At 33.2% G+C, this 471909-nt stretch overlaps 18 protein-coding genes and 4 long non-coding RNA genes across 26 annotated transcripts; 14 read left to right on the forward strand and 8 right to left on the reverse strand.

Moving 5' to 3' along the window:
- The first annotated feature begins 34018 nt into the window (after positions 1 to 34018).
- Positions 34019 to 37192, forward strand: LOC123699550 (fatty acid-binding protein-like). The gene is made up of 3 exons (XM_045646523.1): positions 34019 to 34241; positions 34662 to 34815; positions 36884 to 37192. Exons 1-3 carry the CDS (start codon positions 34239 to 34241, stop codon positions 37084 to 37086), a joined length of 360 nt encoding a protein of 119 aa, XP_045502479.1. The 5' UTR covers positions 34019 to 34238; the 3' UTR covers positions 37087 to 37192.
- A 3880-nt stretch (positions 37193 to 41072) lies between these two features.
- On the forward strand, positions 41073 to 44733 carry LOC123699548. Of its 3 annotated transcripts, XM_045646520.1 has the most exons (4): positions 41073 to 41202; positions 41538 to 41600; positions 43551 to 43769; positions 44264 to 44733. In XM_045646520.1, the coding sequence occupies exons 1-4, from the start codon at positions 41145 to 41147 to the stop codon at positions 44407 to 44409; spliced, it is 486 nt and encodes a 161-aa protein (XP_045502476.1). In that variant the 5' UTR covers positions 41073 to 41144; the 3' UTR covers positions 44410 to 44733. The 3 variants fall into 3 exon arrangements, with proteins under 3 accessions (XP_045502476.1, XP_045502478.1, XP_045502477.1); XM_045646522.1 differs by lacking the exon at positions 41538 to 41600 and having other exon boundaries at positions 41081 to 41202; XM_045646521.1 differs by lacking the exon at positions 41538 to 41600 and having other exon boundaries at positions 41084 to 41202; positions 43515 to 43769.
- Positions 44734 to 46496: 1763 nt separating this feature from the next.
- Positions 46497 to 56462, reverse strand: LOC123699543 (protein arginine N-methyltransferase 1). Its single transcript, XM_045646515.1, has 8 exons — positions 56102 to 56462; positions 55836 to 55996; positions 54647 to 54811; positions 54290 to 54438; positions 49181 to 49328; positions 48713 to 48802; positions 47989 to 48138; positions 46497 to 47250 (listed from the first exon to the last, which is right to left on the reverse strand). The coding sequence occupies exons 1-8, from the start codon at positions 56163 to 56165 to the stop codon at positions 47107 to 47109; spliced, it is 1071 nt and encodes a 356-aa protein (XP_045502471.1). The 5' UTR covers positions 56166 to 56462; the 3' UTR covers positions 46497 to 47106.
- Positions 56463 to 64023: 7561 nt separating this feature from the next.
- Positions 64024 to 84187, forward strand: LOC123699542 (b(0,+)-type amino acid transporter 1-like). Of its 2 annotated transcripts, XM_045646512.1 has the most exons (9): positions 64024 to 64172; positions 75017 to 75262; positions 75475 to 75744; positions 80875 to 81000; positions 81301 to 81445; positions 81767 to 81994; positions 82649 to 82745; positions 82973 to 83300; positions 84025 to 84187. In XM_045646512.1, exons 2-9 carry the CDS (start codon positions 75022 to 75024, stop codon positions 84087 to 84089), a joined length of 1500 nt encoding a protein of 499 aa, XP_045502468.1. In that variant the 5' UTR covers positions 64024 to 64172; positions 75017 to 75021; the 3' UTR covers positions 84090 to 84187. The 2 variants fall into 2 exon arrangements, with proteins under 2 accessions (XP_045502468.1, XP_045502470.1); XM_045646514.1 differs by lacking the exon at positions 64024 to 64172 and having other exon boundaries at positions 75138 to 75272.
- Positions 76106 to 78141, forward strand: LOC123699547. The gene is made up of 3 exons (XM_045646519.1): positions 76106 to 76644; positions 76856 to 77039; positions 77565 to 78141. Exons 1-3 carry the CDS (start codon positions 76322 to 76324, stop codon positions 77709 to 77711), a joined length of 654 nt encoding a protein of 217 aa, XP_045502475.1. The 5' UTR covers positions 76106 to 76321; the 3' UTR covers positions 77712 to 78141.
- A 1465-nt stretch (positions 84188 to 85652) lies between the features above and the next one.
- Positions 85653 to 86388, reverse strand: LOC123699553. Its single transcript, XR_006752533.1, has 2 exons — positions 86158 to 86388; positions 85653 to 85718 (listed from the first exon to the last, which is right to left on the reverse strand). It is a non-coding gene; the product is annotated as an uncharacterized LOC123699553 (long non-coding RNA).
- A 329-nt stretch (positions 86389 to 86717) lies between these two features.
- Positions 86718 to 103395, forward strand: LOC123699730 (DNA damage-binding protein 1). Its single transcript, XM_045646743.1, has 23 exons — positions 86718 to 86879; positions 87554 to 87702; positions 88058 to 88323; positions 88756 to 88855; positions 89082 to 89187; positions 89513 to 89595; positions 90146 to 90299; positions 92117 to 92338; positions 93092 to 93254; positions 93684 to 93792; positions 94891 to 95093; positions 95930 to 96081; positions 96535 to 96706; positions 96949 to 97092; positions 97493 to 97616; positions 98067 to 98268; positions 99064 to 99197; positions 99794 to 99919; positions 100556 to 100705; positions 101022 to 101152; positions 101467 to 101633; positions 102557 to 102783; positions 103276 to 103395. The coding sequence occupies exons 1-23, from the start codon at positions 86819 to 86821 to the stop codon at positions 103354 to 103356; spliced, it is 3426 nt and encodes a 1141-aa protein (XP_045502699.1). The 5' UTR covers positions 86718 to 86818; the 3' UTR covers positions 103357 to 103395.
- A 9771-nt stretch (positions 103396 to 113166) lies between these two features.
- LOC123699556 (uridine diphosphate glucose pyrophosphatase NUDT14-like) lies at positions 113167 to 117311 on the reverse strand. The gene is made up of 5 exons (XM_045646529.1): positions 117216 to 117311; positions 116891 to 117094; positions 116430 to 116640; positions 115419 to 115495; positions 113167 to 113851 (listed from the first exon to the last, which is right to left on the reverse strand). Exons 2-5 carry the CDS (start codon positions 117078 to 117080, stop codon positions 113694 to 113696), a joined length of 636 nt encoding a protein of 211 aa, XP_045502485.1. The 5' UTR covers positions 117081 to 117094; positions 117216 to 117311; the 3' UTR covers positions 113167 to 113693.
- A 357-nt stretch (positions 117312 to 117668) lies between these two features.
- On the forward strand, positions 117669 to 119443 carry LOC123699798 (HIV Tat-specific factor 1 homolog). The gene has a single exon (XM_045646826.1). The coding sequence runs from the start codon at positions 117827 to 117829 to the stop codon at positions 119402 to 119404; it is 1578 nt and encodes a 525-aa protein (XP_045502782.1). The 5' UTR covers positions 117669 to 117826; the 3' UTR covers positions 119405 to 119443.
- Positions 119444 to 120120: 677 nt separating this feature from the next.
- On the forward strand, positions 120121 to 125931 carry LOC123699732 (WD repeat-containing protein 20). The gene is made up of 4 exons (XM_045646745.1): positions 120121 to 120587; positions 122660 to 122842; positions 123213 to 123424; positions 123654 to 125931. The coding sequence occupies exons 1-4, from the start codon at positions 120312 to 120314 to the stop codon at positions 124741 to 124743; spliced, it is 1761 nt and encodes a 586-aa protein (XP_045502701.1). The 5' UTR covers positions 120121 to 120311; the 3' UTR covers positions 124744 to 125931.
- A 2177-nt stretch (positions 125932 to 128108) lies between these two features.
- On the reverse strand, positions 128109 to 146437 carry LOC123699837 (translation initiation factor IF-2, mitochondrial). Its single transcript, XM_045646875.1, has 15 exons — positions 146203 to 146437; positions 145971 to 146109; positions 145737 to 145857; positions 145287 to 145450; positions 144868 to 145048; positions 144148 to 144324; positions 143656 to 143705; positions 143102 to 143316; positions 137043 to 137121; positions 136313 to 136438; positions 135258 to 135483; positions 134502 to 134623; positions 132478 to 132661; positions 131875 to 132015; positions 128109 to 128311 (listed from the first exon to the last, which is right to left on the reverse strand). Exons 1-15 carry the CDS (start codon positions 146226 to 146228, stop codon positions 128142 to 128144), a joined length of 2121 nt encoding a protein of 706 aa, XP_045502831.1. The 5' UTR covers positions 146229 to 146437; the 3' UTR covers positions 128109 to 128141.
- A 718-nt stretch (positions 146438 to 147155) lies between these two features.
- Positions 147156 to 167379, forward strand: LOC123699838 (protein phosphatase 1B). Its single transcript, XM_045646876.1, has 4 exons — positions 147156 to 148320; positions 150657 to 150774; positions 163918 to 164044; positions 165077 to 167379. Exons 1-4 carry the CDS (start codon positions 147508 to 147510, stop codon positions 165183 to 165185), a joined length of 1167 nt encoding a protein of 388 aa, XP_045502832.1. The 5' UTR covers positions 147156 to 147507; the 3' UTR covers positions 165186 to 167379.
- Positions 167380 to 167686: 307 nt separating this feature from the next.
- LOC123699924 lies at positions 167687 to 174007 on the reverse strand. The gene is made up of 9 exons (XM_045646973.1): positions 173415 to 174007; positions 173142 to 173321; positions 172823 to 173010; positions 172594 to 172727; positions 172212 to 172342; positions 171662 to 171905; positions 171250 to 171385; positions 168190 to 168274; positions 167687 to 167836 (listed from the first exon to the last, which is right to left on the reverse strand). Exons 1-9 carry the CDS (start codon positions 173970 to 173972, stop codon positions 167687 to 167689), a joined length of 1806 nt encoding a protein of 601 aa, XP_045502929.1. The 5' UTR covers positions 173973 to 174007.
- Positions 174008 to 175052: 1045 nt separating this feature from the next.
- On the forward strand, positions 175053 to 179206 carry LOC123699653 (protein preli-like). 2 transcript variants are annotated; one of them, XM_045646656.1, is made up of 6 exons: positions 175053 to 175274; positions 175659 to 175830; positions 176172 to 176279; positions 177764 to 177869; positions 178160 to 178309; positions 178739 to 179206. In XM_045646656.1, the coding sequence occupies exons 2-6, from the start codon at positions 175739 to 175741 to the stop codon at positions 178886 to 178888; spliced, it is 606 nt and encodes a 201-aa protein (XP_045502612.1). In that variant the 5' UTR covers positions 175053 to 175274; positions 175659 to 175738; the 3' UTR covers positions 178889 to 179206. The 2 variants fall into 2 exon arrangements, with proteins under 2 accessions (XP_045502612.1, XP_045502613.1); XM_045646657.1 differs by lacking the exon at positions 175053 to 175274 and adding an exon at positions 175402 to 175581.
- A 4432-nt stretch (positions 179207 to 183638) lies between these two features.
- On the reverse strand, positions 183639 to 185292 carry LOC123699819 (probable methyltransferase-like protein 15 homolog). Its single transcript, XM_045646852.1, is given in 3 exon segments — positions 183639 to 184671; positions 184722 to 185020; positions 185109 to 185292. Coding segments are annotated over 3 exon segments (1359 nt in total). The 5' UTR covers positions 185180 to 185292; the 3' UTR covers positions 183639 to 183682.
- Positions 185293 to 190232: 4940 nt separating this feature from the next.
- Positions 190233 to 285028, forward strand: LOC123699485 (neurexin-1). Its single transcript, XM_045646432.1, has 28 exons — positions 190233 to 190383; positions 202147 to 202537; positions 207061 to 207194; positions 226440 to 226584; positions 237261 to 237402; positions 252784 to 252933; positions 253421 to 253581; positions 253946 to 253972; positions 258031 to 258189; positions 259837 to 259989; positions 266938 to 267045; positions 268181 to 268373; positions 268963 to 269154; positions 269623 to 269766; positions 270325 to 270539; positions 273360 to 273477; positions 274809 to 275408; positions 275665 to 275865; positions 275983 to 276099; positions 276425 to 276603; positions 277673 to 277844; positions 280267 to 280484; positions 281020 to 281199; positions 281964 to 282070; positions 282333 to 282565; positions 282942 to 283211; positions 283584 to 283726; positions 284891 to 285028. Exons 2-28 carry the CDS (start codon positions 202208 to 202210, stop codon positions 285026 to 285028), a joined length of 4929 nt encoding a protein of 1642 aa, XP_045502388.1. The 5' UTR covers positions 190233 to 190383; positions 202147 to 202207.
- On the reverse strand, positions 243512 to 244342 carry LOC123699486. The gene is made up of 2 exons (XR_006752524.1): positions 244284 to 244342; positions 243512 to 243756 (listed from the first exon to the last, which is right to left on the reverse strand). It is a non-coding gene; the product is annotated as an uncharacterized LOC123699486 (long non-coding RNA).
- On the forward strand, positions 271054 to 272550 carry LOC123699487. The gene is made up of 2 exons (XR_006752525.1): positions 271054 to 271622; positions 271749 to 272550. It is a non-coding gene; the product is annotated as an uncharacterized LOC123699487 (long non-coding RNA).
- Positions 285029 to 290321: 5293 nt separating the features above from the next.
- On the forward strand, positions 290322 to 292233 carry LOC123699822. The gene has a single exon (XM_045646856.1). It carries the CDS (start codon positions 290322 to 290324, stop codon positions 292200 to 292202), a length of 1881 nt encoding a protein of 626 aa, XP_045502812.1. The 3' UTR covers positions 292203 to 292233.
- A 32864-nt stretch (positions 292234 to 325097) lies between these two features.
- On the forward strand, positions 325098 to 420456 carry LOC123699465 (carcinoembryonic antigen-related cell adhesion molecule 5-like). Its single transcript, XM_045646405.1, has 17 exons — positions 325098 to 325222; positions 337418 to 337859; positions 369410 to 369533; positions 390216 to 390424; positions 391018 to 391131; positions 392199 to 392381; positions 392874 to 393022; positions 401232 to 401376; positions 409856 to 409992; positions 412441 to 412600; positions 414190 to 414347; positions 415317 to 415476; positions 416477 to 416637; positions 417096 to 417291; positions 417958 to 418141; positions 418970 to 419139; positions 420322 to 420456. Exons 2-17 carry the CDS (start codon positions 337787 to 337789, stop codon positions 420402 to 420404), a joined length of 2406 nt encoding a protein of 801 aa, XP_045502361.1. The 5' UTR covers positions 325098 to 325222; positions 337418 to 337786; the 3' UTR covers positions 420405 to 420456.
- On the forward strand, positions 393328 to 399204 carry LOC123699467. Its single transcript, XR_006752523.1, has 2 exons — positions 393328 to 393793; positions 399001 to 399204. It is a non-coding gene; the product is annotated as an uncharacterized LOC123699467 (long non-coding RNA).
- Positions 420457 to 443852: 23396 nt separating the features above from the next.
- On the reverse strand, positions 443853 to 446338 carry LOC123699821 (G protein-activated inward rectifier potassium channel 4-like). Its single transcript, XM_045646854.1, has 3 exons — positions 446227 to 446338; positions 445638 to 445729; positions 443853 to 445093 (listed from the first exon to the last, which is right to left on the reverse strand). The coding sequence occupies exons 2-3, from the start codon at positions 445720 to 445722 to the stop codon at positions 444018 to 444020; spliced, it is 1161 nt and encodes a 386-aa protein (XP_045502810.1). The 5' UTR covers positions 445723 to 445729; positions 446227 to 446338; the 3' UTR covers positions 443853 to 444017.
- Between the last annotated feature and the right edge of the window lie 25571 nt (positions 446339 to 471909).

A 471909-nucleotide genomic window follows, 5' to 3' on the forward strand; every position in this document is an offset into this window, starting at 1 on the left:
AAATACAGACGAATGGAAAACCTTTTTGGAGTCGGATGAATATAACGAAGCTACAATATTAATCGCTTCGCTTTCACTCTAGTGTACCAGCATGTATGAAGTCGATTCACGGCTAACCGAAAAGAAATCTACGAAGTGAAAGTTGTTGTTTGCTTAAAATGCAATGTTTTCATTGTGACTCCTTTGACGGGAAATTGTTCATGTTTTCCGTGTAGGTACAAATATATGTTTTTTTACCTAATAAATATATATTTTGGAATGAGATTTTTAAATTTTAGTTATACTTATAAATCCTCATAAATAAAGAATATTAGAAAAACATCAAATTTTTATCGGGCTATTTGAACTGGCTTATTCTCGTAAAAGATGAGCTTCTTTTATGCTACTTTCACTAGATGATAGCTTATATTATAACAAGAAGCTCAGACTATTCTTAAATATATAGGGAAAGCTGATTTTATCGAAATAATTAGGTCCATTATTATTTAATATTGAGAAAAACTGTTATTATGACATTGAGATAATATTAATATGGAGCAGACACCACGAACAAAATCTGTGCGCCAAGCGAGGCGGCGCGGGGCGCGCGAATGACGGCTAGACAGTCATAGATTATGCGATGTCTTTGTACTTACTTAATATTTATTTTAGGTATAAACTGACTTTACTACGCGGGGCTAACAATATCTGGCATATAATATAGGATGATGTAAATAGTGACGTCATATGGAATAATTTAATTTTTTTCGTGTTTTAGGTTCAGTCAGGGCTATGGGAAGTTTTATTCCTTACAAATTGAGCATTTTTTTAGAAAAAAAAAAAATAGTTTTTCCCTTTCTTCACGGCCCAGACATGGAAACCTTGAATAGAAAAAATATTAATTACTTATCTCTGAACTAGCGGTCCGCCCCGGCTTCGCCCGTGGCACATATTTCGCAATAAAAAGTAGCCTATGTTCTTTCTCAGGGTCTTAAGATTGTCTGTGCCAAAGGAGAATGCCCATGAAAGTATGGACCACAGTACAGTGTTGCGTCAATGCCAGAGTGGTTTTGGAGGGTTCTTCGATATTCAAAAGATTTTTACCAATTGATTTTTTTGTGATAAAAACAGGGGTTTTCAAGATATTGAGAAAAATGTGAAATAACCTCAAAACTTAAATAACCCCGATTTAGTTAGGTCTATGTGTGATTTAGGTAACATTTTATCGTCCAAAGGTTATTTTTCGATTAACATATTTAATCTATGCGTAGAGCTTATGCTTTCAGACAAAGTCTATCTGTTCATCGGCTAGTGTAGGTAGGCACCAGAAATCTTCCGGGACGGATTTCAAGAAAACCTAAATATATACCTACTTAAAAAATGCCAATTGAGTTTTTATTCGGTTTACATGTTGTTGTTGCTGTTGTTGTTTGAATCATTTTTTCACTACATATTCGAAGAAAGAAACAAATAAGAAATAACTGGTTACCTACCAAGCTATGTCATAATAATATTTTTTTTATATATACATATTTATATTATTTTACTTCACTTTCTTTGTTAAAACAACCTACATAATATAAACAATACCTTAAAGAGTGATTTTATGTTAATTGATTTTTTTGTAATTCAATGAAAACCACAGACATACATTAAGATAGACTACGCGAGTGTATGTACTTCCCGTGTCCAAACTAAGCATAAAACGCTTGCTTGACGCTTACCTACACTCAGTCCGCGCTTGCAGTTCGCCAAGGAAAGACGTGAAACGGAATAGAGTAAAATGCCGAATAGCGCAGTAATAAACTGTAGAAACTCCACAGTTATGAGTGGCCGAGTTGTCGGAGATGTTTCCTTCCACCGGTAAGTAATTTTCTAATCAGAATATGAACTATTTATTTTTAAATCAATTAAAGAATATTTGTGGAAAACGATCGTGACAAACATGGATACGAAATCATACGGAATGATTCGGAATACATTGCGGCTTTTACTTGGCACGGTAAAGATGGCGTCGTATGATAATATGCAATGAATAGCGTCTTCTCATTTTTCTGTTCTCATTTTTCTGTCCAATTTTGTGTTTAGTGATGTTCATTCGATGCAACAGTTCTCGATTCTAATCGATTTTGTAATCGAACACGAACATCGAACTTTTCGTTTAGTTTCTAAAAATTGTTCTTTTTGTTTGAGTTAGACTCGTCCATATTCTACAACAAAAAAGATAAGTACCTACTTATAATAAATAATATGGGAAATATTATCTAATTATAATATAATATTTAATAAATTCTAGTCTTGAATCGATTTTGTAATCGATTACGATTCATTTATTTGACTACCTCTTAGACATAGATCTGGTTTGTGAACTACCTACTAACAAGGAAAACCACGGAATACGTAAGGTGTTTTAATATTAGTGTACGAATTATAATAGCGTAGGTAAACTTACTTGAAAATATAGAGAATTTATGAAGATCACGCGAAGATCAGCACCCAAATTTCCTCCAATTCGTTTTTGCGCTCGTGCACACAACCTCTCATTGAAAAGTCTATCATCGTACTCCTATACTAGAATCGCCGCGCGAGTGGCGTCCCTAATCGATTTAGCTTAAAATGAAATTTCCATCACTAAAAAGCGCTCGTGACGTCATAACGCGTCAAGGTCAGTACAAAAAATATGACACGCTTGGTTTTCATACAGATCGCGGTACTTGCGTTGTCTACTTAATATAATATGTCTGTGATGAAAACAATAATCGATATTAATACATTTAGTTATTTACCATAGTAAATGTAATAAGTTACCGCTTGGTTACCGTGGTAACCGGTAATGGACACTAAATCTATAATAACGGATCTAAACAATTATATGTCATATTAGATTTTACAAAACATTCCCTGTTCAAAATATATTTTCCGATGGTAAGAAGGCCTCTAAATTGCCGAGATTTTTTTTAATAGTATTGTTGTCTTGATGCATGAGAAAAACCAGTACCAAAAATGGGCATTCTCTTTTCATCAAAATCGGTCCAGTAGTTTATGAGCCTATTAATTACAATCAAACAAACAAACAAAGTTTTCCTCTTTATAATATTAGTGCAGATAAATAAATAATAATTCAATTACACGTTCAAGTCAGTAGCTTATACAATATCAATTAAAAACTTGATTAAAATCAATTAACAAAAAAAAATTGGTGATTGAGTAATTGATTTTCATATTTCATGATTTCACCTTTTTTCAATTAACAACCAGTCTATGCTTTTCTAAATATGTAAAATTATTATTTTATACTATAAAAATATACGCCAGCAAATATTACTAACAACACTTATTTCATGCCCAATGTCTTACCCAATGTCATATCTTAAATTTTTAATCTATGACAAAATGTCGCCCGCCAAAAATTTTGCTCTAACTAAGTTTTAAAAATTATTATCTAGTTACTTACTGATGAAAAGTTATTCCTTTGCACTTTTCCGTATTCTTTGTATTATTTGTGCAATATCGTAACACACACGTAGGCATATTTGATGCGTTTCACTTTAAAACAAATAAAAAATGAGCGTGACGTTCGCGCCAGAGAGCGAGCAAGCGACTGAGTGCAGTTACGCCACATGACGTATGTTGAGTGGAACATATGTGATGTTGGCGGTATCGTCTCCATATTAATATTATCTCAATGTATTATGAAGAAATTTTACTCAATTTTATATAAAACGTATATCGAAAACAAAATGGAACCAACGAATACAATTATTCGTCAGTTTTCCGAACAAATTCCACATTGATAAATCTGAATAAAGATCAATGAAAAGTTTGTAAAGTTTTTAATTAAAATGGTGTTTATTTGAGTTGCGAAATTTTCGAGTCCGCTTTGGTAACTCGTAAACAAATTGTTTTATTACATCGATGAGTATTATTTTAAAGGTTCTATATGATTAACTCGTATTCAAATTTAATATAAATTCAGATATTTGTAGAAGCTATGCAATTTTTCTATATTGCAGCCTAGCTAGCTAAATTTAAAAGCAATACTTATGAACCACATGAACTAAATACCACAGACAAGCATTTACAGATAATAAAAGAATCGAAAAGGAAACACACAAATCTGTTCCATTTTTAAACAAATAAAAAAAAGAATAGACTACAAAATGGCGACGGTATTCTTGGAACGTTTTGAATATTCACCGTTCAATAATATCATTTCGTTCGCCGTAAGATCCTTAAAACAAAATTTAATTTTTGATTCGCACTGTGAAATTAATTAGGCCTCCATAAAATTTTAATTACGAACATTATTGCTATTCCTTACGAAGGTTTAATTAGGGATAAAGCTTGATTCAAACATAATATTTGAATTTGAATAAATTTGATTTTATTATTCGTTCAGAGATATATTTTCGTACACGTTCATTATAACTGTAGTACATGTTCCTTTTGCCCTTGAAAATTTTAATGAATTACGTAAAGTAAATACTTTTTTCATTAATATTTTTAATCCGTTCTCTAGATTATCTTTACTTCTCTATGGTCTTGCTATATTATTCAACTGAGTTCAACTATCCCTTAATTCCGAGCAAGATTTTTTATTTCTATTGTGTACATAATCCACCTTTTTTTTGTTTTTCTTTTTTCAATACATTGGTTGCTCGGGTTGCTTGGAAGAAATTGCTTGAAGCAATAAAGACGCCCTTTGCATCAAATGTCCTGTCTGTGTGTGTGAAATTTGTATTTATGTTTGTGTATGCAATAAAGATTTTAAATAAATAAATAAATAAATAAAGATTCCGAGCTTCAAATTACAGGTAAGAATAAAACAATTTTTCATCGATACCTTAATATAATCAAACATGAAAAAAATATTGATAGTAACCATTTTTGAAACGTTACAAAATTACTAGCAAAAGGTACGTAAATTAGTGGACTTTGAAAGTCTCAATTTTTTTTTGTTTTCATTTTCGTTGTTTATTTCAAACGGATTTCTATATAGGTACTTTAATAAATAGAACGTTAATATTCAACATACACAAATGTCATTGTTTATTATTGTTATTTATTTCATTTCAATTCGTACCGCAAAAAATACACCTCTTATAAGGTTCGTTATCTCCCAAATTCACGAAAACACCACAAACTTATCTCAAACCCCGGATGTACAAAGAAAAGGCCCTAAATTACACCTGGCCAAAGCGTTCAAACAGTAAATTAATGGAGTTTTTTCGAAATTCCCCAAACCTCTTACCGCGGGCCATAAATTGCTGGCAATCACCCTTTTTGTCAACTGGACATGTTTCGTTTTAGGCCCGATGTGATTTATATTTACACGCCGGCCCGATCGGTTATCCTTTCATATTTTATTTTTACGAAAATCCCGATTTTATACGAAAATTTGTTGGGCACAATTTATAAGGTATGTTTGTATTATCCTTCAATTTCTATAAGATTCCGTATAAGTCGAGCCAATATTTGGTAAAATTATGTAATGTTTGTCTGAAACTTTAAGCTCGATTCAAATGAATTTAAATAATGCGTTTTATGGTGAGGGAAATACAACAATACCTACACTATTTTGTAAGAATTAGATAACTTTTATGAATCAACATGTATGGCAACTTAATATAACAATAAATGTTAAAAGATCTCACACACTATTAAGTATATTAAATTAGTATTAGGTACGTACCGTATTTTACTATTCGAACAGCATTCTTCTTAGTACATTAAAATGGATGAATATCCATTATAATTTATTAATTAACCGGTTTAATCAGCATAGAAATGAATAAGAAAACCTAAAAAAAATAAAATTATACTCCAAGAGCCGACCGATTTCCTTACAAAACCTCGCTTCATTACTGCACCTAAATACCCTTACAATACACCTTTGTTAGGAGTTCACAGGCGGTCCATTAATCTCTATGACGTCACAGTAATCTGATTGAGACTGCGCTATTCTCTTAGTATTACAGTGTTAATGCGCCTTACGGTAATACGCAGATAATGCATGTAATTTTGGTATTCATTAAAGCGCGTCACACACGGTGAAGATACTATAATATTTTATGTTAAGATTCTCTAATATAAAACGTTAAAGTATCTTAAGGTATCCGTTATCAGCGTTCTGACCATCATTTTTCTTTTTGTCATTGCGTACTAAGACCCCTGTAGAATCGCCATCCTGTTACAAGTGACCTGAAATTTTGTGGGTGAATGTGAATGTGAATTTGAATTTGAATGGGAATGGGAAAGTGGGAGTGGGTGTGGGCGTGAGCGTGGACGTTGGTGTGGGCGTGAACGTGAGCGTGAACATGAACTTTGAACTACGTTTTCGGTTTTATACTTAGACCCAGTTTCATCATGCTCTGTTAGTTTGTTTAACACGCTGTTAATTCTTTTAACGGATCATTAATGTAAGGGAGTGTCCCACCATTGTAAATATTCGGGAAAATAAATAAACAATGGAAGAAACCTTTGCTTTCGCTTCGAGCGAGCAATAATTTAAATTTTGTGTTATCTTCTATTCTTTTTAATCAAATACTGTAGAAACGTATTTAATAATGGTTGTCTGCCTTGTTTGGTTTTATAGTAGGTATTATTATATTTGGAAAACAAAAAAAATTCTATATTTTTTTTGAAGTGAAACTTCTTTAGGCGCGTTGAGTAAAATTTCAAGATACCAAAACTGTCACGTCATAGGTAGTATAGGAGTGAGACGGTAACTTGGTATATTTGAATCTTGCCAAAGAGGTTTCACTTCTGACACGTGTGCTCGGCACACACGCTCTTTTTTTTTCGAAAAAGCATTGAGTTAATATGTACTACGAATCTAGTATCTTCAAGCGAAGAGTGAACCGGTACCTACTAGGGAAGCGCGTACCATCTTAGACCGCATCTCAGCTTTCCATCAGGCGAGATTGTGGTCAAGCGCTTCCCTATCCTAAGTAAAAAAAAAAAAATACTACGTACTAGAAAATTTAAATAAAATATAATATGATCATTCATTAACAATGGAATTTCAACAGTATAGGTAATAAACAATTATCGTTACTATCTGATAATGTTATCTGAAGTTTTCCATAGCAATTCTATTCTTATTTGGAATCTCATGTGAAGGTTAAGCCTTTTGTGTGTGAAAATGTAACAATGAAACAGAAATGAAATATATTTTGGTTTTGGAAAACTTCAAAAACCCTCACAACATGTGAGTCGTGCACAAATAACTTACATAAAATAAAACGGTTAACAAACATGACAAATATTTACAATATCCAAGACATTATCCAAAAGAAAAACAACTTATAGATTCGTTCATAGTTATTGAGAACTAGCTGACCCAACAGACGTTGTCTTGCCTTCGTGCAAATTTTCAAAGCCGTGAAGTTATCATGTCCGTTAAACATTCACATTTTTTTATTTATTTTTAGGCGCAAATTTCTTGAGATTTTCTATCATAAGATCCTTCTCCTGGCCGAGGGAAATAGTGATTTATTTTTATATATAGAGATGTCGATAAATCATTTTATTGAAACTACTACCTACTCGAAACCTCATAGAAATTTCCATCAATTTTTCCGAGAATTTAGTCAATTTCACAATCACAGAATACTTCCCCGAAATCCAACCGTAACTATCAAGGCTATTTGTAAATTATTGTAAATTAATTAAACGGGTGCCGACAGAGGCTTTATTCAATTACCTTGTATGTAAATGAACCCCTGACCTCCGTCAACTGTGAAGATAAGCGTGGCTAACGCCTACTGAACAATGGGTAACTAAATAACAGACAATGCCTGTTAATTTTGCCGCTATTTCACATGAATTTATTTTCAGTACATATTTATTTTTTTCGGTCTGATTGTTTTCTCCGCCTTGGGTAACTACCTAATGTATATTTACGAGGACACGACCGCGTACACGTGGAAATAAATTTCATTTTCAATTATTTTCAATATGAAGTGATTTAAAAAAAACACTAAGAAAGTCAGTAGGTTATCATTAGGTATACATGTTAACGAATTTTACACGAAAACGCAAACACATTTCTATTTAATCTAGAACTCTAATAAACACAGATTGTAAGCGATATATTATGTAAAAATACTGTCTGCATTATAACATAGCTGAAATTAAAGACCGTTTTAATAATTTGAGTCTTCCATACCACGAAATACAATTTTCCGTCCAAACAAAAACAAAAACGAATTTAAATTGTTACAAGTAATTTACGCTGTAGATACGAAACATTTTATCACAACTTTAATAATGTATTGGCGAAAACTGATGGCAACGATTCGACAAAAACAAAGAAAGAACAATTAAAAACTTCATAACCGCAAACGAGTCTCGCCGACCGACGCACTCGCGGTACGGACGATGATGTTGACACAAAGACAATTCTTATACTAAAAATTATTTGCTTTAAAAAGGAGATTTTATAGCCTATGTCTGTCAGGAAACACTACTTTACATGAAAAGCGGTAACGCAGCTGTTTTGAATTGATTTATTTATAAGACTCTGGTACTGCTTTCACCCGGATTGAGCCGGAATAAAATCGTATGTTACTCAGTAAAGCTCTATATCACACAAATATTTTTAAATCTGATTAGTAATGTTTGCGTAAAAGCGTAAACCGACAAGCAATCAAATCTTTCCTGATTCTAAAACGTAGATAAGTGTAAGATATACAGGTAAATTTAGTTAAACAGAATATTAGCATTCTGTTTAACCTAGAAATGTCTCCACTAGTTTACCTTGACTTGAAATTTACGTACAACTTGCAAGGTGAGATCTAAATGTGAATTACATATTTCATGCTACAGTAAACCATTTATTAACCTCTATTCTAAATTTATTTTACTTAAAATATTATTACAACTTATATTGAATAAAAAAAACGAACTATTTGTCTCTCACTTCTGCCCTCATACAAATAGACAAAAATGCGTATCAGATACACTGACCACAATACACAAATCCACTGCATGACCAAAAACAGCGTTGCATTACCGCAAAGCACGTGGCTCTGAATGAAAAATTCATAACCCACGTCATAGAGTATAAAAAGTGCACTCAAATATATTGTGCCGCAAAAGCCGACTCGCGGTGAGGCTCGGATGAAATATTCATAAGCAAACGTTGAGACAATGTGTATCAGATGATGTTTGCTATGAACTGTTCATTTTTGACAGCAAATATTTGTGGTACGTATTTGGCGTATGTTGCTTTTATTTTACGTTTTTAATATTTTGTAATACTACAATTACCGGATGTTGCTGGTTCTGCAATAACATAAATAAGCTTATCTTTATTTCCCAGTTTTAGCCACCTACTTCTCCAGAAAGATTATTCAATTTCATGACAAATTATTCAGATTATTTTGTTGTATTTCTGAACCTTTTAAAAAAGTCAGAAGTGATTTTAATAAAATCACAAGAAAAGGAAAGTTACGCATATTATTATTATAGTTGCTATGTGTTACTCTTCTCATTAATTGGACAATTTAAACTTTATGTAAATAATCTTTGTGACTATAACTACTTCATAGTCACGGTCTACCTAACGATCAGTAAATTTACAATCACTTCACAAATTGCGTATTAAAGTCCCTACACTATAATAATATGTGGCTAAATCTTATGGCTAGTAAGATTTTTGCTTACAACTGATCTAGTAAACTACCATCGCTATCTAAGAATCAGCTTTCTTTATTATTGAGAAAGCTTTTGTACCAGTACAAAAAATAATCCAGTAATCAACCCAGTAGTAAAAAAAATATGAAAAAGTAGCCAATATTCAATTATTAATAATAGTTTTCTATAATAAACTTGTGTCCTTCAACAGGTTGATAAAATCCCGAACAATGCCTTTTAATTAACATGCCTTTAGCAATATATCAAAAACATATCTGTCAAAGTGATATAATAACACCAAAATAACACTGATAATAAAATTACACATTCATTTTTGGATATTAATTTGTACGAAACAGTTGCATTGTTTTAGTTATTTATCGTTTCAGGATCAGATAACATCGCAATAGTGTTTCAGTAAATTTGAAAACATTTTTAACGCTATTCACATAAAAATGTGCAAATTGAATTATGAAAATATATTGTACACTTTTCCGATGAATTGATAGTTATTGAATGCTTTGGTAACATTTTAAAGTACCATATTGATAAAAATTTGTAGATTTTAATCGGTCAATCGGTAATGGTTTTATACGTAAATAATACAATTAAACCGCAAATACAAGTTGAAATTTCGTGCCACAGTAAAATATCTTCATTGAAATAAATAAATCTGATTGTTACATTTACAATTTGATAAATCTTACTACAGATACGTACCGAAAAAGAATTTGAAACAGATTGTAGACCTTATTCTATCATATTGTATTCCTGTTTATAATAATTCGTATTATTATAAACAGGAAAGTTAGTGAAGATGGATAGATGTAGTTTGTTACTATTGTTTCACGCAAAAACAGCGAATCGGATCTATATGAATTATGAAGTGCAGAGAAAAATTGTAGCGTATTTATTATCAAACGAATAATGAGTTTATTGACAAAAAGCTGAAACCGTTAAATTCCGGAAGTTAGTTTTAATCTCCGAAAAACTGTAGCACCTACTACATGTTTTTGCAACTTGAAAGAACAGCTGAAAAATCTATCAACATAAATACAAAATGAGACATTAATTTGTATTCTAATTTCCCTGTATTCTATTTTATTGAATGATCACAGCAATAATCACTGAATTTAGTGTCAGACAGCAAAGGTGCAGAACAAAGATGGCGGCAACCATTTTGGCGGGACATGATTGATGCGCGTTGTAATTGGTGCCAGATTGAAGCCCGTGTGAGACAGATTTGATTACATCCACTCAGCATCTGCGCTCCTGTCTGTAGTAGTACAGTTAGTAAAAAGGGTTATTGCGTTTTAAATAGGATATTTGGTTGTGCGTTACGGATCTGTATCATTGAATGCTATAATTATTTTAGAGAGTGAATGTAAGCTATACCTAGTTGTCTGAATCTGAATTATCCATTTGAGTGTTCCCAGTAGGTATAGATATACAGATAAAAAATGATCATTTACGGATGAAAACTTTGAACCTCCATCTTGCGTGTTTTTGTTTTGTTTTTGTTTTTGGAGTTTTTGGAGTACGTTACCTATTAGTTTTATTCAAGCGAATTATACTCGTACTATTTAGCAATAGCAAGCTACTAATTATTATTCTGTGGCAATGAAGTAAAACAAATACAACAAAAATATTCTCAATATATTTTACAAAAAATCAAAAACAAGGGAGATTGAAAAGAAGAGAACTGTGATATAAAATTTTTGGCACCCAACCTTGGGCTTTGTACCTCCATCCTAGAACTCTAACTACTGAACCACTATGTCGCAAAAAGTTCACTATTCAAAAGCCACATCGATATTACGAACACGTGATTGGTAAGCGGAACACGGCGCCGTAATTACGCGCGCCGAGATTGAAACTTCTACGTGCGACTGACATTTTATTACAACTCCTCTCTACATCTGCGCTCCTGGTACCGTACCTGGGAATACGGAGTCATATTTTTATTTAAATATACAAAAAATAAATGAAACGAAATCTTAATTATTCTTAGAAGCTGCGATCTAATAATACGAATAATAAAATAATTGCAGTTATTCTTATACACTATGAACTTTTATTTCTGTCCTTTTTATGTATTTAATCCAATTAAAAAAGTCTTCAAACTTGAGCCTGAGAAAAATCAAGTTTTTCTATATCATTAAGTTTTAATTACGTGGGGCGCCAGAAAACGCTAAAGTTTTGAACAACTATACCATAAGACGCAGCCTAACATAAGAGAAGAAGCATTGCTTCTAATACCTAACATAAGAGAAACTCGTAATGCAACTATACTCTTTTATCAGTCGTGATAAAAGAGTAAATGCTGTTTGCTTTACTACAGAGTATACCTAAAATCCTAACTCACACTCAACAAGATATTATTAGATATTATTAGTTATAATAAATATATCTAATAGTTTCCAAGTCAACTAAAACCACATCAAAGGACGAATTCCAAGCAGCGTGTATATAATTTAGCAAGAATTTCATATGTGCGTAGTTTTCATCACATTCTATGTAGAATTCGGAAGTTATGTGGAAATAAAAATATTTGACGTCGTGCTACAATAACTAAGTATTCGTTGTATGAGAACTATTTTTAGCGAACGTTATAAATTGTATTCATTCTAGTGTCTATTTCTGAAGCCTTTCTTTGTTATTTCGAAGGATAACAAGACAAGATGAAAATGTAAAGTTTCATGATTTCGTCTTAAATATTGTATAATTTATATTCGAACTAGATGTAAGATCAATCCATCCAATAAAAATAAGAATAAAAAAATAGAAGACCAGCCATTATTTACTTTATATTTTGTTACTTGACTTCTACGCGTGAAGGCATGAAACACGCGGCAAGGTCTGAATACAACACGTACTGTGTAGCAAATAAATGGAATGCGTCTCTCGGAATTCCATTGAATGTCACACGTTGTATTGACAAGTTCTAAACGCAAAACTCGGACCTCTAGGAGGGACAAGGGGACCTCTATAACACAGCTGTTATATTAAATCTCTTGTGTTATGGCTGGTGCATTTTCACATATCTGTTTTAGATTGGAATTACTTTTCATTTAGTTTTAAAATTACGGTAATGTTCTGACTATTTATTTCATTTATTTACATAATATTTGATTTAGTACAATGGCAATGGCGCTATTACTTCTGTTTTTAACGCATCGGTGTTATAACGTTTAAAATATTATTGTCAACAGCAATACCAATTTCAAGTAGGTACCTATACAGTAAAGCGCGTCACACACGGTGAAGATACTATTGTTAGATAAAAACTAAGACAGCGCCAATAGAGGGGATGACAAGACGTGGTGGCGGATTGCAAATAAAAGCGCTGGCGCGCTCATTCGCGGCACCATTCGTCGCGAGTCAATTGACAGACTACAACTCTGCCCGTTTGTGGAGTCAACTGCCATATTATTGTCCTTTGCATTATATAAGTTTTTTTTTTATTACAATTAAATTAGTGGAAGTGAGTTTAAAAAATTAGTGTGGAATTATTTCATTATTTTGTAAATTTTGTAAATGATATTAATATTAAATTAAATTAACGAGTTTTGATTATATTTGTTACCTACGTTGTGTTTTTTTTTTCTCTTCCCCACTATAGCGAACGTAGTGCTTCCTCTCTATGTATTGCGCTTACCTGTTATAAGGGGAGTGTAATGGTTATTAGTTGCTAATATTTTATCATTAACCCTTCCCAGATGCTGCCAGTATTGAAGATGAGGAGTCCACAAATGACCGAGTCGTTGTTGATGAACCTGTACCAGGCACTTCGAGAGGAGCCTGTACTTCTCCGCATAAAACAAAGGAGAACGAGGACGTCCTCCAGTCAGGAGAGGCCGTGTTAGATAAAAACTAAGACAGCGCCAATAGAGGGGATGACAAGACGTGGTGGCGGATTGCAAATAAAAGCGCTGGCGCGCTCATTCGCGGCACTCCCGTCCGATTAGGGCCCTTCTGGCCTCCTCCACTCAAGCGACAGCTCAAGCCGAGGTTCGTGGTCCCCGTCAAGGGGGGACGCCCTTGTGCATGTCGCTACCAGGGTGAACCTTCAGTTCACCCCCGCGTCCGCGTTAAAATGTAAAAGCCCTTCTGGCTAACATTGAGAAACACCATATAAAAAAAAAAAAAAAAAAAAATTCGCGGCACCATTCGTCGCGAGTCAATTGACAGACTACAACTCTGCCCGTTTGTGGAGTCAACTGCCATATTATTGTCCTTTGCATTATATAAGTTTTTTTTTTTTATTACAATTAAATTAGTGGAAGTGAGTTTAAAAAATTAGTGTGGAATTATTTCATTATTTTGTAAATTTTGTAAATGATATTAATGTTAAATTAAATTAACGAGTTTTGATTATATTTGTTACCTACGTTGTGTTTTTTTTTCTCTTCCCCACTTCTGTTCCTAAATCTATAATAATAATAATTATTTTATGTTAAGATTCTCTAATATAAAACGTTATAGTATCCTGTTACAAATGACCCGAAATTTTGTGGGTCATTTGGGAATGGCGGTTCTACAGGCGGTTCTTAGTACGCAATGACAAAAAGAAAAATGATGGTCAGAACGCTGATACCGGATACCTACCTTAAGATACTTTATATTACGTTTTATATTAGAGAATCAAGAGCAGTGGTGGCTCAGTGGTGAGACCTCGGATTCCGAATCGATAAGTCCGGGGTTCGAGACTAGGCGAGCGCGCAGAAATTAAATTGATTTTTCAATTTATCTGCGCATGTTGTAACATCACCACTGCTCGAACGGTGAAGGAAAACATCGTGAGGAAACCGACATGTCGAAGAATTAAAAAGTTCGACGACATGTGTCATCCGCCAACACGCACTTGGCCAGCGCGGTGGATTATGGCCTGTACCCTCATAGGAGGCCCGTGTCCCAGCAGTGGGAACGTATATGGGCTGATGATGATGATGATTAGAGAATCTTAACATAAAATATTATAGTATCTTCACCGTGTGTGACGCGCTTATCTTCTCTTTCTCTTCTTAATATATATAAATCTCGCGTCACAATGTTTGTCCTCAATGGACTCCTAAACCACTTAACCGATTATAATAAAATTCGATCAATCCAACGTTCATAAAGTTCGATCCAACTTGAGAGATATCCTATCTCTTTAAACATGTAGGTACCACGGGTGAAGCCGGAGCGGACCACTAGTACTTTAATAAAGAAAACTTCATATATTTACATCAAGGTTGACGGAGAAAATGGTAGCAATAGTGAATGTTCGCCTCGAATGTGTACTAATTTAATTTTTTGCATATCTATACCTATAATTTCAAACAATCAAAATATCTGTATAGCTGCAAAGTCTGATTCGAAATTTTGTCTTATTTTATATTTCATAACTTTTGCGAACATAATTGATTTGTTTATCTAAACAAAAACTTTCTTAGAACAATTTTAACCAGTATTTACCATTGTGTTTACCTATAGACATTCAAAGAAAAGTTGTATCTCATCTTTAACATTTAAACATTTTCTTATTGTTAACTAAATTGTAACAATTAGATGTGCTCACTGAAATAGAGCATTTACGTTCTTTGTCCGCAACATTGTAGACCTGCATAACGAGACCTCAAGACCTAAACACCCTCTCGACCTTAAATGTAGGTAATGACTTGCTTATTGACTCACTTCTACACTAGCTTAAGCAAGTAGCTTCACTCCCGTACTAATACGTCTATGAGATTAATTCTCTTACCCGGATAACACTGTGCTAAGCCAATAATTTATACTCATATAACCAATATAAATAGAAAAGTTTGTTTGTTTGAACGTGCGAATCTCAGAAATAAATAGTTCAAATTGAACAATTATTTTTGTGTTGAATGGTTTATTTATCGAGGAAAGCGTATTCATAATATCTCGCTTTTCCTTTAATTTTATTTAACGGGGCACATTTTGTTTGATTATAGTTAAATTTAAGTGTACTGGATGAAAATTTGTATAAATTTAGTTTTAAAACATTATGCTAAAAGTGTGCTAAATTTCCTCCTGATCCATTTTGTTTGTTTTTGCATGAAATATTATAAATATAGTGGATAACAAACTTTTGTGTTATGTATTAACTATTATTTATGAAACAACACAAAAAATATTGTTATCACAATGTTAATACAATTGTATTATACCCAGAGGCCTACTTATCTTATTCCAAAGAAGATAAAAGTCATAATGGTAGAATATTCATAAGTTTGATGCACATCTTGCTATGATGTAGTATGTTTTCTTTTTCTATTATCACTAAGCTATGTATATTTTAAAGCGAAAAGTATTGTTATATTCGTTAAAAATAACATATATACTGATTACTGACTGTATCACAATGATAAAGAAATTATCTTATGAAATAAACTGACCGCATATACTTAATGAAATAAAGTGACCCGTATGTGTATATTAAATACTTTTTACACATAGCAAAGTTAATTCTAGAACCTTTATAATTGGACTGTCATTAACTTTAAAATTTTGGCTAAAATGTCTGATTTACACCGAAGCTAAGACCCTTGTAAAATACGAATAAAAATGTGTATTAATAATTTATACAAATAATTAATAGGTCGTGCCAACCCTTTAATAATGAAACATTTTAAAAGATTTATACAACAAGCCAAAAGGTTAACGTATTAGTTAATCAAAGCTATAGGTTTCCCTGTAATAAATACCCGCGCAGACATTTTTATGGGTAGCTATAAAGAAATTGTTGGATATTAAGAGGACTGCGAAATTAAAAGTTACCTTATTATACATAAATCTGTGCTGTTTAGCAGTTTTCGGTTTAATTTAGGGTGAAGAATTATGGTTTATTTCTACTATTATATTATAAAATGTTTATGATGTTTTGTTCGCAAATGATTCCGTAAATTAGTAACAAAATACCTGTTGTTATGATTGTTATAATGTAAATGTATAATTTGTTTTGATATTACATTTACACATTTGTAAATGTAATATACTAGGTATTGATTGATATCATGATATATATTCTTATTGTACATTTACAATAAGAATTTGAATATGAAGGCAGGTTGAAAAATAGATTTTTGTATGAAGTTAAATTGATCCGATTTGTAACTAGGTATTGATTGATATCATGATATATACAGTATGAAATGATTCTTGCTAATAAATTTCAACTTTTGATCTCTACAGTATATTTTTAACCGACTTAAAAAAAAGGAGGAGGTTATCAATTCAGCCGGTATGTTTTTTTTTATGTATGTAGGTACACCGATTACTCCGAGGTTTCTGAACCGATTTACGTGATTCTTTTTTTGTTCGATGCGGGATGGTGTCGAATTGGTCCCATAAAAATTTTATTCGGATAGGCCCAGTAGTTTTTATTTTATGAGCATTTTTGTCTGTATTTGTAAATGTTGCAAGTGCAAGTTTGAAGTCGGTTGTTTTTAACGCAGTTATATTATAGACTTGTATGACAAACCATTTACTTTGCGTTGAACAAATATTGAATACCACAAAATGAAACTATAATTTTTATTCACCTAGAATTACTTTTGCATACTGTCCCTACGAACATAATAAACTAAACTATTGCGGCAAAATAATGCCCTCAACCACTTTTTCAGCTATATTTCCTCGTTAGATAGATAACCTTGTAGTAGGACAAAGGCTACTTTTTGTTGATTTCAGGGGGTTATAATAAAGGATGGAAAGCATGGGAAATGGATATCACGCGATAAAATCATCAAGTGCACGTGAGAAAATGCGAGGAAGCCCGTGGGAAAAATTATATTAAGAAGAATGAGATCCTATGAAAGGTATTTTTGATAAATTGTTTATATAATGTAAGAGATTATGGATACTTAAGCTGCAGAAAATGTATGTAACAGTTATAAAAATCTCTCGTCATTGCAAGTACCTAAGTAATAATATTTTTAGGTTATTCTCACATTTTTTTTGTGCAACTAGTTTTTATATATACGAATACGAATATTTAAAATATCTATACTTATAAAAGTACTAACCTACAATCTATATATCTATACTACTAGCTGCGCTTTGCGGTATTACCCGCGTGGCTGCGCTCCTGTTGGTCTTAGAGTAATGATATAGGTAATTTAGCATATAAATAATTGATTTTCGATAAATGGGCTACCTATACTATTAACATCGAAATAATTTTTCAAATCGGACCTGTTAGTTCCTGAGATTAGCGCATTCAAACAAACATAAATACAAAATGTATGCCTCCAAAAAATCCCACATAGAAATCAACATGCAATTACGATACATCCAAAAAAAACACATCAGGCCATTAGGGAAGCGTAAGAAGTCATATTACTGAAACATTTTAAAAAGCAGCGCATTTAGCGGCCATAAATTTCAGCTATTAAATATTCGTTAGTACAGCCCCGTTCAAAACACGATTTATAATAATATGGAATACATTAGCTGGAGCCGACCACAAATCAACCGGAATTGGGATAATGTAAAATGTAATGTGGAAATAGATTGCACTGCTCCAATTTTGATAGATACGAGAGTGCTTTAATAGCGTGGTAACCGACTTCCAGGAAGGGAGTTAGAAGTATGCAAGGATTAATCTTGTTTTGTTACAAAGAACGTGGGAAAATAATTGTCTCTTGATAAGGTAGAGAAAATTTCGAGAGTTTTACCATTTTCCAGTCTCCGTAAATTTTGTGTATGATTTTGCTAACCTTCCATTTGCTATAAATAAGCAGAGTTTCTTACAGTTTTTTTTCTGTACTGGTGTCTGTATTATTTTTTAAAATCTGATTATTAATTTGTCGTGTGGTTCAATTAGACCAGTAATTTCTTAACTTTCGTAACAGCGTAAACGCTGTTTATACCAATAACCATTCCACAAACAAGGAACTTTTGGAAATAAATACACTAATAATCCTATGAACATTTTGCACCCCATATTATAGAAATGGCCTGCATCATTTCTTTTCTCAGCTGTCGCAAAAATACACATTTAACCTCCTTTACAGACTCTAAGCGACTTTCCCTTTTGACAAGCAAAGGCTTTGATTGAATTCTAAGAGCCTTTCACATCGGTGACCATTCATTACATGATATTGCGTTTTTTGATAACCTTTTTCATGTAAGACTGTGGTTTCACTTTAACCTGAATAAAAAGGTATGGAATCCCTTTTTCCAATAACAGAATTATATTAGATTTATGTTACTCTACTAGTAAATATTAGATTATTTATGAATTATGATAATATATGGATCAGAACAAAATATAGGTCTAGAATCTAGATCTAGAAAACCAAGTGAAATTTATGAATCGAGTTATAAGGTTAACTGAGCCAATTGCGAGTAACATTTTAAATGATTACATCGTACACAAAGCCCAAAAAATAAATATATATCCAGTGGATATACGTCAAACGATGGTCATAAATCTGCGAAGAAAATAAATTGACAAGAGGCAAAGAGGGTCACGTTGACCTCTGGCCGGTCAGGGAATGCCGTCTGTCAAACGTTCATCAATTATCACAATATATCTGAACACTAATGCTAAGAAAATGTTACTTTGTCTAAGTGAAAGAAGAAAAAGAAAGAAAGATAAAACATTATTTTCTAGGATATGACACCATAAACAAGTACACTTGTACTTAAAGATGAAAGTACCTACGTAAAAGATGAACTAACATAACAAAGTAGAAATGAAAAATAATACGTGAAAATAAACTCTAAATTGGAGCTGTTTATTAAACGCACGGTAAAAGATAATATGGACTAGTATGTTTAAAATATTCTTCTTTTGTTAACATAAACGATATTTCTTTATTATATTATGCAATACCTACTACAAAATTATATACTAGATGAATCAATGATATATTTACCATAGAACAAAACTAAAAATCTAATCACGAACACGTCACATTTCTAAAAGCCACTAAATACCTCTAAAAGGAGTTATTTAAAACGAAAAATGAAGGCATTTAGAGCAATAATAATTGGTTAGCGGTTCAAGCATTTTCTATTAGTGCAGGCGGTAGTAAGGAATGAAACTAGTTCAATTTCCGCGGACAATCTTGTTAATTAGGTACCTTCGAGTGTGCACCAGGTTTAAGTGACAAGAGATATTCAATCTAATGTGTAACTGTGTTATTTGAATCTGTCTTTTTGAAAGATAACTGTACTAAGCAGGTACAATGAGAGTACAAAATCTTGGAACGTTTTTTACAATAACATCTACACGACTTTTAACTAGACCTAGACATTTTATAAAAATATTCTTTTTTTACTTTAATTAATTACAGCTTTAACTGAAACAATGATATACTGATAACGACCTATATAATTCATTCATATTATGTTTATTCGAAGCTGTAAAACAAATGTTCAGGTTTTAAATATAGAGTTACAAATCTCTTTTCACTCTAATGTCTTTCATATTAGTTTTCGCATTTACAATAAGTGTAATTTCTAAGCAGATGCCTTCAGCTCTTCACTTGCTCCAAATTTCTTTTAAGCTGCTCCCAAAACACTACACTCGTTTATTGCTGCACGAACTTTTTCTAGGACGAGTGCTCTGTGTATTACACGCGCATAAAGACTACAATCGCTTGATGAATAATTTAAAAATCATAACCGAAGTGCTCATAATACCGCACATTTGCTATCCAAATTCGGTCTTTATTGTTCAACCTAGTGTTAGGACTATTAAAAATTTTAGTAGCTATTCATCCGTGGCGGAGTTTGAGCGCTTTGCGAGTCGTTAAGGTAATTGCTTTTGATTTAGAGCCATAATTTGTGAAGTTAAAGTGGCCAGAATGGAAAAGCCATACAATGCATATGCATTTCCCTTTATGCACTTCGCTTTTTATTGTTCCGTATTTTAGTTACAACTCGTTTATTTCTTGCAATTTTCTCAGCCTTACATTAATTCATTTTCTTTGGTTCAAACATTACCTATTTATCCATTAAAGTCCGTTCAATCTTTTTCTTGCTGTTTCTTCAAACCAAAAAAGGCGAACAGGCCTACAAAAACATTTTTAAAGTATCGCATAAACATAGAAATGTCTGCTTTGTAGTCAAATGAAATAAAAACACTAAACCAATAGTAAAGATGGTTGAGGAAACTGGAAACCGTATTCTTCCATGAGGGTGAAACTATATAAAAAAGTATGTAGATACTTTACGTAAAATATATTATTTACATGATTTTCTTCCTAAAACAACTTATGCACGACAGAAAAACTTATTTATTAAATTTATACAATTGTTGAGTTACACTTAGCTTTACTACATTTTACATCTAAACAAATATATAATTACCTATTATAAGATTTTTATTGCTACATTCATTTATTTTACTTCATCAACTATATCTCTACCTCATTTGTAAAACTATTCATTCAGCAATACATATAAACTCTGCAGTCCAAAAATATAGAATACACAATTAACCATTAAACAATTGAACCATCACTGCATCTGAATCCGCAAAAAAGCGGCTCGGAAGCGCCATTCAAAACGAAAAAATCTGACCGTATTGTATAACACTCTATATTCAATGACCGACACAAACTGTGAGGGCCTCCGTAATTTTCCTGCCTTGTTTTATCTAGGACGAACAATGGGGGCGGACGAAACTCATTTTGGGGCACAATGAATTTCATTTCGACCGCAATCCGCCAAAATACAGCCATTAAAAACCTCTCGCGGTGTGTCCGGACCATTGTTCAGTCTAATCTACCACTATTTGTTATCCAAGGTCAATACTTCATTGCACGTCGATAAATAAAGAGCCTCAGCAAAACAGGAAACCATGTATATAATCCGTCCTCTTTTCGCAAGTGATTATCAACAATTTGTCGTCCCTTTCTTTATCATCGTCCAACATTTTATTGTCACTGATCACATGTATCCTGACGATTACCATTATTTTACTTTATATCTTAGAAATATCGACAAATTTTCTTTATCTACTATTTAATAAAAAAGTATTTTGAGAACTAAGCTGCAGATGCAATTTTTTCATTACTATGGCTTTTATAATATCATCAGTGTGCGATTGCCGATCAAATAACTTTTGTATGCAGTTAAGAAAGAACCATGTACATACTTCATCTAAATTAAAACACGAATCCCAGAGATAAAAACCAGAAGTCCAATCCATAGAACTGACGCCAGAATATTGTAATATCCTGCCACCGTGACATCAATCTTACCTGAATCACCAGGTATTAGAAATCAATTTACTATATCTAACATATTGACACATCAGTTTGATGTTAATACCCTACGTACTTAACTAAATCTGTATCAATCTATCCCTTTTGATTCGGCACACGTAACAATTAGTTGTCCGGTATAATCCAGATAGCACCGGTAGGAAGTAGGGTTGGTATACGCTAATCTTACAAAATTCTTAAGGGTTGAAAATATTCTATAAACAGAGTATTATAATCGTTATCTACTTCTTCACAACCAGAGCATATCTTAGCTTTACCAATTTTTGTCTAATTCCGTTTATTCCATTAAATAAAAAGTGTATAAATCGTATAAAGTATTCAAACATAATGTAAAATAAGTAAATAAATGAATGTAACTTAAAATATCGATCAAGTGGCTAAATGAATTACAATGTGTATTAAATCCGTCTACTTAAAAGAAACATACATACATTAAAGAGTGTACAATGCCCTCTAGAGAGCGTCATATTGAATTAAACGTGAGATGATAATAGACATTACCATATCGTATCCAGGATACCATTAAAGGGCTCTAAAGACACCTTATTCTTCAACTTTTCTTGCTTAATAATTTATATTGAAACAATAATAAAGCTGCATACAGGCCAAGGTATCATATACACTGTTTTTGCTTCATGAGTTGAAAATACATAAAACAATAATTGACAAAACTAGACAAAACTAGAACATCCCACATGATATGCACCAGCAGAATTTTATCTTCATCAAAAAAATATTATACTTCACTAAATATTAACTTCCTTTTTAGAAGACGGTTGAAAATCTAGGTGACTTCCAGTTTCAAGCAGTCAACCCTGAAGGCGGTTACTGCGTCTGTCGAACATTTGGCCCAATTTGTTGCGTGTCGATTGTTTTTGCCAAGGAACGTGGTCGGAATGGCGATCGCGGTTAATAGAGGAAGAAGTCGATACTTCATTTGAGCAAGTTTTTGGGTGCGTGATTTGACGTCTAATGGCCCTATGTTTGCGCTGTTAATTTTAACGGTCGCTTTGATCAGTTGCCTTTCGAGGGATGGTTTATTTAATTCTATTGTACTTCTTAGAACGTAGTTTCTTAAGCATAAGAAATACATGAAGTCTCTCTTTAAACGACTAATTCCCCGAAGAACGCTGTTTTTAGCTATAAGCCAGAATAGTTAATAATACAGGTCTATAAGACCGCCTGTTGTACCATTGTATGTCCGTTTAGAGTTTGATGCACAAATGTTTTGATTTAAAGTTGATTTTTGAGCTCACCTAAATTCTAACTCTTATTAATGACCTACTCAATTCGAACCCTTAAAAATTGGGAACTGAAAATTATTACCATATTCAAATATTTTCTGTGCTGTAAAAAAAAGTAATAAAATATAATCAGAACAGCATTGGAGTATCAATGTTATCACTTTTTACAAGACTAGGCAGATGTCTGCAAGTCGTTACGATAGACGAAGCCCAACCTCGATTTTTTGATCGGAGTTGACGGATACACACAGACATGTTTAACTGAAGCCGATTTTTCAGAATAAATAAAAAATGAAATGAAGTTCATTTGACTCAAAAAACACTTAGAACGGGTTACTCAAAATTTGTAGGTAAGTATATAAATTTTTACTATATAAGTTTAAACAATGACCCCTATTATAGCTGGAACATTCTACAATAGATAGCCACATACTCTTGTATTTGGTACTACCTAATACATGAAAAACAATCATTTGATATTAATAGTTTCATATAAAAGTAGAAGCCATTTTAGTAACCAGTACCCAATCGTTACATTTATGAACATAATATAAAATGGAAATGGAAACTTTCACTCGAGTGATTTATTTATAAATTAATATTGACAAAAACAAAGGTTCTTACAAGCAGTATATCACGCTGAGCCGATTCGTCTGCAGCAAGGCGTAAAATAGCAAATAATCTTCTAAGAGATTATCTTCGTCGCAATTGGAAGCGAAAGAAGCTTCTAAGCTTTATTATTTACTGTCGAGGTCTACCTCGACAGTAAATAATAAAGTCACTATGAATATTGCAGCATAGTTAAATATGGTGATAAAATATAATCTTAAGTAATTAAATATTAATGAAACCTTTATTTCACCCACTTAATTGCAGAATTAAGTAAAAGAAGAAATAGAGTTCGTTCATAGATGTCCTTTATTTTTTAGGTATTTTAAGTCTGTAGCTCTGTTTATCCTGTCTAATCATCGCCATTGGTTTTACTTTTATCTTAAAACTGTGTGTGTAAATATTTCTTCAATAATAACAATTAAAATAATCGCTATTAAACCTCTTTTATAATGTTTATTAAAACTTAAAAGCAGACCACCTAGATAGCTGCATTGCCTATGACAGTTCTTGTCAATAACACACCATGGCCGTATAAACATTTCTGCAAACTTCTCATAATTCTTAATACAATGTAGTTTATTTTAAATCAATAATACAATAGCTCTATCTATGGAATGGTGGATTTATGGCCCAGTGATAATGGCGGTGATAATGTTCCTGCTGGTTGGAACTGTGTTCGAACGGAGAATCGAAGCGGCTGTACGACGAATTAGTACGTTAGTTGTTTATTATTAACACTTATAGGAATCCGGGCATTTACATGAGCTGCACGATTAGCGGTGGGGATATAGTCTTTATACGTTGAGTAGTTACCAAGTAGGTACAGAATATACAAATTCCGAGAGAAGATTATCAACAAATTTCTCTGCTCTATCAAACTTCTATGCTTTGAAATATATTTGAATAAATTTTATTGATATCTGTACGACAAATTCTATACAAAATTGTCTAATTTATCAGAAGTTGCTTCTTCGATTCATATTGAAACAAATATTGTTAGAATTTAATCAGTTTTATAACATGTTCCGATTCCCGCCTGTCTCTCTAATGTGGCCATACCATGACCACCTATCCCAACAAATAAAACAAGCCAGTTTACGCCTACACGTACGTCGTACATACGAATTTTCTCGTTACTATAGCGCTTGCAATGACATACCCTTTGATCCTTTGCCGAAACAAGCTGTGAACCAGTTGTTTGTTGCATCCAATGACGTTTGACGTCAGTGTGGACACACCATAGCTTTAAAATCGTACACAAGGAATCAGATAGGAAAAGTTATAAGCTCTATTTGATAAAAGAGGATAAAAGCTACTTTTATTTATTTATTTTACAACAGATTCATGAATACTTTAGTTAAATATTGCCTATTGCCTTCAATAATACGTAGTACGTATTACGTAACCTTCAGTAAATATAAGTAAGTGTAACATAAATATAAGTTTTAGTTACGTTACAAAAATTAAGACAGAACATAACACAAAATAATTTTTATTTAGAGGTATTGCTATCGAATATATTATTATGTCATCAAAAAAACCTGAAAAAAATACATAGAATACCATTATTACTTGTTACATACATAGTATATAATATTGTTTATTTAATAAGTAAATAAAGGGCTAATTTATGTTCTGTAGAGTCAAATAAAGTTATATTTATCATTTCAGTCGAACTGCGTCAAGTCCAAATCAGCCAGGATGAAGCCAGCGACTCCACTCCAGCCACCAGATCCAACCAACAACCTGATGAAGAAACTACGCCTCCGCGGCCTCTACGGACGGTGTCGCAAAAGAATATTACATGTAGAAGCAGTGTTAATATCAACGCTAATCTAAATCGCTCTATGCCTCAACTTAAGACATGAATAAAATTAATAAGTACTAGATTCATTGTTTCTTTTATGAACCTCTTACATTTTCATAGGGTATAAATCTTTTGCATACATGTTGTGTATGTAAAAATACTAAAGTTAGTGTTGTTAAAATAGCGCTAACATAAAAACAAATGCAACGGTAACAATAAATAAATAAAAACATCATCTTATTTATTCATCTTATCGGCAATCATCGTCATATTTTATCCAATTTATACAAAACCTTTATGAATGCTACACCTTTCTGTAGATATTGGTAGTTGTATGAAAACTGAACTTCCGTTTATAAATAAAAACTTATGTTCAAACAAGGTTCAAACAGGTATTGTTTCATTCGATATATGAAGATAATTGTTAGAACATTTATATTTCATATACACCAATACAAATTTCAGCAACTACCTGAGCCCGCGGATTTACCCACATCATTATTACCTATTCCCTCATAAGTTTTAACGTGATGATAATATAAAGCCTAGCCTTTCTTGATTAATTGGCTATATTTCACGGAAAGAATAGCGCGTTCAAAAACTTCAGTAGGTATTTGTTTAACAATATTAAAACATTAATTATAATCCTAACAACACAATTATAAGTTCTATATAGCACTCTCCATTACATTTTAACATACATGTGGGGATGGTGTAAATAAAAAGCCAAAATCGCCCAATCGATTTATTTCCCAGACACCGGTTACATATCAAAAATACATTTCAACAATCCTCCATTACAATTACATCGTACCAAACTACCAAAAAAACACACAGTCAAGTCATAGACAACCAAAAATCTACAGTCTACAGATAACATATCCACAGATTAAATAATAGAAAAACACAGACTAAAAATAAAACTAGTAATCATGAAATACATCTTAATATTTTATCCTATTCCCACATACATTATACGTATCACTCAAAACAACATGAAACCGTAACCCTTGCTTATTTTCTTTGACCCTCAAAAAATTAACATGCAAATTGGATCGCAGCTCCCTGCAGCCTGTGACGGTGCATTTACATCAAACGGGCGAATACTCATTCTAACCCAACTATGTCAATTTTTTTTAGTATAAACAGGCGTAGAGCATTCTTTCGTTGATCTTAGTGCGTTCGAAAAGATTCTATGGGAATGTTCTAATACTGAACAACACTGAATACGAGTTTTCGTTTACACTAAAAGATTACGAAATAATGTTCTTGCTCTAGCTCCAACTCCATGTTCGTTTGATGTAAATGCACCGTGGCTAGACATTCGACACGCTGTCTGACAGCTATTTCGTACATAATATTTACCGTCGTTCATGCCTTTCAATGTTCGCAGGCGAGTGCAGGAAAATTACCCGTAATACATAGTAGCAAAAAACAAAATATATGTAAGTATGAAAACCATATGGATATAGTACTAGTATTCAGGTTTTAGGTTTTAGTGGGAATCTATACAAATAGCTATTAAAATTAAAAGGCTGAAGAGTTTGTTTGTTTGTTAGAACGCGCTAATCTCAGGAACTAGGTACTGGTCCGAATTGCAAAACAAATTTGTCGAATGTTGCATATTTTTATCACGACTCTACCAACCTCATTGTACTTCCAAAAAGCAGCCAAAACTGCCTCAACATAACATCAAGGAATCAGCGACTCGTATGACACACGACAAGAACGTATTACCCGGGTAACACGGGTAATTTCCCAGGTGACCGCGTCTTTGCATGCCGCTTTACCCAGTTTACCCCGGGTTGCCCGGGTGCCCGTCATTTGTTAGTGGCTACTGGTTTTGTGGTGGAATGTGACAAAGATAGTGTTGAAATTAAGGAGAGTTTAGGGAATCTTAAAATGTGTCAATCATTTGTAGAAGTCGAAAATAGACGGATTTGTCTGTTTTTATTAACAATGTTTTTTCGCCAATTGCAGCTCTAATATTTTTATTTCTGGAAATTACATTTGAATGTGATGCCACATAACATTTGAAAATAATTGCACAGGTTTAAATTAAATATGCTATTTTTAACCCCGAGCAATTAATTCCAAATTTGGTCGTAGTCCGTCGTATTCATTCATGCTTTTTATATACGTACCCTCCGAACAACTCCAAAAGGGCATACAAAGTTAATTGTCATATGATGTATTTAAATAATGACTACGTGCTTAGTTTTCAAGAAAAGCCTTAGTACAGAAACGTAATAAAATTGTATACTTTCTCTCAAATATCAGAATAGTTCGATGGCATTTTTATATCAATTTTCAGCTACCGAACATACTACATTACTTCCAAAGACAAAACAACCTCTTAAAGATTCACATCTTCGCTTCGCTCGTTAGTGTACGATTGAATAGATGCACTTAAGTATCATCTCACTGTAATTAGGGCACTCCCCTAGACTTGATACTAAGTGATCGGAAATTGTTTATATGCCTTGGATGTGTAATATCGCCAATAAATAAATTTGTGCATTTCATTTTAAAAGTTTCATATAGCCCGGAATGACAAATTATATTATATAGACTAGATTACTATGACTATACTATGACAACGACAGAACCTACCTACTTTGTGCTTGATAAGATATATCTATAGTAACATTATAAAACTGAAGAGTTTGTTTGTTTGAACGCGCTCATCTCGGGAACTACTGGTCCGATTTGAAAAATTATTTCTCTGTTAGATAGCCCATTCATTGAGGAAAGCTATAAGGATATCATGTCGCTACGACCAACAGGAGCGGCGCACTGCGGGCAAAACCGCGGAGCACAGCTAGTATTTAATATAGGTACCTAAAGATGCAAGAGCTACTTCATTATACAAGTTTTCGCTACCAGTCGACTAAATTTAACTCACGATTACAATTATTAATGTATTAACGCTGAAATACAACAATATTCTCACATAAAGCTCACATATTTTACAAACAGAGAATTAAACTATGCGATATCATTCTAAATATCCAAACACATCATTAAAATGGCGTCTCCAACATACAAAGGTATATAAAGATAATGAGAATGTAAACAAATATCCTAATTTGATGCGGGAGTAAAAATAATGTGTGATTTATATTAATGACATTCATGAATTCATTTGTGTGTAGACAGAATATTCGGTGACACTCAGCGAATGCTAAAATTGATCTCACAACGTGTTTCGACGATTTCTAAAGCTAGCTCCTTCTGTGTGTGTAAAATAAATAAGAATTACGTTTATTATACGGTTTATTGTATGTTTAGAAATTAATAAAGTGGATTATACGATATCTATAGAACAACACTTATCAAAGTGTTTTTCACATTTCGTGACATTCTGCTGCTTGTTTTGTTAAAGGCCAAATTCCATCTAGGAAGTATTTTATCAATTATTTCAACGAGAGTTTCGTCAGTAAATATTACGAATATTACAAAATCGTAGTAAACATTTTCAAAAGGGACAAATACTTAAGTATTTAGAGACATATAGGCCGGTTGCAGAGCTTCACCGACCATCAGTTCGTACGTCAGTCGCGCTTGTCATATTATGTATGGAAATTGATAAAACCGTTCATAGCTAGACAGACCATACGCACGCGTATTTTCCATACATGTGACAAGCGCGACTGACGTACGCACTGGTGAAGCTCTGCAACCGGAGATAGAGAAGATCTATAACTCTTGTTTCATCAACTTTTTAGTTACATTGTGCTCATATGTCACTCAATCGACAGATTGTCACAGGTGCTTGATTAATGAATTACTCTCTGGAGCCTGCTTCTTTATCCTGCTTATTGTGCACCGTATAGTTTTTGAAATAAACAACCTTCCATCTTACCAGTTTACAAATATTTTTCTGCTCTACCTGTTTATTTTAGTGATTTCATTCACACGATTTCATTCACCGACTTCAAAAAAAGGAGAAGGTTATCAATTCGGCCGGTATGTTTTTTTTATGTATGTACACCGATTACTCCGAGGTTTCTGAACCGATTTACGTGATTCTTTTTTTGTTCGATGCGGGATGGTGTCGAATTGGTCCCATAAAAATTTTATTCGGATAGGCCCAGTAGTTTTTATTTTATGGGCATTTTTGCAAATGCAAGTTTGAAGTCGGTTGTTTTTAACGAAGTTATCACTTGTTTAAGTATATTATAGTTGATATGAATTCCAAGTTTCCTTATTAATATTTCACAGTATTTCACAAATTCTTCTTAGCACGAAATAGTTATATTATTGAACTGAATGAACATTAGCAATAACACAACCAACCAGCTCGGACAAAATACTTGAAGAATATACGAAATTAAAAAGAATATAAGACTCATACGAAGTCCTATCACATACGCTACATTATAAACAAAACGCTGAAGCAAGGAACAGTATATATCACGAAATAACGACGCCATTACGTATGCCAAACAACTTTTTATTGGAAAAGATGTTAAAAGCGCGGGAAAGTGCCTCGCGTTTGTTTGGGACTAAACAAATACAATATGTAAATTTAATTTCGAACCGTTTATAAAGATATTGCCCTTAATGTATTTATAAAACTCGCTGGAAGTAACATGGGCAATGTTTCACGCGGAATATTGACTTCGGGGTTCCGTAGAACTGTATCTTTTGTCATATGTCATATCTCTTTCATAGTATATCCGAATGTAAATAATATGAATGATAGAATGAAAAATTCTTTATTGAACACTAAATACAATATAATAAAACAGGATCTATACAAGTAAGCATGTATAGACGACGGTGTTATCGCTGTAAGCGATTTCTGCCCGACAACCCGAAATAAAGGAAAGCACCCATTTAATGTTGTGGTGCGTTACAATTTTTTATATTAAAAAATAAAATAAAAACTATGCATACAAAAATAATGATATATATTATATCACGATCATAAATATATACCATCTCTATTACCATATCTATAAGATTCCTTTTTAAAGCCTTGGCTATGTAGGTACAATACATAGGATATTATAGTTCTGTAAATATCATAAACTAAGCTCATAATTTTCGACTGCGTCCATCCGTATGTCAAAGCGTTTTTCTTTATGTCTTTTTGCCAATAATATTTTAGATATTATTGGCACGTTGACAATGAATATATTTTATAAAACTCTAAGTATAAAACATAACATTATTTTAAACATGTATCTGAGTACGTATTCTGTGCGTGTTACTGCAACAGGTATATAACAGTTTCCCCATAACATTTTAAATGTATTAGCTTTTTTTAAACAGGCCGAAATATACATTGAAATTGTTAAAAGAATAAATTTGGAGTCACTCGATGAAATTTCAGTTTGCTTTACACAGTCGAATCTATTTACTATTTTTACACTCCTGTTCATAAAAACGAGCAAGTTAACACTTATTTCTAAAGTTCTTTCACCAGAAGGAAAGTACATTCCGTAGTGACATAGGCTTTACTTGTGATGATATTATGTTTCAATGTAAAAGTAAAAATAAAAATATTGTTTGACGCCCACGCAAGGGTAAAGGTCAGCTAGTATCACATAAACATTTAATGTTCGCATTAATCATTAAATATAAATACCTGTCGATTTTCACGACACCTTGGTACAGTGGTTAAAGATTTAACATCGATCCACGGTAAGTACGATTCCCGGTGGCAACGGTGTCGGTCTAGCTGGACACAGATAGCAAACCTAGCAGACCTCGTAGGTAAAGAAACTCGATCAGTAAAACAGATGTATTGTATATAATAAAACATTAAGCTATTGCATAGCTTCTATCGCGGTTGAACGCGGGGACCGAATCCAGAAATTCCGTAACGAAAAACCTCACGCTCCCCACTCCGACGGTCGGAGGTATGGCTTGAAAGCATGCTATGCAATAGCTTTACCGTGGCAGTCCCCGAGTGCCACACGTCTTTTTTTTTTGAAAGTATAAAGTATTCCAGCATTCTGTGTCAAGGAAAACTCAACATAGACTTATCACAGTCCCACGCATGACAGACACTCCTACTTCCGTGCCCTACATAACTAACACAACTGTAGACACCAGTCTCACATTCACTGACGTTTACTTTATTGTTGAAAATAAAGACCATAATTCATTATTAGCCCGGTAGCCCCAAATCTTGACCACAAATCCAGTGTGATCCGCTGCGACTCCATTCATTTCCCATGACAATACGCGAAGCCGGGGTAAATCTCTTGTATTATCTGTGGATATTCCGCTGTCAAAACAGCATGGACGCGTGTTAATGAAAAAAGTTTTGGACGAGCAACGTCCTTTCTATTGGAATGTTATGGAATGTTATCTATGCCGACAATCTGATATTTTTTAATACCGCGCATAATTGAAATGCTTCTGTAATTATATTTTAAGTATTTTATCGTGCTACATTCACGATAATCCTAATTAAAATGTTTACTATAAATAATTGGAACAAACGTTCAGCAGTTCAACGTTCGGGATACATCGCCGATTTTTGCAAGTGACTACTATCAAGCTGATTTTCCGTTTGTAGCTTTATTTTGATGAGACACCGAATAATTTATCCGATGTATCCTGATTCCTGAACTATATTGCCTGTAAGGCCTGTATATTTATATCACTTTGGATGACTTCACTATACTTGACCTAATCAAATGAAAAAGTTAAGATTAAATTAGTTAAAACTATGAGATTATCATTAATACAATAAACATATGAATGACGGAAATATGGTGGACTTTATTTTAATCAATTTATGTATTTATTTTGCTTTATCAACAGATACAGGTGCATTGCTGCTGCAGTATAATATATTAATATTATATTGGTAATCTAAATCTGAATTTACAAAAATATGCAATAATCTACAAATAAATATAAATTCAATAAATCGATTGAATACCCTAGCTTCTAATACCTAAACAATTAATTGAAACTATGTTTCAAATATTTGATAACAACGCCATCTACAATTTTACAGTTGAATTATCTCATTCAACAAACTCTACCACTTATGTTTTGCTGTGGTTTTACTTTATTGTCGAATCTTCTCTACAGATATCACTGTTTAAAATTGTTGAAATGAATCTAATTAAAAGAAATCTTAATAAAAAAAACGCCAAGGTATCAAGTATCTCTGTAAGCTCTGTTCCAATTTATTTGGCTCTACATCTATACTAATACATATTATAAAGCTGAAGAGTTTGTTTGTTTGTTTGAACGCGCTAATCTCGGAAACTACTAGTCCAATTTGAAAAATTCTTTCGGTGTTAGACAGCTCATTTATCGAGGAAGGCTATAGGCTATATGTCATCACGCTACGACCAACAGGAGAGGAGCCACGGGGGAGAAACCGCGCGGAGCAGCTAGTATAACATAAAACCCTAGAGCAATTGGGAAGGTGTAATGACAAAGGATTGACAATCTAAATAAAACTGTTAACTGGGCCTCATCTAATTCATTTGTTGTGGCTTGCTTATAATGTCATTATTAGCATGTAGAGTAAAGAGTTTTTAATTAATATATTATTAAACTAAACTCTTGTGTCCCGCGGATTCACCCGCGTTTTTGAGTTTTTCATAACATCAGCTATCTGTCAGAGAAAGTCTAGTCAAAATCAGTCCAGCCATTCCAGAGATTAGCCGGAATAAACAGGCGGAAGAAATTGTAGAAATTGTATTTATTACTATTTTATCATTAAAACCAGACACTACAATATTATTATTGGTATAGATAAGCTGGTAAATATTTTAAAATCGCAACCTATTAAACACCTATTAAACCTTTAAGTAGGCCATTGAACGTCATTCAAAACTTATAGAATAAGTACCTACTCATAAGTGAAAAGAAAACAATAAAAGATTGTTGTATCATGGTTTTATTACATAATATACAGTGCATATTTGTAAGTAATATAAACGAAAAATAGGCAAATTGCGAAAAGTCCACATCGTAGTGATTATTTTTACATTAAACACATTTTTCGAGATTCGTAAATGTCAACATAAAGAGGTATTAAATAATAATGTGCAGAAGTTCGTTGCCACGTGGTGACCATGGTGTATGAAAGATTTGGGATAAAAAATATTGAACGTCTTTGAACAGATTTAATTCGTTTGCGTTTATCTTACTAGTCTATTATAAATATTTTAAATCAGTAAATAAATATTTTAAATCAGTAAATAAATACTTTAGAAAGTGTATCTTTATATTGATGGAATTCGTTAGAGGCTAAAATAAATAACATATATTGCTTTAGTCGTATTACAATATCGGAGTTAAACTATTTAATAATAATATGTAACATAAGTTCATAACTTGATTTCCGCCCGAAACTTCGCTCGCGTTTTCAAAAAGACCTTTTTTAGTCCCGTTCGTGTGGAATTTCCGGGATAAAAAGTAGCCTTTGTTATTCTGGGTCTTCAGCTACCTACTTACCAAACTTCATTGTAATCGGTGCTGTAGTATTTGCGTGAAAGAGTAACAAACATCCATCCATACATCCTTCCATCTGTCCTCAAAAACTTCCACATTTATCATATTAGTAGTATAAAAACAGACACTAAAAAGTTACAAACAAATTAGTTCCAACTTATCCTCATATATACAAAGGTATGGCCACAGTGTAGTATATACAAAAGTTTTGTAATAAGTGAAAGTTAAGTCTGAATCTCTCACAACGCACAACGGAACTCGACACACTCCGAGATGGTAAGTTTCGTTTTCTGCATTATTATTATAATTTTGTTCTTTTTAATCCGAAGTTATAAATAATAGTAATCCATGGTCTTTTGCATAATGTATGGTGTGTGTATAATATTTTTACTGTAATTATAGAGCAAAAACTAATAGATATAACGGTTCTGTTACAGCTTTCTTAAATCGCATACTGCGATCCATGATACTTGTTTACATACTATAATGTATAACATAATATGTTTACTTGATAATATAGGTTATTCATTCGAATAAAGAAAATAAATGAAAAGAGAGAAATATGCTTTGAATTACATATGACTCTACATTTTCTGCAACACCAAAGTTTTTTGTATCCAACTAAATAAGAAAATTCCATTTTTTGTGATAGATTCCCTTTTTATAAATCTTTTCCTTTATACTAAATACTTTCAGGGTGCAACACAGAGCGAGTTAGCGAACAGCTCAAAAGCAGATTTGGTGTCTCGAATCAAAGCGAGAGTGGAAAATGCGGATAAAAACAAAGCGAGAGAAGTCGGGGGTGTTTTCTTGTTTAACATTATTAAAGGCACATCTGTATATTCTTGGAGTAAGTACTTATACAAATGTATTTAGTTTTGTTATGGTTGTAGACTTTGTTGTATTTTGGAAAAACAAATGCGCAAAAAAATAAGGTTCCTTTCAGGAATTCGATAGGTGGTACGGACTTTAATTGTGCAAATACATAAACATATAAACATAATATGTATTTGTATGAAATGAATGAAAAATAATGAATGAAAATAAATGTAACAATGCATGCAAAAACGTATACCTACGTCCAGCAGTATTTGTTTAATACTTAAATATTATTATTTTTTATGTATAACATCGAGCATTTATTATCTATTAATTGAGTATTTGAATAAAATTTTTTTTATGCTAAATGGAAAGATTATATAGTAGTTTTATAACAAAACTATTTTTTTAATTTTTTTTTGCAATAATTCAAAAGTTATTTCAAAATAAAAATTATTAGTCTTTGAATCCAGTACCGAAAACACACCGACAACTCCCGAAGCGTCGCCCGGACGCGTGTGACGTCATAATGTTAGTTTTCACACATTGCAGTTGATACAAAAACGTATACAACTATAACATTTTGACGTCACATCTATGGTGACCAGCCATGGCGCGTTTATACTCACGTGATTTTAATTTAAATTTCATCAATTTTTAATTGCTTATAATTAATTGAAAAACATTTTTTTTGGAGTTTTCTGCATTAAATATCAATATTATTAATAATAAAGTTTTAAAATACATGAAAAAAATCAATAATTTTTTTTATTCAAATAATAATTATAAGGACCATTAATAATATTATTAATGGCTTATTATTAATGGCTATTATTAATGGCTATATAACACTTAAATAATTTTTCTAATAGAATCCGTAGTTCCCGAGTTTAGCGCATTCAAACAAACAAGCTTAGCTTTTATAATAAAAAATAGCTAAATTACCTAAATCATTATTTAAGTTAATATTATGCTATAGTTTTGTTATTATTGTGTCATTAAGGAAGGTGGACCCCAAAATACAGGCTGTCCTAGTTTGGGGTCCAAATGTTACATGTTTGTACCTAACCCACAAATTGATCAATAAATGATTTTTATTTTTATTTTATTTTTATTCAGGTCACAGATTAATGATATTCTATAAAAAAACTTTTGCTTTAAAACTCCTGGTTTTTCTGATGTTTTTGTCCGCCTTTAATTTATGTTTTTAAAAGTGAAACTTTCATTACATTGTCTCAAACTTTTTGGTCTGTGTATTATAGCGCATGTCGCGTGACGCACGATACGTACGATATTATTATCGTACAAATACGATAATTTTTAGTTAAATGTCTATAGTGTGAAAAAAAGTTTCACTTTTACCGTGGTTTCATAAAACCGAATGTATACGAAACCAAACATTTAATGTATATAAAAATAAACTAAAGAAATGGTTGATCTTAAATTGTTTTTATAGCTTAAAAGAATTTTTTGACCATAAATGTTAATTATTATAATTATTATAATATTATAGTACCAGAACTAAAGATGTATGAACACGATATCTAATCAATACATCGAGAACTGGTTCGCGGGCTATTATATTATTCGTATTATATGTATTATGCAAATACTAGTTTTCTATATTGACTATTGACTGACTATTACATAATACATAGTATGCTTATTATTTAATAGAACGAGAGTCTAGACTCCAGTGCATAAAATCATGAAAGTTTATAATATTACTAGCTGTGCCCCGCGGTTTTACGCGCATTGCTCCGCTCCTGTTGGTCTTAGCGTGATGATAATATATAGCCTATAAGCCTTCCTCCTTATGGGCTATCTAACACCAAATAATTATTTTTTTCAAATCGGACCAGTAGTTCCCGAGATTAACACGACAAAACAAACAAACTCTACCTCTTTTTATATTATAGTAGATATAGATTAGTACAATATATTATAATGCATTAATGTACCTATGATAATCACTATTAATTATTTTCTTTACCACGCGACCAAAGCCGTTGTTGAAAAGCTACCTAAAATCTCCTTGTAAATCTAAAAGAAAACACCACTTTCTTTTAAATTTGTGTTTATTATTATATTTCTTTCAGCAATGGACCTGAACCAAGTGATAGTCTACGAAGGCGAACCAGCAGAGGATCCAGACACAACATTTACCCTCAACGAGCATTACTTCAAGCAACTGGTGCAAGGCAAGGAAGACCCTAGGGTGATCATGCAAGCTGGCAGGTGCTCCGTCACGGGCGACATCATGAGGGCAATGAAACTTGAACCCTATATTAAGCTTAGTTAGAGTCGGATTTTCATGTTCTTAAAAGATTGTAGGAACTGTTATATTATTGACGTACTATGATCTATCGGATTTAGAAGTAGTTTGTGGGGACTGTTATTATATAGACAGTACCACAGCAGTACCTACTTATGGACTTGTAACATTTATTTATCAAATAACGTAGCTAACGCTAATATAGTACATACTACTTAAATTTCTCAAGTGGTCAGATTTTTAAGTAGGTAGTTCTATCTGCTTGTTATCTCTAATTGGATTATTGGATCACAAAGTGTTTTTTTTTTTTGTTATTTTACTTAATTATAAGTGACATGGTATAGCTTTACTTTTTGTAATAAATTAAGTTTTAATTATTATTTGCTGTTTTATTGCCATCTTTATCCCTTTATCACCCTTTTATAATTTTCATAGGATTTATTTGATTGACTATACTTAGTATAACATTACAATCAAATACCTCAATAGTATTTATGTACATAAAGATCTTAAGGCTTTAACAAATATGAAAATCTGTATTCTCTAAATTGGAGAAAAGTCTCTATTTCACTACTTATACAGAGAGGAATCATTTACGTAACCCTAATTGGTATTTAAATATAATGATATGGGAAGATTCACACGAAGAAAAGCTGTTAACAACTGACTTCTGAAAACAATAGTTTACTAAAACTTATGTCACCCTAAGGCCTAATCTAAGTTTTATTACAAGTTTAAGTAATGTATTCAATGCCCTAGATGTCATTTTTTTCTAGTAATAATTTTAGATCATTCTATCGAAGCTAAATTGGAGCCCATATCCCAATATATCCATTCTCACTATTTCGTGGCGATTCATTTATCGTTCGACGGATGTCGTCTCTATATAGAGTCATCAAAATACATCGTTGAACAACTGTCATATCTTTACTTTTTTATCGTATGACGATTGTCATACTAGATAACAGTCATCATTGTAGTAGTCACTAACTTAACAATCCGTTATCATCAAGTCGTATTGTATGCGAATATAGTGAACATGTCCACGACGTGACGCTTACGACACGATAATCGGTCGTCACGACCTAATGAACATGCAGTTATGCCACTAAACTATGACTGAAAAACCATCTGGATCAGGATAATAACTATTTAAATATATGAAAATTATAAATTTATAAATTATAATGAAAATTTCAAACTATAGGTATAGTATTTTCTAGGATCTCGCGGGATGTCTCCCCGTGACCACACTCGCTGTAAAGTGTTCGAAACGTCGGGAAAATAATATAATGAATAAATCGCGTTTAAAATCCGTTAAAAAGTCATTAATTTTCAAACTATATATATTATGAAAATTTCAAAAACAGACGATCCAAGCGCCCTGCGCGACTTAGAACATTAAACCAACCAACTGGGATATAATGCTCTAAGTTGCGCGAGTAACAGCTATTTTGACGGATTAATTAAATTTCTAGAAACCATTCATATAAGTTGAAACTAAATTATATACAATTTGGTATCAACCGAGCATAGCGGGTGATAGCGGTCGCGGTGTCCCCTCTAGACAAGTTAGTCTCAAAAAAAATTAGCATCAAAAGTCAATGTGCTTTGATTTTACGATAGTCCAAACAAATTACGTTATCTCATTTAACTTTTAAATACATCTAATTGATCCATTTAAAATACCGTTTCGGATCTAGTCTATCATCCGTGGTATCATCTAACATGTGTTTTAAGTTGTCGATTTTAATCGCTATTTTTATATATAAGGTAGCATACATAATGATGTTGAGAGTTTATAACTATAATTTAATTTTCAGAAACTTAAATCTAATTGTGAAAAATAAACGGCTTTAGAAAAAATATCTTTATATTCTCAAGACTACAATATATGCATTAGATATATAATCTGAGTCCAAAACTAATAATTTATATCCAACATTATATGAAGAACTGTTAAAAACAGTCTATTATCCCACACTGTGACCTTGTTTACCGTGTTATTACTATAAGCATAAAAACGCATCTTTAAAAATTCAGTTTTCAATTAAAAAGATTATAAATGACTTCAATTCACGCGATATTCCCAACATATTATAGCAATAAACTTCTTAAGTCTTTTAATTAATAAAAAAATTCGTTTAAATTAGTATTCAATATACATACGTCTTAATATAAAACGCCTTTACAACTGGTTTGATATTACGGTACCGCCGCGCGGTCAAGCACCTTGAGACCCTGACATTAGCCAAGCCTATAATTATACAGATATCCTTTATTTACAACCCTTTATATCTAGGGCTATCATCTGGATCTAAACTAGGACCGCTTGGGATAAACAACACACACAGGTTTTTATAATAAACAAACACATTTATGCAGCTGAAGCGGCATCTCTAAACACTTGAAGTTCCATATAAAACAACAACAATTAGCTTTATAAATTAAAATGTATTTAAAAAATAGTTGGTAAGAATAATAAAAAATGTTTACACTTTAATATCGAAATTCTGATACACAAACACCAAACATGGAAGCTTATTTTCGTAACATAAGTATGAAAACATTATAAAAGCATGGAAGGTCGGGACTATATTTTGTTAGTTTTTAAGTGGACAATTATATATAAAAACAGACCTGAAACAAGTAGGCTATAATTGCTACATGAGCAATTGCTACATTCCCCGGATGTTTGTTTTCACACCAGGTTTGTGAACTTGGTTTATTTTTAAACGTTGTTTATAAGCATCATAAGACACAGGCTTCTAAAAGTTCCTGGATAAAAGATATTCTAATCCATTTAAGTACAATTTGCAAAAGTTTTATTGAACTTTGCAATATTGAAAATATTTTAAAAAATATTCTAGCTGTTGCACGCGATATGCTTCAAATATTTTCGTTCGATTTAACTGTTCTACATAGATGATAGGTAACACTGGTATTTTAGTCTTGCAGCTTGCCCCGGTTTTGCCCGATGTGCTCTAGGTGTAAACTGTAAGAAGGCCTGCCTTGTACAACAACTTTCGCGCAGTTTTTATTTATTTCCCAAAATAATTATAATGAATACAATAGTGTAAAGGATATTAAAAGTAAACGTCTGACATTCCTAATATTTAAGTATCGCACTGTATGGTAGTGAAAAATTTTAATCCTTTTTTTAATTATCACGAATAAACACGAGAATTACGATGGCAACCTTTATTACATAAAACACCTACGTATAATATCTGTATATAACTACTAATTTGTAGAGATATATGTATAAGTAGTAATTCTGCTATTTATCTATCAACAGTATTCATTAATAAATAATAGGGCAAATAAACATTCTAAACTAAGAATACGTAAAGATTAATGTACATATCTCGATTATAATTGCAGAGAACGGGCCATATTAGGAGTAGAGGACAACTGCAGTAACCCTTGGTCTAATATCATTGCACTTGAAGTACACTTGCGCAGAAAATGCGATTTAAAATATATAAAAATAATAAAAATATTTCATGAAAATTTATCTATTTTTGTATAAAGATAGTTAAAGTAATTTTGAGGTTTGGAACAATTTTAATCTTATGAGACACTTATAAATAATTGCTGACAGGTTTAATAATAACTCATTGCTGATAGGTGTAAATAATTAAAGTAAATCATAAAATTTTATATATTAACTGAAACAATAGTTATTTCCAACATATTATATATCTATATCTTTTCTATTTATTCACAGAACGCTAGGTGGAGTACCTATCAGCTGTATTTAACAGAGGAACGTTTAGATCTTCTCATATATTTCATTTATTATATTTTAACTATTGAATTGATCTTAATCTACATAAATTAGGCTTCAGCTATCATTATAAAAATCTTGACAGTGTTGTCTATTGTGCTTATCAAACTTTTTTCGAACGAATTTTTCGCTTCATTTCTTTAACACACATCTGCTTATAAAACCGCTTGTGTATCTCAATGTACCGGTATAGCAGGCTCTTACCGAGACCTAAGCGGTGTTTTTATTTATTTACATTCGTTTCCCATCCGTGGCACGGTCACCACATATTAATTAAAAACACTAAAGTTACAAAATGGCATCTTATATGGTATCATTTTTAATAGTGATTGCTCTTATAGTTGGAACACAAGGTAAGAGCTTTAAATAATTTGTCCTAGATGATATCTATATTTGATTGTTTATATATTTATTTTACTTACTTAATAAATAATTTGTTTATAAATTTAATTTGATAATTCTTTATTGTCTACGTACTTAATGTTTTAAGCACAGAAAATATCTACCTAATGAAAAAAAATCAATAAGAATTTACTTAAGTCTCCCAATTTTAGAAAAAGCTCCTTTTAAGTAACTACGTATTAAAAATATTTTATTTAATCTTTGAAGATTATTAAACTTATCATTAACTAGATACATACATTTATTATATTTTATTTATAATTATTACCTTAATTAATTTCACTAGGTGCCCAAGATCAACCAAGTAATTATGACTTAAGCAGAAATAAAATAGGAACTAGCAGAAACGGTAACCGATCAATTTATCGATAAATCACCAAGTTCTCACTACCATTCACTTTATTTTTAAATTATCTATATTATAATAATTGTTGTCCGTTTTCCATTCATTGTGTCCATAAACTAACTGAATTTATGTTATATTCGCATTGTATATTCGCACATTCACAGGAATGTAAAAAATATAATGAAAGTTTGTCCATTTTATTATCATGTCGCTAATTCATTTTTTTAATAATGCTCGCAAATGTTTAGAATTAAAACTGAGCTTATTATTTGCTCATATGCCATCTAATCTAAGTATAAGAATCTATCATTTAAGTATATCGTGTGAATCTTAGTCACTATATCAACTAATGATAAACATGTAGTTAGCTATAAAAATATTTTTATTACATAATAAACTAATATAAATAGTAAAACATACGGTCTACTGCAAGTTGCAACCCACCGCGGGTTAAGTTAAGAATAGTTAATAATAAAAATCTATATAGTTACGTAGTGAATAATATAAATCTATCTGAGCATTAACATCCAGTTAAAACCGATTCAGCGGTTTTCAGAACAAAGCAACATGGTGTCTAATAAACGAATTATCCCCATTTAGTCTACATAATACAGCGATATAATTATAATTTGAACTTACTCAACACTGCAAGTTTTATTATCTCCGTTACTATACTATTATTATGTGTTGACATTGGTTATAGAAAACTAAATACCATAGAATAGAAAATTACATCAATGTTTATACAAATCGCGTGAATCCATGAGCGGCCTACATTGGGAAAGGTCATTATATAGTTATCACATTATTATGTTCACAAAACGATACGGTAGGTAACAGCTGATATAATATTATATTAGAGACATAAACAGACTGAAATACAAGTTTTAAGTATTATCGGAAAATCGTTAAACTATGTACTAATTACCTAGAAATTAAAAGATAATAAAGCCCTAATTAGTTTGCCTTTGTCTAGAGAGTTTTATATAGCTACCCATATTATAAATTATCTGTGATAGAGCCAAGGTTCTACTCCATATAGTAAGATATTTAAATCATGGTACATAAAATTAATATTGTACATAACAAGTGATTGTATTGAACCTTTGTACTAAAGCAACAAGTACTTAATCGTAGATATTTAAATCAGTTGATCTAAATCTTTATTAGTAAGTACTCTACTATTATAAAAAAGTATGTTTTCATGTAAAGATTTTTTTCTAATTTCCTTCATACTTCCTAGTGTTGATTTATGTTCAAGTTCAAGCAAGGTTGCACTTAAAAACGTTAATTGTTTACAATAATTACCAAAGACGCGCAGATCATAATTATAATTTTGAACGTTTCCTTGACTTTGTACCTGCTTTGCATAATATTGTAAAGAAAAACTCGTTAAAATTTACCGTAAATGTAGTCATAAACCCAGATTCATAATATTCATTATGAAAAAATATAATCATTTTGTATTTTAAGAATATGGTATTTTGGTATAGAAGTGGTAAAAAATCGTTTCATAAATTGAAAACTAATTTAAACTTTGGAAATTCATCAAAACATTTCATTAATGCATTTCATTATAAATATTTTCATAATAGTGCATCGCGCATTCATTCCACTATTTTATTTTCAATTCAAAAACACCTTCTTTCTACTTTTGTTGCTATTTTTCATGCCAGGTTCCTCATAACATTTTCTTTCATCAAATTCAGCAAGAAAATTATTACTACTTAAATAATCAACTTATTTCTTGACGCTTGCACGCACCAGTCGCAAACTGATCATTATTTTTATAGTCTGACTTGAGTCACTGAGAAATCACTGCATTCATAAAAAAATGGGGTTAACCACTGCACCTAACTGCAGATCATCACCACTAACATTCATCACCATTCATCGCACCGCACATCTCATCACCAGGTTTCGGATTAGGAGACTTATGGGACTATTTAATAGGCGCTGGCTTCGGACAATATCCTGGTCAGTACCCTGGCTACGGACAGTATCCCGGACAGTACCCTGGCCAGTATCCAGGGAATGGATTGTATCCGGGGCAGAACCAGCTTCCTGGCCCGCCAGGCGCTCACCCGGGATGCCCGCTTTGTGATTCCTCTGTCTACAGTTATTGTTCTCACAAACAAGCACATGACTCGTGCTGTTGTGAAAACCAATCTTGTAAGTATTTATTAAATACATGCGAATCTTTTTGGGCTATGTGACTCATTGGTGCCGATTTCCAATTTCTGTTTTAGTGACTCCTACTGACTATGAAATGTAGACACAATAAGGCTGTGTATTAATTTTATGAATACCTAAAAAACTAGAAAAAAAACCACTAAATTTGTAAATTAAAATTATTTTCTAAAGTAGGTAATCAATTAATAGTGTGTAGTAAAAACTTTCTTCTTATTTATTGTCTCGTAAGGGTTGATTTTTGACAAAAATGAAGTACCTAACCACTAACAGCTATGTTTGATTCGGTTGCTTCACTATTACCATTTCAAATTTTATCCAAATCGGTGCAGTAGTTACTAGTTTAGTTGTAAAAGCATAACAGACAACATACAGACTTTCGCATTTTAATTTTCAAAAGCTCTTCGTAATCTAAAAATCATTGAAAGCTCCATGCTAGATAAAAACATTATATTATATTCCTAAAAAAATTACAGATCTTCCCTTCTCCTGCCGTAAAAGGGACTGCAACTTCATCTATGCGAACTCCTGCCAAGAATACCACTTAATCACGAACTGCTGCTGCGTAGATCTTCAGAAGAGTGCGCCAGTACAAGCCGTGGTACCGGCTGTCGTTGTTTAGATTCTTTAAACTATTGTGCAGTTTTCGGAACGAATTTTTCTATTGTAAACTTTGGTAGGAATTTATTTCGCCTTTAAAAATTTAAGAGCTAATTTTGGTATCTTCATAATGCCAAATTTGCTATAATTATAAAAGTTTTGACGTCTATAAAAATAGCAAGAACTTGTTTCAATTATTTGCGAAGTTTATAAATACTAACAAAGAACAGAATTTCGTTTAAAAAACTGCACGACCTCTCTTTTTTACTCATTTTATATAAGTTAGTAAGTAAATCTAAATCCTAGCTTTAAATTAATTTTATACGAAATAAAAATCTGGAAACGCCGTGTATCTTTTTATTTTAATGGCACAATATCCATTCGTAGAAATTTCGTGTAATGAGCCTATGTGAATAAGTTTTTATAACAAAATGAAATGAACATATGAGCCTATTGCTCGGTAGATCCCTGAGCAAAAAATTTTTAATATCGCTAAAATAGTTTTTGAGTTAAATCGTAACTAACAACAAAGAAAAATCTAATATCTTTTCTCTATAATAAGGCCAAACTTAAACTTATGTTATCTTATTTCTATGGACTAAGGGATAAATAAATAAAAATAAAAATTCAATGTCATCACAGAATTTATAATTTTACTTGAAACCTTACATGCGAATACAAAGCTTATAGAGTACTTAAAACTAAATTAAGATTACAGCTAATGTTTGAGGTCGATACGTCTTAGGCTGATTCTAAAATACTTCGTTCTACGTAGCGTAGACGATTTGAACCATTCTCGTAATGCTGTCTCTTTCTATCGCACACAAATTTCATATATAAGAGCGAGATAGCATATGTACGTTGAGACAGTTACTATTTTACCATTCTTCTATTATAGTACATTTATAAACGTGTTCGTCATTCGCGTCGCCACTCGACGAATCATTCGTATAAGAGTGTCTTAACACACCACTATTCGTAAGTAGTACAGTAAATTAAGCATTACGTCAGAAAAACACTCTTAACACGAATCTTTAGGCGAATATCGAACTGTATACATATGCGTGCTCGTTATTCGCCTCGACATTCGTACGAATGTGTAAAGTGACCATTATGTTTTGTATCAATAGAAAGAGACAGCTGTAGGATATTACTTATCTTTTCACAAATATTCCGTAGTGTTTGGCATATTTAGATATTAGGAATCACTGCAATACTAATATAATATAATCAGTGTATTACACATTTTTGGATTAAAAACTTATCTATAATTATAAGTAAAAAGGTGCAGATAATACTCATTCATAAGATCAATAAGGTTATTTAGCTTAATTCTCTTTTTAGTAATCATGCCATCTCATATAAAAATGTAGTTGCTAGAATTAACTAAAAAATCGTTCCTTTTTACTTATATCATAGCAGTAATGCCTCTTTCCTTGGTCGAACTATCTTTGTGAAACCAACAATTTATTATACAGTGTAAAATGAAAAACTTATTGGTGATAAACACAAGAAACTTTAAATGTAAAAATCCCAAAGTAATTTTACTAATGAGTACAATTTATTGATGTAACACAGAAATCTATATTTATGCTACCAAAACTAGATGAGAATTATTTGTACACTAGTACAAGTTTATATTTGATACAAATTATTTTGAAGTTATTTAAAAACGAGTTTAAACCACAGTTATCTCATTTGAACCAGGATTCAGATAAAACTGCGTTTTAAATAGTGTTGAATGTATGAGATTTTTGACATTTTATTGTAATTCACAGTAATATCTAGAAATTATTATGTAAAAAATAACAGACTGAATTTTAAAGAAAGACACATACAGTGTGTGTATGTATTTTTACATCTATTTTTATTTATTCTTCCTTGACGTAAAACTTTTAGGAAAGACAATTTTTGTTAATTCATTCAAATTTAACACTTTAAAACGAAATAATGTTAATGAAGGAGCATAGTTTGATTACGAACATAGTGAGAAAGATTTAAAATTATATCTTATTAAATAAAAATGATAATCTTTGTTTGGTTTCTCAACGTGAAATCGACGGTCGACATTATTTTGTGGACATAAACATTGTATTGGATCCATTTCGGTACAGTACAGTCAGCAATTAAGTCGCGCACTTCAGTTACTTTAACATGTCCTATTCAAACATTTAATATAAAAAAATATAACTAGCGCAGACAAAAATACTTCCACTATAAATCCAACAAGCGAGTTTCATTGCACTTTATCATAAACACACTAGTACCAATTAAACAGCAAACTTAACTTGCTGACTGTACCACCAGGCACTGTTAGCACTAAAATCGACTCAATAACAAAGCCTAGAATCCTAGAAAGTTTACTGTCATGGTTTAAAGCAGGAGTATATCCAGTATTAGAAAAAGACACAAGCTACATCGTGTAGCGCCATCACTTTCCCGCATTTTAATCACTCCAACTAGGAATTTGGTATGACGTCTTAAAGCAGAATTACATACGACTACAAATCAAAGTAAAAATTGTTTTGCTGACTCTACATTACGTTAATCAAAGTAATCTGCCGACCGTACCTCATTATCACGCACGAGTGTACTATTTTTCGAGCGTAATCTGCCGACCATCGGTACCTATATTTTTGCTGACCCTACATTATGAATACAAAGTAATCTACCGACCATGCGTAATCTGCCGACCGTACCTCACACACGTGTGCATACACTAGCGCATTCTATAGTGGTTCTTCTCTTGCACCTGGCAGAGCTCGCCCTTGAACGAGATCTCGATCTCGAAGTCGAGGTCGCGGTTGTTGCGCGCATTCGGGCTCATTGAGAACGTGCCCATTATCTCTTCGCCCTTTTTCACCTGCGAATTATTATTGTTAATATTAGAATTAGAGGATACGTCCCGTAATGACAATCATGTTTAGAATAAATAAATAAATACATAAAATATTGATGTATATAATCCATACTAATATTATAAATGCGAAAGTAACTCTGTCTGTCTGTCTGTATGTTACTCAATCACGCCTTAACTACTGAACCAATTTGCATAAAATTTGGTATAGAGATATTTTGATACCCGAGAAAGGACATAGGCTACTTTTTATCCCGGGAAAATGACGCAATCCCGGAAATCCCACGGGAACGGGAACTATGCGGGTTTTTCTTTGACTGCGCGGGCGAAGCCGCGGGCGGATACCTAGTTTTTTATAAAACAATTTGTTCTATTCAATAGATTAATATACACAATAATTTAATCAAGCCCCGATTGCGACACGGCGTAGCGTAAATCTGCTTTTAAATGAGGCAAAAAGAAAACATCTCATCATTTATTGTCCTTCTCAAAAACAAAGACAACTATGTGACAGTGCAAATGGGCCACTATTTTGTACAGACGCACCGCCTGCGTGTAGTCGGTTGCGACCACTCGCTACAGAAGCGTTTGCGACGAAATAAATGAACTAATGTATCAAGTGGCTGTCGCTGGCCCCTAATGGCTGTGGTCGATGACCCGTTTGCGCCGTCCCTAACTGTCACTTCGAATCAATATGAATACAATTTTTTTTACAAAGCGTTGTGCTTTGCTTTGCCAACTTACCGTCATATACTCGTCAAAGTAGAACACGGTCTGCTTCCAATGCGTATACGCTGCCTCGGGCGCCGTGCTGAAGCCGAGCCGCTTGTGGCACTTCGTGAACTCCACGTTGAAGAACGTCACTAGCGCTTGGATGAAGTCGTTGCGGCGGACCTGCGAAAAAATGATCAATTTAGAGTTTTTTTTTTTTAACATTATATCTATAATAATCGCAACACACCTCCGTGATAGTTATTATTAATACTATAAAGCTGAAGAGTTTGTTTGTTTGAACGCGCTAATTTCAGAAACTACTGGTCCTGATTTGAAAATTTCTTTCAGTGTTAGTATCACGCTAAGACCAACAGGACTGGAGCACTGCAGGTAAAACCACAGGGCACAGCTAGTTAAGAGTATATTTAAGTGATTATATGCATAATATTTGTTCTGTAGTGCAGTTAAATACACTTATATTTTACAACTGCTGATAACAGCTAAGTTTTAGATTTTTTTATGTACAACTTGAAGTATATAAGGTCCCCATTTAAAGCTATATTCAAATAAATTAACAAAATTAACTCAAGAGAAATAGACAAGCTAAATTATACATTTATTATTGTATTCAAATTTATAATAAACATGTTAGAATTATCGAAAAAAATCATTTCAATATTATTATAATTTAACATCCATATCCAAAACCTACACCTAGTAAAATAAACATAAAATCAAAGATCCATCAACATACCTGCAGGTGGAACTTGGACTCGAAATTCAGATCTTCTTTCTTAACTGTGTACAAGTCAATTTCTTTCAGCAAACATGAGTTTGTCACCACCTTAAAAAAATGAACAAAGGAACTTATAATATGTAACTTTTGTAAGTTTGTGAGCTACCAGTTATGAAATTTTCTGTATAATGAAATATGTACAGAATGAAATAATAGAAACAATATGTACAGAATGAAATAATAGAAACAACTTCATGTGAAACTGATCCATATAAGTGGTCATATTTCTACAAAAAATCAACAGAATTATATGATAAATAATATGTATTTTTATTCAACTGTATTAGTAAACATCACCAATGTAATTGCCATTTGGGAGTCAAGTTAAATCATGTTTTTTTTCTATTGGTCTTCCCCACAACTATTGAACTGTTAAAAAAAATATTTTTTTAACTATGACAGGGTACAAATCTAACACAACAATACCTGTTTAGCATCAACAACGTCCACCAGTGGCTCCGAGATGGCCACCTTCCTGATGGAGGACATGTCGAAACCGTACACGTCATCCCACCAGTTGATCTTCTCATCCTTGTACTGACGATCTTCGATACCGCAGATGAATAGGGTACATCTGTGAAGTGAGAATATAAGTAAATTATGTTATAAAATACTAGCTTACCGCCCACACAGTCAAAGTAAAACCCACATAGTTCTTGTTCCCGTGGGACTTCCGGGATTGCGTCATTTTCCCGGGATAAAAAGTAGCCTATATCCTTTCTCGGGTATCAAAATATCTCTATACCAAATTTCATGCAAATTGGTTCAGTAGTTAAGGCGTGATTGAGTAACAGACAGACAGAGTTACTTTCGCATTTATAATATTAGTATGGATGAAACTAATTTTCAGATTAAATTTGTGAACACTGAACACCTTTGTGTAAGTATAAAGACTTTTGGTTGGAAAATGGCCAGAAAATGGTAATAATCATAATAAATTAGTTTTGTCAACTTTAATATGAATACAACAAAAATAACATTAATTGTTCACATCACATACAATAGGTGTACACAACAAAGCATCACTACATAGTATAAAGCAAAGTTGCTTCCCGCGCCTTTCCTAATGTATGTATGTATGCTTAGATCTTGAAATCTATGCAATAGATTTTATAATAATAATAAAGCCCTTTATTCTGAAATCAGTAAACAATTCAACATAATCTAACACTATACATAAATAAATTTTAGTTTATTTTACAATATGTCTCTAATTTCAGTGTGCCTGTTGGCATAGGCCTCCTCCAAAAACTTCCACTGGTTTCTGTCATTTGCCACCCTTCTCCACTTTGCACCTGCCGTCAGTTTCAGATCGTCTTCCCATTTTACTTTTTGCCTTCCTCTATTTCGTTTTCCATCTCTTGGGTACCACTCTGTTGTAGCCTTGCTCCATTTCTCATTTTTGTCACGCATCATGTGCCCTGCCCATCGCCATTTTTGTTTGTCTATTCTTTCGAGTATATCTGTCAATTTCGTTTTCGATCTTAGGGTTGTGTTTCTAATCCGATCCTGTCTTCGTGCGCCTGTCATACTTCGCTCCATTGCCCTTTGACATATGGCTAGTTTTTCCCTGAGCGATTTGGTCAATGACCAGGTCTCGCAGCCATAAGTCAGACACGGCAGTATACATGTGTTAAAAGTTTTTGTTTTTATCGCCATTCCAAGGTCTTTAGACTTCATTATTTCTTTTAGGGCCCAGTACTTTTTCCACCCAATAGCTATTCTCAGATTTATCTCTTTTATATTTTGTTCTGTGGTAGAAATAACCTGTCCCAAGTATGTGTATTGTTCGACATATTCGAGATGTTTATATCCAATTTTTATGTTCGTTTTTTGGTCATTTGTCATAAGTTTAGTTTTTTCGGCGTTCATTTTTAATCCGACTTTCAGACTTTCATTGTTTAGGCCTTGAATCATGACTTCTAAATTTTTGGGATTTTCCTCGAAAAGGACTAAGTCGTCCGCAAACCTGAGGTGGTTCAATTTTTTTCCGTTTATATTTAGACCGAAATTTTCCCAGTCTAATTTTCTGAAAATATTCTCAAGAACTGCCGAAAATAGTTTGGGTGAGAGCGGGTCGCCCTGTCTCACTCCTTTCTCTATGTTGAATTCTCTACCTAGAGACTCTAATTGGATTCTGGCTTTACTGTTTGAGTAGATTTTTGTAATGATGTTAATGTATACTGCCGGTACTCCTTGTTGTTTTAATGTCTCCCATATGTACTCGTGTTTTATGCTATCGAAGGCCTTGGCATAATCTATAAAGGCTATATATAAGGTTTTGTTGTATTCATTGTATTTTTCCAGCACCTGCTTGACTGTGTGGATATGATCTAAAGTTGAAAAACCTTTTCTGAATCCCGCCTGTTCAATCGGTTGCTGTTCGTCAAGCATTGGGGTGATTCTATTTAGTATAAGTTTTGCAAAAACCTTGTATACATTTGACATTAGGCTTATTGGCCTATAATTACCAATGTCTTCCTTATCTCCTTTTTTGTATAATAATATTATGTGGGATTTGGTCCATTGTTCTGGAATATAGCCACTTGTCAGGATCTCGTTGAATATCTTGGTCAGAACTGGTACTAACTCTTCCATTGTTCCTTTTATTAATTCGTTAGTTATTTTATCTGGCCCTGGTGCTTTGCCCATCTTTTGGCTTGTAATGGCCTGCTCCACTTCTTTCTGTAAGATGCTAGGAATAGTTTCTTCGTCATCTGTATTGCAACATTTACTAACTTTGGATGGTTCTTGTTCTGCGTATAATTGTTGATAGAAATCTGTTGCTGCATCCTTGATAGTTTTTCGCTTCGAGGTGGTCTTTGATCTCTTTTTCAGTCTTGTTATCCACTCTTTACCTGTCTCTTTTAATTCACTTAATGCTTTTTTAACGCCTCCTGTTCCTGATATATGGAATTCTAAGGTTTGTAATCTTTTCATCTTTCGGTCTTTCCTTATGTTCTCTCTTATTTTCTTGCTTAGTTCTGTTATAAATTTTATGTTTTCTTTCCCTATTTGGTTGGATATTAGTTCTTTTCTTTCATTGATTAGTTCTAGAGTTTTATCACTGAGTTGATATTTGTTGTGGTTTTGGTTTCTGTTTGTGGTCGCATATTTCTGTAGCTGTTTCTCAAGGTGACTATATTTTTCTCTCACGTTATTTGCACCACTGATCTCCATACCTTCTAGGTAATTTGTGTTAAAGCTGCTGTAGTCAGCTTTCAGCTGTTCTATCACAGAATTTTTAATATGCGTCCGGGAAGTTTTATTTGGGTGTTTTTTGAGAGAGCTTCTTACCATTCGATGATTTGTGTTGAAATTGAGCTTAGATATAACTGTGGTATCTGTAAAAGCCTTTGGGTAGCTGCTTATTACGTAGTCAATCTCGTTTTTGTAAGATCCATCCGGAGAGATCCAAGTCCACTTATTTTTTATCTTTTTCTTAAAAATTGAGTTAATCACAGTTAAGTTGTGTTCCATTAAAAAGTTGATTAGCTTCTCTCCGTTTTGACTTCTCTTTCCTTGTCCATACTTTCCAAGAACATGTTCTTCGCTGTTTTGCCTTCCACCCACCTGAGCGTTGAAATCTCCCATTAAAATTATGTGTTTGTCAGAGTTGGTTTTTACTACTAGTGAAATTTCCTCGTAAAAGGCATCTATTGCTGATTTTTCCGCTTGTTCTGTAGGTGCGTATGCTTGCATTATTGCCCATTGCTTCTTGTATCCTGGGAATTTGATGATCAGCAATGCCAGCCTTTCGGAGATACCATTTAGTTCTTGTATATATTGTTTTAGAGATTTCTTGATTATAAAGCCCACTCCTCTTTGGCCTGGCGTTTCTCCCTTTTGAAATAGAATGTAATCTTTATGCTCTTCAATTTTTTCGCCTAGTCTCCTCATTTCGCTTATGCCTAATATGTCTAGTCTTATGTCTTCTAGTGCTTTTTCCAGCTCCATCAAGCTTTCCTTTGTCCTGAGGGTTCTCACATTTAGGGTTGCTACATTGAATACTTCGCATCTTTTGGTTTGTCGGGCTGGTGACACTACAGGTCCATTTCGGATTTTATTCTGTTGTGTTTGTGTCTTTAAGTTGTATAATACTATGCTGTTGTTTCTATTTGTATTTGGAGGGTTTTGGTCTGCTTCTCCCACGGTGACCGGCCGGATTGGGATGCGATTTTTGTTTGTTTGTTTTGACGTGTTTGTGCATTTTGACATATTTTGGTTCCGGGTGCCTATGCCCATCATTAGTTTTTTGGAATTTCTGTAGGTGAAGCTGTTCTTCCATTCTTAATATATTTGAGTATGCTAGGTTTTATCACTTCCTTTGCTGAGCTTCCCGCTTGTGATAATACTGGTTCACTTTCCAGGGTCACTTTTTTCTGTATTGGTGTGTTTGGGGAGGCTGACTCACCTCGCTTTCTTTTTTCTCTGTTTTTGTCTGAAGGTTTCTTCACTACCAGTTTATCAAAGTTAATGTAGGCAATATTTCCTTTCCGTTTCTCTTCCTTTACTTGTTCCTTCAGTTGCTTCCTTATTTCTAGTACCTCCTTAGGAAAGTCCTCATTTACATAAATTCCTGGTGGGAGTTTCGACTTATTCTTAAGTATTGTATGTTTTTTCCAAATAGTTGTGACTGTAGCAACGACCGGGCGGTTTTTGTTCTGAGTCTTTTGGCCTATTCTATATATATTGCTTATCTCTTGGCTGTCCATAGGTATTCCAGTTTCGATTATAATTTCCTTTAAGTAATCTACTAACTCGTTTTCTGTTTTGCCTGATTCATCTATTCCATAGAATACTAGATTGTTCTTCCTCTTATCTTTTTCAAGCAAGTTAATTTTCTGTTCCATAGTTGCTACTTTAATTTTCAGGACTTCGTTCTCTTCTGTTAGGGATTTAAATTTTATATCTATCCCTTCCATAATGCTTTTCGTCACTGCTGTTGTTATTTCTAAAGTTTGTTGTTTCATCTTTTCCTCCATTTTCAATAATAATAGTTCTATGTTTGCATCCATTTTTGGGGTAATTTTATTTCTTGATGTGGCCACACTACTTTTGGTAGCTTTTGGAATTTGTTACTGGCAACTTCACAAGTGACGATGACGTTTGACAGTTTGATGACAGATCGTCTCTTATCTATGAAATGATCGTGATTCTCACTTTTTAGGTTGTGTTGTCAAATGAAATTTGATATTTTCTTGCCCAAACTTGTAACTTTGCACATTTTTCACTTGCGGATATTGCTTATTTGTGTTTCTGTGATACTTTTGTGACTCGGCACAACTGTTCGATCACTATTTACCACTAGTTTAAATGTTTAATTACGGAGCTTCGTGACGCACTTGTTTACAGTATGGACACCGGAACCGGAAATCGCAACAGATTTTAATGCGGTTTTATTTAAAGTTAAGATTGAGAATAAGATAAAGTTTTAATTATATTATTTATTAAGTTTTAGCCAAAGTAGGCAAAGCCATGGGCGGAAAGATAGTAAACAACAAAGCATTATCACACAAAATAACCAAGACATACCTATCAGGGAACAGCATGCCGTCCTCTTTGAGCCACTTGTCTCTTGCGTACAGCACCGTGTCCAACATGCTCTCGTAGAACAGGCAGTAGCCCATCCACTCTGAGATTATGATGTCCACCTTCTCAACTGGGAGCTCTACTTCTTCTACCTATAAATGATTAAATTTTAAATTGTTAGCGGAAACTTTAAATATCTTTATTGTATGGATGAATTGGTTTTAATATTACTTTTGTTCATCATCATGACCTTTACTACTTCAATGTTTTACAAACATAACATTAAATTATCTCTTAAATCTATAGAAACATCAAGTTTTACATTATAATAAAGAGTAGACTATCAAAAAATGAGCTTACCTTTCCCTTAACAATTTCTATAACATCACTAAGCCTATTCGCCTCAACAATCTTCCGTGCATAGTCTACAATATTGGAACACTCTACGGCGATAACTTTGGCAGCCCCAGCTTTTGCAGCGAACATTGACAGGATACCAGTCCCACAGCCAATGTCTAGTACGGTCTGTAAAATATGATTAATAATGAGTTTGATATACTAATCCCTATTAAAAAACACTATTTAAAAAAGACGTGTGTCACTCGGGGACTGCCACGGAAAAGCTACCCGTCGGAGTGGGGAGCGTGAGGATTTTTCGTTACGGAATTTCTCGATTCGGTCCCCGCGCTCAAAGCCCGCGATAGAAGCTATGCAATAGCTAAAAAATTAACTACTAACAATGTAGGAATGCCGAAACACGTGAGAGCATATATTGAAAACATAATCTCATGTATTTTATGTGGAAAGCTTAAGAGCGCTTATTCAATTTAACGCAAGTCAAAATCTCCGCGATCTATTACGATAGATCGCGGCTTGCGCTATCCTTTTACTATGAACAGCATAGGTCCACAGGAGAGCGCCGAGCAACATGTCCTCTCTCTGGAAAGGCTCGCTGCCGACTGATTTGAATCGGGTCGCGCGCAGTGTTTTATAGTACTTTTAAAAAAATTGTAGAAAAATAATAGAGGTACCTTAGTTGATTTTTTAAATTTTATCTTATAAGTAAGACATTCTTTTATTGCAATATGTATAAATTATATTCAATTAAGTCAAATATCTTGGTGAAAATAATCATTTTGTCGACTATAATTTCTAAAAAAATTCACATTGTTGTGGATTTTAATTTCGTAAGTTAGGAGTCCAAAATAAAAAAATCTTTTAACTAACTATTTTAATAAGGATTTTTGCAGTTAGTTAAAAAAATTGTGTGTTAGATCTGTCAGCAATTTCAGATATTTTTAGCTTCGAAATTGACACTAAAAGTGAAATCAAGTAATCATCGGCTCAGTTATCTTGATGGTATTCACAAATACTGTATTAATTGAAAAAAACTCTTAACTAACTACATAGACAATAAAATTTCCTAACATTATTAGTAATTCATATGTTTGTAAGATAAGTGGTTGATGGACAATCTGGTTTGAAAAATCACATATTTGAGCCAAACAGCGCACGGACCGCGTACACGGCCTTAATGAATAAAACTTACTTTTCCTTTAAATAAGTGCTTATTGTGGTACATAGCGTTTCTGTATGTAAGCGTGCGTACTTCATCCTTTAACATTTCCTCGTGTATGCCAAAATGTGCGTACGAATCGAAATAATAATCTCTGGACGTCATCTCCTCCGCTGTTACAGTTTTATCGGGTCCTACGACATTTTTAAATCATTTATAACAACTAAATGCACATAACAAAAAAGCACGTTTCCTAGACAGGACGCCGGCATTTTCTGATTCATAAGAAAGAAACATACCATTTTCCTGTAGGGGTGTGGATGCTGCTGAGGTACCTTCTTGTGCGACGTCCATGCTTTCCATTGTATTCTAATATATAGTTATTTCACAAAAGACGATTAAAGGCTTGAATATATTTATAACCTTCAAACGCCAAATTTAACTGTCACTAATCTTAAATTATATTATTTTGATAACTCATGTATAATTCCGCAGCACAACTATTATAGTTAAATTAATAGTTACATATAAAAATATCACAATCTAAGTAAATTATTAAAGCATTGAAATGCTCGATTCTATGAATTGAGCTTCTCTTCAATAAATTAAATAGAAACGAAAGAGGATGAACGAAAGCGAAACGCGAAACACTCGCGAAAATCACAGATGAAAAAGTCAACGTTATACCGAGTCACAGACTACCAAGAAATTAATACAGACTATATAATTAACATTTTATCTATTATCTATGCCCTATAAGATTTTTACTTTTTATTTAACATTTCATTATTTTTAACGTTGTATGCAAGAAGCTTATATCTAATACACTGGAGATTTCGGTATGAACATTGACGTGTTTAAGCGTCTTATTCACGGTCCATCTTGACGTACGTCCCGCCAAGGTCATACACGATGCACGACGCATATTCACGGTCCATCCCCGCTGTACGTCAGCTCAAGGCTGCCAGTGTTGCCACCGAAGTATCAAGCTACCCACCAGAAGAGACCTCTGAAACCACCAGAAATCCACTGTGCTGGATGTATAAAGAGTAAATAAATATTTTTAAAAATGTGTTTTTTTGTACTTTTTGCAGTACCTAAGAATTTTTCATTATTTTTAAATGAATTATATGAATCCAAACATTCCAAATCTAAATTTATTTCAAGAGCTCATTTTTAATTAATTTTTAATGAAGCTCGGTTTCTCTCTTCCCGCCACTTCACATTCATGACCGAAAAGACATGTATGTAAATGCTGAAGTGGCGGGAACAGAGAGTATAATATAGCTAATCATTTTTTTTAAACAAACAAATTCGTTAGGACATTTTTTTAAAATAAATTGCCATTTTTCTGCAGTGGACTTTTGCATAAAATCTTTGTTTTCAACAATTCGCCTTGGAGTTCTTTTAAAATAATAACTTCTGAATATAAACTGTCCATGTGTACTAGGTTGATCCAAAAGTAATGATAATTGGGTATTTCCTGTGTACATAAAAATATAAAATAACTGTTTCTTGCTTGCTCATGTACTCACTACGTTATCACAAAACTAAACTAACTACTAAGTTATCACAAAAAAATCATATCAATAGGCCACGTTTCCAAGTATTTACATTAATTTCTGTTGGCAACACTGATCTGCTGTACAGCAAGCCTATTCACTGTCCATCTGCACGACGTTCGCGGTGGTGGGGGTGCTCGCTGGATGAAAAATTGGTCGTGCACATCCAGCAACGTAATAATAATAATTATTGACGTACGTCAATACTATTCACGGTCGTTTTGCGTCGTGCATCGTGTATGACCTTGGCGGGACGTACGTCAAGATGGACCGTGAATAAGACGTGTAACAAGAAAATATTGCCCAGTTCATGTTTTTTATCACTTTCACACCTAACTTGGTATTGCCACTGTTAATACGAAGTTTTCCCAAGGCTACTATGTATGCTGTAATATTCTAAAGGTTAGTTTTTGTACATGAGTTTGTTGATAAATTGCCAACAACGTCATTCAAAAGCATTGTTGGATGAGACAATTATTATATTTTATGCTAAATAAACTAAGTATCTGAACCAATTATTAAAAAGCGATACTCCCTGATTATGGGTAGTCATCATAATAAAATTGTAGCAACTCTCACTTTGTCAATATGGCATGTGTGTCAAAAAAATTGCGTCGCTTCGAATATTTAAGTTAATATTGTTGCTTATTTAATGAATATTTTCCGAATATAAAGAATGCATTGTATTGTGCAAAATTGCAGAAGTGTTTGGACACCAAATTCTGGCATAGAATTTCACAGGCAAGTGTATATTTACGTTATTTACTCCTGCATTTACCTGTTTAGAATCATTTCAATGGCAAAAATTGTAAAATTTTGCATCATTTTAGAAAGCATTCATGTTAAATTTGTTATTTTCCTAATACTTTATCATTTTTCAACAAGTTTTCAATAAACAAAATTAACAAGTAAGGTAACCATGATGACGAGTTTTTATGGATAGTGAAGAGAAATATATTGTAATAACAATATTATGATGAAATTTAGAACACCATTTTCAAGATTTTTACTAGTAATGAAACAACACTCGACATCGGTATTGCACTCACATGTAGTTATAAGATTGTTCGTTTTTACATTGAAATTTATACTTTTTTAACTTACCGCATATTTTTTGTTTTAGGTATTTCAGCTTTCCAAAAAGTAAAATAAAAAGAAATATATGTGCCCATCAAGGGTAAAATTACTGAGGATTACGACCCAGAAAAAAATACCTTTTGAAAAATAAACTTTGTAAAGAAAATTTGTGCAAGGCTGCTATAAACAGTTTTTCTTTGATGATTCTGGCTTGAAATTGACCCTTCGAAGCAACGCGTTTAAAAAGAAGATCTGAGTAGCTAACAATTTGGTAAACAGCATCTGATGCAAAACACAACTTTCCTGTATTTACAAAGGATGTTAATGCTATATATCGGTTCATATCCAAGCTTTGTAGCCAAAAGTTATTTATAACTATCATTCTATACCAATTAAAATTGTATGTACCTACCTATAAAGTATGACCATAATATTATAATATAAATACTGTTAAAAATATATGTCGTTATTATTTATAGACCATGATTTTTAGTTTTTTCTATTTTGAAAAATCCTGAATTTACAAACCAGCGTGGTCACTCGACAGAAAGAGACAAAAAACATGACTGACGTCATTGAATGTCATAGTTTCTTGTTTCAAGTTAATGGTCATAGTGCAATCTCCAGTGTATTATATGCTTCTTGGTTGTATGAGATATATTACTATTGTGATTACTATGATAAGATAATAATTAATAATTTTATATCGAAGTTCATATTGCGTGTGACTTTTACAATTTAGATAACTTTATCCCACCTTTATCCAGACTTTATCAATCATGACCACAGAACAGTAAGTAGATAATAATTTTAGTCATTGATTTTCGTAAGGTTTTTTTTATAGTAGATAGAGGCAGAGTGCTTCTTGAAGAAGGTTTTGGTGTATTGTAATTTGTTAAGTTTTCTACAAAGGGGGTAAAACCGCGCGTGGAAAGCGCTATTGTAATTAAATATGTATGTGGAAAAATTACAGAATATAATTATTTTCTTTAATAACTTCAACCTCAAATACAACTTCGGTAGATTGGATTGATCGAAATAAACTAAAAACTAAATTGAGTAATTATGCGGGAAAATATTACGAAACCGGAACATTACTAGAACCAACAAATTATTTATTTTGATGTTTCAGTTCGGCTCTCTTCAGAGCGAATGATAAAAAATAGAAACAATAACATCAGAGAGATTGCCATACGTACAGAGTAATAATACTGAATAATATTAAATTTACTATAGTCCGGTGATTTTACGTTGTTGTAAATATTCATTATCATAATAATATAGTTTACACGTTTTTGTGTTTTATCACGCATTAGTACCTACCTATAGTGAGCACGTGCGATCCGTGTGTATTTAAACTCTGAACTAAGCATACTTATATTATTATTATAGTTGTCATGTTGCTGACTAGTTTATCAATCATAACTACTTTCGAGGATGTTCCTATATTATTTTATCGATCGACTTCAAAAATAAGTCCGAAGTAGGTACTCGATTCGACTGTACTTTTTTAGTGTTCGTTCCCTCAGAAGTTCCAATTGAGTGAACCGATTTTGATGATTCCGTTTTATTTAAAAGTTCAAATCTGACCTAGTTCTGACAATTCGAAGGCGGTTTAGTTTTTTTTTTTTAATATTTTTTTTTTCGTTCACTATATTATTTGAGTACCTAAGTAAGTAAGTACCTCATTTATTTGAAATTCAATATTACTATGTCATAGGGGAAATTTTATTTTATTTATCTGAAAAAAAAAAATTAAACTAAAAGTAATAAGTAAGTAAATGTGGTAAATACATTACAAGTATAAATTACAAATTAATATCCAATTTTAGTTCTACAGAAGGATCGAAAAAGTTTCGAACCGTTTATTAGTTAAAAATTGTATGAACTATCCCGTGCCTTGACCTCAAAAGTCACAATTAAATGAACACTTAGCTAATTGATAGCTCATACCCCTCTTTTATTTCGTCAGTTACTTCAATAATAATTTGATACGGAACTGAGCATTTATTATGTTTTCAGCTACTTATATAAATAAAATATTATTGTTGAGTTTGAGAGTACATTTATCAAGGAAAGCTATATTGTGTATATCCGATACTAATATTATAAATGCGAAAGTAACTCTGTCTGTCTGTCTGTTACTCAATCACGCCTAAACTACTGAACAAATTTTCATGAAATATGGTATGGAGATATTTTGATACCCGAGAAAGGACATAGCCTACTTTTTATCCCGGGAAAATGACGCAATCCTGGAAATCCCACGGGAACGGGAACTATGCGGGTTTTTCTTTGAGTGCGCGGGCGAAGCCGCGGGCGGAACCTAGTTATAAATAAATTATAATATCAATAGGATCAAAACATCGATGAATTTTTTATCAATATTAGATACCACGGCCTCACCATCACCATCTGTTGGCCGTTGCTGTTGGCGGTCGGCTGTTCACTTCAAAATAAATTTATTACCGCGCACAACAGACCTATGGAACAAGCTTTGTCATGCGGTTTTTCCAAACAGGCACGACTTAGGGACCTTCAAGAAGAGAGCCTACTCTATAAACTCCTACTCTAACTCCTACTGCTATTCTCTAAGTTTGGCAACACACTTACGATGTCGCTGATTTTGTGGGTGTAGGTCTTAGGTGTAGGTACATAGGCGACGTCGCTCGCGTCGATCACTTTCTAGGTGACGCCTCTGCTCAGTTGCCTCCTAATACTATAACAAAATCATCTATTATCTATATAAGTATTTATTTAAAATTATATATATGTATGTTCATCAGCCATCCCAGTGTGTGAAAATTGTCCTGAAATATTTAGGTACTTACCTATTTAATATTTTTTTATTGAAATTACAGTTGCTAAACGAACAAATATACCTACCTAGTATTGACTTCATCCTTATGACTTTTTTTTGCACTTACACTAATTATTATTATTAAATGAGTATGTATGACGTCGAAAGTAGTTATATTCTAGGAGGTAGCAACGTTGACAAGTGAGCATTTTAGTATAGTTGGTTCTTTGATATGCTGTTCCTCTTGCTATTTCGGTTACAGTCCGGGCTGTCTGGCTGGCCGCAGTGGTTGCGTTTAATAGTGCGCATCTTATCTGCACAGGAAAATATCCTTAATTTAAAGTCATTTTTTAACGCGTAATTTTTAATCTTTTGCCTTTAGATAGATCCATTAGACATACATTTTTTATTGCAAGACGTTTTTTTCGTTGTTAAATAGGTGCCAGACGCAATTTTTATTTCAATATAATTAAAATATCATCGAAATAAGTGAAATTCCATCAACATGAGTCCCAGTGAAGGATAAGTAATCACTGTGTTACTTATACTATATATAATATTCATTTTACTATTTACAGTTTTTTTGCAACAATCTACCATATCGCCTCCTTTTTCCCAACGAACCTCAAATAGGACGTTAATGTAAACTTGATAAAAACCAAATTTCATCAAGAAATTAAAGACTTTTTAACGGATTTTAAACGCGATTTATTCATTGTATTATTTTCCCAAATCTTTAATTTCAAAATGTATAATACTCGCGTAAAATCAAACACTAGAAAATACAAATATCATCAAATTCATATTTATACCCAAAAGTGTAATAAATATGAAACCATCTATTAAAAATATTAGTTTACTAATTATTCAATATAAGTATTAAAAAAGGATAATATAATATAAATAATAAAGTTATTACTTACCTTTTAAGCGGACTCATGTTGATGTAATTTCACATATTTCGATGACATTTTAGTTATATTGAAATAAAAATTGCGTATGGCACCTATTTTACAACGAAAAAAACGTCTTGCAATAAAAAAATTATGTCTGATGGATCTATCTAAAGGCAAAAGATTAAAAATTACGCGTTAAAAAATGACTTTAAATTAAGGATATTTTCCTGTGCAGATAAGATGCGCACTAATAAACGCAACCACTGCGGCCAGCCAGACAGCCCGGACTCTAACCGAAATAGCAAGAGAAACAGTATATCAAAAACCCAACTATACTAAAATGACTTTTTTTTAAACGTTGCTAGCTCCCGTACTATTATAAAACAATTCGTAATCATAAACTTGACAGTAAAATCACATAACTCAAGAATGCGTCAGACTAAGGGCCGATTTTTCAATGCCCAGATAAACAGCTAGATAGACTTTATTCTTCAGTTAACAAAATATTCAATTTTTCAATAGACGAATAGGACTTATCTATCGAATAACTACGTTATTTGAGGAATAAATCTATCTGCTGCTCCAACGGCCAGATAGCGTGCTATTCGACGATTAGACGTTTGAGTTGACAACTGACGCGTCAAATTTGGGATATTTTCGTATGTAATAACATAGAGCGTAGAATTTTTACAATAAAGCCTCTTTCTATAAAATAATTATCAATTAAAATCATATTGAAATTGATGTTTTTGATAGTACCTACTGATGATCATGCCATTAAAAATTTGCCGGACGCTGCCTTTATGTCGTTTCCATCGTAAAATATATAAATTTTAACACAAATTTAATCAAAACTCTTTACTCGAATCAAAACAATAATCAACAATCATAGAACACAAGATAAACTTAAAATGCACTCCTGACGTGAGTCATAATGACGGTTGTTGACATATTGCAAGTTGACTCTATCCCACTCTAACCTGACTAATTTAATATGTTTGTTTCGCCACTCCAAGAGCAGAGCTGCCAATATGGAAATATTTGGTCAGATAGTTATTCATCAAATAAATCACGATTGAAAAATAGGCGAGCCGTTATGAGTTAGATAAGCAATTGAATAAATCTATTCGAGGGGTAGTTATTAGACTGTTTATCTGGGCATTGAAAAATCGGCCCTTAGCGTCAGAACTCAGATCTTAAAATACTAGCTGCATCATAATTATTGATACTTACTTCGTTATTACCAGGTAATTCCTACACTATACAAAATAAATCAACCACGCTAAACAAGCATATATGTATAGCTGATGTAGGTATACATATTATTTTTAATTAAGTTACAAACTACCTCTTTGCAATGTAGAGTTAAAATATTTCTAAGCTATTATCATTTATCATGCTTGTTATATCAGTCCATTATTTATCTGTTATACTTACGAGTAGATTTTTGCATAGTTAAACAATAAAAACTATTCTACTAACTAGGTAACTAATATCTAGTTCACTAAAGTCAATCAACATTGCGTAGCTGCACGGAGTTTCTTTTGATACCTATACCTACATGTTTTTTTTTTCTGGTAGGACCATGGAAGGACAGGAATTACAAAGAAAAATTGAACAACAATTAGTATGTATTCTATTATTTTGCAGTGTAAAAGAGAGTTAAAGTTTACCAGATTTTTAATAAACAAACAATAGAGTACGAAGCGTGAAATCATCATATCATAAACATTCAATTTACCGCGTAATAACACGATCAATATTTAATTAAACAGGGCAAATGGCTAGTAATACAGTCGATTACGAATGTTATGGCATACATTCACGAGACTATCTTATCGAGAAGTGAAGATATTTAATTAAAAATGAAAACGATAGTAGCACGCGGCCACGATTCACTCACAGTCCTTGAAATCGCATGGCAAGTATAGCACGCGCTAACGCGCAGTATTTGAAAATCGAACGACATTTTTTTTGTTTATGGTTTTAGTTGTTGTGAAAGAGTTTTTGTGTTTGGAACGAAAGTGAAAAAAAAAGTAAGTGCATCATAATTTTTTTTAATCCAAAAATAATGGTAGAGATTTGTGAAAAAAAAATATTGAGATTTTATAACTTTTTAAATGAAGCGAAAGGTTCTCCTAGGGCGAGTTCAGTTTATGAAACTAGATCTTTTCTACATTTGTTTGCCATTGATAGCCGTGTTTATATTCTTGGGGTAATATTTTACTATGGCTTTAAAAAATCTGATAATTTTATCAAAACAAAGCTTCTTTTATCATTTATGTATGACGTTCATATGTTGCGAATTGCTATCGTACGACAATTTTTATTTCATCCCTATGGGGTTCAAACTAAAGTCAAGTGAACGTTTATCACTCACATAATAATATGTTTTTTACGTCTGATAAATAATTGATTCGAAATACAATTTCTGCACTGAAATAAACTGTTTTTATATTAAAGTCTCTATGAAAAATAATGTATCTTTGCTGCCCTACCCATTGAAGTAACCCCAAGGGATAGTTTATTTTATAATCTAGCTAAAAGGTGTATTGATAACAGTATGACCTTTTTTTCTTTTTCATTCAAGATTTACGATTAGTGGTCGCTACCAAAGAGAATACAAATAGGGTGTCGCTACAGGCAATCAGTAAATTGAAAACAAATCAATTAAAGAAATTATTATTTTTTTATATAAAGTACTAGCGGTCCGCCCCGGCTTCGCCCGTGGTACATCAATGTTATAGTGCATTATTGCATTAATAAAAAAACTTACAATCACGCCTATAATCAAAATAAAACCGGCTAAGTACGAGTCGAATTCGCGCACCGAAGGCTCAGAAGTCCGAACAAACCTAGATTTTTTATTAGGTTGTGAATTTTTTTTTAGCTATTTTTCCTTTATCTGTGCTATAAGACCTTGTTTTTTTTAACTAAATTTCAAGACTCTTGTGCCCACGGCAAGTATCCTATCCCTCTGAATCTTTGGATTGCGTTAGTTTATAAATTTGATTTTTTCACAGCTTCAAGAGACCGTAGACTCGAGTACCTACAAATTAAATTTTGGCTTGGTATATCCATGCGTTCTTAGCGAAAAGGTTGTTGACAGATAGACAGGCGGACAACAAAGTGATCCTTTATGGGTTCGTTTTTTCCTTCTGAGGTTCGGAACCCTAAAAGATGTACACCTCTTTACTAAAATTTAACACTCATATCGTGCTCATATCCAATAAACATCAGTACCTACCCATAGTATTAGTCACTCAGTAGGTACTTCATGATACGCACTATGTAAAAGATTACTATAGACACGATATTACGCAGCCATTCAACACTATCAGTTTTATATTTTCCTCTTTAAACAATGAACAAAAATAAACAGACACACACATGTAGGTAAGCTATGAAAATAATATAAATATTACTAAGAACAAAAACGAGATTCTCAAAAAAATTGCAGGAGAAGCAAATTTGCGTCTATAAGCATAAAAAATAGAGTGAAAGATAACGACAATATTACAAAGTTTGATAAAATATCTCAGTGTTCAAATAGCAACAAGTGATAATTATTATTTAATTATGAAATTCCTGTTTTGTTAAGAATTATTATTATCTCAATTGAAATCGGAATTGTAAATTTCAATGGATGAAAGAGATTACATATTTAATTTTTATGGCGTATTTTTATCGTATTCTTTTATATTGTGTCATTTCTTCTTCGGACGTGTTTTTATAAAATTTTATTTATTTTCAATATTTTAATTGTTTTCTTCATAATATTTGAACCTCAGTCTTTTTCCTTAGTTTTTGAGATTTTTTAAATATTCTTCGTACGTCATAGGTGAGCGGTGAGTCGAGTGTTTTATTTTTGATTTCTCTTTTTTTTCGAAAAAAAAAACAAAGAACTAACTACCTAGTTAAATACAATTATTATTTCTTTGTTGGTTCATCACAAGAATAATTTTTTTTGCAAGACATAAAAAAGTGCGCTTCTTCTAAATATAGCATGATTTTTTTAAACATGTAGATAATGTAGAGCCTATAATATTTTGTTATTACATTGCATCCCTTCTACGTGATTTCACGCAATTTTTTAAAAAGCATCTACAAACATGCAGTCATTGTCATAATTTATTGTACCTACTTAAGTAATTGTAAATTATAAAATTTATTGTTTTAGCATCTGCTTGCCTCTATAATGTAAAGACATCGCAATGTTGATGTATTAATTTACTATTTATACGTAAGTTACGGGCAATTTGATCCACGGGCAAATCCAGGCAATATTAATAATAGCCGGTCCTTATTAATAATGCCCAGTTAATCACGTTGCCCGAAAAACGTAATGTAACACATAGATATTTTGTTCTAATACACCATTTTTTTACTTAGATACCTAGGTACTTCTATAAATATGTAAAATAAATGGGGTCTATGAATAATAATAGGCACTCGTTATATTTAACGCAAAGTACCTAGGTAATAAAAATTAGTCAAAATAACGAACTAAATTCTTGTATACGATATGGCCATTAAAATAAATCTTTGTGCTATCGTCGAACGCTTTATTTTGATAATAGATAACAATATTTTACAGCGTTTCATGCGAAAATAAATGATTTAGATATTAAATATTGTATTCAAGGTTTTTTAAATATTTTTTTGTAATTGCTATATTTAGTGTCAATTGCATCATTATATCATACATTGTATGGTCCTAAAACGGTTAAAATATATGAGAAAAAGACTTTAATAAATATTGTACAGCTACAAGACAAGTTAGCCGGAATAAAATAAAAAATATATATTATAAAGAAAGTACCTTCTAGTTTGACAGATTAGACGTTTGATATTGGGCCTTACGACACAAAACATGCATCGTAAAGAAGAATAAGGTCCTTAATAGTGTTGAGTCACTTATGTGTGATAATATGATGTAAGTGGCGGACTAACCAGAGTGAAACAGGTGCAACAATATATTAAACTATATTATGATTATTATTAAATCTCTACTGAATAGATTTCTACTAAGTTTAACTGAAAGAAAAATTTAAGTTAAAAATTCTAGGTGATGCCAATATATCATATTTTATAAATAGAAAAAAAATATTAGTTTATGAGCACTACTAATAATCAACTTTCAATATAAAAATATATATCTGAATACGTCTTTCCGCACCGGGCCTCCGATGGGTTTAGTTCGCCTCTGTTCGTAGGCTATTTATTATAGGCGTATCGTATTTTAAAATCCTTTGACCGAAAGCCTTGATGGGTCGTTACTGGGGTTTATAGGGATTTTTAAACAGGATTTAGAGCCATTGTAGGCTTGGGAATTTAATGAATCAACGATTTGAAGTTACTGGACTAGATGTTAATGCTGTCATGTGTCGATGCCTATTTTTCTTATATGCAGTACATAAATAAATAAATAATATATTATCATAAACATAGAGAAACCTTTCAGAACGAATCTTTAATGAAATCATCACCTACACAGTTATAGACAAAAAAGTAAAAAACAATTAGGTAAAATGTAAATATCTTAATATGGATATTCAAAACTCTAATTAGTTTTTTCTTTACATTCAATATTATATTACATAATTCTAGTGCTTAGAAACCCCGCAAATAGCTCTGACCACGACAAACACACTGCGGTTATAATATGTACACTATATTATGTGGTTATGTTCATTCAATACGGCCGCGGCCGGCCGCGGCAGTCGGAAACCTTTTGTATTCTCATCTATTCACTGCCATTTCTTCCCAGGTCCTTTTTTTGCTTTCAAAAATTATATTTGACCTCCCTTTATAAACAAGTTTTATTATATTCGAACTTCAGAGAGGTGAAGTTTGTGATTAAAACGTTTTCAAAAACATGCATCTCACATTTCATACATAATTTACTAATCACAAATTTAGGTACCTATATTGAATTCTGATAACAATAAAAACATAATTTTATTTGTTATCAATTAGATAGTTACCAATATTAACTCACAACATAAAAATTCTTAAAGGATAGGTATTAGGTACCTATTATGTTCTATCTACGCATGTTACGGCTAATTGTAAACAAAATTACATCAATTAGAAAGTGAAAATTGACAAAGAACGCTTCAATGCTTTTTGTTTCAAAATAAATTACACGTAGAACTGGCCAAAAATATAATGAATTTAAAAATAACAACGAAAATTCCAAATTTAAAAATAAAGTGACAGTTCGAAATTCCGCTCTCCTTACGCTGTCTCTTTTTGGGTTTTGGTTATTGTTTTCAGTGAGAACGTTGACCGACAGATTTAGATAATCATGTAGGTATTTAAGGTTTATTTTAATGTATATTTCACAGTTTATTTCTTGTCTTTTGAGCTTTTGCAAGTGAATTTTATTATCAATATTCGTTTTTGATTGCTTATTAAAATATGTCAAAATTTGCCGCGTTCATGTTTCAATTTCAATTTCAAACTCTTACCTTTTTTTCTTTCGGATTAAGTTACATGACAGTTAAATTCAATTAAAATAAATACACAAAGAAAAAAGAAAAAATTCTCAGAATTGTATAGGATACGCAGCATGCGTCACTTCAAAATTTGCATCATTCGTTAAATATGACAGGTTGAAATTAAATTTCCAAGTACTGCACTTGCATTTATTTAAAAAATAACAATTAATATAATAAGCAAAGAAGCATACTCGGAATTCACTGGTGTCGTGTTCGACAACGTCAGAATCAAACAAAGCTGAGATATGCAGTTGCATACTTTTGCATACCTTATTATAATTAATGTTATACATAATATGTGGAATATACATTGTTATGTGGCTATCTATACCTTCCTATTACAATGTACTCTATGGTGTACAACATAATGTCGATATTAAATTGATATGAAATGCATGGGGTTGGGGCCATGCTTAGGGCCTGCACGGTTTATATTCCTTGAGTCAGTAGCTCGATGATAATAATTATTATAGTCTCGGTACTATAACCATCGACCGCGCAAGGTGTGCGCACTAAGTCATCATTTAATATAATTTAAAATATCTATCTAATTATAATTAATTATGGAGAGTTATTTAAATTCTCCGACATGTAATATGATACATTATCATGTATAGCATAACCTTACTCCTTAGTACTATGTACTAAGCTTGTATATGTATAAGCATGAATGAAGATGACATTTGGGCATTAGATAGTACTTAATTATTATTTTCGAACAGATAAAGGAAATTTTTAGGATGCCTAATAAATTTGTAAATAGTTATTGTACTATGTCTGAAACGACGAGACTGATTTTAGTGGCCAGGTAAACTGGCGGAACGTTTTTAGAAGAATTAGGTAGATATTTCAAAAAAAATGGAAAGCTCTAAATTATTTAAAACGTCATCGGACCTAAAAAAAAGAAATAACTAGGCTATCTACTTAAATTACTTTTTATCAATACTATATAGAAATAAAATATTTTATTTCTTTATTTACTACAATGCCAACTACTATCTGAGATCTCACGTTCCGATTATAAGCTTGTAAGAACGCAATTCGTAAAATTAAAAATACATATTTATAATCACACCAGTTGCCAAGTGCAGGCGCATTGTAAACATAACGCGAGGTCAATCACCTTCTGTATGTGTTTCCAAAACAGAGATTTTTTTGTTAATTCTTACGGTATTGAATTTATTGAGATGAATGTTGATTGATTATTCGGAATTATATGCAAAGCGTTGATGAAAAGTTTTTTTTTACACTTTAATTTCTCACATACAATGTAGTTACGTTAATATAATAATTATATAGTAAGTATATATAGGTATATTATTAAATATTATCATACAAGTGTGTTTTACGTACATAGGATGTTCTGTAATTTTGACATGTAAACAAACATAAACAAAGAACATACCTTATATGTATTATAATCTATGATACACGCAGAATGCAGATAATAAAAGATCTATGTACAGTCTGCCTTTTACATAATATCTACAATGGGTCACTTCCATGCTAGCATAATATTATGTGTTTTATGTTTAATTGTTCATTCACTATCACAAACGATTAAGGTTAGAACTTAGAGCTATTTGTAAAAATATTAATATTTTTTCTCATTAGAATAACCTCCGACCTCCGGACCTCGTCATACTGATAATATTGATAGGCCTATAAATTACAATCCATCTTTACCCTACCCTATCCTATAGTACCACAAATGAATCGCAGGTATTACAGATGCCTAATGCAGGCTATATCATGAAATAACCTCCTTCTTTTTTTGAAGTCGGTTAAAGAGTCAGTTTTATAGCATCGTTCAATATTCAATCTAATTAATTATTATGTCATTTACTATGCTACGGTAGGTACCTATATAGGTATACTTTTAATATTATAAAGCTGAAGAGTTCGTTTGTTTGAACGCGCTAATCTCAGGAACAACTAGTCCGATTTGTAAAATTCTTTCGGTGTTAGATAGCCCATTCATCGAGGGAGGCTATAGGCCTATTATATCATCACGCTAATACCAACAGGAGCGGAGCCACCCGAATAAAACCACGGAGCGCACCTAGTTATAGCTGATAATTTTATTACAAAACCCTAATACATACAACAACAAACAATTGAAAAGTCCCATACATTCTAATATTTTAACATAGTTAGTTTTAATTACATAGCTGTTTTTTCCATGTGAAATCGATCTTTACGACTGGCCTCGCCTGTAAACCATTTTCTAATTGGGTCGCCATTTTGCGAATTGTTTGCTAAGTAATTACATGGCGTATATTACGTTCCTACAGCACAAGCTAATTCCCTTTGAATCTAAAGATGTAAAAAGTAATAGGCCTTCCTCGATAAATGGACTATCTAACACCGAAATAATTTTTCAAATCGGAGCGGTAGTTCATCAGATAAGCTCAAACAAACAAACTCTTCAGCTTTATAATATTAGTATAGATTTAAAGGAGAAATAAATTATACGTTCGCCTTTATTGTGATAATGCTCTTACCACGATATCGCTTCGAAGATGCAATCGTGATTTTTTATTTAGCAAATCAAGTACATTTCTTAAGCTGTAGTGTTTACAGTATACAAACGTTCGTAATGCCTATTGACCTGATTTATTTAAGAAATACATTTAATACTATTACGAATTACGATATTATTGTAACTCTGAAACACGTTCGCATGAGTAAGCATTTCTAAATATTGTTGACATTATTTTCAATAAGGTTTTTTAATTAATTTGATAATATTATCAGACAGGTCATAATTAAGATAAAATATGACCAGACACTATGAAAATAACCTAGATATGGATACTTAGCACATATTAATAAGTATTTAGAGTTATTTTAATATATAGGCTTATTTTCCTTCCGGGCTGTACATTTTGGTATTATTTTATCTGTGGCAGAAGGTACATAAACTGCACAGGTGTTTACGCAAAGACATGACCACTCGATTGAATTACTAAATTAATCTGTTGAATTAATGCAAATTGCAATCTCTACTCCTTGACTCAAATACTCAACTTTTGGACCAAAAATAATTCTGTAATTCTAAGTAAAGGACAAGATTGATTGCGTCTTTAATTACCTTACGAATTTTTTAAAAGAAAATATTCCAATTTCCACATTAACTACTGTCCACGAACTCTACAATTTAAACATGTATATAAATAGTACATATATCGTTATTAAGCCAATGAATAAAGCTCTTTAGGAAACAATTCTAAGCCCCATCAAATATTTACAGTTTCTGTAAATAATATAATATGTACTTACTGCTGTTATCAGTCAATGACTTTAAAGTATGGATAATGGATTACGGATGGCGGATGGGCAACGAACAAATATAAGTTAAAATATATTTATAAAACAATCAAAATCGAGTTTATTGCAAGCGCTAAAATAATAAAAAAGACGTAAAACATATCGCTTACAGCTATTCCTCTCGTAAGTATTACGTACATACTACATAGTACCCAAAGACTAACAAAGAATAAATGTTAAAAATATACCTATTTACGCCCACGAATCTCAATATCCATTAAATTAGAAATGAACACACGTCTTAATAATATCTAATATACCTATATTATAAAGGCGAAAGTTTGTAAGGATGTATGGATGTATGGATGTATGGATGTTTGTTACTCTTTCACGTAAAAACTACTGAACCGATTACAATGAAATTTAGCACACATATAGAGGGTAACTTGGATTAACACATAGGATAGTTTTTATCCCGGAAATCCCACGGGAACGGGAACTATGCGGGTTTTCCTTTGCAAACGCGGGCGAAGCCGCGGGCGGAAATCTAGTATTATATACACAGATTATATACTTTTATCAACGTATATAGTACTTAGGTATATTTTGTTGACTTTTCTAGTGTGATCGTGACCTAAATCACGAGAGAGCTAAAAATCGGACTCTACATTCATTCTAATAATAACATACTAGTTTGCTTGTACTTATTTCTTATTTTGTATTAAATAAAAGTTCGTCAAAACACACACAGTTGTGAGTTATCATGTAATTATCTATAATACTTAGATAATGACTGTATTAAACATATTTCCACTTTATCACTTTACGCGAAGTTTAGGTTTGACCCATACCTAAAAAAAAAGTAAAATTATTGCTTAAAAAAGAAAGTAAGAAAAGTATGCACTACCTATTTGAAATTTTGGATAATAATAGAGACGACATTTAATTATACCGGAAAATTAATTTAGGTCCTAGAAGAAGGAATTGTGATTTTTCACGCGGTTTTTGAAACGAAAACGATGTGGACAGAGGTCTACTTTAATACCTAAGTGTAAAACATAGTTTATATCGTATATATGAATTGTATAAAACAATATTTAAGAAATTTAAGTTTTTGTTAAAAGCCTCTACAAAAGATAATACGGTGTAAGTTGTAACACCCGGTTACAGCCCTTGTCCTCAGCTAAAGATTAATAGGTCATTTTATTATGTTAAGATCATGAGTTATAATGATCATTATTACATAAATATTAACTAGTTCTGTCTAGAAAGGAGGGATTAGAAATGAAAATATACAAATGATGAATAGTATGTACCTACTGTAGGAAAATGCCGATTTAGATAAAATAAGGCATTTAAATAGGGAGGATTTCGTATGGATTACGTACCTATAAAGCTTGTTGGTTTAATAACTAAATAAATTTTGGAATATTTAGAAAAACAAAATATCTTTTTGTGTATGTACGTACTATTTACTATTTGTGAAATAATCGCAACATGAATCAACACAAATATTTTTTTATCAACCCTTAAACACGCCCCTTCAATCAGCATTTATTTCGACATCATCGAATAATTTAAAACTGATTAGTTACTGTGTTAGATAGCTGATGTTGCCATGCCATGATATCTCTATATCTTAGTCTATATCAAGATATCAAGATATTAAATCTATTAATTAGCAACCCTACAATGTTACAGTCGCCAAGATGTGATAGGTACCTTATCAAAAATCAATAGGATTACTGTATCGATTACAACACCGTTTAAATCGATATTGCAATTCTGTATTGCCACTTATTGACTTGTTTAAATATTACAATATAATATTCCATCAAAGATTGTTTAAGTACTTACGTATAGCTGGGCAAATAAGCCTTGTAATTAAATTTGAAATGTGTTAAACACGATTAAATTTTGACTACTTACTATTCTCAGGACTGCCACAGAATAATAACTATACGTAATACGTAGTTACTATCGTTAGTACTGCCTCTATTTTTTCTAAAACCCCACAATCTAATCTAAATTTCCGGATTTACAATATTCAATATCAGTTAATTAATTATACTTAGGTAACTAGAAGTTGTTTTTTTTATCTGATTGATTCGATGAACTAATTTTCTAAGTCTAGACAAGATCTGATCAAGATATCTACTGTCACTACAAATTAATTTTCGAAAGAGTGTAGGAAAATTCTGTATTATTTATTACCTATATGAATAGGCAGAATAAGTTTATGTTATATGTTTATTCCTTTTCCACCAAAATCTATAAAATTCAAAATTGAAATAAATATGCCAAGGTGAACATAGTGATGTCTAGAATGTTCCAAATTATTCGTCCCAAATGATTCTTGATTACCAAATGCCGCTTTTCGGCTGCTTCCTCTTTAATTCAGCAAAATGACCCCATATACTTATATGCCCATATCGACTTCCTCTTAACCTACCTACACGAATAATTATTATTGTTTTGTGACCCTAAACCACTCAGAGTATCGGAGATAGACAAGTTTCGTTTAAAAAAAACTTAGTGTTTTTTCCGAAAGGCCATAACAATCCAAAATTAAATATCGTTACATTTTCAGTTATTTATTAGTAAACAAAATCGGTACAAGACATAAAATACTCAACATGCAATTTTCACCAAGGCCTCTGGCACTGGCAATAATTGCACGGTAGGTAGGTACTGTGAATCCAATATGCCTGAGTAAAAAGATTTTGAAATTTATTATATTGAGTGTACCTACCTACGTGAATGCCACCATTATTTAATCGTAATCACAATTGATAAGACGTCTCTACAAGTTCATTCACTGGATAATTCGATTATGATTTACGTTGACCTTCGTCGTAATAGCGTGTAGCCGGGACTGTCTAATAAAATTAAATTTCCAATTGATAGATATTATTTCAGAGTAGGGTTACTAGATTTTAAGACGTGTGACATATTTTCTTAGATTACAAAATAAAACATATTTTATAAATACCTATAAAATTAAATTCAACAAAAATATAATTAATTTTTAATTAACTATGTTATGGAATTCCATATTTCGCACATTAGTATTAGTTAATAGTTATATTAATTTGTATTGTTACAGAAAAAATGGCTACACAAGAAAAATCGCTCGAAAAGGCTGAAAAAGACGAAAATGGTTTGTCTAGTAGTCACGGAAGTGAAGTCAAGTTGAAGCGGGAATTAGGATTATTTTCAGCTGTTAACCTAATACTCGGGGTTATGATAGGGTCTGGAATATTTGTATCTCCGGCATCCGCATTAAAGTACTCAGGATCTGTTGCCGTGTGTCTGATAATATGGACCGTGTCTGGCGTTATATCATTATTAGGTGGGTGTAGGTAAGACGCCTATTTATGTTATTAACATAGCCTTATCTTTGTATCAATTATTACATGACTTTACAGTTTACTTTTGTAACAGAAGTCTATTATTTTATACTACATCCTGTGAGTGACACGTAATTGAATAGTGTTAGTGTAGAAGGCACTTTATCATTTACATTAATTACCTAAATAAACAATAAAACATGACAAATTTCAGGTGCACTCTCCTTTGCGGAGCTTGGAACAGTTTTAGGCGAGTCTGGTGCAGAATATGCCTACTTTAGAGAAGCTTTCGGTAAAATGCATAAGTTCTGGGGACCGCTACCTTCCTTCATATGTGCATGGATTTATGTCGTTATTTTGCGACCTGCTGAAGTTGCTATTATTGTTATGACATTCGCTGAATATGCGATACAACCTTTTACCAGAGAATTAGAAACAGACTATAAAATGATGGCTATAAAACTGGGTTCTCTATCGGCTCTTTGTAAGTATTTAGATTAATTATTTTCCCTTGATCAAAATTTGGTGTCCTATATACTGTGCTATATACTGTTTAATAAATGTGTCTGTTATAATTTACTATTGTGATGATCACAGTGATAATACATTTTTGGTTAATCTAATTTATATTATTTTAAAGTTGGCGGCAATATACGTGTGCTAATATTGCCATTAAAAAAACGACATATTAATCAAAACATAAGACGGGTGCGAGATGTTGCAACATTATAAGTATTTTATATAAGATTGCGACTGAAGGACTTGTATCCATGGTTATGAATAAATTATTTAAAAAAATACTAGTTGTCTATGCGCGGTATCCGGCGGCTGACGCCATCTGTCAATGTCGAAATTTAAATTTTCAAATTCGCTCGAACGGTTTGTAAAGACGCGTTGTTTATTTTATTAAGATTGTGATAATAAATTCAATTTTAATGTTCTATGCAACGACAACATAATAAAATAATATAAGTATACGGTTACGAGAAAACAAGTGTTCACAGTGTCACTAGAAAAAAGTTTTACAACAAAGTTTATATCGTTTAATAACTTAAAATACAATGGCTAACAAACTCAATACTGATACTAAAGATGGTTTATCGAAAGAAATGAAGAGAATTCAGCAACGATGCATTGACACACGGAATATAATTGAAAACACACTAGAAGTTTCTTTACATCAAGATAACGTAGCGAATAGTGCTTTGTCTTACGTCGTAGGCCTCCGAAATGAAATCCTTAACTCCAATATAGTGATAAATACAGACGACAATTTAATTACCGGTCAGTTTTTAGCAGAAATGAAAACAAAAACGGAACAGATAGATGAACTGATTGCGTTTACTAAGGGAAATATCTTCGATACAGATCGAGAGATTGAAAGGTATGGTAATTAGTGTTTAAAATATGTAGAATATAATAAGATTAATGCAAAGTCTAAATAAAAAAGCTGTAAGTAGTGTTTGTTTCTAAACTGCTTGTGAAAACCATGAAATGAATGAAAAAAGTGCTGTGATAATTTTAAACTATACTATTTTTTCCAAAATCATGAAACTTATGTTTTTAACAATAAATTTTTGTTTAAACCTTCTCAGATTACAAAACATAACAAAAATAGCGAAAGAAGCTCTCTCCAGGCCAAGAGTGGTCCATCGAGATGTGCGTTTGGAGCATTTGCAGAAAGCAAAACAAACATTTCAAGTGTTGAAGAATGAACTGCAAGGTCTCATACAGTCTTTACATCCACAATTAAGTGATGACATAGTGGATGTTATGGGGGTAAGTAAATAGTATTTATAGATATAACTTATACTAATATTATAAAGCTGAAGAGCATGTTTGTTTGAATGTGCTAATCTTACAAACTACTGGTCCGATTTAAAAATTCTTTCGGTGTTAGATAGCCAATTCATCGAGGAAGGCTATTATTGTATATTTGCATGTTATTATATATTAGGCTACATATTATCATCACACTTAGACCAACAGGAGCAAGCCACGCAGGTGAAACCGCGGAGGGCAGCTAGTAATTGTTATAAAGTACAACTCAAGATGGAGTAATGAGGTTATTAGCTTTCTTCTATATTAATGTGATTGAGATGAAAGATTTGATTGTTTGTTTTCAACTATTTATTATAAGGTTTAATTTATTATTTAACAAATAAAAACTACTGAACACATTTCAAAAATACTTTCACTTTAACCCTGAGGCTGTTTTGTTTTTATCCCCAGTCTGTTCATTCACATAACATTATACAGTGTATTCAACTTGTTTTATTCTTAAAATGCTATTTTTATTTTCAGCAACTCATGCAGGAGAAATTAAATGAGGAATCCAATGGATATATTGAAATTACAAATGAAAATTATAAGGTAGTTGAACTGTTGAGTGACATGAACATAGTCACAGCAAATCCCTATAATAATATGGAAGTGAAACTCGCTTACTAATATTTTAAAACATTTGTAGTTAACTCAGTCACCCTTAAATCTTTATGTTAAACTAGCTTTTCGCCTGCGGCTTCGCCCGCATTGTCTAAACCTTAACAAATCATATACTTATTCCTTCCTCAAGAACTACTCTATCTCTTAAAAAAAACTTCATCAAAATCTGTTTTAAGCATACATAGGGATGTAGGGACAGAGAAAGTGACTATGTTTTAATAGTATGAAGTGATGTTGCCAGCAAATAAAATCATTGTGGAAACCATTAGAAATAAATATTATGTTGTACAGATTAGCTACATCAGCATTAATTTTGTGAGTTGTTAAGTGAATTAAAAGCTTTAAAATACATTGATATCCGTTTTGTAAGACTATTTAATTAGGAGGTTATTTGTAAATCAATATTAAGTAATTTTAATAAAAACTAAGTAAGATACTCGGTTATTTTATTTATTTTAATTTCCTATTCTTTATATTAACTACCTATTTCATTTGTTTTTAAATAACTTTAATTTTTTTTTCTAAGTACATATTTATAATAACTGATTAAAGTATATTATTTTATATAAAATATGCCTAATATTATTGTCCCGTTAAAATTGGTGTTATCCATCCAAACTCATCAGACTAAAATTATTCTAAATACATATGTATAGAAAATTTATATGATCTCATAGATAATTATTTTGATGTTAGTTTATAATTAATTATACAGGGTGTCCCAAAAAGTAGTGATGAACGGAAGCTGGGAGGTTAAGGACCTAGAGGGCTATACGAATCACCCCCATGTATGTTATGCGATTTTTCGTATTTTCGGAGTTATGACGTTTTTTTTCAATTTTTCACCTATCGCCGAGTACGATGATATTTTCACTCATGGTGACGTCAATTATTGCGCTAAATGCTTGATTTTTTATTGTTTGCTAAGCTGAAAGATAGGCCAATTCAGTATGTATATAACCATGGTATGCAGTAAGAGCAGTTTTTTCAGAACTTATGGCCCTTAAACGACGTAAGGCGAACACAAATTTGTTGATACGCGAACATAAATGATTTATATAACTAAGTTTAAGAACAAATAATAAAATCGCCAACAATATTTTATACAAAAATAATTTATTTTACCAAAGCAACACATTCAAATAATAGTGAAGCATTTTGCTAGAGAAATAGAGTTCCATTCTTCTAAGAAAACGTCGTACAGCTACCTTAAATTTCGACACTGTGTATTTGAAACCTTTTTCTTTACTTCGAACCACATATTCTCTATTGGGTTTAGGTCAGGGCTGTTAGCTGGCCAGTCCAAAACAGAAACTGACTGCGCTGTTAGAAATTCATTTACAGTATGTGCAGTGTGCTTGGGATCATTGTCATGCTGGAATGTCCAAATAACCGGTAGAACTTCTTCAGCATAAGGTAACGTTGTTTCTTCCAGTATATTTTTGTATTGGAATTGATTCATGTTACCTTCTATCAACTTTACAGGTCCAACACCATGTCCAGAAAAGCACCCCCAAATTTTCACATTTCCACCACCGTGCTTTAATGTAACTTTCGTGTACTTAGGGTTGAATTCTGTATTCGGAGGACGTCGAACATTCGAACATCTCGTTTTTCATCGGAACATACTCTGTTTATTTTCGTTTAGTCAGAGAAAAGTACATTTTTCCACTGTCGCACAGTCCAGTTTTCATATTTCAAATCTAAGCCGGGCTTGCCTGTGACAAAGTTTCAACAAGAAAAGTACCCACTTTTCTTGCTATCCGACCATGCAATTTTTCTTCTGCCAAACGTCTTCGAATAGTGCGTGCTGAGATTGCTGAAGGGTTATTTTCCACGAAATATTCTTTTCTCAGCTCATTGAACCCTTTAAAAGGATTTTGTTTCGCCATACGGACGATGTTTCGGTCATCTAGAGGAGTTGTTTTTCTGTCTTGGCATACGTGGGACATCTGAAGTTGTTTGATTCGTATCAAAATGCCTTATGGCGTGGATCACCATAGTTTTTGAACATTGCAGATGGTCAGCTATCTTTTTATAAGACCAATTCTTCCCGCGAAGTTTTATTATAACTTCCCTAGTAGATTTATCACAACTTTTATTTTTTTAATAACAAGTAATACTTTTAATCTTTTGCAACACTTAATGGCGCCAAAATTATACAAACAGCAACAACCACAAATCGAGTCGAGTGTTCTCTATTCCAATTTGAATAAAAGTATAAACTATTTAGCGTTCTTAATAATTATGTGACCAGCCAGTAAATACCTAGGAATACACAGTAGGAATACTTTGTTTAGAAGTAGTGTAAACAGTTTGTCTATTAATTTTTAGGCTAATCACGTGTATTAATGAATACAGTGATTTGTTGGAAAAGTATTTCTATATCGAGAAAAATAAAAATAATTACATGAAATTAGTTATGCATCTTAGTCTGAAAAAATCTTCCCTTTGTATCAGCGTTCTTAATTATATGACCACCACTGTATATACATCAAAATATAATGTTCTTAGTGTTCGAAAATCTTATATTTACAAGTGCATCCGCAGAAAACATCGCATGATAGATCTTTCTAATATAGAGGTAAAAAGACTCAATCGGCTACCTATCCCCTCAACCTCATCCAAATTCGCTCAACATCAATATGAATTCTTAGCAACAAAATTGTATAATTTGTTAAATAATAAATACAACGTTAGGGTTATAAATCATAATTAAATTAAACGAGTTGTGAAAGATTGGCTAAAAGATATGGATTACGAAGAAACAGAAAAATTAAAGATGGTAAATCACTAGGACGTATTCACCCACCCACCCACATGTCATACGTAGGTACTAACTTACTCTACGTCTATTTTTACTGTTTAAACATAAAACTGTGAGTTTGCAGAAACATATATATAATATAGATATAAAGACTGGAAAGAAACTGGCCTTCGAAACACAGTTTACCACTAGTTCGAAGGTCAGGGTCTGAACATAATGCTGTACCTGTTTCTTGAAAAATAAATTTTTATTAGGTATTTATTATTTAATTCATATAAACTATATATATACTAAGTAAATATCTCAAAGGGAACTTGAGAAATTAAACTCATATTATGTCCAGGTGACTACACTGACTTTTTGTAAAGGTGACATAAAAAATAAATTTTAATTTTGTTGCAGTTATTATGACTTATATAAATATAACAAGTGTGAAGCTGTTTGTAAGAGTACAAAATATATTTGGTGTGTGCAAAATATTTGCCTGTCTTGTTGTTATTGGAGGAGGAATTTATGTGATAGCAAAGGGTAAGAATATTAGTATTATTAATTAAAAATTAAGTAGAAGAATATTAATAAAATTGAATAGAATTTTTTTAGATTCTTTAAAAAGTACTGAAAGTACTAGTATAGTTTTATATTATATCCGTGCTGTAACAGTGTACAGTTAACAGTAATTAGATTTTTGGTACTTACTTAAAAACGTGAAAATGCATATACTTGCAGTTGCACAAATTTATATTTTTCTGGTTTTTACCAGTTAATGTTCAAGGCTTCAAGCACAAGGAGTTTATGATAAAAATGTATATAAATCGTTTTTTTGTACAGGCAACACAGACCATTTGGAGAAAGGATTTGAGGGTAGCCAAATAAGCGCGGGAGGATTGTCGCTCGCTTTGTACTCTGGTCTATGGGCGTACGATGGATGGAGCAGTGTTACAGTTGTTACTGAAGAAATTATTAATCCTGCAGTGTAAGTGTTTGCTCATGTTTTTGAAGCAATAATGTATTTCAACCTAAATCAATTTATTATTCTGTGTGGCTTCTATCCCATATAGAGACAGAAATACTTTCAGTGAAGAAAATACATTTTCAAGAAGACTGTTTTGCAATTTATTGTAATTGTATAAGAAAATTATTAGCTCGGAGCAGCGGATGGCGCTTTATAATGAAAAATTTTTTAGCCATAGACAATAGCAGTAACAACGATTGCATGTTACATAAATTAATAACGACACCATAATATTAAAAGTTAAGTGAAACCGAATGTCTATTTTGTATTTTTTCTTTTCAGCAACGTGCCGCTCAGCATATCAATAGCGGTGCCCCTCATAACCGCGCTCTACGTATTCATGAACGTCGCGTACATGTCAGTGCTAAGCTTCGACGAGATGACGTCAGTGCCCGCGGTCGCTGTCACGTTCGGGGATAGAGTGCTCGGGCCGGCTAGCTTCTTGATACCACTCGGTGTTGCGATCGCGACGTTCGGGTGCGCTATGAGCGTGCAGTTTGGTGTCACCAGGTATTTTATGTTTTTGTACGGACTTGTACCCACATCATTTTTTTTTTTCGACACTATATATTATGATCATACAGATATTATGTCTATTGTCTCAAATCTAGACTAGTAATTATTATTAGCCTTTGATCAAACTTTTGATGGCATGTATATATTATACTAGCTTTCTACCCGCGGCATCGCCCGCGCAGTCAAAGAAAAACCCGCATAGTTCCCGTTCCCGTGGGATTTCTGCGATAAAACCTATCCTATGTCCTTTCTCGTATATCAAAATATCTCTATACCAAATTTCATGCAAATTGATTCAGTAGTTAAGGCGTGATTGCGTAACAGACAGACAGACAGAGTTACTTTCGCATTTATACCTAATATTAGTATGGATATGGTAGGTTTCTTCCATTTTTTTTTTGAGACTAGGAATTATAGAGGATTTATATATTTTTTAATCAGTGACATGATCTTGTATGTATTATAAAAATTAAACTACATTAGCCACATATGGTCTTAATTATTTTTCGGAGTATTACGTGCGCCTGTTCGCTTATTTAATATTCTGAAAATGCCTGGAAACACATTTTAAATTGTGTAAAAATTACTGTATAACCTTTTTTTGTAAACCTTTACGAATTTATCCACTAATACTGTTTATTGTTTTAGAGTATGTTACACTGCTGCCCGTGGAGGACACATGCTTGAAGTATTCTCATTTGTTAACGTAAAGAGACTGACACCAGCACCAGCTGTTGCTTTACAGGTATGTTCATTACAACTACAAGGATAATTGAATATTTAATGCTTTTGCCAAACAATAAAAATAATATCTGAGTGTTGCACTCTAGTTTCACCTGAAAAAAGAGTTTTAGTTTTTGTGTCTTAATTCATAAGGCATGTAAGATACCTCATTCGTCTCCTAAAAACAATATTTCTATTTCCTATACAAAAAATATACTACATTTGTTAATGCATTATTTTTTATTTCAGGCAGTAATAACATGCATATTTATTCTCGTCGGCAACATTGCGACGCTCATAGAATTCGCCAGTTGGTTCCTCTGGTTCTTCTACGGGCTGGCGATGGTTGCTTTATTAGTGTTAAGAAGAACTCAGCCATATGCTGATAAACCACGGCCATATAGAGTGCCCACACCAGTGCCTTGTTTTGTGTTGCTGATAGCAATATTCCTGTCAGTATTGCCAATTGTACACGACCCGTCAGTTAAATATTTAATGGCTATCGGATTTATTGTATTGGGTGTTGCAGTGTACACTCTGTTTGTGTATTATAAGAAAACTCCTACGTATTTATTACGTAAGTATTTTTAATAACTATATAACCTGATATTTTAGCTCAAACAGATAAAACAAATATTATTATTAGAAAGCTTGTAAATTGTCTAGATACTTCTATACTCATGAGAGTTTGCTATCTTTCGGACTTCTTATCAGATTGGAAAATTATTTTGTTTGTAAATATTGTACCAGGGGCGTAGCTACCGCCGTATCAGCCGTATCAATTATACGGGGCCCCCATGCCAAGGGGGCCCCCAACGTGCGTAAGCAAAAATTACATACTAAAAACTTCCCAAAGTTTTTCTTCAGAAATGACAAAATTCAAAAAAAACAACTTTCTGGCCTCCTGTGTGTATATTTAATTTGAATTGTTTGTAAAAAATTTGGAATAAGTGACAGATAGATAATTATGATGAATAATTTATATTTCTTTTAATTTTATGCCAATATTTTTTTTTTCTTTTGTGAGAAATCTTTACCCTTCCTAAGGGCCCCCAAACAAATTTTTATACGGGGCCCCGCCAAGGCACGCTACGCTTCTGTATTGTACCATTTCGTTTAGATATCAACAAGATGAGCCACTAGTATTAACCAACGTTCCCGTTACAACGTTAGTTTTTAATACCCTAAATGACCATTTGTCCCATTATACATTCTGGATTGTTACCCCAATGCCCAGGAACGTCATCGACAGTTTTGTAGAAAATAATCGTTTTATATTTTATAATAAATTACCTTTTCAGGAAAATTTACATTCCTTGTACAAGTGCTCTTCGAAAGTGTGCCGCCTAGCAATCGTGAAGACTGATTTTGTTATAGAAATCAATTTTATTATGATGTACATAATATTGTATTGTGATAACAACTATTTTAATGGAACAAATAAAATATATTTTTTTAGCTCAATAATGCGTTTTACTTTTTTTCTTGTCTGTACTCATGTGGTCTTTAGTAAAAGATACGAGTTTATTATTTGTATTTCAAACAACTCATAAAATGGTCTAATTTATATATAGCAATTAATAAACGTATTGATCGTGGAATCTTGATTTGTTTTATTTACCTACCAATATTCATAAGAAACCACAGCAGCTCAAGTTCTATTTGAAGGAATTTGCTACGGATCCCGCCCTTGTCAACTCTGGCTCTTCAGTCTCATTTCCCTAGCCCTAGCTTCCAAAATATCTTTCAACAAATTGTCATAAAACAAAATTCTACTCTATATTTTAGAATAAAAATGAATCGCTAAAAGTGTTATATTATATTATATTGTATTGGTAAGCGCAAAACTCCAAAACAGCTGAACCGAATTTCGATAATTCTTTTTTATTATACATATTCCCGAAGCACGAATATAGTTCCTATGGAGAGAAAACGTAAACATGTAGGTACGACGGGCGAGTCCGGGGCGTACCGCTAGTTATCTACAATCTTAGCGATTTAATGGTAGGATGTTGTTTCTCATTGCGAAATAAATACAAACAAACGCTTTCGTATTCATAATATTAATTATTAAGCAAAAAATATAAGTACATAATATTATACAGGGTTAATTGTAAAACACCAGCAACCTCGCAGGACAAGATAGCTAACATCTTATGTAACAACATTTGTTCTACGACTTTTGATAATTAATTGTTAGATTTTATTTTCATACAAAAATAAATATTCATTTAATTTTCCGTCTGAATATTATAAACTCTACGCGTATCCCAAAAATTACGTAAACAAGAAGCGAACGAGAGGGGGAAGAAGCGTGCGCGGGCGTCGCGTTAATGAATAGAACATAGACTTACAAAATAGGAGAGTACAATAAAAGCTTAAAAAAATCATTTAAAAATAATTTATTGCGTTATGCCAATAGTCGTAGAACAATAATTAATGTTGTTACTTATTATGTTAGCTATCTTGTCCTGCGAGGTTGCTGGTGTTTTACAACTAACCCCGTATACAGTGCGACACAAAAGAGATGACAAAAAATGAGGGCGCCACCGTCGCTCATATAGCAACACTGATACTGCGACGCAAGTAATCTTGATACTATAGAATAAAAATCAAAAAAATAAAAAGTAATAAATACCGCGATTTAAAGTTGTTTCATTCATCATCGTGTAAATTTAAGACAAAAATACATTAGTATTTTAAATGCCCTACCTAGGTCAAATTTTACTTAAATGTATTTGGAATTAGTTTATAGAAATCGGTCAAGCCATTTAGACTGCAGAGGCGCACATAGAATCAAACATACGAACAAACAAACATACATACATACAGCTCAAACCTAAGGCTCAAACACATTACGCTCCTTCTGGGTCCGTCAAGTAAAAAAAAATAAGGTGATTTGAAAACTACATATTTTTATTTATTTTTAGTAGATATTCTCCTTCATTTTTACTCCCTTGCTCCACTATCCTGCGTACTGTGCTTTCAGAAACCCCTATAACAAACGAATTAAGATGAATAAAATCAAATAGTACATTTAACATATTTATTTAGTAGCTTAAAACTATTTTTTTTTATGTCGGAGGCCAAGACTCACTTTGGATCCCTGCGTCCACTCTAGTAAGTAGCAAGTAAGGATTCATAGATAGCTAAGGATATAAGTAATAAGGATATAAGTAATAAGGATATAAGTAAGGATTCATAGGTATGAAAATAGTTATCACTATACTATTTAAGGCTGGTTGGATTGGATATAACTTCTTGACTCAAATTGTGCTGGTCGCACTATAAAAACTAGTTTTTGTTTACATACAAATAACCTCAAATTAAATTTCAAAAACGTTATAATCGCCATAGATACGTACATTAAACACTCGTCACTAATGGAATATACTATTTTACGTAGTACTGAGCAAAAATAAATGGAATCTCACCGGTATAATCTGCTGTACGTCTGTAAACGTTTTCCAAATATTTTTCTCGTTTTTCAGCTTGAAATTATGAGAAACACCGAATGAAAACTTTATATATGGCATCACGGACACCGCTACGTTTAACCTTTTTCATGATTTCTCCTTTTTTGAGTAAATTTCTTGTTTAAAATAACAATTTTATCTCAACTTCACCAAATAAACAACAAATTTTTATTCAACTTGACAGCTGCATTGATATTTCAGGGTTGCCAGATAATGAAAAAAAAATTAGTTCCAAATTAATTAATTTCATCTCTTTTATGTCGCACTGTACGTGAATGTGGAGCGTGTTACTATTTCCTTGCTACAAATAATAATTTGAATTGTGCGTGATTCAACGTGGATTCAACACAGTGATTCAAAATGATATCAACCATAGACTATACTTATAAAATATACACTTGATATACCTACCATGATATATAATTATACCTATATAGACATTTTCACCAAATACCAATAATCGTGTATCCGAATGTAAAAAAGTAGTAAAATAAAAAATTAGTCTATGACCTGTGGTCTATGACAGCCGACAGTCTGACAGACCGCCGTTGTATTGTTTAATTTTGCGAAAACAAATAAAATTAATGATTAAAAATTAGGTTTGAATAAATAATAAATCATGGCTTACCACTACGTAGTGACTGCACAGAAACCAACGGCTGTAACAGCATGTATTACAGGTAAACATTGTGTGAATATATATAGTATTGTGTTTATTGAGGTTAGATATGTACAATAGCTGTCTGATGCTTATTAGATTTAAGCGAATTATTAATGATACTATTCTATATGCAGTATTTTGTATATTACGTAAGAGAAATTATAAAATACCACTGTGCCCTCACAATGCTCTTCAATAAAGTTGATCCGACGTTACATTTGCCTTGAAAAGAGCGACAGCATTATCACAGCGTTTTAAAATGGAAAACTGTGTACAGATTCAATTGGAAGTGTAAATATATTCCATTGTTGACCAATTTCGTTATAACGACTTAATTAAACCTCGCTTAAATATATTCAATATACCTATTGCGTCTTGGCGGCCCTTGAAGTGCATGCTCCTAATTCAATGTGCAATCTATTTATGACATGCGGGCGAATTAATTTTTGATAATCATAATATAAAATACTACATTTATCACCATAATACACAAATAGAATCAAGAGGATAAATTTAATCCAACATATTTTATAATGGATAACATTCTAATTTTCTTTCATCAATATAGAGTTATTATTTCTAATTCACACAGGCTAGATTTACTACAGTTTTCACCTCATATTAATAAAGGCTGAGCTCTGTCACTGAATTACACCATACATCAATTTGATCCCCAAAATTTCTTATTTTTAGGCAACTTCACATCACCAACAGACCTGAATCTGTTGGTGGCAAAGGTGTCACGTCTAGAAATGTACTTGGTGACACCAGAAGGGCTCCACCCCATGAAGGAAGTTGGGCTGTATGGCAGGGTAGCCAAGATGAAATTATTTAGACCACCAGTAAGTATACATTTTAATACGACGCAATTTCAAATTAACAGTGTTTTATAGTAGTTTCTCATTGTTAAGTTCTTAAAACAGTGTCCATTTCATTCGTTATAAGTTTTTCTAAACTGAAATTCTATCTTATTTTATTTTATTCTTTATTGCACACACTGTAATATATAATAAACAAATAGAGATACATAAAGAACAGATAAGAGGAAAATATGTACAAAAGGTGGCCTCACTGCTAGGTAGAGATCTCTTCCAGGCGATCTTAGTTGAAAAGTATTTAATTTTTTATAGAATCTCTGTTATTTCATGCAGAAATGTATTCAGAACCAATTTAATAACACATATAATTAAATTTTAGTATGAAAACAAAGATCTAGTCTTCATTCTTACCGCAAGATACAATGCTATGATACTAGAATGGAGGACAGGGCCCAACGGTGATCTCGAAGTGGTTACCAGAGCGCATGGTAATGTGGCTGATAGGATTGGGAAACCGTCAGAGAATGGAATTCTAGCAGTGATCGACCCACAAGCGAGGGTGATAGGTCTCAGACTGTATGACGGTCTTTTTAAGATAATACCTCTCGATAAGGATTCTACAGAGCTGAAAGCTGCTAGTCTGAGGTATGTTTTCTTTTAATAAATTTGCATTTAAGCATTGTGAATGTTTTTATTACGTTTAATATTTATATAAAAAAACATATTTTCTTCTTGGTTTAAATTAAAGCAAAAAAATTTTACATAATTTTACATTCCATTTTTTTTATTCTTAAAATAAAAATATGACTAAATGGCTACAAGTATGGTTTTTAGCAAACGTTGTTAAGTGTGCATAGTTGATTTTTTTATTTATTAATAACTCAGGCCCCAGAATCACAGACACAATAGAAAATCTATTGTGTTGTGGACCGATCGGGGCTCAATGGGTTAATATTGTAACATAGAACAATTTGTGTGTTTAGTTGAACATAGTTATCTAGATCTTATTTGAATTGAAAAATTATTATGTATCTTTGTCAGCTAGTCTACCAATAATATTACCAATATTTTTTACAGGTTGGAAGAACTGAATGTGTATGATTTAGAATTCTTGCATGGATGTGCCAACCCCACTTTAATATTAATTCACCAAGATCTCAATGGAAGACATATTAAAGTGAGTTGTATATTTGTTATTTTTCATTTAAAAAAAATCTAGCTAAAAATAGTATTCTGTTTTTTTTTATACTGTGGTTTAAGGAGTGGAATTTAGCTACTGCTACGGCTTTACTGCTCTGTGAAAATTGTATACATACATTATTTGGATACATTTTTATCTTCTCATATGTATTCAATTTTTATTTACCTATTTATGTATTCAATTTTTATTTACCTATTTTTAGACACATGAAATAAATTTAAGAGACAAGGAGTTCATGAAGATACCATGGAAACAAGATAATGTTGAAACCGAAGCATCTATTCTTATACCAGTGCCAAGTCCTTTAGGTAATTATTTAAATACTTATATTTAATAAGTTTTAAGGTTTTGGTTAATTTTATGGTTTTTTTTTTCATATTTGTGTACAATCTACTTAAAAATGTATTTTGGTGTAACTTTTGCAAACAATTCAGATTTTTTTAAACTATTGCATAGCTTCTATCGCGAGCCTTGAGCGCGGGGACCGAATCTAGAAATTCCGTAACGAAAAAAACCTCACGCTCCCCACTCCAACGGGCTCGGAGGTGTGGCTTGAAGGCATGCTATGCAATAGCTTTACTGCGGCAGTCTTTAGTTCTTTCAACGTTACATAATGTTTTATTCTTTTTGTAGGTGGAGCTATAGTAATTGGACAAGAGTCCATAGTGTATCATGATGGGCAGAGCTATGTGGCTGTTGCACCTCCACAGATTAAGGTAAATAAATAAATAAATAAATAAAAACACTTTATTGTACACACAGATGTTGACAGAGAGACAATAAAAAATCAGCACAAGAGGTTATGGTACCGTGTTAACATGAAAAACAATCTCTTCTATTATATATTGAGATCAATAAAACAATTTTCATGGAATACTAGTTTTGTCATAACTAGCTTACTTTTATTAGATATTTTTTCCTTGTAAAACAATATTACATTTTTTACACATTTAAAATATTTCTACAGTGAAAAGTAATAAATGTCTATATGATCATCATTTTATTTTTTTAGGAAAAACCAATCATTAAAAAATAGTTGTATTTTTTAATGATTGATTACCCATAACTCAGATTAGATAAATTTCTACAAAACTATCACCACTTTTTTTTTCCATTATATGTACTAAAAATTGTCATGAAAATATTTTCTTTGTTTTCATTTAACCCATTGAGTTCCGAGCGGCCCGATCGGACCACGACACAATAGATTCTATTGTGTCTGTGATTCTGGGGGCTGAGTTATTAACCTCTAAATTATGAAACCAGATGACACCAATAAACTGCTACTGCCGCGTCGATACGCGTGGTCTACGGTACTTGCTCGGTGACATAGCTGGTCGACTTTTCATGTTACTATTGGAATTATACGAGCGGGTCGATGACACTCATGCTGTTAAGGATCTGAAGGTGGAACTGCTTGGTGAGTGTATGCAGCTGGTTTAATATTGCAAATAAAATTCTTTCAAGGATTTTGTCTAATCAAATTGAGAGCAATTACTTCAATTTTCTGTTACCTAAGATGTCAATTGTATTAAAAATATGCAATAAAAATGATTATACATAATATTTTAAAATGAGACTCACAAATCACAATGCACAACAATTTTTCCTTTTTTTTGTTAAATAAAAAATCCTAAAATAAAATGGAATAAGGAATTATTTTTATGTTATATACAGGGTGTAATCGTTAAGTGTGCACAAGCGATTATTCCGTAACTATTGCAGATACCAAAAAACTTTAAACTGATATCGAAAGTACTTAACCTAATGAGTAAAATGGCCATAATAAATTTTTAAAAATAAAACGAGAAATATCCAAAAATGTTACATTAAACGCTCCCATACATTTTATTTCCCATACATTTTGTATTCATAGCAGATTTTCGAAGTGATGTCCTCATTGTTTTGCACAGTTTCTAAATGAACTTCCCTTCAACTTTGCGAAGTAATTAAAGCAGAAAACAAAAAAAAAAGAAAGAAAAAGCTAAAATCTTTCATATTAAATGTACTAGGTTGATCCAAAAGTAATGATAATTGGGTATTTCCAGTGCACATAAAAATATAAAATAAATGTTTTTTGCTTGCTCATGTATTCACTAAGTAATCACAAAAAAATCATATCAACAGGCCACGTTTCCAATTATTTACATTAATTTGAATGTGAACAGTGCGTGCCAGAATGTTTCCCGACGAAAAGAAGAAACAACGATTCGACACGTAGAGGGTAAATTTCTAAATTTTTAATGATATCAGGATAATTTTTTGTCACGTTTTGTGATCATGGACGTTACCCGAGTTCACCATGTTTATGGTGAAACCAAAAAACAATCAATGTCCTGGATGCGAGCTTCCAAAGTGACGATGAAGAAATTCAAAGTGAAAATCAGTAGGTTAGATTAAAACGGTAGTTTTTTGGGACGCTGAAGGAATAATTATGGTGGAATATTTTAAAAAGGTAGCCACTTTATTGGGCTCTTACTAAACAGACCAAATTAAAAGATTGCGGTAGGTTAGTAAGGAAAAGAGACATGGCAAACTGCGGACCTGAACGCTGTTTCACCAAGACAACGCACCAGATCACAAAGCGTCAGTTGCGATGGCTGCCATTCAAAAATCGGCATTCCAAATGCTTGAACACCTATCCTATTTTTTAGATCTAGCTCCTATTTACTTTTATCTCTTTCCTCGGCACAAGAAACACTTTCTTAGCAATAAATTATTTTAAGACGACAGCGAAGTGATGGCCGCGTGGAGGGGCTTTTGTGGATGAAGTCAAAGTTTTTTTTTTAAGTTTAGGAAAAAAATATTGAAGTATATTTTCTAGTTAGAAGATTATCTAGAGAACTACATAATTATTATAACTGTAATGACCTTGTTTAATATTGATTATCATTACTTTTGGATCAACCCGTGTACATGGGATATTCGTATCTCATACTAAATGTATGGGAGGTTTTCAAGTTAATTTTTTAGATATTTCTCGTTTTATTTTTAAAAATTTATTATGGCCATTTTACTCATTAGGTTAAATACTTTCGATATCAGTTTAAAGTTTTTTGATATCTGTAATAGTTACGGAATAATCGCCTGTGCACACTTAACGATTACACCCTGTATATAAAAATATTCATTGTATAAAACAGTCGCTTTAGCCTATGTCCTATAAAATAGCAAAAATAGCAATCAACTGAAGCAACATTGCCAAAGTTTACGATTAATTCAATATTTTTATTCCAGGTGAAATACCGATCCCCGAATGTATGACATATCTCGACAATGGTGTTGTCTTCATCGGTTCCCGTCTCGGGGACTCCGCCCTCGTGCGCCTGTCGGCGAACCGCGACGACTCCAACCAGTACGTGAAGGTCATGGAGACGTTCACCAGCCTCGCTCCTATCGTGGATATGTGTCTCGTGGATCTGGAGCGGCAGGGGCAGAATCAGCTTATCACTTGTTCGGGTAAGTTTGGAGTTATTTCTAACTAGCTTTCCGCCTGCGGCTTCGCCCGCGTTTTCAAAGAAAAACCCGCATAGTTCCCGTTCCCGTGGGATTTCCCGGATAAACTAGCCTATGTTACTCGTGGATAATGTAGCTTTCGAATGGTGAATTTTTAAAATCGGTCCAGTAGTTTATGAGCCTATTCATTACAATCAAACAAACAAACAAACAAAGTTTTCCTCTTTATAATATTAGTGTAGATAAAATAAACTATCTAATAAAATAAACTAGTTAAAAATGTAGTTTTAAGTATATTCCTGTGGCAATTTCATTTCTATAGATTCATGAATAAACTACTTTGTATTTCTTTTACTAATGTATGTGTTTATGTCCATACATTTACAGTCTTGGCGTAAATGTGAGTGTTATATTGTTCTATCTCTTTAATGGCTGTTTTCAAAGCTAGCTGATATGTTCTGAACATGGAAGCTTGTCAGTCAAAACTCAAAAGGACAAAAAATTTATGTCAAAAAGTGTTATCATTGTATGTGTAAGTGCTATCATTGCAGCTTATGTGAAACTGGCCATAAGTTACTAAATATGTTGAGAATATTACAGGGTAAAAAAAATAATTGTACCAAATAAATATTTTTCCGTAATAACTCAACCCCCGGAATCACAGACACAATAGAAAATCTATTGTGTCGTGGTCAGATCGGGCCGCTTGGGGCTCAATGGGTTAAATCTATTATAAAACAAACCTTCCATTCTCAGGTGCGTTCAAACAAGGTTCGCTACGTATAATCCGCAACGGCATCGGCATACAGGAGCAGGCCTCCATCGATTTACCGGGCATCAAAGGCATGTGGGCTCTAACATTGGCACATAATTCGCCGTACCATGATACACTTGTGTTGGCGTTTGTTGGACAGACTAGGTGAGGTTTTTGGTTAATTTGGTGTTTTATGGTTATTTATATTTATAAAAATGATCGCTTTTTGAGTTGATTTGTACAGACATTTGTAATTTTCTTCTTTTAAAAAAACGAGCTGAATAATTTTTAAGCTATTGCATAGCTTCTATCGCGGGCCTTGAGTGCGGGGACTGAATCGAGAAATTCCGTAACGAAAAAACCTCACGCTCCCCACTCTGACGGGCTCAGAGGTGTCGCTTGAAGGCATGCTATGCAATAGCTTTACCGCGGCAGTTCCCGAGTGCAACACTTCTTTTTTTATGTTTTACGAAATGCGCAAATTTTCTAACTCAAAGGACCAATTTGTTCCTTACAGGTGGTCAGAAATCTAACATAAACGTAAACATGTAATTCGTAAGAAATATAGAATCTGATACTATTTTTATTTTACAGAGTATTAACGTTGAACGGCGAAGAAGTAGAAGAGACTGAAATCAAAGGATTTGTGTCGGACAGACAAACATTCTTCACGGGAAATGTCTGCCATAATCAACTTATACAGGTATGTCATTTAATTGTTTTATAGCATTTGATTTTTAGTTTAATAGCATTCAAATCCATACTAATATCATAAATGCGAAAGTAACTCTGTCTGTCTGCCTGTTACTCAATCACGCCTAAACTACTGAACCAATTTGCATGAAATTTGGTATGGAGATATTTTGATACCCTAGAAAGGACATAGGCTACCTTTTATTGCGAAATATGTACCACGGGCGAAGCCGGGGCGGACCACTAGTGGTTTATAAATGATAAATTTGTATAGAATAGAAACAATATGATTACGAGGCGGACTTCGATTTTTGCCAAAAAGACGGGGGTTCGGCTATAACAATTTCTTAGTATAAAGCTTTTATAAGCGTCGCCATAAAATTTGAAATATTGTGATTAACAAAATGTGTGAGAATGTTGGCTGTTAATCTTCCAATTAACATATTATTTTTAACTAAGTGTATGTGTGTGATATCTATATTCAGTACACAATGCCTACAGACGATTTTGTTTTTTTTTTTATAAATAATTATATTGGTACTTAATTTTTAAATTCGTCGGGAAGTTGGTAAAATTATTTATTCCTTTTTCTATACACTTTTCTTGGTTGTGTTTGAGGGTTTTTGTTTTAATTTTTATTTTTATGTGCCCTGTAATAAATATAATATTATATCATATAACTGCGTTAAAAAAAACCGTCTTCAAACTTGCACTTCTACATTTACAAATACAGACAAAAATGCTCATAAAATAAAAACTACTGGGCCTATCCGAATAAAATTTTTATGGGACCAATTCGACACCATCCCGCATCGAACAAAAAAAGAATCACGTAAACCGGTTCAGAAACCTCGGAGTAATCGGTGTACGTATACATAAAAAAAAAAAAAACACACCGGCCGAATTGATAACCTCCTCCTTTTTTAAAGTGAAACTTTTATTACATCGTCTCAAACTTTTTGGTCTGTGTAGCGCATGTCGCGCGACTTACCATAATTATCGTACAAATACGATAATTATCGTAAGTTTCACTTTTACCGTGGTTTCATAAAACCACACAACATTTTTTTGAAGTCGGTTAAAAATATTTCATTTTCTATGTTCACAGGTGACGGATGAAGACGTGCGTCTCGTAGCGCGTGACGAGGCGGGCGCGGAGGGCGCGGGCGCGTGGCAGCTGGCGGGCAGCTGGCGCGTGGGCGGCGCGCGGGCCATCTCCGTGGTGGCCAGCTCGCACACGCGCGTCGTGGTCGCCGCCGGCAACCGCCTGCTGCTGCTGGCCATCCGCCGCCAAGAGCTGGCCGTCATCGCGTGAGTGTGCACAGGGCTTTGTGTTCGTGTTGTGTGTGGTGAAACCAAGAAGCTTATATCTAATACACTGGAGATTTCAGTATGAATATTAACTTGAAACAAGAAAATATGACCTTGAATGACGCCTGTATGTTTTTTATCCCTTTCACACCTAACTTGGCAAGTGGGTGTGAAAGGGATAAAAAAACATACAGGCGTCATTCAAGGTCATATTTTCTTGTTTCAAGTTAATATTCATACTGAAATCTCCAGTGTATTAGATATAAGCTTCTTGGGTGAAACGAGTTGGTGATCGCTAGAATGTAGAGCTTTATTTGCAAGAAAAAACTGGTTGTCGTGCGAGTGTGGATGTACTTTCATGTTTGAATTAAAGTGATAGGATCACCTGATCGCGTGAATGTGATTACAAAAAAATTGGTGTGTGCATGGCAATGTAACAAAAATTTGAATGTTTTGCAATATAGAGATATGTATGGCGAATAACAACAAACAGTGAACAAAAATAACTATAAAATCAACATTAGTGTACTCGGATTAAAATTTAAAATATACATTACTAGTGGTCCGCCCCGGCTTCGCCCGTGGTATCTACATATTTCGCAATAAAAGGTAGCCGTTCCCGTGGGATTTCCGGGATAAAACCTATCCTATGTCCTTTCTCGGGTATCAAAATATCTCCATACCAAATTTCATGAAAATTGGTTCAGTAGTTTAGGCATGATTGAGTAACAGACAGACAGACAGAGTTACTTTCGCATTTATAATATTAGTATGGATTACTGATACAACCATGTGAGAATAAAAAGCAACATGTAATAAAAATTTTATTTCCTCAGAGAGGTGTGCATGGAAGAAGAAGTGGCGTGTCTAGATCTCGGTCCCGGTGACGAAGAAGCTTTATTGGGCGTGGGTCTGTGGACCGATATCTCTGTAAGAGTATTGAAACTGCCAGATCTTAAGCCGTTACACACTGAGAAGTTATCTGGAGGTATGTATTGTTTATTTTTATGGGACAGTATGGTGTAGTTATACACGTATGTGGTAGTCTTGCAACATCAGCAAATCAGATAACATTTAATATTTCTGTTTGACATTATTTACAAAACAAATTGTGATTATAAAAAAAAATATGTGCGTGTACTAGTGTACACACGTAAGAAGTGAAACTTCTTTTTAAAAAATAATTTACTATATGCAACTTACTGAAATACGTCGAACCACGCGTGGTAGGGATAAGAAAAAGATGGCGCGTAACGGGAAAATATTACACTAATTTTTTTTCCAACCCCAATAAAGAAGTTGCACTTCAAAAAAATAATATTTTCTTTTGCATGTTATAAAATTCAAAGACGAGACTCTGTCTCAACCTATCTATAAAAAAATTATTTTCAAAATAACCCATTACTTTTTTTTATTTGAAAATTTTTTTGTCTATTTCCAGAGATAATCCCAAGATCGTTGCTCATATGCGTACTAGAAGGAGTATGCTATCTACTTTGCGCTCTTGGCGATGGGTCAATGTTCTACTTCACGGTGGACCAGGAGTCTGGAGCTCTGTCCAATAAGAAAAGGGTCACTTTGGGCACGCAGCCCACGGTTTTGAGGAGTTTTAGGTGGGTCTAGTTTAGATATAATCTTAATATATTATATAAATCTCGTGTCACAATGTTTGTCCTCAATGGACTCCTAAACCACTTAACCGATTATTATAAAATTTTCGCACCATGTGCAGTTCGATCCAACTTGAGAGATAGGATAGTTTAAATCTCAAATCGTTTTAGAGAAAGCGGGCGAAGCCAGTACATCAGCCAGTAAAAAATAAATGTCATATATTTTTATTTATTTAATTCCGCAGGTCGCTATCAACAACAAACATATTTGCATGCTCTGATCGACCAACCGTGATCTTCTCGTCGAACCACAAGCTAGTATTTTCTAACGTGAACCTGAAGGAAGTGACGCACATGTGCTCGTTGAACGCGCAAGCGTATCCGGATAGGTGAGTGAATTACTACTTATAGTTTGTTAGATCACTTCTTGAGTTAGTACAATAATGTGTATGTATAATATGTATAATAATTTTTAAAATATTCTAAACTTAACTTAAAACAGGGATTTAGCATGCGAGCTAGTTGTTGCATTAATTTTATTACAAATTTGTGGTAATGCTAGTGCTTGCGCAAGTGCTGAGTCATTATGGTTGTGCTTGCGCAAGCGCAAGTGCTAGTGTTTGCGCAAATGATAGTGGTCACGCAAGTGCCATGCTTTTGTTAGATTTAATGCAAGTGCTTATGTAAATGAACTTGCTCCTAGGAGCAACCTTGCAAGCAAATTTGCTCCTAGAGCACTTAACACTAGTGTGTGTTTAAGTGCAAGAAACGCAAGTGTTATGTGTGCAGTCTCGCGCTGGCGACGGACAGCACGGTGACGATCGGCACCATCGACGAGATACAGAAGCTGCACATCCGCACCGTGCCGCTGCACGAGACGCCGCGCCGCATCGCCTACCAGGAGGCGTCGCAGGTCATTACTTCACTTTCAGTTTTCTCAACAGTTTGGGTTTCAAACAGGGTTGTCTATTTTTTTTGTGCAATTTTTATTGACATGGCTATTGATAATGAATAACTAAACAGATTCTGGTATCTTATTTTTTTTAATGGAAGAGTTTGTTACATTGACGTAATTTTTAAAGAGCAACTAGTTTTTCGCTGGAACAACATAATGAAAATTCACACATGATATTAAAATATTGTTAGACGTAACTTTTGATTTAATATTGGATGAATAGTGGTCACATTTCCTGTCAAAACATGTTTAGCTGTCGAAAACTATAAATTGCCGCTTTCGTTTGAATCGTGGCGCATTCGTACGAACCGTGCCTAGGGGCTCGGACGTTGAATTAGGTAGCTGTGTAGAATCCTAGAATATTTAACACGGCCTCGCGTGTAATTTCTCATAATATATTTTCTTTAGACGTTCGGCGTGATCACGATGCGCGTGGACAAGCTGGAGTACACGGGCGGCGCGGCGGGCGCGGCGGTGTGCACGCGCGGCTCCGCCTCCACCGCCGCCGCCGCCACCAGCGGCGCGCCGCCCGCGCAGCCGCGCCACGCGCCCCCCGCGCTCGACCTCGAGATACACAACCTGCTGCTCGTGGACCACCACACGTTCGAGGGTGAGTGGGCTGCTGCGGTGTGCGGCCCCCCTGCATGCGGCGTGCTGCAGTTCATAGCCGGGCTGCATGCGGCGTGCTGCAGTTCATGGCCAAGCAGCATGCGTCGTGCTGCAGTTCATAGCCGGGCTGCATGCGGCGTGCTGCAGTTCATGGCCAAGCAGCATGCGTCGTGCTGCAGTTCATAGCCGGGCTGCATGCGGCGTGCTGCAGTTCATGGCCAAGCAGCATGCGTCGTGCTGCAGTTCATAGCCGGGCTGCATGCGGCGTGCTGCAGTTCATGGCCAAGCAGCATGCGTCGTGCTGCAGTTCATAGCCGGGCTGCATGCGGCGTGCTGCAGTTCATGGCCAAGCAGCATGCGTCGTGCTGCAGTTCATAGCCGGGCTGCATGCGGCGTGCTGCAGTTCATGGCCAAGCAGCATGCGTCGTGCTGCAGTTCATAGCCGGGCTGCATGCGGCGTGCTGCAGTTCATGGCCAAGCAGCATGCGTCGTGCTGCAGTTCATAGCCGGGCTGCATGCGGCGTGCTGCAGTTCATGGCCAAGCAGCATGCGTCGTGCTGCAGTTCATAGCCGGGCTGCATGCGGCGTACTGCCGGGCGTGGCAAAGCTACATACGGCGGCGCATCCACACGAGCTAAACGCTCAAGCGGCGTTTGCATGAGACACTGCGGAATGCGCGTGCGACGAAGTAATGTAACTGGACTAGCGTACATACAAAAGTAACGCAAAGGAAGTAACTTGACCATGAAATAACTGATGCAATTCATAAAATAAAATTTTCCTATTTCCCCCATAGTGTTACACGCGCATCAGCTACCATCGAGCGAGTTCGCAATGTCACTAGTCTCTTGCAAGCTCGGCGACGACCCTGCGCACTACTACGCGCTCGGCACAGCTATACTCAACCCGGAGGAGTCTGAGCCAAAACAGGTGAGCTCGATGCAGTTCTACAATTACAACTCATCACAGTTCTACAATTACCCATTTATGCAATTACAACTCGACACAGTTCTACAATTACTCATTTATGCAATTACAACTCGACGCAGTTCTACAATTACCCATTTTTGCAATTACAACTCGACACAGTTCTACAATTACCCATTTTTGCAATTACAACTCGACACAGTTCTACAATTACCCATTTTTGCAATTACAACTTGACACAGTTCTACAATTACCCATATTTGCAATTACAACTCGACACAGTACTACAATTACATATTTTAGCAATTACAACTCGACACAGTACTACAATTACCTATTTTTGCAATTACAACTCGACAAAGTTCTACAATTACACGTGTTCGCAATTACAATTCGACACAGTTCCACAATTACACATTTTAGCAATTTCAACTCGACACAGTTCTACTGTTATTATTAGACATTTAAACATTTACATAGTCACAAAATTACACAGTTACATTGTCTTTTTAAAAATCTTTCACAAGCTTTTACATACATGATAACATGATCCACATAATATTATTATTATTTTTCATATAACTTTTTACCACTTTCAGGGTAGGATAATATTATTCCACTGGTCAGAAGGCAAGCTGACACAGGTAGCAGAGAAAGAAATCAAAGGCGGCTGTTACACACTTGTAGAATTTAATGGAAAACTACTCGCCTCAATAAATAGTACAGTGAGTGTTGGCTTTATTGTTTAACGATTTAGCAAGGTTTTAACTTTGTTGTGAAAACATTAAAAAAGTGCTGAAAATTGTTCAATAATTTTTAATAATTCACTTAATAATGCTGTTTAAATCCATACTAATATTATAAATGCGAAAGTAACTCTGTCTGTCTGTCTGTTACTCAATCACGCCTAAACTACTGAACCAATTTGCATGAAATTTGGTATGGATATATTTTGATACCCGAGAAAGGACATAGGCTACCTTTTATTGCGAAATATGTACCACGGGCGAAGCCGGGGCGGACCGCTAGTTTAATATAATTTCCAGGTATTTAAAATGTTTTGCAAATCTGATATTGGCTGAAAATATCAGATTTTCAAAACATTTTAAATTTTTGTCCATCCAACTATTTTATGTATCTTCCAAGTTCCTATAACTGATAAATAAGAAGATAGAAAGTAATCCGAAATATATATACATATTTCGTCATATTATTTTTTATAAAAAGTGAAGAAATTCGTTAATTTATATGTAAAGAGATCTAAAATATATTTTGAAGGAAATAGCTGTATTTAATTATATTTAATATTTAAAACTATTATTTCGTATAAGAAATAATAATAACATGTTACAATTTGCCAGGTACGATTATTCGAATGGACGTCAGAGAAAGAGTTACGTCTAGAGTGCAGTCATTTCAACAACATAGTGGCGCTTTACCTTAAAGTTAAAGGTGATTTCATACTGGTCGGAGATCTCATGCGGTCCATGTCACTGTTGCAGTATAAACAGGTAAGGAGAAATGAAAAGTTTTTTTTTTTGGTGTGGGTAGAATTAATTCATGCTGATAATGATTCTTTAAGATACTACTTCAGAAGGATTTTTAAAGAAAGAAATTATCTTTTTTGAGACAATGAAGAATACCACATATTTTTTTAATCTATGTAAACGGTACAGTAATACGTTAAAAATGTGCAATTTATTAGTAGATACGATTTTTTTATCAGCCTAGATTTTTGTATAAAACAAAACTGACATTTCTAGATCGGTTTATAGTTAAATATATATTTTTTCAACAATTGATACAAAAAAAATATTTTAATTTCAGATGGAGGGTAGTTTCGAAGAAATAGCGCGCGACTACAGTCCGAACTGGATGACGGCTGTGGAAATACTGGACGACGACACCTTCCTCGGCGCTGAGAATAGCTTCAATTTGTTTGTCTGTCAGAAGGATAGGTGAGAAACATATTTTTTTTTAATAATGCCCCGGGAATGGTCATTTTAAGGTTACATTATCGTACTCAATATGTGTTTAAAATAATTGTTTGTGTTCAGGTTTTCGACTTTTGTCTGTATTTTCAAAGATGTTTATTTTGTCGCTATAAAATTAAATAATAGAAAAACCGAGGTTAAACAACGGTTGGGATGGTCATGAATCGGATGGGTGACCTTTTTTTAGCAATTGCTGTTCATCTTATTTGTTCGGCACCGTTAGTTTCATTAAAACTGACACTTGACCGGTTTTTATGATTGTTTTTTTGTTTGTGTAGCGCGGCGACGACGGACGAGGAGCGGCAGCAGATGGGCTACATGGGGCAGTTCCACATCGGCGACATGGTGAACGTGATGCGGCTGGGCTCGCTGGTGGGGCAGAGCGCCGACACCGCAGCACCCGTCACCAACCCCGCGCTGCTCGCCACCGTCACGGGCGCTATATGTGAGTGCCCCGTGCCCCACCGCCCCACCTGCCCCGATAACAGAAACTGCCCCATCTGCCTCGACAACATTAGCTGCCCCATCTGCCTCGACAACATTAGCTGCCCCATCTGCCTCGACAACATTAGCTGCCCCATCTGCCTCGACAACAGTAACTGCCCCATCGGCCCCGGAATTAGCTGCCCCATCTGCCCCTACTGCTCTATTGGCCGCAACATCACAAACTGCTCTATTGCTCCAATATCACTAACCACTCCATCTGCTTTAACATCATAAACTGCTCCACCTACCTCAAATTCACTAACTACTCCATCTGTCCCAATTGCTCTTTCTACTCCGATATTCAGACATTCTGACAGTTCTTTCGTTGGCCGATTTTTATATCGACAGTTAGTAATATATATCGGCAGTAAGGTGGTAAGTTGCATTTTAACAGTCGTCAGTCGTGTGAGTGGTAAGTTGTCATTTTAACAGTTGTGTTAGAGGTAAGTTGTCATTTTAACAGTTGTGTTAGTGGTAAGCTGTCATTTTAACAGTTGTGTTAGTGGTAAGTTGTCATTTTAACAGTTGTGTTAGAGGTAAGCTGTCATTTTAACAGTTGTGTTAGTGGTAAGCTGTCATTTTAACAGTTGTGTTAGTGGTAAGTTGTCATTTTAACAGTTGTGTTAGTGGTAAGCTGTCATTTTAACAGTTGTGTTAGTGGTAAGCTGTCATTTTAACAGTTGTGTTAGTGGTAAGCTATCATTTTAACAGTTGTGTTAGTGGTAAGCTGTCATTTTCACAGTTGTGTGAGTGTTAAGCTGTTATTTTAACAGTTGCGTAAATAGCATTTTGTTATATTGATAGCAGTGTCTGTATCACGTTATTACATTGTTAATGCCAGTTTTCAGCCATACAAGAGAGTATCAAACGTATTTGTTCCAGGCCTGGTAGTCCAACTGTCCCCGGAGCTATACGAGTTCCTGCACCAGCTGGAGGAGCGTTTAACCCACGCTATCAAGTCCGTGGGTCGTGTGCCGCACGCGTTCTGGCGCTCCTTCAACACGGACATCAAGACGGAGCCCGCGGAGGGCTTCGTGGACGGGGACCTCATTGAGAGCTTCCTGGATCTCAGCAGGGAGGTGCAGCAGGAGACTGTGCAGGGGCTTCAGGTATACACACACACACACAAATAATACATTTTGACCGTTTTCCCCCAATTTCAATTTTCAAATCATTCTGCCAAAAAACATGATGATCGGTCGACAAACTCTAAATAAAAAAGAGCGTGTGTGCTTAGAAGAAAAACTGAAACTTCTTTCGCAAGATACCAAAATCGTTGCCTTATTCCATGACGCGACGTTATTACGCTAAATTATTAGAAATTTTACTCTCAACGCGTCTAAAGAAGTATTACTTCAATACCTCTAAATTTTGACTGTTCGTCCCCAATAATTAAAAAATACAACCCTTTATTTCTCCTACATTTCAATCATTCAGAACTCCCTATAGAACACAAAAATAATCGTGTCGGTCGATTGATAAACCACGCAGTTACAAGTGTACGACTAAAACAGAAAAACAAACATACGCTATGATTAATTGAGAATTTATGTTTCAAAACTTGGTAAAAATGACTTTACAAATGTTATTTTTCATTGCAGATCGACGACGGTGGTATAATGCGGGACGCGACGGTGGATGATCTAATCAAGATAGTAGAAGACCTTACGCGAATACACTAAATACTTAATGTTCTCTTAATAAATATTTTATTTAATTCACTCTTGTTTTATTTGTTACCCGACCACGAAAATATGTCTCATCTAAATAGCACTATTAATAAGTAATACTAATATTATAAATGCGAAAGTAACTCTGTCTGTCTACCTGTTACTCAATCACGCCTAAACTACTGAACCAATTTGCATGAAATTTGGGATGGAGATAATTTCATACCCGAGAAACCCTTTTACTGCGACATATGTACCACGGGCGACGCCGGGGCGGACCACTAGTAAGTAATATAGGCTTTTAGGAAAAAATCACATTTACATGTATCTGTGAATTATCATGAAATATGTTAAATATCGAATTTAAATTACTAAGCAAAATTAGTAAAAATTGCATCTATGTCTGGAAAAATAAGCACTACATGGTAAAACCAAAACTGAAAATAATTACACAAAATACTTGCTTGGCAAAGCCCTTGTAAATGTTTTTAATATAATTGTTTTTGAAAAAAATCATAATAGGTATTACTATGTCAAGTAGCAATCGTAAAAGTGTGAAAACTAGAGGTAACTTCGTTATTTTTTTTATCGAGTCAATAGTAATATTGCACGCCTCATAGCGAAGCGTTGAGGTGGGTACTACTGTCACTTCGCGCAAAACATCTGATTTTTCAAACTTAAAATGTCTTTATGTCTTTATGTATCATACATTGCACTTGTAAGATAATACATACACACACATATTAAGAAAAAACACTATTTTTAACATTCATGATATTTTTGATGTCATTTTTGTTATTTAAACTAGTTAAAAAACAGTTTAAAAAAGTTCTGTCTTGGACGTCCATGTGTCTGTATGTGCGGAGGATTTTCTTGTTAACACGATAGCGACCGAAATACTTTACTAATCGAGTCTTTTTTTTTCTCTTACGCTTGAGTATGCTCAGGAATAGAACCCTTTCATTTTTCAGGGTCTGATTCGATGTGGTTTAATTGTTATTAAATAAACAAAAAAAAAATATCGACTGTTCTCCATAATATATATCCATATATAGTTCTCCATAGTATATCTATAATATATATTCTTTATTTTTTTTATATTTATAGTGTACTCAAAATTCACCATTATAAACTCGATTCTTTAAACTATAAGCCAAGGTTTAAAAAAATAAGTTGGTAGTCAGTCCCTTAAACCTGCGCAGTTTCACATCTAGGTGGGGCCACAAGAAAAATAGCTCAATTATTACGGTACCGCTTTCTTTACTTTTCCAACTGTTTTATTTTATTTCTTTTTTATATTTATAGTGTATAAATAATCAATTTTATTGTAAAGGATGAGATTATGAGGCGTGCACTTTTGGATTTTCCAAACTATTTTATGTTTTTGATCAAACAGAAACCTCGAAAATATCTAGTTTGATATATATTTTATTTCTTAGATTTGGTGTTGAATACACATGAAAGATAGAATGGCTTCTGTTGTGAACTATAAAAAAACTTGAACTTTTTGCATATGGTTTATTTTTATACATAAATAAGATTATGGTTGCATAGATGGCATGTAAGGTTGCTTTTTATCCACCCGAGATGTGCTATGCAACCATGCTGCGAAAATGTAATAGCTATGCTATAAAATTGACCTTTTCCAATAATACTAAGCTTTGTAGCGGTCAGCGGTGCGAGGAAGATGCGCAGTTCGAGCTATATTATGCATAATAATATGTCGCAGTCATCTGCTTTAATCTGCTATTTGATCAAAATGAGTTATGAGTAGCGCATTCATTGAATGACGACATTTAATATCGACATTCAACAGATGGCGCTGCTCAATATTGCTCTAATTTATGCGTGTTTTGTATTCATAGAAAAAAATAAAATGTTGTATCTTCTGTTTGTATTATTATATAGAAATAAAGGAAGACATGCAATAGGAAAAGAAAAATAATACAAAATGATAACCAATACAATCCCTTTTATTTATTTTCATCACAGTATATGCTTCATGTAAAATAACTTTTACCTTTGTTATACAACGTAATCGACACCACATTTAAGTTTATATTTATATAAATAACACACAAACAGTAATTTTTAATTAAAACATCTAAAACGCTTCCAAATCTTACTTTGTTTTGCACTCTGAGCAAAATAGTCCATAGCTCCTGTGTGGTAAAGATTAAAATTAATACAACAATAATGATTCAAAAAAGTGGATGATTCAAAGAATAATATTGTTGAGACACAAATAAAAAGGAGAATGACCACGGGTGGTATCGGTAAAATTTTAGTTGTGCCACGTATTCGTGATATTGTTAATTCCTATTTGTATTTATAATGGTCATATGTATCAATATTAAGTTTTAATTATACCGGATAAATTGAAATAATAGTAAAATTTATTCTTTTGAAACATGTATGACCACGTATGGAATCGGTAAAATACTAGTTGTGTCACGTGTTCGTGATATTGTTAATTCCTATTTGTATAGGTAAACCAGAATCTGATGGCAATTAGGGAAATCAAAATTTAGAGTGTGCAACCCTGGGGAAAATGGACTGAACGATCTTGATACTGCTTATTTTTTATTTTGATCTCAATATCATTAGTCAAATTACATAAGTGGACAATACTGTTCTTAATAATGATATATCCACTTAATATTATGTAGGTACATACTTACATGTATAATATACAATTATACATATTACTTTTATGCAGGTAATACATATTATTATTTACACATACCTATATTTGTATATTCATTACCAGTATGCCATCTGAAAATATCGATATAATGATAATGTAGATCAAAACTGCTTATAATTTTTTATAAAATAAAATAAAATCAAACTATTTATTTATTTATTTATTCTTTACTGTATAGGAAATACAAAATGAAGACGACACAAAATAAAAGATACAATCGGCATACAGTGGGCGGCCTTATGGCCATAAGCCATTTCTTCCAGGCAACCGTCTATTTTTAACTATGTTTATTTTCGTAAGTATTATCAGATACACACATTATAAAATTGACTTGGACAGCTTGGACTTGACGAATAGCCGTATTGGAAACTCCTGTAATAAGTTTTCATAAAATTATATTCTAATCAACAAACAATATTATAATTACCTACATAAAATATTTTTTAATTTAAAGTATCAAAACGGGTAAGTCCAATTTACCAATAAAATCTTCAAAATTGAAAATTGTGATGTGTTTGACCCTTCTTCATCGAATGTTTTTCTATACACATTTTAAACAACACCTCTTGCTTGTGATCGCAGCGGCGTTTTCGACATTTTCGAAGATTTTTTAGACAAAATCCTAAAAATTATTCATCAACTGGAAAAAAGACAAACAATTTGACAACCAATTTGATAGTTGTCAAATAAGTTGCCACATGAAAATCTTATATTTCTTAAATATAAATATGCCATCAGATTCTGGTAGACCTATATTTATAATGATCATATTTATCACTATTAAGTCGTAATTATACCGAATAAATAGAAATAAAAGTAAAAGTTTTTGTTTTGACACATATATCTATCTCTCTTGCAAGCGTCCTGTGTCATATGTCATAGTTGAATGAATGTATTCGACGCATTGTTCGACGTTATTTATTTTGAAATAATGTTTATTACGATTTACTTTTCACATTTATCTTGTAAATTAAAATATTACCTATGTAATAAATGTAAAACTTAACGTTCATCGTTAGTTTAAACTCGATAAAGTATTTTTTTGAAGCGTTGAATACACGTTGAATAAAACTTTTGTTTTATTTTTATTGTCGTGAACTGCGGCTTATTTACATAAAAACTTTAATCGTTTCTAAAAGTACTAACATCAAGCTTCAAATTGAGCTATATTTCATCGTGACACAATAAGTTTGATTGCGATACCAAGTGCCATAGTCACTTGGGCAATCTCCTTTAATGAAGATCAATTTTTAAAATATACATAACCATATACTTAATATAAAAAGTGGAATAATAATAGTCTATCTACTATACAATCTAAACAATGAATACAAAATACATACAATTTTTCTTTAAAACCATTTAAATGATTTATATTATGCTGATGAAATAATAAACACATGATTGATTGTGCTGATACATAATATTAACTTTTCAGTAACAATATTCTAAAATGTACTTAAGACAAAATATTTCAATTCAGATTAATAACTAATGAACTGCCAATCAATATAAAATCTATTATAAACATATATATCAATACGAACTCATGTGAATGAGCAGAAATGTTTATGCAAAGTTACTAGGTAAAACAAGGTCAACTCGGCGAAGACCGTCTGGCGGATAGGACCGTACAATAAGCAATACAACAAAACCTGAATAACCACAGCAATGACAACCCGAACTTCAAAAACTTTAAACTGTTTTAGTTATAATAAATTGGCATAGATGGCGCTATTTACAATACAAAGAGAAAAAATGACATATAAAAAGTCGGGTTGACAACTTGCAACACGACCAGGCACCACGCTGGCATAAAAAATATTTTAAGTGCTATCTGTTTATTTAAAACAGGATTTGTTTGGGTAAGTTCATTCATGATCAATATCTTTAACTAATTATAATAATAGAATGTAATAATGCATATTTTCTACGAAGTTACATGTAGTGGCAAAAACTTAACCTCAAACTGGAATAGTGGAGAAGTCCGTCTAGTACTTGGAGGGAAACACTGGCATATGCCGATCTTCGCCGTTTTCAGATGTCACAAACCTTTTACGCTTAAGCTAATTTTATGACTGATTCGTATTTTTCAGCTTCTAGCGTAATGAGTAACCATGAGTTTTACTCTTAAAATCGATATTCGTGTTATCGGTTGTGTCGTATCCTACTCTTAGTTGTGTAAGCAGTCTTAAAAAACTGAAGAAATATAAAAACCCTGAACCGGAACAACACTTAATACTACCGTCTGGCGACGCCAGACTAATATTAAAACAGTTATTATTATTTTTCAGGTAATATAAAAAAAAACACAAACTATAGGAAAGTATCAAAGAAAATCAAATAGAGGGTCCTACTCGAAAGAAAAATTAAAAGAAGCCGTGCGAGAGGTGGAATGTGGCATATTGAGTGGATACAGTGCGTCAAAGAAATTTAAAATACCTCATATATCGCATGATCATTATGGACCATGTTAATAAAAAAAGGACGAAATCTAAAACGCGTGGGCTAAATACAGCAATAACACCTGAAATTGAATTTAAGTTGGCAACGAATCTCCATGTAATGGAAAAATATGGATTCGGGCTTAGCATAAAAGAAGTGTTGCAGGTGGTTGGTGATTATATCAACCCAAACGATCTGATTACACCATTTAAAAATGGTATTCCTGGTAAAGACTGGTTCTTGGCTTTTAAAAAACGTCATCGTCTATCCATGAAAAAACCTCAAGCTGTAGAGTACGCGCGAAAAAATAATCTATCCATATTTTGATCTCCTCGAAAGTACAATACGCGAGTTAAATTTGGAAAACAAACCGTCAGCCATATGGAATCTCGACGAAACGAGCTTTTCCAAGGACCCAGCAAAAACTAAAATCATTGGTGCTAAAGGTCATGCAGCAACTAGGGTTATTTCTTCACCTGGACGCGATAACACTACAGTGCTACTTGGTGCCAGTGCTTCAGGAGAAAAGACACCGCCTCTAATTGTTTACAAAGGCAAGAATGTATGGGATACATGGACATCTTCCGAAGCATACCCAGGGACATCTTATGCCGCAACAAAAAATGGTTGGATGGAGACAGAGGTGTTTGAAAATTAAAAAAAAAAAGTGTTTTGCCTGCTGTCCAAAACCCAACCAAACCCAGTATCCTTATATACGATGGACACTCCACACACGTAGGCATAAATATCATTGAAGAGGGTCGCAAAGAAAACATAACAATTTTGAAATTGCCGCCGCACACCAGTCACATTTTACAACCATTGGATATTGCAGTTATGAAGTCATTCAAAGACCGATGGGATCCCTTATTGGTTCGTTGGCAGCGGCTGAACGGCGGGCGTGTTATGCCAAAAAAAAAGATTTTGCAAGACTAATTGGACAAGTATGGGCTGAGATAAATCCTCAGGTCCTACGTAATGGATTTAGAAAAGCGGGAATATATCCTGTAAACCGTGAGGAAATTAAAGAAAATCACTTTGATAGCTTGAAGCTAAGACATTGGAGAGAACACGAGAGTTCACGAAATATGGCGGAAAAGCACAAAACAATAAAGAGAAACCCAGAAACTTTGTTGACGTTAGTACTTAATTTTTTCAATCAAATTCAAACTCGTGAGAACATTGAAGTAATCAATAGTCATAACGAATCATTGGAATATCATATACGACACCAGAAAATTTCATTCGAAGAACTACTTCTGCAAAAAGTTTAACGCGGTGATAGCTCACCAAAGCAACTGCGCCGAAAGGTAGCACCAGGTGCTGAGGTAATAACACACAGTGATGAGGTAATGACACTATTGACTCCATAATAAAAAAAAGAGATGACTTTGTATGAATCTGGAGGTAGTAGGTACACGAGGCAAATATTTATCTTTGTCATACAATGCACTTAAATGCATTCCGCCCACTAGTGTAGAAGCCGAGAGGGCTTTTTCAGCTGCCGGATATTTAGCTTCACATATATTCGCAGCAGCCTGGCAGATGATACATTAGATACATTATGTATCTTACGAAAACATTTCCAAAAAAAATAATATGTCATTATAATCGTACTTCTTGCTTGATTTGATAATTAAAACTAATAAAGCTATGTTGATTTTTATTTCTTTTGTATCCTTCAATCCTTACACTATATTTACTAATATACAATTTAATGTACCACATACACACTTGCGGGATCCCGCCAATACCGAGATCCCGCGGGATTAAGAAATATCAATCCCGCAAATACCGAGATCACAAAAATGCTGCGGGATTGGATGCCCTAGTTGGTAGTATTCAAATCAATGATAAAGAAGTAGCAGAAATAGAGGAAGAAGATAGCAACTTTAAACAAAGGTACCGAAAAAATTGTGAAGAAATAGTAGAAGCTCCTTCTGTGAAGTCCTGGACTGTAAAGGATCCTAAAGCTTTTACACTCCCGCCTAAAATAAGCTGCACAAACAAGACTTCACTTGACAACACAGCTTGGTCGTCTGGAGTAAAAATACTGGAGTGCAAAGTAGTTAAGCCAATCGAAAACCAAAAGAGTATGGAGGAACGAGTGTGTTTTGAAGAATTGGTTTTAAAAACAATAGCTCGCAATGATCCGCCAAAAAAATCGAGGAAACGCATTAATGGTGCTGAAATATTAACTTCTAAAGATGTAATGAGTCGTATTCGGAGAGAGAAAGAAGAAGCGAAAATGAAAAAAGCACAAAAAAACTTAAACATAATAAACAATCCAAATAATCCCAAAAAGATCCTACGAAAACCAAAGAAAACCAAAAAAAAAATCATAAAAAGGACAAGACGTGAAATATCGGATAGTGAGAGCGTGTGCTCGTATACTTCAAACAGCTCTATAGAATTAGAAGACATTGATTCCTGGCGTCAAAATATTTTGGAAGAAGAACAATCTGCAGACGAAAGTTTTGGCACATTGACTATAACAGATACTAATAACCAAAATGGAATAGGTAATCGAAAAGAGCAAAATTTATTCGAGAAAGAAATAAATAACCGAGCAGAAAAAGAGAATATTTCAAATAAGGAAAACGTAAATGAAAAAAACAAAACCGGTAATATTGCAACTATTAAAAAGGAAAAAAAACAAGAGAAAAATGTAAAAAAAATAAAACCGAAAAGAATTTTAGATAAACGAATACTCATAGATTCTGAACCATCAACATCTATCACACAATATCCATCTAATCTTTACCCAAAAGTGGGTGAATTTGTTTTAGCGAAATTCCAAACTTCTAAGGGGAAAAAGTCTTACAGATATGTATGCCTGGTCGAGAGTATAAATGAGGAAAAAATCGTTGTTCAAGGATTTAAGTCACAGAAAAGTAAGAGAGAGTACAAAATAATCGAAAACGACATTTCTATAATTGATGAAAGTGACATAATAACTTGCCTCGCAAACCCTACCCAAAATAATTCACAAGAAGTGGTAACTTTTCCTAATGATGTTGATGTTGTTGAGTACAAGTAAACTGAAACAATTCAAGACTGTACAAATCTGTGTACCCCTTCAAAGCGTGTCAGCGTGACTTTGTGATAAGAAGTGGTATAATATTGTACGAAGGTATGGAACCCTTCACGCGCGAGTCCGACTCGCACTTGTTTATTGTTTCATCACAAGTAGTTACGTATACTTAATAAACTAAAATGTTACTTAATTTTCTAGGAACAAGAAATTCTTATGTTATGTGTGATTTTTTACTTTGATCTTTCATATTAAAACACTGTGCCATATATCCTGCTTTTATTTTATTTTCCTCGTATCAAACATTCAATAAAATTCGTTATCGACTAAATTTAAAGTAAATTCAAAACACTAACTATTAACGAAATAGTTGCAATTGCCCCTGAAGTGAGGAAATATTTATTTCACTCCGAACTGGGCTTAGATACGTGAACGTAAGTTTCAAATTCGCCTATGTTATCACATTGCGTTGAAAAACTCGGTTTTATAATAATTTTTAGACCTACAGATACAATGCGAATTGTCATTAGTTGCATTTGCCCCTTGTCGGGGGTAAATGCAACTTTTTCTATCACTAGTAGAAAATCGTTTCATTATTTCGATTCCTTAAGAACTTTCTTTTTAGAACTAGGTTCTATGTATTATTAATGAAATTGTTAATCGTGTAGATAAATCAAATTAAGAAAATTTACAGTAAAAATTAAACTGTGCAAAATCAAAGTTGGAACCTTCTAGTTACATTTGCCCCGGGGCACCTTATTGACAATATTTTTTCATAGTCATCCAAATTTTAATCACCTCATTGTATAAAACTTGCCAAAAATATAATAGAAATGGAAAAAAAACCTAATGTATTAAATTTTTAATGAAGTATGCCGATCTTCGCCGAGTTGACCTCATAGACAAAAAGGAGATTTTTTATATCAAATATTATTGCCAAATAGTTAAAATTCGCATATGTGGTATTGCCGTTTACAAATAAATACTTTAATATTTAATTTGGTAAATTTGTTGTACCAATTCGTGATATAATATTTATTTTTAAATAGTTGCCTTGCAACATTTATCATTCAAACAAATATTGAAATTTTAGATATAACCTTCATGATTAATGGTCTTATGTAGACTTTACAGCATATGCAAATAAACACAATTGAAACATGTTTATAATGTTAAACATCTTTTGAGTTTGACTATGTTCTATATGAATTTTATGTTGATACCAGAAACAAATTTAGTTAATTCCTATATATGCAGGCTGAATAAATATATATTAATATTTCTTGACCTTGGATTAGCTCAAAATACACAATACAATTGATAAATAGTACAGAAAATTATTCAACATATTACAATTTACAAGGTTCTACCACAGTATTACCAAATTTCCTACAGTATGGCGACGAATGTACTTGTGCAGAGAAACGGAGGGGAACTGGCGGGGGGTCGGGCGACGCGGGCCGCTTAATGCAATCACGCTGAGTTTGCATTAACTATCGCGAAAGGACGACGCAGTCGTATTTTTTGTGTTATAATTTTATTATACATAGGTACTTACATATTCTATTATGTCGCGCAAAAACTGTTCCGTTTACGGATGTAAATCTACATTGAAATCCCAGAAGAAAACAATATTTCAGAAAGATTGTATTAATTGTATCTGTTGAATTAAAATCAAAGCTATGTATATTATGTTGTCCTCATTATTTTCTAATCAGATTGTACATCCCAATGCGAATGCATTACTTAGTTAAATGGTATAATATACAATTAAGAACATCCAAAAATAAAGTGTCCACGTAAATAATATTTAGCAGTGCAATATCTGTAATTATATATTTATGAACAAATAATTACATCAGATTTAATAATCGCAATTATTTTGAATGTACATATGAATAAATGATTTCATCATAATATTAATAATCACAATTGTTTTATTTCCCATTTGTTGCAACCCTAGCGTATTTTCGTGTGGCAGCGTAAGTACCTACGCTGGCGGCGGCATCGCGCGACATCAAAGGCGTTTCATTACTGTAGGAAATAATATTGTAATACTGTGGTTCTACTATAATCTGATAATTTAACAACTCAGGTTACATTATACTCAAACATATCACCAAATAACCATTCTCTACGTATAAGATAACTCCATAAATGTATTTACTTAGCGAAATTCGGTGCTTTATAATGCAAGAACCACATAAGTGCGAACAAGCAGCTCGGTGGGCTGGATATCGGCCCGGGAGACGTCACCATTTCTTCTATTTCCGGTATTGTCTTCTCAATCACTTCTATTATTTCGTCGTCTACTCCGCCACCTGAATTGAGATAAATAAATTTATTTGTCCATTTTATGTATTACAATTAATGTATAAAAGTGGGTCCCAAACTAAGTGAAACATTTGTGTCTTGGGACCATGAGTTGCGCTTCTTGTTATACATAAAAAATGAAAATGTTATAATTTAAAAATAAAATAAAACCTCAATATTTCGAGACTGTACTTATTCTATTAATATTTTAAATGTGAAAGTTGATGAGGACGACTGGCTGTATGTTATCACTTCTTTCAATTAAAACAGAATATAATAAAATCCCTATGCAGACATATATAAGAATAGTTTGGATAAGCTGATATTTTATTATAAATTTTATGAAGTGGAAACAAAATAGACTCAGGTTATTATCCTTGGGAGTCCATCGCTAATCGCTAGGGTTAACTGGGTTAATCTGCCACCCATTATAGTTGATGGTGCAATAATCCCATATAGTGATTCGGTAAAAAATCTGGGTCTGGTTTTTGATCACACCCTATCGTGGAAATATCACATTAAAGAAGTGAGCAAAAGAATGTACGCAGCAGCTGGATCGCTGAGACGATTGAGAAATTTTCTTCCTTTACCTACAAAAATCCTATTAGCTCAGTCCCTCCTTCTCCCTATACTAGACTATGCCGATGTAAGCTATGTCAACTTAACAATGGAACAGTTAAATATTCTCGAACGCCTGCAGAACTTCTGCATACGCTTTATATTTGGGCTCCGTAAATATGATCACGTTTCGGAGTTCCGAAGTAAGCTCAAATGGTTGCCGATTCGTTTGCGGAGGGATGCACATGCTCTTCAACTACTATATCGAATTTTATTCGATCCTAAAACACCAACGTACCTCAAGGAAAGATTTGAGTTTAGAGGCCATTGTAGCGAGGTTCGTTCAACTGAAAGGTTGAGGATAATAATGCCTCCACATTGCACTAATTTTTATGATGAATCTTTCACTGTGCACGCTACTAAACTATGGAATTCCCTGCCAGATTCTATTAAAAATGCTCAATCCTTAAAAAGTTTTAAAACTATGATTAAAGCTCATTTCCTTAGTCATAGCCAAACATAATATTTACTTATATTATATACTTATTATTAATTATTATATATTATGTCATATTATGGTATTTTGTATTTCTCTTTCCCTTTCACTATTTATTATCAATAACAATATAAATATGTATGTGTATGTTTTCCCTACTATTATTATTAATTATTGCACTACCCATTTATTTTATTTTATACATTTTCCTCTACTGTACCAAAGGTTGTCTGGAAGAAATCGCTCTAAAGCGATAAGACCGCCATTTGTACTTAGTTTAAGCTATATTTAAGTGTCTGTATTTCTTTTTTATTCTCTTTAAGTGCAATAAAGAATTAATAAATAAATAAATAAAATTTGCATATACATAACAATTTATTTTCAGTTTGAATTATGTATAAATTTAGTCTGAGAGAAATTTATTCAAATACAAACTAAAAATTTACCAAAGAAAATCTCAGTAAAGTCATACAACTTTTTAATTTATAATATTTTTATTCAAAATATGTCGAATAGATTACCTTGCTCTGTCTTCATGTCATCAGTAACTTCACAATAGAAGAATGTTTGTAAGGAACCTTGAACTCCTACACCAGATCTATAAATAAAATAATTACCTATATTAAAAAAAATAATTAAAACAGAATGGCCGTTTTTTTTCTATTCTTAAAAAAATATAAGTGTTGCTACAAATTTATACATAACCAGGTTTCCGCCCGCGGCTTCGCCCGCGGAGTCAAAGAAAAACCCGCATAGTTCCCGTTTCTGTGGGATTTCCGGGATTGCGTCATTTTCCCGGGATAAAAAGTAGCCTATGTCTTTTCTCGGGTATCAAATTATCTCCATACCAAATTTCATGAAAATTGGTCCAGTAGTTTAGGCGTGATTGAGTAACAGACAGAGATACAGAGTTAGGTACTTTCGCATTTAAAATATTAGTATGGATTACCATAAAATAAAAATACTTGACCTTGCTATTAAAACAATTAAAACATAAACAGTTAAAATATGTAATAAACTTCAGATAACACTATCTTGTGAAAACCACTATTTTGTCACATTATGTATGTGTGTTGATTGTGCGATAACAGTGATTGTATTGTGTTGCATAACAATGATTTTTTATTGCCTCTTATAATTTTTTTGTCAACTCATATTAACCGGAATATTATCCTCTTCTCTCAGATGTCTTTTTGTGACATATTTTTTATATTGCAGAGCTGAATAGTTTTTAGTTGTCAATTACATTTAAAGTTTTAAATAAAATGCTACTTATAACTTAATTTTAAAATAATATAACAAAGTCTAGTTACATTTATAACTTAGATGTTAATCTTCTATCTATTTCATTACAACAAACAATGCTTGAATGTCTAACAATGCTTACACAAGAAAGAGCCAACAGCCTCCCAATAAAGATTGATCAATATAAAATATATATTTTTTTTTATTGACAGAACAGTTTTTGGTAATAAACTTACTGGTATAAAATTAAATCCTTCCATTGAAAGGGTTATTTTTTAAGAACTCACCTATAAGAGATAATTTTGTGTAATTTATCTAAAGGCACATCATAACCACACTCCTCTAGCACCTCCTCCTTAGCAATCTGTTCAACTGGCTTATTCTTGTCTATGATTCCTGCGCACATCTCCAGAGCAATGCCCAAGGATGCTGGATACTTTTTGGTGTCTATTACTTTTGATTTCCGATCATCTGGGTGAATGCTATTGTAATATATTGCTGAAAAAGTAATGAGAGTGGGTTTATTTGAAACTTACACACTTGATCATTTTAACAGGATTTTTCTTTGTTCCTTATGATATATCCTCATAATCTACTTGAATTGATTATGAAATTCATTAATTATTTTTATCCCAGTCCTGTCCAGAGGAACGGCATCAAGACTTTTTGAAATACATTATACATTAAATACCTAATTCTAATTTAAAAATTGTTCTCTAGTGAAACATAGCCTTCAATTGAATGTTACCTGGTCGGAACTGCTTAACGAAGATCATAACTTTCCTAGTTATGTTAAAAACTACGATAGCAACGCTATCGTGAACCTCAAGCAGGTCCCAATTTTTTTCCTTCCCATTTTGTGTGTAATTTAACCTAAATGGTTTTACGTATATAGATTCCGGCAGCGGAGAAATGTACACGTCCTTGACATCTTCCATTGTTGATAACTAACCTGCTTAGAACATTTAATTAGGTATTAGATGGTAATGATAACGTCGGCTCATAAATTTTTGGTAAATATTAAATGAAATCAAAAATGACTTATAAATTTATTAAATACAGCTTGGAACTACCTGTATAATTTATGTAATGAACTTTATATTTATCAAATTTTCATATAATTAAAATATGTATTGCTTTGTAAGGCGACTGGCGAATGTATATATAAAAGTACTCTGTGGGCGAATGTTACAAATTGTTGAGATTTGAGAATGAATTTGTTGAGTTTTCACTTTGATTTTCATGTCAAAAAATCAGTCACTGTCAAAGTCAAACGCAATCACCATAGATTAAACACTTATACACAGATACGCACTCACTAGACAACTGACGTTTTAATTATTAAATTATTATCGGGATGGAAAAATTACAAACTTTAAAAAGACATATTTCTATTGATTTCTTGCATTTGTAAATGTATAATATAAAGTGTAATTTTTAATTCAAGCGCCCTTTTTACATACCTAATATTAAAGATACACGTCAATGTGACAATTTTTTATGAAGTGACGGCAGACGCCAATCACAATGTTCATATTTGTCAATTTTACTCAAGGTCAAGTAAATATGAAATGAAGCTGTTTCTTGAGGAAATATTTTAATATTATTTTGTTAGAATTATTAAAGAATTATGACTATCATGAGCTTATTTATTAAACTTTTGTAATCATTGTTCTAAATAATTATGGCAAAACATGAAAAAAGTCAAAAAACAGGATTTGTTATTAAGCTTACCTCCGAAACAGTACAGAAATTGTCCGAAGAAGAACAAAAGGCAAAATTCGAGTCTGCATCCACGAATACCAGCAAGTCCAGTGAGTCGGAATCCACAAAAACGAAAAATAAAGATGAACTTATGGTCGATAACTCGCTGTCAACAAAAGAGGTTATAAAAGATAATGATGATAAAAATAACCAAAAAGAATACAGTAATAACACAAGCAAGTCACCAAGCAAAGTGCCTGACCAGGAAACTAAAGAAGCCAGTAAAGACAATGAGTCTTGGGGTGACTATGCTCCATATGTAACATATGAAGGCGAAGAAGCCATTTATACAGATCCTTCTACACAAAATAAATACACCTGGAACAAAACAACAAACTCTTGGGACCCGCAGTCAGGGAGCGAAGTTCCAGGTCGGGTCTATAGTTACGAAAATGATTTACATGTTTACACTGATCCAGATGGATCAAAGTCTTTCTGGGATGAAGACAAGAAAGCCTGGTTACCAAAAGTAGATGATGACTTCTTAGCATTTTATCAAATGTCATATGGTTTCATTGATAATACTAAAAAGGAGGATGCTGTAGATAAAAAGAAACCTGAAAAGAAACAAGATGCAGCTGCAACTGCACAAAAGAGGAAAAATGAACCACAGTGGTTTGAACCATCTGAAGACAAGAACACAAAAGTTTATGTATCAAATTTACCTCTAGACATGACTGAAGAAGAATTTGTTGACCACATGCAGAAGTGTGGGCTCGTTGAACGAGACCCGAGCACACAGAAAATGAAAGTCAAACTCTATATGGATAAAGAACATAATTGCTTCAAAGGGGATGCTCTATGTACATATATTAAAGTTGAATCAGTTGATTTAGCACTAAAATTACTTGATGGCAGTGATTTTAAAGGAAACAAGATTAAAGTGGAAAAAGCACATTTTCAATTGAAAGGTGAGTATAATCCAGCTTTAAAACCGAAAAAGAAGAAAAAGAAAGAACTCGAAAAGATAAAGAAAATGCAGCAAAAGCTGTTTGATTGGCGACCAGAAAAGTTTATTGGTGAGAGATCAAAACATGAGAGGGTTGTTATTGTTAAGAACTTGTTCCATCCAACAGATTTTGATAAGGAAGTTCAATTGATATTGGATTATCAACAAGATCTCAGGGAGGAGTGTGGGAAATGCGGTGATGTCAGGAAAGTAGTGATCTTTGATCGGCATCCTGAAGGTGTGGCACAGATCACCATGAAAGAACCAGAGCAAGCAGATGCTGTTATCCAATTGATCAATGGAAGATGGTTTGGCAAGAGGCAGATAACTGCTGAAATATGGGATGGTAGAACAAAATACAGGATTGCTGAAACTGATGCAGATATCAGTAAGAGAATAGATAAGTGGGATAAATTCCTGGAAGATCATGAGGGTAAGGAGAAGAAAGAAAACTCTGAGGAAACAAAAGTTGAAGATGTGGAAATGAAAGAAAAGAGTAATACAAGTCCTGAACAGGAAACAAAAGTACAAGAAAGTATTGTAAAGTAATCTTGTGTTATGTTAAGAATAAAAGTTTTAAGCACTAAAGAGCTGTTGCAATTTCATTGACTTTTTCTACCTATTCATTTTTGCTTTTTAATTTGATTTATAAGAGGTGAACATGTAGAATTTGTCTTATAAAGCTAAAATTATAACTTGTTATTTTAATTCCAATATAATAACACAAAATATTAACCTTTATTTCTACTTTCGAGAGCTATTTTCGCGTCCGGTTTCGCCTGACCCTGGGTAGTAGGCAATTGCTTTTTTCTATTTATATATATATTTTTTTTTATTAATATTTAATGGCCTGGTTACGAGACCTTTAAGCCAATTTCTATTTATATTTTTCAAAATTTTTATCCTAAATCGAAACGGAGACAAATCTGATAATTTAAAATTAATAAGAGGTTTTTATCTAAGAACAAAACCAACTTCTTACAAATTTAATATTAAAAGCTTTGATTAAAATTATTCCCAGATAAGATTACTGCTTCCATGTCAGTTTTAAATGTGGTTTTAAGTTAAAATTTTATAAAAACTACAAAACTTCTATCCTAATCTTATAGGTAACAAATTCCTCGGATTCCATGGCAATAAAAAATCGTAAGATTTAGAACCATAAACAATGAGCCGTCATCCGATCGGGCCGTCATGTCGATTGTCGTCTGACATCTGACTTTTATGTTAAACAAGAAATATCTAATCTGATTCCACTGTCTGATTCCAATCATAATAATTAAAACATACAATAACTGGTTTAAAAATCTTATGCTCGATGAGCCAATTGGGACATGTGTTTATAAGCTATGGAAGTTTTGCATAGGCAGTCAGATTCGCGTGCGGGTTGAGGTGTCAACTGATCATAATCGAGCTTACCAGGCGGTCTCGATGAATAATAACAGGATATGATAACATGGCCGTGCAATCTGACTCCGGCGGGAAGGACGACGTGAAGACTCAGTTCGTGACGCGGGAGGGGACGTACCGGTTGATGACACTGTCGGAGTACTCGAGGCCTAATCGTGTTGGTTATACCAGTGGTTCGGGGTCGTCTCATGTGCGCGTGTCACTGGTGTCTCTCCCGCCGGGGGGCGGAGCGCCCGGCTCGGACGGCCCGACCTCCGAGGATAGGATATGTTTTAACCATGGAAAGGAGTTGTATGTTTATGTATACAGAGGAGTTAAAAAGGTATGTATTATGTTTTATATCTTAATTAATTATTATTCATCATAAACACTACATAACTGGAATTCAAAATATTCATTACAAAAGTGCAGTAACATGCATATAATAATCAAAATTGTTATGCAACATTCAAAATATGTGTATATAGCCTGTACATATTGAATGTTTTTGAGTATAAGAAATTCATACATCAGAAAGTATCATACAAATTCTTTTATCATTCTTCAATTAAATTGTTAGGTATGTGATTAACTACAATTAACATAGAATTATTAGAAAATACAAATTGTACTTCACCCCTAAATTAAGTATCAAAGTATTAAGTCATACATCAAAGTATTACAAGAAAGTACTTGAATGATATCTGGATACTTGATTAGAATGTGGTTTGATGAGACAATCTAATTATCTAATTGGATATAAATAGTTTACACAAAACATCATGTTTCCCTTATTAATACACAAGTCAGCTATTTTTAAAATTAATCTTCTTTTATTCTTATAGTCGAGGAGCTTGTCAAGCTTTTTTATACACACAGAATGGCTCATCTATACTAATATTATAAAGCTAAAGAGTTTGTTTGTTTGTTTGAACGCGCTAATCTCGGGAACTACTGGTCTGATTTGAAAAATTCTTTCAGTGTTAGATAGCTCATTTATCGAGGAAGGCTATAGGCTATATATCATCACACTACGACCAACAGGAGTGGAGCCACGGGAGTAAAACCGCGCGGAGCAGCTAGTATCATATAATGTGATAAAATCTCAAATTTCTATCTTATCATTAAATGTCTTTTGATTTGAATAGTTTGGTTTTGTTACTAACTATTTGGGAAAATTTTATAGATTATTGATTCATACAAATTGCATTACTCAAGTAACATCAAGTATAATAAAGGAAAAGGAATGTTAGTAAACTAGCATTAACTTAACTGTATACCTTAAGTTTTACAATTTCTTTGCACTAATTACATACATACATTTGATTATTTCTGTTCACATAAAAGTGCATCAAATGTATGAAAGTGCAAAATGGTACCAAATATTAGCTTTATTACAGAATTCTATTGGGATAAACATTTTTTTACTTAACGGATAAATTTTATAACCCAACAAACAAACTGAATTAAACTTCAGATCTTTATTTCTCAGTAGTGTTAATTGCGAACATATAATATTCTAATTAGATAATTTTGTAACTATATGCATTTGAACTTGATAAGAACAATCAATTGATTTACACTATTGTACCGTTTTATTGAATAAAGGTCAGTTACAAAGTATTGCACATCATTAATTATATAGAGAATAGAAATATAAACAATAGAACTTAAGCTGCAGTAGCAGTTGGAATAAATTAGATTAAAATCTTTCATAATCTTATTTCCATCTGAGATAACTTGAGCGTACATAATAATGTTTCCTTTATTATATAATTACTGAGATTCATTCATTACTAGGTCTTGCCTATAAAAGTGTTTACACATGTCTCTTGTATTAAGTCTGAATACCTATTTAGGTATCCAGCAGTTGGTTCAAAGTAGCCTTTGTCACTCACCTACTTGTTTAATATTTTCATATGTAAACATATTTGCTTTAGAGTTAAATTTTATTAACATGAGGACACATCAATCTTAACAATTAACTGATTTAAAATTTGACTTGAAAGTACAGAACAAATCTATAAAAGTTATATATGAATGTATTGTTCTAAGACAGGACCAAAATATACATAACTAACTACAATGTAAATATGGGATTCCCAGGATAAAACCTAGCCTATGTTGCTCATAGAAGATGCAGCTTTCTAATGGTGAAATAATTTTTGAAATCAGTCCAGTTGTTTATGCGTGAAAACCATACATACATACATAATTACAAACCTTTCCTCTTTATAATATTAATATAGATTTGTCTATCATACTGTTTAGTAGTTTTTATAACTACTTCAAGTCTATTTGAGTGTTTGTTTTTATATTAGTAACAAATTTAACCCAAAACCATTTTAGTTCATAAAATAATAAAAATACTTACACCAGCATTACCTTAACTTATCATAATTTATATATTTTTAGGCAGCTGATCTCACAAAACCAGTCGACAAGAAGATGTACAAGGGAACAAATCCGACGTGTCACGACTTCAATACAGTCACGATGACAGCGGACAGTGTCTCGTTAGTCATAGGGTTTTCTACCGGCCAAATACAACTAATAGATCCTATTAAGAAAGAATTAAGTAAATTGTATAATGAAGAGGTGAGTTTACTTTCAATTGTCTTATTTTTAATAATTAAAATAAGCAATAGGTCCAACAGTTGTGTGGATGTAAAGTAGATCTAGATAGAACTTTTTTGCCATCTTTTGATACCTATAAAAAAAGTCTTCTGGAATTACCATTTATAAAAACAAATGGAATACAACTTAACAAGAAAAAAACTACATGAAAATGGATTAACATGCACTTATCAAGTTTTTATAATATATTTTGATGTATGTTTTCTATCGAATTTAATGTGTCAATAATTAATATTCAACAACATCAAAAGAATATTTTTTTTAATAACACCCACCTCTATAATTCAAACCTCCCAAACGTTTCGTAATTATATGCATTGTATAACTCCAGAGGCTGATAGACAAGACGCGCGTCACTTGCATCAAGTGGGTGCCGGGCTCGAGCAACCTGTTCATAGCGGCGCACGCGTCGGGCCAACTGTACGTGTACAACGAGGAGCTCGCGTGCGGCTCCGCGGCGCCGCACTACCAGCTGTTCAAGGGCGGGGACGGCTACTCGATACACACCTGCCGGACTAAGAGCACTAGGAACCCTTTGTATAGGTGGGTAATGGCCAATGGGTTTGGATAGTTGGTTCTGCAATTTACTCACAAATTTGAAATTCACACAATCATTCACATTAAAATATTGGTCGGTTCATATTTGTATTACCTACTTATTTAAAAAGTCTGCAATAAATGTTCAAGTTTTTCAAACAACTCATTTAACATATTTTAAGCTGGACATTTACAGATTTTTTATTTATAAACAATACACTTTTTTGTTTTTCAGGTGGGTTATAGGAGCAGAAGGCAGCTGTATAAATGAATTTGCATTTTCACCGTGCGGGGCGAACTTAGCCGTTGTGTCCCAAGACGGTTTCCTACGAGTATTTCACTACGACACTATGGAGCTGATAGGCCGAGCAAGGTCATATTTCGGCGGGTTCCTCTGTGTGTGCTGGTCGCCAGACGGAAAGTACGTCGTGGTCGGCGGAGAAGACGACCTAGTGACTGTCTGGTCGTTCAGTGAACGGAGGGTCGTGGCTCGGGGCCAAGGACATAGGTCCTGGGTCTCCGTAGTCGCCTTCGACCCCTACATAGTCAGCTTCACCGACCCAGAAACGGAAGAAACCCATGAAGACAAAAGTGAAAGTGTTCAGTGTTATAGATTAGGCAGTGTTTCACAGGACACGCAGTTGTGCTTATGGGACTTAACGGAGGACGTATTACGGCCCCCGGTCAGAACGCGAGCGTCTACCCACTTATCCCCTAATAGTCAGAATTTCTCCCCAAACGGAGTTCCTGGAACGAAAATACCTGCAAAGTGTGCAAAGAGCAACAAAATTGGTCACAAACACGCAGAGCTGAGCGGGTCGAATGCGGCGGGTGAACCATCTGGCGCTAAACCGGCCAAATCTAAAGCAAATAACGTATCGACGTTGAATATAAGCGTTGGAAAAGCTAAAGAGGAATCATCTGGTTCGTTAGGAGTTAACTTCACGCAAAGATTAGCGGCGTTATCGTTCGGTGAGCGGCGATCGGATCACAGAAGGAATTTCAGTTTAACGAAACCCACCGAGAAATCTTCAGCGTCGAACACGGTCGCATTGAGAGGCAAGTCGGCGGGAGCGCAGTCGAACGACAGCTACGACCCTTTAAAGTTGATAGGGACACCTTCATGTCCGAGATTTGACGAATGTCCAGTGTTGGAGCCGTTAGTGTGCAAGAAGATAGCGCATGAGAGATTGACGGCACTGTTGTTCCGAGCGGAGTACTTCATTACGGCGTGTGCGGACGGGTGTGTGAACACATGGTCGCGGCCCACGCGGACCCACAACGGGGACGCGAGACGAAGGGACCGCATCGAGCTGGTGGACTAGCGGGACTTGGGGCACCTGTACCAGCTGTACTACTGCATATATCGCAAGACTTTTAGGGAATTCGTCCTGTATTAGTGTGGATCGAGTTAATTCTATTACTGATATCGTCCTCTGTTAATAAGAAACTGCAATTTTTATGCATTTATCTAGTTATGGGGCAAGTCCTCTTTTTAAATTTAAATAATTTCTTTGTTTTTTAAGTATCCTTTAACACTGCTTGTTCATAATTATTGATAGATGACAATACAGCAATAGAATTGAAGCTTTATATTGAGTAGTGCATACTGGTATGGCCTAAGGGGGGTAAATAATTCCATAGTAGACAGATTGGTTTGAATGTTGTGCAAGTTTAGTGATGTGATGCTATCCAAAATGTTTTGAAGGCTTTTATTGACTTTTTATAACTCACCTAACTGTTACTGTAAATATTAATATTAAGAGAATATTAATTACCTTTCATATGCATTGCTTTCTTGTGTAAATCATCTTGATCACTCCAATTTTACTTTTCTGAGAATTTAGTACTATCAATTTAGAAAAAAATAAAGTGTCTCAAAAATTATTAGGTTAAATTGTCTGATTTTATCATCATACTGAAAGAAAATAGTTCCTTCCTCCTCCCTATATGATTTAGACTCAAACAGAACTGCATTTAATAATAAAATCAATTAAAACAGTTTGGATAGCAACGAAAGGTGTGTCAATGTTAAAGTTATACGAAGGCAAGTTAGATAGTGATAGTATGAGATTGTACTGTATAAACTATAAACTATTGTATATTGTTGTTAGGCTCATCTCGGCTCCTGTACATATAGTGTATCGAGCAATCCAAGATTGCCAGTTGAGTGGTCTATACAAAATTTAAAGAAACCCTTAGTTAGAAAAGACAGGTTAAAATTTGTATAGAAATGCACGGCCATAGCACTCTTGTGTTTTATTATTATCGTGAAATTATTTATTTTAATCGATTATATTATTGTTGTATCGACAAATGTGTGACTCGCGGTTTTGTATCCGTTAAGCGAGTGTTGTTATTTCATTTACTTTGGTAGGTAGACTGATTGAACAGTTAACTTCTATGTCTATGACTGATGACTAGCAAATCTATCCTTGTTTTAGTTAATTGGTTATAAGTAATTACTGATAAATTCAATAATTTCAATATGTACAATTAAATCATTACACTAATAATGTGTTTCACTTTTACCCTTACCATCTTAAATAGAAAGGCCGACAATCTTAAATAGTTGAAGTGGAAAAATAAGTAAAAAGATAAGTATGTACTTAATTTGAAATAGGATATTTTTATCGTGATCTCAGTGGTACAATTCTTTTAGGGACGGGAGAGAAGCTTAGAGAATACATTTAGTATGAGAAAATGTAGATGAGTAGTTCCTACCGTAGACATTTCTAAAGTAGTACCGTAGTATATTATTATTAGTCTGTGGTAGTACATAATATTATGATAGTAGTTCGATTTTAAAACTTACCATTCAAAAGTTACGTTTTGCTCTCCTTTAATAAACTCTCCAGCCTCTTTCCGTCCACTGCTCCTCCTACTGCTAAGCTTTTAGGGTCAACTCACACCAAAAGAGCGGCGAAGCGGAGCGCAGTTTCCGTGTCATATGAATTTTAACTTTATTTTCATTACTATAATACTTATTATCGCATGAGAAGCTCGAACGAGTCGCGCGGATGCCCGCGGCGCCGCTGGAATTCCGTGGAGTTCCATTACGGAGCCGTGCGACTGCGCGAGAAGTCGCGGGAATTCCCGAGAATGCTCGAGCATTCGCGAGCGGCCGCTGGCAATATCCCGCCCCTCGCGCCCGCTCCCCGCACGCGTCTGTGCGCGCGAGCATTCGAACTGCGCAAAGAGCGGCCCGTGAATTCATCGCGGGAAGGCGCGCGGATTCCCGCGACTGCTCGAGAAGTCGCTGGAATGCTCGAGAAGTCGCGGGTCTCCGCTACTCCGCGCTTCGCCGCGCTGCGCTGCGCTTCCCCGCTCTTTTGGTGTGAGTTGACCCTTATGCTTTTGAAATGAATCCAACTTTTTTTATAGATGCTTTAGATATCTTGCCCTGTAGATTTACTTTAGTCTGTAGATTTTTATATTACACTCCACGCCATCTAGCCATTATTTAACCCTAAACCGTGTCTGAACTCCGTCTAGGTACGAAAAATTACGTACATATAGGTAAACCAGAATCTGATGGCAATTAGGGAAATCAAAATTTTGAGTGTGCAACCCTAGGGAAAATGGACTGAACGATCTTGATACTGCTTATTTTTTAGTTTGTTCTCAATATCATTAGTCACATTACATAAGTGGACAACACTGTACTTAATAATGAGATATCCACTTAATATTATGTAGGTACATACTTACATGTATAATATACATATTACTTTTACACAGGTAATACATATTATTATTTACACATACCTATATTTGTATGTTCATTATCATTATGCCATGTGAAAATATCGATGTTATATCGATAGAAAACTAGACTGCTTATAATTTTTTATAAAATAAAATAAAAGTAAAATAAAACTATGTTTATTTTCGTAAGTATTAACAGATACACACATTATAAAATTGACTTGGACAGCTTGGACTTGACGAATAGCCGTATTGGAAACTCCTCAAATCTCCATTGGAAATCAACAAACAATATTATAGTTACCTACATATAATATTTTTTAATTAAAAGTATCAAAGCGGGTAAGTCCAATTTACCAATAAAATCTTCTAAATTGAAAATTGTGATGTGTTTGACCCTTCTTCATCAAATATTTTTCTATACACATTATAAACAACACCTCTTGCTTGTGACCACAGCGGCTTTTTCGACATTTTCGAAGATTTTTTAGACAAAATCCTAAAAATTATTTATCAACTGCAAAAAAGACAAATAATTTGACAACCAATTTGATAGTTGTCAAATAAGTTGCCACATGAAAATCTTTTATTTCTGAAATATAAATATGCCATCAGATTCTGGTAGACCTATAACTATTTCATAATACGAATTTAATGTGGAATAATTAATCTATGGAATGTGTTTTTTTTTATTCTTGTCGAATAGGAAACGTAGGTATTCGATATTTAAAAAATAATAATACAAAAATATATTATCGTGACGCCGGCACGCACGTTCATGTCACTGCACTGCACACAACGGCATCTTTTTTGAGGGTTTTCGAAATAAAATTAAGAAATAAACAATTCTAATACAATTTATTATCTATCAATACAATTTATCATCATTTTATAATCCCAGATCCCAGTCCGAATTATGTTTAAACTTCACAACGACTGTTTAAAGGTTACTTTTAGGAAAGTTAAAAATAAAAATACCAAACAATTCTAATACAATTTATTAACTAAATCTCTTCTAAAATCCCGGATCCCAGTCCGTAGTATGTTTGACGTCCACCATCTTATAGCAAACTACAATATCTCCCGGTTGAACGTCGAACGCTTCTTCGAAACGAAGCCCGCATTCTGTGTCGTTCTTGATTGTAGTTACTTCCTCTTTTAAATGCTTCATTGATGCTAGTTTTCCTGGAAAGAAATGTTAATCAAAATATAGATAAAAAGGAAATGTATAATGAGTAATGACGCGGTTTAAGGTGAAATGAGACCCAAAACAGACGTTTCGAGCTCACGGAGAATTAATTTTTTTCTTCAAAAACTACCAATTTGATTTTTTTTATTTATGGATTTATTTAATTAAAGAGTTTGTCTAGTGACGTGCGGGAACCGAAACACGATTGAAAAAATTTGCCTCGATAGAAAAACGTTGTGAAGTTTCCTAAAAATTAAACGGTCAATCAATTTCATTTGGACAATAGTAAAGTAATATCAATGAAACTTTATCCACATCCACTTCCATTCAATTCTTGAGAGACGTGCGGGATTAGATTTTACATTTAATACATCAGTAATTTAAAAAATATATATTTATAAATTATTAGCACAAAATTGCGCGTAGGCCGGTCGCTTCCGCCGTTCTGCCTCCTGTTAGTCGACGCTAACGCGTCTTAGAGAGCAGTCCTGTACAACTTTTTCGCGCGGTGCCGTTGTCTACTCGCATACGTGATTTAGTGTTAGTGATACTAAAGTTTTTCATAAACATGGTGAATTTTGGTGGCCAAAACATTGATGGTGAGAACATTAGGAAGAAAATGTTGCGAAGGCAGGTGAAATAAAACCGGCCAAGTGCGAGTCGGGCTCGCGCACAAAGGGTTCCGTAGCAGCAAATATAATAAATTACAGTTAAATCAACCTATCTCAAAAACTATAAGAGATACTTTGATCAAACCAAAAATCGTTGAAAGAGTTAATTAGCATGCATCACCTCTATTTTTTTTAGAATTTTATACCCCGTAGTTATAAAAATAGAGGGGGGGGGACATACTTTTTACGACTTTGAGAGCTGATATCTCAAAAACCGTTCACTTTAAGAAAAATGTTTTTTAGAAAACTTTATATCATTTTAAAAGACCTTTCCATTGATACCCCACACGGGTATGTACATCGAAAAAAAAAATTTCATCCCTCAGTTATATGTATGGGGGGCCCCACCCCCAATTCTTTTTTTTACTATTTAGTGTCATATTTTTGTAGCGGTTCATACAACACATATTCCCATCAAATTTCATCACTGTAGTACTTATAGTTTCCGAGTAAATCGGCTGTGACAGACGGACAGACGGACAGACGGACAGACGGACATGACGAAACTATAAGGGTTCCGTTTTTGCCATTTTGGCTACGGAACCCTAAAAACTACAGTTATTGAACCCAAATAGGTAATTTTGATGTTTATCATGCTTATTTATATTTATTATGTCTTTCGGCCGCTACAAGTCCAAAGATTTCAACTTCCAATATATTGATTAGGTACTAGGTATATTTACAAGTCTAATTTGAGAAACGCATAAATCAAAATTTGAAAGTTATTTTTACTTGTAATAATTAGTAATAAATATTATTTTAATTTTTTGGAGTAATATGTTTACTAAGTCTGAATTGAGCAACGCACAAATCAAGATTTTATAATTTTATGCATTCCGTCTTTATTTTTATTTATAATTTTATTTATTTATTAATAAGTAATGTTTTAGTTATTTTTTGAGATTTCATCTTCCAATAAATATTACTGATTTGTGTATGTATGTTTATTTCTAACAGCGAAGCGCGACGAGCAAGAGACATATTTATTTACGGAATAAGGTGAAGAAGAAAAAATGAAAGTCGTATCAAGAAGATAAACATTGGAACAATAAAATAGTACCAAAACCAGCATTCGAAAATATCTGTTATGTTATGTTATATTATATAATATATCAAATGTCAAAATTCTATCTTATTATATATCATATTATATCTGATATTAAATATATCAAAATGTCGGATATATTTATTAAAAAAAAATCAAATTTGTAAATAATATTTTTTTGTTATTGATTTTTTCAATAAATATGAGGTAAAATGTACTTTAAGGGCCGTTGAGTTGGGCAACCAAAATTTTCTTGGAGAAAGGTCTATGCCTAAGTAACTTACCCGTAAAATCTTAACCTGCGGATATTTATAGTTTTTTAGAAATTAATTATTAAAGTTTCATATTTTTTCATACAATTTCGAGTAACCATCTTGACATTTGTTTTTTTTTTGTTGCGTTTCGTTACCTACGTACGTACGTTTTAACCTACGTAGTTTTTTTTGTTTGAGTGGGAATCGCCATAAAGTCGCTTCTGGCACTCGCAGGCCGCTACCGCGGCACGCTCGCTTCGCTCGCTCGGCTCGTGCGGCAGTTCAAGAGTTAACCTAACACGCTCGTCGCTTCGCTCCTCGCTACCTATTTGAATACTAAAAGTAAAAGTTAATCGATTTTAAAAACTGAAGCAAGTGAGCTATAAAAATAACTATAAAATTGTTATAAAAACAATTTTATTTTGGCTAAAAACATTGAATAACATGTAAATTAATTAAATAAAAATTCATGGGTATAAGAGTTGTATTTGCAAAAACGAAACGCAACAAAAAAAACAAATGTCAAGATTGTTGCTCGAAATTGTATGAAAAATTATGAAAATTTAATAATTAATTTCTAAAAAACTATAAATCTCCGCAGGTTAAGATTTTACGGGTCAGTTACTTAGGCATAGACCTTCGCCCAAAAAAATTTTGGTTGACCAACTCGACGGCACTTAAAGTACATTTTAGCCAAATATGATATATATTATGTAAAAAAAAAACCAAACGTAAATAGCGTCTATTATGTACTTTTATTATCATATTGTACGTAAAGTCCCCACGACGAAAAACTGTAAATTTTGTTTACAAAGATTTTCAAATAACTTACATAGGTAGCGACAATTCTAACAATAACAAATCATTTCATCATAAAATAAATTAGTCGCAAGCTCACTTTTTGTAACCAGACTTGTACCAATAAAAAATCGACCTTCGTGCAAAGGAACAAAGGTCGTTTTTCTAGTCCGATGGGTCCGGCAACGAAAAGACGTTGCCGGATCGCTACTCGGCTTCAACCGCGCGAATATAAGAATTTAAGTAAAGTTCATTGAACCTCCGTTAGTTCCGTATGTTTCCGTCATCTATTCAGTTGTGTGGCATGGCGAGGGGATTTTCGTGAAGCGTCCCGCGCGCTCTTATGCTCCACCCAAGGGGCGTAGCCCAAAAGGTGCACAAACACGATTGTATTTCGTCTTAAATAGGTAACCGCATTATGAACATCTTTCAACATTTATCGGAACATTAAAATACGGGATAAAGTAGATTTAGCGAATATTTTTGAATTATCCAGGTGTTTTTATTTTTCAAATAGTGCGAATAAAAGAAAAAAAAATATAAACAAAAAAAATCGGTTCTGTGTTTATTTTGGAGTTAATTACTCTTTTACTTAGATTTACAATATGAGTGATCCCGTATTGCCTTAAAGGGCTGAAAAGACAAATTTGTTAAAATTGAAGTTATTTGAGCAGCACACTGTCCAATTGTATGGGAGTAAACGAGAGCGCAATCACTGTTACTCAATCATCAATTGGGTCAATGTCAGCCCCTTAATATCAACAAATAATTGATAAACCCAATAAACTCACCCTGGAACACAATCTGATCATCTCTGATCACCTTATAGAGCGCGTTTCTACTGAGCGAGCCTTTCGTACATCGGCACCCAGCTACGGGCACTTTTTTCCTGCCCTCTGATACTAAAAACTGCTGCAGTACTTTTGCTTCTCCTGGAAAGTGCAGTTTATAAGCAGCTGGTATTAACTTACAAATTACAATATACAAATGGATTAACAATCACACCAAAAAACTTGTCCGAATCGAAACTCTGCCTACACGCATGTTAGGCATAAAAAAGACTTATTATTACCGTTCTTTTAATATTTTTTTTAACTATAATTTGAATGAAAGTTTTATGCAAAGCGGCTCGGACATTTTTATGTTTTTACAGTACAAAGTTTAATTACTTCTTACTTAAATGTTAAGCCTTAAATAAATAAATAACTTTCAAGGTGTTTTTTTGGGAAGATATTCATGATTTAAGAGTAAGAAGATAATTGCAAATACCTTTATTATACCTGAATGAATTTTAATGATGTTTAAACAAGACAGATAGCCATAATCAAAATTTTACTTTTACATGCTTTTTTAAACTTTTACAGCTAACTTCTCTTACTCATACTATCTCTTACCGATCAACTCCTCTTGCTGTGTGGTGGGTATCTTATTATTGATCATTTCTTTCAAATCGTCCACTAATTTATATATAACGTTATGTTTCTTAACTTCGATGTTACTATTCTTCGCTTCTACGGCGAGTGCTGGAGGACATTCCACGTTAAACGCGTAGATAACTGCGTCGAACGCTTGCGCTATCTGTAAAAGTTAATATAATTTTTCAGAATGTAAAAGTTAAAAATATATTTAAAAGGTGATACAAACTTAAATCGACATAAGCTTGCTTTATAGGCTATTCGAGTATATTTGCCAGCCGCTTTGCTCGCGTGGTCAAAGAAAATTCGTTTCACTAAAGGTACCATTCCATTGCTATATGAAAGAAAGACGAATACACTTTCACATTTATTATATTTCAAACTGCATATCGGCTAGCAGGCTGTCGTTTGTTTGTTTAAATTTTTACGGTAAATCTATTTTTCCTAATGCAAGCGGACAGAAATGCAACAAATTATAAATCTTAAAAATCTGCTATTATTGAGTTAAAAATCGTATAACTTATTAACTAACATGCCTTCTTTAGTAATATTAATAACTATAGGTAAACCAGAATCTGATGGCAATTAGGGAAATCAAAATTTTGAGTGTGCAACCCTAGGGAAAATGGATCGAACGATCTTGATACTGCTTATTTTTTATTTTGTCCTCAACATCATTAGTCACATTACATAAGTGAACAATACTGTACTTAATAATGAGATATCCACTTAATATTATGTAGGTACATACTTACATGTATAATATACATATAACTTTTATCTATGTAGTACATATTATTATTAACACATACCTATATTTGTATATTCATTATCATTATGCCATGTAAAAATATGGATGTAATGATAATGCAGATCAAAACTAGATTGCTAATATTTTTTTATAAAATAAAATAAAAATAAAATAAAACTATGTTTATTTTCGTAAGTATTATCAGATACAGTACATTATAAAATTGACTTGGACAGCTTGGACTTGACGAATAGCCGTATTGGAAACTCCTGTAATAAGTTTTCATAAAATTATATTGTAATCAACAAACAATATTATAGTTACCTACTTATAATATTTTTAGTTTTAAGTATCAAAACGGGTAAATCCAATTTACCAATAAAATATTCAAAATTGAAAATTGTGATGTGTTTGACCCTTCTTCATCGAATGTTTTTCTATACACATTATAAACAACACCTCTTGCTTGTGATCGCAGCGGCTTTTTCGACGTTTTCGAAGATTTTTTAGACAAAATCCTAAAAATTATTCATCAATTGCAAAGAAGACAAATAATTTGACAACCAATTTGATAGTTGTCAAATAAAATTGCCATATGAAAATCTTTTATTTCATAAATATAAATATGCCATCAGATTCTGGTAGACCTATAGCTGTGCCCCTCGGTTTCACCCGCGTGGCTCTGTTCCTGTTGGTCTTAGCGTGATGATATATTATAGCTTATAGCCTTCCTCGATAAATTCGCTATAACGTAAGAATTTTGCAAATCGGACCAGTGGTTCCTGAGATAAGCACGTCCAAACAAACTCTTCAGCTTTATTAGTATAGATTAACATGCCTTCTCTAGTAACAATAATAATTATTTAAGTATATTCCTAACTATATCAAGCCTTATTTTTTGTTTCTGGTTTTTTATGTTCATAACCGTTTTTATAGGCATGTGGTGTTAGCCTATAATTAATTGTTGTTTTCGATATGTTAAATTGTATTGTCCTTGTATGTCTTTAAAATTAGTGTTAGCAATTGTTGGCTATTCTTTGTAAAATCACTACATAGTATAAAACAAAGTCGTTTTTTATGTCCCTATGTCCTTTTGTATGCTTAAATCTTTAAAACTAACGAACGGATTTTGATGCGGTTTTTTTTAATACATAGAGTGATTCAATAGGAAGGTTTTACTGTATAATTTATTAGGTTTAAGATAAAGCGGGCGAAGCCGCGGGCGGTAAGATAGTAAATAAATAAAGCCCACCTCAACATCAGTAGGTGCTACGGGCCCTACGCCGAAATGCACGAGCTCGAGCCGCACTGTGTGGTGCGAGTCGTATGTTTCCAGGATATCCAAGATGGCTTCCACTGAGCCGTCCACGTCGCCTGGGTAGTTAATAAATAGGTAGTGTTATAATTAATTTTTGTTGGAATGATGAGAAATACAAATAATGAAGCTAATAAATCTAGTTAAATTATTCTTATTTTTTTTTCTATTTTCGGAAGTGAAACTTCTTTAGCCGCGTTGAGAGTTAAATTTCAAGGTCACCATGGCATGGCAATATCCTCACACAGTCAGGCGATGATTTTGCTATCTTTGAATCTTTCCAAAAAAGTATCACTGACACTTGTGCTCGACACACACGCTCTTTTTTAACCAACTTTTAACAACTAAGTTTTTTTTAATGCGCTGAACTTTATAATACATATTATTTCATTCTTTATTCTCATTTTATTCGATTTACAAGTAATAAGACATAATTTTTACACTATTTATGAGTAATATATTGGGTATCTAAGGTTACCACATTTTTTAAATAAAACATGACAAAAAAATCACAACAGCAATTCCGAAAATCGTAAAACTATCAACATAATATACAACATCACATCCATGTTACTTTCTATGCATGTGCCAAATTTCACAAAAATCAGTTCAGCAGTTTTTACTCGAAACAGTAACAAACTTCAATACATACTCACAAATTTGACATTTATAATATTAGTATGATAAACTTACCTTTAATCACCACACTGACTGTCGGATGATCGTCCACCTTGATCATCTTGTCCCTTGGCCCCACTGGCCGTACTTTGAACCGTCCCATGGCCCGCTTCTGGGCCAATTGTTGTTTGTAGAACATTTGATGTTCTGCCTCTTTAGCGGTTATCACCTCCTGGTCCATCGCTTGCTTTTCTTTCATGCGCTGGTTGTGGCGCCATTTCATTACTTCGTTCGCTCTTTTCTGTGCAAAACATTCTTTAAGAAATAAGACAGATTGGGAAAAAAAAGAGTATGGAATGGAAAAAAAATACTAGAATATACAACTTGAACATAGTTATCAATTTTCATACCACCTAGAAATAACTTCATACTGTTAAAATTTAGGTGTCGGTGTGCGCGCGCATCGTAAAAATTCACTCTCATCATTTTTCTCCATCGCGCCAAAAGAAGTATAACTTCAATAATAAAAAATTGGGAGTGTTATATGGCAATGTATAATAAAATTTCAATCGCCTTCAAAAAGTTACGAATGAAGTGAAATTGAAGAAGCTAACCTAAACATTTACGACAAAGCAGTACATATATAATTGTGTTACTGTATAATTTCAAAACAGTGTAAATCTGAAATAATGTAACTGCGTGAATGTGTAATTTTGATAACTGTTATTGTATAATATTTAAAAACTACATAATATTGTGACTGTGTTAAGGTGAAATGAGACCATTTCATATGTATTTTTGAAGTTATACTACTTTTTTTGGCGCGGTGGAGAAAAATGATGAGAGTTAATTTTTACGATGCGCGCGCACACAGACAACTAAATTTAACAGCATGAAGTTAGTTCTAGGTGGTATGTAACTATGTTCAAGTTGTATATTCTAGTATTTTTTTACCATACGCCAAAGAAGTATAACTTCTAACGCGTGTGCATAAGTACACACACTCTTTTTTTTTGGAAATGTAATTGAGTTAATAATTTTTTATTTAATAAAACATAATTGAAGACGTGTAATTAAATAACATTTATTTAATCATTATAAAGCTATATCTTTTAATCAAATTCCCTTACCTCAGAAGATACTTCCAGTACTCTATCCCCAGGGGCAGGGGGTTCTCTCCACCCGAGCACCGACACGGGCATAGACGGTGGGGCTTCTTCTACTAATGCACCATCGGCTGTTTTTAGCATACGCACCTACATGAAAAATGCCATTATATAAAAGTTATCCATATTTGTTGCAAAATTTTAGGTTATTCAAGCATCCTTATTTACTGTATTGTTTATATAATGTACAGTAAAAGAAGTTTTTCTTTCTATTATTGTGAACTAGCTTCCGTCCGCGACTCCGTCCGCGCGGAAAAATTAAGAAAAATTAAGTTTTATTTTTTTCCACGTATTTTTCCGGGATAAAAAGTATCCTATTTTATGCCCAGGATAATAAGGTATAATTATACCAAGTTTCATCGAAATCGAACCGATAGTTTTCACGTGATGCCTGAACATACAGACAGACAGACAGACAGACAAAAATTTTTTTAATCACATATTTGGGCTTGGTATCGATCCAGTAACACCCCCTGCTATTTATTTTTTCAATATTATCAATGTACAGAATTGACCCTTCTACAGATTTATTATATGTATAGATAGATATTGATGAGGGTAGTAAAAAAAAATCGCTACGTCCATTTGTGAGTGTTTTACAGACGGACTCGTCGTAACTATTTAAGAAATACCTGATACAAATTATAAATTAACATTTGTTTGGCTATTTTTACTTATTTGAGTAACAACTTACCTTAGCCCACCCACTGCCAGCAACGAGGATACAACCCTTTCGCAAGGTTCCCCTCTGCACCAATACTGTTGCACATTTCCTATCCAAAAAAGTACACATTAAAAATTTTCATCTTTTTCGAAAATTTAAATAATTTTTTCGAAAACCAACAACTTTTCAAAATGTCTGTTTATTTTACAGTAGGAAATGTTCATAATCGTTGAAATATATACATAAATAAAATATATATATATTATAATAGAAGGTAGATCGAAATTCCACCTGCTAACATCATTTTAAAACACTTAAGCTTAAAATATTCTTATAAATTAATATATTTCAATTAGAGTATTATAAATAGTGAATTTAAGCAAACAAAAGCGCTGTGCATACAAGGTGTGTAAAGATTTGTCATAATCAAGATGATTTGTGCTGCCTGTTCGATGTCCGTTACGGAGGGCCAACTTCTATGTGTACGTTGCGAGGGTTCGTATCATTATATGTGCATAAATATGCCTACTTCGTATTATAATAAAAATCTGAGGGAACTAAAACGCTCATGGACTTGTCCATCGTGCAAAACAAATAATACTCGTCGTAAAGGCGATGACACCCCAACTCGGAAACAGTTCGAAGTTGAAAGTTCATCTATCAACCTTAACATGTCGTGTGATGAAATAAGCACCCCTGCTCAAGCAAGTACAATCACTTTCGACCGTTTTGAACAGCTACTTGACTCCAGAATAACTGCTATGTACACTAAATTTACTCAAGACTTTCTGGGTGAGTTTAACACGGCAATGGGCAAGTTTAAGCTTGAGTTCACAGAAACGACGGATTATTTACAATCACAAATCACAGATATTAAAAGTGAGGTAAATATTAACGCTGAGAAAATCCGTATGTTAGAACGCGAAAACTCACAACTACGTTCCGACCTTAACAATACGAATAAAAAATTATCTAACTTACAAAGCATTCCGGATTTGCAAGCTACTGTCACAGCCTTAAAAACCGAGTTGAATGATCGTCAACAAGCTAATCTACTTAACCACATAGAAATATCTGGCATACCAGAACACAACAACGAATCACTGGGACACATTATCATCACCACTGCCTCCAAACTTGGGATTAACCTCGATGAGCGCGACATAATTAGCACGCACCGTATCGGTATGAAGCGTGCGCCGGTAACTGAAACTGAGGACACTTGCATAGGTAATAAACAACTTAATGAACGTTCCCCCCGCCCTCGGCTCATCGCCGTGCAGCTTGCGCGTCGTTCTATCAGGGATGAATTCCTGAAACAAGCCCGCGTCAAACGGGGTCTTACTACGTCTGATATGGGCCTTCCACCACACAACCCTACGCGTGTATTTATTAACGAACGTCTTACCAAAGAAAATAGGCAGTTATATGGTAAAGTACGAGCGCTAGCTGCCACCTTTCGCTGGCGTTTCGTGTGGACGAAAAATGGACGTGTTATGGCTAAGAAAAGTGAAAATGATAACATTTGTATATTTCGAACTGAAGATGATATATCACGTTTATTTCACAATATTGAATCAAGTAATAATTGTTAAATTACAATTAACTTTCATCCTATATTATTTAAATTATTGCATTGTAACATTTAAAACTCCTTTTTATACCAAACTCAAAATACATCTGTGTGTGTTTCATAAAATATATTATTTTAAATCAATTAACATACCCCTTTTCAATGATATTATATGTTACTTAAAACTGGGATATAACATATGGGATTGTCTCTTAACTTCCCTTGAATTCGATTGTGTATTGATTATTATTTTTTATATTATGCATGTTGTGTGTATGTGTTATGGCTGCTGTTTTATTGTTTGTTATTTGGTCAGTTCTCTTTTTTCCTATAAATCATATCTTAATATTTTATTTAAAAGCATAAATAATCAATTCGCAGTTAATCTTTTTTATCTTATTATAAAACGATATTCAAGCTTTATATATGTACTTACTATTTCATATCATTACTACTTATACTATTTAATATTATTAATTTGTACTATATTATTAATACTTACATCGATATTTCTAAAATTTAACTTCTTGTCTCATAGCCTTTTCATATTCTTACTATCACACGTATTACACATTATGCACATAAAAATTATACTACATACATTATCTATGTATACTATACAGAAGTTTATAATTTATTGCAGTCACTCATATACGTCCATAAAATGTTTTGTTATCAATGATAAGCTATAAGAAAAATTTCTCCGTTGCCTTATTCAATGCGGGTTCCTTAGGAACTAAGCACGACGAACTACTTAGTGCAATTCAACGTCATTCGCCCGACTTACTTGCCATCAATGAGACCTGGCTCCATGAAGGTCAGGAAGCTCGTGCTCCCTCTGTGCCTGGTTACACGTTTCGTCACCGACCACGGCCTCCAGCATTACGTGCCAGAGGCGGTGGAGTTGGCTTTTACATTAAACGTGGTATAACAGCTCGTACCTGCGTGAACCCGCCTGCCAATTTAGTGGAGCAATACTGGGTTAAAGTCACCGTAAATTCTAGAAGTGTTATAATTGGAACAGCTTATAGACCCCCCTGGCTCAATGCTGATATTTTCTTTGATGCACTCACTGAATCTATCTCATCCTTTAGTGCCTATGATAACCTTATCATGCTTGGAGACTTTAATATCAATTTACTGTGCCCTGCCGATAGAAACACTCTTCGTTTGCAAAATTTTTTGAGTTCGTTAAAACTACAAAATTGTGTTGGTGAACCGACCCACTTTACTTCCCATAGTGAGTCTCTTATAGATGTCATCTGTAGTGATGCAACTACCGATAGTGTAACCGTTGACTACATACCTGACCTCGGAGCCCATGCGTTCATTGTCTCTGAATTTAAATTTAAAAAAGATAAGCCACCTATCAAGAGGTTTTCCTTCAGACCATTAAAGGATATAAATGTGGATGAATTTAATAAGTCGCTAAATAACATTCACTGGAATGAAATAGTGCGATTGGCTGATGTGGAGGCGATGGTTAATTTGCTGAATCAGCATATAGTTACTTTGTATGATACCTACGCGCCCCTTAAATCCGTTACGTTAAGAGATAGGTTTGCTCCGTGGTTTACCTCTAATCTTCGACATTTGATGTGGTTACGCGACAATGCCCACACTCGATACCGAAAAACTAAGGACAAAAACAGATTTGAGGATTACAAATCTTTAAAAAGGCTAGCAAATGTGACTTTATACTCAGAAAAAAAGGCTTATTTTGACAAAAATATTAACTCAAACCTTAATAATTCTAAAGCTTTGTGGAAAAATTTAAAAAGAACGGTTCTTCCGAATTTCAAATGCGGCTCGTATCTCCCTGATCATTTATGCGACGCTGATGGTATTAATGAGCATTTTCTAAATGTTCCGGGATCTAATCAAGTAGAGGAGAGAGACCTTAGGTTCTTTACCAGTAATCGCTTTGGCGAAAATAAGTTTAGTTTTGTCCCCGTCAGCGATTATTACGTTGGTAAAGTCATCCTGGATATTAAATCTAACGCTCAGGGAATAGATGGGATATCTAGAGATATGTTAATCCTTACGCTACCACATTCACTTAGTGCCATAACAGCTATAATAAATAGATCGCTTACCTCTTCAGTTTTCCCCTCTCAGTGGAAAACAGCTCTAATTCGTCCTATTCCTAAAACGAATAATCCATCGACGGTAAAAGATCTTCGTCCAATCAGCATCCTCCCATTTATGTCCAAAATTCTTGAAAAGGTTGTCCACGCTCAAGTGAGTAAGTACTGTGAATCTTATAACATCTTTCCTACCTATCAATCTGGCTTTCGAAAGCGCCGTAGTACCAGCACCGCTCTTCTAGATGTCGTGGACAATCTTTTAAATGCTCGTGATTCTGGCCATGCCTCAATTATTGCCCTGCTCGATTTTTCCAGAGCATTCGACTCTATCAACTTTTCTCTTCTTCTATCTAAGCTTGTTTTTTATGGATTTGATGAGAACTGTGTATCCTGGTTCAATTCTTACATTTATGACCGCTACCAACAAGTAGTTATCACTAAGTCCGATGGATCTCATGTTTCATCAGCGTTGTATCCTGTCACAAGAGGAGTTCCGCAGGGATCTATTTTAGGGCCTTTGCTATTCATCTTGTACTCAGCGGACATAGCAAACTGTTTAAAGAAGTGTAATTACCACCTATATGCCGATGACTTGCAATTATATCTCCCTATAAACCGTTCTTGTGTTCATGACTGCCTACAGAATATTAATGATGACCTTCAACGTATCTCGGAATGGTCTACGCGGAATTCTCTGTGCCTTAATCCATGCAAATCAAAATTTCTAATAACTGGTACTAAAAAACAGATCTCTTACGTATCTATGTACAGTCCTTCCCTCTCAATCGACTCGTGTCCACTTGAGCAGGTCGCTGTTGCACGTAATTTGGGAGTCGTTTTCGATGGAGGCCTTAACTTCGAGAGACATGTCACAGAAATAGTGAGTAATTGTTTTTACCGGCTTAAGACGATTTACAAAATTCGCGAGTTCCTCAGTGTCGATCTGCGTGTTCGGCTCTGTGAGGCTGTCATTTTATCGAAGCTGAATTATTGTGTCGCCGTATATGGTCCTTGCCTCTTGGAACGATCTCAGCGACTCATTCAAAGGTTGCAGAATGCCTGCACTCGTTTCTGCTTAAATATACCTCATCGTAGCCACGTAACTCCTTTCATCAATTCTCTTAACCACCTGAGAATTAAGAACCGTCAAAATCTTTTCTTGGCTTGTATGATGTTTGACATTGTAAAAAATAAAACGCCCGAATACCTTTATGCTAAATTGTTGTGGCGAAGCCAAACAAGCAGAAATGAGGTCAGGGGTGTAACCAAGGAGTTGTCAGTGCCGTCACACAAAACTGCAGCATTTCGTGGGAGCTTCAGATACGCTGCTACCAAATGCTGGAACAATATACCACCTCCTATTAAATGTCTGCAGACTAAATTTAGCTTCCGACGTGCATACAAAAAGTATCTCATGTCGCTTCAGCTTCTTCCCCCGTAAGCCACACTGTATCTTTCTTTGTATCCCTCTTATTATTCATTCCATATTGTACTTGTATAAACATTATTATTTTATTTACTCTTCTGTCCTGATCTTCTTGTGTTTTTCTTGTGACCTGTTCTTCACACGTATGTATGTGTGTGTATGTATATACCAACTTTCTTTCATCCCTGCATTTTATCTTTGTAAATAATACTATATTAATTTATAATATTATATTATATCTATTTATATTGCCTATTAAATTATTTTTTTTATTTACTTCTGGTTAGTTTTTTCTTTTTTTTTTCCGTTTTTGGTTCCATCTGCCTTCTGGGTTCTGGCAGAATCAACAGCGTCGTGAGTCAGTCGACTCATGACATATGCTGAGCCAGGACCCTTTCACAGCCATAACACTTATTAGCAACCTATTTACTTATTTATTTATTATGTATAAAATTGTCATAAATTATGTGTTTCGTGTTTTTTATTTGTATTTTTTCTATGTTTAATTATTGTGATTGTCAGCTGTTGTAATAATGTGTTATTTTTGTGAATAAATGTTTGTCTATTGTCTATTGTCTATTGTCTAAATCATGTTAATTCAATAAATATTACTAGGAAAACGTCGCAAGAGACTGTCATAATTTAGAAAGAATAATTACTCTATGCGACCTTCCGTATTTGTAACTATGTATAAAATAAATTTAAAAATGTACACTTATTTTGAAGTGAAAATTCTTAAGGCACGTTGAGAGTAAAATTCAAGGTCGCGTCATGGGAATACTGTTACGTCATGCAGGCAACGATTGGTATATTTCACTTTTGACACGTACGCTCGGCACACACCCTATTTTTTTATTTTATATCTTTCAAGGGATTTTGTCGCTTAGCGTTCACATCAATTACAACCAATCATCAGTTAAATATAAAAATGTACCGTGATTTTTTGAAAAAATTGTAAAAATTTACATGATTTTTTTTTATTTTCCCTGCGTATTCCACTCACCCCAGCCTCGGGTCCAGCTGGCTCTCAATGACCACCCCCTCCACGCCGCCCAGGGGGTCGGCAGCCAGCTCCATGAGCTGCGCCTGCACGTGCAGCGCCTCCAGCAGGGCCGGCAGGTGCAGCCGCTTGAGGGCCGACACGCTCACCGCTTGGACTTCGCCCCCTAGCGCTTCGCACACCACGCCGTGCTGTGCCAGCGATTTGAGCGTGCGCTCCTGTTGATAGGTTTTTTTTTCGGTAAACAAAAAAAAATCGTATTTAAATTTTAAACATTGTCGCTTGGGCATGCTTTTATTCATCATACAGGAAAATTCCATTAATTTTTTTATGAAATTTATATACTTAAATTCTTTTAAAGTAAAATTAAAAATATGATGAAAGTCTGTAAAGCAATTAACATTATACACAGTGTAACATAAAATATGTTATACAATGCTAAATAACACTTGATTTTTTTTTATTTTGCCTGCATATAATATCTATTTATAGCACACTAAAAGAGCAATATGACACATAAAGCAACACACAAATATATAAAATAGAGGCATACCTACAATGTTTACACCTGGCTTGTCCACTTTGTTGACCGCCACAAGAATTGGAACTGAAATAAAAAAAAAACATTATTCACTATCTATATTGTTAAACTCAATAAATAATTTGTTTTGTATGTACATTTTACATGCATTAAAGTGAAATTTGATGCAGATATAATTTTATTTTAATAATTACGCACTGTGAATAATAGATAAATATATCAAACTAGATGATTTATATGATTTCTTTTTATTTTGCCTTATTCTTTCTATTCATTTAACAATTTGCTAATTAAGAAAATGAATATTTTTAATATTTCAAATGAAATAAGCGCACACGTGTACATAATATGCACGTAAGCCCGAACGCGCATGCGTGCGTGTACGCGCGAACATGCAAGTTTGAGCGTGCGTGCGCATACGTTTGCATGTGTATGTGTGTGCGTGTAATACTTGTACGCATACGTTTGCACACATGTATGTAAGTGTGTGTATGTGTGTGTCCCTCACCATCAGCCTGCCTCGCCATCCGTATGGACTCCACAGTCTGCTCCATGACTCCGTCGTCAGCGGCCACCACGAGCACCACTATGTCAGTGGCGTGTGCGCCGCGGGAACGCATCGCTGTGAACGCGGCGTGCCCGGGCGTGTCCAGGAACGTTACGTGGTCGCCGGATGCCAGTTTTACTGGGGAATTAGCATAATGACATGAAAAAACATTTAAAAAGCCTTGTTACTTACATTTTAAAATCTATACTAATATTTGTATACGTAGTATATTATTATTAGTCTGTGCTAATATTATAAAGTCGAAGAGTTTGTTTGTTTGAACGATTTGAAAAATTCTTTCAGTGTTAGATAGCTCATTTAGCGAGGAAGCATATAGGGCATAGGCTATATTATATCATCACGTTGAGACCAACAGGAGCGGGGCAATGCGGGTGAAACCGCGGTGGAACAGCTACTAAAGTATAATTATGTTTTGAATGAATTGACAAACTATTAATAGATAGAGTAGGGTAGCGGTCTTGCTTTTTTTCTGGCTTTAGTTTAAAAATAATCAAAAATTTATAAAATTGTACATGCAGTAATAAAATGTGGGAATCACCTGTGGACAATCAATTAAAATAAATTTCAGATTTCACAAATTAACGCTACAGGTGCAGGAATAATAAAAATTTCTGAACATAAACATTGTCCGCAAAATTTATAAACACAACAAATAAATACCTTGAAAAGCTCCAATATGCTGCGTAATGCCCCCAAATTCGGTATCCACTACAGAAGTATCCCGCAAAGCATCTAACAGAGTGGTCTTGCCGTGGTCCACGTGACCCATAACACACACGACAGGCGGTCGGGGGCGAAGCGCTTCAGGTGGTGCGGGGGGCGCCGGCACTGCATCTTTGTTCTGGATATCAAAAATTAAAACATATGTATTTCAATGACGAGAATTACTGAGTTTCATATATTGATGAAAAATGTTACATTCCCATGATAATTTTCAAAAATCAAAACATTTTTATGTAATTTTCTAGAACACAGCTTCTTAATAATTGTTAATATGCGCTTAAATAACAAATCTAAACAACAAAAAGCAATGAATCATAGAACAATACATGGATTTATATGTGAAGATAATAGATTACCTCTTCCTCCTCAATCCCCTCTTCAGGCTTGGCAATAATTTTGAATCTGCATCCGGAAATTTTGACAACATCTCGTATAATCTGTGGATTCCGTATCACAGTATCCTTTGTGTACACTATTTCAGAGTCTTTGTCAGCAAATTCTAATGCCTTATAAACATGATCTGTAAAGAGAATTATACTATTATAATGTTGCCGTTGTAAGACTAATAAGTTGACCTATTTCAAGACTTTTATTTCTTTCTTTTTCAGAGAAACATATAATTTTAGCCATGTGTAATTAAACTTTAGTTAAACTATCATTTATTGAAATATTTCAGCAACATAATGCCACCTAACTATTCGTATGAAAAATTCTCATGAAAATATCTTTAAGAGAATCAGATTATTCCTTAGTGCACACACATGCACACAAGCTTTGATTATTATTAAAATAAACTCAATGCTTACCAACATCCTTCCTTAAAACATTAGCTATTTCTTGAACTGTCATATTCCTCCATATGCCTACAACTTCAGTTCCTGCTTTTGGTGCATACCTAATGACCCTGCGCCCTTGGTTTTCTACTGCCTATAGTAACATACAATTTTTATATACTATGTTGAGCTTATGAATTTTTATTTATTATTTTTAATAAATACTTAATTATTGTTACACAAAAACAATTAAAATGTGCATTTTACCTTTTCTTCTGGACTTTTTCTCTTTTTATAATAATAAGCTGATAGAGACAGTGGTCGTGCTCTACTAAAGACATCGTTGATTGTCGTTTGGGCTTCAGAAGGATGGCGAAATACCTCTTTAAAATGTTTTATTGGTAACCTTCAAACATACATAAATAAAAACTTTTAAGTTACAGAAAGGTAATAAATAAAGATATAGTATGATCTATTAAAGGTATAAAAGTATACTTACAATCTAAAAAATGTGCTCCTGTACATTATACTTTGTTAAATAAGGTTTTATTTCAACATTAGATGTGTATATTTTCGTTTCTTCAAATCGACACCAAGGATGTTAGTAAACTTATGCCCATTTTTTTAAATATACCAGGCAGCAATATAATTGAATTTTCTCCTATTCTGTTTAATAATATTATGAATCTCTGGAACTTTTGATTTCATAACCTCTCTTCCAGGTTCCAGTCGGTACTCGGTATATATGACAGTGACATATAGATAGACATGACGGACATCAGCTGAGAGGTGACAACTATCAATGGCACAGAGCGGTTGAGCGGCACAGAGCAACTAGCAAGTGGCAAGTAATGTATAATAGAAAATCGCACTTGGGATCGGAAATTACACGGCACTTGCACGGAAATTGCCACAGGAAATTGCCGATTAGAATTTTGAACAAGACAAAATTTCACACAAAATATGTGCAAAATATAGTTCAATGATACAAAATTTAGCAAATTTGGTTGCAACACTTTTATTAGGTATGATGATGTATGATAAAATGTTTTCCTTGTAGCTTCAAGCTGATGAATATTGCTTTAATAATTATTTATGAAAGAGAAAATCTGAATGAATTGAATATTCATTAATTTTTGTATAGTTTTGAACACAGTTTTCAAAGAACGTATTTTATCGTAACGAATAAAACATTTTTTTATATAAATTTATATATTTTTTATCTTTTTTTTGAAGATATAGATAAAACAAATAGTATAGACAATAGAATAACAGGTAAATCCAGATCAATTTATATTTCATTTTTGTTTTTTAAACCATTGCTGTTGCTTTGCAGTTTCTTGTATTGTTATTTTATATAATAAATTATATAAAAAAATAATAAAAAACGCTAATTTCATATATATTTTAGAAAATCATTGTTGGAGTTTAAAAAAATTTGATTGAAAAATTAGTCATAGACAATTACTATTTATGTCCGCCGTTCATTCTTTTGAGTTGCTTTTTCGTTTTACGATTTCGTAGAGAGCACGATTTGTCATCGAGTTCTACGCAACACATTTGCAATAATCCAAATACGTAGAAGAAAGTTTAACAGCTTTATTTAGATACAGATTTAACAACACTGGTTGATTTGCTACGGACAGTACAGCTTAGTGTGGACAGTTCCTTTGAGACGAGATCCTATCGCAAGACCCAGTGATGCTTTTCTTTACCTTTTACGTTGTCGCCTGTGAAATTTGCTCGAGTGCCTGATGGTGCAAGAAGTATGTGCGATTAGTGAATTAATACAGAGGGAAACAGTATGGGGGCTTTTTTAAACAAACCTGAGACTAAGAAATATAACGAGAGCGGGGAAGGTAACGGTCTTCGCTATGGCGTGGCGTCGATGCAAGGATGGCGCGTGGAAATGGAAGATGCGCACCACGCTCAGCTTACACTAAACGGGACTCTATCGGACTGGTCCTACTTCGCAGTCTTCGACGGCCACGCGGGGGCCCGGGTGTCAGCACATTGCGCCGACAATCTGCTAGAATGTATCCTGCAGACGGAGGAGTTTAGACGGGATGACATCGCAGAAGCGATACGCGCCGGTTTCCTCGATCTGGACAAGAAAATGAGAGAATTGCCAGAGCTGTCAAATGGCGAAGAGAAGTCAGGGTCGACGGCAGTATGCGCGTTTGTATCGCCTAAACAGATATACATAGCCAATTGTGGTGATTCCCGCGCTGTACTAGCACGGAACGGAGCGCCGATATTCGCTACGCGCGATCACAAGCCGGAGTTACCGTCGGAGAAGTCCCGTATAGTTCAGGCCGGAGGCACGGTGATGATACAGCGAGTTAATGGAAGCTTGGCTGTGTCTCGTGCGCTCGGTGATTATGAATACAAGAAGGTGCTGGATCGTGGGCCATGCGAGCAACTGGTGTCACCAGAGCCTGAGGTATCCGTGCACGAGCGGTTGGATTCTGAAGACGAGTTCTTGGTGCTGGCGTGCGACGGAGTGTGGGATGTAATGAGCAATGAGGCTCTTTGTGCATATGTTCACTCTCTGCTGCAGTTAACGGATGACCTTGTCGCTATTACTAATCAAGTTATTGACACCTGCCTCTATAAGGTAAACAGATTTTTTTATACCAAATGCTAGTATCATAGTGAATTTAATACAAGCAATCTATAATTTTAATGAACATCTCCGTGTCCATTGGTTAGCTATGATAACAAAACTAAACGCATGATTTGCATAAGTTCATTATAATTTATAAGTATGGCAACAAATAAACGAATTTTTTGTAAAATAAGAAATTTAATATTTAATCCTAAGCTGAATGATTAAAGATAAATTAAACTAACATTGAAATTTCATAAAATAAACACAAAATATATAACTACAATTTATGTTCATGTCTAAGTAAAATTTTTCCTGTTCACATACTTAAATGTTTCCTGAACAACTTGAGAGTAACAGCGCAATCTCCTGTAACTTAAACATAGCAAAAGTCTTACTCATAGATGATCACGATAAGGAAAATGTTGATAATTATTTAACCTCAAAATTACCGAGCCTACTGAATAAGTGGTAATTTTTTAAGTATTATTTGCCTTTGATAAATAGTATAAAGCAGTACACACGTGTTATATATAGTACTAGCTGCTCTGCGCGGTTTCACCCCTGTGTCTCCACTCCTGTTTGTTGTAGCATGATGATATAATATAGCCTATAGCCTTCCTCGATAAATGAGCTAACACCGAAAGAATTTTTCAAATCGGACCAGTAGTTCCCGAGATTAGCGCGTTCAAACAAACAAACAAACTATTCAGCTTTATAATATTAGTATAGATTTAATTATTGTATACCAGAAGATAGCTATTGGTAACTTAAAAGGGCTTCCTATCGAATCTTTCTCTAAATTAGATTAGTGCTTTAATATACTTATAAAGTCAATGTGTCGAGAGGATTAGGAATTAGCAACGTTGACCTTGCTGACATGATGTTTATCGGCTAAAAGGATTTCTAATATTTCTATTTTATTGTCTACCAGTTTTTTGAAAACAATATATAATTTTTTAAACTACCTTCAAAGAAAGCAATATACAATTTTGCGATTTTATAGGATGTATAAATTTTTATTTGCCTAAATTTTTCAAAGCATTATAAAAATCTAGCATATTATATTATCAATCAGTCTTTTGATATCAAAATAACAAAATATGATATTTATTGATTGACCTTGCTGACATGATGTTTATCGGCTAAAAGGATTTCTAATATTTCTATTTTATTGTCTACCAGTTTTTTGAAAACAATATATAATTTTTTAAACTACCTTCAAAGAAAGCAATATACAATTTTGCGATTTTATAGGATGTATAAATTTTTATTTGCCTAAATTTTTCAAAGCATTATAAAAATCTAGCATATTATATTATCAATCAGTCTTTTGATATCAAAATAACAAAATATGATATTTATTATTGAAGAATCATAAAATTTCTTGCCAATTTCAATGTTTAAAGTTTGAATCATGAATTTTATATGTGTGAGAGAAGATATAATAAAAGATGTAGATATCCAATCCCAAGAAATTCAGTCATTAATTATGACTATCATGAATCTTCTTTAAGTGCTTATAAGCACTTTAATAATCTACTTGAAATAAATAATTCATTGATAGTAGTAATTAAAAAGACAAGAACCTTCCGAGCTATTTTGAAATTCTTTTCATTCATAATTGCTGAACAACATTTCACCCTTCAAGTGACATTTTAAAGTGAGTTCACATTTATAAATAAATATTAACCGAGGTCTCACTAACGGTTAGTTAAACGTTTCACAACCCACACATATATAGAGGAAATGAGAATGACTTACACCCCTTTTATACATCCCACATATTTTCTTCATTGACAATAGAAACTGTGTCATTCATTTTGCTCTGAGGGACAAAAGATCTTGTTCTGTTGTCCAGAAGTTATTATATTGTTTTGTTTTGCTTTGAATTCAGATGGAGTTTATCAATATGATGTATGACATTTTGTGTATTCAGATTGAACTGAGCAGAAATTTGGAGTAGGTTATGAATGAACATTCATTATGTTTCCAGAAGAAGATAATAATTAATTAGCCATTCTTATATTGAGCTAACATATTGCAGTGTTTAAACATAACATCAATGGTTAATAATTGTATCATTTCCTAGATGGAATCATGCACAAAACATATCCATTGTAACAAGTTTCTCAACAATTAATGCTGTAACTCATTCAAGTCTACCTGAACACAATTGTTAGTGTCGATAACTAATATCTTAATTTACATTATTAACAATCAAACTCCGCTGATGATATTCCTAAAATTTAGAAAGGATAAATTCACACCAATTTTTTTATAATTTTGATGTTATATGCACGCTGAATGAAATAGCCATCTACATTGATCATGGAATGTTACAGGGGAGCAAGGACAACATGAGCATCGTGCTGGTGGTATTCCCCGCGGCGCCGAAGCCGGACCCGGAGGCGCAGCGCGCGGACCGCGAGCTCGACGACACGCTGCGCCAGCGGCTCACAGGTTGTTATCACTCTCTACTGCATGCGTGCCAGCAGCCGCGGAAACGTGCCGACGGACAGACTGACGGACGCGGTGATACCGATAACGGTACCGGTATGACCGGCACGGGTACAGAAACCGGTACCGGTGCGAGTACGGGTACAGGCGCTCAGGGGGATACGAGTGTTGACGCGTAGGACGACTGTCTCGACTCCAGAACATTCTAGAATGTACAATGCAAGTTCATGTTTAGATTGTTGAGGTTTTGGACCGTATGGTAAGAATGGCGCTCGAGAAAGTAACATAGGAAAGGTGGGATGGTCTAGATCTGCAATATTCTATGCAGGTTAATTTTTTTAATCTTTTAGTTAAGAAATGTTTAGGACTATATGAAGGAATAAGAGGGCTAAGGGATTGTTTATGTTGTAAGTCTAGTTGGAATAGGATAATATTATGTACCTGGAATGTTCTATATACAGAATTTATAAAGAAATTTTGGCTTAGGAAGAAATAGGATATTTCTAGGTTTCCAAATTGATAAACATAGTAATAAGTTTTTAGGAACACTAGACTACACAAGATATTCTAGTTGTAGAAAATTCTATAAGGTGTCTGGAATATTGTCACAGTAGGATGAGGTAGTTTTCAGTGTAGATTATTCAATGCAGTCAATATTTTATTAGACAATGTGGGACCTTTCTAGAAATCCAATGCGGACCAATATTAACAAACATACAAACAATCCCTTCAATTTTACCTGACATTACAAAATGATATTTATTATTTAGGAAGAGTAACAATTATTTACAAAAAAGTTTTTTTTATGTCATTTATTTGATTTTTTGTGTAAGGAAAGTTTAGAATTAATAACAATGGAAATTTAAGACGAGTGCTCTATTGGCATTTTTTATGCAAGTACTCTATTTGGCCAGATTTGTTAACTAGAATGTTCTGGAAGAATAAGTGAATTTATTACGGGTTGGAACACAGAATTATTGTAAGGGGCTCTATAGACTCTGAAATCTGAACACTATCTGTGTTTTAAACATTTGTTTAGTGTATGCCATTTATAATTTAGGAAAAAGAAAATTTAATACTTACTACTTACTAAGTAGATATATTATGTATTATGCGCGCAGCGTCATACCCTTAGATTATTTTGGTATTATTTTTAATGAAACACTTAGATAAATAAGAGGGTAAATTGGGTTGTTATTGAATAAAATTTTAAAGTAATTTGGATATTTTTATGGAAATCAATATGCATACAAGAAAACATTTAAATATGTCATAAATAATTATATTAATGAGATCATTTTACAAAAAACAATACAATATGATAAAGTATTGTCATAAATAATGGCATTGTTTTAAAATTTTAACTTATATCCATGAGTTGGATATTTTTTAAAGTTTACATTCATAAAGAAGAACGCAATTTATGTAACGTTGAAAGACAAAGAGCTTTAAACTTTAATTAGAAGTAAGAAAAGCCAAAAAAGTACAATAAAATATATTTCAAATAAATAGTACAAAAATACAAATAATACATAAAGTAAGTACTTTTTGAGATCTATTTATAATTTTATTATATACTGACATACAATATGTATGTGAAACATTCATAATATAATAACATATGTAATTAGTCAGAATTTTAAGTAAATGTTGGTAGTTCCATACAGACAAATGGGAGATAATATAGAAATTTTACCTGAAAATAAAATTTGTATTATGTTTCCTAAGACGTCCGTAGTCCATTATGAGAGAGTACATCGCCTTTTTCCCCGTGAAGTCGCTAGATGGTGCTAGTTTTAAGCCCGTCACGTGGTACCGCCGCCAGCGCCGCGAGTGGTGGGGACAAAACTCACCACAGTTCCGGCAAGCCACCAGAAATATCCTCATTGTTCGTCTCATAAATGATACGGTAGCACTGGTGCAAAAATAACACCAGGAAGACCTTATCTGGACTACGGACGTCTTAGGAAACATAATACAAATTTTATTTTCAGGTAAAATTTCTATATTATGTGTTCCGTTTGACGTCCGTAGTCCATTATGAGAGAGTTGTTTGTTATCTCCTGGTGGCTTGATAAATAAAACGCAACAATGTGATAGAGTAATGCCCCAAAAAGGTTATAAATATCCTATAAACAAAGTATATACTTAATGTATAAAATCATGACTTTGATAATTATTGAAAATTTGTCTCAATACCTTATACATGGTACATAATACATCATAAATATACTACAAGTACCTATATCTTGTCAACATTTTAATCAGTATATGCCTTTCAACCTGAGTAGGCTGAAAAATCTCGATTGTGATTACTAATGACTTCTATTTTGATTAGCATTATATACACTACGACAATATAATAATAATTCCACCATGTGGCGGAAACACGGGGGTTCGAATCCCACCTTGTGATCGAATTTATTATATTCTTTAAAAAATTTGTATGTAAATACTAAATAATAATGTTTATAAACATCTCTCTAGTTTACTTTTGCAAGAATGTCATTAACTAGATATTTTTCCAAATAGATTGATGATGCTACTATAACTATGTAACATCACCCAGATTTCGACCTCGACTCGAAAACAGCTCGCTTTACCCTGCCACCTATGATAGCCGCTGTAGCTGGTCTCACCGGATGCTGTGTAGTAATAAACAAATTAGTCAGAGAACCTCTTATGGATTGGAAATGCAAAGAAACGTTCTTATGTGCCTTGAAACTGGATTTATATTTACATAATAATTGCTAGTATGTGGAAGAATATGTTTTGAAGCCCAATGCGGAATGCGAGGTTAAAACGCGTCTTCACTATCGACCCATTGTTTTGAATTGTAATGTAAACAGGAATAAATAGAGAACACGTCCAAAAGCTAATAACAGTAATCACATAGCTGCGCGATAATAAATGCAAACAATTTTTTGTTTATTTTATTAATCACATAGATAAATAATTATTATGCTGATTTATTTGAAAATTATTTCGATAAGAGTTTTTGAATAATCTTCCTTGCCTTCCGGATGGATTCAGGATTTGTAATTTTGAAAGATTTGTTCTAGCTAAGGAAATACCCTGAGGTAATGTTTGCTTAAATGATCAGATGAAATTTTTATATAATTTTATTTTAATACAAACTGACTGATTTTATGTATAAGAATAGTGTAGTCTAAACCGTCAGTTATACATAATTTAGCTAAGCATTTAGCATCCTTTTATAGCCTGGTCAGTAGTTACCAGCAGTCTATGTATGTTTCTATTTTTTTTTTTTTTTAAGCTGTCCATCAAGGTGTACAACAGATTGACCTATCCAAAATGAGCCAGACTTTCAGCTGTAGGTTCTGTATTTGAGTTGGTGCTGAACCTGTGCGTGTTTGTCAGTGAACGATTGAGAAGACTTATCCTGATAGAAGCACGGCTTTTGAGGTCTGGGTGCAAAGACCGGTTCTTCCACTTGGGTAGTATTATAATGAACTCGAGGCAATAGAGCCGGTTGTTTAAGTTTAAGTCTGTCTTACTTGAGATGACGTAAGCTGTTTGAGCTGTGATTAAAATTTATTTGTAGAATTCCCCTCTGAATGGAAATGTTTGTGTCGACTGTTCGAGCACGTTGCATTAGGAGCCGGCGCGATTGCGCGAGGATTCGGCTTCCTAGCTGTACAGCTTGTGAAGTGTTCAAACGTTCAAACTAATAACTCTTGTCGAAGAGATCTCGTTCTGCCTTTGAATGAAATTTTTTCTTACTACCTCGACTGTCAAGGTTAGGAAAGCTATTACTGCAAACATTTCAATTTCCATATCAACTTTTTTGACACTGGGTCCAAGGTCCTTTCATTCAATGCTTTGACTTTCCTGTGAATTGGATACGGCTGGTAGATATACTTGTTTTTACACTTACTTGCTTTTAAAAGATGTTTTTGAACTAGATCTTTAACAAGTGCGGCAGTTCATTCTTCCCCGGAGGGAGACAAAGGTTTCAAAGTTGATTAGCCCTAAGAGGCGTTCCTGTAGCGCCGTGGCGTGTGTCAGTACATCCTTCCCCGGAGGATGATAAAATTTGCAACGATGACAAACCTTGATAGGCGTTCCTGTGGCGCTACAGCGTGCGTAAGTGCATCCTACCCCGGAGGGTGATGAAGGTTTCAAAATGAAAAGCCTGAGAGGCGGTCCTGTACCGCTGCAGCGTGCGCCACTGCATCCATCCCCGGAGGGTGATGGAGGTTGCAAAAATAATAAGCCCGTGGGGCGTTCGTGTAGCGCTGCAGCGTGCTCCAGTGCATCCTTACCCGGAGGGTGATAGAGGTTGCAAAAGTGCTAAGCCTGTGAGGCGTTTCTGTAGCGCTGCAGCGTGCGCCAGTGCATCCTTCCCCGGAGGGTGATGAAGGTTGCAAAGGTAATAAGCCCCGAGAGGCGTTCCCTTGGCGCTATAGCATGCGGCAGTGCATCCTTCCCCGGAGGGTGATGAAGGTTGCAAAGTTGAGAAACCCTAAGAGGTGGTGTGCCTGCTTGAGGGACCAACTGCCTGCTATTAAGCCTGTTTTTAGGCACTGACACTTTCAATTTACCATTTCCATCGCCTATTTCCAACTTGCTTCCGTGCTCCAAACCATTCGTAGAAAATCTTAAACGCTCGGGTGTCAGAATAGATTCTATCGGATTGATATTCCAAAGTAGGTTAGAGACGAACTTTATTTCGAATTGAGTTGAATTGCAATTCCAAAGTCTCTGCAAGCCAATCAATTGGCGATTTGTGCTGAACAATGAAACAATATAACATAATATGTAAATTTTTTACATTTCTTGCAAAATAAATAATTTCATTTCATTTCAATGTGGTATACATGCTGTTCTGGTGAATGCAAATCATTGCCCACGTAGATCACCAAGTAAAGGCCACAGTCCCTTGGTTCTTGAGCAGTCCAGTTTGTGACTGTCGCAAACATTCTATGAGCTGACGCTAGCCCGAAGGGCTGATACGTTATCTTAAGTAATCGACCTTCGTTTATGATGTATTTATAATATCGATATGGTATTCAATAGTGATACAAGGATATAGGAGGCGTCGATACGTACGGGTAGTCGATAGCCTCGCAAATACAAAAATTATAATTTTAAGTAGAGTATGTCATGTCACAGTTAACAGTGGGTGTGAAATTGAAAATTACTCTGTATTTGCAGAACTTGCTTTTCTTAATTATAAAAAGGGGTGATTAACAATAGAGTCATGGTGTTCGATTGACGAACCCCTGATGTTCAATAGTGGCTTGAATCTCCAAAGACATAAAATATGATGTCCGAGTTAAAGAATAAATAAATATTATTACCTCTAAGTGAAAACTATGGCTGGTTTTCGAATTACATGGTATTCGAGGGTGATGAGATTAATTTGAGCTTTGTTTGTTGAAAATCTCTCCCCCCCCCCTTTTTATTCTTTTGGTGTTTCCCCTGATTCTAACTTTTGTATTGATGAAATGATTTGAAACGACTTAAAAAGTCGATCTTAGCGGTTATTGAATGTACTGGTAAAAACTGATTGTGACGAGTTTTAAACCAACTTATCAAATCCGCCTATCTGCGTATGCAGATAGGCGGATGGCGTATGCCATGATTAGTAAGTTAAAAAATACATTCCACAGCGGGAGGAATTTTATATGAATTTAAACTTATCAATAATCTCCTTCAAAGCATCTCTATTAATTCTTAAACATTTGTATAGAGAATAGAAATCGCATTTAAATTTAGCAGTAATTAGGCACAGAGTCGCGGACTAATTTAATACGTCAGGCAAAAATTATTATTTATATATTTGTAAGAAATTGATAATAATAATTTACCTATTTCTATTGTGCTTACAAGATATAGGCAACTTCATTCTACTTGATTCGACTCGTATCGGATGGATTTTCTAATCTAACGATATTAAGAAATCGTTTTTTTTTTTTTTTTTTTTAATATTTACCCTCAATTCGGAAAAGGAAGGCACAATTCACATACATTTATAATGTCCGCGTAGCGAATACGATTCAAGGAGGAATAAAATCAAAAGATCGAAACACGTTTCCGATCTGCTTTCGGCAACTAATACTATCTTAAAACCGATATTTGTGAAAATGGATTATCTAACGTGTAACATCCAGTAATAACCATTCACGTTGAAAGATTTGTATTGAAATCATCGTAAATCACGTATAATTTATTAATAACATGACTCACCGTGTTGAGACAATATCTCAAACCTGCACACGAGCGGCTGAGCGCGCGCTGGCGGCGCCATACAGCTGCGGCGGTTCCTCGTCGTCGCTGGACCCCGAACAAGTAGAACTCAGCTCGGAAACACGTAGAAAGCGCACTGTTAAGACGCTCAACACGATTCGGTAGGCCCTTGGCCTGCGCTATAGACCTATGGTCGCGATGCCACGCTCGTGGTTGCAGATTTATACTTCATATAAATCCGAATTTCGTTCTTCGTTTGAAATAACGATAACGCAGGTAACACTTGAATATTCATTTCACTATGAAACGTAACGGACTTTTTATAAAACTATAAAACTATTTAAAAATAAAAAACTGAACTTTCTACTTCAATCTCGAAAGTTCGTTTAAAATTGTTACTTAAATTTAATTTAAATTATGAATATATGTATTTTAAAATACAGTATTTTAAAATAACATATAATCTAACGACTTGCGTACGGTTTGAAAAACGACGCAACAATGAGGATATTTCTGGTGGCTTGCCGGAACTGTGGTGAGTTTTGTCCCCACCACTCGCGGCGCTGGCGGCGGTACCACGTGACGGGCTTAAAACTAGCACCATCTAGCGACTTCACGGGGAAAAAGGCGATGTACTCTCTCATAATGGACTACGGACGTCAAACGGAACACATAATAAAAATCTTAAACAAAGCATTATAATAATGAAATATAATTATTGAAGTGAAACTTCTTTATCGGGGTTGGAAAAAATGTAGTGTAAAATTTTTTCGTTACGCGCCATCTTTTTCTTTCCCTACCACGCGTGATTCGACGTATTTCTGTAAAGTTGCATAGGTATAGTAAATTATTTTTTGAAAAATAAGGTCATAAAGAAGTTTCACTTCTTACGTGTGTACACTACACGCACACATTTTTTTTATACATACACGTAGTATGTATAATGTATATGCCTAAAATTTCTAATCGTGGCGTGCCAAATAAATTAAACAAACTAAGTATAACACACTTGTTCATACAATAAAAATTATATCAAGGATATTATTTAAAATAAGTTTTCATTCAAATTTTATATCGATTTTTATCAAAAAGAGAATTTATATCATGAATATTCTAGAAGTTCTTGTCTAAAAATAGAACCAACAAAATAAAAATACGAATAGGTATGCATAAACAATTTAATATTATTTTTTTAACCATTGAAAAGACAATCAAATGACGGAAGTTGGTTCTTGGGAAAGTTTGATCTCCACTTTTTAAGCTATTGCATAGCTTCTATCGCGGACCTTGAGCGCGGGGACCGAATCGAGAAATTCCGTAACGAAAAAACCTCACGCTCCCCACTCCGACAGGCGGAGGTGTGTCTTGAAGGCATAGCATGCAATAGCTTTACCGCGGCAGTCCCATAGTGCCAACTGCCAAACCTCGTTTTTTTTATTCAAGTGAGTTGATTAAAAAATAAAAACTATTAAGTATACTAAAAACTTTGGGAAGTGACTATAGTAATTTACCCAATATTATCTATATTCTTTCGATTCCCGGCAGGTATTCCTTTCCACTATAGATAGACTTACAAAGCGATGTTATATTAAAGAGTCTTACACCAAATATTATGGAATACTTATTACAATAATTATTGTATGCCATATAATTAATTTTATTGAACGGTGTATCCCGGCTTCACAGAAAGTTGCACTGTCACGGTTTATAATCATTTTAAATAATATCATTACGGGTTTCCATATCGTTACCTATGTCGATAACAGTATATATCATAAAATGACACAATACATATTTTAAGATATAACACCGTGTTTTGTATTTCGATTTAAATATACCTAATTGTATGCCTAAAACACACTGAAATAATAAATATTGAGGAAAATTTGCAAATATAGGCAATAGGCATTTTATGTAACTTCTAAATGCATGTGTATTAAAAAAACCGAGACATTTTATGAGAAAAGATTGGTCGAAATGTTTTACTTCGCTCAACAAATTTTCGCGCGCTTATAACGATTGGTGGTGTTTATTTTTATTGTAATGTCGCATTATGAAATAGCTCGACAGTTTATGTAGATACTTGTATTTATGCCAACCATGAAAAAAAAATATATTTTTCATCAGTATTCTTACGAATAAAAGGGGAAAGATGTATTAAATATATATACACTTAAAAAATATTTTATTCAATAATTGAAACGCAGCTATAATAGTTGTACGTTAATTAAGGTAAAAATGAAGACATACCAATAGTAATTTAATAAAATGTAACAAATGTGCCAAAAATTTATAGGTACAATCCTATACCGTCTTATGAAGTGCCAAATCTTGATATACAAATACATGGGAACAGCTGTAGGTGTACTATAAGAATCTCGGATCATTGATACTGATATTGAGTGTCTGTATGACCATTGAATCTGATATTCTGCTGCAAATACCTGAAATGGTAACCATGGTTACGTGTTCAGCAAAATCGTTCTGAAATTTTTAGGCCTGGAACGGTAAACACAGTAGAGCAGTTCAGTTAAAACATTAAGATAAATAAGAGAAGAAATATTTTATTTATTAAGGCATTGGTATTTTTCGTTTTAAATATTGCATCCGCAATTTTGTGCTTCCGCGGTATGCTGCATAATTCGACAGGAATGTAAGAAGTCGATAAAATATTATATAGAAGAATAGAAAAAGTAGGTTAGTATATCAGACATAGAAGATTGTAAAGGCGATCTAATCTTGCCTGTATAGAAAATAATATTAAGAGGAAGAACATTTTTGGTATATTTTTCGGATGCCTAATTTAAATGACAGTAATGACTAACCAAGTTTTGTTAGCTACCGGTGTTCTAGTAGACTAACCAACTACGTAGCAATGAAATGTACTTACTATGTCTACATAGTGGAATGTAGAAGGTTATGCGTTCAATCGGTTATCGCTTTAAGCGTAGTAAAAGAATTTTACATGGTATCGCGTTTTGTTATGTAGCATGAATCGTTCGCATGTCGCTGTGTATATTATATTATTATTATATATTACAGTAGCTTTGTGCCTGCGTGATTTATAGCTATAGTGCTCACTTTGTGATGTATTTGTTCTGTTGTGTGCTTCTGTTTTATTATTATTCTTTGAACGGAGTTTCGGCTTGACGGCAGGCGTAATGAACTGTTTAATCAATATTTGAAGGGTAGAATTTAAAGGGTATAAATAAATTAATAATTACAGGGTAAAGTGTAATAATTGCTCATGTCATTTTGCGCAAGTATGTTATGTCGTGTGCATCCAACATTTATAATATGGTTATCCGAAGGCTTCAGTGATCAAGCAATAATAATATTCGATACTTTTTAATGTCACTTTTTTAATGTTGTGATTGAAATTTAGATTGTTGCTATATTTTGAAATTATTTAAGTAGAAATATGTGATACTTAAAACTTACAAAATTTTATATTAAGTATAGAATTTTATTATGACTAAAGAATCTTATAGAAGCATGATACGTGGTTATTAAAAATATATAAATTAACTGTGTTAAAGATCTTATAGAGATTATCATGTTTTTACTACATATTATATTGTACAAGTTTTACTGTGCGAAGAGTAATGAGTTAACAAGATTTAAATTTCTTAGAAGTAGGCGTCGATACAGAGGAATGCAGTTTTTTCTAATATGTAACAGTACGATCCATTAGTTTCGAATTAATTTAGAAACGGCATATTAAAAACACCTTAATAGTCAATTAAGCATAATATTTTACATAGATATATACAACAATATATTAGTCACACGAATGTTGCAATTTTTAGACGATTATTTAGAAAGTGTAGTGGATTCGATTAATATTATATTAATAACTTTATCAACTACAGATATGTATACAGATGATAGCTAGATAAAATGTGTAGACGACGATAATCATAATTTATTTTAACAATAAGACTTAGTTGGTTCTACGTTGTTAAAAGTAATAATTAATGTTACATTTCATCAAATGAATGTTACCATCGTTTATTAATTATAAGAGACAAATTATATTTGGTGTGACGTTTTTAAATATTTTTTATCAGTCGTGCGAGATTTTTAGTTTATAATGATAAGATTATAAAAATTTAATGTGCAATTAATAATATCATGTTATATTTATAGAACAGTTGTTATATTGTTAGAAAAAAAAATGCAATAAGTAATTATATTGATAATGTTACAAAAATATGTGATACATAATGTGTCTTGTCGTTCTAGGTTATATAATACTCTAATTAAAATTTCTAATGTATATTTCGCCATTTATTGTTATTTATAATTAAATAGTTTAAAACGAACGCATGGTTTCATTGCTTTGATCCTGTCCCCTCATAACCGGTTTTGGCGGGAAAATATAAAATTGGCGGGAAAGTTTTTAGGAGGGTTAAAGCAATGAACGTGTGCTCTGTCAGCCGTCTTGAGGCAATCTGTGGTCAGTGGTCAACTGGTCACGGCGACGAAGCCTTTCGAGTTAATTGTGACGCATGCACATCTAATTCAGCTTATCGATTGTAGATAATGTAATCTATAGAATAAATAACCTATAAATAAAATTTCAGTGCATGACTATGTTGCATGTTTGGTGTTGTTGCTTTATTTTATTTAATTTTTTATGACTACACAATGTTTTGAAGGAATTGTTGACAGAAAATATAACATTCTACAAAATATAATATTAATTAAAACCCAAATTAGAAAGAATAACTAGTTTTTAGTAGATCGTATCCAAATATAATGCTATACATGAATTTAAAAATATTTATGGATGTGGCATGTGAAATATAATTATTTTGCCTCTACGTTTTTATTGGATATTCCATCAAATATTACTACTATACGACACGAACGTTCACATTTCAAGTCTAGTTTTTAAGGCGACCTTGACATAACCTCAAGTTTAACCTTCAAGTTGTCAACGGCACAATATACAGATACATACAGTAAGGAAACTTCATACAAAATTTTCGAAATGGCTCCCCCCCCATAAAGCGTGTTTACGAGGGTATTGAGGGGGATCGATAGTAGCGGGTGACACATCCACAGATTTTGAATATAGTATGGAAAAAAGTTTAAAGTGATGTCAATTCACATTAAATAAATATCGATTGTTTCAGTTTGTAGCCCTTTCAATAAATATATTTGTAAATACCGTATCTGACTACAAGTTAAAATGAGACTATTTTTTAATTTCTATAGATATGCATGAGTTTTAATTTTAGGTTTTTATTTTCTATCAAAATGATAGCTACAAATAGTCAATATTAGGAGTCCATTCTGTTTAAAGATCGCATCTATTTTTACGCAATCTAGAAGAGCACAAAAATCTAAAAAAATTGAAACCTTAAAAAATCTTGTTTAAATTTATGTGCATAATTACGTAAATATTAGGGAAGAAAAAGATAGATATTATAATTATTGTATTTTTATCGATACGTGGCGTCTCCACTTTGTCAAGCACTAAGCCTGTCAAACTATTTTCTTTTTCTTCCTAAAACAAGAAGGTAGAGGTTCTATGCTCGTATAATAATATGTAATTTTAATTTATTTTTGCATATTTTGTGTTTTTTAATTTAATTTAATTTATCGTTTTAAAAATAATTTAGTAGGTATACCTACATACAAGTATTGTAAATTCTTGTTTAAAATAATTATTGAATATATGTATAATACAAATATCAAGCATTATAAATAATTTAGGTACATTAAATAGCCTTCGGCGTCCATAACAAAACAAGATTTCGAAATATAGCACTGATAAAAACGTATTTATTTACTTTAACAAGCTGTATTAATTCGGATTGTTTCTTCTTGTAAATTCATATTTAGGCTACACCATTTTTGTATTTTAACGGGTTTTAATCTCAAAATTACCACAAAATCAACTGTGAAAAAAAGCAAACAGAAATATACAGGCCGAATTGATAACCTCCTCTATTTTTGAAGTCGGTTAAATATCAAAAAGGTAACAGCCCTATAGCTATACGTCATAATTTCATCGCAGGGGCTTAGTTTCCTAACTGTATGTACGTAGTATATATCTGTCAACTGTGTCAACGGTTTATTTAATTATGTCATTTATAAAGGCCTTTCTACACTGTGCTAAAGCTATTTCTCTACGGAAAATGTGTTAGTGTAGTAATGCTTTTATTGGTCAATTTAAAAAGTGACTGGCCATTCATGTCGCGTATTAGTGAAGGGGATAAGCATTCAATAATATTATGGGAAAACCTATGGGTCATTGAACTTATATAATGACTAGCTTTCGCCCGCGACTCCGTCCGTGCGGAAAAATTAAGAAAAGTTAAGATTTATTTTTTTTCTACGTATTTTTCCGGGATAAAAAGTTTCCTATTTTATGCCCAGGATAATAAAGTATAATTATACCAAGTTTCATCGAAATCGAAGCGTTAGTTTTCACGTGATGCCTGAACATACAGACAGACAGACAGACAAAAAATTTTTTAATCACATATTTGGGTTTGGTATCGATCCAGTAACACCCCCTGCTATTTATTTTTTCAATATTTTCAATGTACAGAATTGACCCTTCTACAGATTTATTATATGTATAGATTGAAATTGACCGCATTATAATATTAATTTTTCCAAATTAAAAAATATATCATTTTATGAGTTTAAACTGATTCTACTATACTAGGTGTCTTAGGTACTCTACGTAATTGACATAATATTATAATTTTTTTCTTTAACGCTTATTATGAATTATTCCTTAGAATGATTAAAGAAAATATAGAGAAAATTTAGAAATTCAAGAAAATTTAACGACACTTAAAATCAGCTTTTGACAAGTGGATTATTATTAAAATTTATAGAAGGCCATTGTTAACAAAGAATAAATTGCAATGGCACCAAGTAAAGATGTAACAATTTGATTGCAAATTCCAGCGCTGATAGAGAGCAACGCGGGCGCGGACGAGCACGACGACACGACGAGCCGCTTCTTGCGCGTGCTCAAGCAGCTGATGGAGGAGAACATACCGGGCCTGCCGCCCGGCGGCGGGCTGGCTGCCAAGTGAGTGCACACCCTTATTTTATTATTAAATACCTATTTAGGCCGGTTGCAGAGCTTCACCGACCATTAGTCATTAAATACACTTGCCTCTCAGATACACGTTGTTTTATTTTATTAATATTTATGAAGCAAAAAAAAAATCTTTTTATAAATAAAACATATTATATTCTATTAAGGCCGGTTGCAGAGCTTCACCGACCATCAGTGCGTACAAGTCGCGTCAAGTAAAAAGAACGCTGACGGATGGCTGCGCATTGGCGATTTATTGGTCTATTTGGTGTTATGAGGTGGTTATAAGAATAACAAATAGGTAATTGCGAAACCACGTTTCGCGAGCCTAGTTCAAAAATAAAATAATCGGCACATAGCTTTCGTGCAAAACTCGATCCATGTGCAAACACACCCCATCACTTTCATCCAGCGTTCTTTTTACGTGACGCGTACTATACGGTAGTCATATGTATGGAAATTCATAAAACCGTTCATATCTAGACCGACCATACGCACGCGTATTTCCATACATATGACAAGCGCGATACATATGACAGCTTGACGCGACTCGTACGCACTGATGGTCGGTGAAGCTCTGCAACCGGCCTTAGAATATAATATGTTTTCTTTATAAAAATATTTTTTTTTGCTTCATAAATTATATTGCAAATGTAATGATTGTGTAAATGATAGTGAATAAATTATTATTATTAAAGTTTGTGAACTGGACTTTGACATGCTTTTGGTTGCATTCTGTATAATAATTGAACGTTTATGTCTGATGAAGTTTGAACACTACCGACGTTGACGACGATATCGGTTGAATTATGTTTATACTCACTGTAATAAAATATCCATACAATGTATATATAATGTCAATTATACTATTCTGTATCAATTTATTATGGAATGTAAAGCAAATAAACATCAATATGCTATTTGTGGTTTATCTAAATGACACCTTACTCATTTATTTTTCTTTTCAAAAATATTTTAAAATAAAATGTGAATGGTGTAATCAATATTTGGTTTGCGTTACAGGCAAGGCTTATTGGACAAAATCTACAGGGAGTTCTACCCGGAGCACCCGGACAGCTCGGAGACGTTCGACTGCCAGGCCGACATCTCCGAGTCGGTCGGGCCCAACTAGACCCCGCTCTCGCACCCAACTACCCGCATTCTGTTGAAATTCTACTTTCCCCCTCTTTCACATACAAATTTCGCGGGATCGTAAAGTTAGGTAAGAATTCACACCACTCCCCCTTGTGACATGAATAAATTTATATTGGTACTAATAATAAACTAAAATATAAAAAGCATTTTTAAATTTAGATTAATCAATACGTTTTATGTGTAAATTGATGTATCGTGTAAGTTTTAAACTGCCTACGAAACAGAATTCTGTCTAAAATTTGTGCGTTTTTATTTAATTGTAGAATTTTAACTCAATGTCGGTACACGGTTAAAAACAAACTGTAGTGTGACATCCTTGGGAAATAACCACCGAATAACACGCGGTTATAGCATTTCAAAATTAAATTGTGTGTTAATTGGTCACTGTGGCTATGGCGACATTGCATTCGTTCAAAATTTTAATATTGGCAACACTTGTTATTGTACATAGAGAATATCTCTTTTATTTGTGAATGCAAAATTGCTCGTATAGGGTAACTTCGGCTAGTCGATTGTCGCTTTGTAAAAATCCCTGCTCGATCGTGTCAAGCTTACGGAAATTTATTGTTGCAACCCCGAACGATGGACGTAGCTGAAGATATCTCAGTATGTATGTAATCTTAATACTCTATACTCTATGCTGTGGATGGGTTCATACGTGACGTTTGGTTTGCGAACTGTCAAAGGCGGCCTCTCCACGGCAACGTTACAAACAAAATGGTTTAAATTCGTCAAGTGTGTGGCACAAACTTAGTTTCCTTCAGAAAACTATATACTAGATATAAATATTAATTTTTGTATGACAGCACACGGGTTTTGTTCAATTTGGCGGCGTTTTTTTTTTTTCATTTCGTAGTTTAGTTATTTGTTAAAGTATTGACTTTGTTCATAAATGTCATAATACTAGATGTAATATAGATATTCAAGTAAAGTACAGAATATAAAAATCTAAATATATATGATAAAGTGGTCGTCAAAATCTTATATAGGGTTTGTTAACTATGAATTTACACTCATTTTTTACCATACAATTTCCGTACTATTATTATTGTCAATAAAATTCTATGTGGAAACAAATTGATAAAGTGTGGAAACATTCTCGGCGTTTTACTTAGCTTTTTCAATGTTTTATACAAGTTTCTGACATAACTTTTATACATTATAATTATTATGCGCAAATCTGTACATAACCTATAAAACTGCATAGTCAAATCCAAATGTTTCGTATAGATATGTAATAATTTAGCTTAATAAAACTGGGAATTGGAGCGCACTGTTATTTTATTTAATTTCTTACAGTTGCTTAAAATGTCTAAGTCATTGTCTACGGTTTTGGTGTTAACAGCTTTGTACTTAGAAATTACATTTTAAGGTATCCAACCATATCAAATGTGACTAAAGTTTTGGATTGAAATTACTGTTCTATGAGCAGTTTATTGTTGGTTTTAAACCGTTTCCGAACTGTAGATAACTCCCTTAGTTATATTTCCACTTGCGTGTAAATAAAAATATACTTTTGTACCTGCTCCAACGGAACATTAGAGTCTAAAATGTGAATTAGGGAAAATATGTCTATTGTATATGTACAGCTATTCCTATTCTTATTTCTAAATGTAGACGCTTGTTAACATAGATTAAATTTATGCTTATAGCTAAATTGTTTCAGGATTTCAATGCAATTTATTGCATAGTGCCAATCGGTCACTATAATAAATCGCGAGTTGAATCCGATAAAATTCTGTTTGGGATGATTTTGAGAGACAAGCATTTTAGTCTTTTTGGAAGTAAGAATGTTATAGTCTGTGCAGTGTCATGGGATTGTTATTAAATTTTAGTAAATCTTAATGTACCTTGCAAAATTTTTAATGATTATAATTTGAGAATCCCGAGTAAATTTATCTGTAATGGATTAAATTTCGTTCATCTGACAACATTGTTTTGTACTCTGTGGTCTTACGTGCATTGAGTTGTTTATAGTTTTAACACTTTTTGTATTAGACCAAATAATTTGGGCAGAGGGTTTTGTTTTATATTTGTCCAACCGAAACGTTAGCGGTAGTTTGTCTGATTGTTTTTTAATATTATTTCGCTTTCTGACGAAAGTCGATGAGTGTGTCTCGTTATATCTAGTAGACGCTTGAACAATAAATAAATACCTGTACGTACCTTTATATTGCTTTTTATTTCTCATCTCATACTATTACTTTTAATGGTGGTCATTTTAAAATACCTACAAAAACAATCTATAGCTGTTAACATATTAAAAAAACGTATTTATACGAGTGAAATATGTATTTCAGATATTTCAGTCATAGGATTCGGTGAATTTTGTATAAAATATTAACAAATAACCACCTTTAAAAGCTTTAAGAATTATGATACTTATTGAATAATAGAATTCATGTTTACCAAAATATTTTATTTTTCAACTTTTTTCTTTAGAAAACAATTTTGAAACAAACATTAACAACATACAAGTTAAACGTTATAATTTTCCAAACATCTGATAAACTCTTGCTTCGCGACATATGTGTTGTAGTGTAACCACTGCTCCGTATCGTCGGATTCCTCCGGCTTCCTATGTTTCACTTGCTTCTCCTTCCATTGTTTACTCAATTTTATGGTTTCCTGTAGGAAAAAAGAATTTTAAGCTATTGCATAGCTTCTATCGCGGGCCTTGAGCGCGGGGACTGAATCGAGAAATTCCGTAACGAAAAAACCACGCTCCCCACTCCGACGGGCACGGAGGTGTGGCTTGAAGGCATGCTATGCAATAGCTTTTCCGCGGCAGTCCCCGAGTGCCACACGTCTTTTTTATTTTTGTAAACTCCAATGATAATAAAAAAGTCCTTATGACTACAATGAAAAGCCTATAATATTATGATAATAATAATTATTTTATTAATTCATAGTAAATAATTATGTGATGAACTTCTACTGAATTGAAAAGAGATTATTATCATAACATTTTGTTAACTCACTTCTTTTCGTTTTCGAAGAATTGCTTCTCTATACTCGTGAGCGCTTTGTTTCTCCTTTTGTATTTCAGTTGGAGTTCTTCTATATCTAAATAATAATTAAACAACACAAATTTTTATATGTTTTGCCAAGTAAAGAGGAAAAAAAATGGAACAGTTAACAAATTATTAATACACTCACCGGCACGGAATCTTGGCCACTGCAAATTTTTGCGTAAAATAACACTATTTCTTTTCTACTACATAATTCAATAAAAATTTAATCAAAACTAGTTACTTTAATGTTTTTACTAACTTTTAGTAATAATTGGAAGTTAATAAGAAGTACTACCGAGTAGATATGAATTAAACAAGAATTTACGCTTTTCCTGTGAAATTTAAATGATTTCTTAAAAAATGCTAAAAAATTAGAAAGAACGTTTCCATAAAAAAATTGAACCTTTCAATAAAGGGTGTTTCCTTCTCTTGCCTTAAACACTTTGCATCCAGTCTGGCATACTCTAGAAGACATTTTTGGAGACCACTTGAGCTATAGTGTACCAAACGGCCCCAGCTGTATTTCTAAGCTCATCTAACATTAGTGCTGGGTTGGAATCGAACTTTATGTTTCTTTTAAGCATGTCCCAGATGTGTTCTATTGGATTAAGATCCGGGCTACGAGCTGGCCACTACAATTTTTCAATAATAACCTCTTGAAGGTACTCTTATACGTATCGTATGACACGCGGACGTGCGTTATAGTGTATAAGTAGCAAATTTTCTTCACTGATAAACCTGTAATAGGGCTGAACATGTTCCTGGAGAATTTCCTCCATGTACCTGATCAAATTTAAGCCATTATCTACGATAAATAACTCCGTGCGAGCATCGGAACTTATACCTCCCCATACCATTATTGACCCTCCATGAAAAATCGCATTTTGAGTGTGGTGATGTGTGAAAACCTCTCTTCTCGTCTCCTCTATACTGACTGTTGGCTATCAGAAGCTCGTAAAGTGCCTTAGCAGCCATCTGTGAACACCCCACGAGCGCACTGGCTGTGGGTCCAGTTTTCATGTTCTCGTGCAAAACGAAGACGTGCTTCTCTGTGATGTCTGAGGAGTTCTGGACGGCGTGCTGGTCTGCAAACCTTCAAATTAACTTCTTTCATTAGTCTTCTTTCCGATTGCTCACTCACATTTATTATCCTGGTGTTTTAGAGCCGGTGGCGTATCCTAAAAACTGTCAGAAAGCCATTTCTGAGTATCTCTCGAACAATAAACGGGTCTTCTCGAGCTGATGTGCACCTCACACCTTCATTTCCTGATCTGCACATGTGGCTGCCAGTCTCCTGGTATCTTCTCCATGCATAGTGCATCGCTGAACGAGGTACATACTGTACATTAGGTACTTTACGTTGCGGCAGTTATTGGTCTATCATTGTGATGGCCTGAGTAGGTTGTTCAGATGTTAATGGCATTTTTTATTGTTTGTTATGATCATTGACTACAGTACAACAATAACAATATCTTAAAATGGCATAAATGATATAAAAAAAAGTTTAAAACGAACAATTCGTAACTTCGGCTTAACCGCACATATCACAAATTTCGAGTAACTCTTAAAAAGTGGTAAAAGATTATTCTCAAACTCAATGATTTCTTACCATAAAATTAAACAAATAATATGTTAACATATCTGCATACAAAAAAATCGTGAAAAACACTTCAAACTTTTTTTATCGGCAAATTTGTAAGTGGCCAAGATTCCGTGCCGGTGAGTGTATTATAAATGCGAAAGTAACTCTGTCTGTCTGTCTGTCTGTTACTCAATCACGCCTTAATACTATACTACTACTGAACCAATTTGCATGAAATTTTGTATAGAGATATTTTGATACCCGAGAAAGGACATAGGATAGGTTTTATCCCGGAAATCCCACGGGAACGGGAACTATGCGAGTTTTTCTTTGACAGCGCGAGCGATGCCGCGGGTAAAAAACTAGTAACTCTATATTTGCATCACAAGATACTTTACATAAATAGCAAGAATTTATTTATTTTATTTATTTACTAGCTTCCGCCCGCGACTCCGTCCGCGCGGAAAAATTAAGATAAATTAAGATTTTTTTTTCTACGTATTTTTCCGGGATAAAAAGTATCCTATTTTATGCCCAGGATAATAAGTTATAATTATACCAAGTTTCATCGAAATCGAACCGTTAGTTTTCACGTGATGCCTGAACATACAGACAGACAGACAAAAATTTTTTTAATCACATATTTGGGCTTGGTATCGATCCAGTAACACCTGCTATTTATTTTTTCAATATTTTCAATGTACAGAATTGACCCTTCTACAGATTTATTAGATACTAGCATCCGCCCGCGACTCCGTCCGCGCGGATGTCGGTCTTCGCGTGGATGGTTTATTTCTCCATTTTGAGTAACTCTAACAATGATATCTTATAAATATCTATTGGACCCAAATACGGCTAGGCCTATAATAATACGCAACGTGTGTTCGCAGTTCTACAGAACAACGTCTATGGATAAAACTGAAAAATTAAGATTAATTTTTTTCTACGTATTTTACCAGGATAAAAAGTATCCTATTTTACGCCCAGGATAATAAGGTATAATTATACCAAGTTTCATCGAAATCGAACCGTTAGTTTTCACGTGATGCCTTCACATACAGACAGACAGACAGACAGACAGACAAAAATTTTTTTAATCACATATTTGGGTTTGGTATCGATCCAGTAACACTCCCTGGTATTTATTTTTTCTATATTTTCAATGTACAGAATTGACCCTTCTACAGATTTATTATATGTATAGATATGTATAGATAATTCTTTATTGTGCAAAATATGATCAAACAATAGTATACAAAAGGAAGTAGTAATACAAAAGCATAAATTGCCCAAAAGGCGGCCTTATTGCTAAACAGCAATCTCTACCAGGCAACCTGGCGGGAGAGGAAAAGGCAAGAAGATTATGGGATAGTGCAAAAATACAAACAAAGTACTTATTAATGCAAAAAAAAAAATATTTGTATAAACAGAATTGTATATCTTACTTGTGGTACAACAGTTTATGTGCAAGATAATGAATTGGTCTCTTAGGCTGTGCTTTAGCTACATCCAGCAGAGCTTCTGGAAGAATATGCCCGAAATTCTCCCAGAGATAATTTACTGTTTCCGTGTCTAACTTTCCTAAAAGAAGAATGTGTATTCCTTATGAAAATGTTACTAATAATTATTTTTTTGCGATTTTATGATATGAATTTTGTGACTGAAGATATTTGGAGTAGAGTGGCATATGCTACTTTTCTTCGCAATGAAGAATCTCATTTCCATGGGAATTTCCTATGACTACGCTGGTGAAGCCGCGGGCGGTAAGCTAGTAAAATAAATTAATAAAAATCGGTCAAGCCGTTTCAAAGGAGTTTTTGTATGAACATTTCAATCCAGATTCGAAAGAGATTCAACCTCTAGTATCCACAGGTTTACATTGAGGCAACATCTCCACATCAAACGGATCTTTGACTTGCATCTTACAATCTTTGTTCACTCGTTCAGAATGGCCGCAGTCTTGCGTCACTTTGACTCTTATGTCATTGTCAAGTTTGTAAAGACTACTGCATGGCGCGATTTGATACAATTGTTCGCCATTTTTGATTATGTAGCGCCCGAATGTGTCGTAGAAGTATAGGTCGTTTTCGTGCTTCTGAAACTGTATTTAAAATGAGGATTATGATACTGCAAAAAAGCAAGCAAGAGCATATACACCATCAAGAACATTGCATGTTTGTCTCTTTCAACCGCTTCACCATAAATATAGTTTTGCTTAATTTCATATAAATATAGTCTACATTACTGTATTACAAACAAACTTGTCCGCTTCATTTATATGTTCGCGATAAACTCAAATATGTATGGAGTACTTACTACTGTATCGATTTTAATTACGTTTTATTATAAAACTCTACAAAGATAACTGAATGAGTGATTGATAGAGTGAACTGAACAATATAGTTACATCGACGAATTGCCCTTTGCAATCGACGTGATACATGTTGAGCCCATAGTCGTACATGTAAACTTGGTGCCCATATTCGTCTATATAGTACGTACCAATTATTCTGTCTTTGTAAAACTTCCTGTCTGGTCCTTAAAATAAAATTTCTTTATTCATTAAAGTACGTTAAATATTAAAGTATGTACGTTAAAAAAATATCTATATATATGTGTAATAAGTATATAAAAAAAAATTATTAAAACTTTAATGCTTGTGATCCTTCACGTATATAATATCTGCACAGTGCACACCAATAGGAAACGAAATTTATTATTTTCTATGCTTCGAAATTTTAAAGTTGCCTTAATGCTAAGGAGTAATAAATTAAAAGCTTTCTTTATACCTTTTAACGTAAAAAATGTAAAAAGAGCTTTCGCGGCATTCAATGTTAATTTATGCAAGCGTTCCACCTTCTGTTTGTCACTATCATCAAGAACAACTTCCGGTTCGTATTTCCTCTCTGGATTCTCTAAAACTCTTTAAAATTGTTATTTTGTAAGCCAACGGAAGTAATTTTATATTCCGATAAGAAATAATATAATAATATGTTAAAAAGCAATAAAATGGCGTACTCTAGAAACATTTTTTCATCTACCGTCAATGCGTCCTTCTCTTCTTTCAACTTCATCATAGTTTTGTAGATAACGTTAAATTCGAAAACTCTTTCCCGCCAATAATTGACTTCTTCTTTTAAACGTTCTGTGGGCACGTGTTTTGAGTCCTCGATTTTATCTTTTATAATTGATATACTTCGTTGAACCTTTAAGAATTTTATGCATCTATATTAATTAGCAACAAAGAAATAGTTATCTATTGGTTTATATGATAGAAATAGAAAATTATGAAAGATGATTTAAGTAGTCTACTTTGAAGAGATATGAAAAAAATCACTTCAGCAATATCGAACGAAGAACGGATATCTTGTCTGAATATCGTCAAGTGCTCCTTATTTTTGTCGTAGAGCTGATGAAGCAGGCTGCTGAGACTTGCATTACATTCTTCTTGAATGCTATAGAGATTCGATTGCATCCGTTTGTGGATTTCTTCCAAACTTACGCGTATCTTGTTGATCTGAACATAGATTTCTCATTTAGACAATTTTTATAGCAATGGCGACATGATATTATTAATAATTATTATATTGTGTGTGTGTGTAATACTTACATTCCTAGCTAACAATAACGTGATATATTCATACGTAAAAGCAAATAAAGTATTTTTATGTTTGAGCGATATAGGAAAGTGCTCTTTTGCAAAATTATGCACTTTTTCTGGTGTGTCGAACTTTTTAATAATCTCCCTTATAATGTATAACTCTCCCATGAAACGATGATATATTTTTTCTACTTCTTCAAATGTATTCTTTTCTCGAAGTGTTTCAATTGGAAGGAAATGTTTACCGAAATCTACTTGTTGAGCTTGATGAAATTTAATCGTTCTTTCTATGATTTCTAGGAGTTCATGTTTAAAAGCATTATGACTAAGCCGGTCTGCTTCTATGATTGCTTGATTCATAACATCAGTCCAGTGAATGAGAAAAATGTTAACAATCTTTTTTATTTCTCCGTAATATGTATAATATGACCCATCTTTATATTCTACTTCAAGAAGTAGTTTCACATAGTGTATGAATACGGGATCCTTGTCATTATTCAAAATGAAATGACTTGTATTTAGTGTCCATCTGCGTAATTTTTGTAAATATTCCTTGTATTCATTCATTGCGCATATTGAAATTAAAATATAATTAATTCAATTCTAAAGTTTAAATTACAACATAAATTATTACATACCTACAATTATTATGACATCCTTGTCAGTAAATAAATGAAGTGTAAATTTTTCAAATATTATTTATTTTATTAGTATTTATTGAAGAAAAAGGATGGATTAGAAATATCTATGGAAGGAAGGATCTAGGATCTAAGTGTGGATCTAAGTTATCTAAAGGCTTAGATCCACAGCTAAGATCTAAAGGCACCTTTTATTATCTCCACAAATCATAATTGAAGTGAAACTTGTTTATCGGGGTTGGAAAAAAATTTAGTGTACCATTTTTTCGTTACGTGTTATAATTTTCCGTGAGCCAGCACGCACGAGCAACTTTGTCTCCGCAACTATTCTGTCTCCGCAACTATTTTGTCTCTCTCACCCATGGGCTAGTATGAAAGTGCGCGCACGTAGCGACGCAACTCCCCATACAATTGATGGGAGAGACAAAATAGTTGCGGAGACAAAGCTCGTGCGCGCTGGCTCTTTGACGTATTTCTGTAAAGTAAGAGCCAGCGCGCACGAGCAACTTTGTCTCCGCAACTATTTTGTCTCTCCCATCAATTTGTATGGGGAGTTGCGTCGCTACGTGCGCGCGCTTTCATACTAGCCCATGGGTGGAGAGACAAAAAAGTTGCGGAGACAAAATAGTTGCGGAGACAAAGTTGCTCGTGCGCGCTAGCTCTAAATTATTTTTTGAAAAATAAGTTCATAAAGAAGTTTCACTTCTTACGTGTGTAGTGTGTACACTAGTACACGCACACATTATTTTATGAGACCCAAGGCGAGACTTATTCGATAGCTATTCTTTCTTAAGGTATTTTTCAGTGTACCGTTTGGTTAGACTCTACCTAACCCGATCGATGACTCTTCTATCATGATTCGGCGAGCTACCAGAATATATTCTTATAAAATACCAATAAATTATAATAATATTACAATTTACATAGAGATTGAATCCAGAAGCTATATTATGACACATGACATTGACATATTAATGTATTGTCTGTTTCGTACAAGTTTCGTAATGTTTTCAATTCAGTCTGGAAATATCTGTGGCTGTACTTTATCAAAATTTTATCAAAAACACCTGAAAATAATATGGTTATCCAAAATACTTCGCTAGTTTGTTGAGTGAATAACTCATCGATCATAGCTGATAAAGACTTAAAAAGAATTTCTGTGCGCTTAAATGATACACTTATTATCCCACGCGTAAACGTGCTCAAGTGATTATATTTCTCCGGCAAACAGGTAAAATATTAATTGTATAATTTAAGTTACCTATTTTGCTTCGTAATTAAATTATTGTCTTAACATAACTTATCCATCACATGGCGCTCAATGAACTACATGTGCTGAATAAATAATATTGTATAACCACGCTCGATCTATAGTCCAATGTTTTTAAATTAATTATTATATTGCTCGTATTGGAAGTTGAAGTACGTGACTTTAGTCAGAGAGTTAAATGGTTTAAAGTATTTTAAGGTCCACACTGTGAAGAGTATATGCATTTGACCTACTTAGATTTCGTGTTTATGTAACGTGATACGATACGGTGCGATTATAGTTATATTATGATATTGATTTCTATGTGTTTGATTGTTGTGATAGTTGTATGTTCCTGTTTTGTAGGTTCGCGCGTGAAGAATGGCGCACTGAGGTCATTCTTTGTTTACAATTCTCCATTCCGGTAAAAGTGATAAATCGTAAAAATGGCAAGATATTATGAGAATACGACTGTGTTTAATTTTAGTTGGGACCAAGTGGCACGCGGATACTGGAAGAGGTATCCAAATCCACAAAGGCATGTATTTTTTCTTATTAGTAAGCTAAAATTTAACATATAACCCTGTAGATTGCTAATTATAAATTGAATTAGATGTTATGGTTTATTTTGTTAAAAGTTTGATAAAATGTAGGTATGCAAACATTGATAAAATCTAATAGTGAATCCTAGAACTTAATTTTATAAGACACTATATTTATTTTAAGGTAAAATATTAATAAAATTTAATGTTAATGTAAAATTCAGGACCAATAAATACATACACAACACAAGTTAAAAATATCCTTGTGTTTGTTGATCATCCCTATTACAAAGCTAAGGAAATGATTCACTTTAATAATATGTTTTGTATATTTCAGTACTCATGTGCTTTCCGAGGATACATGGAGCAGATGTGTGAAGGATGGATGTTTATACACAAAAAGACTGTTAACTAAAACTAATAGAGTACCAAAATGGGGAGAAAGGCAAGTTCACTTTTAAAATAAACGTCAACTTATTTATAACTGAGAGCTATGATTTTTTTAACTGCATTAAATAGCGGAATATACAAGTTTGAATAATACTATGCTGCAGTTATTCATAATTTATAAAATATTCTATGATATTTTTTTCTATGTTTGCCGATGTTTTAAATTGGAGTAATAAATAAAAACATGTTTTATTTATCATATTCTACAACATCTTTTCCTTATTTGCGTCTATGTGATACATATTTATAAAATAAAAATGTGTAAATGATATATAAATACATATATATTGAAATGCATGTATTTTTTCAATAATGAATTCCTTAGAAACCTTGAAACGCTGCTCTTAACAAGATAGAATAGTTTTAAGTGAGGTCACATGCAAGGTTATTGACTGAACAGTACTGCGTCTATTCATTGTTGTATGTATTAGCGCCCTTACGCACTAGCGGTTAACCGCGGGGGCGGCTAACCGCGCGGTTAGCATTTAATATGCAACCGCTTTTATGATTAGTGCGTACAATCATAAGCGGTTGCATATTTAAAATGGGAACCCGCGGTTAACCGCTAGTGCGTAAGGGCACTAAGATGTTATAATTGTTTTTGGATAAAAATTGTATTAAATAAGATAAACTTTTTATGCTTATACAACTTGTGTTAATAAGGAATGAAGTTAGTGTTACTGAATCATAGTACAGATATTTTATTAAAATATGTTCATAAGGTATACTGATATTTTACACACAATATTGTAAAAATAAAATTACAAATAAAAATACTTTTTAGGTATAACTAAATACTTGCACTGATAATTTTCTTTTCTGCTTCTCAGGCTGTGTTTTAATTTCAATATCAATTATAATATAAATAATTAATTTTTGTAGAACTGTTCAAAGTCTTGTTTATGTCGAGATACCATTGTGTTATTTTAAATTTATCTCAATCTTATGTATTTTATCGCATCAAAATTTGAGATATCTTAGATAAGTAATGAGTGATGACAACACAGTTTTAGAAGCCTTGAGAAATAAATCCATTTAGCATTGGCCATGACACTAAGTTCTTAATAATTTGTTTATTTACAGATATGAATGTAATTATTTCATTATTTTTTCAACACTAGTGTAGAAAAGAAAAACACATTATATTAATTAAAAATTATGTCTGTTTTGTTAATATCAATCCTTATACTAGATGTCCCAGCAAACATTGTTCTGTCCTACTTTTATCCAGGGCCCGTTGAAAATTTCCAGACTGTATATTAGATTATTAAGCTGAGGAGCTTGTTTGTTTGCTTTTAACACGCTAAGCTCGAGAACTCGGATTTCAATTGAAAATTTATTTCACTGTTAGTAAGTCTATTAAATAAAGAAGACAAAGTATATATCACGCTAAGACAAATAGGAGCGAAAAAAAACGTAGGGCACTGCTACTGTGTGATGTGTGTTATAACAATTTAATCCTTTGTGTATTTATTATAGATTCTTCAATGCAAAATCGGTCAAAATTATAGAAGAGAGTGTTGTGGACCCTGAGAAGAAAGTGCTGGTCACGTACACTAGGAATTTAGGTTACACTAAAGTTATGGTGAGAATAGTTTTTCACTTATTTATTGGTAGTAGGTGTATAATTCCAGTCAAGTCATCTTATGTTAAACATTAATCCACTTTTATGTTAAAAAATATAGTTGTTTGTTTATTGATACCATTGAAACTCATCTAATAGGAAGAACTACAAATAGAAAGTCAGAATGCTAATCGTTTTGCAACACTCATTACTCAGACCGTCTTTTCTATTACATTATTCAATTAGCAGGTTCTGTTGCTTATTTTGTATAGAATACAATTTTAAATACAATTAAAATAATCCTTTTTCAGAGCGTAGTAGAGCGAGTAGAGTACCGTCCCTCAGGGCCCTCCCAAACCGTGTGCGTTCGTTCTGCGTGGGTCGATTCACAAGTGTTCGGATTCTCGCGGGCCATCCGCGCGTTTGGCGTGGAACGGTTTAGGAAAAATGCTTCTCAGATGGTGAGTTTTGTCAAAAAGTTGGTTGTCATTTTGTTTTAGTTTACATATTCTACTCTGAGTGCAAGTGAATGTAAATTTAGATTACAGTAAAGCCTGTAGTGACTAATGTACTCTACACTCGACCCTACAGCTCGACCGATTTTGTCGAGTTTTGATATTAAATCTATGAACTAGAATGTTTTGAGTTACATTTGTATAAATTAATGATTTTTTTTCCTTTGTCAACTCGTAGTTAACGCTAAAGGGAACAAAAAAAAGTGGCTGTAAAGTTTTTTTTTTGTGAATTCATTAATTAATTTTACAGTCATTACCTTTTTTAAAATTTTTTAAAATTATTTTATGATATTAACTATATGTGTAAATTGTTTATGCAATGTGAATGTAAATAAATAAATAAAATAAATATACTTTTTACAAATTGTTCACCAGGTGAGCGGGTTCAACTTCGTGCTGCACAACATGTTCCCGCGGCCGGCGCCGCACGCGGTGTCGCACGCGCTGAAGGAGATGCGCGACGCGGCCGCCGCCGCCACCGACCGCGCCAAGGCCAACGTGCTCTCCTCCGTCAACCGCACGTAGGACTAGCGGGCCCTGGGGCCTGCCATGTCACACAGTTACAATAAGGCCCTAGGAAAACTTCAGTTGTTAAACGCAAACGATTTGTCGCTACAATACGAAGTGAAACGGGCTCTAGGGCTTGTGTAGTCGCTAAGTTACAGTCGAGCTCTAGTGCCTGCGCAGTCGTTACAAGTTACGATAAAGCCCTAGGACAGTTTAGTCGTTTAAAGTTACAATTGGGCCCTAAGGCCTGTGTAGTCGTTAAAATTTACAATTGGGCCCTAGAGCAGATAAGTCGTGAAATGTTACAAACGGGCCCTAGCGCCTGTGCAGAGGCGACGCACGTGAAAAGGGCGTTAGGGCCTGTATTGTCAATAAAAGTTACTAGTTACAGAATTAATTTTTTCCTAGGGTCCAAACCCTAGGAAAAAATTAATTCGGTTGTCATTAATCGTTTCAATCGGGCCCTAGGACAGATTTAATAGTAGTAGTTACAATAAAACAACAAAAAAAAAACGCGGCCTTCTCCCGGTGAGCGGCTTCAATTTCTTACTACACAAAATGTTGCTACGGCCGGTAATGTTTTAAACAATTTTATGCAATAAATGTAAAAAGTTTATTGACTTCAATAAAGCCTCGTATTGATGTTAACATTTGTTTAGCAAGGTACAACACAATGTATAAAAGTTCTCATCCCGTCATTTAAATATTGTTGAAGTATTCAGCAACATTGTTAACTGTTGCTAAACAATTAACATGAATATGACGCTGAAATATATGTGTTCGGGGCCGTGGCGGTAAAATCGTTACATATAATAAGATTAGTTTCAACAAAATATTCAGATAGGTACAGGCCTGGTTAGGCCCTGATTACAATTTAGGCTAGTAGATTTACATATACAACTAATTATTCAAAATTTAATGTTTATTTCAATATAAGATGACTAGATCTTTAACAAAAAATATCAGGCCTGAGAAAAACATAATATAGTATATTATATCCCTATATATAATTGTAATGTACATAATAATATTATGAAAATAACAAGTTTCTACTGCAGCATATAAACTGCTCAGGTTTAATAAAATATTCTATAAGTTTATAAATACATTTTTAACCTATTGTAAAGTTTACACGGTCTTAGTTCATAGTTAATGTTAATTTAAGAATTTATCGCTTATTCAATTAAATGGGTTTCTATATCACTTTAGAATTTAATTTTTGCACATTCGATCGGTATTTATCGCAAATTTGTAGTGCCATATGGACTAAGGTCGTGTAAACTGCTTATAAATTTATTTGTATGGATTTTATTTTATGTTTTCATTGTATTTTATTTTAAAGATCCTTCTATAAATGCAGGACATCATGGGGATTAAAAAAAATAGTTTAATACTATAAAAGCAAAAGTCTTTTGTCGTATAAAGTTAGTGTAGTAAAGAAAATTCACTTTATGACTACATACTAAATATTGAACTTTTACTTATCTTATAAATGCATCAAGGATTATACCAGATAAAGAAAATGTACCGGACGTTAATAATAATGTTTTAAATTATTAAGTATCTCATAATAAAAATCATAATAAATCATATTTTATAAATATCCAATATTTTCGGGAATGGAGGATGCTAATGCTTAAACTTTGCATCTATTGTAAATATGTATATAAAGAAAAATCCCATCACTGCAGATTATTTTCGGGCTGAAATTGTATGTAATTTAGAAAAAATATCAATATGTAGGCGTCAGGCTCCGAGATTGATTTAAAAGAACACGAAGGTCTCCCCAAAATCACTTGCTAATACAATTATGACCATGAATAAAAATAAATATCACAAATAAGTTATAGTAAGCTCGTAATAGATGTGCACTCGGCGAACGAATGACCCAAGTTCGGTTCGCCGTTCGTTATTTTTTTAAAGCTTCGCTGGTGGCGCCGTCATATATGTATAAAATTATTAATTGTATAGAAAAAAAGACTCATATTTATATAAAAAAATATCATCTAAACTTAGAGAGACGTATTATTCTACGGTAAGCAAGTATGAAATATCAAAATAAACAGATAAAAACATTTTAATATGTTCTTGCAAATAATATTTTTGCCAAATTATTGAAAAAGTTTCATCTCTTGGTACTCAAAGAGAATTGCATTTAGTATAATATAAAAATAAATTAATAGTGAAAAAATGGATGCAATAATTGTGAATTACAATCGTAATAAAATCGATCGAAGAATGCATAATTGATTTAACGAACGAATATTGTATCGAGAGTATGTATAAATCATTGAGTTAATATTATGTACTACGTAATACATATTAACTCAATGGTATAAATATGTATTAAGTGAATATACGTGACATTATTAAGGAAAATGTGTTTGATAGTTTAAGAAATTAATAAAAAATACTTCATTTAAATTTTAACCTACAAAAAGATTTATTTTCCTCAATAATGTTGCGTCTGATTTTACTTTGCATTTTATTTGATGAACGAAATTATGTTGACTTCATTTGTTATAAGTACCTAAACTTGTAAAGTTTCTAAGTTATTGACACCTTTTCATAGCCATAGAGGCTTTATCGATTTTTAGCTCTAAAGTCTAATATTTCACTATTTAATAGTACAACTCAAAATTTTATGAATTTAGGCTTCACTATTTCTCATGTTAGATTATATTTAATGATATTCCACTTGGTAAAGATTTCTAACAAACAATAATAAGTTACTCTGTGTCTATGATTTGTGGGAAATTTAATTTAATTTCACAAATACTCTATGAATTTGGTCAACAAAAAGGTGTCATATACTTTTTGAGAATCATAAGCCACTGCCATTTTAAGTCGTCAGTATGAAGCTACGCGTACCTAATATGTTTAATGATATTACGTAATTTCTCAAAATAATATAATTCCATATTCCATCTCGCTCTAACTCAATATTTTAACTAAGCTAAAAAGAGACGATATCATTACTTACACTATTTAAAACAATTTTAGTACTTAGTCATTAACGTAATAGTTATTATTCTAGAAATACATTTATGAAGGAATTACTTATACTCAAATACCATAAACGTAATATCATTGGTAACCACATTCCGGCGGTGGTACAGTCGGCAACGTAAATTGTGTTGTACTGAGTAGGTATTGAATCATTTTATCAATCAAAATCATCAAAGTAATATCAATCAAAATCATCAAAGTAATTACTATATCGGAAAAGAAAATGTACTGGTCGTTGCTGACTGTATTTGTGCTTCGTTTAAATGTCAGTATGAAATTTAATTTTGTTGTGAAATAACTAAAAAAATGCTTGATTTTGAATGTTTCATTTGTAATGCTGCTTCAAACCGAGTGTTGAAGAATGGCAAATGTTCAACTGTATTTTTCTGGTAAATAAATAATAATTGAAATTGTATCGTATTTTTATTCTATAGTGACAAAATAAGAGCTTGTTGATAATTTACATTTAAAATACAACGATAAATTGATAATAGTTACCAGCTCTACAGTGCAGTGTAATATAGAAAGAAATAAATATTTCAAAATCATCTGTTTGTTTTATTTGGGGCGGGGATGAGAATCCAAATAGGTTGATGAATGCATGAGGCTCTAATATCCTTATTGCAAAAGTTCTGTGTTACAGTCTCATCTACAGTTTCTAGTGGAGATAAAATAATAATTACTATTATAAATTAATGTATTATGTATAAGAACTTTATAAGACAAAATAACAAACTTGTTTTCAAAATATAAACTCGTGTTTAGAGAATAGGTAGCTAATAAAAAAAGTATTTATATGTCAACCATAAGTAAAGACAACTGAACTCTTAAGTCCTTAGATTACAAAATTAAGTACAGATCACAGAACAGTAAGGGTCAACTCACACCAAAAGAGCGGCGAAGCGCAGCGCAGCGCGGCGAAGCGCGGAGTAGCGGATGCCCGCGACTTCTCGAGCATTCCAGCGACTTCTCGAGCAGTCGCGGGAATCCGCGCGCCTTCCCGCGATGAATTCACGGGTCGCTCTTTGCGCAGTTCGAATGCTCGCGCGCACAGACGCGTGCGGGGAGCGGGCGCGAGGGGCGGGATATTGCCAGCGGCCGCTCGCGAATGCTCGAGCATTCTCTGGAATTCCCGCGACTTCTCGCGCAGTCGCACGGTCCGTCCGCTGGAATTCCACGGAATTCCAGCGGCGCCGCGGGCATCCGCGCGACTCGTTCGAGCTTCTCATGCGATAATGAGTATTATAGTAATGAAAATAAAGTTAAAATTCATATGACACGGAAACTGCGCTCCGCTTCGCCGCGCTTCGACGCTCTTTTGGTGTGAGTTGACCCTAATGTGAATGTTTCACAAGGAATTATTTAGATAATATTATAATACTACATGTACTCGGTTTCATTTATTTAGAACTAGGTTTCCGCCCGCGGCGTCAAAGAAAAATCAGCACAGTTCCCGTTCCCGTGGGATTTCCGGGATTGCGTCATTTTCCCGGAATAAAAAGTAGCCTATGTCCTTTCTCGGGTATCAAAATATCTCCATACCAAATTCCATGAAAATTGATTCAGTAGTTTAGGCGTGATTGAGTACCAGACAGGCAGACAGAGTTACTTTCGCATTTATAATATTAGTATGGTTTTACAGTTATAACTTATCTACATAATATATTTATTTGCTAATTCTTATATTTAATTGCTCTTCTCGTACAATTGAATTTATTAACATAATATCAATATTGAAGGAATTAAATAAAACAAACTGTCATATTTCAACATTTACTACACTATTATCTACAAAACAATACACTACTTGATTTTTATTGCAGCTCTCAATCTGGCACTCCGACTCCTTGGATTCCTGTCTACTTCCTCCTCTGTTGGTACATCTACATGTTTATTTAACGCTTTCCATGGAGTATCTAGGAAATTATTTATCGTCTCTTGATCTTGAACTAGCATAGGGTTTAAGTACCTCAATGGCACTGGATTAGCTGTTTCATTTACTATATTACCAGCAATGTGTCGCTTAACTATAGTATCTTCAAGGGAATGAAAGCAAATGGTGATAAGCCGGCCGTTCAGTTTCAAATAATACTTAGCTAATACCATGCCATAGTTCAGTTCATTGAGTTCATTATTTACGAAAATTCGTAAAGCTTGAAAGACCTTTGTGGCGTTTGATTGTGGACGTTGTAGTTTATCCAATCGGAATTCATTAGGACAGCAAGAGTCTACAATATCTACTAATTCATGAGTCGTATCTATGTTCTTGATCATATATCTAGCTTGGATGATAGTTTGCGCGATTTTGGCAGCTTTCTTTTCTTCGCCATATATTTTGAATATTTTGTACAGTTCATTCTCATTGGCTGTAGCTAGTACTTCCCTTGCAGTTATTTGGTTTGGATCTCGTCCTGCGTCCATCCTCATGTCTAACAGACCATTCTTGCTAATAGAAAATCCTCGTTCTCCATTGTCCAATTGCATTGATGAACATCCAAAATCAAATAATATACCATCAATTGATGATTGCTTAATGCCATTGTCCTTCAATAGATGGGGAAGCTCACTAAATCTACCTAGAAGTGGCACCACTCTATTTGGATATTTCTCCGCTAGTTTTTGGGCCCGTTCATAAGCATTGGGATCCCTATCTAATGTGATCAATTTACAATTGGCAGATTTCAAAATTTTCGTGGAATGGCCTCCCGCTCCAAATGTCATGTCAATATAAACTTCATTGTCTGCTGGTTTTAGGTATTTAATTACTTCATCAAGCATAACAGGTGTGTGATCTCTTTGTGGACGTGTTTGTGTTGAAAAATTACATTTATGAACAGCCCACTGCAGGCATTGAAATCTTCGTATCATTTTGATTCTTTGTTAAAGATTTTTTGGAAGAATCCTTTGTTTTCTTCTTTTAAGTAATCTAGAACTTCATTCGATAAAACGAGGTTACACTCTTCAGAGTTCAGGCCAGTCGCCGAACTGTGCCTTGTTCTCTTGTATTTGTTTTTGTAGTAATTATCTGCTAGTTTGTTCAAAGAGGCGTATTGTTGGGTGCAAACTTCAGAATCCAAAGCCTGGTTGGCGGGAGACTCAAAAGCGCTTTTAACCTTATCCCGTATAAGTTTACCGAGGTCTCTGAAAAAGAGCATTGTGCCTTATTAACAAAATTTTGCACATTAAAAAGTTGGCATTTGTACATGTTCATAAATATATAAAAACTAACCTTTCACCCTTAGAAGTATCCAAAGGCCACTTTGCTATCAGCTTCGTAAATCTCTTATACTGTGTTGTCATCGCTATATTATGCTTTTTAACATATTTTTTGTAAATATGTGGAAACCGTATTCTCTTTAACTTTGTGAACCAATTCAAAAATTTGGGCAGAATATCGAATATTATTATGAAATTATACTTTATAGTACAATGACATCTTGATGTCATATTATGTCATTAAAATGTCAAATAATTTGACATGAATTTGACATTAAGCCATTCGTTCAGTACTATGGCGAAAATTCAAAATTATTTTTTTTAATGTATTTTTCTGGTTGAAGATACCTTATGTTGATAATATTGAATATTTTGAGGTGTACTATTGGCATAAAACAGAAAAACAGCAAACAAATTGATAAACCCGTTTTCCATGGTCACGGCATCACGCGTAAACGGGTGGACCGATTTTGATAATTCTTTTCTTATAATATTCCTTGAAGTACGAGGATGGCTCTTATGGAAAGAAAACATAAATATTAAATATGTACAACGGGCGGAGCCGGGGCGGACCGCTAGTTATATTATACTTTATGACTGATAGTACGTATTCGTACTATCTACTTTTGAAATGTTCAATAATGTAATACGGTTTCTCATCGCTCGTCTTTCGCTCGTTAATTATTTAATTAACATTTACATTTGCTTTTTTTACAGCTTTCTTCTCTTCACAAAAAATGATAATTAGTAATCTTTGTGTATAAAAATAAAATTAAAAAAAACGACGTGTGGCACTCGGGGGTGATGCCGCGCCCGCGGTAAAGCTATTGCGTAGCATGCCTTCAAGCCACACCTCCGAGCCCGTCGGAGTGGGGTGCGTGAGGTTTTTCGTTACGGAATTTCTCGATTTGGTCCCCGCGCTCAAGGCCCGCGATAGAATCTATAGCTTAAAATAAAATTTGTGAATGAAGACTGTTTTATTTACCTATTTCTTGCTTTGTGAATTCGAAACTAACAAAATATAATATACCTTAATATACTTATTGCAATTTAACATTTTACTCTAACGCTTGAGAATTTTGCTTACAAATAAGTGTAATTTATATTATTTGTAACTAGGATAAACTATGGCCAGTTTATTCCAAATCCTCTTTACACCTTGTGGGATAAGCAGTAATAAAAACTAACGGCTGTATAAATGTTGCGAACGCAGGAATGTCCAGGAAATATTATTAGCCGGATTAACTTTGTGTTGGTGCTGGAAATTAGCGTGTGCTCTAGATTTAATTATATTCTGTATTGTTTAGTTTAATTATAATAAACAAAATAGTTTGGTCTTATCTCTGACCAGCTGACGGTTGCGAATGAGACGAAATTTTCAGTATTGTTTAGAAAGGTGATTTTCTGTGTCTGGATTTATTTTTTCACAATACTTTAATCTTACTTTAATCGATCCTATTTGGATAAGTAATATTCATAAAGACACAAGTTAATTTCAAGCACAGTGTTTTTTATGGTTAGGTATTTAAAAAAAATTAACGTCGGAACCTATTTATTTTTTTAAGGGATAGGAATTTTAAAAGGCTCTTCTTAATTTAGTTAAGTTTAATTCCTTAAATTAGCATCAGTGGTAAATTGTTATTTTCTATATTTTGACTTCAAAAGTGCTTCTAACCGAACTTAAGTTGAATAAATAAATGTTTTTAGCAATATATAGGTATCTACCCATAACTTAGACCGACTGTATAACAGAACTTCTCTCTCTAACTCTGTAGCATTATCTTAATATATATAAATCTCGTGTCACAATGTTTGTCCTCAATGGACTCCACAACCACTTAACCGATTATAATAAAATTCGCACACCATATGCAGTTCGATCCAACTTGAGAGATAGGATAGGTTTTATCACGGAAATCCCTCGGGAACGGGAACTATGCGGGTTTTTCTTTGAAAACGCGGGCGAAGCCGCGGGCGGAAAGCTAGTTATATTATATACTCAATGCAAATAGATAACAAATTAGATATTGGTTTGATGGTGGTTTGATTGATGGCTTCATTAATCTATACAACTGTATCACTTATCAGATTAGGTTTCTGTTTGTCATATTTGTGTACACAAAAAAAAATACACATCAAGGAAACACATTTGGCGCCAATGACGCCTCTTGTTGAAAGTTGCGAGTGCGTTAACCTCTAGACTAAAGACTTAGCGACTTGTACAAACTTCCCTCGCACCCTTGTTACGTACCTATTGTAGACGCCATAACTCATCAATGGGGAACTATGAAGTATGTGCCCCTACTCTAGGGTAACCATCAACAAGGAAAATATGGGCATGGCCAACTTGACGCGAAGTAACTCGTAGGTTATATTCTCTACTCTACGAAGAAAACTTATTAGCCACGAATGAATATCGTCAATTTAAACTCTGCATCCTATCACCTATGCTTGCGGATTTCTATCGTACCTACTCTGCTTTCTACGGATACGGATGAATGAATGAGTGTATGTTTGTTATTCTTTCTCGCAAAAACCACTGAATGGATTTTAATGGTTAATTACTAGGTAGTGATGTAGCTTATGTACCATAATAACACAAAAACTGTAGAAATTCTTGCTTTTAACCGCGTTCATCCGCGGGTGAAACTGCGCAGCACAGCTAATAAAAATTGTGTAACATGATTGTTGAATCCTTATTCCTTTAAAATAGTTTACTGTGCAGAGGCGAAAATATTGTTTCTGAAAGAGGCTACACGCTTTTAAACTTCTGAGTGCAACGCGAAGTTAGCAAAAATATACATAAGTGTTGAGAATTGAGATGAATGTATAACGTATGTGATGTGTCTGAAAAACGACCTTATATAAATTAAAAGCGAATGTTCCCAGTTACATCGGAGGATTAACCTTTTATATTATACTAGCTTACCGCCCGCGGCTTCGCCCGCTTTCTCTAAAACCTAATAAATTATATACTAAAACCTTCCTCTTGAATCACTCCTTCTATTAAAAAAAAACCGCATCAAAATCCGTTGCGTACTTTTAAAGATTTAAGCATACAAAGGGATATAGGGACATAACTAGGGACAGAGAAAGCGACTTTGTTTTATACTATGTAGTGATTTTTAATGATATCGGATCTTCGCAAGTAACTATAAGTATTATACTTAGATTTTCATGCATACAAACAAAGAGAAAATTAACTGGGCACAATATCAAGATCAGTAGGAAGGTATGTTATAATTTTTAGTATTGAATCCCTACTAGTAATATTATAAATGCGAAAGTAACTCTGTCTGCCTGTTACGCTTTCCCGCTTAAACCTTTCAACCGATTTTGATGAAATTTGGCACAGACAATCTTTAGACCCCGAGAAAGAACATAGGCTACATTTTATTGTGAAATATGTACCACGGGTGAAGCCGTACCGGGGCAGACCGCTAGTTAGGTTATAAAAATTTACAGATGTAGAGCATCTTTTTATCTGTTGATAACATTTTTAACGAGGTTTCCTAAACGCTTAAAGTTCGTATTTCCTAGTGGGTAAGATATAATTAAAAGGAAGGCCTGAATATGGGAATAAAGAAAAAGGTAATTGGGTAAGAAAAATAATACCATTTATTGGAAATAAAAAAAAAATAACGATACAAAAATCCTTTATTCAACTCTTTTCATATTTTTTTTCTAAATTTCTTTCTTTCTAATATCGCAAGTACTTAAAAGGAAGGAATTATAATGAATATAACTATAAAGAATAAAGCACAAAGCAAGTACACGGTGCATAGAAATCTCAACGTAACGACTCTAGGAACTATTATACTAAATGTGGAATCTTGGGTGTAATTTAATATATTACACTAGATTTCCGCCCGCGGCTTCGCCCGCGTTTGCAAAGGAAAACCCGCATAGTTCCCGTTCCCGTGGGATTTCCGGGATAAAAACTATCCTATGTGTTAATCCAAGTTACCCTCTATATGTGTGCTAAATTTCATTGTAATCGGTTCAGTTTTTTACGTGAAAGAGTAACAAACATCCATACAAACTGTCGCATTTATAATATTAGTAGGATTCAATAAACATTTGAAGACCTTTTGAAAAATATTTTTTTTTTATTTCAGCCATAATAATTGAGCTATGGGAGAATTACAGAAGTTTCAATTTCACGTTTTATTGTACAAAAAAGAAACTTTCCAGATACCTCTAGCACAAAATGTTTTTCTTTCGAATAAGTACCCAAGAATACATAATCAAAATGTTTACCACACATCGTCCAAACAACAATGGCAATTAAAACCACAATCTCATATAATAATTTAAATCATTACCCACTAAGTACCCCTAGCTAAGTCACCACAATAATTTTTCAAACTGGTGTTTTTTATCTATAATATTATTACAACACAAAGTCTTTTTCCAGGCTAATTACTCGTCATAAACACAAAAGCAGTCGTCTCTCGAAGCCGAGACGGTTGGTCACATAGCTTATCATTCCTTATGCAGTTCCAAAAAGGCATTGTTCATGAGAATCAACGTTTTCTTTCCGATCACTCGTCCGAGTATTAAACTTTTATTTTCTGTGAAATATTGCTCGAGAAGACATACATTGATGGTTGTAAGTCAACACGGTATGGTTGTGAGGAAACCAGCGAGCAATGGATTGGTCATACAGTGGTATGGTTTGTTTCACGGCAAGGTGACGCTGAACGTTACAAAGTGTGTGCCTTTTGTCTGAATTAAGGTGCGGTTACGTTAACAAGAAAACACAAGTTTGCGAATCAATTGTTTTGTATAAACAACGTTTTCGTATAGTCTATTTAGTTAAAAACATGTTGTTAGTGAAATAAGAAAATTATCTTAGCAATATAAACTTGAAATGATTAGTAACAGATGTTTATTAAGATATCCTAGTTAGGTAAAACTTCGATGTAGAGCGATAGAGTATTCAGATAGCTTCGAACAACTCGTTAATTACATCCACGTGCTTTTCCATTTTTCAATATCGTGTGATGTCCAATAGCAAATCTTATCCTAAAGCTGAAAATATTCTCAGCTCGTCGTAATGCAACAGCACCTTAACCGTAGGGCGGGTTGCGCGCGCACACAGCCGCCATTTCTGCCTGCAGTCGGTTTGAGCGCGTCCATCGCGCGCCATGCGTCCAAAAACATAACAAAATTACATAATTCAACCCCTCATATTCTTTTAATTTCAACACTAACAGTGCATACCGTGACTCTAGTGAAGTGTTCGCAATATTTTGTACAGTTCATGACAACGGTCCATGGAAAACGTACGTATGTACTATGTACTATAATTGTATGTAGATAGATAATACTACAGCGTAATGTTCTGTGTAGTCTGTAGTTACTAGTTCGCTACGTTCATGTATGCGATTTTCAAATTCAGATTATCATGTTTCAGTTTTGTATTGCTTGCTTCAGTCAGAGGCTCAGAGTAAAAATGATTCGCTTTTCGTTTGCTTTTTATTGATTTTTACTTGAACGTTATATTAGAATTTTCATTATCTGTGACTAATTATGACAGTAGATGGGAACAGCAACAGAATATAAGCCTATTACGAGTAACTTAGAGGCTTATAAAAGTTTGTAACGATGGCGCTATCCTTTTCTCTTGGCCTTGTTAAAGGGTGGTGTGGTGTCATTCTGTGTAAAAATAACAGTTTTAAGCATTTCATTAATTTATATATGAATACATATTGATGATACTTGTGATGATAATTAAACTAAAATATACAAAAAAAATTACATACACTACTAACTATTTGTTACCTACTTACTAATAAATACTGTTTAATAACTATGACGTATTTTAAATAAAGGCTTCTTACAACATTTTCTTTTGCGCACATATAAAGATGTTAGCCATCGTAGTGGCTCTACACTCCTTAAGGCTGCGTCCACACCGAGCTACAAAGAGCAATAACCGTTTGGTGCAGCAATAATCAAAGGATAAAAGTTCATGATATGGAAATTGGATTGCGGTCTCACTATCGCCGAAACGTTCGCTGATTATAGCTCTGTGTGGACGGAGCATTGAACCAACGTACATACTTGGGTTGAAAATGAGTGTTCATGATTTAGTTTGTTAATTCTTTAAGATTGAAGAAAAAGAAGATTTTTTCATAACCACTATGAATAGTAATGCATATAATATGTATAGGTTAATTTATTATTTAGTAATATAATATTATATTTAAGTAATTAACATTATTTTTAAAATACACGATTGCAAGTAACAATACTATAACACGTACGATTTCAATGATATTTCACGCTTACAATATATATTTAATGCATTTCGAAGTTATGCTCTACACTCTATATGTAGTTATTTTTCCTTTATTGAATAAATTATTACCTACATATCATATGTTAACTTTATATAAAAGCAAGGAAACGGTTGACAGCTAAGCGATCACTGCCGCCCATGAGCAATCTCAAAGCTACGGGTTTTGAAAAGCTGTACCCGGCTTTTATAATATACTAGCGGTCCGCCCCGGCTTCGCCCGTGGTACATATTAACGTTTTCTCTACATAAGAACCATCCTCGTACTTCAAGGAATATAATAAAAAAAGAATTATCGAAATCGGTTCAGCCGTTCTCGAGTTATGGAATTACAACGAAAAGTGGCATTGATTTTTATATATTAGAATAGGCCGCAGTTGCGTTGTTCCTCTTATCATTAAGTAATACATTATTATCATATACAGAAATCACAAAGCACAACACAAATGGAAAGTAGAAATATGTCTACTATATTCAAAAAAAATATCATGTCACGTATCCGATGTATGTAATGTATCTCGATACATTACATAGATTCTCGAATCTTACATGAAAATTGGCCCTCTTTATCACCGCAGTTAAACATTTCCGACAATAATACTTCAAATGGAATTAAAATGATTTATTGGAACGTGTTCTATTTCGCGAGCGGCGAGCTGCACTTGCAACAATTCTAACAATTCACATGCAATTCCTCTATTCCCAACAGGAATGCTTATAGAAAGCGCCTTGGGTCAAACGCGAATTGAATTCCATCTGCGGAATCCAATAAAGGTTTTTATGAATTAAAGCCTTTGTTGCGACTTCTATAGAATATAGTTTTGTTTAAAGGTATTTGCGATGCGATTGTTTCGCGCGCCTCGACTGTACTCAAGTGTGCGGGTGATGAAAAAAGATAATATTAGAGTTATATCGGATTGTCTCACTTCACTTGCTCTATAACTAGCTGACGAATGAGATTGCATTTCAGCACGCAATATATTGGTCGAGTTTAAAATCAAACTCTACTTAAGTATAGCTGTTATTTTGAAAACTTTAATATGAATTTAATAAGGACAATACAAGGACACACATTAGGTACACAGTTTAATTATCTAGTTTATACAGATTATTTTTAAGTTTATTATTAAGGAAGAGTCTTAATAAATATTTTTATTTGTTATACTACTGCTGGTTCAGTAAATGCTTATTATTTATAAAACAAATTCTCTTTCAAGAAGGTCCCTTAATCTACATTTGAAATTCTGATGATACTTTAAATATCTCGTCTTCGAAGTGTTTGATATTGTAATAATAATATTTGTCAGAATAACATAGCTTCTGTTTATTATATTATATGTTCGTTTGCTTATTATAGATTCAATATAAAAACGTTATAACTTTGAGACAATTAATTTCAAAATTCTTTATCTGTATCTGTAAGGCAAAATAGTAGAGTATAATTAATTACATAATCAAAATACCAATTACTTTTTCAATGTAGTACCTAAGTCATTTAATGTTCAGATGTCTCTACAATAATTACTAGTTAAAAATTAACATAATTAGATCAAAGACAAGTAATGTTAGATCTAAAATATTAAGTACGATGATTAAACTGTCTGTCTACCTCAAATCTAAATGTAGAGACAAGAAGACGTACTATAGAACTGCCAAGTAGAGTTATTTATGATATAAATTTTAGACACGCAAGGCATTACGCACTACCGTCTGCGGTTTGTCAGAGGAAGGGAAATATTTCCGTCAAATTTCATCGGCTTTTGTGTGTGTTATATTAATAGATATTATTTAGCTAAACAATATTATTTCTTTATCCTTTCGTTTACTCCTGGTACAAATTAGGGTCTCTAGTTCTCTACCTCAGAGATTATTAATCACATAATAAATAAAAACGAACAAATTCTTCATATACACAGACACTTATAACAAACATGTTAATTTGCCATAGATACGGTGTATACTTTCAAATAAAATGATCTGTCACTAGAAACAGATAATCCAACTTATTTTTTAAAAGCTAAAATTTTTGCAAATACTTAAATTTTACGGCATTGGCACAAAAAAGTTACTGAATCGGCTAGCTTTTACGTACATTACAGCGGTTCTAAGGCTCTAAATGTATCCCGCAGGAGCTGTTAATTTTTCCAGGACAACAAGCATAATATGTAACTTCCCGGGTTCCAAACCATAAACTCCAAATGCGAAAATCACATCGACTCCTTTTTAAAAAGAGAAAAGATTTTTTATTAAGAAAAAAAACCAGTATGGTCATGATTTTTATGTCAATTGATATCTTTACTTTATTTATGTGATTTACCCTACTATATATTATATTACCTACTATAATAAATACTATTTATACTAAATGAATAAATCTGAAGTCGCTGTTCTTTGTTCACTAAAAACCGCTGAAGCCTTTTATAAAATATTCTCGGTATAAAGACAAAGTGAAGTCGTGGATGAAGACCAGTAATATAATAAACAATGATAGCTTTTATATTGATGAATTTCCATTTGATCCATTTTTATACTATACTTACAGTCTACACTAAAGGTATTAAAATGGATAACTTATACCTATTGTTACATAATATAATTTGAAATAGTATCTACATGTAGTTTTTTTTTGATAACCTTGTCATCATAATAATTATAATATAGGTAGGTAACAAACGGATAAAGAGATTTTCCGCTAAACTGAAACTAATTTCAGCAGATAATCCGGCAAATTTATATTCACGATTATTCGACGTAAAGGAGTTGTAATACCGCTGTGGTTACTAAGTAACTTGTGCCTAAACCAAACTTAGATTACTTCACGCTAAGTAAATCTTAATAAACTGATCAAGACTCAAGTCCTATTTTATACTAAGTAAACCTTTTTACGGGGTTAATTCTTAATTGGATAACATTTTCCTAAGACTTAAAAAAAATATATTTATAGTGCGTCCATTTGACTCTTATGTTTACACGCCTAAACTCCTGAACGGATGTGGGTGGATTTTGATAAACAGATAGTTGAAAGTTGAAACCTTGACATAGCCTTTGTATAGCAGACGACTATCGATAAGGTTAAGTGCACTCGAACAAGTGGGCGGAATACTTGTATATAAGTCTTCAGTTTTTTATTTCACGTGTTTTAATTTTTGTAATAATGCACATAATATTATATCCTACACAACGAATCATACATATATAAGGTAGATTAAGAGAAACTTAAATTATTAAGTCTCAGCACAAATATCCAGTAATAGATAGTAATATGCATTTAACTACCATAAAACACTGCTACTTCAAAACTACTACATCGTGAAGCACCTAGCCATGTTTAAAATAAATCTCCAATAAACTAGGTTATAATAGTTGAGAATAACTTGGGATTAAATTCCGTAGCGGGAATGTGGAATCTCAGCGTGAGTTCAGAATCGTCCACTGTTTGTGAATTCCGTTGGAAAATTGCCGAAGTATAGTTTTAGTAAGAGCTTTGCAGTTTGGAGACGATTGTTTAAGATAATGCCGTTAGCTACGGCGCGGTTGATACCATCTATGATCCGTATTGGTTTATTATTATTTGGTGTAGCAATTGCGGGAGTTGTTACAGGGAATTTCTCATCGTTGATTGTAGATAAAAAAGATTTATACTGACTTTGAAAATCCGTCGTATCTCTGAGTGGTAGAGAAAGTTCTGATCGTATGATTTCAGTTTGCACTTGTATATTTTTTTGCGTTAATTGTCATCAAAAAGTATTAGCGTTTTTTATGTTAAATCTAGGTACATATTTAGGTAAAAAGAAAAACAGTTAATTTAATACTCTTTACTTACGGAACAAAAGGTTAATATATAATAATGTTTACAGAATTACAATGTCCAACAGGCAACTTTCAAGATGTTTGAGCGTACATATGAGCCCTTTGATGTCTGTAAGGTTAAGGCGGTGGGGACGTACAACATACAACTTTTGAGTTAGTAATTATTTAGTTACAATGTTGGCTTTACCGTTTCGTAATATATTCATATTTATGTTAGTAGGAATTATATATTGTATAGATTATGTATTTTAAAAGGTTAAGTAGTGAGGAAAATCGTAATAAGGTGACTAAGTATAAAGTCTTTGTTGAAAATTACACGATATTTCATTCATGTTAAAGATACAAATATATAAAAACACGCCCTATGTATACAGGATGTGTCATTAATCATCAAAACACTGTAATTTTACAAACACACTACAATCGGGGCCAATACTTCCATTTCGATATTCATGTAGTTTCGGATTTAGCTCGGAAAGCCCACTCCAATAATTCATCCTGTATATTATTTTATACCGTTCTAACTTCACGGAATATTTAATCTGGCACGTTTTCCCAAATAACACAATGGAACATTCCTTTGACGTGTTCCTACTTTAGATTAATTATCACTGCTCTGAATGAGGCCTTTTATTTCAATTTAAAAGCATTTGAGAATAATTTTGCCAGCTCGCGTGCCTTATGAATTCTGCTTTCATCTTATTCTATAAATATCATAATTATAAATACGTTAATTGCGAAAATGAATTTTAAATTAAAAATGTGTTGATGATATAAAATGTCGAACGACTAGTGAATAGTTTATTAGATAATTAACAATTCAAATTTCGAATCAATTACATTAATTAATTTTTTACAAACAAATTTGAAAGTAGACAGACAGACACTATTTAATATGTATTTCAATTATTTTTACAAAAATTATTCACAGTTGTTAGTAAGTTTTTCAAATGTTAGCCAAGAAAGTATAAGCACAAGGGAATAACTATTTTACAAAAATGTCACATCAAATATATTCAAAATGAAACTTTTGCAACTTTCCCGTAAAGGTTTTATCGAGAACTTGGTTAAAATATTATAAAGTAGAAAGTTTTGCTCGCGGTTTTAAATTAAGATTTACTTATTGATTTTGTTTTATAAAATATAAAAAAATATGGTCTCCATTAATTTGTGGCTTTTAAAAAACAAATTAGCTTTACATTTATGACCATAACTATTCATTAAGAAAAAGTGAATTTGATTTTACTAAGAACCTAATTTGTTTAATTTTTAGCTTTATTATATTGCAATTTTATACAAAAATATAAGAATTTCCACGACAATACAAATGTTTTATTTATTTCCTCTGTTTATTATTACTATCTTAAATATTTAAAACCACTAATTTTACTCGATAATGTAACAGTTTTAACCAATGCGCAGTCTACGTCTCTCGTCTTTTCTTTGAAATGCCATGAGACGGCAACACCATAACATCATAACGAGCATAAAGAAATAGTTTCTCTATTCACATCTAAATAATAATCTGCCACAATCTCAACTACAAGTACTGGCACTCAAGTAGACTTGGCGACTCACTGAGGCCCACTCGAGTGAGAATCAAGATTTAGTTAGTGATTCCATTTAATACTTAGAGAAGTTTAAAGGTTAACATTTCGCTCCGTAAGTTCTATTTCAATGAACTGTAAAGTTGGAGGAAAAGGACTTCGCGAAAATGCACGTTTTTTGTTGAATTATGCGTGACTGAACTGTGTCAGTTGAGTTTAAACTAGACAGTAGCTATGTAATAACAGTGTTTTAATTAATTTTTAGTTTTTATACTTAATTTTGAAACAGAGAGAGATTTTTTGTAGTCCACGCCAGTTGTGCCTCGGGCGGAAAGCTAGTTATACAATATACATATATTATAAGACCATGCATAAAATCACTAGCCATTGCTGAAAAGTAAATTATAATGGAATAGTCGTCAAAGCTAATTGCGAAAATATAGATGTGGGGAAGGATTTTGTTACATAATATGTAATATGTAGTGATAACTAAATTATTAAAAAAAAAATACGTGTAGCACTCGGGGACTGCCGCGGTAAAGCTATTGCACAACAAGGCCTTCAAGCCACACCTCCGGGCCCGTCGGAGTGGGGAGCGTGAGGTTTTTTCGTTACGGAATTTCTCGATTCGGTCCCCGCGCTCAAGGCCCGCGATAGAAGCTATGCAATAGCTTAAAATTAAACGTAGGTAACTATACATATCATTTAAACAATCTATGATTACAAAAATTTATACGAAATGAAAAATTATACTGTCCTATCGAAATTATTTTCAATCTCGTTATTTTCAAGAGTTACATTTTGTGCAAGCGAAAAACTTAATGATAGGAAACGTGCATAATACCTATATATTTCCTGCGACTGCACTTAGACCTATTTCCCAGGAAGGCACGTACTAAGTTAGCTCCGAGGACATACTGCAGAGGTCTTTGTACCTCATCACTCGCTGCCTCTTGGCTTGTTTGAGAAAGGTGTTTGACTTTGGAGTTTTTTAGTGTTATTACGGAATTTTTTATTGTTCAGCGTGAATAGTTTGTGATATAAAATGGTTAGGGTTATTTGGTATGGAAATTATATGATGATGATTGATAAAAAGATACGATGTTTTTTTACTTTTAAATGCCTTTTCTTTAAGCTTCTTCTTATTTACCTATTTGAAAATATAAGAAATGAGAGGGGAAGAGATGCTCCTTTTGGTATAAGCATTATGAGTTGATGTTGCATTTAATTCAATTCATCAAAATCTGTAAAATATAAATACAATTATTATCTTGAATTATAATTTAATTCCACGTACAGTATAACGCTAAATACGACAGAGTTATAATCCCCTCGTGCAGCGCATACCCGTCCCTATTAATTACAATAGAAGTGTCAAAATTGTATGAAATGTTATATTTATACAATAATCGTGCATCTCAGAGACAGGCTATTATTCAGATGGAATCGGGCTTGCATGTGTAATGTAATCTCGTATATAAGATATTATCTTAGGCCTTAGCTATTTGCAGTTAATTATCTGTTTAACTAGGAATTTCATATAAATCGACAGTTAAAGCACGAAGGGTAAAAGATACCTACTTACCAAATATTCTTACGATACACAAAAAAATGGAATCGAAATCTTTAAAGCCCTTTAAGAACAATTTAGAATTCAAATCAAATTTCAAAATGCATTGAATTTTACAAATTGAAAATGCAATTAAAAATTATTTTTTTACAATTATAAAATAGTCGTTATTAATTTTAATCAAAAACCCTACTTATAAATGGTCGTTCATTTTATAAGAATTTTGTATAAGCAGAACTTTTTACGAAGTCTTAAGCTTACTTCAAAGCACTCTCTATCAAGTTTTTGCATTTTCTTGGCTACTTTTTGCCACAAATTACCGCATAATATTACCTTAATGTTGTTTTAATAACCTCTGTATGAGCTAAATGAAAACGATATTAAATTGATATCATTCTATATTTGATCTCTTTGATGAGTCGAAATGAAATATCTGTTTTATCTGTGGAAAAACATACATTATTAAAATAAATAAAATAGTTATGCCTTAATAAAATTGCAGAATCGATCATAAACAAAGTAATTTAAAAACAATTACGTAGTAGGTACGTAGTATAGATAAACCGTCATGTGGCATTATATTTAAGAAATCAAACGCCTATTGAAATTAGGTAGATTTGTATCGTATCACAGCTTGAGTCGATTCTAGGAATCATGAATTTCAATATTAATTCCAATTCAGGGTTAAAGGGTTTTCTATTACTTACTCATTTCAAATAGTCCATAATGTAATATAGGATACTTCAATATGCATTAGTGAATAAAATCTGTCCTTTGTATGTGAAAATAACCCGCCTCGACTAAGCTTCTATCTAATGTACCAATCGATATGAAAACAATATTCAAAAATGTCTGGTAATTTGAAATATTGAACAATATCTGTTATGCTTTATAATTTTTAATTTTTTTGGCTCCGATAAGACAAAAAAATTAAAAATAAATGTTGTTGAATTTTAATGAACTGTTATTATGTTTTATTTAACCTACAATAGTAGGTAATTTGGTAATAATCAACAGTTTAAGTAACAATAATATGCCTTTGTACAAATTATTGTGTACTGTAGAAAACCAATTGAATTATTACCCACTTCTCTGTCAGTTGTTACATGTAAAGGTCATGAATAAATGAAACAATAATTCAACTAAGCTTCTAGTTGTATTGTTTCGTACACAAATAAGCCTCTATTTTCATTAGAATTAGAATTAATGTGCTTCGGAAAATCGATACACGTGACATCGAAAATACGTACCTCTTGCTTGGTATAATTTGTATACATTTTCATTGAATCCTAATGTAATGAATATAAATTATACTGTTTTCAGTCATGTAGTACAACGATGTTTATATTCTCGAGAAAATTATTGTAGACAATATTCTTAATCATTTACATGAGTTTTAACATAATATAGATGAGCTGTAAAAATAAATATCCACATATTAATCTTTTATCATTTTAACAATAAAGGAACGTAATCTAGTTAAAACACCGTGAGAAAGTATCATGTTTCGAACATCTGCCTGCATATAGTTTCGTTTGTGAATGTTATTTTTAATATCCCTCACGTTTTATCAAAAGTTAACCTATTTGAAGTAAATGTTGTATTCAAAGATTAAGTAATTTTCCCTTTAAACGTTATTTAATATAAAGATGTTGAGGAAAATCTTCGTACGACAATATTTGTACTGTACCGGAAAATTTAAGAGCACCTTTGTAAACGATTTACGCGAATTATATTTGGAAAAATAATGTTGTCAGGAATATTACGGAACAAAATATCTAAGTAAAAAGGATAAAGATATAGGGATAATACAATTTGAGACCTTTTCAAAGATAAGCAATTTTAATTTTAACTTTTAGCACAGCTTTTAGTAATAACTAATAACTCTATAGGCTCTACGTTAAGTCACTACTACTTAAAACTAAAGTCACTCTTCTAGCTTACCTTCATATTTGAACCAGACGCAAGAACCTCCAATCTTTTCTGTCTATTACTCGAGTAATTAGAGTTTTAACGAATGAAAGATCTGTTTTAATCACTTTCCCATTGTGGATTAATTAAAAGCATTTCAAAAAACTAGCGCACGAGTACTTGAAAAATGGACAAAATGGTTGAATCAAGGGAGACGGTGCCAAGTTCGCGCCAGAACTTTCCGGCAACTACCTTCGTTAGGCTAAGTGATTAACTATGAATGTGACTCAAACTGTGGCCTATTTCAACACGTTTTCTTTTAGCGATTAAATTATTACGACGTGTCGGGTTAGTGTTCTTGACTGAACATACAAACAAGATGTGAATTAGAACGGGGAATTATTAATGTTGCCATGTGTACCTCCAACTGTTTGGCAAGAATAAGGATTTGTTCTGTCCGAAAACATTTAGGTTTATTTTCTTATTTGTAATGGAGGCAATAGAGCAGACGTCGAGTTACTTGATATAGTGATCTATGTCGGCTAAATCCACTCAATACCTAGGTATTAAGTGAGAGCCTTTGAGAAAACTTTACACTCTTTTCGTGAAAGTGCCTTAATTGTAATTGGGAAGTTTTGTTAGTCTATAATTATTTATCTATTTAGTCTCACTCACTCTTCAATTGTTAGAAATAAAAATACACTTATTTCATTTAGTGCTCAATCTGGTCAATGTATTAACATGCTTTGCTTATTAAGCGCATATAGGTACTTTTTGTTGGTATATTGGTAATTGGTATATTGACGGACGATATTTTTCAATTAAGATCTATGCACGGATTTTGAATAGTGGTTGGAAACTTTTACCTTTTACGACTCAGTATCATCTCAATTGTAAAAAGTAAAAAACGTGAAAATTTTCAATAAAACAACCACTTTAAAATTTTCAGCGTCCTGATTTTTAATAACGGTAAAACACTACCTCCATCTTTAAATATTTTGCTCAGAACAGCTATATTGAAGTAAAAACACTAGACTGAGATCTAGGAAGCGTTGTCTCGGCCTAGTTTGAGCCTCTTTTGTTACCTCGAGTGGCTTTTACCTGCAAAGCGTTTACTCCTTGCGAATTTTCTGAACATGGACCATGGCTATGTTTCTTCGCTTCTGTGTTTTAGTCTTGAGTAGCTCGATTTTGAGAATGTTTTTGTGCCTGTTTGAATGATTACATCATTAGATAGACTTTAATGTTATGTATTAACACGGTCGTTTCCTTATACTTACATACATTATACGTGGGTATAATGTATGTAAGTACGTACGTCACGTATCATATACGCACATTCTAAGTATCAAAATCTTCCCTTCTCACATTTACATGAATCCTTATTTTCCATGATAAATTTGTCTTAGAGTTGAAGTATAATTTTGAAATATGCCTACTACTATACTACAAATTCCTGCTACATAAAGAATATGACTAATAAATTGCCTTTTAAGCTGTTGGCAAATAAATCATCATGTAGTTTCACCGCTTGCTGATAGTGTCCCTGTCCCTGATAGCATATTTGACACGTTTTGACGTAAATTTTCATACATTAAAATTTCTCATTTAAACTGATATATCAGCTAAAGGAAACACATCAAGACACTTTGAGACCTATAATATTAATATAACTTTACTTTTCATTCAAAATAATGTATCAAAAGTAATTCTATATGTTTACTTTTAAGAAAAAAAATTACAATTTTCTCGAAAATACATCGAAACTTACAGATTATACAAGTTTCAACAAAATACTATAAAGAAATCTTTGCTCCTAACACAAGGGTAACAGCATAGAATATTTATTGTAACACGGTAACAGTTCAATTTATCAATGGAAATGTTTATTTATGTTCCTTTGTTGCAGGCAATCAAGAAATGAGACGTAAACGGCCACACTCATCGGGCGCCGCGTGGTGATCATAGCCATGTCCGTGGACGTCACGAAGATGCGTTACCTCCTATTTTGCCTCCTCTCTCTGTCACTCCACATAAACTTTGCGTTCGTTCTCGACAAACAGAATCCATACTCGCAGTTTAGGAAGTGGAACGCCGGCCTCAACGGCACATTGGAACTTGAGTTTAAAACGGACCAACCGAACGGTCTACTTTTGTACACGGACGACGGTGGCACTTACGACTTTTTCGAGTTAAAGCTAGTGAATGGTGCGTTGCGATTGAGGTACAATTTGGGCGGTGGTGCACAGATTATCACGGTTGGCAGCAATTTGAATGATGGCCACTGGCACAAAGTTCAGGTTAGTGTTACCTACTTGTATAATGTATATATTTGTTTTTAATGTATTTTAACAAACCTAAATGTCTTGACAAATTAAAGAATGACATTAAATTTAGTTAAAAGTTTCCTATATCTGGTTTTAGGTACTATTTTTTTAACATAATATGTTAAAGTACTTAACTCAACCCTCCTTTCAAATGTCTCATCATCAACATCATCATCAGTCCATATACGTTCCCACTGCTGGGACACGGGCCTCCTATACAGGTACAGGCCATAATCCACCACATTAAAATTCAAATGTCTCACATTCATTATTTTTAATCATTTACTTTTAAAGTTAATATAAAGTAAAAACATCGTTCCTGTAGCAGGATTCTCCTCAGTTAATGGCTCCACTCAATAAAGAGAAGGCTTTTTTTGCAAAACCGCAGTGACACACAGAATACTTAATTCGGTCGCGTCACAGTTTTTCCCCTTTTTGAACGTCTCATACGGATGTTCCGCATCATCTATCAAGTTGTTTCTACGTTTAAGCGGTAGATATGTTACCGTTTCAGGGTTTTTGGGAACATTGGTTCAAATACAAACCTTATTAATATAGAGTAAAAACTGTAAAAAGACGCGTAATATAATCAACAAACAAAAAAAAATATATCGAGAAATCTGATAATAAAATATTACCTAGTTATGAAAAAGTGAGGGGCGCTTTAAAATAGGTACCTACCAATAAACTCATCAAATTATTAAATAAAATAAAATAATTAAATTTTGAATTATTTTGAATTAAGTACAATAGTAATCTTCGAAAATCGTCTAATGGAGGTTGCATGCGATCATAAAAAGATTTAACAAGTGAATTACAAAAGAAAATTAATGGATTTGATGAATACTTACAATTCTATTGCTCCTTTTTACAGAATGACATGTTACGTTTGAAAAATCTTAAAGTACTTACAGCAAAAGTACCTCATAGTACTAAACTATGAATGTTTATTTTCTCATAACTTTCTCCCAAGACTTCATAACATCCTTCAGGCTTCAACAACTTTTTCAACTTAGGTACCTTAGAGTATATATACTATCTATAGAGTGCGAACAACCAAGTGGGAACAGTAGGCACAGGTGGGAACAACACGACGTTCCCGCCGCGAGCGCTCGCAGTCGTGGTTGAGTGCTCACGAAGTGCGTTGCTCTGGATTTTTTTTCATATTACGAATAAACATGGTGAAATGTGCTGTTCTATCTTGCAAAAACGATACTAGAAAATACACAAAATTGAAATCCACTATCACATTCCATCAGTAAGTCGATTGTTATACTTATTTTTATGAAAATAAATCTAGCATCGCGGGCGTGAAGGGTAGGTGAGAGGCGGACACGCGCAGGCTTGCTCGCGCGCCTCACTGCCGCCACGTGATCATAGTGATGTGACCTGACCAACGCTGTACTCGATATAAAGTTTACTAGAAGAACTATATTTTAACAAATTATTTATTTAACTTAAAATTTAAAACTCTTTTAAAAATGTATTATAAATATATTTGTGGTGTGTTTTGTATGATACACTTTCTAATATTATGAATGCGAATGTAAATGTAAAGTATGTAATGTTACGATATATTTTCTGAACCGCTAAATTGATTTTGAAGATTTTGATAGTAGAATGGATAAAATTAAATAAAAAAATTATTAATATTATTTATTAACTATATTATCATTTTAAATTATTAATTATTTTTATTTCTTAATATTTTTTACCATTTTTAAAACATTATTATTATGGTTTGATTTATTATTAAAGAAATAGCACTAAACCTGATCTTTTATTTTATTAACTTTATTATTTAAAAAGTACTCACGTTTTTCTGATATTCCAATTAAACATATTTTTTTAAAGTACTTATAATTAATACAAGAAAATTTCATATATCGCACCTTCGGTAGAACAAGGGCACAATTACAGTTTTTGCAATTTTACAGGAGAGCCATTTTAAGATATTTGTAGTACTTAATGTGGTCTAGCTATGATAATAATTTTTTTATGGTTGTTCTGCTTTGTATGACATAAACTATATACTATATTCTTTTAGGTGTATCGTTTACAAATATTAAAAACTGCTAGTTTTTTTTTAATAATATTTTTTTCTTATGTAGGTGTACATTTGTGCCCTTGTTCCACCAACAAGAAAATTAATTTGTAAATATGGCCATATCTAAAGCTTTAAGTTAATAATTTTGGAATGATAATAACGTGTTTTTTTGTATAAATGTTTTATTTTCTTAAACACTTTAGAAAGCCGCAGTACTTTATCACAAAAATAGAGATCAAAACTTACTAATCAGCCATTACACATCTTCAACAATCTGAAACTATTATGTTTCCTAGCAAAATTCTTTGGAATCGCTTTAAAAATTGGAATAATATTATATTAAGATAACAGAACAAGAAAGAATCATAATTCAATTCCTTGACATTAAATAATTCCTCCTTTTTCGTGGCATTTTTTATAAGGCTTATGTATTCTGCCGGAGTGCATATTGATATTGGGCCAGCTTTTTTTGCACGTTTTACATTCCAGAATGGACGGCATCGGCTTTATGCTGGGTCCCCTAATTTATGTATGATCGATTTTATAGGCAATGTGTTCACAGCAAAATAATACATTCCAAAAACAAATTTGAAAAAGAAAAATAATTATTTACGAATAAATATCTTACTAATATTATTATTTATTATGTAAACTCGAAAGTTTTTGAGGATAGGTTTGTGGGTGTGAGGGTATGTTTGTTGTATTTTGATTGGCAGTCCTGTCGTTTAAAAACTAACTTGTTTTTTTGCTCTCTACAGCAATTATCGGAATAAAATGTTACTTTTAAGACCATGGAGTATAACAAATCTTGGACAGACAAGGGCACAATTGTCTGAACGACTTTGTCCTCCCAATTTTTAAATCGTAAACTAGGCATAAGTGTGACAGATATGGCCTTGTCGTTCCAGAAATCAAAAACATTATAGGGCATATTTACATAAACGACGTTAGCGCTCCAAGTGACAGCTAGCTCAGTCCCCGCCGATGGCACAACTAACCAATGAGACTTTGTCTCGCCAAGAGAGAAACAAAATAGCGCCAAAATGACAACGCCACTATTTCAATCTGGCTGTTTTTTGTAGGAATTAAACGAATGTCTTTGTCCCTCCAGTTGAAAGGGCCTTTTTAAAGCATTTCTGCATATTTAAGTCATTTTGGCAATTTATGACAATTATGCCCTTGTTCTACCGAAGGTGCGATATAATATTTAATATTCAAATGGAATAAACAAACTTTATTCAGTTGGTAGACAAATTTAAAATTACATATTTATACTTTATTCGTATATTTTTCCTTTAATAACTTATTGAACATAAAATTTACTTATGATACATATTTATTTACATAACTTATCGACAGTTCAACACGCAATTGATACCTACCCATCCCTATTTGTCACACACACATCTATATAGTATCTATAGCTCATCTGCCTACGATGCGCAATAAGCAATTTGTGCAATACACTCGCTCTATACTATTGTAATATATACTCTAAGTTAGGTACCTACTTAATTGAATTTCAATATGGAATTAGGAAAGATTTTAAAAATACAAGTTGTCTATGGTCAATTATGCTCTACGCGCTGGTTTTATTATCGTTCTGAAATCTCTTAGTACATGTAAAGCTGTTGGATTACCAAAAATAAATAAATAAATAATTTAAATACTCACAGTAATATTAACTAATCACAATAAATAAATTTATTATGTTAAGCAAAGTTCGTTTTTATAAATAAAAGTATCGCATTTTATAAGTATAAAAATTTTGATGACTGGCAACCACGACGCCACGAAGAAAAAAAAAATGGAACATTAAAAAAAAAATTTGACACTTGATGCAATTTGTGTTTTCGCGGTTAATTCGAGTTCTATTTTAATAAATTGTAAATACGAATATGAATAATTAAGTACATATTAATAATTTTGAATTACTTTGTTTAACGATAGTTGCTAATATAAAATTTATATTATATAGTTAACTAGCGGTCTGCCCCGGCTTCGCCCGTGGTACATATTAACGTTTTCTCTACATAAGAACCATCCTCGTACTTCAAGGAATATAATAAAAAAAGAATTATCGAAATCGGTTCAGCCGTTCTCGAGTTATGGAATTACAACGAAAAGTGGCATTGATTTTTATATATTAGATTATTATTAAAGTTTTGTATCAATAACAATTATTCTTACCATTTAAAAAAATGATTAATGACTATTTGGTCGCTATATGTTTATTGAACTAAGCAATCAAAATATGAGGTACTTACCAATTTATTTTATTTTAGTGTCCTTTTGTACAAAATCAAATCTTCATAGTCATATAATTCACAAATTACTTAATTTCCTAATTACTACATGATACGTGTAACATGTACTTACTAGATAATGAAGTTAACTTATGTTTTGTATTGTAAAGTTGAATTTGAGTTTAAGTGTGAGTTTGATACAGGTGGCCCGCCGTGACGAGCACACGTCCCTCTCAGTGGACGGCGTCACGCAAAGCAAAACGTCACGCGGCAAGGAATACGCTTTTGGAAAATTTACAACCAATTCTGATGTCTTCGTGGGCGGCATACCACCATCGTAAGTATATTACAATTACCTATTTAATGTATTAACAATTGTAATATTTAATTGTATGAAAAGGAACTTATTTTAAATCAATTGGGTTAAATAGGCGGGATACGTTTTTATTAAAATGTGCAGAGGCACAAATAAACAAACAAACACACATTCGAATTTATAACATTGTTAGTGCTAGTAAGGATTATAATATCATGGTTTATGTTCGACGATATGTGACATGAAGCAGCCCGCAGCTAGCCTGGTAGAAAGATTATGGCATAAGCCTCTCACCCTTATCAGTGAGAAGGAAAATCGTGGTTTTAACAGATTTTCCCGGATCATCTCAACTTTGTTACACGTCATTCACAAAAATGATTGTTTGAACGATATATTAAGATATCCGTTTATTTCTTTATCAGCCAAAGGGAACAAAATTAATTCAAAATCCAAGAAAGCATCGCAACGGAAAACCACGTGTAAGCAAGCCGTAAATGGATTATTTATTTTGTATCGCATAAATATAAATAAAACGCACAAAAAGAACAATCGAAATATATAAATTTCAGAGAGTAGGAATCTAAATATCAGCGTAAAAGTGTAGTAAATACCGTTTCATTGCGTTACAACTTACATTACAAGCAAACGATACAGATTAAAAATTTTCGACAGTTTAGGTACAATCTCGCGAGTTAAATTATATAATCTATGGTTTTCATCTACGACAACATAAACATTAAAAAGTTACGATGTATAAAAGCCTATCTTATCTGTGTAGGACAATCAGGTACTATAAAGTTTATATATTGGCATATATGGTACGTAAAACCTATCAAAGGTTAGGCTTTGACCTAGGGCATTAATTAGGATACTAAGATACACGAGCACTCAGCGGTAATGGAAAGGGACGAACACACAAACTTCGAGGCCGGTCATTAATTACAAGTGCTTTAGTATGGAATGATCGATTTTAGATGACATAAGAAAGGTATTACGCCTTGTGACAAGGCTTCTTTATGCAAATACATGTTTTCAATGGTCGTGTTACTGGTTGGACCATTAATAGATATCCTATAATCCTATAGAAATACCAAACAATAAAAAAAATAATTATGACCGTTTCAAGGTTATTAATTTTTTTTTTTTTTTTTTTTTAATTTAAAAAGGAGGAGCTGGTGTCTGAAATGGGTTTTAACCGGTATCACAGATCACCAGGTCCCCGCCCTCGGAACCAAAATACACTCACAAAAATAAGTTTCACATACATAATTCAAGAGTTTGTGCTTAGGTAGTGAGAACGACATAAGTTTATTGTTATTTAAAATTTAAAAACAAAAAAAAAAAAATTAAAATAATATAATATACCTACATATGTGTTTGTGTGTTGTGTGAGTGTTGTGTGTGTGTATGTGTGTGTGTGTTGTGAGTGTGTGTGTGTGTGTGTGCGCGCGTTTATGTTTGTGTGTCATAAATATTTTCCAATTCATCCATTTGTTTATTTATATTTTAAATAAAATAATTTACACTGAAAGCAATTTTATCATTTTACCTACTGTAATAAATAATTTATTATTATATTATTAATATTAATTTCATATTTACTAACATCACAATTTATAGCAAGTTTTCGGTAGCAGCATAATCCAATTTTTGAATCCATTCCTTTACCACACGTTTACACTTGTCAGTTGTTAGTGAATAAATTGAGAGAATTTCGTTTAATTTATTGTAGATATTAGGGCCCTGGTAACAAAAAAAGCGATGTAAAATTATTTCTTAGCATTCTTATAATTTTTACACGCTTTATATTAGCTTCACCTGTATGTTTGTTTGTAACCGACTTCTTTGGGCGCGATTTTGTCCCACTTTAAACGGCCAGATTTCGTTCAAACTTTGTAAGTAGATTTATTGAGGACCGATGACAATACACTAATTTGATAAAAATTTCTATTTTTTAGTTCGGTTTTCTATAAAAAGCGTGTTTTTTAGTTTTTTTTAACTATTATTTTATTTCGTTCTACTTGTATCGGTCGCGGTGTGGTAATCTGAAGCTACGAAAATATCGGAATTTCAATGTCATATACGCCCATTTACACGGCTCTAACAAACAACAGCATAGTAATACATTGTAAATTGTAATTAAACAGTAATTTGTATAGCTTCATCGACCGATCGGATTCCTGTGCGAAGACTTACAAGTCGTATAAGATACTTCTCTTCGTTAATAAAGTGTCGATACACTCTGGTCGGGCTTGCTAATTGCATCTAGAAACTTCGAGAAACGTCATTCTTGGTCGCTTTTCTTAATTTATTTCATTTTTACTGAATTCTTCCTTAAAGAAATTATGTTTAGGAAATTTTGTGTAAGATTTTTGAACAGTATGTAGATGAAATATTGATAAATAATTAGACTAAGCTGTACTACAAGGAAAATAAGTATCTAAAAATTATAATATTATTATCCCGAGTAAATATAATCAAAATATGTAAGCTCTGTTAAAACTCAATTAGCTTTTGGTTGGTCTGTTAGGACCTAAAAATATTATATTAACCTATTTAATATAATGTTTTCTATATGGCTGTAATACTGGGTGTAATATAATATGATATGAAATAACAATATGAAAATTCGTGGAAAAACACAATCTAATCAATTTGGGAGAACGAACTTGCAAGGTCATTCAGCTTGTATCTTTTTCGCGAAAGTCAAAGAAAGATGTCTAATTAAATTAACACATAGGCTCGTTGGCAATTAGGCCTTTGTTGGCTTAGTGCTAATTGGTGCCGAATAACAATAATGTAATCAGATGTCTGAATCCACGTTGCGTGATTTATGCCGGATAAGACTGGGTTTTTGTTTGTAGACATAGCGGTAATTGGAGCTTGTGGGATCAGCGATTAATAATGTTTCTACATAACTGTTTGTAGGCAGTTAATATGTATAATACTGTGTTACTGTGGTGTAGGTATATGTCGTGTATAAGTGATTGGTAGCTTGAGTTAGTACTGTCAGTATTATATTATCTGTGGTAGTATACAATATTATTTAACTAACTTTCACTTTGATTAATTAATTAAAAACTAAATCATCACATAAGTTACTTTCATTTAAATATTAAACACATGTTACTCACGTACTTTTTTCTTAACTTTCAACACTACATTTTTATTATGTACTACATTTTCAGTTCACGTTATCATGCGAAATCTGTTTCCCATAAAATTAATCTTCATAAGAATCCTTCCAATTCGGTTCGTAAGTGTTCAATATGGCATGTTCGTGTAAAAAAAATATTCATGAAAATTAACAAAAAATTAACAACGAATATAAAATAGAATTCCGGTGAAACTAAAGCGTATAACCCAATTTTAGTTTGTCTGCAAACTTAATGCCGACGCTTCCGCCATCACTGTGAACGCATTTCATACAACATGAAAACATGCCAAACGAAAATTGACCCTGTTTCTTTAGTTCAAGGTCCTATTTCACTTGTACCGACATCTCATTTCCATTTAGATGAAGAGATACGTAGAGGCATTTTATTTAATTGAAGTGTCGGGAAATACTAAGCTCTATAGCAAAATACATATGCATTGGAAGCAAATATAATGTTGAAGTAATTAAGATAATCAATTAGATTTTATACAACAATAATATGTTCTACACAAGTTCTAACTTCTACGTAATATTAATATGTTAACGTATAAATTATTATTTTTTGACTAACTAAAATTTGAATGCACTCTGGATTTTTCAATATTTTACTTATGTTTTTCTCCTATTTTCTGATCTTAGTAAAATTTTTACCTATCTAAAGTTATCTTACCTTTAATAAGTTCGGTAAGTAAACATTCGATAATATTATAACTAAGTATTCTATATTCCAACGAAATTACTCCTTCCGCCCACTGCCAGAAAAGTTTTCTATTATTTTAATTTCACGAAACACCTACCACTTATACTTGTTTAAAAGGGCATATTAAATAAAGAGTATGCTAGATGAGCATTTAAAGTTGCGTATAGTGTTTTTATCCTTAATGGATTCCAGTCCCCAAGGATTTTCAAGTGCTTTTACTAACCCCATCCAATAGTATTATATCCTTCCTTTTGGGAAGTTGTGTAATCCTTAAAAGTAAATAAACTTATGGGTAAGATTAAAGCGGCCAAAGTGTAGTATCTATCTATACAGTAACATTGTCATATATTTCGACTAGCATGTCAATATTGCCATATTTCGACCAGAGGGTAAGCATTGTCCGGCATTTCAGTCCACGTCTTATTTGCATACATGTATGAATGTACAATTTCGTAGATTTCCGAGTGTATTTAATAAATATGGTTGAGAAAAAAGCTAATCACTTCCTGCAAATCAAATGATCAAGATTGGCCAACGATAAGGAGTAATTTGAAGACATTTAGGTCGGGAAGAAGATCGTTAAGGTGGTAATTACCAGTATTTCAGTGAGACAGAAACAGAAGGCGGATTTAATCAGATAACTTCTTGATACAATTACCTACTTACTATAATTTAAATATAAAGTGCTTTTGTAAAAAACAAAAAAAGTGGGAGAAGAAATGATAAGCTACTGAAATAATTATAGCAACCCACATCGCATTCATTTATTTGATTTTAGACGAATTTAGTTCACATAAATTTAGTCCCGCAATTAAATCTCATCTACCCTCATTTAGTTAAACATTACTTTCTCATTGTTTCATAAAATTACACTTATCCTACACAAAAGCAATGACATTAATTATATATATGGATATCTATAAGTAGAGATTATTATTAGCCATTGTTAAAACTAGGAGCAAAAATGAGTTATTTTTCCCAATGGGCCTGAATAATGTAAGTCGCCCCTGAGGAAGGACTACATGTATCACCTGTCAAGTTAACCGTTAGACGGACGTTTTATCACTGACCGAAAATATATTTGTTTTTGTTCGCGTGCCCTTGAGTGTGGCTGGTTGTTTCTTCAGTGAAACTCAATGCGGTATTGTTTAAGAAATAGTGGAGAGTGTGACCGAAGAATTTGGAGCTAAAGGAAATAAAATTAACACGGGATTATTATTAAAATTTTAAATTTTGTCTGAGTTTCAGTTTGAAACAGAGCTATCTATACATTAATCTTGATTATCGTAATGAGTACCGGTGGCTTAATTTACGAGCTCTATATGCAATGTAATTTTGGTCTTTAATAATTTAAGGATTCTATACGTGGGAGGCGACATATTGCCTATCTAATATCTAGGATAGGCCCTTTACTTAGATTCTAATACTAATCCTTCGCAAAATGTCACGTATCCCAAGAGATAGGTCGGGATAAACTTAGTATAACCCACATAATATGTCCAATTATTTTGGCACAATTCCTAACTGGTGCTTAAATTCTGTACGTGTATTGATACGAAAGATTATATCAGTGATGCCATTTATATATTAATTTTGCCTAGGATTAGATCGCAAGTATACCTATTATATTGAAAATATAAGGTTTAGCTAATATTTTAGCAACAAAATGTGCAATTTCATAACATTGAAAATTGATAACTATGTTCAAGTTGTATATTCTAGTATTTTTTTCCATACGCAAAAGAAGTATAACTTCTAACGCGTGTACATAAGTACACACACTCTTTTTTTTTGTCCAGCAAACGAATCAAACTTTCTTGACGACCTTTTTGTTTTTTCTTACAAGTAAACTCACAGCTTCATTAACCAAATCCATAATTTGCTCCTCTGTCATGTTAAATAGCTTTTTCCAATCTCGTCGATGGCCGTGCTAACGATGGCCTTGCCATTCGGATCACGTCCTGATCAGTATTCAGGGGACAGGTGTGTTGCCCTCTTTGGGACGTATTAGCCAACTAGCTGGAGTATTAAATTGGTATAGTAAGACGATACTTAAAGTTCTTTGCTCTATTGTTGGGTGTTTTTGATGTCGTTATTGTTATGTCGGAATGTTAGTGTTGTAAGAATTTTGATTTAAAGAAATAAAAAACGAAATCTAAAGTGAATAGATAAATAATGTTAATGGATTAATGTACAAATATAAATTGAGTTACGAAAAGAAAAGTGAAAGATACAGTATTCAATATTTTTATTTGATTTTATATAAGATGTTATAATATTGAGGTCTCAAAGCACAATGTCTAACTTCTAGCCTGTAGCGCCGTAGCACTTAGCTACGCTTTGTAGACATCTACGCGAATGTAGCGTGTCTTGATTATGTCTACTACAGTATTCATAATGTATTAAGTGCTGGGTTGTTTAAGAATATTATCTTTGTTTCTAAGGTATATATTTTTTATTTTCTTTTTTATAAGTTGTAAAGTTTGTATGGAGTTTTGTCGCGTTGAGATGAATACAAAATTTTAACATTTTGTTAACATATGCCAGTAAATCCCATATTATTATGGAAACGCTGAAAAAACAGATAGAAAAGTATATAGTACACAATGGGTGGGCGAAAATGTTATTCATGCTTACTATTCAATGGAATAATATCTACAACGACATAGTTTTACGACATAAAATAATAATCTATACTAAAAATTAATCGGTTAATTTTGTGTACATTATCAAGTTAAATTGTAGCCATTTTTATTATGACTAACTACTTTTATAGCTCAGGAAATTTTATTTTCGGAATATTACGATTCAATAAAAACTGTTATAAAGTGGATGTAACCTACATTCGCAAAGTTTTCCAGAACTTCGTTAATAGTTTCAGTGTTTCTTTCGAAGACAATCACATGTATCGATCTTTGCTCTTTGGCCCACATTTCCTTGGAGTTAACCGGAACGTATAAGATTTTAGCAAAGGAATCTTTTTGGCTAGCCAATTATCTGAATAAGAGGGAATTTCATTTTTAAAGGGATTCGAACTATAATGAGTGCAAAAATCTTTTGTTTGGTTAATAAAATCGAAATTAAATTGTTTTAAAACAGTAACTAACATAGTGAACCATTTATCATAACTTGATGGCACGTTTGACCTTGTACTATAATTACAATTATCGCAGTAGATATAACATTTCCTAAAACTAAGCTAGCATCGAACCGTCAGATGAAAATTGGATGATAGATTGAACTAATTCCCTAATTTCTTTTTGTCTATCCATAGCTCTAAGCTTTACCTTACAATAACAAAGACCAGACTTGCAGCGTTCAATAGCAGTCTAGAAACTGCATTATACTTAGACCATACCGTTTTCGGATAACCTAAATACTTATTTCAAAACGCGAGCTCTATATCGAAATATAAAGCGCACCGAGCTGCCTTGAGCTGTTTTCCGACGTTGAATACTCGCTAATGATGCTAGACTTTACTATAAAAACTTTACAAATAATGGAGTTTAGTATCGTAGGAGAGTAAGAGGAATGTTATGTGGCTGGAATCCAATGAATGAGGTTAGATGGAATTCTAGAACGCGGTTTTGGCGCGCATTTTGAATGTTGTGTGCAAAATGGCAGATTTTACGAATGCCAGAATACGCATGTGTTTAAAGCCAGTGTTTTTGTATTATTTGATATTTATACTTAATACATTATTATTTTATAGGTGCACATAATTTTTCTTTAAAAATTATTGTTCGTTTGATATAAAATTCACAAAAAACAATACAACGTCGTAATTAATGTTTGTGTTATCTTCCCAATAACAATTGTGTTTATACAATTTCATTATAATTACTTTAAAGGTATAAACTTATGTTCTGTTACCGTACCTTCCATGAATAAATAAATACATTAATATCACCACAAAACAAAGAGATATAAGGTCACAAGCCGCTGACTATGGTGAACTAATAAAAACTTTATGCAGCAAACATTTCCCCGAGAGACATCTGCCTCAAACGGCTAACATAATAAAGCTTTTGTATTGTTATATACGATGGTAAATTCGTATACTATCATTGCGATTTTTGTTCGCGACAGTTTGTTTTTCGTGTATTGTGTTCGCGCAATGGATTGCGAGACAATGAAATGAGTCGCTCGATAGATTTTGTGGTGCACTTGATAAGCGGTGAAGTCAATGGTATTGGCATAGATAACATGTACCAGGTATTGTAAAATGGTGATGTTGTTAACACAGTTTCGGATAAGATTTAAGTACATACATGTAGTGTAGAAATATGGCAACATGTACAGGTTCTTGAGGTTTTCCTTGAAGATGCTTTGTCTTTATTTAATGCGAATAATGTATTTTGGAATAATAGTTTTCAATTTTTGTGTTCGAAATTGGTGATTTTTGTAATACCGTTGTACGACAATTCTCGCCTGTAAATTACATAAATACAAACATATCTCTATTCATCAAATAAATTCAGCGTATATTTAACGACACCTAGTTCAATGACAAAACGTATCTTGCATTTCAAATTCAAATCAAATCAAAGCTTTGTCCAAAACTAATTTTACACTGGCTTGTCCTGTTATTGCTTTTATAATTTCATTGCATATTTTCACACAGGTTTAAAGTTTGCAGCGTAGAGTTTAATTGTAAATTCTGTACACTATAATGTTGTGTAGTTTTGCTAACACGTTTCAGATTTAAATGAAAATGTTAGGAGGAATTAATCGTGCGAAAACTTGGGAAGTTTTTGGTTTTGTTATAGAATTTAAATTTACATTAACAAAAGAATTATTGTTCCTTATTTTCAAAGTCTTTTACTTTGTATATAATATTGATATTATATAATATTGTTGATGTCTGCTGAACGTTGGCCAAACTCGGTTCAACAACCTAAGAGACGGGACAGTTTTAGTTTTATTAATTTTTATATGCATTTCTTCAATTCTTATTATACACACCATAATATTCTTTCAATTTATTTTTATAATGAAAACGGAGACTTCAAGTTTACTTATTTAATTGAAATAAATTTAGCCAACGATAGAGCAAAGGGAAAGTTAATTGTGTTGTCCGTATTGATTTGTCTGGCTTTAGTTTCAATGTGATCGTGCTTTTGTCTTTTCTTTTGTAAAGGGTTTCACTGGGTCATTCACTTGGTACAAAGGGTTATGGTGAAACTGAAAATTGATTTATAGTGTCACGTTTTTACAGATAACTACTAAAATAGTGTTAGACAAATTCAAAAGTCATGACGTCGCCGAGGTACATATTTACGTTTTCTCTACATAAGAACCATCCTCGTACTTTAAGGAATATAATAAAAAAAGAATTATCGAAATCGGTTCAGCCGTTCACACGTGATGCCGTGACAACGCGAAACGGGTTTCATTTTTATAAATATAGACTATATTGTTTAATGTAGCATAACTTATTTATTTAGTTTATTTAATAATGTATTTATAGATAAATGATACAATATGACCCATTTTAAGAGATAAGAAATAAAATTTTGTACTTCTTAAAAATGGTCGTTCTCTTATTAAAATAAATTCACATATTCCAAAGTACAGTAAAACTTAACATTGTAGGTATTTCCCGGTGTCATTACAAGCGCTTATAGCAGCTGAGTAACGGCACGCGCGTGTTGAGACAGTAAAACGACCCTCGTATGGATCGCTTTAGGTTATCTGTGGGATAACATCACATTGACATAAGGAGTATCAATTGGTGTCGTTTAATCAATTCGCGAGGCTCAGGGACTTACGGCCTTGTTTGATTTCAAATGTTTGTTGATATTTTTGTTATGTAAAATAGGTGTTCGTCTAATTAAGTTGTTGTAGTCATGTTTGATTAGTGATTGAAAGCAAGTGATAATTAATAATTAGTATGGAAACAATAATAATCAGGTTTATATTATGTGCAATTGTTACAAGTACGATAATTCGAAAATATTCTCTGTCTTAGTTCCTTATATATGAAATATAATAAATAGTCTATATATAATATTATAGTCATTTTCGCGGGATAAAAAATAGCTTATGTCCTTTCTCGGGTATCAAAATATCTCCATACCAAATTTCATGAAAATTGGTTCAGTGGTATAGGCGTGATTGAGTAACAGACAGACAGACAGAGTTACTTTCGCATTTATAATATTAGTATGGATTATATAAATTCACATCTAAAACTCATATCCCACAATTGTGATGCTACGTGACCCTGACTTGTTTTCTCGTCTGCTTGTCATAAAATAAACGTATTCCCTTAGGATGTCTATTTGTAGTAATATTTAGAAATATTTTCAATGGAATACCACCGCAATTCACGGAGGCTCAAAGTTGATTGTTACTTGGAGTACTTGTTATCCAATTTTAGTGTTTTCTACTTCTTGTATTTTTCTTTTTATTGTCCATAGATTCCATTATGCCCGTGGAACTTTTCACTTGGTAGAGATTGTTAGTTTGAAATGTATCTGGATTAAATTCGATAAAATGAAACGATCGTTCTATTTATATTTACTGTTTTGGAAAGAGCTTAGAGTCGATCGTCTTAAGCTCTTGGATTGTCGTTCTGTGTTCGTCGTTTATGTTAAGATTGTAGTGTGTAGAAACAGCAATATTATTTTGTAGACTTTTATTTATATCGTTTCATTAGCATCGTGCTTTTACTACATATAAATGCATCTTTGTGCGTATGATACATGCTTCAATGTGTAGTTATCATTTGCTTTATTTCAATACTATCAACCAAAGTTTGTTTTAATATAAAATGTTTTTGTTTTACTCGGCTACGTAGGATCATATTGTGGTCTCATTTTCTTACAGTCCGTATGAGGTCCAACACAAATAGCATGTGAACAAGTAAAATATAAATAATAATTATTCTAGTAATTGCAACATAGCGGTCGAGTAGGCATTCCCAAAAGACGCATTAGTCAAGTTGAAACTTAAATCACAACAATTATACGTTTATTAACTTACTTTACGGGACTTTGAATTAGTTCGCTTCGAAAATAATTATTTGCTTGGTTTCGACTATAGTGTCGCACAGAGAGACACTTGAGTCGAAACGAATACTAAATAAAATATCTGAACTAAGTAAAATTATTTTCAACAATTCTCTCTATGATTTATATTATAGTTATATCAACAAATATTAATCACCTAATTTCTACTTAACCACCACTTAACCACCACTTTCCTTGAAATTACGATGGAATATTTAATCTGGAACAATGTAACAGGCAGACGGACATAAAATGTTTTATAAAAAATATTTTCCCGTAATCTCGAATACCGGACACGGTTAAGGTCCGGACGTATACGGACGTCTGAAAGGCAGCGTCCGGGCTTTGCAGAATGCGTATGTAAAAATATAATATGATGGATGGCAGGGAATTTTCCTGTAGAAAATTTGCTTTCGAATAGCGGTTTCCAAACTGTATAAAATATTAAAATTTTACATCAGCTTACCCAACTTTACTTCATTTGTTACCAACTTCAAAAATAAGGAAGAGGTTCTCAGTTCGGCCCGTAATTTTTTTACAGAAAAAGCTAAATATTGCTAAATTTATTTTTCCATATTTGAAACTATATTTTATTACAATGAACCTCACAGAAGTGACCTTCCATTACCATAATATCCTTCGATTGCTTGAAGTTCTATCCTATCTAATATTTAAGATGGAATTTTCGGTAGCAATATTGAAATGATTTCCGCTTTATCTACCTAATAGCTCGTCTGGTGTAATTTAGAGCGCTTCACCAATTTAATTCGATTACGGCAAGGCGGACGTTACCGAATAATTACTATTCCGAGGGATACACTAGGCGGCGGGTACACTGACGATTAATAATTACGTATAAGGCTCGGTGTGCACTGTTTGTTTTGTACTTTGGTACGTGTTATACGTTGTAGTACATGAGTTGTTACACGATAACACGGTTAATAATTTAGAATACAATAATTACTTAGTGAGGAAAGAAGGACAATTCGTGAGGCAAAACTTGATATTATAATTGCAATAAGTAGCGTTTTTTACTTTTTAAAACATGATGGAAGTTAACAGTAAGTAAGTTAACCCGCCAGTTAAAAATTCTTTAGAGAAACAGGACTGAGCCTTGGAATAATCACGATTAACTACATTTCAGTTCTTATTAACATAAGTTGTGAAACTAAATCTCGCAAGTAGAAAAATTATAGTTACAACTCGACCTTTAACAAATTCAACATAATTATGAAACTTATTAGCGATACTAACGTTCGTGTATAGCACAGCCTAACAGTTGGGGTTACTGAAATATTAACGTGATAAATTCTATTTCACCTGCGAATCCAGTACTTATCCAAGTATACTAAATGGACGCTATAAATCGTGTATTTGTAGTGATGACAGATAATGAAAGTGGTCGGATTTGTAATAGGCGTCATATTTTCTGAAAATGAAATCATGTAGTAAGTAGTCTTTATTATTTTTTGTACTATATTCTTTATGAACCACTGATTATGTGATCACGTCTTTTAATGAAGATATTTTGTACTCATTCCTTCTTAATTGCTAAAAAAAATGTACTTTTGATCAATGTCCATCATAATTTCTATGTCATACCTATCTAAAACAGAAAAAAAATACCGATTTAAAAATCACAAATAGACAAGCACAAGCGATAAATAAATGAATAATTATTTTAAACGCTATCCACTCATCTATTTGAAGTCAGTGCCTGACAGACGAACATAGAACATTCTCTTTAAAAAAATAAATAATGAAAGAATGCATTTATTTACACACACAGAAGGTTTTGGAAGACTTTTAAAAATATTCACTTAGCCACATACGTAATAGGGATGGAAATTTAACCTCTCGCTTGAAACACCGGCTTAATTGGAATAAATCTGAATGACGGTAAATCGTATAAAGATCAAGTTAATAGGTTTCCTACAACTAGGTCGTACACTATGTATTGAATGGATGCCTGTTTCGCTTTTACGTGGTGTTTGTATAATTTTGTGGCGTATAGTTTGAGTAGGTATAGTTTGAATAGGTATAGTTTGAGTAGGTATAGTTTGAGTAGGTATAGTTTGAAGTTTTTGTAGGGTGAAACTTGAGTCGATTAAAAATGTTTCGTTTGGTCTATTGGATATGTAAGAAGTTTATGTTATAGGTTTTATAACATATGATGTTTTTATTCTCATTAAAAATTTGATTATTTCACTTTTTTAAATACAACATTTTAACAATATACCCTGATATTATTTAGGAATATTTCCTTAACATTTCTCACGAGCTTGTCCCAAACCCAATCGGGATCCTTTGAAAGTTGCCATTCTGGTAAAATTACCTCAATAAAAGTGGGATAGGAACATCTAAGGAATCTTAATTAAGTCTCTTTAAATTGGCTTGGTGTGAGTCATGCGCTGTGGCGATGTTGTGGTTTATTTGAGAGGGTTGTTATACTGTTTTTAAGTATTTGTATTAGTTTTAAAATAAGATGCTTTGTTACATTTGAATTTTAAAACGAATTTTTTATATGAAGATTTTTAAACAATTTGACGAGCAACTTTCTGTGTTATAAAATCGGGATAAATAAAAGTAAAAATCCGATCCGACCTTTATTAATTGGATCATCAATTAAAGATTATATGTTACCTATCCCTTTTCATAGAAAAGATAACAAGTTAAAAAAAACTTCAGATCGCATAATCTCTTGTCTTCATCCATACACTTCCTAAAACAAGATGGTTTCCATGAATTATAGTGTCATTAACACAAAAATACCTCATTTTTCCGAGAGTTCCTGAGAGCGGAGTCTTAGTTAAGAGATTTAATGGGATTAACATTGTTAGCTATTAGAAAAGTTTAGACAGTATACATTAAGCGATAAAAAACAAACATTTTTGGAATGGATGATAAAACGATCAAAAAATATAGTGCGCTCTACAAATTGGAATTTCCGCGTTTTTGAGAATTTCTAAAAAAAGAAAAAAAAATAGAAATTGTTTTGTAAGAACTATAGAAGTACTCAAAATTGCTGTTTGCTGAATTGCTATTTTGTTAATGGTAAAATTTATTAAATTACAAGCGGATAATATTATTTTTACTAGAAAATCATATTTCATTTTCAATTGGCGCAATTTTATGAATAATTTCCTATTTTATACTATATTTTCGTTGCTCTGTCTGTATTTTTTTGAGTTTTCATGAAAAACTAAAGTGAAAGCTGAAAAGGCGTCAATTAAATTAATAAAAACATAAAATTCATAGTATCTGTTATTTAAAAGATCAGTGTATCTATTTTTAATCAGATTTTACGCTATACTCAACGGAAAAGCTATCACATCTGTGACCAAAATATCAGAACTATTTTTGCTAAACAATAACATATGCAAACATAATCCAGCTTCCAAACTCAGGGGTCTACATAAACTGGTCACCCCCACATCTCAGTTCACACCAAATTATGTAGAACTAACCTAGATGTCCAGCCCTACGTGACTCATTATGCACAAACATCGCTTCGCAATAATTGTGTGACTACATTAAAATATTTCGTGTCAAGTGGCTACAAGCCAAATTTTAAAGCTTTTTGACAATGCTTTTGATGTCTTTTAAAAGCCTATTTGCCACATCTGTATAGAATAGTGCCACATCTATAAAAGATACTTTGAAGACAATTTATATTCTAGCTTCATAATTAATAAGTTTGTACGAATACTTGATAAAATCTTTATCTTTAGAAATATCAAGATAAGTTTGGAGTACTAGCTAGTATTTCTAGTATACCTCGGTTTCGCCTGCGTTTTTCCGTAATAAAATCGTAAACAAATAATAGGCTATATAACTCAGAAACTCTGTAATTTTCTGTTAGTAAATGAATTATAAAAAGCAGTTTTTGAGTTTATTAAAAACAAAGAAAAAAACAAATCTCTTACACAAGTATATATTTATACCTATATCACGTTCTTCTCGATGAAAATCATACATAATATAATCCCATTGTATCGGGAGCATATTTTTCAAGTCCTTGCGAAATATTTTGCTCGCAACTGCAGATAAAATACGGTCCCTGTAACGGCATCGGCGTACATAAATAACTAGGCCGTTGAGTTTACGGCATTTTGGGCTCCGGCTTGAGGCATTGCTGAGGTAAGCTGTTTTGCTGACAGAATAAACGATTTATATCCATCTATATGACTATGTCTTTAGGCAGTTATTTATTGTTGATGTTGATGCTATATAAACAATGATGTGGACTTGAATTATGTTATGTATATCCTTGATGTAAGCAAAATTTTGTAAGTATTAGTAGATGACTGAGACCCACTTCCATAGATATGTTTTTATCGGCTAGTAGTAGTATCCAGTTAGTGATAAGTTTCATAATTTATCTGCTTATACATTGACCAAACATGCAACAATAAAAAGAATAGCTTGTACTCATAAAAACACATTGAACTGCATTAGTAATGAAGAATATCTTCGGGTTAACTTTCTATCGTTACCCACTTAATCATAAAGATAAGTGTCACTAGACCAAATAGCCACCAAAATCTTAAGGCAAATCTATATTGTAGTTCACTTAAGAGATTGTCAATCAACTGAATATTATATAAACCACACAAAGGTGACATTTTGTATAATATTAATTTAGAATGGATGGTATAAAGGGTAAAAGGGATTACTTTTTTAGAAATACACTGAGAGGGTGTGCAAAACCTTTATTAATTGACATGTCGATTGGCAGGATGTATAAGGTCACTTTGCCTATTTTAACAGGAGGTGGATCGAATTCATGAATGAACAGAAGAAACAAGTGAGGTGTACAATTATTAGGGACATAGATTTTCTAGTGGCTAAGTAATTTATTAAAAAGAGGACTGGACGAAGCTATAAATCAATGAAATAAATATCCTCGCAAATATGAAATATTGAGACAAAAATTGACCTTTATAACACATCTTGTAACTAAAAGGAAAAGTAATTATCTTAAGAATTATTAGTATTTCATGTATTTTATAATATTTTATTATTCCCAGCGGGCTGTCTGGCAGATGTCAAGCGATAGCCTATGTGCTGCTTTTATAATTATTTTAACTTTTTATCGTTTTACTGGTGTACCCCGTGGTTTCGTATTTAGGGATATTTTTCCTGCCTCTGCAACATTTTGCTGCAGCAGAAAAAATGTTCTTCGCTCCTATCAGTCAAAGCATGATCTTGATGAGATGAAATGAGTTTTTCTCTACCCAAACATGAGTATTATTATCGGCTTATTATTATTTACTGTTATAATTTTTTTTAAACGCTGACATTTTTAAACTGTGACATAAGAATAATTTAGATATAATATTATTAGGTGAGTATTTAATTGAATTGGGACTACTACAATGTATTTTAATAAAATTAAGTTAAATTAATTTTGTAAATGTATCAATATGTAATATACTATACGATTGCATGCTAGTTCACATGGCGAACACTGTTACGCAATACTTTGTAATACAAAACATCTAATGTACGTGTTCAAGCAATTAATAAATGAATTTGAATTTGTATAGCTTATAGCTTTCTTCGAAAAAATGGACTATCCAAAACAACAATAAATTTTCAATTGCGCGGTCAATCAATCAAACACACTCTTAATCGTGAGTTTACGGGATGGAGGATTTCGTAAACTTTATAATATAAATATATAGCAAAACAAATAAAAAGCAAAAGTATTAATACGTCTATATGTATATTCTCACGTTGAACGTTCAGAAACAGGTCACGCGATACGGACTCGTCCATTGTGGGCTATTGATGCCAGTCGAGCGGGTAAGCGATAAACGTCGGCCAATTTTGATACCTTTGATGTTATCCTTTGTTTATGTGTGTGTATATGTAGATAGAAGGCAATTGAGTGTTTTTAATTTTTGTTTTATAGCATTAACTAGCTGGCCCGGCGAACTTTGTACCGCCCAGTCAATGAATGTCGTGTTACCTTTGGGCTTGGAACTAATTTAGGCTATGATGAACGGAATACAATGATACAAAATAAATATAGATATAGGTATTATGGCTTTTTATTTCGATGAATAACACATATAGAAATAGAAAAAAAAATAATTACTTAAATACTTCATACCTATACGTGTCAGAGAAAAATTACCTATTGAATTAAACTACTTTTTGCAGCCTGGGATGCACTCAAATTAACTCTTTTCGTTCTTTAACTGGTGTCGACCACAAATAGTTTCCTTTCACTTTAATTATGATAGTTCTACTTCTACCACTATCATCGGGCATTAATATACATATAGAATTTGAAAATTTGAAGAATAGAAAAACTCGGCTGTGTGGCGGGATTTAAATCCGTATTACCGTGGCAAATCCTTAGGGCTTAAAACTTTAGGTCACCTGCGCTAGTAAAACTCAATCTAACTTGTCTGTGAGTTTGTTCGTTTACAATTGTTAATCATGACACATGTAAATTTGTTTCCATTTGTTTCATTGGCAAACCAAACTAAAGAAAAGAAATAAACTTGCCCTATTATCATAACCAATAGTATCCATCAACGCAAAGCTCCCAACAAATACACCATTATAGTTATTAAACGTCAAAAAACTAACAAATGTTGACTTGAAAGCGATTTTAAATTACATCGCCGAAGACACGTCAAGCCCAAGATATATTGTGGCGATGGAAGGGGACGGCTGATAAATTGCTATCTGTCCTTGTCACACGATGGCTTCGAGATGTCACGTTCTTTGAGGTTGCTTTTTGAAATTCATTCCAAGAGAAGCATTCTGTTTACTTGTACTTTGCTGTCTTGTGTTCTTTTAAAGGCAATTTTACCACAGAGCATCATATAAGAAGATGTGATTAAATAAAAGAAGCAGTATGTACTATGTATTCTAGTAACTGGTTATAAAATCTAAAGTTTAACAACTGAAGATATAATATTTGGATTAACAGGCTTAAAGAAAAGTAAATAATATATATTAAAGTATAGAGGCTTAATATTATTACAAACTAGCAGTCCGCCCTGGCTTCGCCCGTGGTACATATTTACCTTTTCTCCACATAAGAACCATCCCCGTACTTCAAGGAATATATTAAAAAAAGAATTATCGAAATCGGTCCACCCGTTCTCGAGTTATGCGCTTACCAACACATTTTGCGATTAATTTTTATATATAAAAGATGGAAAAATGAGCAATAATTTAACCCATTATGATTAGTTACAATATGTTAAATTATAAATATTTGTGGACAAACTCATATAATTTGTAAATTCAGTGAGCCGCAAAGCCCAAAAGATTAAAGAGATTCGTTCTTTGGCCACGAAAGCGTAAAGATAAAATTACCTTCACATTTTTGATATACAAAATAAGTATTTGTTCAGTTGAAAACAATTTGTTTATTATTTAATCAAATATATGGAAATTACACATCTGTCATTATTATGTTATTTTTTAAAAGAGCAATTTCAATTTCTTTAACGTGATTACAAAAATTCGAATAGAGAGGCTTGTGATCTTTATAATATGAATCGAGGATTAGAAAGTTACCCATACAAATAACTCTTAGCAGAGACAGAAAAAGCCTATTATGGAACAGATATGTATCTTATATAGTGGGATGCTGCGTATTCTCTATTGTTTGATTTTACGCGAGTATTATACATAAAATCCGCTAATATCTATTATTTCTAAGTGGGATGCTGGCTCTTAATTATTTCGAGTTTAAGACACAGTTTAGGGATAATGTTTAAGCAAAATAAAGATTTATTTCCATTATCTCCTATAAAACATATCAAGCTTCAGACTTATCTTCGTATGATATGTTTTCAGAGTAAATCTTTACCGATACGAAGTTTATTGTGCCAACAATAATTTCAGTAGTTGCCCGAAGACAGGAAGTAGTGATCCAGTTATAGCCTGATGCCTAGGAGAGATGTATAGCTATAAATGCTCCATTTATCTAACGTCGTGTCGAATTTTTGTCCCCTGGGCATAAGAGGGTAGATGGAACTTAACTGCGTTCTATTGTGCTATGATATCTTCTGAAAACACTGTCCTGTTGTTATTCTTTAATAAATAGCATGAAAGCACAGATTTGGTAGCATTCAAAGTCCCATTTATCATTAATAATGTATTGATAATGTAGGTAAAAGGTGTTTCACTAGCACATACATCATACAACTATTTTGTTGTTTATTATTTACTAGCTATTTGTCCATTTTGCCCATAAGTAAAAAAATAAATCTGTATCATTCGGAAAAGATGCCGCTTTCTAATGGAAAAATATTTTTTTTAACCTATCGTAATGTTGAATAAAAAAAAATTAAATCATTCTTTTGAATAATATTTGTATATATAATTAGCGTATTTTTCAGGTCTAATGTAAAATCCCTTTCCAGATATAACTCCAAGCTGTCAACGCTAGCACTACCGTCCGTGATCTTCGAGCCCAAGTTTAAAGGGGCTGTGAGGAACTTGGTGTATTCAGACCTGCCGGGGCAACCGCCTCGGAGGCAAGAGCTCAGACACTCGAGGGATCTGAAGGTAAGCTTTTGGAAGTAGTTAAACTGGGATTTTGTAAACATATTATTTGTCAAAATATTAATTAAACTACGTGCAATCTATAAGCTATGTGTGACTTGAATTTGATATAATTTATTTTTGACTATTAAGTTATGTATTGGTTTTCAACAGATGTTAGTATAGAGAGAATTCATTTTTTAGTTTAAAAATACATTTTTTATAAATTCACAAAATACCCGTCCATCAATTCTTTCAAAATTTTCTCAAAATCTACATAATACCTATCCGTAAGCAAACATCTATAAAACACAAACTTTCCCATTAAACATTAGCAGGTTTGTTTCGACGTGTCAAAACATATCACCTTTAAAATACATACACTTACCTTTACCCATATCAACTATTTGATTCAAAGTCAAAGGTGATGTTAAATGTAGAAGTAGTAGGTCCGTTATTTCGGGGTGACCTCTTGTCTGGTTCGCTATTTAGGCGTAGCTTTGACCCATTTGAATTTACAATTAACGTGCTCATCTCTGTTTGAGAGCTTTTTAACTGCTCCAGTTTCAGTTAAACTGTTTTAATTTAAGTAGTTTGTTAATACACTAGCTTTGGTTACACTGTATTTAAGATCGTCAAAATTTATCAGAGTTTTTCCTTCTTTTGGTTTCATTTTGGTAAGGAATGAGGAGCAATTCAAATACAAATTCTGTTCGTAGCTTAAAAGCTTATTTTCCAAATTGTAATATTAATTTGAATTTTGTAAATAAATTACGTGGACTGAGATAAAATTCTAGGAAATACAGGTTGGATTGTTTGTGTTCAGTTAATGTTTTCTGTACTAGTCTAAATACATCTACCACTAGGCGGGTTCACATAGAGTGAGCAGCTTAGTGAAGCAATCTAAGCAAAGCAGCTCGATCTGTGTGGTCCTATTCAGTTTAATGGAATTTTATAACATTAATAAGCCCTTCCACCCAGAACTCCATGGTCGTAACTCCACACTAACCACTAAACCGGCATACGCAAGGAAGTATCGACTATTAGCCGTAAACCATTGTTAGTTGAAGGGACACGAATGTTCTCGAAAGTTTTGCGTCAATAAATATCCTGATAAACCCAGGGAAGATTTAGAAAGGTAGGCCTGAAAAACGCTTGGATCTCGGTTTCGCTCGTAAAGGACCTTTAGGTAAATGTACCGAGGTTATTTTATATAGATTTGTAACAGATGTTAACGCAGCCATTCTTGCGGGATAAAGAACAATTCTTTCTACTTATCATTGAATTTCTAAGTTTTTGTTGAGATATATGCGCAAATTCGAGTACTTAGTAGATTCGTCGATTCGAGTAGTTAGTTCTGAATCGGACATTGATTTTTCAAATATGAGTAGATTAATAATTATTGTATTGTAGATATCTTAATAATTCAGACAGAAAAGTTAAATGCTATTTTTTCATAGAAATTAGGTACCAACGGTTCTGATAGCAATTTCAGAGAAGGTTGGAGAAAAAACTCACTTTAATAAACATTTTTATAATTTTCTTTAAACAGTACTATAAAAGAATGGCTCATGATAAAGCCGTTGCATACTTAACTTAAACCCGAGACACGTACATTAAATAAATCTGAAGTTCCCGTTAATGTCTCCTCCGAGCTATTTCCCTTTGTCTTTTTAGATATAAATATTTATGGAACTAACTGTTTAACTCCAAGCTATTCTAACGAGTTTTATCGATGTAATCTGTGGATGTCATGTTTGTTGAAATAATTATACGTTTTTGTTTATATTAGGGCCGATTTTTCAATCCTTGGTTAAAATTTATCCGTCCAATATAGTATTATACGAACATTTTAAAATGTCACCTGTATACTGTCAAATACTGTCCGTATTTTACAATTACAATACATTTTTGAAATGGTAGTTTAATACGTTATTCGATGAATAAGTTTTAACCAAATATTGAAAAATCAGCTCTTAGATGATTTACATAGATGCGTCGCGTCAGAGTCCTTCATTTAGCTTCTTCCAAGTAGGTATTGTCAATTTGGGGTGAAATAACATCTTGAAAAATGTCGTGTTTAACTCTTCGTGGATTTTTTTATTTCCGTATAATTATCATGTATGCTGTACGTATTACCATCTCTGTTATCATATTATGTACGATATGCATAAGTAAAAAGCCATCCTAGCCTCTTCCTAGTCTTCTCATATATAAAAATGAATCGCAAAATGTGTTGGTAAGCGCATAACTCGAGAACGGCTGAACCGATTTCGATAATTCTTTTTTTATTATATTTCTTGAAGTACGAGGATGGATCTTATGTAGAGAAAACGTAAACATGTACCACGGGCGAAGCCGGGGCGGACCGCTAGTTTTTCATAAAAATGTGCTACATTTTTTTTGAAAGATTTTGTAGTTTCTTAGAGAAAGAAACCGTCCATCCTTATAAATTATATTACGAAATTATTATGAAATGCACTTGGTATTCCTTATTTCAATGAAAGTCTGTTTCAATAAATTTCCACGCAGTCTTGATATTCTTTCATGTTTGGAGTTTCTTACGCCTTTCCAAATTCAATAACTCTTAAAAGGATTCGAACTCGGTCAAGAGGAAAGTGATCTGTATGTACCCTTTGTGATGAAATAACAGGTCATTTTGAAACATTTTACTTTTATAAATATATTGTATTAACTTTGAATTTGTTTCTCAAACCACAATCCTTTACACATTATTTTATGTATTTTATCTATTGTAATAGGGACTTAAAGTTCTTACAAGAAATAAATAAGTCCTATTGTCCTTTTACTTAAAAAAATAATTCATAGTATTAGGTATTATAACACACATATACTCAAACTCAAACTCAAATAACATAACATTACTAATGCAATTAAGGATAGAAGTAAGTATTCAGAGTCAGAAGAAAAATACGAATAGCGATTTAGTATGGTATCTAGTGTAAAGCAAAAGATATCACATTCCACAAAATATAACATAATTTTTCTTCTCTTTCGCAAATTCAAAATAGATATATCGATAAAATATGAATTAAAGAGATAAATTGTTTCCACTCCGAAACTATTTCACAGATGAAGACATGAAGATAGGTTTGTTTACCGACCCTTAAAAACTTGTTCGTCCACGTAATAGCATTTTAATGGGCCTTTTACCTTCGCCCTTATAGAAACGATGTGAGTAATTGACGGAACTGTCATATTTTATCCAATATTCACGTTATAACTACGTAGTTATTTCTATTGGTGAAGTAACAACTGTTTATCAAATGTTTGGTACATCGTTAGTTAAAACAACATTTAATTTGTTCACATGAAATAAACTATTATTAGATATTACTATAATAATATATTGGTTACAGGCTTACTAAAATCTTCCTCTTTAATCACTCTATTTAAAAACGCATCCAAATAAGTTGCGTAGTTTTAAAGGTCTAAGCAAACATAGAGACAGACAGCGAGAAGTGACTTTGTTTTATGCTATGTAGTGATGATGATAATCAGTCAAAAGTAAGAACGTGACCGTCTCATTATTGTTTTATGGCAATAGCCGTAATAATTATAGTGGGTATCATACATATTGATATCATATGTATAATAATCTTATATACGGATAAGTTAACACAAATAAAGCGACTTTGTATCACATAAATGAGAAATGTTGTTTTTAAAAAGTATTTAAAACGAACATCGAAACTCTCGGGTTAATCCCCCAACAAAGGTTCACCTTGCCGAGATTGAAATTGATCGGAGTTGCTTAATTAAGGAAAAATTGCTGTTTTAAGTATGTACTTTTAATTAATCACGTTTTTTATGTTTATTATAATACTAACAGTGGGCGTCCGTTTTCGTTCTCTAGAAATTGTTTATAGATACTAAAAAGTCAGCTCAAAGTAGAAATAAAGAAATCTTTCTCAATTGTTTTAAATACTAAGAAGATATTTGGTTATAAGATAACGAAGTTTCTTATTTATTGGCTGAGTAGATCCGATAGAAAATAAAACTTATATTTTATCGTTCGTAATAATATCAAAAAGTTTGAATGAGAAAGCTATTTCAAATGAATTCAAACTAAGATAATCTCTTATGTCGAAAAGAAATTGATAACAATTGTTCGTTCACAGACAAGCAGCGAACAACATCGATTTATAATGACTTAAATAATGAGAATACATATTATGTGTATGTAGGATTTTTGTAGTAAATATATTTCGTAAGTATTAAGTATAGTATTATACAACATGCGCAGAATGTGAAATGCTTGATACGATTTAACACAAAAACTCAATCGACTTTAAAATTTATTTTACCATCATCATACGCGTTTTTTTTAATATCAGGGATCATGGTTAATGCAATCATTATATGAATTTGCCAGTCAGTTCAATTCACGACGTAAACTGTCTGGAAATAAGAGGTATATACGGCCCCTGGTAAACCTGGCCGTAACCGGTGACATTCACTAGAAATTTAGTTTCTAAATGTACTTATATAATTATAATACTCTTTTCCTCATAATATTAAAGAGTTCAGTAGTTCTAAATTTAAAACTTATATAAAAAATTTACTAATTCAGAGAGCCTATTACAGTATTAAGGAATATATGGATTATGGACGATAAAAATCCATGGAGGGTTGTCACGTAAAAACCACAGGACAGTTCTTTGGCATATTATGATTATAATATACATAATATAATGTATTTTGTAAAATTAAATTGTAAAACTGACATGATTAAAAAGAGCAACTATGGAGTTTCTTGCCGATTCTTCTCCGTAGATACTGCTTTCCGAATCGGTGGTAAATGTTAAAATATGAAATGACGTTTCAAAAGTGCTTCTAAAAGAAGTCTAATTGAATAAATAAATGTTTGAGTTTGAGTTTGAGTTTTAGAAATAGTCTCTTATTTTTTATCTTATTTGCCTTGTTCAAGAAATTAATTATAATATTATGATAATTTAGACGATAAATAAACGAAACAAGATTCGAAATTAAGAAAATTGTTCGAAGGAAAAAGACAATTAGGTGATATTAAATTACATAGAAAATGTTTATAATAAAATATTCTCAATACATTAAAAGACAAGTATAACTATAAGGACCAGTTTCGAATTTGCTAATGAAGTCACAGATAGGATATTTCATACTTTTTGATATGAATTTTCACACATTTTAATAGTATTTTGTCTTTCTTTTGTTTCAAATTGTATTGTTTTGGTGACGTTTTCCATCTAATTGGTTTTTACGAATGTTTTCATTTGTTTGTTGTTTGAGGAACATTAAAACAAAAATTTACTGTGAGTTGGGAGCTTATTTCTCAACTTTTGGAACAAAAGTTAAAGCTTAAGCGCAAACACGTGAGATGACACGTGTAATATATGTATTTATTTATTTGATCAGTAAATTAGTGACGAATATTTCCTAGAACTCGTGAATGTGTTAAAACATATAAAAGTATGTTTGATGTTTATTGATAAACTAATTGAAAGAAAATCTTCAAAGTTTGAAAAAAGAACTATATTTATTCGTATAGTTAAATCGTTGAAAAAATATTCATTACTTTTTATTTCGGGGTAGTTCGTCTGAATATACCTATGTATAGACAACTTTTTTTTTTTACAAAATCACCCCTACAAAAATATCACAGATATCGTTCGTACAAGTATCGTACAAAGTAGTTTCGTTTCGTAGTTTCGAAAAAAATAAAACGCGAATTGCTAGTGAGCAAAGCGCGGAAAGCCAGCTATTTAAATAAACAAGAAAATTATTGCTTGAAATAAATTTTCATAAACTGTAGACATGTTTAACATCTCTTTGCTATAAGGCAATAAAGGCTCGATGGAACCTCATTGAAAATTCAATATCGTCGGCGGATAGAATAAACAGTTATGGGAAAATAAACCTTGTCCGCGAAATTAGATTTTAACAAACGATGTTAAATATTATATCGTCCAAACATTTGATAATTAAAATTATATATGTGTATATTAAATTTGAGATATAATGTTTGTGTATTTTGGAGTGTTTAATACTATTTATCTTATATTTAATATCTTGTACGAAGTTTAATATCATCTGAAGAGTAATATGTGGCTTTATAACCAGACTAGTGGTCCGCCCCGGCTTCGCCCGTGGTACCTACATGTTTAAACTATCCTATCTCTCAAGTTGGATCGAACTGCACATGGTGTGCGAATTTTATTATAATCTGTTTAGTGGTTTAGGAGTCAATTGAGGACAAACATTGTGACACGAGATTTATATATATTAAGAATAAAATATTTATATAATGTCTTCTTATTTATTTTTTATTATTCTTGAATAGTTCGTATCTTAGCTTTTAAAAATATACTTACGCAATAGTAACGAGTACTTCGTTACTATTGCGTAAGTATATTTCTAAAAAAAAACAGCATATTTTTAGTTTTGTTTATAATTAATTTTTGGTATTTATGAATTTTAGTGGTTATAAATTTTCCCTCGTTTTCAAAAAACAACCCGCATAATTCCTCTTCCTATAGTTACAAAGAGTTTATAAATTCAACTAGACTGCTATAAAATATCACGCCAAACTTATCAAGCAGAATCGCAAAGTATTTTGTTCAATTTCACCGTGAAGTCGCAAGGCAGTTAAGAGCGTCATAACGTTCATGTCACAGACAACGGCAGTGCCTTCGTATAAAGTTGAACATCTGACGTTCCGCGGCGCTAATGGCTGGGAGACATGTACATACTGTAACATGACTTGTCACTCATACGGTACTTTTTTACAACTTTTTTAAGAAAAATTGTTTGAAAAGTTGACTTAAATATTTAAAGGATTACAATTTTCGAGTCACGTGTCCTGTATTTTTAAATGATTGAAGCTTAACAAATTATATTAAACTAAAATGCACTTTAACTGTAACTACATTTGCTGCCTGAAATAAATGAATAAATAAAAATCTTCCTCTTGAATCACTCTATCTTTTAAAAACACCATATATAAATCCGTTGTGTAGTTTCAAAAAAAAAATTATGTATTAAGTAGGGACAGATAGACGGAGAGCGGGAAGCGACTTTTATGTGATGATTCATAATTATAATTTACCGTTAAATGTACAACAAAATTACATTTTTCATAACATTACAGTCAACATTAATGCTTATCGCATACGGGCTTTATCGTGCAAGTTTATTATCCCATTTCAGAGATTATCATACAGCCTCCTACAAACTGTTCCGGGTCTAACACATGGGAGGAGCTATTGAAAATTTTACCTCCATACCGAATACTCTATTGACAGACGGTCGGGCGCTACGCCAATAATGAAAGTTGAAATATAGGGCACAACGTTCTGTTTACCAACGTACGGTTTAACTTCAATATTGAAGATTCAGATGCGGGTAATTGTTTTAATTTGTATGTCTTCAATTCGTACATAATATACTTGATGGTATGTAATTGGTGATATACTATTTTAATTATTATGTTCTTCTCTAGCTCTTTATTTCCAATATCGAATGTAATAATTTTTGTAATTGAATCTTTTATAAATGGGGCTAATCTAAAGCTTACGATAGTGAATGTATTCTCGTAAGAAATATATTATGTTCGCAATAGGAATGAATGTTCTATTGTAATGTTTATGAATATGCTTTGTTGTGTGTTATGTTATATCCAAATTAACAAGCTAGTCCACACAATATAATATTTTGTAGTAAGAATAATGTAGTAGCAATATGAAAACAATTTGGTAATCTCGATGTACGTATTGGCTGACAGAGTCACAAACTTGCCAAATAGGTCAAAAGAATTCTTCAAATAAAACTATTTTAGGACGCGTACCATTTTATAAATGTGTTACTGAAACATGTCATGCTATTGAGGCTTTTACTATTTGTTTGGTCTATTTCGGCTTAGATACAAATGTTTTCTTAAGCCTAACTTTTCATCACGCTATATAATATCTATTTACGTATTATGTAAAATACAAAAAAGTAATGCGTGTAAAGCAACTACAAAATAAGGTATAGGAACCGCAAATGTAGTGGAATTATTGTTGAATTTACAAATTTGAGTAGTAATTGTTTAAAAGCTTTTGTTGGAATAAGCGAGCCATTTAATTTTCAATGAAACTCTGTATGTTTCCACGACCTACGCAACGCCTACGTACTCTACGTAGCTGTTATATCGTCGTAGCCCCCGTAGCAGTGCTACGCGGAATTTTTAAGCGTGGGAGGATAGGTGAAATACAATTTCGTTGTTAAAATGTAATTGGAATTTTTGTTTGGACGATTTTGAACTTCAATATAATATCGTGTACAGTTTGAAATTTTAAATGTAATATTATTGTCTAACGAATATTTTCTTGTGAATACATTGATATTGTTTCGTCTTTTATAAATTCTTTTTTAGTAGCGTAGCTCTATGTCATGATGTTTATTTTTTGGGTAGTATGAAGGCACATGAGGTGATGGATCAGTCTACAGGTTACAACTTTTTTCCATCAGATGGGAGCAGGATTTACCTTGAGTTGTTAAATTTGTATAAGAGGCCTTTTTAAATAGAGAATAACTTGACGCATGGGTCTCAGTCGCAGGTTTACTTACGGCTATTGTATAGAATTGAATCGCGATTATGAAAGACTCCCATCTACCATTCTATTACTGATATCACTTTCTTCTTAGTCATGTGTGTGTGTGTGTGTGTGTGTGTGTACAAGTGAGTATATACAATATGTATGTGTGTGTAAGTATATAAAGGGAAAGGGATACGAGCGTGACCCAATTCGGGACAGAGCATGCTTTTGTACACTTTCACTGCGGAAGATTGTCGCATGGTGTGGGCGTCAAATAATGATTCGTGCTTGCAATGATATTCGTGACCTAACATTATTAACTTAGCGACGTGCTATTTGGACCTTGTGAAAGGATTTTGATAAAATGCTGAATAAAAAGCCATTATTTATAGAGTAGTTAATGGAGCCTAAGTGTTTCGTCTTTGAACGTATTTCGCAACAATTCATGGAAATGGCTTAGAATAATGTGAGCGACCTAATTTGTATATATGGCTAAGTGAGAAATAAAAGCTTTACTTTATTATAATAATGGAAATTGGCTCCTTTAAAAAAGGTAATAAACGAACGAATAAATTAGCTTATCTTTATTTATTGATCAATAAATTCGACATTTTACTTGTTTCGGGTTGTAAACTTTATTAATAAAGGTACTTACACGACTATACCAAGTTTTTTTAGTTACAATATTGTAAAATGTTTCGTTTAAATTTGATAAACAATAACAATTAAATTGTCATCATTTGGTAATTTTACTAACATACTGAGTTTAAAATTAAACTATTACTACTTTTTACCGATTACTCCTTCGATCAATTGTTAGTATTATAACAACGTAGGAAGCATCTAAATTGAGATATCCTGAATTTGATTGGGGACAAAAACACATATAACCTTGAACACCCTACAACCCACACGATCGGGACTTTCCTTGAAATACAATAACCATATTTAGTAACAGTATGTTAGCCTGTTTTTGTTAACATCATAACATAACATAGACTCGTATAATAATCCTTAGGTTATGGCCCATATAACGATCCTTCACTGCGTCGTTAGGATGTTCATAAATAAATTTATAACGCAGAATAAAGACAGTTAAAGTTCGCTAATAATGTACAATGTAATTATTAATAACTAGCGGTCCGCCCCGGCTTCGCCCGTGGTACATATTTCGCAATAAAAGGTAGCCTATGTTCTTTCTCAGGGTCTAAAGATTGTCTGTGCCAAATTTCATCAAAATCGGTCCAGGAGTTTATGCGTGAAACCCATACATACATTCATACATAATTACAAACCTCTCTTTATAATATAAGTATAGATGAACTCAGAAATTATTTTGAAAGATATCTTGACTTCTCTTATATTGACAAAGCTTTGGTAACCATTTTTGATAGTTTTGTTGTTACCTTAGTGAATTGGGAATTACGTAAAGAACTCTTGGATAATTTTCCTCCGGTAGTGCTGTATTTGTTTAGTCTCACTACACTGTGAGATACTTCCCTTGACCCTTGTGGATCAATCTTGATCACAATTGATCTGACTTCGGAGTAGAGTGGTGACTTCAGTTAAAATGTAGAGGCTCTTATGAATATTTCCCGTCTATATACAATTTTTGTTATAGAGTCCATTTGAGAATGAATGCATGACTAATTACATTAATATCCAAATTCCAATTGATAACTATCTTTTACACATTGCACCATTACGTGCTCGTAAATACGCTATTAAACTCAAACGCGAAACAACATAAAAACAGCTTGATTTGTTTCTATACATATATTTTTCATTATTTCTGATACGTTCAACTATAATGGGCTTCAATGAGTCATGAAAATCTATTTTTAAATAAATTATTTAATCGGAAATCGGACTACAATGATCTGATCCAAATTTTAAACATGAGGTTTGGTTGAAAGTGTCACAAACCATCCATACTTTCGCATTTAAAGTTAACAACAACGAGAATTAAACACACCAGTAAAATCTTACAGCTCTATTTCTAATAATATAAGGACTTATCAATTTGTTGATCATAATAACGCATTGTTCCAATCGTCAACAACCAACGCAAGCCTTACTTATCAGTTATCAACGAGTAGTAACTATAATGCTTTGTTCCAGTCGTCCCGCATAACCAACGCGAGCGGGGACGCGTGCGAGCGGCGCGATCCGTGCCAGCATGGAGGTGTGTGTATTAGCACGGACGACGGGCCCATCTGCGAGTGTCGAGATGGAGATTATGAAGGCGCTTTTTGTGAACGAGGTATGTAGTTGGTTATGGTCTCTGATGGGATGTGATTATTTGTTAACAATACAGAAATACGATCACAACGAATTTTCTTTTTAAAACTACATTTAATTAAAAATTACCGGAATTCTATTCTAACATCGGTTTTATATATTTTTTGTTTTATATATTTCTGTCTATGTCTCTGTATGTTATCCAAAATAAAATAACAATTTAATGTAATTGTAAAGTTCTTAAATGCGTTGTATTGTTATAATAGGATGAATTTTCTCATTTTTAGAAAATAATGTGTGAGTTTTGTTATATCAAGTTGTATTTGTTATTGATAAAAAAACAGCAGTTAAGAAAATAAGTATTTGCAATATAGTGAATGTGCGTGTGAGCGTATATGAGTTTTTTAAAATTAATTTTATCTAATTGAGAGTGGGATACTGAAAATAACATTATTGATATATGTTAATATGCTCATTTATTATGCAAGTTTTCAAGGTAACATTAACATTTTTGTAACAATTTATACAAAGGTGAGGTACTTTTAGTTTTTCATACATTAAGATAGGGCGTCGCGAACTTTTCTTTTGCGCAACATAAAAAGTTTTCCTTTTATCCTAACTTCTTGGATCTGTTACTTTTGCTCGGGATTTACATTTCTTTTTAGTTATTTGAAGCTGTGCTTTATGAAGGTGACAAAGACTACCATAGAAATTAGTTTATTTTAATTGCCTACTTAAAAATATTGATATTTTCATAGAAACTCTACTGTAATAATGAATCTTATTCAAGAAATTTTTATATTATTTCTTTAGATAGGTAGGTGACTTTCTTAAAAACAGAAAACCTCTACGAAGCATAAAGTACGTTAGTTTTAAATGAGATACTAAGGTATCTATGATTTCAGACGAGTGTCTCTTGATTCCCTATGAATCTATAAACTTATTGATGAAACTATGCTTTACAATTAAACTATTTAGCATTTTGACAACAATTTATTTATCTATGGCGTGCTATTAAACCAAAGTGCTTTTCTGAATGCACGTGCAATATAACTCAAGGCTTAGCTAAATAGTTACCGTGTGTACATTCTCTAGTGGAGATGCAATTCGATCTATGTCTTGAGGAGATTAGAGCTTAAATTACACTGTAATTGCTTTTGGAAGATTTGAAATATCTATGTGGATTTTGTATTCTTGGTCTTTCAGGATGTTAGTATAGAACTAGACCACTTACAATTATGCTGAGATGTTTGTTACAATTACAATAGACAATATACATTATATTAGAGGTATATAAGTACATTTATCTATACTTTAACATTATAAAGCTGAAGAGTCTGTTTGTTTGAACGCGCTAATCTCAGAAAATACTGGTCCGATTTGGAAAATTCTTCCGGTGTTAGATAACCCATTTATCGAGGAAGGCTATAGGCTATATATCATCGTGCTAAGACCAACAGGAGCGGCGCAATGCGGGTGAAACCGCGGAGCACAGCTAGTATTATATAAGTACATTTATTACACATAAAATACAAATTACTTGAAAACCACGATGTTTATCAAACGGTTCTAGTTATAACAGGCGGCATTTAGATTTTAGGCTGTAATAGTTTGCGAATGTGGCAATAAAATTCTATACTTTCATGCTACGAAACTATTAAACAGTAACAATCGAATAAAAATCGTAAATCGATTCAATTACATTTTGCGTTCATTATTAAAATAAAGTTTTATAATTTGAAATTACTTACCTAGGTACATTATTCAATCGATAATTTGACAAGGAATATTTTACACATTTCCATTTGGATTTTACAGCTCATTTTCGCTAACTCCTAGTTAAGTGCTCTAAGATCTGAGCTTGAGTGTGGCGTGATGTCGGACTATTACATTCACGGTTTTAGTGCGAAATGCACTGCTGACTCTAGTTAAATTGCTGAACATTTGCTATTCTATTTATGCATGTAAATACTCTTTTATTTTGTGGATAGAGTGCTTTATGTTCTGATTGTCGTTTTGCAATTAATAGCTTGTTATTATGTAGTGAATAAGGTTTTTTCCTATTTCTTAATTCTTTAACACAAGCAGTCCCGTTATTAAAGTACCGCAGTGGCGTATACGTATTGGAAATACAATTTTCTGATTGCCAGAGAAGTTGTAATCTGTAATTGTAACCATAATAATTGTTGATTCATTTTAATATCTTTAACTATTGATACCTAGGTTTCTTAAATACGGTACTAAAATATTTGAATGTTTCCAGTGTATAAACATACATACACACAAAATACAGAAAAGGAGTGTCGGTGTTTTTAGGTACGGAAAGATTATCTATGAAGAAAAGTTGTCTGTTTTAAAATTTCATACCTACAAAGCAAATGTATTAGTGCAACACATGTGAAGTGCTTCTAGGGAAATGATCTTTAAATCTTTTAAATAAACCGTAGCCACAAGAAATGAAGTGAAGTTTCGTAATAAGAGTTGCAATGTTGTTCCCATAGCTGTACGGCTCCTTCATAAGTTTAAGCGTGTTTCATTAAAGTTAATAGTAAGTTTGAGTTATATGCCTGAGTATGGCCTGTGTGCCTGCAGGTGCAACTAATGTGCACGGAACATTACCTGCACTGTCGGGATTAATCTTGCGAGATTTCAGCATTATGTGGGAAGTTTAATTATTCTATACCGTCAGATTTAATAATAGTAATTTGATAAAACTATCTCAAATAAGCCTCTCTAATGTAAGTCTTGTTTAATTGGGACAGTGGACACATGTTTTGGACGTTGGCTATCATGTGTAGCATCCACAGGACTATATCGGTAGCATTTTGACAGGATGAAGGAGGATTATAAAGGCAGGAATTTAGAAGTGCAATAGACTAAAAAGAAGATAGAGACATCAGATACAATGTGACATTCACAAATTTAAAGTTACGGTACGATTTTGACTAGGATAGCCAAGATGAGTTTCATGCTAACTGGAGTTTACAGAAAACGTGAACATCATATTCGAATTCGTTACGAATGTTTTCATTTATATACTTCATACTTTATATAGTTACATCTTTGGAACTGCATCATAATAACTTTAATTAAAGACACACTTCAGTATTTGAACTTCATTTTATATCTAATAATATTTTACAAAATTTTCTGCGACCTGACAGAGACAAAATTACATTGTTATTCAAAATAATTAATGAATGAATACGTGAAAGCAATTTCAGGTTCAGTTAAAAATTAAACCCACGTATTTTCTTTTCAAGCTGTTTGTGTAGGTTTTTTCATTCACAGTTCAATGGTACAGATGATCAAGTGTGCTGTGTAGTATTGCCTACAATAATTTTTATTAAGAGGTCGTTAAATGGCATGACCGGTAAATGTCAAGGTTGAAGGTTAGGGGTGAATGCTTCTAGCCACAGAGAAGTAATGGCTTACATTAGGAAATATGGCATATAACCCTATTGAATTGGTTTAAGTTTAGAGGTAAGGAGAGGTGATTTAACAATGTGTTTGGACGTTTTCTACTCGATTACTATGGAGTTTCTTGCCGGTTCTTCTCCATAGATACTGCTTTCCGAATCGGTGGTAAATTTAAAGAATGTAATGACGATTCAAAAGTGCTTCTGGAAGAAGTCTAATTGAATAAATAAATGTTTGAGTTTGAGTTTGATTCGGTTATATTATAGGTGATAATGTAAATATGTATTACGTAGGTATAGGTTAGTAAAGTATTATTGTGTTGTCGAATTTCCATCGAAATAGACGCTTAGATACTAGTAAAAACTATTTTTATGAAGAAACGCCTATATGCTATATTTATACTCTTCGTTTGCCATTGATTGAAAGGAATTTTAATTGCCGCAAGGCCGATTGTAATTAAAAAAGTATTTATTGATGTTTACATATTTCCCAGTATTTAAATGACCTTCGCATTTGCAATCGTTCTGCGAACTGGCTTCGATTCTTGGAATTTTATGTTATTTACTGGAATTAACCTGAATTCTTTATTTGCGCAAAAGTTCTTCGTATTTTGTACGCTCCATGAAATGTCAATGTCAATGTCAAATTGGTGTTATTTGAATTAAAAAAACAATAGTACGTTTTTTGAGAATCATAGGCATATAAACAACTCATTACTACAGCTGTAGATTGTGAAGAAATTGGGCTAATGAAACGTCATCAAATAAAATAAAGTAATAAACATACCTATTACTTTAATGAAGCAGTAAAGTTGAAGTTAGTTTAAGGTCCAATATTTTCGGTGAAAAACAAACTAGGAGAACATGAAAATTAAACAAATGTAAATTGATGTTTTAAGTTAGCATAGTAAAAATACTTCTCCAATAACATTCAAACTACGACCTATAAAAGCTATCTAAAATCTAAAAAGTCCGCAAAATCCAGGTTTTTACCGCAGCTCAATAAACGGTATTTCAACTAAATTTAACTGTAGAAAAGGTTAGAATGTTAAGTTCGCCACCGTTCCATGAATTTCGATTCGTTTCCATTCAGGAGGCAATCTGGGAGGCTCTAGTTTGCGTACACGGCAGGATTATCGGCTTTTTCCGAAAGCTGAAGGAATTCACTGCAGTGACGGTTCGGTTACGTGTGCCGTGAGCGATGCAATCGTTTTGATGGTTGGCTTTTTATTATACGTTTTAGCCATGGTTTTAGTAATGTTGATAGTTTATGCGTTTGGAGGTATATTTTACCATATAATGATAAAGGAGGAATGCTGAAAATATATAATTTTGATGGGACTAAAACTTAAACTGGGACTCTTTCGGTTACATTAAACACAATAAGCTATTGTTAGTTATTTATAACATTCAATCCGATAAAATGTCATCCAAATCATCATCATTGAATTGAAATTATTTGTTCTATTTGGAGTTTATCAAACTATATCTCAGAACTTTACAATGAAATTTGTTAAGTAAATTTGATTACAATGTTTTTGTTGATAATGTTTGACGTGCCACATGAATTTTTCATTCCATTCCATTGTATAACAAGTTAAGTGCCAGTCAGAAAACGTTATGATAGGAACTTATTAGGCGACAAATTTAAAAAGTTTTTTCGTTAAAGAATAACGAAGTAATTTGGAGAGTTACAACATTTGCATTGTTATTCTTGTTATAATTATAATATAATTAGTGATATTTTACAAAAAAGTATCTATCTATCTATAGAAAGTTTTATTGGCAAGATAAATACTTTTATGTAACGACAAAAATTGTATTATATTATTCACTCAAAAAAATTAGTTTATAGAATATACATAGATATTAGGTACCCCCAAGGTACCCCTAACACATGGTCTAACCATTTGCAAGTTCATCAACAGCTAATTATATCCCCCCCGCCTAAAAGCAATAACGTTTGCGCCAGGTCACACTCGAAATTCGTATTTCCGCCATTGAGATAATATGAATATGGAGCAGACACCACGAACAAAATCTGTGCGCCAAGCGCGGCGGCGCGGGGCGCGCGAATGGCGGCTAGACAGTCATAGATTATGCGATGTCACTGACTCACCGCTATAGAGGCGACACTTTGTTTCATTCTGTCTATTTTATTGGGTGCCACTCATTACATGCATGTTGACTTGAAATTTTCTTTGTACTTACTTAATATTTATTTTAGGTATAAACTGACTTTACTTAATTTTAATTGTTATTTTTTATATTTAATTTTTCTGTGATTTTATGTATGTTTCTTTGATTATTATTATTTGTGATATGTCAATTTTATATTTTATGATTGTGATTTATATTTCATATTATGTGTATTAGTGATTTTTGTGGGTCTTTATTACTCTTAAATAAAGAATTTATTATATTATTATTATTTACTACGCGGGGCTAACAATATCTGGCATATAATATAGGATGATGTAAATAGTGACGTCATATGGTATAATTTAATTTTTTTCGCGTTTTAGGTTCAGTCAGGGCTATGGGAAGTTTCATTCCTTACAAAGTGAGCCTTTTTTAGAAAAAAATAAAATAAAAGCCGTTTATTTTTTTTTCCTCAGAACATGTTCCCGGCTCAGAAATTGCTTGTATTGCCAATACTATTGTAGCACACCTTCGGCTAAAATAAATAAAATAATAATAATGTTAGTGATGGCTAAAATAATATTTTATTTGTTATACAAATCCGTAAAATTTTATTATTATTACTAACATCAATACAAGGAACAGCAGACTTCTTTAGAAAACGCCTTCCCGCTTTTGTGGTATATTTATCCTCATCGCGAAAATGCAATGAACAGACGCAAGTTCTATCGGATGGTAACCAGGTTTCTTCACTGCGGTTGTTTTGGACAAATTTTACCCATTTTTCCCTTTCTTCACGGCCCAGACATGGAAACCTTGAATAGAAAAAATATTAAATTTTACTTATCTCTGAACTAGAGGTCGGCCCCGGCTTCGCCCCATATTTCGCAATAAAAAGTAGCCTATGTTCTTTCTCAGGGTCTAAAGATTGTCTGTGCCAAATTTCATCAAAATCGGTCCAGTAGTTTATGAGCCTATTCATTACAATCAAACAAACAAAGTTTTCCTCTTTAAAATATTAGTGCAGATAAATAAATAATAATTCAATTATACCTACGCTCCAGTCAGTAGCTTATACAATATCAATTTAAAACTTGATTAAAATCAATTAACAAAAAAAAATTGGTGATTAAGTAATTGATTTTCATATATCATGATTTTATGCTTTTCTAAATATGTAAAATTATTATTTTATACTATAAAAATATACGCCAGCAAATATTACTAACAACACTTATTTCATGCCCAATGTCATATCTTAAATTTTTAATCTATGACAAAATGTCGCCCGCCAAAAATTTTGCTCTAACTAAGTTTTAAAAATTATTATCTAGTTACTTACTGATGAAAAGTTATTCCTTTGCACTTTTCCGTATTATTTGTATTATTTGTGCAATATCGTAACACACACGTAGGCATATTTGATGCGTTTCACTTTAAAACAAATAAAAAATGAGCGTGACGTTCGCGCCAATGAGCGGAGCAAGCGACTGAGTGCAGTTACGCCAGATGACGTATGTTGAGCGGAACATATGTGATGTAGGCGGTATCGTCTCCATATTCATAATATTATCTCAATGATTTCCGCACGCCGTCAGCCGCTCGGCCGTTTCCGTGAGGTCGCGTAATGGCGGCGCAGGAAATGGCGCGAACATGACGCCCGGATACTCGTCCGAAATTCGCTTCGATTTTCAGTTTGGAAGTTATTATTAGCTAATGTTTGATGATGCTCGGTTTGGTGGTGCGACAAATTATGGGTTATGAATGTTGTTTTCTTTTTAAACTAGCAAAAATCAATGATAAAGTAGGTATCAAAACCTCATCCTCTTTAATAAATGTTATTTTTATGGTATTTATTTTAAATTATTCGTAGGATAAGGAATATTAATACTTTGATCTTTACCTGTTCCACAAAAAAAGTAAAATCGTAATGGCGGTAAAACTGACAGAGTGTCATTTGTTTGGCGGTTTTATCAAGGTTCTATCATAGAAAAATTAAAATCGGAGTCATTCGTTAAATAATAGATTTCAACAGATCCACAGAAAACATTTTACGGACTATGAAGCGTTCTTTTTTCGAGATCTGGTGCCAATGCGGACTTATATTTTTCCTTAAATGTCTTTTTGGAAATATTTCATGGCTATACATTCGACTAGCCCTATCAATGAATAGATTGGAAATGGTATGTCATATTTGGATACTTACGTGAGATTATAGAATTGTGATAATATATATATATAATAACAATAATTGAAAATCACTACATAGTATAAAACAAAGTCGCTTTCTCTGTCCCTATGTCCCTATGTCCCTTTGTATGCTTAAATCTTTCAAAATACACAACGGATGCTTTTGATGCGATTTTGATGCGGTTTTTTTTAATAGATAGAGTGATTCAAGAGGAAGGTTTTTTGTATATAATTTATTAGATTTCAGACAAAGCGGGCGAAGCCGCGGGCGGTAAGCTAGTTAGCTATAAATGGAAATACAATTAGTAATGAATACTTTATTCATAATTTTAAATCGCCGTTTAAACTAAAATAATTGACATGAATACACCAGCGATTATTTTAAACGTCGCTTTATAAAAAATCTATAAAGGTTCATCGTTTCTCAGTAAAACAGTAGAATTTAAATGTAAAAATTATATCATAAAGCATTGCATGAATAAATGGCGGACAAAAAATGCAAAGCCTATTAAAGCGATGTACATACGTTAAAGCAACCGTTATGCGGAGCTTGTTTCATTGAAAATTCAATTTCGGATTGTGATATTTTTGCTCCGTTTTGACATTTAAAAATGTTATTTATAGCAAATTATTATTTGAGGCATTTTTATGAATGGGATGCAACTTGACGGGTCGTCAACCTTGTTTAATCTAGATGGAAATTAAAAACTTATTTGTGAGCTTCCTTTATCAAGTTTACAGCTTTTATGAACATAATCGGTTTGAAAGCCTTCTGCATTGAAATCATGAATGGAAGATAAACAATGGATTAGTATTAGAGCTTTCATTTATCTTTTTATTATGTTCAATTAATTTTACATTGTATTTAAACCGTATAATAGTAATCGTTGAATTTATTTTTACATTGCGACATTCTCTTAAATCGCATGTTCATTAGAAGACTAGCTAGCTAAGTGAATCGAATTGAATGTTACAACTTTCTTAAACTCGGGGCTTTGATAACGTGGTATCTGAAAAATAAGTCTTAAGACTTATCACTTATAGTCATATTTGATAAATTGATAAACCGATGCCACCATGAAAATACAAAAAAAATTCGCAGTCTTCATCATATCACATTGAGATTAATTACAAGTCAATCATACTTCAATATCGCGCGGAATGATAATTCGGCCGCAATTCTGTGCTCCGACACCGTGTCCCAGAGGCAATAACGTGCACTTTGTCCGGTTAAATTCGGTTTGAACCGGTTCGAATTGGTGCGAGCCGACGTTGGCCGGCGTTAACTGGATTTCGTGTTTTGTAGCGCTGTTGCATATATAAATTTCAGTGTACATTTATAATATTATGTCGTGTTGGAGAACGGAAATTGTTATTCGAATGTATTTTTTTTTTGCACGCGGTAGCTGGATAATATATTGAAAGAGACGGTCGCAGTTTATTGTAGCAGATAAATATTCCTTTAAATGATGTTTATTGTAACAGGAACCGTTCTTACTTCATTAATTTACCATGCCCGTAATACTTAAATTGATAAGTTGTATTATCAATAAATGATTATATTTAATCTGTTCAGACTGTTCAGTGTCACGGGTGGAAGTAGATTATATAAAGGACTTGAGCAATCATGCACTTGTAAGTTGTGTTTTAAATATCATAAAGGAAAAACCTAAACCCAAATGGATATCGAGGCGCTCCCTCAAAAATATTAATTTAAATGACTTCAATCAATCTTTAATCTCTTTTGACTGGGACGCGATACTCTTATTGGAAAATGTGGACGAAGCTTTAAATACCCTCACCGCCAATGTTCTAGCTTTGTACGATTTCCATGCCCCAAAAAAAACATTTAAAATTAAGACAGAACAATATCCATGGATAACGCACAATATTAAATTAATAATGAAGCATAGGGACGATGCACAAACTCGGGCGAGATTAACTAAACACGTGTCACATATACGTTATTACAACGAGCTCAGAAACTACGTCAAAGGAGCTCTCAACCGAGAAAAAAAAGCTTACTTTGATAGTTATATTAATGCTAACACAAATAACCCTAAGGTCCTCTGGAAACATTTAAAAAAACATATACGGATAAATCCACAAAGGGAATCGCTCTTACCACCCCATTTGCGTGATCCTGATAGCATTAATATGCACTTCCTTAACACTCCGGGTCCTAGACACTCACCACCAACATACATATCATACTTCGAATCACAACGATATAATAATGATGCAGCCCTTACTTTGAAGCCAGTTACTGATGAAGACGTATGGAAAGCCATTCGAGAATTATCATCGCAAGCTATAGGCAGTGATGATATCTCGCTTGACATGCTTAAATTAACCACACCATCAACCTTAAAAATAATAACACACATCATGAACATCTCAATTTCCTCGAACACTTTCCCTACATTATGGCGGAACGCACTAGTACAGCCGATTCCAAAAAAAGATCATCCTGATACATATACAGATTTAAGGCCAATCAGCATTTTACCGTGTATGTCAAAAATACTGGAAAAAATCGTTCACAGACAAGTCGTAGAATACTTGGAGACTAATCGAATCTTACCAGATCTACAGTCGGGTTTTAGACGACAACGCGGTACTGCTACAGCACTAACGGATGTAGTAGATAACATAATTAGAGCACAGGATAGAGGTATGAGCACAATTCTTGTATATCTCGATTATTCACGCGCCTTCGATACCCTGAACATACCTTTATTACTTGCTAAACTATCTTATTATGGATTCACACAAAATGCTGTGTCATGGTTCGACAGTTATCTTAACAATCGAACTCAAACTGTTATGATCAAGGGAGAAAACGGTGCGGGGATATTTTCACAGTGTAGGTCTGTCGAACGAGGTGTTCCCCAGGGTTCAATTTTAGGTCCTTTACTATTTATCTTATACACTGCAGACATTATTAATAATATTCAATTTTGTAAATTTCATTCCTACGCTGATGATATACAATTATATCTCTCTTTCAAGCCCGATGATACACACGACTGCTTAGTTAAACTTAATGGTGATCTAAATCGAATTTCTACCTGGTCAGCAAATAATACCTTAGTGCTCAACGCTGACAAAACAAAATTTATGATTTTAGGTACACCAAAGCAAGTAAAAAGTATAGAGCAGCAAAACCCTGTAATAAACATCCAAGGTACTGTCATAGAGCGTGTACGTGAAGCTCGTAATCTGGGAGTCATATTCGACGAACAGCTTAGATTCGAAAAATACATTAATTCAATAATAGCAAACTGCTTTTACCGTCTGAAAGTTTTGTACAACATAAGGTCACATTTGAACACAGATATGCGTATAAAGCTTTGCGAATCACTCATACTAGCAAAATTTAACTATGCCGATGTGATGTATGGCCCTAGATTGCTGGCACGCACAAAAAAATCAATACAGCGAATCCAAAATGCCTGCGCTCGATTTTGTTGGGACATACCAGCTCGGACCCACATAACACCTGTCCTTAAGTCCCACAAAATCTTAAACATGGAGAGTAGGCGGCGACTGCATCTCGCTTCCCTACTTTTTAACGTGATCCTGACTAAAGCTCCCGCCTACCTCTACAACAAACTCAAGTGGATGGATGACGGCAATCGGTTATATGAAACACGGGCGTCTTTGTATAAGCTCTCAGTTCCCAGAAATTACACAGCGGCATTCAGGGGAAGCTTCACATACAGCGCTACTAGGTGCTGGAATAATTTGCCTCCACCAATGAGAAATTGTAAAACACTACAGAATTTTAAATTTAAGTACAAAAAATTTGTTCTTGCACAATTTCTTAACCAGCCCTAGTAGCGCTAAATGTATACGCTCTTATCATTATGTATATATTTATATGTGTATGTACATTTCATTTTTATATTTAGACATAATATAATATATTGTTTCTTTTCTATCTTAATTATAACTATCTTACTTATCTTTTATTCACCTATTATAACAAGCGTTTATGCTATTTATTTCACCACCCAAAAAAAAAAAAAAAAAAAAAAAAAACCGTTCTGGTGCTCCAAGCGTAGCAAGTAGAGGGGACTACTGAAAACCGGCGCCTCTCCACTAATACGGAGAGGCAAATGCTGAGTAGTCCACCTTATCACAAATACTGACCAAATACTAGAATATATCTGATGTAATATTTATTTTTTATTTTCTATTGTTCTCTAAATGTATTAGTTGTAAGCTAAAATGTTGTATTTGTGATTAAATGTATTTTCTTTCTTTCTTTCTTTCTTTCTTATAAATTTACTATAGAAAAATCTTCGTAGCATAATAATTTTAATTGAAACTAAATCATAATCTACAAAAATAAACTTGCAATGATTAACCAAAAGTAATTAAGCTATTAGAATATTAAGTATATAAGCTTCACATTAATATTTTAAAATGTAGAAACCAATCGAGGTTGAACTCTAAAAATAAAATGTTCAAAGTGTTATAACGTCATTGTATGGAAAGCTAGATCAATAGAGGGCTTTATTGCTTTCACCACAAGTCAATATGTGATTTTATCTACATCGTATATAAGGTTTTATTTATTGAGTAATAGCATTTTGCTCGCGGTTTCACTTGCTTGCGATATCGTTTCTTCTGAATAAATTTTCATCCCCTTTCTTCAAATTTTTAAGATCTTGAGACAAAGGTTGCTTATTCTTCTCTAGGGTACTATCTTTATGTAAATTGTAATGTAAAAAAAATCCTATCTGTTCAGACGTGATAACGTTAATAATAATCGATTTTTTTATTGAACATTGTTCAATTTAATTGTGAAGATTTTTCTTGTGTGAAACAAAATGTATTTCACATTTACATAAAATGCTCATACATTGAAATAAAATGTTACTCACGGTAAAATTAATTATTTCAAAAGTAACAATGTTGTCGATTCGCTGTACAAATCGTTATAACTAGGTTTATTGGAATAAAAATAAATATTTGAAACATGTTATCAAACAATAGAATATTACAATGAAACAATATGAATATTGTGTTTGTTAAATTTATAATGTATTTTATGAAGTTACGCATTCATACATACAGTCAAAGCTTTAATGACAAAATAGACCTTAACGAATATTCTTCTCACTTCTGTATTCTTAATTGTTTAGGAAAGAAAACCATTTTTGGCATTAAAAATAATACCTTTCATTAACTATTATTTTGAACATGACGTGTAACTCATTGTGTAATATTCTCAATTGAATAAACAAATGATTAATGGCAATTTCCAAGCTTCACGTTGTTGTGACATTATCTTAGATCGTTATCACAATTAGTGAGAGCAGACGGAAAACATAATTATATTGTTGTTGTTTTGTTTCGATTCTCTATCCCCAGTGGCTTCTGTATTTTCGTTAACATTATAATAATTTACTTAGTGTTTGTTGAGAGTGGCTTGTGGGAGTTATAATAACAACTGTATAGTCTAGTTACAGATCACGATTAGTTAATTTTCATAGTAGAGGTTTTGGTGTGAAAAATTGTTGTGATACTGAATTGTTTGGTTATTAAAGTTAAGACGTTAATGATATACGTGTTACGTCATTTCAAGTTAAAATATTAATTATATCAATTAATAAATTCTATGAATTTTATGAATGTATTTTACACGTGTTAATACCTTATTTTAAATATTACTAGCTGCGCTCCGCGGTTTCACCCGCGTGGCTCCGCTCCTGTTGGTCTTAGCGTGATGATATATGTATAGCCTGTAGTAGCCTTCCTCGATAAATGGGCTATCTAACACCGAAAGAATTTTTCAATCGGACCAGTAGTTCTTGAGATCAGCGCGCTCAAACAAACAAACTCTTCAGTTTTATAATATTAGTAAAGATGATAAATAATTATTAGCGTTTATAATGTAACAAAATATATCTCGTCATAGTCTCGGATATACAAGGCTTCGCCCTTTGTCAGCACGAATAGAACCTTTCATCCGCAAATGTGTAAAGGGTAATAAGATCGGCTTGTACGTAGAATATAAATAATTTGCGTAAAGTTTGGTGCGAACTTAGGTCATTAATCAATTTCTTCACCCCAGGTGTTGCTTTTCCGATAAACTGCAAGTAAAATTCAATTAATAATTTTGATTTGGAATTCTTTAAGATTTACTTTATTTAGGAAATTGTGATTAAAGAGGTTTCATTCGACGAATAACGTGGGTTCCCAAAATACGTTATAAATTGCCATATTTGGATTGTTAAGAGTAAGATTTCTTATATTTTATTTGCAAATCTGCATACTTGCATTTGAGATCGTATGAATTCCCACATTAATTGGGTAAACGAATAAACGAATTAAACTAGATAAAACTAAATTATATAATTGTAATAACCATGCTGTATTCGTTACGAAATAAATTATTTATACAGTTTTCCGAGCAGTTGTGAGTAAGCTAGAAAATGAATTTCATTGCAAATATTAAAGCGTTCGTAAATGCGAAACAGTCTAGAACTCTAGAACTTAAATCCACAGTTTCAAACTAGATTGCCGTTAATGTTGAAGTTATAGCACAAATTGTATTGGCGCTTGTATAATTATTATTGAGAGTTGTTTGATGTTGCAACACTAGTAAACTCGGTATGCGTTGTACGCTTTTATAAATGTCGTCCGGGATGGAACAGGATAGGTTTAAGAAGTAATATCACAGTATTACAATAGTGGTCATATTTTGTACGTGGAATATGAATGCGTATGGTGTATGTAATAGAAATATTTTTATAAGTATGTATGAAATAAACCACTAATGAATTTTGCTTTATAGATCCTTCTTATTGGATTAAAGAAAAGGATTAAATATTCATGAAAATTTTTATAAATATGTATTGCACTTTTGTCGGAAAACAACATTTTTAAAGTAAATATTTGGACCAATACGTAGGTATTTCAAACTTTCTGCTGATGATGGTGTCAACAGCAATGGTTTTATTTATCTTGCCTCTGAAATGTCATCTATTAACATCATAGAGCATTAAATTTAAATATTTGGGACATTTCGTTACCAGCACTCTGAGTGATGACGAGGATATAGAGAGGGAGAGAAGAAATCTATCAGTTAGGGCAAACATGATAATAAGAAGATTTAAAAAATGTAGTAGGAATGTCAAAAAGCTATTGTTCACAACCTATTGTCAGTCGTTTTATACAAGTAGCTTGTGGGTGAAGCATACACGAAAAACAATGAACACATTTAGAGTACAATACAATAATGCATTCAGGATGTTCATGGGATTGCCACGTTTTTTGTAGTGCATCTCATATGTTTGTATTATACAGAGTAGATGATTTTTATGCTATATTAAGGAAAAAAAATTTTTCAATTAGGGATAGAATTAATAAAAATGATAATAGTATTTTAAAAGTTCTCAATAATGTACATAATTTTATCAATAAAAAATGGCTAATAACTCTAAAATCTAAAAATAAGTATATGTAGTTTTACTAACACTAGAATAAGTACTACTAACAATATATGGGCAATGCTGCCTGATATAAATAAAGAAATAAAAAATAAATAAATAAAAAAAATTAAACCAACTTAATGCTCTAAGATTAACATTATACGAAGTCTTAAATAGACATGGGCTTAATAAAATCATTTGTTACAGACAAAGCGCCCTCCGAAGCAACGTTCCGAGGCGCTGAGTTCCTCTCGTACGACTTGACGCAGACGGGAGGAGAGCCCATCGTCAGCACGCAGGATGCCATCTCACTGTACTTTAAGACGAGACAACCTAATGGATTACTGTTTTATACTGGTGAGAGAGGATTTAAAGTGTTCATGGATTAGGATAAGATTGTAAAAAAATAAATTGGTGTTAAAAAATTTTTTTATTGAATTTTAGGATTATGCTTCTCGATAAAAACAAAATTTATACAAGCAAATTCTAAAGATTAAAATGAAGTACCTATTGAATGCAAATCTTTATTGTTCGTATCGTTATACGATGACTAAATTATATGTAGAGTTCATATTAACTGATAAATATTTAACCATGATAACTATGATTCATAAAAAATCTATACAAACCAACACGTGATAGAAAAATATCAATTTACTCAATCTTATAGACAAATAAATATACGAAATCTATCCTTAAAGATAGACTACAAACATCTTGTTCAATTTCCATGTCTTTAAACTGTTTTTTCCTACATCTAGATTTATATTATATTTATTGTATTTTTGTTTCTTATATATCTAAATTCAAATTTATATATTCTTATCCATTTATACCACTTAAGGCCACGAAGCAGACTACCTAAACCTAGCGGTACGCGACGGTGGTCTGTCCCTCACGATGGGTCTCGGGAACGGCAAGCAGGAGATGCACATCAAGCCCTCGAAGACCAGGTTCGATGACCATCAGTGGCACAAGCTTACTGTGAGGCGGAAAATACAGGAGGTGAGATTGTTTTGGTATTTTAATTAAGGTTCTATGGAATAACTATTTCAGTTTGTATAGAGCATGTTGTTTACATCTTGTTATAAGAAAAATATGTTTTGCCTCTTTTTAGAGGGTTTTTATCAAATCTTTAGAAATAGTCAAAAAATTGGATGGGTTTTGATTAATTGATTGATTTTGCAATAAATAAATGTATGGTAAGCATAAATAGATCGTAATTTAGCTATTATGGGCCGATAAATTGTATTTTTTACAAAAGGTAAATATGATGTAGGTACCTACTCCAAGTGTTCAGAAAAATGAAATTTATTCTTAAAATAATGAAACATAATTTTGTAAGTAATTTATTGTTTTTTTTTCACAGATAACACCTTTCACCAGTTTTTGTCGGGTGAGATTTTTATATCTTTAGTAATTACTAATTATAATATTTTTTTGTGTCTTTAATTTATAAATTATTCAAATCCGAAGGTATACTACAATATCGAATATTTACTTCGGAAAATAACGACACTAACGGATAAAAAATAAAAAAAGTAATATCTCTTTTGTATACTCTTTGTTTATTATAATAAGATTTTATACCTACCTACGTATCGCAAAAACACCTCCCCAAATGACTATTTTACAACTTTTATATAGGTTTATTAAATATTTAATCTATGTAACGTAACGTTTAGATCTCATACTTTTAGAAGAATGTATAGTAAAAAATATTTTATTATCATTCCCATACATTATATTACAAGCATCACTAACATTAGTATCTACGTCTTTCTCCGAACCGAGCGAAGCGAAGGCGTTTCAAGTTACAAAGAATAATTCCTTGCTCAATCGATTTTGCCAGTAATAGCATATAACGAATACATTTTGCATACTGACGCTCAAGGCGAACTTTGATCAACTAACGAACCTTCTGAATGCTTTAATACCAACAATAAGAAGGTTAGAAATGAGAAATATATTCTATTTTCATATTAAAATACGTAATGGTATTGATAAGGCTCTTTAATCATGACGCGTATGGTGTAACGAAGTTTTTGGACTTAAAATTGCATCTAATGAAATTTATCTTCTATCAATGAATCGCCAAATGTGTTGGTAAGCGCAAAATTCGAGAACAGCTGAACCGATTTCGTAAATTCTTTTTTTTACAATATTCTTTGAAGTACGAGGATGGTTCTTATAGAGAGAAAACGTAAATATGAACTACGGGCAAAACCGCGGTGGAGGGCTAGTTTTTAATAAAATTCACGTGAAAAATAGAAATTTACAGATGCAAGGATTTATCTCGAAAGAAAAGAAGCGACGCTCTCGCCGCTCTTCTGCTTCATAAAATCCTTGAAAAGACAATATTCTTATAAGTATTTTCTTTCCCCTATTTCTATAAATATTATTTAAACAAATATTATTATATTTTCGTAAATGTATGTTCAACATAGATTTTTGTAGGTTCTAAAAATATTTAAAAGATAAGTTTAATGTACATAGCAATTATTTGCGATCTAAATACTCTGTTGTGTTTAATTTGTACACTGTGTATCAAAGTTACTTTGAATTTTCATAACAGGACGAATTCTTTACAATAGATGTTAATTCTAACTTATTATAGACATTTCTCAATTGGTTTAGAATCAACGACATGTAATATAAAACATTTGGTTTAGAATCAACGACATGTAATATAAAATGTATTTACTTCAAAGTCAATACCTGAAACAATCGCATTTAATATTCCCATACTCTATATCTATTTGCGAATGCTCGTACTATTCATAAGTCACAGTTTAATATAACTCCACATGGAGTAGTGTACGGAGCGTGTTTGCCAACAAACAGTAAACATTAATCTTGAGTCCTCTAATTCGTCTTATCTTGCCATCCGATATATTGCTTAGATTTAGTTTATGTCATTGCATTTGGATATCGTTTAGGAAGTTTTATAATATCGTAGGTTGCAGTAATAAGTTAAATGTAAACCTTTTTAATAACTAGAAACTATTAACAAAGCTTAATAATAACTTCTATCTTCTATTTATTATCAGATTTGACAAGGTTATCAACTTTCCAAACGAAATTTTCATTCCAAATGTCAAGGTGCAGTTAAGAAATGTAATAGCTTTTAAATTAGAAACGAATTTTGTTTTTCAATATCTTGATTGATGATTGATGACATTATTTGATTTAGAGAAAATATGTGATTTTAGATTTTTATATATTGTTACTTGTTCTACTCGCTAATTAGGTATTCGTTTTGTTTTAGAATTATTAAGGTAAAGTCATCTCCTTGAAAATTTAGAAATAAACTATGGTTTTCTTTAATTTTCTCTTAAATTTCTTGAAAAATCTTTTATATTTTGAAAAGCATTACATAAAACAAATTCAACAGCTTATGTCTACGCCATTTAAAATTCACGTTCATTTTTCAAGCGCTGTTTTAGCTGAAGACGCTCCTTTATCTTATATGTTATAATAAATTCAGAATAAAGCGATTCACGTGACGTATACAAGACTGATTGTATCAGTTTTGTTCAGTTACGTGTATTTCAAATCTATATTTGTTAGCGTTTCTGACTGAACATGAAACAGCTGCATACGATAAGCTTGTTTAGCTTTATATTGCATCATTTGTTATTATTTGATGTCTGTTTTATTGGACGATTTTATAAAATTTTAAATTATTTTAGAGGGTAGTTTGCGTATATGTTTTAACATTTAACAAAGGGCTTTTGATGTGTTTGTTTATTATCATTTAATGATGAAGTATGTATAATTAAGAAAATTCAAAATAGGAATATTTTTATAAATATAAATTAACCACAATTAAAATATATAGGATATCATACTTCGGTTAAAATTAATGTACCTAATTAATGTACATTGCACATTTATAAATAATACATACAGTTCAATAAAATACCAAGTCATACTTCCACGAATTGAAGTAATATTTCTGCTTCGAATATATTGTCACTACGCTTAATGTCCCGCGACTGTGGTTTATTCAATAAATGATTCAATATGAAAAAAGTTTCTACCCGCAAACTGCTTCGCGTTGTATCAATAATGTAACATCTGCTATGAACTATTTTACGAGAGATATTTTAGGCGGAGCATACGCGAGCGATGTAACGCTGCGTTTTTGTAGAGATCTATACTAGAATAAACTTTTGTAAACTATAGAGTTAGGAAAGCTTTATGCTTTAGAATCTAATCTGTAGATTGATGTTATTTTATTATGTTACTAGCTTTCCGCCCGCGGCTTCGCCCGCGCTGTCAAAGAAAAACCCGCATAGTTCCCGTTCCCGTGGGATTTCCGGGGTTGCGTCATTTTCCCGGGATAAAAAGTAGCCTATGTCCTTTCTTGGGTATCAAAATATCTCCATACCAAATTTAATCTAAATTGGTTCAGTAGTTTAGGCGTGATTGAGTAACAGACAGACAGACAGAGTTACTTTCGCATTTATAATATCATAGTATGGATGGTAATGGTAGTGAGAGATCTTTTATTTTTAGCAAATGATAATTATTAGTAATTATTTTTCAAAAGCTTGAGAAGATAAGATTAAAATGGTACATATTTTTATATTTTTCATTTAAATTTTAATGTAAAAGATCGTAGTTTTCATAATCAAAACTAATTTTTAGCTCAAAGTAATAATTATTTAAAAAAGTTGTAAATCTAATATTTAAAAATAAACGCTTGTTCTAAAGTTTGCCTAATACTGTCAAGGATTGATATCTTTAGAGATAACTCCGAATGCTCGACTAAAGATTTCGAGGATGTATAAGCTCCTTTCAGCTTCCGTTCGTAAAGCTTTTCATCTCTTTCAAATGCTATGACAAAGAGCGAGACGGCATAATAGTTTATTGTATGGTACTGCTGAGTAGTTGAATTATGACGTGAATTAATAGAGGTATTGCCAAATAAATTTAGTGATACATAATATATTATTTGGTTATCTTTAAACTATTTATCATTTTATATCCGCGGTTAATATTTCGTCTGCATCAGTTTATTACAGGTCCGTAAAACTTGCACGGTGAAATCGACGAAATGTTTATTTATTTATGAAGTTAGATGGTGTTGTAAAAATTGTTTGTAGACGTACTAATAAGGAATTAGCTGAAAACCCCATTAACATGATGCCATTTTCTTGTAAACTTAAAACGAAACCACCGGATGAGCTATGCTTTAGGCTCAAAAATTGATTTAATCAATCATAATTGTAAGCAACTGTTTACAAGTGGGTATAAGTAGGTAATTTTTGTTCAATGAAAACATCAATATCTTTTTAAAATCAAAACTTGTACAATAAGTCAACAACCAATAATAGTCGCTTAGTTTAAACTTCGCACGTCATTTATTGCTTCAATGTAAACAGGCAAGACATTTTCGTCGTGTAAAAGTATCAAAAAGCTCCAGCTAATAACCAATTTCCTACCCAGGTATCAGCGGTAGTAGACGACGTGTACTCGGAGCACGCGCACGTGGCGGGCTCGTTCACGATGCTAGCGAGCTCGCGCGCGCACGTGGGCGGCTCGCTCAACACGCGCGCGCTGCCCGGCGCACGAGTGCACACTAACTTCATCGGCTGCTTGAAGAAGGTACGCTTGTAGTGTAGTGTAGTGTGTACACACTTTAGGGCGGCCATACACGGACAGCTCGAGCAGTCAACTACCGACCGCTCGAGCAGTCCGTGTACGTGGCTCAGCCGTTAACTGCTCGAGCTGCCCGTGTACGGCTGCTCTAGTACGCTATCCACCATACGTGGGTAGTTAGTGTATGCTAACATAAAGCTGCTATAAACAGGTATGCGGGTAGTTTGAGATGATTGATAGCTTGCTTTGGCTTGTAGTTTGGTGGGTAGCTGCACTAACGTTATTGGCTCTTTGAAAAGGTATGCGGGTGAGTTGTAGGTGAGGTGTACTTGCGTTTATAGGGTTGTGTGTAGTAAGTACAAACTTTTTGGGTGTTTTAAAAAGAGTTTAGATGTTTAACGACAACTCTCAAGAAAAAAAAACATCCATCTGAAAGTATGCATTCATTCTTCCACTATTTTATATCAATAAGACAATGTAATTCACAATTCAATTTTAAAGTAAGAATTGAAAAAAAAAAACATTTTATTTGTACGTTTACGTTTTATAAACGACCTTTTTAGCAGCGTCTATAATATAACTATATTAAAACCTACTTGAAATATGTGGGAAAATTTTCAGCTGTCAAATAATTACGTACACTCGCTTCAGTTCACGACTACAATATGAGACTGCTTACAGTATTTTTATTTTGAAAATGTTATAACTAATGTTTATTCTTTTTTCTTCTTTTGTTACTTTTAAATACTCCGTAGTAACAATAATTTTTCTATATAAATCTGGTATCAAAATAACACATAGTATTAGAGGTGATTTCATACCGATGTTTTAAATCGTATTTATATTTTCTTTATTCTGTATAGATCTGTGTCATCTATTTTAAAGAAACTATGAAATTTTAAACTACAATCTACTTAGTTACAGCAGAATAGTAATATTGATAAACATTTTGCATCTCAAATTGTAGTTCTACAACTGGAGTAGTTGCTAGTCTTGATATAACTACAAACTAGAATTACTATTCTAGAAGCTTCCACTAGTTCATTATTTACTAGGATTCACAGCTATGTATTGATATCATTTTACTTCTAGTATTAAATAGTCAGAGAAAGTTATTGGCAAGGAATAAATTTAAAAGGGGAATAAAATTTACTGGGAAAATGACTGACCCGATATGACATCGAATAGCATGGCTTAATTGATTTAAACCTGCATACTATGTAGTCGTTTTCAATTACCTACCGGTTGCTTGTTTTGACATACTTACGTTTATCACGATGAAAAAGTGTGACTTGTAGTGCACTTGCTCGTAAAACGATTTATACTCATTGGCCCTTCATCTTGACGTTTTCAAAACATTTCCATTCACGTAAATTGAAACAAGTTTTCTGTAATAATAATGCCATGTCCTTTATTTAATAAGAATAAAACGCTCGAAATTCCCTACAAAACGCTCTAAGCGCAAATCAACATACGCATCGACTTGGATTGACGACTCGTGAGCGTTCAGCCGCTTCGAACGTTTTTTTGGGCAGTTTAGCTACTGTTTGTGTAGTGTTTACTGTGTGTAACTTTTCTTAAAGGTCGGAATTTTCATACAAACTCTATAAGTTTTAACATTCCACTAAAAACAATATCACAATCTTCTCCCAGGTGGAATTCTCAGCGGATACACTTAGACTGAACCTCATAGACCTGGCGCGGACGGGCAGCAAACTGATCACGGTCACGGGCCGGCTGGAATACGCTTGTACGGCCACGGACTCGGCTGATCCCGTCACTTTTGTGACTAGAGACGCGCATTTGGTGAGTGATAGTTGGTAGTTTTTGAGAGTGAGGGTATTCTGAATTGATATACTGTGTTTGATAAAATGTGTAGTTATTACAAATGATGAATGATTTTTTCAGGAACTTTTACGTGACAGACTAATTATTATTTTTCTTAAATATGTAAACTACATAATTATCAGCTAAATTCGTTAATAATATTAAAAATTTGCAAGAAGTTAACATTTTTGTTCGATTTCATACACAACCATAAACTACGGAGAACAATAGTAATAATTCCAAACACTGAAATCTTGCAAACTTCCATAAGATCATTTCTCGATTATCTTACTTTATCATATTATTCCATAAACTGCAGCATAATACGAGAAATAAATTTGCGGTGTCCACTGGAACTACATTTATCGACCGCAATAACATTAACTTGGTCGATACAATTTGCTAAATGGGAATCAGTGTGTCCGTTTCAGTCAACAAATCAACTTTGCGAATGCGTCAGTCGCATTTTAATTGCTTTTATTATAAAGGGCTTACAATGCCTTGCTTTCGTTTGAATAAATTCGTTTTATTGGACGTTCAATAACATCACATTCGGTCAGTTGATATTAAAACGATGCTTTCGTTGGTAATAATTATTGCCCATCAAAATTGTGTTTATATTAATTGGATCTTTGTAGCTTTCATTCGATCCATAACGATATCTCGTTCATATTTTTACGGCTTCAAACTCTTCTTAGTATACTACAAAATGTTATGGAGATTTTATTTAACTGGTGGCATATTCTTTGTGGCTTTATAAACAAAAACACCTTACTCAAATGTTTTATGTTTTCCCGTCACCTTGTCACCACAATTATGCTTCTATGAGCCTCTATGAAGAACAACAAAGGTATCATCTAACAATAAAACAAGCTCGGCGTCTACTATAAATAGACTTGACCCAATTTAATGTTCATCTCATTTGCCATTTGCCACAATAACCTACCACACCTCATTAGTTGACAATACTCCATCAGACTGAGCACCAATTAAAAACGGTCGCGAAAAATCTATAACCCGACCCATTAGAGGAAACCGGCGCTGTAACGAGGGTCCTTGAAACTGCGGACTCTCGAATTTGGTCGAGAGTTCTCTCTATCTGATTAGATCGGAACTCGGAACTGACTTCATTCGATTTGCGATCGCTTTGCAGTAATGGCGAAATGTTATTTATTGGATTTTGGCGGGCCCTTTGGTGGAGATATATTATTGTTAGAAGCTGAAGCATTTACTAATTCATTTTTACTCTATAAGCAATATGAACCTGTGTGAATTTAATATTTACCTATTTTGACATTTATGGAAGTACACATATATACATATAATATCCAGAAATGTGCTTCTTGTATTTGGAAATTCTATTAGAAGCTCTGAAACATTTTCTGTAAATTATATTTACTAAATGTTACAGACGGTTAAATAGACATTTGATTTTGGACAGATTTTTAATTTGATAATTGGATTGTAATTAAGTGAGGGCTAGGGAAAATCTACTAATTATTAATTTTCTCTATTAGTTCCAATTTAGGTAAATTAGAAAATCACTAATTAAGAATTATGTTATATAGAAATACAAACTCTATATCTATTATTATAATGTTCAATTTAGCCAAAATAACTTAATGCTTCACAACACCGAGCTACTCAAATATTTACAAGACGTGGACTGATTTTCGTATGGAATTTTATATTATTTGCTTTAATATAATAAACATATTTTCTTTTAGCTCACGAGATAATAAAGAGAGTAAACAATTTTATTAAATCAACATGTTTTCTGCTATTTTGTTGACATTAAAAGATGATTGCTTTCGCTACAATAATAAATTATTTAATATTGTATTTTATTTATTTTATCATCGACTGGGAACTGAATGTAAATAAATACGAAAAAAAAAAACAACTATAATGTAGAACTTACTCAGTACTCCGGTATAAATGATGAAAACCTTAAAATAATTCCACGGATGCTATCAATCTATATCAAGACAAATGATAAATGAATAAAGATTAGTAAAATTACAAAGCAACGAATAATATTGTGATCGATAAAATGAATGTAATAAATAAATGAAAACGGAAGTTATATAAAGTACCACAGTAATTGTCCGTATTTATGCAAAATGGAACCACTCGACAAAGGAGAATGGCAAACTCCCATAGGACTCTGGGCCTGATCGTTACACTGATGATTTATGGGTGATTAAATAGATAAAAATATACAGACTCTATGAATATAATAATTATAGATCTTTTCTATGGGATAGCAGAGATATTGGGATATTGATTAAGATCAATTTTGAATATTACGTTACTAAGGCCCTTCTGCCATTAGGTACGATACTTCCAGAATACGATACTCGCGTAGAATACTACTTAGATATTTGCTGGCTACCCGATGCTCGCATATCATGCGACTGAAAAATGACTAAATTCATCATTATTGTGCCTCGTTTTTGTGGACCGACGTTATAATAATAATAATTCATTTATTTATTGCAACAACAGTTACGTCGTTATGTCGAGCAATCAGCAATTCCAGTGACGAAGAAGCTCTTGCAGTTTTTCTTTTTTATAGAAATAGAAGACGCCAACGTAAGAGTAAGAAGTACTGGATATAATTGTAGAGTTTTTGTAGCCGAACGAGAACTACAACATGATGATTAGATATTTTTATCTTTCTAACGAAGAGATACGCGCGAGGGTCGAGACGCGATGCAAAAGCGACCGACACGGTGAGTAGTGCTATACTAGTCGCGGACGTGTAGGATACCAGTAGCGTAGTGTGCGAGCCTACATAAAAATGTATGTGAGATACTCCGCGGCGACTAGTCTCCGAGACTTGCAGGATACTTGAATCGCCTATGCGTATCGTAATGGGAGAAGGGCCTAAAACTTCACTCAAATGTCAAACAACAAACATAAACAAATCACTCATCACTGACACAATTATGATTAATAATTTGACATTTTATTAATGGCCAGCTACCTAAATAAAATGTTATAATTATTATTGATTAAGTAAAACATGTTTTTATTTTATAGAATGATCTAAATAAATTAAGATATGTGTTAAAAATAAGTTAAGTTTTGCTTCTGATTTATAAAGCATTTGAATTCAATAAAATTAAAAATGAAATATAGAGATTCATTCGTATTAATCGATATATTCGACTTTTTTACTCCTGACAACACTGACAATCTCTGCTTGATAAGACCGGTAGTCATAGAAATCTAAATAACAATGCCGGTAGTGAACACATTATCTTTTTTTTCAAAGATTTGTTTTCCCATAGAATCAGAACTAAATATTTTACCAAGAATTACTAAAAATAACATAATGAATTTTAAATATATTATGATTTCTGTAACAGTTAGGCCCAGTTTCGCCATTCTCCTTTGCTTTTTTCCGTTTCTTGAAGAATACTCATTTAAAAGTGGTCTAAATTCTTATACAAACAAGAACCACATGAATTTTACCTTGGAAACAAGGTATACTAAAAGCAGAAAGGAACCACCAGCAACAACGAATAATACATATGAAGCAAAACCGAACCACAGCACCACGGGACTGCTTTGTTCATACAAATAAACGATATTACTATCATGTCATTATATACAAAACAGATCCGCAGATACTTGGTACCGTTATACATTACACATATTTCTATTAATAACAATTATTTTTAATACACAAAATGGAACCAGGTTTCTATGGTATGGTTACGCGTAAAATAAATTCATAATTTAATTGTAATTTTTTATTGCAAAATAAAACCACAAGCATTCGGTTCTATCATGCATAAATAAATATTGTAAAACATCCAGAAACCCATCATCGCTATTCGGAACCAAATGCCTTGACATTGTGCACAATGCAGAATCTTTCTCATCTTTAAACAACGTATTTCATTACGTCTTATATAGCTCAAAGTGCAAAACTCCAATTTTTAAAGTAAAACGTCGAACATCTGTCAATATAGGTGACATTCAGCGAAGTATTTCGAATACGTGACGGCCGTTTTTTTTCTCCGCGAAGTAAGTTCTATTGTTTTTGTTAATTACCTTTAAAATTAAATGTGAAAATGTTTAGTAATAAATAAATAAGGAAGCAATTGGAAAGAAAAGCATTGGAGATGAACACCGAAGATAATAATGAAGATACAACGGGTAAGTAGTTTTATTTAATGCATTTAAGTAGGTACTTATTGAATCTATGAGATGCAGGTATGTACGCTTTATCCACTTTTGATTCATTCCCGATTGTGGAGTGATAAAAAGATAGTTCGTTAATTATTAAGTACAAGAGGAATCCTGTGTGGATTTACGTATTTTAACGACACTGTTGTTGTTCACGAAGGCGAGTCGAATTATTAAGAGTCATTTTGTTACGATTCATCTGTCATTGTGAGATGAAACTACTAAACCCTGTTTTAAAATCAACTGTCGATGATCTAGGTACCTACCTACTATTTTGGTAAAATACGTTTAGATTCAGATTCAGTACAGTACATTCAGCGCATATAATAATTTGTTTGATTTTAAAAGTCGCGCTGCCACTGTTTTGACCGGAACAAGGCCCTAGCCCGCGAAATTGAAAATTTTAACAAGTTTATTTAATTTTTTTTTAGGTTTGGTCACTGTTGCGTGTGATTTTTAGGGTTCCGTACCCAAAAAGTAAAACGAGACCCTATTACTAAGACTCCGCTGTCCGTCTGTCTGTCTGTCCCTCTGTCTCATGAACTGTGATAGTTAGACAGTCGAAATTTTCATAGATGATGTATTTCTGATGCCGCTGTAACAACAAATACTAAAAAACAGAATAAAATAAATATTTAAGAGGCTCCCATACAATAAACCGTGATTTTTTGCCGTTTCTGTAGATAATGGTACGGAACTCTTCGTTGCGCGAGTCCAACTCGCACTTAGCCAGTTTTTTGTACATAGCGCATGTACCTACAACATACTTAGTCGTCTAGTAGGGACACGGCTTTTATAAGAACTAATTATATTTTGCTGTCGCCATATATCTACGTATAAAAGCCACGCGGCTTTATTGTTTTGATTTAAAGCTTTTTTCTTTTTTTTACAGAAGATAACGAAGAACCTTATACGTCGATGCCTCTGGAGAAGCTTTCTTCACCTTCAAGCGATATTCAGGCCATATTACATCTCATTCCACAATATGCACAGAGTTTTTATAACAATCTTATTAGTGATGATGCAATAGAAGACCACATAGATGGACTAGACAAGGTGGATTTCAAAATCCAATTTGATGATAACGTCGAATAAACGTCCTCTATATGTATTATTTTATATATCTTTTTAATAAAAGCTTTATTACGATATTATAAATACATAGTTTCATTTATATCATTAAATCCCTGGGTTGTGGTTCTTTTTTGTATAAGAGAAAACCTATCAATTGATAAATGTTAAAAGGAACCACATGCACATTTTCTTAATTATCTAGAAAGTTTAAGAGTATTCAGAACAAATTTATATACACATACTTAAATAAGTAATTTATCAATGAATTTAAATAAAATAAATATTAATTTTACTTCATCTAACAGAGCTGCAAATGTTTTTGTAAATCCTTTGATATCTCAGAAGTGCGTATTTGCTGGTTGGTTCCTTTTTGCTTAAATACGGACAATTATAGTAATTACTGAATACGACGACGGTAATCGTTGGAATATATCGAAATGTACTGATTTGTATCATGATAACCGTTATTTCAAATTGTGTTGGGACGTGTCCCTTATGCTCTAACCGGTTATTATTTGGAAATCAAATAATTTACCAAACACGTTAAACTTCAGAAAACGAAGTAGCAATTGGAGTTGGAAAACAAGAAATTCTTATGATATAGTAACACTTACAGATCCAAGTTTGGGCATAACATATTACTGTTTTAAAGAGTTTTTAATAGCACACTTTAAAATATAAGAAGCAAGTAATTGGGACCACAAATTGCCTAATGCAGCAATACATAAAATAAATAAAATGCTACATTTTGATAGAAAAGGTTACTTGAATTAAAAAGATTACCATTTTTATCAAAAAGCGATCCTTTTGATAAAAAAATATTTAAATTTCAAGGTATAATACAATGTCTGCCATCTGAAAAGAATATAGCTAACAAAATAAATGATCTTAGTTACAAGCATTTCTTCTCGTTTCCCAAGAAATATAGTTCATTATTGTACCTTAAAAATATGATTAAAGCGAACTAGACTTGCTACGAGAGTACATTATATTGTATCGTAAATATTTCAATTTATATTTCATAGTATAGTCAGAGGGATCCTTTGTTAGATATTGGAAAGTCTGACACGAAATATTCATAATGAAGCTGAAAAACGAGTCGAACAATAAAATATGGCTCAACAATGCTCAATAAAGGTATTTCTATCAGTGAAGCGATCTAACCCTCGACCAAGGGCAGTATACACGAGGTCGTTCCGACTGACCGTAATTGTCTAAATCATTTTAATTCTGAGAACCCTTACTTATTTATGTAGCTATTCGACATTGGTAATGTTCCCATGTTACTTATTGCTGTAACGATTGAATCTAATGGCATGTAATAATTTTAGGTTTAGATTTTTAGCATACGTTCGAAATTTATGAAGGACGTGGGCGGTTTTATTATCATGAATACGTACCGCTTAATGACCGTTTACATATTTATAAGCGGTTTATTATTTTAAATAAGCTTTTTATTATGCTTTTGTCGATCATAATGTGGGAAAAATGAGGTTTATATGTTATGATAAAACAAAATATGCCGATGAAAAAGATCGTATATTCTCCGTTTGTAATTTAAATATTATTATGTATATAGAAACCGTGTACACACTACACGTGTACGTATAAACATGTGTACTTTGAAAACGAAAAATATTTTCCCTGTTTTAGATTTTACCAAAATGGGAAGCAGTGAAAACGGGAACAATATCATTCAAGTTCCGAACCAACGAACCGAACGGCTTAATCCTCTTCAACATGGGCGCGAAGCCACCAAGGGTAGGTTGCACGGTAAGGGGTGAAGCTTTTGGGGTTGAACCATCACTACAGAGTGATCATTAAGTCATCACCATCACCCAACATCATTAATGAATCATAAAACTTCTACTTCAAGCGCCTCTCATCTCATCTCATCTCATTACAAGCTTTAGGGGATTGCATAGTTTTTCTTTTCACTCATGTTATACGACCAATTTCATTTAGCAATAATGCGATTGTTAATTGAAATTTGCAATCCCCTAGCAATTAACTTCAGTGGATAAGGGAAAGGCAATAAATTATTTTTCTGACTGACGTTTATGCGCCTCATAAAGTCGGTTTGTAAATTTTAATTAACGGGACGTAATATTTGAGGAAATATTATCCACTGAGTGAAGCTGCATGGTAGGTGGAGGTGATAAAAATGAAAGGACACAGATGTAGGGGAATTTGTGTATGGTACCTTATAAAGTTTCACCCACTTTAAACGTTGGAGTGTTGTGTTTATCGTAATGAGTGTGCACGTAGCATCCTGAGCACAGTAACCCGTACCGATCTAGCACTTGACCCGAGCTATGGATTTCAGCAAATGCCGTTCGTATCGACCTGTGTTAATAGAAAGCTTACACGAAAGGGCTTTATTAATACCTACACAAATTCACACTGAGATATACACCTTATGTTAATTTCGACACAGATAACAGATATCTATGAACATAATATCACATACACACGTTTTTAGTCATTCTAGATAGTTGTGCCATAGCTGCTGAATAAGCAGGGTTTTATTATTTTTAAAGCTTTTACGTTTATCTTTGCATGCTTAAGTTGGTTTAAGAAATGCATAATGCGAATTTATTGTAAATTGTTTGCATGCATCACGTGCTACAGTAAAAGGGTTTTTGTGACCCGCTATTGTTATTTTCGTTTTTGTTTTAAAACTGCATAATAATTTATAGGCTTGATGTAATTTGATTCTCGTTTTAGCCGTTTTTATTAACACAGTAAACATAATTTTCCTTTATGTAGTCACGTCTTAACCCCTTCACTCGTCTATACGTAATATCTTCCTTCAGCGCGCTTGGATCAAATTGTTTTCCGATGATATGAAATTTCCTCCCTCTAGACGATATGTTAGTGAAAATATATATTTCAGGCGGATCTGTTTGCTGTGGAAATGTTGAATGGGTATATTTATGTCCACATGGATCTGGGATCTGGTGGGGTTCGCGTGAGAGCCTCTAGGAGGAGGGTTGATGATTCACATTGGCACGAATTTTTATTGAGAAGAACGGGGAGGGATGGGAGGGTTACTGTTGATGGCGCTAATGCTGAATTTAAAACGCCAGGTAAGTTAGCATATTTGTATAATAATTTAAATCCTACATTACATTAACATTAGCACATTTTATAATTTTGAAAAGAGAAATGAAATACTCTGTTCCTAATTTGTGATATTCAGTATTGAATTAAATATAAATTAAATGTTATAGAAATTAATCAAATCGCTTGAGTGAATTATTATGAACTACATCGAAATTTGTCCATTATTAGGGATGTGGTCGATATAATTCATATATGTTATATTTAGTTTTTTAACGTGGAAATATTATTTCAAGAGAATAGAACTGAATGTCTTGTTTTATTCAAAATAATTTTATTCTAAGAATGTGACATAATTTTTTATCTAAATATTGCATTTTTGAGAATAGCTGCATAGTTGTTTTTTTCAAGTCCATTGCGTGATTTTAAAATTTAAAGCTGTTACCTGATCATCATAATATTAGTGACACATAGATGGTATCGATTTCAGAGATAATTCTAAACTACATTAAATTTTCAACATTTGTGATTCAAAATCAAACGCTTCACTTATTTCCATTGCAACGCGTATATCTATACGAATCGACTTCACAAGCCAATCTTTATGTATCGTAGGGGAATCGAACCAACTCGAGTTAGACGGGCCGCTATTCGTGGGGGGTCTGGGCGCGGAGTACAGTGCGGCGCGCACGCCGGCCGCGCTGTGGACGGCGGCGCTGCGGCAGGGCTTCGTGGGCTGCGTGCGCGACCTCGTGCTCAACGGGAAGCCGCAGGACCTCACTGCGTACGCGCGCCAGCAGGACTCGGGTGAGTGCTGTGTGTGTGTGTGTTTGTGTGTGCGTGTTTGTGTGTGTGTGTGTTTGTATTTATAGTTCTAAATAGTAACAAATCACGTGAATGATCTTTTGAAATATTATCAACTCTCTGGCCAGATCACTACTAAGTGATAAAGCCGGAAAATACACTAAATTTACTGTTTCTTGCTTTTATTTTTGAATATTATAGAACTTAAGACCGTTTAGTTGTATTAAAGAGTAAATAAATAAATAATAATAATTCACCAGTGGTCGTCAAAGTCGTTAAACGATCAACCGGAAGAAAAAATATCACTAACTATTCTGTGTTTAGTAATAAGCTCTTTTTTCATAGCCAACCTAAATTTACCATCATTCGTTACTTTTAGGGCAATTGATTTATAGCTATTGATTTTTTGTTGCAAATTTATTTCATCTGATCCACGACTTTTTCAACAACCTGCATAAATATCTCCTTCAGCATCAGTCCGACCAGCCTGCCACGTGCTAATGAAGCAGTGCGTGAGTTCCCCGTGCCAGCACGGCGGCGTGTGCTCGGAGGGCTGGAACCGACCGCTCTGTGACTGCTCTGCTACTAATTATGGCGGACCTACTTGTGGGAGAGGTGAGTAAAACAAAACAAAAAACATCAATAATATACTTTTGGATGGACGATGGATTGCATTGTAGATAAAAAAATAATTCATCTAGAATTTTTTTTCAATATTTTCAAAAGATAATCTATACAAATTTTATGAAAAAACAAAACGTTTCCATAATTCTAAAAGCATTGTGTTTCTTGATCCTTTACTAACGATAGAGCATCTTCTTGTGAACAAGGTGAATTATTTGCTTATTGTCTTTAAAAACAAATCATAGACTTTGTTAGTCTAGACTAGATGTCCATATTTTAATTAAACATTAGTACTGAATGTGAGCAAATTTAAAATTTTAAAGTGAAACTTTTATTACATCGTCTCAAACTTTTTGGTCTGTGTAGCGCATGTCGCGTGACGCACGATACGTACGATAGTTATCGTACAAATACAATAATTTTTAGTTAAATGTCTATAGTGTGAGAAAAAGTTTCACTTTTGCCGTGGTATCATAAAACCACACAACATTTTTGTATTTATGTTCATAAATGCACTTGTCACTAAATCTTGATTCACTTCATTTACAGAATCTCCAACAATATTCCTAAACGGGAGTCAGCACCTCACAGCATCCCTCGGTCCAGAGCACGTGACGCAAACAGAAGAGTTGTTACTCCGGTTCAAGACAAGTAAAGCCGGGTTGTTGCTGAGAACTGCGTCAGAACACTCAGCTGATAGGATCGAGCTGGCTGTCGCTGCGGGGAGAGTCAGGGCTAGTGTTAGACTGGGGGATAGGGAAAAGGTAAGTATGAGGATGAAAGAATAGTGAATTAATAAGTTGTCGTTAATTCTATTAAGCTTCACTTTGGGAGCAATAATGAATTCTTTTGATTGCAAAACACGGGAAAGTTCTTTTAATGTTGTTCTGTTATAATTTCTTCCTTCATGTTCAACATTAGGATGACATTTCAAAACTTATATTCGTATTTTAGCCAATTTTGCAAAACATACGCAAAATGAAGAAATTAAAGACTTCGATCGAATATAACTTTTTAAAGTATAGATAAAAATAGATCACGATGTGGGATTCGAATCCGCGTCTCACACTATTCTGCTTCTCTTAAAAAATATATATATTTGTGAATAATTTGAATGCTATAACACTTAAATATAAAACTTAACAAGTCAATAACTGCGTTAAAAACAACCGACTTCAAACTTGCACTTGCAACATTAACAAATATAGACAAAAATGCTCATAAAATAAAAACTACTGGGCCTATCCGAATAAAATTTTTATGGGATTAAGGTGATGAATTAATTTTTCTAACATTTACGGCCCTTTTTAAACCTTCGTCATTTTTATATTATTAAAGTTGTCGTGATGAAAATTCTTGACAAGAAAGTTCAATAGTAACACAATACGTGTACCGTTTTAGAAACATGATTCCATGATATTTTCTCGATAGAAAAAAAATACAAAGTTCTCATTGTTATTTTTTTTAAATCTCTGGCATCTTCAAAATAACAAACGTAAAGTTACGACTTTTTGGATATTAACTATAAAATATACAACCTATACGTCTACCGAGTTAGAATTTTGAAATATGCGATGGTTTTGAAATAAACAAGAAATACTTGAAATTAGCGCGCGACCAGCCAATCTAGCGAGAGCCGTCCTGTACCTTCCTACCCCGATCGGTGCACGAGTCATTCCCGCTACGGCCGTCACACGGGGAACTTGTGTCGCTTGTCTTCGAGTCGCGCAATCGTAACAAAGGGTGACAACACGATAAGACAAATGGGGACAATAAAGAAAATAAGAAGAAGAAACATAAAGGTTGGAGGAAAAAGAATGCTTACAATTGGAACAAATTAATGTTAAGTAAGTTGGTTTTATTTTAAATTTGATGATATTTGTATTATAGACGATGTTTGATATGTACCCCTGTTTTAAGTACATAACGAATGTGTAAGATTTTTTAATTTATAGCATAGATAATCTTTTCAGAAATCCGGAATCCAGAAGGAAAATAAACCCACTAATTGTTCACAATGTGAACCCACTCCTTCGTAAGCACCTTCATTCAGTCAAAAATTTATGTTATCAACGCTCTACTGGTTTTATCGCATGATTCCATTTTTAGCAAAAAGCAACAAAGTGCAAAGAAATAAAAAATCATGGTGAACTTAGTGGAAGTATGGTGGACGTAATATGGAACAGGAGCTCATTGGAGTAGTATTATATTTAAAAAAAATACGAAAAAAATTCAAGAATTACATTTCTTAGTAGGTGGTAGATACGTATGTTGTATAAAGAATTTGATGTTGATATTTATTTCATTTATACTTACTACACCTGTGCGGGAAATTGCTTAGTACTAAACAGGTTTATATTCATATTTACATAGTAATGTGAAAGTTTTTCGAAAAATTTTGTGTATATTAAATTGAGTTCCTGGGTGATCTGGAAACACAATTGGGCCCGGAAGGTGGCGCTGCAGTCACTTCTCCTAATCACATGAACCGATTTGGATGAATATTTGTGTGCACATTTCATTGTTGTGGGATGATTGGTCGATTCGTTTTCACATTAGCTAAAATTATGTATTTTTGTTGTTAGAAAGTAAACTTAATTTAATGTTTATAATACATTATTATTGGTATAAATAAGCCAGTATTCGTCTCACATTGCTGTACCTGCCTACCTACCCTACCAGGGCCTATTTTTGTTCTGGCTATTTTATTTTGATTATTTGTTGAATAATTACCATTATAATAGAGTGCAAAAAATAAATACTTGCGTGAATATATTTTGTGTGTTTTTTTTAAATAATTATTTTATTTAAAAAAATATCATTCCGACCGCGGCTTTGCCCGCGTGGAATTAGGTTATACCGTGAATCCTGTTTTATCCCACAGGAGTGTTCAGTCCAATTAAATATATATGTATAACAATATTATAGCTGTATGACGACTCCATACATGTTTGTCCCGAGTCGGCCAGCGGCAGCGCGGCGAGTTTGCAAGAATGACTTCGCGCACGCCCGCGTTCGCGATAGCGAGCTATTAGACTCCGCCCACCAAGCAGTGGATTTTTTTTTTGTGTATCGTCTTAATTCGACACCATCCCGCATCGAACAAAAAAAGAATCTCGTAAATCGGTTCAGAAACCTCGGAGTTACAGTCGGTGTACATACATAAAAAAAACATACCGGCCGAATTGATAACCTCCTCCTTTTTTTTGAAGTCGGTTAATAAGAATAAATGATACAAGAAAATCTATCTATACATGTAATAAATCTGTAGAAGGGTCAATTCTGTACATTGAAAATATTGAAAAAATAAATAGCATGGGGTGTTACTGGATCGATACCAAGCCCAAACATGTGAAAAAAAAAATTTTTGTCTGTCTGTCTGTATGTTCAGGCATCACGTGAAATCTAACGGTTCGATTTCGATGAAACTTGGTATAATTATACCTTATTATCCTGGGCATAAAATAGGATACCTTTTATCCCGGAAAAATACGTAGAAAAAAAATAAATCGTAATTTTTTTAATTTTTCCGCGCGGACGGAGTCGCGGGCGGAAGCTAGTACTAAATGTATACGAAACTCCAGAACCTGCTGGCGGGCGCCAACGCGGCGGACGGGTCGTGGCACACGGTGCGGTTCTCGCGGCGCGCGTCCAACCTCAAGCTGCAGGTAGACGGCGGGCAGCCGGTGCGCGGTACGTTATGTACGTATGCACGGGACACCCGCACCTTTCTGTTGACCCTTTGTAGTGGGTAAGGTTGGTTCGTAGGGCTATAGGGTACTTTGGATTGGATTGGATTGATTCTTCAATATTTGGTAAAGATAAATAATAAGTTGGTTTGAGGGATGAAAATTTTTATTGAGAAATGTAAATGTTGAGTAAATTGTTGGACGTTTGAAAATAAAGTTAAAATATAAAAAAACGACGTGTGGCACTCGGGGACTGCCGCGGTAAAGCTATTGCATGCTATGCCTTCAAGCCACACCTCCGCCCGTCGGAGTGGGGAGCGTGAGGTTTTTCGTTACGGAATTTCTCGATCAGATAGAAGCTATGCAATAGCTTTAAAATACTGAGAAATTGAATAGTAATGTAAATAGGTTGTAGATTGTTGGAATGAATTTGAAAATAAAGCTAAAGATTTAAAATGTGTAAAAGTCAATATAAGTTACTTGATAAAACCAATAGTTGTCTATTTATTTAAAGATGCATTTTTGTATAATTAAGATGATAATAATAAGATTTTAAGATTTTTTTCAACTTTTTTGGTTAGTTAAGATGCTGATATTATATAGATCAAGTAAAATTTAGCTCATTAGTTAATGTAAAATCCAATGAGGTAATTTTACAAAATTATAATTTATCGAACATACAAGATACTGTTTAAGCGACCCTCGATGTTAGTCGTCCTCTAGATGTAGTATAGTGGCTTATTTTCCTTTATTTCTAGCTGGCACTGTATCTCACTTTTTAGTTCTATTAATGCTTTTCAACTCTTCTTTTCTGTAGACTTTCTTTCCCCCGTAGCATTCTTTATAGTTTAAATAAATTAGTGGTATCTGTTCTGTTGTTTTTAACCATCGAATGATAAGGATTACATCATCCGAGTATGTCATTTCAATATTCATTACTACAGCACTTTAGAACAGGTTCCACTCATTGGAGTGTATCATTCATGCAACCAAATTGCAAACGTCATTACATACTTTGTTACTTGGTTGTGAATAGAAAGGTTTGTGTATCTAGTAACCTGTTTGCTAAATCATTTTCCAGTAAAATTGCATCAATGTAAAATCAAAAGAAATATAGACTGACTATGAACTTTGACTTCGTAAGATCTTCTCTTGTTAGCGAGTCTGCTAAGCTTTGCTCTTCCAAATGTAACTCTATGCTATAGATGTCTTTGTACATAAGTTTAAAAGCGTCAGGGATCTCTGGATTTTACTTTTGCTAAATTATTTTTATTTGAGAGTCAATGTTGTGAATTGTTATGTGCGTTAAACGGTTTACTATAATATGTTTGATTGATTTTCCAGCTGAAACAATTCTAGGGAAAGCTTCTACTTTAGAAATATCGACTATACATCTCGGTGGATTATTCCACCCGGAAGAAGAAATACAGATGACATCAACACTGCCAAACTTTGTTGGATATTTGCAAAAGTTTATTTTTAATGGCATAAAATATATAGATCTAGCAAAGACGCTGGGGGTTGGATCAACTGAAGAAAACAATAATATTGAAGATACATCTAACATTTTATTTACTGGGAAATTCGTAAAGCCCGACGCTCTTAACGTGTACAAAGCAGTCACATTTAAATCGAAACATACATACGTTGGACTGCCACTTTTAAAAGCGTATGCGAACACGTATTTAGATTTTTATTTCCGAACGACGGATATGGATGGTCTATTATTCTATAATGGTGGGAAAAAACAAGATTTTATAGCGATTGAATTAGTAAATGGACACATACATTGTGTGTTTAACCTTGGAGACGGTGTGGTCACTATGAAAGACAAGTTAAAGAATTTCCTAAATGACAATAGATGGCATACAGTATCGATAAGACGACCAACGCCCAAAGTGCATACATTACAAGTTGATGATGATTTGGAAATGCACACTACAAGTAAGTTAGAGAAATTAATATTTTCGTCTTGTATCATATTATGATGTTTCGCATATTTACAAAATTTATTAAAGTAATATTGCTGCTAAAGTAAATTGTAAACTAATAAAGAGGGTGTTCATAACATGTTTTGAAACGATTAAAATAACTTGATTGTTTTTATTCCCATATAACGTTTTTGTGTATCACCAAATAATAATTATTGTATGTTTTTGTGTATTATCGAAAAATGTTTAATCATTATTATTTATTTCAGGTTCAAATCTAATGCTAGAATTAGACAGCGTATTATACGTCGGTGGTGTTCCCAAAGACATGTATACGGCATTACCAGTAGGAGTGTTATCCAGACAGGGTTTCGAAGGTTGCATGTCTAGTTTGGATCTGCCTGGAGAGTCTCCATCTTTGATTGAAGATGCTGTTGTACCTAGTTCTTCTTTAGTTTCAGGATGTGAAGGTATGCATTGTTACTGGATCGTTTGAAGATTACATGAGTACTTAAATTTGACTGATTCTAATAGCTTTGACAAGATGCAATATATTATAAAATTATACATTTTATGTTTGTTTTCAGGTCCAACAAAATGCACACACAATGCTTGCGCTAACAAGGGTGTATGTGTGCAGCAGTGGAACACGTATGTGTGTGACTGTGACCTCACGTCATTCACTGGGCCTACGTGTTATGACGGTAAGATTAATATTAGTGAATGGCCATTGTCTCATTTAATAGGTATGGTGCTAATGTGTATTGTACAATAACATAGGTACTTAATCTTAAGGGACAAAGTCATTCGACTGACCGAATTATTGTCTGTTCGAATAAAGTAATTATTAATAACATTAGTAACATAATATTTAAAATACATGTAAGAATAACAGATCGATCAATAATGTGATTTAAAACAAATAAAATAAAAACAATACTAATTTACATACCAGTAACATAGAAGACATCCATTCCAGATCCATTTTATGTATTTAATTCTATTATTGTAATTTAATTATGTTTCCAGAATCAATAGCATACGAATTCGGTCCCGGGCGCGGTATAATCACGTACACGTTCCCACCGAGCGCGGTCGCGGACACGGAGACGGACCGCGTGGCCGTCGGCTTCGTCACCAGCAAGGCGGACGCGGTTATAGTGCGGGTCGAGTCTGCTAACACGCAGGACTATATGCAGATGGAGATTGTGAGTTTGTTTGTGCATATGTTGATGATTTTGTACTGATTATTCTGTAGATAGTACGATTATACTTTTTTTTTACTGATATATTTATTTATGTTTTATTGTACATACATACCAGGACAAATAAACTTAGACCATAATTTTATACAATAATAACATACGGGCACATAATATGCACGAAAAGCCGGCTTTATTATATTATGTATAATGTATATACTATGTAGGTAGGATGATTATACTACGCGTTCAGTGAGCCAACGTGTTGTGATTTGTGTTGTAGTGAGTGATTGAGTTACGGGTTTTCAGCTGGTTGTCGTGGCGTCGATGGTCGTTATTTGAGCGTGCATATGTTGATGATTTTGTAGTGATTTAATATACTGTCGGTGGTGATTACTTGCTGATTATATCGATGATATTGTAACGTGTGGATTAAAAACTGTGAGTGCTCTAGTTGAGGCCTATCAGATGGTTGTCTTGGATGGTGATTGTTTGTGAGTTCTGAATATGTTGATGATACAGTAGTGAGTGATATAGATGGATTTTGTGAAAGATCTGTTTGCCGGTTTTCAGATGGTTGTTATGGATGATAATTTTTAGTGTGTGCATATTATGTTGATAATTTTGTATGGCACGTATGTTATTACTAAACACACATCATAACATGCTAATGGACGTTATGAGTCACCGAGTTGAGGGTTTTCAACTGATAATTGATTGATGATGATTGTATGTGTACATATTATATTGATGATTTATTAGTGAATTGTGCAGAAAGAGATGAATTTGTTCATATGTTGATGATTTTATATTGATTTATGCAAATCTTAATATATATAAATCTCGTGTTACAATGTTTGTCCTCAATGGACTCCTAAACCACTTAACCGATTATAATAAAATTTGCACACCATGTGCAGTTCGATCCAACTTGAGAGATAGGATAGTTTAAAGCACAAAGCGGGCGAAGCCGCGGGCGGAAAGCTAGTATATATTAATAGTTTGTACATTGTGATGATCAATATTTGGTGACTTTTGAATAGCTTTTTATACTAATTTTGTGTTAACTTCCCAGATCCGCGGCAACCTGTTCGTGGTATACAACGTGGGTGACGGCGAGCACCCACTCGGTGACGAGGCCGCACGCGTGGACGACGGCGCGTACCACGTGGCGAGCTTCACGCGCAACGGGAGCCGCGCCGCGCTGCAGCTCGACAACTACGCGGTCAACCTGCGGCACCCGCACGGTGAGGCCGCATTCTGTGTGAAGGTGCTACCACGTGGCGAGCTTCACGCGCAACGGGAGCCGCGCCGCGCTGCAGCTCGACAACTACGCGGTCAACCTGCGGCACCCGCACGGTGAGGCCGCATTCTGTGTGAAGGTGCTACCACGTGGCGAGCTTCACGCGCAACGGGAGCCGCGCCGCGCTGCAGCTCGACAACTACGCGGTCAACCTGCGGCACCCGCACGGTGAGGCCGCATTCTGTGTGAAGGTGCTACCACGTGGCGAGCTTCACGCGCAACGGGAGCCGCGCCGCGCTGCAGCTCGACAACTACGCGGTCAACCTGCGGCACCCGCACGGTGAGGCCGCATTCTGTGTGAAGGTGCTACCACGTGGCGAGCTTCACGCGCAACGGGAGCCGCGCCGCGCTGCAGCTCGACAACTACGCGGTCAACCTGCGGCACCCGCACGGTGAGGCCGCATTCTGTGTGAAGGTGCTACCACGTGGCGAGCTTCACGCGCAACGGGAGCCGCGCCGCGCTGCAGCTCGACAACTACGCGGTCAACCTGCGGCACCCGCACGGTGAGGCCGCATTCTGTGTGAAGGTGCTACCACGTGGCGAGCTTCACGCGCAACGGGAGCCGCGCCGCGCTGCAGCTCGACAACTACGCGGTCAACCTGCGGCACCCGCACGGTGAGGCCGCATTCTGTGTGAAGGTGCTACCACGTGGCGAGCTTCACGCGCAACGGGAGCCGCGCCGCGCTGCAGCTCGACAACTACGCGGTCAACCTGCGGCACCCGCACGGTGAGGCCGCATTCTGTGTGAAGGTGCTACCACGTGGCGAGCTTCACGCGCAACGGGAGCCGCGCCGCGCTGCAGCTCGACAACTACGCGGTCAACCTGCGGCACCCGCACGGTGAGGCCGCATTCTGTGTGAAGGTGCTACCACGTGGCGAGCTTCACGCGCAACGGGAGCCGCGCCGCGCTGCAGCTCGACAACTACGCGGTCAACCTGCGGCACCCGCACGGTGAGGCCGCATTCTGTGTGAAGGTGCTACCACGTGGCGAGCTTCACGCGCAACGGGAGCCGCGCCGCGCTGCAGCTCGACAACTACGCGGTCAACCTGCGGCACCCGCACGGTGAGGCCGCATTCTGTGTGAAGGTGCTACCACGTGGCGAGCTTCACGCGCAACGGGAGCCGCGCCGCGCTGCAGCTCGACAACTACGCGGTCAACCTGCGGCACCCGCACGGTGAGGCCGCATTCTGTGTGAAGGTGCTACCACGTGGCGAGCTTCACGCGCAACGGGAGCCGCGCCGCGCTGCAGCTCGACAACTACGCGGTCAACCTGCGGCACCCGCACGGTGAGGCCGCATTCTGTGTGAAGGTGCTACCACGTGGCGAGCTTCACGCGCAACGGGAGCCGCGCCGCGCTGCAGCTCGACAACTACGCGGTCAACCTGCGGCACCCGCACGGTGAGGCCGCATTCTGTGTGAAGGTGCTACCACGTGGCGAGCTTCACGCGCAACGGGAGCCGCGCCGCGCTGCAGCTCGACAACTACGCGGTCAACCTGCGGCACCCGCACGGTGAGGCCGCATTCTGTGTGAAGGTGCTACCACGTGGCGAGCTTCACGCGCAACGGGAGCCGCGCCGCGCTGCAGCTCGACAACTACGCGGTCAACCTGCGGCACCCGCACGGTGAGGCCGCATTCTGTGTGAAGGTGCTACCACGTGGCGAGCTTCACGCGCAACGGGAGCCGCGCCGCGCTGCAGCTCGACAACTACGCGGTCAACCTGCGGCACCCGCACGGTGAGGCCGCATTCTGTGTGAAGGTGCTACCACGTGGCGAGCTTCACGCGCAACGGGAGCCGCGCCGCGCTGCAGCTCGACAACTACGCGGTCAACCTGCGGCACCCGCACGGTGAGGCCGCATTCTGTGTGAAGGTGCTACCACGTGGCGAGCTTCACGCGCAACGGGAGCCGCGCCGCGCTGCAGCTCGACAACTACGCGGTCAACCTGCGGCACCCGCACGGTGAGGCCGCATTCTGTGTGACCTGCTGCCACTTGCCGTGTTCGTGCCACAGCCAAAACTGTTATCGCATTAAAACAGATTTTTTTTTTACAATTTAATCTACTTTAACTGATTACAAGGCAATCACTCTTTAAATTGTTCGAAGTAATAATTTTACGCATACGGACTTGATTTCTAACGTGTGTATAATTTTCATATAATGCTTATTTTAATGAACAATCATAGAATATTGCTCGGATATTTTTACCTTTAATAGATAATTCTAAAATAATTCTAAACTCTGCTAGTTTGTAAAACATCGTTTTCTGGTGCGGACAATGACTTTATTATGATATTGTTTTTCTAATCCTCATTTTCAACTCCACTCTCGTATTCCACCTATTAATGTACACAATTGTATCCCCAGGCGGTCAACAATCCACAATATTCAACAGCATGTCGCGCATCATAGTGGGCGGCGGTGCGGGCGGGGCTCGGTCCTTCAGCGGCGTGCTCGCCGGGCTCGTGGCCGGCGCCCGCCGGGTGCTCGACCTGGCGGCTGCTGGGGACCCGGCGGTCACGGTCCGGGGAGATGCGAGGAGGGCTGCTGCACCGCTTGATAGAGATATTAATCGCATGCAACAGGTTTGTGCACTAAATCACATACATATACACATAATTGTACAGTATACACATACACACTCTTTTATATTTTTCAACTGGGCGTGGTAAGTGAAATATGAAACTATGAAAGATACCGCAAAAAGCTGAAAAAAGCCTAAAATTAATTTTGATGAAGATTGCATGAGATTTTTTTAACAACCGGTTGATATTGATAAAACAAAATAAGCAACATTACAAATCCTGGAAAGAAAGCAACGCGAAATTTTTGTTAAGCATTATTTATCGTGTTGCGACCGGGCCGTACGATATGCATGCGTGATCATAATATTATAGAATACTTTTTAATTTTTTATATGAAGTGAATCACGCTACTCAGTGACTCGGACGGGAGATGGCGTTGAAATGTCGATGGATATTGATTCATTTGTTTCTCAGCTCCGGTACGGTGTAACATAAATCATGCTTTATGTAATGAAAGAAAGCCACAGTGCATTTTTTTCTATTTTTTATTTATCTGGTTAGCTATAAATCATATGCATCTTATTTATACCTACAGACGCCCCCGTCGGGCTACGGCGGCGCCGGAGCGCTGGACGAGCTGGTGTACTCGGGCGCGGGGTCGGGGTGCCGGGACGACGACGAGGACGCGTGCGCGCTGCCCGACGCCGGCTCGGGGGACGACCTCATCACGCCCGTCTACGTGCCCAGCACGCGCCGCCCGCCCAGCCACAGGAAGGTGAGCTCTACCGCACTGTGGACAGGCTCTACAGCTCTACCGCTCTACAGTGCTACAGCGCTACAGCTCTACCACTCTACAGCGCTACAGCTCTACCGCTCTTCAGCGCTACAGTAATTCTACCGCGCTACAGCTCTACCGCTCTACAGCGCTACAGCTCTACCGCTCTTCAGCGCTACAGTAATTCTACCGCGCTACAGCTCTACCGCTCTACAGCGCTACAGCTCTACCGCTCTACAGCGCTACAGCTCTACCGCTCTACAGCGCTACAGCTCTACCGCTCTACAGCGCTACAGCGCTACAGCGCTACAGCTCTACCGCTCTACAGCGCTACAGAGCTACAGCGCTACAGCTCTACCGCTCTAAGTGCTACAACTCAACCGCTCTACAGCGCTACAGCGCTATAGCTCTACCGCTCTACAGTGCTTGCGTATCTTTAAACTTTTACAATTTGACACAAAACAAAAAATTTAATAATATTTAAATTTAATGTATTTATTTGCAAAAATGTAGTTACAAATAACAGATGTTTTGTTTACAATACACACACTTACACAAAAAAAAAATGAGATGACAACTAAACACCCACACAACACACATTCATCTACTAGAATATCTATTATTTATCTAAATTCGTACACAAATTTTATAATTTGATCTTTCAAACCGAATGCTTTTATAAGCATTCGGTCATAGATGCACTTTATCGAACTGGTAAAATTGACAGTTTAAATATTATTGAAGTGTTAATTTTTAATTTTCAGGGAGATATCAGCGGTAAACTGATGAAGCCGTGTGACGATGAAGACTGCATAGAAGGTTCTGGATCAAACGGAGAAGAAATTACAGAACCAGAACATCCTATTACAACGTAAGAACTAAAACATAATATTACTGAAAGTTGAAAATGATTATTTTCTGTCTTCCTAATTTCTTAATATTATAGGACTCTATTCCACTTTTTTAACACGGTTATCATCTTTATTAGAATTTCCCTGAATAATTCTCTTACATATACATAATATTATGTACTCTGATTTGTAAGTGAGACATTTAGTTAATTCTATAATTAAGTTATTTTTTAACTGTATTTATTTATTACGGTCTTCTAATTGAATTTATTAATATTCCAGGGCTGGAATAAGCAGCACACACAGTATGACGTCACCAACGACAGCAATATCCACAGAGCACGTGGACAAAGCGATATCCAGCTCCACGGATACAGAGAGCAGCGTGACCACGAAGAGTGACCACGACCGTGACCGTGACCGTGACCGCACTACATTACCTGACCACGATAATATGCACGCGGGCACTGTGGACACTGCTACCACTCCAGAGAAGGGAACTACGCCTACTGAAGGTATTTTCGTCCATATGTTATAAAAGTATGCTCTAAATTGAACACTCAATAAATTTATGTCACCATGGTACTGACAAATTGTATAAAACGGGGTTTTATACGAGCTTGATTGTGAGGCATTTTTCACATTATACCTAAACAAATCTAAATTACATATCTAAATATATTTATCTTGATTCCAAATTTCATCCAAATCCGTCGAGCCTTCTAGAGTTAGCTTTGTTATACACTTTCATCCATGCAAAAGTTACACATTGTTTACTGATGAAAGTGTTTGAAGAATAAACAGACAAACAAACAAACAGTTTCTTAATTTGATTAATTGACTTATTTTGCACCGGAAACTTTTAAATAAAGCCACAACCAAATTTTTCAGAGCACACGCACACAAGCAACCAGTTCACGCCCACAGTGACGCGACACACAGAGTCCACGCACACCACTGAAGAGGAAATACCAGACTACGAAGACCATAGACACACCAAGATCCCAACCAGATCTCCATACGGTATAGATGAAGGGATCCCGGGAAGCTATCCCGGGTATAACGGGCACGAACCAGAGATAACAACTAAGTGGTATCATCCGAAAGCCACGGATAATAGAGTCGTGCCGCCCGAGTCGGAGTTCTTTGCTACGATTGTTGGTAAGTTATTGAAGTTATAACTTAATCTACAATATTATAAAAACTCAAAACTGCTGAACCGATTTCGTTAATTCTTTTTTTTAACGAGGATGGTTTGTATAGAGAGAAAACGTAAACACGGGCTAAGCCGGAGCGGACCCTCGGTATTACATAAGGTTAACTAAACGAAGAAAGTCTAAAATGTTGACAAGTGATTGTGCTTCATATTGATCGTAAATTGAATGTACGATATTATGTAGTATCATAAATTATCAAGATTAGTTTTATATAAAGAATTTAATATTAATTTCAGTGTTTCTTAATTAAATGCTGAATTTCACTTATTCGAAGAAATAATAATATTTTTACAATACAAAAATACAAAATTTGCAGGTATCGTAGCATCAGTACTGATAGCGATAATCCTGATAGTGATAATAGTGCTGAAGCTGATGTTCAAGCTGGACCCGTCGTACAAGGTCACTGAGGACAAGAGCTACCAGCAGAGCGCTAGTGCTGCGCTGTTGGGGAATCAGGTATATTCGTCTAGACTTTTAAATATAAATTATACTAATAACTAGCGGTCCGCCTCGGCTTCGCCCGTGGTACATATGAAAAATAGATGTTGGCCGATTCTCAGACTTACCCGATATGCACAGAAAATTTCATGAGAATCGGTCCAGCCGTTTCGGAGGAGTATGCAGACTAACATTGTGACACGAGAATTTTATATATAAGTATAATATTATAAAGAGGAAAAGTTTGTATGTATGGTTTTCACGCATAAACTACTGGACCGATTTTGATGAAATTTGGCACAGATAATCTTTAGACCCTGAGAAAGAACATAGGCTACCTTTTATTGCGAAATACCACAGGCGAAGCCGGGGCGGACCGCTAGGAATAATAATGATAATATATTATGATAAATATGTATTATAAAGAACCTAAACAAATATTAACGTTTGTATATTTTTCGTTGGTGAGTGATGGTGATCTTAGTCGCGGCAGGAATCTTTTGAATGAACAATCTTTTAATTTTAAATACGTGAAATACTTGATAATCTCTTCTAATTTTCATATTATTATATTATATTATTTACATTTTTTTTACATAATCGGTTCTGTGCTTTAAATAATTTAAAAATGTTATAGCTACATTGTACTGAAGTTTCATTTATCATATTTCTTGAGGCTATTTATATTACATTATACGTACCACCAGTTCAAACTATTGTTAGAATATTGTTCTGAATACTCAGTTCGGCATCCGTTATAGATGTCTGCTATAATTGTGTGCTTTGAGAAATGCTTATTGAAGTAAAACTTCTTTATCGGGGTTGGAAAAAAAATATGTGTAACATTTTTTCGTTACGCGTGACATTTTTCCGTTACGCGCCATCTTCTTATCCCTACCACGCGTGATTCGACGTATTTCTGTAAAGTTGCATATAGTAAATTATTTTTTGAAAAATAAGATCATAAAGAAGTTTCACTTTTTACGTGTGTACACACTAGTGTAGATGAAGGGATCCCGGGAAGTTATCCCGGGTATAACGGGCACGAACCAGAGATAACAACCAAATGGTATCATCCGAAAGCCACGGACAATAGAGTCGTGCCGTACGTACGTACGTACGTAGTCGTACCCGTGTACGTGTACTAACACGTACACATTTTTTTATGTACATTTCTCGCAGGCCCACTCCAGCTACCAATCAGGTGCAGCAGCCAACGGTTCAGGAGCGCGCGGTCTGCAGCCGCTCGCACTGGGCCGCGCTGCACCACTACCGCCGCAACCCGTCAAACGGGATGGGATCAAGGAGTGGTACGTGTAGGGGGGAGGGGGGGGGGGAGTGGGGGGGTTGGTGATGAGAGCAAAATAGATAGTGATACTTTTAAATTAACTGATCAAGTTATTGAGTTTGAGAATAGTATCGACGTGAAAACGACGTGGAAATGTTAAAATAGTGACGATGAATGAAGGCTTCATCAATAAATGATCATCATCATTATTTACCTAGTAAACGTGAAACGACAAGTTTGATTTTAAACTTGTCTTAAGGACTTAATGGTCAAATATAACAAACTCTGAGATTATTCAAGTCGAGAAGTCGTATATAAAACAATTCGACAGTAATATTATCATAGTGAATAATTGCAAATGGACTTGAACAAACCAGTTATAAACGAAGATATACGACAGTCAATTCAAAGAAAATAATTATCACCGTTCACAAATAGTAAAAAAACATATTGTTAAAATAACTTTTGCTCAATATTCAAAACGTCACCAATCTCCAAATCAACTCTCTATCCACATCCACACATTTTAAGAACAAGAACATTAACGAAATGATCGCTCATTCAATCCGCGTGTCCATACAATTCGAACCGGACATATCAGCGTAGTTAATTTTATATACAATAGTGAATATACCTGTAGTCGCTTTTTAGCTGGTTGTATTTTGGGTGTAGACGTCTTTATTGACGAATTTTGTTATATATTATTATAATATTCTCCTAATACTCTTTCTACTCTATCTCTTTTTCAGGTTTCTATTCATTTATTCTATTTCAAACTTGATTATTTTTTCTCTTTACTCCCAAAATCTCTTTATTTTAGTAAATCTTAAATCTTTATTATTTTCTAAATAATTTAATAAATTCGTACTCTGTCTCTTTCATTTATGATATCTTCAATTATTTTTACGACTTTTGAATGAACTTATCAAACGCTATTTAAAAATCTTTTATATATTTAGCAATGAAGATGACTACCCAATAAGTATGAATGAAAGACGCATAATATGTTTGTGTTGCGTATGTAAAGTGGAGTATCGACTGATTGACAAGTGTTAGTGTAAATAAAGTTAATGTTAGTGACGTCACTCGAGCGGCTGGTGTATGTGCGTTGATGTAGACACGATAGACATGGAATTGCTTATTAAATGGAGTCGTTTGGTATAAAATTGCATTGTTAACTCCATATTGAGTTTAAAATTTATTGATGTACCTTATCTGTTGTTGCTTTGAGAAAAATGGAAACAGATCGCTTAGTTTTCTTTTACATTTTGTACAACACCCGCTTTTTTATAACATACAATTATCAATAAGGCAATATCGTTAACTATAGGGCTGCCAACACTGAAATAAAGCATATCGTTCAATTGAAGACTTCGGTAATATTACGATTTTCTCTTTCCTATATTTATTACGATTATACAATTGTTTTACATAAGGGTGAAAGTAAGGTTGATATCTTCAACATAAGGAGCTTGAATTAAGCATATGAAATCTTTAAGGACGGAGTAATTGAAGGAAAATATTATTTATTTAAAGTAAGCGTTTAATAAATTGTTTTAAATTATTGAAAATGTTATCTCATTTAATTCAGTCCTTAAGATCAAATTTTTCTATATGTGTATTAATTTTCTCTGTAGAGGCCTAATTGTCATGAAAATCGTTGAGCCTGATAACCTACTGTACTTTAATAGATATTTATTATTTATAGTACCTAACGATAACTTAATAAATATATGTGAATAATAGTTTAAAAACCTAAGTGTTCAAAACAATTTTCATCAACTTAAAACCTAGAAGTGTTTTGGCATGTCGCAAGGTTCTAGGCTAAGTCCCTATCTTTTTCTTATTTACAAAATTGATATATTTGATCACATATTCTTATTCATTATTTAATAATTGATCAAAATAATAGAGGAGACGAACTAATTGTTAAAAGAGTTTAAATTAATTTAAATTAGATTTTTTGCTATTTGGAACGTTTCTGCGAATATAATTGTAACTCCTAAACATGTCCTGTTTACTCTAGCTTCGACGCGTGCAATCCTTAATATCTTCAAATCGCTTAAATATTTTATAATATTACATCCACCGTCCCGTTTTCCTCTTTCCAAATAAATACTTCAATTAGCTTTAAAAGGAAAGTCATATTTATATAGATTGTTATGAAGCACAGGTTCTAGGTTCTATTGTATATAGTTACTATAATTAAGCGATAATGTACTGTAATGCCACACTCGTTTTACGGCACAAAATGTTAGTAAAATTTGTTTGTCTGTCAATTTTAGTGTTAATTAACAAAATGGTTTAGTGATTTGTATCCAATTTCAATACTGATTTGTACAATTTCGTTTGTGACTGTAGAAGTGAATTTATTTGTTTTAATATTAAATAAATTTGCTTCGTAAAAATATTTGTTAATCCAATTTGTTGTACAGGTAGATACGACTTCGGTCGGACCAACTTTTGTTTAACATAATTCGATCAGATTTTCAAATAATAATATATAATGTAATTTACATCAATGTGTTGTTTTATTTTAATTTACATTCGAAAATGATACCTACTCAACTATCCTGCATGAAAATTTACCTACTGTGGGTTGAACTAATGTGTCTTTAATATCGATAATAAACTCGAGCTTGATAAACCTTAATCTTGCTGTTATTGACTATAGAGCTCGCAATTTAATTTTAGGATACCAGAATGAAACACACTCTGATGCTATTAATTACTTAAAAGGTAAGAAATTTCACACAGATTTTCACAAATATCACCCCCAACAAAGAAATCGAAAACTGGGATCTCTGAACAATACAATATATTGTAATTATTATTTATAAATAATAAATACAATAGTAATAGATAGTACCTTCATCAAACTATAAACATTAAGTATAGACATTCATATAGAGTATAACATAACCAGCAAGCTTTGCTGTCAACCAAATAAAATGGTTATCATAAATGTAATTATAGCGATAATTAAGAATCAAACGACAACAAGAATAAATTGTTATTTACACAATTTCAAGTAATCGATCCAGATATTGAATTTCAAAAGGCTAGGTCACTAACCATTAACTCCAGCAGAGTAAATTTTGCGACTGAATTCCGAAGTTCTCTTCTCATATATAAACAAATTCATATTATTCGAGGTATTCGATTAATGAACAAATTATAAATCTGAAACATATTTTAACGAAGTAGGTAAATTCAGTATATATTTTAAACCATTGAACCGATTTTTATGAGAATTATACTATTAATATTAAATAATAATTATATAATAAAACGAAAAAAAAAAAAATCTTGGTTAAAACTATGCCTACCTATTATTTTGTTTTAAAATACTTTTGTACGCAGCCTTAGTAATTCGAAACCTTCCGAAACGAATTAACTTCAGAGAGTACATATTTCACTAGCCAAGTGTTGGCTTTACGATAATGGTAGTAATGTAAAGTGCGTATGGTAAAGTGGAAGGGTGCGATCTCATCGAATATCTCGAGTTTGGTAAGAAAAAGAAAAGGATTTTTGTAGATATTATGCAGATTTTCCAGCTATATTACTTCTACCGTCCGCATCGGCCAGCGAGCTCTTCAACACAAACGCTATGAATCATCAACGCCATGCTTCTATCGTCGAGTAACTTAAAATATAATTAATAATTTGCCTTCAACATGTTTTATTTTCTTGAATATCTAAAATGTAAGATTGTAAAATTTAAACTGAATAAATTATTATTATTTATCATAGACTGCGATTAAAGAGAAATAGGAGAAAACTTATTTAACTCAGTAAAGGATATTTTATTCATTAATTTTACAAAAAATGATTCCAATACCGTATTAATATTTCAAAATAGAAAAAATGGATAATTATTGTTCACTATCATTGCTTAAGTTCAGGGGAACTATTATGTGCTAACTGCGGAGTTGCATTTACATGAAAATGTCAAAATTAAGTGGAGCAGGTACTGTCAACATTTTCCCTAAGTATATAATATCTGCATATTCCTACTTTTGAAATGTCTACTGTGTTTCATTTGCAAATGAATCTATATACAAATAGTGATATAAAGCAGATAGAGCTTTTTTCGTTCATGATGGTCATGTATTTATTACTATTACAACGATTACAACATTTAAGAGGTCTTGTAATATAATTTCACAATTATTAATACAAAGTATCCACCCTTCGAAAAAATAGAATTGAATTAAAATTACACAAAAATATACAATTTTAAATGTGTACAATAACTGGCAAATACGTATATCATGGAATGAGGGCCACATTTAGACAGTAAACACTGAAAAAAAAATTGTTTAAGTATGGCAAATTTTCTTATATTCACCTTTATAGCACGCCGAAAATCTTAAACTTATTGATTTAATTTCAACATGCTTGTTGCTGTAACAAAACTTACTCCAAGATGTAGGCGTATACACGTGTAAAAGTTAGTAGGTATGTGTATGTCTAAACGTATTATGTGTAGGCTACATTTTAAAAGTTTATATTAAAACAATTATTAAAATATCATGTGTGAAATGATGATTTAAATATTATTGTAATATGATAGTGCTGTAGAGTTTGTGTTACAGTTTATCTGAATAGTATTAGCAACTACTGGTCCGAATTAATAATCTGTTTATCGAAAGCAGGTAAATTATAAAACAAAACAAAATACTTTTTTACGGATTATGTATAAAACTAAACTGAAAATATTATAAATATGAAGTTTCCTTATGAATTCCGTTTAAAGAATAAATACCTAGTAATAAAAACATGATGTTGTGGGCTGCCATTTTAATTTAACGCTCGTTTTAGTTAAAATTTCGAAAGCTTATAATTTTAAGTCCCTTGTCAGCTTAACTTTATACAAATAATTTTCTTTAAGAGTAAATTTGAAGAAATGAAGTTAAGTAATTATTCGAATTGTTTGCTTTTTAAGTCTATAAACACGTAGATAAATAGTTTTGTTAGCTTATTCTAAGAAAAATATAAGCTCGTAAACTGTTTCAGAATTATATGGCCCATATTGTAGCTTCTAAATATCTATCTTATAAACCTATCGAATATACTCAAACTCAAACATTTATTTATTCAACTAGACTTCTTCTAAAAACACTTTTGAATCGTAATTATTTTTAATAAAAACCAAAAACTATTTCAAACTGATTCGCAAATACGCGAATAAAGTTTATTTACGGAATAAAATATTATGCAGTCTAAGTTTAAAACCCCTGACCTCAAAACGGCTATAAATTGTTGTAAAAGCTGCAACTTTCTCGGAACAAATTTAGATCTTATATGAAGTGGGTTCTAGACATGTACTCCGCAACGCTGTGTTTCGTTTTAGTAAATACAGTTTATTCTGTACTAAGTGAAAATCCAATACTTATGCCATCTGTTAACTCTGACGAGAGCGTAAAAATATCTGAATGCGTTTTAAAACTGTCCGCTAAGTACTTTGTCGAGAAAAAAGCTTTAAGTGGCAGCATCGTCATTCTAGCCATTAATCCAGATGAATTCACAAAGCAGTATCTTTTGCAAACGGTGCACAATGGTATAAAATATTCAATAATGGTAAAAACACCGTTCTATCCCCACGCGAACGCGTCTCACTTCAGAGAAAAAGCCAAAAATTACATGATGGTACTAGAAAATAAAACTGACTTAAGGGCTTATATTGCATTACTAAGCAAATTACCTACTTGGAATCCCTTCGCAAAAACAATTATATTATATGAAAAACAAGAAAACGAAGACAATGAAAGACTCGCTATCTCGTTAATAAACGAATTACATCAGTCTAAGTTACTTAAAACCATCGTTCTAATATATTCTCCATTAGACGATGAGATTATAGCGTACTCTTGGAATCCTTATACAGAAACAAATTGCGGGGGCAGATGCGATTCAGTATACATTTTAGACAGATGTAAAGATAATGTTATAAGGCAATTAGAGGTTCAAAGGGAAATGTTTCCATTAAACTTGAAAGGATGCCCTTTATTAACATATGCCGTTATATCAGAGCCATACGTGCTGCCTCCGGATGGAAAACTGACAACTGAGATTTGGAACGATGTCTACGATTTTCAGAAAGGCGGTGAGATAAGTTTAGTAAAAATTATAGGGCAATTTACAAACATGACACCTATTATACGCATGTCTGAGATCGAGGAAAATTGGGGAGTCATTTACCCGAATGGATCGGCTTTACTTAGAAATGACTCGGTGGATCTTGTTATTGGTGACATCGAAGTTACTAGAACAATTCGTAAGTGGTTCAATCCAACAATCAGTTATACGCAGGACGAGATGACGTGGTGCGTCCCGCGTGCAGGTAAAGCGGCGACATGGGATAATATTGTAACAATTTTTCAATGGTCCACTTGGGCCGCCACCTTTGGATGCCTTATTACCATCAGCTTATTATTCCATTACTTTGGCTATAAAGAGAATAGCAAAGTTTCCAAATGGCCGACGAATTCGCTTCTAAAGTCATTTGGCATGCTACTCGGTTGGAGCGTCTCACTCGACGCTCGATCTGCTACGTTTAGAATTCTGATGTTTGGCTGGCTTTGTTTTAGCATAAACATGGGGATATCCTATGTATCATTCCTGAGAAGCTTCCTAATGCATCCGCGATTTGAGAAGCAAATAAGCAGCGAGGCGGATCTCATTCAGTCTGGAATTCCTCTGGGGGGCAGGGAGATTTACCGATCCTATTTTGAGACTAATAACGCGAGCTCGTTTTATTTGTATCGCAAATATAACTCGACAACGTTCTCCGAGGGGATCCGCCGCGCGGCTTACGGTAGGAATTTTGCCGTTGTTTCGTCAAGGAGGCAGGCGGTGTATATGGACCAGGTTTTGGGTACAGGCGAGTCGTTGATTTACTGTTTTCCTGAGAGCCACAACCTTTATAAATACGGTGTTGCTTTATTAGCTAGGGAATGGTACCCGCTCCTAGAGAGATTCAATAATATTATACGGAGTGTTTCCGAGAATGGATTGATTGAGAAATGGAATAAGGAATTGTTTATTCGTTTGGTTGGAGCAAAAGGTACGAACACTATAGTACCGTTGGGTATGCAGCACTTATTAGGAGCATTTTTTCTAATCGGAATTATGTATGTCATTGCAATCAGCGTTTTTATTTGGGAACTGATTATAGGTTATATTGATAGGAGGAAAACATAGCATTTTTATTATGATTTTGAACAAAGAAAACCATTTGTTGTCCCTTTATTGTAATTATGTGTACATACACATTACACGACGTGTCCATTTTTATTACACAATTTGTTTACTGCTTATCCTGAAATAAATATATAATTATTGTTTGAAAAATAAATATTTGCGTAGTATGTCTGTTTTTTATTTTAATCGTTACATACAGACCTTTAACTTTTATTTTGAGGCATGCAATTCATCCTATTTTAGGGAATAGACAGAATATGAATGTAAAAAATAAACACACTATAATTATTTAAGTTTTAATTTTTATTTATCAAAATAATTTTTAGAACAGAAATTTAGATAAAAAATATTCGAACAATAAGTCGTAGGGGAGAGGGGGGCATTACGGGGACGCGGGGCACGACGGGGCCATCCACACTTACAGAAAACTATACGGTCTAGATGTGTTTTGTTTTCGCTAATAGGTAGCCAATTTGTATCTCTCGTAAGTCTGAAAGTGACCGGCGAAAGGCTGCGCACGTTTGATTTTTAATAGGAAAAACGATTTTCAACGTAATTTCATGTAATTTTGAGTGACTATGAATACGCTTATAAAATGGTAAGTGTTTATGTTGCTACTATCATGTATTTACTTTGTTATTGCAGATAAGTTATTTATTGATATGTTTTGAACAAAAATACTCTAACCCTCACTCATTTTATTTGATTTGTTATTTAAAATAATGTGAGAATTGGGGCATAACGGGGACATGGCTACGGGGTACGATGGGGTATCCCGTTATGTTAGAAAAAACGAGAACAATTTAAGAGAACGAAGAAATTTTCTAATCCAAATGACCCCAAGTTAAAGAAGAACTCTAAGAAACAGAAGACCCAAAAAGACTCTTCTGAAGAGAATGCCGACGAGGATACCATGTGCATGTACTGCCTTGACGGGAACCACACTATTTAAGGTCTTCGGAAGGTTGGGTGGCTTGTCAATTATGTGGACGGTGGGCTCATATATCTTGTGCTGGTGTAGATGACGACAATACAGAAGAAATCCACATGTGCTTGTATTGTGACGCAAAATAAATACGTACCCCATTCTGCCCCTACCCTGGGGCACGATGGGGTTTTCATAATAGTTTCAAAAAATTAAAATTATAACGTGATATGATTATTTACATCACCAAATTCTATGCCAAATGATAGTTTAATAAGTAACCAAAGTGTTGTGATTCATTTTAATTAATAAATACATTGCGTTGATCATGTAACTGTGTATTTTCCTTAACGTCCCCATTATGCCCCCCTCTCCCCTACCTACCAAGTTGTATTGACATTATAAGTATTGCCCAGAGCTAAATCTGCTGAAGAAAGTGAAGCCAGCAAGAGCGGTTAGTATGTATTAAATTTATATTCTAACCAATAGTAACTAAGGTTATATATGTTCACACACTATGTAGATTACCGCGATATAATTCAAGGCGCTTAATTACATTGAGGCATCAATATTACATTATCTATAGATTATACTAAGTTCTAGTTATATCATGATTACCTACAATTAGTGTGTTATGCATTGATTTTGCATATATTGGCCGCTAAAGAGAAATATTATTAATATGTAAATTGGTATTTGAAAGACATCACTGTTGTGTTTCTAGTTTTTATGAGTGGAACTTGACGAACTAGAAACGTTTGTAAAGTTACAAGTTCTCGAAAGTAAGCAATAAATATTTTTACAGAAATGTTTGTTTTGATTGATTTTTTGTTACTGACTCGTGAATAGTATGTTTTTATAGAAAACTAACTAGGTACCTACGTAATTTTTTAAACTAAAAGTAACCATTCGATCCGATATCTTAACATAAATTCCTATTTTTTTTTTAATTTCGCTAGTACAAAAACCTTAATTATTTATTAAAGCATAATTTTTTTTAAATCATAACATGTTCAAAAAAATCAGCCAATAAATGACTTGTTTGTAAAACAAGATGTATTTAATTATCTAAAACTCGTATCTAGTTGATTAGCTGAGTTCCTTCAAGTGCAAGTGGCAGTAGTTCGAACGAGAGCATCCTTTAAGCAACTGCTTCTATTTACATCAAACATAGATAAGACGTCTTGATAGTCGAGACGTTTTGCCTAAGAACTAACAGACAGACCTAGACGCGAGATACGTTTTCCCAAAAAGGCACAAATATGTATTGTTTTCCTTTATGTGTTACTTTTATTCCTTCTCAAATTTCAACTCAAAACGCCTTTAAAGAACGTTATCCGAGTTTGAGAACAATTGTAACGCAAATAAAGAAAATAGCTCAGTCGATTTGAAATGTGATATGGAGATATAACCGCACGACATACGATGGCAAAAAATAACAAAGAATTTTCCTTATCTTCCGTATTTTTGTTGTCTAAAAATATATCTTATAAAAATTCCTGTTTTTATAAGAATACCATACATCCGTTTACTTTGGTACATAATTACTTTTTAAGAATATAAATCTCAAGGTTTCCAGAGGATAATAATCAATAAGGATTAATAAGGAAATTTGAAAAGTTGTTGCTTAATAGACTCTACTTATTTTATTTTTATATATCCAAAATCTAATGAAAGTTAGAAAACGGACCTCTACGTCATACATTTGCATAAAAATGTTCATCATAATTATTTATAATATGTTTCATCATCAATATCGGCAATCGCATCCTCCTCGTCGTTTCTCTTGTATGCTTGATGTTTTTATTATGCTTATAAACGTAGCCTGAAACTTATTTTTGCGTATTCAGTTATTTTAGATAAACATAAAATTAATTGCTTTTAGGCTAAAATTTAACAGCAAACTGTATCGGTACTCTACACTTCTTCACTGCATTAATATGACAGACATTCATTCGTTTTTAACACCTTAAACTGACATCTGCCCACTGCAAATCAGAAATGTTAAACTTGGATAAACCCAAACCAGTCAAAACGTTAAAAGAACGAAACAATACCGTCTGTCGGTCGTTGAACCACTCAATTAGTACATAGTGAATTTAAAACCGTCAACGTCACTGTAACTTAGCATAACAAATGGTGGTCTTTGTTACGTGCGTCAAACTCAAGCGTACGCGAAAGATAAATTGTTACTGAGGGCCGTTGGCACGAGACACGGTTGGATTAATCGTAGTTTAATCACTGCAACGCGTGTAAGACGGTGCAAGTTCGTCTAGATCGATTACGCGTAAATGAAAATCAGTTTTAAACGCTTTGTATTATAGTATAGAAGAAAGCTTATCTGATTATCCCATGTCACTACATAAATAAAATATCGATGTGAAACATCTATAAACGCACGTTATATGCTATAAATAGATCTAAGCTTCATTTAACAGCAATTAAAAGTCAACTGATTATTGTGAAAATAAAAATTGTTTTAATAAGCGATCCTTTACTCTTCAGATAATTCTTTAAATCACGTTGAAAACGACATTTTGACGAGTTGACGACATAAATTGACATGAAAATTTCCATTAAACGAGAAGTATTTCATCCTACAAAATTAAATTAAATCTATTTTCAGGTTCTTTCCAAGAATTAAACAAATTAAATTCTAATTATATTTCACTGGTGACTAAATTGTATTACCAGTTTATACAATCAAATTAAATCTAATCGAATGAAATTGCTGCTAAATTCACAGTTATTTAACATTAATAATTGAATGTCCGCAATTTAATTAACTTCATTTAAATGAATAGAAATTGTTATTAATTAGTAACACCATAATTGATAATTATACGCATAAGTGATTGTATAAATTCAGTATAAATCCTATTACATAAAACAATTTTTATAAACTTATTTGCTACATAAGCCTTCTAAATAGCGGTTTTCGTAGAATCATAATTCAAATTACTTATGATTCTTCGATATTCTAAACGTATTAGGTTATAAGTCACGTACTTACATTAATAGAACTCTCTAATCATCTATTTGTTTTATAATAAATAAATAAAGTTAATATCAACTTATATGCACCTAAGTGGTGGTAAGTAAGGTTTACCAAAAATGGTTTATTATTTTTACAATAATATTATGACTGTGATAGAATAATATTGAAAATAATGCAATAATTGTAAACTCACAGTTGAGAATATTTCTAATGTATGTATGATCGACTCTACAATTTTATGGTGACATTTACATGGTTACCAAAATTATTTGTCATACCTAATTAAAAAATCTATTGATGCTAATATATTATATGAGTAAAGGTCAGAAAAATGAATAGCACATATGGTATAAAATAAAACCATACATATTTATATAACAAAAATATTTTATTATTAGTTCTAAATTACATACATATGTGCTCACTGATAATCCTAATTTCACAATAAAGAGTACTGGCATACTAAAACCGTTAAATTTTAGTCAGTTAAAAACGGTCAGTTTAAACTCCCGTTAGCACGTTGTAGAACCTGGCCTTTAATACAGTTGTCAACCGAGACGCTGTGTGGGCCATCTGACTTCCTCATCGCCACATAAACGTTCAACATAATTATCCATAACTCGGATTGCTCCAACCTTGTTAGTTGGAGGTGCTAAAACCTGAATGGTTTTGCTTAATTGGTACTCCTCGTTTTGGTTTTGGGTATTTTAACACATTTGTAGGTAAAATAAAACAGTGTTTGTTTATTTTGTTACAATATCAGCAGATCAAGGCATATGAAAATGCACTGCACCTGTAACAAGAGAAAAAAAAAATTATCCGCATATTATTTTCTCCAAAATTACTAGAGTGGATTATAATAGAAACTTAAAACACAATGTTGTTATAATAAAAATAAAGTCCTTGAATTAAATCTGACCATTTGAATAAGAACGGGCGAATCCAAGCTAACAGCTAGTTTAATAACGTACGATATCTATATTGTATCGGTTATCAAATAAAGTATAATGAAACTTAAAAACTAGACATATATTTTACTAGGTTCCCGCCCGCGACTTCGCCCGCGCAGTCAAAGAAAAACCCGCATAGTTACCGTTCCTGTGGGATTTCCGGGATTGCGTGATTTTCCCGGGATAAAAAGTAGCCTATGTCCTTTCTTGGGTATCAAAATAACTCCATACCAAATTTTATGAAAATTGGTTCAGTTGTTTAGGCGTGATTGAGTAACAGACAGACAGAGTTACTTTCGCATTTATATGTTAAGTATGGATTAATAAATCCGTCAGAATTGAGCAAGCTATAAAACATCTTAACACCCAAGAAACACCAAAGGGATAGAAGACAAATTTGTTGCTGATATTTGATCACATCAGTTTTATACAGGGCCCGTAACAGCAACAAGATATTGGTCTATTAAGCCGCAATATATGGGTTTCCATTATCTAAACAGCCCTTCTGGGAACCTTGCGATCCGCTCTGAGGAACAACACTTCAATATTTGGATATGACCTTCGAATACGATGTTTTTGAAATGTTGTAATAGTTTTTTTAATATGGTCTGGCTTGTATGAGTGATCGTTGAAGCTTGTGTGTATGAATATGTATGAAACGTATCTAAGAATATTATTATAATATTAAGTATATTATAGAAAACTAACTGAAAACGTTGTTCTGCCTAAGTACTATTAGTTAGGGTTATGAAAATAGATTGATAGAGAAAGAGCCACACTTTCATAAGAATCGGTCTTGCCGTTTTGGACGATTGTTTTGACTGTATATATGTTTTTAACTACTGCATAGATTTTAGTGATATTTATACTCATTTTAATTCATTCAAAATAAATTTAACTAGGATGCCTTAATAAATTAGTTTTAAAGAATACAACCTATCCATCGATTCTTAGTAATTATAAATAAGTAGCAACAAATCTTCATTCATTTGAAACAACAATGCCTTTGTAACACGAATAATCATTCTGGTTACATGACGTTACTGGAACGCTTTGCGAAGGTTTTAAGTCGTAGATTTAGCAGCGAGCTTGACCTAATTCACGAACCAGCTTTGACCAAGTATAACACTATTATTCTGTCTATAGATAAACTTCATCTTTCATTTTAAATACTCAACTTGAATTCAAAGCATTAGGCACTAAAACGATAAAGTTAGTCACAATAAACTTTCATCATTCGCATTCCAACGTATATTTAATAAGCGCCAGTTGCTGAAAATCTAAAAAGAGGAAAAATACGCAAACTGTGATGTATGGTTTAAAGGAGCATCTGTCTGTCAGGGACCACCTAGCGAGAAAGATCATTCATCTTTATACATTTTGCAACAAATAAATTTGCATCTAAAACAATCCCTACACCACAGACATAGGGTCTACAATCGAAACTACTAGTTCCACAATTATGTTTGTGAAACAGAGTTGTCTTTTAATTCCGATGAGTCTCTAACACCGTCGCATAGAAGCTATATTCGCGTGAAAGATGAATAAATAAGATGATGGAGTTTTTTGTTGCGTCTTGTTCGCTGAATGACACTTAATATGCTCTTTCCATATTTTCGTTATGATGCTATGATTGCTCTGGGAGTATTTTAAGAATTCAAAAATGCTGAGTGAAAATTATCGCGGTAGTCGGGTATTATGTCATGCTGTGCCAGGAAAAACAATAGGAAAGTGACTTTATTCGAGGGGAATTTTAATGCTTTGGGTATTGTCTTTATTTTACCGTTTGTACGTAGAAAATATTTTTGATAAACACATCAAGTTTTAGCTGGGTAGCATCGTTTGCATTTTGCATAACATTTGAGAAAAGTACTTAGTATGATTAAAGCTTTATGAAATTATTAGATTACTCTTATCATTTTTATTGTGAGTTGTCCTCAATTAGTGATAGGGTTGCCTTTATAGTGTATTTCTTTATCCTTCATCTTTTATGAAATTAAATATCGTAATCGTCAATGAATTATTAATATAAAATCATCCTCTGTCTGATCTGTTGTCTTTATTAATGTATAATTTTTGTAATTCTTTAATCTTTTCCATAAACAGAAAAATATTGCTTACTTCCGAAATGATAGTTCGTTTATTTAATCCATAACTTATGTACACTATATTCCTCTCATATAAGCTGAGTCAGATATAAATTCAGAGGTTTCATACGTTTTGAAAGTTGTAAAATTTAACGATCTAACCCAAGTTGGAGTTACCCGAGCGGTGCTTAGCGTTTGCGCATTGATAATCTGCTTTCTGTACGTTTTAAGCCTAGATTATTTATTATTCTAGGCCATGTTGATGTTGCGGGAGCAGCCAGGATGGAAATTCGTGAAATTTCTTCGAAATAATGGTTTGTTTGTCGGAAAATATATGCTTAACTATGACTTAGTATAACAAATGTCTATATATTATGAACTCAAACTCAAACATTTATAAAATATTCAGTAAGACTTCTTCTAGAAGCACTTTTGAATAGTTTTACCATTTATTACCGGTTCGGAAAGTATTTTCCACAGAGAAGAACATGCAAGAAGCTCTTTAGTTGCTCTTGTATAATAATAAATCGTGGTTTAATTTTAATATGAGTGAATTATATTAAATTAATTAATGACATAAGTTTACTATGAAAGGTATTTCTGCATTACAATCTTATACTTGCACTTTATACATCGTCTTCACTTCATTCGTAACTCAACGTCCGCTTTGATGAAATCATACAAAATCTTCATAGGTTTAAGTTATACGCGATATTATTATTACTACCTATAGTAAGTAGCTTATAACTGAGTTCGTAGAATTGGTAAGAATCACATTGAACTAAGGGTTTGTTGAATCTACATAGATAGGTACTAAATGTTAACTAAATGTTAAAACTAAATCGTATCTATGTAACATTGCGTATTCATACCAATGACAAAAAATTCGTTAGTTAAACTTGGAGTAATAACTATGTAATCAAAGAACATAAAAAAAAACAAAAAAAAAACCTTTCACACAGGATTTTTCAGTATTGAATCTCTTAAACTAGTTTAATAATCAGGACAAACACAGCAAGTCAAAGGAAACATCCATAAGCAAGCAAAGCAACGAAAACTCATCACTCACGAACCCATAACACATATTCAGAACCGTTCACAATGCCTTTGTGAAATTTGCACTTTTAAGGCAGGATAAAATCCCTTCCCAAACATCAAGGCTTGATTATCAAACTTGATGAAAGTTCACGTTTGATCGTTTGAGATGTTTCAAATGAGACGTAATGTATGGCATGAGCTGATGATATTGTTTAGTGACGATAATTCGTTGTTGAAAGTGCTTTGGGTATGTGATGATGTGATTTTATAAGACGCTGGTGTAAACTCAGTTGAATTATGCTTTAAAATGTTGTAAAGAGGTTGTATTTTACTCTTTAAAAAGCTGGATAAATAATATATAACAATTAATACTTCGAATGTTATAAAATAGACGATTGTATACAAGATGAGTGGAGCCCACAGTGGAGCCAATAGTATGACGAGATAGCGATAGTTAAGTTATAAATGAAGTTTATTTCTTATTTTACTACTATGTACCAAATTCGTCGTGATTAACGAAGCTTTGCCTTCTTTCACCAAACCATTTGTATAGGCATAATACTTAGGAACTTGAAACCTAGTTAAACTTGTGAGCTGAGCTCAAAAACTTCATAATTGTTTAAGGTACGCTTCAGGCTCATGTGCTGTACACACTCGTAAGATGTTGAGAAAATAATTTAGCTCTGAAAATGTTCCGACCGCGCCTTGGGCGGATTTACTTGAAGAATGTTTAGAAATTATATACAAATATTACACGTCAGACTTGAATTAAGTGAGCTAGATTTTAAGGTATGTTTCGGGGAAGTTGTGTTAATGTTAGTTGATTGTGATTTGATTTATTTATTTATTGAAGATAAAGAAATAAAAAGAGCTCGCTAATGTGGATGCAGAAGCCATTAATAGATAAGAAATATAGTTGAAACTCATGAAATTAATATATCGATCCATGATAAGTATAAAGTTTGTGTTAAATATGTTCGTTTAAATTGAGCCAAAATCGAGTCTAAAAAAGAACTATTAACTATGAGAAATATTAAAAATAATGTGAGTGGTTTGATGATGTATGTAGTACATTATAGAAATAGATAATCGAATCAGTGATGTTGGGTAAAGGATAATTGAATTCAGTTTATAACCGTTCGTAGTACTAAATGTTAATTGGCTTTAATATAATTTTGCTTATGTAAGTTAATGTCTTGATAATAATAATTATAACGGAATTATTAATGTATTAATTTGTGTCTTTTATAGCTATACCAAATGAATATTCATAGCACAAACCATGAGTAAACACACAACTTAATCATTTATCAATAAACCCAACATTAATGTACAGAATAAATGCTCTACATACTCTACAAATTCATACCATAATGTAGTAACTGAATTTTATAGTATTACGTAATGTAATGGTGAACACGTGTGCCCATATTACTGCATTGTCAGATGTCTTTAATAGGCCTGTAATTAAGACTGTGTTATATGAATACATTTATACAAGCCTGCCTCAAACAAGGCAGTTGCGGTTGTGTATTTTAATTCCTGTCCTACTTTACTCATATGGCTATAAACTTAGTACATAAATTGACAGCCTTGACCATAAAGTATAAACTAGAATAGAATATTTCGATAACCAAATGTCAGTATACAAACTGCGGAAACTTTAGATTGGTCCTTCGAGACTGCTTTTTGTGAGAACACATCTGTTACTAAATTTTTATTACAAGTTTTTCGGTAAGATAAAAAAACATGCATTTCATTAAACAGATTATTTTAATACAATTATTGATTGTTTTAGACATTTCTAAGAACTGGCAAGTAGAAATTTCAGCATTCGATTGGCAAACTTTTGCAATCGGATTTTTCCAGTACAAGAATATGTAAGAAGATCCAATATGTAAGAAAGTAAACCCATATTGAATACTTAAATGTGAAGCTTAATTTAAACTTCGATCGTGCAACTGTTGTGTGTATGGAGACATGTGACGCGGTGTTACCAACTTCGCGGGATAAAAAGAGAAAATGGCAGGCGACGTAAAATTCTGCCTCGTGGTCAGCGGAGCAAAGAATGTGGTAAGGCGCAGATGTGCCTTCGAGCTTTATGTTTCTGGGTAAACGTTGAGGTGGTGGGATGTAAAATTAATATTTAGGTGGGAAAGTAGACTATAATAATAGGGGTAATGCATCAGAAAGGTAAATTAAAAATTATTAATAGTGTTATTTATTACCACTGTGTTGAAATCCATAACTTTCTGATATTTTTATGATTTTTTCGTCGGTAATAATAACGATTCCTTTTCCACAGAACCTGAATTGTTTATTATCATTTTTCTTGCACTACAACTAAACAAAGACATAGCGAGCATAAGTGTGTGAATCATCGAAAAAAAAAAATCTTAAATGAATACCACCGTGCTACATCTGACCCTTATTCTTTGACCAAGCACTCAGCTTATGCGGGGCTGTAAAATTTAACGGTTTACAATAAACTTGTGAAACTTAGTCCTGCGGAACCCACATGCGCTCAATCGGCTAAGGTTATGGACCTCATGTTTTTATTAGAGCCTACTCGGCGATTTTCGTAAGCGCTTCACGTTTATGACAGTATGAAGTAAATATTCTTTATTATACTTCAATTTTATTGTATTCTATTCAGGTTATAGGGTTGATGAAGGGATTTCTGATTAGGAAAATATTATAGATAAATCACGCTTGAAGTAACTTTGAAGAAATGTGTCTTATGTTATTGGAACTTGTTGATATAAGCTGCTTGGAGCTATATTTAAAAACACAGATGTTTCAAGCCTTATTCTGGTAAAGATAGGAATAAAAATCTAATATATAAAAATCAATGCCACTTTTCGTTGTAATTCCATAACTCGAGAACGGCTGAACCGATTTCGATAATTCTTTTTTTATTATATTCCTTGAAGTACGAGGATGGTTCTTATGTAGAGAAAATTTAAATATGTACCACGGGCGAAGCCGGGGCGGACCGCTAGTATATTATGTATATGATAGGCTTCTTATAAAACTTCTCAGTACTTACTATACAGAGGTTTTATAATTATTGTACTAAGTAGTATGTTTTATAAATTAATTTTCTTCTATGTTTTAATATCATAGGAATTCAGCTGTCCGTTTTCATTCTTCGGTATATGTATTATTACCTGTGCTCGCGACTAGTCCGCGTGGAATAGTAACTGTATAGTAGTAACTACCTACTTAATATACAATTATTGAGTAAACACGTACTTCCATAAACAATTATTAAATTATAAGCAAATATAATATAATAATAATAAAATAAAAATATAATATAATTATATGTTTAGCGTATATTTGATTACTTATTTTCATTACTTTACAATATCACAGTTTACCAAGACTTACATGGCTAGATAATATTTCAAAAATTAAACGTATACCAAATTATAGCTTACAATATAAATAATTTTTAATCTAAACCTAAACAATACAGAAATAACTGTATCAAAACAAAATTTTCTACACAACGATTTCTGTCAAAAGTTTGTGAGCTGTCAGGTGCAGGGCTCAACGTTTTCTGTCAAATAATTCTAGTTGAATTAATGTACATGTTATATTTGATCAATTTACTTCCGAAATAACATACATTTTGATTTAGTCCGGTTATAATAATAGTAATCAAATCTGAAATATTTACCTGATGTGATATGGGTTTATTTTAACGTATGTATTTTATTTGAACGATCAAGAATGTAGATAACATTCTTCTCATAATTTTCAAAAAAAGCTAGAAAATTTATTATTAAGTTCTTTTTATACATTGTATAATTAAAGATTGGCTTGAAATACAATTGTATAATTTCAAACCAGTCCCCGAAACATATTAGGTACAGTTAGTAAAAGTTTTTTTATAACATAACACGGCTAAGTTTTACCTTCTGCCACCTACAGTCAAAATCATCAATTAAGCATAAAAAATGTAATACAAAAATACTGTTAAATTAATCTAGTTTCAAACTCTGTGTTTCAAACACATCTTTACAAGTACAGCTTAAGAATCTAGAACTGGCAATCTAAATAAAGCTAGGTTCACATCCCGTAACGAGCGAGGAACTTTGCCAATAAAATCCCCTGGCTGCAGTGAGCAATTGGCCTTATAATTATAAAAGTGCACTGAACGTACTATGTTCTGTAAGGATTATTAGAAAATGTTGAATTCATTGCTTTTAGTTAAGTAAAACTATATATTTTAGGGGGATTATTTGATTACCTACTATGTCTTTTCGTCGTCTACGTAAGAAGTAATGCTAACTCCAGGCACAGCTCCGGATTCTATAATTATATGATTTTTTTTTAATAAAATTTCGCCTGAATACTGATTTTTTTTATTTATACCTTACCTTATCTATACCTATTATCTATATCACAAAAATAACGATTATTATTACTAATTTACGTACATTCTCGATCAGGATTACTTCCCAACGTCTAACATTATCCTACATTCAAACGCAACCTGTTCAGCAATTTCCTTTCTTCCCTTACAAGGTATTAAATTTAACTGTATCTGTAGCATGTACAACAGATTGGAAACTTCTCAATTACTAACAAATTGAGTTCAGATAGAGTTGGATACGGAAGCTGAATATTTATGTAGTGGATTTAGTGAGCCTAGTTTGCGGCCTGGATATGTCTGCTTAGTTCAATATAGGCAGAGATAGAGTACATATTTTGTTTTATTTCCTTGTAGTAAATAAATTCCCATTGTTGTTTGTGTGTTTTAAAGGTTGTTGGTAATTGATTTGTTATGTTTGTTACAGTTTAACTCAGTAACTACTCTATCGATTTTGCACATAATTATTTTGTCATTAGAAGGCTACGTCTTAACCCTCAACTGAGTAAAATAGGCTATTTTTTTATCTCAAATTAGCACCGGAACCGACTAGTCATTCTATAAATTGCTTATATTCCAAGTGTTTTTTACATCCTAAAATATTATACATGATTACTGCAACAAATTGAATTTAATCTGTATTTATTAACATAAACGACTTAACATATTTTGTATGACTAAAACAATGTACGCCGGAAGATAAAAGTGCTCGAAGAAATTTTGTTGCAAAATATTACACCGTTACGCCTATTCAATGTTTCGCGGCAATTTAAATGATGTTACATTTTGGCGAGTTATTTATATTTTTGGTTTTAACGCTCTTATAATATTATGTTGCAGACCACCCAAGATACGCGTTGACAGAATAAAGTTAACAAGAATAATAAATAATCTGTCTGCTCTGTTACTGTGTCTGTCATCTTGGAAAATAGTAGCTTTATATTTGTGAAAAAAAATAATTTTAAGCTATTGCATATGTAGTTTCTATCGCGGGCATTGAGCGCGGGGACCGAATCGAGAAATTCCGTAACGAAAAAACCTCACGCTCCCCACTCCGACGGGCGGAGGTGTGGCTTGAAGGCATAGCATGCAATAGCTTTACCGCGGCAGTCCCCGAGTGCCACACGTCGTTTGTTTTTTTTTTTGTAATATCATTGAAATGATCAATTATGTTATAGTAAATTTAGTAATTGAATATGTAAATAAAAAACTTAAATATAACACTGTAATTATCTCTAATTAAAGATTCAGTAGACCATGTTTTTAAATAAATGAATTAATCACTTAATCAGATCAACAGTTGTAGCTACAAACGTACATGTAGTTAGGTAGGTACATAGTTACACATTTGCAAACTTAATGAAATACACTTAAGTTTCAAACTTTGTATGTTTGTTAAGGGTAGTCTTCGAAAGTGCTGATCTGATCATGAAAATTCCTTCACCAACAGAAAGCTCCACTATTAGTAGTTACAAAGGCTATTTATTACCCCGGTCATCTTTAGATTTAGTGACTACACTTTTCTATAAATTTAAATATTTGAACACACATTTTTATAATTTAAAGTAAAATTAAACTGTTTTATTTCTGTTATACTATTTAGGTCGCTTGTCCTGTACAACATTGAATCAAAATCAAACTGGAATCAACTTGGCAAATGGTTTGCCGCAGTGGGTATTTAGACTGGAGAGTATTTGCCATTTTGACCCCAAACTGCTAAATTATGAAAATCAAGAAGGACAAAAATCTTAATACAATAATTAGTATAATTTTAATTTTAACAAAATTAAATCTTTAGGATTTATATAATATAAGATACTTCAGCAATCTTCAAACGATGCCAAATCTCAAATCCCACTATAAAGACAGACCCTTAAATAAAAATAAAATAAGAATTGATAAATCTCTGATTCACAAATGCCCTCTTGAATAAAACATAAAAAAGACAATATTATGACATACACTCAAACATCTGCGCGGCATCAAAGCTTCTAAGGCTTCTTGAACGTAATGGAACGTCAATTGTCACAGATAATAAAGAACAAAACGAGGACAGATTAAAAAGAAAAACGACAGATTAAAAATAAAATGTAAAGTTTGTGAGAAAGCTGCGTTCGCTGTGGTTTAATGAGAACGTAATAATTTTTATTGCACCGTTTCCTAGTACGCATGATTTATTTCACCAAAACTGAGCATGCTGGTTCCAGATGGTGTGTGTAAATAAAATTCCATGAATCCAGTTGTATTGACCGTGCCATGATTATTTTGTACTGTAAATAGGGTGAGAAACAGCGCAATATATAGTTGGTCTAGTTTTTTAAGATGTAAGTAACTTTATATCTGATTTATTGCAGTTGCAATAATTTTTGGTTTAGTAATACCTACGCAAGGAAACAGGTACACATATTAATTTTAGTCGTATTAAATGTAATTTATAAATATGAGCTTATTTAAAAATGAACACAGTATGAATTCAAATTGTTACTAAGGCCCTATTTATTTTGGCGGCAAAACATGAGCCTTCCGTGGCAAAATTTTACCGTATTATATAACTTCTCATGTATATTATCTGTAATCCTAATAAAATATCTAACATAAACGAAATTTATAAACAGAGAACGACCCTCAATGCAAAATTAATCCCCGTGATGGGGATTTAGACTTTAGAGGATCCCATTAAATCGAGGCTCAAGAATGATTTGGAAAATGACAGTTATCTCATCAAAATATTACAATTTAAATTATATGTTTAAAATAAATTGTTTTCCAAAGCTTTAGGATAATCGTTTAATTGTATATTTGCTCCCTAAATTATACTTATATGTATTTATTACAAGTTTAATTGAAGAGACATGAAACATTTAGAAATTATAACCAAACGGACGTGATTGAATTTGTGCAAGGTGCATGTGATTGGAGAAATTCGGGGAATATTAATTACATTGTCAGTTTGCAGTTTAGAATATATAATATACTAGCCTTTCACCCGCGACTTCACCCGTGAATACAAAGAAAATCCTGCATAGTTCCCGTTCCCGTAGGATTTCCGAGATAAACCTATGTCCTTCCTCAGGTTTCAAGCTATCTCTGTAAATAATTTGAAGTAAATCCATACAGTACTTTTTGAGTTAAGCCTACATACATACAGACAAATAGACAAAAATTCTAAAAACTATATTTTTGGTTTCGGTATCTATTGTAGATACCTACCGAACGACGCCCCAAGTATTCTGTTAAAAGAATATTCAATGTACAGTTTTCTTACGATTTTATTAAATGTAATAATAAATAATAAATAGATTAGTACACAAATCTTATAGCACAATACACGCTTAGAACACACGTACAAGAAAGAAGTAGGTACAAAGGCGTACTTTTCGTTTTTTTTTCGTTTACATACTGCACTAGTAATATAGAGTAATTCTTCAAAACAGACATGATTAAAAATAAATGATATCAATGACCATACGAATCGTCAAAAAATATTTCCTAGGGATAGTTTAATAGTTGCACTATCAACACGAAAAGTAAAGTTATCCTACTACGAATAAATTTTTTTCTATTTTTTTTTCAAATACCAATAACAAACCAATAGATTCATGATTCAGTAAAAGATTTTAATTCACATCCACTGAACAGGGTTTATTGAACCGGCATCGCTGTTTTACTTTCATTAATTTTCCAATTAGTTTCCCTTTAAAAAACATTGTTTGCTTTTTCTACATGTATTGTGTGTGAACTGTATTTACAAGATGTATTTGTATATGGCTTAATAATGAATGAATAAATTAATGAATATATTGCGCATAATACAAAGATATTAACAGTATTTTATGAACTGCTGTAGGTACTAAACGGAGGCAAGCATTTGATCGTATATATACCTAGAAAGAAATGAAAATATCAAACTTTAAAATGTGCACAATATTATTTTAACTATGCATTATAATACACATTACTAGCTGTGCCTTGTGGCATTCACTACCCGCTATGCTCCGCGTCTATTTGTCTAGGCGTGATGATAATTTTATAGGTAGCCTTCCTCAGTAAATAGGCTATCTATGACTGAAATGTTTGTTCAAATCAGACCCGCAGGTCCTGATTTCAGCGCGTTCACGCAAACTGTTCGGATTACATTTAAGAAAAATATTATTTTTTTCAAAAATTCATAATAAAAACATTTTCAATAGTCCCAATGCTACCCCTTTGTACATTTGTAAGATTATTTTTGCCGTCGCCCCTCGAGGGAAGCGTCAGTTATAATTACGAACACTAATGGTTGATTAGAAGATCTGTCATCATTTTGTATTTTTGCCTTTAATCAAGGGTTTGATCAAACTAAGTGATTTTTTAATTGAACATTATTTAATTAAGTAAGGTTTAGTAATATACTTCATTTAACTATTTACTACTGCACAGTGGGTTGCTTGGAAGATAAGACCAATTTGTTGTTTGAGACAAAAGGCAAAACTGCAATTTCGGCTGAATGGGACTGAACCTTTACAAAAATGCCATGAGCTTATGTCAATAATAATTAGCGATAGCAGTTTCTATTCGGCTATTCCAAGGGCTATTCCTTTACGATTCTGACACAGGGCATTACGAGTAGATAATAAATAATTACAAAATAATACCAGAATGATGTCATGAAAGACTTTCAATTATTAATTATTATTTTATTCTATTCGTAGATCTTCGAATTAAAAGTTTATCTTAAACATTACCAAAATAAATTAAGCTCTATTGATCAAAAGTTTATTGCTAAGACAACTGGTATTTTTCTTTTCTAAAATTACTATACCTTCATCCCGACTTTGAACTGCCTCTTTTCTTTACACATTTTTGTCGAGAATTTTTCGGATATTTAAATAGATCCTTTGTTATTTGGAATAACGTAAAAACTAAATATATCATGTCTAGCCAGTTTGTTTAAACTTATCAAGACAATACTTTTTCTAAGTATCTGATTTAGATAAGTTTATTTATGTGCCAAGCGAATAATATGTTTAGATCGCGTTTGAAAAGTAAAGTATTTGCAAAAAAAATGATTTCAATCTATTTGGAATAGATATCGTGAGAAGAAACTACATGACAATTTTTTTTTGGTAATATTCCTTTAAAATTAAAAATTGCCCGTTTCAATTAGCCAAAAATATACAATACCTAATTGAAATAAGATTTTAAACAGTTCACGAGTATTGATTAAGAAACATCCAAGCGTATTCTTTGTGTATAGCCTCCCTTATTGAACAAAACAATTACTTGTATTATTCGAACGGGAGTCCCCACAAAAGCTTTTGTCTCCAAAAACTAGGCCATCCGATAAGCACTAATTAACGGAATCAATTGCTATAATCCTCGATGAAAATTAGATAAAGTTAGATCGCATAAATCAGGTCTATAACAATTCCTGTTTCCCAAACTTTCAATTAGTAACTTCACCTGGAGTGACGCCAGATGACGTTGTATGAAGTTTGGGAACTCTTACGTCAAATTTAATTTATGAATCCCACTGCAGTTGTGTCTCTCGTGCCTAATTAACAAGAATACATGTTTAGTGCATCCATTAGATTCATACGTGTTGTAGTTTGTTGGTTGGTTTTTCAAGTAATGGTGTTTTGCATGTGAATATATTTTCTACTTCATTATTTACATGATATAGATGTTGAGCCTATAGATACCATGCCATAACATAATAGGTCATTGGCCATAACTTTTTTAAAGTTAAAAAACGAGGCGATACTGAACGATTCGGGGCTAATAATATAAGTAGCGTTTTTTTTTAATTACTCATGAATCATGATGCTAACATAATATAATAATTAAACATAATACTTATGCGACTTTAATTTCACATCAATACATATTATGTATTAATGATTAAAAAATAATACAGTAAAGTATTAAAAAAATCTATTATCAAAATGAGACACATACCTACAGCTCCTATTTAGCAAACGTTTCTTCCAGTGGAATCCTATTTTTATCTATTGATTCCCTTATTCTTTAACATTGTGTTAACTCAATTGAAATATCTTTGTCCCAAGTCCTTTTTCTGAAACCCAACAGTATTTCACAATAGAAGTAAACGGATATGTCCTAGTTTTTACCAGCCTTTGAACTAGAATAAATACTCTGAGGACAATGTAAAAAAGGCTGCTATAAAAAAGGTTTCAATACAAAACTTCGTACAAAATAAGTTTTCCAACTAACATTTATATCATGGAAATGAACATACGTGCTGCACGAACATAACTGGGGCAGAAGTTATGAGAATATTGTCATAAGCAAATAAACAGAATATAGGAATTCAAGCCTTATGTCTCCATCTAAACGGTCAACCTTCCACGGAATTGTGGCTTCAAACACCAGAGCGATAGAAACCAAAATTCCTCTTACGTTATTTCGATCTTAAACCTGCTGTGTGTACCCGTGTATTTCAATAGAAAATTCTGTGCATGCAATTTTGGACCTCAAAATGTAGTGGCAAGGTTAAAAGTTGTCTGGACCATTATAGTTTTTTGTAATGTTGAGAACAGGTGGGACTTTTTGCATACAAAGCTTAAACACAATAATAACCTTATAATGTTACTTTACAATGTTTGTGAGATATGTTTATGTTGATGATTTAGTGTGCTTTTATATTTTGGCTGCTTTATGAGAACGGGTTCGTTTGGAAATCTTAAATTTTCATGAAACTTGGAAAACAATGAAGGCAGCATACATTGGCAAAGTCTGTATTTTCATATCGTATTTAAATATTAAACTAACATGAAATTAAAAAATAAATTGTACACCTTATTATAAGACGTTTATTTAAAACTCTATAGGTACTGCATGTAAGTATAGACAAAATTATAATCTGTTTTCGTAGTAAATATTCATTAAAATAACCCAAAATTTCATAGTTATTGTAAGCACAATTGTAAGGCCATATCTATACTAATATTATAAAGCTGAAGAGTTTGTTTTTTTGTTTGTTTGTTTGTTTGTTTGTTTGCTATATTTCATCACGCTACGGGCAACAGGAGTGGAGCCACGGGGGTGAAACCGCGCGGAGCAGCTAGTTTTAATATATTGCCATATCAAAATACGCTATATCAAAATACAAAAATCCCTAAACACAAAGAAATTCCTATCTCACATAAAAATGTATTAACCACGTATATCAAATAGATGCATTAGTAAACAGATACGTCAAAAACAATTTCCTACCTCCACAGTCCATAGTAAAGCATTGATAATAGATGTAAGTTCATATGTCGTCAAGGCCAAGCTCAGCACGCGATGGAGCGTGCCAATAATAATCCTGCACGTTTACATTCCTCCTATAAATAAGCTAAAAGGATCATAGATTAAGAAACAGATGCAGTAAAAATATGTTAAAGTTAGATAATGTGGGGATGGCGATACATTATTAACTACGTAACCATGAAAATAAAAAAAATATACATTTTATGAAATGGTTAAGGATAGTTCTTTGAACCGTAATTTTATTTTATTTTATTATTACTGTAGTATTTTCATGTTTCCTTTACACCTCCATCTGAAACAAATAAAATTTTTATTTCCTTTAATTTTTTTCAAACAATTTGCGTTTTGCTAAATCAGTACATAAAAAAAAAACCGAGGTCGGTTATAAAATTGTATGTGGTCAAAATAACAAAATTCAATAATATTTAAAACACCTTCAACCCGAATAAATATAACACGACGTATCTGTTTATTAATCTATGACCAGATTTCAAACCCTTCACAAATCAGTCGTTAAGGCGATCAGTACAAAGAAATGCCTTTTAAAGTTATTTATTCAAGTATTTCGGGAGACGAATTGTGTTTATGTAGGGTAGACGTAAATACATCGATTAAGACGGACAAACGCATTGTTTATATTGGAGTAAAATATTCGACAGTGGTTATAGCTGTAATAAATTTTATTTAACACAAATAAATAAAAGGAAATAACGTTATTGATGGAATAAATAACAGCAAGTGATATGAGAATAGGGCGCGTGAATTACTTAAATGAATGTTTATTAAATGAATTAATATACTTATTTTATTATTTTTTGTAGCAATTAGCTTTTTATAAGAACTTTTAATGCTCTAATAGATTAATTAAGCGATGACTAGAAAAAAAAACATAATATTATGAAATTGAGAATCATTTACTTTTTTGAGAATATAAACAACTCATCAGCATCAATGACTGTATTTTTTACCATTTAAATATTTTTAATTACAATTACCTTAAAACCTTATAGAACATAGAAGTCTTGCCAATTCCACTATCACCAACACGCAGAAAACAACTTCTATTTACAAAACATTTTGACCCATTTTACTATTCATTAATCGTCATTTCACCTTTAACAAATGATAGCGTAACCGAGTTAGCTTTAATTACATAACAAATATTACGGATTTAACTGAATAGGCCGCGATCACATGGGGCATGCGATTTGCTCGTTAGGGGCGTTATCACCGAATGTGTTTTTACCTTAGCCTTCTTTACTGACTGTTAAAAGAGGCCGTATATGAATTTTTAGGCTTGCTGCTGTAATGTTTGCGCTACAGTGCATAATATTTGTATAGAACTTCTTACTTAAGTCAATCAGTCCAATAGGCAGGAGGAAGATCTTTTTTGGAAGAATTCCACCTGCCTTTTTCTGTGTGTTATCTGATACGTTCAGAAATAAAGATATTTGCAATTGCAGCATACCGTCTGCCAGTGATCCAATGGTTTGGTAAAAGAACCTGGTTTTAATTCCCTGGTCCGAAGTCTCCGTCTAGCAAGGTCCTGCAAGTTCTCTTCAACCTCTATCGGCATTAATACAATAAGAAATTGTTACATATTTTCTTTGCTATCAAAGGTTAAGGCAAAATTTATATATCTCATGTGCTTGTTAGTTTTAGGACGGAAAAGATCGATGGTTGTTGTTGTGTAGATCTGCATCTATAGCTTTAATTACATAAGTATACAATACTATAAAATATTATTATAATACCATTATACATATACATATAAATAAATCTTGTTATCTTGTTTCAGGAAATAGAAACTTCGAGAAGTAATTGCCAATTATTTGACTTGATATAAATTCAACTCGTAGCAGCATTATCCTAGAATCCTACATAATAACTATCAATAACGGATTCTAATAATTTTAATGCAATTTATGATGAAGAAAAAGCTCTCATTAACTATTTTATTTCCCAGGTATTGTTTCTGTTATTACTCGCTAATACACTGGCATCTAATTAAGTTTAATTCTTGAATTATAATTATTAATCTTTTACGTTTAAAAAAACAAAAAAAAAAACATAACTCGATAAAAATGTGTTTAAAAGTAAAATTCTTATAGGTATAAACAGAATATATGTACATAAATTTCGGCGAACGAACAACATCGTCTACTGAAGGTTCAGGATGTTACAACCACAATAACATTTGCTGTAGACATTTTAAGATTAACACTTGAATTCTAATTTTATCAAATCAATTTATACATAGTTTATACAATTTGCCTTATGTAGTAAATATTCTACTTAGGTAATATTATAAATGCGAAAGTTTGCGAGGATGGATGGATAGATGTTTGTAATTCTTTCACGTAAAAACTAAGTACTCCATGTAGGTATATCGCAGTTATTTAAATTACACCCGAGTCGATAAAAATATTGCCGATGCATGTTAATCGTCATTAGAAAAAGCAGAAATTAGAAAAAAAGGGGAATTTCGAAATTAAGAAAGAAAGAAATTATTTGATCTACTATTTTGTACCAATCGTACCTTCACAAGTAAATAGTTCTATGAAAATCCCTTTTGTAATTCCAATAATCTGTTTGTTCTCTGTACTATAAACATGTATCTTCATAGACGGCTCGTTTATGTGGACGTATTTTATAGTAGCCATGTGCTACATTATCTTTGATTGCAATCAATATTGCTGCGAAACAGTCTTTTATCTGTAAATAAAAATAGTTTTCGCTTGAGTCACCAGCAGTAATAATTCCCTTATTTTAGTCTTAGGAAGGACTTTCAATTGACAAAATTAAACACTGAAATCATAGTTTACCTACGAAAATGTCACAAATCGGTTATCACTTATCATATTACAAAATTTAACGCTAAAATCATATTTTTCCGGCTACGTAAGGCTGGTTGCAGAGCTTGACCGACCGTCAGTGCGTACCGTCGGGCCTGACGATACGCATCAACCACAGCATCAACAATGTATATGACTATGACACTAATGCGCATGACAATACGCGTGCGTATGGTCGGTCTAGCTATGAACGGTTTTATGAATTTCCACAGTGAATTTCCAGACATATGACAAGCGCGACTGACGTACGCACTGATGGTCGGTCAAGCTCTGCAACCAGCCTTAATGTCACAAATCGGTAACCAAACTCATATTACAAACACAAAAGTTAATAGTCTATCAGAAGGATTGATTTTAAAGGCTTCTAATGAAATGAAATGAATTGGATTTGAAGTCTGAACCTAAGACAAGGATACATAGGTTCCCCTTTGTCACGAAAACAAGGCTTAAAGGGAATGAAAATGATGGCAATTTCAATGAGGGAGTCTGTCGCACGATAGTGTGAACTGGAAGTTGAAAGAACTGAAAGTTAGCTAATGATAAAGGATAATAACACGCATCGTGTTGCGTTTGAAATAACATAAAAATGTCTTACAACTAATTACTATCATGTCATAAATTACTACATCTATGTACATAATATTTGTATCTCTAAATATCCTGTAAAGAATTTACGTAAAATATTAACGTTACACCAACAGTTTACCAATAATATCAAAGCGAAAAACCAAACATTTGCCCTAAATTCCACCGATGCAAAAATAAAAGAGAAGTTTTTAATCAATCGGAACGCTGCACGTTCTATAAACAATTCCGTATTTGGCTAATATGTTCTTTATGTTTGGCGCCAGTGATATATCTGGTGGCAATTACAAACACGAAACTGGATCTGAACTTTTTAACAGAAAAACTGCTTCGAAAAACGGATCTATTATTAACTGCGCCCGGGAAAAGTTCAGTCTCAATGGTCAATTTGGACAGGGAGATGCTAACAAGGAATAACAATACCAAAAATTCGCTTTGACAAAACGTTTATGAAGTTCAGACGTTGGACATGGAAAAACACGTATTACCCGGCCGGTTGTCAAAGGAGGCCAGGACCACACGTTTCCCTTGTCTTTTCGACCTTTTTACTTTGCCTTTTTATCCCTTTTGCCTTGCCTTTTTGAGCGGCGCCGCGTGAAATTGAGGCCCGCTGTATTGAGATGAAACGTGGGATTTTTGCTTTGATTTTCGACAACTGTTTGTGCCGGGGTCTGCGAATTTGTGAATCGCTTTTTTGACGTCTTTTTACTATCTGTGACAGAATAAACTCACCTTCTGTGAAAGAAAAACCCGCCAATGTTATGATAGTTTGCGTTACGCAGAAAATATTGTACCTATTTGTAACGAGAAATGTTACAGCACTGTTTTGAGTCATTCTAAATTTTATTGTAAATTACAACCTTACATAATCGTAACAATATAGTCCATCGGTTTATCTTCTTCTTTGTTATAAATTATTTTTGTTAGATTATCCATAATATTAATCCCGTGATAGTCTAACAACGACGAACGAACGAAGACTGCCAGACTTCTATTTTCTGAATCATTTAAATTTTAAACAAATGAGCTCCAGAAAATAACTTACATTTAAATTTTTGAAAATAATTGAATAAATAAGTAATCGATTGATAAACCACGCATTATATAAACATAAAAATGTTTCCGCCAATACCGAGCCATAATTAAATTTAATAACACACTGATAGTCGTTGAATTTTGCCGTATTCCGCATTTGGTTATTGTAATTTCGATTCAATTTCCTTTTTGCGGCTTTAAAATTTTACCTTACATAATTGTATTGTGGCGTTTTCATTTACTGCGTAGGTAATTTAAAAGATATATATGCGTTTAATTATTGTTATATTGAACGCTTGCTATTGTTGGCAAATAACGTTGAATAAATAGGAATCGTTTAACTGCCTCCGTCATGGATGTATTGGAAATTATGATAGTTTTATATGGTATTTACATATTAAAATTGGGTTGTATGTACCAAAGTAAATACCTATTAATTTATTTTCTTACTAGCTTCCGCCCGCGACTCCGTCCGCGCGGATTTCGGTCTTTGCGTGGATGGTTTATTTCTCCATTTTGAGTAACTCGGACAATGACATCTTATAAATATCTATTGGACCCAAATACGGCTAGGTCTATAATAATACGCAACGTGTGTTCGCGGTACCTACTACAGAACAACGTCTATGGATAACTGAAAAATTGAGATTATTTTTTTTCTACGTATTTTTCCAGGATAAAAAGTATCCTATTTTACGCCCAGGATAATAAGGTATAATTATACCAAGTTTCATCGAAATCGAACCGGTAGTTTTCACGTGATGTCTTCACATACAGACAGACAGACAGACAGACAGACAGACAGACAGACAAAAATTTTTTTAATCACATATTTGGGTTTGGTATCGATCCAGTAACACCCCCTGCTAGTTATTTTTTCAATATTTTCAATGTACAGAATTGACCCTTCTACAGATTTATTATATGTATAGATATTGATTGCAACTTTCGTGTAACAACAAACAAACAAACCTTTGTATCAACTATTGCCGCTTTCGTACCTACTTAACCCTAGATCACTAATCATTCGTCTCACAGTCGACCGGCACCTGTCGCGTTCGATGTTTAGGTATGTTCCCAACACTTTCTCGCCCTGCCCCCCTCAGTACCTTCCTGATTGGCAATTTATTGACCCGTGTGAAGATGACGCGGACGCACGCTTTCTAGTTTCGGAGTTATAGCAAAATAGTCGATTCACAGACGAATGTGTAGTGACTACGCGTGCAAAGTGAACAAAGGTGTATTTTTGAATTATCGATGTTTTTATTGTTTATTGATACCGATTTATAATAAATGTTATACAATACTTATTGTAGAAAGTTTATCTGCCTTTTGGCTAGTAATGTATACTGTTTCCTTTAATAGTTTTTGGAATAATACGAAGTAAAAAATTTAACCTGCCTTTTATTGTATCTAGACGAATTTAGAGAGAGAGATCAGGAGAAGATATTGAGTATTCTTGAATAATGCGACAGCCACAATGAAGAGGGCGAGACACTTGAACATCAGTTGGATGGTTTTCGTAGCTCAGATTCCGAAGGCGAAGACAATTTAGAGACAGATTTAGTAATCGCTATCGATGAAAGCGAACAAGAATCTGATACGTCTTCTGACAAAGAATTCAATGTTAGAGAGAGAACCATTGTATAAGAAGGTTATTAGACTCTGATGAGGATACCAGCACGCAGCCAGAAAGCCGCCACCAGCTATAATAGCACCAAAGGCGTAGTTGACTCAGTCGACCAAATGTGCTCAACAATCGGAAGACCAGTATGTGGCCTTAGGCTATATTTAATAATATTCTAAATTAATGGTTAATATGTCATTTATGTATCTGACATGGTGAGGCTGCGTCTAGAACCATTAAAACTAAGAACTTTCATTCAAAAAATGGCATATGGCCTAACGAAACCATGGTTTCAGGAGCGGTACAATACACCAACTTTGAGAAAAATTATCAAAACATACATAAAAGATATTCTAAAAATCGATGATGTTTTTCCTAGTACGTCTCAAGGACGGACAAATAAACGCAAAATATGCCGATTTTATCCATATAAAAAACGCAGAATGACTTAAAACTCATGCCACTCATGTAGAAAGGCAATTTGCGGCGAGCACACAATTCCTACATGTAATGACTGCAAAGATTGGAAAAGAGACCTTCTTATTTCATATAACAAGATTAGATATCTAACTTGGCTATGTTGTTAATTATTTCACTTAAATATAACAAATAAATAAAATACATTCATTTTAATTTGTTCGTCTGTGAGTCGAATGTTTAGTGTCAAAGTAACACCGAAATATGTTTAGTGAGCTAGGGTTAAAAACGTTGTAATACGTTATGCGTATAATACCTATTGTTTATACATTACCGCTAATCTAAAACAAAACATAAGCTCATGATAACATGTATTAAAAATAAAACCTTTCAAAAAACCAAATCCAGAAACGGTCAAGTGCGGTACAAAGAACGTTTGTTTAATAAAACCTTTTTGTTATATAAAGCGTGTGTAATTTACGCCTTCCTGATATATTACACAGGAATTACATAGCAACATAGATAAAGGTGAGTCACGGTGGTACTCTAATGTGCCTCCCGGGAGTTCGTATGTTTGCTTCGAGATTCGGTAATGCATTGTGGGGTAAAAATAGTTCACAATCTTGGGTATTTACTTTTGTGTGGTATATTTGGTGCAAGGGTAATTATTGAAATCTTATCTAGGCTATCTTAGATACTAATATTATAAAGCTGAAGAGTTTGTTTGTTTAAACGCGCTAATCTCAGGAACTACCTGGTCCGATTTGAAAAATTCTTTCGGTGTTAGATAATCCATTTACCAAGGAAGGCTATAGGCTATATATCATCACGCTAAGACCAACAGGAGCGAAGCCAGGTGGGTGTTTATTAAATATAAGCCGCGAGGAACAGCTAGTAAATAAATAAATAAATAATTAAATAATTAATTAAATAAATTATTTATTTATTTACTAGCTGTTCCTCGCGGTTTGGAAAGATTTCAATCTTATTTTAATTGAACGTAATAAGAAAGATATTATTTGTTGTTTCTTTAGCCAAGCTTTTAGGGTGCGGGTCCAAAAAATAAACCACCAAATTGGCAGGAGCTTTGCAATATGCTAGGTTGCGTTTCCACCAGAGATGTGCGACGAATATTATGTGTAGTGTGAGGATGTCTATCTGTGCTGTGAAAATGTGTGGAGGGTTTCAACCAAAGCCGTGCGAGGACTTTGACTTGTTTGTTACAATAAATTTAATGGTTTTGGAAAAGATTTGTTTAATTACGTTTCCTCTACATATTATCATTACTTTCAACTTAAATAATTAATGCATGTTACTTATATATTCGACTAGCTGTGCCCCGCGTGTTGATATATAGCCTAGCCTTCTTCGATAAATGGGCTATCTAACACCGAAATAATTTTTCAAAACGGACCAGTAGTTCCCGAGATTAGCGCGTTCAAACAAACAAACTCTTCAGCTTTATTATAATATTAGTATAGATAATAAGAAAATGCCAAATAAGTTTTTTTTAGTCATTTATTACTAAAGGTCTTTGCTGGTTTAAATTAACGACATCATTTTATTTCATCTGAAAATCTAAGACGAAGCGAAAGCGGGTCGAATGAAATAAGTCACTGAAAGAAGCCTTTTTCATTTGATTTTGAAATAAATCCTTTTTACATCGAGCAAGATAAAGTAATAATATTGTATCGATCTTAGACTTATGAATAGTTTTCATACCAGCATTTTTGTATGTTTTTTTTGGAATTGATTTGAGGGAATAACGAAAAGCCAGAAAATATTATTTTATTAATTACACAAATCTTTACTATAAACTATAATTTATCGAACTTTTTTGTATGCAAATAATATCTTTTTTTATTAAAAAACTTGGCCATTACTTTAAAAAATAACTATGTATTATAGAATTACTTATCTACCTTTATAAAATAAACGACAAAATATCAGCTTGCTTATAAATGGGCAGGATCTTTCTGAAACTCCAGAATAAGGCAATTTCTTTGAATTAATTACATGTGCTAATGAAAGATATACACATTGTAATAAGTGAAAACTCTCGTATAAACGATCTCGGTATAATAATAACCATGATTAACAAGATTTTTAACTAGATGACAGGTTCGCTTTTAAACGTGATGTTTTGATTTAATTTTACGTAAGTCTTTTATAATTAATCTATGTATTGTGTGATGTATTGTTAGATTTAGGGAGTGGGTTTGAAAGTTAAATGGGGTTTTGGCAAATATTTTCTGCGTTTAAATTTAAGGGTTAGTTTTAATTTAGTTAAGATTCTAGACTCTTGTCCCGGTCCGTTTGCGCTATTCCCGAGTAAAATATAGATAACAATTTAGCATAATATGCCTTTTAGTTACTTCACTGTAGCATTCAAGTTTTTTCCAATTATATTTACAATATTTCAATTTAATACAAAAATAAACATAAACCGCGGAAATTAATATATACCACAATTGGCGAACGGAAAAGTATAAATTAATTTTGTGCCAAATACAGAAGCGTTTCATCATTATCAAAATATATCAAAGGCATTTAAGGTTTCTCTACTATATAACTGAATCGCCCTTTGTCCTGTTTCTTTGTCCCTATTGTTTTAATTTTTCCTCAGTCTTTGTATTCCTGTCGTACTACTTTTTGCTTTTTTTCTCTGTCATTTCTTCGTTAAGTTTGTTGGAATGTTTCCTTAAATATTAAATTATTTGTTTTGTTTTGTCTCTTTTTAGATTACGTTTTATCACATTATATTTAAGAGCTGAAGTTATTTTCTATTACTGAGTTATTTTTCACGAAACATTTTGCTTAGGGATGGGTCTGCTGATTTTATAGCGTTCGTTTTTAAATATTTTAGCGAAATAATATTTATTTTATATTGAACCGTGATCATGCCCTCATTTAAATTTCCATAAACTAGAATAGGTATATTTTGTCATGGAACAAAAATTTATATTTATACCTTTATTAATTTTTCAACTGCAGATTTGGGCGTGTCGGAACGGAAAGAACGTATATACGAACGGAATATTGATTGCAATTTTATTTATGTCATAACAGTATAAATATTTGTGTCCGCCTCAAAATAATATATACAAACATATTGGTACGTTCTGGATGAATTAAAAATTGATTGTAAAAAAATTTCTCACACCATCAGCAAATTGGACGTTTATTTAAAAAAATGAAATGATAATATTTTTTGTAATAAATAACGATCGGATGATATTGTTTTACAATTATTCTCTAAGCGTATGTAAATGTTTAATACTTTGAAAATACGCTCTCAATTTACCGTTACTATTCTAAATAATTTGGCAATTCTTTAGGCAAATGATTATTATACAAATGATTTGAAACACAATATAAATTATGAATTTAAGCGAAATTGTTTAAACTACTACAGAGTTGATTCTACCTAAGCACATTTTTAACATTTCGCAGATTCACTCGCGTGCGTTAGCAACTATTAAATATTCTGTGGTAAAAAATAAAAAGTAACACAGATCGTAATATTATCATAAAATCAAAGACAGAAAAAACAAACAAGTACACTTAATTATTTGTAAAGTTATAATAAATAGGTACGTGAAAACTAAAAACGCTGATCATTTCGTTTGATCAGGAAACATCGTCAGAATTTGAATACCAATACATTTTAAGTATTTCCGAAATAGTCAATAAAAAAACAATAAGTCACCAACAATAAAAAGAAACGTAAATACATTCTTTTATTAAGAAGCTGCCATTAGTTGAATTGCTATCGAGGTCTGTTTATGAGTCCATTTTGGCCCCATGTCATTTTAATGGTTTGCTGTATTGGCGTTTTTGAATCGAGTGTTTTGTTATTGTATTGTATTTTTTCGTACAATGCACCTATTTCTTTAATATTATAAGGATTAAGAGGGACGTATAACTTATAAGGCTCAGGTTGAGGAGATATTTTATACAATATAAGTCGATAGTTTGGGATAGCATGATGGTGCAAAAATGTAGGAAATTTAGAAAGTTCGTAACGTCTTAATATACATGTGAGTTTCTTTAATAGTATTTGTTAAGATATTTTTAATATTTATTTTTTATAAAATTCTTATAATTTTTTTATAAAATCATATGAACTGTTCGGAAATAAATTACTAAATATCGAAATAACATTATTATTTTCAAGTTTACTGTTCATAGTATTTCTGAACATAAAAGTACGGTTATTATGAAGCTTTAGAAACTCGCAAGAGAACATTAACTTATATAATTAATTCACGACTTGTACAAGCCCGGGTAATAAATTAATATGGTTCAATGTTTTCATAATAAACCCCTACATGAGGCTGTCAAATTAATAATGCGACAAGGCTAGTCTTGAGAAATATAATATCCAATCCTACTAATATTATAAATGCGAAAGTTTGTGAGGATTGAGTTATGTGTATGTGTAGGTGTGTATGTTTGTTACTCTTTGTTACTCTACTGAATCGATTTCAATTAAGTTTAGTACCTTATATATCACATATTGAGGGTACGATTAACACATAGGATAGGTTTTATGCCGGGAATCCTTGGAAACGGGAACTATGTGGGTTTTTCTTTGAAAACGCGGGCGAAGACGCGGGCGGAAAACTAGTTATTATTATAAACCTGAAATCGTTTTAAAACGTTTGTGTTACTCTGGTTAAATTAATCAAACTCAAAAACTTACTTATTCAAGAAGAATTCTTCTAGAAACTGTTTTGAAATTTCATAATACATATAAACTGATTTCCGAACGGTAGGTATTATGAAATTTCATAATACCTACCGTTCGGAAATCAGTTTCTACAAATAAGAGTCGGCAGAGCTTTTTTGTTTCAAACTGTTTTGACTAAATTTTCGTTTGGAAATACTATGCTATGGCTATATTTTGTCCACTGGCTAGTTTTAACTGTTACCTAAAAAGTCTTCTGAAAAGAGGAAAAATAATTTATAAATTGGCATCTTGAGAAGGAAAATAGGGCGTAAAGTTGTTACCTGTCATAAACGATTAGTAGGTACAGTAATTTAAACAATTTTTATGTTGTGAATTCTGAAAGAATATTTCTAAGTTAGATATCAACATTATCGAATCATTTCTAGAATAATATTGTGTAATATGATATGTTATATTGATACATATTATTATAATTTGTAAAACGCAAAGAATCGTGAAATTTTCATTTTAAAGTACGCATATATTCTACGTAGGTACTAACATCTTATTGAATTACATATTTATTTAAATTCAAGCAAATGACCTTAACGAATGCTCTCGACTAACAATTGCTCATAGCGCGGAGATTTCAAAAAACATTCAAGAAGATATTAACATTTGAAAGCAAATAATATAATGTATGCAAATTAGCTGTTTATATTGAGTAGCGAGCGATTTTGAAACGCGGATGTTTTACTCTAACTGTTATTACTTATTAGTTTTGGAATACATAATATATATATATCTATACTAATCCTCCTAATATTATAAATGCGAAAGTTTGTGAGGATGTGTATGTGTCCGTTTGTTACTCTTTCACGCAAATACTACTGAACCGATTACAATTAAATTTAGCACACATAAAGAGGGTCACTTGGATTAACACATAGGATATATTTTATCCCGAATATTCCACGGGAACGGGAACTATGCGGGTTTTTCTTTAAATACGCGGGCGAAGCCGCGGGAGGAAAGCTAGTAATATTATAAAGCTAAAGAGTTTATTTTTTTGTTTGGTGGATAATTGAGGAGTTGAGTTCATAATATTATGGCCTGTTGGTCTTAGCGTGATATATTATAGCCTATAGCCTTCCTCGAAAAATGGGCTATCTAACACCGAATTTCAAATCGGACCGAGAGTTCAAACGAACAAACGAACTGTTCAGCTTTATAATATTAGTATAGATAGAAAACAAGAGAAATCTGAAAGTGTTTATTATAACAACGTGATTTATATCTAGATAGTTTTCATGTTTTCACAATGGTTTTCACGAAGTTTTATTGTTTAACATCAAAACAGTTTACCTATAATTATGTATATGGAGATTTTGATATTTAAAGTTTTGGAATATTAAATCGATGCACGTGTAAAACTATTTATAGACAATGTTATTTGCAAATATAATAAAGAATTTTGTTAGGTTTTTGGAGATAATTACGTTATCATTTTTTTGAGGTTGAGGAACAGCGATCCGCCCACATTTCTTTTAGATAATAATGAATATCCAGATTATAATACTTGTTTACGAAGAGTTACATTCGCTGTTGAATTATTAAAAAATTAAATTCATTTATTATTAGAACATCATAGAACTACTTGTTAATAATTTCTTAATTGCTATGTTAGTACTTAGTACATTACATTAGTATTTATTATCACTATCGTTTTACAACCTAAATTATTAGCATTAAAGATAAAAAACATGAATAAAGGTTAAATTCGCAATTTTAATGTCAATACTCAGGTATGTAAATAAATAAAATAAAATTGTAATTAAACATTGCGTTAGTTACTTACCTTTACTTTATAGGGATATCTTCACGAATCAACTAACAAGCATTCCATGAAAAGTCGCAGCTGTGCAAAATAACAAAATGCATAAAATCAAAGGACAAATGCGTAGACGCCTACGCATAGCGTTTGATATTATCTGTGACTATAGTATCCCACACTAGGGAGATAAATTTATTTATAGTAATCGAGATCGTAATCACGGGCAGTAGTTAGCGGGAACGCAGCGCGCGCGCGCGTCAAAATGGCGGTTCAGTGACGTTTGATAATCTGTGGTCAATCGATGTTGGCGGGAATTATTGTGACGTTTAGTGCTTTTTTATGGAGTGTTCTTTTTTAATTTGGTATGTTATTGGAATGTTGAATTTGGATTTATATGATGTACATATTATTCGAATTTTTATTTAAAAAAAAAACTATTGTTTCGTTAATATTTTTTCTTCTGGAATTAACTGGCAACCTACACATAAAAAGAAAAAGGGTCTAGAAGGCTGCAAATTATGTGATTGTTTTTAATTATTTTAAGAGAATTTAGTTATTATTTTGTTATTGTTTGTGTAAATATCGAAAAAAGGGGAATTCTATCTTCTTATCGAAGCGCAGTTTTAACAAAGGTAGGTACTTAATAAAACTATCTAAATATTTATAGAATGAAGGGCTGTTAAATACCTACCTTATACATACATTCAAAATGTATATAGGTTATATATCTACTCAATACTTATTTATAGGTTTTAAATCTTCGTTATCAATTTCGAATTTCAATTCCTTCCATACTTTTTATTCTTTTTTGATACCGGAGAAATTTATTTAATTATTGTTAGAATATGTGGTTTTACTATAAAGAAAAACTAGGTAGTGCTTTATACTTATAATATAGGTACTAGCTTTCCGCCCGCGGCTTCGCCCGCTTTTTCAAAGAAAAACTCGAATAGTGCCCGTTCCCGTGCGATTTTTCGATTAAATTTCTTTGTGTGTGCTAAATTTCATTGTTATCGGTTCCGTAGTATTTCCGTGAAAGAATAACAAACATACACATAAATAATCCATCCTCACAAACTTTCGTACTTATCCTACTAATATTATAAATGCGAAAGTTTGTATGGATGTATGGATGTATGGATGTATGGATGTTTGTTACTCTTTCACGTAAAAACTACTGAACCGATTACAATGAAATTTAGCACACATATAGAGGGTAACTTGGATTAACACATAGGATAGTTTTTATCCCGGAAATCCCACGGGAACGGGAACTATGCGGGTTTTCCTTTGCAAACGCGGGCGAAGCCGCGGGCGGAAATCTAGTTTATAATATTAGTAGAATAGTCAGTTTAAGGATACTGTTGCAAAAAAAAAAAATGAAAAATGTTAAAGTGTTAAGTACTATAAATTACTGTAACAATGCCAAGGTCATATTATAAATAGCAAAAATTCTAAATGTATGGAATAGGAGATCACATGTGCGAATTACAAGCCGTTTTGTCTTACATTTGATGTGTAGTCTAAATATTTGGACTGGTTTAAACAAAGACTATGTCAACATTCGTTAGCTTTTAGCAATTAGCGATTTGATTTTGTACCTATCTACCAAGTTGTAGACAGGCTCATAACAAATTTTTCCAATAATATAGGTTAGAAGACGCAGTCACACATATAGATACTATATTTTTTATGTAATTCTTATATAGCTATAAACAATGTTCTTAGGAATGAAAAGAATAGATCAGAATTCGTATCGGAATCGCGTACGGCGTAGGTAGTATACTAACATGAGGAAGGTCAGGGTCAAAATGCACATAATCTATACTTATATAATTATAAAGCTGAAGAGTTTGTTTGTTTGTTTGAATGCGCTAATCTCAAGAACTACCTACTGTTCCGATTTGAAAAATTCTTTCGGTGTTTAATAGCCCATTTAACGAGGAAGGCTATTATATCATCAGTTCATCACGCTAAGACCAACAGAAGTGGATCCACGCGAGTGAAACCGCGGAGCGCAGCTAGTGTAATAATTATATAACAATAGTGTTGATCGGAATAGATGACAAAGGTAATTAATTTAAAAAGTGAAAATAGAGATAGACTATTATATGATATTATGTAAACATAATGTTTAATACATATTATAAAATTTCACTCTGCATTAAAAAGAAATATGAGGTGAATCATCTATAATGATATATTGCTAACACTTCGCATTAGCTTACTATTTCACATAGTCGGTTAATACTAGTGTTAGTACCAAGAACTCAGAAAAGGGAAATGCTATCAGTCAAGATTTATGGCCTCAATTAATATCAATGTAACCCGGACAAACACGGAAGTACTTGAACGAATGATAAATGTAGGCCATGGGGGTGGTTCGTATTGTGATTGATCTACTATCATATAATAAAAAAATCACGTTTGTCAACCTTTCAAAACCGCTAAATGGATTCGACTGCGGGGTTGGCTATGTTATTTGGATTTAAAAGATTCAGAGGAAAAATAAATTGACGAAAGAGGCGGAGGAATACAGATTAAATAAGTTGGTCTTGGTTATTTATTGTATTAAATGAATAATCTATAGAAAACTAAAAAAATAAAAAATGAAGTCAGGCGTAATCCAAAAAATTACAATAAGATTTTAATTTAACATTTATCAGTATGCACGGTTTTAAAATTTACATAATATTATGAAATTAGTAAACAGGTAGGTAGATAATATATTATACCAATGATTTCAGGTCTTCAGTATTGAATTATTCTTAAAGAATCTTTGTTAAATTATTTATCTGTAAAAAAAATATTGTATCAGCACAATCAAATACAAAGAATTGTTCAGAATGAATCAATCACGAAACAGCTACACATCTATTACATTAGAATGTTAAGAAAATCCATGGGTCACTTATTCCCTCCAATCGAAATCTGAATAAAAACTCCGTCACAAAACCTTCAAAGGAATTGTTTATCGGGCAGCGAATAGCAATAAAATATCCAATTAAATGCCAAATAAACATTTCGCTTTGAGGAAATAACAAATACGTTGCGAACGATTGGACGTTAAATTACAAACAAATATTCCCTTTGAAATGCATTATCAAAAGTGAATGGTAATTTGGACATTCCATTAAGACTTGCGAATACAAAAACAAACGGACCCCCCCCCCCCCTCTCCTCCTGACGACGATTTGAGATCCTTAATGCTCCTTTTTAAAATACCGCTTCAAGTGCTTTGTTGACTATGCTCTTGGTTTTTAGGATTTGAATAAATCGTGTCAATTGTGGCCAGCAGATATAATTGTGATAGAAATGACGAAAATTACTTTAAAGTGTTTAAACTCTAACTCTAAATAATTATAAAACTATAACATGGAATACATTTTATACATAATAATAATCGAAATTGTTAAAAAACCTATCTGCTAATCGGCATCTCCTATACGCGAAAAATGTTGAAAGTAGTTACTTTTTGTCGCTATTTTTAAACTTCGTAACAAGCGTATTTTGATCCATACCAAAGTTCAAACATCGCACGTCAGACTGACTACCACTGTCTACACTGAAAATAAATTCACTATTATGAACAATTCATTTTTGTTTATTTCCGCCCAAAAATATACGTCACATTGCCACATGTTTCAGCGACTTATATCTCATAAATAACCAAATACTCCACAGATGTGGAACTTTACTCGATTAATCTATTTAAAATGCTTTTAACTCAATTTTTTTTAATAAGTACCTAGATCTATATTCATGCGAACAAAGATATACAGAATATTATGCTTATAACGTGTTCGCCTGGTGGTAAGCGATCACTACCTACGACCAATTATATTGTAAAACATAATATAATGAGTCCGCTCTGTACGTACTGCAACTGAAAACTACTTTTTACCAACTTTAACAATTTATCTTTAAAGTCACTTTTAGTGGCTATTGACCGCTCACCGTAATTCTTTCAAGAATGTACAGGAATGAAAAAAAAAATATAGCCCATGTATGTAAATGAAATTTCAGGAATAAGGCTGCATACAGCTGGCTATAAATTACATACAAAAAGCTTGATAAAATATTTTCATGATATTAGTATCTAATGGTATCTATAAATGGTGATAAAAGCGACAGATATATTTAAACAGTCAAAAGATTCACGCTAATGAAAATTCGTAATAAAAGCAACATCAATCAACCAACACTTATTGTTTTAACTCTAAAACCTTTGGTTTTTATGTATAAATCGGAATATTTATATACTAGCTGTGCTCCGTGGCTTCACCCGCATTGCTCCGCTCCTGTTGATCTTAGCGTGATGATAATATATAACCTATAGCCTTCCTCGATAAATGGGCTATCTAACACCGAAAGAATTTTTGTTCCTGAGATTAGCGCGTTCAAACAAACAAACAAACTCTTCAGCTTTATAATATTAGTACCTATAGATAAGTAGCAATTAAAAACATCCCTCTTATAGTGTGCTGTGTGAGTCACATATCTTACTACGAACAAGATAAATGCAAGAAATATATTATATCATAAATCATGAACACATCAACGGTGACACACTTGTCACAAATTGGCCACAATATAAAGTGACACTAGCTTCAAATTGATTGGAGGAAGCGAGCAGGTGGGACCCCTATAGAACGTGCGAACTGCGATTTTGCTAGCCTAGGATATGTGAACCTCCTAATAACCTAACTGTTGCCCTATAATTTTAAATATTCATATATATTAAGACAATTCTAAGGGCTTCTAAAATAAGTCCATGTGGGAAAAAATCTATAATGTTGCTACCGATTGCCAGAGGAATTATATTATCCTCTGGCAAAGAAGAATCTGATCGACGGCAATCCAATTTTTACTACGATACAAAAATCGAATTCGAGATTGAGTAGTGTTAATGCCTGCCTCATGCTAAACAAGGGACACGGAACTTTGACACGACCTTGACCTTCAAAAAGTATCATTAGTCTGGTTACCAAAATATCCTTGAGCACAGAATAATAACTAGTAACTAGCGTGGTTCAATAAATACTGAAGCATGATCGATACCCAATATAAATATACAGATTAATAAACTGTCATACTTGAAGCTTAATGAGAGAAATTGAGAAATTCCTATCACATTAAGACTGCAAAAATAATATGTAATACAATATTATAAGAACAAGATAATTACCTACACTCAACAGTATCATGAATACCAAGAAATCGAAATTAAATTCAGTCACATTTCTATGAAATGTTATTTTATATTGAAATAATGCTATCAAATATGACACAAATCTTACACAAATATAGCGTTTCATAAAATTAATTAGCCGACATAGACCAGCGATATTAAATTACAGTAATTGAATCAGTAGAAAGCCAGATAATTGTATAATTTCACGAGTGAAAAGAAAAGTTAACGTTATTAGGTAACAACTTTATTTTCATGAAATATTTTCTTGAAAATATTAATTTTATAATTTTAATTAAATTATGCAAAAATATCAAAATAATTTTTAGATATTATATGGAATATTAGATGGAAGATGTGCTAGCAGATTAGATGTTTGAATTCTACACCGTGCGAAGACAGTTGTTTCATATAGGTGTAGGACGAAATAAAATAGTTGAAGTGTCTTCTCTAAATGAGCACGAGGACCTATTCGATCTAAAAGCTCCTTTGAACCACTGTTCTTTAAATTATAGAGTAAATATTAAAACATAATCAATAACATAGAAAACGTAATATCAATTATTACATTAAAAAGGTTCATAAAACAAACTTAATACATGTCTGCTTTAAAAATCCAAAATACAATGTGTGTCGTTAAAAACAATACGACATCTGTAATTACCTGTGTTTTAGAAACTAGCTTCATACAACATCACTTTACATGACAATGCCTTGTTTTGTTAACAGGAATGCTCTGAGCGATCGATTTTACTTGTCTAAACATCTAAATAGGCATGTCATATGATATTTGTGGGAATAAACACGACGGACACTAATTTATACCGTTTGTAGGACATAGGTAATGTTTGTGGCGTAATAATTTATGCAGTAAGATGCAATTGCTTTAATAGAGTAGGTACGTAGAATTGGAACTCATAAAGAAGGAATAAATGACTGCGAGAAAATAATTAAAGAAGTCAATTATAAAAGCGATACAAAATACGATATAAACTGATCCCTATACGATATTATAAAAGTTTAAAATTGCACCATAGAGCATTAAGTTGATGTTGAGCAAAGAAAATGCAAGTCTTTTCAAGACCACCATAAACTACCAGGTATCAAAGAAACGATTTTCAAAGTTCATTTAACGCAGGCGGTTCTACATATTCTCTTATGAGCAATTCTTTCCCTTATTCATTAATAATGATCTCCAGGCGCCAGCACCTTCATTACATCTGACTCACGTCATATGAAACTACTCTAATTGGCATCATGATAATTCTGACACGTGACAAATTGCTATTAAAATAATTTAAACGATCCCGCTGATCACTACAGATGAACGAGGCTAATAGATGTCTAGGTTTACTATTTAGTTTAATCATTAATGCTTACCATTCACTACACGCACGGAAACCGCCCAGAGTGGTACCGATCCCTGGACAAATCCGTCATTATGAACCTTTTAAGAATAGAAAAACTTCAACTCCTGATTTTCTGCCACCCGTGATCCTGCCAGAGCAATAGAGTTTAATTTATTCTTTCAGTTTTATGAATCAGGGACAACCCTTTTCTTTAAAAAACTGAAATATCAAATCCGTCAACGTCTACATTGTGATAACGAGCTTTTACTAAATCAGGCACACTTCTCAAACTACCTGAAATGTTTTTATCGACATCATTTTGCTTTTGAATATGCTGTGAAATATTATACTTAGAATAGATTATTTTTTTTCTTTTGAAATATTACCGAAAAGCCGATGCAAGAGAAGATATAGAGTTCGAGAAGTGTGCCTGATTTAGTAAATGCTCATTATCACACTGTTTGTATGCATTTCCTGAGAACATTTACTACGGTAATGTTTATTTTTTTTACACAATATGAAAGTAGAGATTTTAATGAACAAAAGGCTCCCCAAGTTTTTGAAAAAAGCTGATATTTTGACGGGTGACTTTTCGATTGAAAATTAGGTTGTTTTTTTAGTATTAATTCAAAATAAGGCGCAAAAATAAATATTTTCAAACAAAAAAATTACAATGTATTTGGGACATAATAAAATAAGTTTCCACCAAATTTCATAGAAAATAAATAAAATTTGAAGCAGATAAAAATAAAAAACCAAACACATGGTTTTTTGAATTTTTCACCTAAATTTTGAGGTTATGTGAAAAAATTGTTAATACAAAAGTTGTAGATCTTTTACCTACAACTTTTTCATTGAACGTTTTTCCGTAGGACTTGTAGTTTTGTTGGAAATCGAGAGAAAACATTTTTTTTTCTCTTAAAAGCTCCCCCCTCCCACTTCCCGAACTCGGAGTGACCGTAATTTATTTTTCCTTTCATTTTCATCATATTCCCCTCCTTTTCTAATGGGTTTCATCCGACTGCGATTTTTTATCTTTTTATTATTTTTAAAGGCTTCTAGTTCTACCCCAGTCTAGACGATGAATAAATTAGAATAAGATTTGTTCTTGGACGTGTACGGTTCGTGGCTCGGCTCGCGGTGCGTGTAGTAGGCACATGAATGGTACTTAGTCATTACGAACCTTATATTCTGAACTGCATTCTGGTTAAGTAAAATTGACAATTTCAATTTCATCAACGATAAATTGGTGTGTTATTTCTGTTTACGTGAGCTCATTGGAGTATCTTTTATCATGTTGAATTAATGCATGGGCGTAGCTAGCCATGGGCTCAAGGTGGGGCAACAATAAAAAATAATATGTAAAAAGCAACTGTATGTACCAAGTATGTACCCAAAGTTATATCCAGGTCTTCAAATGCCGGCGGCTGTACCGCCGGCATTTCCGAAGGCATTTGCGAAGGCATTCGCGAAGGCACTCGCGAAGGCATTTGCGAAGGCATTTGTGAAGGCATTCGCGATGGCATTCGCGAAGGCATTCGCGAAGGCACTCGCGAAGGCACTCGCGAAGGCATTTGCGATGGCATTCGCGAAGGCATTCGCGAAGGCATTTGCGATGGCATTCGCGAAGGCATTTGCGAAGGCATTCGCGAAGGCATTCGCGAAGGCATTCGCGAAGGCATTTAAAGTAAAAAGTATCAGTGAGTTGTAGAACGTGTAAAACAACAAAAGTGAAATTAGATAAGTTAGTGGGGTAACTAATTGGGGTACCTACTATACTCATTTTTCTTACAGTTCATGTAACATAGAAACCTCAGCTATTTTCTTTTTTCGTGTGTAATTCGTTATTCGAATTATTCTTATTCAAAACACCTTATTGTTCACCTACCACACCACGAAATAGATCCAAAAATCTTCAACCGTTTGGTCGCTGGGCGTATGACACTTGTTAGGTGTTAGTCAGTCAAAAGAGTTAGTAGGTACTTACTTCAATTTTTAGATTTGGTTAGGTATCTACCTACCATCCAGGTTAAAGCTAAGTGCCCCACCCTGCCCCACCGTGGCTACGCCCATGAATTAATGTTATGTGAATTTTTATTTGTTTTCATAAATATGATAATTAATTAGAGTAAACAAATGATAGTTTTAAAAATATAATAGTATTACAATACAGAATTGCACAGCTACACATTTAAAATTCTACAATTACACATTTACGCAAATTTATAGTACAATTAAACATCAATAGCCTTCGGGGTACAAATTTCATGTTTCAATTTTTATTTCTGTTAATATGACGTATCCTTAGAAGTACTAAAAAAATTGTACATGTAAATACGAATGATAAATGTACAAAGAGCTTTACCGGTCACAATATTCTTGATTTTAATTGCGCCGGCGCCGAGCGTAAACCACACGGTGCATTTCCAAGAACTAATGTTTAGTAATAGATCTACTAAAATGGAAACAAAACGTAAATACATCGAACTATTCCCGCCTTAAGATTTAAACGTCGTTTAGTTTTGTTGTGTAAAAATAAAACTAATAGATTATAATAAGTCGGGCGGTATAATAAGTCGGTTCTAAATATATTTAGTCTGTGACAGTAATCAAATGGTTGAGAGGTTATTTGTCTTTGATATTACAAGTTATTTTACGTTTTTTATATGTCATTTCTTATCTTACTCCTTTTAATGTTCGTTATAATGTTATGTGTGTTCAGTAAAAATTGAATCATTAATTAAACATCCACGTTTTTCATCATTTATTAAAAAAATACTATTTCAATAATAGATCCTTTATAAACAACTAACATATAAAATAAATTCAGCGTACAAAACTTAATTTTGATAATTTATAACGAATTTCCGTACTTCCATTAAAAAAGCAATGAAGATACACAAAGTTTGATCTAGAAATAATATCAGCTATTCTCTTGATGTTTTTGGAGCTTATTATCATGTAATACGATATGATTCTGTAAGATCTTAAAAGAGAAAATTATACATTGAGGATTGCATAATTTTTCTTAGATGTTAGTTAATTTAAAATGTACTCATTAAAATGTTTTAATTAGCTCCTAGCTGACCGCGTGACATACTTAGAAAAGTTATTTTATAAAACATGTTATGTTTGTGGAAGTTGTATTTAAAAATGTATAATTAAAGAGTTTGTTTTTGTAAAATGAATCTCTCTGTCTTTTCTACTAAACATTCTACATTTAGAACAGGATATATAAAAAATATTAGGAAACAAAAAAAGAACTAATATTATTTTTTTTTGATCCACAATTTGTGGAGAAACATAAGTGCTAAAAAATTAATCCAGTGATTAGTTTTAGCGCTTCTGTTCATTGATATCAATCCTAGATACCGGTTTTGTCTACTTAAAAAATAAGAAATAAAATAATATTTTAAGAATACGTAAGCATTAATTCATGGCAAACTATTTTCACCACTACAAGTGAAAATCTTCAAAAACTATAAAATTAAAACACTGAAAATAGAGACCGGAGGAAAGCCATAAAAACTTGTAAATAATTACGGAACATTTAATTTTAATATTTTTAACACTCCCTATTCCCGTTCATTTGAAAGTGCTCGTATATTAATTTAAACGTACGGGGGGGTACGTCAGTCAACACGTCGTTATACATACCGACGAAAATACCGTCTATAATTAGATTCATTATAAGCTTCCACTTGCCACGGTTAACCTCAAAGCGTTTGGTATCGAAAACTTTTAACATTCTGAAAAAATGGTGACAATTTTTTTATTAGTAATCGAATAGAGAGTGTAAAAGTTTTTTGAAAGATTAACGCAATAATTAATTTTATTAAATTGGAGTATAGAATTCATAGAAAATAGCAAGAGACGATGACACATACATTCAAAGTTATCAGGAATTCAAGAAGATAAATAAATTTCCTTATATGCTATAATCTTGTTAATTAGATACAGTAACTACATTATCAAGAAAAACATGAAAATCATATCATCACTAGTTAGTTTGAATTCTCAATATAATATTAGAATTATTATAGAATAGGAGAAAAATTACATTCTTCATTAGTTTTAACCAGTGTACACGACCTCTAATAACCAAGTGCCAACTGAGGCAAATCATCTTCAGTATACAAACGTCACACATCAAAGCACTCACATCAAAAGGTATTATAATGACTTACCATATTGTATCTCCTTTCGATTCTTTATTTAACTTCACTGCACGAAGTTTGTCAAGATGCAAGTTCCTTTTTTAGCTGATGACAGAAGTTTAAGTCCCCCTACCGTTACAATGTTGTGACGTTTTTCGATTAGTGTTGTTAGAAATAGCTTCGTTTTCTAATAGATTCTTTCAAGTATGATTACGGGTGTGAATGAATAAATACACTTTGGTTTTTTAATAGTTTGACAATGATCTATTGACAAGACAAAGAGCTATTAAGGAAAATGTTTAAGGTGTTTTATTATGTTACTATACTTGCCATGTCATATCATACCTAGATGTTTATTTATTTAATTTTAATTGATACACCAAATAATAACTTAATTACAATTCACATAAGTACATTAATATTATTTCGTATAGTGTCGTGTTAATTTTGGCCATAAAGCGTATACATATACAACATTTATGTTTTACATATCCGTGGTACGTTTAAATGCTCTCTGTACACTGTTTAATTAAAACTATTTTAGAATAATCATATTACATAGCAAGAATGAATACATCAACCTAAACCAATAAAATGAGTACCATATTTCATGACACGCAAAATCAGCTGCGGGTAGTTAATTATAAATGTCATGTTTCCCTAAAAGCAATATAATTGAAATGAATAGACGAACAAATTGTTATCTACAAATTAATTTCCAACAATGTTTAATTAAAAAGTCTTCCTGCAGAAATTAAAGTAATTCTCTTTATGATAATATAATTTATGCTACCCTCATGATCCTTATCAATTTCTCCCTAACAAGCAAGTTATTGTACAGTTCCGTGAAACATAATTTTAATTTTCTTTTGTAAGATTACCTAATTATTTTGTTTACGAATAATTTCTGGTAAGAAAATTTAGAAAAAAATATTTAAGAGGAATTTTTGAGTTCATTATCTTTTTTTTTGGTATTAATTAACAGGTTAGATTAGAGATTTTTAAGGAAATACAAACGTTGATAAGTACATAATATACATAATATACATATACAATTTTAAGATATATCATAGATCGTAAAATTCTGAATGATTCACAATATTTCTTCTAACGGTAATTGAAAGTAAAATCAAGAAAATGTATCAAAGAAATAACATTAGGAGAAATATTCCACGTATCTCGTCTGTATCATCATCCAACGTTAGAAACATTCAAATACACCACAAAAGAGCATTTCACTAATTACCAAAACCGGTACTAATTGGATCCGATTATTTTCAAGGCAAAGGAAACGATACATCCGGAGGGACTTTTTATTATTAGCGCGGCGGATGTGACAAACGACCAAAATATTGTGACCCGCGCGTGACTCACGGATACTATGCGTAACGTTTGATGTGAGTGTCTTGTTAAATGGTTGTTTTCATTAAATTCATGTATTAGTTGGAGATGATATAATTGACGGTAATTTAACAAAACTGTTGGTGTCACTAAAAACTGAAAACGACGCATAATAAGTTTTAATTTTTGTGAAAATTTTGTGACAGCTGAACTAAAAACAAAAAAAAAAAAATCATTTAATGTCTCATATTTTAACGATTCAATGATATCAATAGCTTAACTCTCTGCAAATCTTATTTAAAACGAACAAATTTATATGACTTAGTGAGTGGGCTTTAAGAGGCGATGACTAATAGAAAAATTAAGACGAAAATAGTTCAGATTAGTCACTTCTATTTAAATAAACTGATATTACGTAGATTAAAGAACTCCGATGTTTACACAATCAATTCAAATGCAAACTTCATAAATCTAAATAGTGAATTGAATTTTGTTTACATTAACAAATATTATTTTCAGATTTCAGTTCCCGTTGGTGAGGAGTGAAATTTTGGATATCTCCCAAATAATATGACATTTTGAGTGAAATAAAAATAGACAGGTTTAATTAAAGAAAACGACAAGAGGCATGCGATATAATTGGCTTCGTTACTGGCAAGAGACAAAAAATAGAAAATAATAATGACAAAGTTGAACTGGATTTAGTTTAAGAAATTAATAACAGCTGTAGATGAAGACAACGAAACAAAAAAAGATAGCAATATAAATGTAAAATTATTTCCATCGAAATAAATACCAGAATACCTATGGATAAAACAGATAGTGATAATAATGAAGAACGTGATGGTGATACGAAAAGTGGTGTAAAAGTGATTGGAAACAGTGAAAATGGCGAATTTGAGTGAAATAGTGTTTGTGTTGGTGATTCTAATCAGGACGAGTATGGAGATTGTGGAATCAAGTGAGTATTATATTATTATCATAATAATTGCATTTTTAAACATTTAAAGCAGAGAAAAAAGTCAAAAACATGATTATTATTCACGCTCAAGATCATATTATTTCTGCTCTTTCAATTCTATACGTAATGATTATTTTGATGTTTCTGTAGAATGGATAAGATTGAGTTGTTACCTATACAAATTATTCTGGAATGTTTGAGAATTTGAAGTAACGTTATTAGTGTAGCAATTTATGAACATTATATTGAGATATTTAGTTTTTACTATAGCGCTTCTTACTAATGTTTCCATTTACAAGAAATAATTGCGTGCATACATTTTTCACAACCTTTTTAAATAAGTAGTCTCCTTTACTTTACACACATCTCTACAATCGATCAAATTATAAATATGGCATTATAAATGTATCTTCACAGAAATAATAAGGTAAATAATACTGGACCTTTCCCAATCCAAAATGCGTTGACCACAAGTATCATGTAACTCAAATGGACACTGTACTTTGAGGGTTTTGAAAGTGTGCCTTAGCTCACCAAAATTAGAGGCTACGCTTAAACCATGGTTGTATGCACGGTATTGAATTTTCTGTATCTACTCGCAGGCAGTGTCGCATTCGGCCTTTCTCTGGCTGTGCGCCAAATTGAAATGATGTTTTGGTGCACGGCCGACTCCGTTATATTACATTACTTGTCAATAAAAAATAACTCAAATGTTGGGCTAATTTATGACCTAGTGAATGCAACGAGGTTAGTACCTCTAGTGGGACAATTTTTTGAAATACAAAAAAGCAAATGGTAGATGAAATTTTTGGCTTTAATTCGAGTAAATATGAGTGTAGTCAAAGTAAACGGCTAGTTTAATGTTATATATTTTCTATTAAATAGATGAACAAATACGTTTTTATGTAGAGTGAAAAAAACATTTAACGAATAATGAATAAAGACATGTAACTATCATGATCCTGGTTGAAATGTAGCATTCTAACTAGACAAGCAATTTTTCTATCCAGGTAGGTACAAAGAACAAAGCAACATGTGAATCCATGCATGCTAACCTAACCCATAAAATCCATACTAATATTATAAATGCAAAAGTAACTCTGTCTGTCTGTCTGTCTGTTACTCAATCACGCCTAAACTACTGAACCAATTTGCATGAAATTTGGTATGGAGATATTTTGATACCCGAGAAAGGACATAGGCTAACTTTTATTGCGAAATATGCACCACGGGCGAAGCCGGGGCAGGTTGCTAGTAATGTATAAAGCAAGTCCATACAACATCAAACAAGAACCGAAATAACAATTATAAAATTAAACACAACTTACAAAGCTTTGTACTACATAATATATCAGGTCTAAAGTACACTTTACGAGCCATATATCGAGTGTTGTGGCTTAAAGAGATTATGTAGAATAGTACCTAATAGCAAATAACTGTACGATTTAAGTCGTATTTTATCATCGGATACGTTATATCTTGGTCATTAAAATATTTTATAGAGTAAGCTTAGAATCGAGTTTCGCGAATGGGGTATTATTTCTCATAACTGGAAGTATGGGTTAATCTTGGCTATTTCATGTATAATTAAGATTATTGAGGAATTGCTTTTTGTATTTTTAACGACACTATTTGTATTACATTTAAGATTAATTTGGGATAGTTTTGAATGATCTACCTACGAATTTCCCCATTAAAATATGCTGCTATTTTTGCTGTGTTTACTTAAACAAGCTTCTGCTTCCGATTTCGACTTCCCAGAAATAAATGAGGCAACATGTTTGTTCGAATCTTCATTCAAAATATTATCCAGATACCATTTTCTTAAAGAGTACCATATCCATCCATCAATCCTCACAATCTTACGCTTTTATTACAGAAGTAAGATAGGAAACTAGCTCATAATGACTAGACTTATAATTTATTGCACCGTAGATAACATTTAGGGCACATCCAAAGTCTGTATAATAAGACCTAGAAATAGATAAGTGATATATTCGGCCTAACGACCTATGTCTTGTAATGTTTCTCACACCTGTTGTAGAATTGGTGTGTAATTAGAACGACATTGATTTATTTTAACACAAGCCACCCCGAATACGACTGGGCTTAAATCTAAATAGATTGGCATGTAGAAAAATCTACAGTTAGTATATATTCGTAAGTCAGCCTGGCTTTAATTTTGAACAATAATATATGAGAGATTGATTGATGAGATTAGCGCGTTCAAACAAACAAACAAACTCTTCAGCTTTATAGTATTAGTATAGATTAGTTTTGGCACGTGGGCTTGCGTGAAACCTGAATATAAAGTATCATGTAGGTTTAACCATGACCTATCTCATGTTGACTTTAATCTAGATTCTAAAAGTTATTTTTGCGAGGGAGTAACAAACATTGATCTATGTTAACTTTCATGATGAGAATAGTAGTAGGTGTAGTATAAATATCATATCATATATTTTCATTTAATTATAATAAACCCAATATAGGTTTATTTGGTCTGAATTCGATTCAATATATAAAATCAGCCAAATCGATTCAATAATTTTATGTCCATAAAAACCTTTTCAAATGTCCAATACAGAGGAGTTATAAGAGAGTTAAAAGAGAGAGAGAGAGAGAGAGAGAGAGTTAAGAGTGCGGTTAAAAGTTAGTAAGATAATTGTTCAACTTGTTTGAAATATAAGACCAAACGAGCTTTGTTTCTGGGGTTATTATTTCAAACCATCGACCTTTGACCCAGGACGTCTGAAGTATTTTAAAGTGTTCCTTTATTACTCGCGAAGTTATGATCACGTTAAGGTCGAGATTCTTAAAGATATGAATCTTAAAAAGCATCGATAGAAAAAAAAATTCTTCTTTGATGCATGAAAAACTGTTTACTGTTGTTACAAAGATAAAGAATAGATTTTTTAACGTTTCTGGCAAATAACACGTTTCTAAAAGAAATCTAGTTGAAGTAATAAAATAATGTGTGTAAAAAATAAACTTAAAACGTATGGGATAGCTCCCATATTTTAAACAATATCCATGATTCTTACATCGCACAAATTTAATTCTATAAGGGACCACAATGCATATTATTTATAATATTTTACGCATTCATTATTATTAAAATCGCTACTTTCGCTGAAGAAATCAATTAAGTATTAATATAAAAATTGCTAACAAAAAGCCTAAAGGTTTTAATAATTGTATTAAACTGATATTAATTCCAATGATAGACAGAGGACACTACTACCAGACGAAATTCACTGATCAAACGCTTGCCCAAAAGAAATAACCAGCCTTGCTGGTTTCGTAGATTTAAAAACTTCACTTCCATTTTCGCGTTGTCGGTATTAAACTGAATGGTTTTATTTTAAAGGTAGTTTCAGTTTCAAGTGAATAGTGGTTTCAGGCAGAATTGAATTTAGATCGGATTGAATCCTTAATTCTGTAACTTGCAACAAAACCGATTTGTATCGATTGCTCGTTGTGCGACAGTTTCTGAATAACCTTTTTTTTGCGTATCACTGGCTACTGTTATAACGTAGTTTTTGTGTTTGAAGATAATAGGAAAGCAAATATGTAGTGGATATGACGGATATAAATAAATGTCACTTTTTAGATGGTCCTTTTTTGATAAGAGATCTTTTAGAGATTTTTTGTATCGTTATTGGTGAGAATTAAAAGTTTTGTTAATGTAGGAAGTGTGTGTGGTAATTCCAAAATGTTATAACTTAATTGTATTACAGTTAAGACGATTATTGAAATTATCGGAAATTATAAAAACATCAATAAACAAAAAATACCTCTAATATTTGAAGTATCCAAATTACTCTAATGCATCGTTAGATATAATTTATGTATACAGCATTAGAGACATTTTATTAAAACATTTCCAACATTATACCATAACCGTTGAATTTACTACGAAACAACATAGTTCTTTCATTAGTCCATCCAGGATTAAAAATACCTTTCGTCTAATTATATCGTGCAGGTGTACAAAATAAGCGCTAGGTCGTTAGCATCGAGTCAAAATGGCTACACGCTTGTCTCTTCAGTATTTATGAAGCGTGGATCATGTTGCCTATATGTATTCATTTCTTGTGGAAGAACAAAACATGAAGCCACTATCAAAAATGTTTACTGTATTTCTTACTGAACATTTATTTAATCGAATAGTTTTTCTAAACGAAATCGAAGCGCTTGCGAATTGTCAAAATACAAAAATAAATAATTATTCACCGTAGGTTCGGAAAGCAGTTTTTACAAAAAGCAGTTTTTACTTTTCTGTAGTAGAAATATTTTAAAATAGTAAGTAGTCCGTAAGTAGTATAGTAAGAGTCTTTGTTAATATTCAGAAATGTTTATTTAATGATCCGTGACGCTGTTTACTTGTACATAAAAAAGAAATACCTTAAAGTAATCATTTATCGTCTGACAACGACAGCCAGTGACTGATGTTTCGGCTCCTCATTGAATATTATAAACAAAAAGAGGATACGAAGAATACGTTTTTGTTAAGAATTAATGTCTAATTCCAAAATGGTTATTAACCGCCTTGTAAATGAAAACAATAAAGTTTAAGTAACGATAGATATTTTTAAATATAAGTTACCCTTTTTCAACCTCAATATTGGCCTATAAAATCTTTGTAAAATATTCACAAGAGCTGTTCGCACTATATTCTTTTCATTCAGCAACTTAGAAGTACAATATGTTTATAATTTATAGAAAAAAAAGACTTATTAATTAAAACTTGAATTGAAAGCTGCATTGATCTTAAAAATTATTATATGAGCAATGAACTACATCTATTATGATTTTTTTAATCCCGCATTAACCTGAGAGGTGAGAAGAAAGTAGAAAGGACAGAACGAACGTAGATGAACGGTGAAAACGCTAAGTCAAGTGGGCAAGCATTCACGAAAATTTAAAAGACACATTTAGCAAAGTGATTCTTACAAAAAAACCTATTACAGTAAGATCCACGATATACGTAAAATCGTCGGACTTAACGCTACACTATTTGGCTCAGCGCGAGCGTCCCCGGACTTTGATAAAAAATTGCCGCGAAACAGCAAAATTGTCGTGACACGTGGCATCTTCTAAAACTGTCGCCTCTTGGCGTATCGCCAGCGTCGTATCTATTTACTCTACCTTTCCTGCTTCATTTGATTTTAACTGGCTTCGAGAACATCTAAATTTAATTTGTATCGAGCCTTTTTGTGCCTTTTAATTTTCGAATTTAGACAGACGAACGAATTGGCTTTAATTCTGTTATCTTGTAGTACCAAATACTTGAGATAGTTAGCGACAATGTTGAGTATTTACTATTTGGTCAGAATAGATGCACATTCAATAAATACCTCTATTTTGGAAGAATTTATCTTCTTGGGTTTTAATTGAGATATAGTAAGGATTAACCACACATTTTTAATTCTAATGACACCATTTGTTGCCATACTAAATAAATATTAACTATATTTTTACTCAAGACTATAAATGTTTATACTACTTGTTATGGTGCTGGAATTTTCTGGATCTTTACCAATGCATTTGCATAGTCTTAATCCAAATATACTGGATGCAGTTTACATCGAACTTAGTAGCTGATTGTGGTTTTTTATTACTGGCGCTTATTTTGTCTGATCTCTGGCAAGTGTCCAAGATATGCCGATCCAAAAATATCTGATGTCACTGCAATTCTGTATTCAGGACAGTTTTTCATGGGGGAGGCCGATATATTTAGACTAGTTGAGAGAACTTTGTTTTGGAACGGTGACGGTCCGCAGTTTGGTAGTAAGGTTGAATGTTTCGAATAATATTTTTGTATTGTTTGTTTATTGCAGCTACAGACTATAATACTACAGATAGGAGACAATTAAATAAGTTATTTACTCGTATACTAAATGTTATATGTATAATAATTTGCTAAATGTTTTTATTAAAACCAATTCCTATGATTGATGAAAATTGTCATGGAGTTACGTTCTAGTTTTACCGACTGAGGTGCGTTTTCTGGAAATGCATGATGAACAGAATGAAATAGTTTACGAAAAATACAACTGGGAACTCTAATTACTAAGAGCTAAACGAGAAAAGGACTTCTTATCAACCCCTATTCTGCGTTCCATATCTAGAATTTAGAAAAATTATCTGCTGAGTAATTTTAAAATCCTCATAATCGAAAAACCATTTAAAAATTCATACTCATAAAGCATAGCCGGCTTAAAATATTACGTGTTAAATTGAATAATGATGCCGGCAATGTTTTATTGTTTGCGATTGTTTGTATAGTATTAATTTATTAATAAACAAACAATTTAAATTGGATCATGTTATGCATATTAATATAATCGTGTTTGATTATTTTGTGTGTTTATTCATTTAGCATATCTACTTTATGAAAGCAGTGTGGATTTTGTTGAAAGAATTTTGGGCGAATTCAATTTGTAGTTTTCGTATCATCAGACTATGTTTCTTAGTGTCCCTATTAAGTAAGCATGTTTCAAAATGATATTTTATATCTCTAAGGAGTAACTTCAATACTAATTCCTATTCTCTTTTATTACTGTTACTATAACTCTGAATTTTCATCAAATTTTTCACATGTGATCCTGACCTTTACAAGATATTCAGTTCGCAATAAAAATATAATGTTCTAGATCATGAATGCTTGACTTTCCCATTGCTTATTTTACTATTGCCAGTTTACTACGGTGGATTTTATTCTGAAATACCAACACTTTTTACATATATCCCATTTATTCCCCAACTAACAACCCACGTACGAACCACCAAATGACGTGCCCAGTAATGTATCAATATTTCAAAGGCGAAATCGTTTCCCATATCCCATCGAGACGAAAGCCTCCGTTACAGCGAAACAACATATTTGTGAGAAAAACCTAATATCGGCCTCTCGTTATTGTCGGATGGACGCCGCATACATAAAACATAGCCTCTTTGCCGCATAACGCCACCTATGATCTAATAACGTGGTGCGTAGAGTGGTGAGCGGTTGCGTTGTAGCACGGCACGGGAAATAATCGCTTAAGTAGCTCGAGCTTTTTTTTCGCATAAGTCTGTAAATATACTGTACTGTCACGGCATGGTAAATTATGGCTGAATTAATCGCTAGGTTTCTCATTGATTTAGTCTGTATATAAACAACTAAGTATTATACTTATGCAAGAAAAGACACAATTTTATATTTAACAAAACAGGATTTTGTAATAATCTAGTGAGTTTTTTGTAAATAAAAATCATATACTTGTGTTGAAAGAGTCATAAACCTTCTGATTAAACAAGAATTTTGTCAATAAAAGTCGACATAACCAGGCTATCTAACGCAGCTTGGTATTCATGCACGACATCTTCTCGTTAAAAAGTGTTATAAAGAAGTGTGTATAAGTAAACTGAATAAAATAAATATATTGTTTTAAGATAACTCATATTAAGATAACACACATTTTTATTTCTATTAGCTTCAACTTTTTAAGCACATTTGAAAATACTCAAATAATGGTCATAAAACAACAAATATCCAAACAACGAAAACTACTGATTCTAAATTACCATAATATGATTATACAGGGTGTAATCGTTAAGTGTGCACAAGCGATTATTCCGTAACTATTGCAGATACCAAAAAACTTTAAACTGATATCGAAAGTACTTAACCTAATGAGTAAAATGGCCATAATAAATTTTTAAAAATAAAACGAGAAATATCCAAAAATGTTACATTAAACGCTCCCATACATTTTATTTCCCATACATTTTGTATTCATAGCAGATTTTCGAAGTGATGTCCTCATTGTGCAATACAATGAGGAGCTCTATTTACAGTTTCTAAATGAACTTCCCTTCAAATTTGCGAAGTAATTAAAGCAGAAAACCAAAAAAAAGAAAGAAAAAGCTAAAATATTTCATATTAAATGTACTAGGTTGATCCAAAAGTAATGATAATTGGGTATTTCCTGTGCACATAAAAATATAAAATAAATATTTTTTGCTTGCTCATGTATTCACTAAGTAATCACAAAAAAATCATATCAACAGGCCACGTTTCCAATTATTTACATTAATTTGAATGTGAACCGTGCGTGCTAGAATGTTTCGCGACGAAAAGAAGAAACAACGATTCGACATGTGGAAGGTAAATTTCTAAATTTTTAATGATATCAGGATAATTTTTTGTCACGTTTTGTGATCATGGACATTACCTGAGTTCACCATGTTTATGCTGAAACCAAAAAACAATCAATGTCCTGGATGCGAGCTTCCAAAGTGACGATGAAAAAATTCAAAGTGAAAATCAGTAGGTTAGATTAAAACGGTAGTTTTTTGGGACGCTTAAGGAATAATTATGGTGGAATATTTTAAAAAGGTAGCCACTTTATTGGGCTCTTACTAAACAGACCAAATTAAAAGATTGCGGTAGGTTAGTAAGGAAAAGAGACATGGCAAACTGCGGACCTGAACGCTGTTTCACCAAGACAACGCACCAGATCACAAAGTGTCAGTTGCGATGGCTGCCATTCAAAAATCGGCATTCCAAATGCTTGAAAACCTACCCTATTTTTTAAGATCTAGCTCCTATTTACTTTTATCTCTTTCCTCGGCACAAGAAACACTTTCTTAGCAATAAATTATTTTAAGACGACAGCGAAGTTATGGCCGCGTGGAGGGGTTTTTGTGGATGAAGTCAAAGTTTTTTTTTTTTTTTTAAGTTTAGGAAAAAAATATTGAAGTATATTTTCTAGTTAAAAGACTATCTAGAGAACTACATAATTATTATAACTGTAATGACCTTGTTTAATATTGATTATCATAACTTTTGGATCAACCCATGTACATGGGATATTCGTATCTCATACTAAATGTATGGGAGGGTTTCAAGTTAATTTTTTAGATATTTCTCGTTTTATTTTTAAAAATTTATTATGGCCATTTTACTCATTAGGTTAAATACTTTCGATATCAGTTTAAAGTTTTTTGATATCTGTAATAGTTACGGAATAATCGCCTGTGCACACTTAACGATTACACCCTGTATACTACATCACGTGCCTCCTTCAACAATGGAAACAAGCGTCTCTTAACTCAATTCCTAGAGCTCCTTTGTATGTAACACGTTCCTAGCCTGTGCAAGACACTACGTCTAAACTTCATTCTACTTTCATATTGAAACAATTTGATACTAACTTTCAATAGGTTTTTAAGAAAACTTTATGTGTATGTTATTCTAGACTCGAATAATTTATTTGTAGACTAAAAATGTGACAAGTTTCTTTTCAACAGACTTCAAAAAATAAGGAGCTTTTCAATTGGAGTGTATTTTAAATAAAAACATAACTTAAATAATTGTAGATGTTTTCAATGTTTTTATAAAGTAAGTTTACTTTGTAAATGAATAGAACTTTTTAACTAGCGGAAAATTATGAGTTTAGGTAATATATTAATGTGTCGGGGTAGGTATAATAGAATAATATAATTCAAATGTGTTTAATTATACAATACATAATTATGTACCTACACACGCTTAGTTTCAATATAGTTAGATTAGTGCGTTATTTTAATTGATAATTAATTATCACTCATTGAATTTTAGTATTAATGCCAAAACATATAATAATTATTTTATGCAACTGAAATAACTATTAAACGGAATTCATAGTACAATACTTAATAATAGCTGCCGAACAGTAACATAATACCTAGGTTTATCTCTAATTAACCATCAGTAAGCGACATGTGTTCATAATTCCAAAGCTTCTAAATTGCACACAAAATCCATATAATAAGGCTGCGTTTCCACCAGAGACGTGCGAGGATGTATAGCGAGGAATGTATTTTTAAAGAAACAATAGTATCGCTTCATTTATTCGCCTCGGTCACCGCAGCTCTGGTGGTAATGGCTTAGCGGTGCTACATTCCTTTCGCATACAAAACAAGCGAGGGATGTGTGCGAGGAATGTGCTAGAGGTTTATTAGTACTACAATTTTGCGCAATAGAAGGCATATTTTCATATCTTCGTACCAAACATTTTCACAGCACAGTTAGACATCCTCGTAAGACACATTTCCCTTGCACATAGTGGAAACGCACCCTAACCGATTGCAACGCTCCTTCCAATTAAAATTGCTATTAAAAGTTATCTAGCGACTTTTGACAAGTCACCATTCCTATAAACCGTTAATTAGTATAATTGCTACTGGAGGGCCGAAAAACTTCGTCGAACTGATAATAATCTTTTGACTAATTGAAGTGAATTGTGATAAATATTTAAGTGTGACGTTTGGCAGTGTCCAAGAAATCAAATAAAGTTTATTTTTGATTGGTTTGAGTGCGGAATTAAAGCTTAGGCTATACAATGTTATGGGATCTGTTCTAATAATTTTTTAAGTTAATACTTTTTTAAAGTTTATTGATATTTGATATTTCTATTTTGTGCATTAAATAAAATAAGACCTTTATTCATTCATTCAAATATTAATATAATTCGAAATTTGAGCAACATTAAGCTTTTTTTTTTGTTTAAACATAAAATATATTATTATGTAGTTTAGATATAAATAAATGTTTCATCCTACTTCCTACTAATATTATAAATGCGAAAATTTGTATGTGTGTGTCTTTGTTACTCTTTCACGCAAATACTACTGAAACTTACAATGAAATTTAGCACACATATAGAGGGTAACTTGGATTAACACATAGGATAGGTTTCATCCCGGAAATCCCATGGGAACGGGAACTATGCGGGTTTTTCTTTCAAAACGCGGGCGAAGCCGCGGGCGGAAAGCTAGTTCATAAAAAAGTAACTCTGTCTGTCTGTCTTGTTCATAAAAAAGTAACTCAATCACGCCTTAACTACTGAACCAATTTGCATGAAATTTGGTATAGAGATATTTTGATACCCGAGAAAGGACGTGACATAGGATAGGTTTTATCCCGGAAATCCCACGGGAACGGGAACTATGCGGGTTTTTCTAAGCTAGTAATTAATATACGATCGTAATGTTATGTTTAATGTACATTTATATGTCCCTATTATATGTTTAATAGCTTTATATATTTCCCGTTAATTAATTATTAACAAATGAGAATATTAAATGAATTGATACTCACTCACACAAATACACACACACACACAAAGGAAGTAAATGATACCTTCTTGTGATATGTTGAAATTTCAGAGTTAATTGCTATCATTTTAATAAATAATTAGTTCGTTTAATTCATATAACATAGACTTCATAATTAAATTGGATTTTTTAAAATGTAATCTGCATTTTTTACACGAGCTTTTTAATTTTAACTCTGAAAATTAAGCGTTTTACACCTTTCATAATGATACGCAATTAAAATTGTAATCATGTTAATTAACAATATGTAGGCCGAAATAAGTTCTAATTTTAATAAACTACCTACCTTTCTGCTCGGCTTTGCTTGTGTGTACTTAAATTTTGAACTTTACAGACATGTACATAATATTTTCATCCCCGGCATCACACAATCATGTTTTGTTTTTTTTTATGTAAACTAGTATGTCCTTTTATGAGAAAGTATTCAAGCGTAGAGTGAACAGGTACCTTCTAGGGAAGCGCGTTCCATCGATCACATCTCAGCTTAACATCAGGCGAGATTGTGGCCAATAAAACAGAAAAAAAGTCTATTCTTGTTTCTACTTTTATCAAAACTGATTCATATCAGTTGTTTATGTGTGTAAGCGTAACGACAGAGTTATTTTCACACATAATAATATAATATTAGTAGGATTTTGGTTTCTCTGCTTGCATGCTTAAATATTTGTTTCATTAGTAGGTAGTAGGTATTTAATTAGTTTAGTAGTAAGGTAGTAAATATTTAGTTTAGTTTAGTAATTTTCCTACCCTTATACATACTTGACTTAACAAAATTGTAATAACAATAACAATATTTGTTTTAAAACTCCAATTTGCACATTTTCTAAAATAAATACATTCCCAAAACCGCTTATTAATCTCCAAATATTCAATGATAAAAACAGCTTATTACACTATGTACTCTGTCTACATTCGTGTAATTCAAAACCTGGATCAAGTTCTCTAACTAGGTAAGTAAAATCTGAATCATCACTACGTTCCAATTTTAAATTTCAACTCAATTCCCAAAGCATAGAGTATAAAATCGCTCAGCAGATATAAATCGATGTAGAGCTACGAAAGATAGACATGGCACGGAAATTACGGGAGCGTCTAGTGTTAGTTTACTCTGTAGGCCAAGTGAGGTTGCAAGTGTGGATTTAAGGCTTTTCGGGTTTAAGATGAAACGTACGAATTGCAACGTATGAAATTATGTAATGTTCGTTTAGAATATTGTTTCAAATTGTTATTTTAGTAATTGTCCTTTATTTCTTTACTGTTTTGATAATTTGTTTCTTTAACTTTTAATTTTTATTATGTGGTTTAAGGCGTTGGAATGTGGGTTAAGTAAGCTCCTGATATCTTAAATGTGGTATTAGTAACAATTTTTAATTTTGAGTGTGAGAGATTAATCGACAAATTCTTTCAATATGAATTGTTTGGATGCTGTTTAAATCTTTGTGTGTATTTTATAAGGTGGGTATTTTATAGGTTTATGTTGTTTATGTTATATGCATGCCAAAATTATTATTACATAAAGCTTTCGTGTTTTAAACATTGAGTCATAATTAAAGGTTATAAAGTTCTGCTATAATTATTATTATCTCGCAGTATTCATGATTTACGCATGTAAAATCAAACCAAAGCTTCCTTATAATATTATTGCTACATAATATATTTCCTACTAAAAATAATATGAGTAAAGTACAAGGATAAATGTGGGTAGATTTAAATAAACATTTGTTGTACAAGCACAGCAACGTGCTACGTAGACGAATGTGTTCTTAGGGTATCGCCACACTAGCATAATTATTGTGAAGCAATTATTCCTTTGGATATTTTACGCTTTTGCTTGGTTGAATTATAAAATAACGATTTTTAGTACTTTTACTTATACTTTCTTAATATAATCTTCAATACTTGATGATCGTGTTTATTGTTTAAAGCTAATAAATTTGAACTTGAGTGGTCAATATTTTTTTAAATGACTAGGTACTCAATTAGAATATAAGTAACTTTATTATTGATTTTAACAGCATTTATAAATCTTTGATAACTTTTATTAAGAATTTGCAGTGTACCTATTGACTAAACTTGCACCACTGCCTCTTTCTTTTTTATGGCGTTTTCTCAATGTAGTGTTACCCGCTAAGATATACGTAAGCAAACTGTATTATATAATCTTCAAGAGCAGCCACATGTGCAACCGTCCTTATAATATAGATTTGATTGTAGGTGCAATGTATTGCAATTTCCTACTTCAATGCCGACGCAGCTGCGCCTCGGTAAAGTGCTGGAGAATGTAACTATTATGTACAGTACGTTTATGCTAACATTTCTGTATTTGTTAGATTAGACCTGTTCTTTGTGCCGAAATGTATTCCGAAGTACAATTGGAGATAATACAGTAAACGGGTACCTTCTAGGGAAACGCGCTTGACGACGATCTCGTCTGTTGGTAAGCTGTTATGTGGTCTATGATGGAGCACGCCTCCCTCGAAGGTACACGTTCACTCTTTTATCTCCTATTGTACTCGCCGGAGAACACATGAACAGGTTTCATATAACAAATACAGAAATGTACAAGTTAGCAATTTATTGATCAATAAGAAAAGGCTATGTAGAGCTATGGGGAATTATCTTTACCTATCTAATTATCTATCCATCAGTGTAAAATAATATTATGTACATTGCGCCTTTCCAAGTATATAGCAGATCAGCGCAAAAGTTTCCATTTATTTACTTAATCTTAAACTGGCAGACAGCCATGCGTAGTACTCAGATAATTTGCCTATGTGCTAATCCAGAGTATACTTTACATTGTTTTGAGAATTATAATCTTGGTAGCAAGTATTTCAAAACCTTTAGTAATGGACCTGGTTCTTCAGCGTGATTTAATCTACTACGGGCATAGGTTTGAAATCCATTATTTTAAAAATACTTTGTTCATAGCTTTGTCCATTTCGTAACATAACAAGTGCACAAGCACAAATAATTTATGAGTAAATACGAAAATAATTACATAATTCAACGATAAAATAATTGGGCCAAAAATTGGATGAGCCATTGCGAACGACCTTGGTCCCACATTCCGTACATACAAGCCCAATATATTAACATACATACATATCCCTGGTCCCAAATTGCGAAACAGGTCGAAACCTCATTAAATTAGAATTAATACCACAATACAGATTAATTTGTGCGCTAAAACGGTCAGACTGTTACGTTATGTAAATGGCTTATGTTGTTTAAGTGATAATGATGTTAATATTATGTAACTAATTATGGTTTGATAACAACTTTGTATAGTGTTAACCCTTATCCCATCATCAATTTCTTTCCTCATTAAGTATCTTATTTTCTGAATAGGTTATAATACACCTACTCATATATTATAAAAGAAAATAACTATTTTCATTGGACTACAAAATAGCTGCTAGTTCAGTATTAGAAGTCAGTATTATTATTATGTATTGCTTTGTATCAGTCCACTCCTTATAGGTGCGGCCACACTTGACTTATCAATCCTGTTTAAAGATAAAAGAAACTAGCTAAATAAAACAGATAAGCACGTAACCTAATCAAACTAGACATTCAGAACCATAACAATAAATCCAACTGAAACTTAAACCAAACTGAAGGCATCTAACAGGACAGCAAAATACATTGTGCGCATAACCACATTGTGTACCGACCTAAACAATAGAACTCAAAACAATGTTGAAGCAAGACTTAACAATGAATCGATAGATTTCTACAGTGCTACATTGAAACGTCCTTAAGTAGCAAAAATGAGTGTCGTTGTATTGTTAGATGCAAATAGTCTGAGTACAATACTATCGAAGTTCGTAGAGCTAAGTAAATACGAGACTGGAATGGCTGCAAGTTTTTATTTATTGACGCTGCTACTTCGCGGCACAGACTGCGTTTGCTTGTCAGGGAAATCTCTTAGAGCACTTTGTTAATCTGCTTTGAATGTTTGTCACGTTATAGTTTAAGTTGTTATTCTTTTATTTGTACTGTTGTTCAAAAACAATGTTTTTCTAAACTATTTTTAACCGACTTCAAAAAAAAGGAGGAGGTTATCAATTCGGCCGGTATGTTTTTTTATGTATGTACACCGATTACTCCGAGGTTTCTGAACCGATTTACGTGATTCTTTTTTTGTTCGATGCGGGATGGTGTCGAATTGGTCCCATAAAAATTTTATTCGGATAGGCCCAGTAGTTTTTATTTTATGAGCATTTTTGTCTGTATTTGTAAATGTTGCAAGTGCAAGTTTGAAGTCGGTTGTTTTTAACGCAGTTATTGACTTGTTATTGACAATTGGTTAAATTTTAACCACATTATTTCTGGCAACGTGGTAGGAATCATAATTTATTAAGCTTTTATTTAACAAAGCTTTATTAACAGCAATAAACTAATTATCTACATCATCTCCCATTCATATTCTACTATAAAAATCAAACAAATCCTTCATTTTGCACCCAGATGCATTTAAAACACGCCTACAATATTACCATTCTGCACTAGAGACAATGCTATCGACGGAGCAACTTAGAATGCTATCTCGGTAAATGAACCTCGTTGATGACCAGCCTTCTGTCCATGTAATTGTATTACTTGACAATTGGAATAATTTCTAGTCAGCACTTCTTTAAGGAAATCGCTGCTATTGATAGCACTCTCGTATAAAACTGCATTCAATGCTGGGAAAATATTTTGAATTGCTTATGCTTCTATGCATTTGTGGATTTTATTTTACTGTTACTGTTATGTTTATTTTAGAAACTTCTTCCAATGTGGTATTTTTATTGTGTTTTTCTTATGTCCTATTGAATTTCAGTTGTCTGGTACGTACAGTTGAGTATACATATAGATCGACTACTTAACACAAATCTATAATAATCTAATGAGGCAATAATTCAAATTGAATCAGTAAGACATAAAGAAACTTCAAACGGACATTTAAAGATGTCAATTATTATCTAGAGATCACAAAGATGTAAATTACTTTACTTTGTTTCATAATACGGTAATCATCTTGATAAATTCAGTTACAATTCATAATCGAAAATGTCATGTATTAAAATTAAGTATATTAACATGAATATTTCGTGAATTTAGTAAACGTTGGAGGCGTTTGTTTAAACAATTCCTATTTTAGTGCCATGCGTCCCGAGTAAACATAATTAAGTTGCATCTGTGACAAAGTTCCTACTAATTTTCTCCTTCAGAATTCTACAGGGACGGATTAAAATTATTTTCATAATTTTAGGGCATAAGTTTTGGTCATTTTGTGATCCATGGCTAGTTACGACTTACACATCCATTAGAAATACAATGTTCACTACCTTGATCATCATACCACAAACTACTATCTAGAAGAAAAGAAATTTATCAACAGTACATGTCTTTAATTTCCATAAAGTGAGAAACATGTCATCTACATACAAAAATTATGTATAACTACTGAAATTGAATCTCAAACAACATGAATAGATATATAATATTTCTACAGCAAGTGATTTTTTTTTCTGAATTTAGTTCATTAGTACGACAAGGCATTAATGTTTTTAGTTTAGAGGTATAAATAAGCGCTGTTCGTAAAGTTAAAAAATACTGAATAGCACTTAAGTTAGAATAAAAGAATTATACTATTAAAATTTCACATACGAACTCGTACTATAAACATACGGCCACTTTTTAACCGACTTCAAAAAAAAAAGGAGGAGGTTATCAATTCGGCCGGTATATTTTTTTTTTATGTATGTACACCGATTACTCCGAGGTTTCTGAACCGATTTACGTGATTCTTTTTTTGTTCGATGCGGGATGGTGTCGAATTGGTCCCATAAAAATTTTATTCGGATAGGCCCAGTAGTTTTTATTTTATGAGCATTTTTGTCTGTAGGTATTTGTAAATTTTGCAAGTGCAAGTTTGAAGTCGGTTGTTTTTAACGCAGTTATCACTTGTAACAATTGAAGGTAGTAATAACTTGGCATAGAGCCTCTATCTGAATCTATTGCCCTAGCGCCTCAAACTTGAATACAGCCCAACTATCTAGCGTAATGAGATAAACGGCGACGGACAGACAAGTTGACTGGCGGTTTATTAATTAGCAACCCTTCTGTTTTAGTGCGTATACAATGTCTTTATGTTTGAATTTCTAGTTTGTAAATTAGGACTGCAATTTCCCTGAGCGCTTATGTTAACTTACTATCTAACTATCGTTGATAGAATGACTCGCTTACTTCTTCAAAATAGAAGAGTCTAAGATAATGTTTGTATCTTCTATATGCAAATGAAGTTACAAAACCGTTTTAATTATTTGGGAAAGAAAAGCAAACTTATAAAATACATAATATATAATATTTTGTCAGTAAAAGTAGTCGAATGCAGCAATTTTATATTTTCTGCCTATAACAAGCAAGGCATTCACTGATTATATTTTAAGTTACATCTGTCTATATGTTACCTTTGAAGCATCAGTTAAGATTGTTATTGTATACGTAAAAATAGCTGCTTGGATCTGTATAAAATAATGGTACATATTTAGATAATATCCTGATTAGCACATAGAAGAAGCGTTTATTTTATTAGTAGCTTACCGCCCGCGGCTTCGCCCGCTTTGTCTAAAACCTAATAAATTATATACTTAAACCTTCCTCTAAACGAATCACTCTATCTAATAAAAACATCATCACATCAAAATCCGTTGCGTAGTTTTAAAGATTTTAGCATACAAAGGGACATAGGGACAGAGAAAGCGACTTTGTTTTATACTTTGTAGTGAAGATTTATATTTTCATCAATAATATTATCATGTAATTTATCAATCTACACAGTCTGAATGTTCGACTTTTACTTATGAGTAGAATTGATTTATTCCATGTCGGTATTGTTTAGCAATTTCATGAAATACCGATTGACCTCGCCTTTGTTAGAAATACCTTTACATTAATAACATTCTAGGAACGCGTAATTTTACCCAATCTCCTGGGAAACGCAGTTATTCTTTGCGTGTTAGGACTATTAATCAAAGATATCAGTAGAAATAGATTTTGGATGAGTTTAGTTTTTTGGAGATTAGGCAGTTTATCTGGTAGGAACCGGTTTAATAGTAATAAACCTATATGTTTTGGCTCCTACATAAGAGTCTTAACCTTTTAGTCAGTTGGTATTTAAATGCGAAGAATTTTTTTCGACCCGTCTTTAATAGCCTTGCTCGTACCAGTATTGCACGACAATCTGTTTATTAATCTTAATATTAATATCGTATTATCATATTTTGGTGAAGCGATACTGTAATAATAATGTCCTGCTGTCCATTACAGTCTTTATAATCATTTATTTAATGCGTCATTAAGTAATACCGAAATTTATTATTCTGTATTCATGCTTTACTTTTGGAATATCAGACAGTCCATCATCCTCATAATATGTATAAATTAGTAAATGTGTACGAAAGATAAAAATACCTGAATTTAAATAATTATAATTTATGTAACTGTTACGTACTCTTCTCTATAAAATGTATTATGTAATGTATGAAAAAGCAAGTGATACAGGTAATAAAAAAACCTTATTTCAATTGTGAAAGAATCTGTTCTAGTATCCGTACAACAAAATCGAAGAAAAATAAATAAAAACAAATTGTGATTCATGTTAACAATCCCTTGCAAAAGCGGTTAAGAAACAAGACAAAAACAAAGCATTACAGAAGATCTCACAATTAACCAGAAATGGTACAGAGTATAAAAAGCAAGGAAAAAACGTGTATCAATAATACAGGAGCTTTCTGTAAAGCGGGATATCTCATACATATTCAATATGTATTTATTCTCCTATTGCTTTGCTCATTAGTGATTATTTTCAACCGGTCGATTGAATATTATACGCGTCCATTACATACTATAATTTATATTTGTAAAGAAATTGAATTGTCTTTAAGAGAACTATTTTATTGAATTCACTTTACTAATAGGTTATAGTTGGAATATAGGACTGAATAGGAACCCTACACTGTGAAGTCTAACAATTCTGATATTTAGCTAGCTTTTATATAAAGGGAATATCTCTGGGTATTGTGAATCGACTTTTAAAAGACACTTGACTATTTGGAAGTATCAAAAACAGTTAGAATATAATACGAATTATGGTCCCTAACTATTTCAACTGCTATTTTGTTAGCTTTAAAATAAAGGGAACATCTCTAATTGTACGACATATCGAACATCGCTGAATTCATTGAAATGTTGGATTTTTTTAGTATCGCTAGATTTTAGTAGGAATTTTAAAGCCATTGTTATATTAATACATCAGAAGCAGCTAGCAATTTTGTATAAACAGCATAGGTAGTAATTTAATAACAAGTCTTAATATATAGTTGGCCTAAACTATTATATTTTCTTAATATACTCGCATTTTCGTCTACTGTACTTTAAAATTTCCTCGTTCGCTTTTATTTGTGCTTCCTGTTAAGCTAGTGCTGTCATATATTATTTAATAAAGGATTTATATTTCTCCTTGCGTTATTCTTGATAATTATTTTTCATTGTATCGAAAATATTATGTTCTTATTATTTGAGATAAAGCAATTTGATGAAAAGTTATGAAACACTGTTTGAGGAATATTTGTTATTTTGTTTGACACTTGATGTTTTTAACTTATTTTTAAACAAAGGAATAGTGATAACAATTTCTTATTAAATGAGGACCTAAAAGTTTCCAGATCTTTTCAGTGTGTATGGATATTTTGTCGATTCTTTTCGACATTAAAAATCTACTAACTGTATTATATTTATACTAATATTATAAAGCTGAAGAGTTTGTTTGTTTGAACGCGCTAATGTCAGGAACTACTAGTCCGATTTGAAAAATACGAGAAAAACTCGTAATGAAAAATTAGTTTTATTGAGCTTTTATTAAACCTGTTCACAGTGAATACATTTTAAGTGTTGAGTTGTCATCTTACTAGGTTCTTTGGCATGCCCATTAAAGAGGTCTTATTCTCCTTATTTCAAGATTCCCATTAAGTTTTTATACATTGGTCATCAAAAAATACTTTTCATTTATTCATCGCATTAACACGGTTCATTTTAATGTTCTTCCCACTTTAAGCGGCTTAACCACAACGACACGTCATATTTTGATGATGACTTATTAATAAGATAAGCCCAGAGGACAGTTGACGTCATCAGATCGATCGATGCCATACATATTCAAGCTGGGACACAATTAGCTCCATAGTTTTGAGTGCGACCACCAATTATATCTGCGGTTCGCTTTTTGCCAGTAATTTGAATTGTCGAGTGCTGCTTTCCCATTGGTGTTTAAATTAGAAATTTGCAACGTTTGCGAGGTAGAGAAATTAAGGCATAGCAATTGCTCGTTAGGTTGTATTTTGGTTTTGGTGATTATATTTTAAATTATGATATGTTACCAGTTACGATGATCACTACATAGTATAAAACATAGTCGCTTTCTGTCCATAGGGACAGAAAGCGACTATGAGATAAGATTTAAGCATACAAAGGGACATAGGTCCCTTTGTATGCTTAAATCTTTAAAACTACACAACGGATTTTGATGCGGTTTATTTTATTAGATAGCGTGATTTAAGAGGAAGGTTTTATATAATTTATTAGGTTTTAGACAAAGCGGGCGAAGCCGCGGGCGGTAAGCTAGTTTAGTATACTTTTGCAATTTGAAAAATAAATTCAACTATTTTCTTGTTTAACAATGTTCTCCTTTTTCAATAGATATAATATTATTACATAATATACAATAAACAACATGCCTGTTACTGTTAATGCAAATAACGTACGTATTATTTTTTCCTATACTTACATCTCCAATGTACATTCAATTCTATTATGCTGGCCATACACCATACTTCCTATCGTCCGTTCGGCATGATGCTACCGATTGGATCAGTTAGAACTGACCATGTGTGGGAGTGGATTGGCATTATTTGGCATGATAGTTATACTTGACGGAACAATCGAATTTCGATTCTTTTGGCTTGATCATGGCGATTGGTGTATGGCGGTATGCGATCGTCACTTCAGTCTGGTCAAGATTTTTCGTCCAAGCTGAAGCGTAGGCGCTTCGCTCGCTTGGTCGATAAATATGAAAGTATATGGATGTTTAGATGTCAACGGTTACGGATTCGGATAAGATTTGTTTGGGAGATAGATGAAGTACCAGATTACTTAACACATTGGGTACTTCTCATTAAATAGGTATTTATATATAACAACAATTTTCCCGGCATATAATCCTTTTTTTGTTTCATTTTTACGAATATACGCCCAAAACGGCTAAAACATCGTCGTCTGTCACCGGTGACGCCATGGCTTCAACTGAACGTTGCTGCCGATTGGACAATTCAAACGTTGTGTGTGTGGTCTCTATCGTTCATCTGAAACTATCGTTCATCTGAAAAATAAATTCGAATATTTTCTCCTTTTTCAATAAATTATTACATAATATACAAGGTGATACTATACAACATGCCTATTACTGTTAATGCAAATAACATAGGTATTATTTTTTCCTATACATCTCCAATGTACATTCAATTCTATAATAGATTGATCGATATTCTTTGTCCAACCAAACTATTTTTACGTTACAGATGAATAAGTAACAATAGATATCATTGCTACAGCAATAAATAATAAATACAGTTACCAATAAAAAATACAAACGGTATTACAGGGCTTACGTATTAAAAAGGGACCTCTATTATTCCATTTGTACAAACCTCGTACCAAATATTATCGAGCTTTTTTTCGATGCGCGGAATACTATAGCATAACATACATTGCTGGTTTTATTACAGACCAGTTAGTTGGATTGTATAGTGCAGTAGTAATGTACATTGCTTTAATAAATGTTATATCCATACCAGTCCAGTTATTAAGAGGGGATCAACTGCTTTCGACACGTCCACCATTTATTGTTAGCGGTGAATTCACGATTTACATACAAACCAGGCTAACTAATCTCTTGTATAGTGGATCTAGATCGGATTTTGTGTGAAAAATTACGTATTTCAAGTTTGTTACTGCATTGAACTGCGCTTGTATTGATTTTGCGTTCAGCTTTCAGCACGGTTTTGGAAGCAATTTAACATATTTTGGTTTATCTGTGCTAGGATGCAATTTTGAAATAGAAAGCAAACAAAATAGCAATTACGGGAATGAGTTTACATTTCTATTTGGGAATGATGAATACAGAATAATATTCTGTTCTAGAGTTAATTTACATTGAAATAAATATTAGAAATTATCCATATCGAAAGAAATATAGAATATAGATATTGACTTTTAAGACTTTATGGAAATTATGCCTGAAGTTATAGTAACTTTCCCAATATTATTATAGTAAATTTATTTTATTTTAAAACTAGCGGCTCGCCCCGGCTTCGCCCGTGGTACATATTTCGCAATAAAAGGTAGCCTATGTTCTTTCTCAGGGTCTAAAGATTGTGCCAAATTTCATCAAAATCGGTTGAGAGGTTTATGCGTGAAAACCATACATATATACATACATAATTACAAACTTTTCCTCTTTATAATATTAGTATAGATAACACCGACGCGACGTCAGTATCAACACAAATTACTAAATAGTTACTACGTATCAAGTCTAATTTAATGGCAGTTCCTTGTAATATATTAAACAAACACTGAATATCTCGGTTACATTTTTGCATGATTGTATCACACATGCCATGGTTAATGAACATCGCTTCAATGATTTAATTGTTCGCCATAATGAAGCCCTAAGGGCTCGACTCACTACGCAGTGTGATATCGAATATTAGGGATTAAGATATTAACATGGTACTTGTATACTTACTTGAATGTATGCAATCTTTAGTTTCTATTATGTAAAGTTAAAGGTTTATCTTCTTTATTTCAAGTTTTATTGATTGACAAAGCATTGTATAGTTGACTATTGCGACTTCTTTACAACGCTTACTTTTTAGCATTTTTAAAAATTGCCTGCCTCGTTTTTGCAAATTTTAAAAAATAAGTTACTAACTTAAAATGCAATAATCAGAAAACTGTTTAAATAAAAGAATGTGAAATTATATAATGTTAAATATAATTAACAGAGATATGTATCTCTGATAATCGAAAAATAACAATTCATATTGTCTCGATATAATTATATACTTAAACCTTCCTCTAAACGAATCACTCTATCTAATAAAAACATCATCACATCAAAATCCGTTGCGTAGTTTTAAAGATTTTAGCATACAAAGGGACATAGGGACAGAGAAAGCGACTTTGTTTTATACTTTGTAGTGAAGATTTATATTTTCATCAATAATATTATCATGTAATTTATCAATCTACACAGTCTGAATGTTCGACTTTTACTTATGAGTAGAATTGATTTATTCCATGTCGGTATTGTTTAGCAATTTCATGAAATACCGATTGACCTCGCCTTTGTTAGAAATACCTTTACATTAATAACATTCTAGGAACGCGTAATTTTACCCAATCTCCTGGGAAACGCAGTTATTCTTTGCGTGTTAGGACTATTAATCAAAGATATCAGTAGAAATAGATTTTGGATGAGTTTAGTTTTTTGGAGATTAGGCAGTTTATCTGGTAGGAACCGGTTTAATAGTAATAAACCTATATGTTTTGGCTCCTACATAAGAGTCTTAACCTTTTAGTCAGTTGGTATTTAAATGCGAAGAATTTTTTTCGACCCGTCTTTAATAGCCTTGCTCGTACCAGTATTGCACGACAATCTGTTTATTAATCTTAATATTAATATCGTATTATCATATTTTGGTGAAGCGATACTGTAATAATAATGTCCTGCTGTCCATTACAGTCTTTATAATCATTTATTTAATGCGTCATTAAGTAATACCGAAATTTATTATTCTGTATTCATGCTTTACTTTTGGAATATCAGACAGTCCATCATCCTCATAATATGTATAAATTAGTAAATGTGTACGAAAGATAAAAATACCTGAATTTAAATAATTATAATTTATGTAACTGTTACGTACTCTTCTCTATAAAATGTATTATGTAATGTATGAAAAAGCAAGTGATACAGGTAATAAAAAAACCTTATTTCAATTGTGAAAGAATCTGTTCTAGTATCCGTACAACAAAATCGAAGAAAAATAAATAAAAACAAATTGTGATTCATGTTAACAATCCCTTGCAAAAGCGGTTAAGAAACAAGACAAAAACAAAGCATTACAGAAGATCTCACAATTAACCAGAAATGGTACAGAGTATAAAAAGCAAGGAAAAAACGTGTATCAATAATACAGGAGCTTTCTGTAAAGCGGGATATCTCATACATATTCAATATGTATTTATTCTCCTATTGCTTTGCTCATTAGTGATTATTTTCAACCGGTCGATTGAATATTATACGCGTCCATTACATACTATAATTTATATTTGTAAAGAAATTGAATTGTCTTTAAGAGAACTATTTTATTGAATTCACTTTACTAATAGGTTATAGTTGGAATATAGGACTGAATAGGAACCCTACACTGTGAAGTCTAACAATTCTGATATTTAGCTAGCTTTTATATAAAGGGAATATCTCTGGGTATTGTGAATCGACTTTTAAAAGACACTTGACTATTTGGAAGTATCAAAAACAGTTAGAATATAATACGAATTATGGTCCCTAACTATTTCAACTGCTATTTTGTTAGCTTTAAAATAAAGGGAACATCTCTAATTGTACGACATATCGAACATCGCTGAATTCATTGAAATGTTGGATTTTTTTAGTATCGCTAGATTTTAGTAGGAATTTTAAAGCCATTGTTATATTAATACATCAGAAGCAGCTAGCAATTTTGTATAAACAGCATAGGTAGTAATTTAATAACAAGTCTTAATATATAGTTGGCCTAAACTATTATATTTTCTTAATATACTCGCATTTTCGTCTACTGTACTTTAAAATTTCCTCGTTCGCTTTTATTTGTGCTTCCTGTTAAGCTAGTGCTGTCATATATTATTTAATAAAGGATTTATATTTCTCCTTGCGTTATTCTTGATAATTATTTTTCATTGTATCGAAAATATTATGTTCTTATTATTTGAGATAAAGCAATTTGATGAAAAGTTATGAAACACTGTTTGAGGAATATTTGTTATTTTGTTTGACACTTGATGTTTTTAACTTATTTTTAAACAAAGGAATAGTGATAACAATTTCTTATTAAATGAGGACCTAAAAGTTTCCAGATCTTTTCAGTGTGTATGGATATTTTGTCGATTCTTTTCGACATTAAAAATCTACTAACTGTATTATATTTATACTAATATTATAAAGCTGAAGAGTTTGTTTGTTTGAACGCGCTAATGTCAGGAACTACTAGTCCGATTTGAAAAATACGAGAAAAACTCGTAATGAAAAATTAGTTTTATTGAGCTTTTATTAAACCTGTTCACAGTGAATACATTTTAAGTGTTGAGTTGTCATCTTACTAGGTTCTTTGGCATGCCCATTAAAGAGGTCTTATTCTCCTTATTTCAAGATTCCCATTAAGTTTTTATACATTGGTCATCAAAAAATACTTTTCATTTATTCATCGCATTAACACGGTTCATTTTAATGTTCTTCCCACTTTAAGCGGCTTAACCACAACGACACGTCATATTTTGATGATGACTTATTAATAAGATAAGCCCAGAGGACAGTTGACGTCATCAGATCGATCGATGCCATACATATTCAAGCTGGGACACAATTAGCTCCATAGTTTTGAGTGCGACCACCAATTATATCTGCGGTTCGCTTTTTGCCAGTAATTTGAATTGTCGAGTGCTGCTTTCCCATTGGTGTTTAAATTAGAAATTTGCAACGTTTGCGAGGTAGAGAAATTAAGGCATAGCAATTGCTCGTTAGGTTGTATTTTGGTTTTGGTGATTATATTTTAAATTATGATATGTTACCAGTTACGATGATCACTACATAGTATAAAACATAGTCGCTTTCTGTCCATAGGGACAGAAAGCGACTATGAGATAAGATTTAAGCATACAAAGGGACATAGGTCCCTTTGTATGCTTAAATCTTTAAAACTACACAACGGATTTTGATGCGGTTTATTTTATTAGATAGCGTGATTTAAGAGGAAGGTTTTATATAATTTATTAGGTTTTAGACAAAGCGGGCGAAGCCGCGGGCGGTAAGCTAGTTTAGTATACTTTTGCAATTTGAAAAATAAATTCAACTATTTTCTTGTTTAACAATGTTCTCCTTTTTCAATAGATATAATATTATTACATAATATACAATAAACAACATGCCTGTTACTGTTAATGCAAATAACGTACGTATTATTTTTTCCTATACTTACATCTCCAATGTACATTCAATTCTATTATGCTGGCCATACACCATACTTCCTATCGTCCGTTCGGCATGATGCTACCGATTGGATCAGTTAGAACTGACCATGTGTGGGAGTGGATTGGCATTATTTGGCATGATAGTTATACTTGACGGAACAATCGAATTTCGATTCTTTTGGCTTGATCATGGCGATTGGTGTATGGCGGTATGCGATCGTCACTTCAGTCTGGTCAAGATTTTTCGTCCAAGCTGAAGCGTAGGCGCTTCGCTCGCTTGGTCGATAAATATGAAAGTATATGGATGTTTAGATGTCAACGGTTACGGATTCGGATAAGATTTGTTTGGGAGATAGATGAAGTACCAGATTACTTAACACATTGGGTACTTCTCATTAAATAGGTATTTATATATAACAACAATTTTCCCGGCATATAATCCTTTTTTTGTTTCATTTTTACGAATATACGCCCAAAACGGCTAAAACATCGTCGTCTGTCACCGGTGACGCCATGGCTTCAACTGAACGTTGCTGCCGATTGGACAATTCAAACGTTGTGTGTGTGGTCTCTATCGTTCATCTGAAACTATCGTTCATCTGAAAAATAAATTCGAATATTTTCTCCTTTTTCAATAAATTATTACATAATATACAAGGTGATACTATACAACATGCCTATTACTGTTAATGCAAATAACATAGGTATTATTTTTTCCTATACATCTCCAATGTACATTCAATTCTATAATAGATTGATCGATATTCTTTGTCCAACCAAACTATTTTTACGTTACAGATGAATAAGTAACAATAGATATCATTGCTACAGCAATAAATAATAAATACAGTTACCAATAAAAAATACAAACGGTATTACAGGGCTTACGTATTAAAAAGGGACCTCTATTATTCCATTTGTACAAACCTCGTACCAAATATTATCGAGCTTTTTTTCGATGCGCGGAATACTATAGCATAACATACATTGCTGGTTTTATTACAGACCAGTTAGTTGGATTGTATAGTGCAGTAGTAATGTACATTGCTTTAATAAATGTTATATCCATACCAGTCCAGTTATTAAGAGGGGATCAACTGCTTTCGACACGTCCACCATTTATTGTTAGCGGTGAATTCACGATTTACATACAAACCAGGCTAACTAATCTCTTGTATAGTGGATCTAGATCGGATTTTGTGTGAAAAATTACGTATTTCAAGTTTGTTACTGCATTGAACTGCGCTTGTATTGATTTTGCGTTCAGCTTTCAGCACGGTTTTGGAAGCAATTTAACATATTTTGGTTTATCTGTGCTAGGATGCAATTTTGAAATAGAAAGCAAACAAAATAGCAATTACGGGAATGAGTTTACATTTCTATTTGGGAATGATGAATACAGAATAATATTCTGTTCTAGAGTTAATTTACATTGAAATAAATATTAGAAATTATCCATATCGAAAGAAATATAGAATATAGATATTGACTTTTAAGACTTTATGGAAATTATGCCTGAAGTTATAGTAACTTTCCCAATATTATTATAGTAAATTTATTTTATTTTAAAACTAGCGGCTCGCCCCGGCTTCGCCCGTGGTACATATTTCGCAATAAAAGGTAGCCTATGTTCTTTCTCAGGGTCTAAAGATTGTGCCAAATTTCATCAAAATCGGTTGAGAGGTTTATGCGTGAAAACCATACATATATACATACATAATTACAAACTTTTCCTCTTTATAATATTAGTATAGATAACACCGACGCGACGTCAGTATCAACACAAATTACTAAATAGTTACTACGTATCAAGTCTAATTTAATGGCAGTTCCTTGTAATATATTAAACAAACACTGAATATCTCGGTTACATTTTTGCATGATTGTATCACACATGCCATGGTTAATGAACATCGCTTCAATGATTTAATTGTTCGCCATAATGAAGCCCTAAGGGCTCGACTCACTACGCAGTGTGATATCGAATATTAGGGATTAAGATATTAACATGGTACTTGTATACTTACTTGAATGTATGCAATCTTTAGTTTCTATTATGTAAAGTTAAAGGTTTATCTTCTTTATTTCAAGTTTTATTGATTGACAAAGCATTGTATAGTTGACTATTGCGACTTCTTTACAACGCTTACTTTTTAGCATTTTTAAAAATTGCCTGCCTCGTTTTTGCAAATTTTAAAAAATAAGTTACTAACTTAAAATGCAATAATCAGAAAACTGTTTAAATAAAAGAATGTGAAATTATATAATGTTAAATATAATTAACAGAGATATGTATCTCTGATAATCGAAAAATAACAATTCATATTGTCTCGATACATAGAGAGAACACTTTAAGAACACAATAAATATTAAATAGTAATATAAAGATGAATAAGAACCATTTTATTAAAGCGTTTAATTATATCGAGTATAGTCATCGATATCACTTCGCGCAGTGGGTAAGTATTCTAATATTTTTCTCTCACAAACCACAATTAATCGAGTCAATAAAACATGCTTGTATTTGAATAAGAATTATCATGAATATGATTGTCTCATTATTTCATTTAAAATGGGTCCAAGGTCTAAAACAATAATCAGTAAATATTCATAAATTAATAAAGTTATGTCAAAATGTAGGACTGTTTTTCAAAGTCTGTGCTTACGCAAAATAATGTAATTTTAATGTTGTATATGTACAACATTTCTAATGCTGATTGAATTTTCGTCCAAACATATTAAGGGTAAACCGTCTCTACTTTTCCCACAAGACAAATACCAAAAGCCATATTTTGCTCCATATAGGTAATAAAAAACAGCATCCAAATAAAATAGCACAATGTGTGTAATAGTTTTCCTTCATTATTCACGTAAATGGGGGTAATTTGAAATAATCATATGGGCCTTCCTCACGAACGCCGCTTATATTATATCAGAAGTACGCAGAATACACAAACAACGCTAGTAATGGTAATATGTTTGGTATAAGTGAGAAGATGAACGATTTTAATAAAAGGCAGGTTAAAGGAAGAATTTCTTTATGAGAAATCAAATGTACATCATAATCTGTATTATATAGAGTTCAAATTAATTAGCAAAGTGATAAGGACTGCGTTTGTAAGATGCTTTATTACTAGCAGTGATTTCTACGAAATAATAAAATTGATGAGGAAATAAATAAGCATAGCTTGCTTACAATTATTGGCGGCAGAGGGCCGTCGACCGGGCTCAGTGGCGTGCTTTGGAAGAGGCCTTCGTCCAGCAGTGGACGAACAAAGGCTGGTAATGTATGTGTGTATGTAGCTTGCTTCAACTATTAAAAATAACACACGCAATTGTGACAAGCTGGTGAAAAAAATAGACTTGTAGGCTTGTAGTTATAAATGTAAAGTATAACCAACATGGAATAATTCCTAATTTACGTAGTCTTTAATCGCTCTCTCTTATGACTCGTATAACATATTTGTTAAGTGCCATCTTCAATTTCAGTTAGCACTTATTAATGGGCAAAGATAGTTCCACGTCATTGTTTACAAGTTTGTCTTTCATTTATTTAATTCCTGACTACAACGTGTTTACAAATGGATCGAATTAATTCAACGTATTGTTGAGATTCACTTACAGTTTCTTTTTCTAAAGCACTAAGTTCATACAAGTATGTACTTAGCTTTATCAAAATAAATTCTTATTCTTATTCTTTTTAACTGCTCGTCCGGTTTTCATCCAAGTAGATATTTTTTGCAGGTTTATCAGTTGTTATCATAATCAAATTGGAGATGAATCCGACGAACCGAAACTTATTAAAATCCGTTCAGCTGTTTTTGAGTTATAAGTGGTGTATTTATAATAATATGTCTATGGAATACGATAAGCAGATGAATGAATTATTTAACAAATTTCTAGCAAATACATGAAAAGGTTCCTAGCACATAGAACATAACCTAAAAACGTTAACAATTCCTGGACACTTCCCAAAAGGCCTCTAATCGGGTCAATACGAGCAATACAAAGGCCTAATTCTTCAAAGTTGTTAAGATCAAAGATCTCGTGTGAATCCTGTTACTCGCGACAAAAGCCTTAGAGGCGTCATTAAATTCAAGCTTTACTTGTATTGACCTGTGTTTGACATGGTCTAGTTAATAGCGCCAGTTACAGGATGTTGGATTTAAAGCAATGGTGTGAATAGATTCGACTTTTTGTTTAGTTGTGAACTACAAAATTAACAGAATAGTATCGAATATATTAAGTTATGTAAGAGTTCATTCATGATATTATATTCGTTGTTATGTTATGAATGCTTTATTTAATTTACTTACGCTTGATATAATTCCTTATTAAAGAAGACATGTTTTGTATCTTTTCAAATTTAATTATAAACACCATGATTTTAAATAAGCTTCAAACAATTTAATACCCACACGTATTAAATATTTTGTGACTTCATATCAGCTGTTTAGATAAAATTATTTTGACAAAATTTAACTGCCAAATAAAAGACAATTCATGACCTACATCAGGCGAGTACAGTAAACGAGGCTCTAATGCGACACTGCTTATGGACAATGGACACTTTCACGTGCTTGCGACGTCCTTACGCCTCTTGGCAGCCTTTACGATTTTAAATCTGCACTCGCGGAGATATTATTGTGATATACCTATAAAGGAAAAAAACATTATATAAGAGTATTTTTAGACATCAAAGCTTTGAAAATTTGTATAATATTTTGTATGTGATTAATGAAAATGTGAGGTGATATTTTTTTGTCATATTTCCAAATTAGCATTAGCATTTTCCACGTGATAATAGTCATAATTTAATACAATAACCTTTGATTTAATCATTGCTCCTTCCTCGATAACGTTTTAGAATAATCGTAAATTAAGTTTTGTTTTATATGAAAATCTCATCATAATCATAAATCTCCCATTTATCTCTGTTTATCTAAAATGGTAATTTGGATGCGATATTAATTATTATCCGAATTGTGACTTTACTAATATCTAAGTAATAAATCAAGTGCTTATACTCGTTATTTTTTCAGATATAATCCAAGTGTGGTCCGCGCCAGGCGGGGAGACCCGCATGCCGTGTGATCTCGCAGCATCAGCTCGGGATGTCGCCATGATGATGTGGTTTAAAGATGGCGACAGGATGCCCATATATACGTAAGATTTTCTTAATTCATAATATTATAGACTAAGATTATAGTATACTTCTTTGAAGGTAAGTTTTTTTTCATATCGCAATGGAGAGCTTTTATGGTTTGATCTGTCATGAGTGTGGTGACTGAAAATCAGTATCTATACATTACCTATGTAGTATGTACTCTATAATAGTAGGCGGTATACACAGAGCTAATAATATAGTGCAATACTTCTATATATTTTGTGTATATGTATTTGAAACGTCGATTTAATATCGTCATATTAAAATCCGCTCCGAAATGTAAATTATTTTATTTATTTAAACACGACTTCTAATTGGTCAAAACACCAACCTGACCTATCCCAATTGCGGACAAATACAGTCGCGAACAAAAGCACCTAGGCTATTTAATTACAACTCAAATCTATGTACTGTTGTGCAGATAACTAATTTGGTAACAGTTGCGAATAACACGGGGCCACGATAAATTATCGTGCGAGGCGTTGACACGCTCTGAACTATGTGTATAATCGTGTTGACAGTTTCATATCTTTATTAATTATCGTCAGGTATAGTCGAGAAGAAAAGGCATTCGGGTAATAAAATAATTTATAAGTTTAACTCGAGTTTTCCTTTGAGAAAGGATTCCTGGAATTTAAAGATTAAACGACGTTCTTTCTATTTGTGACGGAGTATACGATCCATAGTAGGAAATTAAACAAATTATTTTGGATTTATACTAAAACATGAAACTAACTTTAACATATTATACTTAATATTTTGGAACTTTAGGTATATTGATAATAATTCTTTAATTAAACTGTCATAGTGCGCTTTCATAATATAAATCTTTTTCCGCTTACTGATTATACATATTATATTCTATTGATGATATCATTTCTCCATCCGACTGTACGCATACGATTGAGGAATCGAGCTGCAAAACGTCACAAAACAGGTAATTAATAACGAGGCGCGGATGTGTGACAGGATTTTGATGGATGAACAACTATCTTGGACATGTTGACTTTATTGACTAGTTCATGTTTGTGACTTTGCACGCATGTTATGATATTGCGTATGATAAAATACACATATACGACGATACGAGGTCCTTATAAAGTGTATATTTGCAAATGTATATGATAACTTTTGAAATTTTACCCTATTGTTATTGCATTCCAACTTTTATTATAGTAGAGCCATTTTAATAGGCAACATTTGACAGTTCAACAAAATTCTACAACGTAACCTAGTAACGACGACATAGAATAACATGATATTTCGTTTTGTTAGAACTGCACACTTGCTTAACTTTTTTCAATAACGATTACATATTTTTAATAATAATGACCGATACAAGTAATTTTAAGATTTCATTTTACTGATAAACCATCCTAAACATAATAAACAATTTCTGAATTGAAGAACTGACGTCGCTACAATTTTGTGTCAATAAACCTTTTTTCTTTTTAAATACTAGAGACGTTACTCTAAAAATCGAAATCTGACATCTAGAATCGAATGCATTGATTACTTGTGAATAAAAATCATCATAAATTAATTAATTCGATTGACAAATGTTTCAAATCCGTATCGATTAATACACTTTAATCGATGTTTTTAAGCAGGTTACCTCTCTTCGAAGATAAAATTGATAGACGTCAAATGTTGCCTATTAAATTGGCTCGACTATAGATTATAGGTACCGTAATAAAGTATCCAGTCTTTTTACTCAACGAAAACTGTAATTAAACTGAAAGGTAGTTTTTTAATTCTTCATTGTCTTAAATTCCGCAATGTAATAAATTCTTGAACGTCATATTGTTCCTACATTAATTATTTCGTCAGTTTCTTCGTAAATATATTTACTGGGAGATCCTTAAAATTAAGATCTAGGATTGCTTTGATAATTAAAACACATCTTGTTAACTTATGACGTCCATAACAATATACCGTAACGAGTGGCTCATAAATCGTGCTTGAGCCTTTGTTCCAACCAAGACCATACGTATTCCAGTAAATACCTTAGTAATTAACTGTACCTGTCTCACTGTTGCTATCTGACTATGAATATACGTACCTAGTTCTAGATTGAACAGTCTAGGACTACGGTCTGGTAAATGTTCTATGAAATTAGTAACGGGATTGGGTAAAATTGTAATTTTTGCTGTAATTAAGTCTTAGATCTGTCTATTTCTATAGTTGAAGTAGGTTCTGGGCAAAAGTGCAGGCACATTATTTGACGTAAAAATTCCTAAAAATGTAATGTAAAATATTGGCGGCATAGTTAAATAGTTCGACTTTAAAACGGTAGTTTTAATAAGTAACAAATCCTATTGGATTGGTCCATAAACAAAGAAAAGAAGAAGTAAGAAAAAAAAATGTGTGCACTAGTGTACACACGTACGAAGTGAAACTTCTTTATGATCTTTATTTTTCAAAAAATATTTTTTTATATTATGCAACTTTACAGAAATACGTCGAATCACGCGTGGTAGGGATAAGAAATAGATGACCCGAAACGGAAAACTGTCACGCGTAACGAAAAAATGTTACACTAAATTTTTTTCCAACCCCGATAAAGAAGTTTCACTTCAAAAATAAATACAAGGCAAAAATATTATACATACAGAATACAGATTTTATTGCCATCATCTATCTCTACCACCATAACAATTTACAAAACAAATTCCCATGTAACGTCGCAATGAGCAATTTTCGTTCAGATCACGTAACACCATCTCATAAAGTTATCGATAACGTTCGCAAAACATTCAAAACACAATAAAAGATAAGTAGGTATATAGTTCTCGCGTAATTTAATTATGGTTATTTCTATGTTGGGGAAGTAATAGCCGTTAAGATTTCAATTTTCTTCATAATATCTATATGTGATACCATTTTACCTGCTTATATTCTTTAACTGTAATAACAAGCTTCAATTTAAAGGAATTAAGGTGAATGACGTTATAAGCTGAAGAGTATGTGAAAAGCACCTATTAGATGAAAATTACAAACATTTTATTCGTGCGATTCTGCGTCAAGCAATTAAAAGGGTCCTAAATCTTTTTTTAAATCAATAGCTATATGAACTAGACGCAAAAATTATAATCATAGATATATCGAATCAATTGATCGTAGTTTCTGTCAAATAATAATAGCATCCAAAGCCTCCAACTCGTTATTAAAAGTATACAATATACAAACATAACAGACAACTGCAACGTTATTTTAGCAACATACAAACATTATAGATGCAAAATCAAATATATCACTATAGTCTCTCAGGTAAAGGCTATTTATAAGGGTATCAAATTGGAACACAAGTTTGTTTGTTAATCTACTAAGTGCACCAACCTTTGTATTGCCTGCCACAATATATGAACGCATTTGGCAAACTACAACTGTTGGATATTTGGGTATTTCTTTCTTCTTTAGTTTTGTTGGCGAATTCACTTTAAAAATGTGTATACGTGCATCGATACTCAATTGAACGGTAGTTATTTTTATATGGTAGAATTTGTGTAAACAAATTAACTACTAGATATTTTAATATAAGTTTACTTTCTTAAATTGTATCGATAAAAGAAAGAATACTACAAATCGATTAAAACAAATCCAAACCAGCAGAATGGTACATTAAATCCTGATTGATAACTATACATAGGTAATCTTTTTTTGTCAAAACCGGGTGTAGGCAGAACAAGCTAGTAAAATATAGTTCACAAACAGACCCAAGCAACTTTACGAACCCCTAAAATAATATTCTTTCTGCTTTTTACAATTTTTTTGGCGTAATCAACATAAAACACCACAACACGCACCCATAGAGGTTTTCCCAAAAATGTAAATTTCAACTAGGATATAATTTATCTAATCGATCCTTGTTTTCCGCGCTGAGCATTTCAAGCAAACTTTAAATAATAGATTTAGAATATTATAATAGATTTCTAATGTTTGTTTTGTAGATTTAAATAGAAATAAGCGAATGCACGGACGATGCTGCTTAATGCCCTGGCCGGTCGCCAGGGCAACGAATCACGCAGGATCTTACGAATAAGCAGCTTCTATTGGCTTCTGCTACGTGTATTATTTAAACAATTTGCCAATTTATTTATTTACGAGCTGAAAACAGTTTTGTATCCTTTTATTTTGCACCAAAAAACGTAACTGACAATAAATTAATTGCACAATATATTGTAATCTGCTGCAAGTAGACAATTAATACAACCTTAGGGTCCATTAAAAGAGCACATTTCGTCATTAAAAGGCCACCACATCATGAGGTGGCCCTTTGAAAAACTTCTTAGAAGATACCTGAATAACAAAAAAAAAACTCGGTCATAGTGTATTAATATGACACGATCACGGACAGATAAGTAACTAGGTATATAAACGGCAGTTTTTGAGTTTTATTTTTAACAATATGTTGTAAAACAATTTAATATTTTCTGTTATATTTTTTGAACAAACATCAGTACCTATTGAATACCATGTTTTTGATTAGATACAGACCCTTATGTGCGTGATGACGATCCCTTGGAAAATTTTATGTAAATGTACTTTCACCAATTTGTAAATATTGTTTCCATACGTAGATATTGCACAATATAATATGTTGAATATTGATGCAATCATCGTGTTACCTATAAAAGTTTAAATAAAAAAATAGACAGTTTTGTTCGAATACGAGTTTACAAAGATAACATAAATGTTTTGAGTTTAAAAAATACAATGCTATTGTCTTAATATTTCCTTCATATACTCATCATTCTTACATAATATATAGATCGATATATAAAGATCGATAAGTATACAAAGTTACTTCTGTTTTGGTAGGTACCTAGGTATATAGATGTGGTATATACCATTGATTCGGAATTTCATGGTTTTATTGATCTTTGTGGTACCACATAGTTTATTTTTTAGTCAAGGTCATAAAATATACATTTACACGGAAAAAGGAAAAACATATTGGAGCAAATGAATAATATTTGCTCTTTATCTATTGAAAATAAATCCTTAGAATATAATATTATCTTAATAGCTCAATTAAGAATTCGCATTTAACTAAGTAAATACTAATTTAACTAAGTAAATACCAATACATTAATACTATTTATAAATAGCATTCTAAATGAAAACTTCACTCTAAAACATTTCGAGCACTATTCAAACCTGTCCGTTTTCACTTAAACAAGCTTAATACACTTTCATAATAAAAAAGGAAAAAATAAACATTTTCTTTAGCTTAAATTTTATCGCAGTATAAAATTTCGTCTAATACTTTTATTGCCGTATTCAAGCAATTGTCAGCAGCCTGGGAACTCTGTGATAAAATGAAGAAATTAAGACGAATTGAATTTTAAATACAGGCCTGAAAACATTCTGTTCATTACCCCTACTAAAGATTTTCCTTTGGTTGCAGAAAAAAAAGGAAAGATACGATTTTTTTTTTGTTAAATGCCAAAAGAACGAAATATTCTTGCAAAAGTCGAAGTATTAAACAGACACAACTTGATTTAAATAGCGTGTACATAGTATTATGCCTCATGTTTTATTCAATACTCGTATTAAAAGTGTATGTTTATATTGTGTTGATACCTAAATATTGAAACTAAACAAACTAAACAACTAGCAACTGTAATAACATTATATTTTTATATAATCATCACATCATTATTTTATGAACTTAAATAAATAAAAAGTAAAAAGTCACAGGGACTGCCCATGGAAGTAAAAACTTACCTTATTTAGAATTTTAATATTAATACATGTGCACGCGAACCTATAATAATTATATTCCTTTAGCAAAAAGTGCTCAACACGGCTAAAGAACGCATAACTTCAATAACAATAGCAAAATTCACAATCGAGAAAAAAATGAGAACCCAGCGTCATTTTAATAACTATAATATCAACATTCAAAATCGAGAAGAAAGGGAGTTTCCACAGTAAGGTCTTGGCAATTGTCCAAAAAGCGTTACGAAGGTACGCCAATACAGATGATAGCGTTGGCTGAAATGAATCCTGTGCCTTAATTACGGGAAGCTGAATAAACAAGTGAATTGTTCAAAATAATTGTTCTAGCTTGTTATACCTGCATGGGACTGATTAACTTAATTCACTTTTAGAGCTTTTTTTAACGTTTTATTTGCAAAACATAGTTAGAAAAACGAATAAACAGATTACGTATTTGTAAAAAGCGGCGTCATTGTTCTATAATGATCTTTTCTAAAGTCTAAAGTTTATATAAGGGCACTCTACCGCATCATTTTCTATTATACCTACGTAGTTTCTATTTATTTATGTACCTACTCATATCTTAGTCATTAATTTAATCAAGTATTTTTCCATTCCTTAAAAATATCAAACACACATTGAATTACCTATTCATTTTTTAAAGCTACACACAATCACCTACTCAAAATTACATAAAAAAATGCATAACACATAAACAAAGTAAAGAGATTCCATATATTCGTAAAAGATTTCAAAAACTAACTCTCAATGAAGAATCTGCTATAACTAAAAGAAAATGGCGGTCATAAAATAAAATGTACGCTCCACTATGACAGAAAATTAAGGCTCGTAGCAGGACTCAGTTTTACGACCTCAAGTCTGTTATTTATATTTCAATTACTCTATTTTCATACAATATTTCAATATGAGTGCGGTATGAAGTTTAAATATTTAAATGATGCTTGTGTTTTGAATGAACAACCAGTGCTTTGAATGAACAACCAGTGCTGTTGGTTAGAAAACATTCACATACGCATATTGAGATCTCATAGCATTATATTTTTGAAGTGAAACTTCTTTATCGGGGTTGGAAAAAAAATTAGTGTAGGTAACATTTTTTCGTTACGCGTGACATTTTTCCGTTACGCGCCGTCTTTTTCTTATCCCTACCACGCGTGATTTGACGTATTTCTGTAAAGTTGAATATAGTAAATTATTTTATGAAAAACAAGGTCATAAAGAATAGTACACGCATACTTTTTTTTACAAATCTATCAAATTAAATCTGTAGAAATTATGTGCGGGATTATTTTGTAAAATAATAAAAACATAAGTATACTATTCAACATTGTGTGCGTCCATAATGTACAGTGAAGTCTTAACAATATTTGCCTTTTAAATTAACATGCATCTATCCTACCACTGGCGGCCGTACACGGACCGCTTCAAGCAGTTGAGACCGACCGCTTGAAGCCGCGACCGCGCGGTGAACTATAGGCATTCATTCACCGCCGTACACGTGAAGGCTCGAGCCGTCGCGACCGCTTCAAGCCGTCAACTGCATGACGAAATTCCACCGTGCCGTTGACGGCTCGCGAGCGGTCGTGAGGCATACACTGACTGCTCGAGCCGTTGACTGCGCTAGAGCCGTCGACAGCTCCCACCCCCCCTGAAAATCAATGACTCGACTAGTCAAAAAAATCAACCGCTCGAGCGGTTGGTAGCGACAGCTCGAGCGGTCAACAACCGACGGCTCGAGCAGTTGACGCCGACCGCTCGAGCCGTCTGTGTACGTCTCTCAGCCGTTAACTGCTCGAGCGGTCCGTGTACGGCCGCCCAGGCTTTTGTCATCTTGGTGAGAGTATGACTATGCCAGACAGACGTACCTCTAGGTAGATACATTTATTTTGCGTCAACGTTGCATGACATTGACCACAAAGCTACTGTTAAAGCAATAACGTAGTGTATTAATCTTTCGTTAACAAAATAAATTGAAAAACAAAAGTTACTTTTTTTTAAAGATTATCTGAAAATATGAACATGACTTAGTTCATATTTTCATTAGTGCAGAGTTTTAACTAAGTATCGAAGTAAGTATCTATAAAAGTAGTTTAAATATAAACTCTACCACCCTTTTATAGAACACCTTTTGCTCCAATAGGGTTTGAATCCAATTAAATTACGCATAATGTTCTTAAAAGAAATTAGCACTACCAAAAAAAAAATCATTATATTAAACACACATTACTATAGGTACCCGTAAAAATATAGAGATAGTTTTTTTTTCTCTAGTAGAGCTACATAAGCAGATAAGACGTCTACAGTTACACAACTGACCACTCCAAACCAAACACTCAAAGAAATCACTAAACATAAATCAAGCATTAATTTTTAGTGCCGTAAAATTGTCTAGCTCAGCACTCCCAGGGCCCACTTTATAGCCTAGAAGCGGCATTAAAACAGGTAACTTTATGACCCCTCCCGCCCTCTTTGAGGCATTATTGCAACCTTTGTCCGCAAATTGAACCACGACCGCATACAGCGATTTTAAATTACTTCTAACTTTAACGACAGAATCATTGTGAGATCCTATTATTTCCTTTCTAATAATATTGCTGGGAATTTATTGGAGTCGCATTGACGATTGAATTTTAAGTTTGATGTTGGAATTGGATAAAAACAAGGAACTTTAATGAGTTCTTTAGTGTTTAACCTATGGGTTATTTTATATTTTGTAGGTTCATATATCCCAGTGTCACGCATACATATACGAGTGTCACAAATAAGTGTCGCTTACTCTTACGTAGAATAAATCTAAACTGCAGTGGGAATAAATATGCACTGGAAACTTGTTAAAGTTGTTAGTAACTTATCTTGTGCCGGTAATGAATCCCTAAAAGGCAAAAATTCTAAAAAAAATAAATGTCATTAGCCGCATTGCCAGTTTATCAGTGAAAAAATAATAAATAAGTGACGATATAAAACCAAAGAAAGTAGAAGATAAAGGTCCCCATAAAATCCTTCTGTCTAGATTCTTAGATAATTTACATGTCAATATAAAATGAAAATTCCATTGTTTGCCAAATATCTATTGCATATAACTTGGCTAGTACCCAAGTAGCGGGCATAACAAAGGAGCATTAGGCTGCTTATCCACGAGCGATGAAAACGCTTGATAAATAACTGAAAAAATAATAGAATTAGCAATTTTAATTCAATTTTACTAATATGTTACATATCAATACAAGTGCACGTGTAATTTACGTAATTAAGTATGCATTTATTGATATTCAACATTTTTAAGGTATTTCGGACTAAATTATTCGTTGGATTTAAAAACGTCATAATGACGACATAACGTGATATTTGAAAGAACGAAGAGAAAGAAGCAGTCACAAAATAATTTTGTTGAAACTATTAACGATTCTTCAAAAACAAGTGTATTACAATAATTGTTTTAAAAGCATGAACAAGCAGTAATTATTCAAAATAATCACGATATATTATAACCGCTCGTTCACCACCCGCCAAATTAAAAGAGATTTAAGATGCATAAATGAATTTAAAACTTTGAAATAACTCGTCGAGACGACGGAATGACGAGCGTTTCATTTAAACAGTTCTATTTAAGATTCAAGTGTATTAAACTCGAATGTCGCGAGATTTATATCTTGTAGCATGAATGGAAGCCGACTGATTCATGCAAACAGAGTTTAATTTCTTATCTGTACAAGCTGTTGACCTGGCTCCGTCTGGGTTAAACTACGTGGTAAATCTGGAAAATAAATAGGACACGTGTTAATTAAAAAAAAATTAAACTTATTACCTATCATAAGTAATAGTAAATCCCTACTAATATTATAAATGCGAAAGTAACTCTGTCTGTCTGTCTGTTACGCTTTCCCGCTTAAACCTCTCAATCGATTTTGATTAAAATTTGGTACAGACAATCTTTAGACCCTGAGAAAGAACATAGGCTACCTTTTATTGCGAAATATTATGTACCACGGGCGAAGCCGGGGCGGACCGCTAGTATTTAAATAAAATACATTCGCTTATTTCCTTCAATTTAATGTTGTCTTGCCGTCTAAACTAACAAATAATTTCAAACAGGCGTATGCATTATCATGTAAAAACATTTATCAGTAGTTTTGAATAAACTTAAATAATTAATCAAAACAAAAATCACACCCTACAATAGTAGTCGTCAGAATAAACTTAAATAATTAATCAAAACAAAAATCACACACAATATTACCTATAATTAATTATTACTATTAACTTCATCGAATACTCAAGGGCTAATAAATTTCTCTGAACGTTAATATGGAATTTGCTAGGTTTAAAACGTTCTAGTAATTTCTATGCTTCTGTGGCATGTATACAAGAGCCCTTAAGGGTGCATGTGAAAGGAACTATTTAAATTGACATTTAATTGATGAATAAAGCGGCACTAATTAGTAACCTGGGTAATTTCATAGCGAGTTATTGAATGTATTAAGAACTTAATGGTTTTACCGAGAATATCAAATGGCTTGCAATAAAATTTAACTGAGTTATTAATTTTAAAAATAAGGGCTAACGGCTAAAATTAAAAATTATTTTATTTTGTAGATGTTTCGTTTCAAAACTTGTCAATTTTTTAACACAGGGGAATGGGATTACAAACAATCTCAGTTAAGTTTGTGGTACTGAAAACTCATTTTCGGATCAAATACGTGACATATTCCGTTGTTCGATAACTGAAAAATTTGAAGCTAAAAAAATTTGCACTGAAATAGGTTATATCTTCGTCCTTTACATTTTATTTCGACGAACATCTACTTCATTTACTTGCAGAACCAATACCTTCAATCCATAATATAACCTTATATTTTCAAACCACATCTATACTAATATTATAAAGCTGAAGAGTTTGTTTGTTTGTTTGAACGCACTAATCTCGGGAACTACTGGTCCGATTTGAAAAATTCTTTCGGTGTTAGATAGCCCATTTATCGAGGAAGGTTATAGGCTATATTTAATCACGTTACGGGCAACAGGAGTGGTACCACGGGGGTGAAACCGCGCGGAGCAGCAAGTAAAATATACAATTTCATTCAACCATTATAAAATCCATTTCCCAAGTTTGCATACAATATTTATCACGCAAGGAAATGATGTATCTCTTAGAATAACAGTCGTTAGGCCCTGGCAGGGTTGCCACTGGACAGTCGCCAAATCTTCGCGATGGGTAATGCTTCACTCGTGGCGATTTATCGAGCTGACTGCACTAGACGACATTACTTCAGTTTTTACAACCCTATGAATTGTGAATTGGCTGCGAGTATCTTAGCGTGTTAATTCGAAATCTTATCATTCATTTCATTGGTCGTTATCATTCTTCACTTATATTGGCTATTTTGGCTTTTCCAAAAATTAATTATTAAGAACGCGAATAAAGTCAAATCACCAATCAACATTTAGTTGATACGTGTAATATTCAAGACCAAATATAAAAAATAAAATATATGTAAAACTTGATGATATTTTCGATTATACTGTCAGATCAAAAACATAAAATATTGAAATTGACTCGATAGAAAAAATTCACGAAGTTACCTCTAAATTTCACACTTTTACGTTTTTTACTTGACATGGTAATGCCTATTATGTTCTTTTTTTCATAAACAATTATATTGAAACATTTGTGAGAACTTTGTCCGACCACTTTTTTGTAATTACTTATAGTTTTGGTTTAATCACGATAAAACACTTTTGGCGCTTACTATATTTTTAATTACGCAAGAAATCATCTTGCATCGCACGTTCCGGGAGCTAAAAACATAATTCTATTTCATACATCAGACGCTATCGCTCCGTTGAGACGAGTAGAGCATGCGCAAATTGCTGTGCCGCGCGCCGATTTTTTAATAATATTGTTTCAATATTGTTTTTTTGAAAATGGTACACAACAAAAGAACATTGAAACTTCAGAAACGAGAACTAAAAGAGATTCATATTTAAATGATATCTAACTAATTTTCGAAGATAAGTTAATATAGTATTGTAATCATATTATTAATAAATAATTATTAGTTATTTATAATAAATAATAAATTATTATTTATTAATATGTATTAATATTAAATACGACTTTCGATTCATTTCAGAAACTTTATGCAGGTGAGTTTAGATATTACATAAATATGTAATATCTAATCACACTCACACGAATTTATGCATAAATTCGTTTCCGTGGGCTGAGTATTGACGCGACGATCTTAGGTATACAAACATATATATATATATATATATTATATGGATACAAATATTTCATTCATAGTGTTACATCAATAAAATCAAGAAAGATTTATGGTATATTTTTTTATGAATTATTATATTATTACTTATTACCATTACTACTATGATTACCTACTACCTATTTGTAGATTCCTATGGTTGTTCCAGTAAATAACGTAAATAGGTTGTGAATAGTAGGTATATATAATATAATATTTTCACAATCTGTATTACTAATGACTGGTGCAGTGATGAGTGAACTCCCATAAATAATTATTATAATCCATACTTATATTATAAATGCGAAAGTAACTCTGTCTGTCTGTCTGTTACTCAATCACGCCTAAACTACTGAACCAATTTGCATGAAATTTGGTATGGAGATATTTTGATACCCGAGAAAGGACATAGGCTACCTTTTATTGTGAAATATGTACCACGGGCGAAGCCGGGGCGGACCTCTAGTAAATTATAAAGTTATACCTGCTCATTATTTGAAATCTATCGTAAAATTAGTGTCAATAAAATTTCGTGTTTCGCGTTGTCACGTTATCACGTGTTTTTTCAATTCTTTTTTTATTGTATCCCTTGAAGTACAAGGATGGTTCTCATGTAGAGAAAACGTAAATATGTACGGGCGAAGCCGGGGCGGACCGCTAATTACAAATAAAATACATATCATTCACTAGCTTTCCGCCTGCGGCTTCGCCCGCGTTTTCAAAGAAAAACCCGCATAGTTCCCGTTCCCGTGGGATTTGCGGGATAAAACCTAGCCTATGTTACTCGTGGATAATGTAGCTTTCGAATGGTGAAAGAATTTTTAAAATCGGTCTAGTAGTTTTTGAGCCTATTCATTACAATCAAACAAACAAACAAAGTTTTCCTCTTTATAATATTATAGTGTATGTATAAATAATTATAAAGTTATACCTGCTCATTATTTGAAATCTATCGTAAAATTAGTGTCAATAAAATTTCGCGTTTCGCGTTGTCACGTTATCACGTGTTTTTTCAATTCTTTTTTTATTGTATCCCTTGAAGTACAAGGATGGTTCTCATGTAGAGAAAACGTAAATATGTACGGGCGAAGCCGGGGCGGACCGCTAGTTACAAATAAAATACATATCATTCACTAGCTTTCCGCCTGCGGCTTCGCCCGCGTTTTCAAAAAAAACCCGCATAGTTCCCGTTCCCGTGGGATTTCCGGGATAAAACCTAGCCTATGTTACTCGTGGATAATGTAGCTTTCGAATGGTGAAAGAATTTTTAAAATCGGTCTAGTAGTTTATGAGCCTATTCATTACAATCAAACAAACAAACAAACAAAGTTTTCCTCTTTATAATATTAGTGTAGATTAGTGTAGACAAACACTATGAATAGGGTTGCCAACTTTTTTTACAAGAAATAAAGTACGTATATTCATAATTCATTATTCAGGTCTATGAAGATTATTAAACAGTATTTTAGCAAAACAAACATTATTTATTGTAGTGTGTGCCCTCTGACTAAATAAAAAAAATTGTGAGCGTCTAAATGTAACACATATAATGTGTCTGCACTTTGATGCTGAAAACAGTCTTTTGTATATAAGTACTTTTTTTTTGTTAAACAGTAAAAAGTATAATTTAGTGAAAAACAGTAGAATACTGTTTGGCAACCCTAAGTATGAATACACTCGCGAATGCAAATTCTGGTTTTGTGCGTGTTTCCACTTTCAACTATCAAGTGACGATTTATTTATTTGTTTTGTTTCGTAATTATTATGGTCAAATATTAATAACGAAACAAATTATTATGGACTCGATATTTTATTGTTTCACGGTAGTCGTCTTGTCGTTTGCTCAAGAACGTGAAATTGAATGATAATTATTTTTTTTTTTATAAAGTCAAAACCATTTTCTTTCAAATAAAAACTTGTTTTTATTGAAAACAAAAATCAGAGTGTTGCTAGGAATAAGTATAACATTAAATAGTAATGTTAGGATATCGAAACATTTTTGTATAGGCCTGAACGTTATAGTGGAAACGCGCTCTAAGATCTGAGTAATATACATGTCGTGGCCATATCGTAGATTTGCTCATTTCATGAAATGGCCAATTTAGTTTGGCCAGATCGTTAAATTGCCAACGTTTCACGATTTGGTCATCCACATTTGGCCAGATCGTCGATCTGGCCAAACGTGGATGGCCATTTCACGAAATTCGACCATTTTTGTTAAAGCGATTCGCTTCTGGCACTCGCCGGCCGCTGCCGCGGCACGCTCGCTTTGCTCGCTCGGCTCGTGCGTTGTTTATTAAAGTCTAACCTAACCTATATTTTATACGTTCTGGCCAAATGTCGATGACCAAATCGTGAAACGTTGACGATTTAACGATCTGACCAAACTATGTTGGCCATTTCACGAAATGAGCAAATCTACAATATGACCACGACATACACACCACTAGATATGCAAATATTTCTCCAAGCTAATTTACCTTGTACTAATATTATACTAATGTTGTACTAATATTGTAAATGTGAAAGTAACTCTGTCTGTCTGTCTGTTATTCAATCACTCCTACTGAACCAATTTGCATGTAATTTGGTATAGAGATATTTTGATACCCGAGAAAGGACATAGGATAGGTTTTATCCCGGAAATCCCACGGGAACGGGAATTATGCGGGTTTTTCTTTGACTGCGCGGGCGATGCCGCGGGCGGAAAGCTAGTATATAATAAATATAATATAAACACAACAATATAACATTCATTCAAATCATACAAACAAACAGACATAAACACACAGGCAGAATTTTTTTACGGATTCGTGCTCTATACTGTTTCCCTAATATTGTTTTTTTTGAATATATTACATACATACTTACACTTTTTTACTGTTTTATTATATACGTATAGATTATCATCAATAATTATAAATAAAAAATAATAATAAATTATCATATTACATAATTTGCCATGATTTCAACTTCACTGTTTTATATAATTATTTCATTAATATACTAACTACCGAAAATACGCGTAGAACGAGCGAAGAATATTGTGTTTAATTTAGCGTCCGATGAACTTTACGTAAGTACGATGAGCCGGGTGCGGAGTGTATGATGGAAGAAAGATTGCGCGCGGCATGGCGCGCTAGGGCGGGGCCCATAACTTTAGAAATTCTCTGCCTTTATGCCCACTCTTAATATTAGTCACAAATTCTTATTAGGTGCCTTCACTTTTACCACTTCAAGGTTGATACGTATAAATATTTAAAAAATAGTATATATTTTCTATATTTTGGTCAATAGAAAAGCGCTTGACTACGATCTTTTCTTATGTAAAGCCAAGATAGCTTTCGATGAAAAGCTCTATGCAGACGGTCCGGATCACTCATCTATCATCACACCAATCGTTTCAAGTTATTATTTTATTATAATACCTAATAAATAGCTTTTATTTAAAACAAACAAACGAGCACTACAACCATAATATCTATTACGTTATCTCAATACAGCAGTACATAAATTTTGGTAAAGAAGTTTAAACAACCTCGAAGGACCAGTTCTTACTACTACACGAAAACTTGCGACGAAATATTTGTATGCAGGCCGTGAATAACAAGCGAAACCGTTGAAGGAAGCTATAATGAATATAAAATGGCAAGGGCGTCTTAAATAACAAACCAGAAGGTCTTGTTTACTTTGAATTATCATTTTCCGTTAAGAATTATATATTATTCTTGTATAATTGCGCTGGTAATTACTTATTCGATGATAATAATTTGTGTGATATGAAAATCTGGATGTTTTGTAAGAAAATATGTTTTCTAGGAAGACGTATCACTATTGTTTTTATGTGATATGAAATTCAATATGTTTGTTGTAGTAACAACGATAAGTGTATAATATGTATGTGTATCCTTTATCATAGTTATTATTGCACTACCCATTTATGTATTTATGTATAATTTATTCCTCTATTGTACTTTGGTACAATTGTTGTCTGGAAGAAATCGCTCTAAGCGATAAGACCGCCAATTGTACTTAGCGTAAGTTATATTTAAGTGTTTGTATTTCTTGTTTTGTTATCTTTAAGTACAATAAAGTATTTATAAATAAATCAATAATATGTAGCTTATGTGTATATTTGGCATCTTAAATTCCGACTTTATGAATTTTCCCGGTGACAGTTTGATTGACTGTGGTATATACTAACATAACTAAGTACATAAATATGGTGCTGTATATTACCAAAAACCTTTTTTTTTTTTATTGTGGGGAAATCTTCCAAAGATACCCACGGCCCCCGGGGAAGGAGCCGTGGGTTATGTCGGATTCTTACCGACTAAAACCTCACTGTGTTCCGTCGAGCCGCTTTAATGAGGGGGCCGCGGGTATTTGTTAGAGTTCTTCCGCGACCCCCTCGGACCAAAAACCTACCTGATAGCATCTTACTCTGGAAGGCACGTCAATACTATTTCAAACTTTACGTCGTTATCGTTCATAAATTATATTAGTTGTAATGATATCTCTTTCAGTCCTTGGTTCAAATCATCTTTGAGTTAGTTACTCACTAATCTCTAGGCAAATATCTTAAGGTATAAAGTTGTTATACCTCAGAATCGTATCGTATCGTATTGCGTGACCCAATTAGTATCAAAGCCATCTAAACTGCTACTATAAAAATACTGTGAATTTTAACTTTAAGAGTATTCTCGGGTACCACATAAAACGAGTTGTGACTCCGTTTACTACTTGCTTTTATCATCGCAAATTAAAAGAAAGATAACTTGAGTGGTGGAAAATTATGAGCAGTTTTAATGATACCTTTGTTTAACGGATATCTTTATCAACATAAATTTATTTTATTTTCTAAAAGCATTGAAAAATAAAAGTCATTTTTATCACACGTATAATTTGCTAAACATTATCTAAGGACATAATAAACATACAGCTTTATCGCTTAATATAACTGAAATATAACTGAGTATAACAAAAATGTTAGGTAATCATTCCAAAATAGATCATAAATAAAAACTCCCATTGCCACTTCTTTTAGCGTTGTCAATAGATAAACGCTTGTTGCACAGAAACTTGGTATTTTTCTTACAAAAGCAGATCTTAATCATCTTTTTGGGGAAATAAAGTTGATTCTGCATACCAAAGAAAATTAGCTCTATAAAATATCAGTTGATCATTTTTTGTTAGGATCATAGTTAGAAAGAAAGAAAGAAACTCATATAATTTAAACTAAGTAATAGGCCAAAAAAGTAGGTACTAAATAATTAATATAAATGCGAAGAAAAATAAACAATGCATTTAGCACGTGTAAGTAAAGCCCAGTCTTCAAAGCCTTTTCATTCTTGCTTTGAATTTAACCTTTATAAGTTAAATAAATAATAGAATAATTAATATTCCCAGAACTCCGAAACCGAAGCCTTTTCACACTCTTATTGAATTTAAGAAATATTGATTTAATATTATTTTATAGAATCTTTCTCATATGATTCTGAACTTTTAACGATTTTAAAATATCCTCCATTAAAAATTACTCAGAAAAATAGTTTTGTAACTTTTTAATTGGCCTATTCATAATATTATCATGACCAATCATAATATTATGATGTTACTAGCTTCCGCCCGCGACTCCGTCCGCGCGGATGTCGGTCTTCGCGTGGATGGTTTATTTCTCCATTTTGAGTAACTCTGACAATGACATCTTATAAATATCTATCTGACCCAAATACGGCTAGGCCTATAATAATACGCAACGTGTGTTCGCAGTTCTACAGAACAACGTCTATGGATAACTGAAAAATTAAGATTTTTTTTCTACGTATTTTTCCAGGATAAAAAGTATCCTATTTTACGCCCAGGATAATAAGGTATAATTATACCAAGTTTCATCGAAATCGTACCGGTAGTTTTCACGTGATGTCTTCACATACAGACAGACAGACAGACAGACAGACAGACAGACAGACAGACAAAAATTTTTTTAATCACATATTTGGGTTTGGTATCGATCCAGTAACACCCCTTGCTATTTATTTTTTCAATATTTTCAATGTACAGAATTGACCCTTCTACAGATTTATTATATGTATAGATTTTTAGTGATATATTCAAAAATAGTAGTTTTTTTATGTCAAAAAATACTTAACGAGACCTTACACATCCGCAAAACGTTCTAAACAACGTCATATAAAAAGCAATCGCCATAAAACAAACACGGTACATATCGCAAACAAACTTTATTGATTCCTCTTACGATCAAACATTTTGCACTGGACAGTTTCCAACAAGACTGTATTGCTTCCTTCCTCCGACATAAAGAGTTGTTTTAAAATGACTCACTGTTGCAATTGTGCATTTTGGCATCACTTGTGTTATATGAATTGGAAAAAATTGCAGCCGCATTTTAACAATACGCTGGGGCTTTTGTATTTTGACTATTTGCTTTGTGTTATTGTAATTCATACGCTAAATATGCGCCACGAATAAGATATTTACGTATTTTCGGCAGCTGTTCAGGATTTTTTCAAATCTGCATTTAAGTTATAGTTTTATAGTTCCTCGTCAACTTGGAAACAAACAAACATTTATTTGCGTATTTTTGAAGACAAACCCCAATAAAATGTAAAATTTTCTGCATAAATTTTCTACAAAATTTATGCTCCGTTATTACAATGTAAATTAGGTACATTCTAATCAGTTTCCTGATCGAATCCAGGAAATTAGACGATCGAGCTTCAATTGCTTGTTATAACAAGACGTTATTCCCTCAGGAATTATGATATTAACGTAGTAAACACAGCAAATAATATGACATTTATGATACCAGATAACTGATATATTGGACGCTAATCCGAATAAATTGTATTGCCTTGAGCAAGCTACCAATTATAGAGTATGGCCGCCAAAAATTGTACATTCAAGAAAAAAAAATGTCCTTGTCATTTTATATAGCACCAGATTTTTTTATATAGTAATTATGGTAGTTTTTAAATAGTTTCAGCTTCACTATGTTATATTTATCATTATATTAATAATTTAAATTAATTTTGAGTGCCTTTAACAAGCTCAATATTTTTTTCTTTGAAATGCTTATTTTCCTTTCCATACTAAAATCATGTGTCCCACTTAGTCATCTCACACTTTGAAGTCACAAAATTATGCAAAAATCTACTGATACCTGTAAAATTTTGGTATTTCTAAATTATTCTGTAAACTTGTGGATAGTTTTAACAAGTTCTAACAAAAATAACATAAAAGAAATTAATATAAAACTCACTTAAAACTATGTCTCACTTTTTTTCACGAATGATACTTCACGCACGGTTACCATAAAATAACACCCTAAATAACTAGATATCCAAGCCACAAAAATATTTTTAAGTAGTGGCAACACCGATTTACATGTTGGAAAACCTTTAGAAAAAAAATCGCCATTTTGTTACTGTCAAAGTTAATCGAAAGGTAGTCGGCATTTTTGCTTCGCAACATTTTAATAATTTTGAGTGAGAATTATGCAAGGTAAGAATACAAATTTACTATATTATTTAAATTATGTGTGTAGCTTTAGTGTTCTAGTAACAAATCAAACTATGCGGCGTCTTATTACTACAATACTTTGGCGAATAAAGGCTTTTTAGGTTATGTCCAACCATATTTTTATTCACGAATGATACCATGTGTTACTATTGTGTTACGTAACATCCGTGAGCGGCTCTTAGGGGTAGTACTCACTAGAGAATCTAAAGTTAAAAATTTACTTTTTTACATAAAGAGAACCCACTTCAAAAACTATCATGTTTCGGAAGTTAGTAACTTTTTTACTGTAATAATTCGTATTCGTAATTAATATCATAAGTTGTGAATGATTCTTGCATTTGTAAGTATTATAGAAATACAAAATTTGAGAAATAAAACTTTTTCTTTAATATTTAAATTTGTTTTATTGAGTTTTAAAGTAATTTAATCAAATAATTTAATTAACAATATAAAACAGAAATGTAAAAAAAATCTCCTGCATTATTAGTTGTAATGTACACTAGGCTTAACAAAATCACGTATGTTACTATCAGTCACGTATGTTACTGTGTGTTACGATTTCACGACTGTTATTGTACAATATTTGGCGGCCATACTCTATATTGTCTGATGTAAATATTAAAAACCTGTATTACAATACAAAATAATATATGAAACAATGGATTACTAGTTAATCGAAATATTATTTATAAAAATGCTCGTAAAGTATTCGCCTAGGTTGATCCAAGACTGATAGAATATCTTAAAAAATACAGCCTTAAATTCACTAAACACTCAATATTTTATGAGTTTGTTTTAGAGCTTGTCAATTTCTTTAGAAATTAAATATTTACGTTTATAGGTACTATAAGTTTCTATCATACACGAATCGAACAAAATAAAACCAATAACAAGTTTTTCATATTTGTTACGGTGCGTACAGATTATATAACATTGTGTTATATAACACGACAAAATGTACTGAAAAATTGGTAAGTATATATAACACAATGTTATATAATCTGTACGCACTTTTAAACATTTACTTTTGTCAATGTTGAAATGTAATTCAATTGGCCATATTATTTGTGAATACGTCTACGTTGTTACGTATCCCTTATTTCCTTTTCGCAGTCTAACCTTTAAATCTTGCAGGGTAGACTTCAGAAACGGTCCACCCATCCACTGGGCAGTAGCTGGCGAGTTCGGAACCAGGTCACACTTCGTTCTGAACGAGTCGGATCCATCATCAGCTCACCTGGTGGTTGAGAAGGTGACGCAACTCGACGAGGGAGTGTATAGATGCAGGATAGACTATATTGATGCACCTACTAGGAACTATAGAGTAAATCTGACTGTCATTGGTAAGTAGATTAATTCTTTATATAGGACTAGAGTTCCGCCCCGGCTTCGCCCGTGGTACATATTTCGCAATAAAAGGTAGCCTATGTCCTTTCTCGGGTATCAAAATATCTCCATACCAGATTTCATGCAAATTGGTTCAGTAGTTTAGGCGTGATTGAGTAACAGACAGACAGACAGACAGAGTTACTTTCGCATTTATAATATTAGTATGGATTTGAAAGAAGTTTTAATGTGTACCTTCTTTGCACTTTTTTGTTAGGGAGTAGTTTTAACGGACTAAAAACGTGATTTATTTAATATTTATCTTGATATACTTTATTTAGAAATTGGAGTTAAATTAAATTTTAGTTACATAACATTCATTATAATAGTTCTAAATACCGTGAAATTCTTTAATCTATAATGAATCAATTAGAATTTTCACATAATATTTTTCCATACGAACATACAAAATCTAATTAATACCACCAAAACAAAACTAAACACTTTAAATGTCAAGAAAGGCTGCAAACAAAGTTACATTTACCTTCAAAATATACAATTGTAAACTTAATCATTTCTGTTTACATAACTAATAATGTTTGTTTGTCAGTCCCTCCAGAGTCCCCTCGGGTGCTGGATAGCGAGGGGAGGGAGGTGGAGGGGAGCCTGGCAGGGCCGTACAGAGAGGGGCAGGAGCTTAAGTTAACTTGCCAGGCTGATGGTGGTATGTTAATTTCATTATATAGAACTAGCTTTTCGCCCGCGTCTTCGCCCGCGTTTTCAAAGGAAAACCCACGTAGTTCCCGTTCCCATGGGATTTCCGGGATAAAACCTATCGTAAGTGTTAATCTAAGTTACCCTTTATATGTGTGCTAAATTTCATTATGATCGGTTCAGTAGTTTATGCATGAAAACCATACATACATACATGCAAACCTTTCCTCTTTATAATATTAGTATAGATAGCATTTAAGATAGTGTTTGATACGTAACATGTGAAAATATTTACACAATATTTTTTTGAAAAATGGAATCTACGAGGTTCATTAAAATAATGGCGTGGAGGTCAATTAATATATAGGCGAAATAAATGAATTTAATTTGTATTTACCAGTCTATCTTCATCAAATTCTATATTAAGATGAACGGTAATATTTCAGGGTTTATGGTTTTATTTATTTACTAGCTTCCGCCCGCGACTCCGTCCGCGCGGATGTCGGTCTTTGCGTGGATGGTTTATTTCTCCATTTTGAGTAACTCGGACAATGATATCTTATAAATATCTATTGGACCCAAATACGGCTAGGTCTATAATAATACGCAACGTGTGTTCGCGGTACCTACTACAGAACAACGTCTATGGATAACTGAAAAATTGAGATTAATTTTTTTTCTACGTATTTTTCCAGGATAAAAAGTATCCTATTTTACGCCCAGGATAATAAGGTATAATAATTATACCAAGTTTCATCGAAATCGAACCGGTAGTTTTCACGTGATGTCTTCACATACAGACAGACAGACAGACAGACAGACAGACAGACAAAAATTTTTTTAATCACATATTTGGGTTTGGTATCGATCCAGTAACACCCCCTGCTAGTTATTTTTTCAATATTTTCAATGTACAGAATTGACCCTTCTACAGATTTATTATATGTATAGATTAAAAGAGTATTTTGACGTTGTACACTTCTATAATATATTTTTTACAATATTCTCGTATGCATGTATAAATGATCATATTTAATGTTCATCATAGCCGTAGCTTTCTCTGACAATCTTCCACAGGTAAACCCCCACCAGACATAACCTGGTACCACGGGGACGACCGGCTCGCGATAGCGCGCGACGCGAGCAGCTGTCTGGTGCGCGTTACTCTGTCTCGGGAGATGAGCGGCGCGAAGTTAAGGTGCCGAGTCGACCCGCCCTTGTTGAAGACCATAGTCAGGGATGTCACTTTGAAGTTGTATTGTGAGTTTTTTTTTTGTGAGTTGTTCAGAGTATGGTGTTATTACTTGCCTTGTTCAACTTCCTAGGACTAACATAATATATTTGTGAACACTATTTTCCGGTTTTCCTACAATTTATGGTTAACTTTAAATGTCAATAACAATTAATATTTACAAGTCAAAATTAACCAAATAGTTACTTTCTCAGTTTTAGCGCGATAAATAAGGATCAATTATTTTTTTGTATCTTTGTGACGTACAGACACCTAGCTACTTAAATTATTCTTAAACAAAACCTACATTATATCTATATTTCACAATGTAACAGCAATATTTTTTTGTCTCATATCGGAAATTATACACGGTATAAGTTCCTTACCTTAAAAATGGCGAATAAAAATTTAGGAAGCTACGAGTTTCGTAGCCAAGTGCTACGACAGTTAATCGTAGCACATACTTTAATACTACGCTTACTAAATTTCATAATTTACTCATATTTATAGTTTATACACAGTGAAACCACAATACGTTCGAGTGACGGGAGGAGGTCCCACCAGAGCGAGTCATGAGCGTTCTTTCGTCTGCACGACGCGGGGGTCCAAACCAGCTCCTAATGTAGACTGGTTTATTAATGCCCAGAGGATTGACTCTTCTCTAACCCAGGTAAGAATTTTATCAAATATAACCATAAGCATAGTCAAACATCTTGAATATAGAACTCAAAATATAAATTGCATCCCATTCTTTATAATCGAGTGTATGAATTTTTTAAACACGAAAGTTCGTAAGAACGGATGTACAATGTTTGATCAGTCTTGATGGAATTTGGTACTAAATACGAATTGTTTTTTTTCTGGTGGTAATCGATAAATTTATGTATGCTTATAAAATTGCTTATGCTCCTAAAGAAATCAAAAATGTTTGAAGTTTGCAAAGGGTGCGGGGTAAACAATTATACACATGTTATGTACCTACATATAAGATTAGAGGATGCATGGGGCCACCCAAGAAGCTGCACCTGTTAGGAATTGCGACATCGCGCACACCTGCGCTTCCAGAGAGTGTTGCGGCAATCATCGCCACCGCGACGCTGCAGCTACCCCGCCGAGGAGGACGAGCACTCTTAGTTCTAACATCGAACGGGAGGGACGTAGGTTAAGTTAGGAGTAATTTATTATGTAATTTTTTTTACAATAAATAATTTAAAGTAAATTTCGGTTTTTTTTGCGCCTTCGCGGGCCGGTCGATATAATTGGCGCAGTCTTGTGGATGATCCTCGAGAGCCGTCTCTCGGAACGCGAAACTACAAGCATCGAGAATTGCCATTCCATCGGAGGGACGACGACGGGGACCAAGAACCTACATCTATTGGCCGCCGCAACGCGAAGGGTATCCGAACATTGATACTGCAAGAAAGGCCGAAATGAAAATCCTGTAAGTACACTAATTCTCTTAGTGACTTGCCATTCCTAGATTTGTAAGTTTTCCTAGATTACCCATTCACGGGAACCGAGGAACTGTAGCGCGTAGGTTTAAAATATTAATTCATCGCGAATTAATTTTCGAATTTTACAAAATCAAATTGTAAAATTCAAATATAGATATTAGGTTGATAAAAGATTAATAAGTTTAAATATTAATTAATTACGAATTAATTAATTTTCAAATTTTGCGAATTAATTCATTTCATAATTCAGATATATTAATTAGGTAAAGATTATTATTTTTTTTATATTAGTTTAACGAAGTTAATAAATTTAATTAAATTTAATATATTTTATATTATAAGTATAGGAAATACAGATATCTAAAATGTCAGATTTAGATAAAATTTTTAATGCACTTAGGCTTTTGCCAGAATTCGATGGTAATGTTAACGTTTTAACAAGATTTATACATTTAAGTGACCAATTGGCTGAGGAATTTATAGAAAAAGATCCCGGAAATACTTTAAAAACTGCCGCGTTATGTAATGGTATTTTAAATAAAATCACTGGGCCTGCAGCCCGAGTTATTAATGCAAACGGTATACCTACTACTTGGCACGGTATCAAAAGCGTATTAGTTAATAACTTTTCTGACCATAGAGATGAGACCGCCCTTTATAACGATTTAGCCTTATTAACGCAAGGTCGTAGCTCTCCTCAAGAGTTTTACGAAAAATGTCAACATCTTTTTAGTACTATAATGACGTATATAGCATTACATGAAACAGTCGTTACTACTCGTGAGGCAAAAAGGGACCTGTATCAAAAATTAACACTACAGGCTTTCCTACGTGGCCTACGAGATCCGTTAGGCTCACGTATACGTTGCATGCGCCCCGCAACCATTGAAAAAGCATTAGAATACGTGAATGAAGAACAAAGCACTTTATACCTTCAACAACGTAATGAAACTTTTGATAGGAAACCCCACGTACCCTTTAGAATGCCGTACTCGAATGAACCGTTTTATAGACATAATGATTTTAGTGAACCTATCTCTTCTAAACTACAGCCTTTACATTCGTTCAGACCGCAATTTAAGCCACCAAATTTTAATCGAAATTTTAATCAACCACAGGGACCAGCACGTCCTACTCGTACTATGCAAATTTTCCGCGCTGCACCCCCTAACTATAACCCGCAGAGCAATACGTTCAGATTACAGCCTAAACATCCCGCGCAACCGAAACCGCATCCTATGAGTGGCGTTAGCCATTACGTTACAAAGACTTTACCACCAACACCTTTTGCACGCGCTCATGATTGGTCAAAATTTGGTAATCCACCCCCGAGTAATTACTTTAAGACTAGGGAGATGAATCATAATGAATATATAGATAACGAAGAATATTACTGTACCGATTTATATCCTTATGAGGATAACTATTATAATAATGAATATTACTGTACGGAATATGAACCTTATGTACATTGCGAACAGACAGACGCACCTGAAAATTCTGATGAAACGTGTGACGTACGTTCAGAACACGATCAGGATTTTCAGAATCCACCAAAATTAGAAAAACCAAAATAGAATTAAATCTACACACGCAACGTCAACTTCCTTATATTCAAATTCATAATCCTCCACTTAAATTGTTAATTGATACTGGAGCTAACCAATCTTTTCTTAGCCCTGATGCAGTACAGAGATATTTTCCTGACGTTACTCTTAATTATGACCCCTTTGAAGTAAGTAATGTTCATGCTGTAACTCGTAGTAATTATTCTATAACATTACCTAGTTTTCCTGAATTTAATGACCCTGACGATATTACATTTTTCGTTTATAAATTTCACAATTATTTCGACGGCTTAATAGGTTCAGATTTGTTAGATAAATGGGAAGCATCAATTAATTATAAAACTAAAACTTTAAATACTTGCAATGCTACGAATCGGTTATTAGTATATGACTCACGGAACGCTAATCTTTATGAGGACGTCATACCCGCAGGAAGTAGTAAATTAGTTAGATTACCTATAGATGTTGAGAATGGAGACGCTATTATACCGGAACAAATTATATGTAATTGTCATATTTCTGAATGTTTAACGAAGGCGAAAAGCAATCGCGCTATCGTGGAAATTTCTAATCCAACCCGTAATGACGTAATTTTTTCAATGGATCGACCAGTATGTGCCGAGGTTTATAATAACGAGTGCACGCGCACCAAACGTTCGTCCGACCGTGTGAAACAGGTATTATCTCGCTTGCGTACTGATCACTTAAATAATGAGGAACGTTTAAATTTAGAGTCATTATGTTCACAGTATGCGGATGTATTTTATATAGAAGGAGAAACCTTAACATTTACGAATAAAATTAAGCATTCTATTAGAACTAAGGATGAAATACCGGTTTATACGAAAAGTTATCGCTATCCATTTATTCATAGACAGGAAGTACAGAATCAGATAAGTAAGATGTTAGAACAGGGTATTATTAGACCATCAGATTCAGCATGGAGCTCTCCTATTTGGGTGGTACCTAAAAAGGCAGATGCATCCGGCAAAGTTAAATGGCGTTTAGTTGTTGATTTTAGAAAGTTAAATGAGAAAACTTTGGATGACAAATATCCGATTCCTAATATTACAGATGTCTTACATAAATTGGGTAACTGTCAATACTTCACAACGTTAGATTTAGCAAGTGGGTTTTATCAAGTAGAAATGAACCCAGCTGACATTCCAAAAACCGCTTTTAGTGTAGAACATGGTCATTTTGAATTCTTAAGAATGCCCATGGGTCTAAAGAATAGTCCGTCTACTTTTCAAAGAGTAATGGATAATGTACTGAGAGAATTGCAAAATTCTATTTGCCTAGTCTACCTAGATGATATAATAGTATTTAGCACTTCTTTACAGGAGCATATCATTAATCTTGGGAAAGTGTTTCAGAAATTGCGTGAATCCAACTTTAAAATACAAATGGATAAATCGGAATTTCTTAAACTCGAAACCGCGTATCTAGGTCACATTATTAGCAAAGATGGGATAAAACCTAACCCAGATAAGATATCTGCCATCCAAAAGTATCCCCTTCCGAAAACTCCAACCGATATTAAACGATTTCTAGGTCTATTAGGTTATTATCGGAAATTCATACCAGATTTCGCTAAAATCACGAAGCCCATGACACAATGCTTAAAAAAGGGTTCAAAGATAACATTTTCTAAAGATTACATTGAATGTTTCGATAGGTGTAAAACATTATTAATGAACGATCCAATTCTCCAGTATCCTGATTTCAATAAAGAATTTATTCTTACGACTGATGCGTCGAATTTAGCCATCGGTGCTGTACTCTCGCAAGGCCCCGTTGGTTCCGATAAACCAATTGCGTACGCTTCACGTACACTTAATAGTAGCGAAATTAATTATAGTACGATTGAGAAGGAATTATTAGCAATTGTCTGGGCAACGAAATATTTCCGTCCTTACCTTTTTGGCCGCAAGTTTAAAATTATAACTGATCATAGGCCCCTTCAATGGGTCATGAATTTAAAGGAACCTAATTCCCGTCTCACACGTTGGAGGCTCAAACTTAGCGAATACGATTACACCGTAATTTATAAGCAGGGAAAGCAAAATTGTAACGCCGATGCTTTATCGCGTATTCAAATTAACAATGAGGAAACAGATTCTTTAGCGGTTAATCCAACAGAAACAACACCTTCGTTAATAAGAAGAAGTTCAGATACAATTACTGTTAATTCAAATTCAAGTACGATTACTGCACATTCGAAATCAAGTACTCTTACAGCAAATTCCGACACCGTCACAGTTCATACTGACGCGGAGAACCCAATTCTAGATATACCTATAACAGATCACCCGTTGAATAAATTTAAGAGACAGATAGTTATTACTTTAATAGATAGAGTACCGAGTAAGCCTATAATTTCAAAACCTTTTGAAAATCATACTAAGATAGATATTAATGTTAACAAAGCGAATATTGATAGCGAAATAGTTTCACTAATTAAAAAATATGTAGATCCTAAGATAAAAACTGCAATTCTAGTTCATCCCCCTGATGCTATGTGTACTATAGTTCCAATAATACAGAGTAATTTTAAAAGTTCATGTATGGATTTAGTTCTTACAAAATTAGAATTGCAAAATGTCAAAGATTACTTTAAGCAACAGGAAATAATACGAAATTATCATGAAGGCAAAACTAACCATCGCGGAATTAACGAAACTCATTTATCTTTATCTAGGAAATACTTTTGGCCTAAAATGAAGGAAGCAGTAACTAAATATATTAATGAGTGTAGCATATGTGGTCAAGGGAAATATGATAGAATTCCAGTAAATCCAAAATTTCGAATCGTAGTTCCTCCTACAAAACCTTTTGAAATAGTACATCTCGATTTACTTAGTATTGATTCTCAGAAATATCTCACTATAATAGATGCATTCTCTAAGTATGCTCAAGCATATTGTTTAAAGGACGCAACCGCAATAAGCGTAGTTCAGGCTCTTTTGACGTTTGGTACACATCATGGCTTACCTATGACTGTCGTAACGGATCGAGGTCCTGAGTTCACGAACCAAATATTCAGTGAATTTGTAAGGCTTCATAGAATAAATCACCATAAGTTATTAGCTCATGCACCTAACGAAAATGGTATGGTAGAACGGCTTCACTCAACTTTATTAGAACACATACGTTTACTAAAACTTGAACGACGTGGTGAATTAATCATTAACTTAATGCCGTATGCTGTTCTTGCCTATAATAGTTCGATCCACAGTTTTACGAAGTGCAGGCCTCTTGACATTATAACCGGTCATTTAGATCCCCGCGATCCTGTAGATATCGATCTATCAGAAAATGTCTTACAGCAATATATGCAAGAACATCGCGATAGTATGCAAAAAGTATTCAAAATTATTAATGAATCGTCTTTGGAACGCCGTACTCAAATTACAGAAAACATTAATAGGAACCGCGAACCCGAAATACAGTATTATCCAGATCAACAAATTTTTGTAAGAAATCCTAGGGCTAGTCGACAAAAGACCGCACCGCGTTTTACGCACGATACTGTACTGGCTGATTTACCTATTCATATCTATACTAAGAAGAAATATGGCGCTGTTGCTAAATCTAGGCTTAAGAGGGTACCCAAATTGTTACAGAATCCTTCCTCTGATCCTGTGCCAGATTCAAGCAGAAGATCCCACCCTGACTAGCTTGGATGACGGACCTGGTATATTACCATTTAATATTGGAACTGCTAGAATTGTCACTCATTATCATTCATTTTTGCAAATTATTAATTTAAAGGATATTCGTGATAGTATAACCATAGTAAAGGATCAATTAAATTCATTAACGCCTAATTTTCACGATAAATTATTTTCGCTTTATAATTCACATATTGAACACTTGCATTATAAGATTATTAAATTGTCAAATCAGTTGGAAACTTTTGAACCCAATCGCATAAAGAGAGGTCTCATAGATGGTTTAGGTTCAGTTATAAAAAGTATTTCTGGTAATCTAGACTATACAGATGCAATTAAATATGATACCGCAATTAAATTATTACAAAATAATGAGAATAAATTGGTCACAGAAATGAATAATCATATAAGCCTCAGTAAAGATTGGATAGAACAACAATCTGATATTTTAAACAACTTAATTAAAAATCAGGAAAAAATTGAAATAGCTATAAATGATTTAAAGGCCAATAATTTAAACGTTACTCTATACATAGATTTAATTCAACGCGTAGCGATTTTATCAGATAATATAGATGATATATCTGAAGAATTACATAGATTAGAAAATTTATTAGGTTTTATTCGTGCGAAAAGTACGCATCATCTTATGTTCAATTCAAATTCTCTAAAAGAAATGCTAAATAAATTAAACAAATTTTATGGTAAAGAGCAAATCCCTCAAGTTAATTATAGAGAATATTTTGATTTAGTTAAACTAGGCTATTATTATAGTAATAGGAATATAGTTATAGTTTTTATGTTCCCGGTTGTCCTTCCTGCTACCTTTGAATTATTTAAATTATCCATAGTTCCTAATAAAGATAGTAAAGTCCTAATTCCACCCTATCCTTTTGTGGCAATTCACAACGAGGATTTTATGTACATGGAGGCAGAATGCCCGAAGTCTGGCCTAGGGTATCTATGTGAGGACAAGCTGAACCATCATCGATCCAAAAATGACTGCGTGTATCACCTTATTACCACGCAACGAGTCGTCGCACCTTGTCTCTTCACGCCTGTGGAGCTCGGAGCGCCCGCACTAGAAAAATTAGACGACGCCCACTACGTCATCAGTTTCCCCAAGCCATCAAAAATCCACTTATCATGCTCGCAAGATCAATATGACGTCATTAAAGGAAGCTACTTAGCCACAATACCCAAAAACTGCATTCTTCAAACGGAGGCTTTCAAGATAGTCAATCGAGAAGACCATATCAAAGGACAGATAATGAAAATTGCAAACCTGCCAGATTCCAGCCAATATAATACAGATGAAGAAGTTCTGAAGTTGAATTCGATAAATTTGGATAAATTACACGCTAGTAACAGAGCTATATCAATGGAAATGCCTATCAGTACTAACAACGGATACGAGATTCTCTATATGCAGCCTTCCATAATACCGATATATGTTATATTAATAACGAGTGCAGTTGCCCTAGTGACATGGTACATCGTACGGAGACTGCGTACATCAAAGCCTATTACTACGAGTGTTCATGGTAATCAAAAAGAAGAAATAGAACATCAATCGGCGGAGGGTGAAATTTCAGCGATATTAACGAGCCTTGCCCGCCAATAATCGCTGAACTTCAGGAGGGAGGTGTTATGTACCTACATATAAGATTAGAGGATGCATGGGGCCACCCAAGAAGCTGCACCTGTTAGGAATTGCGACATCGCGCACACCTGCGCTTCCAGAGAGTGTTGCGGCAATCATCGCCACCGCGACGCTGCAGCTACCCCGCCGAGGAGGACGAGCACTCTTAGTTCTAACATCGAACGGGAGGGACGTAGGTTAAGTTAGGAGTAATTTATTATGTAATTTTTTTTACAATAAATAATTTAAAGTAAATTTCGGTTTTTTTTGCGCCTTCGCGGGCCGGTCGATATAATTCACAAACCACAGATATTATTTCAAATAAACAAAAATACTCAAGTACAATTGTTTCAGGTATATTTCTGAGTATACTGATTCAAACAAATAATTTAATAGTGCCATTGTAATAGTGTAATATAACTAAGTGTGAACACAGGCTCCTGAAAAACAGTTTATATATTAGGGTCTTGGGTCATTAAATGTTTGTAGCAAATTATGGTGGAAATAAACGATTTATTTATTTATTAATGTTTTTTAACAGGTAGAAGTAGACGGTGAAGTAACCAAAAGCATTCTAACCTGGCGCGTGCGGCGCGAGGACAGCGGGCGCGAGCTCGCCTGCCGCGTGTCCAACCCTTGGTTCCCGGCGCATACATTGGAGGACTCTATTGTTTTGGAAGTTTTGTGTAAGTATATAGAAACAAAATGTTGGGTGGTTTTATGAAACCACGGTAAAAGTGAAACTTTTTTTCACACTATAGACATTTAACTAAAAATTATCATATTTGTACGATAATTATCGTACATATCGTGCGTCACGCGACATGCGCTACACAGACCAAAAAGTTTGAGACGATGTAATAATGTAATAAAAGTTTCACTTTAATAAAAGTATAAAAAACCGGCCTGTCGTAGCAAGAAGTCAAAGCAAAAGCCCAAAATCGACGTGACTGGAAAAAGTTTACTGAGGCCCTATGCTCCTCGAGGAGTTAAAGGAACAATCATCATATTATAAAAACAATACTGCTCGAATGAATAACATCGTGAAACCGACATGTCGAAGATTTAAAAGTTCGATATGTAACCCGCACTTGGCCAGCGTGGTGGATTACCCTCGGAGGCGAGTGTCCTAGCAGTGGGAACGTATATGGGCTGATGATGATGTGAAAGTAAATATAGGTGTATGTGTGAGATTATGAAACTTTTGTAATACATAAAATTATTGTTCTACGGTTTATTCAGAAGGTATTTACTGGATAGATTATAATTAAACGAAAACGTTAGTGTATTAAATTGTAAGCAAAATATGTTTACGTATCAAGATTTTTTAATGATTTGCAATCTTGTTTTTAAAGCCTCATACATACGTAACGATTTATCGTAGCGATAAATCTGTGCAGACCAGTTTGCGCAGTTTTATCGATCGTGTGTATGAAAAATCGATGATCTTATCGTAATGCCTCATACATACGTAACGATTTATCGTAGCGATAAATCTGTGCAGACCAGTGTGCGCAGTTTTATCGATCGTGTATATTACGATAAGATCGTCGATTTTTCATACAAACGATCGATAAAACTGAGCAAACTGGTCTGTACAGATTTATCGCTACGATAAATCGTTACGTATGTATGAGGCATTAGATGCGTATAAACATAAACAACAAACAATTAATATTACACCAAAAATTCAATTTACTGCATTTTTCAAATTCCAAACTTCCAATAATTTCATTCAAATTTTCTATTCAAACCGTGAATTCCTGAAATCAATTAAACACTCTAAACTACAGCATGTAGTGACATGTATTACGAATTTCATTAAGTTTACCGAATATCAAAATGGATGTGTTTGTTAATAACATCACTAATTATAACTTGTCACACGCTTGAATGCTATTTCACTAATAACTATTCAGTTTGTTCTTGTTAGTTTTGGTAGTAATTAAAACTAGAAATTATATAAACCCATTGAGCCCCAAGCGGCCCGATCGGTCCCAGACACCATAGATTTTCTATTGTGTCTGTGGTTCCGGGGCCTGAGTTATTAAATCTAATGTTCCAATAATCATTTATAAAAGCATTTACAAAAGCATATTAAATATTTTGGTGCACGTACCGTTGCTGTAAATAAATATAAACAAATAAACAAAAAAAATGTGTGCGTGTACTAGTGTACACACGTGAGAAGTGAAACTTCTCTATGACCTTATTTTGAAAAAAATAATTTATATACTGTATAAGCAACTTTACAAAAATACATCGAATCACGCGTGGTAGGGATAGGAAAAAGATGGCGCGTAACGGAAATATATCACGCGTAACGAAAAAAAATTACACAAAAATTTTTTTTTTCACTTCAAAAATCCTTAAATTAACCCTAATTTTAAAACTTACCCTAATAACAATTAAAAATAACGCGTAATATCATTAATAGGCTTCATACCTTTCCGCATATACTAAATTTTCGATAATTTATTCGAAACAAGCAACTATGTGCGTGTAACCTAAACACAAATAAACCCAATGTTCGTTTACAGAAATTCAATGCACAAACAATATTCAGAAACGATTAGTTAGCAAGTTGGCAACCAATAGTACTATTAACTAATAATAATCATTAATTTCTGCGAAATACTGTTACAGGTTTGACCTGATAACAAACTTCTTAGAACCAGAAACCAAAAGCCAAAAATCATAGAAACAATATCGCATGAAATTTTATAATAGTGCAAAATGACAGAACAAAAACGATCTACATATTTATTAGAGCAGGCTCCAAGGAGATGTTCGTTTGCAAAAATAGCGGACCTAAATCTGACTTCTGATATATATTGTATAGATCCCAGACATCCTATAGACAGATGTTGCCAACCAGTTTTGTGGTCCCCCTCCCTCCACCCCGGTAATTAAATATGGCATACAAAGAAAAACATAAAAAATTCCAAAACATGCCGTGTGGGGTATCAAATGAAAGAGCTTATTGAGTAGATCACGAATATATAGCATACTATAACATTTCTTACACCTTCTCTAAGATTTTTTAGAAAATTTACGAAAATGCTCCATTTTTGAGTTAACTTTAAACCACTATAGATTGAAAACTCATGAATATATTTTTTTAATTATTATTTTAAATAATTAACAATAGTCCATTGTTTACGATTCAATAGTTTGTAATAAGTGAGCTATATGTATGTGGTGGATTTGATAACCCCCCAAATGTTTTAAATTGCAAGGCGCAACTTTCACTGAAGTTACCGATTTGAAATCTTATCACACAGAGGCTGATTCAAGGATGTTCTGCCATATTGCAGAGATAATTATTCTAAGCTCTGACACCGATATTTTTGTATTAGGCCTTTATTTCTGGCATAAACTTGAAAATATACTCGCCATCTTTGAATGCTCCACCCACTCCCCCATGCAACTATTTTACTGTACGAACTATTGAATCGTAAACAATGGACTATTGTTAATTATTTAAAATAATAATTAAAAAAATATATTCATGAGTTTTCAATCTATAGTGGTTTAAAGTTAACTCAAAAATGGAGCATTTTCGTAAATTTTCTAAAAAATCTTAGAGAAAGTGTAAGAAATGTTATAGTATGCTATATATTCGTGATCTACTCAATAAGTTCTTTCATTTGATACCCCACACGGCATGTTTTGGAAATTTTTATTTTTTTCTTTGTACGCCATATTTAATTACCGGGGTGGGGAGAGGGGGACCACAAAACTGGTTGGCAACATCTGTCTATAGGATGTCTGGGATCTATACAATATATATCAGAAGTCAGATTTAGGTCCGCTATTTTTGCAAACGAAACTCCACTGAGAGTCCGGTCTATATTTTAAAGCATCGATCATAAAAACATGAAATCGTATTCAATAATATCAAACCTTTTAAATTACTCCTTTTCAAATATTCATATAATATGTGACTACGTAATTCAGTCTAATACATACAATGACACCACCAAGGAAATTTGAATTTTAAGTACTGTAGCTTTTAATGGTGAACGTATATCTAACGTTGGTTCAGCAGTTTCCGAACTTAATTGGTATAAACAAACATTCTAACATTCCTCGTATAAAAACATAAAACTTTCAATTACCACCCCAAATTGCGACCCCGCCTCCTTACAAAAAATCTTTTTAAGTACAAGTACTTTATACATTTCAAATATAAATATCATTCGCACAGCAGTTTTAAAACTAAAACTATTTGCAGCTAAAAGTCGCAGCCAATAGAAAGTAGCTATTAACAGCTTACCAAAAATTGTCGCTTACCTCAGTTCAAGTAGTGGCATCGTGCCAGCATATCGCGAACCTTCCACTAGAATATACTTCTTATCGTAAGCTGTTAACTGGCTAATACATTACGTTTATGTTTTATTAATACGTCTGTAAATGCGGCATTTGTTTTAATGCATACCAAAATCATCAGGGGTGTCCATTTGTCCATATTAAATGCTGGCCTATTTGGCTGTTTGGTAGAAAAGACAGGTTTTTTTTTCATTCTGGAAGGCCATAATCAAAATGCTCCTCCACATAATATTATGGGTACATTATTGATGAATGAATGTACAGATAAATTGAATTGACTATATTTTTGGCTGACTTACGAGAAATGTGCACCACAATTATGCTGCTTTATATTAGGTAGAAAAAACACTTATCGAGTGAATGGTTTAAGCCGTTTCAAACCTAGCGAAAGGTTCCAATTCCAAGGTCAATTTGTGATAAAGAAAAATAATAGATGTGCCAAATTATTGAGCCAAAACTTATTCGTCATTCGTTCCATATTAAAAGAAGACGTCAACAAAAGACACTTACAAAATTTAACTATCCAACTACTCGGAATTAGCCGAGCGTAAGAAGTTGATTACGTCACAGAACTTGGTTGAATGACAAAGCGACCGGTGCGGTTTTAACTTGCAAGATAAAAGTTACCGGATTAAGGCCTTTTAAAATGTGGTAAGGGATTTTAAATTGAAAGACTGTGAAGTATGAACATTGTGGTAGATGCAGATGAGAGTGAGGAAAGTTTTCCGTTTAGGCATACACCTGTGCTTTGTATGTCTTTTTTGTCAGACTGTTGCTCTAAATAAACAGCTTTATATTTTAGTTGTACTCAGTATAATTATAAATGCGTTATTTATATATTCTAATGCTCCACAATATCTTTACATAATAAGAAAACTGATTTATATTAACACATAATAACTTAAACTTCTCTGGGGAAGCTAGCCATCTCATCTTTAATATAAAAATGAAGCGCATAACTTGAGAACGGCTTAACCGATTTCATTAATTCTTTTTTATAATATTCCTTGAAGTTCGAGGAAGGTTCTTATGTAGAGAAATCGTGAATATGTACCACGGGCGAAGCCGGGGCCGACCGCTAGTCTTAATCTTAATATATATAAATCTCGTGTCACAATGTTTGTCCTCAATGGACTCCTAAACCACTTAACCGATTATAATAAAATTCGCACACCATGTGCAGTTCGATCCAACTTGAGAGATAGGATAGGTTTTATCCCGGAAATCCCACGGGAAAGGGAACTATGCGAGGTTTTCCCTCAAAAACGCGGGCGAAGCCGCGGGCGGAAAGCTTCTTAATATATATAAATCTCGTGTCACAATGTTTGTCCTCAATGGACTCCTAAACCACTTAACCGATTATAATAAAATTCGCACACCATGTGCAGTTCGATCCAACTTGAGAGATAGGATAGGTTTTATCCCGGAAATCCCACGGGAAAGGGAACTATGCGAGGTTTTCCCTCAAAAACGCGGGCGAAGCCGCGGGCGGAAAGCTAGTGTTCTATAAAATCATCAACATTTTGTCATATCTCGTAAAATAATTTTTAAATCACCAACACTTTGTTACTTCACATAACGAAAATACAACCTAAAATATTACAACATTGTACAGTTATATTTATTCAAACCGATACATTCAAACCGCAGCGGTTGTAAACAGTTTATGAACGCACGTACTAAACAATAAACAAAGTTACAGTACAAACAACGCGATAATTGTAGAATTGCATACTTTGTGCGGACTTTGTCAGCGCGACGCGTTCCGAATAAACAATTGAATTTAGACATAATTGAATAGATGCAATGGACCGAAGGTTTGTAATATCTGTTTTAATATGTAAATGTGTGTTTATTGCTGCGTAAGCCATTTAAAAGAATTTTTATGTTAAATAAACTTCCTCTAAATACCTAACTACGAACTAAAAATGGCAAAATATTGCCTTATTATGTTTGAGCAATTGTTTGTGTATATTTAGAAGTTTATAAATAAACTATTCCACATCCATCTAGACTCTAGAGGATTTCATTCACAACTAAATTCGTCAAATTCAATTCTGAAGTTTCACCATAAAACTATAACATATGAAGTTATTGTTAGTTATTAATTATTTATAATATAATAATATCAATCCATGCATCAATATTTAATGCTTTGATCCAGTTTACATAAATATTAATATATTATACAATTTCGTTTATGATATAGGTAATATGAATTTGCTTTTAGTCGCGGTTTCCGGCATGTAGCATTCAATTTAATCGAACGTGTTTTATGGATTCGATGTTGTTCGCGTAAAATAGAATTAAAATGTTGTTTTGCATGTCAACTGGTTATCACAATTGATATGAATGAAAAGTTGAGAGAAAATCTCGGATCAAAACAAAAGGTAAGCCATCTGTGTGTATGTGTCGGGTAATTACCCGACCTTATAAAATGTATCGTTGCAACGATAAAGTTTAAAGATAAATTATTAATTAAAAATAAAATATTGAAAATACATCTCAAGTTTTTGTCTGTCAAATTACCTCTAAATTCATAAGGATAATGGAAAACATCAAGACAGATGAACTCGAGGACGCCGTAGAAATCAAATTTTAACTCACAAAAACTGATCGTATTATAAAAAAAACAGACCTACTTTCTCACTCAAGTAAATAAAAATCATTCCAAGATCCAGTGGAATGGACATAAATTGAAATAAGAAACAGCGTCGGTCTGAACGGTGACGGCAAAAAGTTCAATGTGATTTATAGTGCAAACTGCTGGATTGCGACTTATGTATAAATAAGAATGGTACTTTTTTGTATGAAATATTATAAACTTGATAAAAAAAATGTGTGCGTGTACTAGTGTGTACACACCTAAGAAGTGAAACTTCTTTATGACCTTATTTTTCAAAAAAAAAATTATTATATGAAACTTTACAGAAATTTATATTCGATGTGCGTGGTAGGGATAAGAAAAAGATGGCACGTAACGCAAAAATGTCACGCGTAACGAAAAAATGTTACACTAAATTTTTTTCTAACCCCGATAAAGAAGTTTCACTTCAAAAATCAATCATGTATCTAATTATTATGTATAGGTACAATAAGTGTATTTGAAACGATTTAAACGTACTGATTCATATTGTTCTTTCACTGAATGATATTTGTAGATATTTAACTGTTAGGAGGGAAGGAACAAACAACACGGGTTATAGTTTCACACTGTCTTTATTGGCACTAGTCCCACAGTAATGGATCTACTTAATATTATATAAATTCATAACAATAGAAAAAAATGTAGATAAATAATTGACGTTTTCTTGCATGATTCTGTCCGCTTTACCGGAAGTTGCGGGTGAAGCGGACACTTTACTGTCCGCTTCACCCGCAACTTCCTTCCGCGTACGGTGAAACTGTGGAACGATTTGCCACCTGCAGTGTTCCCGAACAACTACGACATTGGGGCCTTCAAGAAAAGAGCTTATTTGTCCATAAAAGGCCGGCAAAGCACCTGCAACACTAGAGTGTTGCAAGTGTTTATGGGCGGGGGTGACCACTTACCATCAGGTGGCCCACCTGCCCCTTTGCTTGCTCTGACATAAAAAAAAAAAAAATGATTCGTTATATTTTCTGTCCTGAAAATCGACAATATAATTTAAAAAACGATGTGTGGCACTCGGGGACTGCCGCGGTAAAGTTATTGCATGCCTTCAAGCCACACCTCCGCCCGTCGGAGTGGGGAGCGTGAGGTTTTTTCGTTACGGAATTTCTCGATTCGGTTCCCGCGCTCAAGGCCCGCGATAAAAGCTATGCAAGCTGCTTGGAGCAGTAAGCTTGTAGTTACATTATCATCAGACTTTATTTCTTCCCACTTCAGAGAAACAAGCCAATAATATTAAAACCATGAAAAATTCTCTCCCAATTTCCCAAACATGAGTTTGTATATTTTTAATTATGTTAATTCATTCGCACCTAATTACAAAACACGAGGTTTTTAATTGCTTACAGTATTCTTGTCACAAGCTAAGCTACTGTTTGCAAAGTTACCTAAACTTAGTTGTCCTAGACTTAAGTTAGCGTTAATTTCACTTGGAATCTTATAAACTTTAATTATCGAGGTGAAAAAGGTCTTGAGTTAAATGTTTATTTTATAACTGTTAATGGTTTTAATTAATAAATTGTGTAACCTGTTTAAGTAGGTATGGGATTGTATAATTCTGATGTTAATAATTGAAAATGGAAGTGAGATGATAATAATCAAATCATTAAAATGATTATCAAAGAAATATTTTGATATCATCACTACATAGTATAAAACAAAGTCGCTTTCTCTGTCCCTATTTCCCTATGTCCCTTTGTATGCTTAAATCTTTAAAACTATGCAACGGATTTTGATGCGGTTTTTTTAATAGATAGAGTGATTCAAGAGGAAGGTTTTAGTATATAATTTATTAGGTTTTAGACAAAGCGGGCGAAGCCGCGGGCGGTTAGCTAGTTCGTCATAAAATGTATATGCAATGAAGAGCTCATTATACTGTAGAGCTCACCACATAATATTTTTAATAGACAACATTGTATCCTTTAACATAGTAAGGTAGGTCATGGAGCTACCAAGTTTTAGTTAAACGTAGTAAAATATCCGTCATCGTATTTTCTTGTGTTTGATTTTATGCGAGTATAGAAAGAATTTAAAGAAGGTCTCCCCGTGATCACGCATACTGCAAAGTGTGCAAAACGTCGGGATAATAATATGATGAATAAATCGCGTTTAAATTCCTTTAAAATCTTTAATTCCTAGACCTATCATTGTTACACACAAATTCATTTCTACATCTCTTACAGATCCACCAATCCCCCAAATATCTTTAATCGAGCCGCGCGACAGTCGCCAACTCCGTGAGGACCAAGATGCTGTCCTGCTGTGTTCCGCTGATGCGTCCCCACCGGCGTATAACTTCTCCTTTTATAAGGGCTTCGAGGTAAGGAAACAATTGAAGATAAGGCAGGTCCACTTAGAGCTAGCATCTCGATCGAGGAAAGCGTGTATGCCACTGCTATTCTCGGCCAAACACGGTCCACACTGACTTCTTAAAAGAAACTACTTAATTCATTTTAATCTAAATGGCCAGTAGTGAAGTTAAAGTTATAGACGATACACCAAAAAAACTGGGTCTGTTAAGACCTACACCACTGTACCAATTTTAAAGACGTACACGACAACAAATGTAGAGCAATGCAGCTTATCAATATACCACGTCTCTAAGTAAATATAAAAAAGTGTGTCTGGTACTTTCAGCACTTCTTCTGTTATACAATATCTATTCCACTTGTAAACCTATAACTTTGAAAACTGGAAAGGAAATAGAGATTGAAAAAAATTGAATTTAAAAAGTGAAATATGTGTATCAAATACATTTTTTATTCAGCGCATAAATTATTAAAAAATCTTTTCACATTCACACAAAAAGCGAGAATATTTGAATCACTGTGTTGATTACGTTACATCTGACTACATTAATTATTTTGCACAAAAACATGTTTCGTTGCTGCAAAAAAGCAAGCATAGAAAAATAAAAAACTTGTATATTCTTAATGAATAATTCAACATAATAATTAACGTTAGTTCGCTTGTTATCAGTGAACATATTTAGTTTTTCACAACTTCTTAATGAGATACGTTAAGGGGAGGCTCCATAAATTTTATTTGAATTTGCATTAACATTCTGAAACAGTCACACATACAATCAAATTGGAATTTTGGTATAAGATTTATTGGGTTTTTTTCTTTCCATGTACAAGACAGTTACTTAATTTTCGCTAGATTCATTTTTTATTAAAAAATAATGCCATTTTTAATGATAATTACATTTTTTTTAAGATTTACTTGGACTTTATGTCTAAAATAAATGCTAACAGTAAGAAAATATAGTTTACTATCCAATCCCAAGATATTTTTTCTCTAGATCAATTATTATTTTAGTTATAAACGAAATAATAATTGAGACTTACGAGATTTAGTTTCGAGCTCGAATGCGATCAAATAGCGCACGCGATATTCAACTTTATTACGGCTGTGTTACCGTGAGTACCGTAGCGTAGCGGTCTAACCGGTCTCTCAGTGCCAGAAACTATGTTAGGGGGCCTCCTCTTAACAAGTTTCAGTAAGGTTATGTTTGAGCCTAAACAAACTTGATTATTCCTTCCCATGCCGTAATTAATTATAATGAAGGTATTAGCTAATAATCCTGTATCGGTAACATTAGTTTCATGTTTCATGATAATGTATTGTAATATCGCGATTTTGCCTTTAGCGTTTTAAATACAGACTAAATGAGCATTTATTAGTTTTTGTTCAAGTTTCAATTATATGTGAATAAGTTTTATCCATCTGATTAGAGCTTTTGTTTTAATCTAGACATTAAACTGGTAAAGGTTAATATTATTTACTGTTGGATTTCAAACATTTGAGTTTCTACGACAAATAATTATACCTTAACAATAATTATTCATTTGTCAATATGAAACTCATTTTATAAAAATCTTAAAAATAAGCTAAAATCTGAGCTTGGTTAATTACTCTGTCCAGCATGTGTCTTACCCATTGTACATAATGTAAATGTACTTGTAAATGTACTTGGTACTTGCATGATGGCGTCTTATTTTCAAGTACAATATAACATTTTATCTATCCATTATAAACTCATAAAGCATTATAAATTCAGAAGAGACTCTAGCGAGGTGTTTATACAGTCGCATTACACTCTCAAGCACAGTCCTTACAATAATAAAATTTTAAAGCTTCGAAATCAAGAGCCTAGTGAAGTCGTTCACGCAAATTGAAAGTTAAGTCTACAAGTAACTCGTGGCGTGACGACATGTGACCGAGTAATTAGTATGAAATTAATTCAACATGAAAATTCAATTTATTATGCCGTAAAAGTAATAACTTTATAATAACGCTCCATTTACTGCGCGCTGTGAAATTAGTTTTTCGATCAAACGGTTTCATTTATATGAAGCTTATGTGGAGTATGTTATGTATTATGTAAATCATTATGTCTAAGGGACTTTATCCACAAAGGTTGTTGGGTCTCGTAGGGTACATGACAAATAAATAGGATATTTCATTGAATTGTACCGACTTGTATTTGACCGTATTTTTTAAATTGCAAGGAATAATTATTTTGCTTTTGATCATAACTCGATGAAAAAATTGGTATAGAAGATGTTTAAATATGTTTTTGTTTTTAAATGCGATGATTATAATTTTATATCCTCGGTACAAAAATTAACTTTTACCCAACTGCGGCCGAAATATTTTGTACACTTTTTTGTGAATACAAAACCAAATATTATTACCTATAAGCTTACTAAAGTTATTCTTAATATTATATTCTACTTCTTCTAAAAATCAATCAACTCAACAGGATCACTTAGTCCGAGACGATCCCATAGGAGGCATATCCATAGAGGGCCAGAAGCTGTTCCTCCACAACCTGAGGAGGCATCACTCCGCGAGATACAGGTGCAGGGCGTGGAACTCGGAGGGCAGTGGACTCAGCGAACCGATGAATTTAAATGTATTGTGTAAGTATGAAACGTTTTTATACATATTAGCTGCTGTATGTTTGTTTGTATGTAATCGATGCCTTTAGATTTTGATCCACGTTAAACGGACATATTTCCATTTTGTAGATTTGTCAAGTATCTATAATTGGTGACGGTACAATTATTTTAAAGCGTGAATTAGGGTTTCTTAACTTTATTAATTATCTTTATTTGATTTATTAACCGACTTCAAAAAAAGGAGGAGGTTATCAATTCGGCCGGTATGTTTTTTTTTGTATGTACACCGATTACTCCGAGGTTTCTGAACCGATTTACGTGATTCTTTTTTTGTTCGATGCGGGATGGTGTCGAATTGGTTCCACAAAAATTTCATTTGGATAGGCCCAGTAGTTTTTATTTTATGAGCATTTTTGTCTGTATTTGTAAATGTTGCAAGTGCAAGTTTGAAGTTGGTTGTTTTTAAGGCAGTTATCACTTGTTTCAAACAATTTAATTGTACATTCATATGATACATAACACGAAAAACAAAAGCAAGAGATGTTTATAAAATGCATTCAAATAAGATGATTAGTGTTTTTATATTATAATTCAAAATAAAAACAAACTTAATGTAATGCGATTTACATAAATTTACAGGAAAAGCATTACTGGAATATTAATTTCTGAGAATCGAAGATGAAAAGCGAATGGTTGGTGCAAAGCAAACCTTTATTAATATATTTCTAAGTATTTGAAAAGACTACTCGGGACTCTTGATCATACTTCTCTGTATAAATTATTGATCTAGGAAATCTGATAAATCTAACTAATAATACAAGTGAAAATCTTTGTAACTCAATCGTGCTAACAGTTTACTGAATACGAACAAGAATACCTGTTTTAATATCGATCTATTGTTATCTTACGCGTAATCTATACTATAAAAATGAATCGCAAAATGTGTTGGTAAGCGCATAACTCGAGAACAACTGAACCGATTTCGTTAATTCTTTTTTTATCACATTTCTTGAAGTACGAGGATGGTTCTTATGGAGAGAAAACGTAAAAATGTACCACGGGCGAAGCCGGGGCGGACCGCTAGTATTAATTAAAAATATTAGTATTTTATCATGCATCGTGGCAATTTTATAAACATGAAACCGTTGATACATGAATGTTTATAAACATATACGTATAACAAGAGTTATAACTCTTTGGAACAAAAATAGTTTTTGAGATCTGTATAAATTTGGAACTGAGAATTAGCAATACTTAGGCGTCATGCAAGAAAGACTGTTGTGTTTAGGTAGTAGTTTATCATAAATAACCATATTCACAATTTCTTATTTCTCTTTAACAACATAATAATTTTGTATGTTGTTTCCTGAAAATTTTTTGTATGTTATTTCCTCGCGTTATTACCCGCACTGCTCCGCTCTATTTGTCTTAGCGTTATGTTATGTGGGTGCCAATGGCCAAATTTCTTAAAAATCAGTTCTGCAGTTTTTGCGTGAAGGAGTAACAAACATAAATAATATTTTGAAATTACACTACATATTATTAGTAGGTAGTTGAATCCTAATATTATAAATGTGAAAATTATTAAGTTTACTTATCTCGTCAAACAGCTCGACCAGAATGTTCAGCAGGCAGTGTGGTCCAGCACATCGCGGGCGCCCCCGGGGGGGAGGTGCGTGCGCGATGTTCCGTGAGTGCGCCCTCCGCTAGGGACGCGGGGCCCTTGAAGTTCTATTGGACTTATAATGGGACTAAGGATGTGTTGCCTGTAAGTGTATATTATAATCTTTTGGTGGTCGAAGGTACAGTCGAAGAATAGAATTTAATGAGTGTGTGTCTTTTGGTGTGATAATATTATATGAATACAGAAAAAACTTTAATGTTAAACTTGATAACTGATAGTATGTTTGTTGTTAACTAAAATTTGTAACTTTACAATTAATAATAGGTTGGATTCGAATTTTTTGGTTGATATTTCTCTAACAGTTACGATCAATTTTAGAAATTATTTAACCATTAGTAAATAAATATCTTTATCGAGTAATTTATCTATATTTTTATTACTGGTCAATACAGTTGAAACCGGGACAAGATGTTAGTTTTATTTAAAATAGTAAACAAAGAAATGAGACATCTGATTACAGATAAAATTTCGAGTGTTTGCTATTACTTCAAAACTTCAAAAGTAAAGATTTAATATTCAACATTCGATATTTATTCATTCCATCCAATTACCCTAAATATCAAATAAATTCAAGAGCCAACACTTATTCAGCAAAATCTAGACATTTATGCCAATAAGGCTTAGCAAAGGATCGAATTAAATCTAAGTTCGAGAAATATCTTTTAAGAATTATTATTGTTATTGTATGAGTGCTTAGTGTATAAAATAATAGATACCTATAACATTACGTAAATGAAAAATATGCAAAAACAACCTCGTACCTGAAATTATATCGATGATGATACTAAAGGTTATATAAACAATACTAACATAAAAAATGAAAACACAATTCAATAATTAAGTGTACATTATTAAAAAATAAATCTCGTGTCACAATGTTTGTCCTCAATGGACTCCTAAAGCACTTAACCGATTATAATAAAATTCGCAGACCATGTGCAGTTCGATCCAACTTGAGAGATAGGATAGTTTAAATCTCAAATAGTTTTAGAGAAAGCGGGCGAAGCCGTGGGCGGTAAGCTAGAACATTATAGATATCAGTATTACCCATAGATACCAGTATCAAACGTAACAACAATGGGATCAAGCAGCACAGTTATCCACGGTCTGCCAAGTATTGATGATGAAGAGGATCTGGGCTGGCTCGCGTGTTGGGCCAGGAATGATATCGGCAACCAACGGGAACCGTGTTTGTTCAGGATCATGCCTGCTGGTATGTATTTTGAGATAATAAAAAAAAGGTACAAATGCAAATGCGTAAAAATGTGTAATGGTATCTATTATAGACAGAATTGTGAATAAATATCGTAAAAAATATATATTTTAAACTAGGAAAAAATGCTTAGTAGACCACTTTCCTATTTACTTATTGCCTACAAATTAAAATTTGATTTTATTTTTTTTTCCTTATTTTCACACACAAAATCTGATCACTAATTTGATCCGGGTGAAACTACGCAGATGTAAATTAGTAAAGTATAATCTAGATTAAGTTTTAATTTCAATATTAATACTCTATTCAATCAAGAGTGTATGTTACAACTCCTTATATTTCTGATAATTTCAAGCTATACAAGATTTCTGCGAAAAGACTCATGTGGTAAATGTATTATCTCATATTAACAATAGTTCAAAGATTCTGAGAGTTTGGTTTTGGTTCTCGCTATTGTATAGATACCAGGAAGAAAATATTATTTTACCTGAAGATAAATCTCGTGTTTAAATGTGCAAATGATATAGTTCTCGATGCGTCTCGCTTTTCTATGAAATACTTGAAAATGTTATTTTTCCTAGATCAGTTGGTAATACAGTTCGACATAATATGCCATAAGCTCTCAATTATGTAAGTACTTATAAAGAAGTTAGTTTCTTTTAGATGGCTTAATTGGATACAAAACATGCGCAACGGTCCTGTATTTTTACATAAACTTTATTCACCAGTTCCATCAATAAAATATTAATCTTCATATTAATGTATCATTGGTTGAGATACTTTACCAACGTCTCCATAGATCGAAGAAGAACGGAGCGTCCCTATAAACCGAAAGAGTTGAAGAAATTCGATTGCTTTGTCGATCGATTCGATTGCTGAAGTCGGATTATAAGTAGTGTTTATGTTCTAAAGATTCCCTCCCACCTTTGATCGAATATTTTTCTTAAAAACTTTCTGTATTCACCATTTCTTCTACTTAATGTTGTATAAATATTACCAGGTTACCCTGAACCGCCCAGCAAGTGTGAAGTAGACGGCAGCTACATCCGCTGTGAAGCCGGCCATGATGGAGGACTTCCACAATGGTTCGTAATGGAAGCCCTGGGAGTGAAGCCATACGAACATGTGAGGAATGAGATCGATTCCACCATGAATGACCAGGTGGGCAGGAATTGTGTTATAAACATTGTAGGGTATTAAGCGATGACTGTTTTCTGTTCTGTGTCTCCAATATTAAGAAAATATTGTGCCAAGAACTAATTTTCTAGTTATATTAATATAATAGTGTTTTTTTTTAATCTTTGTGCACATTTAAGAACACAAGCTTTTTATTTAAAAACTAGGTATCCATTTCCAGAAATTCGTTATTCGTTTCCTAATACTTAAATGAATTTAAGACATTAGTAATACAAATATTTTTTTGGAATTATAATATTATATTAAGATGTAATCGGCACACATCTGTTTGCCTGTAAATCGTTACATTTATTTAAACATACGCTTGACTAAGTATTTTTATTCTCTTTTAAAAAATCTAATGATAAATACTTGTTTTTTTTCTTTCATTTGGATCCTTAACCTAAATAATATTTAGTATAATCTATTTAAAATTATTCTAGGGCATATCCGGTCGTGGTCTAACCGAAACAGTGTACAAAACAAGCAACGACGCTTCCCCGCAGTTCGCATTAGACGCCCTATCACCGGGACGATACACATTCCTCATTTATGCGGAAAATCCAAGAGGAAGGTCACTACGACCCGCGGCTTTACATGGAGTGCCTGTTAGGACTGTGGATGATCTGGATAGACCGGGTAAGTAACTTATGAGAATACGTGGTTGGTAGGTTACTAATAGACCGGGTTAGTAACTCATAGACCGGGTAAGTAACTCATAGACCGGATTAGTAACTCATAGACCGGATTAGTAACTTATATAGATAGGTTAATAAAAATACTTATACGCGGAGAAACCGAGGGAAAGACTCACTACGAACCGCTGTTTTGCATGGCGTGCCTCTTAGGACTGTGGATGATCTGGACAGACCGGGTAAGTAAGTTATGGACCGGGTTGTTAACTCATAGACCGGATTAGTAGCTCGTACGTTAATACGTACTCAATACTCATCAGTCATCAAATACTTATAAATAGTTGAAAATACAACTTTGTAAGATATTGAATAAGTTCCCACTTATTAAGCGGGTCATTAAATTTATAAAATGTACTGATATCTTGACTGATATCATATGACTTTTAATTTTATAAAATCGTAGTTTATTAGTACAGATTGATAATAATTTCATTGAAGACTTGTTACAAATTAATACAATGAAATATAATTATTAATTCTATATCTTACTTATTTCATACGAAAGTTTTTTAGGTGTTTGAAAATATTTTAGTAAGAAAACAATTACAACGCAATGTTTAATACTAAAACTGTATTATTCTTTATAATATATTGTAATACCATTATTTAGATTCGCTGCAAACCATGACGCCAGCCCCACCGCAAGTGCCCATAGCTCCTCAAGACAACGGCGTGGCTTTGCTCGTCGGAGCAGCTTTATCATTAGTTCTTCTGACCATCCTAACGACCATTTGCGTGACCATGGTCGTCATGTGCAAGAAGGAAACACGACCGAGACGAGATACTGAAACTAAGTAAGTTGTTGAAACGATTTTTTTTACATTAGGTATTATATTATTTTAATGAAATCTTAATTATTTTTACAATTGTTTTATTTTTTTCAAGATTAGTTATAGTGTTATATTGTGTTTTCTTTAGGTAGTGGGGCTACTTTTTCATTTTTTAATAAACCAAATTTAAATAAGATCGTGGTTGCGGGTCGCGCGTGTTTACCGCGCGCTGTCTCTATCGATAACTATATTTTTAAAAATTACACATGGGGCCCTGTTAAATATTAGTTTGAAATTTAATAAAAATGTACTTCGATTCTACACAACTGCCTAATAGATGTAGACAGTTGATAACAAATCACAGCAAGTCAACGACTATTAACAAATTGAGGGTAGTTGGGTCAAACGTCGTATAAACAACGTCCGAGCCCCTAGGCACGATTCGTACGAATGAGCCACGATTCAAAGGAAAGCAGCATTTTAACTATTAAATGCTGCTTTCCTTTAATGCCAAAACATGTTCTTCTTCTTCTTCTTCTTTGTTTAGCTGTCGAATTAGTATTCGACAGCTAAACATGTTTGGGCAGGAGATAGTGACAACTATATTGACAACTATTTATCCACACAAGTGGAGTTATTTTAGCTGCGTTAAAAACAACCGACTTCAAACTATGGGACTAATTCGATACCATCCCGCATCGAACAAAAAAAGAATCACGAAAATCGGTTCAGAAACCTCGTAGTAATCGGTGTACATACATAAAAAAAACATACCGACCGAATTGATAACCTCCTTCTTTTTTTTTTGAAGTCAAAAGAATCAAAAGATAAATCTTTCTATCGTCCACTCAGCGCGACTACCCGCAACGTCGGCGTGTCCATGTACAGCGGCGTGTCGGGCAGTCGCGCGCCGACCGTGCTGGTGCGCGGTCGCGGCTCGCGCGTGCTCGCGGCGCGCTGGTCCGCCGTGCTGGACGACACGCCGCTCGCTATGTTGGCGCTGGACAGCCGGTCTCATGCTAGTATGTTACTTTAATAGTATTTAAGTTATAGTTCAGGATACATCGCCCATTTTTGCAAGTGACTACTATCAAGCTGATTTTCCGTTTGTAGCTTTATTTTGATGAGACACCGAATAATTTCGTGTACAAAACTCTCGATTGTGGTAGCTAACAGAGATAACAAGGATAAAATTTTTTGATTTGATGGTTCTCAAATATTTATTAATTTGTAGCACAATATGTCTGTTGAATTATATAAACATTAACTAAGTGAAAACAAAAAAATCAGCTTGTTAGTAATCATTTATGATGACCTCGTTATCGATACACTTTGGAAAGGGGGACTCTTTGAACCAACCATAGATTTTGAAGGACAAATATTTTTTCGAATAATTTAGGTAATTATCTTGAGATTGAACAAAAAAAAATCAGTTAGTAATAAATATTTGAGAACCATCAAATCAAAAATTTTTATCCTTGTTATCTCTGTTAGCTACCACAATCGAGACTTTCGTACACGAAATTATTCGGTGTCTCATCAAAATAAAGCTACAAACGGAAAATCAGCTTGATAGTAGTCACTTGCAAAAATGGGCGATGTATCCTGAACTATTATTTACAATTATATATTGAGCATTTTTGTAATTTCTTATAGTATTTTTTAACTTTTACGTAAGTATACATTTTTATTTGTGTTAATATAATAAGCCATCCACACGTCTGCCGAACAACGTGACAAACAACGAACACATAGGGACAGCACTATACGAAGAAAAGAGATGTACTTATTTCCTTCTCGCTTCTCTGTGTAGCGCCGTCCCTATGTGTTCGTTGTTTGTCACGTTGTTCGGCAGATGTGTGGACTGTGGATGGCCTATTAGGCTTAAGGATGGCCTAGTATTTGCCACGTAATACAATTCGCCGTCATAGCACGGCGTCAGGTTAGCGATCTGACTCGTGCTAATTTCACGTTATATCTGTTTATTTTAATATGAGTTTATTTTTGTTATTTTAATCTCTTATTTTTGTGTTGTTACCACTCTTTATGACATTGTTATTAGTAATTTACTGTCCTGTGTTAGTAATATTTTCTGAACCAAAGACAGCAGAATAAAATAATTTCAAAATACGATTGCAATTGAATACGATGTATTTATTTTATTTATTTTTTGTTTGATATTTATAATGTATGCTTTACAGCAGACACAGATAGCCACAGCGACGGTGACATTCACGAAACTGCATTTATAAGACACGGAAATATGGAAACGCAAACTGATTCTTAGATAAATGAAGTTCTGAATGAATTTGAACATTCAAGATCGTTCTGCTTATATATATTATGGGTGTTTTAGACAAGTGATTATTTTGTCTCCAAACAATTGATTATTGAAATTAAACAATGCATAATATGAATGGCTACTTGAATATTTATTTTCATTGTTTCTTCAAGTTCTTCTTTAATATGTATTGCAATTTTGTGATTTATATTTATCTGCGGTTGATACATGTCAATGTAAATTGAATATTGTTTCTTTTAAGAATATGAAGAACGTAGTACTTGATTGATTACCTACAGAAGGTTGATAATATGTGTAAATGATTATGCCTATTTATTTTGTAATAAAATTCAGGAGTTAATTTACAAATATAAACTTAATAACTTTAGTAATTAATCATCGGTTTTATTCATAATTTTACATAATATGATGGAACTTTCAGTTGAAATAACGAAATGTTTCCCTACCATACCGAGAACTTGGTTACATGAATATATAAATTTTGTACATACCTACGTATGCTAGATAGCGTATTCCCATAATTTTTGGAGTTAGTGATGTGCATGCATGCAGTATTATTAGCGTGATATGTTTAGTTTCGTATTTAGTTCTGTATATAGGTAGGTATACCAAAGATTACCAGCTTTTCTAGCGATTACATTTCTATAATACGGGTATTGATTTCCATTACTAGAATAAGGACTGTTTAATCTCACCGATATTGTATTGTGCAGTTTTTAATTTATTGTGAGTATATGCAGCTATAGATTGAACCTTTGTTTTATTTAACTGGGTTGTTTTCGAATGCTGTTCGTGGCATGAATATGTATGTGTGAACTGATTTAGTTTGAATTAATTGTGGAGTCCGCTATTACATGTAAAATTGCTGGGATTCGGCTTTTATAATGCCAAATTTGTAATGTATAAAATTCATAAATAGATTACAAATTACATTTTTTGTAATATTGTTTACAAAGTTTGTATTAGTATTTTTTTTATGAGCCACATAGGCATCATCTATAAACTTACATAAAATTTACAAATGACGACTTTCCTACAAGTCTATGTGGATAAATAACTGTAAATTTATATACCATAACTTATTTATTTACCAGTAATGAAATCTGTAATTTGAATTGCATTTAAGCAATCGAATGTATACGTTTTAGTATTACATTACACCAAATATGTAGAAATAAATAAATATTTATATTTTATTTACTCTGCCTTTTATTTACCTTTTTATGCCCTTATTAAGAAACTTTTACTAAGTTACACTTTTATTTTTAGATTTCAAAAATAGCTATATATTGGTAGGTTTGATTCGAACCCACGCTTTCAATCACAAAGAAAAGACATACAAGACATTTAAACCTAACGCATTTCATAAGATAGGGAAGAATAAACGCCTTTGTATTAAGGAATTTTATTACAAAATTAGAAATCTCTGTACCGCCATTTCAAAAGTCGCTTGTGACAATGTAAAATAAAAATGTAAACTTGAGAGTTTCACAACCGCCTTAAGACCCGTATAAAGTTTAGTTCACACTTATTTGTTCTTTCCACTTCGTCTATTGACTTTGTTGGAAAGAAACGTCAGAGATTGGTTTTAACTTTTTTCTTGTGTTTTCTTCGGAAATATCTATTTGCTTACAAAAACTAAACTAGACCTTTGAAATGGTAATCGCCGCCCTTGGGTTATTTTTTGTTAAACTATATTCAGAATGGATCTTCCTCAAATTTTTAGAAAACGTTTTTAGCTACAAAATTTACAAGACTTGGATAGAATAGAATTCTGTAGCCGAATAAAATTATAAATTCTGCTAAGTATTAATGAAATTTTATGAAATAGATTCCAATATAATATAGCCCAGTACCTTGATCAGATTAATTAAATTTTGTATGTACAGTCTACACCATTTATGAAACGTCGTTTCTATAAACATACATAGAAAATAAATTTAACTATTATCAATAAGTATAGCCTATTTAGTATGAAAATATTATGTCGTGTGGAAAGATGAGAGAAAATGAAGGATGAGGTTGAAAATTCAAAGGGGTATAAAAATAATAATATTAAGTTTAGGACAATAGAAATAAGTTTGATCCAAAGTTTTCAAAAACATTGAAAATTATTGTCACCTACGAAGTTCACTCGAGTCTCTAGCTCCTAAATTCAATACTCTTCGCCATTCCGTTGCACCTGTTAAATGTTTATTAACACCAATATGAATAAATTATACCACCATTAACCTGAAGTTTATCACTAGACCATGATATTAAGAATTCTCATGAAGTCCCTATCATAAAAGTCCCCAATTCTGTAATTTTGCATATTTTACGTTGAGCTATTTTACAATATTTTTACAGCGTACATTACAATTTGGCACCAGCAAGCCATAACAATTCGTGGAATTTATTGAGCCATTACAATAATTCCCGATGGGTTAAAAGTAAACACTATTAAAGATAATCTCTTTCGGGGAAAGAACTTTAGTGCAGTTTTAATGCGAATATAGTGTGAAATACATCTATCAAATTGATTTCTTATATTGAATTAGCTTTCCACCCGCAGCTTCACCCGCGCAGTCAAAGAAAAACCCATTGCCGCTCCCGTGGGATTTCCGGGATAAAACCTATCCTATGTCCTTTCTCGGGTATCAAAATATCTCTATACCAAATTTAATGCAAATTGGTTCAGTAGTTATGGCGTGATTGAGTAACAGACAGACAGACAGACAGAGTTACTTTCGCATTTTTAATATTAGTATGGATTAAATATGACGTTTTAGAAATGTATTTCCACTACAACTGTTAAGAAATGTCGCTCAGAATGTCTCTTTAAAATTAATTACAGGAATTTTAGCGACAAAACAAGAAGAAATACCTAGTATGTTAATTTATATGTTAGAAGCGGGTAGTATATAACGTTGTAGGTTTAGATACTTAGGTTTAGATACTATCAAAGATTAAAATAAAGCCAAAATTATTTTATTATTAGGTAGGTATATCTTAATATATATAAATCTCGTGTCACAAATGTTTGTCCTCAATGGACTCCTAAACCACTTAACCGATTATAATAAAATTCGCACACCATGTGCAGTTCGTTTCAACTTGAGAGATAGGATAGGTTTTATCCCGGAAATCCATCGGGAACGGGAACTATGCAGGTTTTTCTTTGAAAACGCGGGCGAAGCCGCGGGCGGAAAGCTAGTATACTATATACCTACCCTTGTATAGCTACCCTTGTATAGAACTTCGTCTAAATAATTTATACAAAATCTAATACAGTTACGCAGTTTTAAGTACATCACAAGCGCTGGAGCGAACAATGTTAAGTATCTCTTGAAGTATCTATAATGTTTTTGCTAAAATAATATTATAATGAGCAGACAGCCCACTGCGTATTAAAATTTAGATAATAATACGGTGTTAACAATAGGCGTAGGTTTATAACACATCTCTTAACGAGTTAAGATGACCTTTATTCTGCTTGTTAACATCTTATACACAAAACACAGACTACAGCAGTCTTTATTGGGTCTGTCTGTTGCGTAAGTATTTATCTTTAAAACTACGCAACAGATTTAGATGCAGCTTTTTTAATGGAGTGATGTAAGAGGTATATTTTAGTATATAATTTATTAGGTTTTAGACAAAGCGGGCGAAGCCACAGGCGAAAAGATAGTAAATAAAGGCAATGTAGAAAAGCACCTTTTAATAATTACAAACTAGACTAAAAGACTAATTTCATGTTAATCTAAATTTCTAATTATAAATAAAGACGCAAATAAAGAAGTATATCACACATTGTACGTGAAAGTTCAATAAATGTGTTGACAATTTAAAATATTCTGTTAACATCAATTTATAAAACCAATTATTGGTACTGGGCGGAAACTTTTCATCCTCTCCACGTCGGCTGCGCTCGTGTCAAGCAAGTTCTGATTAAATTATATGATTGGGTTCCGTACTCATTTACATACGTTACTTTCCGCGAAGACAGATTTATTCAATCCCCGAAGTTTTCCGCGTAGTTTGATTGCTGAATTATTGTAAAATTAATACATTTTGTTTGAGTGTTCGTAATGGAGGTTTATTTTGGTTTTCGTTTACGTGGTTCAGTGATTTATGTGCATTTAAACGAATTTAAAATGCGATAAGAGTGGTGTTCTAATTAATAATTTATATACTTAATTAATTGTATTTACTATCCGTTATAATCTTAAATTAATAGTTTAGGTTAACAAAGACTGCGTTAATTCCATAAAATAGAAAAATATACGTATAACTTATAAAATGTAGGTTAGAATAATAATTAAGAATGATAAAATATTTGTCTATCGTTACTTAAAAGTTACTTAATAAAAAATCTCACAAGCGTAGGTTAAAAAAATGCATGCAAAAGGGAAAACAATTAGAAAGATAATAGCATCATTTATTCAAAATACATATTATAATAATTATACAAATACCTTTTCGAAATAGTAAGCGATATTCTGAATCGTTTACTGAATTTGGTGAGCCTACATGTACATAAAAAAGAAAGTTATTACAATTTAACGTCGAGATTTGACCACAAAATGAATATTAACAAACCGAAAAATAAAAAGATAACACACGTATTTTCTCCCAGGACATATTTGTATTAAATTACTTACACTTACGAACACCACTTCATCACGCAAGAAAAATATAAAATATTACAGCGAAAGGTTATTTTCTGGCAGACATTATAAGCACATAAATCATTTTAAAATCTTTCTCGCGGGCGACTTAGAAAGTTATTATATTTTTGGCACGACCTAGCAATATTAGCTGAAATGCCTGTTTTATTATTTACTCGTTCCATGCAACGTTCTCGTATAGAAGTGGCTTGAGGATTTATAATAGCGGCTCTATAATTTATTAATATACTTAGGTTATCTTCTAGTATGTGTTCTAGAGTGTTCTATCCATGTTCTATCCTAACTATGAAAGTAAACATTACGCTGTGGAGTTTATTAATTTCTACTTCTTTATCAGCATGCATCGACACTGTCTATTGGTGATATTCTAGTAATTATAGTATAAGAGCTAGCGCGCAAGAGCAACTTTTGTCTCCGCAACTATTTTGTCTCTCCCATTAACTCTATGGGCTAGTAAGAAAGTGCGCGCACGTAGCGGTGCAACTCCCCATAGAGTCGATGGGAGAGACAAAATAGTTGCGTAGACAAAAGTTGCTCCTGCGCGCTAGCTCTTATATGATTAAATGACACTACATGTCAGTAAGACATCTCTGAACTAGGTAATAGGGGCTAGATTCGCTTATATTATCTCAAACTTGAAAAGGTGATCGTCTATCCATATGCTTTTTTGTCCATTTCTTTTTTGTCTCTCGTATAAAAAAGTGAAAGCTTCTTCATTTGTAAATTTTTCTTCATACTGATGTTCAAGGCATTGACTATAATTTGTTTTTCTTAAGTACTCTTTACAATATCAACTAGCCCGCGGCGTACACTCAGACTTTATACGTTTTAATATCTATTTAATATAAGCCTTTCTTTTTCATTTCATTCTTATTATATAAAAAAAAATATACATTTACGATAAACACGTAGACAAAATATGTCAAATAACTTTTCATCCCACCTGGAGCAAACTATAAACCTACAAAGAATGAAGAACAAAGATACATTCCCCATTTAATACGACTCTATTTCCGCTAATCCCCAGATATCTATCTAACGGAAACAATTAACAAATTCAACATAACTCGAGGACGAGCCTGAGTAAACAGTATTAATATCCGTCAACATACGACCCACCATTCTTACCTCGTAAAAAAGGAATATTTCCCTACTAAACCTCACCATAAACACAACATTACAAACATAATCCGCGCAAACGAAACGACCCCTAAATCCATCAACATAACAACTATTTTTCCACAACATAATAATTCATTTAAAATGGTCGTGCCGTCTATGTAACGTCTCCTAATTCGACTATAAAAGTATAGCGCACTTAAGTTTATTGCAATCTAAAGTTAATAACTTTGAAGATGCTTTATGCAAGCCCTTTGATGGTATAAAACATTATTAACGTCGGCCGAAAATTTGTAAGGATAGGGGTCGTATTTTGTTTTGTAGTTTAACAATTGTGTTTAGACTAATTCTATGAATTTCAATGTACTTGTAATTTTAAATCCTTCTACTGAACTAATCCTACTTCCTACTAATATTATAAATGCGAAAGTTTGTGAGGATGTGTGTGTGTGTTTGTTACTCTTCCACCTTAATACTACTGAACCGATTAAAATGAAATTTAGCACACATATAGATGGTAACTTGATTAACACATAGGATAGGTTTTATCCCGGAAATCCCACGGAAACGGGAACTATGCGGGTTTTCCTTTGAAAATGCGGGCCGAAGCCGCGGGCGGAAATCTAGTATTTCATGTTATGTTTTTAAAGACAAATTTCAAATAAATTTTGATCATTTTGCCTTAGGGTTATTAACTAACGCACCATAAAACGTTTATACTTAATCGTTTGATAAAAAAGAAGTTAAAGAAAAAATTTACTTGGTACTTGATTAAAAACAGCGCCACACAGAGTCTTGATATTTTTATCATCGCAACCCTAAAAAAACAATCTCAATAATATTTAAGTGTTAATGCCACAGCATCAATATTCGGAACACATTTTGTTATCCTTTGTGGACGTCACTTATTCCGTGAATGGGAGTCAAGCGACGACGTACTTCGTCGTATTACTAACGCCGCGTGAATCGTCTTCACGGTGGTTAGGAAAAACGCGTTTTCACTACTACTATTAGGACAAAATAGTTAAAGTGACAAATGACTGTACTGCCTCTAGAGTGACATTCGAAGTCTTAAAATTAAAAGTAAAACGTACTGTTCTCTAATACAGGCAAAAAATAGGCAGTTATGAGTTTAAACAGTCGCTTCGACTGCTAGATATCCTCGGCTTTACTCGCGTGGTACCCAAAAAAATAGTAGTCTGTGTGCTAAATGCGTAAATAATCTACCTCTGTGCCAATTTTCACTCAGTTCTTTACAGGTTAATTTTAAAGAGTAACAAATATCCAAATAACAATCATAAAATTACCGCCATTTTACCCGCACTCTGCTTATATTCATTTTAGCCTATAAGTCTTAGCCTCTAGCTTTTCTAACAGTGAAATAATTTTTCAAATCGGACCCGTGTTTCCTGTGATTAGCGAGTTCAAGCAAACAAACAATCTCGTCGGCTTTATAATATTAGTATAACTTCTAGAGATGAAGCCTGTTTCATACAAAGTCGTGGCTTTCATAGCCCGATCTAAAGGAAATAAATTGTCGCTCTCAAAAATGAAGTCTGCGCATTGTCGTTCATACGTAATGCTTATTGGATGCTGGGAGCTAAGACCGTGTCTGCTCATATCTCGCTTATTATTTAGACGCTCGTATTACTTTAAACAATGCTAAACTAAAATGTGGAACAACGAATTTATGTCACCGTTAAGTAGCAAAAACCGTTAGATTATAAACTTGCGATTGCGATCTGTCGGAATATGGCGACACGTAACATTTTATTGCAATTTAAGGCCAATCGGTCGGTTATAATTTATTTATGAGATATTGATGTTTCATAATAATTAAGGGTGTTTACGGTGACATGGATATCGCTTAAAATAAAAACGTACAGTTCTGGATGTTTGTATTTTCTAATTTATTCACTGAGCTGATTATGACTCACTATATTTAATTCGACAAGCTTGATGTTCGTTTGACGTTCGTAGTTTTTACCTAGAAAATTCAAAACTAGTATTTAGCTTTTATTTCTGAATCTAGTTTACTATAATAGTTACCTATACCCATTTAACAAAATTACACAACAGAAAACATAATTCATACTTTACCCTCCTGTTTGTTCAAATATTCAACAATGACTCGAAAAGAATTGGATGGATTTGATTTATCAGAGACCTTGACCCTAAAACCTCGCTTGTAGACGTTTGACTTTACTGTTTGAATGTTAAGCTATTTCTTCTGTACTGTAAATACTTTAAAACGAAATCACAATAAGATATTTATGCGTACATAATCATGATATAATGATTATAATATGATGAAGTTACCTTGGAAAGAAGAATTTTTAAAATATGATCATATTTTTTTATGGTAGCATAAATTTTTTCATTTAGATGTAATGTACCCATTATGATTTTATTCTATCGATCACCAAGCTCGAATGTAGAATACAAAGAATAGGCCATATTTGCCCTTTTTAATTATGTCTCATTCTTATTGTTTTAAGTTTTATCGAAACATTAAGTTTCTTTTGTATTTGAAATAATCTACAAGTAAGAGAGATAAAAAATCATTTTAATCCTCCTTACTATGACGAGCACTTAGTTATTCATTGGCAAAATTAATTATTTATTGAATTATTATTAAGAAGGTACAAGTTGAAATGTCTTAGGCATAATTATAGTCTAGTAGTAACTTATTGTATGATCTAATAAGAGTAACTTGAGAGGTGTACGTCACGACACGATAATATCGACATGTGCCACGGCTAAAATATAGATGCAATAACATCATTCCTTGTGATATACATGTGTTGCAGTTGGATGAGTAATCGGACTATTTAGAAAATGCCTTGTTATTTTTTTTTTGTCCATGCTATAACAGAGCGGTGTCTGGTTTGAAATTGTAAAATAAAATAATGACCGGCTAATTTTTGTTCCCAATCCAGTCTCACTCAGTATCATTTAATTTATTTTCTTTAAAATTTTCTGTTCAAAACATTAAATATAAAATGTATAAGGATAATTTTAAAATTTCTAAAGACGCTCAGTTAAATGAAAAATTATTTCATTTTACGAAGCAGATAAAAATATTAAATTTAGAAGACAGAACATTGCTATAATTACCGTCGTTTGTTGTTGTTATTTTTAAATAAGAATGGTTTAAGGGTATATTTTGGTGCTAATAATTAGTAATAAAAACAAAAATTCAATAAGATTTTTGTTTGAGACTGCTAGACGTGGGTGTATTTTTGTATATAAATTGTGATATTTATAGACTACTAGGCGTGGGTGTATTTTTGTATATAAATTGTGATATTTATAGAATAAATTATCGATACCCAATTTAGAAGGCATTCTGTATTTCTAAGAAATATGAGGCTTATTAATGTTATACGCTTTCATATATGCTGCCCTAAAATATCATATTAGATTATAGTCTCGTCTAACAATAATGAATTTAATTAGTTTTTATATCGTAGAAAACTAAACGAAACTCAAATATTTATCTTAAGTGTAAATGTCTTCAATCTACAAATCATTATATAAACTACAATAACCGGACATTTTACAATCCACTCCAAACTACACTTTCCCCGCAACATCCGCTATACGTTCAATAGATGGAATTGTTGTGTAAGGAAGACGCAATTGTGAATTATTGGAACGATATCGAACGGAGATACGTAAAAGCTTTCGCCCATCTCAGCGGTGCTGCGGTAATAAAACATTTCAGGCTAACATACGCGTTCCCAGTTGCTGATAAAAAATATAGAACATTTGCTGGGAAATGCATTTCTGATTTTTCTTTTAGATTTAAGGTGCTCTGTATTGGGTTTCTAAGCTAGTAATATTGAAGCAACTTAAACTTATAGATTGTGTCTTAGTTTTAACAGTAAATTGAACTTCGTAGAGTTCATTCTATGAAGTAATTAGCTAAGTAAAATTAAACTTCCTAATATTATATTATAGGTACCGTAACATCGTGCTCTTACTTTCAAATTCATATTCAAATAATTATACCATACCAATACATTTTTACATATTAGCAACCTTATGCAGGTGTTGCAATATAATCATATTATATTTATATTTACACTAGCTTATCACCCGCGGCTTCGCCCGCTTTCTCTAAAACGATTTGAGATTTAAACTATCCTATCTCTCAAGTTGGATCGAACATGGTGTGCGAATTTTATCATAATCGGTTAAGTGGTTTAGGAGTCCATTGAGGACAAACATTGTGACACGAGATTTATATATATTAAGATTAGATACTTCTTACGCCAGAAAATCCGCGTATCAAACCTAGTAAAATAAATTAAAGCTACATTTTTAATTGAAATTAATATATTATTATCAGTCTTCTATACTTGGACCAAAATACAAACACGTTGCCAAACTTTTCTCAGCGTAGATGCACGAAATATCAAAACTAAACTTCAACTTTTGTTGTATCTATCAGTTTTCCGTTATCGCTTTGTATCTACCCTAATTTTAATAAAGCATGGTCTATTACCATGAAAAATAGATTTACAATGAAATAATAAGTTTCAATTTATTATTTTTTTTATTTATCGTTAGAACTTGTCTTCGATATTAATATTTTCCACCTTTACTTCAGGAATAAAATATAAATGATAACGCTATTCGTAAACACCCAACTAGTAGAAAGAAAACTTGTCTGTCATATAATATACGATATTATATCAGTAAGAAAGAAAAATCTGCATATTATATGTATATTCGAACAAAGCTCAAGAAGCACTTGGCAACAGCCAAACTTCACTAGTGATGTACGCTGCAAAATTGGCAACACTAGTGATGCGACAATCCGTCGTAAGCTCGATGCACTATAAAACGTAGTACTTGATTTATATCGTTGGCGCGAAGTAAATCTGAACTGCACTACGTCGTAAAGTGACCCGTAGGTTAAGCACGCAATACATGTGCGAATATTTTATTTGCAATATTGCACGACGATGCGAAGCATCAGAGAGTGCTTTATTCCCTTTTAACCTTATCCTTACTAATATTGTAGATGAGAAAGTTTGTGAAGATAATATATGCTAATATGATTATTCAAAATCATAAACGTGACAGTAAATATTATGGTTGAATGGACGTGTATTTGGGCCTCTTTCACGTGAACACCACTGAACGGATTTTGATGATATTTGGCAGTAATATACCAAAATAAAAGTTGCTTTTTATCACTCAGAAACATATTAAGTTCTTATAAGAACAGTGAAAAGTTATAAGTGTGGTTTCTATGGTCTATTTTTTATTTAATTTTATAAGAGAAAACGCAAAAATATAAAAAGTCAACTAAGATCTGTATTGATAGCATATTTCAGAGTTATAAGAAATTCTATTCATAAAAAATTACGTTTTTTTTATCTGTTATTTGTATGTTCGTTACAAAAGGTCGTAACGGCTATTGACTTTTACACATTTGATAGATGAAAAGGTTCCATTTTAGTTTTTTTTTGTTCCGGTTTAAGAGCAAAGTATTAAGACGATTAATGATCAGTACGTTATAAATGAAAAGCATCGTTCTTAGAAATCTTATTTTAATTTTTTTATAATAATATGTTACAACCTGGAGTTATGAAAGGTGAGCGATGAAACAGCCATTGACCTTACGTGTTTCATAGATAAGACAAAAGTAATTTTTATATAATATAGTAATACGTATCAATAACGGTTAATAAATCAGAGTATTTACAGCTGCAGTATTTATATTATGGTGAAAGACATTCATTTATGATGATGTAACGTTTATTTCGGAAACATATCACTATAAAGTCGATTTTGTGTTGCAATTATGACAAAATAATAGGTATTATTTATATGTTTTTTTATTGTTACGAGTATAACAATTACAGAAATGGAAAATTATGTTTATCTGACTCATGTGTTTTACAATCCTTACATCTTCACATGTACTAGGCAAATAAATGGACTTTAAAACTGTATTTAAAATTTAAAATTCACAAAAAACATACAGAATATAATGATTAGCCCCCGTTAAGAGTAAAATCGTTTAGATTCTAATACAAATAATATTTATTATCCTACCTATATAAATTATATTTAAAAATATTAACTTCCGTTGATATCCTCTACTCTAGCTACACTAACTACACTACCGACGCTACACCAATCGCTACACGTCATATTTTTCCACGTAAATAATATCATGTAGTAATATTATAGCCTAGACCGCTTATTAGACTAACGTTAATATTAAAATATGTCATATCTTATTAAATAAAAAACCGGCCAAGTGCGAGTCGGGCTCGCGCACAAAGGGTTCCGTAGCAGCAAATATAATAAATTACAGTTAAATCAACCTATCTCAAAAACTATAAGAGATACTTTGATCAAACCAAAAATCGTTGAAAGAGTTAATTAGCATGCATCACCTCTATTTTTTTTAGAATTTTATACCCCGTAGTTATAAAAATAGAGGGGGGGGGACATACTTTTTACGACTTTGAGAGCTGATATCTCAAAAACCGTTCACTTTAAGAAAAATGTTTTTTAGAAAACTTTATATCATTTTAAAAGACCTTTCCATTGATACCCCACACGGGTATGTACATCGAAAAAAAAAATTTCATCCCTCAGTTACATGTATGGGGGGCCCCACCCCCAATTCTTTTTTTTACTATTTAGTGTCATATTTTTGTAGCGGTTCATACAACACATATTCCCATCAAATTTCATCACTGTAGTACTTATAGTTTCCGAGTAAATCGGCTGTGACAGACGGACAGACGGACAGACGGACAGACGGACATGACGAAACTATAAGGGTTCCGTTTTTATCCATTTTGGCTACGGAACCCTAAAAATCAATTAAAACTGTCTTAATAAATTTAATCATCTACCTGTGGTCTACCTTTGTTTTATAATCTGTTAAATCATAACACAAAGATTATAATATAAAGCGCACCACATTGTTATTTTCACTACAAACTTTAAACTCAAAATCACTTTTACAAGTTCTAGTAAATGTTGTATGGTCTGTTTTATGAGATTTGAACGATTTATTCATACTTATAAATACGAATTCTGTTTGTTAGCTTTTCACATTAGGACAATTAGATAGAGACGACATTAATTTTTAAACTGTAGATAAATAACAATTTTTAAGTGTGAGTTGTAACTTAAATTACTTATGGCTTTATTTGTGGCTAACACACAATATTTTAGTGTATGTATTTTATCATACGTATATATTACACACAACAAGTATTTAAATATTTTATTTCATATTTATATTCGTATTTAATTATAACACAAACATTCATTACACAAAAACACAAAAAATACAGACATACATTACACTTATACAAAATAATTATAATATTTATTATTCTATAGCATAGTCGCGGTATTTGCGTAGTATGCGTGCCGCGACTAAATTATCACGGATCCAGCGGGTAGATCGTAATACTTTGCATTCAAGTTTCTTAACAATTTAAAACTAACAGTTCGATCTTAGTTACCGAATGCGCATCTAGTCAGTGTCTTTTTTGTTCTTGTATTTTCATGTCCAAAGTGTTGCTTGTATCTGATAATTGTCTCTCTCCTTCTATGTGGAGTAATAAACGTTAAAACTGTGAGTGTGTGGTTATTTGTGCATCACCCAAAGGTACTGTACCTAGTGTTATTAACCTTCATTATCACGCACCCCACAAATTGGTGACCCCTCTGAACACTATATATATACGAACTATGTCTAGTGCAAGCGATTCCGACAACGCTGATCGAGTAAATACTCAAGCACGAAGGTGCGTCAAAATGGCGGAACGACCGTCGCACGTGTCGCCCGCCCAGCAACCATCCGTTAATTTAAGGATCCCACCTTTCTGGCCTGAAAAACCTGCAATATGGTTTGCACAAGTTGAAGGACAATTCGCTATAATGAACATAACTGACAACACTACAAAATTTTATCACATATTGGCCACATTGGACCGGCAGTATGCGGCCGAGGTCGAGGACATCCTTACCGGCCCTGCTGATTATAATAAATTAAAATCAGAATTAATTAAAAGATTGTCCGTATCCAGAGAAAATAAAGTGAAACAGCTGTTGATGCACGAGCAGCTGGGACTACGCAAGCCATCCCAATTTCTACGGCATTTGCAGCACCTGGCTGGTCCCGAAATCCCAGAAGATTTTTTGAAAACAATCTGGACCAGCCGGTTACCTGCTGGATTGCAGCCGATCGTGGCGTCACAACCTACGCTGTCCCTGGACGCTCTGGCTGAGTTAGCTGATCGCGTGAATGACATCGCGGCCCCTACCGCTCATGTTGCGGCGGCATCTTCATCTACATCACCTATGGACGAGCTGGCACGCCAGGTGGCGGAGCTGACGCGCCAGGTGAGCGCGCTGTCCGCTCAAGTAAGCAGTTCCCGGTCCCGCCCTCGCGAGCGCAGAGGTCCCTCTCCACACCATCGCCCACGGTCTTCTTCTCGACGATCCCACTCTAATTACCGGCGTTACCCCATCTGCTGGTATCATAATAAACATGGCACAAAGGCTAACAGATGCATTAAGCCATGCGACTTCAAGGCATCGGGAAATGCACACGGCAGTCAGTGATGGCGACCAGCGACTGCCCCAATTCCCCAAGTCGTCTTTTCATTACGGACCCCACTCTAAATGTTGAATATCTAATAGATACCGGTAGTGATATTTGTGTTTTCCCTATAACTGCTGTGTCTGAAAAAAGATATAAGACTAACTATCAACTGTGTGCTGCCAATGGTTCCGTCATCGATACTTACGGTTACATTCAATTAAACCTTAACTTAGGCTTACGTCGCGTATTTCCATGGCGTTTTGTTGTAGCTGACGTCACTAAAGCTATTATTGGTGTAGATTTTCTTTCACACTACGGAATTATTGTTGACGTAAGTAAAAAACAATTGATCGATGGCTTAACCAATGTCAGCAGCTCAGCAAATAAATGTAATTCAATTTATTGTAATATTTCTAGTGTTAAGGTTGTAACTCATGGTGATAGTAATTATCATAAAATTTTAGCGCAATACCCAGAATTAACACGCCCCGCTGGTACTCCAGGTATTGTCAAACACAACACTACACACCACATTCGCACAACCCCTGGCCCTCCCGTTTCCTGTTCCCCTAGACGTTTGGCTCCTGACAAACTTAAAATTGCAAAGATGGAATTTGAGGCTATGATAGCTAACGGAACAGCCCGTCCATCTGACAGCCCGTGGTCGTCTCCGCTTCACCTTGCTTCGAAAAAGGACAATGGATGGCGTCCATGCGGTGATTATAGACTGCTCAACGCCAGAACAATACCAGATAAGTATCCGATCAGACACATACAGGACTTTTCACACTGTCTGTCTGGTTGTACTATATTTTCTGTCATCGATTTAGTTAAGGCGTACAATCAGATTCCTGTTTCTGAAGGCGATATCCCGAAGACGGCAATCACCACACCATTCGGTTTATACGAATTTCCTTTCATGACCTTCGGACTTCGCAACGCAGGTCAAACTTTTCAGAGATTTGTCGATGAATTGACGCGAGGCCTAGATTTCTGTTATCCGTATCTCGACGACTTCCTGATATTCAGCAGATCAGCACAAGAGCACGAAGACCACCTGCGCCAACTCTTTACCCGTATGAGAGATTATGGTGTTCTTATAAACACAGCCAAGTGTGTCTTCGGCGCTCCTAAGGTAACATTTCTAGGCTACGAAATCTCTGAAAAGGGAACCAAACCTTTGGACAGCAAGGTGCAAGCCATCGCCGATTTTCCTGTCCCAAGAACTGTTCGAGAGCTTCGAAGATTCTTGGGCATGGTCAATTTCTACCGACGTTTCTTGCCCAATGCTGCCCAAATTCAAGCACCATTAAACGCCTTGCTTGTAGGCTCTGTTAAAGGTTCTCATCCCGTGGTCATAGAAGGAAATTCGCTGCAGTCATTCCAGGACTGTAAGAAAAGCCTTTGCGAAGCAGCCCTGCTTGCTCATCCTGCCAGTGAAGCTAAATTAGGACTCGTCACTGACGCTTCAGATACAGCGATAGGTGGAGTCCTACAACAGCTTAAGGATGATGATTGGCAGCCGCTCGCATTCTTCTCGCGCAAGTTGAGCCCGTCACAGGTGAAGTATTCTCCATACGATCGAGAGCTCCTTGCCATCTACGAGAGCATACGGTACTTCCGACATATGCTGGAGGCTAATCATTTCACGATCTATACTGACCACAAGCCATTATGTTACGCTTTCCACGAGAGGAAAAGTAACTGCACGCCGCGTCAGTATAGACACCTCGACTACATCTCGCAGTTCACAACCGACATACAGCACATATCAGGTGCAAATAATGTCGTCGCTGATACTTTATCGCGCGTATGTGAACTGCAGAGGCCGGTCGATCTAGAAGAGATGGCAAGGTTGCAAGCTTCAGATCCTGAGCTCACTGCGCATCTCACAGGTGAATCATCTCTTCGCCTTAAAAAGATGAACTTACCTGGAAGTCGTACTCCACTGTACTGCGACGTCAGTACACCGACTCCCAGACCTTTCGTCCCTACACAACTGCGTCAGCAGGTTTTCAATTGTCTGCACTCATTAAGCCACCCAGGCGCAAATTCTTCAGCCAAGCTTGTTGCACAGAGGTTTGTCTGGCCTTTAATGCGGAAGGACTGCCGCGAATGGTCTAAGGCATGTTTGACCTGTCAGCGCTCGAAGGTAAACAGGCATGTCGCGTCACCTATTGGTACGCTCGCTTTACCTTCAGCGCGATTCAAACATGTCCATATAGACCTAATCGGCCCTTTACCACCTTGCGGTGATTATCGGTATTGCCTAACAGCCGTCGATCGCTTCACGCGATGGCCGGAAGCTGTACCACTTACCGACATCACCGCAGAAACAGTCGCGAAAGCTTTTGTGTCCTGCTGGGTAGCCCGTTATGGTTGTCCAACCGACGTCGTTACCGACCGCGGTGCACAATTTCAATCGGCCCTATTCCAGCAGCTCGCTAAGTCTATCGGTTTTGATCACCGTAAGACAACGGCATATCACCCGCAGTGCAACGGCTTAGTGGAGCGCTTCCACAGACAATTGAAAGCTGCAATTACCTGTCACGCTGACGCAAACTGGGTAGAAACACTACCTCTCGTGCTCCTCGGCATAAGAAGTGCTGTGAAAGAGGATCTACACTCTTCCTCAGCTGAGCTGGTTTTCGGTGAACCACTTCGCCTACCAGGTGAATTTTTTGGCCACGACACTTCGTCTTACACTACCGATATCACCGACTTATCAGCTCGGTTGACGAATTTCGCCAGGCATATTCGTCCTGTACCAACTCAGCATCACGGCAGGAAAAAAATATTTATCTACAAAGATTTAGCCACATGTAGTCACGTATTCCTTAGGGAAGACGCACTGCGTGGCTCCTTACAACCCGCATATACAGGACCATATAAGGTCATTTCTAGGGATAAAAAATTTTTCAAAATTAAATTAAAAGGAAAGTCAACGACGGTAAGCATAGACCGCCTGAAGCCAGCCTATGTACTGTCGTCTTCTCCTGAAATCCTTCCTTCTCCCGCTATTCCACCTCCCAGTCCTCCCCTACCTCTTCCCAGTGCTCCCGTGGCATATACCACTCGCTCTGGGAGGAGAGTTCACTTCCCAGACTTTTATCGCCCTTAACCCGGTCTCTGGAGGGGAGTGATGTGGCTAACACACAATATTTTAGTGTATGTATTTTATCATACGTATATATTACACACAACAAGTATTTAAATATTTTATTTCATATTTATATTCGTATTTAATTATAACACAAACATTCATTACACAAAAACACAAAAAATACAGACATACATTACACTTATACAAAATAATTATAATATTTATTATTCTATAGCATAGTCGCGGTATTTGCGTAGTATGCGTGCCGCGACTAAATTATCACGGATCCAGCGGGTAGATCGTAATACTTTGCATTCAAGTTTCTTAACAATTTAAAACTAACAGTTCGATCTTAGTTACCGAATGCGCATCTAGTCAGTGTCTTTTTTGTTCTTGTATTTTCATGTCCAAAGTGTTGCTTGTATCTGATAATTGTCTCTCTCCTTCTATGTGGAGTAATAAACGTTAAAACTGTGAGTGTGTGGTTATTTGTGCATCACCCAAAGGTACTGTACCTAGTGTAATTAACCTTCATTATCTTTATTTAATTATTTATGTATTTATTGTATACAAAACCTTCGAAAAAAAAAACTTCTTAAAACATCATGTTAAGCTAATAAATGTTCTAAAAATCTGCAAAAAGTGGAGCCTTAATCACTTACTTATAGTTTTCGACCCGTCCCGGTTCCGCCTGGGTTTGAAATATCGCCTATGTAGGGAATAATGTAATTTTCTATTGGTGAAACACTTTTTAAAATCGATTTGTTTTTTATTTCTAATTCCATACAAATACACTCGCAAACAATTCATAATAGCGGCCCGCCCCAGCTTCACCCGTGGCCCAAATAAAACCTTAAACTTAATAGTAAAGATTAAATTATCTACTTAAAAATATTGTTACTAATATTATTACAATTCGCTTCAGCCTGTAACCGAACCCACACCTCTCCAGTCCTATTACGCCATGTTATCGCGACCTCTGAGACGCCGCGCCCAAACCGCTTATTTCTACTTTAAACTTATACGAATTTTCTTGTCTTAAACATAAAACAATAAAACTCGGTGTTTATTGGTGTTTAAATAAACAATATTTATTTATTCTAAGCTTAAATATTATGTATAAGATTAATAAGTAACCTATAAGAAAAAAAAATGTTTATTGTTAAATATGATATCTGCAATGTGATGAATTTTTGAACTAGATAAATGACTTTGGAATTCATAGGTTCCAATGACGTTATGCATGAAAATTCCAATTATTTCATCAATGTACACACAGAAATTTATTAGCTATTGTATTATGATGTGCAATAAAGCCTTTATGGTAAATTAATTCATAATTTAAGAGGATACTCTAGACGTGTGTATGTTAGAATCACGTAGAAGTTGAAAGTTAAAAGAGACATTCAACTTCCAAGCTTCTACGTCCAGCTAAATTATATACGTTGGCACGTGCGTCGTTTAATTTCACTTGGCGCAGAATCTTCTGAAAGACAGAAAAAGTTATAGAGACAATAAAAAAGTTTTATGTTATAAGAATTAAAATATCATTCAAAGATTAACATCATTATAAAGTTCGTAGAGGTTTGACTACAGGGTTACGAAGCTACGGAATAAAATATTTGTATGAGTGTTTCATAGTTTATTTATTTATTTATTTATTTATTTATTTTGGTCTACCAACGTTTGTTTACATTACATATAAAATATCAAAATACACATACACAATTATAAGATCAATGTAAAAAAACACTTATAGGTAAACACAGCATGCGAAAAATAAGTTTTAAGTTTTAAAGTATACAATTACACCAAACAATTTTATTAGTGAAAAAAAAAAAAGGAAAACCAATGATTATATATAATGTACTTAATCTACTTTATTCCTTCAAAAGTGAATTAAATGTTTTGCGGAGCTTGTTGGGGGAATCTACAAATATATCAAACATCTGACTGTAGTCATTTACAGTTTTACAAATTCTCGGAATGGGTGAGTTCCGACCCGATACGGTTCTGCGTTGAGGAGGACACAGCGGCAACAAAACCTTACGAGGATATCTGGAAGGGACCTTTAAGTGAAATCTTTGAAGCAATTGGGGGCAATCGATTTTACCATTGAACAATTTTAAGGCAAAGAGTAAATCAAGAAGTACCCGCCGATTATCAAGGGAAGTAATTCTGAAATGAGATAATTGCTTTTTATATGATGGCAACTGTTTTTTTGATTTCCCGCTAGAATAAACAAGGTGTAAAAGAAATCTTCTCTGTATCCTTTCCAATCGTAAGGAATGGCACGTGAAGTGAGGTCTCCAAACCACAGAACCGTATTCCAATATACTACGCACCAGGCTATTGTATAATGATATTTTGGCCTTTACATTATACAAACTTTTCACGTTACGTATTAAAAATCCTAACATTTTAGCCGCCCGTGTAACAACCTGATCTATATGTGGCACAAAAGTTAATTTGTTGTCAAAAACAATACCCAAATCCTTTATATGAAAGACCTCTTTGATACTCTCAGAGTTAATATGGTAATTGTAATGTATCAAGTTTCCTTTGCGTGCGAACCTTACCAAAAAACACTTCTTAGGATTTAAATCCATTTTGTTAGAGTGGCACCAATCAACCAGTTTATCTAAGTCGCTTTGTATTTTAGAAGTGTCGTCAATGGTATTGATTGTTCTGCAGAACTTGAGATCATCAGCATACAAATAACTCTGGGAGCAAGACAACAAATCAGGTATCTCATTTACAAATATGTTGAATAATATTGGGCCTAAATGAGAGCCCTGTGGGACCCCGGAAGTTATATTATACGTTTGCGATCGAAAACCATTCACAACAACAAAAAAACTTCGTTTACTCAAGTAGGATTCTATCCATTGTAAGAATAGATTTGAGAGCCCGTACATCAGTAACTTTTTAAGTAGTATTTTATGTGAGACCTTATCAAACGCTTTACTAAAATCAGTGTAAATAACATCAACCTGTCTATTTTGATCTAGAGAATGGGAAAGACTTTCGCAAAAATCTACTAAGTTAGTAGTCGTAGACCGAGACGGCATAAAACCATGTTGACTAATATTAAATAACTGTTAGTTCAGCGTATAAGTGACTAGCTGCTCCGCGCGGTTACACCCCCGTGGCTCCGCTCCTGTTGGTCTTAGCGTGATGATTATATAGCCTATCACCTACCTCGATAAATGGGCTATCTAACACCGAAAGAATTTTTCAAATCGGACCATTAGTTCCCGAGATTAGCGTTCAAACAAACAAACAAACAAAAAAACTCTTCAGCTTTATAATATTAGTATAGATTCATAATATGTATTGTTATGCATAACATAATATAATACAGTTTCCCATGATCTATTATTATCTATAAGAAGAGCGAACAGATTAACTGAAAAATCAATTTAATTTTTAATCACTCGTCTAGTCGCGACTCCCGACTGTCATTACTGAAGTTTGAGGCCTCACCTACAGAAATATCACTGCTAAACTTATAAAATGAAAAAAAAAAGAGTGCGTATGTAATATTTAGTGATTTAATAGAACGGAGGAACTTTTAATTCCTACTTCTCTACTCAAGTGTACAACACATAACAGTTTATAGCCGATATAACCCTTATTATGAAGACGATATGGACCATAAAAAACTTTTCATTTCTCATTCCAGGAGTGCCAGGTGAGGTACAGAGAGGTACAGTCACGTACAATATTACACGTATGACGGGCAGAGCTAATTTCACCGTTTGTACACGCGTGCACGAAATGACGTTCACGTTTATTAATTATGTACACAATTGTAAACATAATTGCCATGATTTAAGGACGTGAATTGCGTAAGGTTTTGATGTGGTATCTTAAAAGTTTGCTAGTTGAATGCGTGACCAAATTAGAAACGTGGATGTAGATACTGAACCAAACCATTTAAATGAACAACAAGTGAGCTTTCAGATATCAAAGAATCATCAAAATCGATTTACTAAATCGAAAGTTTTAAGGTTACAAAAAACTGCAGTCCAATTGCGAACCTCCTCCTTTTTTGAAGTTAATTGAAAAGTACGCGCTACGGCCTACGTAAACACGTGGTATATTCGCATAACATATTGTGTATTTTGTGTGTATGCTTGTTCTAGTTCTATGAAATGAATATTCGGATTTGAACGCCTTTGTCTCGAAGATCTCGGCTGTCGAGATAGTTCTTAGTTATGTTTAGTGGAAATAGAAGCTTCCATGAAACTAGTGTCAGTATCTAAGCTCGTAATCTGGGATCTAAGAAGTTTAGTCTCTGTTCTATAGAGATGTTTTTTTTATTGTTTATTTTTATATATTTTTGTAAACTTTTAACACGATTATATTAATTAGCAGCTGTATGTTTCTATGTTTGTATGTAACCCTTTTTAAGGAACAAATTTAGTTCAAACTTTATACTTAAGGATTGAACAATAGAATAATTTCGTAAGTTTATCTTCTTAAATAAACATTAGTTTTTTTAGTTCTTTTTTGTACTGTTACTATATTTATTATTGAAGAAAAGGATATATTATATAACGATTAAGAGCTTTCATATCAAACATGGTGGTAAGTCTCAGTGGAGCTTATACAATGTACATTATAGTGCACAAGGGAGTACTTATAAACCAAGAAAACAACGTGATCCGTTAAATTAGGCACATAATGTATGTATTCATATAATTTTTAAATACTGGAGACATTTTTTATGAAACATTGTTTTCATTATTGATCATACGCCCTATTCCTTTAACTAATAGCTAGGTTGTTTTAAATAAAATAGTTGGAAATGTGTTTTAAAAAATATCCAATTATGTATTTTTGTATTTTCAGTATCACCATTTGAAGCATCATACTTTTCAAGTTCTTCGAAAACATAGAAATACCTAGAAAAGTAATTAATCATGTGGCTCGCATGAACCCCGTACAAAATGCAAAAAAAGAAAGCACAGTTTTGGGAACTACTTAGTTAAAGGTCACTAGGTAGTATCCAAACAAATAAACCAAACAAATCTTCTAAACGATCTAAGAATATTATTTTTGTTCTCTACAAAATTTTATTTAATTCATAATTAAACATTTTTAACTTAAGTACTTACACATTAAATAATTGTAAAACTTGTGCTACGAAAAAATCTCAATTATACAATGTAGTGATTTGTGTTTCATTTCCAAAGAAGATAAAGTTAAAAAGTAGGACTCCAGTGACGTCATAAATTTCGTTAAGAACTTTGAAATCTTTATCTTGTTACAGGAAAGTCGTTTGACCGTCGACATTCATAAACAGCTAAGAAAAATTACGCCTGCCCTTTTTAAAAAGCAATTTAGACGGTATAAAAACGTTAGGCGCGATTTTTATGACGAAAATTATCTTTGTACTAACTACCTACTTGTAGTTGGTTTATATTATGTATTTCACATTTTTTTAAAGTTCTGTGAATTTACATTTTTTATTTAAAATGTCAAAATATCATTGAGCAAGCAAGAAATAACGTCTTAAAACATCAACAAGCGCTTCCTATAACGTAATTTTCATGTTAATATTACACAATACGGCTCGATTCCGACCTAGTTTTGATTCAAAGCCCCTCTGCCAATTAATTGCGGAACGTAGTCAAAACTTGCCTTAATTAAATGCTTTGCTTTGTATCATTGCGAAAAATCACGTAACGAATTAACGATATTAATTCTATAGGCTGAAATTACCTTTTTATCTTTCGTTTTTAATAAAAGTGTACCTAATAATATGTACATACGTAATAATGCGTTTCACAGAATACGTAAATAAATGCGATATGAATTCTGCATAATTTCTTTAAAAGGATACAATATTTTTTCCTGGTAATTCCATAACATTTCTCTATTCTTTGACAATTGATAACATTGCTTTTTACGTATAAAAAATAAATACGCAGGCATTTTTATTCCAATACTTCTTTATTCAAGCAATAATCAAAAGAATTCAGAATTGGATCATCAGCTATCGTTTATTGTTAACAATACTTCTTTGAATGTCAGCTTCGGATAAATTGCAAGTAATAAATACAACTTTGGATCATTCTTAACAATAGTTTGTTAGGCGATACATTTCATGTCCATTCATTAAATTCATACGACCCAATGGATTCTAACGGCGTGTCAGGCAGAATCGATAACAGACAGCCGTATTCACACGCGGAACACAAAGGTGTATCCACCTGTTGAATCTCTGATAGTTTAGAAAAATCCACATCATACATCATCCGCGCGGTATCATAGCCTACCATCGTCGCGAAGCGGTGACCCCAAAATATGTCATACTCTGTAAAACTCGACCTCGCCTGTACAGATTGACCGGTCGATTCGATTATCCCCTCGAAAACTACCAGTATCTCTATTTTACTGCACAACAAATCAGCAGCCGATAGTCTATAGAATGGACTATTTTCATCTATGAAATGTACAACAGTAACGGGCCACAGGAAGAATGTCGATTCGCACTCATCGATATCAACGTTCAGTTCTATCTGATCAGATATTTCAATTTCTTTTTCCTCCGTTTTGAATCTTATTACGTAAGCTTGAGTCTTAATATTAAGTATCCTGGATTTTCTCATATCTCCGACTCGGAAAATGAGGCAGAATTTGTCATTCCTGAGATTTATAACTGCGTGTCTGCTAAATAGTATTGTCTGAGTTCTGCCTCGCGGACGGGTCAACTTCGCAAAAAGTATGCCAACCATTATTGCCTGGAATATCGAGCTGACAATGCACTGTAAGCACATCGCTGTTATTGTCTGAGGACATTCGAGGGTGATTGCTCGCTTTCCATATGCGACAGTCGTATGAATTTCTATGCTGAATAGGAATGCTGACGTGAATCCGTAAAGATTTTTGACGCAAGGGGTAAAATTCGAGGTATTTTGGTTTGGTGGAAGATGTTCGTGGATGAAATCTCCGTGATTGTAGGAGATAATCCAATACACGGTGCCGAAGAAGAGCCAAACGGAGAGGTAAGCTGTGAAGTAATTCAGGAGGGTCCACCTCCAACGGGTTTCTACGAGGGCTACGATGTAATTGGAAAAGAGCCGGATTTGTCGATTCGTTTTTGTTTCTATGTTTAATTGGCCATTCTTGAACACCGCCCGCATGTACTTTCGTGGCACTACATCGCAGGCTGGTACTCCTAAAATAAATTAGTAATAGATTTTTAATTATAGTCGTTATTATCTACAATAGGGTACTAATTGCCGCCTCTTGTACAAACTATGCCTTTCTTATGTATTAATGTTATATGTGTCATATTTTAGTTTGTGCAATAAAGAGTTGTAAATAAATAAATAAAATAAATAAATAATTATTTATAAGCTTTGCTTCTGTTATTTCAGAAAAAAAAATTGAAATAAAAAAAATTGAATGACGTTGAATTATGTTCTGTTTGTTACATTTTTAAATACCTAGTACTTCCTTATTAATGGAATTAGAAGTACAAAAGGACAAAACCAAAATCTTAGAAAATCCTTAACGAAAACGTAAGTAGTTATAACACACACACACTGCATTACTCTCTATTATAATATATACTTAAGCATCTATAAACCGAATGCATTTTTCTTTGACCCCGCGGTAAAAAACTACCCAGCATGCACTAATTTAGATCTTTTATTTCTCAGTTCACTCTACATCTCGCGTGCGGTTTTATTTCCTCGCATTACGGTGCATTTACTTACTGTTTTTTGGACGATAAATTCCAGGCACTATGGGTGTGTCGCACCCTTCATGTGTATTCATTGCTGATCCGCTTTTATGGTCCATTTTTTTCCTGAAACGGGTAACATATCTTCTTTATAAGTGGTTAAATCTATACTAATGTTATAAAGTGATTTGATTTTTGTTGTTTTGCTTGTTTGTAATGGATTGATTTTAAAATCGACTATATCAATTTTTAAAGAAAACTATGTTTTTACTGATAAGTAGATATATACCTACATTACATTTGTTTTTATTTTCAGATAGTTTAGGTGAAACAGTGGACATAATATTATGATGGTTAATGATATTATATAGATATATATATATCTTTAGCACGTAGTTATTTTTATGAATTTCTTGCCTAATTAATTGAAGTCTAAATTATGATTGAAGTAATATGACGTATTTAATATTAATGAGAATGAAAATACGTCATAGGTATTACTTATTTTATGGTCGTGGCTTATTTTTACCAAAACTTCAGATAACACTTCCGTACACACACATAAATATAACACACGCACATACTTACACACACACTTAGATAAAGAATAAAGGATTACTTACGTTGATTCCAATAATTAGCGTCCCTTAAAATCATTCAACTGCAGAATAATTCATGTGACTGTACAAAGATATACCCATTATTGAATTTCAGCAATAGTAACAACTGCGCGAAACAACTGAACATCACAACCTTACGTATTTAAATAAGTAGGAGTAAATATTAACGATAAGATAAATTATAGACGATAAAAATAAAACGGCATTAAGAATGCAAACACAGAATTCCGAAGCCTTGATTTTGTGACTCTTAAGTAAACAGAAGAAATTTTGCGAACGTATGTGCATTATGAAACTGCGTTGAATTTAAAATATTCAATGTTTCTACTGTTTCATATTGGAATTATTATGATAGCTACAATGTTGCAAGGTTTATTAGACTTCTAATAACTATAGGTTATTGTAAATAAGGTAGGTTATTTATAATTGATAACTGCGTTAAAAACAACCGACTTCAAAAACGGAAAAGTAAGAAATAAAAAAGATTTGATATTATTAATTACTACATATTATTTTTATGTGCTATTTACTAAAAAGGTTTGATGTCGGTGCATGGGCTTAATACTAAGTGCTTAGTGTTTGGCACCGACTTCAAACCTATTTAATAAATAGCACATAAAAATAATATGTAGTAATTAATAATATCAAATCTTTTTTATTTCTTACTTTTCCGTTTTTGAAGTCGGTTGTTTTTAACGCAGTTATTTTTATTTAATACTTTTTAGTGTATTTTTCAACACGAATCAAACGAGCCCAAACTCGATAAAGTTGAGTCAATATATTACTGAGTTCCTATGGCCACCTTCCGATTCCATCATCAGATCAGCTCCATGTCATGATAATGTTTCATCGCTATCCAATTTACATTCGTATACAAAATTTCAGCTCAATCGGTTACCGGGAAGTGAATCAAAGTTACTTGCTACATTGAAATTAAGTCATCGAGTACAGACAAAAATGCTCATAAAATAAAAACTACTAGGCCTAGCCGAATAAAATTTTTATGGGACCAATTCGACACCATCCCGCATCGAACAAAAAAAGAATCACGTAAATCGGTTCAGAAACCTCGGAGTAATCGGTGTACATACATAAAAAAAAAAAAAAAAAAAAAATATATATACCGGCCGAATTGATAACCTCCTCCTTTTTTTTGAAGTCGGTTAAAAAGCATTTTGTTTCTTAAAATAACCTAGATAAAATAGGTTCCTAAAAATATAAAATAATGATTTAAAAAAACATGAAAGCGGAATTTTTTTTAAAGGGAGAGTCAAACAGTCGTTGCGAGTTTGTATGTGTAAAGGCTCTTCATTAAGATGCGCTAATTCCATATATTAATAAAGAACACAACTGGCATAGTCAAAAACATTTAACAAATGAAAAACGAAGCGAGCGAAGTCGCGCAAGAACAGTTAGTAGTCATGCGATAAATTTTATTTATTTATAGACAATAAAAGTACAAACCATCTAATACATAATTAGTTAGCAGAGTTCGAAACCCAACGTTCACTTAAACAACGAATTCGAGAAATTAATCAAATTCCCCTCAAGGTTTTCTATAAATATAAAGGGAGATGTCAGAGCACTAAGATAAAGTAATCCGGTAGCGAAGAAGACGACATCTCGCCGTATTAAAGATAAGGGTTTTATTGTATTTGCAGCAGATTTTGTTTAAGACCGCGTAATGTTTTTGTTTTTTGAGTCGGGTCGTATACTTGCAGTTTAATGCAAGAGTCAAGACTCACTCGTCATGAATTTTATTCTTTACAAGCTGTTGTCTGGGATTCAGTTTGAATTTATACGCTTACTATAGGGAACAATAACTCGTAAAGTATGAGATAGATTTATTTTAAATATATGTTTTATCAAACAAGTAATAGTTTGCCTGTAGCATAGCTTACTTAATACTAAATAGTTACTAGGTACGTAACGTGTACGTCGACACCAAGATTAGAATCTAACACTTTTTGGTTGATACCATCACGAATATGACAACTTCAATATAGAATTCGAATCATAACTAAAAATCAATTTTCATTGCTGAAATCATTCAATTTATGTCCAAAAAAGATTTAATACAAAATAATTTCTGTCCTTTTTTGCGCCTCGTCCACGAAAATTCGCAGTATTCAGTATAATTAAGAGTCCCCGGATATTAAGTCGAAAAATATGAAAGATGTTAGCTTAGCTAATAGAATGACAAACAATGATGTAGACCGATCGCCTGTCGTTTGACACGGCTCAAGGGGAAAAGGGCGTAACGTAGAATTTTGATGTATTAATTAAATTATCTGCTTCATGTTTTATATAATATATTAAACTAGCTGTGCTCCGCGGTTTAACCGCAGTGCTTCGCTCCTGTTGGACTTAGCGAAATGATGTATAGCCTTTAGATTTCCTCGATGAATAAGCTATCTAACACCGAAAGAATTTTTAAAATCGGACCAGTAGCTCTCGAGATTAGCGCGTTCAAACAAACAAACAAACTCTGCAGCTTTATAATATTAGTATAGATAAACGATGAAAACTGAATGCGAACATCTAAATATGACATACAATTTTGTATCGGCTCTACTATGTAGAAACTGGTGGTAAAATATTGTAACGCTATTATGGCGATTCAAAAGAGTTTCTAGAAGAAGTCTTATAGAAGCTCTTTTGAATCGTCGGAATAAATAAATGTTTAAGTTCGAGTTTGTGCGTTAGTCCTTTCACCAAGGGCTCAGTAGATTGGCATGAAATATATAAACAGGGGACAAGAAATAGTGTCAAACCAGTGATTATCTAATATTCGAGGTCTATAGATAATAGGATAGAAACAAAATAACATCAACACACGTTCTTATAGATAACGATACAGACACCCACTTCGAACAAAACAGAAATATAAAGGAATCAACAATAGGATCATAAAAAAGAAGTTCGAAAAAGGCTCTATCCCACATGACTAGCATTTAATTATCATGTCATAAAATTATTTCTAAATTTCTAGTTACACCGTTCTCTATATCGGCTCGAATGTTTTCCAAACAATATCTTCTCAGATAATGTTGTAATGAATTACTGACACCGGGGAGCTTGGAGCTTCTCTTTGTACATAGAGAGTTCAATGGCAAGTACTGTGTAGTTATTTTCTGAGTAATTAAACGAAAACTGAAAAGAATAGAAATTGTAATATAATTTAGTGTATGGAAAAGTGAAGTGCCATACGTAAGTTTGCAAAGAAACAAGTCTGTAGGTATATATTTTAATTTATTTGCATTAAATTTGGATTATAATATTTTTATAAAAATTTTCATTGCAGTGATGTAGTCTTCCTGGATAAATGGATTATTCAACACACATATTTTTTCTATTCGAACCTTCTCTTCGAACGTTCTTGAGATTAGTGCGCTTAACGAAACAAACAAAATCTTCCTTTATAATATGATCTACGTAGAACAATCTACATAATACAGGTAACTCAAAAAACGTAACATCAGCGCAGTCTTGCATAAATTTAACCAATGTCCGAATCCAAAAGCATCTTGGTCAACATGCATCTTACAGGCTACGCTTAAAATATATTATTTTACCTGCAAGAAATAACTAGTAAGTATGTTGGCCACTTCGCAGGAAAACTTGAGCTAGTTCAACTTTTTTAATGACTATTCAAAAGTACTTGAAGAAACTGCTCGCCTACTTGAACAAAGGGAAGTTTGGAATATTGTAATTTTAACAGTAGGTATTTTGACTGCAAGGAGTCCTTTATGAAATTTAATGCGGAAATGTTTATGCATTCGTGATTAATGGAATGGTGAACATTTATAACTGGAAATATAACTTTTGTATGTTACATACATATAATAAATAACACAGCTACACACGTTATTTTAAATACATAGTAAAGATTCACAAGGACAATTTTTTTACATCCTATACATAACAATAAGACGTTTATCAATAAGGGAAAAATAACAATCAAATAACACTGGCGATCTTTGGTATCAGTTGTACTAACCGTAAATACCGAGAGACTGCTGTGCGTGTGGTATACCATACTGAATTTAACTTATAGTTTTGCATATGCTGATTATTATTAGCGACTAGCTGTTCTCCGCGGTTTCACCCGCATTGCTCCGCTCCAGTTGGTATTAGCGTGATGATATATTATATCCTATAGCCTTCCTGGATAAATGTGCTAACGCCGAAATAATTTTTCTAATCGGACCTGTAGTTCCCGAGATTAGCGCGTTCACACAGACAAACTCTTCAGCTTTATAATATTACGGCCTTAAGTACTAATAAAAAGTTAAACAATGGATAAATTTCTACCATTTTATACAATAGCTGTGTCCTGCATTTGCTCACATGAAACGTCAATCATAAAAACAAGACAGGTTATTGCAATAACTAATCTATTGCATAGCGAATGGGTAACATTTTATTAGTAAGACCGCTAGTATAGATTACATAGAATATCTACATTTTTTCAATTAGATGAACTCTCAGTAATAAAACATAATATACAAAGTACACATAAACTAATCAGATGCAGGAAAATACATATTTTTCATACACGACCGTGAAAAATACGCACAAGAATTTCATTTGAGCTCAGAAGGCTGTATTTGGAGCATCAGTCATTGTGTCTCAAAGAATCTCATATCCGACGTCCGTTTTGGAAGTAACGAGCGGTGGTTAGGACGCGTTCATAAGAACTAAGATTTATTTATTTATGTAAGATGTGGTTTCAAAAAATAAACGTTTTTGTAGTCTAACATAAGTAAGTTAGACTTCGCTTCACATTCGCTTAGTCCACACATACAAGTTACCATCCCCTATTTCAAGCTATTTTTCCGTCTGATATTTATTTTTTTTGCTGTTGAAATTTCTTCATAATAACGTAACCTCTTTCGTGCATCAATACGTATAAGTAGGGACAAACCTCTTTCTGACTATTTTGTAAGATATTTTTATAACTTTTTTGTAGATTGTTCAATATCTAATTGTAAACATAATACAGCTTGTAACATAATTATTCAACAAACTAGATTTCGCCCGCGTTTTCAAAGAAAAACCCGCATAGTTCCCGTCCCCCTGGGATTTCCGGGATAAAACCTATTCTATGTGTTAATCCAAGTTACCCTCTATACTTATGTGTGCTAAATTTCATTGTAATCGGTTCAGTAGTATTTGCGTGAAAGAGAAACACACACACATCCTCACAAACTCTCGCATTTATATTATTAGTAGGATAAGTGACCATCGATACCATGTAGTGGAAGTTTTATTTCTTATATTTTGCACCTAAACTGAATAATGAAGTCTAATAATAATATATTTTTACGCCATTATGAACAGATCCTATCTCAGGGGGCAACAAACTGAAACCTCTTGTCAATACTAACTTAACATCTTGTACCTCCTTTATGTTGGTGTGTTTAACGTTGGTAAATTTTCATGTTTTTCTCAATTGTAAAACTGTATAGAAAATAATAAAAATACTTACATGAAAATACTTCGTTTAGATTAACAACAAATGAACATAAATTATATATAAAAATTACCTACAGAATACCTATTCTGTCCTAGCATGGAAAATTAATTATTATCAATTTATTGAAGAATTGAAATGATTCTTATTTTTATTTGTATCAAATTCATTTAGTATCGAATCTAATACTCTTTATTTTAATGTTTTTCAAAAATATAGAATACGACATTATTTAAATATTTTTAGTATTTTTAAAAACGTATATGTATAAGAGTAAAATTAATATTTTATTCGCATAATTTTATCTTGATTTTTATAGCCAGACCCAACCCGTTTAACTAATCTAGGCTCTGAAATGAATTTCCTTACTTGTCTGAATTAGTAAAAAGTTAGCTTTATGATTGTGTCAAATAGAATACTAATACTAAAACGATGCGATGGTAATACTGTTTCGATACAATATAAATAAAAAAAAAAATATCGCGAAAAAGGTATGTTATCCAAAAAATGCGGTAATGTCAAGAACTTCTAACATTTTCCTATAGCGATTGATTTTAATAATATTTAAAGAAGCAGAGGAGAGAAGTTTCTAAATAAAGTTTATGCTTTTAAACATACTTAGGTAAAATATCTACAATAAATAAGTTTTAGTAGATAATCTATTCTAATATAATTATGCTGAAGAATTTTGAGTAAGATTTTACAAACACAGCAACAATGCTTCCTGTGTAAAGCTTTGCAACATGTAGAAAAAGATATCTGGGGGTCTACAGTCGTCTACAGTCTACAAAGTAGCTAAAAGACAACATATGTGACTTGGCCGTTCGTTACTACAAGAACTATTGTATAACACAAAAGTAATGAACAGTGAATTAATTTTTCATCTTACGCCGATGTGAATGTAGCGAAATGGCCAAGCCACATATTTTGACTAAGGTGTAGAGTTTGTGAAGTTAGGCCTTGTAGAGTTAGGGCGTGTAGTGTTAGAAGCTTGGCTCTACATGAGATCTGATAACTTTTTGACAGTGCGAGTCATATGGGCTCGTCTTGGCAACATTTTACATGAAAATGTTTTTGGTGGGATTACTTATGCAGTAGACGGGACATAGCTGTCGTTGTATAGTTTTAAACTCGCAATATGTTAGAAAAGAGCCTCTTGCCCTGTTTAAGTTTTCATTTTAATTAGTGTAAGTTATTTTACATAAGTTTTCGTTAAATTGAATTTTAGATGCGCATACAAAGAAATCCGACGGGATTGTTTTTAATCCGAATTATATTGTTAGTTTTAGGCTTAAAATAGCGGTTTGTATTAAAATTGCTTGAGTTGAAATCGATGTTTATATGTTTGGAAATACACTAGATATTAAACAGCGTTTCGAATCTCGAATAGATAACATTATCTATTTTAAGAACACATAATAATATAATATAATATTATATAATATGGAACATAGGAAAATGTACATTAACTGACCATTGTCCATTACACTAATATCTCATAATATCAGAACCTACATATAATAATTGTGAAGCTAACGAAGCGCAGTATGAAAATAAATCTAAATCGTTATTTTAATGATAATGTGTCATTGAAATATTTGAGAAGGATTAATAATATTAGACAGATCTATGTTAATATTTTTTTCCTGCAAAAATGCAGGTCACTGCTTTAGATTATAAAAACCCAAAAAGCTTACATACCAGTCAACCTATATCTAAAAAGAGCGTGTAAGCCGAGCACAAGTGTCAGAAGTGAAAGTTCTTTGGCAAGATTCAAAGATACCAAAATCGTCGCCTTATTCCATGGTGGTATTGCCATAACGCGACCTTAAAACTTTACTCTCAACGAGCTTAAAAAGTTTCACTTAAAAAAATTATAAACTGACCTTCACAAGGTTCAATTTCGCTTGAGTCTATCAAACGTTCATAGTCAAGAAATATTAATTTCACTATCGAAACATCAAATAAATATCTAGATAGGTTCATTCAAATTTCAGTTGTATTGAATTAAACAGAGTGTATTGCGCTAACAAATAGAAATAAATATTATTCCCAACAATGTTAGAATGCAAATACACTGGCTTTTAAATCAAATGCAATTACACAAGCTTTCAAAGAGTATAAACTGTATTACAGAAATTTGTATGAAACGTATCAAACTGATTTAAATTCGACTACGTATGAATATCACTCATTAATCATCATGTTTGTTGCCTATATATACTATTTAGATATATGAATGTAGAGGTTTAATACTATACTTGTTTAAATTACTCTGTACATTTTCATCAGAAAGTTTTAACTAATATACCACACACACATTATAGAATGAAATCTATTGATGAAATGTATGTATTTAAATTTTTCCTTACTGTCACACAAACAGGTGAACTGTTCGTATATTTTTCAAAGCTGCAAGGCTTGTGAAAACGATTTCGATTTTGCATGTAGCTACACTAATTTAAACGTCATCATAAAAAGCATACATAAATTAAAAAATCAAAAATCACTATATATAGGTATTAATACTACCTAAACAAAGTTCCTTTTTCTGTCCCTATGTCCCTTTGTACGCTTAAATCTTTAAAACTACGCAACGGATTTTGATCCGGTTTTTAAAATAGATAGAGTGATTGAAGAGGAAGGTTTTAGTATATAAATTAGAAGGTTTTAGACAAAGCATGCGAAGCTGCGGGCGGTAAGCTAGTATAATAGATAAAAAGCTATAGATTAGAGCAAATTCAACTAAACACAGTCAAAGTCACGGGTCACAGCCAGTGTCAAATTAAATAAGCTCAAAGCCACACACCGAATGCCTAACTTATCTACCTCTTGCACTTAATGGGGCCAATTCGTAAGTTTGAAAAATCTTCTCAACTTTGGCCGTTAAGCTCTTCAGATTAACACGGGCTTGTTCACTTGCTGATAGATAATATTTATGACACTTTAACTTCAAGATTTGTCTTAGTTTTAAAAGTTGGCCTGGGGATGACTTGGACGTGAGTAAGACCCCTCCTGCGTAAATCTGTATTGTTAAATGGGTCGTTTTAAATGTTCCAAGTTTTATTTCATTATTTATTTAATGTAAGTACTTTTAGTCCATACCTAATAATATTTTTAACAAAGACCAATAAGCAAACATTACTTTTATTATTAGATACTTCATTTTCGAAGAAGTCTAATTGAATAAATAAATGTTTGAGTTTGATAAAATAACAGTTACCTAAACTGTTTTCCAAAACAAAACTCGACGGAAGCAATTTGGCTGGAAGCTAGTAATCGGTTTAAAGTTGTAAGATGATCCTACCTATGAAAGGCTGTCCATTCATTTTATACTTTCAGTACGTAGATAAATAGTCATACTACTTAAATCAATAATTTGTCTTAAAACTCAATATTACTTTTACCCCGATATTTCACCTTAAAGCTAAATCGATAGTAGTATTGCTTCAAAAACATTTTATCCCATACGAGTCGCAGTTCCAGAAAAACACATGCAACAAACAAACTACATAGTTATTTATATTTATCACTGTTGCGTATTTCAGAGAACACGATCATACCTATCGTAAAAATAATGTGGATTTTTGCTATAAAAAGTTGAAACACAAAATTATGATTAATTAATCAACTTTGCCTCTTTCATCAGCATAACAAAGCATAAGAAAAAACAAACAATAAAATGCTCTTGCAAAATCAAAACAAAAGCGAAATCAAATACGTAACAACACAATTAAAATGGAAATAAAAACACTGTCGCTAAGGAGAATTTCCCGCGACTCGATACAGATCTCAATCATAAAATATTGATGTTGACATACAGGAAGAAAACAAACGTACAAGGAATCTGTGTAACCCCACATTTACCGGGTAAGGGAACTATAAACATAACATTTTATTTTGAAATCGAAATGCTTCCCGAGGCGATCAATCAGCTCAATAAAAATACGATATCGGGAGAAACGGCGGCATATTGTGATACATTCAAAGGAAGTCGACTTCTAGTTTGGAGAAAGTATGGGTTTAGTCAACGTCAGGTGGTTCTTGGAGACTGGTTTTAGTGTTACAGGAACGTGTAAAGAAACTTCTGTGAAATTAAAATGGAACGTATTTTTGCGTTTGTATAGAATGACGATTATAAAACTGTAACAATAATTCATTGGTGTCATAGATACGTCGTAGATTCATGAAAACATTGTCAGAATTAATATTAATTAGTAGAGGACACTCGAATCATTCTCAATCAATCAGTGCTCTCTTATTATAAATAAATTATAGAAGTCACTACAAACATTATAATATAACATGGCTATGAAAATAATAGGTTGTTAACAATATAGTATATTATGTACGTTTAAACATTACAAATAGACACTCCAATTCTATTTATTTGTGTATGTACAATATAGATTGACGCCAATCTTCTTATAATAATGAGCTGTTACAGAGGAAACAGGTAAGCTCCATAGTATACAATATTCGATTTCACAATACAACAAATAATTGTAATAACAGTATCCAACTTCATTGAAATTAAAGTGAACAGAAATAATGCTATTTATTTTTGTCATCGTCGAGTGGGTTAAATAAAAATTAGCATTTTGCTGCGAAAGTTTTAAATGCCGTATGAAAACTTAATATGTTGGTACTGCGGATTCAATTAGCGCTCCGTTCAGGTGCGAGCCGGTTTCAACCGGATATATCCGGATGTTACTGAACACGTGCTTATTCGGGAATTCCTAGGGAAACCGGGATGAAATTTAGAGCTATGTAATCTAGCAGTGAGTCTTTAGATAGGTAGGTACGCGTTGTGCCATGTTTTTGGAATCGTTAGTTATTCTGAGTAATATAGAAGTTTTTTCAGAACATGGAACATAAAGTAGATGCTTTTATGGCAGAAAATGTTGTTCAATGGATTCATCGAAATAAATCCAATTTGAGCAGAATTCGTTTTTGTTTTAGGTGTTTTCTTTTTTAAAGTTTCCACTGGACATTCTTTAATTTGGCTTTTTCATGATTGCACTACAACGCAGATATCTCCAGATATTTGTACAAATTTTAGCCTGCTACGTGCGGTTTAATTTCATCTAGCGTTGCAACGAACGAATATTATTTTCCTTAACATTTTTGTTTGCGGTCCACATATTTTGACGCCTTATAAAATTACACTGTTCGTTTTAATCGTGTTTGCTAAAAATTTTCATCAGGCGCTTGGAAATACCCGTTCATCCTGAAAAATCGTTTATAAATTTCCTGTGTAAGATGGTAGGGAACTTGTAATTTTTGCAATCTCGCTAACAGCTATAAGTTTTGAAACGTTGCGTTTTAGTTTACATTGCAGGCAACTGGTATCGATGCCTGTATTGTTTTGCCTTCAGGTAATAAAAAAGCTTCCAAGAATCTGGTTCGTAATTTTTTACCATACAACAAAATTTATAATTTATTACCTTCAATATTCTGGTAGTTGTTATTAAAATACCTACCAATTTAAAATAAAATTGTTTAGGTACTGTAATTTTATAGTACACACATATTTTTTCTGCACGTGTGAGTGTTCATGGAATATGTATTTTATGTATCTATTTATAATTATTCGTATAATGTTTATCAGAAATGTTTATGTATACATATTGGTTGTCTACTTTACAAGATTAGTTTAAGATTTAATGGAGTTGGATAGAATGTCTGCGTATTTCATAATTGGCAATAGTTCGGCTTCGTTCATAAGATGTAGGTTAAAACCTAAGGATATAAGGAAATATGTTTCTGAGATTAATTAAGCTTTCTAGGTACCGGTGAAAAATATTAATATATTACGTATGACATCATCATCAACTTAATATGACATACTTACTTGTTAAAAGCTCAAAATTTTTTATATCAATCCTTACTCTCTAAAAATATTATAGAGATTGATAAAAGAAAAAATGAAAAACCGACTTTCAAATTTCTTAAAATATTTGTATTATATTACCGCAAGTATCAGGTATCAGCTTATGGGATCAGTGAAACTCAACAGAGATCCTAAACTGTAAATGAAGATCGTATTCCCTCAATGATGTAACCCAAAACTCACTTTTGGCGGAAATATTGAAATAATTAAGTTTAAAGAGCTTTACCTTAAAATTAATTAAGTAGTTGTTTTGAGAACTTTTGATAGTGAATAAGTCAGTGAATATATCCTTTGTTATATTTTGTATGTGTGTGTTTGTCTGCTACGCTTTCTCGTCTATACTACTGCGTCGGTGTTGATGATATTTTGTAGAGAGATAGACTAAAAAATGATTTGATATTTTTTATAAAATAAATACATAGGTAGGTATTACGTACAGGTTGATAAACTATTACAAATAAGTGCATATATTTTGTAAATTTGAAGGAAGTAGAAGAAAATAACTATAACCTCAAATAAAGTTTCATTTATAGGTATTTAAAAGAAAGTCGCGGGCATCAGCTAGTCCATACTAATACCCAATATCAAAAGGCATAAAGCTTAACACGCTAGTAATTATTACAATGAACAGAACAAACTAAATAGTCCGCTATCAAAGGAACAAATAATAATGTTCCCAAAACCAGCTGAAGGCAAACATTATGTTCACTTTGTATTCAAAAGGGAAACTCTGGTATAATCTCAAGTGCTGACGCGAATTCATATTACATATAGATATATATTTTAACACTGCAACTGCAACAAATTAATATTATTTGCAGGTAAAAACTTAACAGCTTGATTAGTTTGGAAGTATTAGAGTAGACATTTTCTTTCTCTGATACAATAATTATTGTATAGGTAAAACGTTATGGTCAATTTGGAAACTTTCGTAAAGTAACAATACAGGGTTACTTGTAAAACACCGGCAACCTCGCAGGACAAGATAGCTAACATCATAAGCAACAACATTAATTGTTCTACGACTTTTGATAATTTGTTAGATTTTATTTTCATACAAAAATAAGTATTCATTTAATTTTCCGTTTGAATATTATAAACTCTACGCCTCCCATAAATTACGTAAACAAGAAGCGAACGAGAGGGGGAAGGGGGTGTCGCGTCGACCATCCGATAATGAATAGAACTAAGGCCGAGATTCATAGATCGCACTTTAACTTTACTTTGATGGAAAGATCTACTTTCAACCAAAAATATATTTCTTAGTCGTGTCAAGCTCATCTTTACTTTCCAGAAACTATACTTTACTTAGTAAAGGCTAAGGAGCCGATAATCATGACTTTGGTCTCAAAGTAAACTTTACATGACTATGCGTATAAATCATGTAGGCCTACATTTTAAACCAATTTCGTAGAACAGAAACACATTTTAATATGGTTGGGTTATAGATCGAAACGTCATGTCGAGTAACATTTTTTTGTTGATGTGTTGATCGTTGCATCGTTTCGTTTATCTTATAACATTATTATATTTTTCTGACGAATTTTGCTGTGTCTACCGGTTTTTTACATTAATTATACTATAATCTTCCTACATGATGGTTTTTTTTCTAAACATTTAATTTTTGATATAAAAAAATAATGTTATTATTATATAATATGTTTTTTATGGAAATATAACTTAATTTAATAATATTATGTTCTCAAAAACATAAATTATGCGTATAAAGTAACAGTTACACGTCTTACCCTGTACTTTACTTTGGGACCGTACTTTTCTAAGGAAAGTCAAGCAATTCTCTCTGAAATTAAATATGTTGAAAGTAAACTTCGGTCATACAAAGTTTACTTTGTGAAGACTCTTTTGCTCTAAAGTAAAGTCACGATTGTGAATCTGGGCCTTAGACTTACAAATGTTAGGAGAGTACAATAAAAGTTTAAAAAATCATTTAAAAATAATTTATTGCGTTATGCCAAAAGTCGTAGAACAAATGTTGTTACTTATGATGTTAGCTACCTTGTCCTACGAGGTTGCTGGTGTTTTTCAAGTAACCCTGTATATTGTTAAAAAGATGAAATATTAATTTACTTTTAAATATAAAAAAAAACTTTAGCGATGTCAAGGGACATCCGGATGGAACGAAGTGTTAAGTTAGAGTAAGACAGAAAGAGAACCACGCGCACGCCGCACGCCGCACAACTCTAGCAAAAAGTGTCGTGACAACTTTTCGTAAGAATTTTTTCCGTCTAGCCCCCTTTCACAACGTGCGATAAGGAACTTCGTTCCAATATATAATTCGTTAATTATATTTTACACAAAAGAAATTAAATAAGAAGGCTGAAGAATTATTTTATGAGTTTAAAAATTAAAAATCTCCACTTTTATACATTTTCAATAGATAAGTTCACAATCGTTACTGAAAAATACAAAGCATGAAAAACTCTTCCATTATGTTACGATAACAAAACGAAAAGTTAATATTATTGCAGATTTCGTGTCAATTTCACAACTCCTGGTAAACCCGGAAATTAAAATATCTCGAATCCTTCTGTCTTTTGAAATAAAGACAAAAAAAATATTTGAATATTTCTTGTGTAGATAAATCTTTAAAAGATAGACATTTTGCCACTTAAAATATATTGTTTGCTTTCAATTTATAAAATAAAAACATATTATTTTATGCTAATGTATAATGTTCTTAAACATATTTCTAATAGGATTTATTTTTGATACCAGAGTAAGCAGGCGAGTGCTTTTTGATTGAAAAACAAAAGCTTCTAAGTTACAAAATAATATTACTATATAAATAGCCGTGCGTTGGTCCAGGTTTCGCCCGGTCCACATGCTCCGTCGTCCGGGGCAGTGAGGTGACATGAGACGTGTTCCGCTCATGCCGCCTCGCAGATGAAGGAGGAGGAGCGCACGTGTGCAGCCATAGGTGGTAACGGAGGTGGGCCCGTAACCGGGCGTCCGCTGCCGGAGTCGTGGACGATTTCTAAGAGTACCCGCGGCCCCGGCTAACTGCGCGGCTCGACGGAACACAGTGGGGTTTTAGTCGGTAAGAATCCGACATAACCCTTGGCTCCTTCCCCGGGGGCCGTGGGTATCTTTGGAAGATTTCCCCACTATAAAAAAAAAAAAAAAAAAACGTTTCGCCCGGTCCCATCTTAAAAAAAAAGACGTGTGGAACTCGGGGAATGCCGCGGTAAAGCTATTGCATGCTACGCCTTCAAGCCACACCTCCGCACGTCGGAGAGGGGAGCGTGAGGTTTTTTCGTAACGGAATTTCTCGATTCGGTCCCCGCACTCAAGGCCCACGATAGAAGCATATGCAATAGCTTAAAAGTTCTTTTCTTCGTCTCTCATAAAAAAATTTATGAAATACCTACCGACATAATATCTACATAATATGGATAATAATTTTAATTCGGTAGTTAAAAATGCTGTTGTAAATGACCTACTAGCATAGACCTAATAATTCCAAAGAGATCTTCGAAAAACATGTCTTTCGGTTCAAAAAACGCAATCAAAACGAGTTCATCCATTTTCGAGACAGAATGAACCGATAAACACGATTTTTTTCTTGAGGTAAAGATGTTATGTAGTATGAGAAAATAAATAATGTAAAACTTATTACAAAATATTATATTCTTTAAAATTCATGTATCAAGAGTTTAAAACTTGTTAACATGTAACTTGTATTAGACATGTTAAGAATTTAGATGTTTAACTTTAATTTATGAAATATTTACAATTTTGTTTTCTTTATCATGTCTCCATTTGTGGAGAATTTAAATTTTAAGCACATAGAGTTAAGAAACATTGTTGTTTTAAAGGGGTCTAAACCCGGGTTGGGTTTAGGATTTTCGACCAAAGTTTGATAATAATTAGGTTTTACATAATAATGTAAATGATAATATTGAATTGAAAAACATACCTGCATTTTATTACTTTTAATCAAAAGGATACATATTATAAAAAAAGAGTTCATGGAATTACAACCATAATTTGTTCAAGCATTCGGACTACGGAAAAAAATTATCGCAATATGCTGGCAATAACTTTGAATTGTTTTCCAACCATCATATTATTTTTATAAAATATTTAATAGGAAGCTTACAAATTCCCTAAATTTTGATCTAGAATTTTTGTAATTTTGCGTTTCGGTATTTTGTTTATCATTATTTAGAATAAATTCTGTTTTGTAATGTTGTATTATTTTAAAGAGAATGAAAACTAATTCATTCTATCTACAAAAACTTCAGAACATTAACACAGATAAATTTACAGTAAAATAAAATTACAATAATGAACATCCAACCTTAATATCCAAATTAAATTCAAGTAAATTCATCCCTAAATCGATACATCATTTTTCCATCGCAATTATTAATCCGAATAAACAGAAATTTCGCAACGTAAAAGATAAGAGTCCACGGAACACTTCAGTACGACCAGTAAAATGTTATCTGTGTCTGTTTTAAGAATATTTGAATATTTAATTTTACGTTGGAGACGCTCAGTTAGACTATAGTGTGCTTATTATAATTTCAAATGCGCTGTAATGTTAGACGGTAACATTTTTCTTCATCGTTTCGCTGGCGAATGTTTTTCTACTTTGCCAATGTTTTGTATTGTTTTGGTAGTATGATTGTTGATAAAAATATTCTTTATTGAGATTCTATCCCCTGTTAGTTACCACTATAACTCAAAATCGGCTGACCAGATTTTAATAATTTTTATTTAGTTGGATTCGTCCTAGAATAAGAAACAACTGATAACATTTTGAAAAACTAACAAATATATTGCGGGCGGAAACGGGGCAAACAGTTTGTTTTTACCTACAATACAGTTCAATCAAACCGGGACAGTAAAATAATTAACTCTACACGTAGGTAATCTACATTATCCAACTAAACATGGATATATTTATTATTTATATTTGTTGCCTTAGATTACATAAAGCGTTTTAAATGTACATTCACTTGAACTAGATGGATACTTTTTAATCAGTTTTTTTTTTTTTTTTTTTTTTTATGTCAGAGCAAGCAAAGGGGCAGGTGGGCCACCTGATGGTAAGTGGTCACCACCGCCCATAAACACTTGCAACACTAGAAGTGTTGCAGGTGCTTTGCCGGCCTTTTATGGACAAATAAGCTCTTTTCTTGAAGGCCCCAATGTCGTAGTTGTTCGGGAACACCGCAGGTGGCAAATCGTTCCACAGTTTCACCGTACGCGGAAGGAAATTGCGGGTGAAGCGGACAGTGGTGGAGCGCCAACCATCCAGATGGTGCGGATGGAACTGGTTTTTACGGCGTGTGGTCCGGTGGTGGAACTGTGCGGCTGGTAGTAGGTGGAACAATTCCTCAGAGCACTCCCCATAGTAGATTCTGTACAGTATACAGAGAGACGCAACGTCTCTTCGCACTGACAGAGGATCGAGCCTATCGGAAAGCCTACGGTCATCGACAATTCGAGCTGCTCGACGTTGGATGCGGTCAAGAGGAAGGAGTTGATACTGTGGGGCTCCGGCCCAGAGATGAGAACAGTACTCCATATGCGGTCGCACCTGAGCCTTGTACAGCTGAAGTCGGTGGGCCGGCTTGAAGTACTGTCTCGATCTGCTGAGCACACCAAGCTTTTTCGAGGCTAATTTAGCCTTCGCTTCCAAATGACTGCGGAATTGAACGTCACTCGAGATTTCAACTCCGAGGATTCCGATTTTCGGCGATATACTAAGGGGAGTACTCTTAAACCGAGGTTCTACGACAAATGGGGTCTTTTTAGCGGTGAACGCGCAAACCTGTGTCTTTTGGGGATTGAACTCAACAAGATTAAGTTCGCCCCAATCCGAGACTTCTTGAAGGGAAGACTCGACTTCAGACACAAGTTTGTTTCGGCTCTCATTGAGGCTTTCCATTGAGGTGTTCGCACGGCCGGGATAAAGAGCATCCCCCGTACTGTCGTCTGCATAGCAATGGATGTTACTGATTTGTAACAAATCATTGATATGCAGAAGAAACAGTGTAGGAGATAGCACGCAGCCTTGTGGGACACCAGCATTCACATAAAGAGGCTTAGAGCAGGAACCGTCGATAACGACCTTAATGCTCCTCTCTTCCAGGAAGCTGGCAACCCAATCGCATAACCTCGCAGGAAGTCCGAAAGATGGTAATTTCGCTAGAAGTGCCTTGTGCCAGACCCGATCGAAGGCTTTCGCTACATCCAAACTTACAGCCAATGCCTCCCCTTTACTCTCAACCGCCTCCGCCCATCTGTGGGTGAGGTACACCAAAAGATCACCAGTCGAGCGACCACTACGGAAACCGTATTGCCGGTCGCTTAACAGCTGGTTCTCCTCCAGGTACCTCATGAGCTGGCAGTTAATAATGGATTCCATTATTTTGGAGAGTAAAGAGGTGATGGCGATCGGTCTGTAGTTAGACGGATTTGAGCGATCGCCTTTTTTAGGGATTGGGTGGACAAGAGCAGTCTTCCACGAGTTCGGAACGATTCCTTTGGCGTAAGAGAGCCGAAAAAGACGCGTTACAACCGGTGCCAACTCAGGAGCACATGTCCTAAGCACAATAGGAGAGACTCCATCCGGCCCTGTCGACTTATGGATGTCAAGGGAAAAGAGAGCGTTTCGAACGGCACGTTGTGTGAAACGTATATCCGCCATTGAATGGTTGCACCGCGGGATGGTAGGCGGTGTCTTTCCCCTGTCATCAAGAGTCGAGTTCCTAGCAAAGAGAGCGCCCAGGAGTTCGGCTTTCTCTTTAGCGGAATGGGCCCGAGAGTCTTCGTCCTTGTGCAAAGGAGGAAAGGATGAACGACAGAAGTTACCTTGGATGGCTTTGGCGAGGGACCAAAACGCCCGTGTTCCCGAAGGAAGTCGCGCTAGTCTATCGCCAAGTGCACCAATATAACTGGATTTAGCCCTAGCGATTTCTCTCTTGTAGGATCTGGAGGCAGAGTTGTACTTCTTCCTGATGAGACCAACGCTTGGATCGCGACACGCCGTTGCTGCAACCCAGGCTTGAAAAAGTTCCTGTTTCTGACAAGACGCCATGTTACAGGAACGTCCAAACCAAGGCTTAGATCTACCACCAACGGGCACAACAGAGTATGGCACAAATAGTTCCATACCCTGCAGTACCACGTCAGTGATAGACTCAGCACAAGCGTTGGGATCCTCCGAGGAGAAGCAAACAGGCCCCCATGGGTAGGAAGCGAAAAAACCACGCATTCCGTCCCAGTCTGCCGACTTGTAGTGCCACACACGGCGTCGAGCTGCAGGTGTCTGCTGTTTCGAGCCCATAAGTGGCACCATACTCCGTATCAGGCAATGGTCTGATGACCCCAGTGGGGCCACGACGGAGACCTGATAGTTCTCGGGATGTGTGGTCAGCAGAAGATCCAAAAGAGAGGGAGTATGGCCCTCCACATCCGGTATTCGCGTAGGCGATGAGACCAGCTGTGTTAGGCCATAGGCTAGAGCAAAATCGTGTACAGTTCGTCCCGCGTGGTCAGTTGTACGCGACCCGAGCCATTCAACGTGGTGGGCATTGAAATCGCCTAAAACCACGAGCTCTGCAGAAGGGAACTGTACAAGCAAGGTGTCGATCATCTCTTGGATGTGCTCAAATAATCGGTCGGTACCAGTATTCCCGCTGTGGGATCTGTACAGGCAAGCATAGACGCGAGGGTGGTCGCCGCAGTCAATATGCAGCCAGATAGTAGACAGATCCTCACCTTCAAGGGTGCCAAGACGTCGACAACAGATATCCTCCCTAACGTATGCGCATACCCCGGCACGCGGTGCAAAAGTATGCTCCAGCTTAAAACCAGGGTATGTGAGATAAGATACGTCGGCCGGAGTTGATATCTGAGTCTCAGTCAGGAAGAGCAAGGCCGGCTTAGCCGTCTCAAGATGGTAGTGGACGGCGTTTAAGTTAGTGTGCAGCCCCCGTATGTTACAAAAGTCCACCGTGAGAGTGGAGGGGGGTGATTTTTTTTTGCTTGCTCTGCGAACCCCTTGGCACATGACCGAGCGGAATTATGCCCGCCCCAGAATACGACGGGCTGCCGCAGCGCAGGCGCTGCGGGAGGGATTCTCCTGCACCGCAGGTGCCGGTACCCTCCTGGGGTATTCTGCCTAATAATGCCGCGTTCATATTTGGGGGTTGTTGTTTTTGGGCCTCCGGACCCCTCACTCACCGTACGAAACGCGGTGGCATACTGTTAATATGCCACCACTTCACGCCGGTTTCCTGTGAGGGTGTGGTAACTTCCCCGGTGCGAGCTTGACCCATTTCGTGCCGAAGCAGTGCTCGACTCCCACTCCTAAAAGTATCAGTACACTGCTTTCAAGAAAAGCCAGGGTGAGGGATTAGTTGGAAATAGAAATACAAGTCCAATAATCCGGACTTGTGCCCGTACGGTAATCGATTGAAATTGTTCTGAGACAGTGATAGATCGACGGACGAAATTTTGCTAAATTCAATGATATTTTTGCTAGCCCAAGGCACGAAATAGAGCGTTTCTGCATTTTTTTTTACCAAACGGACGGGTACAGGTTCAGAAGGGTTTTATTTGATGAAATTCCTTTTGCAATAAATGGGAAATAGTCCAAACGTCTGACGGATTGACTAACGCCTGAAACACCGTCATTAGGCTGGTCACATCTGAGTGAGCTATAAGGTCGTGCCTCAAAACGTGTTATAATAAAATTTTACTATGTTATGTTTTTTTTTTTTTTTTTTTTTTTTTATTGTTTTTTAATTGTGTGCTGTCATTTTTTTCAGCCGACTCCAAATAGCTTGTGCTGCTTCGCTAGCAATTTAATATTCAAAAGCCTCTTAAAAAGGTGCAAGAATATGTTAATTTTTGGTTTTTTCATTTATTTAGTTGATTTAATAAGTTGTTGTGCTCTGCGACTGTGTCGTAATATATTTCTTGTCAATTATTGTTATAGATTACTTGCCTAAAAATATAATCAACAACTGTTTCCATGTGCATTAATTTTGAATAATTGGTTTATATTTAGCTAGTTAAAAATGTGAACGATAACCATAAAGACAAACAGTGTGCCATGGAAATAGCGAGCTCTCAATAACAGCTTTTTAAGCTATCACACACTCAAAAATAAATTAATTATATCGTACAACAACGTAAAAGGTAACATATTCCATTTAACTCCCTCTACGGCTTTATTGAACATTCCATTATCACGATGTAATTAAAGCTAATTAATTTCGCACAAACAATAACAGATTTTAATAACCGAATAACTGAGTTGATTGAAAAGACGTGTGCTTTATATGGGGACTATGTGATTGGGAAACATCCGGATTCGGAAGGGTTTGATATTTTATATGGCAATCTTAAATGGTTGGTACAATGTTATATTAAAATATATACATATAATATATACTTAGTAATATCATAAGTCTATGTATGTGGCTCGCACATTAATGCGTGAATCTCATAATTTTAGGAAAATTGTTTATTATCATATAGCCAATGAGAAATCGTGTTCTTCACTTTACTAACTAAAACACTATCGTCTCGAGAAGATATTAATTATAAAATATGTAAAAAAACCTTTGTACTTTATTCCATTCTTATGCAATATTTTTTTATAATTATTGAGATATTATTACGTTTTAAATATCAGTTAAAATTTAAATTTAATTCAAAGTAATATAAAAAATTAATTGCGGCTATCTGATACTATAGAAGCAATTATTTCAAAAATATCACGTCAACATTATCACAAAATAAATAAATGACATTTGATCCTTTGTTCAAATACAATTATGATTTTAATTTAACCTCGAATTACAGATTACCTATATTTTTATTGATATTATTTTGAACTAACTGCGCTCCGCGGTTTTACTCGCATGGCTCCGCTCCTGTTGGTCTTAGCGATATGATATATTATACCCTATAGCCTTCCTCGATGAATGGTCTATCTAACACCGAAATAATTTTTCAAATCGGTCCATTAGTTCCTGAGATTAGCGCGTTCAAACAAACAAACTCTTCAGCTTTATAATATACTAGGTTTCCGCCCGCGGCTTCGCCCGCGCAGTCAAAGAAAAAACCGCATAGTTCCCGTTCCCGTAGGATTTCCGGGAATGTGTTATTTTCCCGGGATAAAAAGTAGCCTATGTACTTTCTCGGGTATCCAATTATCTTCATACCAAATTTCATGAAAATTGGTTCAGTAGTTTAGGCGTGATTGAGTAACAGACAGACAGACAGACAGAGTTACTTTCGCATTTATAATATTAGTATGGATATAGAAAAGTATATACATAATATGAGCGTATTTTGCGTAGGCGAGAAATAAAATAATTAATGTTATACAGTTAAATGTTGTAAAAAGAAATTTATAGCTTTATGAAAGTTATATATCTGTTTATATATATACTATATTTTGTTGGGTATTTTGGCAGCAGATTATAATTATAATATTTTATAGCTAAGTTGGAAATTCAGTTTATTGCTTTAAAGTTATCAAGTTTGGTACCAGTTTTTACTAAATTTGGTTTACTTTTGAGGGCAAATATTATCGAAATGTAATTTAGTATCAGCATTATCAGCAATAATTATTATCACCATAAAACGACGTGTGGCACTCGGGGACTGCCGCGGTAAAGCTATTGCTTGCTATCATAGCAAGCCACACCTCCGCCCGTCGGAGTGGGGAGCGTGAGGTTTTTTCGTTACGGAATTTCTCTATTCGGTCCCCGCGCTCAAGGCCCGTGATAGAAGCTATGCAATAGCTTAAAAAATTAGTACATGAGTTTTTATCCTATCTCTGAATACAACTTTTTAACAATAATTCTTAAACCTATAAAGATATAATAAAACAGCCAATAATAATATAATAGCAAAAACAGGTTGTTTGAAAATTCTAATAAAATAATATAGAGAATGAATGAATACGGAGTCCCTTGTCCTTGTCCCATCTAGACTATGTTTTAGGGAGACTAATTTGCATAGCTTTAGGATAAAACCCGTATTAATACCAGGCTAGTCGGTTTAGACACACGTTAAAATATTATACTTGAAGTGAATTTCAAAACTATTTCACACTAGCTTACCGCCCGCGGCTTCGTCCGTAACCACTGAAAAACCCCGCATATTTCGTTACAGTAAGATATTCGAGACATAATCTCTGTTATTCAGTACCAAATCTCTAATTAAAATCGGTTCAGTAGTTGAGATGAGACAAAGAGACAGACAGATACTTTTGCATTTATATTTGATGTTTGTGAAAATAACTCCAATAAAAATATAATTTACGGGCTAATTGTAGAACTTCATTACAGACGACATTAAAATTGCTTAGATTGAAACGTTAGAACCTAAAAAATATATCCTAACGTTAACGTTTGCTGCAAAGAAATATTTTAAAAAATATCATACATAAAACATAAAAATAAACAACTAATAAAATATATAATGTAATCAACAAATTATGTACAAATCATATAATTAATATTTTATTAATTTCTGTAAAATCACGGTAAAATATATAAACAAAATAAAGGATATTATCGTATAATATAATATGGATATGGATTCGGAACAAAAATATACCTACACCGCAAAATTAATAACAAAACCTCACGACTTATCAATTAATATAATTAATTATTTATGCAAATGAACCGAATCAGGAATATACTGAATATATAATTTTGCGTATATTTTCCATAATAAAGATTATTATACCGTTTCTTTTTTATGAATACTTTATAATACTACCAGCGTATCGCCCGTGGCTTCGCCCGCTTTGTCTAAAACCTAATAAATTATATACTAAAACCTTCCTCTTGAATCGCCCTATCTATTAAAAAAAACCGCATCAAAATCCGTTGCGTAGTTTTAAAGATTTAAGCATACAAATGGACATAGGGACATAGAGTAAGCGACTTTGTTTTATACTATGTCGTGATAGGTTATTACTTATTACTTATCACGACATACCTACATTGTATAAAACAATTAACGTTATTTTCCTTTTGGTGGGTCCATTTATTTCATAATTTGTTAAAATAAAATCTAATTTGATTAATATAGGTTAATAAGGTTTTTGTAATATCAAAGTTCCTACCTAATAATACTGTTAACATCTTTTGTTGGCTTCAACTAAACTATACTCATAAAATAGTATTAAGTATTTTAGCAAATCATAGTTTCGACCCTGGACTAAATTAGTGCGTATAAGGGCTGATTTTTCAATCTTTGGTTAAAATTTATCCGTCCAATAAAGTATTACACGAACATTTTAAAATGTCACCTGTAAACTGTCAAATACGGACAATTAGAATACATTTTTGAAATGGTAGTTTAATACGTTATTCGATGAATAAGTTTTAACCAAGGATTGAAAAATCAGCCCTAAAAGTTGTATCTTGTATTTCCTAGTGTTTGACTAGTCGAGACTTATAGGCGAGTATTACCTATATAATATTTAGAAACTAAAGATTTTAACGGATTTTAAACGCGATTTATTCATTATATTATTTTCTCGATGTTTCGCAAACTTTGCAGCAAGCGCGGGGAGACTAAAATCCGTTAAAATCTTTAATTTATAAGTATTGTATCTATTCAAATTACATAATAAATGCTAATTAATTGTGTATTTATTGCATTAACTTGATTTGTCTATTATATTACATTTTCCCTTTAGAACATTTATTAAAAAATCATGTAAGAACATGTAAGAAAAATATTAGGCTTCTCTTTGTTAAATTCTAAGTTATGCTGGAAATCCTTTGATATACAATTTATTGTGAGAATATTTTTTATTTCAATATGAATATATTATTATTATATAAACACATTTTATTTGTTCCCTATCCTTTTCCTGTAAAATTCAATCGTTTTTTTTCACAGGTTCAAGAAATATTCTGAGTTGGCTTGAGCATCGAACTTCAGGACGCCAAGTTTTTTCAAAAAGCAAACAAAATATTATATTAAAGAATTCTTATTGAGTTATATTTATTTCATTTATCCTAATAAGTAATAACTACATTTGTGACTGCAAAAAATAACAAATAATATTAATTGGACAAACACGCATATTACCTGATGTTAATTCAAAATTATATTTCTTTATAGTGAAAAAGCACAATCATATTTTTATATATTTCTAACGTACCGAACCGTTTGTTGTTTCGATATTTTGAGCATCTTAACCAGAGAGCTTTGGAAACAATCTCCAAAGAAAATTCCTAAAAATTTTTTTGTAAATAGATGTGAAATGCTTTTACCCTATACTCTACTTAATTATAGAGAAATAAATTATCTGTGAAATTTAAATACGTTTTGTTCCCTACTTGCGCTATTACCCACTATAACTTTGAAATTAATAAATTGTAGAGCTTTTGTAACTTTTTAAAATAAATGATTTTTTTGTTTGTCCACACCAAAAAGAAATCTGACGAAAGAAATGATTTTTTTGTTTGTCCATACCAATTAAGCCCGAAAACTACGTACTAAATCGACTTTGATTAGGTATGTAGAAAGCTACATTTATAATATGTAGGTATGTAGAGTTACAGTTTTTTTGCCTATTTTTCGTGTAAACTTAGGTATACGAAGCCGGGACAAACAACTAGTTATTATACACGACGAACAATAAGTATGTTTTACCATCCTCAAGATTTATTCTTGCAAGAAAAAGCCTGTGACCTCCACTATCACGATAGGTAGAGCTATCAGCTATCATATTTTTTCATCAACTTTCATCCAAAACGATTTAACGATTCATACATGCCAACGAAATAAACGAAATTCCGTTTATCATTACACTATTGTGTATAAATGAAAGATTTTTCCAACACCAGTAATGTGTTAACAACTTAATTCGTAAAAATGCACAATACAGATAAAAAAACATCACTTTATTGCTTGATGGGCTCGAAACTGTAGAGTTAATTTTGTATGGCAACAATTATTTTTATGGTTCCGTGTAATTGGAGAGGTTTTGTAAATCCATTATGTGAGATTGATTACGTTATTCAATTATTTGACAAGGGCTATCCGATGTACGCAGTGTTTACTGTGAAACTCAAATAATATAAAACAAAGAGTTTAAACTTATTTTACGTTTAATTTCGTATTAATTACATCGTTTCTTTACATCATTTAAAAAATGTTTATTCTTATTTTTATAATACTTTGGTAATAATTATGTAGTGAGTAGGTATTAGGTACTTATATTATAATATAGCATTAACTAATTTATAATAAACAATAAAGGCAGTGCTGCACTGCGTGTGAATTAGACTCA

This window comes from Colias croceus, chromosome 18 (assembly GCF_905220415.1).
Source record: "Colias croceus chromosome 18, ilColCroc2.1".
Taxonomy (NCBI): Eukaryota; Metazoa; Arthropoda; class Insecta; order Lepidoptera; family Pieridae; genus Colias; species Colias croceus.

Excerpts from the sequence above, each read along its gene's own strand:
- LOC123699465 (XM_045646405.1), top strand. The coding sequence starts at position 337,787 with ATGGCGAATTTGAGTGAAATAGTGTTTGTGTTGGTGATTCTAATCAGG. Across the intron at positions 390,425-391,017 it reads AGTAAATCTGACTGTCATTG|TCCCTCCAGAGTCCCCTCGG; the intron begins GTAAGTAGATTA and ends TTTGTTTGTCAG. Across the intron at positions 409,993-412,440 it reads CCTTTTATAAGGGCTTCGAG|GATCACTTAGTCCGAGACGA; the intron begins GTAAGGAAACAA and ends TCAACTCAACAG.
- LOC123699798 (XM_045646826.1), top strand. The coding sequence starts at position 117,827 with ATGGCAAAACATGAAAAAAGTCAAAAAACAGGATTTGTTATTAAGCTT.
- LOC123699550 (XM_045646523.1), top strand. Across the intron at positions 34,816-36,883 it reads CACATCTGTATATTCTTGGA|CAATGGACCTGAACCAAGTG; the intron begins GTAAGTACTTAT and ends TATTTCTTTCAG.
- LOC123699547 (XM_045646519.1), top strand. The coding sequence starts at position 76,322 with ATGGCTAACAAACTCAATACTGATACTAAAGATGGTTTATCGAAAGAA. Across the intron at positions 76,645-76,855 it reads ACAGATCGAGAGATTGAAAG|ATTACAAAACATAACAAAAA; the intron begins GTATGGTAATTA and ends AAACCTTCTCAG. Across the intron at positions 77,040-77,564 it reads ACATAGTGGATGTTATGGGG|CAACTCATGCAGGAGAAATT; the intron begins GTAAGTAAATAG and ends TTTTATTTTCAG.
- LOC123699730 (XM_045646743.1), top strand. The coding sequence starts at position 86,819 with ATGGCTTACCACTACGTAGTGACTGCACAGAAACCAACGGCTGTAACA. Across the intron at positions 90,300-92,116 it reads TCTGAAGGTGGAACTGCTTG|GTGAAATACCGATCCCCGAA; the intron begins GTGAGTGTATGC and ends TTTTTATTCCAG. Across the intron at positions 99,920-100,555 it reads TCGCCTCAATAAATAGTACA|GTACGATTATTCGAATGGAC; the intron begins GTGAGTGTTGGC and ends ACAATTTGCCAG.
- LOC123699837 (XM_045646875.1), bottom strand. The coding sequence starts at position 146,228 with ATGTACAGGAGCACATTTTTTAGATT. Across the intron at positions 145,451-145,736 it reads TGTTTTAAGGAAGGATGTTG|ATCATGTTTATAAGGCATTA; the intron begins GTAAGCATTGAG and ends TTCTCTTTACAG. Across the intron at positions 136,439-137,042 it reads CTGGCAGTGGGTGGGCTAAG|GTGCGTATGCTAAAAACAGC; the intron begins GTAAGTTGTTAC and ends TTTTTCATGTAG.
- LOC123699822 (XM_045646856.1), top strand. The coding sequence starts at position 290,322 with ATGTACTCCGCAACGCTGTGTTTCGTTTTAGTAAATACAGTTTATTCT.
- LOC123699542 (XM_045646512.1), top strand. The coding sequence starts at position 75,022 with ATGGCTACACAAGAAAAATCGCTCGAAAAGGCTGAAAAAGACGAAAAT. Across the intron at positions 75,745-80,874 it reads GGGTTCTCTATCGGCTCTTT|TTATTATGACTTATATAAAT; the intron begins GTAAGTATTTAG and ends ATTTTGTTGCAG. Across the intron at positions 81,995-82,648 it reads GTGCAGTTTGGTGTCACCAG|AGTATGTTACACTGCTGCCC; the intron begins GTATTTTATGTT and ends TTATTGTTTTAG.
- LOC123699653 (XM_045646656.1), top strand. The coding sequence starts at position 175,739 with ATGGCAAGATATTATGAGAATACGACTGTGTTTAATTTTAGTTGGGAC. Across the intron at positions 175,831-176,171 it reads AGGTATCCAAATCCACAAAG|TACTCATGTGCTTTCCGAGG; the intron begins GCATGTATTTTT and ends TGTATATTTCAG. Across the intron at positions 176,280-177,763 it reads GTACCAAAATGGGGAGAAAG|ATTCTTCAATGCAAAATCGG; the intron begins GCAAGTTCACTT and ends TATTTATTATAG.
- LOC123699485 (XM_045646432.1), top strand. The coding sequence starts at position 202,208 with ATGTCCGTGGACGTCACGAAGATGCGTTACCTCCTATTTTGCCTCCTC. Across the intron at positions 207,195-226,439 it reads GTGGGCGGCATACCACCATC|ATATAACTCCAAGCTGTCAA; the intron begins GTAAGTATATTA and ends ATCCCTTTCCAG. Across the intron at positions 226,585-237,260 it reads GACACTCGAGGGATCTGAAG|TCGTCCCGCATAACCAACGC; the intron begins GTAAGCTTTTGG and ends GCTTTGTTCCAG.
- LOC123699732 (XM_045646745.1), top strand. The coding sequence starts at position 120,312 with ATGGCCGTGCAATCTGACTCCGGCGGGAAGGACGACGTGAAGACTCAG. Across the intron at positions 120,588-122,659 it reads TATACAGAGGAGTTAAAAAG|GCAGCTGATCTCACAAAACC; the intron begins GTATGTATTATG and ends ATATATTTTTAG. Across the intron at positions 123,425-123,653 it reads ACTAGGAACCCTTTGTATAG|GTGGGTTATAGGAGCAGAAG; the intron begins GTGGGTAATGGC and ends TTTGTTTTTCAG.
- LOC123699821 (XM_045646854.1), bottom strand. The coding sequence starts at position 445,722 with ATGGACCATAAAAGCGGATCAGCAATGAATACACATGAAGGGTGCGAC. Across the intron at positions 445,094-445,637 it reads AATTTATCGTCCAAAAAACA|GAGTACCAGCCTGCGATGTA; the intron begins GTAAGTAAATGC and ends AATTTATTTTAG.
- LOC123699556 (XM_045646529.1), bottom strand. The coding sequence starts at position 117,080 with ATGGAAGATGTCAAGGACGTGTACATTTCTCCGCTGCCGGAATCTATA. Across the intron at positions 115,496-116,429 it reads CACAAAATTATCTCTTATAG|ATCTGGTGTAGGAGTTCAAG; the intron begins GTGAGTTCTTAA and ends TTTTATTTATAG. Across the intron at positions 113,852-115,418 it reads TGACATGAAGACAGAGCAAG|GTGGCGGAGTAGACGACGAA; the intron begins GTAATCTATTCG and ends ATCTCAATTCAG.
- LOC123699924 (XM_045646973.1), bottom strand. The coding sequence starts at position 173,972 with ATGAATGAATACAAGGAATATTTACAAAAATTACGCAGATGGACACTA. Across the intron at positions 173,322-173,414 it reads CGTTATTGTTAGCTAGGAAT|ATCAACAAGATACGCGTAAG; the intron begins GTAAGTATTACA and ends ATCTATGTTCAG. Across the intron at positions 172,343-172,593 it reads TACATTTTTTACGTTAAAAG|GACCAGACAGGAAGTTTTAC; the intron begins GTATAAAGAAAG and ends TTTTATTTTAAG.
- LOC123699543 (XM_045646515.1), bottom strand. The coding sequence starts at position 56,165 with ATGGAAAGCATGGACGTCGCACAAGAAGGTACCTCAGCAGCATCCACA. Across the intron at positions 54,439-54,646 it reads TAGAAATTGTTAAGGGAAAG|GTAGAAGAAGTAGAGCTCCC; the intron begins GTAAGCTCATTT and ends AATCATTTATAG. Across the intron at positions 48,139-48,712 it reads AGTCCAAGTTCCACCTGCAG|GTCCGCCGCAACGACTTCAT; the intron begins GTATGTTGATGG and ends ATTTTTTCGCAG.
- LOC123699838 (XM_045646876.1), top strand. The coding sequence starts at position 147,508 with ATGGGGGCTTTTTTAAACAAACCTGAGACTAAGAAATATAACGAGAGC. Across the intron at positions 148,321-150,656 it reads TTGACACCTGCCTCTATAAG|GGGAGCAAGGACAACATGAG; the intron begins GTAAACAGATTT and ends GGAATGTTACAG. Across the intron at positions 164,045-165,076 it reads GGCGGCGGGCTGGCTGCCAA|GCAAGGCTTATTGGACAAAA; the intron begins GTGAGTGCACAC and ends TTTGCGTTACAG.
- LOC123699548 (XM_045646520.1), top strand. The coding sequence starts at position 41,145 with ATGGCATCTTATATGGTATCATTTTTAATAGTGATTGCTCTTATAGTT. Across the intron at positions 41,203-41,537 it reads TCTTATAGTTGGAACACAAG|GTGCCCAAGATCAACCAAGT; the intron begins GTAAGAGCTTTA and ends TAATTTCACTAG. Across the intron at positions 43,770-44,263 it reads CTGTTGTGAAAACCAATCTT|ATCTTCCCTTCTCCTGCCGT; the intron begins GTAAGTATTTAT and ends AAAAAATTACAG.